At 36.9% G+C, this 539,105-nt stretch overlaps 13 protein-coding genes and 3 long non-coding RNA genes across 29 annotated transcripts; 4 read left to right on the forward strand and 12 right to left on the reverse strand.

Moving 5' to 3' along the window:
• The first annotated feature begins 14,556 nt into the window (after nt 1–14,556).
• Nucleotides 14,557–241,319, forward strand: LOC139974515 (E3 ubiquitin-protein ligase MIB1-like). 3 transcript variants are annotated; one of them, XR_011795499.1, is made up of 22 exons: nt 14,557–15,099; nt 16,145–16,316; nt 17,657–17,891; nt 19,587–19,653; nt 21,458–21,591; nt 23,283–23,359; nt 26,306–26,489; nt 27,362–27,503; nt 29,630–29,763; nt 46,133–46,240; nt 47,027–47,224; nt 66,240–66,391; nt 218,587–218,719; nt 219,689–219,775; nt 223,111–223,239; nt 223,650–223,831; nt 226,059–226,245; nt 229,073–229,151; nt 231,753–231,857; nt 234,578–234,741; nt 236,082–238,102; nt 238,157–241,319. XR_011795499.1 is itself a non-coding variant. In XM_071981715.1 (21 exons), the coding sequence occupies exons 1-21, from the start codon at nt 14,850–14,852 to the stop codon at nt 236,220–236,222; spliced, it is 3,060 nt and encodes a 1,019-aa protein (XP_071837816.1). In that variant the 5' UTR covers nt 14,557–14,849; the 3' UTR covers nt 236,223–241,319. The 3 variants fall into 3 exon arrangements, 1 of the variants encoding a protein (XP_071837816.1); XR_011795500.1 differs by having other exon boundaries at nt 236,082–238,003; nt 238,086–241,319; XM_071981715.1 differs by having other exon boundaries at nt 236,082–241,319.
• On the forward strand, nt 62,908–65,642 carry LOC139973762 (uncharacterized). Its single transcript, XM_071980626.1, has 4 exons — nt 62,908–62,923; nt 63,899–64,151; nt 64,196–64,432; nt 64,482–65,642. Exons 1-4 carry the CDS (start codon nt 62,908–62,910, stop codon nt 64,807–64,809), a joined length of 834 nt encoding a protein of 277 aa, XP_071836727.1. The 3' UTR covers nt 64,810–65,642.
• A 1,503-nt stretch (nt 241,320–242,822) lies between the features above and the next one.
• On the reverse strand, nt 242,823–273,877 carry LOC139973299 (uncharacterized). Its single transcript, XM_071979873.1, has 9 exons — nt 272,910–273,877; nt 270,245–270,508; nt 250,311–250,501; nt 249,924–250,076; nt 248,892–248,981; nt 246,376–246,430; nt 245,002–245,201; nt 244,440–244,466; nt 242,823–243,411 (listed from the first exon to the last, which is right to left on the reverse strand). The coding sequence occupies exons 1-9, from the start codon at nt 273,236–273,238 to the stop codon at nt 243,149–243,151; spliced, it is 1,572 nt and encodes a 523-aa protein (XP_071835974.1). The 5' UTR covers nt 273,239–273,877; the 3' UTR covers nt 242,823–243,148.
• Nucleotides 251,824–303,027, forward strand: LOC139973297 (uncharacterized). 3 transcript variants are annotated; one of them, XM_071979872.1, is made up of 12 exons: nt 251,824–252,263; nt 256,649–256,682; nt 257,881–258,050; nt 260,901–260,977; nt 291,663–292,077; nt 293,264–293,563; nt 294,189–294,686; nt 295,875–296,174; nt 296,801–297,298; nt 298,470–298,775; nt 299,648–299,909; nt 300,901–303,027. In XM_071979872.1, the coding sequence occupies exons 1-12, from the start codon at nt 252,192–252,194 to the stop codon at nt 301,251–301,253; spliced, it is 3,285 nt and encodes a 1,094-aa protein (XP_071835973.1). In that variant the 5' UTR covers nt 251,824–252,191; the 3' UTR covers nt 301,254–303,027. The 3 variants fall into 3 exon arrangements, with proteins under 3 accessions (XP_071835973.1, XP_071835972.1, XP_071835971.1); XM_071979871.1 differs by lacking the exon at nt 260,901–260,977 and having other exon boundaries at nt 251,825–252,263; nt 291,583–292,077; XM_071979870.1 differs by lacking the exons at nt 251,824–252,263; nt 256,649–256,682; nt 257,881–258,050; nt 260,901–260,977 and adding exons at nt 284,541–284,798; nt 289,537–289,570; nt 290,747–290,916 and having other exon boundaries at nt 291,583–292,077.
• On the reverse strand, nt 282,560–308,676 carry LOC139973300 (uncharacterized). Its single transcript, XM_071979874.1, has 4 exons — nt 307,555–308,676; nt 304,894–305,157; nt 283,206–283,396; nt 282,560–282,975 (listed from the first exon to the last, which is right to left on the reverse strand). The coding sequence occupies exons 1-3, from the start codon at nt 307,881–307,883 to the stop codon at nt 283,288–283,290; spliced, it is 702 nt and encodes a 233-aa protein (XP_071835975.1). The 5' UTR covers nt 307,884–308,676; the 3' UTR covers nt 282,560–282,975; nt 283,206–283,287.
• A 7,801-nt stretch (nt 308,677–316,477) lies between these two features.
• LOC139973301 (uncharacterized) lies at nt 316,478–352,020 on the reverse strand. 2 transcript variants are annotated; one of them, XM_071979877.1, is made up of 5 exons: nt 322,692–322,818; nt 322,324–322,476; nt 321,707–321,796; nt 318,641–318,695; nt 316,478–317,346 (listed from the first exon to the last, which is right to left on the reverse strand). In XM_071979877.1, exons 1-5 carry the CDS (start codon nt 322,783–322,785, stop codon nt 317,142–317,144), a joined length of 597 nt encoding a protein of 198 aa, XP_071835978.1. In that variant the 5' UTR covers nt 322,786–322,818; the 3' UTR covers nt 316,478–317,141. The 2 variants fall into 2 exon arrangements, with proteins under 2 accessions (XP_071835978.1, XP_071835977.1); XM_071979876.1 differs by lacking the exons at nt 321,707–321,796; nt 322,324–322,476; nt 322,692–322,818 and adding exons at nt 349,240–349,503; nt 351,310–352,020.
• LOC139973296 (zonadhesin-like) lies at nt 324,215–348,884 on the forward strand. 3 transcript variants are annotated; one of them, XM_071979867.1, is made up of 13 exons: nt 324,217–324,380; nt 328,813–328,846; nt 330,019–330,188; nt 330,854–331,348; nt 336,194–336,493; nt 337,119–337,616; nt 338,806–339,105; nt 339,731–340,228; nt 341,417–341,716; nt 342,342–342,839; nt 344,092–344,397; nt 344,880–345,144; nt 345,826–348,884. In XM_071979867.1, exons 1-13 carry the CDS (start codon nt 324,309–324,311, stop codon nt 346,176–346,178), a joined length of 4,089 nt encoding a protein of 1,362 aa, XP_071835968.1. In that variant the 5' UTR covers nt 324,217–324,308; the 3' UTR covers nt 346,179–348,884. The 3 variants fall into 3 exon arrangements, with proteins under 3 accessions (XP_071835970.1, XP_071835968.1, XP_071835969.1); XM_071979869.1 differs by lacking the exons at nt 342,342–342,839; nt 344,092–344,397 and having other exon boundaries at nt 324,215–324,380; XM_071979868.1 differs by lacking the exons at nt 330,854–331,348; nt 336,194–336,493.
• On the reverse strand, nt 331,577–335,216 carry LOC139973302 (uncharacterized). The gene is made up of 3 exons (XR_011795182.1): nt 334,830–335,216; nt 333,938–334,111; nt 331,577–333,535 (listed from the first exon to the last, which is right to left on the reverse strand). It is a non-coding gene; the product is annotated as an uncharacterized lncRNA (long non-coding RNA).
• Nucleotides 352,021–359,497: 7,477 nt separating the features above from the next.
• LOC139973764 (uncharacterized) lies at nt 359,498–382,317 on the reverse strand. The gene is made up of 9 exons (XM_071980627.1): nt 382,302–382,317; nt 380,734–380,799; nt 379,909–379,976; nt 363,850–363,910; nt 363,128–363,187; nt 362,725–362,784; nt 361,909–362,042; nt 361,113–361,346; nt 359,498–360,660 (listed from the first exon to the last, which is right to left on the reverse strand). The coding sequence occupies exons 1-8, from the start codon at nt 382,315–382,317 to the stop codon at nt 361,257–361,259; spliced, it is 555 nt and encodes a 184-aa protein (XP_071836728.1). The 3' UTR covers nt 359,498–360,660; nt 361,113–361,256.
• LOC139974320 (sterile alpha motif domain-containing protein 3-like) lies at nt 365,842–378,154 on the reverse strand. The gene is made up of 9 exons (XM_071981348.1): nt 377,320–378,154; nt 374,103–374,332; nt 373,354–373,462; nt 372,535–372,702; nt 371,423–371,516; nt 370,152–370,496; nt 369,296–369,476; nt 368,684–368,769; nt 365,842–367,840 (listed from the first exon to the last, which is right to left on the reverse strand). The coding sequence occupies exons 1-9, from the start codon at nt 377,328–377,330 to the stop codon at nt 367,556–367,558; spliced, it is 1,509 nt and encodes a 502-aa protein (XP_071837449.1). The 5' UTR covers nt 377,331–378,154; the 3' UTR covers nt 365,842–367,555.
• Nucleotides 382,318–390,722: 8,405 nt separating the features above from the next.
• Nucleotides 390,723–432,018, reverse strand: LOC139974322 (uncharacterized). Of its 3 annotated transcripts, none has more exons than XM_071981353.1 (6): nt 431,762–432,018; nt 405,128–405,379; nt 395,944–395,997; nt 395,334–395,429; nt 394,705–394,830; nt 390,723–391,846 (listed from the first exon to the last, which is right to left on the reverse strand). In XM_071981353.1, the coding sequence occupies exons 2-6, from the start codon at nt 405,359–405,361 to the stop codon at nt 391,685–391,687; spliced, it is 672 nt and encodes a 223-aa protein (XP_071837454.1). In that variant the 5' UTR covers nt 405,362–405,379; nt 431,762–432,018; the 3' UTR covers nt 390,723–391,684. The 3 variants fall into 3 exon arrangements, with proteins under 3 accessions (XP_071837454.1, XP_071837453.1, XP_071837455.1); XM_071981352.1 differs by lacking the exon at nt 431,762–432,018 and adding an exon at nt 411,161–412,522; XM_071981354.1 differs by lacking the exons at nt 395,944–395,997; nt 431,762–432,018 and adding an exon at nt 411,161–412,521.
• LOC139974321 (uncharacterized) lies at nt 412,833–459,842 on the reverse strand. 2 transcript variants are annotated; one of them, XM_071981349.1, is made up of 7 exons: nt 459,707–459,842; nt 456,520–456,771; nt 422,359–422,610; nt 417,143–417,196; nt 416,533–416,628; nt 415,904–416,029; nt 412,833–414,441 (listed from the first exon to the last, which is right to left on the reverse strand). In XM_071981349.1, exons 2-7 carry the CDS (start codon nt 456,751–456,753, stop codon nt 414,280–414,282), a joined length of 924 nt encoding a protein of 307 aa, XP_071837450.1. In that variant the 5' UTR covers nt 456,754–456,771; nt 459,707–459,842; the 3' UTR covers nt 412,833–414,279. The 2 variants fall into 2 exon arrangements, with proteins under 2 accessions (XP_071837450.1, XP_071837452.1); XM_071981351.1 differs by lacking the exons at nt 412,833–414,441; nt 415,904–416,029; nt 416,533–416,628; nt 417,143–417,196; nt 422,359–422,610 and adding exons at nt 436,633–438,366; nt 438,737–438,862; nt 439,586–439,684; nt 440,192–440,245.
• Nucleotides 444,401–456,513, reverse strand: LOC139974326 (uncharacterized). The gene is made up of 2 exons (XR_011795451.1): nt 450,867–456,513; nt 444,401–450,810 (listed from the first exon to the last, which is right to left on the reverse strand). It is a non-coding gene; the product is annotated as an uncharacterized lncRNA (long non-coding RNA).
• Nucleotides 459,843–462,921: 3,079 nt separating the features above from the next.
• On the reverse strand, nt 462,922–520,496 carry LOC139974323 (uncharacterized). Of its 4 annotated transcripts, none has more exons than XM_071981358.1 (6): nt 520,403–520,496; nt 472,903–473,154; nt 469,635–469,688; nt 468,927–469,013; nt 468,289–468,411; nt 462,922–464,679 (listed from the first exon to the last, which is right to left on the reverse strand). In XM_071981358.1, the coding sequence occupies exons 2-6, from the start codon at nt 473,134–473,136 to the stop codon at nt 464,521–464,523; spliced, it is 657 nt and encodes a 218-aa protein (XP_071837459.1). In that variant the 5' UTR covers nt 473,137–473,154; nt 520,403–520,496; the 3' UTR covers nt 462,922–464,520. The 4 variants fall into 4 exon arrangements, with proteins under 4 accessions (XP_071837459.1, XP_071837458.1, XP_071837457.1 ...); XM_071981357.1 differs by lacking the exon at nt 520,403–520,496 and adding an exon at nt 490,938–491,040; XM_071981356.1 differs by lacking the exon at nt 520,403–520,496 and adding an exon at nt 475,637–476,032 and having other exon boundaries at nt 472,903–473,179.
• On the reverse strand, nt 479,112–488,414 carry LOC139974324 (uncharacterized). The gene is made up of 5 exons (XM_071981359.1): nt 487,830–488,414; nt 485,208–485,261; nt 484,625–484,696; nt 484,021–484,120; nt 479,112–480,543 (listed from the first exon to the last, which is right to left on the reverse strand). Exons 1-4 carry the CDS (start codon nt 487,998–488,000, stop codon nt 484,037–484,039), a joined length of 381 nt encoding a protein of 126 aa, XP_071837460.1. The 5' UTR covers nt 488,001–488,414; the 3' UTR covers nt 479,112–480,543; nt 484,021–484,036.
• Nucleotides 520,497–527,792: 7,296 nt separating the features above from the next.
• Nucleotides 527,793–529,323, reverse strand: LOC139973873 (uncharacterized). Its single transcript, XR_011795346.1, has 4 exons — nt 529,247–529,323; nt 528,884–529,098; nt 528,423–528,730; nt 527,793–528,053 (listed from the first exon to the last, which is right to left on the reverse strand). It is a non-coding gene; the product is annotated as an uncharacterized lncRNA (long non-coding RNA).
• Nucleotides 529,324–539,105: the final 9,782 nt, after the last annotated feature.

The raw sequence follows: 539,105 nt of genomic DNA on the forward strand, positions 1-539,105 counted from the left end.
CAATACTCCCAACCAATATGAAAGCTAAATGTGACCAAAACGTTCGCAGGGACCAGTCCATTATTCAAGCACTACTTCTTCTTGGAAATCGGAAATAATCGATTCGTTGTGGTCAAGTGGACTTGTGTTCTAAGGATTGCAGGTGCGAGTCTTGGCCAAATCATTGCGTTGTGTTGTGTCCTTGGGCAAGGCACTTTATCTCCATTGCCTCTCTTCACCCAGGTGTATAAATGGGGGGGGGGGAGGGACCTGTGATATAAAACTGTCAGCTGGGCGCTGTTAAGCTGCTGCCATGTGGAGGGATTGTCTCTAAGTTTGACAGGTTATCGTTGACCAGGGTAATATTGTGATGCGCCTTGAGCATCGTTATCGGTGGATATATCTGCGCTTTATAAATCCCCAAATTATTATTATTATTAATATTACAACAATTTTCAGCAGTCACGATTTTTTACGAGTTGCAAGTTGCCGGTGCCCAACCGCTTGTAAAACACACTGCATCGCAAATTCATTTGTACACAATGTCTCCCGTGGGGTATCCTCTGTAGGCTCTTTAGAATGATGTGGACAATGAATGTTCCATCCTCCATCAGAAAATAATAAACTAAAGGCATTTCTGTGATAGCTCTTCTCCTATGAAAAGTTTTGATGATCTGAATATTCTCGACTATAAGCCAAGGGATGTTAGCATGGAAAGGAGTGGGGTAGGGTGGAGGGTGGGGGGTAGTGTATCACCCGTGTAGAAATTAATGTTCGTTGGGTCAGTGCAAAAATCTTTCGTTTTGTCTGGAATATCATGACCTTTGTTGCCTAATTCTTCCAGAGGTCGAGATAATAAGCATTCTCGTCTGACGGTCACCCAAATAGGTAGATTCACGATCGCCCGGTTTGCTGTAATTTGTACTCCGAGGGTACATATATGATCATTAGGGAGGTACAAGTTACGAAAAGTAATTAAAATCATCTGTGATCTATTGGCGCCCGGAAGTATAGTGCACCGGGTGGGGGGGGGGGGGTATCTCCACCTTCATCGTGATTCGGGATAAAAAAGTTCTTTCGGGGAATTGTTTACACATTCAATCGGGGAGGAATTGTACCACTACTCCTTGACTTCCACGATGGTTATCATTTCTCATTGGAGATCATCATAGTTAACAGAGCCAATATTCTGACATTAGGCTATGTTAAATCTCGTCTAAAACATCAGCAAGTGTCAAACATGTTCGGTAGACCGAATTTTACATCTATACAGTAACACTTTTAAGGTCATTTCAACTGGTAGGAACAAACGATAGTTTGTATGTATGGTAATTAGCATCACTACATATTTAGCCTTCCTGTTCAGCCAGGCCTATAGGCTATAGTGCAGACTTTGGTCACACTCTACTACACTAGTCATATTAAGTTGTGTATAGTCAAAGAATGATATTTTACTCGATTGTTTTAGTTTCTTGAAATAAAGACGTTTTCATGTATAGCCTTTGTTTAAAACAGGTTAACGCAGACATAACCTACTTGATTAGACTATAATGCAGGGTTTCCCTAACTTTTTCCCTCCACGACCCCCTGTGGATATCAGAGTTCAGTGTCCACGAACCCCAACTTTTCGAGACGCGATCTGAGTCATTATTAGACTATAACACGCATAACAGTGTTTCGTAAAAAATCAAGTTCATAGTGCAATATTGTAGAGTTTATCGATAGGTACAATTTTTGTACATTAATAAATTATAATATGATATATCAGATTTTAGTTCAACAAAAAGTACTCTAGTTTTGACTTTCAGAAACGTCTCACGAACCCCTGGGATGGACTCACGCACCCCCTGAGGTTCATACATCCCAGTTAGGGAACCTCTGCTATAATGTAACTGTATTACAAGGAGTGACACCATGATGAGGGGGTATGCCATCCATGATAATGAGTGTTTTATGTTTTGTAAGTGTGGTAGATTTCACATCCTTTAACATTTTGCATCGCTAAATTTTGAAATATTTCCCTTCCATTTCCTTTTGTTCTTGTTACCATCTGTTTATACTTGTCTTGAATTTTTTTCTAACACATGTATTGTAGTGATGGAATACCTTATCATACCTACCATCTGATAAATTATATAAGGCACCGAGAAGAACTAAATAAAATAAATATTAAATCAGTTGCTTGGTCCGTGATATTTTGAATTCTTATTAAACCATATATGATACATTACTTGGGTCGAATAGTTCAATTATAATGTGATTGTTTTATTATTCATTGGCCTTACCTCGTTTTATAAAATCAGTCTGTGTTGCGGTTTAGTGCAATACCTGGTTTAGGATATAACCACCCCAGAACTATGCTGTTATTTACAAGTTTTAAGTACTTTCTTGGGCTTTAAATAACAAATGAATTTAGCCATTCAAATAGTTATAGAAATTGGAAGTGCTATGAACAAACTGGGACGGATGTTAGATTGTTAACAAGGAAGGGCATGGCTCTGATGTCGTTGAAGCCGACACTCTTTCATTGGTGAGTTTGGAACCCGCACCCAGCAACACAGATTTAGACGTCAAATGGTCCATTCTGAGTTATATTTAAGCTGTACAATAAGTCTGCACACATGGTTCTGCCTTTAAATGTGTGTTGCTTTCTAAAGTGTATAGGAGAGGTGGGGGGTCACCACAACAACCAAAGGCGGATCCAGAATTCTAAAAGGAGGGAGTGTGGCCTCGAGGATGATAAAGCCAGCTCAATTGTAGGGGGCTGGAGTTACCTACCCCATTTACAAAATGAGGCACAAAATAGTACATTCTGAGGTATATTTAGGCTATACATTAGGTCGTCCTAAAAATTGCTGTGTGAGGATGAAGTGGGGGAGGGGTAGATTTACACCACCCACACACCCTGGATCCACCCCTGAACGCATGAACAATCAACTCTTGCATGCTTACCCTCATAATTCCATCGAAATTTCGCATAAATGTCAATGTTAAAAATGAATATTTTTGAGATCAAATGTGACAGTCGATATGTCGAGATTAAATGTCAAAATTTCGAGACAATATCTTGAAAATTCGATATAAAACTCCAAATTTCTTTGTAAAAAGTTGAAAGTTTACTTACAACATCGAAGTTTCGACATATATACAACGCTGGCCCGTCGAAATATAACGTCGCAATTATATGATAAAACATCACAGTTTAAAAGTGTAAACATCCTAACACAGGGGTGTATCCAGGATTTTCCAATAGGGGGGGGGGGGCGCCAGGCATGAATGATCGCCGTCCTGGGGGATGGGTCTAAGGGGAGGGGGTGTACAATTTTTGCTTTCAAAGAAGGGCTGAAATGCAAAATGGTGTCATATGCATGGGCGGCGATCCGTACTTCCGAGTGGGGGGGGGGGGGGGATATGACCTTGTTGACTATCTAAGCGTAGCGCCACCATGGGTTGGCGCGAAGCGTACAAGAAAATTTTGGGATTAACAAACCCTCTAGATGGCCGGAAACGGCACTTCCCGAGGTTTCCAAGCGGCATATACCCAACTTTAAAATAGGGATGTCATGTCCGAAATATCTCATAATCAGGATCCAAAATACTTTTTTTTTAAATTTCGGGGGTTATTTTGGGAAAATTGCCCCTGTCAATCTTGTTTCAGGCGCAACGTTAGAATGTTCGAGAGCTCTGTTATATTATTCGATGAAGAAAATGGCCTCATGCAGGCTATTATAGGCCTATACACATGCAATACACAATTACACATAGTTACATTCCTAGGTACCGATTGCTAGGGCATCCAGGTGAAACGTGTATTAAGCATTACCCTGTTTACATGAGATTCTCAGCTGTTCGAGGGAACATGTACGTGTGTAGGCCTACTATAGGGCCTATATGAATACTATGAGGGTGCATATATGTACTATATCAATACCGTGGGCGCAATAATACATTTTGTTGTTATAGGGCCAATGAAGCCTACAGTCAACTATTTTTGCTTTATAAAGACGCTTTATTTGAAAAGATCGCACTGCGTTTATGGTAGGCGAGAAATGAAGCTAAAAAAGAGCCGTACATTAACGAAGATGCATAAATGTAGGCATGAAAATATTCTTATCCCTGGCATTTGGTGGGGGGGGGGGGGATATGGTGCATTACATCCCCTCCACCCATTTTCATGGGGGGATATATCCCCCCTCCACCCAGGATCGCCGCCCATGGCCATATGTGATCCATTTTTCGACCTTAATAATAAGCAACATTTCCAGTAAATATGGACACAAAATGCACAATTTAGTATGGCTGGCATGTCATTTAGTGTTTATAGTGATAATACAAACACAATTACCATCTATGTTTCTAAAACTATTATGCCGCCGAACTTCGCCAGAACCTTTTTTTGGCAAACAAAAAATAAAGCATACGGGAGGGGGGGGGGTTGAGCGATCACCGACATCTCACATAAAGGTCGTCAATTTTTTTTTTTTTTTGTTGCTAAACTTTTTTTTTTTTGGTGACGGCCAATAGGGGGGGGGGGCGCCTGTTGCGCCCCCCTGGATACGCCCCTGCTAACATTACAAGATAGTATGTTGAAAATTTGGGATAAAACGTGAAAAAGCTCAGATAAGTCATGTCAAAACTTCGAGATAAAACATAGAATTTTGGAATAAATCGAACATCGAAATTTTGAGATAACATATCGACATTCGTTCCAGATGAAACGTCAAAGGTTTTCCAGGTGAAACTTCAAAATTCGAGACTACCTACGTAGCCTATATCGTGGTTGTAGCACCATGATAGCATATGCAAACATGAGATTCTTCTGCTGAACGGCCCATTAGCACAGGTTTTCACCCCTCGCATTTTGACATTTCAGGCTAAGCAACTGTCTAAAATTGTCTACACGAACACGTGTTTATTGAAACCGGAATAAGTTGGCCCTGTTCATTTTTTGAATATACACTGTCTGCAACACCGTACGGCCAGCGGGGTCGAGTGCCAGTGACGAAAATCTGTCGCGTAAGTGAATGCTCCCCCCTCGATCCCCCCACCCTTGCATGTAAACTACCGGTGATGATTTGAAGACGACCTGAGAGCGGATAAATGGTCGATATCTTTTTCTACATAAGATTGACCATCTTTGGTAAAATTGTATATTATTTTCGCAACTTTGGATCATTGTATTATGAAGCCTACTTACGGTACTCGTTAAGTAGGCCCACTGGTAACTTAATCCTTACCGACGAATTAAACCGAGAGACCATCAGTTTACCCAACAGCCCGGATTGAAACATATTGCCCAGACCGAAATAACTTGTGGTGATTGCTATACGCCCAGTGCCCACCCTCCCCTATATAGTGACATCCCTGATAGAAGTGATTCAGAAATATCTCAAGGACAAACTAAAACGAATGACAGCGAATGACCGAATGACAATAGACTTTGTACAGGGTTAATTATCATTCGCGAATGACAGCGAATGAAAGCGAATGACAACGAATGACAACGAAGGACCACGAAGGACGGTGGTGAGTGGAGATAGAATGATTAACGGAGTGGAGTAAATGCGGTTATTGGTTTTCTGCGCAAAAATGATTTGAGGAAAATCGCATGTTACGTGGTTGCAGGGTTTACGTGTAATTTACGGATAGAAACCACGCACTTCGCGTTTCTAACAATTACTATCGAATAAATGACGATAAATTCACTTTTTAAAATCAGACTTACAATTTCGCTTACTATAAGGTGCATTTGTATCTTGTCCGTACTTTACTAGATATGTAAGCCACGCACATCGCGTCCACTCGGTTTGCGTGGCTTTAATCATGGTGTAACCCTTTGAAAGTGATGTGTTACTTTAATAATTGGTGGCGCTGTATAGAATTAATTAGAGGGTTTACTGTTATATTCTGCCACTGCACATGTCTAGGTTTTTGTTGCCTGGTAGCCATCTTTACCCGTGCAGCCTTGTTAGCCTTGCTATCCTCTGTAAGGCATAGTTTGATCAGTTCCCTTTGTCAGCTGGTGTTTTGTGGTTTTATCTTGAAACCTTCTGTAGCAGATTACTTGGCAGCTCTCCAGACTGGTGTTGAGGACCGGTGCTCCATACTTGAGGGTCGCAGGAACTTCGCCTGAGCCTGTGATGTCCGCGAACTGATCAGTTAGCGCGCAATATTAATTAGGGGAAATTTGTATATTCTAGCTGGGGATAAGTGCATGCAACGGGGGGTGTATTAATCTAGACGGGGGTTTATCTCGCTACGGTGGGGTAGCATTCATTGTTATTATATTAAGCAGTACAGTATTAAGTATTTAAGTGTATTAATCTAGAAGGGGGTTTATCTCACTACTGTGGGGTAACATTCATTGTTACGTTGTTTAAGCATTATCATATTAAGCCTTTAAGTGTATACCACACCGTATTCAAACGGGGGAATTGATCTCTCCCGTCTCAATAATCGATTACCCTGACCGTATAAATTCAGTACGTGTTGGGACAATTTAATAACTTGGGTTTTGAGTCTTTATTTCTTCTGGGTTAGGGGGCTATTACTTTAACCTAAATAGAGGGCGGACGAACCACGGGTTACATTTGGGGGCCTATCCGGGAACACACTTCTCTTGAAAAAAAAACTTAGCAAGAGTTTAGTGAAGCATCTTAGTGTTCTATGAGACGGGAGTGTGGTTCCCTTGTTTGTTATTTATATTTGCTGCACTATATTTTTTACTAACGATTAAGGTACCACCAGTTGGAGAGCTGTCCGGTAAGTATGGCCAGGCCATATGCTGCTTCACTAGAAAGTGAATCTGAAGTGATCACTATAGGGAGGGAGTGGTGTAAAAAGGAAGATGTGGCTGAGTCACGGGCAATATTGCTCACAGCTAGGCATACTCAATCTACCACTAGAGCGTTACTTGAAAGTCTAGCCAGAGGTCTCCCTAGGGGTCTGGTGGGGATTAGTCGTAAAGAGGTAACCCGAGGGGGGAGGACAGAGACTCTTGTTCTTTGCGAGTATGAGATGGATATAGGTGACCAAGAATTTGGAAAACATGCAACCATTAGGGTTGCGAAGGAACAGCTGTGGTTCAAAATTATACCCCTGGGTGAAAGCCTACAGTCAACAGATTCAACAGAGCGAATGATGGTGAGTGAACTAGGCTACCGAGACAACAATACCACTCCTGTGACAGAGTTGCAGTACACTCTCGCATCTTCCTACCGACGCCTCAAGTTCTTTTCTGGGAAAGACAATCTGTCCAGAGATGAAGAGGAATGGAGCTCGTGGGTAGAGCAGGTGGAGGGTCTCATGGCCGAATGGACTGGGGTGTCAGAAATTGAGAAACGTAAGAGGATCAGGGAATCATTACGTCCCCCAGCATCCCAGATTATTTCAGACCTAAAACAGGATCTCCCATCTGCGACTTCCGAGGACTACCTTGCCGCCCTGGAGGCAGTATTTGGAACAACCGAGAGTGGAGAAGAACTGCTAATCAAATACCATAGCATGAAGCAGAACAATGAAGAGAAACCCTCAGCATATCTTTCTCGTTTGCAGAGTGCGATTAGGCATGTTTTAAGAAAGGGAGGATTGGTTCACGGAGATGTCAACCGCATCAGACTTCGACAATTTATCAGAGGGCTCTTATTTGACGATCTGCTCATCACAACCCTCCAACTACGAGACAGGCTCACCGACCCCCCAGGTTTCATATCTCTGCTGAGTATGCTAAGGAGGTATGAAGAGGAGCAAGATTGCAAGTCCCAACAGCGACAGTCTAGAAACAACAAGACCCAGAGAAAACCAGTGGGTGTCACCGCAGCTAGCATCACAACAACTAGTGAGGAAAAACCAAAGAAGGAAATGAATGATCTAAAAGCTAGTGACCGTCTTGAACGACTTGAAGCAGAAGTTCGTGCCCTCAAGGTATCGGGTTCCCCAAAGGTTGTGGAGCCAGAGTCAGAAGAAGCTCCCCGGGAATACAGACAGTGGACCTCTGGAAATAACAGGAACCAGAGCCCTAATTTTTGCTTTAACTGTGGCCGTACTGGGCATATCAGCCGGACATGCCGCTTTGACCCCGATATCCAGACGGTAAACAGAAAACTGATCCAATTCGTGCTGGGTCAGGGAAACCCACAAGGATCCATGGGCAGAGGCACTCAGGGGTCCAATACGTAGATTGCCTCTCATCTGAACCAACCAAAAATGTTCACCATTCTAACATTCCCCCTGGGCTAGTGGGAAAAGCAAATAGGCAGGATTGCTTTGTGGATAAACAACCTATCAGTTGCCTAATTGACAGTGGGTCCCAGGTAACCTTAATATCTGAAGGTTTCTTTAAGAGCTTAAGCCGAGAGATGTATCCTTTGGAGGATTTGGTGATCAGGCATGGTGGGGACGGAACTATTCCCTATTTAGGATATAGTGAGATAGAGATACAATTCCCTTCCAAGTTTTGTGGAACAGCCAAATCATTTAACACTCTAGCCATTGTTGTTCCAGATGGACGAGATTCAGCCACCTGCCCTCTCATCATTGGGACTAACTCTGGTGTTTTTAAGCAGTGCCACGAGGCCTGTAGACAGATTGGTGGAAAAAGTTATCTGCAAGACTTAGATATTTCAACCACCTGCCGTATGATTTATGTGTCCCTAGACGAATTGGAAAAACTGGGACCTGATGGGCGAGTTGGATCTGTGCGTACAAAGAAAAATGAGAACATTTGTATCCCGGCTGGTAAGATGTTAGAAGTGACTGGTGTGATGCACTCACGGTGCATGTCAAATCAGCTTGTACTAGTAGATGCCCCGGAGAAAGGACTTCCTCCAAATTTAGGTATGACCCCTCATGTGAGACAGCTACCTGGTGCCACATTCTGCAAAGTTCAAATCAGTATTTGGAACCAAGGAGAGAAGGACATTGCATTGAGACCTGGAACTATCATTGCTGAGGTGGTGGTGCCACAGTTATGTACCCGGCCTGATGACATGCAAACAGCTCAAGTAAGTTGCAACCTAAGTACAGTGGATGTCACCAGCAACCCTGACGTTACTGAAGAGTTTAAGAGGCTTCCATTCCGCTGGGGTCCCGTTAGCCCTGAATGGAAGGAACGGTTAATCCAGTCCTTTGTTGCTAGAAGAAAGGTGTTTTCAATGGGAGAGTGGGATTTCGGTGAAACTAAGCAGGTGGAACATGAAATAAAACTAAATGATGAACGACCTTTCAGAGAGAGATCCAGACGACTTGCATTGTCCGACTTAAATGATTTACGGGCACACCTTCATCAGTTGCTGGATAGTAAAATCATCCAGGAGTCCAGAAGTCAATATGCATCACCCATAGTGATTGTTCGAAAGAAAAATGGGGATATACGCCTGTGCGTGGATTACAGGAAATTGAATGCCAGGACCCTTCCGGATCAGTATGCTGTCCCATTGGTGCAGGAAGCTCTGGACTGCATGAGCGGATGCAAGTGGTTTTCAGTTATTGACCTGAAATCAGGATATTACCAAATACCTATGAAAAAGGATGATCAAGAGAAAACTGCGTTCATCTGTCCTTTGGGTTTCTATGAATTCCGCAGACTGCCCCAAGGCATAAAAGGGGCACCGGCCACGTTTCAGAGGCTAATGGAACGGTGCATGGCTGGTTTGAATCTGACTGAGGCTTTAGTGTATATGGATGATATCATTGTATTTGCAAAATCCCTGGAGGAAATGGAGGACAGGTTAGTCAAGGTACTAGACAGATTGGCTGAGTTTGGACTCAAGATTTCTCCAGATAAGTGTCAGTTTGGTTGTCGGAGCGTGAAGTATCTTGGGCACATAATATCAGAAAAGGGAGTTGAAACAGACCCAGATAAGTTGGAAGCATTAAAGAGTTGGCCTCGCCCGACAAATGTCAGAGAGTTAAGATCATTTCTTGGCTTTGCAGGATTTTATCGAAGATTTGTGTCAGGCTACTCACAGATTGCCTACCCTTTACACAGACTGACTGCAGGGGGTGACTGTGCACGGAAGAAGGGCGCAAAATCTAAAACCCCTATTGTGTCTCCAACCCGACCCTTTGGGAACGACTGGACTCATGCGTGTGAACTGGCATTCCAGAGCCTGAAGGATCAACTGTGCTCCGCTCCAGTGTTGGTGTTTGCTGACTTCTCAAAACCTTTTGTAGTTCACACTGATGCCAGTAGAGAGGGCTTAGGAGGAGTCTTATACCAAGAAGTTGACGGCCGACTACATCCAGTGGCCTATGCTAGCCGAAGTTTGACCCCATCTGAGAGGAATTATCCAGCCCATAAATTAGAGTTTCTGGGTCTGAAATGGGTGGTGTGTGAGAAATTTAGAGACTATCTATATCGAGCTAGGGGAACCAAGGTAATGACGGATAATAACCCGTTGACGTATGTGCTTACGTCAGCTAAGCTAGATGCCACCGGCCAGAGATGGCTAGCGGATATAACTAATTATGATATTACTATTCACTATAGATCCGGAAAGAAGAACATAGATGCCGATGCTTTGTCTCGTAGACCAAATGGGGGCGGGCTCTACAATGATGTGAAGGAACAAGAACTGCTCAAGCAGAAGTTGAGAGGGAAAAGGTACGATAGTGGGTCAGAAGGAGGCCTAGTTACCCTGGAGACCTTGCAGGCTATTGCCTGTGCAGTAGGAATAGAAGTTATACCAGGTATTGGTAAGGAGGACTTTGACACTGGTCATAGTGGTGACGTTCACCCTCTTGTGGTATCACTGGCGATGTCAGCTGAGGCAATTCCCGATGTGTATGTTCAGCCCACTGAAAACACTATTGGAGGTCATGTGGACTGGGCAGAGATTCAGAGGCAGGACATAGATATTCGGAATATGATGGACTATGTTCAGAAAAAGCAGAAACCATCAAATCGAGTGCAAGAAACTGATGAAGTGAAAGTCATGTTAAGAACCTTCGACCAGCTGAAGATTAAAGATAATATATTGTATAGGGAGACGATGAACTCAAAACTAGGGCTCTCTGTTACCCAGATAGTGTTACCAAAATCTCTAAGGCGGGAAATTTTAACTGCCCTCCACGATGATCAAGGTCATTTAGGTGTAGATAGGACGACTGCTTTTGTACGATCCAGATTTTACTGGCCTCGTATGGCATCCGATATACACTCCTGGGTGTCCAACTGTAGGAGATGTGTGGCACGGAAGAGTCTTCCACCCCCAGCTGCACCATTGAAGACCATCAAGACTACTAGACCCCTGGAGCTTTGCTGCATGGATTTTCTGTCTTTGGAAGAAGACAAATTTGGATATAAGTCAATATTGGTGGTTACTGACCACTTCACCCGATATGCGCAAGCCTTTCCAACGAAGAATCAAAAGGCTATTACGGTGGCTAGGATCTTGTGGGAAAAATATTTTGTGCACTATGGCCTTCCTGAGCGATTGCACACAGATCAGGGGAGGGATTTTGAATCCAAGATAATCCAGGAGTTGACTAGATTGTTAGGAGTCAAGAAGTCCCGCACCAGCCCCTACCATCCCCAAGGTGACCCCCAACCAGAGCGATTCAACAGAACTCTACTCAACATGTTAGGGACGTTAGAGGCAGATCAGAAAGAGAAATGGAGTCAGCACTTAGCAGTTCTAGTACATGCTTATAACTGCTCTACCAATGACAGCACAGGTTTCTCACCTTATATGCTAATGTTCGGAAGGGAAGCTAAATTACCGGCTGACGTGAAATTTGGTGTGAATCCTTGGAGTACAGATGCTTCCAGGAGCCATACTCAGTATGTGGCTGAATTGAAGGATCAACTATGTAATGCCTTCGACATTGCCCACAAGAACTCTAGTAAATCTGGTGCTGCAAACAAAGGGAGGTATGATGCTAAAGTTCGAGAAAACAAATTGGCCTCTGGAGACTTGGTGTTAGTTAGGAATTTGGGACAAAGAGGACCTGCTAAACTGAAAGATCGATGGAATCCTACTCCCTGGGTGATTATCAGCCAGATGTCAGACAGCCCAGTGTATAGACTCCAGCCTAAGAATGGTGGAAAAATTAAAACCTATCACAGGAATCACTTGTTACCAATCAGAGATGCAGAGAGTAATATGGAGGGCTTGGCTGCTTCCCAACGAGGATTCTCTGAACGAGGTAAGACTACCATTACAAAGAAAAAAGCGGACCGCAAAGGTAGGACCGAAGGAGCTGACGATTCTGGTGATGAAGTGGAGAGTGTAGACGAAACTGAGTGTGTGCTAACCAATGAGAGGCCTGTATCTGTAGTTCCTAAACCCCAGATGCCACTCCTTAAAGGAACCTCTGAGAGAGCAAGATTCACGCTTAATCCTGAAATCCTTCCATTTGTACCAGGTGCAGCTAAAAGGCCATGTCAGGTAACAGATGACTTGATCAGTGGAGACACTGAAGATGTTCTCCCTAGGCAGAATGACGTCACCACAGCAGATAAAGACCTGCACGATGAAGAGTCATCTGAATTGCTCCGGACGAAAACGGAACCTAAAGGCTTGGAAAACCAAAATGGAACTGATGATGTACAACCTATGGATGAAGTTCATCCTCCTGAATCTGCCTCTGCGCAGTTACAACCAGAAGCTCCGCCGGATATTATTGGGAAAAATGATCCCAAAAGTAAAGAGGAAGAGCAGCTGGACAATAGTACTAGTGAAGAGAATGACGCCAAATTACAAAATAGTTTGGCAGGAGAAATGACTGAAGACCAGTCCCCTCAGCCGGAAACTGCAGATGGAGAACAGGAGTCTCCACTAGCTGTAGCTGCTGATTTGGGAGGGGAGTCTGAGGAATCCGATGACCTCAGGCAGCAGGTGCGAACGTCAAAGAGAATTTCGAAAAAGTTAGCCAGATTCACATATCCAGCTTTGGGTGTTCCCAGTTATAGTCATTCCTTCATGATTCAAATGGAGACCACTGTATAGTTATATCTTTAGTTGCCCTGAGGACATGGCAGATTTAGGGAGGGGAGAATGTAACCCTTTGAAAGTGATGTGTTACTTTAATAATTGGTGGCGCTGTATAGAATTAATTAGAGGGTTTACTGTTATATTCTGCCACTGCACATGTCTAGGTTTTTGTTGCCTGGTAGCCATCTTTACCCGTGCAGCCTTGTTAGCCTTGCTATCCTCTGTAAGGCATAGTTTGATCAGTTCCCTTTGTCAGCTGGTGTTTTGTGGTTTTATCTTGAAACCTTCTGTAGCAGATTACTTGGCAGCTCTCCAGACTGGTGTTGAGGACCGGTGCTCCATACTTGAGGGTCGCAGGAACTTCGCCTGAGCCTGTGATGTCCGCGAACTGATCAGTTAGCGCGCAATATTAATTAGGGGAAATTTGTATATTCTAGCTGGGGATAAGTGCATGCAACGGGGGGTGTATTAATCTAGACGGGGGTTTATCTCGCTACGGTGGGGTAGCATTCATTGTTATTATATTAAGCAGTACAGTATTAAGTATTTAAGTGTATTAATCTAGAAGGGGGTTTATCTCACTACTGTGGGGTAACATTCATTGTTACGTTGTTTAAGCATTATCATATTAAGCCTTTAAGTGTATACCACACCGTATTCAAACGGGGGAATTGATCTCTCCCGTCTCAATAATCGATTACCCTGACCGTATAAATTCAGTACGTGTTGGGACAATTTAATAACTTGGGTTTTGAGTCTTTATTTCTTCTGGGTTAGGGGGCTATTACTTTAACCTAAATAGAGGGCGGACGAACCACGGGTTACAATGGAGGTAAATACCCACGAAGTCTGAACTGTGATATCCGGTTGAAGCAAATGTCTGTGCTGTCATTCACTGTCATTCGTTTTAGTCAACGCAAATTTTTAGTGTGTACAACATATTGTCATTCGTTATGTGTAACGCAATTGTCATTCGTTTTAGTAACACCCATATCTCAAACTGTATCGACATGAAATATGTCCCAAAGAAATACCAGAGTAATTCCTTATGCCATGATGGTTTACGAGGGAACAATACTCCTTTCGGGAGCTTCCGCCCGTGGACCTTTACGAGATTTGTCGCCTTGCAATACCAGCCAGTAAAAGTGAACCCTTACCCCATCACACACCCTCCGTCACGTCTGAGAACCTTATCGCTCGGGTCAAATTCCCTTTCTGAAATGCGGTGCAGACAGGCAACGTTTCCACATAGTCATTGAGAACTATGCCAACATCAGTGATATCCGTTTAAACCCACCCATGTAAACCTATATGTTCCCAGTACATGCCGTTCACTACCACGAGAGTCCCGAATTTCGTGGAATAATCTTTCTTCTCCGATATCAAATTTGCCTCAATGAATCCCTCGCCATTCCTGTAGGAATTTCAAAATGAAAATGACCATCAGATTATCAGTAGTCGTAATGCTTCTATCGATATGTACGGTATTCATAGCATGCTTTTAGCACGCATACCTCAAAACCACAGCTACTGACAGTTGTAGTCGGTATTGCATGATTGTGCTACCGTCTGAAGAATGTGACTTACGAAGCTTCGTCATGTCCAAAAGCGAATAAAAACTGAATTATCAATGATATGTAACCCCATTTGCAATTACAACTCAATCTGACTTAGTTTTATATTATCTTTATAAATGTAGTTAACATTCGATAACTTTCTCTAGTTGACAGACACAATTTACATACCTGCCAGCAATGTCGCGGATTTGCATTGTTTGCTTGACCTTGGTCGCCTTTATTTGAACTTGCTTGAAGTCGCCTATTCAAATTTACAGCCTGAGTAATACGCTAGGCAAATGCTGTCTATCTGTCTCTCTTCGTGGCTACACAAGCTCGTGAAGGTTGGGAACAGTTTTCTCCTTTTCACTCAAAAGATATGCCAAACAGGACTGGTGCTGCTGCTGCCAACAGAACTGGCAGACACATAATGGAGGGTGTTGGTGCAAAAGTTGTACGAGGACCCGACTGGAAATGGGGTAAACAAGACGGTGGTGAAGGCCATGTCGGTACAGTGCGAAGTTTTGAGTCACCCGAAGAAGTAGTTGTTGTGTGGGCCAATGGCACTGCTGCCAACTACCGTTGTGCAGGATTTTATGACTTGAGGATTCTCGACAGTGCCCCTACAGGTTAATAATAAAGAGCTTTTCCTAAGTCTAACTCACAGAGCTGTAATTTGTTCTTTTGTTTGTTATTGATTGTCCTAACACTTATTTACTGTTGCACTGACAGAAGCTACACTAACGAGTTACACTACAGTAGGCCCAGCCTAACTTATTAATAGTATGCTAGTGGTACCAATTTCGTAGGGTCCTTTTTAAACAAAGTATTGACCACTGATCACATTTTTCCGTTAAAATGTCAGAATCTCATGAATACATGATGTAGATATCCTTACCACCATTAATATCACGCAACAAAAAGAATGTGCAGTTGATAAATAGGCCTATTTCCTGGCATTTTGAATTGGGCAATATCTGTTGAGAAGACACATCAAATTCCATATCCTATGAACATTTGCATGAAAACATAATTGGATATAAGTAATGTAAGGTTCATTGTATACAAAACATATGTTTTTGAGGCTTGTGCTGTTTGCGAAACACACAGGCCTCTACCAAGACCAGAATGGCATAATTTTATGGAGTTTTCAATGACGTTTGGGCCAACCAGGCTGGATACGCAAGCACAAAAATAAAAAGAGACATTTAAACAAGGATGCATGCGTCTGTGATTTCTGTTTCATAAACGAGTGGTAAAATCCTCAGTTCTAGAGAATTTCATGCATTTTTGATATTGAAATTACTATACATGTATCATTTGAAGACTAGATGTAAACCATTTGAAGTTAACAGAATGGCATGTTTTAAAGTAGGCCTACTGTATAGGGGACCAAGGTCTAAAGTATTTGATTGCAGCAATATTTGATCTGTTTGGATAACATTGTTAGCACTTTGCAGATTGGATACAGAATTTCACTGTGGCCTATAAGATCAATTTCATGACTACCCTCTGTTTTAGATCATGATGCAAATTTAGTAATTACAAAAAAATTAACTTTTAGTGATCGCCAATTGTCATGCTAATTTAGGAGGGGTTGGATTTTAATTGTTGGTAATGTGTTTTCACACTTGATATAATGTTTCATAAATGATTTCTTTCTTGGTACTGTAGGTATTAAGCATGATGGGACTATGTGTGACTTCTGCAGAATGCAACCCATTTACGGAATCAGATGGAAATGTGCGGAATGCCCAAACTATGACTTGTGTTCCATTTGTTACCATGGAGACAAGCATCACCTGAGACATCGTTTCTATCGCATCACCACCCCAAACAGTGAAAGGTACAGTACACTGTGTGTGGAATACAATGGTAGAGAATTGACTGGCTGACTGTACAGTACTGTCTATGTCTTTAATAATTATAGGTTTGACACAAGAATGGGAAAGTACAGTACCGTAGCAGACTCTGTGTTCTTGTTAGTGAACTTTAGTTCATTTAAAGGCATTGAAGACTCGCCCCAAACCGTGTGCCGCCATCTGAAAAAGTTAAGTTTCTGTTGCTTGCAAGTGAAGTTTTTTTCTTGTCGCTACAAAATGCAGACAGGAGTGAAACGTGATACCTTGTTATCTTTATCTAGACCTGAGATGTCCATCGCTGCTATGTACACTGTTGTGGGTATTGATCGTAGCTGCATGTATTGGCTGTACACTAGTGTCTAATTACCGATGGTAGCAAGCTGTGTGTGTATTTTCATCGATGGTGGTGTCTAACACTTCTGTTGCACCTCATTCGAAACTAGGTCAGATTACCAGCATGAGACATTTCTTTGTGCACGAGTCTTGAATGCCTTTAACCAATCAGAACATCAAGTTCACTACAGTTTCATTGATCATCACATAATAATCTGATCCTCTGTAAGATTTCTAGATTACTTTTTCAGGCTAATGAATGGTTGCATCCTACAAGCTCGTCTCTCGGGAGGATTTGTTGTATATCATGTGAAAACTGCTATGCAAAGTACATTAAGTTCTATACTAGGAGTCTAGGTGTAATGCATTGCACTAGGTGCATTACACTAGGTGTTATGCAATTGTAATTTACAATCTTGCAGTTTGTTGTTCACATGATCCTTAGTAGTTGTGGTGGTTTATGACCAATTCTGAGAATTGCTACACAACATGTGAGATTGTGATCACTAAAATGTACCATGCTAGCATACTGTGTTTCCAAGAATTGGAAGAACTACAATGCAAACTTCTTATTCCAAAGTGCTGTCTTTGAAGCATTGTTTGAAGCATTGTTTGAAGCGTCTTCCAATTAAATACTCTATAATACAGCATACGTAATAATAGTCAGTCTCAGATCATAAACCTTTTTTTAACTGTTCATCATTTCATGATATCATCTAATACTCCTGTACAGGAGTGGAAACTGTGCTCGATTATATCCTTTGGCATATTCAAACAGACAAATGTCATTTAATTATGGAAATAAAATGTTTGAAATCCCTTCCCAGATTGCAGGGTCCAATATAATCATGGTAATTTATAATGACGATGTTAAGAGCAAATTACTTTTTCATTGACCTCAGCTACCATTCTATACCATGTCATGTGTTTCTTTTAAACCCTCTAGTTAGAGGATGTCTTTATTTATTGATTTCAATTATCTTCTATGCAGAGTCGCAATGGAGCCTAGAAGAAAAAGTAAAAAGATAATGTCGAGGGGGATCTTCCCTGGTGCCAGAATTGTTAGAGGTGTTGATTGGGAATGGGAGGACCAAGACGGGGGTAACGGACGAAGAGGGAGGGTCGCAGATGTACAGGACTGGAGCGCCCTCAGTCCCAGGAGTGCTGCGTACATCATTTGGGACAACGGCTCAAAGAACCTGTATAGGCTTGGATACGAAGGAATGGTAAAATGGAATAGGTTTCTTTGAATAATGTAAACCTATTTGAAGCTGTTTGAGATGATTCCCAGATTTAAGAGGATATGCTTAGCTTTTCGTTGTTATGACTCACTTCATTTTAAGGGTCGAGTCAATTCCATCAAGTTTCTTGACTTAAGTCTGTCTCTATGGGGAACAAGTTCACAGGCAGTTTGTTTGTGTCACTACATTTTTTAAATCTAGTTTCCGTAGCGACGACTTGCTACAACATTGGTTCTTGCCTATGATAATGATTGGATGGTATTGTATTGAATAATAATAATATTGAAGCTTTTTTAAAGTCCTGGGGTGAAGTAATCTGAATGGCATTGTAGAAATATCACAATTATAAATGAGGAAAAGCCAGACTTAAAAAGAAATCTGTTCATCTGAGAATGACGGTTACAACTGTCTATAAACTCATAACGGGGGGAGATTCTAAGGAACAGAGCCAAACTTATTCCAAGTTTTGTTTACCTGTAGAATTACTGTTTAGTCAGGGAGTTGAGCAGTTGGAGTGATAAGAAAACGGTTGCTAGGGGTAGATATATGTCCTCACATGCTTCATTAGTTCAGTGTGGATGACTGATTAATTTACATACTGGACTTGAGGTGTAAACCCATTGTAGATATATATGCAAACTTTGCAAGGCAGTCTTTTACTGTAGGTGAAGTCCTAAAACTTGAAAATCACTCTTTGAGCTGTGGTGGATACAGCTGTTGTACAATACTGTAGCAGTGGCTGTATCATCATTCAGTGTATATGGTGCATATGGATAGAGCTAATGATGGATTCTACTTGATTAAATGTCAAAATTTATTTCTTATAGAGAAGCAAATTCCACCATCATCATAAGCATATTTAATAGAAAACTTCTTATTCTGTATGGAAGAAGATATGATTTTATCGACAAGAAGGGGATGTGGTTAAAGTTGAATGTTTATTGAAACCAGTATAAATATCAAAAAAAAAAATTATTGAAAGGAGTAAAAAAGTGGGCGAATCCAAATATGACATTCTGGCACCTCTGTGTAAAGTGTTAATGTGTTCACTTCTTTATTTAATTGCATTGCTTGGTTTTTCTGATAGTTGGTCTTCCCAGTGCGGATTCTAAAGACTGACGTTTTCATATGATATCATTTTTGGCATTGTCTTTATTTGCCATTACTGTTTATTTCCACTTTGAAAATGTGGGGGGGCTGAGGTTTGGGTTGGATACCTCAGTTGATAGAGCACTGCACTCTTATTCCCTTTCTTACTTTATAGAATCACTTTCTAGTTGTCAGTTGCTTGCTCTCTCAAAACCAATCAAAAGTGGCTAAGATACTGTAGAGCAAGAAGTCAATTTCCCCCAAATTTACTCTAAACACAGAGAGTGATTAGAAGCAAGGTAGCAGTCATGAACCTGTGCAAATATTGAAACAATGAATTGATGAAACTGTATAATCGTCTTTTAGGTATAATTATGTAGTTCACAGAGGTGTGAAAATAACCTTCTGAGCATTGTTATACTTAGCAATTAATGACACTGTTAAGAACAAATTGAAAGTGAGTTTACTTGAAGGAACTCAAAGCATATCTTTGTCACCTGGCAATAACTACACTGTGAATAGAACACTAATAATGTACTGTTGTAGTCAGATCTGTTACATCCTTCATATGGTCTGTTCTTGTTTTAACAGAGTGACCTTAAGGTGGTGAGTGATGCCAAGGGTGGAACGTTTTATCGAGATCACCTCCCAGTCTTAGGTAAGTGTGATGTATATTGTTAATTAGATGTAACAAACAAACATTGCCTGACAAAATTTATCCTGGTCTAACTCTTCATTAGGAGATGTTCAGTTTGATGGTGCTAGGTAACCCAAAACAATACTCTATGATTGGTTGTGTCAGCTTGCTATCTCCAAACAGTTGTTAAGCACATCAAGTAAACAAAGCCGAACATTTTAGTGTCATTGTATCATATGGAAGCCTGTCTACTAGTTAAGTCGATGTGAGTCCATAATAATTCCATGTTTTCTGAAAAGTTCTCCCAATTTATGCAACAATTTGGAGCATTTGCATATCTAATCTACAGCTTGAGACCAACTAGTTTCGAATATGACCAAAACAATCTGAAATATTGATTATCTGAACATGGTTGAGATCACAAAGCCTCACATTGTTTCCATACTGCAACCCTCAGCTGTGTCGCAGTATACAGTATGTCAAAATCATATGATATTGTTACGGTACTTCAAATCAATGTTGATGGACACACTGAGCAAAATGTTGTATTTATAGATAGTTTTGTGTCGAAAATAACAGAAGTGGGACATTAAACCCTGTTTTAATTTTTGTATTAGTTGTTTCTATTATTTCTTGACTCTTTCAGACAGCTTTACAAATGTCCTCTTGTCTTGTCTCTATCCTGTGACATTTTTGTTCTCCACAAAAGATTAAAGTCTCAATACCTGTTTGTTGATGAATTTCGGAAAACAAACTTCCGAAGTAGATTCAATATTTCATATTCTAAATGCACTCTGACCAGGTGGGTTTAATGTAGAAAAGCTAACCGTCGTAAACAAAACAGAGAGATTTGATTAGCATGATCTGTTGGGTGGGGCTTGCAAATTTTGATTGAAGTTTGTAGAATCTACAGACTTGTTAAAAAATCTGGCGAATTTTAATCAGCTCAAAATTTTAACAACAGATAACTCAATAAAAATAATGAATATTGAAATGAAAATTGCATAGAACGGTGTCATTTTCAATAAGCTTTTAGTGCAGTAAGCTGGAAAGGTCGAAGTTTAAATTTGGCAAACAAGTGCTGAGACTTTAAGCATGACTGTTTATAGGTCAAAGGTCAAGTGTTGTAAGCCAGCTTCTTTATGATTCTGTCTTAATCATATTCATGTCATCTTTATCTTGCTTCTGTTGGAGTTGAGTGCTTGTTAATACCTTTGAAAGAAGAATATAAACTAAGCTTATAAAGTGAAATGGTGTCAAAGGTCATTTGAAATAAAGTCCAAAATATCTAGAACTGTTTAGCCTGATAATGTCAGCAGATTCTGTTTGAGCTATAGAAGACGCAGTTCCACTTCCACCTATCCACATGATTGCTCACATTTACAAAAGTTCTGGGAAAATTTTCTCTGAGATGCAGTTGACTGAAACAGTTCTTGAACTACAAAATATTCCTGATGACATTCTATCCTCATGTGTGAATTCACTTTTGAGTATTTGCACATTATTGCTTTCAAATTCTCTAATTACATAATTTGTTCGTAGTACAATGTGTGTAGTATTGGAATGCCAACTTCAATGCAAATGTTTGTCAGTTACTTGGCAAAGTGAAGATTGAAATTCATAGCAGTAAATTTACGGTAAAGTCTATAACATTATTACATGGATATTCATAATGCCAAAGTTGTGTAAAAGATTTGCTCCTTATCAATGTTTATATTGTTTGTATTTCAGCGGCCATCGCTCTAGAGTTAGAATGTGATGTTGCAATAGTGTATAGTAAACTTGTTATCAGTGATACACACTTTGTCCTTCAATTGTCTTACAGGAGAGCCAACATCCGGCAGTAGAGGTGCCAGTGGGACCTTCCAGATTAATGACAAAGTCCACGTAGATTTAGACCTAGAGATTGTCCAATCACTTCAACACGGCCACGGAGGCTGGACTGATGGAATGTTTGAAGTAAGTTTTAGTCCATCCATTCCACAGCTGGTATGGTAACATAATAATGCATCTTGCAGTTCGATTTGTGTTTGTTCAGCAATTTACTAACATGCCTCGGGCAGTTTCTTTCTTCCAATTGTTAAGGTCTGCTTCACTGTCTGATGGATGCTAGAGAACTGAGATGTCATGCATCATAGTTTCCCAAATTCACAAACCATGTCGGTGCTTTATTCTAGTAAACCACCGACATATTAGCGAGTATTATGTGTGTGTAAACTGATATTACATAGTTTGCAGTTTAGTTTGTATCTGCTCAGAAGTATACTAATTGTCTGTGTTTGCAAATTCTTTCTTTTCAGTGATTGAGGTTTTCCTAACTGTCAGTTAGATCATAAAACAACTCTTGAGTGCCAATTGCTGATTGTCGGTGACTCACAATTTCCCCAAAGTTTTGATAAACCAGTTTTCTATAATTGGTTCTACTACCATGTAGCAAGAATAGATTGTATAAATGTCATTAGTTTTCCAAGTGTTATTTTAATATCTTGGAGGACATGCTAGGCTCACATCTATTTCAGTGTATAGTCATGCCAAAGGCTTCATTCAGGATCAGCTAAAATATCTGTGTAAACCTTAGCTGGAATTCTTGTACATTATTGTGCACACTTCAGAAGAGGAATATGGAGGCGAGGTTGGCTTCCCTCAATTCTCGCTAGATTGAAAACAATATGCAATACTTAATACGGTCTAAAAGCAAGTGCAAAGAACTGGGCTGGTTGGTGAAATGTTGCGTTGGTTTTTGTATTGCATATATCTTCTACCGTATGGTTTGCGATATGCCTTTCTGGTAAACTTCAGTGATTGGTTGTCACAAAAGGCTGCCAAACAATGTGTTGCACATGATACTACTAGACATGACTCCAGGCAGTGGGAATGATCATGAAGAGAAAAACACATGCCTTTTAGTTTGGAAAATATTTGTCAGAAAAAAAAATGGATTATTTCGGGGGGTTATCTTTATTTCTCCACCTCCTGAGGTTAAGGTCTTGCAACTGTCAAGTTTTTTGTTCATTCCTTCATTCAGCAGTTCGTCCGTTCATCCATTCGTCCGTATGTTGGTTCTTCTTTATTCCAGTATAAATTTACGGAGAAAGAAATGGTCATGATTCCTGTTCTGATTTCTACTTTATTTAACGAGATGAATAATGGAAAACTGAAAAAAAATTGAAAGAACAAAGAAATGTATGGTCAGAACAGGATTCAAACCAGTGACTAGTGAACTCCCTTCCCTGCCGTTTTTCTGGGGTTTTATCGAATGAAACTTGGGGTGATCCCTGGTTACAACGTATACCAGGTACTGTGGCTTCTGACTGGCACCCCAGCAAAGGAATGGCTATATAGGGATCACCACCAACTAAGTGATGGATAGCTTACAGTAGTTGGTAGAGTGTTGGGCTTGTAACCCAGAGGTGATAGGTTCAACTCACGTTTCTAGGCATAAATTTCATCGCTCTAATCCATTCTTTAATATTTCTATGAATATCCCCCAAAAATTGTAATAACTTTGTGGGAGTGGCAGTCACTGAAGTTGTTTCCTACCTTATAATCACAATTTTTGGTGTATTTGTCATGGTATATCCCAAAGGAAATTTAAGACTGTTCAACATCATACAAAAAAATCTAAGTTAGTTTTATTTTTTCCCCCACAGACCCTTGGAGTGACTGGCACCGTTGTTGGTATTGATGAAGACCATGATGTGGTAGTTGCTTACCCGAGTGGTAACAGGCAAGATAAACATATTTAAGATATTACAAATATTATTTTAATTTTATTAAAAGCAGATCAGTGTAATTTTGACATATAAACCACATTACCCTAGTGTACTTTCCATCTGGTCTGCTCATTAAGTATGTTCCTCTATATACGTAGAGTGAAGTAGCCAATTTTAACCGAAGATTTGCAAGATGGAGGTAGTTTGTATTAATTACTTTGTGGCATATATATAAATCCAGCCCAGAGGTTTATATGCAAATTAGGTTTGGGGTAAGTACACCTGGTTTAGCACTTTTAAAGAACTATGATAAGTGCTGACACTAAATATTGTTTAATGATGGTACATTTTGATGGAATTTTTGTGGTGTGATATCACTGCATTATCATCACCACAGTTGATCCATAGATGGTGTATACTGGGTCGTCCCGATGACAGCCCTAAATGCTCTCTTTACGACAGTACAAGCTGAATTGTCCATGTCAACTTGCTGTAGTATTGTCATACTATAAAAACTTTCCCACATTGCTTTATTTTTGATGGAGAATGAAATGAAGGGAAATAGATTTTTAAATGTATCAATCCTGTGTTGCAACATTTGAGTATCCATCGAGTACGAAAAAAAAAAAAAAACAGACATTTGTAGACAGCCTATAGGGAACAATGTGCTGAAGTTACCTGTCCACAGCTGCAATATTTACTGGCACAACTTGAAGCAGCATTTTGCGTTTTGTCACCGTTTCCATTTTTTTGACAAGTCCATCAAGTTTTTTTACATATATTTAATCACAAAACAGCAAACTTAAGATATTAGCCAAGTTTTTTCCCTGCCAAAAGCTTTAATTGGCGAGTAATTAAGGACATTTGCAGATAATGAGAAAAGTGTCGTCCGGCAAATTACACATTTAATATTAATCGCACACAGTTCCCCCAACCCACTAGTTTGAATTCAACCAATCAGAGATGCAGGTTTAGTGATGAGCCGTTGCCAAAAATAGATTCAAAACGTCATGTTCGTAACTTGGTACAACCAGCGAGCTGGACTCTAACAGCTCCCTGGTACAACTGCCATAGACAATCTACACAAATCAATCATGGTTGTATTGGCCAATGACGTTCGTAGCTTTTAAATATTCATATGATAGGCAAGGTTTATTTGGATCCCAACGGAAAATATCTTGGAGAAAAAGAAAGTTGAAAGTTGTAAATTTTTCGACTTTTATGCCACCATTTGAAGTAAGATTTGAATAGATAGGCTAGTTATGTACGTCGTTATGGCATCGTGGAATCAGTGAGGTTGAGAAAAACCATAGATAAGGATGCAAAATGCTGCTTTAACTTACTTACCTAACTTCAAGTTCAAGTAAATATGTGAATTCATCTATCAGTTTTGTGATAATTTAAACTCCCATTCTACTGTGACACAGGTTCTGTCATCCACAGTACCCACGCTACAGTGTGCAGTTTAATCGTTACGTAATATTTAGTGTTAACACGGGTTCAAAAATCGGGAACCGGGTACCCGGCGGCCGTTCCCCGTCGGGTATCCGGGTACCTGGGTACCCGGAAAAAATTGTTTACCCTCGTGTATCACGATTTTCAAGAAATTACATATTGGATGCTGTAATAAATGCATTATATTCTCTACTGACAATGTTTTCATGTTCAAATACGTAGGTGTAAGATAAGGTATAAAACCTCCCTCAATAATTATTATTTGCTTCTGTTTCTTTCATTAACTTGTTAATAAATTAATTATTTAATTATATTTAGCATTACTACTAACATCGCACTGCCGCCGCTGCTTATGCTAGCTCGTGCACGTCTATTGGATCAAACCATATAAATATCCAATTTAGCTCTTAAACAGTTTCTAATACTACTACTATCTATTATGCAGGCCCAGGGTTTGCATTAGCCGCGAGATTGCGCGATTCGGGCAATTTGATCGCATTTGGAATAAACGATTAGTAAAAAGCCACTTGCGATTACTATTTTTTAGTTATCCCGTCTATAATCCATAAACATCGCGTAAAATTCCTTGTCAGCCTTTCCTTCTTTGAAATAAACGAATGAATAAATAATACTTTCTTCCACATGGTAGCCTAACACCACACTAAGTAAATGAGAAATCTAGCTAAGCCTAACCATCTGTTTATTTGCTGGAGTTGTGACGCAGTTATAAGACATCCATGGAATACTTTCGTTATTGCTGTTACGTTCGACCACGTGGTAGCCTAACAACACACTAAGTCAATGGGAAATCAGCCTAACCATCGGTTTGCAATTTTTTTTTTTAAACAATCACACAGCGTATGATTCAGGTAATAAATTAGGAACTGGGTAGTATCGCGTCGAGCGGGCCCCTTCGTTATTGCTGTTATCTTCGACCACATTGTAGCCTAACACCACACTAAGTCAATGGGAAATCTGGCTTACCTTCGGTTTGCCAATTTTTTTTTTTTTTAAATCACACTTTGCTTAGGATTCGGGTAATAAATTAGGAACCGGGTAGTATCGCGTCGGGCGGGTACCCGGGTACCCGGATAACCCGTGCAAACACTAGTAATATTGGGTCTTGACAGGTTTGTTGAATAACACAGTATGACCCAGTTTGATGATAAGGGCGTGCACACCAAAATCCCCTCCAGGGAAAGTAATTTACCCGGTATCGCATTGCAAAATACTATGCAAAATTGGGCAAATTGCTATACAAGTGTAAAGATGTATATGGAAGGTTTCTGTTCACAGGAAACCATAGTATTGTTTTTGTAAGGGAACGTTCACAGTCTTCAAGACGGCGATACAGAATGCAAACTACTACTACTTAGATGGACTTTTAAGTACTCCCTGCCCTCAGTATCTTCCATAACAATAGCTGTGTGTCATCTTAAATGACAATAGAGGGAAGAATGATCAACTATATTTACAATTCCTTGTTCTCTTTTGTACATGTGTAGATGGACTTTTAATCCAGCTGTACTCACTAAAGTCCCTGACAGTACAGGTGCAGAGGGAGGCGAGGAGGACGCCTCGGGTGTGTCTCAGTTTCAAGTCGGTGATTACGTCCAGATCTGTAGCGACCTAGAGAGGATCAAGAGCTTACAGAGGGGCCACGGAGAGTGGGCTGAAGCTATGCTGCCGGTAAGGACAGAGCATGCCAACAGGAAGTGTGGTGATGGTTGATGTGGGCTAATTTATATTTAATCCCTGTTTATATACTTTGTAGTGAGAGTATATGACAAATGATTTTTGGTTATTCTTCTGTACTTTAAACATGTAACATGAGACAGCACTTCATCTTAACTCAGTTGCTTAAGCTCTTACTTCAGATGCAAGCTTTTTAGAATCTTGTTAAACCCATGTGACTTCCCAAAATAATCTTTTAGATCTGCATTCATGCAAGATTTTGCATTGCCATTTACAACATTTGAGCACATTCATTCTAACATTCTAAAAATTTATGCAATTTATAAGACAGTTAGTCTAATACTCGTCTGCTCGTCAAAAATATGATGATTATTTGCCAAACACTGATATCGTCGGACTTTTCAAAAAGTCAGAATTTGTCAACCTAATGAAGGTGTATCACAGACTTGCAATTTTTTCCTTTCAAAAAAACTTATGTTCCTGAAATCAAACTGGGAATGTTAATATCATGTTATGATTAGTGTTGCTTAAAGATGATTTCTGTGGAAAATTTTAGAGTCAAATGAAGAAACTCTTCTACTTACTTTTGTCAAGTGTAACATCCTCAATCAAATATGTGACATGGCCGTTATAAATAAGCTGGCGTAGACTCTTAGAATATAAATATTTGAAGTAGTTTAAGACATTTTGACAGGGATATCTTCTTTTCAATTAAGAATTTTTAAATATTCATAAAGAAAATGAAGTCTGTAAAGCGTTGATGTTTAACAGTAGTTACGTAGTGTTTTATGAATGTCTTATTAAGGATGTACATGCTTGTATTTGCCACCAATATGATGTTATTTCTCTTGTTACTTCTGTACTAGACCCTCGGTAAAATTGGAAGAGTACTACAAATATACCACGACAACGATTTGAAAGTGGAGGTTGGCTCAACGTCCTGGACATACAACCCAGCAGCCGTGACGAAGGTTGCTTCAGACACGGCTGCCCTAGGCAACTCATCTGGTAAGAAATGGGTGTATCCTTCACAGATGTTTTTACCCGTTTTATAAATCGGTAGTCTCTTTGCCAGAAGACTGTTCATTTATTTTTTGGTGAGTGAGGGAAATTAAATGTGTGTGTGTATATCTATTACTGATTGAGAGTAGCCTTAGGGGTGTGAACAATGTGTCATTAATGTTTATCTACGATCTCAGAGGGCAGTGAGTACTAACAGTCTCGATTAGTGGAAGATCGGCTTTGACACCAACGAGATGAAGGACAGGATTGAGAAATTTTTAGGGTTAGACTGGGCCGGTTTATAGATTTAGTCGGTGAGTAAATAATTAGTATCTAGAATAAAGTCAAAGATGCACCAGGGGATAATGGACTATGACTGTGACTTAAAGGGCTTTAGGAAAGTCAGTTCAGGGTGAATGGTAAAGAGATTATGCAATAATAGATAGATATATAGATATGTGTATCGATATGTATATAGATATGTTTTTATATAGATATGTATATAGATATGTTTTTCTCCACACCTTTCTGTCTTTGTCTATTTCCAGTTTATTCCCTACCCCTTCCTTTAATCCTCTCTTTGTCCCTCCACTGTTTATCCCCTACCTCTCTTCTTCCCCTGTTGCTTTCTTCTCTCCATCCCTTGTCTACTAATTCCCTTACATGTATCTCATTGTGTTCACCGTGCTCATTAACCTGTCTGTATTCTGTGCGTGTTTTTGTCCCTTCTGTTACTGTAACTTGTCATTTAGCCTCTGAAAAAGATCCTGCTTGGATCGAAACGTCAGGCCAAATTACTTTTACACATTCTATTACACAGGCTCTCTAGTGGATAAGCAGTTTGCTAACAGTTTTACTTTATTTAGATATATAGATATATAGAATATGGTATTTGTATAGCCTCCCCTTCTACATATGCTGAGATGACATAGTTATGCACTAGTGGGCTGGTTAGTAACAAGTCAATATACGAACAAGACAGAAACTTACATATTTAACCTTATGATTAAATCAATGCTATAAGAAAAGATCATGCCCTTTAGATACCTGTTGAATCTATCATATGGATAGGGATAGGAATGGAGTCAATTCCCAAAGCTTCGGCCCACAAAAGGCAAAGGCTTTAATACCAAATTTGGTGCATTCCTGTATACAAAAGTAACATGGTAGCCTTGGTGAGAAACTTCTTAAGGTATTCAGGAGCAGCAATGTGAACACATTATTGGACAAACAGCAAGATTTTCAAATTTAATAATCTTTCACAAGGAGTCAGTGCAACTCTTTCGGGTTCTTGTGGTAACCATTTAGCAACATTGTGATCACATTTATAGGCGACCAACAGGTTTGAAGGTAAATACTATCTTTCACAATGAGCCAGTGCAACACTTTCAAATCGTTAGAGACTGCATCCCTTCTTCCATGGCCGTAAATACCTGTGGCAGCAATATTCCATAGAGATTGTAGTTTTGTAATGATGCTAGCATTAGAACTGTAGTACAGAGAATTGCACATATCGATTCTGTTATTAACGAGTGAAATTATGAGAGTTTTTACAAGATCTCGAGGAAGAAAAGACGTAACCATTGAAAAATCACACATGATCCTGAAACAAGTGGAAATGGTGGTGTTAACCTGTTATTAAAGAGAGGTTATGGTCAATAAGAACACCAAGGTTTACAGATAATGTGCAATTAAACTCATTGAATTAAAGACACAATTTAATACCTGCATTCCAGAGATATATGCTATTAAAATTGATTCGTAATAAATATAAAACTTTGCAAAAATTTCATGCATGATTGATGTGCGAAACATATGGCCTTTCTTGCTTGTAAATGTTTAATACAGTTATTACCAGTGCCTACTTTCATGTGATGTGATTTTGGTGATACCTAAAATCATTTCATGTTTTTGAATATGAAAGTGAAAAGCAATCATATCTTCAGCATAAGCATGAAGTTTGAAACTCTAAAACATCGTTGCCAACACAATCTGACTGTATGTTACTTTGTGGTGGTAAGACATATTGACATATTGATTGGACAAGCCCATAACGATCAGCTAATAAGTTTCGAGTAGAATTTCGCCGAAATATTTCTATAAACACTTCACAAATTTTCTATTTTTTACAGAGAGGCTGTCTGCATTACTTAAGAAGCTCTTTGAGACTCACATTTCGGGAGATATCAACGAGGAGCTGGTAAAGGCCGCGGCTAACGGAGACTCGGCCAAATGTGAAGAAATTCTGCAGCACCCGGAGGCTGATGTAAGTTTCAGATTTAAATCTCTAATTCTCGTGAACCCAGTTGGTTTCAGATTAAAACCTGTATTAAACCAAAGGTAGATGCAGTACCACCACTCCACTGCCCCCACCCGTTTGGATAAAAAACTAAAAATCCTCCCAAGGTGTCTTTACCCCCTGCTATCTTACCGTGAAGAGAGTTACACGCATCACAGACACAACATCTAGGACGTACAGGATTGAAAAATGCCTCTTTTAGGAAAGATGAAAGAACATCAAGCACACATACTCACAAGTGTACAAACTTTGCCAAGAAATATTATCATTAATACAGTTCTTTCTTAATTCCCAAAAGAACCAAACTACCTCCAGTCCTAGAAGTGTCAAACATAATATTCTCTTTCATGTTACAATGCATTGGTTCAGAGCTAACAACATGTCTGTAACAAAGTTTTTTCAAAAAGAAAAACAAATTCAACGGCGATATTTTGGTGATTTGCAGTCCTTGTGACCACGCAGTTGAATGATATTTTCAGGGCAACGTTTTCTTGTAACTTGTTGACAGCCTCGAAGCTGCATTGCGTTAGAATGAAACGTACATTATGTAATGGGGAAAAGAATTTGGAACAGACGGGAGTTTGAGGGCCATTTCACACGGAAACCATCCATGGTAAATTAGAATGAGAGTTTTCATAAGTTATGAATAAGTTAATCAGCGGCTTGGTCGTCACAGCGACTGGGAAACTTCCTGATTGTAATTAAATGTAATTAATTTAGCATGATATAAAGAAGAGAAGTGGAATGATTCAGTATACATATTGCAATATACAAAGATTAAAGACTTTTCACCTCGATATTGAAGAAAAACTCCAGGCCATTGTTTGCTTTTACATTGTCAGTTTAGTGAAACGCCAGAAAGCATGTCGCTCTCATCAGAGTAGTTTTTCCAGTTTGTTGTAATCTGTAAACCTGACCGAAGCCTCAGCTTGTCAAAACTGGTTTGCATTTAGAATGGCTAAACCATGAAACCTTAGGTGTTTTGTTATTGTTGTTGTTGAATACATGTTCTTCTTTTATAACTTTGCCTTTGGTTATAGCCAAGAAGATGACCTTTAAATTTTCAATGGGAACCTAAAATGTGATGGTGTTGACTAAAACATGGCATGATCTTAGCCGTTCTTACTGTAGTTACATACTCTGTCAAGTGATATATATATAGCTGACATTGCTGCTAGATTCAATGCTATTGGACTAAACAGGTCATGTGACAGTTGATTATAGGAGTTTGTCAGTTCAATTATTTTTGTCAACCAAAGGTTGTAGAATCAAGGAAGTTGCATAGAAATGTAATATATCACGAATGCCCAAGTACTGACCTTCCCCCGAGACTTCCATTTGTGTACAAATACATCATTGGGACAGGAAGTATTCCACCATCGACTGGGAAGTAAGCTGAAGTACCGTATTTCATGGATTCTAATAGCCAGGTAAACATGTTTGCATGTCTCTTGTCAATATATGAACTAAAGGATTTATGGTTTATATAATATCTCTTGTCAATATGTGGACTAAATGATTTATAGTATATATACGGACCTGTGCGTGAGTCACACTGGTCTAATTGCCCATTAAACTCCAATTTTGGAACATGTCCAAAGCAAATCGATCAGAAAAAAACAATGCACAATAAGAATTTTGGCTCTCTGTAGACTTGGTGGATAGGTTTATCGATGAACAGCTAGTCGTCTGGGCCACTGGCCAAGTGAGGCCGGCATCCTAGCATATTTGTGAGTTGCTTTGAAATGTTTGTGTGGGGTGCATGGTTTTAAGTGACAGGGCATCTCTGTTTAAATTCATTTCTGATGAAAGGTTAATATCAGTATCAATGTGCAGCGATATATTTAGAAAGTGGTGGAGAAGAAATTAAGGTTTGTCAATTGTGGTCGGTTGTCTTCAGTTTGTCATATAAGAGATACGGGTTGTAAGAACTGTGAGCTATTGGACTAAAATAGATTTGACATGTTCTAGAAGAAATCCTGACACAATAATTCTTCCGATTATTGTGCATGAAATGTAAGATATGGCTATACAAATTAAAAACTGAGGTTTGGTACCAAGTATGGCGTTTTACAGCCGGCGAACTACGTGTGTTGAAATACTTTACTCGTGGGTTAGTGACAGCACGCAGCGCTTACAGTATGCATTAGGATAGTTACGTTGGTAGACGATAATTAATATAGTGGTAAGTACGGTAGGAAGGTCAAGGTTAGTTAAAGAGTAAAGTTGATTTGTGTGGTAGTATCTGTCGTTAGCCATTCATCTGTCTGGAAGAAGATCGCATCACCTTATTACTTTTCAAACACTGGCCTGGTTTTGTACGGCAACTGCTTGTTTGACTGGAAGATCACCTGCCACTCTTCGGTTTATTAACTAGGCCACTTGATGTGTCCTCAATCGACAGAAACACTTTCAACCCCTGTCAACCACAACGTGGCTCGCAAAATGACATGTTATAATTGACATAGTTACATAGCAGTGCTAAATGAAGCTATCTGAGGCTTTTTAACCTGCTTCATTGCTTCCTATGACCTGTCGCATTTAATATGAAATTTAGAAGAGAAACAATGATCTGCATCTTTTAATATCTTCTGTTTTGTGCCCATTATCGCATGATACCACATCAAAGCAGAGAGATATAACATGTTTCCGATCAAATACCACCGTTAATGAATTAATGGTTTTGATGCTAAAATGAGCTGATAAAGTAGCACCATGGATAGAAATTACCTTTTTTAAAGGTATTATTAGTTTAAATAATATAATGAGATGAAAAGTAGGAAATTCAACTAAAAATGCCAACAAATGGAAATGATGAGATTGTGCATCGTTGTACTTGATATGTTTGACTGTTTATGTTAACCTGAGCAACATTTTTGTCTGAGGAAAGCTTTGTCCCTGTAGATTTACCCCATGGTAGCATTGGAGTGCACCATTTGAGGCATCCCATTGTTAATTTCTGAGCTGTACCCCATGGAGAGGTAGCATTAGAGCTTGAGCCTATGACGTCCATGTCTCGGAGAGCAGAAATTGCATAATACCTCTGTGTCATGAGCTCTACCAAATTACACATGAGGCCCTCTTCAAGGTGCTGATGGGTTGTGCAACCATCAAGCAGTCAAACATTTTTTTCTTTATATACACCATAGTGAAAAAAAAAACATTCAATGATGCCATCCCTGCATTTTGACATGTTGCCTGCAGCTTTCCTTGTTTATAATGACTGTACAGTATGTATAGCTCTTTGTACTTATGACTGTTTGTATGACTTGATGTATGACTGTATGTATTAATGACTGTATGTATGACTCTATACATGTTTGAATGACTATGTATGAATGACTATGTATGACTCTATTTATGAAGGACTATGTATGCCTCTATGTATGACTCTATGTATTAATGACTGTTTGTATGACTGTACATGTATTAATGACTGTTTGTATGGCTATATGTATTAATGCATGTATGACTTTGTATTAATGACTATGTATGACTCTATGTATTACTGACTGTATGTATGACTATATATTAATGACTGTATGTATGACTCTTTGTATTAATGAAGTCCAGTATGAATGACTCTATATATTATGACTCTATGTATGACTCTATGTATTAATGACTATATGTATGACTATATGTATTCATGACTGTATGTATGGCTTTATGTATTAATGTATGTATGACTTTGTATTAATGATTGTATACATGAATGACTCTATGTATTAATGACTGCATGTATGACTATGTTTTAATGACTATATGTATGACTCTTTGTATCACTGTATGTATGACTCTATGTTTGAATAACTGCATGACTCTATGTATGACTGTATGCATGACTCTATGTATTAATGACAGTATGTTTGACTCTATGTATGAGTGACTGTATGACTCTCTATATTAATGACTGTGTATTACTATGCATTAATGACTATATGTATGACTCTATGTTTTAATGACTGTATGTATTTACTTGCCCCATCTGTTGTTATTTAACTTGCCCATCTGTAACAGGAGAGTGAAGGATTGTGAAGGACTACTTATGTAGTAATTTTGAGATTTGGTGATGGGTGGGGATGGGAGGGTGGGTGGGGGGTTTGGTAGAAGGGAAAGGAAAGGTTTTGGAAGGCTCAAGCCTCAGTGTAGATTCATAGATGCGTGTGATGTGAACTATAATTGTATAGTTGTGCTTGTTTCTTTGCTAGAAGAGGTCAATCCTTTTTTGCAACATTTAATTTCTGACTCTCAAGAACCTTCTATTATTATGATGATGTATATAGGTTTTTCATTCGTTATTCAAGATAAAAGTAGTAAAGAAGGTATAAGTTGTGTAGTCTGTAAATGGCAATGTAGGTCACCTTGAGACTTCAGGAGGTATGAAATGATTACATCTTACTCATTGCAACAACTGTTAATGACAATCAATTTGAGTGATAACAATGCTATTCAGGATTGCCAACATTTGGTACAGTAGGTCATTAACATATTGAAATGAGGGATTGTATGTCAAAGGTTAGGCCAGAGGGTTCTGTAAAGTGAATTCCTTGATGATTGTTTAATAGCGGTTAGTTAGATCTATGGAGTGTTTACATGTATTGTCAGTTAGGAAGGTCTGCTATCTTAGCTGTCTGATTGCAGAGTCTAGAAAAATATGGGGCCAAGTAACATTCTATGACCTTTTCCGTCAAATGCTGAATGTCATAAATTTACTAATCATGAATGTTATATGGACCAGAGCTGGTTGAATGGTATTATATACATATTTGATTAATATTTGTGTTGCACAAGACAGACTCATCACCTGGTGGGAGTCATCAGTTGAAATTCAGGGCAAGGATACAGTTATTCTACTGCTAAAGGTTAGGCCCTTTAATGGCCCTTTCACATAAGTTAGGGATAATGGTTGTTGTCTTTTTTTCTTTTGGCTAAATATATATGTCTTTATTTCAATGTCCAGTGTCCAACAGTGTCCAATTGGTAGTAGAAAGTTGAAATCATATCTTGATACCAAGTTATAGTCAGGGTGATTAACCTTGGCTTGGATACCAGCGTTTCACAGGGGCCGCTTGGGTATAAAGATTGCCGTACTGTATGCTGTCGCGTGCAAGAAATAAGGGACATGGTATACCCATTTGTGTTATAAAGAGTGTAATTTTTTTTATGTTGATTGATGTTATGACCGCATGACACTTTTCAGTCAGAGTCAGCAAATAAAGGGTATTTAGGTTTGTTGACCTTTGTACTGTTCCTGGTGGCCAGAATCTTCCGGTAGCATTCCAACCGCACATACATTAGTAAATTACCTATGTACAGTAGACTGTGTGAACCCCAAAGGTATTATATATGATTTATACCGTTCACTTTTGGGTGTAGAAGTACTTTGCATTTCAAGCTGTTTGGTATGGGGAGGAAAACAACATGTCATGAATATTCATAAAAACAAATTACAAGTAGACAGTACATCTCCCGCAGAAGAAGTTGAAACCTCAAACATTGCTCAGCCTAGAATGAAATTTATTTAGAGAATTAAGTCATTGGTGTCCAAGAAACTTAATTGTTTGGTTATTACTTGTCATGAAACATTGCATAGGCAGGTATGAATGTAGTGCACGAGGACATGTATGTAAATAGTGTGAAACAGAAGCTAATGTGTATATTTTTTTGTGCATGGCTGTGAAATGTTCAGTTTTGTAAACATGGGCAATAATAGCAATATCATAATTATTGGAACTGTTTCGGTAAAGATGACCAGAACTTTAACTTAGTTTCAATGTGTAAACAAGAAAAAGAAAAGGGAAGGCTCGAGGGGGATTGAGGGATGGGAAGGGGCTTGTAGTTCTACCATGTGAAAATGAATTCATATGAGTAGAGGTCAAAAATTATACAATAACTGAATTTTGGAGAATGAGTACAAACATTGTAGTAATTACATTGGTAGCAACAGAGTACCAGTAAATTGAGTTAGTACATCTACCGTTGCGAGCTGTGCCATTTTTTCCTGAAGGTCTTTGCAAGAGCTATTTAAAATATTTCTCAATCCTCTAATCAGAATAGGAGATTATCTCCGTTGTGAAACCCTGAGTCCAGATTGATCAGTTTCAAAATGTGAGAATTAAAATGTTTCTGTGTCTATGACCAATTACTGATTTATTGAATTGTGGTCATGTTTCTTCTGTTGTCATGGCCAACAAGTATTGTTTTATGGTTCAACGTTAAAGAGAAACTTGCAGGGACATTTCAGTAGTGCTAGAGCCCTGAGGCTTTAACTTTGGGCATGTCTGAGCCGATAATGCGTTCATTCGTTATTCGTCAAATCTAATTTCTAAGAAGACGCTGAAACACTCCACCTTCCTTACACAAACTTTAATGGCTTCATATCAGTAAATGTTAACTGCACATTGTGGCGTTTTGGTACCCGTTGACTCAACCTGGGCCCCTTTTCTGGGACAATTTTAGAGCGAGTGGCATTTAAATTGTATTTACTTAGTGCACCTGGTTTCCTCATTCTCAATGTCAAGGGACCGGCAAAGATATATCTGTATGTCAGCCAAGCTGTTGTTCACTGAAAACATTTATCTGGTTTCTGTTGATTGGAGCAAGGCCTATGTTATCCCTGGGAGAAACCCAGGCCGAGGAAAGCGATTTGCAATGCCGAATATCTTTGCTACGAGGAAGCGCTCGACACCGATCTGATACCACGAGAACATTGGCAGAACCGTGCAGCGGAGTCTCTTGTTTGATATCCTCCTCATATCTTAACTACGTATTATTAAAAGTCTACCACACGTTCAAATGTGCTGGTCTTCTGTCCGATAATTATAACAAAGGAACTGGTGTACTGACAGTGTAAGACTATTGTACCCACTCCATGCAACATTATGGTCTCATTCTGTATGGCTTGCTTGTCTTTGTCTTCTTTCAGACCCAACATCCCACTTATATCCCGCGTAGAGCCCGCATACAGTATATATATATATCCCACCTATATCCCATGTTATATTCATTTCCTTATGCAGTAAGATGGAAAATCTGCTGTTTAATATATATTAGAAAGAAAACCAGTGTGCTTATTGGTTACTATACTCTATATTCAGTTTAATAGTTTTAGTACAGTCTATATCCACATCTTGAACTCATATTTGATCTCTCATTGGTCTGCGATTTTACAAAATACCGAATTATTACTCAAAAAAAAAGATTGCCATTTGATAGAACTATGTGGATATGTTTGTTTTTGCCCCCCACCCGTTGGCCATAACAATTTATAGTGGGATGGTTAAAAAAGGACACATATCAGGTGCATATATGAATTGGTGTATGATAGGATAAGCAGGCCTAGTGTTATTTTTGACCTACAGTTGGTTGTCATTAAAACTCAGTGATTATCAAAGAATTTCATTATTTAATTTTAATTATCAGTTTACAAAGTTTAGTAACTATTGTGAAATAGGAAAGGGCTGGTTTTAATGTTTCTACGAAAATTGCTTTTTTCTTAGCACTCATTAAAACTTCAAGTATTTTAGAGTTTTTGTCAAGTATAGACATAGGTAGTCATTGGTAGTCATTGACTACCATGGACTAGGCTGCAAGTACAGTACTTAAGTGGATCTTGACACACATAGTATCTTGATTCGTTATCTCTTTGTTTAATAATTGTTAAACCTAGAGTAGCTGAAAATAGTTTCTGATTGATGAAGTTAGTCCCCCCCTTTTTTTCCTCCTTTGATCAGAACCCTATCAAGTTCTTGGGACCTTGTGTGAGTATTCAGGTTCATATCTGGTGCCCTGGAATATATTTCACTCTCGTTAAAGGGGCAGCGTGATATTTTCGAAATTGTAATTCTTCTCACATGATTCTAACAAAGTTTTGATCATAGATTTGATCGTAAAGAAGGACAATTGAATAGATACAGTATGTTCTTGTCGACGGAAAGCATCTCTGATAGTATTGATTACTCTCTTACCATTTATATTTTCATAGCAAGGCCAGTTATTGCTGGCTCCATTGTTTGAAGGACTACTGTACAAGCTAATGTGGTCCTTAACCAGTGCCAAACCATCACGCTGTCAGACTTTTGATCCACATTCTTAGATTGATAATTTCCAATGCTATGATCAATTGGTTAAAGGGGCTGCCAGTGGCATGAGCACCATTAATACCTACTGTAGCGACGGGGAGGGTTTCGAGGCCTGGCTGGCTTAGAGTAAGTAGGGTTTTTCATCTAGGAGAGGAGTCCATGTTTCTTTCCCATCTGAAATTGCCAGGGCTCCAAAACTGTCTAAACGAAAATTTCCAAAGGTTCTAAAACTAGGTTGGATAGTCACCCCTCATGAAGTGTAGATTGTGCTTGAAAGACCATTTGGCTTTTTCCACATGTAGATATAATTGCTTACCATTAACTGCTTTCCAGACCGATATTAATAATTCTTTCCAAAGGAAACCAGCTGTTTGGAAAGTACCGTAAGATTTGTTCTGGTATTAAGATTGTCTTGCTACCTATCAGTTAAGAATGAGTATTTATGGAATGATTCTTATTAACTATGAAATGAATAAGTAGTACTTAACAGTACTAATATATGTTTTGACCTGATAGCAATCCATTTGTCCGTTTGTGCTATGTAAAAATCACATATTTGGTTTTATTCCTGATTCAAGATATGGTTATTAAACATAAACCAATCTTTCCTAGATTTATTCTAAGCTAATGAAGGAACATTTGTAATACCTGTCGTTTAAAACTTTGATCCTCCTATTGGGACAATTAAACAACAGAGGCCCCCCCCCTTTTTTTTTCACGTCAGGATGGAAATTGCTCCCTATGTTTCTGCATGACACTGAATTAATAGTATATATACTGAAAGCAATTTAAGAAACAAGGTTTTCTGTTGTTCTACACAATTTTTGCCAGAAATAGTTTGCCATAGTCCCACATTGCCCTTGGCCAAACCCCATTTAATGGTAGGGACCCAGGGTGGTGCTGTCAAGATAACAGACAAGGAATGGGTTCATGGTCTCTCGTATACCATCGATGTCGATACGCCTCTTTAAAGTGCAAAGATTGCCAAAGAAGGAAGTAGAGAGAGAGAACAATGTAACATTGTCACAACACCTTAAAGATATTGCTGGAGAGTTTTACCAAATACCCCCTACAGGGAGCTTATGGAGACAGTTATGTTCCTAGCATGACACGGGGCCTACTAGGGGGAAGGTGATCATAGTACAATCAACTCCTCCTACACTCGTTAACCAGCCTTGTCCGACCAGCCACATGGTAACGGCAATCATAACATTGGTAACATTCAGTACATTGCTTCTGGAGGGCTGGAGGGGGTGTTGAGATCAGAAGAAAAAAAATAGTGGTATATACAGTATATTATGGAAATCAGTTTATTTGGATTGCTGGGCTCTTGTAAAGGTAGAATTTGATCGTAAATCAATCAAAAGAATAAAATATTGAAATTGAAGTTATAACTTACTCCTGTACCTGCAACTTGGTCAGATTAGCGGATACCTACAATACCAGTGGCATTGAATACAATTAGAAGAATAGATGATAATAAACGGTTAAATCTTACATATACATTATTCTTGATAAACTATTTTTTTCTCATACATTTCTGTGACCGTCAAATTCTGGTCCCTTGTCGTGGTATTCATCTTGACTGGATGAATCTGCATGTTTTGATTTCTCAATCTTTGTTTCAATCAAACACTATTCAAATTTGCTGAATAAATTGTCGGGCACAAAATAAAGTCCGAAACTGCTGTATCGCCAAGATCGTCGGTAAACCTGGTGGAAGCCATCTTTATAAATGAAAAAGAAAAGAAAAATGCGTTACTACTTGCCAAAAAAAGTGGAATTTAAATTTGGAAAAGTTTGATAGCCTGAATCTAGGTACATGCAATTTATGCTCTTCTGTAAAACACTCTTTTGTTAAGTTGTGACTTGCTGATCTCTGTTTACAAAATGGAACAGCCATGAGGTGCAGTTAACGATGTCGTATTTCGAGAAGTACTCTGCTTTCACCGGCTCAGCTGGGGCAGCTATGTTTTAGGATCATCTCCTACAACCAGTGAGACTCTATTTTGGGATTTAAGATGGCTCCCACCAGACTTGCTTGCAGTACCAGACCTTTGTCAGAGCAGCTCTTATCAAACATCGTTCTGTTGGCGGTGACTTGTGTGGAGGGGGGTCAGAGAGCCCCAATGTAAACGAACAAATCTTATTTGAGATCTATAAATAAGAAAGCCCCATCCAGGCCTGTCATTTTCACTGGCTTTGACCTACATCGCAAGCCATGAATCCTGTTTATACTTGCTTTTCTTCTCGGATAAGCCTCTCCGATGCTCATGAACTTGAAAGTCTCACTGTTATTTCTGCGACGGTGCTTTACAAAATCCAAAATGTTTATTTACGGTTTCTTTTCTTTATATCTTTGACTGTCTGGAGGTTGCCAAGCCCATGGCCAATAAAAATATGGTTGTAGTTCGTGCATAAGTCTGTCACAAGTGACTCAGGGGGCTGGCAGAGGGGTGTTTGGTGGAGTTGTTATCATCCATATATCTGCACTCAGCAGACAGCTTGGCATTTAGGAAGTCATGTCGTAGCAATAACGAAGGTAAATGTCTGGCAATCGGAAAGAACCGCAGACATTATCCATGTCGTACCCACCGTTTTTGTTGGTACTTTTACCGTTAAAAGTGCATTTTTGTGTTGATTTTGGATATAGGCCCTTGCTCACATATTTTGACATTCACCTAGAGCTGAATGTCGAGCTTGATGAAGAAAAGTCATTAAACCAGTTGTTTGTTTGAAAGAGTGGAGTACGGAGGATAATCCATAATGTTTTGCGAAAATGCGATTAATTAGGAATTAATACAGATTTGTTCAATGCCGTTCAGTCACATAGTAGTTACACAATCATCTTTAATTCCTGATTTCCCAAGTAGCTGTTTGTAACAGTGTATGTGGTTATTAAACATGCATGCATGTTATTAAACATGGTTATTAAACATGGTTAAACATGGTTATTAAACATGCATGTGGTTATTAAACATGAGCTATTGGGACATGAACTCCAGCAGCTTTGAGGGTTTCATTCAGCTTCTGAAATCATGCCGTAAAGAAGCTGCGTACACATGACACTGACAGTTTGAGACAAGCACATCAATCCTCAAACGATGCATTATCAACGAACTAAGCCAAAAATATCAGAGAGTCACCTGGAGCTAGATTTTAGTTTGGCATTGGTAAAACACAAAATACAAAATTGATTCAATATCATCTATAATCATTAGTGGTCTATGGGAAGACAACACTAGGTTTGTTAGATGTGAAAGAACTCATAAAAATGTAAATAAGTGCCGTTGTATTTTTGTAAATTGGAAATCAAGTCGCAAATTTCCTGTCGCATGTATGTCATGGTAAAAGATGCCCATGCAACAACCTCCCCTGTTCTTTGTGGATATTGAAGCCGGTTGGAATCAATTTTTTATATTTCATAGGTGTAGCTCTCTGTCTTAGGTAACTGTCCAAGCACTGCAGTCCACTTTCCAGTAATTGGGGTGGTGTTTCTGATTGAATTCAGATTTACTCAAGAACAAAATATAATGATTCTTGCATTGCATTTTGTGAACCAGCTCCAAAATGGAACAGTCGATCATACAGTTCCATTTCTGTTAAGCTGTATGAGTCATACACCTGCTCACATTGGTCATATTTCTGGAGGCATTTTAGTGTACATTTTAGGGAGAAAGGAAGTGATATGTGTAGACACCAGATGTTGGTGCCAACTTTCATGCAGTAAAGATATGAAGTATATAGCAATTTGCAGACATACAGTAACTTGTTGCCCTTGTGTGGTGGATGCAGCTTGTTTGGAAGTAAACATCAATTGTTGTATGTACAGCACCCAACTTCTGTTTTATGGTTAGTTATGGACAGTTTCTACATAAAAGCCTTGTTGTTACTCTACATATACTGTACAACATAGTTAATTTAAACAGACTGTTGATGCTCATCTGCTATGTACATGACACATTTTCATGTTCAGTACTGACAAGTGTATTGATGGTTGGATAGTGATTTACATTCAAGTATGTAATTAATGCAGTAGGCCGACAGTATCGTTGTTAATGACCTGGAATCTAATTTTACAGTCTAATGAAATGTGATGCGGCCTTGCTTGTAAACAAGATAACTCCAGAGGAAAAGTAAATACAAATTTCATATAATTTAGTGCACTGATACATATTCAGCAGAGGTCACCAGAGGTCAAATTGTGAACAGCCTTGCAAGCATGATATCTCCAAAAGAGAGCTTGGCCCAAGTTAAAATGCTGTGGAATGAATAACTGAGGAACATGCTAATTGCACAGTATCTTCAGATACTGTGGAATGAATAAATGGAAAACATCCTAATTGTACAGAATCAAATACATTATAGATAGTGTGGTAACATCCTAATTGTACAGTATCTACTTCATTATAGATACTGTGGAATGAATAAATGGAGAACATCCTAATTGTACAGTTTCTACTTCATTTTAGATAGTGTGGTAACATCCTAATTGTACAGTTTCTACTTCATTTTAGATAGTGTGGTAACATCCTAATTGTACAGTATCAACTTCATTTTAGATAGTGTGGTAACATCCTAATTGTACAGTATCAACTTCATTTTAGATAGTGTGGTAACATCCTAATTGTACAGTATCAACTTCATTTTAGATAGTGTGGTAACATCCTAATTGTACAGTATCAACTTCATTTTAGATAGTGTGGTAACATCCTAATTGTACAGTTTCTACTTCATTATAGATAGTGTGGTAACATCCTAATTGTACAGTATCAACTTCATTTTAGATAGTGTGGTAACATCCTAATTGTACAGTATCAACTTCATTTTAGATAGTGTGGTAACATCCTAATTGTACAGTATCAACTTCATTATAGATACTGTGGTAACATCCTAATTGTACAGTATCAACTTCATTTTAGATAGTGTGGTAACATCCTAATTGTACAGTTTCTACTTCATTATAGATAGTGTGGTAACATCCTAATTGTACAGTATCAACTTCATTATAGATACTGTGGTAACATCCTAATTGTACAGTATCAACTTCATTATAGATAGTGTGGTAACATCCTAATTGTACAGTATCTACTTCATTATAGATACTGTGGAATGAATAAATGGAGAACATCCTAATTGTACAGTTTATACTTCATTATACAGTAGATACTGTGGTAACATCCTAATTGTACAATTATCAACTTCTTTATAGATACTTTGGAATGATTAAATGGATAACATCCTAATTGCATAGTAATCTACTACATTTATAGTGTTTCATACATGTATGGATGTTTACTCGTAACCTTTAATAGGTTAATACTGTACATCGGCTTTCATGAAGATTTAGACTTTTGAAATGTATTTTATTAAGGCCTATGACATCATCAGGGGCATGACGTCAGTGGAGAAAGATAGCCTGGAAACTTGATTCGTCCAGCTAATGTAAAGAATGACATCATTGACGTCATCTGCATGTAGTGCAAACATCTTGCAGTGTCTGCAGGGAATCCAAGCCTGGGAATTTCTTCTCCCTGATGCCTGTCTATTCCAACCAGTTGGATTTTCGTTTGCATTGATCAACTAATGATGGCTGTGAAGCTGTTCGCCACAAGTTCCACCATTTGAAAGGGGACCCCTTACCCCCTAGGTTGGATCTTCTGGTCTGTTCGGGTCAAGTCACAGAGGTAGTTTCTTTCTCGCCCTGCTTGAGCACTGTAGTCGTCAATTCCAACAGTTACATCCCGCAAGAAGGAGGGGAAAAAAAAAAATCTAGACTTTGCTGACTCTATTTAGTTTAACTCGTTCAGACACGTGCTGAACAATTATATCAGAGGACTGGAGGACTGTAACTGTTAGACTATTATGACTGGCTCAAACTCTAACTTGCGATCGTTATGTTGCTGCTAGTAGGTGAATCCAACCATATGGTAAAGACATCATTGCGTGCCCGATGTTTAGGTACGGCCAAGAGTTGAATTTTGTTCCGCTTTCCCGGTACGTAGCGCGCTATAAATGTCTCTGATTGGCTGATTAGAAGGTCATCAAACTTTCGGAACTACTGTACTTGCGTGAGTTCAACGACCAATTAAAGAAGCGATGAATAATAGAAAGACCAGTGCTTAATAGAGGGGAATATATATATGGTTCATGTGACCTAAATCACCAGATAAGGGCATAGTGGTTTCTGCTGTGTAACATAGATCAGCACATACTGCTAGCTGTAGATCAAATTACTTAAATTAACCCATGTTGTTTGTAAGACAATGTCTGACTCCAATGCTCTTATTCTTATTTCTTAAATGTTTGTTAATACATGTCTGGATGATATGCAATATTGCTCATAGAATATGGCATTCATTCTAGTCATGGTAGCAAACTATATCGAAACTTAGTCACAGAACAACTTTGAAATTATAATCTGAAACCTTCCATTGTATTCTAGTCGTTGTTTGCAAAGTTGGACAAATTAATTGTGTATTAACCCTTAAATAAAAAAAAAATGGTAATCTAGTGGTACTATTAAGCTTGCATACTTCTACACAATATTGACCTGCACATTCAAATTACAAGTGAATAAGACAAAGCATCTATACTGTTAATTAGTATGGAAACAATTTTACGAGCCAGTTGTTCTGTAATATTTGCCATCATTGGTTTGTGACTGTTGGATGCATAGTGTAACTTGTATTATATAAATGACAGTGGTTAATTTATATAACTTTTGAACTTTTGATCTACCTATATAATTTATGTGATGGAATTGTTTGTACAAGTATTAATTGTTTGGAATGGAACTTTAACTGTCTCATGGTCTATCCATCAATTTATCAGCTTAGAAGTAATTCTCATGAATGTTTTTATCCACATTCACCCCCCCTTCCTCCCCCCTCACTGTAAATCCATATGTTTTCATATCATGTTTTTTATTGCTTCTTCAAATGTTTATCGTAAGAGGTCCTCCTCAGTTTAGCGAACTGTCAGCGGTAGCTAGCCTTACGTCGGTGGTCCTTGGGATGATTTCTATAATAACATTTATCTTGTTGTTCTTTTAATTAGCGCATAATGGTCACAGTTGGAGGCTAATCATGGAGTACCTCTACCATAGAACCATGTGGTTTTAGTGATTCTTGAATGAGACCTACTGTACCATCTTAAAGTAGCTTATTGAGTTTATATTAATCAAAGTTTTAGCTTCGCAAAGATTTATTGACAGTTTTGTTGACAATGTACAGTGATGCAATTAACAAACTTGAAAAAAATCTGTAGGTTTTTTGTGATCACTCAAGAATTATATAAAAGGCGAATGGACATTTTTGAAAAAAAGGATAAAGAATTTGGTAGATTAATTTATTGTGGTGAAGGCCTCAGTGATCACTAGTTTTGTATTAATGAATACCAAGTCAATTCTATTTTCTTCTACCTTGTATTAAATGTATTTTGGGGAATAAAAGGTATGGGAGTGGGGGTAGGGTGGGCATGTGGAGGGGGGTGGGATGTGGGGATAGCAATGTACTTTGAGCATATATGTAGTCCGTTCTGAGTTTGGATGGTACTCTTTTGATCATTTCTGAATATTAGTCTAAAATATATAGTTCTAGTTTATATATTGTAAATAATTGCACAGTAGGTAGTTCTGTGTTATGTAATTATCACAATCATATCTAGGAAACTTACATCTCTCTTTGCAACATGCTTGACAGACATTGAATGCTTAAATGACAGCAAGGATTAAGAAGAGATAACCACTCTTCATCTTTTGATCCCATGAGGATGGGAGATTTGTGCCAGTAATAACAATGTTCACCAACATACAGTACTCACAGGAGTCTGAGAAGATTGGGGAACATTTATGATATTGTTCAACTGCACCTTAAAAGACATTAAGAATGTTCAGTTATCCTTACTGCATCACTGTAGAGTATGTTACTCTTGCTGCCCATGAAGAATTGAAATGAATTCTAAAACTATAATATTGAAACAGGAATATATAAGTCTGTAAGCTTGAGGGACAAAACTTGCTTTATTGAGAGATGATTTCCCAATGAACCCATTAAAAACAAACTTCAGTAGAGAAAGGAAGATACAGGAATGGTGCAATTTCATTAGAAGTTAAGAAAGTTTCAAATTTTTCCAGTTCTTACATACATGAATGATGAATCATACTATATACATCTTTTCTATGGTTTATGTTCCTTGGAGAGATATTTTCTAAACTTTAATTTTGGACATTTTTTGCTTTATTTTCATAGGTAAACGTGCAATTTGCAGGACACACAGCCCTCCAGGCAGCTAGTCAGAATGGGCACACAGATGTGGTTAATGTCTTCATCAAACATGGCGTGGATATGGAAGTTGAGGTATGAAAGGTTTAAAATTGACAAATGGAATCCATAAGATATTGGTCATTCCATAAATACATTCCATCAAAGAAGAGCTTCAAGTTTGTGTAATTTCTTCTTGACCTCATTTACTGACAGAACCAGCTAACTTTTACTGACTGTTGTCCTAAAACGTTTAATTATCCTATATGGGTAAAGCTACTCTATATTGTAGGATATTATCAACATTGATTTCCGAATAAAGGGCAGAGGGAAATATTGATTGAAGCAATGGGCAACATAGAACCAAAAATTCTCTTTATAACCTGTAATACGCAGCATAATCCCGTTGAAGCCTACGGCCTGAAGGGTCCACATACCAAGTCAGTGCAAACATTGTTTGGTGATGTCTCAATACTAAGTTAGTGCAAACATTGTTTGGTGATATCTCAAATTGCCAACAAGACACCTGCTGAAGTACAGTGGTATTTGAGATATTTTTGAAACAATAAAGGTAGTGCACACATTGCTTACCTGTCTCTGCACAAGTAGTGCACTATGTTTCCCTTTTCCCACGTACTGTGGAAGGAAGAAGGAGAATGAATGTGCTTTTTCATGCTAATAACAGTGCACTATGAAGGTTACCCAGATAGTACATGGTAAAACAAGAGTATGGTGCTTGTATTTCAAGCTGGTCAGTGCACTGGTTTTTATCTTCAAACTATGTAGTTTATTTAGAGATTTCACAGACTTTTGGCTCTGATCACCCTGTTTGGTTTGTATACAACTAGTATGATGTAATGGCTTTATCATCTTACTCGACAGGACAAAGACGGTGACAGGGCCATTCACCATGCAGCATTTGGAGACGAACCCTCCATCATTGAACTGTTACAATCTGGAGGGGTGGATCTCAATGCCAGGAACAAACGGCGTCAAACTGCCCTTCATATCGGAGTTAACAAAGGACATTTTGGAGTTGTGGAAATGCTTCTGAAATTGGAATGTCATCCAAGCTTACAGGTAAGGGCATTATTAAAGGTAGTTGGTGTGAGTAAGACAACTGGAAAGAGAGTACCAGAATTAAAAAAAACAATATAAACTGCATGACATGTAACTTCTAGTCTGGAATGAATACCTTGCTATAGTCAAGAGAAATTATGGTCTTCTCTCAGAAGGGATAAATCCTTGAAGGGAAGATATTTACTGACTTGATAAGCTGTGAATCTTAGACTTGGATGTAAACAATACATCAACACCACAAAGGTCTTGCATGGTGACTCTCAATACATGCAAGATGTTACACTAAAGTTGGTAACCAATATCCCAGAAACAAAAGTAGCCAATTGAATGCATATATACTATGAAGAAAATAAATTGTAAGGCTTAGAATAATTTGGAAGCAAAAATGTAATCATAACGGGAAGATTTGGTTTTTCTTCCGTAATGATTATTTATAGCTGATTTCATGATGACGCTCCCTTTTAAAACAGTTAAATGAGACAAGAAGGAGAATCTGGTTTGGTTCAGATCTCTTGTGTGGAGGATTACAACATTGAATCATTAACTGGAGGATGGTCACAGCTTACACCTCAAATTAAGAAGTGAACTGCCATATTATTACATGATGAAGGCAATCACAGTCTGTATTAGTAACTGTTAGTCGATCATACAGTTACCCATATCTACCCAACTGTAATAATTACAGTATAAAAGCCTGCAGTAGTAGATAGATGGGGAAGCAAGCAGCTACCTGATGATAAAGTCCATGGATGGAGGGTCAGTGATTTAGGTGGCATTTAATGACCGTCTCAAATGATTTGATCATCATGTGCTGTTAGATGGACACGGTATAACATCATGATCAGCATGTGTATGGAGTAAACCTTCTTGGTCTTGTGGAGAGGGAAGCTAACGTTTTAAAAAAGGAAGGTCTTCTATACTTGTTGAAGTTGTAATAAAGTCAAGCTCAAAATTAATTACTTAGCGATATGGTTTAGGTAGATCGTTCAAGTCGAATATAAATTGTAACCTTTGGCTTGTCGTAGAAAAATTTTACCAATAACTCTTGATTGTTAATTACTGATAATAATTGTTATTAATATTTGTAATGAAGGTAAGTATAGATTGATGACCATGCTATTGACCTGGTGATGGACGATGGGTCACTATTAGAAGTGACGTCTTAAGGCCAACGGAAATAATTTAATCATAGTCGTCTGCTAGATGGACACAGTATGACATCACCTGGCTGTTATGATAGACAATTTATATTTAGAGAGGGATGCAATAACACTCATTGTCCTCTCAGAAGTTGCATCGATTGTTATCATTAATATCTTGCCGACACTTAACTGCAATCCAAAGAAGGGGGGGGAGGGGGCTACGGTTGTAGTCTTGGGAGACAAGCGGGATATACATGTATACATCTGGTAATTAGTAATAATTAATGAAATGGTGACAGCATTTATTAAGGTAGTGATAAATTAATGAAGATGCTTACCACGTGACAATTAATGATAGGTGACTGTTAAAAATAATTTTTAAAATTAAAATGCCACAGACCATAGCCTAAAATGTATTTCCAATATTCGTAGAATCTTTTTTACATCTTTTTGGAATATTTATATCTTTTTGGAATAAGCAAAATTCTTAAAACTTCACAATTGCTAGCAGCACAAGCTGAACAGCAATTTATTATCAGACTATGGACAGTGATCTTGTTGTGAACTTTTACTTTTTGTTCACAAAGGCACAGTGTGATATCAGTCCAATTCCAGGGGTTGTTGGGATACATACATATTCATATTTATTCTATAGTCAGTCAAAACATGTTAAAATTGATAAAAAGTTGTAAAGAAATGAGATTTGATACGTATAGGTTCACAAACGTCAGTTTCTCGTTTGTAAAACTGTGTTTGACATAGAAAGCAGAACGATTCCTGGTCACATATCCAAAGAAGAAGTTTGAAGAAAAAGAGGCAGGTTTCATAATTTCCCTGCAACCCCCTCTTTAGTTTGTCTTTAATAAATGGTTAGAAAATGTTTGCATAAATTACTTTAAGACAAAAAAAAAGAGAAAAAAAGGAAATGAAAGGAAAAAGGCCTTGATACAATGATTGAAACTAGGAAAAAATGTTGGTCAATTTCATTAAGAATCTACATATGTTTTGACAGTGATAGTTGTGCAGCTTCCAGTCCTTTTAACTGCTACATTGTGTTGGTTCGTGCAGAATGTAAGTCTTTTTACAGGGAGAAGTTTATGAATGTGTATCATTTGTGAGTTTCTTTTAAATTTCCATTGAGCAATATTTTCGTGTGTGTCTGAACATATATATTGGATTATTTGACCTTATGAAATATATTTCTAAGTATATAAAGCATTATGATTTCAGTTAGCCTCAGATCTGTGGCAGGAAGAGAGCAGGTTTGTGCTACTCTTCAGTGGTAACTACTGTAACCGCTCGCTCTCTCGCATAATAGATATATATAGTATCTCATACAGACATCATCATACAACACTGTGTGCAACCATCATCAGTGTGATATGCTGCATGCGCTAGAGTATGTGTTTAACCTGTTGCAAGTAAAACATCCCACCCGGCAGCCAGGTCGTTACATAGTGGTGAATCCTTCAAGTTTAATCGTCTTCCTAGCAGTTTTCAAGCCAGTGTAGTAAATTGAGTTACGATAGAACTCTGACTCAATTTGAATTACCATGGCAGGTGATTTACTGCTTTCGGCCGAGGTTTATTATAAATGTCTGGGACAAGTTGGCGGCGTGAAAAATATGTGTTATGACTTTGAGGCGAACCAGAGGGGAAGTCCCCCCCCCCATCCAAGTGGTATAGTTGAAATTGGGTAGCGTAACCACAAACGTTTCTGGAAGGTCATTATCTGTGTGGTATTAGTTTTCTTGTTGTAGTTACCAGTGGTGTATCTGGTTGACATGGTGCTGCTTTGGTATCATGTATTTAGTGATAAACTAGTAATGTAAACAATCACATGGTCGGGGTAATATCTAAATGATTTCAGAATGTCCTTCAGTCGTCCCTGTTTTAATTTGTAAATTGTGATTTAAAGCAACTGTGATAGTTACTTTAAGGCTTATATGGAAATCTTATGATGTGATGCAGCTACTGTATGTGAGGAAGCTTTTCTAAAAAGCTGATTAATATTGTTCGCTCATTGCGAACCTTTTACTCATTTTGGGAAGACTAAAGAGTTACCCAAATGCACTGGTCGTTAAATGACAATTTTGTAATTTAAGTGATTCAGTTTTTTTTTGCATTTTTAGTGTTCATTCAGCAGAATTCTTGACACACAGCACATGTTGGTTTGCAAGGAGTAAAATTGCCTCTGGTGGTTGTGAAGTTCTTATAGAGATGGGTTATTTGTAGTTTGACCAAGCAAAAATATGTGTGAAATTTAGCCTGGGGCATCTCTGGTACCAGAGATGTGTCAGCAAAGCCTGTACCACCTCGATGTATGCAGCTACACTGTGTATTGTGATTGTTGCTTAACAGTGTGTGGCACGTCATGTGAAGGATTTGGAGAGATATGACAACAATATTAGGGTTCATCCTAGAAAGATGATTTCATTAAGAAATAAATCATTTATCATGTTTATCCCACCATGCTATTATAAACTAAGGAATGATCAATACTGTTGATGAGAGTGGCCTAGAACTCAAAGGATTAGTCAATGGTTGTAACAACGTTGGCCTCTTAGTTTCAGGAATCTCCTGTTACGGTGTGAATTTACAATACCCATGATGACCACACTTCTTGGTACTTTCTAGTAGAAACAAGAAACCCTGCAGTAGCAGAGACTGTCTGTTAGGTCCAGTACAAAAACAATCTTTCATGAAACATGCTGTATGTCACCACAGCATTAGAGACTGTCTGTTAGGTCCAGTATGAAAACAATCTTTCATGAAACATGCTGTATGTCACAGTAGCAGCAGAAACTGTCTGTTAGGTCCAGTATGAAAACAATCTTTCAAGAAACATGCTGTATGTCACCGTAGCAGCAGAGACTGTCTGTTAGGTCCAGTAGAAAAACAGTCTTTCATGAAACATGCTGTAAATCACTGCAGCAGCAGAGACTGTCTGTTAGGTCCAGTACGAAAAAAATCTTTCAAGAAACATGCTGTATGTCACCATAGCAGCAGAGACTGTCTGTTAGGTCCAGTATGAAAACAATCTTTCATGAAACATGCTGTATGTCACCACAGCATTAGAGACTGTCTGTTAGATCCAGTAGGAAAACAATCTTTTATGAAACATGCTGTTTGTCACCGTAGCAGCAGAGACTGTCTGTTAGGTCCAGTAGGAAAATGATCTTTCATGAAACATGCTGTATGTCACCACAGCAGCAGAAACTGTCTGTTAGGTCCAGTAGGAAAACAATCTTTCATGAAACATGCTGTATGTCACCGCAGTAGCAGAAACTGTCTGTCAGGTCCAGTAGTTGTATGTTTTTGACTCATAACAATCACCTTTATAAATGGTTTAATAGCCATTTTAGTTTAATCTTAAAACCAACTCACCATAAACTGATTTCTTTTTACTTTCCGTTCTTGTTGTGATAAATTCATGACACTGGTACCTTCGTCAATATACTGTAATTTGTAGAGGAGTACTTAAAGGTGATTTTGTTCGCTCACGTAACTCACGATTAACTTGATGGATTTATCAAAGTCCCAGTAGAGTATTATAAAACACCCAAGGACTGCACAAGATGCTATATGATCATCAATTGGGGGACCTGAGATGAGATTTACTTTTGGTTGTGCAAAGAGATGATATGGGGAATGTACGACTGTCATCATATCAAAGAAAGATATACATGTAGGTCAGGTCACAACACCTGGAAGCAGGTTGCATTATAATGAAGCAGTCGCATGTTAATTGTTACATGCATAAATGACAGTCATAGAAGTTTATATTGATCAATATATATGCCAATAAATAGATCACTTTGTTGGTCTACAGTGAAGAGAACAAGATGTAAGAAACTGGTGAAAAATGACAGGTTTGACAATGAATTACCATCACTCTGCAGTCTGTAATTACTCGTTATCTTGATTGGTCACAAGTGTATCACTGAAAACAGCAAATAACATTATATTGGGGAGCTTAGTTGACCTTGACTTGAGGGTGGGGGGGGGGAGGGTTAGTTTGGTTATCTGAGTGACCTATTTATTACACTGTAATTTCTCTCCAACCAAGAGTGCTTTGTATACTTGGAGATTGATCAAGTTAATGTCATATCACGGACCCTTAAATACACTACAAACATTTAACACTAGGTAACTTACCTTAAATTGACATTAAGTGCTATGCTCTAAAATGATAGGAGAGTAATATAATAGTATTTTAATTATACATACAGTATTTTGTGTTAAAACCTCAATGTATCTCATATATGGAGACACATATCACCATACTCAGTCAAGTACAGTTAAGAATCTAGCTTGGACTTTCTTAAGACAAATAATTGTAACTTCAGAAAAGAGGAATGCAACTGTTAGCAATAGGCCATTTAAGAAGCAGACCGCCAAGAAATTGTGAAACTCAGATGGTAATCTTCTCTCTACTAGTCTCTAAGTACTATTGGTTTGATGATCCTGTCACCTACTTAAGGTAGCATCCCAGGAAGTATTTACTATTGTCTACAATTGGTTTGGTGATCATGTCACCTACTTAAGGTAGCATCCCAGGAAGTATTTACCATTGTCTACAATTGGTTTGGTGATCCTGTCACCTACTTAAGATAGCATCCCAGGTAGTATTTACCATTGTCTACAATTGGTTTGGTGATCCTGTCACCTACTTAAGATAGCATCCCAGGAAGTATTTACCATTGTCTACAATTGGTTTGGTGATCCCGTCACCTACTTACGGTAGCATTCTGGGAAGTATAGTCTACTATTGGTTTGGTGATCCTGTCATCTACTTAAGATGCATCCCGGGAAGTGTTTACCATAGTGTACTATGGGTTTGGTGATCCTGTCACCTACTTAAGATACCATCCCGGGAAGTGTTTACCATAGTCTACAATCTTTATATCATCTTCTGCTTTAGAATTATGACAGAGCAGCTGTCATATGTGGGCTTATTAATCTTGTAAATGGAGATTTTTAAGTCAGTTTTAGGCTATTGGAGCACTGTTGTACAAACCACTGTACATAGGATTAGTCAAAGATGTGTTATCATCTACTCTTAAGATAACATTCATCTATCTACACACTTAATGGAATCTTCGGTGCACATTCTCCACTTTAAGAAAAACTGAGATCTATAGAACATTACTCTATGATATGCTAGGTGTTAGTTTTCATTTAAACAGCACAGCTTTCTACTAGAGCTGGGGTGGGCAACCTACGGCCTGCCAGTGATATTTTTGCGGCCCGTGAGATATCTCAAGAAAAAGAAAAAAAAATCAATCTATTTTACATCATCACAAAAAACGAGCTAGCTGCTTAGAATTTATCGGCACTCAATGATGCTGTCAGGTAGGCCTATTATCCCCATTAATTATCAAATGTACTGTATTGACATTATGTTTTTGTGAATACACATTAAATACACACACCTATTGCTTGAAAGTCCTTGGAATCAAAGGTTTGAAATCAACAGCAGGTCGTTGGTTAGGTGCGGCTCAGTCAATTTTTCACTCCTTATATCTGGCCCATTCATTCAAAAAGGTTGCCCACCCCTGTAGTAGAGGAACCTGTCATGCAAATTTATTGCCAGTACAGTAGTCGAAGGATCTGTGATACACCATCATGACTTTAGAGAAGTTCCACAGGAAATCACTGTACGAGTGGTCGGTTACTTGGTTGACACCTCGGTTACGTTATGGAGCATCTTTAACGACAAACAATTCATGTAAGCAGTGAATCAATCTCGGCCATAGGTATATTGTCAATTATTTTTGAAGAAGAAAGATCGCTGCTGCGATGAAGTGACCTTACGTTCTTTGCTTTAATCTATTCAGTCCAGGTCTTATTTACAAATAGCTTCCACTGACCCTAACTTGATGATTACAATTCTAGGTGATGCTCACCGATGCTATTCCTTTGAAGATCTTTAATGTCATATCTTTTTGCAGAGTCTTGTTGTCGCCATCAAACAGCGAGTATACTAACAAAAGTTCACACTTGGCTTAATTAGTTTGGAATTGATAGTCAAGCATAAGTTTAAATGAATCAACTTTCAGTGGTATGTTTACACAACTGGGCTCCTTAGACCACAATTTTAATGGTCACCTGTTCGTCGTGGTACAAACTAATATCTAATGAGCTTGAGTTTCTGGTCTGGGAGTTTGCTAGCCTTTGAGGATGTTTATCCTGTGTAATGGTAACTAATTGCCCCAGAGAGGCCCAAAGGACCCCCCAATTAAATATTCTTATACCAACTGCATCATATAAATATGAAAATGATTGATGGCTTGTCAGCCATCATTCGTACATTACCATAGAACAGTTGATATCCTGTAGTGATAGGGAAGTGCGTACTTTTGGGACCTGCAGTGCTTTTGTTGAGGTGTCAATTTAAACACATCTTCAGGCACTCTAATACTTGATAATAGTGAAAATATCAACAATTTTTGTCATCCTTTTCAGGTTGTAAAATATCATACCTAGCCTGTGCATGCAACTTTATGTGCAGATGTGTGCTTTATCTTTGTAACCATGTACTTTGACCAGATTTGATGTGTTTATGAAACTGTCGTAATGCAAGGCACATATTCTGCATGTAATATGTGAGCGCGAAATAAATTGCTTAAAAGTAACTTAACATGTCTTATGACTATGATAGATGTAAACTTAAATCATGATTTAATAATTGAAAATATCAGTTATTTTTTAGACCAACCATGAACACTTTGACTACGCCTTCATTGATATCACACTACATGTATATTTGGTCTTGTCTACAGTGCTGTGGATATAATAATAAGGATGAAAATAGTTATTACAGTTAATTCTCAAACTAGTTTTTCAACCTCTTGCAAGTATCCATCTATTGATAAGGAATGACTTGTTACCTCAGTACCTTGCAGTATGTTAGTTGACAAGAGCAAATCTATATGTTTTGAAACTTTACATATTTATACTGTAAAACTTGAAATATAAATAAAAAAAAGTTTCCTCCTATTTTCTCTATTCACTCTTTAATTTGAGTATTGCATGTTAGGTTTGGTCAAACCTGTTGCCTAACATGCGAAAGAGCTGGTGCAAGGGGAGACTGTTTACAGTTGCAAAATGGAACCATAGCAACCACTCTCTGTAGTATTTGATGATTAGAAATATTTGTTTCAATACCAAGACTCAAGGATACACAGATGGGAGAGCAAGTTAAGCCTGTTGAATATTCATCATGGTGTGAAGTCATATGGCATTTAATGATGTTAAAGTGTTGCAACTCTTGAGAAATGTTTGAGAAGGAAGTTAGGCATTCAAGTACCTGGATTGATTTATAAGCCCTTCCGACTGGAGACGACGAACACAACGACGACCACGGGAATGAGTCTCGAGCCAAAGCTGCTCAAACTTCCGGGGAGCCTTAATTCACTCGGGTGTTGTAAATATCTGGCGTGTCATCCTCCCCTTTTGTTTTATTGTGGTGCTCGTCTCCAACAGATGAGTTAGTCTTGCCTGTATATATGTGTGGTATTAATTATCCTGTTTTATGGCAGTTTAAATAGTCGAGTCCCTCGTTAAAATCCTTAATATTGAGATATCTTTACTTGTCACCTCCTTCAGAATGCCAGCATCAATTTTTCAGATGCTGATGTCACTGGAGGGTTGTCTGCTCTGACTTTTAATAGTCCCCCCCATTTCTAATTTGATATGTGGCTGGGTGTTGCACGGTCTTCATTCTTTAGGGTCATATCTTCCTTCCCTGATAGTGCACATAAAAGATAAGAATAATATCTTGTTGCCATGCAAGTGGTAGGAAAGTTGCTGTCTGGTGTTTTGGAGTAACACCATTTCATTGGGGAAGGGGGGAGGGGAGGGGAGGGACCATTAGTGTAGTTAGTATCATATGCAGTAGATTATGTTAGTGGTCCAGTTATATAGCAACACTGACAAACCCATTTGAGATTAAGAAACATCTCTCTGCAAACATTGTAGCTCATCAATGAGTTTTCATTCGCCAATGGCAATTGTGCTTGTTGCCTGCTGTTGGAAAAATGCAGCCTGTGTCTATGTATTATAATGAGAGTGCTGAGCAACCCTTACTATCAGACACTTAGGCTTAGGTAACCTTCATCTACAGCTAGAAGTGTGTATGTGACTTTTAACCTGCTGCCAGTGGTTATGCCAGTGTTAATGTATATTGTAATGATAGTGCTGAGCAACCCTTACTTTCAGACAAGGCTTAGGTAACCTTCATCTACAGCTAGAAGTGTGTATGTGACTTTTAACCTGCTGCCAGTGGTTATGCCAGTGTTAATGTATATTGTAATGATAGTGCTGAGCAACCCTTACTTTCAGACAAGGCTTAGGTAACCTTCATCTACAGCTAGAAGTGTGTATGTGACTTTTAACCTGCTGCCAGTGGTTATGCCAGTGTTAATGTATATTGTAATGATAGTGCTGAGCAACCCTTACTTTCAGACAAGGCTTAGGTAACCTTCATCTACAGCTAGAAGTGTGTATGTGACTTTTAACCTGCTGCCAGTGGTTATGCCAGTGTTAATGTATATTGTAATGATAGTGCTGAGCAACCCTTACTTTCAGACAAGGCTTAGGGTAACCTTCATCTACAGCTAGAAGTGTGTATGTGACTTTTAACCTGCTGCCAGTGGTTATGCCAGTGTTAATGTATATTGTAATGATAGTGTTGAGCAACCCTTACTTTCAGCCTTGTAAAGCTTCTAAGGTACCCTATATACAGTTGGAAATATGTATGTGACTTTCAACCTGCTGCCAATTATGCCAGTGTTAATGTATTGTAATGATAGTGCTGAGCAACCTTTACTTTCAGACAAGGCTTAGGGTAACCTTCATCTACAGCTAGAAGTGTGTATGTGACTTTCAACCTGCTGCCAATTATGCCAGTGTTAATGTATTGTAATGATAGTGCTGAGCAACCCTTACTTTCAGACAAGGCTTAGGGTAACCTTCATCTACAGCTAGAAGTGTGTATGTGACTTTCAACCTGCTGCCAATTATGCTAGTGTTAATGTATAGTAATTATAGTGCTGAGCAACCCTTACTTTCAGACAAGGCTTAGGGTGACCTTCATCTACAGCTAGAAGTGTGTATGTGACTTTCAACCTGCTGCCAAGTATGCCAGTGTTAATGTATTGTAATGATAGTGCTGAGCAACCCTTACTTTCAGACAAGGCTTAGGTAACCTTCATCTACAGCTAGAAGTGTGTATGTGACTTTCAACCTGCTGCCAATTATGCCAGTGTTAATGTATTGTAATGATAGTGCTGAGCAACCCTTACTTTCAGACAAGGCTTAGGGTAACCTTCATCTACAGCTAGAAGTGTGTATGTGACTTTCAACCTGCTGCCAATTATGCCAGTGTTAATGTATTGTAATGATAGTGCTGAGCAACCCTTACTTTCAGACAAGGCTTAGGTAACCTTCATTTACAGCTAGAAGTGTGTATGTGACTTTCAACCTGCTGCCAATTATGCCAGTGTTAATATATTGTAATGATAGTGCTGAGCAACCCTTACTTTCAGACAAGGCTTAGGTAACCTTCATCTACAGCTAGAAGTGTGTATGTGACTTTCAACCTGCTGCCAATTATGCCAGTGTTAATATATTGTAATGATAGTGCTGAGCAACCCTTACTTTCAGACAAGGCTTAGGTACCCTTCATCTACAGAGCTGGAAGTATGTATGTAACAGTAACCTGCTGCCTTGTAGATTTATAACAGCATCGGAGTAAGTTCTAATGGGGTCATATATTCTTCAACGCCTTGACTTGCCAAATATGTGTGGTCTATGGTTTATTCGTATTTAGTTTGATAAATTATCTCTCAATTTTACCGTTAACACTGTCATATTTTTCAAAACTCTCGTTCCGATAAGATTGCGTGATGAGGTGAGCATTGGCGGGAACTTCTCTCTTAGTTCATTAGCAACATCAGTTGGGTATCAGCAGCTTCCACATGAATTGAAATACTTTTTGTATCGATCCCAGTTTGCCTAGATCATACAAGTTATATTTACCTCTAAAATATCATAGACTGTCTCTTCTCTTTGAATCTTTGCTCCATTTTAGTTATCCTTCCGTGGTTATATTATCTTGAATGCAATCTATTTTATAGGTACCTCATTTGTAAAGAATTAGCATCTGATGGTTTTCTTATTAGTTTTAACTGAAATCGGTAAATGGAGAAAACCAATACTGTATGTGATTGTTAGAAATGTATAGTTTAACAGCCATGTCTTGTATTTAATTGTTATTGACCTATTTATTTGTAATATTCATGTGTGTACCCATTGCATCATATGACACAAGTCATCATCCATTCAATGTCATTGCACTTACTGTCCAGGAAATTGCAGGAATGTTACTACACTACAGTATCTTTAATATAGAAACATTTCACCAGCTTTTAGGCTGCTAGTGTACCCAGTGGTGATAGATTTTATTTGGAAGCAGTCAGCAAGGTGACCCATACAATAAGATTTATTTTCACTGCATTTACCAAAGAGAACATTTGATAACTAAAAATTTATTAGGTCAAAGATGCCTTTGAGAAGTAATTCCCTTGGGTTTCTTACATAATAATGTTGTTTCAGCAAGTACAGTAGCTATGTAGTAGGTAAAACAGCTAATTTTCATAATTTGGTCTCCAGCTTGCTTGCAGTGATTTTTATCGATGGGATAGTATTTTAATCAGAATATCACTGAATTGACAAACTTTATGATTTTATCACCCTGATCACTGTTGCTATTTATCCTCACTGCTCTCTTACCTGTCTTTTATGCATATTCGCACTCTCATTTACATAGCCAAGAAGAATTGGTAGTAACATTTTTGCAACTCTCCCCATCCCCCCCCCCCCCCCCCCCTTGTTGACTACTTCCTTCAGGTTGTAGCCCTCTACCTTCCCAATCTGCCATTCAGGAAGCTTCCAATGCGACTACTATACTGCCTGTAATTTTCATCTCTTTCATGTGTAATCAGACAATGTGATCTTTACCATTTATTTCAAAATTAACCAATCACACGTCGACGTCTTGATGCAGCATTTGTCCCAAAGTGACAATGAACATTCCTTCCCAATTGATATAGAAAGCCTTTTGTCACAGAATGAATTTGGATGAAAATATTAAACAGGAACAAATAATTCTGAATTGTAGAATTTTCCTGGATGATAGTCCAGAAAGAACTTCTGAACCTGAATCAATCAAATATTTCCTTCTTTGTGATTAACTATATATAGATAGGATCGACCGGACAGTTCCAAACTGGTCACCTTCAGTAATGCTGTGTTATTACAATCACAACACCCTGTAGTTTATAATATGTCTGTCAAGTCCAAAGATACCCTCCACTGTTCCTCCTCCATCAGAGAGACCAAGTCCCATGACACCAGTTAATGACCAAATATTAAAACAATATTTTTGCCCGGTTGACCAGAGCGTATTTCAGTAACAGAGATAATATAAGAAGGCACAGGTATTTAATACAAATTGGACTTAATAGCTTATAATAGAGTGAACCTTTTAAAGCTGAGTGTGGCAACTATTTTTTTTATTTAAACATTGACAGTCGTGAGGTTTTGATATTATTCAATTTGGGTCTTCCTTGACCTCCGATACGACGTGAATACAATGTGGATCAATAGGTTAAGTATATATCATACGCTTCAGCGAACGAACGGAGGACATGAGAGGAATGCCGAGAAGGCAATCTGCCCAGCGCAGTACTTTCCCTTGTCATATTTAATTGTCAAAACCATCATCTATGAACCTTCCGTTGCCAGATGGGCACTGCGAACAATTCATAACCGAGATATTTTACATGTTCCAAAAAAAAAAAAAAAATAGGGGGGGAAAGTTAGGGCCCCTTAAGACTTGTCTAAATATACCGTAGGTTGTAATGCATTTATGAGTTACGGCCTCGCCAGGTTCATACATATGTTGGTTGAGAAATCCGGCGTGCATACTTGATGGGAGGGAGAGGGGTATTGAATTTCTTAACGCAGGAGGGGTTGTGGGTGTCTTTAGCGCATCGTTATCATTCGTCGGTTTGGTTTCGTGTCAATCAGTTCGGTTGTGTGGGTTGGGGTTCTGTTACAATGTGGGCCGAGAGACGTGCCCTAGAACTGTTGCCTTTTTTTTTTAGTTTGTCATATTCTCTTTTCAGTATAATGTGTGAAGCTGTAAAAGTGCGTTAACTTCACACGTCGTTAACCTTGCATGCCCCAGACGAGTCTAATGACTTTTCACTAGACTCTTGTCTCATCATCAACCAGCTGATTTCCTTGTCTCTTATCTGCTCATAAGTAACAGAAGTCCCCAACTTCATAGCCAACATTCTTAACATTCCAACCTACCTACAGCATGCTGTGACCAGAAAGTGTCTTGGGATGAGACATCCTGAAGCGGGGGCAGTTGATTTTCCGAGAGGATGGTTTGGTAGTAGTCGAGGAATGCCTACCTCTGATAAGGGGAAGAATTAAATATTTGAATGCCCAGAAATGGTTGCAGGATCCAGAAATTGGGTTCTAACGACGATCGAAGCAATTTATGCAATAATTTGCTTCTTTCCGACCCAGCTTTGTCATTTTCACCCTTCATCAAATCCAACGAGGATCAAGGTGTCCTGAAGTATCTCTCGTGAATATCTCTGAAGACAAACCTTGATTTCCCTTTTGAGAGTTTAATGTTTGGTCTGTATCTATTCTGAAAGTCTGCTTATAATACTGTATGTTACAGAATAGAAATGTTGATGATACGAACCATCCATTCATCCATCCGTACAAAGTAGTAATTTATAAAATACTACGCACAAATCCAGCAACAGGTTTTAAAGAGAAGGTATTTAACATCCTCCTCCATGTAGATGTAGGCTGGTAGAATTCATCAGAGTCAGTGGTTTGATCCTGATTGCTTTAAACAGTAGAACCAATTCAACCCTGACAACGACTCCCCGCATACGGTTGACACATATTATGTACAGTAGCTATACGAGGATCAAAATGGTGTGAGGTTTGTAGACAGCACTAGTAAATGTGTTCACGGCGATAAGGCTTGGGATGTGATTACAGGATTATCACAATATTTTGATGACGGCTGCAACGTGTCAGGTAGTCCCTCATTTCGTTTGCATTTAACCTACAGTAAGGGAACAGCAGATTTGAACTACATACCGTACATTCAACATGCTTCAATTAATGTGTGTTGCTACACAGTATTTAACTTTGTGCTCCATGCTTTTACTGTATCATGCAGCTTACTGAAGTAGGAAAGTCTGCAAGTTAGAAAGTGATCTTTCTCACTCTACAGTGGTTTCTGATACTAATTGTATAGTAAATAATCACCCAGACAATGAATTTTTCCCAAAAGCAAACAAATTTGGCCATTGTAGCAGAGATCAAGCAAATTAAAAAATTCAAACCAAAGCAAAAGTATTCCATTCTCTGTTATTGGTTTGGTCAAGATGAACGCATGCGTCCAATTAATGTTTTCCTCTCGGCCAAAATAATAGCAAAGACTGGGATACCTCTGATTTTGTTTGAATTTTTCAATCACTCTATCTCCAGAAATAATCCAAAATTTTGGCAAAAATTTATGTATCGTAGTAATACTATACACACAATTGTTAGACTGTCAAGTTTGATTGCGTAATGGGGCTTTAAAGCTTGTACAGACTTGTTTTGACATTCCAAACAATCTATAGATATGAAATGCGCATATATTAATTACAAAGATGTATAGTTATTTAATTTCATAGGATTCAATACCAGTTCTTATGTCTTGGCATTATTAGGTTTTGGACAGTTTTTTGGGCTCACCCTTAGATTTAAATAAACTGGCTGTGCCTCTCTATAGTGTGTGTACCATGCAGGGACTCACTGTCTCAAAGCCTAAAGCCTGGACGTAAACCACCTGTAAAAGCATTCCAATAAATTCAAATTTACTACTGTCTTATTTTCATCTAAGGTTTCAAAGCATGCAAATTATTAAAATATGCTATTAAAACTGTCATTCCCATTGCAAGTGTGTAACTATTTCCAAACATTTTGTATCTTCATAGATTCTTATAGATATACATACAGTACAGTACAGTTCAGTACAGAGACACAAAGTTTGACCAGTAACGTTGGTATCAATTAGATTGTCCATTGTGGTCAGAGTTGGAAATACTAGGACCATTTTAAGAAACGTACTATTGGACCAATGCAGGTCCTAGCTGTAAAGTTTCAATATGACCTGCGTAGTAAGCCTTGCAAATAGGGGTTGTTTGTTGGGGTGGGAGGGGTTAAGGGGATAAAGGTAGGGAAAAGAGGAAAAGGGATAGGGGGTGTACAGTTGAGGATGTGTTGTTCTCAATTTCTTAAAGGGGCAATTTAGTAGGTAAATCAGTTTGTGTTTGCTATCCTTGGTCAGCATAAATTTATCTTTGTTTGACTACCACAACCCAATTGACCAATATTCCAAAATGTTACTCAAAACTTACTTCAATTTTGGGTAATATCTACAGTGTGTACATGAATTACAAAAAGGGTTAGTGTAAGCAGAGCATTTAGTTAGCACATGTATACTATGTATAATACCAAGAATCTATTAAATAAATGTCACCCCCCCCCCCCCCAGCCAACCCACTCACCCAGATTAACACCAGTGAAGGACGCAAACTACCAACTCACTTGTAACATAAACATTCTGGAAATCTCTGCCTAACTATAAAAAAAAGAAATGGAATATCTTACAAATGGAATCCGCCTGGATAGCCCACATACTGTAGGTATCACTGCTGCATGCAGGAAATGTAGTAATGGGTCACTCAATATCTAGAGAACATAGATTGGTGAATGTTATTTACCATTCAGAAATCTATGGCACATAGCCTTCATACTTGGCAAGACTTCCCTGTGCTGTATTAATCTTGAAACAGTGGGAAACCTTTCTAATGTTTCATGTTACATTTCTGTACATGTGTAGAAGCTGAGTTAATAATACTTCCTTCACCTGTCCTAGCAGTGAAATCCACAAAGTTCACTCAAAGGTTACCTGTTTTTACCTTATGGGTGCTACTGTAGGTGCACATACTGTACTCAAGTCTATGTACACAGTGTGTTAATGTATCAATAGGCCACAGTTTGGAGAAATTACTTGTTGGTCTTTTTACAACCTGGTTCTGTAAATAACATAATAAAGATTGATAGCTTTAAGAGATTAATGCCATTTGAAGAAACTTTTTTTTATAGAAGAAAAGTCTTATAGTCTCACATTCATGTGCCAAAGATACTGCAGACCTGTTAACAGTAAATTTGTACCCAGTAGACTTGTACCCAGTAGACTTGAACCCAGTAGACCTTTACCCAGCAGACTTGTACCAAGCAGACTTGTAACCAGCATACTTGTACCCAGTAGACTTGTACCCAGTAGACTTGTACCCAGTAGACTTGTACCCATTAGACTTGTACCCAGTAGACTTTTACCCAGTAGACTTGTACCCAGTAGACTTGTAACCCGCAGACTTGTACCCAGTAGACTTGAACACAGTAGACTTGTACCCAGTATACTTGTACCCAGCATACTTGTACCCAGCAGACTTTTACCCAGTAGACTTGTACCCAGTAGACTTGTACCCAGTAGACTTGTACCCATTAGACTTGTACCCAGTAGACTTGAACCCAGTAGACTTGTACCCAGTAGACTTGAACCCAGTAGACTTGAACCCAGTAGACTTGTACCCAGTAGACTTGTACCCAGTAGACTTGTACCCAGTAGACTTGAACCCAGTAGACTTGAACCCAGTAGACTTGTACCCGCAGACTTGTACCCAGCAGACTTGTACCCAGTAGACTTGTTACCAGCAGACTTGTACCCAGTAGACTTGTACCCAGCAGACTTGTACCCAGTAGACTTGAACACAGTAGACTTGTATCCAGTAGACTTGTACCCAGCAGACTTTTACCCATTAGACTTGTACCCAGCAGACTTGTACCCAGCAGACTTGTACCCAGTAGACTTGTACCCAGTAGACTTGTACCCAGTAGACTTTGCCCAGTAGACTTGTACCCAGCAGACTTGTACCCAGTAGACTTTTACCCAGTAGACTTGTACCCAGTAGACTTGTACCCAGCAGACTTGTACCTAGCAGACTTGTACCCAGTAGAATAGTACCCATTAGACTTGTACCCAATAGACTTGTAACCGGTAGACTTGTACCCGGTAGACTTGAACCCGGTAGACTTTTACCCAGCAGACTTGTACCCAGCAGACTTGAACACAATAGACTTGTACCCAGTAGACTTGTACCCGCGGACTTGTACCTAGTAGACTTGTACCCAGTAGACTTGTACCCAGTAGACTTGTACCCAGTAGACTTGTACCCAGCAGACTTGTACCCAGCAGACTTTACCCGGCAGACTTATACCCAGTAGACTTGTATCCAGCAGACTTGTAACCAGCAGACTATTACCCGGTAGACTTGTACCCATAGACCTGTACCCAGTAGACTTGTACCCAGCAGACTTGTAACCAGTGCAGACTATTACCCAGTAGACCTGTTACCAGTAGACCTGTACCCAGTAGACTTGTACCCAGCAGACTTGTACCCAGTAGACTTTTATTTATTCCTGTACTACTCATGACAATGTCCCAATTATTACTGCAAAAAATCCACTGTAAGATGGAGTACAATTGAGGACAGGTATAACTATATGTTGGATCATGAATACCGGTATGGACTTACTGTAAGTTACTTCAAAATCTGCTGCATGGACTGTATGTACCCTGAATTTGTGTTCATTTACTATTTGGTCGTTGATATAGAATTGACCGTAAATAATAATAATAATATTTGAGTTATGAATAACTTCCTTTATAGCTTCCTTTTTGTATCCATGGAGATAAAACATAAAAGTCTTGCCTTTTGGCTCTAAAAGCTGGGGAAGGCAAAAGATGGCTAATTATATACCTCTTGGTACCCAGAATGATAAATTTTGCGGATGGTTGTGGATACCACCCAGTAAAGTCACGGCAGGGGAAATCATACATGTTCTATGGCCGAACACCACCCACCGATGATAATTAAACTGTTGAAAATGAAGCCATGAGACAAATGCTATGCATCATAAATATGTGAAGGACATCAGCTAATTGCTGCCTGGCTTGAGTTTATGGACAGTTTTATCCTTAGCTTTATTGTTGCTCATCATAATTTGCCTTTCTCCCTGTCATTCTGTGTCTTAAAGAGATTGGCCCGTGGACAGATTTAACCACCATTTCAGTCCTTATAAATTTTAGAGCTGGAATTCTTTGAATCATTTCAACATTCTATGAATGAAGTGTTTCTACTGCTATATTTATCAATTAAGACAAATGAAGAAAGAATAAGTAATTATGTAACAATAGAAAAGAATGTACAGTCTTCATTTCAGCTGTCATTTTTACAGGACATTTCATGCAAGTAAAACTGATTTCTTATTTGATATTATAAATGTAGCCAGTGGCATGTATACTCCACCTGATTTTTGTATATATTAGTCCTGTATAAATGCTCAATACATTTTGTAATTACTACAACTGACCATCTGGTTTAAGCGCTATGAGAATTATTTCATAGTTTGTTTGGAGCTATATAAAAATTATGTATTATTATTATCTTAGAAAGGAGTAGACAGTAATGTCTGTCACTTTGTGGTATTTCAAAACTATTGAACATTTATCGAGATGTCATGTTTTAACTTTGATCAATGTAAATTTCTGAGATCTTTCTCGTAGACACGTTTTCTTCCACATTAACTACATTTAATTATTAAATGGCATTATCTCGATATCAGTCATTTCTAGAGGTTTTTTTTCCATTTAGGACTCGGAAGGAGATACCCCTTTGCACGATGCGATCAGTAAGAAGAGGGACGATATCTTATCGCTTCTACTGGACAACAATGCTGATATATGTGTCACCAACAACAACGGGTTCAACGCACTTCATCACGCTGCTCTGAGAGGAAATCCCAGGTAAGTGAGTTTGCTCCTCCTGCGTATGGTCAGAGATTCGTAGAGTCTCTCTCGGTGTGGATTGACCGGTGTGTGTAGGTTTTCGTTACAAGCACCACAAATTCCTCTGTTTCACCCCAGCTGGACTTACTGTAGTTGTAGTAGGGACCAGTGTATGCCCTAACAAAGGAGTGATCATTACCATTTGGGGAACAGGTGGTGGGGCAGAATGGAAGTTGGGGAGGGACAGGGGTGGTGGGGTGGGTGCTGTGAGGGGGGAGAGGGGATTGATGTATAGGTGAATATCATCATGCCAGCGATATAAGCTTTTAGTCTGCACACTCAGTTACATAAAAAGGTCAGCAGAATTGCCTCAGGTTTTATGTATTTAAGATCGTCCTGCAAGCAGGAACTCGCAAAGAAGCCATCATTGGCTTATCAAAGCCGCAAGCTGACCGAAGTCAGTCTCTCAGATTCATATTTAAGGTCCATGATTATGATAATGCTATATATGTGTGGAAGATGCTTTATTGAAGTCAATGTGATTTCCTCTTAACATTTTGGATTTGTAAAGCCATGTAGAGGAAGATTAAATCGATGGATCTGGTCAGACTATAGAGGACATGCAGGTAGGTTATAACTACAGTATGCCACCTTTTCCCATTGCTCGGTTGCAGTGGGGATTTGGATGTGAACTCCCATGTACCAATTTCTGGGTACTTGATCTGATTCAATTAGCAGAACTTGGACACAATCAAGGAGTTTTGTGTGGCTAGCGGTTGTTAGTTCTTAATAAATCTTTTCCTGCAATTTTTATGACATGTAGTATCAACCAATCATAGTAGCCGATAGGAGGTATATGGATTATTTCCACTGTAAATATTATCAGGTGCCACCAAAATCTGTTTGATTTTCTGGTGAGATCCTGACATTGAATTCTGACCTTCAATATACTGTACATCATACAACTGTATATTATTGTGTCAAGTTGGCTGGTCAAGGTCACCAGATGTTTTTCAAGGTCATCAGATGTTTATAACATGAATGCTATGGTACTAAGCAACTAATACAGGTATCCTTATGTATCTGATTTAGAAGCTTTGTTGAATCTTAAAAACAAAGATTTTGAAAAGGGTGAATTACTCATTTACAGTAGGTGTTCTGTTGAAGACAATGTCAGACATTTTTGAAATAGATTCCATCCTCGAGTCCAGTAGCAGCAGCAGGTTATGACTTGTATCTTTGTCATGTCACATAGTTGTGGTTTTCCCTAGGCCTGTCGAGTTATTTTGGTCTGATGCTCGCTCGGTGTTCCAGCAAACTGGTAGAGGCTGAAATATGAGAGGCAAGATGGGAGGGCTGTAATTATTGAATTACGGGATTGCATTTAGTCTTGATTGGCTTAAATACCCTCAGATATCGAAGTTCAGTGTCCGAAGAGGCCTTCTGTGTAGACCAATTACAAGCATGTGACTGCGAAGACTTCAATACCATCTAACATTTGACAGATGGACTGTGATTTATCAGCTCTACTTACAAATGGGACTGGGGGGAAGCCTCTCCCACCATCACCACCCCCCTCCCCCACCACCCCAAAACATGTACTCCATCTATAACTGATGATACTATTATCAGCATACAAACATGGTAGGGGAGTGGGAGGGGGAGTGGGAGGGGTTGAGGGAAGAAGGAGAAGCCCACTGTTAATAAACAAATTTTGAGTTATCGCCAACCATGAAACACAGATACCAAAAGATTTATTATAGCAATTAGCAAATCATCTTCTTCCAAGAAGCAGTGCCTTTGTCTAGATAACCATTTTTTCCCGGGAATTGTTTATACCGAGAGATTACTCCAATGAGCCTTGTGGTGATCAGGTAGACAGTCATGGTAATCTTGTATTGTTCGGCATTAATTGTTTCCCGAAACTTTACCTGGAAGTCATTGTTCCATGTTTAGACAGTTACATTGTGATCACATTCTAATCTAGATGTATTAACATCATTTTGGGAGGCAGAAGAAGAAAGCTCACAACAGACAGGGGAAGTTGATTGTCAGTCAAGCAATTGTTGGTAAAGTTCAGAGATCCTGCTGGGTGGCAGTGTTATCTAACCTCTAGCAATCAAACACTGGCAAAATTCACAAGATAGACTAGAATGTAATCTGCAGGTAACTCCACACCAAATGGGAGACAGGGGTGTGTGGGGGGGGGGAAGGACATTATACCCAGCTTAAAAATAAACCATGTCTACAACCAGCTGGATATTGCATGTTTGCATGTGTTAAGTTCATAGGAGGTTCAGTGTGTAATCTATCTAGTTAGATATATCACATTATTAAATTGCTATATAGATTTGCAATGATGTAGTACTGTAACATTTTATACACAACCAGCTAAAGTGTTTATTTTCATCAGTAAGAACCAGTACTTGTACAGTTCTTTGTGTTCCAGAATGTCAGTGAATCTTTGTTTCTACTTTTAAAGCTAAAGTACCATCAAAGCAGTAAATCTAGATCAATGAAGGGAAACTTGTAATATATTTCTGTATGGAGAGTAGTAGGCCAGTTATAGCAATGGGGAACCATGGTGAGACGTTTGACATCAGCTGTCCGATGTGGGTGGAGAAATCTGAGAAGTGGGGAAATGGGCCGGTGGGGGCGGGTTGGGTGGAATGGAATTGTGCAAGGTGAATCACACTGTACGTATGAGGAGCAAGTCACTGTGCTCTCACCTTAAATGGACCTCTGTAAGAACAAGTACCCTCTCTGGATATTTCAGCCTGTCATCAGATGGATGTTTTGTCCGAGTTTGATTACAGTATGTACCATCTATTACCGTCATAATATTTTACAATGCAGTTAGGAGGTGATAAAAGCAAACTTTTGTCAGTCTGTGGCGAGCCAGTAGTAGATCTCTCCTAAGTTGTTTCTTAAATGAATATATTTTTTTTCCTGCTTCTGTCATGACTCAGTTTTCAGGAACTCACCACTGACAAGTTGGAAACAGATACACACCAAGTTATTTATACATTTAGTTGGTAAACATGACTTCTCCTTTGAGAGATAACTGCAACTTTAAGGGGGTGGGAGGGGGGGTGCTGGATCAGTGACGAGTCTTGGGGCCACTGAGGTACAGTACCAGTATTGGACTGTATCCTATCCTATTATGGACGTAGATGCTCTATATAGTGTATATATAGCCTCTTGGGTTCATAAATTCTTGAGGCATTTAGTCCTATGTGATACTGTGACAGAAATTAATCTACCGTTGGAACGAACACATAGAGAAAGTAGGAACACGTCTCAATACGATGTTTTCCATATCGACTTATATGGACTTCTTTATTCTGGTAATGTAAGAGGCAAAGTGTGGTCCGGCCATGAAATAAAATGGAGGCAACAAAAATAGGACTGTATAATGCAAGACCAATATTGAAAAGAAGAGCCTTAAACACATAATGGCTCCTTGCTTTTCTATGAATTACAGAGAATAAGAAGCACAGCAGAGAAACACTTAGTAAATCATGATGAACATCCATGCATACATGTACGTCTATGTAAACTTATATTCAATTTCATTTAATATGTTAAAGGAAAAGCATCTTTTACACTAGTTAGTTACTACTGTACAACAGTCTACCTTCATTGAGACAATTTGGAATTGACATAATTTTTTGCCCCTTTACACTGGTATTATGCATCATGACCAGTTGGTACGGTATGCATGTAGTTGAAGTTGACGATAATTTCAATGTGTGGAACAGGAAAAAGTCGAAATGGATGTTATTGCGATATGTATGTTGGACTATTTATAGCTCGCTAGTAAAGGAAGTGATTAAGAAAATAAAGAGACAAATAATGCACTGCATGCACACAGACATTACATATTAAAGGTGCTATTTAACAGAATAGCATACCAATCAGCTGTTCTGACTACTGTTATCTAATTTTATTTTGGTCATAAGAAATAAAACCACAATGAGCCCGGAAACTCAGAGTTTCTGTGGAGTCAAAAGTGGCCTGTGCGAAATTTCAAGCCAGAAATATGCAAATTTGCTTGTCAAATGTCGCGAGGATATGGTAAAATTCAAGTTTGGTTTTTCCGTATAAGTAGGGTAGCATTTATCATACACAAGTTTAACCCATCTGTTAACCTTACAAATGATGGCATGGAAGGATCAACTGGTTTGGTCATTTGTCAAAGTGCAATTCTGTGGTTAAAACCATTTGATTTGACTTGTAGACTGCAATTCATGTGATGCCCACTCCTCCAGTGTGAAACAGTAATTTAAACTCTCCACAGCTGTTTTGCAACCAAAGTTTGTGTTTAAAACCACAAGATTTATAGCCTTTGGTATGGTTGAAATTGGAGAGGTAAAAAGAAAACAGCCTTGACTTCATCCAAGTTACAAGAATGTTTAACTAATGTTTAATGTTTAATACAGCTGTGTTTAACTACCTTTTAACCTTAACCTTCAATAATGTGAGGAGAGCGTACCAGATCCAATAAGGTAGAATTTGCCAAACCAAAATTATCCCCAAAACAGTAGTCAGGGGAATAATGTATCCAGTATCAAAGTGCAAAATGCTATTCAAAATGCTTGCTTAACACCATGGTTGCACCATGGTAACAGTACACCATGGTTGCTTAACACCAATGGTTGCTTAACACCAATGGTTACTTAACACCAATGGTTGCTTAACACCAATGGTTGCTTAACACCATTGACAGATGTACCTACAAAGGAACTATATAGTAATCGATAAGAGAAAATAATCCAGAGCCTTTCGAAATTGCTAAGCAAAATTTGAACACAAAATTATTCCCCTATATTAGAGAGAAAAATATAAACTAAAAAAATTTTAAAAGTAGATTGCAATCACAACACAACCACAGAAATTGTTGCAAAATGATGGATGGTGCTTGAAATAAAGCATTTGTTTTAATGTCTTGATTTCAACTTAGATCAGACTTACATGTACTGAACAAATAAATTGTGAAATGGTAAATAATAATAATAATAATAATAATAAAAATAATAATAAATGAGACTTATATAGCGCCAAATCAGTAGACAAAAGTCACTGCTCAAGGTGCTTTACAAAGAAAGCAGATTAATTTACAAAAGAACAAGTGAAAAGATGGGTCTTTTCTGTTAGCCAAAGAAACACTTCTTAGGACTTGTAAACAATAGCAATAGTAGCATGATTGTGGTTATAGTTTCTTTGCAGATTTTTATATTTGCCATAATTACTTTAGTTACTGTCTTAGAATTATCGCTTCCTCCCCCTCCCCTTCCCTCCCCCTCTCCCTCCCCTCCCCCTCACCCATCCATTTGCATGTAATATGTCACAGTTGATATTTAATCTAACTCTGTAAAAATACTTCTATTTATTCAAAGATTATGTTTAAGTATTTTTTGGGGGGCAACTTCTTGAACTGCAGTTGATAATATTTATGAGTTTTGTAAAGTATTGCTATTTCTTTCTGGTTGGGTGGGGTAGATCTTTAGTCCTTTGCCATACAGGCATATCTAAATTCATACTTCAAAAGAATTTAAGGTGCATGGAATTGAAGTCTCAGCAGAAATCTGACCAAGGTGTCTGAATCAAGTCAGAATTGAATTAATTCTTGGGAGTGTATAGTGAACAAGGGCAAAGATAGTGGATGAATGCGGAGACACACCACTATTTAAATACAACCTCTCGGTGCAAACTTTCTCTGAACATGGGATTAAATTTGACCTTATACTTAGCTTGAAAAAGAAAATCGTTTTGCATGGAATATATGATCCATATTGTATTAAACATTGTTGAATTTGAGTGGAATCAGACCCAGGAATACTGAAATTTGTGGAATAGTTTAATCTCCCATTGAATGTCATTTCATCTCTCTTTAGGATATATATTTTTTTGGAGGGGGGTAAAATCTATCTGGTGCTATTGACTGGAAAATTTGACGAATTATTGCATTCTACTCAATGATTCTGATGTCACAAATATTGCAATAGTAAGAAAAACTTTACACCATGTTTATTCACGGCTGTGAAATATAGTACTAGGCTCCTGCTCTGTGGGTTCTTTAAAGTCTGAATGTGTAAATAATATACACAGTTATCCTGCAGTGAAAATATTGAGAACCATCAGTCCTTGCCCATGCATAGCAAAGGGCATGTATCTATATACCAATAACAACTGTATTAGCATTGGATCTGTGTTTTACTTTATATACAGAAAGCCTACAACTTAAAGAAGCAGTTTAACAGTGCAGTGTTCTTTGTTTGTAAATTGTACAGAGAATTTTGGTTTCAAGCAGTCCAGGCACAAGCAGACCATTTGCTAGATAAAATGACAAACGATTTTGATATGAAAAATCCTGAACCAAAACATACAAGAAACAATTACTTACTGTGTAAACCTCACGAAGATTGCAATACCTTTCCCTCATTTTAAGCTGGTACATACTCTGTCGTTGCAATTTCCCGAGGGGGTCTGGCTATTGCTCTATCTGTCTGCTGCCCTCTGTATGGTAGTTGAGTCCCGACGGTTCAACTTCCTTCAAGATGATAAAAATGCAGTGCTACGGCTGGTTGAAGGGGACCAAATCATTATAGAATGTCACGATTTGGTTCCCGTTTACCAGCTAGAGCATAACATTGGGCCCTGCTTCCCTCTCACAGGTACTTTGTACATGGTTGTTAATGTATGTCTTCGAGACCTTACATATGTACATTGCCAGATGCCTTTCACTGCCAGGAGATGGTCTGCTACCCCAAAAACTGTGGAAGTTATGAAAGATAAGAATAATGTAAGAAAAATGTACCATGCTTGCATAAACATTACTGGCAATCTATGTTAATTCAGTTTGTACCCATATTGAAACCAAGTAGAAAAACAAAATATTTTTGTAAATATTGTATATTAACTATGTAGCTAATTTTTTTTATTCCTTGCCGGAGGCCAAAGGAATCTATGCGATAGTGATGAAGTGTATGTGTGTTTATGTATGTGACACTTGCTTGTAAACAAGATATACTCAAAAAGTTGATGGTGGATTAACTTTATTCTTGGTATGTGGATCCTTCTCATTAAGTACAACAACCCTATTGTTTTCAGTGAAGTTCGATTGGACATTTTGAGTATTTTCCTAGAACACAAGTTTTGTATTCTTGTGAGATAAACAGTACATAACCTGAGAAAATAGACTTTAGCTATAACAATACAAAACTTTATAAAATAGACTGTAGCTGCAATACATAACCTGAGAAAACAGACTGTAGCTATAATATACATACTGTAACCTGAGAAAATTGACTAGCTGCAATACATAACCTGAGAAAATAGTCTATAGCTATAATACATAACCTGAGAAAATATACTGTAGCTATTGTACAATAAAAATCTGAGAAAATAGATCGTAGTTACAATACATAAAACCTGATGAAACAGACTGTAGGTACAATAGGTAACCTGAGTAAATTGACTGTAGCTGCGAGTGTTTCCAAATTTATAAGTCAGCCTACTGTACATTGTTGTTATTATATTTTTAATGCAGGAAAAGGATCTTCACTGAAACTTGTTTTGAATAAATATAAATTTAAAATAAAATAAAACTGTTAGCAAACTGCTTATCCACTAGAGAGCCTGTGTAATAGAATGTGTAAAAGTAAGTTGGCCTCACTTACTAAATATAAATTTGTCGATCTAAAATTTCTTTTTGTTTAGGATCATAAGATTATTATATCCATTTTGTTAAACCAATGAGAGTATGCCAAGTCTCTGATTCAATTGATAACTCTCTTGTTTACTGCAAAAACAAACTGTATTAACAAAGTTTGAACATTCAAACTGTAAATGATCAGAAGAAACAGAATTGTACATTCAACTGGAGTAAATAATACTTAAATGACAACCTAAAAATCAAATGAATCAGAAAGCTATAATCACAGGTCTTTGCTCATTTGAATAATATTCCTTAAAAATGACTTGAACAATCAAAGTTTATTCTTGCCAAGTGTAAGTAAAGAGTGATATCAACTTTATGAAATATTTTATTTATGGTAAAATATATCACAGCATGGCAAATGACATCAAGCTTTTCATGTCATGGTTTACAACAAACTGTTTCTCCATTTTTTAATCTATGGTAGAAATCTTATTTTCTGTAGAATTATCTTGTTGCCAGCACAATTTTAAACAGTTTGGAAAGCCTTGAGATACCAAGAAACTGTATGCAATGTTTTTGAGCATTTATCTAACTATAGTAGCCTATCACAGGCAGAAACCAAACCCCTGACCTAGAACAGGTTAAATAATACAAGAGATCTACAGATCTACAAAAAATATACTCCGTACTTACTTTTGCCGCTCAGTTAAAAGAGGAATATTTCCAATAGCACCGTGAACGTGCATCACCAGATGATAGCCTATAAGAATTTGGCCCCATGCTCTCTCTCTCCCTCTCTGGGTTTCCAAGCCACTCATAATTTTGATGTAGCTGAAGCTAAGGATGCTTATCCCTTATTGCAGGGTGAAACAGTGGTGACCACATCTCTCTTCGCCACGGTTATCTCGTCAGCGATTTGAAAATTATCGTGTGTACCATGTGTAAATTAGTCTCTACAGATGTTGCTACGTATGCGTGGTCGATCAGCAATGTTGATGTCCCATTGCAGTAGTAATACGCATCCCTGTAAAAGTTTCAAAACTTCAAGTACAGTGATAGAACGACTGTAGTTTGGTAACCAAGAGTACGCTCTTCTGTACACAAATCTGAAAGATCCTGAATTTTTTCTGCGCCATGAAAATATCTACTTTTAGAGTTGACATCTTCCTTAGAAGGATCCCTCCAGGCAACTAAAGAGAAACAAACTTTCCGGTGTCCTATCAACTTGTCACCATGGCTCATGCCTGGACGACGGCACATTGATACCTCCGATGTCATTTAACATCTACTCTCCTATATATCTGCGGACAGGACCTGCCAATCAGGTGGCAGGAAGTCCCAAAGTAGGCGGAGCTTAGCAGTATGTGATATAAGTAAAAGACAGGCAGAGCAGGGCACCTTTAAGTCTCTCCCACCCCTGGTAACATTTGGCTGGACATATGTGATACAGCTTCCAAACCTGACAAGTTTTTTCTCTGGCTCTCTGGATGATTGATTGGGTAAAGACTCCATCTGCATGTCAGCAGGATAGATGGGCTCTCAATCTCAGACAATTTACGATGAGGGAGGGAGCTGGGCACCATCCAGCCACATGCCGAAATATTCCTAGATCTCTTATACCTTTAGAATGTCATCGCGTGAAGAGCACAGTTAAGCCTTTTGACATTAAATTCTAACAGTTTTGTTGCATTTGTTTTAAGATGTCATTATCGGTGTAGAACTCTTTGACGCTCCATGACAGTTGAACACATTTTAATGTCATGTCACCTCACTTTGCCAAGGCTTCAAGAAACACCGGCGATAGGCATAACTCCCAATTAATTGACAACGTGTTAATTAGGACTGATGAACTTTGGTTTGGAATGATCCGAAAAGAGAAAACACTGCTACTCTAAAGTTAGCCGGAAAACATTGTAACGTTATATAGTCTATGTTTGCACCTTAATTAATATATACTCCTTTCAAAATTTAGTTTTTCCATCAGATACTCAGTGCTGTAAGTATAGTCCAGCAATTCTTATACCATTATTTCCCTGTTTATCTACAACCATGGTGCACCTACTTTCTCTGGGCTGTTTATTGTGTGTTACAATAGGTTTTATATCTGACCCAGTTGGCTTACTTATTAGGCAGTCTGGTACTAAAACAATATGTGCAGTCCTCCTAATTGTCTAACAGTGTTACTATGACTGATGTTACAGGAATACAGTCTGTTGTAAGTAATTTAACTATCTCAGGCAATTTTTAAATCAGAAAGAAAGATTAAAGGCAATCTGCATCCCTCAAGATACAAAGAGATTTGGTCTTTATCTCTACCATTGCCAGTTGTTGATAAGCTACTTCTTAACTTATAGATAACAGAGGAAATTTGTTTTCCCAAAAATGCAGCAAGGTCTTTCTTTCTTTCATTCTCCCCTGCTTGGGTCATTTACTTTCGCTTTGGTTGGTATTTGTCTTTGTCTTGGAAAATTCAAAAGCAAAACTAATTAAAGTCAGTAATCTCTGCATCAGGTGAATCAACTTTGAGAAATGTTTGCGTAAAATGATTCACTCCACAGCGCCGTACATATATGGCCATGTTACTCAAACATTTGTGACTTTTTGATCTTCCTCGTGTTTACTTGCTGTGAGAGGATATAACAGAATAACAGGAGAAAACAAAAGTCCAAGGTTCTTGACTTTCTGTTTTAGTTTCATACCTAGAAAGAAGGACGTTTCCTAAATGTCATTGAAGACTCAAAATTGTATTGAACAGATTTCTCTGCTCACATGTATAGGAACTAGTTTTCCTTATATATGGCTACCAATACCTGTGATATGTTTAGTATATATATATACTAATGTTGTCTGTCCTTCTCATATAGACTGCTGGACCTATATTAATAACATAACTAATATGTATAACAAATATGGACTTCCTTCCCATACAAGGGTCAAACTATGCTGCAGTACCCCGTATATAGTGTATTAGTTATCTACTTTATATTTACTGTATATGAAATGCGTTGGCATTTCTATGTTGCAAATCTGTAAATTCTTTAAGGATGTTTCGCATTACCGGTTCATATATCAAATATTAAAAAAAAAGTTTTGAGAGACCCCCCCTCCCCCCACACAGTTCAATTGAAATTTAAACATATTATAACCTTAATACACATTAGGGATCATTTTTACTAAATATGTTTTCAACCATTCTATCATTTGTTCAGTTATTCACAAGGGATGGAATCATTTATTCATTCCAAACATGTAAGTACTAAAGGTACATGTAACATACTAACCAACATGACATAATCGGCCAGATAAACTCCATTAATCAGGAACCATACACACTTAATATTTGAAGGCCCCCTATTCCGTGGTTGTGTAAGAATTCCATGTAAAGTTTTAATAATTAGCGATGTCATTTGGTTTACATAGAAAAGCTCGGACTGCATTCGAGCATGAAACAAGAAAAATCTAACATAATTTCCAGATTAGTTTTAAAATCTTTATAAATCATTTTCAAAAGTGATGTATTTGGCAGGCAATAGATATTTACCATGTATGGCAAGGACTAATTGATTAAAAATTAATCCTTTCTGAATTTTTTTTTTTTGTGGTGAACCTGTTAATCAACCATCCTGAGAATAAAACGTAGTATAATATAGTCTCTTTACAATTGGAATCAAGGAATGATATATCAATTTAGCATTATTAAAGTATTTTTAATTTTTAATTTTTAATCTTTGTAATTTGTTTTCCAGCCCTATAAGATGGGGGCTCTATGTCTTTTTTGTAGTCCTAGGGGACCAGACAGGCAGTGACATAGATTTAATCCAACAGTCATTAATGTCAAACTGGAATGGTATCTTTATCACCTCACAGCTGTTTATGTCAATGAACCTCAAGAACAACATTGTTAAAGCTGCAGTGTTCGTTGTAATTCTATAGCCGCACCATAATCGGCAGTTTAAAGTCAAAAAAATGCAGTACTCAGCTGTTCTCATAGTCCACCAAACTTACACACGCAGGGGTGACTGTGAATATTAAAGTTTGTTTCCACCCTTACCTGTCCCCTCACAACCACAGCGCCCTCACTCTATCAGGCATTTGAGTTCACTGATAACATTAATATCTAACGCTTGCACCTTCGGCTACCGGTCAATGCCCCTACTTCTCATTCTACCACCCAAAGTAATTTTGTCATAACCATCAAAAGGTTTGAAGGATAAAAAAATAAAATAAAAACAATGCTTTAAATTTGTGGGACACAAAGCATTCTATAACTGGCTTAAATTTTTATTATTAATTAGAAGCATTGTTATTAATTAGAAGCAACCAAATGCTACTGTAATTATCTATACCGGGCAGTTGATGAAAGTTACAGTAATAATATATGCCCAGGTGTCCCAATTTTTGGTTTAGCGATACATTTGCTAAAGAGGGTGTCTTTAGTTCTAAAGGACCTGAAAGGTACATCCTAATTTGCATACCACTTTACTGCCCGAGGGGAAACCCATCGCATGTTCCTACCTTGTTATCTGTGAAGTTTGTTACTTTTTAGTCCAACATCTTAAAGTAGAAGCATTTATTTGCTCCTTTAAAATGATTTATGATTTCTCATCATCAGTGTACTACTGAATTACATGTAGGCTATCTATGAAAAAGAGAAAAGGCAAATATCTGTTCATATAATCCTCCCCTGCTGTTTTTCAGATTGCATTGAAATTAAGAAGGGGAACATGGTGGACCAAAATAAAATATGAGAGGTTAATAAGCCTGGGTTGGGAGGCTCAGGTTTGTAGATCACAGGAGAATTATTCTTGAGGTCAGCAGTTCAAATCTTGTAGCCCCCCCCTCCCAAAAAAATATATCATTTCCCATAATTTTGCTTTTATAGCTAATATTACGGAGACTTTGCTAGTATGAAATTGTCTTGCTCAAAGATGGTAAAGAGAATTTGCATTGTATGTAAGAGGGGATAGTAGTTTTTCCCATAATATTTTGTTAAATTTGATCTATTGTCAGTGACTTTTTAAAATTTTTTAACCCTATATACAGTATATTCAACATAAACTGTTGGACTATCTATATTGCCTTCTGTAACTCAAGCAATGCATTATAAGTTTAATTATCTTTTTCCCATTTCTGTTAAGTAACAAGGTTTATGCGTCCAGTGGATGATACTCTACATTTTAAGTGGTGGCTAATGCTCTTTCAAGATCAGATTTATAAATCATGTTTAAATCATGGGAACATATTGACTTTGATTTCTCTAAATTGATTTCAGCTGAGCTGATGGTTTATCAAGCTGCATGAATTGCCCAGACGTGGTCATGATTGATATTACATCGATATGAACTGCAATTGGCACGCATGTAACTGGTTTTTTTTTCAGTACGTCACTCATGAGTCTATAACTCAATGGTAATGTTACCCACAGAACACTTCCATCGCACACTTGCTCTACTCCGGATACCTTAATTGATACAGTTAATAAAGTAGACAGCTTTACCTTATACTGACCTTTCCCATGTAGTTGGTAATGTTGACCTTTTCCCTGTGTTGCACGCTTCCACATCTCAATGCCATTCCCTCTGCATCCCGTGTCCCTCCTCCTGCCTCTCTCATGTAGATGTATGTTACCAGCAGCTGAGCAGAGATTATGAATTAGGCTAACCTCAACGTGATCAACGGGTATCAGCTCTTCCCTTTCGCTGCCTCATGGATCGTGGGTCTGGTATAGCGCTAGCTTCCTTCCATGATTGTGTGTGTGTTGTACAGTACGTAAGTAGGATGCCGAAACACGCTGCAAGTATCCCAAGCATCAGCATTCCTCAGAGTCCATCTGCCTGTAGCTGTAATACAGTCATCTTTTACTGGGGTACTGTCTGAAGGTGATAACAACAAGAGAAACAATCTTAGAGATATTTTTGGCTCAGCGTGTGACGTCACACATTGATATAGTCTTTCCTGTGGTATCGTTTTCTTTACGATAGCCTGCACGGCTAAAGGTTCGGCATAGTCTCGTTCCGTTCCTTCACGGAGTGCTCGGACCAAGAAGATCAGCAGGAGGGATGAGGAAGGCCTAATTTAATAATTAGAAACCTTAAAGTCAGTACTAGAGGTCTGATGAATTCATCCCCGTCGAAAAATCATCGTCCACATTTTAAATGATGAGATACATGTATTCTTACCTGCCCTTAATAGCCCTACATTTCTGTAAATGAGAATGAAAATATTGTACTTGCAACAACACTAATAATTAAGTCTCTTTCCGTTTGTTAATACTCCAATGCTGTGGTCTAATATCCGAAAGTGAATTTTAAAATTCTTGATCTTAAGCAACACATGAAATTATATACCTATGAAGGTTACAGCCCCAAATAAAGTAGTGTTGCTATTGTAAATGCAAATTCAACCACTGGCTTCCAGATGGCAAAAGAGAAAAAGAAAAGAAAAAAGAAACCCTACAATAACCCCAGAAGAAGTTGTAATGCTGTAAAATGGTTTGGATAAGAATTGCATGGACTCAACTCATAGAGTGATTCAGAAATGTGTCTGATACTTTATTATGGAGTACAATACTATGTCAGTAGGCTGGAATTGTTTATCCAATGTTGCAAAATTGTTTGAGTTCTATCATAAGGAACAATAATAAAATATTTGGTGTTGCATTTCCAATAATTTACTTAAGATATCAGTGATGATATTAATATCTACTAATGTTCTGATGAAAGCCGTTAGTATAGCTAAAAATGATCCTTTGAAAACAAAAGTGGCCGGTACAGGGAGGAGGAAACTGAACATTTAACAAGTATCTTTTGTTTGGCTAATGAGCAAAAACCTCTTTCATCTAAGCAGACTGTTTCTATGTGATTGGCCAAGTTTTGACTATTCAAATCAAAACAAGATGAAAAAATAGAACAGAAACACCTGTGCTAGAGAAATGATATCATCCTGGCCAAGTAAAAATTTCATAGTAATCATATTAAAATAAGGGGTGTTATATCGCTAATGAACGTAACTCACTTATTATAACAACAATGGGAAATGCATTTATGATAGAGAAACTTTTGCTAAAGTTTTCCTGAAGTTACTGATTCAATCCAATGTTAATGAGCAAATTATTTTGCCTTTTTCTTTCTGCATTCCTCTTTGATTCATCTTCTGTGAATTGTTTCTTAACTGTTTAAGGCCTAAATCTCATTGCGTGATTTTTTTTTTTTTGTGCTCAGAAAGCATATTACATTTCTCGGTGCTTCATCATTTTAAAAGAAAAGAAGGAATTATTGAAATCTGAAATCCAAATGAAGTCGCAAAGTACAAGCCTACAAGGAAAATGTTCAAAGCTTGCATTTCATATCCTTCAAATGGTCTTGAGGAAAAGTGAGGAGGTGCTAAAAGAGCCCCATCAACATACATTAAAACACTAATAATTATTTGATCATATTAAAATGTATACATATGTAAACATATTTCTCATACTGCAGTGTGCTTTCAATTTGTATAAACTTTGCAGCGTACCATTAAAAAAAACAAAGAATCAGAATGGAGGAAGCAAAGAAATATTAAAAAAGAAAGAAAAATGAAAATATTGTAAAAACATTGCTCAAAAACCTTTATACTATACCACCAACAGATGTTACTATTTTTTCCCCCTCTCTCCTTTTTTTTTTTGCATTATTTTGTTAAATCTGTTTTGGTTAACTTGTTACCCATCCATGAGATATATTCACAGCCAGCCCACGTACAAAGAAAAACCATAACAGAGAAATATTCTAATTAAGCTGATGCCGTCATCTTTACTCCCCCTGCCTCTTATGTCGTCATTGGTGACTGTGTTGATGCTCTGAGTTTTCTCACTGACTGGAGGGCAATGCATATTTCATTAGAATCTTTCATCTTTCACCAGTGGATAACTTTCACGTTAATCCACAGCAATGCTTCTGCTCCGTGGAGGAATCTCTGTGCAACTGTGATTGTATCAAATTGCAGGCCTTTGCCAAGTTTAATCATTGATTCTTGCTGCTGGTTCAAGCCTGATGCTTTCTCTTCATATGTATATACATATATATATATATATATATATATATTATATATATATATATTATATATATATATATAATTATATATATATATATATATACATATATATATATATATATGTATATATGTATATATATATATATATATATATATATATATATATATATAACAGTTTTTCCATTATGTGTGTATATTTACAGTATATACACCCACACACTCTGCTGCAGGTGGATTGAGACGCAGGCAAACTTGACTACAGCAATCATCAGTGGCCTTGCAAAATATCTCCTGTTAATCAGTTTTTTTTATCAGCTCACAATGATAACAAACCTGTCTTTCACTGTTGCACTCCATCCTCCCATGTGCTGGAATCAGTCAGAATGCAAAAGGCTATGCTCTCTTTTGACTCTCTGCCAAACATGATGAAGTCACTGTGTGTGATGTGATGTCAGAAGACAAGCTGTATGACATCAGAGGCTGCTAGTATAAAAAAAAAATATAAAAAAAACGGAGAGAATTTTTTTTTAAGAAAAGAACAAATGAAAGAAGTAGGTGGTGAGAATTGACAAACCCCAAATAACAGAAAGGAAAATATGAAAAAGAAATAAAGAAAAGAAAAGAAAAGAAAAGCAAAGCAAAGAAAAGAATATGACATGTAATGAAGCATATGCTGCAGTCCCCTTTACACAGACGAACAGTGAGAGAATGCCAGCATCATTGGACGAGAGGACTAAACTATTGATCAGCGCAGCTTGATTGCATTCATCTCAAATTCGGCTGATAAAATTTCATGAGTATTGAATGGTTTTTGAGGACAGCAGCCATGCACAATCCAACGCATATAAAGTAAGCAATCTACGTCACACGCTGTTCAACAGGGACAGAAATCAAGAGAATAAATAGATAAAAGAAGGTAACAAAGAGAAAAAATGCTGAGAAGTGACGTGGTGCAGCGTTCATTTATCTATTCTAATATAGCCTTAATATGCGTTTCATCGACCACTCGGTGACGTCTATGTTTATATTTTTATTTTTTTTTTTTGTGACGTGTTGTAGCCTTTTGTGTGTCGGCGTTTCACGTATTCAGCATCGTTCTCTTGCATCACGGGCGAAAAGATCTCAGAAGAGTCACAGCCATATAGCAGTGCGTGGTCAAATATGATGCGCATATATAGTAGAGAAATATTGACATGTTTGATGTAATTATCGTGATGGTTTGTGTCATTGTATTTCAAAGCAACTTTGTAACCTGAGGTTATCAATTATAGTGTAAAACGTATGGATCGGAATGTTTATAGAGTAAACAACATGTACATTTGACAACAAAAGCTTTGTGCCCATGCAGTCACCCCCCCCCCCCCCCCCCCACAAACTGCAAGGACTGTGCTTGATGTATCTATGGAATAATACAAATGTACCTATGAAATCTACAAATTTTAATGAAATTTGAAAAGAATTCGGAAGGATTTTTCGGCTATTTTGCAGATACTCTCTGTACAGGACTAATAAGAGCACGGATATTAAAAATTAGTCCACATAAAATTGAGAAAAGGATTGAATTGTCTCATCTGTTATCAATTTCCACTTGTTTTTTTTTTTTTTTTCACAACACAGTACAATGAGAAAAAATCCTTGTATACCAGTGGGTAATAACGAGGAGTGCCTCCCTGGGGATTGTTTCCTACATGTTTCATCTTGGTCACATTTTGGGTTATCTGGAGGTAATTTAGCCAGTATAGAAGCTCTTGCAGTGTGTCTTGAGTTGTATTTTAAGAGATTGGGTCAGTGGGACCAAAGCCATGTAATATCGATGCATTATTCTCCCCCCCCCCCTCTCCCATACTCAAAATGGGGGTCGCGACCCCTACATATGGTCCCAAACAAATTTTGGAGGGCAGACAATCAATTTGGAAATGAAAAAGAAAAGAAAAATCGAAACATTTACTAGCCTACTTCAAAGGCTGCGAAATATCATTTTGCTATGCAGTAAAAACTGGGGGGGTGGGCTGTAGATCGGTACTCCCCCCCGTAGACCCCTTATAATTCAAGGATACCCCTTCAAGCTATATAAGGGATACCTTATAACCATTAAACTACTTGTGAGACTTAGTGAGTTGATTGATTTTATTCAATACAGGCTATACAAGTTGATTCTTCATCTACATGTATGGTTGCACCAGATTGTGGTATAGCCAAGATTCAGCTATTAATTTAGTTGATGTCAACATCCATCTGCTTGTGTTGTCAATATTTAAACATCTTTGACCATGACCTGATTGGTAGGTATACTGATTTCTTGTAGTAAGGGACATTCTCTTCATGCGATGGATCCTTTTGGGGGTCCACTTGGAAGTGTTTGTAATTTTGGTAGCCATTTTAACTGCCATCACAAGTAAATTAAAAATTAAACGGCAATTAGTGGATAGTTAATAACAGGAAGAAGCAAATACTGTATTCTGTAATGTCTCAAAAAGTAAGTTTTGACTATCCACTAAAAAAAAAAAAACCCACAAAATTAACAAAAAAACACAGACATGAAAACAATGCTAAAAGGGAAACCAAATTAAGTTATTCACTGTAGGAAGAAACAAAATATATTACAAGTTAGAATCAAGTCTCACCCAGTCTCACCACTTCTACAATACATAGGCTGCAGTCTCACCACTACTACTTACACAGCCCCCAGTCTCACCCCTACTTCTAACACACCCCCAGTCTCACCACTACTACTTACACAACCCCCAGTCTCACCACTAGTACTTACACAGCCCCCAGTCTCACCACTAGTACTTACACAGCCCCTAGTCTCACCACTAGTACTTATACAGCCCACAGTCTCACCACTACTGTCATACACATCGCCCAGTCTCACCACTACTACAATACACAGGCCACAGTCTCACCACTACTACCTACACATCCCCCCAGTCTCACACTACTTCTTACACAGCCCCCCATTCTCACCCCTACTACTTACACAGCCCCAGTCTCACCACTACTGTAATACACAGCCCCAGTCTCACCACTAGTACTTTCTTACACAGCCCCAGTCTCACCACTACTACTTACACAGCTCTCAGACTGATACTACTAACTTACACAGCCCATATACCGCGCCAAAGTTTCTGGTATTAAGAATACACCATATCTGCTCACACAGCCCTTCAGGTTAATATATACTTCCATGCATGGTCCCAGCATACAGTAAGCTGCTAGTCTTACAGTCCCACTATAGCAACAGTGTCAACATGCAGACCATTTGGTCCAACAAAGTGTACAGTGTTTACTCTCTTAGTCCAATCAGCTGATCTATTAAAGTACCTCACACAGCCTGGTCCAGCATCACCACCACTTTGAACTAAGCCTATCAAAGCCACCTTACCCAGCATAGATGCAATATTCCACCAGGTACTACCACAGTATATCATTGACCCTATACTGTGCCACTATTTGCACTTGTAATGCTGACATATATATTGCTGAATCAAGCCTTGGTGATGAAATAACTTTATAGTGACTTAACAGCTGAATGAAAACAGAATAAGAGTAGCCCTAGAAGAGATTCAAATTCCCAGTAAGAATGAATGGAAAACAACCCCCGCCCCCCCGCAAAAATAGTAATACCTCCCCAAAAAAATGAATAATAACACGCAAATAATACCTTCTCTATCACATTGACTACTTTATACCCTGGATTATGAATTAGTTTTATTTATCATGATATCACAACGGATGCAAATTTATTCACATCTAGATTATAAAAGAGGTTTAACATGGTCGTGGACCTGCTTACCACTCACAGCATTCCACATGTGCCCCTTCTGTAAGCCTTTGTACGTCATGAGCTCCTTACTGTATTCGTGTGGACCTCTCTTCTGTGCAAGAATGTGCATATCTGTCTTGGGTTGGAATGAGAAATCAAGCTTTATTAGTGATTTAATTAATACATGTGACATTTTACTTAAATACTTAGAACAAAAGGGAATGTGTAAGGGTGGGGGGGAGTACAATGGCTGAAGGTCCTGCCTTACAAAAGGTTGATGTAAACTTGGCAATACTGTACATCTTGAGGGAGCTATAAACTTTTTCACTTGAAGAGTAAGACCAAGCTTTCATTGGCTTCCTCTCATTGGGCCATTGTCTTTGGCATTGTCTTCCTTTGCTTTGTTTTAATTACTATGTTGATTTTGATGCTATAGTGGCAGCCATTGTCTAATTAAATAATGACAATTGTTAGGTAATTCTAATTATTAAGCTATTTCATTGGCCTTATGATATTGTCCTGTGTAATGATAATAAAGAGGGCGCTATGCAACTATTGAGTTAATTTGACACATTTGGACTCGACCCCTATTGAAGATAACTGTCACAGCTGGTTTAGAAAAGAAAGGAGAAATGAACAACTTTCCATTGCTTTGAAAAGACTTTTACAAAGATGTAACTTATGTATCCCTAGTACGGTGGCAGAAACCAGGCTAGCATCTGTGACGGAATGGTGAGAAAGTGAAGTATATTTCTACTTAGAACGTTTCACCTATTTGCCTGTGGATACTTTGGAAGGATATGTCCAGTAGGCGCCATATATTTCACAGAAAGCATTGATATGCATCCTAAAGAAAGCTTGATTTGCACGACAATGATAGTAGTTTATTAGTGTTTTGATATGTAGATTTTTGATGATATCTGGAACAGTTTAGCTAATGGTTAGGCCTACTATGTAAAATAGAAAACTTGTGGGAATGAACTAAAGGCAGAAACTGTTGTTCTTTATTTCCAATGAAACAGACTAGCTGCAAGTAAATTTGTCAAAAGAGATGTGAGGTAAATTACCTCCCCAGAGGGTAAACAAACTTTATTTACACCTGTACGTTTGGCAGGTTATTCAGATCCAGTCTTGATGAAATGTTATCTTCTTTTCACTGTTACAACCATGGAACCAAATGTCAAGCGTTCTGTAAAAATGCACAGATTTAAAAACAACATTAAAGTGAAAATCTTCAAATATACATATTTTTTTCGGGGGGGGGGGATGTACATGAAGCCAGCTGATAGACAAACCAGTGAAATACATTTGAAATTGTTGCAAATGAAATATTACTGATCATCTAAATCACTGATCTGAATTGCCAGCAAGCCGCTCGATCTCTTTATTTCCATCTCAGTCGACCAATGACAAACACCTGTTGACAAAAAAGAAAAGAAAAATAAAACCAAATCTCAAGTCACTCGCTTCTGAGGTGGATCCTTAAATTTGATAAATACCTTGAAATATCTCGAAAGACATTGATGCCCCATGCAAGCAAGCCAAGTGACCATTTTGTACGACTTATGCAGCAGATCCATTCATACCTCCTATCATTTCAACGCACAAAGTGTCCACCCAGCCGAGCTCAAATTCCTGGTACACCCCAAACGTAGAATCTGGCAAATCTTTCCCCCGGGGTCCTCTTTTACCCAGTTGGCTAATGACGTCAATTGGAGTGTCCAACTGAGGATGACAAAGCCTAAGGTTAAAATGACTGGTTTAAAGTGATGTAAATGTCAAAATTAGGCAAGCAGACTTTCTTGGCGTGTATGAAACGCCTATTCTTAGGTTTAAAGGAACATAATGTCAAAAAATTAGGGAGGCACACTTTCATGGATTGTCTGAATGAGGGTGACATAGCTCTTGTTAAACGGCCGTTTTAAAGCGATGTAATGTCAAAATCAGGGACGAAGGACTTTAATGTAGTTTCAAAACCTGATCATTAGTCCCTGGTTAGTTTATACGATTACATTTGTTTAGTCAATTGATACAGGTGTGACAAGTTTTGACAGATTCTGTAAATTTTATTGTTCAATGGTTAAATCAAGAATGTGGTATCAGTTAAAGATTCTGGGCTATTCCAAAATAGAGAGATGTCGTGGAGTTCCCCACAATGTTTTGAGACATATAAGCATCACCTGTTGTATCAATCAAATTATGAGATTTTGAAGTAGGTTTCCCATTAGAGGTGCAGTATATTACTTAAATCTGTTGAACATTTGCTTTCCAAGTATATATAGTATCTTGTTTTCATATTCTTTCTAGCCTTTAGGAAAATCATATCCAGGACTTTTGATTTGGATCTAGAACTAAACCTAAAAAGTTATGGATTGCAGATGTCTACTTAAGGCAGAGTTTGAAAGTATTAAACTGGGAAGTTTACACACCTAACAAACACACATACCGTATAGAAATTGATATATATATTATACACTACTGTTGTACACAATTTAATACAATTTTCATAACTTCGTTGATGATAACCAACTTATAGTCTACAACATGATATAAAAATGTATCATCTCATAATATTTTGGAAGATTCTGTTTCTGAGTACTCTTTATGCTACTCTTGATATTTCTATGGCAGGGGGCTAGATTCCTAAAATACAAACTAGCAAGAATATGCATTAAAATTCCCTGTGGAGCAGTCAAAAGTATAATTCAAGATAAAAAACAAAACAAACTCACCTGTATGATTGTTAGGCTTCAAATTATTCGTGAAGATTAATGCAGTCTGAAAAGAATTCTTGCAACCAACGTAAGTTTTCTGTGCAGCCAAATTGGTGACTTTGGTCTCATCTACAGGAAACAGATTTGTGGAAGCTAAGAATATACAGAAAGAAAAAACAAGTAGATAGTTAAAAGGAGTCATACATTTAATGAAATCCATAATAAGTCCGAAAGACTCTGAAGAATCATGTTTGGTTTACAAGTTACATTAATGCTGAAAGCTATCTTTGAGGTGTGACTATTCGTCCAATGTGTGATGTCCATTATGTCGGACAGGAAGCGAAGAGTACCGCTTGCCGATTTGGTCATGTCTGCTGAAAATTATATGTTGGATAAATTTTACAAAATTGAATTAACTTACTCATTTTTAAAAAATTTTTTTTTTTACACAACTTTCATAGTACAGTGCAAATCATAAATGCAACTTAAAATGTATATATTAAAATTAAATTTTTTTTTGGAGGGGTGGGGGTGGGGAGGGGGAGTGGGGGGAGGGGTAATGGTGGGGTAAGTTTTTAGGATCAATTGTTCATAATTCATATAATTCAATTAATAGCATTTTTGTTGGATGTGGAAATTGGAAAATTTTATTTCCCAAAATGAAATTTTGTTCACAGTGGTACAGTATTGTGTTTATATGCATCACATTCTTAAGAACAAAATTTTTCCCCTTTATTATAGATGAAACCGTTGATAAAACATTTCTGTAGCAGTAACAATATAAATAATAAAATCATATAAGTCATTCATCTTATAGTCTGGGTTTTGAACTACCAGACATTATCATTTGTGACGTTTCAATTTTTGGTTGTTGTAGTTTCTTGTTTTTAATGTTTCAGCCCTGAAGTATATATGTTTGTAGTAAAACTTATATGTCATGCACTCGGTACGGAATAACAAATCATAAATTATTACTTGCTCTTGAAGTTTTATACATTAATCATGCCATTATACTGTACGATCGGTATATATATAGTAACAGCAAAATGTGACACAGCCAAAACCCTTTTAGCATGCTCTCTGTTTGTACAAAATTGCAAAAGTGTGGTTTACCTTGACCAGCAACTTTATCATCAACAGGAGCATAGATGAGTGAATGCACCCCCATATACTGTAGCTAACTGCATTATTATTCTGCAAAATTTCAGTAACATTCCATGAGTCATGAAAATGTTAAAACTCATGATGGTTATAACTGTTAGCAAACTATAACTAATTCTTTCAGTAGTCGAACCGTAAAATGAAACGATTGAAGATATAGAACTTTATTAACCAATTGTTGATCTTATCCATCCCCCCCTAAAAACTCATTCTTACTAAATGAAATTTTTTTCCGGGGAAGATCATGAATAGACATGTCCAGAATAAATTTCCCGCAAAGACTAGATGTTTATACTATTCTTCCTTAAATAACGGCTTACAATTTGTTGTTTCGAGGTTTTTTTCGTGGAAAAGTTTACGTGCAACTTTGTTGTTGTGTGACCATTTAAGATGCTGTTTCTCCATCTATGAAAGCAAAGCATTACTTTTAGTTTTGCACTAAAACAAACGATCTTTACGTCCGTATCGTTGGTTTTATTATGCAAAGCCTAGTAAATATTTCAAGGGGGAAGTTTATAGTCAAGATCATGTGTGGGCGGGGAAGATAGGCGGAAAATTCAATAACAAACCAGCGACGTCACAGTAAAGAGGTGTAAAGATATTTATCATTTATATTTATCAAGACAGTGAAATGTTTCAAAGTGCAATTATTTATCAGAAATCATATGCATCAGAATTCATATATACAGAGGATTTCTCAGAAAAAAAGATTGCCATACTGGAGGTTAATAACATGAAAACACCTTCTGTAGCTTTATATGTAGCTTTATGATATTAAATGAATTAATCAGGAGGGCTTCAAAACCCAGCCATGTCATAGCAAAAATGGGGGTTTGCTATGTACCTGTCCTGTCTTTACCCAGTTAGTGAGAGCATCTACCTGTAGCTGTCATCTACAGTAGTGGGGTTTCTCTAAATGAGCATCGGTCATCTAGTGGGGTTTCTCTAAATCAGCATCAGTCATCTAGTGGGGGATTTCTCTAAATGAGCATCTGTCATCTAGTGGGTTTTCTCTAAATGAACATCGGTCATCTAGTGGGGTTTCTCTAAATGAGCATCGGTCATCTAGTGGGTTTTCTCTAAATGAACATCAGTCATCTAGTGGGGTTTCTCTAAATGAACATCGGTCATCTAGTGGGGTTTCTCTAAATCAGCATCTGAAATCTAGTGGGTTTTCTCTAAATGAGCATCTGTCATCTAGTGGGTTTTCTCTAAATGAACATCGGTCATCTAGTGGGGTTTCTCTAAATGAGCATCTGAAATCTAGTGGGTTTTCTCTAAATGAGCATCTGTCATCTAGTGGGTTTTCTCTAAATGAACATGTCATCTAGTGGGGTTTCTCTAAATGAACATCGGTCATCTAGTGGGGTTTCTCTAAATCAGCATCTGAAATCTAGTGGGGTTTCCAGGCATGAAACACTTCCGCGGAAACGCGGATTTCCGATTTTTTTTCTTCTCATTTTCGCGTTTTTTCTCGTAATTCACGTTTTTTATTATTTTTTATTATTTTTTTGATTTAATTTTTTTTTTTTTTTTTTGCCGAACATGCTGGACTGTGAAGGGAAGGAACACCGAATTTGACCAGTGGTGGAATCAAGTAGCACAAAGCAACCAAAAAAGCCTTTTTTTGGTTCAAAAAAGCTAATGGATAAATTATACAAGCAGAAATTCCACAATTTTTTGGCGAGTTACGTGATGTGATAGATTCCATCTAGAGTCCACCATTTTGCATCTAAGCCCTCCTTACCTGACAAAAAATTTCTAAAGGGGAGGGGGACACCCCCTCCCCTTAAGCCCCTCCCCCAGGATGGCTATCGATAAATTTCAGATTTTTTTTCCCCGGCTCAGTCTCATCCCTGGGTTTCTCTAAATGAGCATAGATCTGTCATCCAGTGGGTTGTCTCTATGTATGAGCATGATCTGTCATCTAGTGGGTTGTCTGTAACTGATGCAGATAGTTCAAGGTGTAACCTAAATCAAATACATGCACCTAGATGTACAGTAGCGTAAATTAGATTTTCTTGATATTGATTGCAAAGTTCCTCCCACTGCTATATGAACTAATCGGTTCACTTTAGCTATTGAAAATTGCTGCAAAATATCATTGCCATGGATCTTAAATACAAGACCACCTCAAAAGTCCATAGTAACTGTAAATAATATACATCTCTAACATGGCACTTCAGAAAGAAATATTCTCTACATGTGCTCAAGTTTTTCCACCAATATGGAAGCTGCGAAGTATTGCTTAAAAGTTTGAAGAGATATTTTACTATCTTTTATGAAAGATGGTACATATATTTGTGTTATGTTTCCTCACAGTAAGCATCCATAAATCCATAGCACACATAGGACACCAATCTTTGGTGCTCTAAACACTCTTGCTGGACACTACGACTGCTCATTGTGGATGTAATAATTTAGGCTGTAGCCTTCAGGGGCTAATTGTGACCCTGCCTCTTTCTCTCTACTCCCCCTCCCTCCCTCCCTCCCTCCTCCCTTCCACATCCCCTTCCCTAGGCTCCCATCCCCTCTCAAATCTGCTCCCTCATAATATTTCATATCTTCCTGATAACAACAGGATCTGAGGATGTGACTTTTGCCTAAACATTCAGAAAAAAGTGATGACTTCAGACAACATAAATTTCTTTGATATTTGTGACTATGTAGTTAGTTTATGTTGGACTAAGGTAAAGGCATGTCTTCAGGTGATCAAATTCCTCTAAATTAAACATTCAAGTATGACATAGTTGAGTTGCAGACTGTGGCAATTGTGACACATAATGTACTGCCACCATAATGCAAGGCCAATATACTGTGAAGAACAAGATCCCTTCGTGAGATTCATGTCAAAACTTGTTGTGGATTCTCTTTTCTTGGAATTGTAACTAGGCTGCTTATGGAGAGCTGTCATTGGTTGTTATTGCATCTGAGAAGAAGGTATTGTAGAGTAAATGTTATCATCATAATCATCATCATCATCCTCATCATCATCATCATCGGTTGAAAGTAAAACAATAAATAAAGATATATTCAAATAAGTAAATTTAGTTGTTTTAAGGTATGGTAATATTAATGACAAAAATTTCACATGCATTAATGTTGCCAAAAACATCGCATGCTGTATATTAAATTTGATTTGATTATTATTTACATAAGCATCCTTTGAAACACATTTACCTTAAAATTAGGGGGAAAGATGTGTGCAGAGAACAAAAAACTGAATTTAAATCATTACGACAAGTTTGCGAATGGATTTAAATATAGTGCTCCCCATCACTGCACAGTTTTAGTAAATCTGTGTCTAAGATCTTGTAAAATCATGGAAACAATTCCCCACTTTAACTAAAATCACTGCACAACAATTCCTTATCCTAAACATATTGAACTAATCAATCAAATTGAAAGAGAGAAAAAAAAATATAGAAGGAACAAGGAAAAAAAAAAATTGAGGCTAAATGGTCTGTTTTTATGTATTTCCAGGCCAGTAATATGCTGCTGTTTTTTGTATGTAAATTTGCTGATCATCCACAACCTTGCTGGTATTCTACCGCTCGTTAGTATACTCTCCAGAAGCAGCAGCTATCTGAGGAGAAATATTGCTACCTTCCAAGACTACCCTTGTTTTGACGTCACAAGTTATTAAATGCCTGGGAGGCTTTGCTTTTCTTTCCTGCATGCTTTTGTCTTTTTTCCTTATTTTTTTTTTTTTTTGGCACAAATTTGTTGCTCAACTTTCGTGGATTGTTCGTTTCCTCACTAGGGCATTTACATAATGATGCCAATGCAGTGGTAGCTACATGTGTCTGTAAAACATGTGTCACTTTTTTTTTTCTTGTTTTTCTTTTTTTCTGTAGTAATAGTAGTGGTGGTAGTATTATAGAAGTAAATTGAAGGATCATGAAATTGAATATCTCATATTTAGGGAATCAACGACTTTCAGTAACCTTTAACGAACACCATATATAATTTACAAAAAAATTACTTGATTTATTGCTTTTGTTTGTTATTAGTTCTTTCTTGCCTGTTTTTAGTGTAATTTGATCAAGAAAACCATATCCGAATGACATTTATCACTGAGATTTAAGTACCTAGCTTATGATACTTGTGTGGTGTATGTACCTGGCATAGTATAAACTTGTACATAGTGAATGTACCTAGCCTATTATACTTGTGTGGTGTATGTACCTGGCATAGTATAAACTTGTACATAGTGGATGTACCTAGCCTATTATACTTGTGTGGTGTATATGTACCTGGCATGGTATAAACTTGGACACAGTGAATGTACCTAGCATATTATACTTGTGTGGTGTATGTTATTATACCTGTGTGGTGTACAGTATGTACCTGGCATAGTATAAACTTGTACATAGTGGATGAACCTAGCTTATTATACTTGTGTGGTGTATGTACCTGGCATAGTATAAACTTGTACATAGTGGATGAACCTAGCTTATTATACTTGTGTGGTGTATGTACCTGGCATAGTATAAACGTGTACATAGTGGATGAACCTAGCTTATTATACTTGTGTGGTGTATGTACCTGGCATAGTATAAAATTATACATAGTGGATGTACCTAGCTTATTATACTTGTGTGGTGTATGTACCTGGCATAGTATAAACGTGTACATAGTGGATGAACCTAGCTTATTATACTTGTGTGGTGTATGTACCTGGCATAGTATAAAATTATACATAGTGGATGTACCTAGCTTATTATACTTGTGTGGTGTATGTACCTGGCATAGTATAAACGTGTACATAGTGGATGAACCTAGCTTATTATACTTGTGTGGTGTATGTACCTGGCATAGTATAAAATTATACATAGTGGATGTACCTAGCTTATTATACTTGTGTGGTGTATGTACCTGGCATATTATAAACGTGTACATAGTGGATGAACCTAGCTTATTATACTTGTGTGGTGTATGTACCTGGCATAGTATAAACTTGTACATAGTGGATGAACCTAGTTTATTATACTTGTGTGGTGTATGTACCTGGCATAGTATAAAATTATACATAGTGGATGTACCTAGCTTATTATACTTTTGTGGTGTATGTACCTGGCATATTATAAACGTGTACATAGTGGATGAACCTAGCCTACTATACTTGTGTGGTGTATGTACCTGGCATAGTATAAACTTGTACATAGTGGATGAACCTAGCCTACTATACTTGTGTGGTGTATGTACCTGGCATAGTATAAACTTGTACATAGTGGATGAACCTAGCTTATTATACTTGTGTGGTGTATGTACCTGGCATAGTATAAACTTGTACATAGTGGATGTGCCTAGCTTATTATACTTGTGTGGTGTATGTACCTGGCATAGTATAAACTTGTACATAGTGGATGTACCTAGCTTATTATACTTGTGTATACCTGGTGTTGTATAAACTTGTACATAGTGTACGTACCTAGCTTATTATACTTTTGTGGTGTATGTACCTGGCATATTATAAACGTGTACATAGTGGATGAACCTAGCTTATTATACTTGTGTGGTGTATGTACCTGGCATAGTATAAACTTGTACATAGTGGATGTGCCTAGCTTATTATACTTGTGTATACCTACCTGGTGTTGTATAAACTTGTACATAGTGTACGTACCTAGCTTATTATACTTTTGTGGTGTATGTGCCTAGCATATAAAGTACTTGCGTAGTAGATATACATACTTAGCTTAGTGTAGAACCTATTAGGGATTGTACCTACAGCTTATTATAATAGTGCAATGGATTAACAACACAACAAACTTGGTAGACATTGGCCATATTTGGATTGGTCTTCTAAGGTGGCATTGAATTTACATTCCTATATTTCCACTATTTAGAATGACCCTGGAGTTGAAATGGGGCTTCCACCTTGATCTTATTTTAACAGTATTATTGCAAAGGCACACAATATGACATTCAAAGCTTTACTAATTTACCCAGGGAAGATAAGACAAATACTTCATTCTGTCATTAGCAATGCCATATGTCTTGCTTATCACAATATATGTTATTGTTTGAAGGAATTATTTTTGAAATTAATTGAATGATTTTCACATAAGACAATGCAGAAAAATATTGAATGATGGTCATTATAATTAATCCTTTATTTGATGTAGTACTTTATATAATACTTTGATTAAGCATTTTGCAATTTCTTTCATTTTTCATATTTAATATATATATTTGGGGAGGGGGGGAGGAGGTCATTCAATATTCATTTATTTCAAAAATTCATCCACTGTTACACCCTCCACAACAGTCGTATTCTGAGGTCAAGCAAGTGTTTTCATGTGCATTCCAAAAAAAAAATCAACTGTCCTTCCTATACAGCCCATGCCCTGAGAGAGAGATTCTGAAAATTCTTTGTAAAAAGCCAAACCACAGCAAACCAAAAACACATGCATCACCTGGGCAACATACAAATATACTGTATATATATTTAAAACTTATCAGATTTGGTTCAATTTGTACAGTTTAATCATGTCATGTAGCAAATTTATACTCCCATCTAATTGATCATGAAATTTGTGTCCACCTTGTATGTATTGTATACCTGACATGAAAGATTTTCCATTTTCTGTATTGAACACTATCCTACTGTTGTTATCACATATGTACCAATATAGCCTAACCACCTCAGCATACAGTTACATGATTCTCAACTGAAAATGTTTTAACCAAAATGCCAAATAATTGTGAAACATGGACTATATAACTATTACATGCATTGTATCACTAGATCATGCATTTTGAGTAATTGACAGCTGGAATATGAAGATTCCAACTTGTTGAAAAGTTACATGAATTCCAGTGGTTTTACACTAAAATGTCTACAGTAGGTACAGCACAGGGACTTCCAACAGTTCAAAACAAGTAATTCTCTATTGGAAATTAGTAACAACTAATTCTCTATTGGAAACACCTTTGCTATTCGTTGCAACAAAATATTTTTTCAAACGACACCGGCTGATTCTTAGGCTACAGGCTGTAGGGGCCTACCTGTATGTCACCTGTGTTATTCCAGTCAGCGTTATTCTATTACAGATAAATAACTTGTTTACCTGTTGTCATGCAGTCAATATCACAAATCCATCCGTGTCATGTGCATATTATGCACCCCAGGAATTCCATCATACAAATATTTAAAGAGTTTTGTTTCATACAAAATGGTGACCAACTAGACAGATATTTCACAAACATATTGTTTTAACTTGAAGCCAGCGATGCGAATGTTTCCTTACAGTGGTACATCAGTACATTGGTGATGTCATTATGGTTAACGGTTTTCCAAAATCTTAATTTTTGCCTTTATAATCAATGTATTTGATTTCTATTGGAAATGTGATACTTTTATTTTTATACGTTTTTTTTTAATCTGCCAAAATGGCTGTAATTTCTGAAGTTGAGGCTCCATGAAAAGGCATTTGGTGTTAAGTTGTATCTTTAAATGAATAATTGTTATAAAAAATGGTATAAACAAATTTAAACTTAGTTAATTGCCATCATGTTGCCACCTGAAATTACCAGATACATTCATAAAATTTCAATAAAAGATGAAGCAATTTTATGTCTCTGCCATGATCTACGTGGCACACAGTCAAATGTTATCGTGACAATATTTCATCAAAATATTGTTGGCAAAAATTATTAACATTTATGTACCACACAAAAAGAAAGAGGAAAGAAAGGAAAAGTCATGTTGCCAAATAGTTAAGAAGTTAAATAATTTGGAACAAGAAGTTAAATTAATTTTGGAAGTTCTATCATAATAATCATATTCGATTTATATAGCGCTTTATACCAGCGATAGGTCTCAAAGCGCTCTACAGACGTTATATTACCCTGTTCAATGATAACCTGTCCCAAAAACAATCCCTCCAGTCGGCAGCAGTTATATACTGCGCCCAATGACAAGTTACCTCACAGTTTACCCTTCAACCCCTGGGTGGAGAGAGGCAAGTGAGATAAAGCATCTTGCCCAAGGACACAACGTAATGAACTAGGCAGGAATCGAACCAGCAATCCTTGGATCACAACGCCTTAGCCAATTGGCCACCACGCTACAGTAGCTATATATAGCAGAGAAAGATTAAACTTCTGTATTCATATCTCCTAGTTTGATTTTTTGTAAATTATTTTATTGTCCATCCTCTTCCCCCACCTAATAATGATGCAGTTTGTCATTGAACACTAAAACCAGCAAATGTTTGATTTAAGAAGATCCGTGTTAATCACTCATTGTTTTGGTTCAAATGTTAAAGTCTGTTCAAAATTGAAAGTCATTAATTAAGTACTTGATAAAAAAAACAAAGGATGAAATGGAGGAGATCACATTTAAAAGGTTTCTTTTTTAGATGAAATTGTTTGTTGAGGAATGTGGCTTATGCTAATTTTAGCAGTGTTTAATCTTCAGTCCGATAAGCTTGATTTCAGGAATAAATATTACCTTATGTACGTGTATCATGATATGGACAGGAGTAGTCCAGAACTTTTCCAATTTTCCTGCAATCATATCAGCTTTACAAACTCTAATAATTTCAGATTAACTATTTATCTGACTTCACTGACTGATGTAATGTGTTTTAATGGCCCAGATATCATGTCTGTCTTATAACTGGAGTTAATTAATGATCAAACAGTATAAAAACAAAACACGGTTAAAACATTGAATTAACTAATTAATTTAAAAGTAAATTTAAAGTGCCATGTTTGGCGGATCTAACACTGGTTTCCTATTCTGTGTTAACAATAGCAGTATCATATCATGTTATGCTATGAGGTTGCTGTTGTATTCCAACTTTTTTTGGATAATTCTGCATTTAACATTTGGTGTTATAATTTTATAAATTATTAAAAAATAAATGGAAGTGGTATAGATATTTGTAATGACCAATATTTCATGTAATTTAATGAACACAGTTAAATGAAAATGTTCTAGAGTAAAATTTCAAGTGATACAAGTTTTTCACATTCTAGATCTCTAATGTAGGATATCAATTTGCTGTGGGATATTAAAAAGAAATGTTTCTTTTTACCTTTATTAAATTTGAAAGCAACTTTTCTCTAACAGGTTCCATTTGTCCACTGTAGCCTAGGTTAAAATCACTTGAAATCCCTACCCAGAACATTTTCATAAAACTGTGTTCAACTAAACTGCAGGAAAATTGGTCTCAAGCATATTTACTGTATACCACTCTTAGGGGTTTTTTGTTTACCAAAACTACAAATGCCTATTGGGTAAATTGTAACGATGAGAAGTTTTTAATTTTAATTATCCTGTTGTCTGCTATTTGCAATGCAGATACCAAAAGTTATATATATCTGATCTAAAGAAGTTAAAGAATAGGTTTCGGAATCTTCAAGAACTTATAAACCCCAACCGCCGTATGAGATTTGGTCTCGTGAGCAAGCAAGCCAACCGAAATTTCGAACAGAAAAAAAAAGCTCCTTTGGTACAATAAATAACATGCTGATCGAAAGCAGCTTAATTATTTTAAATTTAATCACTTTGGGCTAAAAACGGCAGTGACTGGAAAGCCCACACTAACTGGGAGCAAGGTATGTACGAACAAATGAAACGTGACACACTCTTTGCTTAGGTTTGACGTAGACAGGGCACTTAACTGCTCGCTCCCTCTCTATCTCTCTCTGCTCCCGTTGCCCGTGCAGCTCACAGCAGTAGAGGCAGCAGCAGAATTAGTCCAGCCTCGCCGCTACTACTGCTTGCTTGCTGTAGTAGTAGCTACCACCGATCACTAGAGTGTCGATGCCGCAGAGTTCACTCAAAGGGCAATTCGGCAGTTAGATTATTATACAGTGCTGAACATGTAGTGTGTAGTGATGTACGATGCCAAGCCTGCCCAGTTTTCATCACAGATATGCCATTCCCCAGAAGAAGGAAAAGACCGAGGATTCTTCTAAACGTTCAATGTCACATTCGCTTATTATGATATATAGTGGAAATATATATTATATGTATGAATATATAAACTACACATGTTGGCTCTCAATTCTATTAAAACATGGGCCTTGAATTGATTAAAGCACGGTGAGCTTTGCTTGTCATCAAACAGGTCATTTAAGCAGCCACCATTATGTTAAATTTCAACCAATATTGATATTTTCTGTTTCTTATAGCACTTTACCTTACACAGTTTCCTTCTCTGTTACAGTGGTCATCGGTCGTATCGAATGCAATTTTTTTTCAAACAACGTAAAAGAGAGAGAGGGGGAAAACCTCCGGTCAATCCCTAATTTGGTACAATTCATAGTAAACATGCAAATTTATGTTAGTGGTCAATAAACATTATTATGATTCTTGTTTGGACTTTAATAACGATATAAAAAAGAACAAAATAAACTATATTCATCTTTCATTGGATTTCAGATTTATGTTTAAAGCTAGATACAAATTAGGCAAGCATGTATTATACGATAATATTGTTATACATTAAAGAGGTCTTGTACGCCATTTTTAGAGAGAAAAAGGACTGGAGGCTAGATGATCAGTTGGGAGACTGCAGAGTTTACAAAAGTAGTTCATGTTATCCCTTGAAAAATGCCAAATAAATTCTTCATTTATGTATTAGTATGAAGTTTAATTAGTGAGGTTAAACAAACAGATGGATAATCTTGGATTGGCACATGTCAGAGTGACCCTCAATGAGGAATATAATAATAAAAAAATATAATATGATCCACTCCCATCACCTTCTGTTTTATCATAGACTTCATACCATCTAACCTCATACATATTTTATCTGTGCAACCATGCTGTTTTTGTATTATAGTCAAATTTAAAAACAAAAGGTCCAATTGCAATCTGGCTGTGTACCCTACAAGTATCAGAATCCTATGTTAGCCCGAGATATATATATAATAATAGGAACTAGAGTCTCAATTTTGCATGTCAATAAAAAGTAATAACTTACAGTATATATATGACAGGATAGTATTCTGCTAAAATAGGAAGATTTTGTTTCCAAGACATGTTGACCGTGTCAAACGTTCATCCAACAACATAGAACTTGAAACAACCTTCAGTTAAGGATCTAACTTCCACAAATGTATACAACTTAAATTTATCATAAAAACATTACAAAAATATGAACTTAGAGTCTCAATTTTGCATGTCAATAAAAAAGTAATAACTTATATGACAGGAAAACTTTCTGCTAAATAAGGAAGATTTTTGAGGAAGAATGAGGAAGTTTCCAAGACATGTTGACCGTGTAAGACATGCATCCCACAACATTGAACTTGAAACAACCTTCTGTTAAATATCTAACTTCCACAAATAAATGCAACTTAAATAAATTCATCATAAAAATTAAACAAATATGAACGAGAGTCTCAATTTTGCATGTCAATAAAAAGTAATAACTTATATGACAGGATAAATTTCTGCAAAATGAGGAAGATTTTGTTTGCAAAGACCTGCTGACCATGTAAGATATGCATCCAACAACATAGAACTTGAGACAACCTTCTGTTAAAAATCTAACTTCCACAAATGTATGCAACTTAAATTCATCATTAAAATTAAAATTTCACAATATTTTACATTGATGACATGGCATATTGCTGAGATTGTTTAATTATCTTTGTGCGTAATATTGTTTGTCTGTTTCTTCTTTCTTCATTCATGTTTGTTTTGGCTCATATGTACATCTTCATGGAGTTTTGAGTGTAGTTTGTCAGGGGTTATTTACTATTCATTCTTAACATACAGACAATTGTCAAAAAAGAGAATAAACGTTACAGTACATACCATATGTATTACAGTAACAGAACAACAATATTAATAAGGGGAACAGAATCAGTGTATCTATTTGACAATTTTTAGCATTAAACATCTTTGGGACTTGTAAAGTTTGCTTCTGTACATCTTTAGAGGATGAGAAGTATGTAATACCACTGATTCACATTCTATCAAAGTAAGAAACTGCCGAAAAAGAAAAATGCTTAAAAGATTTAATATCCTTGAGAGAAATAGCTGTTATATAATTATACTAATTAATCTAAATGTATCCGATACTTGATACAGTGGTTTGTGTCAGTGGTTTAAACTTGTCCTGAGTGAACACATGTATATCCATATTTTGCCTGAATTAGTTTTTGTCAGTATTGGGGGTGGGTGAGGACTCCTTGTTTTTGCTATGGATTTTTGAACTTCTGAAGCATTTTTGTTAATGAAAATTGTATTCTGGTTAGGGCTGACAATAACTTGTAGGCTAGAATCTAAACTGAAAAACCAAACCAAAGAAAACAAGTAACAAATGAAGAATAACAAAATGTAGAAAATTACTCAACATATTTCATTGCCCCAGTCTCAAGATCAAGTTTAAAAAAAAAGAGAAAAAAAAATGATGTAACTTGAATCGCTGGATATCATTGGATCGATCATATACTGTAGATGCTATTCTGTTTTATATTGAAAAAAAATTCTGTAAAACCTTTAACAGCCTTGAATAGCAGTAACCACCTCAAACAATAGTCATAACGACCATGCTAATGATTCTCAATTTCTGAGAATGCCATTGACTTTTTACTTGCTGGTGGAATACTTAATATAAAGGAGAAAGTTTTTGTGAAGTACTTAGTGTTATCACATCTATAATCCAAAATGACATACTTTGAATATTTCTTGGCTTGAAATTTAATGTTCCACCTGTTACTTTGACATTTGATATGCATCCATAGTTGTCCTAACTTGCACCCCTAAAGCAGCATGTCATTGTTGGCCATGTGGTCGTTATTGTTTTACTATGAGACCCTGGACCTATTGTTTTCATCAAACCATGTACATAAATTAGCTTTGAATTTGTTCAATTTAACAATGGTATGTATTTCATTCTAATGAGTGAAGCTGACATTGTTATGCAGATGAGCTGTCTCAAAACTGAAACATAAATGAGAGCAAATAAATATAAACAAAAATTGATGGATAATTTGAACTCTATTATAGCGATTTTAATTCAATAAATTTTCATTTGGGTATTCTGTTCTATAAACTATTTTGCTCTGAAACACCTCACAAAACCTCAGTAGAACAATGTATTAAATTTGGCTCATGGATAATAAAAAAAAAGTCATGCCAGAACCATTTTGACCCATCCAGGTATTTTTGTAATTGTGTTGTTATTTGTGAAAGGTTTCAATGACATTTTGAAGCTATATAAATTAAATATAAAATCCAATCAACATTTTGGTATCTTTTCTTAATTTTTAAGTTTTGTTTGCTGACCACAGAATCATCAGAGCTTCAAATTACTGATATGGACAGGGTTCTTTCATCAAAGGGTGTTTTGATGTGATGGTTTCTTCTTGGTTTTTATATCAAAACACTTCTATTGCTCAGATCGCAGTCATTTCTCTATATTTGTATCTTTTCCTATTTGTATTTGACAGTTTTACTTTCTCTACAGTTTTTTCCTCAAGTTTTGAAATGTATTAATTAGTTATGAAGAATGTCACCAGTTGCAGGAAAAAAGTAAAAAATTGGTTGAAATACCAGAATACTGTATATAGATATATATATATATATATATATATTTATATATATATATATTTATATAAAATATATATATATATATATATACAGTATATATAAAATATATATTTTGTAGTCATAAAAGAAAATCAGCCGTAAGTAATTTTCCCTTTTGGTGTATATTTTGACTTTGTATTGGTATCTGATGTTGTTCATTACACGTAGACGTTATTATGCAGTTAGAAGAAAAATAATTATCAGTTTATAATCAGTCAGTTCACTTTTCAAAGGGGGATATATATCAAGATAAATATATGAAATGCCAAAAAGATTTTTTTTTTTTTTTCTTTAAAGTGAGCCCGTATCTCAACACTAGTGAGAAGGATGAATGGAAGAATTGAGTTATGAGTTATAAAAGTATTTTCAATTCACATGTACTACATGTTGAATTATATTTCTTTCAAAAAATAAATCAATAAGACCAGAATAGTCATAAACCAAGAAATACTATTAAAAATTAAAGGAAGTACGATTGAGATAATTAGCTGTTCTCTTGGAATGGTAGTTTTTGAATGTTTTTCTTCCAAACTTTACTACATCAGTAAACAAGTACATTGGTGTTTTATGTTAAAGCATCTGTTTGGAAATGATGTCTCTATATACATCAGACTTTTCATCTTTTAAAGAGATTTACCAAACTGCCTTAAAATACAGATTATATTTCTTTCTTTTGCATTTATACTCCCTATAACTTAAATATACAGTGTATATAGTACATGCTTCACAAAGAAGAAATTTCTACGGTACAAAGGTACAAAAAATGAGCAATATATACTTCTGTCAATTTTGCAATTGTGATGGAATATTGCAGAATGATCGTCTCAAAGTTCAAATAAATAAAACAGTTGATAGCAAAGCAAAATCGAAACAGGACGCCCCCAAAAAATAATAATAATAAATAAATAAAAAGTAATAATAATTGTACTAGTTTCAGATGAAATAGCAATACAGTATAGAATGGAAATAAAACGTGGCAGTTGAATTTAACCAGTAGTGTAACTCACAGAAAAATGTGTGATTCAAACATTGAGAAGTGTTGCACTGTGAATATGCTGTGGCAGGATCTCCGCCCAAAATGTTTCATCTATGAAACATGTTTTTCCTCAATTTTTGGAAGGAAAATAAAATTGCAGATTTCATTACCAGATTGTGCTGTTTTTTAATATATGTTCATTCATTTCATAGTGATGACATTTTAATAATAAAAACAGAATAAAAGTAAGTGTTGTTTTTAATGTGTGTACAGTTCATTAGCTACTGCACCATTTGAGTGTAGCTCAACAGATGTGGGTTTTCTTTTGTATTTAACTACAGATACAAGTCTAAAACTGTATATCATAAACTGCTTTTCATAACTGAAATTATGTGGAGTGATGATAAAGTTTGCAACTGTGATCTTGTATATTTTTATATGTAACACAATTCCTTGCCTTTTTGAATTATTTTCAGTGGAAACCTTTAAATATTGCTGGAATAAATATTTGAATAGATATCAATTCACTTCTTATTTAACTTATTTATTATGTAACGAGGAATTGTTCTGTTTTTTTTATTTTTTTTTATTTTATCTGCTGGTAATACATAGTTTATTCCTTACTCTAGAACACCTGTAGCACACATAGCTTTAAATATAACCATTTGATTCTCTAACAGATATATTTACTACAAAGAATATATATGAAGTACTATTGTCATTTGCAATTTACCAGATTTTGGTTTTTTGCTGCAGAAATTTAGAGCACAGAATTTATCAAAATTTTGAATTTTGTTGTCTACCGGTTTCATAGAAAATTATTTTGCAATTGAAAGTTGAGGTTTGTTAGATTTGTTTAAACATGACATCACATATCAAACTAAGCATATTTGACACAATCCAAATGTTGTTTTAAAGTCTTGTTGCTAATTTGGTTTAAGGAGTTCACATGTATGTGAAATGTGCATGTGTATTTCTGCTTTGTATGGAAAATTTTGTCATCGTTTCTGAAATAAATTTTTGCTATTGTCAAGATGCATTAGAATTAAGGAAATATTCTAATTGAATATGGATATTTTCATATAAAGATAATCGTACAGTAGGTAGAAACTTTGATATAATTGGAATAATTATGGCATAAAAAGAAAGAAATAACCTATCTGAGTAGAGATGAGATTAACAATTTTGAGTCATTCCTCAGGAAAAATAAAATTGTTAATTAAAAGCATGGAAAATAAGCTGTTCTTTTTTTTCACACTGTTGCTGATCTAGTAATATATGCATGGAATTATTGATCCAGTATTGAATATAGTAAAATACTATGCAAAATGGGAAAAATTTCTACACAAGTGCAAAAATGTAAATACAGTAAGTTTTGGCTCACATAGCATTTCATGTAAGCCCAAAATTTAGAGAGTTCAAACTGAAACACCAAATTTCAAGAATTAAATGATTTACTTGGTTTGTGTTACATATTACATATGGCTGGTATAGAGCAGGTGTTCCATGCTTGCTATTATTTCTGTGTATAGTTTCAGACACCATTGCTAGTCGTGTGTGAACATTGTGACGGTGCACTGAGCACCCTTACTACCCGGAAACATCTCAAGACAGTTCACATCAGCTACTGCTTTGCCAAATTCTACTTAACTACACTAGATCGTGTATTGTATTTAGGCAAGTTCAGTTTTACTTGGTCACATGTAAGTATGTAAATTAATTCTTGTCAAGGCATTTAACTCATTCAATTCAATTCTTTGCAATTGTAGAGACTGAAGTACTGTATTTTAAGGAGAATTGATAGAATTTTTAGATTGTGCTCTTGAAGTAGAGGTTTTCTTCATACTTATTTCTAAAACTCTTTTAGACTTATTATTATTATTATGACATCTCTTATTTATTACTACTTAATCCATTTGTTAACATTTTCATTAGGAACAAATAGGTAATTGAGCAAACAAATTAGCAAAGAAAAGCTTTTTTTTTAACAATAATTAATGCAAAATGCATTTTTGGGGTCAGAGATAAGGTTTTGCAGTTTGAATTTAAAGCATAGGTTTTGCTTGTTCCCATTGTCATATAAGTATAATTTTGTACAGGAGACCTTCTGACAAATATCGCTGCTTTTAGTGTTCTGTTGTGTAAACTTCAAGAATTAAATAATGTCCGATGTAAAAATTAGAATAATTTTTAGGATATTCAAACGTATTTGTAGCATCTTTACACGCATGTAAAATCAATGTGGGAAATGTTTAGAAATATTATCGCAATTGTCTTAGGGATTTTGTCTTTTAAATTTTTTTTTTTTTACAAATGTTTTGCAAAATTCTCTTCACAAGTAATTATTCTTCTAAACATTAGGTAGCAGATAATTCTTGCAAAAAAAAAAAAATAAAATTAACCTCTTACGAAAGGAAAGACTCCATGTTATGGTTAGTCATGTTCTTGTTTGAACCTCGTATCATGATATTATGTTGTAAGTACAACTAGACATCAGAGGCACCCCTAATAGTGGACGAGTGAGTGTCTTTCTTCTTTTCAAGTTGATTAAATGTACAGAAAAATGACCATTTTATGTGAACTTTGTCACATATTAAAATCAATTCTTACATTTACAAACATGTAGTAATTGACTAAAAGGCTTTCCTTTTTCTCCTGTTTTCCTTCTGTATTGATCAGTCTGTATTTTTGTATAAAACCTGGCAAATTACTTAATACACAATTATGCCAATGTGTATCAGCTTTATACACAAATACTATAAAACTTTTCAGTATTCAATTGAAAATATAATTCATCAACCTCAAAACTGCTAAACAAAAGTGTGTAATTTTATGCCATTTCCTGAAATTTTAGTTTGAGCAGACAGTACAGTTATATCATGCAGGTACTGTGGGTTTGGCTTCAACAACTTTGTGCTGGAATTCACTAGTCACATGAAGCTATGCAATATATACTGTTTACACAAGTGTAGATTTGAAAAGGGATCTCACAATTACAACATTAATTTATACAGTTAATTCTTTGGTTATTATTGTTGTTGTTGTTTTTCAAAACCTTTTCCCTTTAGCTAATATTTCTAACTGTACATAGGAAAATGTGTGTTTATGTGTCCTTTTACTTTCTACACTGAAAGGTATCAACTCAGTATGGATATGACTGTTTGACTGAACGTACTAGTTTTGTTAAATTACTGTATTCACATATTTTGTTAATATATTGAATATTGATAAATATATACCTGCCAAGTGTATGGTTTGTGTAGATGGTTAAAATCAATTGTAGAACATTTTATAAAATACTGTAGGCATATCAAACATTTTCTGTCATTTATCTTCTTGTTTTATTGGGGGGGAGGTGTGGGGTGGGTTTAGGGAGGGGGAGAGCACAGGGAGAAGTGGAGGGGGAAATCTTTGTGTTTGAAAATGTCTTGTATATGTGACTTTTATTGTTTTTGTTATTCTCTTTATGACTTATTTATTATAATTTCAATCTAGGAACGTCACTTCATAACAGACATAATTTTAGCAGATCATATCACTGTATAAATTAATTTAAAAAAAACATATATATGTGTATATTTATATTTACATATATATACATATATATAATATATATACATTTTTTTAGCTTTGTTCACTGCACAACAAATGTTACGGACTAAGCTTGCTACAGTATGCAACTGAATAGCCCTGACCTTTTTGTGTTTTGCTGCCGTTGAAATGAAATACACGCTACAGGTACCCAAGGTGTAAGTGTACTAGACTAGCTAGCTCTGTAATGGTATCTTAGAACATTGTAATACTTCTAGCAGAAAATTAAACCCTCTCTGAGACAGATTGTCATCATTTGTCATGAACTGCAGCTCGTTATCTAGCTAAATAGCTAAACTTATTGTTTTCTATGATATTTTGCACAGACTTTAGGTCTTACCAGGCAACCCTCCTTTATAATCTCCAATCTATAACACTTTAACCACACTATTTTGCAATGAAGTTGTAAGAGATGAATTGACATTTAGCTTTTGCAGTCTAAACTAGAAAGAAATTTTTTTTTTATAGTTTTTTTTTTTACTATAATACTGAAAGCAAATTCTTATAGTACTGTTATCAAATATATAGTAATACTGTATGTCTTGACTGGATCAATTTTCTCCTTGGAAAATTACCATCATATGTTGTTTTTATTCTTCTTATTTTTTATAGTTGGTACTTTATTTTTCACTCCATCATTCTTGTAGACCTGTTATCACGTTACAAAATATATGCACATGCAACTAAATTTGAAGGGAAAAAAAATCAAAAAAATTAAAACTTGATTGAATTATTAGCTGGTCGTCATTAGTGAAAATGTCTTTTTTTTCTAAGGTAGCCATGCAGTTATACTCTGCAGTAAGTGCAGTATATTGCTTAGAACTACTCTTCCTCTCTTACCTGTGTCAACTGAAACTGTATCGTCTGCTTCAGCGCAATAGTAAAATATCACAAAACTGTGCTGGCTGGCAGCATGGAAAACACCCATTCGTCTTTCAGCATTTTACTCTAGGTTTACTTGCTGGGTTAAACGATTGGCTTGTTTTGCCTCTCTGAAGCATATGTTGGCTTACAAAGTATTTTAAAGACATGATTATCAGCTCTATTGTCCAAACATTTACACATTAATTTTCTAAAGTTGCTCCTGTCAAATTTTTCAACAACATGATATTATTACAGAATGAGATAAAATACAGATTGAGGTCTTCGAGTTAGTTGTCATCTGCTCTATTTTCAGGTATCCTTATCTGGAATTTTTTTTTTTTAAATTTTTTTTTTTCCGGAAAGTATACATGTTAACAACCATTTAAGAGTGAGTAATAAGGTATACTTTGATCGTTACCAGCTTCCCATAGTATATTTTAAATTCTCAAAATGGTCAATTCTTTGTTGATTAGCCAAATAGCTCAACAAACCTATCTTGCTAACCGCCCTATTCATCTGCAGCATGTCAGTCTGACCTAGCCATGCTTCAAGATTATTTAATGTATTCTAGTGTAAAACTCAAGTAAACACTAAATAGCTTAAGAATCCAATTACCATATCACACCATATGTATCTATTTTCTATAAGAAGATGATTTTCAGATCAGCACAATTCCTACCTGAAGAACATAGACCAACACAATCTGCTGTCCATTATTGCCTATCTTCTGTAGATAGCATGGTACAGGTAACAGCAAGGAAATACTGACTAACTTGCACAGGAGCTCAGAATCCTTAACTGCCTGATAACCAGGGTAGTCCCCTTGCTTAGTACAATGCTAGCTAATATATCTTATCCTAATAAGGTTGCTTTCCTACATTCTTCTTACCTTTTTTTCCTACCAGCTGTCCACCTGCTTGCTGTCCTAGCCTACATCTTGCTCTGCCAGTATACCTTATTGCTAAAAAGATTTCTTGGGGTCTCAAGCTTTCCTGCAATTTTTCCTCCCTTTTCCATCTCACAGTCTATTCTCTCTCTCTCTCTATCTCTTCTCTCTCTCTCTCTCATTTCTTTAACTATTCACATGAAGCATGTGGTCTGTTGTCAAGGCAACCGTTTGAAGTCATCTTTGATCATGAATATGCATTATTTTCCATCCAGTGCACTCATTAAACTCCCAGTAACAGCTGAGGTGTATACAACTGAGTCGGTGGAAACATATTGCAGAACGATAGATGCGGTGAAAAAAAGAAAATTTGTCTTTGGAAATTAGTCGGGCTCAGCTCTTACTTTTATGTAGTAAAGGTAATGCTCGACGTGTTTTGGCAAACAATTTTTTTTACTTTGTGTCGTAGGTACATCTCCTAACCAATTACAGTAGCATTTAAGTAACATGGAAAATGAAGAAAGATAATGGAGAAAAGGAAAGGAAAAAAAAACAACTTTGGAAAGAAAACCAATGTACAGCTGGGAGGAGTTATAGTCTATGAATAAAGGTGTACACAATTTTTGTTTGAAAAGAACCTAGGAAATACGAAGTCAACTGCAAACAGCAGTATTTGTGTTTACGCTTCAACTGACGAAGCAAATGTCAGACTCTACATACAAGCGTTCACAAAGATTGGGGGAATGGTCTGGCTTGACATTTAGCAATCGACCTGGGCTCTTTTCTACTGTGCTATTTGCCTGTAATTTCCACTGGCCTGGGCATCAAGGCAAGCATTGTGTACGTAATACGTAAAGACTCTGTTTTTTTTTTTCCTTGTTTTTTTTTTCTTTTTTCTTCCTCCTTACTTTTCATAGGAACAGGTATGTTAGAAGTACAGTATCTAAACAAGTGAATTATTATGATAGTTCATTAAACGATAAAGGGGAAAGTGGCTGGGGAAAAGTGTCCAGAAAAATATGCAATTTGTAAGATGAAAATTTATTTGGATGAGGGTTATGTCAGAGATGCAAAGAGAACAGCTTGATTAGGACGTTAAGTTTATAGTAGTAGTAGTACTAGTGTAGTAGCAGTGTGCATAAAGATTGGGGAGTAATACAAGAGCATCCACCACCATATGGAATGAAGTATTTGTACTTAAAAGTAAATATCATTTCTTTCTCTTGGTGGGAAAGTATTTCTTACAACGTCTCTTCCTCATATTCATAATTTGTTTTTGTTTTTTTTGTGGTTTCACCAAAAAAAAAAAAATGGCCAAGAAAAAAAAGTAGTCATTTTTGCAATTAAACCTGGGAAGGTTTAAGCTTAAGTCTTGTTTTTACTTGGATGTAAGAAATACAGGTTTAACTTTTAATGGAATTTTTTGGGCGTGGGGGGGGGTGGGAGGGGTCTTTCTTAAATATGAAAGTATTATTATTATACTTATACTTAATATTATAATACTTTAGTTGTTATCACTTAAATGTTTTTAATTTTTGCCAGGGTATGATATTAATGTATGATGTGTCAAGTCTGTGCTGAAGTTGTCTATTATTTCTCATCCAACTTATGATTGGCTTGATCTTATACCAGTCAAACACAAACATGCCACAATCGTTGTAATCACCCGTCCATCTACATGGGTACATGTAGATACTGGTGAATCGATTGCATCTATGCATCCTCCAGATTGGCCGCTCATCTGACTCGGTCAAAATAACAGCCCACTTGACATAAATAAGTCTCTCCAACTCTTCCATAGGTTATATTGTAGCAAACATGTGCACCTATGAAATCCTCCCTGTAATCATTGGGCACTCTAATGTGGCCCTTAATATAGGATATACATCTGATATCTCCAACACCCCCCCCTTCCCCATTATCCCTTATCCCAACACCACATTAATATCCTCCTTGACAAGCTCCTACATGATTCTCCTGTATAACACACATTTACTGTTTGTGATTTCTAAAGAAACACAGTTTCTTCTCTTGGTCTTTCGGGCAACCGCCTCCCACCGTCTTCTGGGGAAACCCCTCCCACCATCTTCCGCACAAGACCCTCCCATATCCCACATGGGTATTATTTTGGTTTTTGCGCTTGGTTAATGGCAACATACATAAAATGAAACATAAAGGATTTTTCGTAGTTTATTGCTATTTCCTGCTGAAGCACCCCCCTGCCCTACCCCCTCCTCCTAAGGATCAAACAGGGTCACTCCCATTATAAAAGCCCTGATTGTGGTTTGTAATTTTATATCATTCTAACCGAATCAGTTCATTGAATATTACCCTTAATCTATGTGGTTTACAACTGTTTGGTCGGTGGTACCGTAAAAGATCAAGAGCTCTACAAAATTTTTTAATCCAACTCAAAAGGATTTTGTGTCCCACATATTGATTGTAATTGTCTTGTTTCATTGCAAATCTTTTACCTCGTTTCATGCAGTCCAGTACCAATGATGTTTTTTTTTTTTTTTCAGGGGCCTATAGTAGTATGCTTTGACCATATTTTAGCCAAACAGTACATTCAACAGAAAACTCTGCTTTAAATATACATGGCAAGTGCTAAAAAGAAACATAAAAAACATCAACAACATTTTTATAGGATGTAGCAATGTTGAGTCTTAGAAACACTTGTTTGGTTCTTATTTAAATCTTCAGTGTAATCACAGGTACCTGATTAATTATGTACAAGTTTGTTTCACGGTGAAACTTTCTTTTTAGTATTTTCGCAGTGGTTTCTGTTACACTTAAAGATTACTTTCGTTGTGCTTTGGACCACTAAAAGTTTAGTCCATGGAACACTCAGCTATTTGCAACTAGTTAAAAGCTAAAATAGGTTACAAATCTACTACAGTATCACAATTACATCTGACGTCAATCATAGAGCAAATGCTAAATTTGGTAATAATTCGGAGGCAGTTGTGAACCTTACCATGAAGCTTAATGGCTGCATTCAACTTATTTCTAGCAAACAGTCGGGGTCTTCAATTATTCCATTTACGTAAGAGCCATTCTGCTTTATGACTTGTTTTCCTATAATGGTAATAACTGGTATTTTTTTTATTGAGGGGGGGGGGGCAGAATTCAGAATTCATGATTATATTACAGGTTGCTTTTCTAGGAAATTCAGGGGCCTGCTCAATTGTGACGTAAATTTGAGCTGGCTAAGACTTTATTGGACCATTAAGCTGCATGCCAATATAGTTGAATGTATTAGCTGCATGCCAATAGTCAAATGTATTAGCTGCATGCCAATAGTAAATGTATTAGCTGCATGCCAATAGTCAAATGTATTAGCTGCATGCCAATAGTCATATGTATTAGCTGCATGCCAATAGTTAAACGTATTAGCTGCATGCCAATAGTTAAATGTATTAGCTGCATGCCAATAGTCAAATATATTAGCTACATGTCAATAGTCAAATATATTATCTACATGCCAATAGTTAAATGTATTAGCTGCATGCCAATAGTTAAATGTGTTAGCTGCATGCTAATAGTTAAATGTATTAGCTGCATGCCAATAGTCAAATATATTAGCTGTATGCCAATAGTCAAATATATTATCTACATGCCAATAGTCAAATATATTAGCTACATGCCAATAGTTAAACGTATTAGCTGTATGCCAATAGTCAAATATATTAGCTGTATGCCAATAGTCAAATATATTAGCTGTATGCCAATAGTCAAATATATTAGCTACATGTCAATAGTTAAATGTATTAGCTGCATGCCAATAGTCAAATGTATTAGCTACATGCCAATAGTTAAACGTATTAGCTGCATGCCAATGGTCAAATGTATTAGCTACATGCCTATAGTCAAATGCATTAGCTGCATGCCAATAGTTAAATATATTAGCTACATGCCAATAGTCAAATGCATTAGCTGCATGCCAATAGTCAAATGTATTAGCTGCATGCCAATAGTCAAATGCATTACTGTAGCTGCATGCCAGTAGTCAAATGTATTAGCTGCATGCCAATAGTCAAATGTATTAGCTGCATGCCAATAGTCAAATGTATTAGCTGCATGCCAATAGTTAAATATATTAGCTACATGCCATTAGTTAAATATATCAACTACATGTCAATAGTCAAATGTATTAGCTGCATGCCAATAGTTAAATGTATTAGCTGCATGCCTATAGTCGAATGTATTAGCTGCATGCCAATAGTTAAATATATTAGCTACATGTCAATAGTCAAATATATTATCTACATGCCAATAGTCAAATGTATTAGCTGCATGCTAATAGTCAAATGTAACAAATGATGGCAGTGATATTTTATCAACATTGTTTTTCAATCTATACTTTTGCTTTATGTTTTGTTTATATGTTTTCTTTATGTCAGACAAGCCCTATAAGTTCAAACTGCCCACATGCACCTCTGGCACAGCATCATGAAAAACAAGAAGAAAGCTGCAGTCTAAATGATGCTGGGAATTGATATGAGCCAAATTCTAGTCTAGCATTTATTTTCAGTATCTTTCCAAGCATTAAACCTTTATTTACCTATGGATGAATCTAAGCCTAGACTCCTTTACCTGACCTATACATGTTTTTTTTTTGGCTAATTAATGTCCCATCTTTACCCATTGAAACTGAAACTATGTGTGTATACTTGACTACCCTACACTTAGCTCTGTATGGCTACCATTGAACACCATACCTTCTTTATCTAATATCCCAGATGTCTTTACCCATTTGACACTGAAACTATGTGTGTATACTTGACACTACCCTACACTATGCTCTGTATGGCTACCATGGTACATCATACCTTCCTTCCAGTCATCCTATCCACAAACTCCTTCCTCCTTTAGCCAGGGTCCATGGTAATAATGAAAAACATGACCTGATAGTGAATGTTGTATTTTACTTCACTCTTTACTATCCTGTTTTCATCCTGACAACTGCACTCTTGCTCCACCATGCCCAGAGTACTAGCATTTTACCCTGTAGTAGTCTCCCTGTGACCGGCCCATACTGGTCTAACGCCCTTATCCCCCATTCTACCACCTAACCCGCTTAAAGCTCTTTTTGAACTTGAAGAGCTGGGACATTCTTCTGCTAAATTCCTACCTACCTACCTTGGATCTAAAACATCAGGACACTTTTCAATGGGTCTTCACCACCTGTTGTGCCAAATGCACCTTACTACATGTATGAAGATTGGATTAGACTCCTTTCATTGAAGGAGATTTATCTTGGACCCTTATAGTGCCTTTGGTTGCCCCATTTGTTTTGGCCCATGGCTTTGGTGTTTTTTTGGCAGTTATGTGGAATTGCATCTGGGCCCATTAATCCCTCTAAGGCCTCTCTAACCCCTAACACCTATTCCTGTGCCATAGCCTTGTCTGCAATGAGCATATTTAGCATCAATGGTTCAATAAGAGAACATATAACTGGTGTAGATCTACAGTATTTCTTTAGAGAGACAAAGATGGTAAGCAGGTTCATGAGTTGCATGGACTAAACAATGAGAGAGAAATGTTTCATTTGATAAGAGATGGGGGGGGGGGGTGTTGAGGTTGGGATGGGAGATGGGCAGGTAGGGGTAAGTGCATTTGAGGTGCATAGTTCTTGACCAGTTGCTACTGTATAGGCTATCATTACTATGGAACATTTTTAAATCTATATATATACATTTTTTAATTGTTTTGTACCTTTTGTGTCTCTCTGACCAATGCATCAGTATATTGAGCACATACATTATTGGATACCTTAGTCCAACTAAGGAAACGCACAGTACATGTTAAGTCTCAGTCATTTTGGGCTGTTACTATCAAGTTATTAAACTGTACAAGCAGGCATATATGCTGGACTGTATTACAACTTTTTAACAAACCATATTTTCATGACATTTAGCATATTTGGGGGTATTTGTAAACCCTTGAAGGGTAATCCTGATTCCATCCTCTCTAATGGGGGGAATACCTGCTAATTGCACCATTTTGTATAAGACCATCTATCAAGAGATCACGTTCTTAAATCCTGGTGCAGCCAAAGTTGCCGAGCTCTTTTCCTCTTTTTGTTTAAATACTTAACTGCATTTCTGTTGTTGATTTCCCTAAGTATGGATGTGTGCGTGTATTCATGTGTGCCTGTATTTGTGTACATACATTTACAAACCTCTTGATATACAGGTGAGAGGAACTTTGGGTAGGGAAAATTTGTCTTCAAACAGTTTAAAGATCAATGAGGAATCAACTGTGTAATATATACAACTGGTCCATCCCGGTTTGTCTACATACTTTTCCTTTTGAAAAAAACAAGACAAATTGTCTCTGTACCATTTACATGATTTGTCAGCCAGCCCTAAGTTTGAACCACTTAAGATAAGTCTGTTAATGACTGAGCACGACTACTGAATTTTGATCGCCGGCATCTCTTCTGTTTTTTCGGGTGTTTCTCCAACACCAGGCAACAGATCGGAGTTAGAAGGCATCGATAATTAACGATTAATTTGCATACATTCAATTTTTAGGAGCATTCAAGTGTAAAAGGTAACTGTGTTTGTGATCCTTGTGTTTTTTTTTTTTCCTTCTCCTGGTTTCATCCAGGGACTCTTTCTTACCCTGCATTAGTCCTATCTTGCTGTAAATGTCAAAGGATCTCCTACAACTTGCAGACACCTTTTGACTGAAATTTCAAAGTTCAACAAGCTCATTGAGAGTTAAAGGGACACATCAAGTTTACATAAGGTTAAGAAAGAGACAGGAAATCCTAGTTAAAGCTCTTATACCTATGACAAAGCTAACCGACAGTCCTGGACAGTTTAGACCTCCACAGGTGGTTTGTAAACTAACAGCCATCTTCTTATCAGAAGTGCTTCTCTCTCTCTATACATGAAGGTTGTAGAGCATTAAGAAATTGTAGTGGATGTTGGAACAAGCACCATTCAGACATTTTAAGAATGTACGGACCAGTTCAGCTATAATCGGTACATCCGTTTTATACAGCTAGGGTAAACAACACACAGGGTCAAGATTGCTACACTCCATCTAATAAATTATTCACCGGGAGAAGATATCCGGGATGACATGCCAACCTCTGTTAGATGAGAATAGCATTTTTTTTTTTTTTTCTATGTCAAGATTTTTGATGAACCCCTTTAAGGAAATGGATTGAGCCAATTCATTTGTAGCTGTTTCAACAGCTTGGGAAAGTTAATTTATAGGAGTCATTTTTTTCCCCCAATGTTTTTTTTTTTTTCCGTTCTTTTCTTTCTTTCTTTCTTCAACTTCCTACCATCATGGCATCTGAACAGCTTTTTACAGGGCTCGGGTTCTCTCTTGTAAGATAAGCACACCGTGCCAAAGATTTTTAAATATTCATAAGCTGTTATCATCAGACAGATCGTAATGGTTGCAAGTATACCATTGGCAAGATGCTTTAATTGCTTGCCATAGCTTTTGACCTTTACAGGTTTTTTTTTTTTTATTCTTTCTCCATTTTTCCTTTTTGGGCAGCAAAGGTTACCTTTCAAAATTAACTTCAGTTTCTGATATGTTCATAGTCGGGAAATTGACTTAAAAGCAACCAAAAGCCCTGGGAAAACGTGTCACTTGTTGAGATAAAAAAAAAGTAAATAAAAAATAAGAAAGCAAGAAAAACAACACTCGTGAATGCATAGAGCCCTGTTTTGCTCTCTATATTTCTTAATTCCAAGCACCCCTATCGTTTATAATTATTGGCGTATGGTTCTTTGTTTTGCCGTGTGGTTTGACATAACCATCTTCTTTGGTATATATGAGTACGAAATGAAACGTCTGGGACGAAAGTTGATTCTTCCAAGGAAATAGTGCACTTAGTACTACAAGTATTACCAAGATTCCAAATGAAGGATAACATTTTAGCCCTGTCTTAGGTCTCTGAATAGGAATGTTGCTTGCTGAAAGGTCACAAACTAAGTAATTCAATATCGAGACAATATTAGTATTTAATATGCAACAGTTATATGCCTCAGTATAATCATATACACTAATTGTATTTATCATGTACTATGGCGTTAAATGCTGCAATAAATGAATAGTTACAAACTTGGTATTTGCACCAAGTGTGTAGAGGAAAAAAAAGTTACTTAAGATGACTGGGGCATTTTTGAGCTCATTATTAAGGTATTTTCAGGGTTAACGTGTTTAAACAGGAAAGTTTCAAAAACAAATATTGAATAGCTTTGAATCACAATATACAGTAAGTTTGAAAAAGTAGTGTAGTAACCTGATGCAGCACTGGTACTACTATTTATCCATAACTCCTCTCCCTTACTTTCACTGAATCCAACCCCATCTGACAATTTTCCTAGCTATGCACCTGTTTACCGAAAGTAAAATCCATAGATATATATTTTTTAAAGTATCTTTACAAATATAAGCGTGCGTACATAGTGTATACACTCACTTCTTGGAAGAAATGATGAAAAATAGACTCATTCTTATAATACTGTCAACAAAAAAGCTATTTGCCCTTTTTGTTTTAATTTTAGGATGATACTTTGAAAATGTATTGTTTTCATGAAAATAAACATGCAGGATGGAAAATGCAGTTTATTCCTGTCAGCAAAATCATATTTGCATCTCATGTGTTGTTTAATTCTCCTTCTGCACCTCTAACCCACTGGTGACCTACCACGAGAAGACTGATAGGTAGAATGGAAAGTATGAAAATGCTCATCTTAACCGCTGATGGTAGTTTGCTTTACGTTCTAACTTGTTTTCTCTTTGTAACAATCAGCATGCCAAGACACCACTTCAACTCAGTATCAAACCCAAACATTTGTAAATTTAAAGACAACGAGGAAGATTGTAAACGAGTAATTAATATAGCTGATTCTGTTCTTGTTATTTTAAGCCTGATTTGTCATTTTTGCAAATTCTCTTTTTTTTTTCATTTTCTTTAAATCCGTCATCTTAATCGGTACGAAGATCAGACAGTGAGGCAAACAAAAGCATGAGAAAGAAATGACTGTACATAGAGGATGGAAAACTCTTATTATTTTGCTTGATATTATAAAATATATCTTAATTTTAGTACGTTTGTCCAAGTGAGAGTCCAATGTCTCATTGAATAAAACCAATATCAACACATTTTCATGGAACTCCACCTTTCCTCTCTCTACGCTAATATTTTTCAAAGCTATTTTTTTTTTCTAATCATAAAAGGATAATTTTTTTTTTTTTGGTCTGGAGAAATGATAGCTTCACTTGAATCTTATGTTAACATATATCTCTTGCATGTTAACATATCTCTTTTGAAAGTAACAACAAGAAGTATACAACAAAGTGAAATTTTGGCATTTACCTTTTTAATAGGAGAAAGTTTAGATTTCAGGTTTCTGCAACATGTTCAATGTCACAAAAATGTGCCATGAAGTATTTTTTTCAATATTTATAAAAATTCAGTTTAAGCCGAAATATCTGCAGCTATTTTATGAAGATCCATAACATATGAAGATAAGATATTATTAACAATTTCAAGTTGTCACTTATTTAAAACCTACAGTGCTGAATATCACAAGTCAGCTATACAGAAATTCTCTATGCCAAGCAGTTTAAAATGGCAGAATGATATAAGTTCAATACATAAGGTTTTTTTTTAATATTAACACAAATTAGGCATCAGATCCTCTCGCTCCAAAACTGAAATAATTTTGTCATATTTGCTAAATTTATGTAATGTTTAAGTAGGTTTATTGTGTCCTAAATACTAATATTTCAACATTTATTAGTAGAATATTCATACAAGTAGGAGCCTCCTTGAACTTAAATCAAAGAAATTTATTTACTAAACTTGGCACACTTTAGAAAATCGTAACAATTCTTTAAGAATTTGTTGGTATGTTTTGAAAATATTTATGGGATAATTTCTCTCTTTAACAGAAACATGAGAATACCTGTCAAATGAAAATGCAACATTTTAGTATGTAGTGTTGACAGGGTATTACCCATGTCAAGTGTTTAAGAAGTTCCTATATCCTTCTCGAAAGTGAACTTGACTTGAGTATATTGTCTCAATTAATGTAATATTCTACTAATTTTCAATTGGTAGAGTATCTTATAATTCAACCATTTAAGAATAAATTTTTACGGTCAATTCAAATAAAGTGTAATCCATTAGACAATGCTCCTGTAAAGTGCAGTTGTACAGCATTTCACTTTATTGACAAAACAATTTCATTTTTCTAGCATTTTAGAATTTGTTTGATGCAATCCACTCGTTACATATTCTGCCTAAAAGTGGAATGTAACATAGAATTGTTGTACAAGGTCTAAATATGATTGGTAGGAAATTGGTATACTTTAAGAATTATGCAAGTAAATCTACTACTGCAAAATTTTATGATTTAATAAGAAATTTAAGAGCAGAAAAGAAGGAGGGGGAAAAAAGATTTGCAAGTTGTTCAGGGAGAGTGACAGAATTCTTACATCACTTGTAATATAGTGTTTATGTAAGTAAGTTAAGATACATTTAGTTGTTAAGAATACTTAAAGTAGAAATCTTTAACAATTGTTCAGAAAGAGTGATTTATTTATTAAATCAATATAATAATGTGAAATGTTCAAATATTTTTTTTCGAAAAAGTGATATAATTATAACATCAATTGACATGTAGTGTTTGTTTGAAGAGAGTTACACACATTATTCCTCAGACTTGTAAACTTTCTTTAAAGGCGAGTGATGCAGATATAACACAAATATGATGTTTTTGTGAATAGGTTTAGATCATTTACTCTATGGACTTTAGAAAATGAAATATTTTAACAATTGTTCAAGAAGAATGATGTAATTAAAATGTCATTTGAAAATATAGTGTTTAGTTGAAGAAGGTGGACACATGATTTCTTTGCATGTGAAGACTTGTAATTTTAATGTTATCAAATAAAAAATCTTCATGTTAATTGTCTTCCCTTCCAAACATACAAAGACAGATAGAGAGATTATTCAACAGTAAAGCATTATATTCCGACTATTAGTTAAACATTCACGTAGAATGCAGAAGTACACACTTTATCAGTGTCTCATTGATGTATGCAAATATCTCTGACATAATTTTCATATGATATTTTTTAAGAAATTTACATATTTTTTCCTTTCAATGAAAGGAGCAAATAAATATGGATGGAAAAATGAAATCAAAACTATACATCACAGGAATGTATCAATACATCATGACCTGAAGAAGAGTTTCTAAGAGTTTGTGGACTTTTGAAAGAAATGAAAAAGACAGTTCCGTTCTGCTTTTTTTTCATAACAAATTAGTGGTTTATAACATTTTATAGCCATGCATACCAATATACAGTTCTTAGTGTGTAATTAGTATGTATTATATAATGTAAGAGATAACATCCCTTTCTGTCTTCACATTCATAATACCTCTTTCTTTTCAGAATATTGTCAATATTTTACTTTTGTTCTGTTATTATCTATAGAGATCAATAATAGATTGCATTGTATTATATACATTAAGACAGTTCTGTTTTGTTTGTAACTTATGTAATTTTTCCATTTTAGTTCTCATTTTCTTTATATACCTAATTGTGTAGATGAATGAGGACAAAATATTAGATAATAGATGTATTTTTAGTTTGTATATCCCATGGGTTCAGACATTGGTAATGATTTCAACATAAAAGAGCTGATATTTCAAGTAAATTACCAAGTATTAGTTTACTGTATCTATCGAAAAAATTACAAAACAGATGACATGCTATGAAGAAAATGAAAGTTTGTAGATGTTTTCATGTACAGAATAGTATAAAGTGTATTATGGAAGACAGAACATAGGATAGAACATGTACAGTAGATGTATACATGTACAGAATAGTATAACTTGTTATAGAAGACAGAACATAGGATAGAACAAGTAGATGTATTCATGTAAAGAATAGTATAGTGTATTATAGAAGACAGAATATAGGATAGAACAAGAATAGTATAGTGTATTATAGAAGACAGAATATACTGTAGGATAGGACATGTAGATGTATTCATGTACAGAATATTATAGTGTATTATAGAAGATAGAACATAGGATAGGACATGTAGATATTCATGTACAGAATAGTGTACTGTATTATAGAAGACAGAACATGGGAAAGGACATGTACAGTATGCATGTACAGAGTAGTATAGTGTGTTATCGAAGACAGAACATAGGATGGAACATGTAGATGTATTCATGTACATAATAGTATAGTGTATTATATAAGACAAAATATATGATACATAATAGTATAGTGTGCTATACTGTAGAAAACAGAACATAGGATAGGACATGTAGATGTTTGCATGTTCATAGTATAGTGTATTATAGAAGACATAGGATAGAACATGTAGATGTATTCATGTACAGAATAGTATAGTGTATTATATAAGACAAAATATATGATACATAATAGTATAGTGTGCTATACTGTAGAAAACAGAACATAGGATAGGACATGTAGATGTTTGCATGTTCATAGTATAGTGTATTATAGAAGACATAGGATAGAACATGTAGATGTATTCATGTACAGAATAGTATAGTGTATTATATAAGACAAAACATATGATACATAATAGTATAGTGTGCTATAGAAGACAGAACAGAGGATAGGACATGTAAATGTTTGCATGTTCATAGTATAGTGTGTTATAGAAAACAGAACATAGGATAGAACATGTAAATGTACATGTACATAATAGTATAGTGTATTATAGAATCTGTATGAACAAAGCAGTGTATTGTGTATAGTATAAAGTACTTACTTACTATAAAGTACACTGAAGGGAATAATAGTGTATAATCTTGGCTAGTCTTGTGTAATCTATGCAAAGTAATATGTTGTTATTTATTGTTGTAGTGTTATAGGGGAGATGTACATATTATAGTGTCGAAACATAGTTTAATGTAAGCAAATCTAGTGCAGATGTGATGAAAAACTGTAGGCAGGTACAAGTTAGTTTGATGATACAGTACCTCAGATGGTATATACTGCACTATCTGCTGATGATTGATATTCATGTCAATGAAATGGGGAAAGTCACTGTAAAGTGAAGTAATGGAAATAAGCCATCTGAGATACACTATAAGTATATAAAGGTATTCCAAGAGTAAAGTTTAGGTATAAGGTAATAAACATAGTATAGTGTAAGGGAGGATGAATTATCATGCATAGTCCAAAATGATATGCCACAAAAAATACAGTAACGTTGATATGGGTCTTTGTGTAACATTGTAGTGATATGCACACCCTGTTATATGTAATGTTAAGGTGTAAATAGTGTTTTAAAGGTAGCATGTGTGGTAGTATCTGCACATTTACCATATTGTTTCGTGTGTAGTATATGTGAAAGTATTGTATGTTTACTCTAATAATGGTGGTACATATAGAGAATGTCATACTGTGATGTATACTGTGAATAATGGTGATATATATTATTTATATGTATATAAATATATTTATTTTTTATTTTTTTATATATTCATTTGCCTTTGTCGTTTACCTCCATTGCATTACATAATATATATATAGATCGTATTTGTATAAATATTTAAATTTATACATACATATATCTATACACACACAGTATATGTACATGTACATCACCATGATACTATGTACACCATTACACAGTATAAATTACAGTATGACATTCTCTATATATGTACCACCATTATTACAGTAAACATACAATACTTTCACATATATACTACCCACTAAACAATATGTTAAATGTGCAGATACTACCACATGTGCTATTTTAGAACATGAATATGTACTACTGTCATATATACATAATATGGCATTGACACATTCTTATACATTTAGTTCTAAATTATGTTATAAATGAGGTTTACAATGTTTAATTTCTCTAATGTCTCTAAATATTCATCTCTTGAAGATGATCATTACTTTGTGAAAAGCACTAAATTTGTTGAACCCTAGCAAAACAATTACATTGTTACTTTTTTAAGTATATGTAATATAACAATTGCAACCATTGTTTTCAATTTCCTCTTACTCCCCACCCCTCCAAGAACACAAAACAAAACAAGAAAACAATTATATTGACAAGTGCTAAGAAAGCCGAAACCATATGGCAAAGAGAAAACCAGTCACCACAATAGCTTTTCTCTTTCATTCAAGTTTTGCGAAATGAAATAATTGATTTCTTTGAAAACAAGAAAGGCTGTTTTTCGTCTTCAGGAACCTTTATAGTGTAATAGATATCTGTTATTTGTTACTATTTGATTATTGTATTTTATATTTGAGTTCTCCGAATTATCCCGATACGCCCACATTTAGTATTCCAGGATAATTTCCAACTATTCTCATAATTAGGTTGACCTGTTAAAGCATTTTCATTTACTGTTATTGTTCAACTTTTACTGAGAAAAATGACATTGTTAAGACTTTATGTATATTAAATTTCACTTTCCCAGTTTTTTTTTTAGTGGAACCCAAAAGACATTGGTAAAATGATATTGACATTAAAAAACAGGAAAAAAAGAACCTAATCCAGAAAATAGGAGAAATGTTTTTTCTTTTGTTCAATTCATGGATATATATGTGATTCAATTCTGAATTTCTTTGTAAACAAAACAAAGTGTTTCTGTTCTTCTCCTGCAATAACTTTTAAACTGTAATAGAAATATAATATCTTTCATTTCTTACTAAAGTTGAGTTGAATTTTGATATGTGAGTTCTCTGAATTAATCCTGATCCGCTCGAACACAGTTAGGTTTCCAGGATAATTTTCACCTTTTTTCAGTACCCAGTTTACCAATTTTATCATTTCATTTACTGTACTTATTCAATTTTACTGAGAAAAATGACATTAATGAGACTTTACTTATATTAAATATCAAAGTTAAAACCATTTTAGTGGAACCCATTGGAGAGTGATAAAATGATATGACATTAAAAAATACAAATACTGAAACCAGAAGATAGGATAAAAACAGTCACTGGAACACCTTTTTGGGGTGAATTTTCTTTGATTCAATTTCTTCCTTGAAATATGTAATTCAATTCTGAATTTCTTTGTAAACATGAAATACTGGTTCTGTTTTTCTTCTGCAGTAAACTTTTAAGCTGTAACAGTAATGTTATATCTTTCATATCTTACCATAGTTTAGCATTGATTTTTTATCTTTTGAGTTCTCCGAATTAATCCTGATTCGCTCGCCCACAGTTAGGATTCCAGGGTAATAGTTACCTTGTCTCGTAAACGGGTAAGAGGATTTCAATTTTACTGTAAATATTCAACTTTGACAGAGAAATGAAACAAGAAATTCTGCTTTACGTCTTCTTCTTCTGAGGTAACCTTTTTATTCTATAACAGTGCTATTATATATTCAATTTCTTACTCAAGTCGAGCATTGATTTTTTTTGTATTGCAGTTCTCGGAATTATCTTGCTTCACCTACAGTCAGACGCCGAGATTTAAACTTTGACCTTTCCCTCATAACCATTTTACCAGATATTTTGGCATTTTAATTTATTGTAATTATGATAATTTTTAAAGGGAAAAAATTGACATTGTTAAGTACTCTATGTATATTGAAGAGGACACAAAAACCCTATCTTAACCAAATATATGGTAGAGATCGTTGTGAAGAAGAATTTTCCCAATCAGCTAAGAAGAATTTTGTTTCGTTTGGCAGATATTTTCGTTAAAAGTCATGTCTGCCTCTCTATCATTGTCTTAACATGTAATTAGCATAATGCTACTAGGATATGAAACCTTCTACTTTGGTTTTGGTTTTGTTTCGTATTTTCGAGGTGAAAAAGATAAAGGTTACAACCCTGAAATACAGGCCATCATTAGGTCATGTAACCGACTTCAATACTTTAGATTCAGCATTTGCGGATTCTCCATTCTAGGAAATAAAACATTGGGTAGAAAATAGAGAAAAACATCATAAAACATGTAAGCACACGGTGGCTTGATCAGATGCCATCTTTATATTTTGATCATGTCTTTAGCCTTACATGTGAAGAAATCGTTAGTGATGTATGGGTTGGTGTGTAAAAGTATTTTTAATGAAACCCAAAAGCACTTTTAAATTATGTTAAAATTATAAAGACCTTTGAAAACCAGAATACGAGAAAACCTGCAGTGCATTAACAGCTGTTATGAATTCTTTCATTCAATTTCTCCATCCACTGTTTTAATAATTTAATAATGTAATTTCCAGTAGAGTAATACTAATTATAACTAGTATAGTGTTTGAGTTTTATAGGTCCTGGTTCACCCACAGTAAAGATTCCAGGATAACTCTCATAAATCTCAGGTTTACAAGTTTAAGCATGTTAAGTTTCAGTAATTATTCAATATTTACTGAATTTTATGATTTCCAGGTTATCACATTCAATCATACTTTTTTCGTGTATGAAGAACATGCTGGAAGCCAAAGCAAATAAGTATCCTATGGCATATATACACAAGGAAGGGGAGGGGGTGGAAAACTGGGGGCGGAAAACAGCGATAATGGAGATATAGAACAAGAGATTACAATTAAAGACTGGGATGGAGGATGGTTATGTTATATAATCTTCATGTGATTATTCACTTCTAAGTTAAAAGTCAGGACATTAAAGGTTGGTTTCTCCCAAATCTCTCCCACTCCACCCCAACCTCCCACTCCACCCAAACCCCCACTCCACCCAAACCCCCACTCCACCCCAACCCCAAATGCTATAATGTCTTCTGTTGTCCTTACATGTCACAATATTGTTTATATTTAATGAGGGACCACCAAACTTGAAGAATAATGTTTCAAAACAATAATTAGGTGACTTTGCAAGTATAATATTCCAATTCCTCAAACACCTTGATCCCTGTTTTGTTTATTAATATCAAATAAGTTTATATTTACTCATTATCACTTGTGTCTCTCTCTGTATCTTTTAGTAGGGATAATTACTTGAGACTGATCATTCCTTTTTTAAATTTCATACCCACCGTTATGCCATCCCAAGGCTCGTTAATGACTTCTGCAAATTATCTTTTTCTTCAGCTTCTTTCTCCGACACTATATGTTGTGGTACTCAAATGTTTTGGACATACTGACTATTGGACAACAGTGTATTGTACACTGCTATTATCTCATAAGGAGGAGTACTGATATTTTACAACAAAATAGTGAGAGAAGTAATTGGGTGTGTGCATTAGGTGTTTGCATAATTAGGGAAGTAATTAGGTGTATGCATGATAAATATATTCCTATCTTTAATCTCCATCTTAAATTAAAAAAATCTGAAATACAATAATAATAATAATAATATTAATTATCAGCAAATAAGCAACTAATAATAATAGAAAAAAGAAACCTTCAATTAGAAAATCCATAGCAAGCAAATGTAATTTATAAATTAATATTCATTCGCATATTTGATGTTATTGAAATAACAACAACCAAGAATTAACACCACGATGTTAACAGTTTTCAAAATTTATATCCTGGAGTAAAAATCACATCCTCTGACTCCTAAGTGGTCATTATAGGAGGTGCAAGAGAATTAACACAGAGAAATACAAAAATAACAGAAAGAAAACAGAATTTTTTTCCTTAGCTACAAAACAAAATGTTCATCTTGAGACCAGGAATTCTAAATACTTTCCGTTCACCAAAAACTACACTATTACACAACTGACCTAAAAGGCTCAAATCTTGTATTGGCAATCGTCTTCAGCTGTTCAATTGTATTTGGTAAACAAGTTTCAAACTACCAATACTTTAGGCTGTTGGATAGTTTTAACTGAAGATTTCCCCCCAAAAAATAAATAACAGAAAAATCATAATATTGATAACAGTTTAATTCAAGTTTTATATCTATATCTTCATAAAATATGGTTTCATTTCAGTTCTTTTATCAAAGACACAGGGGCCAAATCATAGTTGTAGTTTTGGACTTTGAATAATAGAAATAAAATCAAATAAAATCAGACGACTGTAGGTAAAAATAGACCTTCTCAAGAGTGTTTCTAATTAACTATTAAGCTTGTTATTCCTTACTAATAATAGTAACCCCCCAACGGTGATCTGTGCACCCTACCAAACATCATTCCATGTATGTATATAGGTGTCATTGGTACTGGCCGAGGTGTTCTGTTATCATCGTCCAATAAGTACCGCCATCTTGTTCAGAATAATTGTAATACTGGGAGTCAAATTTTTCTATTTTTGTCAATGACGATAAAAACATATTCATTAAATAAACAGATTAAGTGAAAGTTAAATACTGCAGCACATTAGAGCGGTAGGGATCTGGTTGGTAATGTTGTTTACAGGGTCTTAATTTTGAAATATTGTCTTAATTTTCTAGAGAATAAAGTAAAGTTTTCTGAATGCAGTTAAGAGATTTTATATCAGAAAAGAGAAAAGTGAAAAACCAAAAAACCTTATTGTTAGCACACTATCCTTGAATAGAGCTTTATTTTTTAGCTAAGATATTGTTTTGATTGTATTTTTTTTATGGTAATGCCTTCAATTTTATCTCAATCAAATAAATTTCTTTTCTGTATCTTACAGGCAAAACTATTTCTATATTCACGTTTCATTTTGACAGTCAGCCTGAAAGAAAAGTTTGGAACACTTTTGGTCTGCCATTTCTTGTATATTATTTCTGCTTTTATTGGCTTATTCTTTCTTACATGCATTAAGTGTTTTAATGAAATACGAGAACATGAATATTAAATAAAAAATTAAGATATACAGTATGTTTTAATAGAGAGACATAAACATGATCCTTTATTTCACGTAAGGCATTCCCAGAGTATGCGGTCAATCCATTGCTCAATCTATATGTTCCAGCTGTCATTGTCCAAACTGGAGTTGTAAACAATTTTTCTGTTTGTTTTTGCTGTTATTTTTAGCGCAAACTTACCAAAAAATAATTGGTATTCATATATTTTCTCGTGACTTTACAAATGAATGTGAGTGACCTGAACTTTTAGAAAGATAACTGGGGTTTTAATCCCCTTTTTACAATGATGTGACATAAAGTTTTTTTTTTTTACATTTTCCTGTTTGCGTCAATGATTTTAATTATAAGAAAAATCTGATAAAAGGCATTTCTATTGATAAGTGTTTTGTCCATGATCACACACAAACTGATGTTAAACTTCTTTTCCTGAGGTTTTCCCATTTTCAGGTTTTATTACAGTTGCAACAATTCTTGGATAAGAACAAAGCATAGAGTAGGACCTCCCAGTGTGGTGAACATGGACTAGTATCTAGTGTCTGACGTAGCTTAATGAAAACATGAATGTTATATATAAGTGGGCTGGCTACATTAAACTATCTACCTCTTGAGCACAAACATACCCAACAGTTTATGTAATTGTTTATTCTCCATACTTAATACTCAAACACATGATTATGATTTCTATTTGGCGCAATGCACAAACTCATCTATTTTTACATTTTCATTTTTCTTTTGTTGTTTACTTCAGGTATATAAGGTCAAAGAAGTGTTACCTTGTATGTGCAATCATTTTGTTTGTTTACATTACATATGATAATGCCCCAAAAAACAAGGACCTATAGAAAGACAAGTTTAATTAAAAAGTAGAATGTAAAATCCACTCATTTAGTTAGAAGAGTAATTTCCTGGATAGGACGGCCCAAAAATGCATTGAAAATTTAGCCAACAACAATTTGGCATTCTCAAGGAATGTAAATCAATTGTAGCTGCCTTCTGGTTAGTAACTTTGCACAATGTTTTTGTTTTCTTTTTGTTGATTTACTGTAGACACGTGTGGTATTTGTTCTATTTTAGCTATGAATTAAAAATTTGCGGAGTTTTGTCGATACATTCCAACGACTGTAGTCTTCTGCGTTATTGGCAAGATGAAACTCACAAAGACACACACATGGAATCAAATCTTCCACAAAAGACTTTGCCAAAAAACAAAACCCCAAAATGAACCTGTGTCAGTTATTGTAACAGGTAAAAAAGCTTAGAATACAGTCAAATATTATTTCTTGCATAATCTTATAAAATTAACTTAATTTTGTGTTTTTTGCTTTGCAAAATTTCTGCGCTTGATAAAACAAAATATTCCTGTTTGATATTCTCTTTCTCTCTTGTGTGTGAGCTTTATAGCTTGATTCTTGAAGCTGAATCCAAATTCTTGTTTAAAGGTTGTGGGATTTTTTGCAAGCAATGTATTAGTCTGTTTTCTATTAACTATCTTACCTTGCTAGCTGGTAAGTGTTGCTTTGTCAAAACCAAATTTAACCAAAGCAACACTTAAGCAGTGCACAACTCATCTTACAGTGAGAATTTTGTTGAACTTTGTTAACTCTGAAATTAGTTGGAACTTTAACTAAATATTATTATGATTATTTCAACAAATAATCCAACATTTCCCGCCTTCTTGGGATCATATGAAGTTGTTGATTCCAGTAGTATCATTCATGTTTAAGAAAACCAACAATTTTTGTTAATACTTTTTGACTTTTGTGTTTTGAGGATTGTGGATTATAGCTTAAATTTGGTATTTGACACTGTAGATATATATACATATTGTGTTTTTGGCTGTTTTTACCATAAATTTACTTCTAAGTTTTTTTTTGTAAATTGTGGAAGATTTTGAACTTGTCTTCCAATTATTTTCTCAAAATTGACTTTTTTTAAACTGTTATACATTACAACTTGATTAGTTCTAATAAATGCTAATCAAAATACTTTTGATATTTTGCATACAAAACATTAATTTCATCCAATTTTTGTGGATGGATTAGAGACAGATGTACAGTATGAGGTTTTATTCAAACAGATGAAAACCAGTCTTGAACTGAAATGAATCTAAGAAAAAAATGTATTTGTCAATGGAAACGGCATCTTCCATGGATACTTCAGCAACATTAAAACAAAAATAAATCAATCAATAAATTAATCAATTAATAAGTAAAACAATCGACCATTGTTTGGTTTGGAAGAGACTTATAAACTAAATTCTTGTACTTATTTTTTTTTCATTCCCAATATACCTTGAAAGTGTCTCTGTCATATATTGAAACGAGTCTGTGAAATACTATCAAGGTGTGATAAGAGGTGATGACTTATTAACAGTAACATGGTACCTGCTGCATTTACACTGATGTACCATTTACAAGACCATATTTTTGTGTGTGTTTATGGGTTAAATAATGTAGAAAAGACAGTCATTTAGTGTAGATAAATGGAGGGATACACCACTCTAGGATACAAACAACATTTAGTATCTGTTTAATGGGATACACCACTCTAGGATACAAACAACTTTTAGTATCTGTTAAATGGGATACACCACTCTAGGATACAAACAACTTTTAGTATCTGTAGACTTTGTTCATCTTTCTTTATACAAAAGAAGGTAGTCGACTATCTCAACTTATATTCAAGTTTAATAATAAAGGAAGAAGGAGGGATGTGCCCATTTAGTTGAAATTTATACTGCTATATAAAAAGGGGCCTGAGTGACAAAATATATTTATAATGGAAGGGAATAGCGTATAAGCCACTAAAGTATGTTCATTTGTCCAAAATAATAATAATAATAATAATAAGGTTAGTCAAATTGAAACTTTTGTTTTGATCAATAGAGGAACGCAAAGTCACTGTCTTTGTAAACAGACCTGTGTTAAACAGTTAATGCTTGTAGATCCATTTCGGTGAAGATTTGCTAAAAGTTACTGTAAGGGTTGGTTTTGGGAGAAAGTTGACGTACAGTACCAGTAATTGTGAGGAGCTCTGAACTTAAAAATGTGAGTGCATCATCCCTGGAGCTCAGAGCCAGCCTGCGCTGGTAGCCTTCATAACTCTTTTGGCATCGTATGTTTAAATAAATAAGCATACGAGACAAACGGTTTTACTGTGCCAGCAAAAACTACTTAAAGAGAAAAGCTGCCAGTATAAAAACAAAAACAGCCCAAAGCTGCACCTAGTAATTGTGTGAAGTATCTCACAATATAAGTAGTATGTATATAAGTAGTATGTATAATATACTGTAAACGTAAAGAGAATTATACTACACTGCATCTCATTGAGAATTAAACTGTCCAAGAATGAGGTTGGTTTATGTATAGATCTGCATAGATCTGTCTAGGATAAGTTGGATGTATTTGTAAGTTGTTGATAGTATAGGATAATAAATACACAGTATATATGTACCTTAAAATGGTAGTACTGTGAGTCAAGAAAATAGTTTTATGCGGCCTAAAAGACGAAAGCGTTGGAAATTCTTAAAATGTCATTAAAAGCGACGGGAGGGAGGGAGGGTTTGTACAAACTGTTCTTTGGTTTAGTCGATATATAGATGAGGAATGATGGATTGTTTGAGGTAATTCATAACCATGTTTGTGCATTATTTAAAATTGTGAACCTTCGTTTAGCAGATTTAGAAGACATTATTCAGGCTTCAAACCCATACAGGTTTTAGAGTTATCAGAGTATAGCACTTGTGTGTATAAATCATTCTGGATATTGTTTCCACAAGGATGCACTTTCAACATCAAAGCTGCAAGTTATTTATATAATAATGGACCTTTAGGAACTTAAAGCAGCACTATACATCGCTAAAATTAAGTAATGTTGTTCGATCCCAATCTGAGTAGTATTATTGGTCACAGCTTTAGCCAATGACCCATCTAGCCGGCCACTGGAAGGCCTGACCAAAGAAGAAGAAGAAAAAAATGATTGTGGCAGCAGTAAAGGTTAGTTCCCCTTGCCGTGACAATGTGTAAAACAGGTTACAGCAAAAAAGCTGTACGTTTTTCGAAAAATTAGGGCAAAACACCCATTGTATCGTGGACTTCACAAGATCTTGTTGGAAAATCCCTCTGATTGAAACTTAAAGACGATGACACTGTGTTGTTATTTAGCAGCAGGATTCTCAATCATAGAAATGTTTGCCAGGTAAACTGGGCCACAGGTAAACCTACATCACAGATTGGATTCCTGGTCTATATATCTTATATCTGTCTATAAACCCCCAGTTATTGATATAATAATCTCCCATGCATATTTAAGTCGTACAGAATATTTTATCGATATCCAAACCGGTGCAACTAGTAAGTAAGTCAGTTTGCTACGAAAATAAGTCCGGCTATTAACTACTTCCGACCCGATTCTTGTATGCAGAGTGAACTAGGGCCTAGATACCCATCTCCTGTGTAGTGTTGTAGACCTGTAGGCTAGGGTTTCATCTATTTTGAATTGCAAACAGAGTTTGTGAAGGTTTTTCTAAGATTTCATTCTGTTTAATGCTATGAGCATGAATATAAGAAACTAAACAGGATAGTCTGATGTTCAGTGGCTCTGATTAGCAAATACAGTTACATTTACCAGTTACATTTAAGACACGTGGAAGAAGCAAAGTGGAAGCTAGCAGTCGCAGATGGCGAGGAAAAATGTAGAAGAGGAAAGAAGGGAACATGTTATTGCCCCATTTTGCAATGCATGATTCTACGAGAGTATAGAATGGCAACCATATTGTTTACGAGGCGATCGGTTAGCTTTCCCCACCTAAAATATAATCCAACGCTGATGATTGCTAAGGGACTAACTTAAATCTTGCGATTATTTTTTACTTGGACATTCTAAATTTAAATCGAAGAAATACTCAGATAAAGAAAAAAAAAGAAGGATATATAAATAAAAGTATATATGTGCTTTGGGTAATGATAAAGAAAAAAGATAGGGTTGGGTCTCCGTCTAGCTATGCCAGTGTTTAAAACGTCTTAATTTTATATGCGAGATTATCAAACAGCTGGATAACAAAATAACAGGTGGTATTACATTGTGTTACATACCTCAGTGTGGGTGATTGTTGCACATACATCCAATGGTAAAAATGAACAACATGATTCTTCTCATTAGAAATGCTGAACAAATGAACGAACAAACAACAGGAGGCGTCGATCAGAAATCACAAGAATAAACAAAAACAGAGAGAAAAAAAAACAACGAAATAATCATAATAATAACAACCACCGCAACAAATGAATTGGAAAAGCCATGGTAGATGAAATACATCCTTGAGAATAGGTCAGCTAGCTATCTGGGTAATATGCGAGCTGCACAACTCTTGTGTGTGTCAGTACTGCATGGCGTGTCACGATGGAGGGATGGCGCACGTTTCCACGCAGTGCCTTTTTATACCGCTGCACATCTTCTAAATGACCTACGATATATTCCTTACATAAGAAGTTCACAAAAAAAAAAAAAAAAAAAAATAGACCTCCATTTAAAATATCTTTTGATCATGTTTTTTTCTTGATTTCCCTTTCAACAAGAAGCTCCATGGTATCATTCACAATTCCTCCGATGGCCACAGATTTAGTCAAACAGCTCTGCCATGCAATCCTTTTGTGCTATGAAACCTCCCTTTCTTCCTTTCTGTTTTTTTTTCTCTTTTACTCACACATTCAGAATAAACACAGTAATCCAAAGCCTTGCATTTTCATAAAATTTTATCTGGAAAATGCGTGGGCGGTTTGGCAGGCGGTAAGCAATAGACTCTTGACAGACACCAGTCGTGACGTTACCACGTACTACTCTCAGGCCGCCGAGTAGAGCTCAGATATAGAGAGGACGAAGAAACGAGATAGAGATGGAAAAAAAAGAAAAAGAAAAAAAAAAAATACTAATGTTTTTTTTTTTGTTTGTACAAGTTCAAACCTGGTAGGTTTAATAATGCTTGCACACGTTAAGGAGAAATACACTCGTGTGTTGTTTGTAGAACGACGAGAAGATCCAGAAAAGAAAAGTACCTTAAATCACACACCCACTTCTGCTTGCACTCACATCTCACCAATCAAAGACCCCGTAGAGCGAGTTACATCAGAGTATGTTTATTATAGAACCACTCCGTATAAACTACCTTGCCGAGCGTATCTACTGCATACAACATATATATATATATCTGTACTATTACTACTCCTCCTCGGTATCTTTAATTCACCCTACTACGTTTCCCAAGCAACTGCCTACTCCAAAACAATTGATGAGGTATTCCCATTCACTGATTTTTGTCAATAGTTGTGTGTGATACACACGTCAGTGACGACTGACTCTATATATGCTGGGGAGGTTTTTCATGAGCGCAACTGTCTGTAAAGAGGAAAGGAAAAAAAAAAATAATGTGGAAAGTAATGAATGGATGAACCAATGCTACGTTGCTGCGACATGCATTAAAAAGCTGCTCTTTTTATGAATGCCCTTTTTTTGTCTCTCTCTCTATTTCTTGGTGGGGCTGTATTTTCTGGGCTTTGAAGTATATAGACTTTTTCGCTGTGTATAGTAGTAGCACAGGTGTGTATAGCATGTGATGTGAGGAAGAAGAAGAATGAAGGAAAATTACAGGAATGCTGAAAGCAGCGTGTGTTGCCATGGTATTATCGTTATGAATGTGTGTCAAAATGGAATTGATTTTGGGGAGATTAATAAAGAAGAATAAAAATGTATCATGTGAGATTCTGACCTGCTAAGCTGATTTATTTTGTCTTTAAGTAAATTGTTAAATGTCAATACATGAATGCAAGGTTTTACACAGAATTTTTTATAAATTTTAATACTACAAAAAAAAATTAAGTATAATAGAAGATTGAATAACTTTTCCGAATGGATTCAAAGCTTGATCTTTTGCTAAGCAGATGGCTCTAAAGGTCAAGGAAGCATCAATTGGTTAGATTCACTTAAATCCTTCTATTCAGGTTTATATCCAACAGATAATACTACGTGCATACACAATATCAAGCCTTGTCTGTTAGCTGGCTACAACCTGTAAGGGCTCACCTTAAAGCCATAGGTACTTCTGTTTATAACCCATCTGTACACGTACAGGGCATCACGGTTGGTTATCTCTATATGAGTATTTCTAAGGGAGACCCCCGTTCCCTCCCCTCACCTGTGGAGATACATCATGAGTTGATGTTGACATTTTTTGGATGTACTTTCTGTATACATGAACATGTCTTTAGGCCAAAGTACACTGTACTCTGAATGTTGTACCCTAGGAAGAGACCCCCCTCCCCTCCCCTGTGGAGGACACTCTTTAGAGATATGTAATGTGTTCATGTTGACATATTTTGGATGTATTTTGTCTTTAGGCCAAAGTACTCTGTACTCTGGCGGTTGTACCCTAAGAAAGAGACCCCCCTCCCCTCCCCTGTGGAGGACACTCTTTAGAGACATGTAATGAGTTGATGTGGACATTTTTTGGAGGTACTTTCTGTATATATCTTTAGGCCAAAGTACTCTGTACTCTGAAGGTTGTACCCTAGAAAGAGACCTCTGGAGGAAACTGCTGTTGAGTACACCTTGTAGGTGAACCTATAGGCCGAGGGACTCTCGTTGACACACTCTGGATGCACTCGCTGGAGTATAGTATCAATAGATGGCCATGGGAACGGGCTGAGGCTAGAAAGATGTAATGAAGACATCAGCTCGGGCAGGAGAGAGGATTTAGGGAGAGGGATGTCCTCTTTGTTGATGACATACATGTGCTGAAAATGAAAAGTACGGACACATTTGTAGCTTTTTGAAGGCCCAGTTCCACCCACCTTAATTTCTGAAGATCAATATCTTTTGAAGAGTGCCAGTGAATGTTGCACGAAATAATAGACTTTGTGAGAATAATTCATGACGTCGAGAACACACTCTATAATGTCAGTTTATAGAGATCTCCCCAGCGTGATTCATTATTAAGGTACTGTATATACCTATTAAGAAAGGGCAACATAATTGAAAGACTCATTTAAATATATCATACCCTTTGCATTCATTGTAAATTGAGCAAGCTCAGAGTTACACAATAGCTGTTAATCTTAAATTGACTTGGCTATAATATCAGCATACTAATGAAATAGGAGGGCTCTGCACCTGTTGCTATACTTACTGTATGTATCAAGACCATGTTCTGATCTAGAAAATTTTGGCTGAAAATGCCCCCAGATCGCTGAAAATAGCACTTCCCAGGCCTTGTAAGTAATTGCATCTAATAGCATTTTCTCTTTTGAAATTATTAGCAATATCATAAAAGCATTAAAATATATATGCTCAAGGGCAGGCGGCTGCCCCATTCGCCCCCCCCCCCCTCCTTGGCTACACGCCTGACTGGTACCTTTTTCTCACAATTGAGACCCTTCTATAGAGTAAACGACATTCTCGGATGTATTAATTGTGCAGAAATCCTGTCTGGTAGATGTGGTGCATAATGTATGGAAGTAATAGCCAGATATCATTTGATGTTAGCTGATTCCATTAACTTCCACACAGTCATTAGTTGCCGTAAGTACAATAACATGACTAGTTATTGTATTCTATGAAGAGACTCTTTAATCATATAAAGCTATAACAGGTTTTGATCAATTGGGCAGCTGCTACTAGTGCCCTTTAGTTCAAAGCAAAACCAAACTGTTACCCCACTTGTAGTGTCATAACTCATAAGTAATAATGCTCCCCAAAAATTGCTAGATCTATATTAGCAGTATTATGTGTAGCACCAAAATATGCTAGGTATTCAAGTAATGGTCAGTGATTTCAAGTGTCAACAGGCAGTTTAAAATGTCATTTTTCTAAGCATTTATAGATGCCGATCATGCAGATATAGCTAATATCCTTCCTTCATTGGTGTAATGTGGTTGCTAAATACTAGATAATGGAATGTTCAATGTTAAATCCGGTCTGGAATGGGACTACAGGTGGTTTATAATCACATGATTTTGCTGAAATTTTGAGCTTTGGATCATCTAACTTTATAGATTTAATTTGCTTATATTAAAAAGGAAATGAATGGAAAACAGAAAAGGGAATTTGTTGGAATTATTTTGGAAGATTGGGGCCACACATAGAGATGTATGTTACACCATGCTTACAGAGATTGAGGCCACTCATAGAGATGTATGTTACACCATGTTTTCACAGATTGAGGACACACATCGAGATGTACAGTACTGTATGTTACACCATGTTTTTACAGATTGAGGCCACACATAGAGATGTACGTTACACCATGTTTGCACAGATTTAGGCCACATATAGAGATGTATGTTACACCATGTTTGTACAGATTGAGGCCACACATAGAGATGTATGTTACTGTACACCATGTTTTCAGAGATTGAGGACACACATAGAGATGTATGTTACACCATGTTTTTACAGATTGAGGCCACACATAGAGATGTATGTTACACCTTGTTTACACAGATTAAGGTCACACATAGAGATGTATGTTACACCATGTTTTCACATATTGAGGACACACATAGAGATGTACATTATGTTACACCATGTTTTTACAGATTGAGGCCATACATAGAGATGTATGTTACACCATGTTTGCACAGATTGAGGACACACATAGAGGTGTATGTTACACCATGTTTGCACAGATTGAGGCCATGAGAGATGTACGTTACACCATGTTTTCAGAGATTGAGGCCACACATAGAGATGTATGTTACACCATATTTTTACAGATTGAGGCCATACATAGAGATGTATGTTACACCATGTTTACACAGATTAAGGACACACATAGAGGTGTATGTTACACCATGTTTGCACAGATTGAGGCCATGAGAGATGTACGTTACACCATGTTTTCAGAGATTGAAGCCACACATAGAGATGTATGTTACACCATATTTTTACAGATTGAGGCCACACATAGAGATGTATGTTACACCATGTTTACACAGATTGAGGCCACATATAGAGATGTATGTTACACCATGTTTTAACAGATGAGGCCACACATAGAGATGTATGTTACACCTTGTTTACACAGATTGAGACCACACATAGAGATGTATGTTACACCCAGTTGGTTACACCATGTTTGTAGCATGTTAACATAAAGCCATTAATAAATAAGTAAAGTGACTGCATTGACCTAGCATAGATAGTCTGCCTCGAACTAGGCTAATTTTGTTCATAGAATTAAGGACCACAGCTATGTAATATACCATTCTATAACTTTCAGAGCAGTTACAGTACTTTACTACACATTATCTGCAGCAAGTTTCTGTATGATGTTCAGCTAAAGTAAAGCATATGCTTGAGTTTAATAGCAGCATCCTCTCCCCTACATCACTGGAGAAGTTGCAGAGGTATCGGGAGCATTGTCCACGTGTTTCTTGCTTGATTCTGTACCCGTAGTGCCCCCATTTTGCAATCTCTGTTAATAAATTTGTTACTTTAAAGCAGGACATATGCCTTGGCATCTCACAATAGACGTACTATACTGCTATACTCATTTTTCTTTGTATATATATACGCGCACAACTCGCTGTCCTTACCATAATCTCGCATCCAGCTGCATGACTCATTTATCTTCGTGAAGCCCCCTGAAAAGGTGATTATGCAATGTTGCTATGGCAACATTTACGCAATTCCGTAACTACCCAGCCAAGTGTTCATGTGTGTGAAGTGGCAAGTTTGTGTTTTCAGTGTTCACAAGTAGAATATTAAGAAAGGGAAAAAGAAACGAGCGGTTTAGGGAAAAAGGATCTCCAAATTAGTTTTGGATTTGGCAGTGGAATAGCCAGGGCACTTTGTGTGGAGAATTATCTATATATGTGTGTATGTGTAAGGATATTTCCCAGGGTGCTGTATAAGATCCAGTGGAGACTACGAGTCTCACTGCGGCCAAAAAGGTCACGAGGTAGCCAGAGAAAAACTCACATGTTGTCAGATTCTCCTACGGTGTACGTGACAATATCTTTAGTTTCATGTTTCCAGGATAAACCTTGTTTAAAATGCAAAGTAACACCATGATGAGATTAAATGAACTTCCCTCATTGTATTTAGTGAAATGTGCTGAGCTATTGTCTTAATTTATCCATTTCTAGTATAATTTTAGTTCTTCCTAATATTTATGTTCTTGTTTTTTTATCTCTTTCTTTATTGTTTATCTTATTGTTTTAATTTAGTAGTTTTGCCTCAATCTGATAATATTCAAAGGTAATATGCAAAGGTAATATTGCAACAATAGAAAATTGTAGTAAATTATAAGAAAGTAAAGTTAATGGATGTTATGGGGAGGGACCGGGATTGGGTAGAGAAGGGAAGGTAGATCTCATGAGAGAGAAACAGGAGGATAGCCCAGGGTTCCATTAAACAGAAAAGAGATACATGTATGTGATAAATAACAAATTTATACTCATTCTCATCGTATTCTTACTGAGAAACGAACACTTCAAGGGAGGGAGGGGGCATCTGTTGATATATTTTCCCGGGGCCTGGCTCTCGACGTACCTGGGGGAGTGGGGAGTTGGTTGAATTTGGGATTTGGGAGGGAGATGGATGGCCAGTCTGCAGGGGTAGAAATGAACTACTGTACAGTAGGTGCACCATGGAAGTGAGGATTAAAGGGTTTTGTAGTTAAGGGATTGTCAGTTGATTGGGGACTCTGCAAGGAAGATGCTATCTTATCAATGTCAGTTTTCATCGAACCTTGAAACCATTAGTAGTTTACAGCTAATAACACACAAGTTCCAAAAGTGTCATCTTTGAGGAAGAAAACAACAGCACCATATTCTAGACAAGAAATTAAAGCTTTTGAAAAAAACAAAAAAAAACTTGCCCAGGCTATATTTGACAAAATTTATACATAATACAACCAACTTTGGTGGCAATAGCCAGTTTCAGACAGTCTTTGATAGAGACACTAAATAAAATTGTTGAAGTACTACTTAGCATTTACAGAGTTAACATGATATACTGTACATAGTTTTGTTCGCCTGACTCAACAGAATGTTCCTGATCAAAGTTGTAGTCCATTATCAATGGCTGTTTTGTGTCACCTGAATATATATGCTTCCCATGTAAGTACTGAATTAGACAAAAACCATGGTGCAGGGGCTGATACCAGACGAATTCACACCCAACTATGTCATGTGCTGCTGTTTCATTGTAATTGTTAATTTGTGACCCATTTGTGTAGCTCGTTGTTTGTCTGTCATTCTCTATAGCAGGGCATATGAGCTTTTTCCGCAAATTCGCGGAATATCCATGATTTCTTTTCTACCTCGGGGACAAAAACTATTATCCTAACACACTGTAGCAAACGCAAACTGGATCCTATACCGCAATTTTTGCAAAATTCCATGATTTTTTTTTACCCCAGGCTCATCCGTGCTATAGGCATTTCAAGTTATGCACCGTCCAATTCTGCGAGGTCTGCGTCACGTTTTGTTCTCAGATAATGAATTTCTACGGTCTTAATTAATTGCATGAAAGTTATAAAACCCACGGCTTCAGGAAGTTTAAACCGTCCTCATTCCATTTTCAAAAGAGTTTTACTTTCAGAGAAGATTCAGAAAACAATAATTTTTTTTTCTCCTCCCCCACGAGCATCCCAAAATTGTTTCATTCAGTCTATCGGAAGTTCCAGTTGTACTTCAGATATATAGTTTTAGGTGTGGTAACAAAGTTACGTGATCCCTCTATAGCCACTTAATACTCTCCTGACAATCTGTATCGAGTTTCCATCAGCCCACGGCTGATTACAATTCATGACCACTCAATCATTTTTTTTCAAATTTCTTTGTAGAAATTTGATTAAATACTAGCATATATATTCGGTTACTAGGGATTAATCAGATATACTGACTTTCTGCCCCCTCATAATCTTTTGTTTTGTTTTACACATCCGTATATTTTATTGCTCATCAGGTCATTGTATTGACCAAGAAACACCTGTAAATGAAATACTGAGAAATTGACAGTGCCCACACTCTTCTTGTACAGCATGCATTTCTCAGTCTTAATGGTTTACATGTGACAAATTGTTCAGAATAAGCTCGCAGTTACATATTAATTTGCCTGATCTCTCATTCAATCTAATTAAAATAGGGGTAGTTCATAATACTGGCTAAATGTAACTCATTGAGATTAAGACAAAACATTTGTTGTATATAAATCCTCCTCTGTAGCTTAAGAGGTCTTTTAGACACTGGTATTTCCTTAATACATTTCCATTACTTTGAAGAAAATTTGTAAACTTAATACGTAGTAAGTACTGTACATCCCACCTTCATTATAACCCACACGTTAATGCATAGCTTGTAGTGTACATCCCACTTTCATTATAACCCACACATTAATGCATAGCATGTACTGTGGATCCCACCTTCATTATAACCCACACAGTAATGCATAGCTTGTAGTGTACATCCCACTTTCATTATAACCCACACATTAATGCATAGCATGTACTGTACATCCCACCTTCATTATAACCCACACATTAATGCATAGCATGTACTGTACGTCCCACCTTCATTATAACCCACACATTAATGCATAGCATGTACTGTGGATCCCACCTTCATTATAACCCACACATTAATGCATAGCATGTACTGTGCATCCCACCTTCATTATAACCCACACATTAATGCATAGCATGAACTGAACATCCCACTTTAATTATAACCCACAAATACCTACTATACACTGTATGTACAACTTTCATTATAACCCACACATTAATACATACTATGTACTGTACATCCCACCATTATAACCCACATATTAATACATACTAAGTACTGTACATCTAACCTTCATTATAGCCCACACATTGACTACCGGCCCTCACTATGACTACTGGCCCTCACCAGTGGCGGAGCTAGGGGTATTGGTCAGGAGGGGCGAGAATGGTCTGTAGGGGGGCTTTCGACACTAAGCGGAGCGCCACCACAGGTTGGCGCGTAGCGTACAGAAATGTTTTGAGTAAAGATACTCCCTAGATCGCCAGAAATGACCCTTTCCGGGCCTGGCTAATTTGCAGATAAACAAAGAATAAATAGGTGTCATCGCCAAATTACACCAACAAAATGTGACAAATGTCAATAGGTAGATGAGAGCGCAATTAAAAAGTCAATAATCGCGAATAAATAAAAAGTGGTAAAGAGCTGAAAAGGGCGCCAGCAGACCATTTGAGTCCTTCAGGGGGGGGGCATCCGCCCCCCTGACTGTATGGACGCTCCGCCACTGGCCCTCACTATGACAACTGGCCCTCACTATGACAACTGGCCCTCACTATGACTACCGGCCCTCATTATAACTACCAACCCTCACTATAACTAACAAAGCCTTTTGTGGTACACAACCATTGCCACTCACTGAACAGTTTCAAGAAACAGCTTTTAAAAACCTTTCTCTTTCAAGGCACTTTTGAAGTCTTCCACGATATCAGTGCTTTGAAAATACTGTTTGATGATGAACCAATGGATAGCTCAATCTAATTGTATATGTTTTATTATTGGATTCACAATAAGGGTAGATGCCTATTTTACTTTAATTCCAGTTGCAATTTTGGTGAACCAAATTGATGTTTTCGGGACGATGATGTTGGTTTCAATGGGTGAATATACTGCAAGTAGATTTATTGAGATGAGTTCTATGCAGATTAAATCTTTAGGGGAATAAAAGAGAATGTGCTACAAGTATATATATTTGTATATTAATAATTCACAATGTATACTATATCATGTTCAACTTTTTCATGAATGAAACACATGGATTATGATAAAATGCAATATTCAGTTTTTAAGTTTATCAATAACTCATAGAACTGGCTTATATGGTTTCAATCTTTAAATCTGTCCGGCTAATCGTAGATTAAATTGGAAACTTGAGGTCACAAGGTACGATCCGAGTCTGATCCGGTGATCCGAACATATCATCACTTTTTATAGGCATTTGCTCAATAATCTTTTAGTCACGCTGTGGGTGCAAAATAGCCCCCAAAATAATGGAGAACGATAGAGTTATGCATTAAATTATTGGAAGTGAGATAGATTCATTTGTTACATTTGGTTTGTAAATCGACACCTGCAGCTTATCGATAGGTTAGTACATGTGTAAACTCCTACTTGTTAATTCCCTGCAAAATGCTGCCTAAAATTTGTTCAGATTTATCTAATTTCCAATCTTTAAGTTGAAGGAAGAAACAGCCACCTTTTGCAAAGGTATATCTAATCTCTTCTTCTGATGACGTCTATTCCTTGGAAATGGGTGGGCGTCATTTGAGGATTAAACACAGAGTTCACAAAAAGTTTGATTATGAATTGCTGTGATACCATACATTATCTTTTAGCCTATGTTACAATGAAAATGTGTCATGGACCTTATCATCTCTATATGGATGCATTTCTCTGACATTTCTACCTTATTATTATATTTATGTTTAAATGTGTCAGTCTAATTGTCATGGGTAATTAAATTTTCACCTGCATCCAAGTTAAAAAGTTGCTAAAAATGCCATCTACAATGGTTTTTTCAACAATTGTAATTCGTGGAAATGGATAAGGCCAAACAGATTAACAGCAACTAATCATTGGTGTCTAATTAGCTAATTTTTTAACTTTATGGGAGGGGGGGGGGAAGGCTTTGTGAAATTGTTTATAGCTTAGAAAATGTTGCATCATACTTTTCTCGAATCAACATGGAAGCTGATTTATAAAGAGGCATGCAGTATCATGTGTAACGTCTGGAACAAAAACTTTGTTCATGTTTATTCATATATTTATATGAACATTCACTATTATGCATGCAAATTTTGTTGGACTTTTTCCAAGTCTGGAGGTGACTGGCCAGATTCCTTTATAGGCATCATAGCCGAAAAGTCTGACCCAGAAGGAAGAAGTTGTAGCTCTATAAAACCGTAACACATTTAAAATTAGTTCTGTGGAGCAGAAATTGTTGTGGATTCGATTAACTCGTTTTATATCTCGCTAATGTAAGAGCAGGAAACCGGGATTTCCGAGATCTAGTCGGGATTGTGATGCATGGTTGGGTGGAATTATTACATGTTGTGGTCAGTATGCAGCTTTAAGCAAGAAAAGCCTGGAACTGTCATTTTGTCACATCGTATGGAAACCATGGAAGGTTCAATCGGAAGGATCTAGTCCAGGAGTAAATTTATTTTTGACTTTTGTTTTATTTTGGGGGGGGGGTGGGTTTCTATAAATTCTATTGTTACCCACCTGTAAGGGCTGCAGGAGGTACCTTGCTTTGTATTCGAACAACAATCATTTCATTCACAAGAAGTTGAAGCTTTTCAGCAAATTTGCCCTTCAACATGTGCAGAGCTCCATTCGGTCACTACAGTACTAACTTATAACTTCTCTTTTTTCCCTCGGAGTTACAATGCATCCAGCTTATCAACTATTTTACGTGTAATATTCATACAAATATTACTCATCTAGTTGGTATCTTCAAACACCCCCCCAAAAAAACTTAATTCCATTGAAGAAACATTGCCAACTTTATTAATATATACAGAGAGAGAGAGAGAGAGATAGAAAGAGAGAATGTGCCATTTGCCAGAACAGACATGTAAGCTGCTATAAACGTACCCGATTTCTCATGACATCACTGTTGTGTAAACTGACATAAGCCTTCTCGTAATGCCCCGTCCACTTTACCAAGAGCGTAACGAGCTGCAATGACGAAGAGGGAGGGACGTGGCATGCAAAATTGATAGCGTCCCTGTCGACCATCTCATAGACTCTAAGATGGAAGCTGCTTGAGCAATCGATACCCGCACACGACTGATTCATCCACGTCAGTGGCCCTGTGACCGAAGCAGGCCATTACGTCACTGTTTCACAGGCTTGCCGCAAGCCTACAATAGCAGCACTTAAGAAGCTGACGTCGCACAAACCACAGCAGTAAGGCCTGTCAATCCCTCGGAGGCAAAAAGAAGAAATAAAAAGAAAAAAGGAAAACCGATGGAAAATTATTATCAGGATCATAGATGTAGCTGACACTTTTACTTAATGTGATTTGGTTTCTTTCGGGTTTTTTGTATTTCTCCATATTTGGTCTGTTTGCTAGTGTGTGCGTGCGTACATGTGTATGTCTGTGTAAGTTATGAGCGTTGAATTTATGTTAAGTGACTTTTGAAGGTTTCTGGAATTTTTAATATTTTTTGTTATGTACATTTTATGTCACTGCATAGAAGAGATGTGTTTGTGTGAAATGTCTAAGTAGTAGCAACTGAATGTTACAGTATGTATTTACTCCAAATATCCGTACGTAAGTTTTTGATGTCGGTAACATTACTGTAAGCTCGACCATTTTTGGCTATAAGATACAGGTACTGTAACTTGTTTCCGACTTAAAATGAGTATATTATTTTTCTTTTTTTTGGGGGGGGGGGGGGAAAGAACTTGTACCCCAATTGAAAGGAAGATTACGATGAAGTCAAAAGACAATGTTTGTTCGTCTTCATTTTAAAACTCAGGCACATGTTAATTTCTATTTAGATATCATACGTTTAATTCAACCACAGCTTAATTTGTCAAATTAGCCTAAAATTAGCAAAGTTTCACAAGTGTAATTTACAAAGTTCCTGCCAAATCTCTGACTGGCATTAAGTAATACATTTAAGTAGAAGCATACATGACATTATTATGGTAGACTCAGATACAGTACGTTCAATAGAAACATGACAGAGAAAAGTTTCTTCTCGGATTCAGGACATCCCATTTTTCTTGTGAGAGCTTCTGTTCATTTGTGTCATTCATATTGGACTTCCAGTTTGTCGAGGAGAAATTTTAAATAAATTTAAATTTAGTTGATACTCCATTATGGGATAAATTATAAGTTGAAATTTGTCATTTAATAATAATGTTACATTCAAAGCTTAAAGACATTATATGTTCTTAGTTTCAAGACATAACAGAACTGTCTTAATTGACATATTTGCATTTGTATAGAATCATGAAACTATATCATGAATTGTATAGTAGAAAGGTAAATCACATGGCAAAACCACAAACATCACCATAACAAAACCATTTGATGTCATCTGTGCAACATTTCGTTATGAATTATGCTGATTGCTAATTGTTACAAACATCATTCTAAGAACCATAATCGATTGGTAATGAAATCCAGACAATGTTCAGTCAAATATATGAATGTTTTTGAAGTATTTGTTCCTTGCCACCAATGTGTAGCTAGCTGGTTATCGTAGCAATTAATCTCTTGATAGTAATCAACATTTATGCTTCATATCTTACATATGCAAATTAGGTTAGGCCTGTGTCTTCTATTGAAGGACTGCGATATGGGCACTGGTAGTACTTTGGAGCCTTTTGAATCTAAAAGTTGACAGTGTTTGCAATCTAGCTTTTCTTCTGCCAAACATACATGTTAACACAAAATGCATATGAATAGCTGCTTCTCATCATTTCAACATAGTTACTTCAGATATTGATAAAGTATATTTGCTAGCTCTTACAACAGATACCAAACTATGACCTGCCCCTATCACACTTCTCCAGGTAGATGAACACAGGCCTAACCTAATTTGCATATAACATGGATCTTTTACAGTGAAACTGACAAAAAAACTTGTCTATGGACTTTTCATGTTATAATTATAAATGACAAATTTCTACCAAAATACTGCCTATTGGAGTCAATGAATTTCATGTTTACAATTTGAAATCTCCTAGACAAACTGAAGTCCAGCCTGAGAGGAAAAAAATGGATAAAATCACATAAAAGTGTCGTAACTTGCTTAAATTTGATACAACCAAATGTACCTTCACTACGGACAATTTAGATTTCACTCATCGTGTCTATAGTTAGTAAGTTTATCCAGAAACAGGTTGTGTACATTCTGCCCCGATTCCTAACGATTTGGATAAACACTATAAGCCGTACAGTATTATCCTCATCAACAACTGACCAACAATTCACCTGCATGACTTTTATAGACCCTGTAGAGTTACCCTGTAGAGTTGCCTGATCAGGGACAGTTTGCTGTCCATATCCTGAAACACTGCCTAAAGGATGTGGTTGGATATTCCCTCTTCATGTTGACTAAAACTTGTACTCTAATTTAAGAGAGTTTAAGTCTTCCTCCAAACTTACAATTGTTTTTTTTTTCCTCTATATATATCATTCAAATATGTTGTACGACTAATTTCCTGTTATTACTGTTATATATATTCCAAATGCCAATTATGTAAATTATGACATTCCTGATCTATGGCTATTTTATGGTTGAGTATGTACGCTGAATATTTTCACCTCAGTTAAAAAAAAAAAAATATCACTTACTCATTATATAGCTGGGCTCTTGAATTTTTGCAAGTTTATGTTTGCTATTGATTGCAACTACTGTAATTGCTACTCCAGCTAGAGAGAGAAAACAAAACTAAAACGACACTCCACTGTCCCTTTGTTTGCGATGGAAATAAGAATGGACCCTTGTAACCCCCCCCGGCTCCCCTCCCCCTTTCCACCCACTTTGGTGAACCCTATTTATCACCCCTTGGTTTACCCCTGCCTCCTCTCCTTGTGGTTCCGAAGCATTTTCTCCCAGTGCAGCAAAAGGACATTTTTAAAGAGATGTTTGATTTAGCCAGGGTAGGGATTGAACATATGGTTGAGCCAGCTGGGTAATGTAGCTGACATTGATCAAATACACCTCACTCATGTATTCTATCTTCTTTTTTTTATCTTCATTGCCTGGGTTTTTCTTTCTCTCCTTTCTCGCTACTTTGTGACCTTTTCCAAGTTAGAGATAGTTTCTGTTTCACTTTGATAGACGATCTTAATAATTCACGTAATTGGCTTTGAAATTTTTATCTCAGATATGGTCGTAACACTCTAGTAGAGGTTTTTATACGTAGCCTTGTCACGTTTTTTGCTCGGTGTCGTGGGCGTGAGTCTTTTGCGTGGGCGAGATACCTGGATACTATTGTCCCCGCTACTGAGCCTATCAGAACACGTCGGACAGCTCTATATAGTCCCCTCACTGAGCCTATCAGAACACGTCGGACAGCTCTACGGTCCTTAAATAACCTCAACTTACCATTTTCTGTCACATGCAACATGTCCATGCCTAATACACAAAGTAACCCTGTTATTTTTTTTTTTTTTTATTCCTTCTTATTTTACTTTCTTTTCTCCATTTGCTTAAGCATTGCTTCATCTATTCCTTGCTACCTATAAGCTTCTGCATAATTTGTCATAAGAACGAAACGAACAAAAAAATAAAAGAGAGAGAGAAAAAAAAAAAAGAGAAAAAAAAAAAAACGAGGCAAGAGATAGATTGGTCTCCATGAGGAATAATTCATACAACCCATTGACGTGCGTAGACGGTTGCCAGGCGACAGTTTAGGCTATGAAGGGTGACGTCATGAGCCTGGTTGGTTTTGTCACCAGAGTATCTTCGGCCGCTAGTCAATTCAAAGCAAGCACATTCCAGGTTATTTCTTAGCATGTAGAAAATTTGTTCAAATCCAGGAAAAGTGATATGTGCAATTTGAAATTGACTTAAAGGGAAAAAAAAAAATTGCTGTGTGGCCTGATGAAGAAAAAGAAAAAAAGCAAAGCAAAAGAACAAAACAGAAACAAGATGGGAATGAAGTCCGTCACATTATGTGCGTATGATTGCTAGGAATTGGGTGTGTCTCGTAGCGGTCGTTTATACTTAACTTATAGTCCAAGCTGGTATTTACAGTAAGGGTTTGACGTAGTTTCTCATGTGGGTATTTCTCGGTATCGGTCAATTTTACCAGTTTATATATGACTTAATTGTGATATTTTGAAATCTCCAATCAAATTTATATTATTGTGGGATGAAAGCTGAAAAAAAAATTAAGTTGATACCTTTGTTAGAGTGAGGTGAATTATGAAAGCAAGGTATTAATATGAAGTATAGTCACAAAAGCAATGTGTGAAGTGACATTAATGTTGTTTGGCTCTCCGATTGGCAAATTCTAACGAGACTGGCGGATTAATGGTCCATTGCAAACTGAAAGTTAAAAACAAATACGTGTTTGAAAGTAAACATAAACATAATTTAAGGAAGGAAAATAAAGTGCATTAATATTGCATTATAATATTCTTCCATATGGTAAAATTAAGTATATACCATGGGAGATGATAGTGTATTTCGTAGAAGTGCCTAATATTTGTGCAATCTTTAAAATAGTAATTGCCATTTATTAATTGGCACATCTTCTTAACACAATTGCTAGAACAGTTAAAGAACAATAGTATTTAAGCATGATAACTTTCATTACATTTAGAAGATTTTTTATTTCCCTTTCTGAAATGACCAAAATAAAGCCATTACTCAACACATATATAATATGGTCAAAGAGGTATGTTGTAAAGATGTATTGAAAGAGTGTTGTGAGATATACATAAAATTGGTCTATTTGACAGCAAATGTTGGATAAACGATTACCTAACATAAATACTAGGACGATGCATGAAAAAAGATTGCACATTTATTGGAGCTGTTAATTTTCCTTTGTTGTTTAAATGTCTTTATAAACACGTATGAGTTAATCATTCTATAGATAAGTAGTCCAACATTGCTAATAGTGACATTCTTTGCTTTTTGTGTGAGTTTTTATGTTTTGGTTACATATTAAATGTATGATGAAATATCTGTCGTACTCAAAACTTCTCCTTTGCCCATACTTTATAGAAGAAGTTATTTTAAGTTACTCAGAAACTGTGTATTACTGATCCATATGAGGGAGAGAGGGTGGGGAGGGGGACAGGAGGGAGATAGAGGGTGGGGAGGGGGGACAGGAGGGAGATAGAGGGTGGGGAGGGGGGACAGGAGGGAGATAGAGGGTGGGGAGGGGGACAGGAGGGAGAGATAGGGTGGGGAGGCGGGACAGGAGGGAGATAGAGGGTGGGGAGGGGGACAGGAGGGGGATAGAAGGTGGGGAGGGGGACGTGAGGGAGAGAGAGGGTGGGGAGGGGGGACAGGCGGGAGAGAGAGGGTGGGGAGGGGTTGGGGAGGGGAGGGAACTGTCACAACTTGGAACCTTATATATTATTATTCTTAAATTGGTAGGAATAGGCTTTTTTTTTTCATTTGTCACCTGTTACTTTTAACTATATGTTTGTAAGCTTTCATAGTCCAGTCCATCCCTTTGAAAATATGTTTCATTCAACATCGAATCTGAGTTTGGCACTGTGTCAATAATAAAAGCTGCAGCGGCTGCAAGATCCAGCTGTAGCAAGGCTGAGTCATGCAATATCCAGTGAAACAAGTTATGCCTGCAGACCATGCAGTGCCTGTTGCGTGAAACTGGAGCACTCAAGCTAATATGTCCTATTCGGTCTGGCAACCCCATCTAAAAATACTCTCATTAACTCTGTGTGCAACAGAAAAACATCTTTCAGAAATAATAATAATAATAATAATAATAAAAAAATAATAATAATACATACATTTGACTGAATTATAGGTAGATATATGGCGGTATTCTTGAGACAGCTGCCAAGCAGCAGACCCTTAACACATCTTGTTCCGGGACTATAATAGTTCTTTCCACTACAGTTCATGCTGGGTTGTTTAATATTAACAATCACCCAGCCCATTGATGCATATAGCCGGGATACTTCCGTAAAATAGACCCAAGCAAGCAGTCATCCATAGCAGACAATACTTCCATCTTTTTCACACAACAGCCAAGAAGCATCATTCAGACTTTATTATTGTCGGAAGTGGTTAAAAGTTGATCACGTTTAACGTTCCCAGTGTTATGGATGCCCCGTGGGGACATAGTTTCTGTAAACAACACATGATTTGTTAAAGTTTGCTATTAAGTTTCTTATAATGGATTTATTACACTAGTAATTTTTCAGATATTATCTAGTTGCTGCAGTTCATTGCAAGTTGGCAATGATCAATGTGTATATCACAGGGCATGTGGTTTGCTGGACCAAAATAGACACGAAGATAAATACAATTCCATTCTAGAGAAGTTCAAACCGACTTACTGGTTTTCCACTCTCTTTGTCACATTTTTTCCTAAGTATACTTCTATGTCCCCCCACCCCCACCCCCACCCCCCACACACACCACGGTAAAGTCACCAGCACATTCAGGTAATTATCCATGATATTTCAGTGCTGTGGGATTGCAAGAAAATTCAATACTTTACTATGATTGTCCCATTCAAAATCTTGTTATACTGAGAATAACTCTGGTTTTTCGGCTGAGGAAGTTTTTAGTTTCTTCACATATTAAAACACCCGGTTGAAACCTTCGTGGATTGTTAATATTTTTCAGTACTCTTTAGAAGGATAAAAACAGCACTATACCATGAGCTATAAGCTAAGACATTGGCTTTCATTAAAACATTTACTGAGTGTCAGTTCAATAACGCCCACCACCGTAAACTGTATATTCTTACCATGAGCTGTTTTTCTCTTGGAAGACCGGTGCAAGCAAGCCATCTTTTGTTGCCTCCAGCATACCATGGCGAGTTCACAGTTAGGTCGGCTCCATCTGACGTTGTTCTGGCCCTTCCCATCTTTTCAATTTAATGCCAATAACATATATTCATAACAAAGTCTCCGATATCATATAGTTTTGTTCATTCCTGTTGTTGTTGTCTGGTAGTTGCTGACTATATGTATAGCTCCATTTATATATAGTCCTATTGATCCTCAGTCGACAATGTTTTCTTCACATGAAATCTGTTCATTAATTGATGATAAATGTTAAAGTTGTGCGAGATATATGTGATCAATGGCACTGTACAGTATTAAAGTTAGTTTAAATACCTCTGTTGACATCATGTATAGAAAACCCAAGATGACGTATTATACTTCTGAAAAATATTTAAATTTTTTAAAGCGCTAAATAACTACTTGATTCAGTGAAAGAGATGAAAGCAACGTGTGTTTCAACCTTGCTTAATTTCTATATATTCCCATTTAGACTTTTATCTCTGTCCTTTCCCCGTTTCTCAGCTCCAGTAAGTGTTTCTCATATCCCGTTGTAATGCCAAGGACTGTTGTACAGTCAAATGCTGCGTGTATAGTCGACTTATATATATCACATTTGGTAGTCACCATATCTGTAATGTACCATAATGTACCATGTTCATGATTTTCATGATAATCGAGGTTTTTTTCTTTTCTTACACTAAAGATAACAAGATAATTGGTAATTGTCAAATAAATTATAATAAACTTTGTTTGCTTCCACAAATTTGTCCCACAACATCCTTGTCTATATAGGAAGGGGCTGCCCAATCATATTTCTGTAAGTGTCAAGATTTGAACAAACAATTTGTTGAGCAAAAGGAGGACAGATTGAAAGAACCCAAATAATCCCACTACATACCTTAATTGAGCAGAATGTGTGCAGGATGGGCAAGGTAGGGTATATACTTAATCAATCCTAAGGCCAAGTTAGTGGACCGGTGCGGCCTGCATTCACTCGCTGGACCGAAATATCCCAAAGGCCAGAAAATGTCAGCGGTGGTTGCCATTTGAGAACTCCTGATCTGTGGTATATATTGAAACGCAGTACAATAAGGCACTAAAAGAAACACTGCATAAGTTGTTTAAAGATTGTTATGTATTTCATATTAAAATCATAAGTGGCTCAGATCCACAGTAAATAATTAGTTTGCAAAAAATGCACATGGCAAAAGTCATCCAACACACATTCTGTGTATATTACTACATGTCTTTAAGTTTTCAAATGTTGCATTAGGTAATTTGTTGAATTTTGCGTTAGTCCAATCAATACCAATTGTATTATCTATTTCTTTGTTTGTAATATCTATTTATCAAACTGTTGTCAACAATTCCTGAGTTCAACCTTAATTTAGTATAAATTCTGTCTTTCCTATTTCTAACATCAGTAAATGTAACTCTTAACTATATCACCTAAATAGTGGATAAAGTACCTCCTCTTGCCCAACTTAATGATGTCATAGTTGTGACGTGCCTTTACCCCCTCTTTACAGCTAAACCCACTCTCTTCGATCACTAATCCAATGAAAAGCAGGGAAAGGCAAAAACAAAAAATATTAAAAAAAAAATAAATAAATAAAATTAAAATAATAATAATAATTAAGGGTCTTTTTCTTCCCTATTGAATCTCTCTCACTCTCTCTCACTTTTCCTTACAAATATAATATTCATAACGTCAGAGAAATCATTCCAAATATGACAAATTCATTGTTCTTTTAGCATATTTAGCATGTAGATTTTTTTTTTCCTCTTTGCCCAGTAATCATTGCTTTAAATCTTTACTGTCGTCACACATGCCTCTTCCATTTCCATCACATCAGGTGAATGACCCTGGAACCAAACTACTACTACTACTACTACTTACTACTTACTACTACTATCAGCAAAAGACGTCAATTTACCGAAATAGAAAGGAATCATGGGATTAATATTTAGATAGATGATAAGTATTTACAGTTAAAAAAAAATCCAGGCATGTGGGTGGGGTTAATTTATTCACACGATCCAGCAGCTGACCAAGAGTGACTTCATTGACGGGAGTGGAGGAATAGGTGGGCGTGTTTTTATTCTTGTTTTTTAAACAAAAATTCATTCATCACCAAGTTCGGTCGTCACAGAGTGTTTTTTTGAAGAGGTCTTTTTAGTAATTGGTTGTTTTTTTTTTCTCTCTCTTTTTTTTCTTTTCCCCATTTGTGTCTGTGTGTGTATGTGTGTAGTAGTTACAGAGTCGTTTTTCGGAATAATTAATGTAAAGTTTTACCACATGTTTCACATCGAGGGTGGACTATTAAACAGCTGTTTGTGTTCAGAGCCAGAGCAGGTGTTCCATTTCAGATTTGATAATAAAGCAAACATTTAAGAACCATGCTGATGCTTTCAGTAGTACAGTAAATGAAGAAGCTTGGAGAAAATCAGATGCATGAGAAACTCAACTTGTTTAGACGTAATTACCAGTAAATATCCTGCTAGCTCATAATGTACACTGGACAATGTCTTCTGATGAAAACTGTGTATCTTCGGACACTGAAATGAGATAACGTTTGAAGATAGAAAATAAAAAAGGATAAAAGTGTTGTATTTTAATGGCTGAAATGTAGAGATTTAAATTGCTAAATGTGAAATAATATAATCCTGGGACCTTGGCCATCGTCTTTACTAATTTGTTGGTGGTTAAAATGTGACTTAGGGTGAGCGTTAGTTTAGGATTAGTTGCTGTTTGGTTTTTATTCTCTTTCTCTCGTTAATATCAACTGTCAACCAGTTGAATGGACTCTATATCTGAATCCAGCTTTTTAACAACTACAAGACCTTGATGGTTTCATCAGGTAAACGTGTAGGCGTGACCATGGATATACTGGAAGTTTGAGATTTGAAACCGAAAATAGATGACAGGAAGGCTTCACCTTACAATGTCAATACAACCTCATTTGATCATAGATTTCTTCCATTTTGCAAGTTATAAAAGGCAAAGCTCAAATAGTTTCTTTTAGTTTGGTAGATGCCTGTTAGCTTGTTCTAATTAGGGAGTAGAAACCTTAATTGTTTCGTTTTTTTGTTCTTTGAAGAAAAGGCTCTCGGTAGGAATAGTAGAACATGTTAGGATCAAGAACTCTATTTTCTTCTCCACCAACACTTTATGACATGTGCTTAATCCAAGGGCAACCCAAATGTAAGCAGAACATACCACTAACAGGCAAAGCGGAGGTTAAAACTTTATGGTTGGGGGGGGGATTGCAAACTGATTTTGAAATTGACAAATGTGTTGACAAATGGCCGGTTTTACAGATTTATTGATTGATGCATTCGGTTGACATAGTTTTCAATAGATCAATTGTCATGAGACAATATCTTCTCATTTTCAGTGGTGTTATTTACTGCTTGGACTGCAACAGTTGGTATCAATGTGAAGGGAAAACAAAGACAATCTTGATGCTTGACTCTGATTAGAGTTAATGGTGGCTTTTTATCGGTTTATCTATTTATTTTATGGATAGCAACCCTAACATATTTAAATTTGGGGTTGTGCCAGATAACTTTAGAACCAACAACCCTTAAGTTTAAGGTAGCAATACTGTACAATACTGTTAATATTATAACTTTCCCCTTGACCAACACACTCAGTCTTCAAAGTGAAATGATGATCTCAGAGGCCCTGTAGAAGTTTCCATGTAAGGTAACCCCCCCCCCCCCCCCCCGCCTCCTTGCTCGCAGAACACATTGACCAATGTTCTACCACCTTGAATTTTCGGTGCCATAACCATGTCAATTTTTGGCAAATTACAGGCCACACTTTTCATCAGTCACACAGGAGCAGACTTATTAAGAACTTTGTACAAATGCCCAGGCTACAAAACTTTTTTGTGAAACTTTCAGATTTTGTATGTTAAACAGGATTGAGGACAGCATTCCAGTATAGAATTGAGGGCTTCTAAGGATGGGCATGCAATGGTGATAAATTAAGCTTTCTCTTTTTGTTTTGGTCAATACAATTTATGTTTGTAAAGAGAATGATACAAATATAGCCAACTCAGGTAGATAAAGAAACAACTGAAGAACACTTAAGCATGAAATCATTATGCAAGATGTAAGTAAAAGTAATGACCACAGAGGAAAATGTAAAAGTGTAGGCAAGTTGGAGAAGCTAGTGACTGAGATATCACAAGTAAACAATTCATTATTTTTCTATTTTTATGACGTGAAATTACAGGCCCACTTACTTTTACACATTCTCTCACACAGGCTCTTTAGTGGATAAGCAGTTTGCTAACAGTTTTTTATTCTATTTTTATTTTTATTTATTTTGAAATTATCTTGATGGCATTTTGTTTATCTGCTATTAATGAAATAAGAAGATAAAGTAAAAATGGCACACTGAAAAAGACATAGAGAGGTGAGAATTAGGAGATTAAAAGTGAGTAAAATTAGCAGATTTAATAGAAGAGAGAAGGAATTACCCCAAATAAGTCAAAGCAGTAATTATGGGACTAATATAAGTCTTAGCAGTCGTATATAATTATTAAATAAACAAAAACATTGAGTATCATCAGCATAAAGCGACTAGGAAACATTGATGACTGAAATACAAGTATCATTAGTGCAATTGAGGGGAGACTAATAACAGTAAGACAGTACTCTGGGAGAGTGATTATGATGTCATTAAAGTTAGTGTAACCTTAAGCACCAATTCCATGAAATGATCATTTGCAAAGAGGTGGAATTATTGTTTTAATAGCAGGCAATTTTTGTGTCAGCAGTCAGAATTGTATTGTAGCAGGCCCTGCTCACCCTCATCCTACCCCTTGCCATGTCTCATCTATAGTCCCTTACCCGCCCCTCCACATCCAGTCCCATTCCCTCCCTCATCCAGTCCCGTTCCCCTCCTCATCCAGCCTTGTTCCTCTCGTACATCTAGTGCCATGCCCTCCCTCACCGGATCCTTTGTCCTTAAATATGGTTGCAAGGAAAACTTACCAAAGTTTATTAAATGACAATGCATCTTTGGACTAATTTATAATAAAATGTTTTAAGAAATGAACAGGAAACATAGCTTTGTTAGTCTTGTCACTTTATGAATAGGTAAAGAATACAATGACATGAGAAGAAGAAAGAATAAAACTAAACAAAATTAATTGCCTAATTAAAGACAAATTAACACTCTTTATTAAGGTTCTATGCTACTAAATTTCCCATTATCCAATGTAACTCTGTATGTTTAATCTGTTCACCTTTTATTGCAAATTATAAACAATTTTTTTTTTTTTAAATATATATTTGGATCAGTGTTGGTTTTGGGCTTGTGATGTGCTTAACACAACGAAACAATTTTGTAAGGCCAGATTTTGATGATAAAGTGGTCAACATTGAGTGATTTAGCACTTAACAAGCTGAATTAGGGTAATCTTTTTTGAAAAGTATCTGTAAGGGATCAGTCAAGTTGGATCAACTTTCATCAATTCTTTTATAAACTTGGAAACATTATTTTGGAACCTGACCAATTGTAAAGCATACTTCCTTAGTACTTTATCAGTGCACACATCATACCTATTAAATATTAACGTACAGTAAGTATATCATCCTGACCAGACGTAACTTATTATTTTTTCAATTTTCTTTCCTCATCCCATGTTACCCAGTATATAATTTATGTCAGCTGACAAGAATAGTTTCTTAACGTTCTCATCTTTTGGGAAGAGAGTGAGAATTTTGCTGCTAACGTTTCCTCCTGTCACCCACACATCTTCCTGAAGCCACACATGCAGAATGTGTTATTTTAAGCACTTCTGCTATTTTTGGATGTGAGAGATTTTTTTCTCTCTCTTTTTTTTGTGCTGATAAACAGAAAATGTTAAAGATAAGCAAACATCATTGCTCTAAAAATACTCCAAGGTATTCATCTGATTATGCCCAATTGGGCTTTGACAATTTACAATCAGTTGTGTTTATAATTATTCTATTTCCATCTCATTTCTATTCTTCTCTGTCCTTTGTTTTCGTCATACTGCTAAGTCAGCTGTCGTGACGCTCTGATTATTCTTTTGTCCTTACGTATTTCTAAATGTTGTCATTATGGTGAAGGTCGTTAGGTTTATCCTTCCTTGACTCTGTCCTAGGTACGTAGGCATGTGAGGGTTCAATGTTGCATATATTGCAGCCTTACAAACTGCTGCAAACTGTTCTTGTCAACCCCAAAATGGTACTCTTTTGTTGCACAATGTTTTTGGAATAAGGAAGAAGGAAAAAATAGGAATATAGCCTAGTTGAAACAAGAATACAAACAGGGACCTTAGCTTTCACAGAGATTCTTATATTAAACATGTGTTAGTAATGAGAGGAACCCATGTGATAGTCATGGACATGTATGTGTGAGGGTGTGTGTGCATGTTTATGATGTATGTCACACTTTGGATTTTATAGACCTGTGCAATAATTAGACATCTAATAGTGTTTACAAGAATAGTACTGCTTTTCATAGAGATCAAAAGTCATCACTTAAGGTTACCGGAGTTGGATGTCGGTCTTAATAATCAGGGTATCACTCCCTCACTGATTAATGTTGATGATCCACTAGTGCAATTAAACAGTAATGTTTTATTAACGTCCTTTATTGTTCGCTGTGGTACCTTTGGCCATGTACCAGTGTTCTAAGTCTGAAAGTCTTATAAACTCCAAAAGTAATGCTTGGATGAAGTTTATACTTGTAGAATCACATTGTCAGTAAAAGTACCTCATTTTGGGAAGGTCAAATGTCATTTCAGTTGTCAAGATACACATTAAGTACTTACATGATGATTCCAATAGCAATGTGTGAATGAACTTGATGATTAAACCTTGCTGAACACATGAAGTTGGTATATATTGGTCAGAATTATTATTATTATTATTTTTTTTTTGCTTCTGCTTTCATATTCTCATATGAAAGATTTTAGGAATCGCTTAGCCGGAGCTCAAAGGCTTTCATTACATCCTCCTGAAATATAGCCTTTGACATGAGATCATAGATTTTGTTCATCCTAGCAAAGAATTGCTCTGGTGTAATTGTTGCAAAGAGATGACAATTTGTAACGGATGTGGGAGCAGGCTTGATGTAACAAGTTTGTTTTTCGCCAACCCCATCACAACTTACTGACATACCCAATTATCTCCCTGCATACCTAGAAATACCAAGTAAATAACCCTTCCAAACTGGTGTGGGGGCAGTAGTAATGTAACTTAACCCATATATTTTCCACCTGGCAACAAATTAGTTTAAATCTTATTCACCTTGCAAAGGCACCAAAAAGCAAATCCTTTGACAGAATTGCATTTGTGGGCAGTTAGAATGGATGGTCATTGTATCTCTGATCTTAATGAGAGGTTTTATTTATCTTCTTTATTCTACCTCCCCCCCCCCCCCCACCTTCCATCTATTTCTAGATATTTAATCAAGATTTTCTGGAATAAGTGGGCTTAATTGGTCATCTGTGTATATAGAAGCCAAAGAAACTAATTTAGCTAGCTGAGTAGTTAGATATTTAGGCAAGATATCCAGAATAATGCTTATTTCCTAGTTAAGCTAAATACAGTAATGGTTCTTACCAGAGATATCGAACAAAGAAACTTCAAAACCGTTTCTCAGCTGGTGATTGCGTATAGTGATGAGCTACTATTTTTAGTACCCAGCTGTATATAAAGTCAGGCACATAATGTTGATATATCTAGTGACTGTTATCTCATATATGACATCATTCTTAATGAAGCTAAAGAAGTTCATGGATTTAGAGTGATAGATTATTGTATATAAATCCTGCATTAAAGGTGTATGTTATGTTATGTTTGCAGCAGCAGCAGCGTTATCAATCAAACTGTGTTTGTAACTCATCCTAATAACTTTGCAGTTGAGTAGAAAGTTATTGGAAGGCCAACATGGCACTAGCCGAAACAATGTGCCATTTATACACATATGGGGATCATATATATATATATGCCATTTACACTGTATGGAAGGCCATTGTGGCATTAACCCGTACAATATGCCACTTATACTGTTGCAAGGCCATCATGGCATTAACCCCTACAATATGCCATTTACATTGTATGGAAGGCCATCATGGCATTTACCCTTATAATATGCCATTATACAATGTGTGGAAGGCCATCATGGCATTAATTAACCCCAACAATATGCCATTTACTCTACGTTAACTATACTGTAGGCTAGGCTTAAATGTTAACTATAGTCAGGCTTACTATGAATGATATTATTAACATACTTTTGTAAGAAATAGTGTAAAACACAGTTATCAGCATCAGTGTAAAGAAGATTATATAATTGTGTTCTGATCAAATTATAAACATGTCAAATATCTATAGATAAATTAACTGTATAATCTGGCATGGTGCTCTTCTTTAGTCTAGCTGACATATGGAGGTCATTAAATTTCCATTGCTTCAATGTTATCACCTGCTCAGTAGTGTTTGTCAGTTTTAACAAACCCTCTGTGCCTGTAAATCACTCGAGAGAATAACCCAACCATGCACAAGGATGATGGAGACCCAACGTGAATTATGATGTTTATAACTTTAATTAATATTCATTAGTTTCTTAATTGATTCTGCCAGGATATTAATTGAACAATATTTCTTCCAGCCCATTGGGATATGTGGTTGGATGGAAGTAACAGATAACTATGGTTGGAGAGGCATGTCACACACCTAAGGTTATATCCGTGGGGCCTTGACAGCTTTTTATAGTGATAGCCCTAATGGGAACTCTGTAATGTCCTTGTTAGGTACCAACATTGTAAGCCATTGTATATGGTATTTGCCAGGTACTCCTGTGTTCTGCTGGTGACACCAAGATGTTTTCCAGATGATAGCTTATTTTTTTTTTTTTTTTTTTTTTGCTAAACCAGTTTATGCCTAGGTTCATATGGTATGTACTCTTTATTATAGGGAGTGTCTATAGATCATGAATCTAATGAACTACGACATTCAAAAAAGAAGATTTAAAATTTTCCACCTTAACTCAACCATTGCGGGTTACAAAATTGTCACAATCTGTGGCAATTTACAAGCAAATATGAAATGTGTAACATATTTCTGGGAGGCTATTGATGTCTGCTCTGGGCAATCAGAGTACTTTGGATTCTTCATATATTATCATTCCACAGTTTTCCTGAAATGGTCCTTCCAAGTGGTCAAAGAAAGAAAAATTCCAAACTAAGTTAATAAAACTGTAATTGGTCAGCTACTTGCTGTGAAAGTGTTATTATTAATTACAATTATAAAGTCTTTTGGCTTTCCTGATGTGAGACTGTTTGTGATAATAATAAACGGCCTTAATTCCAAGAAGAGCTGATTATCATTAAACGAGACAATAGTTAATTAGAAGTATCATCCCTGAATGATGTGATAGAAACAATTGTAATACACAACTCAGCAGAACCGCTAAGGAACGTCCTATTCTGCTTGGAAGAAGCACATATGTTGTGAAGACCAGAGACTTGAACAAGTCCAAATATGACATCATTTAGTCACTCGTGAGTGTTTGCAAACATCTCATTTCTGTGCAAAACATATGCAAAGAGATCCGTTATGATGTCGTTTGTCTTTTATCTCTGTAAACTATAGTTACAAGTCCAGTTTAGTAGTGCACTATTTTAGGTACAGAAATAATTTTATGTTCAGACTCAGCTTACAACATTAGAGTCCAGGTGTATCACACTTTCAAAACTAAACTTAATCCTTCCCAGTGCCCGTTGGTTTCTAAATGACAAAGAATATTGATTGCATTTATCAGTTTATTGTTATTTTGATGTATAGATTCAATAGGTTCATAATGGTAAGACAGTCAGTCAATCTCTTTACATTGTAACATGACTTTGCAAGACTCTCGTTGTCTTCTTAGCAATTGGATGAAAGTTTCAAATAGAGGGTGCTATATCACTTTGTATCAAAACTTAAATTCATCTCTGTTGTTGTCATGAGATCACACATCACTGAAACTGTTTCCTAAGCCACTAATTTAAGTGTGTACTTTCATGATTTGGGGAAATAATTTAAGCAAGATTTGCTACATTTCCAGGGTGTTGTTCCTTGTGAAGATTAGAATACCATGATAAGAATGCTAAGTTGCCAGGAAAAGTTCACACATTTTTCTTAATGATTGTAGAAAAAACAAAGAATGTTAAATCAATGTCAGTACTCGTACCACACTCAATTTCTAGCATTTTCAAATCTGATTGGTTGCAGGTTACCATAGTTACTGCTGCAAGAAACATTTGTTCAGACTCTGAACTGTCGTTAGTCATTGCTCTTTCAACTAGTGATTCAAAATGTGCTTTGAAGGGATTGGGGGAATGGCACTGGTGGGTCACATGGTATGGTGGGTTAGGGTGGTATGGTGGGGTAGGGTGGTATGGTGGGTTAGGATAGGAGCAAAGGAATCACATATTGACTGAAGGTGCTCAAGGCTCAATGTCAACTGTTTCTATTGAAAGTTCCTTCATGAGGCCCCCACGATAATCACAAAAATGCTTTTACATCATTTGCCATAGTCTTCAGAAGTGGCATTTAACCATATAGCAAAGATCTGATTGTATTACTTGACAAGAAAATTAAAGTACTTCAATTCCTTTTCTAACATTATTTTTCTCTCTATTTTTCTCCAGGTAAGTCAATGATGTTTCTATTCCTGATGCCAAGGTAGGCTTTACACTTTACCTCTTGCTGTATGCTCAACAGGATACCCAACCACACCCCTCCCCCCTCCTTCTCCCAACCACCTTACTGGTGGAAGATTGACCCTATTCTTCAATGCCCATGTACAAGATTGTCCCAATTTCAATGCCATTTACAAGATTGTCACTATTCTCAATGCCCATGTATAAGATTATCCCTATTCTCAATACCATGTACAGGATTAGTCCCTATTCTCAATCTCATGTACAAGATTGTCACTATTCTCAATGCCATGTACAAGATTGTCCCTATTCTCAATACCATGTACAGGATTGTCCCTATTCTCAATCTCATGTACAAGATAGTCACTATTCTCAATGCCATGTACAAGATAGTCACTATTCTCAATGCCCATGTACAAGGGTGTCCCTATTCTCAATGCCATGTACAAGATTGTCCCTATTCTCAATCTCATTGCAGGATTGTCCCTATTCTCAATCTCATGTACAAGATTGTCACTTTTCTCAATGCCATGTACAAGATTGTCACTATTCTCAATGCCCATGTACAAGATTGTCCCTATTCTCAATACCATGTACAGGATTGTCCCTATTCTCAATCTCATGTACAAGATAGTCACTATTCTCAATGCCATGTACAGGATTGTCCCTATTCTCAATGCCCATGTACAAGGGTGTCCCTATTCTCAATGCCATGTACAAGATTGTCCCTATTCTCAATGCCATGTACAAGATTGTCCCTATTCTCAATGCCATGTACAGGATTATCCCTATTCTCAATGTCATGTACAAGATTGTCCCTATTCTCAATGCCATGTACAGGATTGTCCCTATTCTCAATGCCATGTGCAAGATTGTCCCTATTCTCAATGCCATGTACAAGATTGTCCCTATTCTCAATGCCATGTACAGGATTGTCCCTATTCTCAATGCCATGTACAAGATTGTCCCTATTAGCAATGCCATGTAGCCTTTGCATAGGATAAATGTTGATGACTACTAATATAATGGTGTATGATCATACCATCATGTTTGTTGAACTGTATTAAATAACTACAACTGGTTTCTCTTGGTTTTGGTTGTTAGTATTGTTCCTGCATAATATCAAGATTACTATGTTTGTTTCTAACGCGTGATCATTTCGTTAAATCAGGTTTATATGGTCCATAGGTATCGTAATAGCTCTTAGAAACCACTTTAGTTGGAGTAATTTAGAAACGAAATCTTAGACAGTCTTTTGTGATATTAGTTTAGGTCTCACACAACTCAGGTTGAAATTATCAGTGACTTTCAGTCAAAAGATGAAATCTGTCTGACTTTTTCCCGACATATAATCTTGTGAGAATTTAAATGAATTTCAAACACACTAAGATGCCATCCATACTATGAAAAAAAAAGAAAAAAAGTGTGAAATAGATGGCAGCAGTTTGGTTTACTAAGTTTCCACAAAATTCCATCTCCGTTTGTATTTTGTATCTGCTGCCCTCGGTTTGTATTGAAGGTAATCATTTATGCACTCCTATGGTAGCATAGCACATGTAGGCCTACATATTTGCACTGCAATGAAAACAGTAGTTCAGCTGAATATCTGACAGTTTTCAACCTAGATGTTCACCAAATACTGCTAATTATGATAGAAGTTTTCACAAGAGAGATCCATATAGGTCCACATGTAAGGATTTCCATTAAAGTAACATATTGTGTGTTACATTTACACTCTGATTTTACCTCTGTTGACTTACATAATCCTATTATTTAAAATCATGGCATTTGAATCATTGTTCGTTTGTACTTGCATATAAACACCAAAGTAAAGAAGCTTGTGTGGGGAACAACTCCATGAAAGTTACACATAGTTGCTTGTTTTCCTGGTAACAATTGTGCTGGTCACAAAAGCAATTTCTCAATTCTCACTAACTATGCTTCATACTTGAAATAATAGTTATATTTTGTAAAACTTGATACTTTAAACCAAGTAAAACATTCAGAGATGAAAATGTAAGATGTTACTTTAAATATTAATGTGAAATAATGGTAAATGGGTGGCGTCATACTGTAAAGTATTCTCTACATACCATGGATTTGTATCATTGAACCGAATATTATATTACTATAGACCATTTATCACATTATGGAGAACAGCTATCATCATAATGGATGGTGGATGTGTACCATTATAATATAGTCCATCATATAATGTTCTTATTCCCCTAGAAGTAATTATGATGTGCCAAAATCTTCATTGAGTTGTTTTCTCATTTCATCCGAAAGTCATTCAGGTGAAATAATTGAATGCTGTAAAAAATTGTGGAAGTCATTCTTAAGTTTTGCAAGAAAACCCCTCTCTCCTGGTTGACCCCAATTTCCTTTGGACTACATGATATATTCATGTAGTGTGTATCTAGTGGTAAAGATATATAAATCTAGTGGTAATAATTGTTCATTTAACTTTCCACTCACCAGCCTTTTCCAAAATGTTGAACAAATTTGGAAAAAATATAGTAGAATAAAAAACCTTTGTTACTGGTTTCAAACCACTGCGCATACAATCAGCGTCCATAGCTTAGTTGGTTAGGATGTCTGCATATAAAGCGGGAGGCCCAGATTTGAATCCGGGTGTAGGCTGGAAGTGTTTTCACTGTTCTGAATTTTCCATCTCATTACTGTTTCAATTATGTATATATATATTTATATTTATATTTATATACCACTCAGAGAGGAAACTAATGAAGTCTGTTGAAGCAGCCTTTTGCTATGATAAGCATGTTTCATACTTTTCCTACGAAAAGTTTGTATCAGTACACTTCATTACTAATCCATTTGAAACAATGAAGAAAATTGTAAATGCCTCTGGATCAGTTATGTGGTTTAGATGCTAAGCTGCAAAAATGATTTCTAAGCATTTAAAAAATTTTCTCATTTAATGCTCTCTTTGATGGTATTGCAGTGTGATTGGATTTTTAGTCTTAGTAAATTGATTTATTACGCTCCCTAGGTTTGGTAACTTAGTGTGAATTAGCATTCATAAGCAAATGGAGACAGCTGCTTTTATTTTAGTATCTATTCTTACTAGCCTTTCCGTCAAAGTCCACCCCCACCATGACGATACCCCACCCCACCCCCCACCCCCATATCTGTAATGTTACTGTTATTCTGTGATTGTTTTCTTTGGCCCTGATTATGATTCAATCATTTATTGGAACATCGGTTCCGGTTGTACGTTGACTGCCGACAATCAAACTTGTCCTGTGACATATCAGTATATCGCTTTAAGTACTCTCATTGCATGCCTACCAAATGAGTTTTCCCAAGGCAGCTCAGCTTGCATAAACTTCCGGCAATATATAGACCGTATTTAGGCAAATGAGGATAAAGATAATGAAATCTGGATTCAAAACGCAAGTGAAACTTGGAGTTAATTTGATAAAAGTATGTGAATATCATCGACTGTAATTGCTTCCTCAGTCTGCCAAGGAGTATCCAGCAATTAAGAAGTCTGCCAAGTTTTGACTCCACTTTTGTTGGCTATTCGATGGCATATAGACTCGAACGTGAATAAAGATAAGACCGTGTAAAAACTAGGGAAAAGCTAAGACAAACGCCACAGCAGCGAGAGGCAGATTAGCTTAGCTGATAGAGCGAAGATACTAATAGATTTTATGAATAATGAGATGGAAAAAGGATGTGGTGTCAACATTATTAAAGGTACCTGCTTAAAACAGCTTGTATGTAGTTTACGAAATTAGGCTTCCTTAAATTAGCGGTACATGCTTTATAATACAGCTTGTATGCAGTTTACAAAATTATGCCTCTTTTAAATAAGCGTTATATTTTTCGACTTGTTCAGGTGTCACTTAGGGTGGAATTTAACTTGGTGTCCTTTAATTTTCTTCACCTATGTTCTGTCGATTTTGATGATTTTTTTTGTTAAATAAGCTTCTTTATAATCGATGCAAAACTCCCATCATAATTTACAGGCCATCCGCTGGACTATTATCAAGTTTTCTTAAACTTGCAAACAGCAAAGTAAACATGCAGTCACACTATATGCTATGAAAAGTGTCCAGGTAATGACATGTTATCAACCAAATCAATTATAATATAATCAAATGTGGTTGAAAAAATGCTTCAGAACAAATTGCAAAATCCCCCCCCCCCCCCCTCCAACAAAAATGAGCTTCTCTAAATTGTACTTTCTATAGTTGAAAAAAGTTTGATTTGCATTAATAAATGCGTACCAAGCTACTCTCTGTGTTGTGTTGTCAGAAAGATATTTGACACGTGATCAAAAACAATCCCAGAAGCTGTTACAATTAAGCTAGGGTAGTAATATGTTTGGCCAGCAAACTAAATTCTGACTAGATCATGGCTAACTTTCCATAAATTCTGTTTTTTTACGTTGCACGTACCAAGTCTTCCATCTCTACTATGTTCCAATCCTTCCACCTCTATTATGTTCTATGCCTTCCATCTCTACTATGTTCTATGCCTTCCATCTCTACTATGTTATAAGACTTTATTGTGGATATTCTCTTAATATTGGATAATATTCTGGTTATAGTTTTTCCATACTTCTCTGTATTTTCCCGGGTATCACTGATTGCATTTCAGTATATATACTGCTCTGTTTTGATACATGCAAGAACCTTGTCCCACCTCCCCCCCCCCTCCATCCCCTTGCAGTTCACATTACCTCTCACATGATACAAAATCTTGTTGTTAAAAAAGTTCCTTGAGTCTCTTTGTGTACCATAGCTGCTAAGTCTCTGTTACGTCAATCATCTCAACTAGAAAGTGTTAATCCATCCTCCTCTGCGAAACTCTTGGGATGAATTTGCCTAGTTTCTAAGACCAAGAAGGGAATTTCCATATGGAATAGAGGATGCCAAGAGGAATCAATCAGATTGGGAGGAGAGAGAGATGACAAAAGCGAAGATGAAGGTAGTGAATCTTGAACTGGACCAAAAAAAAAATAATAATAAAAGCTATAGCAATGATCGAGGTAAAAGAGAACCAAGTTAATATTGGCAGAATATTTATTATATAGTAAAGGCAGTTAGTTATCCACATGAAATCATGTGCACAGAGAGAGGTCGAAAGACACAGCAAGAATAATCCTACATGTACTTCAGCACTGAAATGGGAAATGTTAAGCGTGAGAAGAAAGAAAAGCCATTCTTTCTGCAAATATTTATATGCAAATTTCCAACAAAATCTTTTGCTTGACTTAATCTGTCAAATGCTTGTGTTTTATCCCAGCCCCAAGTCTTTCCTATTTGCTTGAGGGAGATAAAGGGATAGAGTAACAGAAATTTGACAGTAAGTTATGATGGACAGAAGTTTGCAGACAAAAAACCAGTCCGAGGACAAGTGAACCATTTCTGATTCCCCTCTTTAAGATAACTATAAAGCAAGTGTATTTTAATTGTGGCTGTATTGACAGCTTCTTTCAAGCCATTGATATGTGATTCTCTACCCACCCCCACCCCCCATCAGGTAGGAAATTAATGACCCTTTCACAATGGGGCACTGGGACATTCATATTTGAGACGACACTCCTTATTTGGAAGGTCCACCCTTGTAGAGCAACTTGTCATGTTTGGTCAGTATGAGCGATGCAGTCATGGAGCATTCCATACTATTAAGTCCACTCGACTTGTCTAATGCATTTTTAAACATGCAATCACTTTAACATGAAGCGATTCATCCTGCATGGTTTAAGATGGTGGTGCAGTCATCCAGAACCTCTGTATAATGCATACCTGAAGACAATCAGAACATCAGCCATGGCCATTGGATTAGCCCCAGGAATGTCTTCTTCTTCTATTAAAGTTTTGTCAGCCGGGCGACGCTATGTAGGCTATGCCTTTCCATCTATATGATTGATTATTTATGGATATTATTTGCATTGATCAACTTCCCCAAATATCTGAGGAAAATCAAGGATGAAGATTGAAGAGTCATGTGGCATCAGCCATGTTATAGCGATGTTTCACACTTGAGAACAAACATGGTACTGAACCCACTCTCAGGGTCCGATTTGTAGTGTAAACACAACGGATCATACCTTGCAATATGGTTGGATCAAGGGATCGAGCATGAGACCCTGCACTCAGGGGTAAAATTGTAATGTATAAGCAGCTCAAGGTTGTCCCATGATCAGCGTTGACCGTTTACTACAAATGGTTGTTGCTTGTTATATTCTAAGTCATGTAATTTGACACAGTAGTATTAGTAATAGTACATAATAACAGTGCTTAATAACAGTGTTAATAACAGTGCGGTACATCACACAGTTTATGGTTTCACAAGTTTTCTTCCAGTGAAGTAACCTCATCCTACTGCTTGGGGTGGGCAGGGTCTGATAGCAAACATCTGGTCTAATATGTACTGTAAATGTGCAGAAGTTCAAAATCAATTTTACCTTGTTTTTTTAATGTTGAACATTGAGTAGGTAGAGAGGTGGCTTAACTGTAATATAATTGTTGTTAAGTATGTGATGTTGAGTATGTGATGTCACACAGTGCCAATCAAGGATGAAACCACTTTCTTCTCCTTTGGTTTTCTCATCATATTTTCTAACGTAAATATAAAACAGCACTGACAGTCACCCTTGTATTAACTAAAGTTGAGATATACTTGGTAGGTATAGGAAAAACTGTTGGCATGATAATCAAAGTTCAAAAGTTACTTTATAGGTGTATTTTAGATTGTTGCCGCATTTTTAGCTGAGTCTAAAACATTTCATAGCTGTCCAAATTCTGTTACTTTAAAAAAAATATAATACCAGTTAAAATAAATGCTTGTCTTTAGCCTACAGGTACACTGAGAAGGAACATTAAAATGACTAATTAATAGGTACACCTATATACTGCCTGTAAGAGGCAGAAGTATGTGGGTTATATTTATACCAGTGCTATGGTCAAGTACTGGAGATAAGTCACTGCAGTAGCATTAAGAAGCAATGCAACCTACTGTAGCATCTAGGAGGTTGTGGGTTCCAGCCCTGACCGGATAGGGTAAGGTCGGTTCTTCATCAAGGAGAAATCCATAGTTTCCCCATCTTAATTTGGTCTACAAAAATGTGAAAACAATCCAACATGAGCCACAGCTATATATGTTGGATAGCCAGCTGATGTGAAGTGTAAGTTATAAGACATTCCACTTCTCCCACTAGGCACATGTGGCTGCATACTTAGTGTCGTAAAATAACTGCCCTCCAGGCTAATATTATTTTCTAGTATAAATATCTATATCTCAATAATGACCAGCTATATACAGTAGTTATTGCCCTATGTTGTGGTGGAGGGGGGGGGGGGGGGTTAATGTATACTTCATTATACAATTTTGTGATAAGTACTGAGCAATATAGTGACTATTAAATTGTGAGAAATCAGAGAAACTTGAGGAAAGTTCTATATTTAGTATTAATTTAATGCAGACCATCTGAATAAATCTCTTAGCTAATTCGCCATTCATGCCTTCCCATACACGACCTGGTTATCCCATATATACACTATATATGGACTTGCATCAGCTGATGGAGGTGGTTGTTAATACTTAAGTGCAGGTTTCACAAGCCTAGTACCTGTACTCAAAATACCTTTGGCAGTTGACAATGGTTTCAAGTAAGTTTACCATTGGACTAGTTAAACCAATCTGTCTGACTTTTCTGGGAATAAAGGTCTTTAAGTATGTTCCACCAGTAGTAGAAGGTTTGTTTAGTTTTAAGTTGTATAATAAAAGGAGTGTGACAACTCCAGTGTCACATGCTTTCAAAGTAGCTCCACAACAAGAGTAGTACATTGTGTACATACAGAATACATATCAGGGTTATGTAAGCAGATCATTTCTTTAGTAGATTATTTATTTATTGTACATGTATACTTGGGAGGCATGGGATTGGCAGAGCTGCCTAGTAACCCATATTTGTCAGGTTTGACCTGCATTTAGCCACCCAAGCCCACTGACCAGAGCAAGCCTCCCCAAAAAACCTCATTTTGAATTTCCTTTCCTTCAAAAAACCAAAAAAAGATTTACAAAGTGACAGTCGCCAGACATATGACTATTAAAGTAAGAAATCTTCCAAATGGAGCAAGATTTTCTTAGATCTTTGGGGGAAGCTGTTTTCCTCAAAGATCTCTGTCATTTCTAAGCTAAAATGATGATGGTTTGGATTTTAGTCTTCTTTACATCACATACAGTTGCTTCACTTATATGCAAGCTAATATGCAAATAAGATCCTTTATCTATTAAAAAGTGCAGCTCTTCCTATGTGTAGTAGGTTTACAGTCTGCAGATCTCTAGAAAGCAGCTTCTCTGTGGATGAATATTATTCGATGAATTATGCTCAATAGGTCAAGCAAGATGTTTAGCAGACCTTGACAATTTCAGCTGGATTTTTTGCCCTCCTTGTCAGGAGCATCGCATATAGGAGCTGAGCACAATACATTTGAAGGTGTAGATTTAGGAGGAGCCCACATTAGTGGAGTAAAGATACCGGTCAAAGGTCATCTCTGCCTGAAAGTGGAAGAATATATATATGTATGTAGGGAAGTGTTATTTGAAGGGTCTTGCTGCACTGTGTTGACTCTGGAGTTAACATGAGGGATATTTGTTAGTGAGATGTCTATACAAAGGTTTTATTGATAAAAAATTTAAGGACTGGATAATCCTATTCAATTTCAAACCTCTGACTGAATCGCTTTGAACTTACATTATTAATGTTGTTGTTTTTGCCCTCTATAATGTCAGCGTTTACTTTCATATGTACTATGAACAAATAGCTGGCAACAAGAGACAAATGCTGTGAAAATGAGGTTGTTACTACCACGGTCACACAGGCTTATATGTCTCACAAGAAAAGTGTGTGAAAACTGCTGTTACCATTTATTACCAAACACAGCAGTGTACTATTAGACATTTTGCCAATTGACATAAGCTAATTAACACAAAACAATTAGGCTGTTAGAAATATGGCTCTTAAATCTAAAGTTCTACAAACTCCACATGTTTCCTCATTATTTCTTACAAACAATCCCTTCATTTATAGCGTTTAAAATCAACCCAGAAAACCATACCATAGCGTTGACTCATGTTTGTCTGAAATTGTCAATTTAAAGGTAGTCAGTATAGGCCCCAAATTATAGCACTTCTAGCAAATTATAATTGCTAGAAGTTTTCAAAAATTACTTTCCTTGAAGTCTTTACTTGCCAAATTGTTCTCAGACATTTTTTCAGGAACACACAAGATGACTGAATGTCCCATTGAGGGAAACTTCCTCCAAGGTTGTAATAAATACAAGTTCAAGAATTTTTACCAAAGGTGACCATATTTGAATATCTAGCATCGTTGGGGGCAATACAGCATATCTTTAAACTTCAGAATTAAACCACTGGTAACAGTATCCTAGTTCCAAGTTTGGCCTTACCTGTATATACCTGTCTGTAACGTTAGTAGATAACATAGGCTGATCATCTATTGTGTAAGCTGTTTATGGTACTACTGAAGGCTTAGCAGTGAAACAAAGATGGTTGTCCTTTGCGTCATCAACTTTGAACCATCTGGATGGAGGATATCTGATCATTTTATTTCCATTGCTAGCTATAGGTAGCACTCCACACTTAATTGCTCCATTGATATTATACACACAATGAGAGTCTGTCACTTTCCTTGGAAGGCCGTTAGAGCAGATAGAGGTTTTCAACTGATGTGTCCTACCCACCATGTATAATAGTTTGCTGATGGATATATGGACTATGATCCCACATTCAAATTGATCCGCAATGACTGTTTAGATTTTGAGATAGAAGAGACCAAACTTTAAAAAGCATATAAAGTTACCGTCCTCCCTAACCCATCTGCCAGCCCTGGGAGTGGAATCTTCCTGGATCACGCAGGAATAATTGCTAAACCAACATCGAAACATCAAAATAGATTTTAACGATGGCTGACAGTATGCGTAAATAGTCCTGTCAGTATAGGGCTAGTTAGGACTTCTTATCAGCAGTTAACTGTTCAGGTGGTTGTAAACTTCTCTAGTTGAGTTATTGCCACCAATATCCCATGAGTTCAAGTGATCCTAGTTGCATGGTACCAACACTACACTGTAACTGGTCCTATGGCCACAGATAGAATAGCTATGCATAGGGTAACTGATCCTAGTTGCATGGTACCAACAATACACTGTAACTGGTCGTATGGCCACCAATAGAATATCCATGCATAGGGTAAGTGATCCTAGTTGCATGGTACCAGCACTACACTGTAACTGGTCGTATGGTCAACGATCGAATATCCATGCATATGGGGTAAGTGATCCTAGCTGCATGGTACCAACACTACACTGTAACTGGTCGTATGGCCACCAATAGAATATCCATGCATAGGGTAAGTGATCCTAGTTGCATGGTACCAGCACTACACTGTAACTGGTCGTATGGTCAACGATAGAATATCCATGCATATGGGGTAAGTGATCCTAGCTGCATGGTACCAACACTACACTGTCACTGGTCGTAGGAGCCACCGATAGAATATCCATGCATAGGGTAAGTGATCCTAGTTGCATGGTACCAGCACTACACTGTAACTGGTCGTATGGTCAACGATCGAATATCCATGCATATGGGGTAAGTGATCCTAGCTGCATGGTACCAGCACTACACTGTAACTGGTCGTAGGAGCCACCGATAGAATATCCATGCATAGGGTAAGTGATCCTAGCTGCATGGTACCAGCACTACACTATAACTGGTCGTAGGGTCAACGATAGAATATCCATGCATAGGGTAAGTAATCCTAGCTGCATGGTACCAGCACTACATTGTAAGTGGTCATATGGCCACCGATAGAATATCCATGGATAGAGTAAGTGATCCTAGTTGCATGGTTACCATCATAAAAAACAAAACAATAAATATGAGGTTAATTAATACCTTTATAAGCTGTTCTATGGAGGGACAGACTTGCTAGATTATACTCAGACAGCCCAGGGTTGGTGTTTTAGGTCAACAGCAATTACCCCAAGTTTGAGCAAGTCTAAAATTGTGAGACTTTTGTGAAGTACTCTCCTGACAGTTCTCATTAGGGATATAGTTGAGAAAGAAGATTAAAGCGACTCAAGTGCTTTTAGAGAGACACTCAAAATGCTTCTTGAAGTTTGAGCACGGGTGACCATTATCGGACTTTCTAGCATATTTGGGGGTAATGCTTTTTGACATTTTAGTCTAAGCCTCACCAAAGTAGGCAGACTGTACAGGAACAAACAGCATTTCGTCATTACACTTTCCATAGCAGATTGTAACCCTGAAATAATTCCAGCTGTCCAGCTAATCTGAAGAAGCTTTACTTCCGAAACCTGCTTTGAAAGTATGTGTCTCTTTTGGGTAAAATTGTCATCAATTTTTGCCGATATTTTTGCCCACAGTTTCTCTCTCTCCCTCTCTCTGTTTGTCTTTGATAGATTGTGATTCCTCCCATTAGTTTAATCTCTGTGTTTTAAGAGGCTGCCACCTGTTTCAGTAATTACGAAATGACTATATAATGTTAGTACACATGTGTTCAGTGGCCGGCTGGAAGCAGTCAAAATGATGTACAACCCAGTTTGTTAGACTTGTTACTGTGCATAAGTGCTGTCTCTGACAATGCTTGATTTGGGTCTGCATTAAAGTTGCACAATCAAAAGGACAATAAAAGTTACAAATACAGCTGTTTGTATTAATTGAAATGGTTCCAAATTTCTATTTTTTCTCAAATTATGGGTGCTCATGAGATCACTGCAAAGCATCATCTGGAGACCCCCCCTCCCCAGCCCCCTACACCCTTCTCAGAAGAATGTGTAATATGCAGCAAGTAATTTATCATATTATTCAGCCAATAAAAATTCTTTGTGGCATAAGTAGTAATCATATAACTTGAAAGTCAAGTTAAAAAAAAGACTATATTTGTCTTTTCCATTATTGCTACAAATGATCGACCTGACTTTCGGTCTTTTAGTATCAAATTGAATACTAACAGCAGAGCTCCCAACTGACCCGCAATTCGCGGGTTGGACCCGCATTCTAACACCCAAACCCGCTGACCCGCGCAAGCGTCCGAAAAACCCGCATTGTAATTGTCAAGTATACATAAAAAAAATTGCATCAAATTTTGACTTTGCAACCATCATTTCTTTAGCATTTAGCATAAAAGAGTATAAAACCTCCTTTACAGCATCATTTGAACCTCAAATTAGCCTATATTTCTTTTCATTGGGGCGAGCAGCGAACATTTTCATGCCACGGGAAAGAATGAATTATCACCTACTATTCAATTTATTGATGTTACACACACAAAAATGCATATTTCTCAGAAAATTTTGGGTGACAAAAGCCTTTCTAAGTGCCACCATTTTACATGTAGGCATCACCAGGATTCCAAAAAACTTTCATAAAGGGAGGGGGAAACCCCCTCCCCTTATACCCCTCTCCCAGGACGGCAATTTGTGGCATGGACCAGCATTTGCCTTCTCAAGACTTGGGAGCTATGTAAAAGTACTTAATATATCATTCCAATGGTGGCTTTAAAAAATCATGGGACTTAATAATTGACCCATTGAAAAATGTTGTAGTAACTTCTAACTCAGCAGGGTATCAATTTAATTATAACCTGTTCTGTTCATTAATTGCCAGGTGGATTTACAAGTAGATAAATCAATACACTTACATGTATTGAGTCTTTAAGATTCATGCAGCTTTCAAGACTGCAAAATTATTTACCTGAAAATTTGACACACCTGCTCCTTTATGTTAATTAAATAAAATCCTTACAGACAAATGTCCTCTACTTGTGTGTTTTACATATTCGTTTTGCGATATCATATGTGACGGAAAACTTATTGTTGCAATACATTTATGAAGTAAGGCAATTCAGGTATGTGACAGACGATGTAACACTAAAATCATCAAGAGCTAAATATTCCAGACAGTTGAAAACTCCATCCCCATATCTTGTTCCTGATTCGAGGTATGGTCAATTCGGGGCTTAATTCTGCCCTTATCTGTGTTCGTCTGTTGAGGTTTATTCTAGAGGCTAAATAATTCAATGAGCTCAACATTTAGTGCACAACATTAGTTGTCCATGACACAGAGCACAACATTTGAGGCCGACACCAGGGCTTGACATGTCGAGTCTGACACTAGAGCCTGACATTATGTAATGGCTTAATCCAGAGGCTAAATATTTGAATGAGGACAACATTTTAAGGCATTACATAATCTGCAATTAATCGGAAATAGTATGAATAGCATATTTTGACAGAGTTATTTCCCATGTATTAAGTAAACTGACATTTGTTACTTCTTAATGACACTATATTACACACTTGGAGACAACTCTGTTATCTGTATTTTTGTTTGACATATATTGAAGCTAAACAACAGCAGATTCATTCTGTATCACTCTTATTGATAACCATTGGTTGGATGTATTTTTCCAGCATACAAAAGTTTCATACTGGTTTTCAGAGTCACGAGGGATGTATTTTAAGCTTAAACTCCAACTCAGTGAAGCCTGTATACCAGGGATTCCCTAACTGGGGTGCATGAACCCCCAGGGGGTGCGTGAGTCCATCCCAGGGGGTTCATGAGACGTTTCTGAAAGTCAAAACTAGAGTACTTTTTGTTGAACTAAAATCGGCTATATCATATAGTTTAGTAATGTACAAAAGTCATACCTATCGACAAACTCTACACTATTACACTATGAACTTTATCTTTTACGAAGCACTGTTATACGTATTATAGTATAATAGTGACTCAGATCGTTTCACAAATAGTTGGGGGATCGTGGACAAATCTGACATCCATAGGGGGTTAGTGGGGGGTTAAAGTTATGGAAACCCTGCTGTATACTATGAACTTGATTAGAAGTTTGAAAGTATCATGATGTTAATCTTGGGTCAACCTTCCAATGGCCATGCTGTACGGCAATCGTGTTCAGTGCAAAGTCAGTAAGCCTAACAGTTCACAGCAAGTGTCTCTGATTCGGGAATTGGTAGGAGTAAAAATCATTTAAACTTTTGGTAATCTATTTAGAGTGCTGAACAATTCTGGACATCTGGTGCAGTTTTAATATAAATTGAAGTTGCAGAATCTTAAAGCTTTCGGTAACGAAAAGTTTTGTGACACACAGGTCAGTTTGTCGATGGTCTGCTTTCCTTCTAACTCATCATATCCCAGCTAGGTCAAGTTTAGTTCCATTTTGAATGTACAAGTTTTCATGAGAGTATTGCTTAGATATGCCAGATCATGACAGTTTGCCTGCAAGTTGCTTGATAAGAGTAGCATGTCTTTGAAATGCTTCCATATATACCTAGAAAAGTTCTGCAAAACTATGGGATGCTCGTTAAAAGACGTGGGATTGTTTTGCCTACCGCAACAGAAATTAATGTCCTCACAAGAACAAGTAGAGAAAACCTTAAATTGTGTGACAAACCAAACGTGATAGAAATCACAGTAATCATTGAAGATTGGCAGGAATTTATATGTCATTTCAAACTCAGTTTTGCAGACAGTTCTTTTACATAAGACTAAGTTCCTTACTTTTACATAAGACTAAGTACCTTAAAGATTTACACACTGCATATATCTTGAATTTGGGATAAATGTTGGCTGGTGTTTTACTTGTCATGTTACGTCTAAAGTGAGAAGTACTGCATTTGTGCATGCATGCTTGTCCATAAAATCATATTTTCCTACTGTTTTACGTACAGCAATAACTGTATGTACAGGTAACTTTTGATTTTACCAAACCACAGCAAAGTGCTTGATTTAGCATACCAGTGACTTTCACTGTTGGGTGATTAAACTCCTCTTTAACAGATCAAGCACTCTATGATACCATCCTAACTATAACCAAAAGTGGAGATTTGACAAGATAGTACAACAGTACGGTGATGTGGACGATTAAGACTGGTATCGTTAAATCCAAATATGCTAAAGTAATTTCAGCGTATGTAAGACTAGCAAGTTGTACAAGGTCAGCTTTTAATATTGTGCAGTATCGATCAACAGTAAAACCAAACATTGTTGTTTGGCAGAGTAGATTGTCATCTGAAAAGTTTTGTTTTAATATTTCAATTATTAACGTAATCGATATCGGTGTTTATATTAAGATGAACGCATGTAGAGCTAAAAAATCAATTAATGGAACACTGGCTGGGAAATTTTGAATGCTAAAGCCAATTTGGGCTAGAATTGGCGCTTCCAACCAGTGAACTGAGTTGAAGCATTTGGATTATTAGTCCTGACTGTGCTCCCATCATTGAATTAAATGACCAGTGTTTATTGACTGTATGTAGTCCTTTCAATGGGTGGATCAATGTACATAGCTATTGCTAACATTGACTCAACATCCTAGGAAATACTGATTGGTAGGTTCAATTTGAAATCCAGGAAATCTGATTGGTCCAATTTGAAATCCAGGAAATTTGATTGGATTTATTAGGCATAGGATGTGAAGGGGAGGGAATCTTGAGGATGTACAAGTTTATATCAGAAGGGAGAACATTCTGTAACTCAAAGTCAGTGTTTCAGAAATTGATTGCTCCAATCGTGGTTGGATAAACTATTAATAATTGGCCATGGTGGACTAGGTAAGAAAGGTAAGAAAGAAGGTAGGTAAGGACATTAATTACTTGTTAATGCTCTAATGATTCACTTACGATAATATCATGAAAAGAAGTTCTGAAAGAGCAATGAAAAGATCACACAGAGCAAGCAATATAAGAAAGATTACACAGAGCAAGCAATACAAGAAAAGATTACACAGAGCAACCAATACAAGAAAAGATCGCATAGAGCAAGCAATACAAGAACAGATTAAACAGAGCAAGCAATACATGAAAACATCACACAGAGCAAGCAATACAAGAAAAGATACACGGTGCTAGCAATATAAGAAAAGATTACACAGAGCAAGCAATACAAGAACAGATTACAGAGAGCAAGCAATACAAGAACAGATTACAGAGAGCAAGCAATGCAAGAAATGATCACACAGAGCAAGCAATGCAAGAAATGATCACACAGAGCAAGCAATTGAATAGATTACACAGAGCAAGCAATATAAGAAAATATCACACAGAACAAGCAATATAAGAAAACATCACACAGAGCAAGCAATACAAGAAAAGTCCTCATGAAGGTTGCATTTCTTTTAGTGTCCAGAAGATAATCGTGTTTAGATGAGTGTCCATTCTTTTGCAAAAAGAGATAAATATAGAGACCATTTAAATTGATTTACTTAAGTTTTCATTTAGAATACCAGGGGGAATGAATACTTTGTTGTTGTGAATTCCCTTCCTGACTTAAACAATGCTTATCCCTTAATAGCAGCTTTATACAGTGCATATGTTCTCTCTTAGGTGAACATGGGGAACACATGGCTTGCTATAGATAGCTATGGTAGTCAGTGTCATTTATCAGTAGGCCTTAAACAGGAAATTGACAGATGATATCAATAAGTGACAGGGACCTAATAATCATCGTTCCAGGCTCCCCCTGTCCACATCTCTCATATGACCATGTCAGGGATATACAAATTTATTTCTGTTTCTGTGAATATTGGCAGCTCACTTTTAAACAGATCAGAGAACAGGGTAAAACAAAAACATATATAGGCTAGTGTAGGAACTACTTGAAAATGTGGTTTGGACTCTGCATGACTCTATGCCATGTCTCTAATCATAATTAGTTTGAGAGAGAGAGAGAGAGGGGGGGGGATGGACCCCAACATATCACTGCACCGTTTCTCGTGATTACATCATCCCATTAAAACCTTGATCCCACCCTCCTCTTTCATCCTGTGCCCATTGCCATACTGTCCATTATATACCAGTGACCCATTTAACTTAAAGTCAAAACAACCAAATTACTGCCAGCAAACCTTTTAGGTATATAAGCTGCATTGACAATGCCTCTCAGTAAGTAAAGTGAATATTCCAGGTCAGTGATGCATAATGGCAGGATTCCAGAGCAGCAGAAAGGGTAGGGTTAGTAAGCTTCCATCAGGTCTGGCCGCACCTCTCATGTTGATCCTCCGCTCCAGTGAACCTGTTGTAGAGCTGGGAACTGCCAACACACAGTAGGACCAACTCCACCAGCTGGGCGGGCATCTTAACTGAGAAGAGTCTGCAAGTACACAGCAAACAATGTTATGTAATACTTCCCTTTAGCCCTTAGCATAAACTAGGCAAATTCTATTACATTGTGCACAAATCGCTATTAAAAAACCACAGGTTTTTTTTTCCATTCATTATAATTGAAGCATTTGGGGCTTCTTCTTGGTTAGGTAGATACTGTAGATAGGGGTGTGTGTGAAGAGAATGGGACCCATGAAAAGGGCTGTTGTTTGTTACCTTGGACAAGACTATAAGAGGGTTTGTTTAATTCTTTGAATATGAATAGGTCAATAGTAAATAGTTTATTCAATAGCTGGGAGGTCCAAACTGATTTGATTTTGTGGTTAAAAGTTAAGTGAATTGTATCCATCAGCTATCACTTAGTTCAATGAATGGATAATCTAGTTCTTTCAATGACCAAGTTCTATGGCAAGGTTTCTGATTTCTTTCCATTCGTTGTTTAAAGGATTGCCAGTGTTCTAATAAATAGCTGAGTTACTGAGTCTGCAAAACCTATCATCTTTTGCTTCAGAATTAAAGGCAAAGTGTGGTGCAGTTTTATGTTTGAAAAACCTTAGGCATTGGGCCCCAAAGCACCTGTTATCCATTGGTGTGTGATAGGCCTTGTCCTTGTGAAGAGCATTTCTGTGAAAATTATTGGTAGGTGGATATGTGATGTCCTTCTCCTGTTTGGGTATGTGGGGGTCCCCATCCCCCCCCCCCCTGTGATAATATGTTGACATTAGACAATGCAGTTCATTCATGGAACTAGTCAGGTTTTTACCTTAAATAATTAGGGAAATTGCCAAAATTTGAAATTTCCAATTTTGCTGTTAGTATATGATGTTTCCTGTATATATTTAAATGCCAGGATGATGAAAACTTAATTTGTTGCAAATTACTATCAGGATATATCAGTTTGATCAATATTTGTGATGTCATTTTTGTGGCAACACCCAAGTGAAGGTCTAGAAATATATTCCATAATTGGTGATGCAATCTGATCAACCGACACAATGGTGTTTTGATTAGGAGGTAGTTTTCATGTGCAAAGTTGTGTACCTGTTTTTTAATCTATTCTCACATTCTTACAGCTGGCTTAATTGTGCATTGCTACCCACCTGCAATTTTCTTCCTACCAAAGTGGTGTTTTGAATTTAGTAGAGCACTAATAGTCCCCAAATTTTAGCATATGTTGAACTTGAGGAAAGTTATCAATAGTACTTTCTGACTTTCCAAGTTATTCCCATACATGCAGGAATGTCTGATCAGGCAACTAAACCTCTCAGTGAGATAGAATGCTAAATACGGTGGCAGCAAATAGAATGCCATTTGCGCACAAATGATATATATAAATATTAATTGGATAGGCTCTGTAATAGAAATACTAGACCTCACAGTAAATGAAAGGATACACTGACAGCTTATCAAAAAGTATAAGATCAATATAAGCAGTGGTACTTTAAGATGTGCATGGCGTATATAGTTAATATCGTATGATAACCTCAAGTGCAACTTGTTATGACCATATATAGTAACACAGACCAATGATGTAGGACGAGCCTAGCTCTTTAACATGTTGTATTGTTGTTGTATATATGTTGTATCACAGCAGACTGTAAACAGCTTCTAATGCTAATAACTCTGGTAATGTAAACCTCTATAATTGAAGTGTCTCACTAGTAGGTTGATATAAACCATGTTGCTACTTGTGAACATACCTTGTGACACATGGGTTTTATACCTCAATAAAGTCTATCCCTCGTCTATTACTACATCCATGGCCAATCTACCTTGTGGTGTGGAATAGGGCAAAAGTTGCTCTTTGCATGCCTCTTGTAAGTTTATATAGTTGCCACCAGGAAATGACATTATTTGTACCTTTTTGGGACATATAGTATTATTGCATTTATTACAGAACATTGCAGTATAGGTTATGTAGATCTGAGGATGGTGAATGGAATAGGAGTCCAATTTTAGAAATGTATCCAACTTTGGCTATAATAAATATATATGAGGTATTTGCATATGTGCAACTCTCTGTATCTTTTGCATACAAGTTATCAGAATGTTACAGAAATCATTTGAAGAAAGTAATGCTTTAAATTGTGACTGGATTTTGACTGCATTATTAATGTATGCTATACGGGTACTAATTACAATAAATGTAACAGGTAAATGTAACAATCAAGGAACACATGCATAAAGGAAAATTGGTGGAATATCAAAGTGCACCCATGCCAGTCCCCTCTCACCCCAACATTTCGTTCCTCTCCCGGCTTATTGTTTGAAGCTGTGGCCTTATTAATACAATTCAAGAGCAGATAACAAAATCCTCCTGCTTTAATATTGTTATAGCCTGGGCTACATCTGTAAGCTATTTTGTCATATATGTATGCAATCCCATGAGTCTCCTCACCGATGCTCTATGGAGCCCCTCTCCTATCACCACCCACTCAGTGGGGTTGTGGACCCCCTCTCCTATCACCACCCACTCAGTGGGGTTGTGGACCCCCTCTCCTATCACCACCCACTCAGTGGGGTTTTGTACCTCCTCTCCTATCACCACCCACTCACTGGGGTTGTGGAGGAGGGAAATCCTCCGAAACCCTTTCCTGAAATAAGTGGAATTCACTGCATTGATGGTTGTGGCTGTTAATCCGATATAGGTTACAGTTATCAAGTATCTGCCTTGACATGTCACTCATACCCCATATAAAGATGTGCTGGTAGGTATTAAAGACCAACTATGGAGACTTTCGATGAACATAAAATCCCACCATTTTTCATGTATGTAATCCTTAACTGACTCCAATTACATTGCTGTAATTAACTTTACCAATTTCGGACGTTAAATAAGTGAAAAATGGGACGAAAGTCAGCTTCTATTTCAGACATTCCTGAAACCTTCCTAAGACATCAGGTGACCATGTGACGTCAACGTTTGTATACCTCACTCACAACTATACTTTTAGTGTGTAAAGTCGTATACTTGAGCTGCCAAAAACATCAACGATATTACTCCTTTTTCCTCAAAATGTCACAATTCTGTGTTGTTGGAGGTTGCAGTTATACCTCATCCAACAAAAGCATCAGCTTTTTTAGATTTCCGAGTAAAAGAAGCAACGTAAAACGCCGCAGACTTTGGATCAATTTTTTGAGATCCACGCGGAAAGATTTTTCAGCACCCGGAGTATCTCATGCCCATGAGTCCACATGCATGACCCTGCTTCTGTGTATGCTGCAAATGTCTCATTCTGTGAAAATTATATACTGTCGATAGCTGTGTCGGACCATGGTCGGACATAGCTAATGTGAAATTGACCGTAAACACGCCCTGGACGTCCTTACATGTAACATTATATCACGCAATTGACAGTAATATATTTACTGTAAGAGATGACCGTATATATATACCGTGCCAAGGGTATAGCATTGTTAGTACATGTACGGTAGTTAGTTACAACTCTCGCCGGCGTTGGCTCACAGCATGTGTAAATAGCCATGTTAGGATTTATCTATTTCATTTGTTGTATTCCAGTATCGTGAGTTCGTGATACATGTGTAATATTGTCCGTTCTGTTTATTCCGACATCTGCATGGTCCAAGGAGTTGAATAAAAACGGTATTATGTAGCGATCGGACGTTTTATTTCGTTAGTGACTGTCTTGTGATTGTGGGATGTTAGTAGGGCCTACTGGTCAAGGCCTGTTTCAACTAGACCTAACTCTATGGAATTACACAGACTCACGGTAGTTTTTCGTCCAGGATTGAACAAGAAACGTGGATTAGGATATTCACTGCTAAATTTGTTTATTGACAGGATACTTTTTCTGTGTTTGTATACTTTTGGATATTAAAATGAGTAAGTACTATGTAAGTATATTGTACCGTACGGACCTATTGACGCTACGCTATGTAAAAGATGCCTCCATTTGAGTGGAAATTTTGCTAATAAAATAAGCAATTTAACTAAAATTTCTGCCTATAATTGTCTTAAAACTTGTTGTTAACCTTCATGTGTTCTTGTTTTAAGCTAACAGCTTTTGAAACGCTCGAAATTGGAAGTCAAAAACAGTACAATTGTTCGCTATCTGTGTACAAACAGTGCCTATATCAGCGTTTGATTTTCGCGGTATACAAACTTTGACGTCACACGGTGACCAGAGGCTCCTTTGGGTCAATCTCTGTTTTCAGACATTCCAGAGGTTCATGTCACGTGACTACCCAAAATGTCCATTTTCGTGGTCGTTTTTGATGGGTTATAGTAGGTTTTCGAAGATTATTTTTTACACATGTTGATTATGGGTATGTAAACTCATAAATTAATGGAAAATCTCAAACAAAAAAATTGCCTCCATATTTGGTCTTTAAATTAGTTCTTCTTCTTTATTTTTGGCCTTGTTATCTGGTAACAAACATATCTCTTTAAACCTGGGAGTTTTATTGAACCATATTTAATTTTAAATCAACTACAGATCTGATCATACACTGCACTGACTGTATCATGAAGAAAGTCAAGCTGCTGGAAAATAGCTGTAATTTTTAAGTTGATGACCTGTATAACCTCAAATTTGTGTCATTTCTGAGAAATTCATGTCGTATTCACTCACATCGGGCCGGGTACCTCTCGGTGTAAGCTAAGAGATCTATATTATTGTACTAACTGTTTGACTGCCCATAATGACATAGTTACTTACCATAACCCCTACATCCAATACAGAAAATTCTGTGTCCCACAGATTTAAAGCAATTTCTTTATAAAAACAAATTGTTTCATAAATTGTAAACCTTTGTCAAGTTTATTCCTAATTTTGACTTTCCTTGTGTGATTTTGATGGATTGTAAGAAGTAACAGGTCATGTTCTTTGGGTGTGTGTACTGTCTGCATTGACAGGAGGGTAACTGGCTCAAGCACACTCTGAATATGTTAACAAACTTGACATGAAACTGTAAGAGGCCAATACAGGAAGACGAGAAGATTGTACAGAATGTACTAGCTACAGTGCCATAGGATATGCTGATGTATCAGTATATATATATATATATATATATATATATCTATCTATCTACAACTACTAGTGTTCCACTAGTCTCAGCTAGTCTCAACATATATATATATATCTATAAATATCTTTATCTATCTAAAAGATCTATATCTATATATATATACACACATCAGCAAATCCTATATTAATGAGATGCCTGTTATGTAACATATATGCCACAAGCAGTACTTGACCATCTGGTACTAGTTCCTTTGGTGCACACATTACATGAAGAATGTTTCATGTTTAACTAAAGTTGCGCTTCTGAGATTTATGTAAAAGTTTCTATACATATATAAGCATACATCAATTTTCCATTGTTTGATGGTTGCTGTGTTAAGACACAGCTGCAACTTGTGGTTCACAAAACGGTCAGTAGATTCAGTGTAGTAAACATGTATACACTGAACAGCTTAATGCTTCACCTACAAGATCCATGTACATACTGAAGACCAAGCCTCATTGGCTGTAAAACCCGGGGTATTAAACATAATCAGAGGTCAAACTTGAGGTCAGAATTAATAAATGCCCAAGACTCTGTGACAGTCTGTGTGTAAAACCCATTGTAATTTCAGCAGTGAGGGAAGACAGATATCTTAAATGAGACTGTGTGTGTACCATACTAATGTGGAGGCTTGCTGTTTTTAGGTCTAGGTCACCGAGGTTGACAGAGGTCAATATTTGTAAATCTTAGAGTGTGACTGAATCTGAAAATGGTACATGTGGATTGTATGGATTCTATTCTTTGTACATACTGGACTCTCCTTGTAGACTACAAAGTAGACTCATATTAAAGGGTACAGAACATATTCCATTTATCACAAAAGTCACTATCGAAATGTTAATAGTTTGACCATGCCAGGAAATTCATTCATTCACCTATGCAACAGCTGACAGATTATTAACTCTTCTCCCCCACCCCCCTACACCCTGAAGATTGGCATATTTATACTCAGACAGAAGGAGTTCTCATCAGCCAGGGTTTTGAAAGAAGGGCTAGAAAGTAGTAAAAAGGTTGTCAAATAGCAGATAATTTATGTGAAGACATTTCACTGTGTGGGTCAATTTATCTAACAGCGCAGAAAACTTAGGAAGGCAAACTGTGTATTTCACCTGTCAGAATAGATATATCCTTTCTAAAGAGGGTCTCAGGAGAAATGATAATCTTCCCTGCATTGAATAACAGAGGTATATAGAGCTATCATATCATGTTTAAGAATCCCACAGCAGTCTGATTCAGAGAAAGCAGTCTGCTGATATGTAGACATAGGAATGTCCACGGGGAATATGGGGATACAGTTCTCAGTCCTCTCAAAGTGTGTAAAGAGGTGATGCTGAGATGTGTGCTATGTACTGTTGTGCATTGACTAGCTGGGTAGAAACTATACAGTAGTCTACTAACATGTCAATACAGAATACTACCTTTAATGTAGTCAACAACTTTCTTAGATGACTGAAGGCACCTTCTAGAATGGCACAATCATCTTTTAGTGTATTAAAGATAACAGACAGAAGACATACTGTGTGTTATGCCTATTTTATGCTATGACTATGACATACTGTGTGTTATGCCTATTTTATGCTATGACTATGACACTGTGTGTTAAGCCTACAACAGCAAGAGCATGAACTGTGAACCTGTTGTTAAGATGTCCGTGCCAGTGATATACTGCTGGGTATTTTCTCACATGACTCAAGTGTCGAATGTGAAGGGTATGTAGTATGTACATGAAAGTAAATGGATAGTTAACTGCTAGCCTGGAATATTTCCAGCCCTCTGGATTGTGTGTGGACGAATGATGATTTCTTTAAATAGTTACGAAACCAAGCTAGAAGAGAATTGTGGGAGACTCACAATAGAAAAATTGGTTTTCGGAAAAAAAGTGGATTGAGGGTATGCTAGAGAGAAGTAACATGGCAGTCCATAACTTACAGTATACAGTATGCTTAGTACATTTATCCGTAAACTAGCGCATTTATCTCTAGTTGTAAACAAAATAAACTTTGTTCTTGTCTTCAGTGATCGGAAACTTGCCATCTGTTTATAAATGCCAAACCCATGTAATTTCACAGAACAAGGGGTCCAATAACATTGCCTACTCTACCAACATGTTAATACCCAATATATAGGTTCACAACAGGTCAAAGCTTACCAACACTGGTACATATATCCTTGTCAATGACATTCATGCATTTAATTTCTTTTAGTACTTATAGCAAATTGCTACCCACAAAAAAAAAGAAAAGCAATGTTAATGTCAATGGAACTATGAGATGTTAGCAGCTAGCTTATAGCTGAACACATGTCTCTCACATGCCTTATGGTCTTGTTTTGATACTCATAAAAGGCACATTCTATTTAAAAAATGCTCTACTGTACAGATGTTAAGGAATTGTGCCAGTTCTTAAATGGGTTTCGTTCAATTTTGGGGATTTTTCTGTGCTATAAAAAATCATGAACCCCGCCCCAAAATCTTGTCAGTGGATGAAACTGGTAGTTTTTTGGGGATTAAATCACTCTTAAATAAGTTAAATATGTTCTTAAAAGAAGTGGTGAGATACACGTTACCTTGGAAGAGCAGTCTGCGCAAGATTTCCAACACCTCAAGTAGTAGTTAATGTCTGCAGTCTGTTCCATGCCAGTTGTCCATTTTTAGTGATGTTTACTTCCCCAACTACAACACATACTTCTTTACATTCCATATGCTTTGTAAATAACAACTATGGAACTGTAAGGAAGTATGTTGTGTTAGAAGGTTTCTTTTGTAGCATTGGCCCTGCACCATGGTTTGATCGAGAGAGATACCCCCTTCCAGCAGTTAAATATACTAGTAAAGAACTTCAGCCGCCTACTTGCTTTCAAATGCATCTTCTTTGGGTTTTTTTGACCTTGGCCTTACCTCTTACTCTCAATTTGGAGACCTTCTTTAGCTCTTCTCTTCCCATGAGAATGAACAAAGATCCTTCATTAACCAGTGAGGACATGCAACTCTGTGTATGTATAACCCCTTCAGATATAATACGATCTAGTACTTTCTCTGGAAGCCAGCGTAGTAAACCATACAGCATGTATGATATATGTAGCAGTCTTATTACTGCAGCCATCATCAACATCATCCATGACTGCAATGTTGACAGTATACTCAGCCCATAGCTGTAGTAGTAGCACTGTAGAACCGACATCCATCACATGTGGAGATTTTTAGGGCAGGCAGTCCATCATCGAAGATTACCACACACTATCATAACGCATACACAGAGCTTAGTTCAGAATCAGCTCTCTCAGTGAATTAACAAGCATGATCACCTGCATTGCTTCAGTGTTAACTCCTTTTTTCCGATTCCTCTGCTGCTTTGCGAGTGTCTCAGTCGAAGACTACACTAGCGAGTCAACTTCCTGCATAATTGATACCGGTGGTGCACATTGACTGTGCCACATGCCTTCGTTTCTGCCAGCATCCGACCTCTCGCAGATAGATGAGAAACGCCGACATCCCCCGCCCGATGCAAATCCAACCTCGTTGGGCAGGGGAGAATTAATTAGCGACAATTTGTGCTTTGTGTGTGTATTGGCCCAAGCATTTCCTACTTGAATTAAGGCCGGGGAGTTGCTTTCAATCAGATTAAGACACAGGCTCTGAGCGGTTCGTCTCACCGACTCGTTAACGGGAGTAACAGTGCATATATTCTGGTCGTAGAGTCAGTCACTACGTAGTAGCAGACCTATAGGCTCACTGATTGCTAGTAGCCAAGAGCATTAGTCATATTAAACAGTTCCACAGCTCTCTCTCTAGCTGCTGGCAAAATGGATCTCTTTAACAAGATTTTTGGTTCAGTAACAGCAAAGGAATTTAATCAATAGTAGTAGAGCAAGCGCTCTCTCAGGTTTTTTTTTTTCTTTTCCCTTCTCTCTCTCTCTTATATTTTTTTTTTGATATTTCAAATTGAGTTTTCTTGAAGTGTTACACAGGGAGAGAGTTCAGAGCACAAATCTTTGTCATATATATTTGCAATGATACTTTAGCGGTCAGGGACATGGTCCATTCCATCTATGTACATGTATACAATAAGCACTATAGAAAGAAAAGCATATAATTGGTTATTAGTTATTACATCATAACTGACAATATATTTGGTTCATTATTAACAATTACTAACAATTAAGCAAGTGTAAGAAAGGTATAGGAATGTTGACCTGAAAGTGCAATTTTAAGCCTCAAGTTTTCCTTCTACAATATTTTTGTTTTCTTTTGTATGGGATAGATGGGGGGGGGGGAAGGAGATGACATGGGAGCAATAAACACATTTTTTTCTGATGGAATGTATCTTTTCCAAAATTAGTTACTACTAATATACTACTCTAGTCTATTCAGAATAGATCAAATCAAGTCTTATATGCCTACACTTAAAGGGAGTGGTAAATTATGAAAACTATTGATGAAAGAGTGGATGAGTAACCTCCCAACAAGAGATTCAAAATACTAACTGTACCCTTCCCTTTTAATGAGCAAGTTAATAACAAGAGAAAAAAAGAAGTTAAATATCACTTTAGAAACTTAATTGCCTCACCTGTATAGGACAGCATGTAAGTAGAAAAACCGCCAACTGGTCGGATGTTTGACGTCATCCTGGCCGCATCAGACCCCGGCTGGCTCTCGCAATTGTTTAAGAGAAGGATGGAAACAATAGTTAGGTCACAGTAGTGGATATGGTTGGAGGATTTTCCACCAAAGAGGCCAGGCTTAAATACGCACAGAGCCAGAATGGCTTTAATCAACAAGCTGATATTGTGACACTGGTTTATTACACTCGCCCAGTGTGTATGAGACTAACCAGTACTGAATATATACAATCTTAGTGCGCCTGCAGTCAGACATTGGATTTAGTGCCACAACTGCGACCAGGGTTTCAGAAGGCATGCCTAGCACTACACAGCTAACAGAAATTCCAAGGGAGGCTGGAGGCTGGCTGATAAAAATTGCAGGTCGGGTGCTGTAACAGAAAACGGTTTGGATAAGGCACTTGATGAATTTTTTTTTTCAACGAAAGCTCTGCGTACAAGCTGAAAGTGCATGACAGCAAAGACCCTTACATTTGACAGAATATTCACATGAGAATCATGCTAGTATATATTGCTGTGACTGACAAAATGGGCAAAGTTGACAGTGAAGGTTTAGAAATAATACAGGTGTAAATGATGATATTGTTTCAATAGCATTGAAGAAAAAATAATAAAGAGTAATCTAACTGTAAATATTGTTTACAGACAGGCGTTTTAAAGTTTGACAAACAATTACAAATTTCTGGTCCTTTATGAGTAAGCTCAGAGACTAAATTAGCAGAATATTTATAACCAAGCATCCTATACACTCAAGTTGTACAAGCTCTAAATTGAAGTGCTTGGAAAAAGGTTGTGAAGTCCTATGTGGTGCTTAAATTTAGTTTAAGTTAAATCCATCTTATAGTAAATAGTAAAATGCAGCTGGCCTAGATTCATTAAAGCTTTGAAAATTACCCTCAAAGTATCTGTTTTCAAATGTGTGAAAATGTTAGCAAGTCCATTTCTACAAAAAAAATCCTTTCAGAATTTAATTTTATGAGAGACAAAAAGAATTGGATAGAAGAGTATAGAGATGAAGTAGATTAGCCTCCATACAAACCTTGCAGATAAAACTAACACTAAAAGCACTAAGATTCTTCCAAACTTTCCAAACATTCATTCAGGCTACACATAGTGATTCAACTATTTGCTCATTTCTCTGGTGAGAATTCCACCAAAAAAGTATCCTCTTAAATTTGTTGCTTCAGTCCTCACAGTAAATAAGCATGTGTTTGATTTCACCCAGACTAACAATCTGCACCCAACTCTCTCCCTCCATGCAATATATGCCATACTTACCCATTACAGTACCAAGCCTTGAGAACACACCCTTTCCACCAGTGAGTTTAAAAGCCGCTCCTGCTCTGAACTGGTAGTACAGTGTACAAACAATTCTCCTTTCACAAGCAACCAACAGACCGCACAGTCAGCCTACCAAACCAATGTTAAATTATGCCTGAGAGAAAAGAAAAAAAATTGTCAAAAGCGCCCTAAAGTGTGTAGAGTTCACATTCCTCAGACTAACCATAGAAATAGCTTTGTACTTACTCATTCAACCAGCATGGGCTATAGGGTTTGTACAGAGAAACTTCCATTGGTACTGCTATGGTAGACTGCACCTAACAGGGCAAACCCTATTATCACCCTCAAAGAGTTCCCATCCAATCAACATCTCTGTAAGATATCAAAGAATCCACCACACTACAAATAGGGTTTTTATCTTTAAATATATGCTAATCCCAAACTACACACAGATTTGACAAGGGAGAAAAAAAAAAGGTTTGTGAAAACTTTAGCTTTTGAAATGAGACCAACAAACTCTGTGATAAACTTTGATACCAAATACTGTGGTGATGATATTGTAGAGAAAATGTCCTTAGAAAAATGAGTCCATATTGCCGGTGAATAAGAAGATGGAAGTTGTAGCCATTGCGGCAGTTGCAGCGAGAGTTTGTCCACCCGACAGAGGTGCTGTGTCCATGTGTGAGAGTCTACAGTTGTAGCGATGCCCTAAATAGTGACCTATGATTCCCTGCCTTTCCAGTAAGCATAAATTGGCCTTCCATACTTTAAATTCCTGGCATACCCTTCTGGGGGCCCCTGGAGTGAGTGCAAATATGTCTTAGCTTTTTTGAGTATATACCATGTGTATTGTGCAGTGCTATAGTACAGTTTGCTGTTGCAGAGTGTATCACTCCTTGAACAAAAAAAAAAAACATATGTCAAGATCCGATTGGAAAAGAAATGAGCAATAAAAACAATGGAATTGACAAAAAAGGGCATTTAGAAGAAGAATTCTGAAGGTCAGCACTGTAGAGATGGTCAAGAATAATAAAAATAGTAATTAAAGAAGAAACAATTTCCAAGGAGATTTCCTGATATGATAATCAAATTAATTAGCTTCTTTTTTTTAAAGGTATGCTTGGTTGGCTGTGGGGTAGGACTTGATGAGGAGGAATGTTTTTGTTTTTGTTAATGGCATTCCTCTCCCTCTGCTCAATTTATCCATCTTTGGTGTGGTCATCAGGAGGATGGGAGAGGCAGGGGAAAAGAGGAAGAGGTCAAAGGCAATTTGTGTGCTATGTTCGTACTACAACACCACAGCTGTTTAGTATAAAGCTGAAGGATTATATTGGGATAGAAGGTTGAAGTTAGTTGCTCTAATGAAACAATTCCCCACCCCTCCCCCTCCCTTCCCCTCCTACCCCCTCTCTCTGTATTGTTTATTTTTCCTTCCCCCTTTCCAGGTTGAAGGGAGTAGTACGCTGTAATTTAAAGGAGTGTTGGATTTGATTCTTCAGGTATTTCTGTCAGATTATCAACTTGCTTTGCTTTAAAATACTTTGGATTATATACTTCAATGTCAATTAGTCATTCCTCATGTTGGCTTTGACCTGGTACCTAGATTTAATACCAAACAAGAGAGCAGACCTTTTATGAACTCAGTCTGTAAAATTTGTGGTACTTTTGTTTGGGAAAAGGTGAGGGGCAATATGATGAAAAGTGCTACCATTTTCATCATTTCAGACACATTGCTCACTTCAGAGTGAAGTGAACCTAACTTAAAGTGATAATGACAAATAAAAGGTACTATTGAAGAAATGTTTGCATTACAAGGACCTAATGGTCCTCCCCAACTCCCTCAAGCCCCCCCCCTCCCCCGCTCCCACCCCTCCATTCGAAACAAGTAAAGTGTCCAAAGTCTCATCCTTGGAAAGTCTGTACATTGCAAACCAGTTCATGCTTCAAAGTTAATATTCCCTGATACTTTTCTCTATGATTTGTTGAAACCAGCAGTGCATAATAAATTCTTTTGTGGTATTATATTTATTGCACATTTAGCTAGCACACATGCCATATGGAAATTTAATTTTAAGACACACACCCCTCCCTCCCCCATCCCACCCCCACCCCCACATAGCATTCTGCTCATCACCTTATCCACACCCTCGGAATTTCTCATTGGGCCATCCAGTTGATCATCATAGTTGGTGAACTGTTAATCACACTTTTGTTTTTCCTTCTTAAGTAGTTAGCAACCTCTCCTATAAAGTCACAATATTATTTTCAATGCAGCTATTTTAGCATAAAGTTAAAAAAAATAATGTATTGTATTCATATTTTAATTGGCCTAACAGTAAACATTATTTTTCTTGTCCTTCCTCTCCCTGCCTTACCCTTCCCAACCCTCTCCACACACACACACATCCCCCTCCTTTTCTTCAGAATCCACTCACAGGTATGAATATGTTAAGACTTAAGGACCTCAATCAGCAATTAATAGTTAAGTATTATCGTTCAAAGAAGCCCCTCCCCCCCCCCCCCCTTTAAGGAATTACATTACAATTTTTTGGACTAACACGTATCGTAGTTTGTGATAAAATTCAGTAAGTTTTCCCTTCTTATATTCAATTAATTCCTCACACCATCCCCCCCCCCATGTGAGTTTGGTGGGTCCAGCAAAATGGTGATCTTATTTCAGAAATAAATAGTTCTATCAGCTTTGCTTTCATTTGTAATAATATTCAACCAACTATGTGTCTATACAATTTCAAAAGAAAGAACAAATCTTCAAGTCCACAAGTTTAGAAAAGACTATACTCAACATTTGAATAATAATTTGATCAGAGTTGATATTGTATCATATACCGTGTGATTTTAATCCGGATGAGGGTGTGTGGGGTTTATAGGCCCTCATGTCTTCTATGTAGTCCTATATATCCTCTGCACCCATCGCTTGTGATAATTGCTTTCGATTCTAACACTTGATTAATATCATCTTCTCACTCATCTCCGAGCTATCTTCACCACCACCCCTCTATCCCCTCCCTGATGCAATTGTCCATCCATGACGTCCGCCATGGAAAATATAAGAAAAATCTTTTTAAACATCAATTCCTCTAATGATTAGGAAAAATAATTCCAAAGGTAAACGAGTGAAGACCAACCAGCAGGTAATTAGTTGCTAATGTTCAGTACATGTTGAATGCATCATTTTTTTGGTCGGATTTCAGTTTAATTATGCCAACCTTGCCCTTGTCAAACTTCTCAAATTGACATTATGTATGTAAACTGCCGTTCATGAAATCCTCCCATGATTATCTATGTTATATTTACTGTAATTGCCCAATCTCCAGCTGCATATCGTATAAGAAAGTATACACTGTTTGCAACCTCCTCCAAGTAGGCCTGTACACAAGAGTGAATGTAAACCGATTCCATGTGTTTCTTTCTTGACCTGTCAATTATTCATGAGGTTCCCATTAATTAGCTCCTACTAAACAGTTTCCAAGACTAGATCATCTTAACAAGCATAGAAGAGATCCTCAGCCAAGCATAACATTCTGAACATGACAAATTTCTTTGTTCGGAAGTGTGGGCGACACCAAAAAAACCTCTTCCTCCATGCCCTGACAAGTCCATCTGGATTCCTTTCTGAGGCCTCCCTATCTCTCTCTTTCTCTCTCTGAGAGACACCATTTTAGGAAGTCAGCTGTGCGGTATTGGGTCTTATATCAGCACAGCTGCTGGCTGGAGACTACGACATGTACTTTGTACTTATAGTGCTATAATATTAGTATGCATGCTTTGGGCTGATAGTGGGGCTGTTGTGGACACCATGGATTGATCTTGACCTTGGTGAATCAGTTGTCTTAATTCCAGATGGTTATGCCTGCACAGATGGAAATTGAACCTGTAAAAACATTCCCCAAGGAGAGCAATGTTTCCCTGGGATCAACTTAGATAGAGACAGTTGTTCAAGAGCCTTTTGGTACCATAAATCATACAATTATGAACAAGTGATCATCACTGTGTGTTCTCCTATCAATTATCATCTTTAACAATGCTCATACACTGCCAAACATTCTCCTACTCCACACACACTTCCCATTCTTTGTCCTCACCATTCTTCTCCTCCTCCTCCCCCTCCTCCTCCTCCTCCTCCTCCTCCTCCTTAAATGATATAATTGTTCCTCTCTATGTAATATTTCTATCTCAATATGTTAGTAACTAGTCATGTATGTGTTTCCTTCTTGATGCAATGTTCTTAGCTTCTTCCTTTCAAGGTAAAGGTCATGTATTAAACAGTGAGATGTATTCATATAATTAATTTAAAGAAATTCTCTGCTAGTAAAGAGTAAATTATTCCCTTAAAACTCATTTCTTTCATCAGACTGTTACTCCCCGTTGTGCAGTTTATTTTGTATTATTTTTCTATTATAATTCTCATCTCATTGGCCCCCAGTCCCCCACCTTCCAGTCCCTCCCATCTTCCCTCCCCTCCTCTCCCCTCCTCTCCCTTCCCCTCCCTGGGCAGTAAACTCATAGTTTCTTTCAGCTAGTATGCTTCTTCCTTGCAGTTTACTCTAACATGCCCCACATGGGGCTTGTGGGAGTTGGGGATTTCCATTTGGAGCAGTATACATTTCATGTAGACTTAAAAGCTATGAGCCATGTTATTTGTGTCAATTCATGTAGTTAACTCCAATTAACCCTAAAAAAGTCCACAATTTATGGTCAAAGATATTTACATGATAATAATTCCAGTGTGTATGTTTCCAAGTTTGTTTAATTGCATACATGCAACACAGACTAGACAGTTCCACTAATTATTCCCCTTAAGCCTTAATTCCTAATGATTCCCCCCATAAGTCATTGCAAAGAGCTGTTATAATATTCTTTCCTCTCTGTCACCCTCAAAGTCTCTTGCTCCTAGGAGACCCATTATAGGCCATCAAGGCTGCTGAGATTCTAGGAAGGACTGTTACACCTGTACAACCATCCTATAGGTTTATTTATCAAAGAAGGCTATCATATTTACTAGAATTGTCACATTTAGAGGCTCTGCAGTGACAATGGTATTAAATTCTAGACGGTATTTACGGTTTCATTTTACACCGTGTCTTTCCACTCCTCTTTCTATTTTTTTTCCGTCTCTTATTTCTTCTTCTTGTGATGCTAACCTCCTTTCTCTTTTTTCTCCCCGTCATGGGCAATGCTAACCTTCGCTCTCACCAATTAAGCCTGCAGTCACCCTACCTAATTAAGGTTTGTCACTTCCAAAGTTAATTCACATACCTTCTCCCACAATCCACGAGATCTGGAGCCGGCCAAACTCTCCAATTATATAAACACGATTTCATAAAATCAGAGCCGGGGCCTGTCATCACTAAGGGAACACTCCAAGAGGCGCTAGGACGGTAACGAGTTTTGAAGTCGCAAGCAATGATGAGAATGCGTGTTTTGCTCTTGTTATTTAGGATAAAAGGGAAGTGGCAAGGCCTCTCTGCATAGTTTGCTGCTATAGACCACATTGTCCATGCATTATTGACTTATATGGTTAGCATATCATGTGGAATGAGATTGCACTCTCAAATGTACTTGTATGGTAAAACAAGGCAAGGAATTATTTGTATTGGGGGTACATATCACTGTTCCATGGGTGAGTTTAACCAGAAGTAAAAGATGAAGAGAGAGCATTTAGTTCCTTTTGTTAATCTTTTCTCACAAATTTTCTTTTGTTCTTGGGAGGAGGGTTGGGGATGGTGTTTTCTGGTTGAGTTTAGTTCTCCATAGTGATGACTTGAAAATAATTTATCTTCAGAATTTAATTTCTGTATAACTTGCCATATGTGGAGTAAGCCCATCATTTTCAAGTTCTCTGTATAATATTATTATTATTTTTTTTTTTGGGGGGGGGGAGGGGCATTAACAGACACCATTTTCAGTACAATAAAGTCATCTCATTCTCGTGTCGACAACATATGCAACTGCTTGATCCGTCATCTAACAAAATTCACCTTTATTGTTTTTTTTCTTTGTGGACATTTTTCAAGTTGCAACATTCCTACTATGCTTGCTGGTAGAGAACCTTCCATAATAAATATTAACAAGATAGTAAGATAGTATAAACCATAGACATGTGCAGGCTATATAAGCAAAATACAACATAAATGGTTGTCAATGTCACACATTTTTTTTTTAAATGCTACAAACTTTGACAGTTTGATCATTTGAAACATATAAAAACAACATTTGAGACAACCAGCTGAGGAAGTGATATAGCATTACAAAATGCATGTATTTATGTAGTTTTCTACACATGTAACAAATTTGAAGAAACATTAACAAAAATGAATATCTTTGAATCCAACATTGCAATGTTTTCTGTCTTGTTGGTCTTTATATGATATACCACTTTGAATGAATTTTTTTCTTTGTGGACCTTTTTCAAAGTTGAAACATTCCTACTGTGCTTGCTGGTAGAGAACCATCCACAATAAATATTAACAATTTGACTGCCTTCATTATCAATGTTCTTCAAAGTTCTCCTGTTATTGCTAAGTACCCTAATTCTTGCACTTGTGTAAAAATAAAACAAAAAGTACCATCATTTATATCCACACTAGACCTATATGGAGATAACAGTAACCAGCTTCTTAACAACATTTATATTTTCCCTCATTCATAATTCACTTTTTACTGCATTTTATGTCTGTTTCCCTGTGATATACATTTTGCATTTAATATTCATCTCCATTTTTGAACATTTTATGCCATAGTAGATTCATGCAGCTGTAAAGTATGAACCAGGGCTGTCATACCAGCATGGTATTGAAGGAGACACAAACAGTCATTAGTGGTCTGGTGTAATAGAGGTGACTGCCAGGCAGTAACAAACCCCTCCCCTCCCCCATTTCTCCCTCAACCTACCCCCATAGCCAAGAACCCAACCTAACCATCATTATTGGTTGATGTGATAGAGGTGACTGGCATAAAACAACCCCTCTACTCCCCTTCCTCCCTCCTTCACCCATCCCCCAGGAGATGACCAGGGATGGACAATGCCCCTCCCCCTTCCTCCTCTTTCCCCCCTTCCTCCCCCTTCCTCCCTCCTTAACCCTCTTTCTATAGCTAAGAGACAAAACTCCAATCATCATTGCTGTTCTTTGTGATAGAGATACTTTCATGAACCAATTCCCCCGAACAGCAAAGAAAACTTTTATTCCCCTTTGGCAGTTTTCACAGATCTAGTGTTTGTGTTGTGAGGGGGTGAGGGGATGGGGAAGGGGAAGGGGGAGGAGGAGGAATTACTAGGATGAAATGTTTCACAGTGTGATTGCAAACCAATCCATATCAGAAAGTTAAAGAATGGGCACAATAAGTATCAAGAATTTTTTTTGTCCTCAGCTTTGAGAGACCTCAAAGATATAAACAGCCGTCTGAGAGAATATGCGACTCTTTCATCATTCCTTTTTTCCTGATCAAGCAAGAATGAAGGTTATTGATCATGTTTCATTCCCAAGCTGTATTAGATCTTTACCAATGGTTATTTGTAATATAAAGGTATCTTATTGTGCAATGAATCTATACATGCATGCCACTGGAGATAAGCATGTCACCATCCCCTGTAAGACGGAACAGAAGGTTTGCACATCACTCCATTAGGGAATTAATTTTTTTCCCTTTCCCTCTGGTTGGCTCAGTATCTGCATGCAGCATGCAATGTGTATAAGCCTGTTCTGTAATTGAGTTTTATCAGGTGGCTTCATGCTACTCTCACCATGACCTACATACATTTGTGTGAATATAGTTCTGTATATTTAGACACCTCTCCATTTGCCGAAGTGAGGAAGCTTGGTTTTCTATTTTGTTAATTTTTTTTTTTTAATCTCATGCAGCCATTCACTTTCAGTTTGGTAAAATTTTGTAATAATTTTGAGTTCTATAATCCTGTAACAATGAATACAATATATATTACTGTACAGCTTTATAATCAGTCAATCATTTCAATTATTAATGAATACCACATGGAAGTTGTTTTAAGTTTCCTCTAATTGTGAATAAAACTAAACAATTCGGAGCCAAAAAATTGAGTACACTTATATTGAATAATTAATAACTTGCTGCTATTATGTTCATTTTATGGAACAACGCTAAGAAATGGTGTCATAAATAAGTTTGATCTCAATTCCAATCTAAACTAATTTATGACTGATTATATGAGATTATTAATTATTCATATTAAAGGTTTTGACAAGAATTTTCACCACAGAAGTGAAACGGACACAGTTCATCATCTCACTACCAAAGCCCTCTTCTCTCCACCCTGAGTCCCTTTCGATATAATATCACCTTATTTGGCCATACGTTTGGTAGAACATCGGTGAATAATTGAGTGTTCAAATCTTGGGGTACATGTGTAATATCAATTAAGGATCACGTCATACCCTAAAGGCGATATAAAAGGGATATAATTATTATTTTCTTTTACCTTTTTCTCTTGTTTGGTATCTGTTAAAATGGTTATCATATAAGGACACACATGGTACGGTCCTGTGGTGGTCAAAGTGTTGTTGAACTTTCTTCCCAAAACATCACTTTTCCTGGACATCTAAATTTTGAAGAGATGCTATAAGCTCTGCCATAAAAAATCCCCAAAATATATATTTAGTTGAATCTCTAGCAAGAGTATGTTTTATTCCCCTTATAATATGTAGTTCATTCCTTTTAACCTGTATAATCACTTCAGCAGAATTAGTCGAAAACAATAGACACCTTCACAGGGGGCCCTTCTCTCTGATGAGCAGTGACGGCATGCATTTATGTTGTTTACAAATGACTGGACAAAATGTAAAATAATTCATTCGTCCATCCGTACTGCTTGGAAATTACTGGCAAACTTAAGATATCAATTTAATAACTTTCAACTTATCTTCTGGCATATGTTTACTTGATCAACTAAGATATGGAATAGAAAAGTGCATAAAAGGCTTAATTTACTGAATTTATGTCAAAACTTGTTCTACGTTACAGAAGCGAAATGCTTCAGTAACGTTGTTGTAATTTTCAGGAAATTTTCAAAGGTGACAGTTTTGCAAAGATGCTGTTGACCAAAAAAAAGGGAACAAAATGGTAAAACTAACTTGATGTTGTTCCTTCAACTTTGTTATAGATTGAATTAACTAGGATATATACTGTCCAATATAAAGATCATAATTATGACAGTTATTATTGCACTGTTTTCAGTTGCATTAATTATAGTTCAAAGATAGTTTGCATTAAAATTAATAACAAATATATTGATTTTAAGTACTTGATACAGACAAGTATAGTCAGAAAAGCTGATACAGACCTGTGTGAATTCTGTAGTAGTAATTTATTACTGAATTTGAACCTATATTTCATGGGCTAACATTCAGTGGTCAGACATTCAAAGCTTTTATAACTTTTAACATCCTGCAACCAACCTAAGTGGTGGAAACTTGACTACATCTTTCAGAAATCCGTTGGTTCATTCCCTTATCTCCCAGCCCCTCGACGACCCATCTTTTAGTCAATTCGCGGAGCCTCAGCAAATTTTTGTACACGGTACAATGGTTTTGCTGAAGTTTACAACACATGTATTGGTAGTTGTGTAGTTTTTTTCTACAGTTACAGTATAGTAAGTACTATCAAATTCCAAGAAAAGCATTGCTGGCTACTACGTGAAGAACCACCAACAGAACAGCAACAACAACAATAAGATCGGGAACTTAGAACAGAGGAACAAGTGCATAAATTACCTGGCCGGAGTGAAATTTGCAAAGTCAGAAACACTGAGCCATTTGCGCGATTCTTTATAGTCCAGAAGCCTCACACCGAGTTCCAAAACTCTCTGGTTTAAAATCCTCTATTTGTATGGTTTCATTCTCTGTCATATATTAGTTGGTTGTATGAGTAGTCCAGTGTTTGAGTAGTGTGACCTTAGCAATCATATTCTGATAACTTCCTTTTGCCTGCTAAATGGTTAGTAGCATGGAGCTAGCTATTGGTGTCAATTACAGATAAAGTTTTCATTGATTACGGTGGTCTCTATTGGTAGTGTACAAAAGGCTGGAAGTCCACAGTAAGGACTGGCATAGTACACTACCAATAGAGACCACCGTAATCAATGAAAACTTTATCTGGCTCTATGTGGCTCTTGGTATGGTCCTATCATTTGAGAAGTCTGTGGACTGCTCGGCGTATGTATACAATATCGTGAGCGTAACGACTTTGTTCCAGCTAAAGCGAGAAATTTGATGCCATATGCTGCACAGTCGATACCTACTTTAATTCTTTATGTTTATTGAACCTTTCATCGCTGTACATATTACAATACCAAAGTTGTGAGTTAACCTTTCTATGTGTGAATTAAGGGAAGAAAAGGGAAAGGGACAGGACCCTGTTAGGGAGGGGGAGGGACTCTGTAAGGGAGCAGGGGAGGGATCCTGTAAGGGAAGGGGATGGATCCTATAAGAAAAGGGGAGTGACCCTATAAGGGAGTTGAGTGACCCTGTTAGAGAAGGGAAGGATCCTATAGGAGAAGGGAAGGGACCCTATAAGGGAGGGTGGATCCTGTAAGGGGAGGGAGTGACGATGGACTGATGTGAAATGCGTACTTCCCTATCTCACCCTTATTGTGATGATAATAAATAGTATCCAATATTCTGTATATTAAAGTCACCAGCCTTTTTGACCGAAAGGTCACATCCAGATCTGGATAAGATCCCTCATTAATCGCTAAAATTCTTACAATCTGTCGGTTGAACCCAAATTCTGCAAATTTAACTAGTCCAATCCTCCCATTGCAGTTTAATTTCCAAAAGTAATTTTTACCTCTATTTAAGCCTAAAGAATTGATAAGGGTTTGAACTCATAGCAATTAAAGTAATCTGAGATCTCTACGGTAACCCGAAGATCTACTATGTTCCGATCATAGCGTATCAGTTACCAAAAGGGAAGGAACCGTTTTACGTGCGAGAACACTTTCCTACTTTTCTAGCGTACATACAGATCCAGACTGATCATGATAGAAACTTCATCAGGGAAGCTTAGCTCTTTCATTGAAACAACAGCTCTCATGTCTGTAGTCAATTTGTCCCTTTCTCATGTACTAATATATGTTAATCAACTTAGTTAATTAATCAATAAAATTACATTCAGGAAAAAATGTTCTGAAGATGTCTTCATAGTTTGCTTGGTTGAAATCATATTAAATTCTGAGTGTTAAATTCATGCCAGGTCGGTTAAACTTTCCGACCAGTTGGCAAAATTCAACATTATGTTTGTACAGTAGATTTGGAAAATTAGTTTGGAAAAAGTTTTTAAACATTCCTTCCACGATCTTTTGTGTGTAGGTAACCCTCCTCTCATTGTTTTCATGAGATATGTCTAACAGATGTCACCAGAGGAAAGTATGGAAGCTTGCTGCAGTCTTTTGCAAATGACCACAGTTTTTTAAATTTCAAACCTGCACCACAGTATACTGTTTTAAAAATAAGATACTAATCGATCTTAACACAGATATAACACACAAAGATGTATCTATAGGTTAAATAAGAAGCGAGATCCAGATAAATGACTCGTTTTTGTAACATTTTGTCCAATAAACACTTTTTCATATATGTAATTATTAACTACTGTACTAGCTGTATCATTGTAATTTTAGGTATGGAAATATGGATGGCAATGAAACATTTGTGAGAAACCAACTCGACCCAGGAGGTGCTTTTATGTCAAGTGTCGATAATTATTAAGCATATCACAGCGGTTTCTTAAACACTACATATAGTCCACCACAAGCTGCATTGGTTAAATATTGAGTATTCTTACCATTAACAAAATGCCATAATATTTAGGAAACGTTTTGAAAATTGTCAAACATGCAACTAAAGCATAAGTATGGCTTACTGAGCATTTACTTAATGAAGTGATAATATCTAATGAAGCCTACATACCTCACCTGCCTTACCAATAACTCGTCAAGGATCATTAAACGTAGCTTGGAGATATACTTAGTTTTCGTCGTTGCTATATATGTTTGTGCCCGTGAGTTTAGGCTGAATTTTCCACGATGCTTCTAATGCAGTCAAAAGTTTAAGAGCCTCGTCCATATGACAATTATGATGACAATGTGGTCTGATCATATGGGTTTGAAAGCATGAATTTGAGACCCGCAGATCAATGTCCTTCTAAGTTCATCTTCAATAATTCCCAAAAAAGGCCTTCATAGTATGTTAAAGCTCCCCAGTATTTACCCAAAGTCCAAAGGTTGATAAAGCAAAGATAATAATACCACCAGCAGTCAATCAGGAATTCCTTCCCGTATCCTGATCGGTAAATACTTGAAGTAAGTCACTCTTTTCAAACTTGGACCCTTTTGCAGTGTATAATCTTGTATGAATTTCATTAAAGGTAGACTCTAACATTTATAGGTCTACCATCACCTCCTGACCAGTGTTTCCAGTAATATATAGTGCCATGTTGTTTTCGTAACATTTCATATAGCCAGGGATTAAAATTGACCTGGATTGGAAACATCCCAGTGTTAGTACAATGGGAGCCAATTGCCCCTCTTTAGCCCCCTCCCCCCCCTCCCTTGAACAGCTACTGTCTCTACCCATTGTGTTTTTTGTATTTTTTTATCCCTTTGCTTCCCTCATTTATTCTTGATATTAATAAAATGCCATTGGATGAGGTATGACATGAACTCATACATGAATGTAAAGTGAGTAAATTATATAAATATTGTCAGTAGTAGTAAGACACATGTGTAAGGAATAAGTCATAATTGTGTTCTTTATTAGGTATTAATACATGGTCAAGCTTCTATTTGTATCTAATATTCACAAGATTCTCTCTAGTGTAATATCTGATATGGATGCCCCAGGTGGTATTCCCCCTCTCACCTCCCTCCCTGCCATCCCAACATTGGTCAATATTATATGGTACTAATTCCTTACTCTAAATCAAGCCCCACTATTAAGGTACCCGTTCATGGTGAGTATAGGTTAAGCCCATACTGGAGTATATATACTAATTGCATTATGTACTATTCACAAGATTATCCCTGGTGTAGTTACTGTGCAGTGTCTGATATAGATGCCCCAGATGCTATACTGCTCCCTGCCACCACAACATTGGTCAATATTAGCTGGTACTAATTCCTTACTCTTGATCTAGCCCACTATTAAGGTACCCATGCATGGTAAGTAATGGTTAAGGCCCATATGTACTGGAATATATACTAATTGCATTATGTACTATTCACAAGATTCTCTCTGATGTAGTTAGTTACTGTGCAGTGTATGATATGGATGCCCCAGGTGGTATTCCAGCCCTCCACCCCCCACCTCCCCCATCATCCTAACATTGGCCAATACTAGCTGGTTCTAATTACTTACTCTAAATCAAGCCCACTATTAAGGTACCCATGCAAGGTAAATATTGGTAAAAGCCCATACATATACTTTGAAATACATTGAATTTGATAGTTATTCTTCAAAAAAGCCAGCTAGTTCTATTTTTCTGTCTATCTCTCTTTGTATCCTTAGATTTGACTATTCTTAGGATCAAGTAGAAACTTTGCAATTTTTTTTCTTTCCTTTTTGGACTGTTTTACTGTATTTTGTTTTTCGTATGTTTTCATAATTTTAATTGTTCATTCTTTTTGTGCCGTCTCTGAATAAAATCATCCGCCACAAAGCACTGGCAAGTTCAGACCAGACAGATAATATCGCATTGTTGTCTGCTTCCTGTGTGTATATATGTATTATTTATTTTCAGTTTTATTTCTTTTGATGGAATGAACAATATGGTTTATTGAGAATATGCATTGCAAGCTAGAAAACTTGCATATTCACAGGTAATTTCTATGAATTTTTAAAGAATAAATTGCCAGTGACTTAAAGAAAAATAGATAGTATATATTTACTTTGAAGTCTTGCTGTTTGTCCATAAATGTGTTCACAATGCTGTTCCTGAATACCTAAAAAGTGGCATAAAAAAAAACATCAGACTATGTCACGCCAAAAATTGCAGATGGCAGAAACCTTTGAAGTAACATTCCAAAACTTTGATGGCCCAAATCCCCTTCTGTACACAACATCGTCGACGACCTAAATGTAGCCATGAAATTGTTTTAGTTGGAAAAATCATCTCCCTACCTCGTGCTTCTTTAACCCCCGAAATTTTGGTTTACATGTCATAAAAGGAGAGATCAAGAAGTAACGACAGAAAAACTGGTGCAAGCTGCTGCTTTAAACTGCTTGCAAATAGACTTAAAAGCTGTGTTAGTACAAGACTAGTGTGAAGTGTTCTATTTGTAGTACTGAAGGGTTGCATACTCACGGAGTAAAGGTTACATTAACTGATGTAACTTTGATACAGAATAACGAGTTAAGTCAATTTGAGTACTGATAATCCTAAGGATTTGTATATAGATAAAGCAGCCTGGCTATCTTAAGCTACACTACAATCGGACTGTCCCAGTGCTCTGTGATTTATTTTTCTTTCTTTCTTTCTCTTCTTGAGCACATAGCACAGTTACCTATTCCGCAATGCTTGCAGGCTTTACTAAGTCAATATAACACACCATATTTGGATGTTCCAAATGTTCAGTTGGAACAACCTTTTTTTTCTTTTCTTTTTCTGTACTGTAGTTTCATGTCTGTGGCTTCAAAGCACTGGTACTGAAAGTACAAGTAGTACGAATAACATGAAACGTGAGATTTTTCTGTGTTATAAAGGTTAGGATCTTTTCATACTGTCAGTAACAGCAGTATAAATAACATGAAACGTGAGAATATCTGTGTTATAAAGGTTATGAACTGTTCATACTGTCAGTAACAGCAGTATGAATAACATGAAACGTGGGATTTTCTGTGTTATAAAGGTTATGAACTGTTCATACTGTCAGTAACAGCAGTATGAATAACATGAAACGTGAGATTTTCTGTCGTATAAAGGTTAGGAACTGTTCATACTGTCAGTAACAGTATGAATAACATGAAATGTGAGATATTCTGTCGTATAAAGTTTAGGAACTGTTCATACTGTCAGTAAGACTGCTTTGAAGCATGATATTGTTTGGACAGTATAGAGTGGTATTATTATTAGGAAATTGTCCCAACTGGCTGTTGGCAAGTCCTACACTAAGGGATGTTTTCATTCATATGTAAACCCAAGATAAATCTTGTGGTTAATTGGTTTGTAGTAGTGTATAGTTATAGCACTAATTCTGTATCTTTCATTTAATATGACAAAACTGACAATACAGTCACCTACAAGATAAATATAAAAGACGAAAATGAAAAATCGTTGTGAATTAAAGCCATCCATGGTGTGAACTTGTGCTTGAACTTAAAAGTATATTCATAAATGATTAAACATGCAGTATAGTGGTATCTAGATTAACTGTTTGTAGGTGACATATATATTTACTTACACATTTATGCATCTAGGCTATCCACATTATGTACTGAATTGTTGAACCCCCAGGGCCAACTCATTTCAGGTCTTAACCAAAAACACAATTGTTAAAGAACAATGGTAATTGTTGCTTATAAGGCATGCAAGTATTACCTATGTACATAACCTGATACCTATATGCAGACAATGGGGGGTATGTGGATGTGCATCAGTGTGACTTGAATACTTTATTAGTATGTAAAGATGGTATCTCAACATAGCCAACATTATGCAGATGAAGCCATAGTCGACTTGCGGCTAGTTTATAGCTGTAGAAGCAACCTATTGGTGAGCCGCCATGACCAGCAGTAAAACCTGTGTGAAAATCATTTATCTCAGCAGTGTATGATTTAATAAATCATAATGGAGCACAAAGAATGAATAAATACCTTGTAAATGTGATATCGTAAGAATTAAAGGGAAAGTTAGATACCAGACCTCATGCAATCATATTCTGGCAGGTGGCATTCCTGTTAAAGAACCCTATTATGTTTAGTGAGGTTAAAGGTCATATGGAGTCATTAGTCATGTCTGAATTTATTTTCTATTACAATGATAGCTAAGTGATGCTATCATGAACTTATCCTGTTTTAAATGGTGATAATAAATTGTTATGCAATGATACAAGAAATCTGTGGCTTCCATTTGAGTAACACTTGTAAATAAGGAAGCAAATTGTTTTGGGATCAAAAGTAATTTGTGTTCTTTTAGGCAGCAAATGTAGGCTGAATATCTTCTTAAACATTTAATATTCATATGAACACTAGCTGCTATAGGTAGATAAATTTATAATGCATTTGTATAGACCACCTTGTATCTATGCTGACATGACATAGACATGCACAAAGTGGACTGGTGGAGAAGCAACTGAAGTAATATATAGTTACAAAAAGTTACATATTAACCTTATAATAAAATCAACGCTATTAAAGAAAAACGTGTTGTGGATGACCTTTGAATCTATCAATGTTATCCACCATGCGGAATTGGGATAGGAATGGATTCCAAAGCTTTGGCATACAAGAGGTTTAGTACCAAATTTTGTACATATCAATGGTACAAAAAGTAACAGGGTAGCTGTGAGAGAAACAATAAAATAGGTTCTTGAGGTATTCAGCAGTGTGAACACATTTATAGGCAACCAACAGGTTTTAAGGTAAATACTATCTTTCACAATGAGCCAGTGCAACACTTTCAAATCGTTAGAGACTGCATCCCTTCTTCCATGGCCGTAAATACCTCTGGCAGCAATATTCCATAGAGATTGTAGTTTTGTAATGATGCTAGCATTAGAACTGTAGTACAGAGAATTGCACAGTAAAGTATCGATTCTGTTAATAACAAGTGAAATTATGAGAGTTTCTACAAGATCACAAGGAAGAAAAGACGTAACCATTGAGATTTAACACGTTATCCTGAAACAAGTGGAATGATGGTGGTGTTAACCTGTTGATTTATAGAGAGGTTATGGTCAATAAGAACACCAAGGTTTTTAGCTACAATGCTAAAGAGAAGCCAGTGGCTGTCTGGCATGTCATCACAGAGGATCCCCACCCCCCTTCCACCCATCTCAGAATAGACTCATTATCAAGTGACATCATTTCAGTTGTATCAGGGTTTAGTTTAGGAAACAAGTGGGATACCCAACTTTGCACAACATGTAGGCAAGACCAAATATCAGAGTACCCAGTAGTAGAGAGAATTCCACATATTAATTCTGTTCATAACTGAATGGAGTTCTATGTGTTTGCATAACACAAGGAGATAGTTTTTATGAACAGAGTATACTTTGACGGTGACCTATACCTCCTTTTGACTATTCTCTTCAATTCCATCCACTTCTCTTTTTCTTCTCTGATTTCTACTTAAGAACATCTATGCATTAATGTTTTCTTTAAATGTTACCGAATTCATTTCGAGATTCTGTACCGGTGGGTGGGTGGTGATAAAGAAACAGTCTGTACTGCCATACAGAGTTCAGTTGCATAACTCTGCATCTTTTAATAGGTTTTTCCTACAGTTAGTCATTCCTTAACTTTATAGAAAAGGTTTTTACTATGTAGGGAAATAATTCCTCAGCAAATGAAGAGGTGTGAAATGTCAACTACCTGCTAAAACCACAAAAATGCCAGATGTTAATGTAGGTGGTTCATGCCCTATAGCTTGGATATTATCAAGACAAACTTGTGGTTTTAAACAAAAAACAGTTCTATTGACTGGCAGCTGAGAGGGAGAGTACCTTATCTAGAAATTGGTTCTAGTTGGGCAGTCTTTTTTTCCATGGGTTCATCTTGTGCTAATTAATTTAGGAAAGAAAAAAGTTTGAGTTGTCTGGAATGTATCTTATCTGAATGTGATAACAGCAAATTATCCTGTCTGCATTTTCCTTTAGTTTAAGTTTGCTGGACCATACCTCCATGGCTGGATGAAGAAACCAATGATGGACAGATGTGCAAAAGATAGTGGAAGATGATGGGGGGGGGGGGGGGAATTTGAAAATCTGCCCTTTAGTAAGATTTCTGTTCAGCCACTGCCCACTTCTTCATCTTTCAAGGTTAAGGAATGTTAGAATGTGTGTTACATAATCAAATCAACAAGCCTAGCAAAGAAACAGAGCATGGAAAAGACACTTTCAAAACTCAGATTTCCTGTGATCTACCAGGAGGAGACCCTATTAAGATGCTAGAGGCAAGAGGCGAACTGGTAGCTGGTATTCGAGGAGCAATTTCAAATGAGAATTGAGAGGTTTGAAGGAGTAATAACCTGGCAATTTCTCCTTCTCAATAAACTTTTTATTTTTTAACCCAACTAAACTTGGCCCTTATGTACTTCTTTGCTAGGCTAGGTTTATACTAAAAGACAAAATATGCCCTTTTACTGTGTTTTGACCAAAAATGAATAAAGACATATGAATGACAGATTTAAGACCCACACATGATCTATCTGAGCAGTCTCTAGATCAAATTACGTCAGCAATCAAAATCAGTGGTGTCGCCAAGGTGTGGCGTAGGTTCCCCATCCCCCACCCCCCACCCCCCCGATGCGATTTGTACCGTAGTGTTAACTAAAATACTCAAACAAATAGTTTATCTGCCTCAATTAAAAACATAAATATCGGACAGACTAAGCCCGAAAATTCTGGAACATAAAGTTACTTCCAGTTGCAAAATATAGCACCAGATTGCATCTAAGGACCCTTATTTGATCAAACATTTCTCGCTCAGGACAGCAGTCACAAATAAACATTGTCCCCCCCCATTAAGTGCTGTGCCCCCCAAGATTGAAATGTCTGGCGACGCCAACGTTCAATATGACAGTAAAATGAAAGGGATCTGATCCTTACGAACATAGCTGGTCTATTCTAGTATATAAAGAGCAATAAATGGACTTGAATTTCAACAGCATTCATAGGCGTAGGAGGCTGGGGGGGCTGCAGCCCCCCCAACAATTTTTTTGGGTGAAAATTCGGGCAATATGCTGAGAATTTTTCGGGCACCTACTGGAAGAATAACAATATGTTTTTCTGGGGTTTTTTTGGTGAAAATTCGGGAATATGCTGAGAATTATTCGGGCATCTACTGAAAGAATCATAATTTGCAATGTGTTTTTCAATTTTTTGGTGAAAATTTGGGCAATATGCCTATGCTGAGAAGTCGAGCACCTACTGAAAGAAGAATAATTTGCAATGTGTTTTTCAAATATTTTGGTGAAAATTCGGGCAATATGCTGAGAATTTTTTCGGGCACCTACTGAAAGAATAATAATTTGCATTTTTTTCAATTTTTTTGGTGAAAATTTGGGCAATATGCTGAGAATTTTTCGGGCACCTACCAGTGGCAGAGCGTCCATACAGTCAGAGGGGCGATGACCCCTGACGGACTCAAATGGACTGCTGGCGCACTTTTCAGCTTTTTACCACTTTTTTCTCATTCGCGATTATCGACTTTTTTATTGCGCTCTCAAATACCTATTGACATTTTTCACATTTTGTTGGTGCAATTTTATGACAAATGGCGATGACACCTATTTATCCTTCATTTTTTCTGCAAATTAGCAAGGCCCGGAAAGGGTCATTTCCGGCGATCTAGGGAGTATCTTTACTCAAAAATTTCTGTACGCTCCGCGCCAACCTGTGGTGGCGCTCCGCTTAGATAGTGTCAAAAGCACCCCTACAGACCCATTCTCTTCCCCCCCCCTGACCAATACCCCTCGCTCCGCCACTGGCACCTACTGAAAAAAAAAGAATAATTTGCAATGTGTTTTTCAATGGTTAAACTGATATTATTATCATTATTATTGTAAGGACTTCCCCAATAATTATAACCAATATAGAAGGGTAATAACACGAAAAATGATTTTATGTTATTGGCAGGTGTAGTAACTGATGGATGCCTATATGATATGCACATTAACATGTAGAACGCGCGCGGAGCGCGCGAAAAAATTTTGGTTATATTTTTCGGGCAAGTCGTTACAGCCCCCCCAAATCAAATGAGGCTCCTACGCCTATGACAGCATTAATCATAGCAATGCCATTTTTGATTGGTCATAATTCTGTAGGTGAGATTCAATCTGCTCTTTTTTTTTAATATTATAAACATTTTAACGTATTGTTGATTACTTGACATATATGTGTTACATTCTGTATAAATATTTAAACTTGTCAGAATTAATTCATCTAATGTCTGGTTTTCAGATTAAGTCACCAATCAAATGTCTCTCCATATAGCTGTAAAATTCTTATTTAATTGGTCCAGCTAATTAGTACCTAAATATATACTCCCCATCTAGTCCAGCCAATTACCTCCTTTGTTTTACCTTATAGCCAGTTTATCTACATAATTATCACAGTTACTTCATTAATATTCAATTTCCACCATGCTATGATGTCTGCTTTCCCATTCAGAATTCCTTGACCACCATATACTTACTGCTTCCATGTGGTACCCTAGTCCCCCCCCCTCAACCCCAACCCCTCCCTTCTCCCATCTAAGTCAATATTTCTATTCAGTAACTGTCTCATTAATTTACATTCCTTCAGTTACTCACCATTGTCAAGATTTGCCCTTATGAGGTCACTAAGCCCATACATGGGTTCCTTGGAAGTACTGTGTTAAGGGATTTATATAGCCACAGGCCATATCCACTGTCCATTTGGTTTCCCTTGATCTTCCTGCTGGCCACAGAACAGAGATTTATGGAGTAAAATGTCAGTGAAGGTTGAGTGAGGCAATATGGTAGTATTTAGTGTAGTACTTACATACAGACAATAGAGCTGTGCAGTTTGTAGCTAACAAGCTGTAGAAAGAGTGTTTTAGAAATAACCTCAGGCTGTGTCATCCCTAGGGAGATCATTGGCTTGAGTTACATGCCTGTCTAAAGTATGACTGGATAGGCTGTTGCTGTGTGCAAATATACTATATATAGGGAAGTTGTAATTCCATCCTACAGAATAGGAATGCTGGTGGAAGGCTGGTTGTATCAACCATCAGATACTGATAAATTGTCATATTTGTTACTATGACAACTTGAAGATCTATAAATGAGATCATTAAATATGTCGTTGCCTTCAAGCATCATACATAACACTCTTACTCATGTTCGATTCTGTTTTATTTTCTGTAAACCTTATCTAGTCTCGATTAGTCTCGATAAGTTTCGTACAAGCTTCAACAGATGTATAACATATATACCTGTCATGGTATGCAGTCTGTTAGTATAATTAAACATTGTTTCATTAGGAAAGTTCTGAGATAAGTTGTAATTTCATCTCGCCTGCATGGAATGCACTATAAATATCTAGAATCTCTTTAAAAGTATTGTCCAGCCTGTGATTTCGCTCCTTGAGATTGCGGGATTGCGGTGAGCATCATCACTGTTACTACCCACCCACCAGTCTCTTACTCGTTGACTTGCCTTATAAGCCTAATCAGGTCAACGGCATGCTAGGCATTTTTATTCACTCGTCGTCGTCGTAGGTGAAGACCTTCCTGCCAACGATAAAGTGGAATGGGCATGCACTAATCGAACTTCATTGTTGAGGCTACACCAAAACATCCGTGGGTGGAAATATCTCCAACATGACCCAAAGATGTACTCTCAATGTGCCAAAAAGCTTTCATGGCTTTGATGTTGAGGAGGGAGGGAGGGAGGGGGGGTTTGCAGGGGGGATTGCAGGGCTAAGGACTCCGCAGATCATGCATTCGGCCAACACTTGCTACCTGGCATTAAGCCCAGGTGTATTGTAGTTCACACTTGCTTCATCCTTTTTCTCAGTTCTATTCCCTAATGGATAATCTATAATTCATTAATGTGAGCATGGTATATGATGCATGATCATCAACTTTCACAAATCATGACTGTGCATGGGCCTCATGATCTGGTTATGTAGCTTGCCCATCAATGCGAGGAGGGCTGGCTGTTAGGATTGGTTGATGCCGATGTAGAATGATGGATATATATGCACACAGCTGATGCATGTGGTAGTAGGTCTTAGTACTAGATCTCTATGGTTCTTAGTTTGTTTATAAATACATCTGTTCTAAACTGGACACCAGTGCATGCATGGAACTATAGCACACTGTATTTTCTAACTAGGTAAGGTACACACACTATTACACAAGTTGGGTTCATGTTACAGTTTAATACATATGGTAAGGTTGGATTCAGTATTCCATGCTCTCAGTGTGTGACATTCACACACACGTTCTCTATATGTAATGGTCATGTACCATAGAGAGTCATTTAAACAGAGGGACCCATGTCAACCAAGCAATGACTGAGAAAATTCAGACCAAATAGGCTGCTGCTACAATGACCAAAAATGATCACTTAGGCCTAATTAAAAGGTAAAAATGACTGTCAACTTTCTCATTTTCTCATTGCAAATGCTGCTTTTTAAATTAGATATAAAATTTTGAAATTATGCAGATATGATCTAATATCTTCTTGATATGACTTTCCTTATTCTTTTCCTATTCATTCCCTGGTTACATTATTTTAGTAGTCTAATTAGTCTTTGAAGTCTAATTAGCTGTTGCTATGTATGTAGTTACCCACTAGGAACCTGATAGCTATCTGTCATCTCATCACATGAACTCCCCATCAGCCCACCTCAAATTCAACATTTTGATTCCATGTCATTATTCCGATCATTACAACTAATATCTTTGTTATCATCGAGGAGTGAAGAAACATCTTTAAAAACATTTGTTCCCCCATAGTGATCTTTTTATTCCAGATAGTATAACATCACAATTAAAAAGGCCTCAAGAATTTTGTAGCCCACGTTTCATCTGTTCGGATGACATGAAAGATATAATACACCAATCACTGTTTCAAGGGATGTACTAGTGTACAAAGTTGTATGTATATAGGCTACTGCAATCAGTGTAGACCACACCCACCTCATTACTATGCATACTTGGCATTCCTCTGCGTCTACTACACTATACAGCAATCCACACTAGGTAGACTGAGATGAAAGGAGAACACTGTACTAATTCCTGCTTATTAGAGCGAGGAGGAAGGATGATGATAAAAAAAGACCTTTGCAATATTGGAATCTCCCATGAGATGATCTGTACCTTTGAAGGTAGAGCTGTAGGAGGGATACTTAAAAGATGAGCAAGAGAGTAAGGATGCCATGTTCAACTGAATCTGTTCTAGCCCCCTTACAGCTAAGATCATGTTTACAGATCTGTTCTGTCATTAAAAATCATGAGACGGGCTTGACTAATTGGCCATGGAGCTCAGTTCATGGCAAGAATGGCCATTTACCTGGTTTCACATGGCCATTGTTCTATGGTAAGCTAAGTAATTTGACCAGGAAGCTGCCAGGGACTTTGATCCAATACTGGACTTCATGGCCATGGAGCTTGATTCCTGACTAGATAAATTGACCTGATCCCATATGGCCATCGTTCTGTTGTAAGCTAGGTAATTGGGGCAGGATGGCCATGGAGCTCGACTCGTAAGTAAACAAATAGATCTGATCCCATATGGCCATTGTTCTGTTGTAAGCTATGTAATTGGACCAGGGAACTGCCATGGACTCAGAAACCATACTGGACTTCATGGCCATGGAGCTCGACTCGTGACTAGACAAACTGACCTGATTCCACATTGCCATTGTTCTGTTGTAAGCTGCGTATGGGAACTGGACTATAAGAATCATATTGGATTAGGCCATGCATGGAGCTTGGTCAAGACTATATAGCAGCTTGAATCAAATTGTGCTGATCTCATAGCTCTGTTGTAGAACTGAAACTGGACTGAGTAGTTATGTAGCAATTGACCATGCCAACCTCTCCCACCCCCCCCCCCCATTTCTTCTACAAAAAGAAAGAAAGAAAATGATCACTTCTTTGAGAGAGAATTGAAGGTTACAAACTAGAATGGACTGCAGCTCCCAAGATTAGAGTGGGAATATATGGTCATCATATAGTGGGAAATACTAAGTGAGTCTATGTTAATAATTAGATTATTCTTGATTACATCGTTCCCACATCTGATCTCGTCTACTTAAGTGTCACTACTTGGAATCTAAAGTTAAACAATGACCAAAACTATGAATATTTACAGCAACAGGAAGAAAGATTGAAGGAAAAAACATGACCAGGCTACAATTGAACCAAAAATGAATAAAACTGCCAATTTATCCAATTTTGTGAAATGTATGGTATGTGGTTATTCATATCATCACCAAATAGTTATTTTATTTGAAATTAAAAAAAAAAATTAATTTAAAAATTATGAAATTTTATTTGAAATAAATTATTTGGCATTTGCTCGTAATTTTAGCAAACCTTTGAGGAGCATGAATTGAGAGTTGATCAGAGTAGCTAGGACATCCTCCCCACTTAGTCGACTATTAAAGTGAATGAGTGCGTAATTAATGATTCCAACTGGCTCTCAGTATTTCTTTATGTACTACAACAGTATTCATCAAATCAGCCACAAAGTGGTGTTTATGTCAATAGTTTTGACTTTTAATTACTATTATCATTTGATCTGAAACTTTACTATATGTATAGCCAGAGCAAAGGAAGTACATTGTTATAGGACTTACAAAATATTACATCATGATGGAAAAGATCAAAAATCAAAGATCAAAGATCAAAAAACTGCCTCAGTATACATATCCCACCAATAAACCGTTTAGGTGTGTATCTATAGCTACCTGCACACACTTTTTTCTCCTACAATGGAAATCTCACATGCATAGACTTTTCTCTTTTTTGATAGTGTGGTATATATACTACACTATAGCATGCAGATTACTACATACATCAATTTCTCAATTATGGGAACAAGACTCACTCAGACCATGGAGGTAAAAACCTCCATGCTCAGACAAGGGAGCATTTTGGGTCACACATTGAGGAGATTGGCTTGTAACAGACACCCCCCCCCCCTCTATGTGTATGTTACAAGTGTAAATACAGGCAGGAAGTTGCAGTGACCTTTGACCCTTAGATTGAACTGAGTGAATGGGAGTTGTGGGAAAAGTAGGGCTATAAAATTGCGGAAATTTAACCTGAAGAGGAAAAGATGAAAGGGATTTGAAAGTACAATGACAGTCAGATGTATACATATTATTGACTGCTCTATGATGCAGGCAGAGTAGTCTGTCATAATGGATGACTAATGTCAGACATATTCACTTATATGTGTATTCAGCAGAAATAAGTTAGATTGACATTGCTATGCAATGGATCACTGTTGATGATATATACCTATTCCACTGATTCACAAGTTGGTATAGTTTTTACAAGAATTTAAAACACAGCAAAAGGGAAGTTATCTCAATGTAATTTGATCTCTCCCCAAATCCTGGAATGGAAACAATAACTGAATTGGCTATACCTCCAGTCCTATTGTCACAGAGGTAGTTTCCTCCATCCTCATCCCTTAATTCCATTTCACCTCCCCCTTTCCTTCCCCCTCCCTCCCTCCCTCCCCTCCTCTCCCCTACCAGCTCCGTTCTGATTATATATTACGCCACATTAGACTTCCATATTTTTCTCAAAGATTCCTCTGAGAATTGTGGACAAATTTGTCCTTGTACTTTTTTTTTCTTTTTTTGTCTTGTTGAAATACTAAGCTCTTATTTGCTTGGAATGATAATTCTTTTGATTTTTAAATTAATTAGTTACCCTTGGATACCAGATCTATAATCATTCATGAGTGCATGGAGCCACTTTTAAACTGCATGACTGGTAATGAAGGTTCAATATATCTCATGTCGTTAAGGAAACCATATTTGCTAGAGAAGAAGACAAATTTATTACAGTTTGAGCATAAAGTATGGCCGTGCTTAACCATCAAACACATAAAATATTATTTTATGCGTTCCGAACAATCATGAACATGAAATATGTAAGTGACTGCACAAAACGAATTCAAAATCATCCATTTTTTTTTTTTTTAATGTATTTATGTATTTTTTCTTGTTCAGGATATTTGCAGTGGGAGGTAAATTGACTCAAAAGAGAGCAAATACAGATTTTATATGGAAAATCAGAAAACAGAAGTCTCTGACAACTTGTGTAATATGCCTGAAGGGCCTTGGGGGTGAACTGAAGGGGTTTATTAATATCCTGTTAACATTTGACGTGTACAATTATTCAAAAACAACACAATTAGGGAGACCCCCATATTTTAACTTTTTCATCATTTTAAATGGTAGTAATATAACAGACGGAATATACATAGAGGATAAAATATGTTATGCGTTTTCCAAAAACAATTTTCAAATGAAGGTAGCAATAAAATTAACGTTATAAAAATTACTTGCTTGACTTATTGAAACTGATTTGAACGAGGGAAAAAATTGGAGTGTGTATGCAAACACAATGTTTCCCAGATAGCAATGTCCATTATTGACAATTCTTACCGTTTTCCTTACCTCTGCAGACGAACAAATTTTATCCCCCTCATCCAGGAAACTATCCACATCTCATTTGCTAAAGACATTTTCCATTTTCTGTAATCTACACAAGCCCTCCTAGCTCCTTTTATTTTACACCGGTCGTGTAAATTAATCTTACGAGATTTCGGCTATTCGGTTGTGCTCACACTTTTAGATCTGCGACCACCTTGCGCATGTGACTTTGGAAATGAGACCATCCCGAGCAGACAGAGATAGTTAATTTGTCTCCATGTTTAACACACATTTACTAACGGCTCCCTCTGACGTTACTTCGTACGCATGTACTCACCCAGCTCGCTGGGTCTGCCCAGGCTCGGCTTAATTTAGCTTGTTCGTCTGCTAAAAATAGGCAAACTGTACCGGAGGGGATGCTGCCTGGGATTTTTATTATAAATAGCTTCAAACCAGCAGCCAAAAGTGTAAGCGTTATCATCAATATATATATACGAGAGATGCGCACACACAAGAGCAAAGCAATTCTGCTATCGAACGTAAAATACTTGTACTGTTGTACATGTGCAGCGGATCTTAGCGAACTGTTAATTGGCAGTCGGCTTAGATGTATACGTCGAATTTAGAACCATGCCAGTATGGCGCTGCTCTTATTGGCTCAGAATATTACACGAAATAGGATGTGGATATAATATTAAAAAAAACACGAAAAGAAGGAAGGAATTTGGGCTTGGTTTTGATTGATAGGGAGGAAGAGTTGTCACCTGGAGGAAATTATTCATATTCCTCGGGAATTAAAAATTTGGTAGCATCATGCTTGCTTTTGCAGTGAAATCATATCGCAGGGCATTGATTGAGTCGTGGAAGTCTCGTAGAAGAGCTCAGATGCACTTTGAGAATGAAAAGCCATTAGACTTCCATCTAGACTATGGATCTGCTCCTGTTAGGGGTAAAACAGCAAGAGTTGTCCTTTAGCGGATGCAATTTACAAGATCCTCTTAAAGTGATATATTGTCAACTTTAATATCGATGTCGACCATATATTGATGTCGACCATAATGTAAAACATGTTTGAAGGGTTATGCTCTCGGTGGGGGTGGGGGTAACACCATTCATAGAAACAAAAAGAAAAACTCTGCTAGAAGTTGTTATATCTTTCTATGTATACTGCTCCTGTTGGCAAAAGACCAAAATCATTCCGTAAGAGAATGTATAAACTAATTACAAAAATGACCTAAATGATGGTTTTTGACGGAATTTTAGTGCTGATATGCCATAGTTTAACAAGAACAAAACACAAGATTCTTTTGAGCAAAAGCTGGTAATGTTTCCATAGCCCTTCCTGATTTTAACAATATTTACTGAACATTGTCTACCCAGGCCCAAATATAAGTTTAAACTCATTGAGTCATCAATTCCAATAACTTGAACCAACTGTTATAAAGTGATATCATGAATGTTATTGCATTAATGTTGTGCTTGCACCTGTTATTAATTGGAAATGTATCATGACATCTGGTATTTGTTTGTCATTTCAGTGCGATGCGAATATTACTTACGAGACTGCCCCGTCCGTGGATCGTGGATGAACAGAAGGATGATGGTTATACTGCCCTCCATCTGGCTGCTCTCAACAACCATGTTGAGGTTGCAGAGTTGTTAGTTCAACAGGTATACCGACTAAAGATTCCTCCCTCCCCATCCTACCTCTCACTCCAACACCTTATCCCTTATCTCCGTCTTTAAGCCCCAACCCACCACCTTCCCACCAATATCCCTCCATCAATCAGCTTTAAAGAATATGTCACAATTTGTTTGGTATCATGTTTTTCTGATAAATGAAAAGATATTAAAAGTTACGTGAGAGCGTAAATAAGTTGCCAGGCGCAGCTTCAAAAAGTTGAACCGTGAAAGATGAAAATTTGAAAATATACTCCCGTTTAGGTTTGCTAAATTATACAAAAGATTCTGCCTTGAATTTAGCTTACCAGTTTGGAGTAGCCAAATGATTGGGACCATATAGATTTGTTAGTTATAATTGAGGGTAGGTATCTAATCATGTGTGAATACTACACTGCTTGGTGGAACTAGGCAAGATTACAATCTCGACTCAATTAGAAATACGGTTTAGTTTGCAGTTAGTATTTCACAAGGGTTTAAAAACCAGCAGCTCATTTTGCAAACCCTATCAGTATGATGATTGTGGAAGAGCACTGGCTTATAGCAAGCCTTCTCATTTTTTAAGGGGGGTTGAGAGAGTTCTATGGCAGGCGTGTTATGGTCACACCCATTCCTGCTCCCTAAGACCCCAACCTCAATGTTGTCATCTCTTGGACCTCAGCATCTGGCCACACTCTCTCCAATACTGAGGGAAGTGAAGGCATTCCATTCATGATTGTACTACAGCTATGGTGACTGAAGTATTTTCGAAATCATATAAAGTACAGAACCAAATCCCAGAACACTGAAGATTATTTTCCTGTGGAATACAAAGTCCTGAGCATTTAGTGGCTTCAGAATATCAGTTTCAGACACCAATCTCTCTTCTGCTTTAAAGGTTAACATTTTTATATCACTATCTTTTTTCATATATCTGCTACAATATCTAGTGCATCTTTGGTTTTTCTCATATTTAAACAGGGCCATGCTGATCTGGATGTGCAGAACATGAACCAACAGACCGCACTCCATCTCTCTGTTGAGAGGCAGCATACACAGATTGTCAGGGTAAGTGGTTTAACACCTGCAGATTCTTGATGCTCTTAATTCACAGGAACTAGTACCAAGTTGGTAAACACACATCGGATTCCTGTCGCTACAGGAATACGAAGGGAATTTCTTTCAGTAGGTTCCTGTTGTTTGTCATACAGGAATGCACCAAGTTGATTATACACTCATCAGCTTCCTGTTACATGAATACAGGAATCCTGAGAGGATCTCACTCAGTAGGTTCCTGTTGTTTGTCACACAGGAATGCACCAGGTTGGTTCTGCACTCATCATCAGCTTCCTATTACATTAGTACAGGAATCCCAAGAGGATCTCACTCAGTAGGTTCCTGTTGTATGCCATACAGGAATGCATCAAGTTGGTTCTATACTTGTAAGATTTCCGCTGCTCTTTAAAGGAATACGAGGATGATTTCTCTCAGTTGGTTCCTGTTGTCATATATCCTGTTGTCTGTCATACAGGAATACACAAAGTAGGTTATACACTCATCAGCTTCCTGTTACATCAAACAGGAATTCAAAGAGGATTTCTCTCAGAAGGTTCCTGTTATACGTCATACAGAAATGCACCAAGTTGATTTTAAGCTCATCATCAGATTCCTGTTGCTATTTATAGGAATGATTAAGAGGTTTGCTCTCAGTAGGTTCCAGTAATACTTCATATAGGAATGCACCATGTTCTATTGTCATTAGATTCCTGTCGCTACAGGAATACCAAGAGGATTTCTTTCAGTAGGTTCCTGTTGTTTGTCATACAGGCATGTATCAATCGTTAATACACTCAACATATTCCTGTTACAACATTCAGCAATGTATCAATATGATTTAAAACCCTCACCATGTTCAGGATACACACTATTACAAAGTGGCGTCGCCAGACATATCAATCTTGGGTGCACAGGGGGGGGACAGCACTTAATTAGGGGGGGCGCATGTTTAATTTGTGAATGCCGTCCTGGGGGAGAGGTCTTAATGTTGGGGGTGCCCCCCTACCCTTTAAGAAAGTTTTGATTAATTAAGGACCCTCAGATGCAATCTGGTGCTATATTTTGCAACTTGAAGTAACTTTATGTTCAAGAGTGTTCGGGCTTAGTCTGTCCGATATTTACGTTTTTAATTGAGGCATATCAAGTTTTTGTTTGAGTATTTTTATTAACACTACAAATCCCATCTGAGGGGCACGATATTTGGGGGGAGGGCACATGCCCCCCCCCAGGCCACTTCCTGGGGACACCAAGGCTATTTCAACTGTATTAATTATATGCATTGTAATGTGTCTTTTAGTCCAATATTTTATATTTCAGCAGGTAACAGTATGTGGACAAGTTTACCACACCAACTGAGAATTTTTCAAAATAAGATTGCACGTGATCAACCTACAGTAACACATCTTTCAAGAATGTTTCTCTTTTGAAGCTAAATGAGCAAGTTAGGCTGAATGAGCAAGTAAATTAGTAATTTCATTTGTTTTTCATTATTCTGTTTGCAGACAGCAGTTTTATATCAGATCGAAGCGAAATTAGACATTCCAATTTTCTTTTTCAATATTTTTACTTGATCTTTGTTCAAAACTGGGACTTGCATGAGTACCTGACTTCTCCAGATAAGCAAGCACATTGATTTAGGATTGCAGCTTAAAACAATGTAACAAGCTCAACCCAAACAGTGGCTTTATAAAGAATTAAGGCTTGTAGACACAGTTGAATGGAGCAAAGTTCTGGAATGAGGACTACAGACTTAGCTCTCTCCAAATGCATGCTGTGACACATGAACTAAAAGAATGCACAGATGCACCCACCACCCCCCCCCCACCCCACCAGAATAAACAAATGTTTGGGTATCAGTGCTCGAACACTTCATACCCAGAGAGAGAAGTTAAATGTTTATACTGTTTCAAAAGAAGCCTTTAAAAGTGTATTCCTTTTTCTGGGAATCTTTACTGATAATTTCTGACCACCAGACTACTTAGACATAATGAGGTTAACATCATGCTATTGTGACTGAATCTCTTGAGTAACATTTCTTGCAAAAAGTTAGAGGGCCCTGCCTTTTTTTTTTTATCCTAGCAGGATCTTCCCTAGATGCTAACTGAATCCACTGAAGAAGATCCAGCTAGGATCAGACTGTCATGCCCTCTAACTTTTACACATTTACCTTTACAGGCTTTTTGCAGTAGATGCACAGTTTTTTTCTTTTTTTCTTTGGTGCTCTCTTTAATTAACATATTTTGTCATTTGTATGGCAAGTGTGACATCATGGATTCCTTCCTTCAATACACTAGCTTTGTATGTGACTATCCTGTCCTGCATCTCACTTCTCTCATCAATTGGATTGAATGTTGATAAACCAATCACAATGTGACTGCTCCTCGTACACATATATAGAACACTGAGTCTTGAGGGTGAAAAGCTGAACATGGATGTAGAAATTGCATTGAGTAGGTTTAATCCAATTTCTTTTCTTTTTTTTCTTTTTTTTTTGGGGGGGGGGGGGGGTGATTTACCTTTCTAAAGCAGGTTTCTCTGCAAGGTGTAGGCTGCTTAAATAGTTCTTTATTATCACTGTCTAGAATGGAAGTGATATCATTTGTGAATTAACCAATGTATTCCACCTGCATTGTTTTTATAATTCCAAGGTCCAGTAAATTTAGCAATTCTAAAAATTGCCAAACGACATTGATCATACTTTTTTCTCCAAGTCATGTTAATTACACTGAGTACTGAATGAATAACTTAAGACTGTTATGAATTTCTACGACAAGAAAAGTTTAATTCATTACTGATCACAACATGCACAGGCAAATTTAGACATTTTCATTTTTTTTTTTTGACGTTTTTCCGTGATTATTTGTAATGAAACTTGACTAGACATTTAAGTGGATGGACTTCATTGATATGGTGTCTTTTAGTATGCAATCGTGTTGATTATTGACAAGAAATCTGTGTTAAACAGTGAAAGAATCAGTTTTGCAAATATATCCAACCTCAACCAATGGATACCTGACTGTTGATGAGGCTGACTGTCCATAAACAGTACAAAGAAATATTATCCCCCCCCCCCAACCCCTCCCAAACAAAAATACGTCCTGTAGGATTAAAACAATTACAGTCTAGGCTGTGATGATGATTTGAAATTAGCAGGCCATATGGTTCCAAATCATTGCTATGGCAACGGATCACAAATCAGTTCAAAGTGTTCCTTTGAATTATTTTTTTGGTAGTCTGGTAGGTTTGGGAATGCTATAGCTATCCCTGGAGTAATTGGCAACTTTCAGTTTCTAAATTTCTATGGTTTATATGTTTCCTACAATTTTTGATTTTCTATTGTGTGACAGCTGCTGGTACGCTCAGGAGCAAAGTTAGATGTTCCCGACAAGGATGGTGACACACCACTCCACGAAGCGCTACGACACCACACCCTGTCGCAACTCAGACAACTACAGGACATGCAGGATGTGGGCAAGGTAATTATAATCAGGGATAGATTTGGGCGGGGGGGTTAGGGGGGAATGGTGAAAGTAAATCAAGTACTCTAAAGTGTCACCGCTGCAGTCCTCTTGCTTTTTAAAACGTTAAGAACAGAATGAAGAAACAAATTTTACATCTGCTGTAACTTAATGGGAGGACTGTGATGATGTGATATGATAAAACATTTGTACTTAGCCGATTATAAGTTGACTTCTAGTATATTTGGTTACAATATTGATGACCATGACTAACAGTGTCTGTTATAGAACCTGTTTTGATGTACATGTATTGGAGTGTATCTACTGAGGGGGGGGGGGGGGAGGGGGGGTGAGGTGTGTACTCATGCACCCTTTGCTACGTACCTACCTCTCCCTAATTAACTTGCATTGTTCTGTTCTAATTCCAGCTCTTAATGGGGATAGGAACACAGTCGGGAGACAAGAAGAGTTCAGCATCCATCGCCTGTTTCTTGGCCGCCAATGGTGCGGACCTAAACATCAAGAACAAGAAGAACCAGTCTCCTCTGGACCTCTGCCCTGATCCCAACCTCTGCCGAGCCCTACAGAAATGCCACAAACAGCAGAACATGTAAGATATATATAAGGAGAAGGATTACATTGGATTAATTCCAAGAAATCCCTCTGCCTAATCTGGGTAGCGATGAGAGGAGGTGATCTTTTCTGATATCGACATGTGATGTAGTTCAGCCAGTTGGGACAATTTCATAGTGCTAATACCTCTCTAAACTGTACTCCCATATCATGATTCAAAGCACTAGTACTGACAGTACAAACAGTCCTAACCTTAATCTGGTAGAAACATGATATTCATACTGCTCATACTGACAGTATGAGTGCTCTGAAGCAGCCAGGACATGACAGTACAGTATAGAAGCAATTGTCCCAATTGGGTTTGTAGTCGACAAACTTCAGAGTAGTTGGACGTAAACTATGATGGAGAGGACCGGTGTTGAGTGTATCTAAATACATTGTCATTACATGTCTTACGACTAAGCCAAGGTGACAATGTGATTTATTCAGGAAATCCAGGCATATGGTATTGACATTGACCCTGTCCCTCTGACCTTATAAACCCTATCCCTCTGACCCTAAACCCTAACACTAACCCTTCTGACCATACTGACATAAAGGGTTACTCCCTAAACTATAAGTGTAAAGGGTTGCCAGATAGTTCCGTGTTTCACGGACGGACGTTGGTCAAATGTCCAAGTTTAGAACACCTCATTGAGAAACAAGTATGTAGTCCAAGATAAAAATGCAATTCCCAAGAGCTTGAAGGTAACTGGAAGTCATATTCAATTCATCACTTTGTGTATTACACGATGCCTTTCATGTGAAATAGAGGCTGTGAAATTAGTCAATGATCAGGTTTCTTTCATCTTCAAGTCAACAGTGAACTAATTTTACATTTGTAGTTACATTTGCAAACTTTCACAGCTTAGGCTAGAGTCAAGCTGTTTCCATGAGCAAGAGGCCAAACAGGCCAAAGGTTACTACAGGAATGGTTTATAAAGTCTGGGGACATATCCGGGGACATAGCCGAGGATGGTACATGAAATCCAGGGAATATCCACAGAAAGTTAGGACTTCTGGTCTCCTTAGACTTAGCCAAACTTGTGATAATAGGCTAATAACCCCTTAGCTAAATGCAAGAGCAATGGCTCTTTTGCTTATAATTAGCACCTCATAAGAGTTTGGTATTATTATTATTAATGTTAGGTATTCTTAACATTGTGTCTTATATGTAGCTTCATTAAACACATTTAACATAGTACATCCAAGTTGTTGATTATCACAAAACCAGGTTTTCTATCCACATTGTGATTTAAACAGTTACTGATATAAGTAACTGAATATTGGCTCACAACTATACCCAGATAATAACAAATAAAAACATATTCCCGAAAATACTACCTGGCATGAGTTTAACTTCCACCAACATGAATGAAATGGTGATCTCAGTTCATTATTCTTCAATCATTGTTTTCTTTTCTTTCTCAACCTGGCTGTTCTATGAATCCAGTAGTCACATTTCACCCATGTGGTGTAGGCCTACCCTGTAGCATCACAGAATGGTGGCTTCATGGACTCCCAAGCCTCTACAATAAGTCTTGAATCTTGAAATACCTCATGATCACATTTTCATTGTTTACATATTAACCAATCACTCTTTCACCTAGGCCTATTTTTTTATCTACTGTTAACCACCTTGCTGGTTCAATGAAGCAAAGCCCATAAAATGCGTTTGAGAATTCTTTTCTTGTTCAAAGCTATATACTTACCGTATATTCTATATTTTGGAGAAATTGTGCTACAAATACTAATATCAGTGAGGTCTTGCATAAGTATGACTATTTTACACCAAAACCCCTAAATGGATTCTTCTGAAGATCAAAAGCTGTGAATATTAAAGGGGGTTGTGTTTTCTGCCGATTTTACATGACAATCAATGGAGGTGATTTCCCAAAGTATTTTCCTTTCTGGCTTGATAATATAGCCATGGATTTCTCAGGGTTAAACTTGAGTTCTAAATACTCTGCCAGAGTACAGTAGTGCTGAATAGCTAGGCCTTCCTACAGTAGGCTTTCAAGAGAGACCTTTAATATGTCACATACCACAAATAACGTCTGCTTTTTGGATAATGTTATGACATAAAGGTTTCATTACATCCAGTATACACAGCATATCAGAGGCAATGGGCTATAGGTCTTGGAAGTTCTTTAATTTATCATATCCTCATACACAGGGTTTCATTTGTTTGATTTCCTTTTCCATTCCTTTCTGTATTTTAACAGGGAACTCTCCAAAGGTGGCAAGGACGAAATTGAAGATAGGAATCCAATTGACGAGTGCATGGTGTGCTCCGACATGAAGAGAGATACTCTGTTCGGTCCGTGCGGACACATCGCTACCTGCTCTCTCTGCTCTCCGAGGGTCAAGAAGTGCTTGCTATGTAAAGAACAGGTTCAGTCTAGAACAAAGGTAACACAGGTTTAATCCTGCCAGAGAACTTCACCAAAGTTAGGTTAAGATTGCTCTGTACATCTCCCTCCAACCTTGATGTTTATGTAATATGGTTATAGAGATGTTCTTGTCACACCCTCATACCCAGGTATGCACAATTCAGAAGCCTCTCCCAGGTACTACAGTGAGCCAGCCACATCTATGCTTCCCCTGGGGCTGGGGACTTCCCATCAGGTGCAGCCACACACTGGCATACATAATTACAAATCACCTCTCAGGCCCCTCAGTTATACACCTCTATTGACATGAAGTTTTCAATTTGGTTTACTCTACATTGCAATTATAAGGCACTTCCTTTAACTCACAATATTTCAACTCTGAAAGGTTTTAATCTAAAAGAAGAAGAAAAATAGGAAATTTTTGAAATATTTGGCTTTGTTAATTGAGTGTTGGGCATGGATATGAACAATAGCAAGACTTATAAAACTGAAACCACACAAATATACAGTATACTATGATTCACAGTTAAGGCAACTTAAAACAAGGACCATTGTCTGCCACATATTGTTAAAGGCAAGCCAGACGATCCCAGTTGAGTCCCTCACTATCATTTCACAACTGTACCGACAATTGTCATTCTTTGAACCACCGCAAACAAAAAATTGCGTTCCCCGACCTAGCTGCATGGAGTCGGTTGTACTTCACAAAGAACGTAATTATAGGTCAAGGATGATTGGTTGGAAGATGTGTCACCTTTAAAGGCATTGAAGACTCGCCCCAAACCGTGTGCGGCCATCTGAAAAAGTAAACTTTCTGTTGCTTGCAAGTGACGTTTTGTTTGTGTAGCAACAAAATGCAGACAGTAATGAAACGTGATACCTTGTTATCTTTAGCTGGACCTGAGATGTCCATTGCTGTATTGTTTATAAACTGTGCTGTGGGTGTTGACCGCAGCTGTAAGTACTGACTGTTCACTAGTGTCTAATTACCGACAGTAGCAAGTTGTTTGTGTATTTTCTGGGATCGATGGTGGTGTTTAACACTTCTGTTACACCTCATTCGAAACTAGGTCAGATTACCAGCATGAGACGTTTCTTTTTGCGCGAGTCTTTTCACCCTTTAAGTACAGGTGAAAATTATGGAACCAAAGTTATATGAAACAAAACCGTTAGCAGTTGTGCATATGATAAAGTGATCGAGCAGAGTTCAATGTAGGCAAAGTAAACCACAGAAGCATGTCATTGTTTTGTATTAAATCCTGCCACCACTCTAGTTTAGTGTGTATTGAACTGAGAGTTCCTCCTGTTTGTGCATCAGCAATCAGCAGTCAAAGAGTTATGTATAGTTTTGTCCTGTTCATGGGACCATGACTGTATTGCAAAGGTGAGTGTAGAATTGTGAAAAGTAGTGATTAAAGGGTGTAAAGACTCGCGCAAAAAGAAACGTCTCATGTCGGTAATCTGACGTAGTTTCGAATGAGGTGTAACAGAAGTGTTAGACACCACCATCGATCCCAGAAAATGCACACACAGCTTGCAACCGTCGGTAATTAGACACTAGTGTACAGTCAGTACATACAACTGCAGTCAATACCCACAGCACAGTGTCCAGCTAAAGATAACAAGGTATCACGTTTCATGACTGTCTGCATTTTGTAGTGACAAGAAAAAAACTTCACTTGCAAGCAACAGAAAGTTAACTTTTTACAAATGGCGGCATGCTGCTTGAGGAGAGTCTTCAATGCCTTTAAACTAATCACAAAATATTTAAAGATTGTATAAATCTCTCCCAGAATATCTATCTGCTATAACTTGAACATAAACTATAACAAAAAAAACCAAGGCATATTTGCTAAAGAATTTCAGCTTGGAATGAATTGTTCGTCATTCTCCGTTACTGGTGCCCATAGTTTATGCAAATATGCCATTGCTCAAGGACTCTACCCTGCTATCAGATTGAAGTTTGTTTAGCATTGCTATACACACCTTACCCTTGAAGGAAAATTAGGGCTCTTGAAAAACTTTACATTTTCCTGACTCCCCCAAAGACTGGCATCAACCTTGAAGACAGAGTTCAAGCTTAATCTTTACAGATTTGTGAATGAACATTGGTGATTACTTCAATGTGAGGAGACCAACATGATGACTGTAATAGATCACACCATTAATATTATTCTATTTAATGAGTAATCGAATGGCCCACTCAATTAAAAATCTGCATGGAGCTGTATTATATCCACACGTTCGCCCGTGAATTACGGCGATCTATGTTTAGTTATGATGACAAAAGAATGGCTGAACACCTAACTTTCTTTCATTTATTCAACTTTAATCATCTTCTAACCCTTCTCTCACCAAGCTATTTAAAATTCAGTAAGAGAATAAAATGATACCAGTTAGCTTTTAACATACTTCCAGTCACCATTCAACACAGTTACCATCTGCCAACACTCCGAATAAGCCAGCCAAGATTGCTATTCTGCATTCCAAAGATTATAAATTTGGTATCGTTGTGTTTGGTCACTTGTTTTGTAACTATTTTTGGTCAGTTAATTTGAAAGGAAACTTGATGAGTTGACTATAAGGACATACACAATATATCAGTGTTGGTTGTCTTTTAATGTACCCATTAAATCTACATATGTTTAAGCGGGTAGTTGTTATGGAACAACTCCCTGGTTTAAGTATAGGTTGCAGAACTTGTAGCAGCAGGCACACATCACTGTTTTTTCTTCTTATTTAGATATATGAAAATGTTTTACTCAAGTTGAATACATGTGAGTTTTCTATTTTTAAGTTGCCCTCGCTGTAACTCCTCGCTTCTTTTTTATGAATCTACTGCACAGATTGAGGAATGCTTGGTATGCTCTGACAAGACAGCCTCCGTATTATTCCAACCATGTGGACATATGTGTGCCTGCCAAGGTAAGAGCCATTAGTTACACTAACATCACCAGTAACCAGATCCTGTGTTTGCCAGAAGTGATTTATTTATCGCTAGTCCGTCATAAAAGCAGATTATCCCGCACTCTAACAAGCTGCTGTTAAATATTCGCTTCTTCTTATATCTTGACAGGATCTTGTTAAAACATGAGATGAAATTTTCATAAAACCATTGTAAATATGTCACATTTCAGACATAGATGAAATTTAAAGTTGTGAAGAACAAAATTGTACGGGATAATGGTGCCCATAAAACGGGCAGATCGTAGCGTTTTTCAGGAAGTCTTTATCTTATTACTCAACTGGCTTATTCCTCTGCATGCATGGTAGGTACTTTATTCAATGCTGTCTCTTGTCATGGAGATTGCCTGCCTGCAGATGTTCGTAGTTTACACAGCAGCATATAAACCGTAGTGTATTGGTTTCATTACTATTTCATATCAATGAAATTCAGACTTAGTGCAGATTCTCCTTTTAACACAGAATGATCTCAAACCTCTCAGTAAATCTAGAGTCAGCGCTACTTTCCATATATAGGATAGATGCAATTATTTCGTTATTGATTGCATTAGAAAAGTTGTCCCTACATGTATCAGGGTGGGACATAAACTGATTCAACGCTGAATCACATCAGAGTCTATTTTTATCTGTTTCCTGTTTGTTTTGGTCGGTGGGAGGGGGGGGGGAGGGTTTCTAGTTGTCAAAAGTAGAAGACCTCATGAAATAATGCATGGCATCTTGTTTCTACCAATATATCAGTTTGACCTTCAGAATTAGGATGGATTGTGGTTCGATCAGGAGCCAATTCATAGGCAATTGACCGAAAATCGCCAACAGGTAGTATTGATTACATAACAGATGGTCATTGTGTAAAAGTTAGATTACCTGATGGTTTGACTTCAAAGATGGATCAGTAATGGGTTGAAAGTGATGGCCATTCCCAGTTGCATATTTTGAAGGAATGATTGTTGAGAAATGCAAAGTTGTAAATATTTTCTTTTTCAATTTCTTGCCTGGTAATGCCTTCAAACAGTGACTGGAGATTGTGATTACTGTCATGTCAACCAGCAATCAATTTCCATTGGTGATATTTGAAGCAGCTTTTAGAGTTGAAATTGATCAATATTTCAATGCCAATCCATATTATAAATAGCCCATGGCAATGTGTATCCTTTCGAGTGGTGAAGTAAACTTCCAAAATGTTGCAATTTTGTAAGTTGTATTTACACAAATATGGAAAAGTGTGCCGACGAAATGTTGAGGACGGAATCGAATTAATTCATTACTCACTCAATTATATTCAGTTAATAAAAGAAATCCTGAAGGATCACTTTAATTGATTACTTGCAATCTTCTGACCAAAACCAAAAAGCTGCTTTCAATCAAATAGATTTGGTGTATGCAGCTCTTTTTTGTATCAGTGGTGTTGCAATCATTACAAAAGTACATGATATAAAGCTAGACCAGGGCCTATAGGACATAATCATAACAACACTACATGATATAAAGCTAGACCAGGGCCCATACGATGCAATCATTACAACACTACATGATATAAAGCTAGACCAGGGCCCATAGGACATAATCATAACAACACTACATGATATAAAGCTAGACCAAGGCCCATACGATGCAATCATTACAACACTACATGATATAAAGCTAGAACAGGGCCCATAGGACACAATCATTACAACACTACATGATAACAAGCTAGACCAGGGCCCATAGGACATAATCATAACAACACTACATGATATAAAGCTAGTCCAGGGCCCATAGGACACAATCATAACAACACTACATGATAACAAGCTAGACCAGGGCCCATAGGACACAATCATAACAACACTACATGATAACAAGCTAGAACAGGGCCCATAGGACATAATCATAACAACACTACATGATAACAAGCTGGACCAGGGCCCATAGGACATAATCATAACAACACTACATGATATAAAGCTAGACCAGGGCCCATAGGACATAATCATAACAACACTACATGATAACAAGCTAGACCAGGGCCCATAGGACATAATCATAACAACACTACATGATATAAAGCTAGACCAGGGAACAATGGACATAATCATAACAACACTACATGATATAAAGCTAGACCAGGGCCCATAGGACATAATCATAACAACACTACATGATATAAAGCTAGACCAGGGCCCATAGGATGCAATCATTACAACACTACATGATAACAAGCTAGACCAGGGCCCATACAGACACAATCATTAAAACACTACATGATATAAAGCTGGACCAGTACTCATAGGACATAATCATTACAACACTACATGATGAAAAGGCCCATAGAGCACCTAAGAAAGAATGATTTGTATGTCACCTTTGACTGTCCTTGCTGTACCAATGTTTTTTTTTCGTAAAGACCCTGAATACAGTCCATACATTTGTTAAAGTTTATTATGAGATCAGTAAATACAGCCAGATGGTCAAGTTGAATGACTTTAAGTGAATAATGGTATTAGTTGCTGTTACAGTATAGTCAACATTCAAGTTTCTATGCATATTCATCAACTGCGATGTCATTTTGATTCATTACAGGCTGTGCAGGACTGATGAAGAAGTGTGTGCAGTGTCGTGGAGCTGTTGAGAAGTATGTGCCATTCATGGTGTGCTGTGGTGCAAAAGGAGAGCAGCTCAACAATGGTAAGTCAGCCCCAACACCAACAATAGTGAAGTCAGCTCCAACACTAACAATGTGAATCAGCCACAACACCAACAATGGTGAAGTCAGCTCCAACACCAACAATAGTGAAGCCAGCCCCAACACCAACAATAGTTAAGACAGCCCCAACAGCAACAATAGTTAAGTCAGCCCCAACATCAACACTGGTTAAGTCAGCTCCAACACCAATGATAGTAAGTCAGCTCCAACACTAACAATAGTAAGTTAGCTCCAACACCAACACTGGTTAAGTCAGCTCCAACACCAATGATAGTAAGTCAGCTCCAACACCTACAGTGGTAAGTCAGCTCCAACACTATCACTGGTGAAATCAACACCAACAATAGTAAGTCAGCTCCAACACCAACAATAGTAATTCAGCTCCAACACCTACAGTGGTAAGTCAATTCCAACGCCAACACTGGTGAAATCAGCTCCAACACCAACAATAGTTAAGTAAGCTCCAACACTAACAGTGGTAAGTCAGCTCCAACACCAACAATAGTAATTCAGCTCCAACACCTACAGTGGTAAGTCAGCTCCAACACCAACATTGGTGAAATCAGCTCCAACACCAACAATAGTTAAGTAAGCTACAACACTAACAGTGGTAAGTCAGCTCCAACACCAACAATAGTAAGTCAGCTCCAACACCTACAGTGGTAAGTCAGCTCCAACACCAACACTGGTGAAATCAGCTCCAACACCAACAATAGTTAAGTAAGCTCCAACACTAACAGTGGTAAGTCAGCTCCAACACTAACAATAGTAAGTTAGCTCCAACACCAACACTGGTTAAGTCAGCTACAACACCAACAATAGTAAGTCAGTTCCAACACCTACAGTGGTAATTCAGCTCCAACACCAACAATAGTTAAGTCAGCTCCAACACTAACAGTGGTAAGTCAGCTCCAACACCAACGATAGTAAGTTAGCTCCAACACTGGTGAAATCAGCCCCAACAATAGTAAGTCAGCTCCAACACCAACAATAGTTAAGTCAGCTCCACCACCAACAATAGTAAGTTAGCTCCAACACCAACACTGGTTATGTCAGCTCCAACACCAACAATAGTAAGTCATCTCCAACACCTACAGTGGTAAGTCAGCTCCAACACCAACAATAGTTAAGTCAGCTCCAACACCAACAATAGTAAGTTAGCTCCAACACCAACACTGGTTATGTCAGCTCCAACACCAACAATAGTTAAGTCAGCTCCAACACCAACAATAGTAAGTCAGCTCCAACACCTACAGTGGTAAGTCAGCTCCAACACTATCACTGGTGAAATCAACTCCAACACTAACAGTGGTAAGTCAGCTCCAACACCAACAATAGTAACTCAGCCTCATGTAAGTCTCATGTAAGATCCAGGTGTCACGGGAAAGTCACAATTAATCACAGTGTACATTGTTGCATCTGCTTGCTGACATAATTAGTCATAAAAGGATTAATGTGGTAACTAGAATTGGATCTATGCTACCATATTGTCAAATGTTTCTCCCAATCAGGTTTTTACTATTCTTTGGTTAATAACATAGAGTCAACAATTGAAAAGCAATTGTTGAGTTCTTTGAAGGCTGGATGGATGAGTTCACTAGTGGTATTCTCAAACTGAGAAATTGGTAAAAGGCACTTTTGCCCTTGCAAAATGCAAGTGTCAGTGGTTTCAAATTTAGAAACCTGTAGCTATCCCATGAAATCCCATGGTCTTTGTGTGAAATTGTTTGATTTTGGTGAAAACTGACACCCATTCTTCAGGGTTCACCCTTTGATAAATGTTACCACAGGGATTTCCTGGAAAATGTCACAATACAGGATGACTCTAGAATTTGAGGCAACAATTTGATTTATAAAAATGTTTCCGCACAGTTCTCACATTTGAGACACACATGCAATGTTATGCTTGAAATGGGTTTCAAAATGCCGGTTTTCCACACATAGTCATGTAACAACAGGACCACAAGTCTACTTGTGAAGGTGGTGTTTGGTCAATATTGGTGAATAATGCTCATAGAATAAAGTTGCACAATTAAGTGTCCATAGTAAAGTAATACAGATTGCTATCAGGTTATTAAACATATATTGCCCAGACCTTTTCCAATATTAGCATTCATTAAATTTAAGTAAGGAAAAAAAACAGAAATTTCCCAAATATTTGATCTACTTTTCTCATTTTGTTTTGTTAATCAGAAGTGAAAGTATATGCTTGTCTTACAGATTGTGGTTTAAGTATCACAACATTGCATCATGGGATACAAACTGTTTTGAAACCTGAGATGTTACTTTCACAAACACTGTAGTATCAGCTGTTTACAAAGGGTCCTGCATGGGATTTATTTACAGATATTCTTTCTTGTTTTCATATTACTGAGAACTTGAAGTCGCAGTTAAAACAAAAATTTTCATCGGTATGCGTGTGTGTACTTTTTCAGGGGGTTGGGTGAAGGGGGTTGGAGGAAGGGGTTTGATGAGAGCAAAATGTTGACTTTCACCAAACTCTTTGGTACTATTTTAGCTATTGGTGCAACAAAATGCTCCGCAGTCGATCAAATTTTATTTCATTATGTTGAGTTGGTCTTCACATCTAGCAATCTGGCACTTATTGAAGAAGTCACAAAATGGACCCAACAAAATCATAACAAGAAACTACTGGAAAAGTCTAACAACATCAATGATTTTTCCTCCTCTTTGCTTACAGCTGGAGTAAACGCCTCTACACCACCTTCCTTTGAGGTCCACAATACAACCCCTCCGCCGACGAATAATGTCACCTCGGTCAATAATAATATTCCGGCCAAGATGAATAACACCAATGTGCAACTGATCAAGTTAGAACAACAGCTGCATGATATCAAGGAGCAGGTGAGTCCTAGACAATATCAGACTTAGAAAAACAGTCTTGACTCTGTAGGCCCAGTGTCGATATAAGAAAGAAAATGTTCAGGTCATGTCGATCTTAAAAGAAATGTGCAGTAATAGTCATTTCAGTGGTAAAAGAACTGGTTGTTAACTTGTAGATAACTTTGTGCTAAATAAGGGGCTAGGTGTAGACAGTTTGTTCCAAAAGAGCATCTTTGTTGATGTCAGATATATCTCAAGAAACCTGGTTAGTCATGGCTCTGTTAGTCTCAAGAGGACTCCTTCAATCATAGACATGTTAGTCTCAAGAGGACGCCCTCAATCATAGACATTGTAGTCTTAAGAGGACTCCCTCACTTGTTTACATGTTAGTCTCAAGAAAACTTGTGAGTCTCAAGAGGACTCCCTCAATCATAGACATGTGAGTCTCAAGAGGACTCCCTCACTTGTTTACATGTTAGTCTCAAGAAAACTTGTTAGTCTCAAGAGGACTCCCTCAATCATAGACATGGTAGTCTTAAGAGGACTCCCTCAGTTGTTGGAAGATAGTGTGATTCTTTTAAAGGTCATTTGGAACTGCCCCCTAATCTAGCATGCTGAAATTTGGTAAATGTACTTTTTAAGAAGCTCTGCTTCCCTCCCCAGACATAGTGGAGGGCTCTCTAAGACAATTAAATGTCTATGAGAGGAGCCGATGCTATGAGGGTTACAGTAGAAGGCTAGAGCAAGTTTGAACCTAAGTGACCATGTTAGACTGTCTAGGATATTTAGGGGTAATACTAATGACCTTCCAGTAAATAGCTTCATTCTCAAAAGAGCAGAGACCTTTTCAAAGATCGCTTAAGAATGTTTCTCTCTTGCTGTGAATAATTTATTACAGCCAATGGTGCAGGGGGGGGGGGAGAGGGGAGGGGAGGGTCTTGGAGGTGTTATTTATATCCATTGCCATCCATATTTAGGGAGTAACTTATTGACAAATTTGTGAGAAGATTTCTCACATATGAGTGGAACATGATGGGTTGTTTGGTTGATTTCAAGAATTGCTTCTGGGTGTTTCAATACCAAAATTGTCTCATTAGGAGAACAATGTAATAGCTATGAATGAGTACGTCTACACGTTGTGGAATTATTTTTCTTTTTATACTGAAGAAGTCAGTCCACTTGTTATGATATACATACTCTTTTAACTTATTTTGAATCTATATGAAAACACTGTCCCTTTACCTCTGACAGAAATTTCACCATCTCTCCCCCACCCCCTCCCCCACCCCACCAAGTCCCTTTACTCCACTTTGGAAGTTGACCAATGCTGAATTTTCTTTTGTTTTATTTTGCTTTCCTAGACTATGTGTCCAGTATGCTTGGACCGTATCAAGAACATGATCTTCCTCTGTGGCCATGGGACATGCCAGCTGTGTGGAGATCGAATGTCTGAGTGCCCTATCTGCCGCAAGCCTGTGGAGAAGAGGGTGTTATTGTACTAGAGTTCACTGTATCTAATAACGCTGTATGTATGTAAGACAGCTGGTTGTGTTGATGTCAAAGACTAATAAATTATACAAGTCAACAGTTTCCCTAGTGAACAACCTTCATCTTAGAATGAAATACAATGAAAGACAAAGGTCACTGTATTACAATTATTCCAATAGGCTTTATAAATGTGATTAAAATAATGTAACAATGTGTTTGGCATGATGACTTTTTATATACTTGGAATCATTCAATAAATTATCCCTTAACATTTATGTGGTGACAGAATATCTAAGAGTGTTTCACAGTTTGAAACACTTACAGTCTAGTCTCAATTTGGGAAACAATTTGATTAATATAATCAATGATTCAGCCCTAGTTTTACTTCCTTGTGTACATAGCCCTGTGCATATTACCATAGCAACAGGTGAAGCTTTCCGTCTCACATAAAGAGACGTGCAAACAGCTAGTCTCCTTAAAGTACTAGATGACAACAAGTTTAGCCTTGATTCCTATATGCAAATTAAGTCAAGCATATGTACACCCGTTGTAAGAGTGATGTAGACCTAAATGTCAGTGGTTTATCTGTATTGCACCAAATTCTAAAAGTTTAAATGTTTTGGGAATCGATTGTTCTTGAAGCTTCATTAACCAACAAATTATTCCCCAACTATTGAGGACAGTTGGATTAGATTTTAATCGAACATTTTTATATCCAACTTAAAAATAATCCTCTGTCAGTCAGATATAAAAAGGTCTACAAGATGGATAGTTAGCTTATTTTTTTTTTTTTTTTTTCATTTCCTGTTTTTCTGTTTTTCAAATGCAACCAACTGATTGGATATGTCTGCTATACCTCTCATCTGCCAAGAGCTTTTTAGATATCTTCCATGACTCATCTACATATCCATTTATTCAAGTTTATGTTGCTTAAAGGGGATATAGCTCAGGATAATTTGTTTGTGTTTATGGTTGATAGATGCCAGATAATAGAGGGACCATATTCTGGAGAATCTTGGAACATTGTTTTTTATTGAGTTATAAGGATTATATTTGAGATATTATTGGATGAAATTGTTCCATCGTTTTAATATACCATAGGTGAACTTGAAGCAAACAGGTGTGATGTTATAGTTTCAAGTGGCATTTGAAAAGGAGAGAGTTTTGTGTTGCTTATATGTTTTAGTATTCATTTGACCTTAGATGGGATAGTGTTGCAATCCTAGACTACACTAGACTATCCTGGACTACACTGGACTATCTTGGACTATCCTGGACTACACTGGACTATCCTCCTAACACATTTTTCATTCTTTCCTTATGTTTTGCATAGTTTTCAATGTCTGTCCCTAAAAGTTGTTAGCAGGAGCTAACATATGGTTCTGTGAGAGTGCTAGAAAAATACAGTGTGTAATTAAACCACTGAATCACGGCTTAAACTGTACAGTGTGCACTTCCCAACAGAACTTTTTCTTAACCCCAAATAATTTTCACCATTATTTTTCAATATTCTGTAATGTCTTTTTTTTTTTTGCTTTTCTTTTGTTTTGCAACATGTCATATTTTACTTTATTTATTTGTTTTCTTGATTTCATTTTTTTGGCCAGTTCACAGGGTTCAAGTTCATTTGCTTAACATTTTACCAACAGCCTGGGAAGGGATGACATTTATTTAAGGTCGGCTTGTTCGACCCTTGTGTTTTTTTCAAAGACATCAAAGAAACATCAGGTTTTCCATCCCCCTAGGCAGCCATGTTACACATTCACCCTGCTAGGTAGCAATGCTACACAGAGAGGTAGCAATGCTACACAGAGGAATCTTACAGCAATGCTACACAGGCATCCCCTAGGTAGCAATGCTACACAGTCATCCCCTAGGTAGCAATGCTACACAGGCATCCCCTAGGTAGCAATGCTACACAGAGGAATCTTACAGCAATGCTACACAGGCATCCCCCTAGGTAGCAATGTTACCTATACATCGACAGCTCTTTTTATGGTTCATTGACTTCTTGTCCTTGTGTTCTTTCTGAATTTATTGTTATTTTGGTTCCTACTATTTGACTTTATATTTTTGTTTGCCATGGCCAGTGCTCCTTATGATTGACATTCAGCTCTGTATAAAATGTAAAACATGCTAGTTATTAATATTCTAGTTATTAATAAGTTTATTTTGCTGCTATGTTAGTCTTTGTTCTGCTTTTGATTATTGTTCTATTGTTACTACTATATTATTATCTATATTACCAGTGTATCACTGTTTGCCTATTCATTTCAGTATCATCATACAGATTATCAGACCTGCATAGATTACAGATGTATTTCATATAGATGTTCAATATAAATGTTAAATGCCCTGCTTATCTCAACAGAGGCAAATAATATCACAGCCAACTTTTGTCAGCACAGCTTAATTTCAGTACATTTTCTTTTTTTCTTTTATTGTCAGAATGGACCTTAAAAGGCCTTCAAAATATTGCTCTGATGATTCAGTATTCTAAAAGGTCAGAAGTATCTTTTCAAAAGTATTTGTGGAGAGCTTACCCGCAAAGTCATACCCTTTAAAGTCTCTAAGTCATACCTTAGACACTGAATATTTTAGGTTAGATAATAGATTACAGCAATTGGGCATCCAAAACAGCTGAAAGAGCTGATGGAGTCATGTGAAATTTGTACAGGTGGAACTGGGATTTCTAGCATGTTTGGGATGGATATTGATGAGCTTCAATACTGCATTGAGTGTTAGCTTGTAGCATTGTGTGACACATTATTATATGGATACTCCTCAATGTAACTAAAATCATATGGCTGCTCTTAAATAGTGAATTATTCACCATTAAATCCCAGTATAGAAAATATTGTTTCGCACAAATTTAATGTCATTTATTTTATTTTTTTGTTCATTTGTGAAATGTTGAAAGGACTGCCAAATTTCATTGTTCTTGATACAGTTGTTGTGGATCTAAGTAAAACATTGTCTACAATGTCTAATCATTGCTGGAATATCGCCTAAGATGGGGATACTGTTAGATTGTAGGCTACCCAATTCAATGGAGAGATCGACCATAAACTGTATTTGTTACCATTGGTGTTTTATTTAGTTGATACTGTGTACATGTCACTTGTCATCCTGCAATGATCTGGTTACCATGGTTTTCCGAAGCGGGATTATTGTATTAAACAAGGATTATGTCATCCATAAAATTGATAATTATTTGACCAACATATGTATTAAACGGCCTACCAAATTGAGGTGAATGAAGTATTTCCTGTACATAAAGATTTAATTATTTCAAGATGATTCCTGTTTTTTGGTTTGGTAATATCAGAATATTTCAATAAATGATTCCATCATGACATGCCCAAATCATGCAGACACCTCACTTCTTAAGGAATTGAAACAATCGTTTTTGATTTGTAATCAGATTTGGATATTCAGTTCACCGCATCAAGGATCCATGTTTCAGCCAGTAACAAACCTCAAATGTTAATTAATTTCATCAAAATCTTTACATAACACATGTGTTAAACATGTTTTTTTCTTTTTTTCTGTGATCTATCATGGCAATTCATGTATTTCTGATTAGATTTTAAAATGATTGTATGTACCAATCTTTTGACTGATCTACACAGTATAAGTTGGAATATGATGCATAATTGTTATTTGTGGCAACTCACACAAAGTTGTGTGTAAGTGACATGGTGGAATTAAGTGTAATCACAGAGTTCGTGTGTGCCCCATGCCGAACCCCATTACACCCCACAACACTATTATGATTGCTGGAACTCCTCCCATGGTGTGCTTTGTTCAGAGTATTAGCCGACAAGGAGAGCTAAAATAAAACCACACATTGGATCATAAAGTTTATGATGTACCAGTGGGCTTCAGGTGTGGAGAGAAAGGGGCTAGGGATCTTAAGGGACACATGCCATCGCATTATTTTTGAAAAACGACAAAAGTCTCCCATTTCATAAATCACATGTGACAGTTTTTGGTGCTGCAAAGTACCCTTTTTCCTCTTTGCTTAAGTAAAATGCACCACTTTGTTATTATAAAAAGTGCCCTGTTGGTGAAAAATTAGGTGTAATTGAAATGTGCCCTGTTGTTGACATGGATTGAAATTCTATTATTTATGATACTTATAATACACAGGATCTGTTTTGCTCAATGTTTTGAAGCAACTTTGTGATTTACATCGAAGCTACAACTCACACTGTACATGGGTGGGTTTTCTCCTACAGGTTCAACCCTCTTCTGCCACCCCTGCTGGGCCTCACATGATTGCAGTACACAGCCTACCCCTTCCCTGCCCCATTGTTCCCCCACCCCTTATCAACTTAAGCCTGTTTACACCCCTCAGTGATCTTTCTCCACAATGATCTGTCATTTGCATGGTCTGGTTTCCTTGGTTTCAGAAACTAGCTTATTGTAACAATTATGCCAGTTGTAACAATTATGCCAGTTGCCAATTATGCCAATTGTAACAATGTGAGCCAGTACAGAATATATATTAGTCTCTGTCTGCTGGTCCAGTATAGCAAACTTTACCATCCATGAGGCTAGATAGATTTATTCAAGATTGGAATTGTTGTCAGTAAAGGTCATCAGGTTTAGCCCCAAAGTTTAGCTGGGAAAAAATATTGCCTGACGTTTTCAAAAGTACTTAATGGCTCTAATCCTCTATTTTAGTAACAAACATTGAGGATTATTAAAATTGATAAATTAAATTAATCCCAAAAATCGAGGATTATTTAAAATAGACAATTGAATATCTCAGTGTGGATAATTTCTTTTAGAGTGGCAGTTAAGTTGCTTGCTTAAAGGTGTGCATGCCTGATTGGCTGACCATATTTGAGGGAAAAAGTAATGACCTTTAAAGTAAAAGTCAGAGCTAGAAAAGACTGGATGTTGTAAACAGATTTGTTGTGGAAGAGAAACAATAACAAGAGGGGTCAGCTAATTGTGCATTTAATATATGTTTACATACTATTACCTGAATTGTTGCTTGTGCTGCACATATACTGTTATTCCTGCTGATCAGTGGATCTATTATATAGGCTGCTGCTATTAAATGTAAATCAATTTAATCAATAAAGCGAATTAAAATTTAAGTCTTCTCGAGTTCATTCATTATGTTGTTTATGTCACTGGTAAAACACAATGGAAGGGCATGTCCGCCATAGCCCTCGGAGGAGGTGGGGCGGGGCGTGTGCACAATAGCCCATGGAGGAGGAGGGGCATGTGCACAATAGCCCTTGGAGGAGGAGGGGCATTTGCACGACAACCCTCAGAGGAGGAGGGGCATGTGCACGATAGCTGTTGAAGGAGGAGGGGAATGTGCACGATAGCCGTTGAAGGAGGAGGTGCATGTGCAGGATAGCCCTCGGAGGAGGAGGGGCATGTGCACAATAGCCCTTGCAGTAGGAGGGGCATGTGCACGACAGACTTTGGAGAAGGTGTGGCATGTGTACAATAGCTGTTGGAGGAGGAGGGACATATGCACGACAACCCTTTGAGGAGGTGGGGCATGTGTACGATAGCTGTTGGAGGAGGTGGATGGTGTTGTGGGAAAAGGTTATAGTCAGCTGCTCTTTGTAATTACATAATCTAGGAAGTTGACTTGTAAGTGTACGCGGTATGATGTGAACAAGTAGACGTGCATCGAGATCAGTTCTGTTCAAATCAGAACCATCTCTCCCCTACCCCTCCCCATCCCCCCACCCCCATGTCATTGCCCTGCTCTTCACCCTTTGAGTCCTCCGGGGGGTTCTAAAGTAGTTTCAATCGTCTAAGTTGCAAAAGAGTACAAGGCTATTAACCATGAAGTCACCGGTTCTAATCGCATTCTATTGACAAAAGTTTATTTGCTCTTTCAACATTTTTTTTTTATTATAATTTCTTACGATCCGTTATCGATTTACTTACACAGAAACATTTCCTCTTTTCATTTGGTTCTATCGATTGAATTTGTTATCCCTGGTTACACTGCTGACAAGTTATACAGCTTCTGGCCCCCACCCCCTCCCCCCCCCCCCCCCCGTCAACCAAAAAAAATCAAACTAAGGCTATTTTCCTCAATATTTTATTAAGATGAATGTTAATTATCGACCCATTACTCATTTAATTGTAGTTTATAAATTTTGACTTTCTGCATTGCATTTTGATTATTATTTGGAATGGATCTTGATCATTCGAACCTTATTGAACTGTATTTACGGGATTTAGAATAAAATGGTGTCGGGACTTCTCCAAAATTCAAAGTAAATAGCTGCCGTATACACAGGCTCCGTATGTTTGCTTTGGTTTCTTACTCTACATCGTCCAAATCAATTACTCCAACCAGGGTTGGTTCCAGGAGGGGTCCAGGCGAGCTCGGGCCCACCCAAAGAGTTACTACAAAGAAATTCCTTTTAAACAATGTTCACAGTGGGAACATGTAGCGCTTCGAGTCTTAAATTTTATCCCGCATATATTCTTATCCACCGCTATAGTTCGGTGTTGATCGATGTCCGCGTTATCAACAGATATACCGTTGTTCGGCTCTGATTCCCGCTTCCGAGAGATCTTGAATCCACCGCTTGTAAAATTTACATGCACATAATTGGATAAGCCTATCTAGTAATCAAACTCTATTAATCATTCTATATCGAATACAAACAATTTTATGTCCCACAAAAATTAATTCAATGAATTATGTTTTAATTTCAACGTTTCAATTTTATGCGTAACTTCACCATTCCTGTGGACGTTTCTGTAACGGTGGAAGATTGTATCACCACAAAATCTACCCCAAAACACAGTTGTAATTTAACAGGTGTGCCTGATTCATCAGCTAACTGACGGCCTCTTATATCAAAACAGCAGGCAGGACGTTGTCACATGACGTCATGATTTTACCATTGGAAGCGGGTTGTGTAGCGGTTGTAGCATTTCTGTGACATCATTCGTCGTCGATAATTTCATCAACGTCATCTTCTACTGCGTTATCATCGTCCGCTATCATCATCACGTTATCATCATCCGCCGCTGCGGTGTCTTCATCTAATACTGCGGTGTCTTCATCTAATAGAGGGCGCTCTTCCATTTTCTCCATCTCCTGTTTTACCATCTGTCGTAGGCAGTATTTACCCAGGAGGAGCACCACGAAGATGCTTGTGTAGACGCCGACCAGGAAAGACAAAAACCCGAAAGCTTCAAATGTCTCTGTAAGAAAATCGAAACGTCATATATATATATATATAGGTTTCATTTTTAAAATGTACATATGGATTCACCTAGTAATTCGCTTTGTAGTCGGAAGATTGCGGAGGGAGGGTAAATCTAGGGGAGGGAGGTCTTATATGCATATCCGTTTTTGTTTTAATGGAATTTTTTTACACATTCAAGAGATGCTTTTAGGGCCTTTTTTTTTTTTTTTTGCTATATTTTCATCTGTACCTATAGTGCAATGTTTCCATACGAATTAATGAAATCGTTCCTTTTGTTTCACAGAATGATGCAGTTAGCTGTCAATTACTCTTGCAACAGTTAACAGGAACAAGGTCCGCCCAGTCGGCGTATCTGAAACGTGTACTAAATTTAATGGAATATATAAATGTTGTTATGAAAGTGTTGTGGTACCACCAGTCTGCCTTATACCTATCCTTCCCATTCTGCCAAAATTCATCTTGAAAGTTTATTGCAGTGTTGATAGGTCACTGGAATTCCTACAGGGGTCACCCGTAGAGTATGTAAGTATGTATGTGTGTGTGTGTGTGTGGGTGCGTTTGTTTTCTATCCGACCGAGGACTTGAATTATAAAAGAATTCCAGGTCCTCGGTTGTGATTTCTAAAGAATCACCACTTGTATGGGGTATTGTTAAGGTTAGGGTACGTGGATTTGAACAATGGAAAATACAATGAGGTCCTCGGTTGGAATGTAATACAAACATGTGTGTGTTTAACAAAGTGTAATTATACCTACAGTAATCCATGAATTATAATGCCTTCCTGTCTACCACAACCTTTCCTCTCCTATATCTTGCCTTGCACTCTACATACATCAACTGTCCTAGATTTTACACGTATAGGCCTAGCAAGGATCAACAGACACGACAGCCAAACGCACAACAGCTATTGGGCTATAAATTGTGCATTGCAGGACCTACGACCGTTACAATTAATGAAATGTGTACCAAACACATTTACTAGCACGTACGTTAAAATCTAAAACAGCTGAACGAGAAACTTACCTTCTCTGTCAATTATCTGCGTGAACACTGAAAAAACACAAAAGCAAAGAAACGCTAAGAAATATTAAGCTGAAAGCGAAATCCACAGATTTATAATATAGAATTGTCAACCCCCACCCCCCACAAAAAATATGAATTAGGTATTAAGTAGTCATAATTACTATATAACTAACTAATAATGAGATTTTTAAACAACCATTGCAGTGAGTTCCTAAATATCTCAACCGCATAATCATACGGTATTCCTCCAAATGCGAGCAACAATGATCGAAGCTCTGACAAACTGCTATGAATACCGTAGTAACTTCTGTAAACATAATAGGCAAAAGAAAATCAGAATGACGTCACATTCTTACCTTAGCATTATAGTCTTAGATTTCATAACAAACAAGAGACAAACTCAGTGTGGGGTCTTAAAAATCAAACCAGTGATAAAACGTAAATATGTTTTTCATAAAGTGGCAGATCTTTTGATGTGATCATATACGGAGACTACATTTAGGAAGTAGGGGAACTGTACATCATAAATGGTATCTCCCTGATTCTATAGTAATGTGCTAACCATAAACTCTGTAGTTTGCCATCCTCCTTTGGTTCACGTGACACTCGTATCTATTAGTATCGTTCAGTATTAAGTTTCGAAATGTCAAAGTGCCCTCCGGGTCCATGAAGATACGACTCTCTCCCTCAGTTGGATCTTCTGTGGGAATCTGCATAACGTGCCCAGCTCTACGCCACCTCACCGCATCTACAATGTACGCCCTTAATAATAAACCAAAATCATAATATCGTTTTTGAAATGCAGGCACTGGGCAGTTTAACATTTAAACGGGAATTTTAGATATCTGAAATTGTTTATTATTTGAGATATGTAAAACTCTATTTCAGATATCTAAAATTGTTTGTTATTTGAGATATCTAAAACTCTATTTCAGATATCTAAAATTGTTTGTTATTTGAGATATCTAAAACTCTATTTCAGATATCTAAACTTGAATTCGAGATATCTAAAATGGATTTCGAGATATCTGAAATTGAATACGAGATATCTAAAATTTAATTCGAGATATCTGATTACAATTTCAGACTGATATTCTCTGGTATTTCGAGATAGGCCTATCTGAAATGAATTTTAAGATATTTGCAATTATTTTGTAGATATCTTAAATAAATTTGAGATATCTGATATTAAATTTGAGGTACCTGAAATTATTTCGAGATATCTAAAATTCCTGATTAAATATTAAAACGGCTCTCCATACGCGCGTGCATCCTTCACGCAAACAGAAAAATAGCATAACCGCAACAAACGGACATATAAACGTTGCTACGGAATAGTTCCAAATCCTAGATAGCGGTTGATGGAACCAGAGGAAATTTGGTTTTCCTTGTTAAGAAGTTGTTTGGTTTCATCCCTTTACCCCCCGCCAAAAGATGATGATATTGCAAATGTCACTTACTTTAGTCTGAATGTATGTATATATTAGATCCTCCTGCAAGCAGGACCTCGCGAAGAAGCCTCATTGTCTTATCAAAGCCGCAGGCTGACCGAAGTCAGTCTCTTACTTCATTGTTTATTTATGTCTCGTAGAATTGCAGTGAAGCTACCTCGGGGTACATAATCCCCACATGACTAGCGCATCCTAATATCTCCGTTATCTTACAATCTTGTCCACACAACTTCTATATCTAAACCGAACTGAATTTGGAAAAGATTATATGAACTCCAAACTTCTATTCGCTTTGATTGGGGACATTCAAATAAAATTCATTCTTTAGTCAATCTTGAATCAGAGATGTGTATATGAGAAATCCATCCCTACGTCGGCCATCTCACTGTTACATTAACACTTCCTGCTCGGAGTTATTGTTTTTTTTTTATTTGTGTGCATCGTAAACGAAGTATATCTTATCCGATAGTTTAATGTGTTCTTACTCTGGACATTCCAGCCGTAGCATTGTCGCTTCTTCTACTCTTAATGTTTGTTGACCTGCGGAAAAGGAACAAATGTGCACTTTAAAAAAATATAGGCAGCAAATCCATTTTGTTATTGATGAGAATAAAGTACACTGTGCCCTCATAATGACGTAAAGTACTATGTATCCTCATAATGACGTGTGTGTCAGCATAAAGCCCCATGGCTGTAGACTTCTCTTACATTTTCCTTGGAAGTATTCACGGTTTGTCTCTATTTATATATATATATATATATATATGTATATATATATATCTATCTATATATATATATATATATATATTTTAAAGATGTTTAATCCTACACTAAACACCATGCATACGGTAATTGTTATTGTTTTATGTAGGCTACATATATATGTATTGATGTAGTAGAGTCAGTTTCTTTATTTGTTTTCCCTTTCTTCCGTTATTCCCTAGCAAGTTCCCTCTCCTTTTCCAAGCCACTGTTGTTTCCCTTAGGCGGCATATTGTTATGCGTTGAGGTTTGTGTACCTATTCAATTCAACACGTGTGCGTTTTGTGTCCGTACAAGAAGAGTTACTTACTCACTGAGTTCTTACAGTTTGTGTTCCGTAGGCAATTCGTACCGAGTATCACAGACGGTTTGAATTTGGTGGGGGGGGGGGGGGGGCTATTGTAGTATGGCTGAGATGCTGAAGGGAAGATGGGCTCTAGGGCGGAACGAACTTTCGGAACACCCTCTATATATATGTATATGTATGCAATGATGATATTTGCGTAGGTGTGTAACCATACTTATAAACAGGATATCCCACGGAGGGAAAGATACCGAACACGTAATTGATATGCACGACCGCCATATCTTGAGTACAAGCCAAAACATACTTTGCGTAGAGATGGGAGGGGCAAAGATATACATCAACAAAACCTCACTGCACAATAGGGCATTTTGTTTTGTTTGTTCATATCACAAAATATCCTCATTTATTAGCAATCCCTTATACCATTATTGTATAGCTGGTGTTGTGTACATAGAATTTCTTTGAAAGTTGAGCATTCCTACTGTTTTGCTAGCGTCAGGTCGAGTCCAATATTGTATTTCATATATAGTGCCGAATAATGGGTAGTCTACAATACTCTGGTTGCAGCTATACAGCCTTCAACAATCTCATTGGATTTTTATTAGTATTCTTATTTATCGATGTTGTGAATAATGTCTGGAGGACGTGACGTCAGACAATACTTAAAGGATTGGAAAACAAACTTAGACACCTTTCTCTCTTCTGAAACAACGAGTAGGAAATTCAACTGTTTTATCTGGTAGCACAAGGTTAGTGTTGATATGTTGTAGAACATTACAAACATTAAAACAAAATCAAATTAAAACAAATTCCGTTCAATCCAATTTTATATTTCTATATATAATGCCGTAATTTCATATGAGTTTGCCATTTTGCCAGTTGAAAATAAGTTGATAATACAATATGGTTGTATTAGATACTGTAACTATAGCTCAGTCTAAGATTCCGGGGCGCCCAAATATTCCCTTCTGAGGACTGGTGGTGGTATGGAAACAAATGCGGCTTGGATGGTTGTGTGTTAATAACGACGAGCCTTGAATCTCGCTATTACATGCAAAGGATATTACACATATATACATATACGAGGAAAGAACGAGCGCAGAGTAGATTTCGTTATCTTTACTACAAGCAGTCACGGTACAGACAATACATTATGCATGAAGCCCTGAATAATAAATAGAGAGACATGCACTAAAACCACAATGGTTACAAACGAGGTCTCAATAACGAAGGAGAGTCCTATAACGATACGTACAACGAGACGAATACAAGACAGATACAAATACGACCACAATGATCGGAGCCAGGGCTACTACCGAACCGAACGATTCAGAACGGGTAGCGGAGACTGATTCGTAAGTCTCGAGATCTGATTCAGTTGAGCTGGTGAGCAGACATCACGTGACCTGTAATTCTTACGTCACTGTCCACGTGGAAAGCATATGTGACTAAAAACAGTGACATGTAGCCTAGAGAAATAGAGGGCGGCATATATGATAACCAACAACATCACAATACTTTACCAAACATACCATTATGTCAGCATCTTTGACAATTAAGCGAGAAAATGATGAAATAAGAAAAACGATCAAAACTTCGAGGAACCTGATTCAGCATTTTATTTGAAATCAGTGTCCAGAGGAAATAAACCCGCAAGTGCCCCACCAGGGAAATAATTTAAGAGTTACGTCTGGTTTGGTGGGTTCGCCGATGCGGATCATCTGGCCTCGATTCACGAAGACGTCTATAAGCTTTCTGACGTCTAACGAATTATAAACTATTAAGATCTGTAAATCAACGATTCTCAATTTCGGAATTATATGCCCTCACCCCTTCTAGCCTAGCTGGATTAATTTCGTAATTTCTGAATGCGGTGCCGTTACAGATCAGTGAGGGGGTCAGAGATTGAACCAACAGTAACTAAGCACTTACCTCTCTCTTGCTCGTCCAGAGTTTTATATGAATTACTCCCTCCATGAACAAATAAACCAGTAAAAGGCCCGAGTCCGTACACAGGTGTCTCTGTGATGGGGGGGGGGGGGGGACAAAGATGACGTCATTTCACGGATAGCCATTTAAAAGCAAAACAATGATTCATGAGATATGTGAACTCATACAACAATTAATTTTTAATCAATCTGCGATTGAAAAGTAATTAAAGACCAAAAATAGGAAATAAATAAACTAATTAAATATATAACAGAAACAATTAGAACCTTATAATTTGAAAAGGTTAATAACATTGTGCTAAACAAAGTATTTCGGATTGATAACTTCTCCTGGTTAAGATTAAGTGTTAGAACAGCTTCCTTTGTGAAGTAGCCCTCTAGTATTACCAGGGAATGTTAAAGTAGCATTTTTCTCCGGTGATACTGCTTTTCATACTTCCCGGTTCCGATTGCGACCCTGATGTATTTACCCAACTATATACTCCCCCCCTTTTCTTGGTATAGATCAGGGTTGTCCAACCTTTTGCAGAGGAGGGCCACATGGAATGATTATGATGAAGGATGGGGCCGCATGAACCATACGCTCGATTTTTCGATTTTTTGCCCGAAGCCAAAGCCAACAAAATGTGAGCACTGTGCGCGGAGCGCACTGATTTATTTTCCTTCCTGATAACAGATGTATAAAGTCCAGCCGCCCCCCCCCCCCTCCCCGCCGCTGAGAGTGTCACACACAATGACCTGTATGCAGTTTTTTGGACCCAGAAGGTTCGAATGATTGATTATATAGCATCAAATTGTTATCAATAAATCTGCACACTAAAATTTCGCACCGTACAGCATCTCTGGCGGGCCGTACGCAACCCTGCGGCGGGCCGGACTGTGGCCCGCGGGCCGTAGGTTGGACAACCCTGGTATAGATTGTACAGCTTGTGCGTTGGAAGGCGTGGAGGGGTAATTGTGTGGGTTTTTTTTTTGGGGGGGGGGTTCTCAGTATGTGGATGAATGATAGAGATACCTTGCATGTGTACGCAATATTCCATACACGGTGTCTCCAGCTGTATATCTTTTGTGAGTGTTAGCAGACTGGTGGCAGCTGTTGGTACTAGGGATGATCGACAAGGCACTCCTCCAGTAAACACAGTGTCTGGCACTAACGCATAACAGTATCCTGGAATGATGAGCAAGGACAAAATATATGTAACATGGTCGATCCAAAAAACAAAACAAGTGCAAGACTTTCTCTAGCGACAAACTTATGACAATGTATTGTTAGTACCAACTTGAACGGGAAGCTTCTGTATACCTGCTCGAAATAGGTGACACAATAATAATTTAAAAAATGCCTCAATATAATAAACGACTAACTCACTGAAGTTATACAATACACCGAATTAGTATTTACCGATTCTTTTCCTTCTACCGGGAACGTCGCAGTCACTACAGCTTCCCCACGAGCTCCAGAGTGTGTATACCATGATGGATTTTTCACCATTGTCTAGGAGTCGGTCTGAGGGGGGCTTCTGTCCATCGTCCAGGTTTACTTGTTGTACGAACGGTACGCTTTTAACCTCGACGTAATAATAGCTTAACGGCCTGTATAGAAGTAAATGAAACCAGTGGTATTATCAATCGTATTCTTTGCCAAAGAAGAAAGAACTAAATGGACTTCGTATAAAATGTAAACCTGGTATACCTCACAACATGGCCCGGGCCTGTATGCAATCGAATGTGCAGCATTCTCGTAGACGTGAATGTCTAAATTATTGAGTTTGCTTGATGGTACACATATATACAACCCCCTTGAGTTTGCTTGAAGATACACATAGATACAACCCCTTGAGTTTGCTTGATGATACAGATAGATACAACCCCCTTGAGTTTGCTTGATGATACGCATAGATACAACCCCATTGAGTTTGCTGGATGGTACACATAGATACAACCCCCTTGAGTTTGCTTGATGATACAGATAGATACAACCCCCTTTTGAGTGTGTTTGACGATACGCATAGATACCACCCCCTTGAGTTTGCTTGAAGATACACATAGATACAACCCCCTTGATTTTGTTTGATGATATAGGTAGATACAACCCCCTTGAGTTTGCGTGATGATACACATAGATACAACCCCCTTGAGTTTGCTTGATGATAGGCTACACATAGATACCACCCCCTTTCAGTTTGCTTGACGATACGCATAGATACCACCCCCTTGAGTTTGCTGGATGATACAGATAGATACAACCCCCTTTTGAGTGTGTTTGACGATACGCATAGATACCACCCCCTTGACTTTGCTCGACGATACGCATAGATACAACACCCTTGAGTTTGCTCGACGATACGCATAGAAACAACCCCTTTGAGTTTGCTTGAAGATACACATAGATACAACCCCCTTTGAGTTTGTTCGACGATACACATAGATACAACCCCTTGAGTGTGCTTGATGGTACACATAGATATACAACCCTCTTTGAGTTTGCTTGACGATACACATACAACCCCCTTGAGTGTGCTTGATGATACGCATAGATACAACCCAATCTCATCCTACCATGGAAGTATTACTTCCTTGATCCAACCTTATAAGAGTGAGAAATGCATGTTCGTTACTGCCGAATAACTCATAGCCTGTTAACATAATATGTATTGAAGCGAGTATAGACTCACTTGGTTCCGTAAATAACATTGTTATAGATATATCGGCAAATCGTAGCTGTATTAAAACAAGACCTCTGACATCGCTGGCAGTCTCAAATCAGGATCAATGCAATGATTCTAACGCGGGCGTGCATGTTGCCACCACGAGTGTAAATTTCAACAACTCTGAGAACTGGTTAGGCTTCACCTCCCCCCCCCCCTGAAAGGGGGCGGGCGGGAGACCCCTGGATTCACGCCTGATAATATAAAATACTTGTTGAACGCGCCCACACCATGCATGATGTTTAATGATCTTATTGAATTGTTCGCACTATATATGAGTTTTCCTCGTTGTGCAAAAGTTTGGATTTCCTAGCTGAGGAAGATCCTGTCAGGAACAAAGCCGGTTACATTAAGATGTGACCTCCCCCCTGCAAAGCTTCGTAATGTTTCAACTCAAGGACCTTCCTGTTGAAATAGAAACTACATATAGTAAACGAAATGTTATACTTCCTCATTCAAGACAGTAACATATATTCCCGCCCTTGATGATTTCTAATACAAATACCGATGACATCAATGTAAGGACGTGATCAAAATATTGTCCTCTCTTGAGCCGTTTAAACATCATCACAGAAATGAAGAATCTTCTCTACATCTCCGTGGTTATATTATTCATTGCAAGTGATGTTTTATTCTTTGGAAAAGGGGTAAGTATTCATACCCGTACAAGATTCTTCTAAGGAGGAGGATGGTGGCGGGGGGGTGGTCGATTTGTTGAAGTAATGAACTGTCAGCCTAGGGTGGCGGGGCGCGGTCGTGGGAACCTTTTGTATATACGTATGATTGTTTGAATGCGAAATGTTGCGACCTGCAATTTACAAAGACAGTTTTATTTCAATACTACAATAGACCTACAAACATTTTCTTAATATTGTTAAATTTGATCAAGCTTTTAGAAAATCTAATTTGAAATTTTACATCTCATTATTTCCCGGTATGTATACAAACAGATTATTATAATCTACATCATGCTAGGGGCTTGTAGGGGCGGGGAGGGGGAGGGGAGTTAAATATATTGCCAGATGGTTGCCACGTAGTAGCTTAATGTTACATAATGCCCGTTCAAGGTCCTCTTCGGTTTTGGCTTGATTTGTTCTGAAGCTTTGAAGTACCGGCCTTATTGGGGATTGGTGTAAGTAGAAGCGGTGCCCCCTCCCCAACGTGAAAAAACAAATTCGAAATGATCCGGTCTTTAGTAAATTACAATGAACATTTACTTTCATGAAATTGCAATCCGTCAGTATAAACGTACAAACAATATTCTTCATTTTATTTACATCTAATCAAACTTTGATAGAGATTAAAATTTCACAAATCTCATAATTTAGACAACAAACATAAACCAATCTACATCATGCTGTGTGTTTACGTTATTGGTAAAACTATTGTTAAGACGGTAGTCACGTGGTATATTAAGGTTACACATGTTGGGGCAGATGGTACATAAATGCGCGTCTCAAAAATTCCTAACACCAGATGTATAGGCTAAGTTTGCAACTGACTTTGTAGTTCTATTTGTCGACTTAGTTTTATATTTTGTTACATTGATTGTCTTCTTCTGGTTTTAAAACCCACAACAACTTTATGATGCGTTCATATATTTCAAATTCACTTTATAACTTGACTAAAATGTGGAACTTAGCATTGCAGCACAAGGCAAAGTAATTGCGTTACTAGTATTGCAAAACTGGACCTCATGCAATCGGCCGTCAAGCTGACAGCACAATACAACTGTGTAGCGCTATAAAGTTAGTAGCCAAAATAGGCTACATTAAGCTACTTAACAGAGATCAAATTTAACGTGATTTTTAACCTTCATAATCTATAAACATGGAAATGGTTTTGTGTGATTTTTTTCGGGTAAGGGTGGGGGGGGGGTCCAAATCCCAAGTATCAACCCCCTCCTTGTACTCGCATGATATAGGCAAAAATATACTTAACAATGATACTGTCTTCATAATTTGCTTTGACGTTATTTCAGAAACAAAAGTTATTTACACTATCGTAGATCTGTCAACATTAACAGAGTTTCAGCTAGAAAGAATTGCTCAGAGGGAATGGCGAGTGTTCTTACGTGCTGAATGATGTGTCATGTGTGTAACGAGAGTCATGTTTGTTATGTTTGTAACGAGTTTCCAAGCCAAACCTTTGTAATTATTCCCGGCGTCTAAAATTGTTGTTCATGATTATTCTTTTCTATCCATTTGCAAATTTGTGGCATAAATCCATGACAATAAAACGGAAGATTTACAACAACGATGAACTCAACCGTGTAACGAAGCAAAGATAACCCTCCCCCTCCCCCACCCTCCTCCCCCTCCTTCCCTTGCTGTTTCACCAGTGCACCACTTCACGCGGTTGCCTAACGCCTAACAGTAAATCGAATTAAACTTACAAGCAAGTCAAACTCAACTTAAGACAACACAAAATATAATATGTAAAACTTTAAAAACTTATTTCGAGCTGTATAAATCTATTTCGCTCTGACAAAATTTTCGCTCTGACCAAAACTTCCATCAAATCACTTTGTTGAAGGAATAAAACACAGAACAAAATCAGAGAGATCATCGTTACCGTTGTCCTATGAAAGAACATTTTGTGTTCTCTTTGCCAGACGCGAATTTATGGCACACCCTACTATATGTTGTCGATGTTAAACTCACCTACCACTAGCCCTAATGCAAGTTCGAGAGTGTGTAGAGGGATCGAAACATATTATTGACCACTACTTGCCATCTCAGTTCCTCCAATAAAGAAGCATTAACGTGACTTGATCTAGGTAGCACAAATTAAATTCTTTACGCGTAATTGGATTTTCTAACAAAATTGAACTCAATTCGCTTTAACACGATATTAACGGTAGCGTGTAAAATGAAGTGCTAGGATTTGCGCACAATTTCCTGCGCGTATTCCCATTTGAACAAGTTACACGACAAAACGAGACAAATTCGCACGCGCTCCCTAAATTGGTCAATCTTGCCAAGTGGCTGAGAATTTGAAGCTGTCCTATTAGGGCACGGGTTCCAAAACTGTCGGTGGTAAACCCAGACTAGAGCTCTCGTGCTATTGCCTGGAATATTGTTTTCTTAACACGTGGAATGAATGTGGAGTAACTATTATTTAAAATGATTGAAGAAGTTTAGGTCTGTTGTATATATAACACACAGTCTATAAGTGTACGACATGACACTTTTTGGCAACACACTAGGTTAAGGGGTTGCAATGCTCAGTTCAATATGTTCATTCACGGCCCCTAATCACACAGGAGCCCCAACGGTTGGTTCACCAATTAACAAGCCAATAGATCACAACTGCTAGACATGTGTTTACATGAATTATTGAAGTTTAGATGAAAGCGTGGCTTACAAGATCAGATATTAGTAAAAATCCCCGTGGTGGAAACAGGGGAGAAAAGGCCATGATTTGCCCGTTTTTAAACAATTCTTTTTTTTTACTAAATGATAATCATGATAGCATAACTTTGCATCTATACGCCCCCTATACCGTATAAAACAATTTCTCATAGGTACCATGTTTTCAAGTGCACTTTTTGTAAAGTAGGTATATGGGACCCCAGCTCTCACTCTTGAACTGGGGTACCTGAAACCCAAGCTAAGTTCACTGAAACTGGGCATGTAAGTCGGTTAAGGGAGGAATAATAAACATACTCAAGAAATGCTGGCAGTTTCAGTCGCGACTCGGTATAACATGATGAGCATCTGGCCCACTTAGAAGAGAGAGAGAAAAAAGCAACACCCAATTATTAAAGAAATATTTTGTAATTTTACGGAGGGCATATGACGAGTGGCAGTGGCGGAGCTAGGGGTATTGGTCAGGGGGGGGGCGAGAATTGTCTGAGTTGGGGCCCTGTTGACACTATCTAAGCGGAGCGCCACCACAGGTTGGCGCGGGAGCGTACAGACATTTTTTGAGTAAAGATACTGCCAAGATCGCCGGAAATGACCCTTTCCGGGCTATGCTAATTGGCAGATAAACGAAGAATAAATAGGTGTCATCGCCATTTTGTCAGAAAATTACAACAACAAAACGTGACAAATGTCAATAGGTATTTGAGAGCGCAATAAAAAAAGTCAATAATCGCGAATATACGTAGACTAAAAAGTGGTAAAAAGCTGAAAAGGGCCCCAGCAGTCTATTTGAGTCCGTCAGGGGGGGGGGCATACGCCCCCTCTGACTGTATGGACGCTCCGCCACTGACGAGAGGAAACAAGAAATGGGAGGAACTAACGCTAGTATATGCATTGACATGAGCGTACACAGAGAAGGTAAAGTCGGCTATACAGGGACTTTACATTGTGTATTGTCCTGACTTTGCCAAGATCAATAGTATGATCTATAACACGGAAACAGTTACCTAATGAAAACAACAGTATCCGCGTGCATCCCTTTCGTAATACCGTATATAGTTTTGAAATAGTTGCCAGCATATACAACGTCTTTACTATGGGGCTTAGTCATCAAAGCAGAAGCCCAAACGAAAACAACAACAGCAGCAGGAACAAGTGGTTTGTATCTACTATATAGAAGTATAAATAAACTTATGCAGGAAGGCATGTAATCTTGACACGAGATTGCAACGCCTGGTCACCCCTCTCCATTCGAAGAAAAATCCCATAAAAAAATAAAACATGACAAAAAAAACGAACAAAAATTTTTAATAAAAAAACATATGAGTGAGACACATAAGTGCATGGTTTTGTGGCAACGATATTTGAATTTGTATTCTCAAAAGTAGCAGATCCAGTCTGAAACCAATCAGTCTAGTAGCAATTGTGCAATTCATATTTTACCAGTGAGGGGAAAGCAAGGTGGAAGGAGAGGCGATGGAGATGGGGGTATAGGAGTTAAAATTTTGGCGAATGAGGGGGTTGGAAGGAATTTTTGAGTACCGCACCTCACATCCTTCTTCACCCCCCCCCCCTCACACACACACACAAACACCTTCCATTCGCGATGCAACGCTTGATTCAATTTCCTTTGAATATTCATTTTTTCTTCATTTTGTCATTAGACCGGTGCGACCAAACGCTATGCAGAACCTAAAAGTGAGTATTTTGATGTGTGTCATTTTTCTGATGTTGGATCTGTATCATTTAATGTAAGTTCATTATAGTTAAAGTTTCTACAAATGCTATGCGTTGCTCGCCAGCACAATACATGAGATATTTTGAATGTTGCCAGTGGCGTAGCAAGGAGCAGCAGGGACCCAACACAGCAACGAAAATGGACCCTCAATGGAGAGTCTTCTAAGCCAAAGCCATGGCTGGGCTTCAGTGAGTATTTGTTTCCATTATTTTGAAGACATCAAGATGCCCGGATATGGCACTCTGAAGCTTTCCCACTTCCGGACAGAATTTCGTTTGAATTCCCATTTCGACTGGCCCTATATATATCGGGAGAGAATGTTAAGAGCTGAACTAAACAGTATTTTCATATATAAGAAGATTAATAGAGTCATCATATTTTTAAACCCTGTCCGCTAATAGTTTTAATAAAATATATGAAAGCTTTTGTCACCTTCAACGCAAAAGACAATATTAATCAGTTATATATTAATCACGGATATTAAAATAACTTCAAGTAAGTTAAAAAAAATTTAAAAAAAAAACGTGGAAAGGAATTTAATAATTTTAATATTAACTTTATATGTGACGCTGTTAATACTTTTCTATGATTCATACACAACTCATTTCCGTAAAACACACTGCTTGAATTTTACTATTGAATTTGTCTATTTTTAGTGAGCCTGGTTTCCGATTCATGGACCCACCTTGAGGATTCTAAGTCCCCCCTACCCATGGTCCCGGTCTTACGCATTGCTTTATAGCTACGTGTCGTCGTCTTTAAGGACAATACTAATGACTAAACGTACCGATTTCCATCCATAGTTGTTATTGATTTTTATTTGTCTATGTACAACTTGGCGAATTATTTAATACGTTTTATTTGAGACTAAAAGGAAAGAATTTGAAATCCCATGTTAAACCCATTGACTTGGTTTATGTATTTCTGTGTATCCACTCCAATTATTTAATTATTAAAATTACAAATTGAAATGAGAAAAAAACTGTCGTAAAGACTTTTAATTCATCAAATTAATTTATTGTTTGCCTGGACTCATCCTTTCCGCAACGACATCTACAAATAACTTAAATCTGTCAAGTATCTGCATCGATTAAAATTTTATTCTTTATGCATAATAAAGAAGAGATGATAATTTTCTTCTCTTCTGATCTGGTATAGATTATACTCTGTACGTGTATGAGTTTGCTAGAGATTGTGAGGATGCAGTGTACGATGAGTGTCGAACGTCCAGATTGAATGGTGAGTACCTCATTCAACCAGACGGTTATGATGATCGACCCTTCAAGGCTTACTGTGACAGCAGCCAGAACGATGGTACGGCATGGACGGTACGTATTGTTACTAACTGTGTATAGGTTGTATAGAATGTGTCGATTTCATTGTACTATCTTAGTTTACAATGGTAATTGTCTTCAATGAAGATCACCTGATATCTATCACTCAGCGGCCAAATATGTCAAACAGAGCAGAAAGTCTGAACAGAAAAAGTTGAAAGAGCGAGGAAGTTACTCCCGGTTTAGCTCTTCCTCCCAATATTGTCGTTAATTTTTACAAATATACAAAAATATATACTTAAAAAATATCCAATTTTTTACAAATATTCTTACAAAAATACTACTACTTGCAGAAAATTTGTTTGAATTCGACGAAGTTTCTTAAATTCATCTCAGAGAACATCCCGTGTCTTCAAGCTTAAAATTACTTCATTTCTTGACATCTTTTCTCCATGCAGAGCAAGGAGGAGGGAGGTATCGTGGCGTCCGGTACAACAAAATGTCTATACACATCAGTGTTGTAGTCTAATAGCTTTATTCGAGTACCATGTACGTTCGAGTACCAAATACTTTCGGGTACCAAGTATCATAGTCCGAGTACCAAGTAGCATAGTCCAAGTTTACAGCCGAACAGATTCCGAGTGCCGAGTGGCCACACGACTAGGCTACATATACATTCGAAATACTTTTGATCAACTAAACACAATTCCATAAACACAAGCTATAACATACAAGCCATATTGATATGATAACCGTCAACAAAGCGAGTGACTTATTTGTATATTTCTCCCTTTTCGGTTTTTCCCGAAAGGGTAAACTATCACCGGGAGGCACTCTTACCAACCTTGCAAAATTTGTAAGGGAACCTTGGATTGCAAAGTCGGCAGTTACTACAACGTGGATCGCAAAGTCGGCACCTAGGCCTACTACTGCGGTTAGATTCGTCCAACACAACAGCATACAGAAACGTTGTACTCAAAGCCGAAGCCACAGTGAATTAATCAGGTCACACATCTAGAGTATATGCATGCTAAGTTCTTCAATACCGCCCCCATTTCCTTCGGGGAAACATTTTTTTAACTTAAAGTAGAACGATAGTGACAGAAAAAAAATCTCTCATTTTCATATATAATGTAGTTTATATGTTACCAAGCAACATATTTTTTTAATTTTCCAAATAGCACACCGGAAAGTTATAAAAAAGGGAATTAAAACATCGTTTTTTCGCTTCCGTAATTTAGGAATTTGCAAACACTGCAACGACCTTGAACAGCCCTCAGGTCAGTGAATGACGTCACTGTGATGATCTTTTCTGTTGTGTACTTTTCAGTACGGAGCTGTGCGTGCATTTCGTGTCAGCATAACTGTTATTTTCCGGCGTAATGTTCAAGACATAAATAGATAATGAATATCATAGTGTTTCTTGATTTCTTCACCACGTGCTTACAAGTTTTGTTTTTACGCAATTTGCGGCGATTTCGCAACGATTTCCCAATATCTGAAGAGGTAACTCGCAAGCTGACCCAAAGTAACGTAAATCTCAAGATCACGTTTTTGGCGGGTTTTATACAGAGTGATGTATGAATGTGCTCACTTACCAGTCAAACTGGCTCAATAACAATAGTGATGATAGTCTCAAACGTAGATTAGTATAACATCCGAAAGAAAATCCAAAGTTCTAAACAAAGTGGATTCGCTTGTATGCACTAGGCCTACTGTAAAACATAAACGTTCCTTGTTCCGTGCGTCATTAAATCCAACAGAAAGGTCTCATTGAGCTTGAAATACAACCGCATTTGAACTCAATCGAGTTGTTAGTCTAGCTCGAACAATTTTCTCACTAGGCATACATGCAATGCCTATTGCGTTTATTCACATGCATGCCTCGTGGTTTGGGCTTCAGGAGGAATCGTATTCTAGCCCAACTTCACGTAGGTCGGCAAACGGTACTTTCACACTGTGCAAACATAAGTGACAGTGTGCGCTACCGTAAGTAATACTTACACGATGTTTTGTTTCGCTCGAGCATACACACATTTCCTATTCGTATTACATTTAAAGTGGTTTGGAGGGTATGAACACATCTCTGCCCCAAAAAACTCTGCCTAAGCGACGTCCATGCCCCAATTGAAATTTGCACGTGGATTCTCTCCTCACATAGTCATTAGGTTGTTCACGTCTGACATGTCTTCCAGTTCCAACACTTACTGTTGCATTTATCGGGATATATATAAATAATGCGGCATAAAAGCATCAATCTTTCAAACTTTTATTACTTTAGTGACCTTGCCACACGCAAATTTCAATTGGGCCCGAGAATCATCTTCTGTGAAGTGGGCAGAACAAACTTTCACATTCTTGCCATGAGAAACTCCTGGTGCGATGAAATCTTTCCTGGTTCTCCTCACAAATCGTATATCCAGAGTTTCCGATATCTCTCACTACTTTTTCCGCTTGGAAAATTGAAGAAAAAACTTATTGTAGAGTCCACATTCGTTCTGTTGCATCCCCCTACAACGCAACTTTCTTTGATTTTGCTAGTGGTTTACGTTGTTTGTCGAGTCCAATATAGAGTAGGTTGCAACTAAACTTACACACTAAGTGCACACTGCTGAAGTACACTACGCCGAGCTCACGTTGTTATCATCATAATGACGTCACATGTCACTGTAGATCACGTGATCATCATATCGCTTTTCGCGAAAAGCCCAATTTTTGTTTAAAAAATCAACGAGTTTAGGAATTTTTTTTAAGCCTTTCCCAACATCGGATTGACTTGAATTTTCACATGTGTAAAATGGAAACCAACTAGAATACTCTTGAATAAAATCGTATTTTTTCGTCGATGGTGAAAAATCACTATCGTTCATCTTTAAGTTTTGATTTTTATCTTTCTTTCACTAGCTAATACAAGGAAGAGCGGATTTAGATTCGAGAGTAACATTTAATCGGAGTTGGGAAGACTACCGACTTGGATTCGGATTATCTCAAAATGACTTTTGGATTGGCAATGAAAAGCTCTCATATTTAACCAGTCAGAATACATATCAGTTACGGATCGATATGACGACATCTAATGGTTCATCCATCCATGTGACATATGACAACTTTCGCATAAGTGACGAATTTGGCGGTTACAAACTATTGTCGACAGGTAAGTTTAACTTTTCATCAGAAGATGGTGTTATAGAGAGCTGTCCACACAACATGCGTTATGGATACTGTGTCTCCCAGAGAATTTGTCCGGATCCTGATGACAGCATTCCTTGTCGCCGCAATGAGGAATCTTGTTTTTGTCCAGAAGAGTTTCAGTTGAATGGAGATGAATGTGTTGCCCCGGACGAATGTGATGACTGTTTTCTTGAGGGAACAGAGACCGAGGAAGGTGTCACAATTGAGGTAGGTAACCTTGAAGGGAGAGGTCACCTCTTTCTTGTTTACTAAGAATACACTCTAATTTCAAAAGTGGAAAATCTACTTATGTGCACACAAAATAATATAAATGACCTTTGAAAACTAGACCTGATAACATGCACAGAATGTGAGTAAAATGGCGTCACAGATACATAACTGTAAAGTGCTACCCGTGAAATGTCTCTTAATGTTTCCTCTACTTGGCTTGGTGAATGTATTGAAACTTTGAAAGTTACAGTAGACATGTGTAACTTCACCCTTTTGGAAAGACCATAAATACCTCATGAGTAAAAAGAACAACGATCAACAGAATTTTAATTTTGATATGTAATAATCAAAAAAGTGTGTTGGGGGGGGGGTGCTAGTTCTATAATTTTGATCCTGTAGCTAACCCAGATTTGAAGAAAATCAGCTTGAAAAACATTAGAAATAAAATATTATTTATAAACATTATAAAATATATAAATTATATGATATAATAATAACAATTAAAATAATACATGTAGCCTATGTTAAAATCTTAAAACAAAACAAAGTCATGATAATCCATTGTTTGATCAATTCCAATGACTCAACCAAGAAATCTTTTAATTTATGTAACCAACAGATCACCATCGATGACATTCTATAGATCAATTGTAATTTGCCACAAGTTTGTTGCGTAATGTATTGTAAATATGTTATTACAGGCCATAGAAGTATATATACGTGTGTGCTAGTTGGTTTTGTGTTGCATCTGACAAACTGGACTGTCATGATCTTTGCGTTAGACTAGTAATAAAGCCACTTAATTTGATAAACTTCAGAACTTGTTATAAATTATGTTTGATAATGCAATTCCAGGATTGTGTTTTTGAGATTTTGATATTTTGTAATTGTCAAGGTTTTGTAACACAAATGAACTTGAAGGAAACAGGTATGAGTAACACACTGACTGCTAAAATGTTTTTTTTTCTTTAATATATTTTACTTTATTGTTTTGGACGTTGGATTGGATACGGTTTCAACTTTGTTTGAGGAGCTGTGAAGTTATCAATACCCAAAAATGACTGTATAGTGTATTATATGTTTTTAATACATCCCGATCATGAAGAAAAATAGATTAAGAATGTACAAAAAAATTAAAATGAAACCAATTTGTCCGTTTGCATGTATGTGATCATCTCTGTTTCCATCATGCTCGAATTTCAACTTCAAATGGTATTTCGTAAACGATGCGTAAGAATGTGAATTTCATATAAGGATGCTTAGAATATTTTCTTCTTTTCATTAGCCAGCAACAAATTTTCCTCATCTATATAATCTTAACAGTTAAAACGTTTAGCTATTTTTTTTTTGTGTTCTTTTTTATCTTTAGTCAGGTGGGTCCTATGTTTTTCCTAACTGTTCTCTGAATTGCTCGTGTGTTGATGGTAACGTTAACTGTGTAAATTACATGTGCAGTGTTAACGCCACTTGTAACGCCACCCTAAACAACGCCGGTCAGTGTTATTGTAAAACAGGTTACGTAGGTGATGGCACAGTGTGCCGATATCCGACAGACTGTATGGAGATATTCGAACATGATGACATGGCAGAAAGTCGCGTCTACACCATCCAACCAAACAAAAACAGGGAATCCACATTGGAAGTCTTCTGTGACGATGGTGGGTGGACGGTACGTATGACGTGCATTTTACATATAGTAATGTTATGGGATGTGTTCAGGTAGTCACGGTTGACCAACCTACGGCCCGCGGGTCACAGTCCGGCCCGCGAATATTTTTTTCCCAAACTGAACTGACACTGAAATTATTTCCTCGATTCTGATTGGCTGATCAAAACCGTAATGGTAGTCGGCGTTTATCAATGAATGTATGTGACACTGTTAGTGTTTATCATACCAATCCTCATGGGCCGCATCATGTCAAAAATACGTGTGTAGGCCTTATACAGGCTAAGTTAAAGGCCTAAGTGTGCCTACATGTAGATACAATGTGAGGCTTCCGGTTATCAAGAGCCACTGTAAGGGCGGTAGGGCCTATATTAGTGAATTTGAGATCTCGAACTAGTACGAATACGCCTATATACGGTTAATGCAGGCCTACTATGTCACCATGTATAAGAACTTCTAATTGTGCAGGTAAACATGTGTGGCTCCGTACGTATAGGTTATAAGGCTATATACAAAGTCAAAAGAAACAGACATATCGTCAAATGCCACGTTTGTGTACACTCAATGGCTGACACACACTCGCTCGTGCGTCTTCATGGCCACTGCACATTCGACTAGGCCTATCATGATTCATTGACTGAATACATTTTGAATTTATGATTATAAAACTAAAAGAATCGCAACCCCGAATGTACACAAACAACACGGTACATATGTACATCGGCTACATGTATACAATTACAAATGCACTGTGTTTTATTGTGTTGTATACTATACACAGTAAAATAAGCTGCATTACATGTATGTGCTGTGTAGAGCGGAGTCAAGCGAGTAAACAAACGATCGAGGACTGCCTATAATGGGCGCAGTAGTTGGGAATAGTTGCTCACTATATACTTTCGCTCATATATACCTACCAAAAGTTCTGGAAATTTGCTAATCTGAATATCTTGAATTTGTTCGTTTTGATCACACTGATATCGACAGATTATGGAGGTTCCATGTTGAAAACTAAAGTATATCACGTGCTCGCTGATAACCAATTAGAATCGAGGAAATAATTTCAGCGTCAGTTCAGTTTGGGAATAAAATATTCGCGTCCGGCCCCCCGCAGGGTTGGGTCCGGCCCGCCAGAAATGCTCTACGGTGCGAAATTTTAGTGAGCAGATTTATTGATAACAATTTGAAGCTATATAATAAAATCATTCGAACCTTCTTGGTCGAAAAAACTGCATATACTGGTGTGAAACTCTCAGCGGAGGGGTGGAAGGGGGGGGGCGGCTGGACTTTATTCATCTGTTTTATCAGGAAGGAAAATAAATCAGTGCGCTCCGCGCGCAATGCTCGCATTTTTTTTGACTTGGGCTTCGGGCAAAAAAAAAATCGAAAAATCGAGCGTAGGGTTCGTGCGGCCCCCTCCTTCATTATAATTATCCATGTGGCCCTCCTCTGCAAAAGGTTGGACAACCCTGAGGTATGGTCACAAAAGGGAATGGATCTGTGTGTGTGTGTTAAGAGGAGGCTACGGGCGTTTGGGGGGGGGTAGGTAGAAATCTGCATTAAATACATTTCATTTAAGTTAAACATTGCATTTTATTATTGTTGAACTTAAAGAAAACGACTCCGATTACAATAATATAATTTGTACGTTTACGGTCATCCAGTATTGACAATTTCCATCTTTCGCTTTCATGATAACCTGCGATATCACGCCATGACTGTCTTCGCATAAACTGCTCCCACCCCCTTTATTTACGCATCAATAACGAGGAGCTGACGAAAATATACCAATATGTTGATTTCTGTTTGACTTTTTGCTAAGTTTTTTTCTTTCTTAAACTTGCACTGGTTAAAGGCTCAATTATCTCTTTCGTTCTTAGCAATGATTTCAATGTTGAACTTCTCTTTCACAGGTGTTTCAACGACGCTTTGATGGTTCGCAAAACTTTGCTCTACCTGAGCAGAATTATTCCGAAGGTTTCGGATCTTTACTTGGCGAGTTTTGGCTAGGCAATGAGAACCTACATACTCTGACAAACCAAATGCAATACGAGCTGAAAATAGATTTCATGGATATAAACAACAACTCGTACAAAGCCCAATACAGTTTATTTCAAATCAGTAACAAAACAGAGAAATACGCTCTTCAACTTGGAGGCTTCAAAGGAAACGCAGGTAATTTGTATGAGGAAGATTCAGTCTGAACACGATTTTTGTTCCTCTTCGTGGAGTTTGTCAAAGTTGAGCTCCTATACGGCTTCTTAGCCTTGCATTGATATCTACAAGACACTTCCAAACTGCCCCGAATATGTCATACGAACACAAACTCATACCGACGAGTACAGACAAGTATTCTAGATAACAAGTATACGTCCACGGACTCAAAACAAGTCTGCAATTTTTAGAAAATTCACCGAAACCCTCTACATGTATTCATTGCTGAACCACTGAAACCTATCAACAGTTTTAAATTCCAAAAGGTCGCGGCAAATAACGACCAGCATGGGCGTCGGAAGCTATTTGGGATTGGTACGGCAGATCAGAGTGTGGTCATCTATCATAATTATCGGGGGGACTTTTCGTAGGTCAAACTATGCTACGCGTCACCATGGTTGGCGCTTAGCGTAATGGAGAAAATTTTGAAAAAAATGTCTCACAGATTGCAGGAAATGGCACTTCCCGAGCTTGAAAACAAGACCCCTGCCATGCCATTTTTTTTCTTAGTCCAATTTTTTTTTTTTTTTTTTTTTTTGCGCCGTGAATATTGGTCCGGCTTTCGCCGGACCTGCCGTACCGGCCCCGACGCCCCTTCGATAAAGAGATAATATTGTTAAAAACTCTTACAAATTGACCTCATGCTAACACAAAATTATGCTGTACCCCCTTGCGTACCACTTCTGTAATCCTCCCCCTCTCTTCCTCCGCCTCCGCCTCCCTCTCCCTCCTCGTACCTCGCGTGTCTTCGAGTACACTGGAGAGCCAAGGTACTTTCACCTTTCCTTAACTTCACACGGTGTGAATTTAAAAGAAAAAGTGAAAGTGTGAGTTAAAGGAAAAGTAAAAGTGGGAATGGAAAAAAAAACTATCATGATTCTTCAATCTTTTCCCGCTATGATACTTTCTTATATATATACAGCTGTAACAAAGGTCTTTTTCTTCCCTTGCCGTTAATATTTATGATAGGTGATTCTTTGACGAATTACTCAAATCATCAGCCGTTCCTGACTGATCTTACCGCCGCTTGGCAAGCCGTGACGGTTAAGCAGAGCAGTGACAGTGTCACAACGGTACATACACCAACTCAATATGACTATAGTTTCCAACATGATGAAGGCAATGGGAATACTGACGATGAGTCGGTACAGGAGTTTACTGAATTTCTTAAACCCATATCTATTGGTCCTTGGTGGCATCGTCAAGACGAAACTATGACCATAGAATGTGATTTAAATGGCAACTACAGTAATATGTTCTGGTTTACAATCCCTCAACGCATCGCCTCCACCGGGATGAAGATACGTCCAACTAAGAAAAAAACACTGTGAGAGAATTCACCGAGGCCTGTTGACGATTATTGACGAATGTTTTTTTTTATGCTTTCAGAGTATAGTATTTACTCATTGCACATTTTGAATGTCTATAGAAAACATTGTATCAAGACTGGATTACGCATATATTTTTTCTGCTTTTTCTGCATCATTTCTTAAAGTTTGTTTACTTAACATTTCAAGATAGTGAATTAATGTGATTTACCTTTTTTAAAGTCATATTTTAATTATTGTTATTATTAAGCTAAATGTACACCCCCCCTTCCCGCCTTCTTTTACCCTCCATCCGTGTGAGGCACCTAACCACTACATTTGCACCGGTGTTCTGAGAGGAGTGTTTGCCACTCCCCTTTTTGAGAAAAAAAAATGTAAATTTTGTAACTTTTGCAACAATGGTGAAGACATGTCATATATTTATCTATACTGCACAGCAGGGATGATTTTTATTTACATCTATTAAGATGTTTTTTTGTCCGGGGATCTAGGAGGAGGGGTGGCCCCTTACCCATTTAAAAAATGGTTGGTAAAATGATGTGCTAAGATGCAAAAGGATATAATTTACAATTTATTTTGAAACAATGTTGAAGAAGATTTTTCTATTTATGTTCTACCGCACATACATCTTTTATATATCTATCTTTTGCAGATGTGATTGCTAGTTTAACGTCTATCAATAAATAGCATTGAAATGATTGACATAATATATAGAATAATATAGAATATAGAGTTATTCCAGCAAACTTTCTTGATATAGTTTGAAATCAAACAATTTGAAGAAGTATTTGAAATACATTAGATTAGATGTATACCTCCTGCAAATATACAATAATAAAAAATTGTCACAGAGTAAATCTGTTTTCTAATGACTTGCAATAATGTGTATTTTGGACACAAAAAAAAAAAAAAAAATCTCTAATGTATTTAAATTAAATATACATTTGCTTTTCCGCCAAAATATGTCTTAAATGCGGCAAAAGCCAGACGTTTATTACGTTTTTGGCTCCTTTATGGATGGATTCGTAAATTTTTTTTTTATAATAATAAGACGAAGTTTGCGTAAATTATGCAAAGGTTTACTATATTTAGTACAACACACGGAATGTTAATGAAACGTCAGAAGGTACCCAATCCACATGCTTCTTCTTAAAGCAGTATTTTCGCTTGTTTATCAATTTTACCAAGCCGGCCGAATTAAAGTATTTTTTTTTATATATATAATAAAATAAGGAAAATAAGATTACTTGCTGGGATCTTGTGGTTAAAGTTGATTTGCTATACCAAAGTTGCTAACAATTTCTGTATATTAACGGAGATCACATCCTCATAGCATTTTGCAGCACAAAGAAATGATGTTTTTCCTTAACATTTTGTGATATTTTGTAAATTCATCTGGCAACATTAGTTTGGTAACGTTTTTTAACAGTTTTCTTGTACTTGGTTGTCGTGATCTGCACTGACTCGAGCATTTTGACATGTTTAAAAGTATAAAAAAAAGAACACTGAGGCCAAACATTTTGGTGGAGCGCCCTCTTTCGGCGAGCGCCCTATTTAGGTTCGCAAAATAGTTGTTCGACTTGCAAGCTCGAGACGCTGGATCCAATCCGGGAAGCGTTCAAATCAACGTCGGAAATGATTCCAATATCAGTTTTGTCATAAATTAAAGTATCTTACTTACCATGATTTATTTGTCATAACATATTCTAGCACATTATGTCGTCTCCTCGTGCAGAAGTACCAAACAAAGCAATAAATATTACAGAATTTATTTGTGACTCCTGCATGTGAAATTCCATCTTTAAATACAGCCTCTAATGTACGACGCGTCGCTTTGATGTAGTTTTTAAACCCTTATAATTTCATTAATAACTCTGCCTTCAGTGGGAGTAGACGACTCCAGTGCAACAGCTTTTACTTTGGCAGGCGTTTCCAATTGCACGATGATATCATAATGATCAAGTAATATATCATTTCATTTATTAACGCTAATCAACTCGTCAAACTAACAGCGCAAAAACCGAAACCAAAGTTAGATGTATAGCAAATTGTACTATCACCGCAGAATTTGTTCGAAGTTGAGTAAATATAACTTACGTTGCAATTTACATGTAAACTGTCAATGAAGAAACAAACCCAAGCGACCACCATTACCTTATAAGTGATAGAGGTGCCTATGATGTCCACCATTTCCCCCCTCTTCCCTCCCCTTCCCCTTCCCTTACCCGTCCCACTTTCTTTTTCTTTCTTTCTTATATTTTTCTTTTCATGATGGTGAAAATACTCAGTGTTTGTGTTGACATAAATGAAGGTAATAAGTATATGTTGTCATGAACTTCATTTTTGTAGCAAAGACATTCACAAATATCATCCTTAGCATAGAAGTGAACACAAATGAAAACAGATTAGGTCATTTCAAATTCAACCATACCCGTAAATACCCGTATATAAGGTACACTTGTAACTTGATATCTCCAAAGGTGTCTAATTATTCTTGATTATTTAAGATGTAGTCTTTAACATGAGTTAGTTATGGCGTCAGTTACTATAGTGGTGTTTCATAGTGTGGCACCGATGTCGCTAAAATATCCGCAAGTTACTATTATCCGATATATCCCAATAAATAGACCGATACCGTACCGTTACTATATCGATATACGGAAAAATCAATGTTCATGCCTTGCTGACTCTATAATTGAGTAATGTACAAAGGTCGTACATATCGACCAACTCTTTTTGCGTTCCATACGCATATGTTGCCATAGTAGTACCGTACCGTGCATGTGATAAATAAGTGAGTTATAAAACAGACACAAGCCGCATGACTTTGGTGAAGTTGGTGTACGCATGACAGTGCGTCGTGAAGATAAAGAGCTGATCTGATCTTGAAGTTTCCAAATAAATATTTGTTCATCTCTTGTTTTGTTTTTTTCATTACGATGTTACTCTTATGAACTTGATCTTTTACGAAGCACTGTTGTGCGTATTACAGTATAACAATGACTCAGATCGTGTCTCGAAACCTTTGGTGTTCGTGGACAATTCTGACATCCATATGGGGTTCGTAGTGGGATAAAGCTAGGGAAACCCTGCTCTAGACTAAAGTAGGTTAGCAGTTATCGTCAGTTGATGCAAATTCTACCGAAATCGATATGTGGACGATATTGCCAATACCATGCGGCACCAATAATGCACGCCGATGACTGCATGGTGCAAAACTAATATGTGTGTAGTAGACATGTAGTAGATGTCAAGGCGTAGGAACCGGGGGGGGGGGGGGGGGGGCTGGGTAAGTGCCAGTCCCCCCAGTGAAAAATATGGGGGGGGGGCGGAAGTATCATTCCGCCCCCCCCCCCCCCGCTTCGCAAGTCAGAAAACCCCTTTTTCATTTCCAAATGAGAAGAAAATCTCATTTGGAGCACCAAATTGCATCTAAGGCCAGGTGAAAATGCAATTTTTTTAGAAAATGGAGTGGGTGATGAAGTGTGCTATATTGCACCAAATTGCATCTGAGGCCACCTGGAAATGCCAAAAAAAAAAATCCCCCTCCCCTTAGACCCCTCCCCCAGGTCGGCCATCAGTCTTCAGCCCCCCACTCAAACGTACCTTCCTACGCCACTGGTAGATGTAATACATACCTGCTGTCAATGAAGGAGTTATCTTGGAAAGGAGATTTCACTTTACACTGATATATCCCAGCATTTGACTCTATAGCTCTACGTATCCCTAGTGCCATGTCTTCACCATAAAATATCCCTACGTCGTTGCCGCCTTGTTGGAAGGTGTTATCGATTTCTTCATTTCGCGGGATAATCGTCTCCTTTATATCTAACGAATCTGCTGATTGGTAAAACGACTCTAGTGGTAGCTTCGTCCAGACTATCCGTTCTCTTACGTACCCACTGACAAACAAAAGAATGACATTCAAATTTATGTGAAACATGTTTTTCATCATATGGTCATTTCTTGACTTTTTTTTTTTGTTTAGTTAAGAGGCTAGATGGAACGAATTCAACCTGCTGGGAAGGGTTACGGGCTTGAGTAGCTCTGAAACCAATCTCTTATCTAATATATATATACATTTTTTAATATTGACATAGCTTGATATTTCTATCAGTTTATCATTTTTTGCTGTTTGTGCTGGTCTTGGTAGTAAGGTTTACAATGTTTGGTCGATTGGTTAGATGGGATGAGGAATAAATGTCTGGGGGTGTTTTCAGGGGGTCTGGGTGCCAGACCTAACCTCTGAGGTGCAGCCATTACTAACGTTTTAGGAATGAGTTAGATTTGTTTTAGCAGCATTAAGTGGTCAAATCCTCTGAATAGAATGATTTGAAATCTTCTGTCACCAGTTCCCAGCTGGCTGTCACGCAATGTGCTACACTGACGTAGCTTTACAGCTGTGTAGCCTATATATGCTGAATTTCATGAAGGGGTCTCTTCTAGGGTTCCAATCAGTGTAAAATCATGACGGTATCGTCATTGGAAGCTTTCAAGTATTATGATCTACGAGCACTTTTCCCCAAGTTTAATACACACAGCGGTATAACAGTTTAAAGTGTATCAATACAAGGACAACGTTTTTTTTTTTTTAAAGTAAACTGGTATAAGGTAACTTCGTGATACTTTCAGCACAAAATTACAAATATTCTTGTTCAAGATAACGGTAGTGACTCGGTGACGATCTCTCTTATACACTACTATGTTGTTCACTCCTGTATCTCAAAACTGTGATGTCGTCTAATCCTTGATTAGTTCCACTGGAATTAGATACATTAAAGTTATTGAGTATAAACGTTGGAGGAAGGAAACAATCCCCTAACTTCGCTCTCGCGATGTAAACAAAAACTATCTGTATAATTCCGGTAAATAGGTGAAATAATTCATAGTGCCTCAAAATGTAGCATTCTCAAGTTCTAGCCATTTTCTTTGAGGTCATGTGTATAAAAAATACGTTCGAAAAAATGATCACAGTATGATTTCGAACACGGCACCTCAGTACATGTGTAGTAATTAGTTTCGTCCACCCTCCTTTAGAATTGAACATTCCGTGGCGGGTTTCCGGAAGTCCCTGATTTTCAGGGGTTGGAAAGTTTTTAGGAAGCGTGGGCACAACCACTGATCTGTACACGTTAATGTACAGATCAGTGGGCACAACCGACGAGCGACGCGAGCAATTGACTTGGCCACCCGTTCATATTTAGTAGCGAACGTCTCCTACAGCGATTGATTCTCGGATCTTAGCATATTTAAGGATCTTTTCACAGAACGTTTATTATTATCTATGGATTTTACCCGAGGACAGTTTATCCAACCTTAAATTCGACTTAACTTCGAGGAACACTTCAGCGTTACTAATTATATGTAGCCTACCGTTGATTCTACCAATAGCGCTTATACGTAGGTCCGCTTTACCTACTTATACTAATATCTATAGCCATCGCGCCGAGCGAGGACTTGTATTTTATTATAATCTAGATGTAGCGTAAGCATCCACACTTCTAATAGGGGCTGGCGAAAATATTCGCCACCGATTCGTAGAGTGTTTACGTGATCATACATATATCATTTTAGTACCTGGAAGCTATTCGGTCGCGAGAGCGTTTACGCGATACACCATATTCCATTTTGTTACTGGAAGCTATTGGATCGCGAAAGCTGTAAAATATTTAGCACCATAGCGCCATCATTAATATCTAGCCTGTAGTCTAGCCTTCGAGCATAATATACAGTCTGGTTACATCAATATAAGTCGACTTAGACTTGCGGATTCCAGCGTTAGGAACAGACCAGGATCCAAACGGTGAAAGGACATAGTATTTAAAGGTATGTCGATCTTTTTATACTTTAGATTAGTTTCTCCATAGAAACTTCTTAACATGTTTCTCCGTGCAGCTTAGACGTAACCTATTTGGTACAGTCGCTTTACGAAGTAACGGAACATGCTAAGTTACCGTTTACTACTATACCACACGTTTTGGCACATTGGCATCCCGTGGATACTGTATACAACCTGTTGGATGTATACCCTCATATTATATTAATAAACCAATCACAACAGTTTTGACATAGCTATACGCTATGAAACGCGAAAATATGGAACGCGAAAAGGGAAAACTTTTTTTCGTTGCTACGTTTAACGTAAGTTTAGACAACGACGTAAGTTTAGACAACGACGTAAGTTTAGACATCAACGTGAGTTTGAGCAACAGCGTGGTAAAACAGCAGGAACAGACAACATCAAACTAAGTTAAGACAACGGAATAAGTTTGCCCTTTGCGCGTTCCATGATACGCCACTTACCACGGGTCACAAGTCAGCTTGAGTCCAGAACCACGATAGACTACCACTGCCCTGGCTCGAAATGTTTCCTTGCATAGTGGATTGAACATGGAAAACAACGGACGTACGAAAGATCTTCGGCTTCGGGACTTTCCTGGAATATTAAAATCCCGCTGTTGGTTAACGTCTTGTCGTGTGAAATTCCTGTCTTTAGTTGTATCGCGAAATCCTGTGATAGCTTGCTTGGAACGACTTGTGTGGATATCTGACTTTATTGTCTTTGCAGAATGTAACGAAGCAAGATAACACAGGATAATTGTACATTGCACTAAGATCCATAAAATGCTCATTAGTTTGTAGTAATCCAAGCTGTGACTGCAGGCAAGGTAGTCTCCAGTTTCTGGGCTTAGGTTTAGGCTGGCCCTTAATGAAGCTATGACATACTAGTTAAACTGTTGTACTCTAGCCATTCATGTAAGTCACATACATATATCTCAACGACTCCAGTAGTCTGTCTTATTCAAATGCTACCCATTAATAACCTGTTACGTTAGGCCTTTGTGTGTCTAGGACTGATGTATCCTATAAGTAGTAAAAGTAACAGTTAGGCTATTCTATAGCTTGGTTAGTCAAGGAGTAGATAGTTTTGCAGCATTTCCGCGTTTCCTGTTTTGTCCTGCTCTGAAAATATGTGATTATCCGACAAGGAATGGTAGTCCAATATCTTCAATTTCATCAAAGCGTTAATAATCCCAGCTCCTCCAAGATCACACAGATACCATGATGCGTTCTCGGCGAAATCATCATCGACAAGAACCGCTCTCATATAGGCCTAGTACCTTTTTTAATAATATAAGGCTATTCGTTTTCCTTGCGATGGTGATATTCAAACCAGGTTGGTACATTAAATGTCAGCCTGTTGATGTGGGTGGAAGCAAAAGGAAACATGAACAACAAGGAAATAATCCACACGACCTAGAAAACATTCATGTAATGTTAATTACAGTCGAGTCCACGTTAAGAAAACAAAAAAACACATCTGTGCGCTTGTTCTGTCGTTTGTAAATAATGCGTGCCGGCGCCTCCGTGAGATACCGTACTCGATAATATCAAAGATCTTGCACACAGCGTCGAATCGACTCAAATATACACCCAAGCCTCACACGCGAAAGGTGAATCCAGTCCACGCGCGTGTTGGCACACGCACATGTTTGAGACTATGATACGCGTTCGTAATTCATTCATAAAGTATTCTGACATAGCGAAAGATTAGCGACTCCTATATGCACACAAAGACACGTGAAAATAAGATTTCTTGCAACTCTATATACTAAATGATGAAGCCCAACATTTGTATAGTGGCAAGGGGCGCTAGATTGTTGGCTCTAGCTACAGAGTCGTATATTGACGGCTCTGGATCTCTATACTTGTACTTCTTACACACAGACACTTGGAGCCAGTACACGCGCTCGTCTGTACGCGTACGTTATTGATAGTTTGGATTATAGAACAGCGCGTTCGTATACACCAGAGCCGTATATTTAGAGAGTTCGGCCAACTGGCAATTTGTGACGTCATATGTTTACAATGGACGCCATGATAGTTCCTTAACAGTTGCGCGAATTTGTGCAAATGCAGTGCGTCGTACATAACCTATGTACAAGAATTATACAGCTAGCCTAGTATTGGTAGGCTAGTAGTAGCGTTTATTTATACGGAAGAAATGCATTTCTTCTTGCACAACGTTTGAAGAAAATTTCAACGTTATTAAAATCATAATTAATTCACTTTCTTTAACCGTTCGTTACGAAACGAGAGGTTGTCCTTATGATGAAAGTCTACGACCAGGTAAGTGAAATAACCATGCGAAATAGCATACAGTACTGTAGTAAGTCAATAGGCTATAGACAGACAGGGTTAAATGCTCATGGCTCTAGTCTAAGTCTACAGTAAGTGAGCTGCATCTCTGTAGGGATACAGTTGTACATTACAATTGTTGTTACAGTTGTGTGGGACTCTGGAGCTTCTCATGCCCACAGGCACTCGTAACGTTACTGTATGTAGGTGTATAGTACACAAACACAGGCCTGTATTTATACTGTAGCCTGTAGGCCTACACCTAGTTAACTTTATGAGTACCTAGGCCTACTTCATGGTAAGGCGAGGGGTTAAGCCTAGGTTTATCACCACAGGGTTACTATTGATTTTCAGTGTCAGTTGTTGGCTGATAAAAATGATTAAGAAAGTAGACAGGTCATTAATTGAAATTTGAAATCAGTTTATTCATAAGATACTGTATCACATATGTACAATAATATTGATTTGATCAGGGAATATGAACAATGGTCTACATAAGTTAAATGACACATATTAAAACTGTCAAACAGTAAGGCTAAAGTATAACTTTCAAAGTACTTCTCTTACTTTCTGAATATATGAGCTACAGATGGCAGGAGTATTGTCAAAATTGCAGGCTATATACCCAAATGTTGTTTATAAATTGAGTTAGCCTAAATAACTGAATTGTTATTCAATTGCAAAATCTTGAAGACTTAAAATTAGCTTTCAGCACACACAAGCTACGGCAAATACACTGTACCAGTTTGCAGCACACAGTGCACACCGTATCATATGTATCCAGTTGGGATATTTTCTCAATTTGACTGCAACAAACCAATTATTGGAGCTTTTTACCAGTCATTCTTTCTCAAGTTGTACAAGACAGGATTGTCATGTCATTGATACAGTATTATTAAACCCCTTAGAATCTGACTGCAATGGATGCTGACTGTGGTGATACAGTATGTGTAGTAATGTATGGTGTGTAATATTTATGATCACTGTAGTAATCAAGTTTGGCCACATTTGTAGGTGGGCTCACTGTTATTCACATACTTTTATGAACAAATTCATGCTAATTTTCAGATCTGCTGGAAAATAATTAAGTAAAAACATTGGAATATAATGACATGAAACTTCTTATGAAGTAAAAAGTTCTTTCCTCTCTAGTTTTTAAAAACCAATCTCAATGTTTTTGTGTAAAAATCTCCAGAGTTTGGTGACTGCTGTGGATCAGGATGAGAGTTTAGCTTCTTTAGTGTATCTACTTGACAGGGTGATATTATTTCATAGGGTTTTTTATTTTCTCAAGTGAACAGCATACTGGATATAAATATATTTGGGTTTAAGATACTATGACAAACTTATGTCCTCCAAGTCTGATTTATTTACTTGATTTTATCAACAAGAAGCCTCATTGCCATGCTTTTACTACCTAACTTTCCACCAGATTTTTAACACTGAATTTTTGTCTTCTTTTCAGCCCTTTACGTTTTACAAAAGATGTGGAGACGGACATCAGGTATCTGGAATGCAGTGTCCCTTTGATTTTGTGACACTCTGGAAATTGACAGGTTGCAGTTGAATCGATAGCCAAGGTCAACTGTTTCTAAGAATTACCCATGTTGATGAGGTTATCACTGCTATACTTCCTGAAGGTCATTCAGTGGCCTTTAGGTATTGGAAAGCCCTTTGATTTGGATGAACGAGGTTACCTTCAGTGTACTCCTTAAACTTGTCAATGTAGCCAAAATGGAAGATGGTGGGGAAGTGGATTGAATGTTGTCGAAACAGCTTGAGCAGTGCTTATCATTTTGCTTCAGTCTAGTTATGCAATAACCACTGAGGTAGTATAGGCTGTTTTCTTCATCTGTGGTCATCGGGTCAGTTGTTTGAGATGAATGTTCACCTCAGGAATGTCATCTGATACTGGACAGTCTGGTGTTTCAAAACTGAAATCAGTGAGGACGTTGTAATCATCGGTTTGATAGTTTCCAGCATTTATGATTTGCAGGGCATACTTGAATTCAACTGGCGAAGACATTGTCCGGACACTGCTGAATAGATTCTCCAAGCAATCTTGGGTGAAATGTGATGTCAGGAGGAACTTTTTTCCCCTTGTCATCAGTTCTTCTTGAAGATCCATAATTGACTCTGTTGACAGAATAATGCCTGTTTGGACTGGCTTCCAAGAACATTTGGTTCAAATTTTGATGGTCTTGAACATCTTTATATTAGATAAGGTTATGGCTTTGATCTGGTCAGGAGCAAGCAAACCTGCATGCTTTTGGTAATAGCTGCCTTCTCTTTCCTCATTTTCCTTAGTTCTCTCTGGGCACAAGGCAGACGATACCTTAGAGAACCTTCAGATTTTGATGGTTGATTACATTGACTCTTGTTATTTTGCTGATTTGGTGTGACTGATGGTGTTGCATTTTCAGTGTCACGATCTTGAAAAGAATGCAAAGTCAATATAAACACATAAGTTACTGCGATTATTCCTTTCACTGATCAATATAGAGTAGCATATTTCTGCAAATCCTTTGAAACAAGTAATTAAATTAACTTACTCAATAAATCATTTTCTTCTTATTATATAAAATGTTAGTAAACAAAGGAATATGATTATTCCCCAGGACTGGAAGTAGGAAAAGATCATTAGACTTGACAATTTCAAAACAAATTAACAGAATTTGTTTCTGCTAATATGAAATGAAATCTGCAAACTTTTATATGCAGCGTGTTATCACCGATCACTTCTGGGTCTTATCATTTGTTTCAATATGATCATTATCCTTCCTTCCAGTTTCGGTCCCTTTCTTGGTTATTTGTGAGACCAGTTTTGTGCTCGGGACCTTCTGTAAACTTGCAGCTGTATATTATGTTACAAATTTACAGAAAAGCAAAAGCTTTCATCAGCTGGGTGGCACAAAATATTGTCTCAGTTGCATAAATAGTTATAAGCCTGATTAGTAATGTATTGACAGCATGATGTTAGAATTCCACAGATAAATTCAAAATTGGTGTGGAGGAAAACAGGATTGAAATGACAAGTTCAGACGCATGAATCACGATGAAGGGATTTGGAAGAAGAATGAATAGATTGAGTTTAATGATGAAGTGTTTGCTTAATAAGAAGTGAGTGAGAATTAAGCAGATATATTTAATAATTGGTGTGGAGGAACACAGGAATGAAATGACATGTTCAGAAGCATGAATCATGATGAAGGAATTTGGAAGAAGAATCAATAGATTGAGGTTAATGATGAAGTGTTTACTTAATGAGAAGCGAGTGAGAATTAAGCAGATAAATTTAAAACTTGGTGTGGAGGCAAACAGGAATGAAATGACAAAAAAGTACAGATGCATGATGAGGGGATTTGGAAGAAGAATGAATAGATTGAGTAAATTATTGAGTAATTGAGTAAATGATGAAGGGTTGATTTAAGAAGTGAGTACCAAAGCCATGGAGTTGGAACACTGGACTTCCCAGCTCCAAGCTGTAAATCAACTAATCAAGTGGGAAATCTGGAGGTTAAAAAGACCTATATTTATAAAATGTTAATCTTATTGTTTGCAATAATCATGTGTTAAACAATAATTAATTAAGTATGATCGCCCTTTTCCAAGGTCAATTAATATATTCCATCAAAAGTGCAATAAACATGAAATACTTTCCAAGTTTATCATTAAAATATAGTTGCATTTCTTCATTTGGTGATCAAGAATAGTTGTGGTAAACTAATACATTTTGTAGCACTGGTGGCACAGAACCTCTCTCAAGTACTCTCCTTCGCTTGGGATGAGTCCTATGCTGAAATAGTTGGGGATGGCATCTTTCCTAAGCTTCCACTTGCCTTCACTTAGACACCTTTCAAATTGGCCATATTCAAAGTCAATAGGGCAGGCTCACAATCACCAAAAATTTATCTTCTGAATGGCCAAAGCATACCTGCCAACCTTATAAACTTTTGAACCTGGGGATTGCAAATTTGAAACCAAAACGTAGGAAATTACCTGGTCATACAAGTGAGGAAAGTAAGAAATTTTGAAGGTACATGCTGATTCCAAACTCTGTATTATAAACTGTCATAATTGAAGACTTAAATTTGAGGACTTGAAAGTGAGCTACAAGAGTTGGCACGCACAAGGAGGCCTAGCCAAGTATTTTGTCTTTTGTAGGATAAGTTAGTTGGAGATGGACTGGACTTTTCTAGGCTAAACCCTAACGTTAAGCCTGTAGACCAAAGGTTAGGTTTAATGGAGTTTTCGACTGAAACTGTAATGCCTAGCTCATTTAAAACTATGCTGTATAACTGGCCTATCTCAGGCTAAGCATATATAGCCCTATATATTGCTATACCCTCCGTAATTAGACTGGCCAAGGCTAGTACTTCTTTTACCCATAGCACAAGTCGTATCATCAAGTCATGCAGCTAATTGTCTGCATAAAGGAAAGTTAAGCCTAACTCAGTCCTGCTGCAGTCAGACTTTAGGTCTAGCCTTAGTTGGCTACCAATAATGGTCTAACTCTAACTAAGTTAGACTGAGTGCTTGCATTGGCCTAATTCTAACTAAGCTAGACCAGGCTTTTTAAACTCAGTTTTAGGCCTCGAATTAGCGAGGTATATTTTGCTTGTTCGCTTTGATCTAAAATTGAAGAAAACAGGAATTTCTGGCCTTTTATAACCAAAACATGACGATCTAGTGTTCGATGATGAGGCCTATGCTATATGCCTATCCTCGCCTCACACAGCTTGGTACTTATACTATTCACTTTAGACCGCCAGCCTGTCCGACCAACTTTTGTTTCCAAATCTTTCGTCTTTGGACGTTGGTTGGAAAACCCCTCAAAAAAGAACTCAGTCTTCACTTCGCTGGCTACATCCGTAGGCCTCACATCAAGACATAGTTGTATATGAGGAGGTTTTTCTGTTTTCTTTAACAAATTAAAATAATTGTTACGCAATATTGTACTAGCCTAAGTATGCATTGCATCGTTAGTGTTATCTGCTCATCGCAAAAAGTTTTTGATTTGGAACTATCATGGCGTCCTATGAGGGTGTGTCACCTCTCGACCAATCAAAATAGGTCCCCCATTGGCCAAACTCTCTAAATATACGGCTCTGGTATACACTGTATGAGGGCGCCAGCTTACGCGTATACCAGAGACGTATCTAAATATACGGCTGTGCGTATATGCGAGTGAATCTCAGAAGCTTGTCCCCAACAGCAATTTGAAGACCACCAGCTCACCCAAAAGCATCAACCTACACTGCTATTTTACGTAGAGCTTCATCGTTAGAATATTGATTACTTAGTTAGACAATTAATTTGCCAATTTATTGCCAATAATTACCGTTAGTTAATTAATTTTCCAGATTGACAGAATTTCTTATAATAAATATAATTCAAAAGTCAATAGAAATGTGAGCCACTGCTAAGGGTATATGTATGCGTTATGGAAAGCGAAAAGGAATCTTTAACATGTTTTTATATATTTAAAAAAATCCTCTTCCAAGAAGCAATTAGTTACTACCCGACCTGTACAAATGGGGCGTAATAACATTTAACAGTGCCTATCTATGGAAGTATAGGTACCGCACCACAATTAGAGTAGTGTACAATGTCATCCGCTTGAAAGGTTAACCGTCAGAGAAAAGGGGTAAAAGTACCTAAGGGTAATGCTGGTTTAAAGCATGTTAACAGTTACTGTCCTTGTTTGTTCTGCCTTTATATGAAAGAGCATAATTTAAAGTACAGATGGTGTGAAAATAGGGAGTATCGAAGGTGATATCAACCATTTTAGAAAATCTTTGGTTAAATGTTGATATTACTCCGAGCGAGCAGATGGAAGGGTGGGGGTTCAGTATGTTAAACTTGCTTCTCTTCTAGCTCACAATCTAAACGGTCATGATATGGAAGGTTTCAAGTGCCATGATAGACCAAGATCTAAGCTAACAAGTGGTGGGTAGGATATACCAGTTGAAAACTTTTGTCTATGCTTTGGCAGGTCTTGAAAGTGACGAGTTTAGTGTGTAAGTCAATTGAACAATTAATTGTGGTGTGAGACCTATACTGTACGGTTAACGACGTGCCAAGGAGTCAACGTGTCAGAAAGTTGAGATGTGGCTTTTAGCTTCACAAATTCACAACTCGTTAGATGTAACCGAAGTTTTCATTGATTAGTATTAGATTACCGCTAGGCGAGACTTATGGAACGCCAAAACGTTTAGCTAGAGGTAACTTCTATCCAGACTCACTGACCACATTACTTTTATGATTTAGTGTGTAATTCAATGGGGCTTTTAAGAGGCGTATGCTACCGTAAGCAAGCGTGTATGCTGTGGTATACAGTGACCGCCGTAAGCAATCTATAATATACTCTGACAGTACATATTCATATTCGAATAGTAGCCAGGGTCCATGCAGATGAAGCTTTTTCAAGAGACGTAAAGTAAATCTCAACCTCTTTATCATTCAAACGTAAGCAATTATTCTCAAATTTACCGTAAAATATCTATTATAGTGGCGTTTTGTTTTCTGTGCATGGCGCACATCTATCTTCGAACCGAAAAAGGGGTTAAATAATATATTAGTAGCGAATGGGAGCATATCACATGACCCTCCATGGTTGGTACTTTTTCCTACCGTGGAGTGAGAGCTCCAGGTTATTTTCAATTCGATGTATGACGTGCTCCCCGGTAGCACTCAACTATTATCATACTGTTTATATGTATGTACACTGAAAAACACAAAAGCAAAGAAACGCTAAGAAATATTGAGTTGAAAGCGAAATCCACAGATTTATAATATAGAATTGTTACCCCCCCCCCCAATGAATTCGGTATTAAATAGTCATAATTACTATATTACTATATTATAAACGGACATATAAACGTTGCTACGGAATAGTTCCAAATCCTAGATAGCGGTTGATGGAACCAGCGGAAATTTGGTTTTCCTTGTTAAGAAGTTGTTTTGTTTCATTCTTTTACCCTCCGCCAAAGGATGTTGACCTTGCAAATGTCACTTACTCTAGTCTGAATGTCTCATAGAATTGCCTTCAAGATAAGAGAAGTGTATTTATCTGGTGCACCATGGGTGCACACACTACCTCGGGGTACATAATCCCCACACGACTGGCGCATCCTAATGTCTCCGTTATCTTACAATCCTGTCAACTCATCTGTTATATCTAAACCAAACGGAATTTGGGGAAGATTATATGAACTCCAAACTTCTATTCGTTTTGATTGGGACATTCAAATAAAATTCATTCTAAAGTCAATCTGGAATCAGAGATGTGTATATGAGACATCCATCCCTACGTCGGCCATCTCACCGTTAATTATACATTTCCTCCTCAGAGTTATAGCATTATCTATTTGCGCGCGTCGTACAAAGAAGTTCTTATCTGATAGTTGTGCTAACATTGTGCTAAAGAAAGTATTTCGGATTGATCACTTCCAAGGGCTTAGGAATCGGGGGGGGGGGGGGCTGGGGGCCGCCAGCCCCCAGTGAAAAATGTGGAGGGGCGGAAGTATCATTCCGCCCCCCCGCTTCGCAAGTCAGAAAACCCCTTTTTCATTTCCAAATGAGAAAAAAAATCTCATTTGGAGCACCAAATTCCATCTAAGGCCAGGTGAAAATACAAAATTAAGTTTACAAAATGGAGTGGGTGTTGCAGTGTGCCATATTGCACCAAATTGCATCTGAGGCCACCTGGAAATGCAAAAAATTCCTCCCCTTAGACCCCTCCCCCAGGCCCGCCATCAGCCTTCAGCCCCCCCCCCCCCACACTCAAAAGTACCTTCCTACGCCACTGATCACTTCTCCTTTTCAAGATTAAGTATTAGAACAGCCAGCTTCCTTTGTGAAATAGCTTTCTAGTATTACCAGGGAATGTTATCGTGCTTTTAATACTTCCCTGTTCCGATTGCGACCCTGATGTATTTACCCGATTATATACTTTCCCTCCTACCCCGTTTCTTGGTATAGATTGTACAGCTAGTGCTTGCAAGGCGTGGAGGGGTAATTGTATGTTTGGGGGAGGGGTGGGGGTTCTCAGTATGTGGATGAATGATAGAGGTACCTTGCATGTGTACGCAATATTCCATACACGGTGTCTCAAGCTGTATATCTTTTGTGAGTGTTAGCAGACTGGCGGCAGCTGTTGTTACTAGGGATGATCGACAAGGCACGCCTCCAGTAAACACAGTATCTGGCACTAACGCATAACAGTATCCTGGAATGATGAGCAAGAATAAAATATATGTAAGATGGTCGATCCAAAAAACAAAAACAAATGCAAGACTTTCTCTAGCTACAAACTTATTACAATGTACTTGTTAGTGCCAACGGGAAGAATCTGTATACCTGCTGGAAATAGGTGACACAATAATAATTTAAAAAATGCCTCAATATAATAAACGACTTACTCACTGAAGTTATACAATACACCGAATTAGTATTTACCGATTCTTTTCCTTCTACCGGGAATGTCGCAGTCACTACAGCTTTCCCACGAACTCCAGAGTGTGTATACCATGATGGATTTCTAACCATTGTCTAGGAGTCGGTCTGAGGGGGGCTTCTGTCCATCGTCCAGGTTTACTTGTTGTACGAACGGTACGCTTTTAACCTCGACATAATAATAGCTTAACGGCCTGCACGGAAGTAAATGATACTAGTGAAATTATCAATCGCATTCTTTGCCAAAGAAGAAAGAACAAAACACGGCCCGGGCCTGTATGCAATCGAATGTGCAGCATTCTCGCAGACGTGAATGTCTAAATTATTGAGTTTGCTTAGTGGTACACATATATACAACCCCCTTGAATTTTCTTGATGATTCATATAGATACAACCCCCTTGAGTTTGCTTGATGATACAGATAGATACAACCCCCTTGAGTTTGCTTGATGATACAGATAGATACAACCCCCTTGAGTTTGCTTGATGATACACATAGATACAACCCCCTTGAGTTTGCTTGATGATACAGCCCCCTTGAGTTTGCTTAATGATACAGATAGATACAACCCCCTTGAGTTTGCTTGATGATACAACCCCCTTGAGTTTGCTTGATGATACGCATAGATACAACCCCCTTGAGTTTGCTTCATGATACAGATAGATACAACCCCTTTGAGTTTGCTTGATGATACACATAGATACAACCCCATTGACTTTGCTCGACGATACGCATAGATACAACCCCTTTGAGTTTGCTCGAAGATACACATAGATACAACCCCTTGAGTGTGCTTGGTGATACGCATAGAAACAACCCAATCTGAATCCTACCATGGAAGTATTACTTCCGTGATTTAACCTTATAAGAGTGAGAACTCATGTTCGTTACTGCCGAATAACTCATAGCCTGTTAACATAATATGTATTGAAGTGAGTCAATGACATCGTTATAGATATATCGGCAAATCGAAGCTGTATTAAAGCAAGACCTCTGACATCGCTGGCAGACCCCAATCAGGATCAATGCAATGATTCTAACGCGGGCGTGCATGGTGCCACCACGAATGTAAATTTCAACACCTCTGAGAACTGGTTAGGCTCCACCCCCTCCCCTCCCCCTCCTCGAAGACCCCTGGATTCACGCCTGATAAAAGAAATTACTGTTGAACGCGCCCACACCATGCATGATGTTTAATGATCTTATTGAATTGTTCGCATTATATATGAGTTTTCTCGTTATGCAAAAGTTTGGATTTCCTAGCTGAGGAAGATCCTTTCAGGAACAAAGCCGGTTACATTCAGACGTGACCTTCCCTCTGTAAAGCCTCGTAATGTTTCAATCCAAGGAACTTCCTGTTGACGTAGAAACTACATAGTAATATCAATGTTATACTTCCTCATTCAAGACAGTAACATATATTTCCGTCCTTTGATGATTCTAATACAAATACCAAAGACATCAGTGTAAGGACGTGATCAAAATATTGTCCTCTCTTGAGCCGTTTAAACATCATCACAGAAATGAAGAATCCTCTCTACATCTCCGTGGTTATATTATTCATAGCAAGTGATGTTTTATTCTTTGGAAAAGGGGTAAGTGTTATACCAGTACAAGATTCTTCTAAGAAGGAGGATGGTGGCGGGGGGGGGGTGGGGACGGTCGATTTGTTGAAGTAATGAACTGTCAGCCTAGTGTGGCGGGCGCGGTCGTGGGAACCTTTTGTAAATACGTATGGTTGTTTGAATGCGAAATGTTGCAACCTGCAGTTTACAAAGACAGTTTTATTTCAATACTACAATAGACCTACAAACATGTTCTTAATATTGTGAAATTTGATCAAGCTTTTAAGAAATCTAAATTTAAATTTTACATCTCATTATTTCCCGGTATGTAACAGGGGCGTGGGGGGTGGGAGGGGGGTTAATATATTGCCAGATGGTTGTCACGTAGTAGCTTACTGTAACATTATGCCCATTCAAGGGCCTCTTCAGTTTTGGCTTGATTTGTTGTGAAGCTTTGAAGTGCCGGCCTTAATTGGGGATGGGTGTAAGTAGAGGCGGAAAATATATAATAATTAAGAGTGCTTAAATTCGAAATGATCCGGTCTTTTAAAACTAACAATGAACATTTACTTTTATGAAATTTCAATCCGTTAGTAGACCTACAAACAATGTTCTTCACTTTGTTGACATCTGATCAAACTTTGATAGAGATCCAAATTTCACAAATGTTATAATTTAGAAAACAAACATAAAAAATCTACATCATGCTGGGGAGGGGGTTGTACGTTATTGTTAAAACTATTGTTAAGACGGTAGTCACGTGGTATATTAAGGTTACACATGTTGGGGCAGATGGTATATAAATGCGCTTCTCATAAATTCCTAACACCAGATATATAGGCTAAATTTGCGGCTGACTTTGTAGTTCTATTTGTCGACTTAGTTTTATATTTTGTTACATTAATTACCTTCTTCTGGTTTTTAACACCCACAGCAACTTAATGATGCGTTCATATATTTTAAATTCACTTTATAACTTAGCTAACATGTGGAAATTAGCATTGCAGCACAAGGCAAAGTAATTGCGTTACTTTCATTGCAACCTGTGCGTTATGCAGTCGGCCGTCAAGCTGACAGCACAATACAGATGAGAAGCGCTATAAAGTTAGTAGCCAAAATAAGGCTACATTAAGGCCCGGTCACACTATACCGATTTTTTATCGGAATACGGTCCGATATTTCCGATTTTAGGCCGAAGAGTGAGGTTTGTGGTAGTGAATGTAATGAATGCAGTGGAATATTCGAATACCTACTCCAAATCTGAGGAGTTCTAGAACGGACTACATTCTGAAGTGACGCCACATCGAAAAACGATAAAAATCGGAAGAGAAACCGGATAGCTGTCCGATAAAAGGAAACGGAGTCAATATCAAAAGTTAGGAGAGGGCTATTCCACATCGGAATGGCTCAACAGATAGCAAATCAGGTCCTTTATCACTGTGGCTAGAAGACCCGAACGAAAAACAGGCTGTTTCGATTCCTCCGGAAAAATCGGATAGTAAACAGAAATTAAATTTAACGTGACTTTTAATGGTCATAATCTATAAACATAGAAAAGGTTGTGTGTGAATTTTTCGGGTGGGGGGGGGCTGTCCAAATCCCAAGTATCCACCCTCCTTGTACTCGCATGATAAGGGCAACATATACTTAACAGTGATGCTGTCTTCATAATTTGGTTTGACGTTATTTAAGAAACAAAAGTTATTTACACTCGTAGATCTGTCAACATTACCAGAGTTTCAGCTAAAAAGAATGGCGAATGTTCTCACGTGTGCATGATGTGTCATGTTTGTAACGAGTATCATGTTTGTTATGTTTGTAGCGAGTTTCCAAGCCAAGCCTTTGTAATTATTCCCGGCGGCTAAAATTGTTCATGATTATTCTTTTCTATCCATTTACTAATTTGTGGCATAAACCCATGACAATGAAACGGAAGATTTACAACAACGATGGACTCAACCATGTAACGAAGGAAAGATTACCATCCCCTCCCTTCCCCTCCCCCTTCCCCTCCTTCCCTTGCTGTTTCACTAGTGCACCACTTCACGCGGTTGCCTAACGCCTAACAGTAAATCGAATTAAACTAACAAGCAATTCAAAACTCAACTAAGACAACACAAAATATAATATGTAAGACTTTAAAAACTTATTACGAGCTGTATAAATCTATTTCGCTCTGACAAAATTTTGGCTGTGACCAAAACTTCCATCAAATCACTTTGTTGAAGGAATAAAACACATAACAAAATCAGAGAGATCATTGTTACCGTTGTCCTATAAAAGAACATTTTGTGTTCTGTTCAACAGACGCGAATTTATGGCACACCCCACTATGCTGTCGATGTTACCCCCGCCCCATCCCCCACCACTAGTCCTAATGCAAGTTCGCGAGTGTGTAAAGGGATCGAAACATATTATTGACCACTACTTGTCATCTAAGTTCTTCCAATAAAGAAGCATTTAAGTGACTTGATCTAACTCACGCTTTTTCATGCGCGAAGGCAGCACAAGTTAAATTCTTTGCGCGTAATTGGATTTTCTAACGAAATTGAACTCAATTCGCTGTAACACGATATTAACGGTAGCGTGTAAAATGAAGTGCTAGGATTTGAGCACAATTTCCTGCGTGTATTCCCATTTGGACAAGTTACACGACAAAACGAGACAAATTCGCACGCGCTCCCTAAATTGGTCAATCTTGCTTAGTGGCTGAGAATTTGAAAGCTGTCCTTTAGGGCACGGGTTCCAAAACTGTCTGTGGTAAACCAAGACTATAGGTCTCGTGCTATTACCTGGAATATTGTTTTCTTAACACGTAGAATGCTTGTAGAATGCCTATGATTTAAAGCCGTTGAAGAAGTTTAGATCTGTTGTATATACACACAGTCTGTTAGTGTACGACACGATACCTTTTTGCAACACACTAGGCCGATGGGTTGCAATGCCCAGTTCAATATGTTCATCCACGGCCCAAATGTACAGAAGCCCCAACGGTTGGTTCACAAATTAACAAGCCAACAGATCACAACTGCTAGTCATGTGTTTACATGAATCATTGAAGGTTAGATGCAAGCGTGGCGTACATACAAGATCAAACATTAGTATAAATCTCTCCGTGGTGGAAACAGGGGGAGAAAAGGCCATGATTTGCCCGTCTTTAAACAATTGTTTTCTTTTACTAAATTATAATCACGATAGCATAACTTTGCATCTATACGCCCCCTATACCGTACAATACAATTTCTCGTAGGTGCCATGTTTTCAAGTGAACCTTATGTAAAGCAAGTATATTGGACCCCAGTTCTCACTCTTGATCCGGGGTACCTGAAGCCCAAGCTAAGTTCACTGAAACTTGGCATGTTAGTCGGTTAAGGGAGTAATAATACACATACTCTAGAAATGCTGGCAGTTTCAGTCGCGACTCGGTATAACATGATGAGCATCTGGCTCACTTAGAAGAGAGAGAGAGAAAAGCAACACCCAATTATTGAAGAAATATTTTGTAATTTTACGGAAGCCATATGACGCGAGTCAGTGGCGGAGCTAGGGGTATTGGTCGGGGGGGGGGGCGAGAATTGTCTGAGTTGGGGCCCTGTTGACACTATCTAAGCGAACGCCACCACAGGTTGGCGCGGGAGCGTACAGACATTTTTCGAGTGAAGATACTCCCTAGATCGCCGGAAATGACCCTTTCCGGGCTTTGCTAATTGGCAGATAAACGAAGAATACATAGGTGTCATCGCCATTTTGTCAGAAAATTACAACAACAAAATGTGACAAATGTCAATAGGTATTTGAGAGCGCCATAAAAAAGTCAATAATCGCGAATATAAGTAGCCTAAAAAGTGGTAAAAAGCTGAAAAGGGCGCCAGCAGTCCATTTGAGTCCGTCAGGGGGGAAGCGCTGATACGCCCCCTCTGATTGTATGGACGCTCCGCCACTGACGAGAGGAAACATGAAATGGGAGGAACTAACGCTAGTAGATGCATCGACATGAGCGTTCACAGAGAAGGTTAAGTCGGTTATACAGGGACTTTACATTGTGTATTGCCCTGACTTTGCCAAGATTAATAGTATGATCTATAACACGGAAACAGCTACCTAATGAAAACAACAGGGTATCCGCGTGCATCCCTTTCGTAATACCGTATATAGTTTTTAAATATTTGCCAAAATATACAACGTCTTTACTATAGGGCTTAGTCATCAACTTGAGCAGAAGCCCAAACGAAAACAACAACAACAGCAGCAACAACAAGTGGTTTGTATCTGCTGTAAAAGCAGAGTATAAATTAACTTATGCAGGGAAGGTAGTAATCTTGACACGAGCTTGCAACGCCTGGTCCATCCAAAGAAAAATCACATAAAAAAATAAAGCATGAAAAAAACCCAACAATAAAATTAAAAAAAAAAAAACACATCTGAGTGAGACACATAAGTGCATGGTTTTGTGGCAAACGATATTTGAGTTTGTAATCTCAAAAGTAGCAGATCCAGTCTGAAACCAATCAGTCCAGTAGCAATTGTGCAATTCATATTTTACCAGTGAGGGGAAGCAAGGTGGAAGGAGAGGCGATGGAGATGGGGGTATAGGAGTTTGAAATTTTGGCGAATGAGGGGGTTGGAAGGAATTTTTGAGTACCGTTCCTCACATCCTTCTTCACCTCCCCCCCCCCCACCTACACACACAAACACCTTCCCTTCTCGTGGCCATGCTCGTTTCAATCTCCCTTGACCTTTTCATTCTTATTCTTCATTTTTTCATTAGACCAATGCGACCAAACGCTATAAAGAACCTAAATGTGAGTATTTTGATGTGTGTCATTTTTCTGATGTTGGATCTGTATCATTTAATGTAAGTTCATTATAGTTAAAGTTTCTACAAATGCTATGCGTTGCTCGCCATCACAATGCATGAGATAGTTTGAATGTTGCCAGTGACTTAGCAAGGAGCAGCAGGGACCCAACACAGCAATGAAAATTGGCCCTCAATGGAGAGTCTTCTAAGCCAAAGCCATGGCTGGGCTTCAGTGAGTATTTGTTTTCATTATTTTGAAGACATCAAGATGCCCGGATATGACACTCTGAAGCTTTCTCACTTCCGGACAGAATTTCGTTTGAATTCCCATTTCGACTGGCCCTATATCGAGAGAGAATGTTAAGAGCTGAACTAAACAGTATTTTCATATATAAGAAGATTAATAGAATCATCATATCTTTAAACCCAGTCCTCTAATAGTTTTTATAAAATATAAAGGCTTTTGTCACCTTAAACGCAATATTAATCAGTTATATATTAAACACGGATATTAAAACAATTTCAAGTAAGTTAAAAACAATTAAAAAAAAAACGTGGAAAGGAATTTTATAATTTTAACATTAACTTTATATGTGACGTTGTTAATACTTTTCTATGATTCATACACAACTCATTTCCGTAAAACACCCAGCTTGAATTTTACTATGAATTGAATTTGTCTTTTTTTAGTGAGCCTGATTTCCGATTCATGGACCAACCTTGTCCCCCTACCCATGGTCCCGGTCTGACGCATTGGTTTATAGCTACGTGTTGTCGTCTTTAAGGGCAATTCTAATGGCGAGGCGTACCGATTTCCATCCATAGTTGTTATTGATTTTTATTTGTCTATGTACAACTTGGCGAAATATTTAAAACGTTTTATTTGAGACTAAAAGGAAAGAATTTGAAATCCCATGTTAAGCCCATTGACTTGGTTTATGTATTTCTGTGTATCCACTCTAATTATTTAATTATTAAAATTACAAATTAAAATGAGAAAAAAAAAACTGTCGTAAAGACTTTTAATTCCACATAATTTGTTTTGTTTGTCGAGCGTCATTCTTTCCGCATCGACATGTACTATTAACTTAAATCTATAAAGTATTTGCATCGATTACAATTTATTCTTATGTATAATAAAGAAGAGATGATAATTTTCTTCTCTTCTGATCTGGTATAGATTATACTCTGTACTTGTATGAGTTTGCGAGGGATTGTGAGGATGCAGTGCATGATGATTGCGGAACGTCCAGATTGAGTGGTGATTACCTCATTCAACCAGACGGTTATAATGATCAACCCTTCAAGGCTTACTGTGACTGCAGCCAGAACGACGGTACGGCATGGACGGTACGTAACGTAGAATGTGTCGAGTTCATTGCATTGTAAAATGTGTGTAAGATACTTCTTTAGTTTACAATGGTAATTGTCTTCAAGGAAATCACGTGATATCTATCACTCAGCGGTCAAGTATGTCAAAAAGAGCAGACAGTCTGAACAGAATAAGTTGAAAGAGCGAGGAAGTTAATCCCGGTTTAGCTCTTCCTCCCAATTTTGTCGTAAAATTTTACTTAAATTCTTACAAATATACTACTAATTGCAGAAAATTTGTTTGAATTCGACGAAGTTTCTTAAATTCATCTCAGAGAACATCCCGTGTCTTCAAGCTTAAAATTACTTCACCTTCTTGACATCGTTTCTCCATGCAGAGCAAGGAGGAGGGAGGTATCGTGGCATCCGGTACAACAAAATGTCTATACACATCAGTGTTGTAGTCTAAGAGCTTTATTCGAGTACCAAATACTTTCGGGTACCAAGTATCATAGTCCAAGTTTACAGCAGAATAGAATCCGAGTGCCTAGTGGGCACACGACTCTGCTACATATACATTCGGAGTACTTCGGAGTACTCATCCATCTGGAATCTATGCATGCTAAGTTCTTCAATACCGCCCCCATTGCCTTCGGGGAAACATTTTTTTAACTTAAGTTTTGATTTTTATCTTTCACTCACTAGATAATACAAAGACGAGCGGATTTAGATTCGACAGTAACATTTAATCGGAGTTGGGAAGACTACCGACTTGGATTTGGATTATCTCCAAATGACTTTTGGATTGGCAATGAAAAGCTCTCATACTTAACCAATCAGAATACATATCAGTTACGGATCGATATGACGACATCTAATGGTTCATCCATCCACGTGACCTATGACAACTTTCGCATAAGTGACGAATTTAGCGGTTACAAACTATTGTCGACAGGTAAGTTTAACTTTTCATCAGAAGATGGTGTTATAGAGAGCTGTCCACACAACATGCGTTATGGTTACTGTGTCTCCCAGAGAATTTGTCCGGATCCTGATGACAGCATTCCTTGTCGCCGCAATGAGGAATCTTGTTTTTGTCCAGAAGAGTTCCAGTTGAATGGAGATGAATGTGTTGCCCCGGGCGAATGTGATGACTGTTTTCTTGAGGGAACAGAGACCGAGGAAGGTGTCACAATTGAGGTAGGTAACCTTGAAGGGAGAGGTCACCTCTTTCTTGTTTACTAAGAATACACTCTAATTTCAAAAGTGGAAAATCTACTTATGTGTACAAAAATAATATCAATGACCTTTGAAAACGAGACCTGATAACATGCACAGAATGTGAGTAAAATGGCGTCACAGATACATAACTGTAAAGTGCTACCCGTGAAATGTTTCTTAATATTTCCTCTACTTGGCTTGGTGAATGTATTGAAACTTTGAAAGTTACAGTAGACATGTGTAACTTCACCCTTTTGGGAAGACCATAAAAACCTCATGAGGAAAAGAACGACGATCAACAGAATTTTAATTTTGATAGGTAATAATCAACAACAAAAGAGTGTGGGCGTTGCTATCTTTTTGTAGCATGGTTAACAATAAACAATATCAATACATAGTATTGAGAGTATACTAACACTTAAGTGATATGGCCGGTGTGTATCGCTTTATAGCATAACGATTGGTGGTTGTGGAATGAGAAAGTGTCCCTCTGATGTTGTGTCCTTTTTGGAAGCTTCCTATCCCCCGGAACTGGACTATCATTATCTTTGCGTTAGACTAGTAGTCCAGCGACCGATTGATAAGCTTCATATGTTGTAATAAAATTATTGTTGATTATGCAATTCCAGCATTGTGTTTTTGAGTTTTTAATCCTAGTTGTAATTGTCAAGGTTTGTAACACAATAAACTTGAAGGAAACAGGTATGATTTCATAGTTAGACACTGATAGCAAAAATGTTTTGTTTTTCTTTAATATTTCACTTTATTGTTTTGAACGTTGGATTGGATAAGGCTTCATCTTTGTTTGAGGAGCTGTAAAGTTATCAATACCCAAAATGACTGTATAGTGTATTATATGTAATAATGCATTCCCGATCATGAAGAAAAATAAATTAAGAATTTAAAAAAAATGTAAGTCAAACCAATTTGGCCGTTTGCATGTTTGTGATCATCTCTATTTCCTTCATGCTCGCTTTTCAACTTCAAATGGTATTTCGAAAACGATGCGTAAGAATTGAATGTGAATTTCATATGAGGATGCTTAGAATATTTTCTACTTTTCATTAGCCAGCAACAAATGTTCCTCATCAATATAATCTTTAACAGTTAATACGTTTTGTTTTTTATTTCCTTTTTTCTTCTTCTCTTCTTTTTTGTTCTTTAGGCAGGTGGGTCATATGTTTCTCCGTCTTGTTCTCGGAATTGCTCGTGTGTTGATGGTAACGTTACCTGTGTAAATTACATGTGCAGTGTTAACGCCACCTGCAACGCCACCCGAAACAACGCCGGTCAGTGTTATTGTAAAACAGGTTACGTAGGTGATGGCACAGTGTGCCGATATCCGAAAGACTGTTTGGAGATATTCGAACATGATGACATGGCAGAAAGTCGCGTCTACACCATCCAACCAAACAAAAACAGGGAAACCACATTGGAAGTCTTCTGTGACGATGGTGGGTGGACGGTACGTATGACGTGCATTTTACGTATAGTAATGTTATGGGATGTGTTCATGTATTAGTGTTATAGTCTAATAGCTTTATTCGAGTACCATGTACGTTCGAGTACCAAATACTTTCGGGTACCAAGTATCATAGTCCAAGTTTACAGCAGAACAGAATCCGAGTGCCGATTGGGCACACGACTAGGCAACATATACATTCGGAGTACTTTTGATTTTATAAATTGTCCAGAAATACAGGCTACAATATACAAGGCATTGATATGATAACCGTCAACAAAGTGAGTGGCTCATATTATGTATATTTCTCCCATTTCGGTTTTCCCGAAAGGGAAAACTATGGAGTCACTCTTACTGACCTTGCAAAATTTGTAAGGGAACCTCGGATTGCAAAGTCGGCAGTTGCTACAACGTGGATCGCAAAGTCGGTACCTAGGCCTACTACTGCGGTTAGATTCGTCCAACACGACAGCATACAGAAACGTTGTACTCAAAGCCGAAGCCAGAGTGAATTAATCAGGTCACACATCTGGAGTCTATGCATGCTAACTTATTCAATACCGCCCCCATTTCCTTCGGGGAAACATTTTTTTAACTTAAGTTTAGATTTTTATCTTTCACTCAATAGCTAATACAAAGAAGAGTGGATTTGGATTCGACAGTAACATTTAATCGGAGTTGGGAAGACTACCGACTTGGATTCGGATTATCTCCAAATGACTTTTGGATTGGCAATGAAAAGCTCTCATATTTAACCAATCAGAATACATATCAGTTACGGATCGATATGACGACATCTAATGGTTCATCCATCCACGTGACATATGACAACTTTCGCATAAGTGACGACGAATTAAGCGGTTACAGACTATTGTCGACAGGTAAGTTTACCTTTTCATCAGAAGATGGTGTTATAGAGAGCTGTCCACACAACATGCGTTATGGTTACTGTGTCTCCCAGAGAATTTGTCCGGATCCTGATGACAGCATTCCTTGTCGCCGCAATGAGGAATCTTGTTTTTGTCCAGAAGAGTTCCAGTTGAATGGAGATGAATGTGTTGCCCCGGGCGAATGTGATGACTGTTTTCTGGAGGGAACAGAGACCGAGGAAGGTGTCACAATTGAGGTAGGTAACCTTGAAGGGAGAGGTCACCTCTTTCTTGTTTACTAAGAATACACTCTAATTTCAAAAGTGGAAAATCTACTTATGTGTACAAAAATAATATCAATGACCTTTGAAAACGAGACCTGATAACATGCACAGAATGTGAGTAAAATGGCGTCACAGATACATAACTGTAAAGTGCTACCCATGAAATGTTTCTTAATATTTCCTCTACTTGGCTTGGTGAATGTATTGAAACTTTGAAAGTTACAGTAGACATGTGTAACTTCACCCTTTTGGGAAGACCATAAATACCTCATGAGTAAAAGAACGACGATCAACAGAATTTTAATTTTGATAGGTAATAATCAACAACAAAAGAGTGTGGGGGGTTGCTATCTTTTTGTAGAATGATTATCAATAAACAATATCAATAAATAGTATTGATAGCATACTAACACTTAAGTGATATGGCCGGTGTGTATCGCTTTATAGCATAACGATTGGTGGTTGTGGAATGAGAAAGTGTCCCTCTGATGTTGTGCCCTTTTTGAAAGCTTCCTATCCCCCGGAACTGGACTATCATTATCTTTGCGTTAGACTAGTAGTCCATCGACCGATTAATAAGCTTCATATGTTGTTATAAAATTATTTTTGATAATGAAATTCCAGCATTGTGTTTTTGAGTTTTTTATCCTAGTTGTAATTGTCAAGGTTTGTAACACAAATGAACTTGAAGGAAACAGGTATGATTTCATAGTTAGACATTGATAGCAAAAATGTTTTGTTTTTCTTTAATATTTCACTTTATTGTTTTGAACGTTGGATTGGATAAGGCTTCATCTTTGTTTGAGGAGCTGTAAAGTTATCATTACCCAAAATGACTGTATAGTGTATTATATGTAATAATGCATTCCCGATCATGAAGAAAAATAAATTAAGAATGTAAAAAAAAATGTAAGTCAAACCAATTTGGCCGTTTGCATGTTTGTGATCATCTCTGTTTCCTTCATGCTCGCTTTACAACTTCAAATGGTATTTCGAAAACGATGCGTAAGAATTGAATGTGAATTTCATATGAGGATGCTTAGAGTATTTTCTACTTTTCATTAGCCAGCAACAAATGTTCCTCATCAATATAATCTTTAACAGTTAATACGTTTTGTTTTTATTTCCCTTTTTCTTCTTCTCTTCTTTTTTGATCTTTAGGCAGGTGGGTCATATGTTTCTCCGTCTTGTTCTCGGAATTGCTCGTGTGTTGATGGTAACGTTACCTGTGTAAATTACATGTGCAGTGTTAACGCCATCTGCAACGCCACCCGAAACAACGCCGGCCAGTGTTATTGTAAAACAGGTTACGTAGGTGATGGCACAGTGTGCCGATATCCGAAAGACTGTTTGGAGATATTCGAACATGATGACATGGCAGAAAGTCGCGTCTACACCATCCAACCAAACAAAAACAGCGAATCCACATTGGAAGTCTTCTGTGACGATGGTGGGTGGACGGTACGTATGACGTGCATTTTACGTATAGTAATGTTATGGGATTTGTTCATGTATTAGTGTTATAGTCTAATAGCTTTATTCGAGTACCATGTACGTTCGAGTACCAAATACTTTCGGGTACCAAGCATCATAGTCCAAGTTTACAGCAGAACAGAATCCGAGTGCCGAGTGGGCACACGACTAGGCAACATATACATTCGGAGTACTTTTGATTTATTAAATTGTCCAGAAATACAGGCTACAATATACAAGGCATTGATATGATAACCGTCAACAAAGTGAGTGGCTCATATTATGTATATTTCTCCCATTTCGGTTTTCCCGAAAGGGAAAACTATGTAGTCACTCTTACCGACCTTGCAAAATTTGTAAGGGAACCTCGGATTGCAAAGTCGGCAGTTGCTACAACGTGGATCGCAAAGTCGGTACCTAGGCCTACTACTGCGGTTAGATTCGTCCAACACGACAGCATACAGAAACGTTGTACTCAAAGCCGAAGCCAGAGTGAATTAATCAGGTCACACATCTGGAGTCTTTGCATGCTAACTTATTCAATACCGCCTCCATTTCCGTCGGAAAACATTTTTTTTTAACTTAAGTTTAGATTTTTATCTTTCACTCAATAGCTAATACAAAGAAGAGCGGATTTAGATTCGACAGTAACATTTAATCGGAGTTGGGAAGACTACCGAGTTGGATTCGGATTGTCTCCAAATGACTTTTGGATTGGCAATGAAAAGCTCTCATATTTAACCAATCAGAAATCATATCAGTTACGGATCGATATGACGACATCTAATGGTTCATCCATCCACGTGACCTATGACAATTTTCGCATAAGTGACGACGAATTAAGCGGTTACAAACTATTGTCGACAGGTAAGTTTAACTTTTCATCAGAAGATGGTGTTATAGAGAGCTGTCCACACAACATGCGTTATGGTTACTGTGTCTCCCAGAGAATTTGTCCGGATCCTGATGACAGCATTCCTTGTCGCCGCAATGAGGAATCTTGTTTTTGTCCAGAAGAGTTTCAGTTGAATGGAGATGAATGTGTTGCCCCGGGCGAATGTGATGACTGTTTTCTGGAGGGAACAGAGACCGAGGAAGGTGTCACAATTGAGGTAGGTAACCTTGAAGGAAGAGGTCACCTCTTCTCTTTTACTAAGAATACACTCTAATTTCAAAAGTGGAAAATCTACTTATGTGTACAAAAAATAATATAAATGACCTTTGAAAACGAGACCTGATAACATGCACAGAATGTGAGTAAAATGGCGTCACAGATACATAACTGTAAAGTGCTACCCGTGAAATGTTTCTTAATATTTCCTCTACTTGGCTTGGTGAATGTATTGAAACTTTGAAAGTTACAGTAGACATGTGTAACTTCACCCTTTTGGGAAGACCATAAATACCTCATGAGTAAAAGAACGACGATCAACAGAATTTTAATTTTGATAGGTAATAATCAACAACAAAAGAGTGTGGGGGGTTGCTATCTTTTTGTAGAATGGTTAACAATAAACAATATCAATAAATAGTATTGATAGCATACTAACACTTAAGTGATATGGCCGGTGTGTATCGCTTTATAGCATAACGATTGGTGGTTGTGGAATGAGAAAGTGTCCCTCTGATGTTGTGCCCTTTTTGAAAGCTTCCTCTCCCCCGGAACTGGACTATCATTATCTTTGCGTTAGACTAGTAGTCCAGCGACCGATTAATAAGCTTCATATGTTATAAAATTATGTTTGATAATGCAATTCCAGCATTGTGTTTTTGAGATTATCCTAGTTGTAATTGTCAAGGTTTGTAACACAAATGAACTTGAAGGAAACAGGTATGATTTCATAGTTAGACACTGATAGCAAAAATGTTTTGTTTTTCTTTAATATTTCACTTTATTGTTTTGAACGTTGGATTGGATAAGGTTTCATCTTTGTTTGAGGAGCTGTAAAGTTATCAATACCCAAAATGACTGTATAGTGTATTATATGTTTTTAATACATCCCGATCACGAAGAAAAATAGATTTAGAATGTACAAAACATGAAAAATGAAACCAACTTTTCAGTTTGCATGTATGTGATCATCTCTGTTTCCTTCATGCCTGAATTTCAACTTCAAATGGTATTTCGAAAACGATGCGTTAGAATTGAATGTGAATTTCATTTGAGGATGCTTAGAATATTTTCTACTTTTCATTAGCCAGCAACAAATGTTCCTCATCAATATAATCTTTAACAGTTAACACGTTTTGCTATTTTTTTTGTTCTTCTTTTGTGATCTTTAGGCAGGTGGGTCCTATGTTTATCCTAACTGTTCTCTGAATTGTTCGTGTGTTGATGGTAACGTTACCTGTGTAAGTTACACATGCAGTGTTAACGCCACCTGCAAGGTCCTAAACAACGCCGGTCAGTGTCATTGTGAAAAAGATTACGTAGATGATGGCACAGTGTGCCGATATCCGACCGATTGTATGGAGATATTCGAACATGATGACATGGCAGAAAGTCGCGTCTACACCATCCAACCAAACAAAAACAGGGAAACCACATTGGAAGTCTTCTGTAATATGAGTGACGGTGGTGGGTGGACGGTACGTATGACGTGCATTTTACGTATAGTAATGTTATGGGATGTGTTCAGGTATGTCAAGGTTGTCCAACTTACGGCCCGCGGCTATAGTCCGGCCCGCCGGAAATGCTCTACGGTGCGAAATTTTAGTGAGCAGATTTATTGATTACAATTTGAAGCTATATAATCAAATCATTCGAACCTTCTGGGTCCAAAAAACTGCATACTGGTGTGACATTCTCAGCGGAGGGGGGGGGGGGGGGCGGCTGGACTTTATTCATCTGTTTTGTCAGGAAGGGAAATAAATCAGTGCGCTCCGCGCGCAGTGCTCACAATTTGTTTTTTTGCCTTTTTTTGCCCAAAAAAAAAATCGAAAAATCGAGCGTAGGGTTCATGCGGCCCCCTCCTTCATTATAATTATCCATGTGGCCCTCCTCTGCAAAAGGTTGGACAACCCTGAGGTATGTTCACAAAAGGGACTGGATCTGTGTGTGTGTGTGAAGGGGAGGGAGGAGGGGCGTTTGGGGGGGGGGTAGAAATCTGCATTAAATACATTTGATTTAAGTTAAAAATTGCACTTTATTGTTGAATTTTAAGAAAACGACTCCGATTACAATAATATAATTTGTACGTTTACGGTCATCCAGTATTGACAATTTCCATCATTCGCTTTCATGATAACCTGCGATATCACGCCATGACTGTCTTCGCATACACCCCCCCCCCCCTTCATGTATGCATCAATAACGAGGAGCTGACGGAAAAATACCAGTATGTTGATTTCTGTTTGATTTTTTGCTATTTTTTTTTATTAAACTTGCACTGCGACAATTGGGTTAAATGCTCAATTATCTCTTTCGTAATTAGCAATTATTTCAATGTTCTCTTTCACAGGTGTTTCAACGACGTTTTAATGGTTCGCAAAACTTCGCTCTACCTGAGCAGAATTATTCTGAAGGTTTCGGATCTTTACTTGGCGAGTTTTGGCTAGGCAATGAGAACCTATACACTCTGACAAACCAAATGCAATACGAGCTGAAAATAGATTTCATGGATATAAACAACAACTCGTACAAAGCCCAATACAGTTTATTTCAAATCAGTAACAAACCAGAGAAATACGCTCTTCAACTTGGAGACTTCAAAGGAAACGCAGGTAATTTGTATGAGGAAGATTCAGTCTGAACACGATTTTTGTTCTTCTTCGTGGAGTTTGTCAAAGTTGAGCTCCTATACGGCTTCTTAGCCTTGCATTGATATCTACAAGACACTTCCAAACTGCCCCGAATATGTCATACGAACACAAACTCATACCGACGAGTACAGACAAGTATTCTAGATAACAAGTATACGTCCACGGACTCAAAACAAGTCTGCAATTTTTAGAAAATTCACCGAAACCCTCTACATGTATTCATTGCTGAACCACTGAAACCTATCAACAGTTTTAAATTCCAAAAGGTCGCGGCAAATAACGACCAGCAGGGGCGTCGGAAGCTATTTGGGATTGGTACGGCAGATCAGAGTGTGGTCCTCTATCATAATTATCGGGGGGACTTTTCGTAGGTCAAACTATGCTACGCGTCACCATGGTTGGCGCTTAGAGTAATGGAGAAAATTTTGAAAAAATGTCTCCCAGATTGCAGGAAATGGCACTTCCCGAGCTTGAAAACAAGACCCCTGCCATGCCATTTTTTTTTCTTAGTCCAATTTTTTTTTTTTTTTTTTTTGGCGCCGTGAATATTGGTCCGGCTTGTACCGGCCCCGACGCCCCTTCGATAAAGAGATAATATTGTTAAAAACTCTTACAAATTGACCTCATGCTAACAAAAATTATGCCGTACCCCCTTGCGTACCACTTCTGTAATCCTCCCCCTCTCTTCCTTCGCCTCCGCCTTTCCCTCCCCCTCGTACCTCGCGTGTCTTCGAGTACACTGGAGAGCCAAGGTACTTTCACCTTTCCTTAACTTCACACGGTGTGAATTTAAAAGAAAAAGTGAAAGTGTGAGTTAAAGGAAAAGTAAAAGTGGGAATGGAAAAAAAAAACTATTATGATTCTTCAATCTTTTCCTGATAGGATACTTTCTTATATATAAACAGCTGTAACAAAGGTCTTTTTCTTCCCTTGCCTTTAATATTTATGATAGGTGATTCTTTGACGGCTTACTCGAATCATCAGCCGTTCCTGACTGATCTTACCGCCGCTTGGCAAGCCGTGACGGTTAGCCAGAGCAGTGACAGTGTCACATCGGTACATACACCAACTCAATATGACTATAGTGTTCAACATGATGAAGGCAATGGGAATACTGACGATGAGTCGGTACAGGAGTTTACTGAATTTCTTAAACCCATATCTATTGGTCCTTGGTGGCATCGTCAAGACGAAACTATGACCATAGAATGTGATTTAAATGGCAACTACAGTAATATGTTCTGGTTTACAATCCCTCAACGCATCGCCTCCACCGGGATGAAGATACGTCCAACAAAGAAATAAACACTGTGAGAGAATTCACCGAGGCCTGTTGACGATTATTGACGAATGTTTTTTTTTTATGCTTTCAGAGTATAGTATTTACTCATTGCACATGTTGAATGTTTATAGAAAACATTGTATCAAGACTGGATTACACATATATTTCTTCTTTTTTTTTTGCTTAAGTTCTAAAAGTTTGTTTACTCATCATTTCAAGATAGTGAGTTAATGTGATTTACCTTTATAAATATCATATTTTTATTTTTATTATTGAGCTAAATGTACACCCCTCTTACCGCCTTCCCTTACCCTCCATCCGTGTGAGGCACCTAAACATTATGTTTGCCCTGGTGTTCTGATAGGAGTGTTTGCCACTCCCCTTTTTGAGAAAAAAATGTAAATTGTGTAACTTTTGCAACAATGGTGAAGACATGTCATATATTTATCTATACTGCACAGCAGGGATGATTTTTATTTGCATCTATTAAGATGTTTTCTTGTCCGGGGCATCTAGGAGGAGGGGTTGCCCCTTACCTATTTGAGAAATGGTTGGTAAAATGATGTGCTTAGATGCAAAAGGATACAATTTACAATTTTTTTGAAACAATGTTGAAGAAGATTTGTCTATTTATGTTCTACCGCACATACATCTTTTATATATCTATCTTTTGCAGATGTGATTGCTAGTTTAACGTGTATCAATAAATAGCATTGAAATGATTGACATAATATATAGAATAATATAGAATATAGAATTATTCCAGCAAACTTTCTTGATATAGTTTGAAATCAAACAATTTGAAGAAGTATTTGAAATACATTAGATTAGATCTATACCTCCTGCAAATATACAATAATAAAAAATTGTCACAGAGTAAATCTGTTTTCTGTTGACTTGCAATAATGTGTATTTTGGACACAAAAAAAAAAAGAAAATCTCTAATGCATTTAAATTAAATATACATTTGATTTTCCGCCAAAATATGTCTTAAATGCGGCAAAAGCGAGACGTTTATTACGTTTTTGTCTCCTTTATGGATGGATTCGTAAATAAGTTTTTTTTTGGATAATAAGAAGAAGTTTGCGTACACTATGCAAAGGTTAACTATATTTAGTACAACACACGGAATGTTAATGAAACGTAAGAAGGTATCCAATCCACATGCTTCTTCTTAAAGCAGTATTTTCGCTTGTTTATCAGTTTTACCAAGCCGGCCGAATTAAAGTAATTTTTTTTATATATATAATAAAATAAGGAAAATAAGATTACTTGCTGGGATCTTGTGGTTAAAGTTGATTTGCTATACCAAAGTTGCTAACAATTTCTGTATATAAACGGAGATCACATCCTCATAGCATTTTGCAGCACAAAGAAATGATGTTTTTCCTTAACATTTTGTGATATTTTGTAAATTCATCCGGCAACATTAGTTTGGTACCGTTTTGTATCAGTTTTCTTGTACTTGATTGTCGTGATCTGCACTGACTCGAGCATTTTGACATGTTTATAAATATTAAAAAAAGGACACTGAGGCCAAACATTTTGGTGGAGCGCCCTCTTTCGGCGAGCGCCCTCTTCGGGTTCGCAAAATAGTTGTTCGACTTGCAAGCTCGAGACGCTGGATCCAATCCGGGAAGCGTTCAAATCAGCGTCGGAAATGATTCCAATATCAGTTTTGTCATAAATTAAAAGTATTTTACTTACCATGATTTATATGTCATAACATATTGTAGCACATTATGTCGTCTCCTCGTGCAGAAGTACCAAACAAAGCAATAAATATTACAGAATTTATTTGTGACTCCTGCATGAGAAATTCCATCTTTAATTACAGCCTCTAATGTACGACGCGTCGCTTTGATGAAGTTATTAAACCCTTATAATTTCATTAATAGCTCTGCCTTCAGTGGGAGTAGACGACTCCAGTGCAACAGCTTTTACTTTGGCAGGCGTTTCCAATTGCACGATGATATCATAATGATCAAGTAATATATCATTTCATTTATTAACGCTAATCAACTCGTCAAACTAACAGCGCAAAAACCGAGACCAAAGTTAGATGTATAGCAAATTGTACTATCACCGCAGAATTTGTTCGAAGTTGAGTAAATATAACTTACGTTGCAATTTACATGTAAACTGTCAATGAAGAAACAAACCCAAGCGACCACCATTACCTTATAAGTGATAGAGGTGCCTATGATGTCCACCATTTCCCCCCTCTTCCCTCCGCTCCCCTCCCCTTACCCGTTCCACTTTCTTTTTTTATATTTTTCTTTTCATGATGGTGAAAATACACAGTGTTTGTGTTGACATACATGAAGGTAAAAGTATATGTTGTTATATGAACTTCATCTTTGTAGCAAAGACATTCACAAATATCATCCTTAGCATAGAAGTGAACGCAAATGTAAACAGATTAGGTCATTCTAAATTCAACCATACCCGTATAGACTCGTATATAAGGTACACTTGTAACTTGATATCTCCCAAAGGTGTCTAATTATTCTTGATTGTTTAAGATGTATTCTTGATTGTTTAAGTTGTAGTCTTTAACATGAGTTAGTTATGGCGTCAGTTACTATAGTGGTGTTTCATAGTGTGGCACCGATGTCGCTAAAATATCCGCAAGTTACTATTATCCGATATATGCCAATAAATAGGCCGATACCGTACCGTTACTATATCGATATACAATCAATGTTCATGCCTTGCTGACTCTATAATTGAGTAATGTACAAAGGTCGTACATATCGACCAACTCTTTTTGCGTTCCATACGCATATGTTTCCATAGTAGTACCGTACCGTGCATGTGATAATAACTGAATTATGAAACAGACACATCAGGCCGCATGACTTTGGTGAAGTTGGTGTACGCATGACAGTGCGTCGTGAAGATAAAGAGCTGATCTGATCTTGAAGTTTCCAAATAAATATTTGTTCATCTCTTGTTTTTTTTCATTTTTTTTTTCATTACGATGTTACTCTTATGAACTTGATCTTTTACGAAGCACTGTTGTGCGTATTACAGTATAACAATGACTCAGATCGTGTCTCGAAACCTTTGGTGTTCGTGGACAATTCTGACATCCATATGGGGTTCGTAGTGGGATAAAGTTAGGGAAACCCTGCTCTAGACTATAGTTGGTTAGCAGTTATCGTCAGTTGATGCAAACTGCCGAAATCGATATGTGGACGATATTGCCAATACCATGCGGCACCGATAATGCACGCCGATGACTGCATGGTGCAAAACTAATATGTGTGTAGTAGACATGTAGTAGATGTCAAGGGCGTAGGAACCGGGAGGCTGGGTAAGTGCCAGCCCCCCAGTGAAAAATATGGGGGGCGGAAGTATCATTCCGCCTCCCCCCCCCGCTTCGAAAGTCAGAAAACCCCTTTTTCATTTCCAAATGAGAAAAAATCTCATTTGGAGCACCAAATTGCATCTAAGGCCAGGTGAAAATGCAAATTTTTTTTAAAAATGGAGTGGGTGTTGAAGTGTGCTATATTGCACCAAATTGCATCTGAGGCCACCTGGAAATGCCCAAAAAATCCCCCTCCCCTTAGACCCCTCCCCCAGGTCGGCCATCAGTCTTCAGCCCCCCCCCCCCACTCAAAAGTACCTTCCTACGCCACTGGTAGATGTAATACATACCTGCTGTCAATGAAGGAGTTATCTTGGAAAGGAGATTTCACTTTACACTGATATATCCCAGCATTTGACTCGATAGCTCTACGTATCCCAAGTGCCATGTCGTCACCATAAAATATCCCTACGTCGTTGCCGCCTTGTTGGAAGGTGTTATCGATTTCTTCATTTCGCGGGATAATCGTCTCCTTTATATCTAACGAATCTGCTGATTGGTAAAACGACTCTAGTGGTAGCTTCGTCCAGACTATCCGTTCTCTTACGTACCCACTGACAAACAAAAGAATGACATTCAAATTTATGTGAAACATGTTTTTCATCATATGGTCCTTTCTTGATTTTTTTTTGTTTAGTTAAGAGGCTAGATGGAACGAATTCAACCTGCTGGGTAGGGTTACGGGCTTGAGTGGCTCTGAAACCAATATCTTATCTAATATATATATACATTTTTTAATATTGACATAGCTTGATATTTCTATCAGTTTATCATTTTTGCTATTTGTGCTGGTCTTGGTAGTAAGGTTTACAATGTTTGGTCGATTGGTTAGATGGGATGAGGAATAAATGTCTGGGGGTGTTTTCAGGGGGTCTGGGTGCCAGACCTAACCTCTGAGGTGCAGCCATTACTAACGTTTTAGGAATGAGTTAGATTTGTTTTAGCAGCATTAAGTGGTCAAATCCTCTGAATAGAATGATTTGAAATCTTCTGTCACCAGTTCCCAGCTGGCTGTCACGCAATGTGCTACTCTGACGTAGCTTTACAGCTGTGTAGCCTATATATGCTGAATTCCATGAAGGGGTCTCTTCTAGGGTTCCAATCAGTGTAAAATCATGACGGTATCGTCATTGGAAGCTTTCAAGTATTATGATCTACGAGCACTTTTCCCCAAGTTTAATACACACAGCGGTATAACAGTTTAAAGTGTATCAATACAAGGACAACGTTTTTTTTTTTTAAAGTAAACTGGTATAAGGTAAGGTAAGGTAAGGATACTTTCAGCACAAAATTACAAATATTCTTGTTCAAGATAACGGTAGTGACTCGGTGACGATCTCTCTTATACACTACTATGTTGTTCACTCCTGTATCTCAAAACTGTGATGTCGTCTAATCCTTGATTAGTTCCACTGGAATTAGATACATTAAAGTTATTGAGTATAAACCTTGGAGGAAGGAAACAATCCCCTAACTTCGCTCTCGCGATGTAAACAAAAACTATCTGTATAATTCCGGTAAATAGGTGAAATAATTCATAGTGCCTCAAAATGTAGCATTCTCAAGTTCTAGCCATTTTCTTTGAGGTCATGTGTATAAAAAATACGTTCGAAAAAATGATCACAGTATGATTTCGAACACGGCACCTCAGTACATGTGTAGTAATTAGTTTCGTCCACCCTCCTTTAGAATTGAACATTCCGTGACGGGTTTCCGGAAGTCCCTGATTTTCAGGGGTTGGAAAGTTTTTAGGAAGCGTGGGCACAACCACTGATCTGTACACGTTAATGTACAGATCAGTGGGCACAACCGACGAGCGACGCGAGCAATTGACTTGGCCACCCGTTCATATTTAGTAGCGAACGTCTCCTACAGCGATTGATTCTCGGATCTTAGCATATTTAAGGATCTTTTCACAGAACGTTTATTATTATCTATGGATTTTACCCGAGGACAGTTTATCCAACCTTAAATTCGACTTAACTTCGAGGAACACTTCAGCGTTACTAATTATATGTAGCCTACCGTTGATTCTACCAATAGCGCTTATACGTAGGTCCGCTTTACCTACTTATACTAATATCTATAGCCATCGCGCCGAGCGAGGACTTGTATTTTATTATAATCTAGATGTAGCGTAAGCATCCACACTTCTAATAGGGGCTGGCGAAAATATTCGCCACCGATTCGTAGAGTGTTTACGTGATCATACATATATCATTTTAGTACCTGGAAGCTATTCGGTCGCGAGAGCGTTTACGCGATACACCATCTTCCATTTTGTTACTGGAAGCTATTGGATCGCGAAAGCTGTAAAATATTTAGCACCATAGCGCCATCATTAATATCTAGCCTGTAGTCTAGCCTTCGAGCATAATATACAGTCTGGTTACATCAATATAAGTCGACTTAGACTTGCGGATTCCAGCGTTAGGAACAGACCAGGATCCAAACGGTGAAAGGACATAGTATTTAAAGGTATGTCGATCTTTTTATACTTTAGATTAGTTTCTCCATAGAAACTTCTTAACATGTTTCTCCGTGCAGCTTAGACGTAACCTATTTGATACAGTCGCTTTACGAAGTAACGGAACATGCTAAGTTACCGTTTACTACTATACCACACGTTTTGGCACATTGGCATCCCGTGGATACTGTATACAACCTGTTGGATGTATACCCTCATATTATATTAATAAACCAATCACAACAGTTTTCACATAGCTATACGCTATGAAACGCGAAAATATGGAACGCGAAAAGGGAAAACTTTTTTCGTTGCTACGTTTAACGTAAGTTTAGACAACGACGTAAGTTTAGACAACGGTAGTTTAGACATCAACGTGAGTTTGAGCAACAGCGTGGTAAAACAGCAGGAACAGACAACAGCAAACTAAGTTAAGACAACGGAATAAGTTTGCCCTTTTCGCGTTCCATGATACGCCACTTACCACGGGTCACAAGTCAGCTTGAGTCCAGAACCACGATAGACTACCACTGCCCTGGCTCGAAATGTTTTCTTGCATAGTGGATTGAACATGGAAAACAACGGACGTACGAAAGATCTTCGGCTTCGGGACTTTCCTGGAATATTAAAATCCCGCTGTTGGTTAACGTCTTGTCGTGTGAAATTCCTGTCTTTAGTTGTATCGCGAAATCCTGTGATAGCTTGCTGGGAACGACTTGTGTGGATTTCTGACTTTATTGTCTTTGCAGAATGTAACGAAGCAAGATAACACAGGATAATTGTACATTGCACTAAGATCCATAAAATGCTCATTAGTTTGTAGTAATCCAAGCTGTGACTGCAGGCAAGGTAGTCTCCAGTTTCTGGGCTTAGGTTTAGGCTAGCCCTTAATGAAGCTATGACATACTAGTTAAACTGTTGTACTCTAGCCATTCATGTAAGTCACATACATATATCTCAAAGACTCCAGTAGTCTTATTCAAATGCTACCCATTAATAACCTGTTACGTTAGACCTTTGTGTGTCTAGGACTGATGTATCCTATAAGTAGTAAAAGTAACAGTTAGGCTATTCTATAGCTTGGTTAGTCAAGGAGTAGATAGTTTTGCAGCATTTCCGCGTTTCCTGTTTTGTCCTGCTCTGAAAATATGTGATTATCCGACAAGGAATGATAGTCCAATATCTTCAATTTCATCAAAGCGTTAATAATCCCAGCTCCTCCAAGATCACACAGATACCATGATGCGTTCTCGGCGAAATCATCATCGACAAGAACCGCTCTCATATAGGCCTAGTACTTTTTTTAATAATATAAGGCTATTCGTTTTCCTTGCGATGGTGATATTCAAACCAGGTTGGTACATTAAATGTCAGCCTGTTGATGTGGGTGGAAGCAAAAGGAAACATGAGCAACAAGGAAATAATCCACACGACCTAGAAAACATTCATGTAATGTTAATTACAGTCGAGTCCACGTTAAGAAAACAAAAAACACATCTGTGCGCTTGTTCTGTCGTTTGTAAATAATGCGTGCTGGCGCCTGCGTGAGATACCGTACTCGATAATATCAAAGATCTTGCACACAGCGTCGAATCGACTCAAATATACACCCAAGCCTCACACGCGAAAGGTGAATCCAGTCCACGCGCGTGTTGGCACACGCACATGTTTGAGACTATGATACGCGTTCGTAATTCATTCATAAAGTATTCTGACATAGCGAAAGATTAGCGACTCCTATATGCACACAAAGACACGTGAAAATAAGATTTCTTGCAACTCTATATACTAAATGATGAAGCCCAACATTTGTATAGTGGCAAGGGCGCTAGATTGTTGGCTCTAGCTACAGTGTCGTATATTGACGGCTTTGGATTTCTATACCTGTACTTCTTACACACAGACACTTGGAGCCAGTACACGCGCGCGTCTCTACGCGTACGTTATTGATAGTTTGGCTTATAGAACAGCGCGTTCGTATACACCAGGCGGAGTGTATAGCCTAGTGGTTAACGCCGGCGTTTCCCAGTCGTGAGATCCCCGGTTCGATTCCCCGCCGACAGCAATGTGTGTCGTCTGGCAAGGGTGTTGTTCAATAACAACTTCCTGACATGGACGTTAAATGGATGTGTGCCGAGAGATTGGCTTCGGTCAGCTTGCGAGTCTACAAGCCTCCATGGCTTCTTTCGCGAGTTCCTGCTTGCGGGAAGATCACATATACATACATACATACATACATACATACACACATACATACATACATACACCAGAGCCGTATATTTAGAGAGTTCGGCCAAATGGCAATTTGTGACGTCATATGTTTACAATGGACGCCATGATAGTTCCTTAACAGTTGCGCGAATTCGTGCAAATGCCGTGCGTCGCACATAACCTATGTACAAGAATTATACAGCTAGCCTAGTATTGGTAGGCTAGTAGTATAGCGTTTATTTATACGGAAGAAATGCATTTCTTGTTGCACAACGTTTGAAGAAAATTTCAACGTTATTAAAATCATAATTAATTCACTTTCTTTAACCGTTCGTCACGAAACGAGAGGTTGTCCTTATGATGAAAGTCTACGACCAGGTAAGTGAAATAACCATGCGAAATAGCATACAGTACTGTAGTAAGTCAATAGGCTATAGACAGACAGGGTTAAATGCTCATGGCTCTAGTCTAAGTCTACAGTAAGTGAGCTGCATCTCTGTAGGGATACAGTTGTACATTACAGTTGTTGTTACAGTTGTGTGGGACTCTGGAGCTTCTCATGCCCACAGGCACTCGTAACGTTACTGTATGTAGGTGTATAGTACACAAACACGGGCCTGTATTTATACTGTAGCCTGTAGGCCTACACCTAGTTAACTTTATGAGTACCTAGGCCTACTTCATGGTAAGGCGAGGGGTTAAGCCTAGGTTTATCACCACAGGGTTACTATTGATTTTCAGTGTCAGTTGTTGGCTGATAAAAATGATTAAGAAAGTAGACAGGTCATTAATTGAAATTTGAAATCAGTTTATTCATAAGATACTGTATCACATATGTACAATAATATTGATTTGATCAGGGAATATGAACAATGGTCTACATAAGTTAAATGACACATATTAAAACTGCCAAACAGTAAGGCTAAAGTATAACTTTCAAAGTACTTCTCTTACTTTCTGAATATATGAGCTACAGATGGCAGGAGTATTGTCAAAATTGCAGGCTATATACCCAAATGTTGTTTATAAATTGAGTTAGCCTAAATAACTGGATTGTTATTCAATTGCAAAATCTTGAAGACTTAAAATTAGCTTTCAGCACACACAAGCTACAGTAAATACACTGTACCAGTTTTGCAGCACACAGTGCACACCGTATCATCTGTATCCAGTTGGGATATTTTCTCAATTTGACTACAACAAACCAATTATTGGAGGTTTTTACCAGTCATTCTTTCTCAAGTTGTACAAGACAGGATTGTCATGTCATTGATACAGTATTATTAAACCCCTTAGAATCTGACTGCAATGGATGCTGACTGTGGTGACACAGTATGTGTAGTAATGTATGGTGTGTAATATTTATGATCACTGTAGTAATCAAGTTTGGCCACATTTGTAGGTGGGGTCACTGTTATTCACATACTTTTGTGAACAAATTCATGCTAATTTTCAGATCTGCTGGAAAATAATTAAGTAAACACATTGGATTATAATGACATGAAACTTCTTATGAAGTAAAAAGTTCTTTCCTCTCTAGTTTTTAAAAACCAATCTCAATGTTTTTGTGTAAAAATCTCCAGAGTTTGGTGACTGCTCTGGATCAGGATGAGAGTTTAGCTTCTTTAGTGTATCTACTTGACAGGGTGATATTATTTCATAGGTTTTTTTTATTTTTTCAAGTGAACAGCATACTGGATATAAATATATTTGGGTTTAAGATACTATGACAAACTTATGTCCTCCAAGTCTGATTTATTTACTTTATTTTATCAACAAGAAGCCTCATTGCCATGCTTTTACTACCTAACTTTCCACCAGATTTTTAACACTGATTTTTTGTCTTCTTTTCAGCCCTTTACGTTTACAAAAGATGTGGAGACGGACATCAGGTATCTGGAATGCAGTGTCCCTTTGATTTTGTGACACTCTGGAAATTGACAGGTTGCAGTTGAATCGATAGCCAAGGTCAACTGTTTCTTAGAATTACCCATGTTGATGAGGTTATCACTGCTATACTTCCTGAAGGTCATTCAGTGGTCTTGAGGTATTGGAAAGCCCTTTGATTTGGATAAACGAGGTTACCATCGGTGTACTCCTTAAACTTGTCAATGTAGCCAAAATGGAAGATGGTGGGGAAGTGGATTGAATGTTGTCGAAACAGCTTGAGCAGTGCTTATCATTATGCTTCAGTCTAGTTATGCAATAACCACTGAGGTAGTATAGGCTGTTTTCTTCATCTGTGGTCATCGGGTCAGTTGTTTGAGATGAATGTTCACCTCAGGAATGTCATCTGATACTGGACAGTCTGGTGTTTCAAAACTGAAATCAGTGAGGAAGTTGTACTCATCGGTTTGATAGTTTCCAGCATTTATGATTTGCAGGGCATACTTGAATTCAACTGGCGAAGACATTGTCCGGACACTGCTGAATAGATTCTCCAAGCAATCTTGGGTGAAATGTGATGTCAGGAGGAACTTTTTTCCCTTGTCATCATTTCTTCTTGAAGATCCAAAATTGACTCTGTTGACAGAATAATGCCTGTTTGGACTGGCTTCCAAGAACATTTGGTTCAAATTTTGATGGTCTTGAACATCTTTATATTAGTTAAGGTTATGGCTTTGATCTGGTCAGGAGCAAGCAAACCTGCATGCTTTTGGTAATAGCTGCCTTCTCTTTCCTCATTTTCCTTAGTTCTCTCTGGGCACAAGGCAGACGATACCTTAGAGAACCTTCAGATCTTGATGGTTGATTACATTGACTCTTGTTATTTTGCTGATTTGGTGTGACTGATGGTGTTGCATTTTCAGTGTCACGATCTTGAATAGAATGCAAAGTCAATATAAACACATAAGTTACTGCGATTATTCATTTCACTGATCAATATAGAGTAGCATATTTCTGCAAATCCTTTGAAACAAGTAATTAAATTAACTTACTCAATAAATGATTTTCTTATTATTATATAAAATGTTAGTACACAAAGGAATATGATTATTCCCCAGGACTGGAAGTAGGAAAAGATCATTAGACTTGACAATTTGAAAACAAATGAACAGAATTTTTCTCTGCTAATATGAAATGATTGTATCTGCAAACTTTGCAGCGTGTTATCACCGATCACTTCTGGGTCTTATCATTTGTTTCAATATGATCATTATCCTTCCTTCCAGTTTCGGTCCCTTTCTTGGTTATTTGTGAGACCAGTTTTGTGCTCGGGACCTTCTGTAAACTTGCAGCTGTATATTATGTTACAAATTTACAGAAAAGCAAAAGCTTTCATCAGCTGGGTGGCACAAAATATTGTCTCAGTTGCATAAATAGTTATAAGCCTGATTAGTAATGTATTGACAGCATGATGTTAGAATTCCACAGATAAATTCAAAATTGGTGTGGAGGAAAACAGGAATGAAATGACAAGTTCAGACGCATGAATCACGATGAAGGGATTTGGAAGAAGAATGAATAGATTGAGTTTAATGATGAAGTGTTTGCTTAATAAGAAGTGAGTGAGAATTAAGCAGACAAATTTAACAATTGGTGTGGAGGAACACAGGAATGAAATGACATGTTCAGAAGCATGAATCATGATGAAGGAATTTGGAAGAAGAATCAATAGATTGAGGTTAATGATGAAGTGTTTGCTTAATGAGAAGCGAGTGAGAATTAAGCAGATAAATTTAAAACTTGGTGTGGAGGCAAACAGGAATGAAATGACAAAAAAGTACAGATGCATGATGGGGGATTTGGAAGAAGAATGAATAGATTGAGTAAATGATTGAGTAATTGAGTAAATGATGAAGGGTTGATTTAAGAAGTGAGTACCAAAGCCATGGAGTTGGAACACTGGACTTCCCAGCTCCAAGCTGTAAATCAACTAATCAAGTGGGAAATCTGGAGGTTAAAAAGACCTATATTTATAAAATGTTAATCTTATTGTTTGCAATAATCATGTGTTAAACAATAATTAATTAAGTATGATTGCCCTTTTCCAAGGTCAATTAATATATCCCATCAAAAGTGCAATAAACATGAAATACTTTCCAAGTTTATCATTAAAATATAGTTGCATTTCTTCATTTGGTGATCAAGAATAGTTGTGGTAAACTAATACATTTTGTAGCACTGGTGGCACAGAACCTCTCTCAAGTACTCTCCTTCGCTTGGGATGAGTCCTATGCTGAAATAGTATGGGGATGGCATCTTTCCTAAGCTTCCACTTGCCTTCACTTAGACACCTTTCAAATTGGCCATATTCAAAGTCAATAGGGCAGGCTCACAATCACCAAAAATTTATCTTCTGAATGGTCAAAGCAGACCTGCCAACCTTATAAACTTTTGAACCTGGGGATTGCAAATTTGAAACCAAAACGTAGGAAATTACCTGGTCATACAAGTGAGGAAAGTAAGAAATTTTGAAGGTACATGCTGATTCCAAACTCTGTATTACAAACTGTCATAATTGAAGACTTAAATTTGAGAACTTGAAAGTGAGCTACAAGAGTTGGCACGCACAAGGAGGCCTAGCCAAGTATTTTGTCTTTTGTAGGATAAGTTAGTTGGAGATGGACTGGACTTTTCTAGGCTAAACCCTAACGTTAAGCCTGTAGGCCAAAGGTTAGGTTGTATGGAGTTTTCGACTGAAGCTGTAATGCCTAGCTCATTTAAAACTATGCTGTATAACTGGCCTATCTCAGGCTAAGCATATATAGCCCTATATATTGTTATACCCTCCGTAATTAGACTATCTGTGGCCAAGGGTAGTACTTCTTTTACCCATAGCTCAAGTCGTATGATCGAGTCATGCAGCTAATTGTCTGCATAAAGGAAAGTTAAGCCTAACTCAGTCCTGCTGCAGTCAGACTTTAGGTCTAGCCTTAGTTGGCTACCAATAGGCCTAATGGTCTAACTCTAACTAAGTTAGACTGAGTGCTTGCATTGGCCTAATTCTAACTAAGCTAGACCAGGCTTTTTAAACTCAGTCTTAGGCCTCGAATTAGCGAGGTATATTTTGCTTGTTCGCTTTGATCTAAAATTGAGAAAACAGGAATTTCTGGCCTTTTATAACCAAAACATGACGATCTAGTCTTCGATGATGAGGCCTATGCTATATGCCTATCCTCGCCTCACACAGCTTGGTACTAATACTATTCACTTTAGACCGCCAGCCTGTCCGACCAACTTTTGTTTCCAAATCTTTCGTCTTTGGACGTTAGTTGGAAAACCCCTCAAAAAAAGAACTCAATCTTCACTTTGCTGGCTACATCCCTAGGCCTCACATCGAGACATAGTTGTATATGAGGAGGTTTTTCTGTTTTCTCTAACAAATTAAAATAATTGTTACGCAAGTATTGTACTAGCCTAAGTATGCATTGCATCGTTAGTGTTGTCTGCTCATCGCAAAAAGTTTTTGATTTGGAACTATCATGGCGTCCTATGAGGGTGTGTCACCTCTCGACCAATCAAAATCGGTCCCCGATTGGCCAAACTCTCTAAATATACGGCTTTGGTATACACTGTATGAGGGCGCCAGCTTACGCGTATACCAGAGACGTATCTAAATATACGGCTGTGCGTATATGCGAGTGAATCTCAGAAGCTTGTCCCCAACAGCAATTTGAAGACCACCAGCTCACCCAAAAGCATCAACCTACACTGCTATTTTACGTAGAGCTTCATCGTTAGACTATTGATTACTTAGTTAGACAATTAATTTGCCAATTTATTGCCAATAATTACCGTTAGTTAATTAATTTTCCAGATTGACAGAATTTCTTATAATAAATATAATAAAAAAGTCAATAGAAATGTGAGCCACTGCTAAGGGTATATGTATGCGTTATGGAAAGCGAAAAGGAATCTTTAACATGTTTTTATATATTTAAAAAAATCCTCTTCCAAGAAGCAATTAGTTACTACCCGACCTGTACAAATGGGGCGTAATAACATTTAACAGTGCCTATCTATGGAAGTATAGGTACCGCACCACAATTAGAGTAGTGTACATCCGCTTGAAAGGTTAACCGTCAGAGAAAAGGGGTAAAAGTACCTAAGGGTAATGCTGGTTTAAGCATGTTAACAGTTACTGTCCTTGCTTGTTCTGCCTTTATATGAAAGAGCATAATTTAAAGTACAGATGGTGTGAAAATAGGGAGTATCGAAGGTGATATCAACCATTCTAGAAAATCTTTGGTTAAATGTTGATATTACTCCGAGCGAGCAGATGGAAGGGTGGGGGTTCAGTATGTTAAACTTGCTCCTCTTCTAGCTCACAATCTAAACGGTCATGATATGGAAGGTTTCAAGTGCCATGATAGGCCAGGGTGTCAGCTATCATGTTGTGGGTAGGATATACCAGTTGAAAACTTTTGTCTATGCTTTGGCAGGTCTTGAAAGTGACGAGTTTAGTGTGTAAGTCAATTGAACAATTAATTGTGTACTGTACGGTTAACGACGTGCCAAGGAGTCAACGTGTCAGAAAGTTGAGATGTGGCTTTAAGCTTCACAAATTCACAACTCGTTAGATGTAACCGAAGTTTTCATTGATTAGTTTTAGATTACCGCTAGGCGAGACTTAAGGAACGCCAAAACGTTTAGCTAGAGGTAACTTCTATCCAGACTCACCGACCACATTACTTTTATGATTTAGTGTGTAATTCAATGGGGCTTTTAAGAGGCGTATGCTACCGTAAGCAAGCGTGTATGCTGTGGTATACAGTGACCGCCGTAAGCAATCTATAATATACTCTGACAGTACATATTCATATTCGAATAGTAGCCAGGGTCCGTGCAGATGAACCTTTTTCAAGAGACGTAAAGTAAATCTCAACATCGTTATCATTCAAACGTAAGCAATTATTCTCAAATTTACCGTAAAATATCCATTATAGTGGCGTTTTGTTTTCTGCGCATGGCGCACATCTATCTTCGAACCGAAAAAGGGGTTAAAAATATATTAGTAGCGAATGGGAGCACATCACATAGCCATGCATGGTTGGTACGTTTTCCTACCGTGTAGTGAGAGCTCCAGGTTATTTTAAATTCGATGTATGACGTGCTCCCCGGTAGCACTCAACTATTATCATACTGTTTATATGTATGTACACTGAAAAACACAAAAGCAAAGAAACGCTAAGAAATATTGAGCTGAGATCGAAATCCAGAGATTTATAGTATAGAATTGTCACGCCCCCAAATGAATTCGGTATTAAATAGCCATAATTACTATATTACTAACTAAAAGTGAGATTTTGAAACAACCATTGCAGTGAGTTACTAAATATCTCAACTGGAAATCATACGGTATTTCCCCAATGCAAGCAACAATGAAGCTAGGACAAAATGCTGTAAATACCGTAGTAACTTCTGTAAACATATTCGGCAAAAGAAAACAAGAATAACGTCACATTCTTACCTTGGCACTAGTCTTAGATTTCATACCAAACAAGAGACAAACCTAGTGCAGAGTCTTAAAAATCAAACCAGTGAAATATCGTAAATATGTTTTAGATAAAGTAGCAGACCTTTGATATATGATCATATGGAGACTATATTAGGAAGTAGGGGCACTGTATATCATAAATGGTATCTCCCTGATTCTATAGCACGTATGCACTTTAGATCCTCCTGCAAGCAGGAACTCGCGAAGAAGCCTCATTGGCTTATCAAAGCCGCAAGCTGACCGAAGTCAATCTCTTACATTCATATTTAACGTCCATGATTATGAATTGTTAATTGTCAACAACTCTGTAACTGGACGACATACACTAATCTGGGAGTGACTCGAACCGGGGACCATATGATTGAAAGGCACCGGCGTTAACCACTGAGCTAACACTCCGCGTGTCCTATAGTAATGTGCTAACCATGAACTCTGTTGTTTGCCATACTCCTTTGGTTCACGTGACACTCGTATCTATTAGTATCGTTCAGTATTAACCTTCGAAATGTCAGAGTTCCCTCCGGGTCCATGAAGATACGAATTTCTCCCTCATTTGGATCTTCTGTGGGAATCTGCATAACGTGCCCAGCTCTACGGCACCTCACCGCATCTACAATGTACGCTGTTAAAAACAAACCAAAATCATATTATCGTTTTTGAAATGCAGGCACTGGGCAGTTTTAACATTTCATCGGGAATTTTAGATATCTGAAATTTTTTATTATTTGAGATATCTAAAACTCTATTTCAGACATGTAAAATTGTTGATTATTTCAGATATCTAAACTTGAATTCGAGATATCTAAAATGGATTTCGAGATATCTAATATTGAATACGAGATATCTATAATTGCATTCGAGATATCTGAAATGGAATTTGAGATATCTAAAATTCTATTTCAGATATCTGACATTTGAATTCCAGATATCTAAAATTGAATTCGAAATATCTGATATTCTAAATCAGATATCTGAAATTCTATTTCAGATATCGGAAATTGAATTCAAGATATCTGAAATTCTATTTTAGATATCTGAAATTGAATTTGAGATATCTAAAATGGATTTCGAGGTATCTGAAATTGAATACTAGATATCTAACATTGAATTCGAGATATCTCAATAGAATTTCAGATATCTGAAATAGAATTTCAGATATCTCAAATTCTATTTCAGATATCTATAATTGAATTCAAGATATCTGCAATTATTTGTAGATATGTTAAATACATTTGAGATATCTGAAATGAAATTTGAGGTATCTGATAATACTTCGAGGTATCTAAAATTCCTGATTAAATGTTTGACTGGCTTTCCATACACGCGTGCACCCTTCACGCAAACAGAAAAATAGCAAAACCCCAACAAACGGACATATAAACGTTGCTACGGAATAGTTCCAAATCCTAGATAGCGGTTGATGGAACCAGCGGAAATTTGGTTTTCTTTGTTAAGAAGTTTTTTTGTTTCATTCCTTTACCCTCCGCCAAAAGTTGACCTTGCAAATGTCACTTACTCTAGTCTGAATGTCTCATAGAATTGCCTTCAAGATAAGAGTAGTGTCTTTATCTGGTGCACCATGGGTGCACACACTACCTCGGGGTACATAATCCCCACACAAATGGCGCATCCTAATGTCTCCGTTATCTTACAATCCTGTCAACACAACTGTTATATCTAAACCAAACGGAATTTGGGGAAGATTATATGAACTCCAAACTTCTATTCGTTTTGATTGGGACATTCAAATAAAATTCATTCTAAAGTCAATCTGGAATCAGAGATGTGTATATGAGACATCCATCCCTACGTCGGCCCTCTCACCGTTAATTATACATTTCCTCCTCAGAGTTATAGTATTTTCTATTTGCGCGCGTCGTACAAAGAAGTTCTTATCTGATAGTTTAACTTTTCTTACTCTGGACATTCCAGCCGTAGCGTTGTCGCTTCTTCTACTCTTAATGTTTGTTGACCTGCGGAAAAGGAAAAAAATAATTAAAAATATAGTCAGCAAATCCATTTTTTATCGATGAGAATAAAGTGCTATGTGTCCTCATAATGACGTAAAGTACTATGTGTCCTCATAATGACGTGTGTGTCAGCATAAGCCCAATGGCTGTAGACTTGTCTTATATTTTCCGTGGAAGTATTCACCGTTTCTCTCTATTTATGTCTGTATATATGTATGTATGTATGCCATGATATGTGCGTAGGTGTGTAACCATACTTATATACAGGATATCGCAAGGAAGGGGAAGATACCGAACACGTACTTGACATGCACGACCGCCATATCTTGAGTACAAGCCAAAACATACTTTGTGTAGAGATGGAAGGAGCAAAGATACACATCAACAAAACCTGACTACACAATTGGGCATTTGGTTTTGTTTGTTGATATCACAAAATATCTTCATTTCGCATTGATTATCAATCCCGTATACCATTATACTATACCGTAGCTGGTGTTATGTACATAGATTTTCTTTGAAAGTTGAGCATTCCTACTGTTGTGCTACGTCAGATCGAGTCCAATATTGTATTTCATATATAGTGTAGAATAATGGGTACCATACAATACTCTGGTTGCAGCTGTGCAGCCTTTAACAACCTCATAGGATTTTTATCGGCATTCTTCTTTATCGATGTTGGGAATGATGTCATGGAGGGAGGTCAGACAATACGTAAAGGATTGGAAAACCAACTTAACCTCTTTTTCTCTCTTCTGAAACATCGAATAGGAAATTCAACTGTTTTATCTGGATGCACAAGGTTAGTGTTGATTTGTTATAGAACATTACAAACTTTAAAACAAAATCCAATTTCGTTCAATCCAACTTACATTTCCATATAAAGTCGTAATTTTATAAGAAGTGACAGTTTATCATTTGAGAGCCTTTTTTACAATATGGTTGTATTAGATACTGTAACTATAACTTAATCTAGATTCCGGACGCCCAATCATTCCCTACTGAGGACTGGTGGTGGTATGGAAACAAATGAGGCTTGGATGGTACTGTTTTTAGTAACGACGAGTCTTGAATCTCGCTATTACACGCAAATAATATAACACATACATAAACGAGGAAAGAACGAGCGCTGAGTAGATTTCGTAATTCAAGTTACTACAATCAGTCACGGTACAGACAATACAATCTGCACGAAGCCTTGAATAATAAATAGAAAAACATGTACTGAAACGAAAATGGTTACAAACGAGGTCTCAATGCCGAAGTAGAGTCCTATAACGATACGTAAAAAAAAAGACGAATACAAAACAGATACAAATACGACCACAATGGTCGGAGCCAAGGCTACTACCGAACCGATCGATTCAGAACGGGAGCGAAGATTGATTCACATATCTCGAGATCTGATTCAGCTGGTTTGGTGAGCAGACATCACGTGACCTGTAAATTCTTACATCACTGTCCACGTGGAAAGCAAATGTGGCTAAAAACGGAAGCAGGACACTTCGCCCAACAACCATTTCGCCCAACTGCCATTTCGCCCAACCTTACCATTTCACCCAACCAGCCTGGTCATTTCGCCCAACCAGCCTGGTCATTTCGCCCAACCAGCCTGGTCATTTCGCCCAACCATCCTGGTCATCTCGCCCAACCAGGCTGGTCATTTCGCCCAACCAGTCTGGTCATTTCGCCCAACCAGCCTGGTCATTTCGCCCAACCAGCCTGGTCATTTCGCCCAACCAGGCTGGTCATTTCGCCCAACCAGTCTGGTCATTTCGCCCAACCTATTTCAAAAGGAAACGTTCGGGAATTGTAAACGTTACAAGATACGAACCGAATATCAAGGAAACTTGAGGATTGATCAGTGCGTTAGGGGTTAGGTTTGATAGTAAACGTTCGAATATTAAGGAATATTAAGGAAACTTGAAGTCCTTTACTTTGTTTAACTTTAGTAAGGAAACGTTCGGGAATTTTTAACGTTACAGGATACGAACCGAATATTAAGGAATCTTGAGGATGGATCAGTGTTTTAGGGGTTAGGTTTGATATGTTTGATATAGTAAACGTTCGGGAATTGTTAACGTTACGGGATACGAACCGAGTATTAAGGAAACTTGAAGTCGTGGTTATATTGATTACATATGTGATTACATATGTGGCCGTTTACATTGATAAAGTGGTTACATTGATTAAATATAGTAATTCAATATTACGGACGGGTTATATATATATTTTTTTCAATTTAATAAGGAAACGTTCGGGAATTGTTAGTCAGTAGGATGGATCAGTGTTTAGGGGTTAGGTTTGATAGGTTTTTTATGAAGACCGATTCCCCTGTGTTTGTATAATAATATAACTTCCATTGTATGCGTAAACGCCTAAAGTAGTGTAATCCTCCCATTATACCCGAAATAACTGTTCAGACTCCGATCGATATCGAGCGGACCTCACTTTTCTATTTATCTATTACGAAGTAACCTAACCCAAAATAAATCAAATTGAACTAGTGGAATAGAAAAAGTAATATTATTCTGACTGAATATTAGTAAAAATAAGGTTGGGCGAAATGACTATGATGGTTGGGCGAAATGACCATGCTGGTTGGGCGAAATGACTATGATGGTTGGGCGAAATGACCATGCTGGTTGGGCGAAATGACCAGGCTGGTTGGGCGAAATGACCAGGTTGGTTGGGCGAAATGGCAGTTGGGCGAAATGGTTGTTGGGCGAAGTGACTAGAAAGCCTAAAAACAGTGACATTTAGCCTAGAGAAATAGAGGGCGGTATATATGATGACCAGCGGCATTCACAATACTTTACCAAGCATACCATTATGTCAGCATCTTTGACAATTAAGCGAGAAACCGATCAAATAAGAAAAACGCCCAGGAATATATAAGTATATATCCTCAACCATTCTAGACTAGCTGAATTAATTTCGTAATTACTGAATGCGGTGCCGTTACAGATCAGAGAGGGGGTCAGAGGTTGAACCAACAGTAACTAAGCACTTACCTCTCTCTTGCTCGTCAAGAGTTTTATATGAATTACTCCCTCCATGAACAAATAAACCAGTAAAAGGCCCGAGTCCGTACACAGGTGTCTCTGTGATGGGGGGGGGGGACAAAGATGACGTCATTTCACGGATAGCCATGTAAAAGCAAAAGAATGATTCATGAGATATGTGAACTCATAGAACAATTAATTTTAATCAATCTGCGATTGAAAAGTAATGAAAGACCAAAAATAGGAAATAAATAAACTAATTAAATATGTAACAGAAACAATTAGAACTTAGCCTATAATGTGAAAAGGTTGATAACATTGTGCTAAACAAAGTATTTCGGATTGATCACTTCTCCTTTTTAAGATTAATTATTAGAACAGCTTCCTTTGTGTAGTAGCCCTCTAGTATTACCAGGGAATGTTAAAGTAGCATTTTTCTTCAGTGATATCGTGCTTTTCATACTTCCCTGTTCCGATTGCGACCCTGATGTATTTATCCGATTATATACTTCCCTCTACCCCTTTTCTTGGTATAGATTGTACAGCTTGTGCTTGCAAGGCGTGGAGGGGTAATTGTGTGTTTTGTGGGAGGGGGTTCTCAGTATGTGGATGAATGATAGAGGTACCTTGCATGTGTACGCAATATTCCATGCACGGTGTCTCCAGCTGTATATCTTTTGTGAGTGTTAGCAGACTGACGGCAGCTGTTGGTACTAGGGATGATCGACAAGGCACGCCTCCAGTAAACACAGTATCTGGCACTAACGCATAACAGTATCCTGGAATGATGAGCAAGAACAAAATATATGTAAGATGGTCAATCCAAAAAAAATGCAAGACTTTCTCTAGCGACAAACTTATTACAATGTACTTGTTAGTACCAACGAGAAGCTTCTGTATACGTGCTGGAAATAGGTGACACAATAATTTAAAAAATGCCTCAATATAATAAACGACTTACTGAAGTTATACAATACACCGAATTGGTATTTACCGATTCTTTTCCTTCTACCGGGAACGTCGCAGTCACTACAGCTTCCCCACGAGCTCCAGAGTGTGTATACCATGATGGATTTTTCACCATTCATTGTCTAGAAGTCGGTCTGAGGGGGGCTTCTGTCTATCATCTAGGTTTACTTGTTGTACGAACCGTACGCTTTTAACCTCGACGTAATAATAGCTTAACGGCCTGTATAGAAGTAAATGAAACCAGTGAAATTATCAGTCGCATTGCCAAAGAAGAAAGAACTAAATGGACTTCGTATAAAATGTAAACCTGGTACACCTCAAAACATGACCCGGGCCTGTATGCAATCGAATGTGCAGCATTCTCGCAGACGTGAATGTCTAAATTTTTGAGTTTGCTTGATGATACACATATATACAACCCCTTTGAGTTTGCTTGATGATACAGATAAATACAACCCCCTTGAGTTTGCTTGATGATACACATAGATACAACCCCCTTGAGTTTGCTTGATGATACACACATACACAACCCCCTTGAGTTTGCGTGATGATACATCCCCCTTGAGTTTGCTTGATGATACACATATAAACAACCCCCTTGAGTTTGCGTGATGATACAGATAGATACTACCCCCTTGAGTTTCTTGATGATACACATAGATACAACCCCCTTGAGTTTGCTTGATGGTACACATAGATACAACCCCCTTGAGTTTGCTTGATGATACACATAGATACCACCCACTTGAGTTTGCTGGATGATACGCATATATACAACCCCCTTGAGTTTGCTTGATGATACAGATAGATACAAACCCCTTGAGTTTGCTTGATGATACACACATACACAACCCCCTTGAGTTTGTTTGATGATACACATAGATACCACCCACTTGAGTTTGCTGGATGATACGCATATATACAACCCCCTTGAGTTTGCTGGATGATACGCATATATACAACCCCCTTGAGTTTGCTGGATGATACGCATATATACAACCCCCTTGAGTTTGCTTGATGATACACATTGATCATCGAGATTATAGATATATCGGCAAATCGGAGCTGTATTAAACAAGACCTCTGATATCGATGGCAGTCTCCAATCAGGATCAATGATTCTTACGCGGGCGTGCATGGTGCCACCACGAGTGTAAATTTCAACACCAATGAGAACTGGTTAGGCTCCACTTCCACCCCTCCCCCCTTCCCCTCCTCGAGTCTGTGGGATTGAAAGGGGGCGGGCGGAAGACCCCTGGATTCACGCCTGATAAAAGCAAATACTTGTTGAACGCGCCCACACCATGCACGATGTTTAATGATCTTATTGAATTGTTCGCACTATACATGAGTTTTCCTCGTTATGCAAAAGTTTGGATTTCCTAGCTGAGGAAGATCCTGCCAGAAACAAGGCCGGTTACATTAAATGTGACCTCTCCCCCTGTAAAGCTTCGTAATGTTTCAATTCAAGGAACTTCCTGTTGAAGTAGAAACTTCATAGTAATATCAATGTTGTACTTCCTCATTCAAGACAGTAACATATATTTCCTTTGATGATTCTAATACAAATACCAAAGACATCAGTGTAAGGACGTGATCAAAATATTGTCCTCTCTTGAGCCGTTTAAACATCATCACAGAAATGAAGAATCCTCTCTACATCTCCTTGGTTATATCATTCATAGCAAGTGATGTTTTATTCTTTGGAAAAGGGGTAAGTATTATACCCGTACAAGATTCTTCTAAGAAGGAGGATGGTGGCGGTGGGGGGTGGATGGGGACGGTCGATTTGTTAAAGTAATGAACTCTCAGCCTAGTGTGGCGGGGCGCGGTCGTGGGAACCTTTTGTAAATAAGTATGGTTGTTTGAATGCGAAGTGTTGCAACCTGCAGTTTACAAAGACAGTTTTATTTCAATACTACAATAGACCTACAAACATTTTCTTAATATTGTGAAATTTGATCAAGCTTTTAAGAAATCTAAATTTAAATTTTACATCTCATTATTTCCCGGTATGTAACAGGGGCGTGGGGGTGGGGGGGGGGGTTAATATATTGCCAGATGGTTGTCACGTAGTAGCTTAATGTAACATTATGCCCATTCAAGGGCCTCTTCAGTTTTGGCTTGATTTGTTGTGAAGCTTTGAAGTGCCGGCCTTAATTGGGGATGGGTGTAAGTAGAGGCGGAAAATATGTAATAATTAAGAGTGCTTAAATTCGAAATGATCCGGTCTTTTAAAACTAACAATGAACATTTACTTTCATGAAATTTCAATCCGTTAGTAGATCTACAAACAATGTTCTTCACTTTGTTGACATCTGATCAAACTTTGATAGAGATCAAAATTTCACAATTTATATAATTTAGAAAACAAACATAACAAATCTACATCATGCTGGGGAGGGGGGTGTACGTTATTGTTAAAACTATTGTTAAGACGGTAGTCACGTGGTATATAAAGGTAACACATGTTGGGGCAGATGGTATATAAATGCGCTTCTCATAAATTCCTAAAACCAGATATATAGGCTAAATTTGCGGCTGACTTTGTAGTTCTATTTGTCGACTTAGTTAATTATTTTGTTACATTAATTACCTTCTTCTGGTTTTTAACACCCACAGCAACTTAATGATGCGTTCATATATTTCAAATTAACTTTATAACTTGACTAACATGTGGAAATTAGCATTGCAGCACAAGGCAAAGTAATTGCGTTACTTTCATTGCAACCTGTGCCTTATGCAGTCGGCCGTCTAGCTGACAGCACAATACAGATGAGAAGCGCTATAAAGTTAGTAGCCAAAATAAGGCTACATTAAGCTACTTAAACAGACATTAAATTTAACGTGACTTTTAACGGTCATAATCTATAAACATAGAAATGGTTTTGTGTGAATTTTTCGGGTGGGGGGGGGGGCTGTCCAAATCCCAAGTATCCACCCTCCTTGTACTCGCATGATATGGGCAAGAATATACTTAGCAGTGATGCTGTCTTCATAATTTGGTTTGACGTTATTTAAGAAACAAAAGTTATTTACACTCGTAGATCTGTCAACATTACCAGAGTTTCAGCTAGAGAGACTTGCTTGGAGGGAATGGCGAATGTTCTCACGTGTAAATGATGTGTCATGTTTGTAACGAGTGTCATGTTTGTTATGTTTGTAACGAGTTTCCAAGCCAAACCTTTGTAATTATTCCCGGCGTCTAAAATTGTTCATGATTATTCTTTTCTATCCATTTACTAATTTGTGACATAAATCCATGACAATGAAACGGAAGATTTACAACAACGATGGACTCAACCATGTAACGAAGGAAAGGGTACCATCCCCTCCCTTCCCCTCCCCCTTCCCCTCCTTCCCTTGCTGTTTCACCAGTGCACCACTTCACGCGGTTGCCTAACGCCTAACAGTAAATCGAATTAAACTAACAAGCAATTCAAAACTCAACTAAGACAACACAAAATATAATATGTAAGACTTTAAAAACTTATTTCGAGCTGTATAAATCTATTTCGCTCTGAAATTTTTTTCGCTCTGACCAAAACTTCCATCAAATCACTTTGTTGAAGGAATAAAACACATAACAAAATCAGAGAGATCATTGTTACCGTTGTCCTATAAAAGAACATTTTGTGTTCTGTTCAACAGACGCGAATTTATGGCACACCCCACTATGTTGTCGATGTTACCCCCGCCCCATCCCCCACCACTAGTCCTAATGCAAGTTCGCGAGTGTGTAAAGGGATCGAAACATATTATTGACCACTACTTTTCATCTAAGTTCTTCCAATAAAGAAGCATTTAAGTGACTTGATCTAACTCACGCTTTTTCATGCGCGAAGGTAGCACAAATTAAATTCTTTGCGCGTAATTGGATTTTCTAACGAAATTGAACTCAATTCGCTGAAACACGATATTAACGGTAGCGTGTAAAATGAAGTGCTAGGAGTTGCGCACAATTTCCTGCGCGTAATCCCATTTGAACAAGTTACACGACAAAACGAGACAAATTCGCACGCGCTTCCTAAATTGGTCAATGTTACCAATGGCTGAGAATTTGAAGCTGTCCTTTTGGGGCACGGGTTCCAAAACTGTCTGTGGTAAACCAAGACTATAGCTCTCGTGCTATTGCCTGGAATATTGTTTTCTTAACACGTAGAATGCTTGTAGAATACCTATGATTTAAAGCCGATTGAAGAAATTTAGATCTGTTGTATATATAACACACAGTCTGTTAGTGTACGACACGCTACCTTTTGGCAACACACTAGGCCGATGGGTTGCAATGCCCAGTTCAATATGTTCATCCACGGCCCCAAATGTACAGGAGCCCAACGGTTGGTTCACAAATTAACAAGCCAACAGATCACAACTGCTAGTCATGTGTTTACATGAATCATTGAATCATGAATCATGAATCATTATATGAATCATCTTGAATCATTGAATCATGAATCATCATATGCAAGCGTGGCGTACATACAAGATCAAACATTAGTACAAATCCCCCGTGGTGGAAACAGGGGGAGAAAAGGCCATGATTTGCCCTTTTTTAAACAATTTTTTTTTTTACTAAATTATAATCACGATAGCATAACTTTGCATCTATACGCCCCCTATACCGTATAATACAATTTCTCGTAGGTGCCATGTTTTCAAGTGAACGTTATGTAAAGTAGGTATATTGGACCCCAGCTCTCACTCTTGAACTGGGGTAACTGAAACCCAAGCTACGTTACTGAAACTGGGCATGTAAGTCGGTTAAGGGAGTAATAATAAACATACTCAAGAAATTCTGGAAGTTTCAGTCGCGATAACATGATGAGCATTTGAACCACTTAGAAGAGAGAGAAAAAAGCAACACCCAATTATTGAAGAAATATTTTGTCATTTTACAGAAGGCATATGACGAGAGGCAGTGGCTGAGCTAGGGGTATTGGTCGGGGGGGGGGGGCGAGAATTGTCTGAGTTGGGGCCCTGTTGACACTATCTAAGCGGAGCACCACCACTGGTTGGCGCGGATCGTACAGACATTTTTTGAGTAAAGATACTCCCTAGATCGCCGGAAATGACCCTTTCCGGACTTTGCTAATTGGCAGATAAACGAAGAATAAATAGGTGTCATCGCCATTTTGTCAGAAAATTACAACAACAAAATGTGACAAATGTCAATAGGTATTTGAGAGCGCAATAAAAAAGTCAATAATCGCGAATATACGTAGCCTAAAAAGTGGTAAAAAGCTGAAAAGGGCGCCAGCAGTCCATCTGAGTCCGTCAGGGGGGGGGGATACGCCCCCTCTGATTGTATGGACGCTCCGCCACTGACGAGAGGAAACGTGAAATGGGAGGAACTAACGCTAGTAGATGCATCGACATGAGCGTTCACAGAGAAGGTAAAGTCGGTTATACAGGGACTTTACATTGTGTATTGCCCTGACTTTGCCAAGATTAATAGTATGATCTATAACACGGAAACAGCTACCTAATGAAAACAACAGGGTTATCCGCGTGCATCCCTTTCGTAATACCGTATATAGTTTTTAAATATTTGCCAAAATATACAACGTCTTTACTATAGGGCTTAGTCATCAACTTGAGCAGAAGCCCAAACGAAAACAACAACAGCAGCAACAACAAGTGGTTTGTATCTGCTGTAAAAGCAGAGTATAAATTAACTTATGCAGGGAAGGTAGTAATCTTGACACGAGCTTGCAACGCCTGGTCCATCCAAAGAAAAATCACATAAAAAAATAAAGCATGAAAAAAACCCAACAATAAAATTAAAACAAAAACACATCTGAGTGAGACACATAAGTGCATGGTTTTGTGGCAAACGATATTTGAGTTTGTATTCTCAAAAGTAGCAGATCTGAAACCAATCAGTCTAGTAGCAATTGTGCAATTCATATTTTACCAGTGAGGGGAAAGCAAGGTGGAAGGAGAGGCGATGGAGATGGGGGTATAGGAGTTTGAAATTTTGGCGAATGAGGGGGTTGGAAGGAATTTTTGAGTACCGTTCCTCACATCCTTCTTCACCTCCTCCCCCCCCCCCACCTACACACACAAACACCTTCCCTTCTCGTGGCCATGCTCGTTTCCATCTCCCTTGACCTTTTCATTCTTATTCTTCATTTTTTCATTAGACCAATGCGACCAAACGCTATAAAGAACCTAAATGTGAGTATTTTGATGTGTATCATTTTTCTGATGTTGGATCTGTATCATTTAATGTAAGTTCATTATAGTTAAAGTTTCTACAAATGCTATGCGTTGCTCGCCATCACAATGCATGAGATAGTTTGAATGTTGCCAGTGACTTAGCAAGGAGCAGCAGGGACCCAACACAGCAATGAAAATTGGCCCTCAATGGAGAGTCTTCTAAGCCAAAGCCATGGCTGGGCTTCAGTGAGTATTTGTTTTCATTATTTTGAAGACATCAAGATGCCCGGATATGACACTCTGAAGCTTTCTCACTTCCGGACAGAATTTCGTTTGAATTTCCATTTCGACTGGCCCTATATCGAGAGAGAATGTTAAGAGCTGAACTAAACAGTATTTTCATATATAAGAAGATTAATAGAATCATCATATCTTTAAACCCAGTCCTCTAATAGTTTTTATAAAATATAAAGGCTTTTGTCACCTTAAACGCAATATTAATCAGTTATATATTAAACAAGGATATTAAAACAATTTCAAGTAAGTTAAAAAAAAAAAATAAAATAAAACGTGGAAGGGAATTTTATAATTTTAACATTAACTTTATATGTGACGTTGTTAATACGTTTCTATGATTCATACACAACTCATTTCCGTAAAACACCCAGCTTGAATTTTACTATGAATTGAATTTGTCTTTTTTTAGTGAGCCTGATTTCCGATTCATGGACCCACCTTGTCCCCCTACCCATGGTCCCGGTCTGACGCATTGGTTTATAGCTACGTGTTGTCGTCTTTAAGGGCAATTCTAATGGCGAGGCGTACCGATTTCCATCCATAGTTGTTATTGATTTTTATTTGTCTATGTACAACTTGGCGAAATATTTACGTTTTATTTGAGACTAAAAGGAAAGAATTTGAAATCCCATGTTAAGCCCATTGACTTGGTTTATGTATTTCTGTGTATTCACTCTAATTATTTAATTATTAAAATTACAAATTAAAATGAGAAAAAAACTGTCGTAAAGACTTTTAATTCCACATAATTTGTTTTGTTTGTCGAGCGTCATTCTTTCCGCATCGACATGTACTATTAACTTAAATCTATAAAGTATTTGCATCGATTACAATTTATTCTTATGTATAATAAAGAAGAGATGATAATTTTCTTCTCTTCTGATCTGGTATAGATTATACTCTGTACTTGTATGAGTTTGCGAGGGATTGTGAGGATGCAGTGCATGATGATTGCGGAACGTCCAGATTGAGTGGTGATTACCTCATTCAACCAGACGGTTATAATGATCAACCCTTCAAGGCTTACTGTGACTGCAGCCAGAACGATGGTACGGCATGGACGGTACGTAACGTAGAATGTGTCGAGTTCATTGCATTGTAAAATGTGTGTAAGATACTTCTTTAGTTTACAATGGTAATTGTCTTCAAGGAAATCACGTGATATCTATCACTCAGCGGTCAAGTATGTCAAAAAGAGCAGAAAGTCTGAACAGAATAAGTTGAAAGAGCGAGGAAGTTAATCCCGGTTTAGCTCTTCCTCCCAATTTTGTCGTAAAATTTTACTTAAATTCTTACAAATATACTACTAATTGCAGAAAATTTGTTTGAATTCGACGAAGTTTCTTAAATTCATCTCAGAGAACATCCCGTGTCTTCAAGCTTAAAATTACTTCACCTTCTTGACATCGTTTCTCCATGCAGAGCAAGGAGGAGGGAGGTATCGTGGCATCCGGTACAACAAAATGTCTATACACATCAGTGTTGTAGTCTAAGAGCTTTATTCGAGTACCAAATACTTTCGGGTACCAAGTATCATAGTCCAAGTTTACAGCAGAATAGAATCCGAGTGCCTAGTGGGCACACGACTCTGCTACATATACATTCGGAGTACTTCGGAGTACTCACCCATCTGGAATCTATGCATGCTAAGTTCTTCAATACCGCCCCATTACCTTCGGGGAAACATTTTTTTAACTTAAGTTTTGATTTTTATCTTTCACTCACTAGATAATACAAAGACGAGCGGATTTAGATTCGACAGTAACATTTAATCGGAGTTGGGAAGACTACCGACTTGGATTCGGATTATCTCCAAATGACTTTTGGATTGGCAATGAAAAGCTCTCATACTTAACCAATCAGAATACATATCAGTTACGGATCGATATGACGACATCTAATGGTTCATCCATCCATGTGACATATGACAACTTTCGCATAAGTGACGAATTTAGCGGTTACAAACTATTGTCGACAGGTAAGTTTAACTTTTCATCAGAAGATGGTGTTATAGAGAGCTGTCCACACAACATGCGTTATGGTTACTGTGTCTCCCAGAGAATTTGTCCGGATCCTGATGACAGCATTCCTTGTCGCCGCAATGAGGAATCTTGTTTTTGTCCAGAAGAGTTCCAGTTGAATGGAGATGAATGTGTTGCCCAGGGCGAATGTGATGACTGTTTTCTTGAGGGAACAGAGACCGAGGAAGGTGTCACAATTGAGGTAGGTAACCTTGAAGGGATAGGTCACCTCTTTCTTGTTTACTAAGAATACACTCTAATTTCAAAAGTGGAAAATCTACTTATGTGTACAAAAATAATATAAATGACCTTTGAAAACGAGACCTGATAACATGCACAGAATGTGAGTAAAATGGCGTCACAGATACATAACTGTAAAGTGCTACCCGTGAAATGTTTCTTAATATTTCCTCTACTTGGCTTGCACTGTAAAAACACTTGGGTCATTTTTTGACCCAAATTTGACCCAGCAACTTAGTGGAATCTCCACCAGCCCAGGTTTGGGTCAATTTGACCAAGGTTCTGTGTCATTTGACATCTGACCTAAAACTGGGTTATTTTGACCCATACGCTACTTTGACCCATATGCTACTTTGACCCAGCTTTTGACCCAGTGGTTAGTGCAATCTCCACCAGCCCAGCAGATTGGGTCAAAAAAATTGACCACGTAAATGGGTCAAGCTGAATTTACATTTGCAGTTGCAGGAAGTCTATGAAAGAAATGACATAAGACTTCGATTCCTAAAGATAAATTAATTTATTCAAATCACAAAGTGGTGTTACAATAAAGCATGCAATTTCTTCTATTTCACATATAATTATCGATATTCGTTTTGTTTTATTCCAACTAGAACATCATAGTAACAGTAAAAATCAGAGTAATGTGATACTCATAAAACTAAACAAACAATGAACACAAGAACATAGGCTAAGGCTAATGTACCAATTGAGAATCATTGGAAATTAAGCAATGTTCCTAAAAATCCTGACATACTTAACTGAAAAAAACTGATCATTTATTCATGTGCGCAAACTTTAGTTCACTGAGGAATATGTTCTGTACTACTTGAAGGACTTTAATTGTTGATCTCACAGCTAGGTTTGCTGCAGTGTTTGTAATCGAGACTGGAGCATGCACTCACTCTCTACTTGTATCCGTAGTCACTGTCGTAATTTGATTATTAGCTAGCATTTCTAATTGTTTTTAAAGAATATAAATAAACAACATTCCATAGTTATCAATTGTATAAAATGTTAGGTATACAAAGAAGACATGTAGTACATCAATGGTGGCTGTAAGAAATCAAATATTTTGGAAAGCTCAATGTTTGGTGGGGGCTTTGTCATGGTCAAAAGTCAAAGAAAATATCAAACATATTTTGCAGTGGGTTGGTGGGGCAAGACAAACCCCAGCTGCCAATTAATAAAATCTTGCAAGCATGTCCCAAAGGTGATAATTTCCTCAGTAGTTCTTGTACCAAAACAGCATTAGACTTGAATGAGGAAAAGCTGTTTATAACATACAGTACAAGACTTGCAATCACTGAAAAGTCATCAATAAATGGAAACACTGTGAATGAATATTTTTGCACCACCAATATGTTACAATATGTATTAAATTTTCAGTTGCTCAGGCAAAAAATGTACATCAGTCATGCTTTTGGCTAGTTGTGCATGTATGATGTATGGTGGAACACTAGTTTGCACCACTGTTTGTGAGGCAGTTCTGCTTCTTTGGTCCCTTTAAACTTAACAATAACAAATACCAAATGAAACTTAAACCCTTGTTCAAGGTAATATAACATGCAAACATAAATAGCAAACAACTTTGTCACATTATGTAAATTAAAAAAACCTCATGTAATCATCCCATCACGTTAATGACCATCAACTAAGTGTTAACCTAATGTTGCACTGCCCAAGGTTTACAGGAGATATGTTCATATCCCTTATATGTGTTTTGAGAAAATTATACGATAAAAGGTTACAATGTATAAAAAACCAAATAAATCATATTAAACACTACTTTTGACAAAGTTGTTTACATACCTTTTTTTCTCTTACTGACTACTTAAAAAAGCACGTAGGCTTCTTACTGAAGGGGATGTCGAAACCTTTCCTTTCCCTTCACTAAGCTTAAGAGGAATTTGTGTATAAATTCCCAGGTTGTTTGACACTGGCAGGGGTAGGCTATGTCAAACAAGTACAATGATTTGAAACAATTATCAAAAGCTGCAATCAAATCTGTTGCTGGCAGAGCAACCCCTTCGATGATCACAAATGACTGAGTCGGATACCTTCTATCACCAAATGCAAGGACGAATGGCTGCTTTCGAGTTCTATCTTGCTTAAGCTCATCTTCCATGAATTGAGGAAGATTGGTCCCAACCTTTGGAAGAAAGAAAATAAATTGCTGCTTTCAATGCACACTTAATTCTGTTGTCACTAATTTAAATAATTAGCAAATCTTTTCACTTGAATCATTACCATAGCAGATTTAAGATTCTGTTGACCTCAAATGACCTTGGACCTCCATGAAAAAATAGAGGGATCAACTACTCACAAAGGGCTACCTACATACTAAGTTGAAGGTTCAAGCAACTTAACTTGGCACCTGACTATTATAAGTGAACAATCATCATGACATTTTATGCGATTTAATTACATACCAGTAGGAATGACTGAGGATGTAGGAATATCAGTTACTTAGCCTACACAGTTAAAAGAAATTGACCCATATCCCTTACTGAGTATATTGCATGTAGACTGTTCAAGATAATGGTATTAGTACCTTTTGGATCTGTTTTTATGTTGAACTTTACAGGTGTAGGCTTCTTTACTTCTTTCGGTGTTGCTTCTTGTTTCTTAAAGGCATGGGATCGTTTTCGGGCAATCTTTCCTCAAGATAGTCTGTAGCATAGCCTGTAGCAGGATGTTTCCCATGGGCTTTTGTGTACCATGCTACCTATAGTCCACAAATAAAAATAGGACATATATAGTTAACTTCAATTGTTCAATTACACTGACTATAGTCTTGGCAAAGACTGTTTGTTGGAGTATATCATATTTACTGCAGTGGCATAACCAGTAGGGGAAATGCCCCCAATTGGTCACCCCCATCCGCCCCAAATTGACATACAAGTAAATTAGTAAGATAGAAATGATAAACCATTTTACATCTTGTCCACCCCTTAAATACAAGAATTTTATCCCTCCCCTTACACCCCTTCCCCATATCTTGTCCCCCTCCCCTTGCACAGACTCCTTGCTACCCTTCAGCTCTCCCCCAACCCCTCTAAAAAGTCTGATTATGCTACTGTTTTACTACATTTAATAGCACACTTTTATCTCTCTGTTCAGCAAGATAGCTATTAACAAGTAACATTATACTAGTCTTAGCCTCTAACGTTATATTTAGTTAAACTTTCGTAGTGATGTTAGGCCTATGCTTTATCAAAGACCAAACGTTAGGTCTAACATTACAGCTATCTATGTATCACTATCACTGTATCAGGGTAATTATGGGCTTGTCTGAACCACGGCGCTCGCAGCACTAATAACATGTTACTTAGGCCTAGCCTATCATCAGATCTACAATGGTATACTATAATATAATATTTAACTAATTAACGTTGCGAGCGCCTGTGGCCTGAACTAGTCAGCATGCTTTGGCGGATATTTACCTTTGAATATTGGTATTTACATTGGCAAACCCCAGTCATCAAGGATGGAACTAACAAACGTGTCCATTTTCAGAGCCCATAAAAGTTTTTGATTCAACTTAGACTGCCTTCTTGGTCCTGAATTTACGCATGGTTTGTAGATTTGTGTGACGGTGTTCAGCTGTCGTCTACGAAAGGCGTCATGCAAAAACGCTGATAGTGGTCACATGACATAACTTATCCAATGAGAAAAGTCTTTGAGAGTGACCCAGTGCAAAAAGTCAAACTTTCATCGAGCTATTTCACAATTTCAAACAATCTTGCGTAATAACTCAACCGATACGACCCATTTCTGGGTACAGTATGGCTGACTCAGCAGATGGGTCACACAAAATGACCCAGGTGTTTTTACAGTGTGGTGAATGTATTGAAACTTTGAAAGTTACAGTAGACATGTGTAACTTCACCCTTTTGGGAAGACCATAAATACCTCATGAGTAAAAGAACGACGATCAACAGAATTTTAATTTTGATAGGTAATAATCAACAACAAAAGAGTGTGGGGGGTTGCTATCTTTTTGTAGCATGGTTAACAATAAACAATATCAATACATATTATTGAGAGCATACTAACACTTAAGTGATATGGCCGGTGTGTATCGCTTTATAGCATAACGATTGGTGGTTGTGGAATGAGAAAGTGTCCCTCTGATGTTGTGCCCTTTTTGGAAGCTTCCTATCCCCCGGAACTGGACTATCATTGTCTTTGCGTTAGACTAGTAGTCCAGCGACCGATTGATAAGCTTCATATGTTGTAATAAAATTATCGTTGATTATGCAATTCCAGCATTGTGTTTTTGAGTTTTTTATCCTAGTTGTAATTGTCAAGGTTTGTAACACAATAAACTTGAAGGAAACAGGTATGATTTCATAGTTAGACACTGATAGCAAAAATGTTTTGTTTTTCTTTAATATTTCACTTTATTGTTTTGAACGTTGGATTGAATAAGGCTTCATCTTTGTTTGAGGAGCTGTAAAGTTATCAATACCTAAAATGACTGTATAGTGTATTATATGTAATAATGCATTCCCGATCATGAAGAAAAATAAATTAAGAATGTAAAAAAAAATGTAAGTCAAACCAATTTGGCCGTTTGCATGTTTGTGATCATCTCTGTTTCCTTCATGCTCGCTTTTCAACTTCAAATGGTATTTCGAAAACGATGCGTAAGAATTGAATGTGAATTTCATATGAGGATGCTTAGAATATTTTCTACTTTTCATTAGCCAGCAACAAATGTTCCTCATCAATATAATCTTTAACAGTTAATACGTTTTGTTTTTTATTTATTTTTTTCTTCTTCTCTTCTTTTTTTGTTCTTTAGGCAGGTGGGTCATATGTTTCTCCGTCTTGTTCTCGGAATTGCTCGTGTGTTGATGGTAACGTTACCTGTGTAAATTACATGTGCAGTGTTAACGCCACCTGCAACGCCACCCGAAACAACGCCGGTCAGTGTTATTGTAAAACAGGTTACGTAGGTGATGGCACAGTGTGCCGATATCCGAAAGACTGTTTGGAGATATTCGAACATGATGACATGGCAGAAAGTCGCGTCGTCACCATCCAACCAAACAAAAACAGGGAAACCACATTGGAAGTCTTCTGTGACGATGGTGGGTGGACGGTACGTATGACGTGCATTTTACGTTTAGTAATGTTATGGGATGTGTTCATGTATTAGTGTTATAGTCTAATAGCTTTATTCGAGTACCATGTACGTTCGAGTACCAAATACTTTCGGGTACCAAGCATCATAGTCCAAGTTTACAGCAGAACAGAATCCGAGTGCCGATTGGGCACACGACTAGGCAACATATACATTCGGAGTACTTTTGATTTATTAAATTGTCCAGAAATACAGGCTACAATATACAAGGCATTGATATGATAACCGTCAACAAAGTGAGCGGCTCATATTATGTATATTTCTCCCATTTCGGTTTTCCCGAAAGGGAAAACTATGGAGTCACTCTTACCGACCTTGCAAAATTTGTAAGGGAACCTCGGATTGCAAAGTCGGCAGTGGCTACAACGTGGATCGCAAAGTCGGTACCTAGGCCTACTACTGCGGTTAGATTCGTCCAACACGACAGCATACAGAAACGTTGTACTCAAAGCCGAAGCCAGAGTGAATTAATCAGGTCACACATCTGGAGTCTATGCATGCTAAGTTATTCAATACCGCCCCCATTTCCTTCGGGGAAACATTTTTTTAACTTAAGTTTAGATTTTTATCTTTCACTCAATAGCTAATACAAAGAAGAGCGGATTTGGATTCGACAGTAACATTTAATCGGAGTTGGGAAGACTACCGACTTGGATTCGGATTATCTCCAAATGACTTTTGGATTGGCAATGAAAAGCTCTCATATTTAACCAATCAGAAAACATATCAGTTACGGATCGATATGACGACATCTAATGGTTCATCCATCCACGTGACCTATGACAACTTTCGCATAAGTGACGACGAATTAAGCGGTTACAAACTATTGTCGACAGGTAAGTTTACCTTTTCATCAGAAGATGGTGTTATAGAGAGCTGTCCACACAACATGCGTTATGGTTACTGTGTCTCCCAGAGAATTTGTCCGGATCCTGATGACAGCATTCCTTGTCGCCGCAATGAGGAATCTTGTTTTTGTCCAGAAGAGTTCCAGTTGAATGGAGATGAATGTGTTGCCCCGGGCGAATGTGATGACTGTTTTCTTGAGGGAACAGAGACCGAGGAAGGTGTCACAATTGAGGTAGGTAACCTTGAAGGGAGAGGTCACCTCTTTCTTGTTTACTAAGAATACACTCTAATTTCAAAAGTGGAAAATCTACTTATGTGTACAAAAAATAATATCAATGACCTTTGAAAACGAGACCTGATAACATGCACAGAATGTGAGTAAAATGGCGTCACAGATACATAACTGTAAAGTGCTACCCGTGAAATGTCTCTTAATGTTTCCTCTACTTGGCTTGGTGAATGTATTGAAACTTTGAAAGTTACAGTAGACATGTGTAACTTCACCCTTTTGGGAAGACCATAAATACTTCATGAGTAAAAGAACGACGATCAACAGAATTTTAATTTTGATAGGTAATAATCAACAACAAAAGAGTGTGGGGGGTTGCTATCTTTTTGTAGAATGGTTAACAATAAACAATATCAATAAATAGTATTGATAGCATACTAACCCGTAAGTGATATGGCCGGTGTGTATCGCTTTATAGCATAACGATTGGTGGTTGTGGAATGAGAAAGTGTCCCTCTGATGTTGTGCCCTTTTTGAAAGCTTCCTATCCCCCGGAACTGGACTATCATTATCTTTGCGTTAGACTAGTAGTCCAGCGACCGATTAATAAGCTTCATATGTTGTTATAAAATTATTGTTAATTATGCAATTCCAGCATTGTGTTTTTGAGTTTTTTATCCTAGTTGTAATTGTCAAGGTTTGTAACACAATAAACTATGGGGAAACAGGTATGATTTCATAGTTAGACACTGATAGCAAAAATGTTTTGTTTTTCTTTAATATTTCACTTTATTGTTTTGAACGTTGGATTGGATAAGGCTTCATCTTTGTTTGAGGAGCTGTAAAGTTATCAATACCCAAAATGACTGTATAGTGTATTATATGTAATAATGCATTCCCGATCATGAAGAAAAATAAATTAAGAATGTAAAAAAAAATGTAAGTCAAACCAATTTGGCCGTTTGCATGTTTGTGATCATCTCTGTTTCCTTCATGCTCGCTTTTCAACTTCAAATGGTATTTCGAAAACGATGCGTAAGAATTGAATGTGAATTTCATATGAGGATGCTTAGAATATTTTCTATTTTTCATTAGCCAGCAACAAATGTTCCTCATCAATATAATCTTTAACAGTTAATACGTTTTGTTTTTTATTTATTTTTTCTTCTTCTCTTCTTTTTTTGTTCTTTAGGCAGGTGGGTCATATGTTTCTCCGTCTTGTTCTCGGAATTGCTCGTGTGTTGATGGTAACGTTACCTGTGTGAATTACATGTGCAGTGTTAACGCCACCTGCAACGCCACCCGAAACAACGCCGGTCAGTGTTATTGTAAAACAGGTTACGTAGGTGATGGCACAGTGTGCCGATATCCGAAAGACTGTTTGGAGATATTCGAACATGATGACATGGCAGAAAGTCGCGTCTACACCATCCAACCAAATAAAAACAGGGAAACCACATTGGAAGTCTTCTGTGACGATGGTGGGTGGACGGTACGTATGACGTGCATTTTACGTATAGTAATGTTATGGGATGTGTTCATGTATTAGTGTTATAGTCTAATAGCTTTATTCGAGTACCATGTACGTTTGAGTACCAAATACTTTCGGGTACCAAGCATCATAGTCCAAGTTTACAGCAGAACAGAATCCGAGTGCCGATTGGGCACACGACTAGGCAACATATACATTCGGAGTACTTTTGATTTATTAAATTGTCCAGAAATACAGGCTACAATATACAAGGCATTGATATGATAACCGTCAACAAAGTGAGCGGCTCATATTATGTATATTTCTCCCATTTCGGTTTTCCCGAAAGGGAAAACTATGGAGTCACTCTTACCGACCTTGCAAAATTTGTAAGGGAACCTCGGATTGCAAAGTCGGCAGTGGCTACAACGTGGATCGCAAAGTCGGTACCTAGGCCTACTACTGCGGTTAGATTCGTCCAACACGACAGCATACAGAAACGTTGTACTCAAAGCCGAAGCCAGAGTGAATTAATCAGGTCACACATCTGGAGTCTATGCATGCTAAGTTATTCAATACCGCCCCCATTTCCTTCGGGGAAACATTTTTTTAACTTAAGTTTAGATTTTTATCTTTCACTCAATAGCTAATACAAAGAAGAGCGGATTTGGATTCGACAGTAACATTTAATCGGAGTTGGGAAGACTACCGACTTGGATTCGGATTATCTCCAAATGACTTTTGGATTGGCAATGAAAAGCTCTCATATATAACCAATCAGAAAACATATCAGTTACGGATCGATATGACGACATCTAATGGTTCATCCATCCACGTGACCTATGACAACTTTCGCATAAGTGACGACGAATTAAGCGGTTACAAACTATTGTCGACAGGTAAGTTTAACTTTTCATCAGAAGATGGTGTTATAGAGAGCTGTCCACACAACATGCGTTATGGTTACTGTGTCTCCCAGAGAATTTGTCCGGATCCTGATGACAGCATTCCTTGTCGCCGCAATGAGGAATCTTGTTTTTGTCCAGAAGAGTTCCAGTTGAATGGAGATGAATGTGTTGCCCCGGGCGAATGTGATGACTGTTTTCTTGAGGGAACAGAGACCGAGGAAGGTGTCACAATTGAGGTAGGTAACCTTGAAGGGAGAGGTCACCTCTTTCTTGTTTACTAAGAATACACTCTAATTTCAAAAGTGGAAAATCTACTTATGTGTACAAAAAATAATATCAATGACCTTTGAAAACGAGACCTGATAACATGCACAGAATGTGAGTAAAATGGCGTCACAGATACATAACTGTAAAGTGCTACCCGTGAAATGTTTCTTAATGTTTCCTCTACTTGGCTTGGTGAATGTATTGAAACTTTGAAAGTTACAGTAGACATGTGTAACTTCACCCTTTTGGGAAGACTATAAATACCTCATGAGTATAAGAACGACGATCAACAGAATTTTAATTTTGATAGGTAATAATCAACAACAAAAGAGTGTGGGGGGTTGCTATCTTTTTGTAGAATGGTTAACAATAAACAATATCAATAAATAGTATTGATAGCATACTAACCCGTAAGTGATATGGCCGGTGTGTATCGCTTTATAGCATAACGATTGGTGGTTGTGGAATGAGAAAGTGTCCCTCTGATGTTGTGCCCTTTTTGAAAGCTTCCTATCCCCCGGAACTGGACTATCATTATCTTTGCGTTAGACTAGTAGTCCAGCGACCGATTAATAAGCTTCATATGTTGTTATAAAATTATTGTTAATTATGCAATTCCAGCATTGTGTTTTTGAGTTTTTTATCCTAGTTGTAATTGTCAAGGTTTGTAACACAAATGAACTTGAAGGAAACAGGTATGATTTCATAGTTAGACACTGATAGCAAAAATGTTTTGTTTTTCTTTAATATTTCACTTTATTGTTTTGAACGTTGGATTGGATAAGGTTTCATCTTTGTTTGAGGAGCTGTAAAGTTATCAATACCCAAAATGACTGTATAGTGTATTATATGTAATAATGCATTCCCGATCATGAAGAAAAATAAATTAAGAATGTAAAAAAAATGTAAGTCAAACCAATTTGGCCGTTTGCATGTTTGTGATCATCTCTGTTTCCTTCATGCTCGCTTTTCAACTTCAAATGGTATTTCGAAAACGATGCGTAAGAATTGAATGTGAATTTCATATGAGGATGCTTAGAATATTTTCTATTTTTCATTAGCCAGCAACAAATGTTCCTCATCAATATAATCTTTAACAGTTAATACGTTTTTTTTTTTTTTTTTTTTTTCTTCTTCTCTTCTTTTTTGTTCTTTAGGCAGGTGGGTCATATGTTTCTCCGTCTTGTTCTCGGAATTGCTCGTGTGTTGATGGTAACGTTACCTGTGTAAATTACATGTGCAGTGTTAACGCCATCTGCAACGCCACCCGAAACAACGCCGGTCAGTGTTATTGTAAAACAGGTTACGTAGGTGATGGCACAGTGTGCCGATATCCGAAAGACTGTTTGGAGATATTCGAACATGATGACATGGCAGAAAGTCGCGTCTACACCATCCAACCAAACAAAAACAGCGAATCCACATTGGAAGTCTTCTGTGACGATGGTGGGTGGACGGTACGTATGACGTGCATTTTACGTATAGTAATGTTATGGGATGTGTTCATGTATTAGTGTTATAGTCTAATAGCTTTATTCGAGTACCATGTACGTTCGAGTACCAAATACTTTCGGGTACCAAGCATCATAGTCCAAGTTTACAGCAGAACAGAATCCGAGTGCCGATTGGGCACACGACTAGGCAACATATACATTCGGAGTACTTTTGATTTATTAAATTGTCCAGAAATACAGGCTACAATATACAAGGCATTGATATGATAACCGTCAACAAAGTGAGCGGCTCATATTATGTATATTTCTCCCATTTCGGTTTTCCCGAAAGGGAAAACTATGGAGTCACTCTTACCGACCTTGCAAAATTTGTAAGGGAACCTCGGATTGCAAAGTCGGCAGTGGCTACAACGTGGATCGCAAAGTCGGTACCTAGGCCTACTACTGCGGTTAGATTCGTCCAACACGACAGCATACAGAAACGTTGTACTCAAAGCCGAAGCCAGAGTGAATTAATCAGGTCACACATCTGGAGTCTATGCATGCTAAGTTATTCAATACCGCCCCCATTTCCTTCGGGGAAACATTTTTTTAACTTAAGTTTAGATTTTTATCTTTCACTCAATAGCTAATACAAAGAAGAGCGGATTTGGATTCGACAGTAACATTTAATCGGAGTTGGGAAGACTACCGACTTGGATTCGGATTATCTCCAAATGACTTTTGGATTGGCAATGAAAAGCTCTCATATTTAACCAATCAGAAAACATATCAGTTACGGATCGATATGACGACATCTAATGGTTCATCCATCCACGTGACCTATGACAACTTTCGCATAAGTGACGACGAATTAAGCGGTTACAAACTATTGTCGACAGGTAAGTTTAACTTTTCATCAGAAGATGGTGTTATAGAGAGCTGTCCACACAACATGCGTTATGGTTACTGTGTCTCCCAGAGAATTTGTCCGGATCCTGATGACAGCATTCCTTGTCGCCGCAATGAGGAATCTTGTTTTTGTCCAGAAGAGTTCCAGTTGAATGGAGATGAATGTGTTGCCCCGGGCGAATGTGATGACTGTTTTCTTGAGGGAACAGAGACCGAGGAAGGTGTCACAATTGAGGTAGGTAACCTTGAAGGGAGAGGTCATCTCTTTCTTGTTCGCTAAGAATACACTCTAATTTCAAAAGTGGAAAATCTACTTATATGTACAAAAATAATATCAATGACCTTTGAAAACGAGACCTGATAACATGCACAGAATGTGAGTAAAATGGCGTCACAGATACATAACTGTAAAGTGCTACCCGTGAAATGTCTCTTAATATTTCCTCTACTCGGCTTGGTGAATGTATTGAAACTTTGAAAGTTACAGTAGACATGTGTAACTTCACCCTTTTGGGAAGACCATAAATACCTCATGAGTAAAAGAACGACGATCAACAGAATTTTAACTTTGATAGGTAATAATCAACAACAAAAAAAGGTTTGTGGGGGAGGGTTGCGGGGGGTTGCTATCTTTTTGTAGCATGGTTAACAAAAAAAAAACTCAATAAATAGTATTGATAGCATACTAACACATCATATATATTTTGAAGTGAAATTGCCGATGTGTATCGGTTTCAGGTACGTCGGAAGCTATTTGGGATTGGTACGGCAGAATCATATCGGGGGACGTTTGGGAGGTCAAACTACGCTACGCGCCACCATGATTGGCGCGTAGAGTAATGTAGAAAATTTTGAAAAAATGCCTCGCAGATTGCAGGAAATGGCACTTCCCGAGCTTGAAAACAAGACCCCTGCCATGCCAGAGTAGTCACATTTAGCCTGATAATGCAATTCCAGCATTGTGATTTTGAGCTTTTGATGTTTGTAATTGTCAAGGTTTGTAACACAAATGAATTTGAAGGAAACAGGTATGAGTTCATAGTAACACACTGACTTCAAAAATGTTTTGTTTTTCTTTAATATTTTTTACTTTATCGTTTTGAACGTTGGATTGGATACGGTTTCAACTTTGTTTGCCCGAGGAGCTGTGAAGTTATCAATACCCAAAAATGACTGTATAGTGTATTATATGTTTTTAATACATCCCGATCATGAAGAAAAATAGATTTAGAATGTACAAAAAATGAAAATGAAACCAATTTGTCCGTTTGCATGTTTGTGATCATCTCTGTTTCCTTCATGCTCGAATTTCAACTTCAAATGGTATTTCGAAAACGATGCGTAAGAATTGAATGTGAATTTCATGTAAGGATGCTTAGAATATTTTCTACTTTTCATTAGCCAGAAACAAATTTTCCTCATCTATATAATCTTAACAGTTAAAACGTTTTGCTATTTTGTTTTTGTTCTTTTTTTTTGATCTTTAGTCAGGTGGGTCCTATGTTTATCCTAACTGTTCTCTGAATTGCTCGTGTGTTGATGGTAACGTTACCTGTGTAAGTTACACATGCAGTGTTAACGCCACCTGCAAGGTCCTAAACAACGCCGGTCAGTGTCATTGTGAAAAAGATTACGTAGATGATGGCACAGTGTGCCGATATCCGACAGATTGTATGGAGATATTCGAACATGATGACATGGCAGAAAGTCGCGTCTACACCATCCAACCAAACAAAAAGAGCGAATCCACATTGGAAGTCTTCTGTGATATTAGTGACGGTGGTGGATGGACGGTACGTATGACGTGCATTTTGCGTATAGTAATGGTATGGGATGTGTTCAGGTATGTTCACAACAGGGAATGGATCTGTGTGTGTGTGTGAAGGGGAGGGAGGGGCGTTTTGGGAGTAGGTAGTAATCTGCATTAAATACATTTGATTTAAGTTAAACATTGCACTTTATTGTTGAATCTTAAGAGAACGACTCCGATTACAATAATAGGATTTGTACGTTTACGGTCATCCAGTATTGACAATTTCCATCATTCGCTTTCATGATAACCTGCGATATCACGTCATGACGGTCTTCGCATACACCCCCCCCCCCCCCCCTTCATGTATGCATCAATATCGAGGAGCTGACGAAAAAATACCAATATGTTGATTCTGTTTAACTTTTTGCTAATTTTTTTTCTTTCTTAAACTTGCACTGGTTAAAGGCTTATTATCTCTTTCGTACCTAGCAATGATTTCAATGTTGAACTGCTCTTTCACAGGTGTTTCAACGACGTTTTAATGGTTCGCAAAACTTTGCTCTACCTGAGCAGAATTATTCTGAAGGCTTCGGATCTTTACTTGGCGAGTTTTGGCTAGGCAATGAAAACCTACATACTCTGACAAACCAAATGCAATACGAGCTGAAAATAGATTTCATGGATAAAAACAACACCTTGTACGAAGCCCAATACAGTTTATTCCAAATCAGTAACAAAACAGAGAAATACGCTCTTCAACTTGGAGACTTCATTAAAGGAAACGCAGGTAATTTGTATTAGGAAGATTCAGTCTGAACACGATTTTTCTTCTTCCGCTTGGAGTTTGTCAAAGTTGAGCTCCTATACGGCTTCTTAGCCTTGCATTGATATCTACAAGACACTTCCAAACAGTGCCCCGAATATGTCATACGAACACAAACTCATACCGACGAGTACAGACAATTATCCTAGATAACAAGTCCACGGACTCAAAACAAGTCTGCAATTTTTTAGAAAATTCACCGAAACCCTCTACATGTATTCATTGCTGATCCACTGAAACCTATCAACAGTTTTAAATTCCAAAAGGTCGCGTCAATTAACGATCAAGATATATTATTGTTAAAAGCTCTTACAAATTGACTTCATGCTAACAAAAATTATGCCGTACCCCCTTGCGTACCACTTCTGTAATCCCCCCCCCCTCCGCCTCCGCCTCCCTCTCCCCCTCGTACCTCGCGCGTCTTCGAGTAAACTGGAGAGCCAAGGCACTTTCACCTTTCCTTAACTTCACACGGTGTGAATTTAAAAGAAAAAGTGAAAGTGTGAGTTGAAGGAAAAGTAAAAGTGGGAATGGACAAAAAAAACTATTATGATTCTTCAATCTTTTCCCGCTATGATACTTTCTTATATATATACAGCTGTAACAAAGGTCTTTTTCTTCCCTTGCCTTTAATATTTATGATAGGTGATTCTTTGACGAATTACTCAAATCATCAGCCGTTCCTGACTGATCTCACCGCCGCTTGGCAAGCCGTGACGGTTAAGCAGAGCAGTGACAGTGTCACATCGGTACATACACCAACTCAATATGACTATAGTGTCCAACATGATGAAGGCAATGGGAATACTGACGATGAGTCGGTACAGGAGTTTACTGAATTTCTTAAACCCATATCTATTGGTCCTTGGTGGCATCGTCAAGACGAAACTATGACCATAGAATGTGATTTAAATGGCAACTACAGCAATATGTTCTGGTTTACAATCCCTCAACGCATCGCCTCCACCGGGATGAAGATACGTCCAACTAAGAAATAAACACTGTGAGAGAATTCACCGAGGCCTGTTGACGATTATTGACGAATGTTTTTTTGATGCTTTCAGAGTATAGTATTTACTCATTGCACATTTTGAATGTTTATAGAAAACATTGTATCAAGACTGGATTACACATATATTTCTTCTTTTTTTTTTGCTTAAGTTCTTAAAGTTTGTTTACTCATCATTTCAAGATAGTGAGTTAATGTGATTTACCTTTATAAATATCATATTTTTATTTTTATTATTGAGCTAAATGTACACCCCTCTTACCGCCTTCCCTTACCCTCCATCCGTGTGAGGCACCTAAACATTATGTTTGCCCTGGTGTTCTGATAGGAGTGTTTGCCACTCCCCTTTTTGAAAAAAATTGTAAAGTTTGTAACTTTTGCAACAATGGTGAAGACATGTCATATATTTATCTATACTGCACAGCCGGGATGATTTTCATTTGCATCTATTAAGATGTTTTCTTGTCCGGGGCATCTAGGAGAAGGGGTTGCCCCTTACCCATTTGAGAAATGGTTGGTAAAATGATGTGCTTAGATGCAAAAGGATACAATTTACAATTTATTTTGAAACAATGTTGAAGAAGATTGGTCTATTTATGTTCTACCGCACATACATCTTTTATATATCTATCTTTTGTAGATGTGATTGCTTTTAACGTGTATCAATGAATAGCATTGAAATGATTGACATAATTTATAGAATAATATAGAATATAGATTATTCCAGCTAACTTTTTTTATATAGCTTTGAAATCAAACAATTGAAGAAGTATTTGAAATATATTAGATTAGATCTATACCTCCTGCAAATATACAATAATAAACAGTAATATGTCACAGAGTAAATCTGTTTTCTGTTGACTTGCAATAATGTGTATTTTGGACACAAAAAAAAAGAAAATCTCTAATGTATTTAAATTAAATATACATTTGATTTTCCGCCAAAATATGTCTTAAATGCGGCAAAGGCCAGACGTTTATTACGTTTTTGTCTCCTTTATGGATGGATTCGTAATTTTTTTTTTGATAATAAGAAGAAGTTTGCGTACATTATGCAAAGGTTAACTATATTTAGTACAACACACGGAATGCTAATGAATCGTAAGAAGGTACCCAATCCACATGCTTCTTCTTAAAGAAGTATTTTCGCTTGTTTATCAGTTTTACCAAGCCGGCCGAATTAAAGTAATTTTTTTTTCATATATAATAAAATAAGGAAAATAAGTTTACTTGCTGGGATCTTGTGGTTAAAGTTGATTTGCTATACCAAAGTTGCTAACAATTGCTGTATATTAACGGAAACCACATCCTCATAGCATTTTGCAGCACAAAGAAATGATGTTTTTCCTTAACATTTTGTGATATTTTGTAAATTCATCTGGCAACATTAGTTTGGTACCGTTTTTTAACAGTTTTCTTGTATTTGATTGTCGTGATCTGCACTGACTCGAGCATTTTGACATGTTTAAAAATATTCAAAAAAGGGCACTGAGGCCAGAAGTACCAAACAAAGCAATAAATATTACAGAATTTATTTGTGACTCCTGCATGTGAAATTCCATCTTTAGTTACAGCCTCTAATGTACGCCGCGTCGTTTTGATGAAGTTATTAAACCCTTATAATTTCATTAATAACCCTGCCCCGCAGTGGGAGTAGACGACTCCAGTGCAACAGCTTTTACTTTGGCAGGCGTTTCCAATTGCACGATGATATCATAATGATCAAGTAATATTTCATTTCATTTATTAACGCTAATCAACTCGTCAAACAAACAGCGCAAAAACCGAAACCAAAGTTAGATGTATCGCAAATTGTACTATTACCGCAGAATTTGTTCGAAGTTGAGTAAATATAACTTACGTTGCAATTTACATGTAAACTGTCAATGAAGAAACAAACCCAAGCGACCACCATTACCTTATAAGTGATAGAGGTGCCTATGATGTCCACCATTTCCCCCCTCTTCCCTCCCCTCCCCCTCCCCTTACCCGTCCCACTTTCTTTTTCTTTCTTTTTTATATTTTTCTTTTCATGATGGTGAAAATACACAGTGTTTGTGTTGACATACATGAAGGTAAAAGTATATGTTGTTATATGAACTTCATCTTTGTAGCAAAGACATTCACAAATATCATCCTTAGCATAGAAGTGAACGCAAATGTAAACAGATTAGGTCATTTTAAATTCAACCATACCCGTATAGACTCGTATATAAGGTACACTTGTAACTTGATATCTCCCAAAGGTGTCTAATTATTCTTGATTGTTTAAGATGTATTCTTGATTGTTTAAGTTGTAGTCTTTAACATGAGTTAGTTATGGCGTCAGTTACTATAGTGGTGTTTCATAGTGTGGCACCGATGTCGCTAAAATATCCGCAAGTTACTATTATCCGATATATCCCAATAAATAGACCGATACCGTACCGTTACTATATCGATATACGGAAAAATCAATGTTCATGCCTTGCTGACTCTATAATTTAGTAATGTACAAAGGTCGTACATATCGACCAACTCTTTTTGCGTTCCATACGCATATGTTGCCATAGTAGTACCGTACCGTGCATGTGATAAAATTAATAAGTGAATTATAAAACAGACACAAGCCGCATGACTTTGGTGAAGTTGGTGTACGCATGACAGTGCGTCGTGAAGATAAAGAGCTGATCTGATCTTGAAGTTTCCAAATAAATATTTGTTCATCTCTTGTTTTTTTTTTCATTACGATGTTACTCTTATGAACTTGATCTTTTACGAAGCACTGTTGTGCGTATTACAGTATAACAATGACTCAGATCGGGTCTCGAAAACTTTGGTGTTCGTGGACAATTCTGACATCCACATGGGGTTCGTAGTGGGATAAAGTTAGGGAAACCCTGCTCTAGACTATAGTTGGTTAGCAGTTATCGTCAGTTGATGCAAATTCTGCCGAAATCGATATGTGGACGATATTGCCAATACCATGCGGCACCGATAATGCACGCCGATGACTGCATGGTGCAACACTAATATGTGCATAGTAGACACGTAGTAGATGTAATACATACCTGCTGTCAATGTAGGAGTTATCTTGGAAAGGAGATTTCACTTTACACTGATATATCCCAGCATTTGACTCTATAGCTCTACGTATCCCTAGTGCCATGTCTTCATCGTAAAATATCCCTACGTCGTTGCCTCCTTGTTGGAAGGTGTTATCGGTTTCGTCATTTCGCGGGATAATCGTCTCCTTTATATCTAACGAATCTGCTGATTGGTAAAACGACTCTAAAGGTAGCTTCGTCCAGACTATCCGTTCTCTGACGTACCCACTGACAAACAAAAGAATGGCATTCAAATTTATGTGAAAACATGTTTCTCATCATGGTCCTTTTTTTACTTTTTTTTTGTTCAGTTAAGAGGCTAGATGGAACGAATTCAACCTGCTGGGGAGGGTTACGGGCGGGCTTCAGTGGCTCTGAAACCAATATCTTATCTAATATATATGTTTTTTAATATTGACATAGCTTGATATTTCTATCAGTTTATCATTTTTGCTATTTGTGCTGGTCTTGGTAGTGAGGTTTACGATATTTGGTCAATTGATTAGATGGGATGAGGATAACTGCCTGGGGTGTTTTCAGGGGGTCTGGGTGCCAGACCTAACCTCTGAGGTGCAGCCATTACTGACGTTTTAGGAATGAGTTAGATTTGTTTTAGCAGCATTAAGTGGTCAAATCCTCTGAATAGAATGACTTGAAATCTGTCACCAGTTCCCGGCTGACTGTCACGCAATGTGCTACACCGACGTAGCTTTACAGCTGTGTAGCCTATATATGCTGAATTCCATGAAGGGGTCTCTTCTAGGGTTCCAATCAGTGTAAAATCATGACGGTATCGTCATTGGAAGCTTTCAAGTATTATGATCTACGACCACTTTTCCCCAAGTTTAATACACACAGCGGTATAACAGTTAAAAGTGTATCAATACAAGGACAACGTTGTTTTTTTTTATTTATTTTTTTTTAAAGTGAGCTGGTATAAGGTAACAAAGTGGCTATTCTTACGACTAGTCGTAACAATAATTTCCGATTACGCATGCGCAGTTGCTATTTTTACAACAAAGAGTATTATTTTTACAACTAGGAGTAACAATAATTTCCGGTTAGGGTAAGGGTTAGGTTTACGATAAGGGTTTAGGGTTAGGGTTAGGATTAGGATTAACCCTACTACATGCGAAGTTGCTTTATTCACTCTACTGCGCATGAATTCGCCGATGTCATAAGAATAGTTAATAAATAATTGTTACAACTAGTTGTAAGAATAGCCACGGCCATAAGGTATCTTCGTGATACTTTCTGCACACAATTACAAATATTTTTTTCAAGATAACGGTAGTGGCTCGGTGATGATCTCTCCATATACACTACTATGTGGTTCAATCCTGTATCTCAAATCTGTGATGTCATCTAATCCTTGATTAGATCTCACTGGAATTAGATACATTAAAGTTATTGAGTATAAACGTTGGAGGAAGGAAAAAATCCCCTAACTTCGCTCTCGCGATATAAACAAAAACTATCTGTATAATTCCGGTAAATAGGTGAAATAATTCATAGTGCCATAACATGTATCGATTATCAAATTCTAGCCGTTTTATTTGAGGTCGTTTGTATAAAAAATACGTTCGAGAAAATGATCACAATATGATTTCGAACACGGCACCTCAGTACGTGTCTATCCTTGCAGCTAGACGTAACCTACCTGGCACTGTCGCTATACGAAGTAACGGAACATGCTAAGTTGCCGTTTACTACTATACCACACGTTTTGGCACATTGTGGATACTGTATACAGCCTGTTGGATGAATGCCCTCATATTAATAAACCAATCACAACAGTTTTGACATAGCTATACGCTATGGAACGCGAAAATATGGAACGCGAAAAGGGCAAACGTATTTCGTTGCTCAGTTTAACGTAAGTTTAGACAACGACGTAAGTTTAGACAACGGTTGTTTAGACATCAACATGAGTTTGAGCAACAGCGTGGTAAACAGCAAGAACAGACAACAGCAAACTAAGTTTAGACAACGGAATAAGTTTGCACTTTTCGCGTTCCATGATACGCCACTTACCACGGGTCACAAGTCAGCTTGAGTCCAGAACCACGATAGACTACCACTGCCCTGGCTCGAAATGTTTTCTTGCATAGTGGATTGAATATGGAAAACAACGGACGTACGAAAGATCTTCGACTTCGGGACTTTCCTGGAATATTAAAATCCCGCTGTTGGTTAACGTCCTGTCGTGTGAAATTCCTGTTTTTATTTGTATCGCGAAATCCTGTGATAGCTTGCTTGGAACGACTTGTGTGGATTTCTGACTTTATTGTCTTTGCAGAATGTAACGAAGCAAGATAACACAGGATAATTGTACATTGCACTAAGATCCATAAAATGCTCATTAGTCTGTAGTAATCCAAGCTGTGGCTGCAGGCAAGGTAGTCTCCAGTTTCTGGGCTTAGGTTTAGGCTAGCCCTTAATGAAGCTATGACATACTAGTTAAACTGTTGTACTTTAGCCATTCATGTAAGTCACATACATATATCTCAAAGACTCCAGTAGTCTGTCTCATTCAAATTAACCAATTAATACCCATTAATAACCTGTTACGTTAGGCCTTTTTGTGTCTAGGACTGATGTAGCCTATAAGTACTAAAAGTAACAGTTAGGCTATTCTATACCTTGGTTAGTCAAGGAGTAGCTACTTTTGCAGCTTTTCCGCGGTTTCTTGTTTTGTCCTGCTCTGAAAATATGTGATTTATCCGACAAGGAATGATAGTCCAATATCTTAAATTTCATCAAAGCGTTAATAATCCCAGCTCCTCCAAGATCATACAGAAACTATGATGCGTTCTCGGCCAATCATCATCGACAAGTACCGCTGAAATATATATATATATATTTTTTAAATAATATAAGGCTATTCGTTTTCCTTGCGATGGTGATATTCACACCAGGTTGGTGAAAAAAAATGTTAGCCTGTTGAGGCAGATGGCAGCAAAAGGAAACATGAACGACAAGGAAGTAATCCACACGACCTATAAAACATTCATTTAATGTTAATTACAGTCCACGTTAAGAAAACAAAAAAACACGTTTGTGCGCTTGTTCTGTCGTTTGTAAATAATGCGTGCCGGCGCCTGCGTGAGATACCGTACTCGATACTGTCAAAGATTTTGCACACAGCGTCGAATCGACTCAAATATACTTCCAAGCCTCATACGCGAAATGTGAATCCAGGCCACACGCGTGTTGGCACACGCACACGCACATGCACACGCTTGAGACTATGATACGCGTTCGTAAATTCATTCATAAAGTAGTTTGGTATAGCGAAAAATTAGCGACTCCTATATTCTTCTTATACACACACAACGAGACGTGACAATATGATTTCTTGCAACTCTATATACTTAATGATGAAGCCCAACATTTGAATAGTGGCGAGGGCGCTAGATTGATGACTCCTCTGGATTCCTATACTTGTACTTCATACACACAAACACTTGGAGCCGGTACACGCGCGTCTGTATGCCTACGTTATTGATAGTGTGGCTTATAGAACAGCGCGTTCGTATACACTGTATGAGGGCGCCAGCTTACGCGTATACCAGAGACGTATCTAAATATACGGCTGTGCGTATATGCGAGTGTATCTCAGAAGCTTGTCGCTTGCAGCAATTTGCAGCTCACCCAAAAGAATCAACCTACACTGCTACTTTACGTAGAGCTTCATCGTTAGACAATTGATTACTTAGTTAGACAATTAATTTGCCAATTTATTGCCAATAATTACCGTTAGTTAATTATTTTTCCAGATTGAAAGAAATTCTTATAATAAAAATAATAAAAAAGTCAATAGAAATGTGAGTCACTGCTAAGGGTATATGTATGCGGTATGGAAAGCGAAAAGGAATCTTTAACATGTTTTTATATATTTAAACAAATCCTCTTCCAAGAAGCAATAAGTTACTACCCGACCTGTACTAATGGGGCGTAATTACATTTAACAGTGCCTATCTATGGAAGTATAGGTACCGCACCACAATTAGAGTAGTGTACATCCGCTTGAAAGGTTAACCGTCAGAGAAAAGGGGTAAAAGTACCTAAGGGTAATGCTGGTTTAAGCATGTTAACAGTTACTGTCCTTGCTTGTTCTGCCTTTATATGAAAGAGCATAATTTAAAGTACAGATGGTGTGAAAATAGGGAGGATCGAAGGTGGTATCAACCATTTTAGAAAATCTTTGGTTAAATGTTGATATTACTCCGAGCGAGCAGATGGAAGTGTGGGGGTTCAGTATGTTAAACTTGCTCCTCTTCTAGCTCAAAATCTAAACGGTCATGATATGGAAGGTTTCAAGTGCCATGGCTGATAGACCAAGATCTAAGCTAACAAGTGGTGGGTAGGATATACCAGTTGAAAACTTTTGTCTATGCTTTGGCAGGTCTTGAAAGTGACGAGTTTAGTGTGTAAGTCAATTGAACAATTAATTGTGGTGTGAGACCTATACTGTACGGTTAACGACGTGCCAAGAAGTCAACGTGCCAAGAAGTTGAAATGTGGCTTTTAACTGCACAAATACACAACTCGTTAGATGTAACCGAAGTTTTCATTGATTAGTATTAGATTACCGCTAGGCGAGACTTATGGAACGCCAAAACGTTTAGCTAGAGATAACTTCTATCCAGATTTACCGACCACATTACTTCTATGAGTTAGTGTGTAATTCAATGGGGCTATTAATAGGCGTATGCTACCGTAAGCAAACGTGTATGCTGTGGTACACAGTGACCGCCGTAAGCAATCTATAATACTCTGACTGTACATATTCGAATAGTATACAGCCAGGGTCCATGCAGATGAAGCCTTTTGAAGAGACGGAAAGTAAATCTCATTGTTCATTTGTTTGTTTTGCCCATATGGGAAAGAACATACATCATTTTCTTTCTTTTCATTGGAGCGCAATTGGTTGTCAATATGAATATACTAGAACCATAAATCTATTCAATTAACATATGAAATGGAATACGGTGGTAAATGTTCTTTTCTAGATATAGATATTTTCAGAATGGTTGGTTCCAGCGGTACTGACACCATCGCCACTTCCGTCTTCCGTAAGAAAACTTTTACAGGGTTGTTTATGAATTGGAAATCCTGGTGCCCCAAAAAGTATAACATTGCGGTTATTAAGGCTTTGCATGAACGCGCACGTAGATTGTGTTCGTCAGATTCCTTGTTCGTTCATGAATTGCAGGATTTTCTAATCCGGGGGGCGCGATTTACTATCTAAGCGGAGCGCCACCATCGGTTGGCGCGCAGCGTACAAGAAATTTTCTGGTTTTGATACCACCCAGATCACCGGAAATGGCACTTCTCGGGCTTGAAAATGACCAACCAGATGTACACTTTTTGCCTGAGAACCAAGTATTTCCCAATAGTTTTTTTTCTTCATCCATAACCTTTTTGAAGATTGTCACCAGTCACAAATCATGTTCGACCTTACCGCATGACCTATGGATCATTGCTTTTGTAGGTAATTCTACGTCGCGGCCCACAATATCCGTCAGCCCCACTTTTCAAGGTTTTAAGCCCATTATTTGTTCAGAATTTCAAAATTCACTTTCTCGTGAATAAACTCACTTGAAAACATACCCATAATGTCGCACAAAATTTCATCTATGGACAACCAATATAGAAAAACCTCCATCAACCCCTCACAGACCGGTAAAAATTGCATAGCACCCAACTCTTGAGAAGGCAAATGCTGGTCCATGCCACGAATCGCCGTCCTGGGGGAGGGGTATAAGGGTAGGGGGTGTCCCCTCCCCTTTTGTTTTTTTTTTAAATCCTGGTGATGCCTACATGTAAAATGGTGGCACTTAGAAAGGCTTTTGTCACCCAAAATTTTCTGAATATGCATTTTTGTGTGTAACATCAATAAATTGAATAGTAGGTGATAATGCATTCTTTCCCGTGACATGAAAATGTTCGCTGCTCGCCCCAATGAAAATAAATATAGGCTAATTTGTGGTTCAAATGATGCTGTAAAGGAGGTTTTATACTCTATTATGCTAAATGCTGAAGAAATGATGGTTTCTAAGTCAAAATTTAATGCAATTTTTTTATGTATACTTGACAATTACAATGTGGGTTTTTCGGAAGCTTGCGCGGGTCACCGGGTTTGGGTGTTAAAATGCGGGTTCAACCCGCGAATTGCGGGTTAGTTGGCAGCTCTGAAATTGCACGAGTGGAGGGAAGTGTGATGAAGAATGATGGTCAGAAATTTTCGAAAATTCAGACACAGTTAATTTATTTTATACTCTATTATGCTAAATGCTGAAGAAATGATGGTTTCTAAGTCAAAATTTAATGCAATTTTTTTATGTATACTTGACAATTACAATGTGGGTTTTTCGGAAGCTTGCGCGGGTCACCGGGTTTGGGTGTTAAAATGCGGGTTCAACCCGCGAATTGCGGGTTAGTTGGCAGCTCTGAAATTGCACGAGTAGAGGGAAGTGTGATGAAGAATGATGGTCAGAAATTTTCGAAAATTCAGACACAGTTAATTTATTTGTGTACAAATATTAAAATCTCTTATAACGGCTATTATAAAACTTGGTTGAAGGAAATGATAAAATAGCAGATATTTCCGAAACCGAACACTACACACATAGGCGTAGGAGGCGGGGGGCTGCAGTCCCCAATTCTCCATGATTAATGTAAAAGATAGTTTTGACATAATTGGACCTCCATGCTTTTTCTTTATCTACATAAGACATTTCGTTGTTAACATTAGCATCCCGCGGTATACTGCGCAATTTTGACGGACCGTACGGTATACGATGGCATGCGATGTAGGCCTAATAACCGAGGCTTGCTTATATGATATTGACATTAACATGTTGGACGCGCGCGGAGCGCGCGAAAGCTTTTGGTTATTTTATTCGGGCAAGTCGGACAGTTTTGAGGCTGTTCATCCTGGAACGCCATTTTCATGCTCACTGATATGATGTGATATCTGCTGTTTGCTTTATAGGCGCGTAGCGAGAAATTTGCCAAGGGAGAGGCGATGCCTGTAGGCAAAGTATCTAAGCGTTGCGGCACCATAAGTTGGCGCGAAGCGTACAAGAAAAGTTTGGCCGAAAATCCCTCCCAGATCGCTGGAAATGGCACTACCCAGGACCATTTGTTGGCGCGAAGCGTACAAGCAAATTTTGGCCGAAAATGCCTCCCAGATCGCTGACACTTCCCAGGTAAGTTATATATATATGTATATATATATATATATATATATATATATATATATATACATACATATATATATATATATATATATATATATATATATATATATATATATGTGTGTGTGTGTGTGTACTTGTTCCATTAACACGTTCTATAAAAACTATACCATCTCCAACTGAAAACTATTCGTTTGCCATTTAATGGTTTCCACAGTGAGTCTCGAAACTGATCTGCATTACAATCAGAATGTATATATCACTATGGTGTAAATGTGTATACATGTATTTTCAACATGTCCAGCAACATAATTACGAAACTGTTGTATGTGTATAATCCTTAAGAAGAAAAAAAGGTAAGATTGTTCTTGTAACATTTTCCAGATACAACTGATATACCATACAATTGATATCCTGCCTTTTTCCCGGCTCAGTCAAGTTCAAAAATATAAGAAAACTTACTAGTGACGTAGGATCGACCAAAGATGGTTCAATGTAATAAACGAATATTACCCATATCAACATCATACATGTTGAACACTAAAGAAGTTACGACAAACACATACCACTGTCACGCTGTTAACCTGTTCAATCAGCTCTCTACCTCGACTGTCTAACACATTCTACATGACTATGTGCCATCACTTTCATATATTCTGTAGCAACTGTAGATACAGCATTTCAAGTCCTACACAGTACTTTGTAGCAAAACGGAATTTTTAATATGGGAATCATAGTATCAGCACAGTACTGTATTGTGACACGACCACCATCTATCGCTGCGTGAATTTTCATTTTGTGGCCTAATCTGATATACAAGAACATTGGGTATCAGTGGCGGATCCAGGATTTCGCCGAAGGGGGGGGGGGGGCCCAGATGGGAAATGCCTAATCGTCGTCCTGGGGGAGGGGTCTAAGGGGAGTGGGTGCCCCCCTCCCCTTTGGGAAAATTTCACAAAATATGGAGGTCCTCGGTACAATCTGGTGCTACTTTTCGTGAAAGTTTGGAGTAAAATTTATTTCCAATAAATCATGTATTCATGGTTTGCCGGGCATATATTAATTTGGCAATTTCGAGCAATGAGCTGGGATTTACGTCTTTGGGGAGTAGGTGGTGATGCAAATTACTTTTTACCAGGCTACTCCAGGCCATTTCATCTTGGATGCCCCCTTCCAGATGGAGACTATTGATGCAGTCAGAGTGCCCCTCTCACCTTCACTTTATCAGAATGATGGTGTACTCTTTTTGCAAATTTATTTTACAAAAAATTTCACGCACAGTGGCGTAGCTAGGATTTTTTGAGTGGGGGGCCATGGGGGGCTGTTCTTTCTTGTGGGGGGGGGCGGAGTTTACTATCTAAGCGGAGCGCCACCTTGGTTGGCGCGGAGCGTACAGAGAAAATTTGAGATTTCAGCACCCCCAGATCGCAGGAGATGGCACCTGTGAGGCAAAATAGCAACCAAAAAGATGTGCAACTTTGGTGACAGAAATGCAAAAAAAGTTTTTTCTCTTTCATGCTGACTGGCCTTGCCAACTCAGCCAGACTTTTAACTTGAGGGAAGTTGGCATCATTTGTCGTTTCAAGCTGTCAAGGCCTTTCTCCCAACTCAAACCCCTGTGGGCTACCGGTAGATTTGCAGGCCATTAGGCCATTTATTGGGTTTCTTGAGGCAGCTGTCATCAGAATCTGGCTTTTTGTGCCAATCGATGACCGATAACATGTATTGGTATGTAAATTTCTTCTTCATATATCTAGCAACACTCTAAAAACAAATGAGTGGATTTCATTCCATTGGAGTGATCACTCGGCGCACTTCAAATTAAGAGTAAAATTTAACTCTATTGGAGTTAACCCTCACTCCTAATATGAGTGAATATAACTCTATTAGGAGTTAAGATTTACTCAAATGGAGTGGAAATTCACTCTTATACCGGAATGTGCTCAGTGATCACTCCCATGGAGTGAAATTCACCTATGTTTTTATCAGTACAGTACAGTGCATATCATCATAGACGTACGTACGCAGTGGCGTAGGAAGGTACTTTTGAGTGGGGGGCTGAAGACTGATGGCCGGCCTGGGGGAGGGGTCTAAGGGGAGGGGGTGTCCCCCTCCCCTTTGGAATTTTTTGCATTTCCAGGTAGCCTCAGATGCAATTTGGTGCAATATAGCACACTTCAACCCACCCACTCCATTTTGTAAACTTAATTTTGTATTTTCACCAGGCCTAGATGCAATTTGGTGCTCCAAATGAGATTTTTTTTCTCATTTGGAAATGAAAAAGGGGTTTTCTGACCTGCGAAGCGGGGGCGCGGAATGATACTTCCGCCCCTCCACATTTTTCACTGGGGGGGCTGGCGCCCCCCAGCCCCCCGGTTCCTACGCCCTTGTACGTACGTACGTACTACGTACGTTCGTATATCAGACACACTCGATACCCACGATACGATACGGTCCTGGAGAAACTATTTCCACTCATCATTTTTTAAGGCGATACAGTAGTGAGTATTGAACAGGCACAGCCGCATGTTTGCAGGAAATTCAGAATTCCCAATATTTTATATCTCTACCAGTAGTGAAAATCATGTTTCGACAGTTTCGTGGACATAAAAAGTTGTTTTGTGGAATATTCAATGACATATCAGGGGCGGATGCAGGATTTGTGACAGGGGGGGGGGTCTGGTCCAGCCGCGCCTGAACGTAAGAATATCTAAGCGGAGCGCCATCATTGGTTGGCGCGGAGCGTACAAGAAAATTTTTGGCTTTACAAACCCCCCAGATGGCCGGAAACGGCACTTCCCGAGTATTCTAAGCAGCATGTACCTAGCCTGAAAATATGGATCTCATGTCTGCAATTTCAGGCCCCCCGTAGCTACGCCACTGATCACGCATGTGGCACTTTCCCTCGAGCGCGGTAAAAAAAAAAAAAAAAAAAAAAAAAAAAAAAATCAGGATTTTCAAAAAGGGGGGGCCCGGGCCCCCCGGGCCCCCCCTGGATCCGCCCCTGGGTATAGTACTAGTAGTATATATGCCAAGCGGTAAAATGAGCATTCTACAATTGTAATTTTACATTTAGTTTCTTACATTTATTCTCCTTCCTTTTACATACAAATTTCCCTATCGATCTGTCATTTTTAGTCTACCGTGGAACATAATAAACTAACGTCACGTTACCGCGCACAAAAGTCACAATGAAGAGCTATCCAGAACCGCCGTCACGCTTCTATATCAGGACAGCAGATGCCATAACTGGCTCATTTCTATAGCTAATAGATGGACTATCACAAGCGTGCCACCATGATGGATACATTCATGTCCGTAAATGTTCATGACAGTGTGTATACTTGAAATTATAATATTCGAGTGACCGACTAATGGCTGAAGCCTTGACGAGTAACTTATTTTTATAGCGAATCCAATATACAAGACGGTAACTTTCCGGGAGAAAGAGACGTATGGAGAGAGGAAAATTGACATCATGATACATTCACAAAAGATACCAAACAAAGCATCCTACACCAGCTCTTTCAAACATTCCACCGTCTCTAGCTCTCCACGACCGTAGCTTATGTCTCTTCATTTTAGCATGATCATTATGGCTATCGCGGTATATACGCTTACCAATTTGAGTTGAATAACGGCACAACCTTATCGAATTCACAACTTTCTCGTAATTGTGACCATATCCTGATAGTTTTGATTAGTTGATTTTTTTTATTACAGTTGCTTATACAGAGTTTGCTTATATTGACTTTATTATTCCTTGTTTGTACTCCACTTAATCATGTACACGGACATCATAATGTCCACAAAGGTCATTTCGTTTGACTAGAGTTCGAATATATAAATTTATTGAGACGTTAAGGTATGTTGCTCCTTTAGCTGGTTGGTCGAAGTTTCATCTCTACGAACTTGATATTGCAATATACATAATCGGAAGAGAAGATATTTTGTCCAGATCCTCCATTGTAAACTCCGTTTAAATTTTCACCAGTACACGTATAGTAGCAACTGTTGACTTGGAAACATGAACAAAAGTAACCAAAACAATCAGAACACCAATCATCCATGTGCCACCATCCACTCTTGTTCTTTTCAGCGCAGTTAAAGGAGCTACAACCGTCGTTATCGTTGTCATGGGTGCTGAAAGAGCTGCCTTTGCTGCGGGAGAGTTCCGTCCCTGGGAAATGAAGGAATAAATCTCATAGATAACACTATTTGTTGCCATGATAATACCGGATATGAGCTTCAATAGAAATATGAAAAATGGCAGCAAGTCCTATGACATGAAACATATTCTTGATAGTAAGCAATGACCACCTGTCCTGTTTTAACTGTTCAATATATCATACCAAGAAAGCGACTTTGTGCAATCACCAAAACAAAAAAGGAGAAAATCGAGGATATTCAGGGGTCAATGTTTTCTAGTTTTCCAACCAAGAACGGTGAATTTTGTAATTGCTAGCACAATCATTATATGCAGCCATTTGAATGTATTTTCCAAATGGGCTAATTTCAGGTTGTTCACATTGTAAAGTGATTATATTAAAAAAAAAAGATGTTTACAACTATCAAACCAAACTTACAACTTGGTCAATTATAGTATGAGAAGTGTGGACATTTCGAACGAACCTGCGTTACCACTATGGTTGCCTAGTTTGTTCATCCTGTATTTGGTGGTTTTCGATTCTATGGCAAACTCGGTATATTCAGCATACTGGGATTGTCCTCCTGAAGTAAAAATATCGAAGCGAAGCTTATAGTTTTTCTGTGCTGTCAGGTAATGAATTTTGTCATTTCCAAGCCAAAAGTTTGCGCTGACATCACCAAAGCCGATCTTGTATGTATCCCAGTTTTGGTAAAAATCTGTAGTACCATCAATGCGACGTTGAAAAACCGGTAAAAAATGAAGAGAGACTTAAGCACGAATTTTACATTCAAGTTATAATCAACGAAAAGCAGTTATGCAGACCGGGTGCTTGTTTCATTCTTGTTGGATTAGCTCAGTAAAGTATACATAACATTCATAATGGCCATGTAACGGTCATGATACTAGTATAGGCCAATAAGACAAGTACGAAAGTCACTAGAATTGTTCGAGCAGAGTAACAGAGTACATAGGTTCTTGATTTTGTCAGTCTATACTAGATTCCATAAACAGCTAAGAATGAAGATCGAGTATATGCAGCCATTTTGGAATTAGAGAACACGTGTAAGGACCTACTACAACCAGGGAGTAATTACAAACTAAAAGGTAAATTCTGTTTTCAAGCCGTAACGAAATATGCGGTTATGTGGCATAGGAAGCACTAATGCTGTTTTTGTTTCCTCTGATTCTGATAAAATTTAACGGTAAAGGGTTAATACTGTCAACGTTATATCATGAAGAGTTTTGGTTTCAGATAAAGATACATTGTAACTGACTTACTGTCCAGCCCCCGCCATTATCCATTTTACAGTAAACATGGAATGCTGAGCCAGGCCATCCAGCAGGAAGGATTTTGTAAACACCATCTTGCGTATAACCAGCATCGTAAACCTCCTTACAGTCTGAATACAATACTTTAAAACAAATAGACCAAAAAAACAAACAATAAAACATTTTCAGCTCTCATGAAATACTTGATACAAAAACAAAATTATTATACTTTCTATCCATTTTGAAGATATACGTTAACTTTTCTAAAACCTAGTAAACGTTTTCGAGCAATTGCAAATACTTCAACTTTATACTTTCAGTATAAATCAACACACTATCTACCAACATATAATTCAATTACAACTGGGTATACTCACATCGAACCAACAAGTGCAATTCAAATCAATTTTTTCCGGCATGATAAAAAGGTAATTGAAAAGGAAGCATGCAGCTATATTGATTTCTTTCACTTGGTAAGTACTATACGAAATCATATTGTTTAAACCAGGTCGAAAACTACATATAAGAGGTAATAAAACCAATGTCCAGACATGGTTAGAGAACAGTAGCTCGTCATCTAGTAACGATGTATTCTAACTTCTAACAAAGACGAATTTCATATTTGTCAATAGGCATTCACTAGGTACATTGATCAATATATTTGGCAATATATACAACAGTTTGCTGTAAGATTCATTATAAGTTTATGTTGTTTTGTCAGGATTTTTTTTATCGAGCCCAATGAAAGGAAAGGCCTAAGCAACATGAAAGAGATCCGTTCCTTCTGATAGAAAAGGTAAACAAAACTATCACTTACAAACTTACCAGGTGGAGTAGTAGTGGGTGATTCCGTAGTACTTGGCTTTATTGTGTGTTGTGCCGTTCCTATGAAAATACAAGGATAAAGCCCATTTAATTTCATCAAACAGAACCCTTTAACAGATACTACATAGGCAGTAATATATCCGTTACATTTATCAATCTTAAGCGTAAGTGGAAATCATAGTTCTGTTATGCATTAAGTCTTGTTGCAAAGTTTGTAAAATATTATAAACATATTTCATAGCTTATTTCTAAAGTGCAATATTTTATGAAACCTTTTTGAGATGAAAAAAAAATGAGCTTAAAGCTACAACAACACATACTGAAATAGGAGACTGACTTATGACATTACAAATAATATTACCATCGGAGTAAAATAAGGGAAAAATATTAAAATTAATCATACCAGGTGACGTAGTAGTTGATAATTCAGTTGTACTTGGCTTTATAGTTTCTTCTGTCGTTCCTGGAAGAAACAAACAATACATCAACTTACTTTTGTACACAAACCAAGTACCTGTAATTGCAGCATTTTATAATGAAAGGCATTTTTCTATTTATCTTCCCAAGTAACGCAGTAGTTGGTAACTGAGTTGTTATTATTTTGCATTACGATACTTTGGCCATTAGTTGTACGTTAAGAAAGAACAGTAAGTATTTCTCTCTATTTGTCATGATATAAAGTTTACTCGAATAAAGAGGAATAAGGTGAAATACACGCTCCAATATGAAAGCAAAAGACATCACCATAATGAAAGACATTTTTCTATTTATCTTACCAGGTGACGTAGTTGTTAATAACTGAGTTGTAATTGGCTTTATTGTTTCTTCTGTCGTTCCTGTGAGATACAAACCATACATCGCTCTACTTTGCACAAAAAACCAAATCCCTGTAGTTGCAGTATTATTTATAGTGATTTATCTGTTCATTGTATAAATCGAAAGTGCAAAGTAAACCGCATCAGATATTAACATTTGGCGATACGATACAATGACCATTGCTTGTACGGTAAAAGAAATAGTTGGTATTTCTCTCTATATGTCAAAGAGGAATATTATGCATTACACGTTCCGATATGAAAATAAAAGACATCACCATACTGGAAAATATGGTTCTGTGTATCCTACCAGGTGACGTAGTAGTTGGTAATTCAGTTGTACTTGGCTTTATTGTTTCTTCTGTCGTTCCTGTGAGATACAAACAATACATTAACTGACTTTTCACAAAAACCAAATCCCTGTACTGGCAGTATTATGTATAGTGATTTGTCAATTAAATCCATATATATCGGAAGTGTCATTGAAACCAAATCAGATATTAATATTTTGCATTACGATACATTGGTCATTAGGGTACGAAAGAATAGTTGGTATTTCTCTCTATTTGTCATGTTATAAAGTTTACTCGAATAAAGAGGAATATTATGAAATACATTCTCCAATATAAATACAAAAGACATTACCATGTTCTTTTGATAAACAAACGCGTTTTCATTGCCTGAATTTGTAATTTGCTTGTTCTCTGCGAATGTAACAACATTTTGGCAAAACAATTTACATCTTCATGGTTGTATGATTATTAACAACGCAATAATACCAGCAACAAACAGAGAGTCAGAAGGTATGGGGTGTGTTCGAGTTTTTTTTAATTAAACAAATAGGTAGGCTTTAAGCAGTGGTGTATCCATATCATAACCAATTAGATGATTTAACTAGATTTCTCAGGAGCAATTCACATCGTTTATCTTTCACTAGATAGGAAGGATGTTTATGAACAATTTAATATTGCATAATTAATATGATTTCTTCTATTATCACATGATATCAGTAGTGCGCTTGATATGCTACGGGACTCACCTACACTGTAAAAACTAAAAGGGTTTATTTACCCCAAAATAGGGTAAATGTAAATCCCGCATGTGGACACAAAGTATGGGTATTTATAACCACATTTAGATGTGCATTTACCCTTTATTGTGTCGCTATGCAGGATTTACATTTACCCACTATTTGGTTTCTTTTACACAATTTAGGTGTGAATTTACCCATTATTGTGTTGCTATGCAGGATTTACATTTACCCACTATTTGGTTACTTTTACACAATTTATTTGTAAGTTTACCCTTTATTGTGTTGCTATGCAGGATTTACATTTACCCACTATTTGGTTACTTTAACACAATTTAGGTGTGAATTTACCCATATTTGTGTTGCTATGCAGGATTTACATTTACCCACTATTTGGTTACTTTAACACAATTTAGGTGTGAATTTACCCATATTTGTGTTGCTATGCAGGATTTACATTTACCCACTATTTGGTTACTTTAACACAATTTAGGTGTCGATTTACCCATATTTGTGTTGCTATGCAGGATTTACATTTACCCACTATTTGGTTACTTTAACACAACTTAGGTGTGAATTTGCCCATATTTGTGTTGCTATGCAGGATTTACATTTACCCACTATTTGGTTACTTTGACACAATTTAGGTGTGAATTTACCCATATTTGTGTTGCTATGCAGGATTTACATTTACCCACTATTTGGTTACTTTAACACAACTTAGGTGTCAATTTACCATTATTTGAGTTGCTAAGCAAGACTCACATTTACCCACTATTTGGTTACTTTTAAACAATATAGGTGTAAATTTATGACTTAGTTGTGTTGATGTGTGGGATTATTCCATTAGATCTTTTGGTACTATTATGCTTAAGATGTACAACTACCTCTTTGATGCTGCTGCACATAATTTACAATTATATTAAAGGTATTCTGTATTGGCCCAAAATTATAGCATGCTATAATCGCTAGATGTTTTCAAAGAATACTTTCCTGGAGGTCACTACCCTCCAATGGTTCACAGACATTCTACATTGAGCACACAAGATGACTGAATGTCTCAGTGAGAAAAATTTCCTCAAGAGTGGTAATAAAAACAGTTCAGAATTTTAAGCAAAGATGACCATATTTGGCCAACACAGCATACCTTCATTGGGCTACATAACACAATGCAATTTAATTGTGCAGATTCTTGAATTAATATAATGGGTAAGAATGTTAAATTAGGAGAAAACTAGAAACTTCAAACATGAATACTACACTGCATAAACGTGATATGAATAATCAATGCAATAGCATGTTTATATCAATCTAGGAATATTCATGCATAATGTACAATATGGTGAAGCAACACTTAAAGTTGGTAACATATGTGTATACTAGTAAAACCTTGACTAAAAAATGTTACATTTACTAATGTATGATCACATTTTCTCAACAATTGGAAACTGCCACAACCCATTACTAGGCATGTCAGGTATTAAACCATGTAACAATTTTCATTTACATCGATGAATACATTTGTAAAATTAAGGTGTGCCAATCTTTTAACATTAACATAAATCTCTATTGACCACAAATATTACTTTCAGGTTGTCTGTTATGATTATGCTGTATCACTGTCACCTTAAAAATCTGGTATCACTCAAAAAGTGCATTACTTTGGCATAACATTGGTAAAAAAGACCATAACTCCCACTTTTATAAAATGGCTCAGCAAAAAATTGAGAAACTTGGAGAATATTGGGATAAACAATAATAACTTACTAATAAAAACAATTTGTATGTAAACAACTAACTTTGCAAATCAATGCAGGTACATCAACATGCTTTTGTTTATGATCAAACCCATCAGTTCTCACTGACCATGAATGTTGCATCAACACAATAAAGGTTTACATGATAAGACCTGTATGTTACTAAGTTGTAAATTAATAACTCTAAAACATACCTCAACTCTAATGTATGATTAATTATACAGTTCTTAGTGCTTTAACATTTCATGTTGATTTATCTTGAATACAACAGTACACTCAAAAAGTTGCATTAGAGTGGTGCATGTTTATGTGCACCACCCCCACCCCACCAACCAAATTTTGTTGTGACAGAACAAGCCACAATATATGGAACTTTCTTGTCACTGATCTAATTGTTCCAGCAATTGTCTCCATGATTTTATTTATATGTGCATCAAGCATTACAAAGATTATCGATAACAACTTCCTGGTCTTGGTATAAATTGACAAAAACAAAATCAAATCGAGCAAAGATACGGTGATGCTTAAGTTTAGGCCTATGATTGTGAATGATCACCATTAACCATCTGTGTTGAGTGTAACCGAGGCTAACTGAGGAAGACTAGCATACAATTAGTCTACACTAAGCTTGCTTCAACTAGGCTGAACGTTAAACCTTAATCACTATACCCCTCTATGTTTATTGTAGACCCCACAATTTATCACAAAATATTACTGTACACAATTTGCTATTCTTAATGCTCATCAATCTTGGTTTGAATGTATAAAAAATTTACTGGCTTAGATAATTTGCTTAATATCAACTAATTGCTGTTTGGCCTTCTTATTACACCCAGTTCTAATTGTATTAACAGCTTATTATTGACTTTACTATATGACACCTTTTATAAAGTTGCATTAGTGTTCCAACTAAATTTTCGCCCCCAACTTTGCTCTTCGTCATAACAAGGCATGTCACAGCACTTCAAACTTGTAGTTGCCCCTGATCTCACTGTTTCACCAATATTGTAATGTTTAGTATTATATATCATTTAAGTGTACTAAGAATTACCCAAATTATCATTTTACACATTATTTGTCTTGTAAAATTGTGCTAACAAACTAAATCCCTGAAAACAACACTATGCAAATCCAGCAAACAATCTGAAAAACATAACTAACAATAATTCTGGGTCAACAAATAACAGAAAAACAATAGAACTTGAAGAAAAGTCACAAAATGAAATAAATCATGCTTGAAGTTTTGCAATTAATGAAATGATCTTTTGAGGCAATTTCCCCTTGTCTTTGCATTGCAGCAGAACATTTTGCAGAAATGTCAGTGTTCCTTTTACTTTGCCGTTATACTGTATGTTGAAAACATAATATGTTGCCAGCAGGATTAGAACTGCCTCAGGGAAAGATGCTGCAGTACTGCATTTTTCGTTTTCTGCAATGATTGTTATGTTTGATGGGTCCAGCGGATCCCCAGTGTATGTTATGACCGGTGTGCTGATTTCAACATCCGAGCTAACCTATCAAACAATGAAATAAATAGGATGATTAATTCCTGATAACACATTTTCAAAGGTAATCCAGCTTCTTCAGAATCACATACACTAAACTTGCATTTGATAATATTACTTGGGAGCTGATTTGAATAAGCATCATTTCTAGCTATAAATGAATATTGCGAATGTTTCTATAACTCAGGGTATATATAAACCAGAATGTCAAATAACTTAGTGATTCCTTGCCATTATGAAGCAACATTAGATGGCATATTTTCCAACTTCCACCGTGCTGACCTGATATCACCAGAAGTGCCATTGGCCTTAGAGTATCGAATAATAGGTGCCTATATAAGAAGATTGAATTTGAAACCAACTATCATTTCTTCAGCGATCAACTTTATTAAGACTTGGCTCTAATTGAAGACAAGTGAACTGTGACCTCCATACAAAACATTCGGGATTTGCTACTTACCAAATGCTACCTAAATTCAATTCATGATATGTGGTGGTAATTAAAGGGTTCAGGTTTTCATGTTTGTTGATCTCAAATGACCTCTGACCACAATCAAAAACAGGAAGAACCACCTACTCACCAAGGGTTACCTTGTGTTATCTTTTAATTCAAAGAAAAAATAGGGATCATCTGCTCACCAGGGCTATCTACATATTACTCTTGAAGTGCAAACCATCTTTCACTTCTTGAGGTATAGTGTTTACAAACCGAGGCCTCACACACACCCCGATCAGCATTGCATAGATTTCTTTGGCCTTAGAAGGGTTATCGACATATTACTCTTTACATCTTTTGCAAGTTTACAAATAATACACCAACTAATGAAAGGGTTATTAAAATGGGAAGCTTACATCATCATCACTGTTTATAAACAGAAAGTTGCGATCTTCTTTCAGGAAGCCAGGTAGTATCCAGAGAGCTGCGGTCCATGTAGCATCTGTAGCAGAAATAAACACTGAAGTTATTGTCTTCATTCAGTGTAAATGAATGTAAAATGTAACACAACAGTAAAAAATTTCATGCTGATTTCCTGAAAATAACATAATGATTTAGTAAGTTGATGTAGTGTATCAATGCAGTTTTATCTCTGCACTCTTAAAAATAACTACATTGAAGTGTTCCTTAATTAATGTTTTATTGCAGGATTCAGTAAACCATCTAATTCATCCAATGACGACACTGTTGCTACTTTGCCTCATATGGTCACAACTTGTCTCCTTGCTCAGATTATCCTGTATATATGAAACAGGATTGGCCACATTTTTCTTCATTATCTTGAAAGACCTTGGATTTTTTTTTAAGTTTTCAAACATCTGCCATCAGTTTAACTAATTTATATTTTAAGAAGCTGACAAAATGCTTGTCTCAATTGAAACTGTTAAGACATATCTCCTAGTCTACATAATAGTAAACTTTTTTATTATTTTTGGTAATTAACTCAGCACTTTGAGATGTTAACTTACCCCTTTTGTCTTTTTCTGTCAATTGCTGAATAAAGTTGTTGTATTCAACAAGGAATCGAAGAGTGCCCTTTGAGTGATTTGTGTTGTAGGTGATGATCTTTGCTGCAATGTCATCAAGATTTTTGTAGAACATCTCCGACACTGCATCCCAACTGATGATGGCTGAAAAATCTTCTATGATCTATGAATTAAGGTAATAAAAAGGATGATAATGACATTGTATTAATAAATAACTTTCAAACAGGAACTTTCAGCCAAGTATTCGTGTTAGATCATTAAGTCAGTAAAAGAATCTTGTTTTGGCAGTTATTCATGATTTTCTTCAGTCAAACCTCTATTTTAGTAGAAATTCTAAACATTCAAATACTCTTACATATCATCCATGGTATTTAGATTCACCTACTTTTTTGAAAATCCCTGTCAAAGCTAACAATGTGTTTCTTCCATGGTAAATAAAACAGCTATGATAAGCTCACTTGGCAGGTTAATTTGTGGCAAAATGCACTCATGACCCTTTTCCTTGAACTTTGTCTACCTCAAATGATTCTTGAACTAAAAAAGGTAGGAATCATCTACTAACCAAATGCAATCAACATTCTAAGGGATTTTTAAGAAGCCAGTAACTGACAATTTTAACACTTATTGCACTGTGTTTCATGAATATCAGCTATGATTCAAGGAAGCTTCCCTTCCTGAGAAATCCTGAGAGCAAGCTATGCAGCATGAACACAAGTTCATTCACCCTTACATACACAAGCCTTAACATTGGCTTATGATTTCGTCAAACCAACAATTTCCAGTGTAGAACATTATAATCATAAGTCTTAATAATTAGGAATCATATGTTTGAAATTACCTGTTCTGCACAAAATAGAGTAGGAAATTTGCCTCTGATTTCTGCTATTGGTGGTTTCTCCTCAAGTACAAGTCTCCTTCTCTCTCCAAATGTCAGTGCCATTAATGACTTAATTTTGTTCTTGTCTTGTTTTTTCTTTGTTGATTCCTTTTGTAGTTCCTTAATGTGCAGTTTGATAGTCTCCTCTGTTTCACCCTCAGGTAGAGTCCAATCAGCTCCGTCTTTTCGTTCTCCCTCGTCAGTTGTTGCATGTGTAGATGTCTTCCTCTTCTTCACAACTACATCCCTCGTCATGTGTGTCCTCTCATTTCTGAACTTATCTTTGAGTGCATTTTTCAATGCATCCTACAAAACCAAGATACGAATGAATGAATGGAAGCTGCAGTATGATGAGATAATCTGATATCAATGTTACATATTCTGTTAAAATACCTTTCTTCAGTCTGGACTTGTAATTTAAAGAGCTATGAAATTGTGATGAACACTTGAACACAAAGTATATTGTAATTTTGTTACAAGGTCTTAAAAACAGCTGAACAATTCAAATTAAACTTCAACACTATTGTTAGGTATAAAACTCGGCAACCTCACAATGTAATTTATGCACATGTTTCATCATGTCACCTCACCCATTTTAAAGAGTAGACACCTTGATCTTACAAGCATGCACATCTGGACATTCATGTCAGATGCATGCACAATGTGTACTGGTTCATGCATCTTCTCAGGTAGGCCAGTAAATTATATGAATATGTATGTATACATATATGTCACAGGAGGGGGCTAATGTGCAAACATCTGCATGTATACAAGACCCCAGACTACAATATCCCCCCCTCCCCCACCCACCCTGTGCTGCAGCAGTTCAACCCTTGCATCCACCCAGTTAAGTTCCCTCAAACTGAAAAGTACTTTTACAAACCAACAGCAAAATTAATCTATAGTGGATGTAAGATTTTGCCCTTGAAATGGCAGGAGAAACAATCTAGTTTTGAATGCCCCATCATTTGATGTCTTTATTAAAAAGATCCAGCTGCACATAGTTCTTCACTAGCACCAGCTACTGGATATAAAAATGGCTTTTGACAATTAAGCAAATACAGTGAAAATAGTCTCCTGTCTACCTGAAAAGCACCAATTTGACTGATACCATTAGTAGTGGTAGTTTTGTACAAAGTAGTCGAAATTACACAATCTAGTCAGGTGCTTTTTATATGTACATATACGCCCACCTTCTAGATAATAAATGAAGAGCTTAATCATATACTTACATAAGGCTCACAGAATGGTAATTTGATTGCCAAGTTTGGAAAGGACTTTATGACTGCTTTAGCTGCTGTATTGTATTGATCTGTAGTAGGATACCTACAAAAAAGAATATCACTTTATAGTTGATTCACATACAGGGTTAGTGCCAGCTGTAAAATTTAGGAGGGGGGGGGCAATTACCCACTTAACCAACTCTTTTGGGGGGGTTTAGTATATTGGGGGAGCCTTTTTAAAATGTGGAGTGAAAGGAAAAGATGGTACTGTCTGGGGCTCCAAAAGCTCCAGTTTTTAACCTTCATATCAGCAGGACAGGGCTTGGTTGGGTGAGACTCATACAGGCCCAATGATCTCCCATAATAGAAATTTCTTATGTTACGGGATACTGCGGACCATCTCTATAGTGGTCTCTTGTATCATTCTTGAAGATATATTGTCTAAATTGTTTTGTTTTTACTATGTAATTCTTAATTCCTTGTTTTAGTCTGATGTTGATCTGGGATTGAAATAAACCTTACACACACAAACACCAAAAATTACATTTTTAAAATAATATCAACAACTTATTTTGCAACTTAATAATAACAGTGAAAAGTTCACCCATTTACCCACTAACCATCAAGTCCTGCTTGTACTAAGTACCTTACCTAGCACCCCCATTCCCCCCAGACAGGCTGAGTCAGCTAAAAGGCTATGATTTTATATTTGAGGTCGCTGTCTGAGCTTGTTTGTTTTGGTAATGTGGATATCCCCATCTGAAGTTAAAATATCAACAGAACTTTAACAAAGTTGTAACCACATCATTCCAAGGTTCCACAATATTAAAATCTGTAGGTTATTGACACATGACGTCTTTATATGCAAAAAATCAAATGCGAAAATACAGGCTTCCAAAGGTGTTATTGTTCCAGGTTAAATAACACCACAATTTCAAAGATGGCATACTTACACATTGACATATTTCAAAGCTAGTAATTCTGAGATGTTGAAAAGTCAAGATTCCAAAGACTTGTGCATTATGCATGCGTATGACATTTGAAGGCAAAAATTTACACTGGTTTAGCATTAGTGATTGAAAAGACAAAATATTAATATTCAAATAGGGAAAGGTACTTACACAGTAAACAAACACATTTTGTCAAATGTAGCTTGGATTACAGCAGATTTAATTCTGTTGCTGACAGGTCCCCCTTTTAATAGTTCTACCAAGATGTCTCTCCTAACATCATCTTGATGCAGCTCAAACTTGTTTGGCCATGGCAAGAACTTTTCTTCTTCATGAAAACTATCAAGCATGCAAAAAGGTAAACAAAACTTTATTAGCAAAATGTATAGAATTAGCACTTTCAATAAAGTGACCCTAAACAAATTTTACATGAACAATACAGATTATACTTTGACACAGGTTGAACAGCTTGATTTTCACTACTTCAGCTGTAAGTTGTTGAACATGCATGTCAGTACTTAGCAAAATGTGACTTCATATTAAATGGCCTCTTCAAATAAGGGGCTTTGTACTGAACTTCTTTAGGGAATGTGTGGGACTTACTGTTAACCAACCAAGTTCCACCAACCCCCCACCCCCATACCCTAATATATTGTAGTGATAGCTTAAAGAGAAAATGCAGTCACCCTGATTTGAATTAGTATACTGTAGTATAATATTTCTATTATGGCTCTTCCTACTCATGTGACAATGTTTTTGTTACTGAATTGTTGAATTCATGCACCATAACTCTTAGATTTGTCTTTTATATGCAATATTTATGTTCTAAAATGCCATAAAATATAATTGTAAGGTCAGCACCAGAAATTTGCAAGGTTTAGCTGATATTGCAAATTAGTTTGGGGCAACTGCTTATTCCCTTAAATAAGCTCTTTTTTGCTTCTGTCAAGGTAGGATAATAATTCAAACATGAAATGTTACATGTCTTACCTGTCTGAAACATCACTGGTACAAGGTACATCTCTTTCATTTCCAGCCAATATAATGGTGTCATCTGAACTTGAAGAGCTTGTAAATGAACTGGCACTGAGGCATGCAACTGACAAAGGAAAGGAGTGTCCAAAATATGTATTATAAATTATTTTTCTAATTTGCAAAACCCCAGGATGTAAAGATTAAATATGTGTTGCTCATAAGTACAAGAAACAAAATAACTGGATTTGCATTGCAATTTGCTACTTACTATTAAATCTTCAACTGCTAACCAATTTGATATTGATTAGCACTTTCATTAGACAGTAATGCTTTTTGATTGATATTGCAAACTGTAAACTGTTACAATGAAAATTTGAAGTAGTATTCAACTTTGGCATACCAATTTGTCCCTTGCAGAATACCTTCAGACTGTGATAATTTCTTATCTTAAAGCTTCCCTGAAATTTCAAATATGAATACTATAGTGACTTCCTCCTGTCAAATATCCCAAAACTTTCCACTACTGTAGGGGGAAAGCCATGAGGAGAGGTTATGACAATGTACATACATTCATACAAGAATGTTTTATGTGCATATATTATCCTTGGAACTACCCAAGTACCAATAAGTTCCAAATGGGGTTCACACATCATATTATGCCAATAAGGCTCCTTCATGAAATGGTAATAAACATGCTGCTGATAGGCAAATTTTTCTGGACAACAATCTTTTTGCAATCGTGTACAAGAAGCATTTATACTTACCTTCATCTCTTTCACCAATCACATTCAGTTTAACTGCTTTATCTTCCATCTGCTCTTCTTCTATATCACCGTCAATGTCCACCCAGTCGTCAAAGTCTTTATCAAAGACCTGAAGCCGAAATTTCTTTATCCCAAATTGAGATTTGATTTCTGGTTCTACATCACTTGCACTACATAAGAAAACCCTTTTTCTGGATCCATAAGTTACATGGTACCGTTTAAGTGCTTCACTGAAGACACAAATATATAGAAACTAAAAAGTTGTTTCTTCTAACCTTTGAAGTTCAAAGTAACAATGATAAGGAATGAGATGCTCTATTTTAAGTATTAATGTTTCTCTAAACAAAGTACTTAAGTGTTACCATTCTCTGATTTTGATTTGTGTAAATTGATAAGGGTAAATGACAAGCAAAATCTTCATAAGCAAATATGACCCATTTTTGTTGAAAACACAATACATAGCTATGGAAATGTTGACTGTAACCAATAGTGCGCAAAACCATCAAAACAAAATACACTTTACCACCTTTGATAAAGATTGCATCTATTTTGCCAAATTCATGCAACCTATTTTCTCTTGCCTCTAGAACCATGCAACAACCTTTTGCATACAATGAACTGTGTAATTCAACAAAAGCTAATGTATGCACTTCTTCAATGCTTGGAAATTGACTTTTCAAAGCTCTCTGAATCCCATCACAAAACTGATGTAACTTTTGAATGTCCCCTCCTGAGTTGGATGTCATTTTGTCATCCAAAAAATTCTGACCAGCTCCATAATAGCACATAAGTAATTGATGACGCCTTGCCAATGTCTTACACAAATTCCGCCTGTTTTTCTGCCTATTGGCAATTTCTTTGAAATATGCATGTTTAGCTTCAAACCTCATTGTCCAGCAGTGAACAAGAGGTCCATATTTCAATATTGAACGAGGGTAATGCAATAAGTAATGACTTTTGGGTTTAATTCTATCTTCAGGAAAGAGCTCTTTCAGAGCAACCAGAAATCCATGCACCAAATATTCCAAGTATGCAACCATTTCACATGGTATAGAGGGAGCAAATGTAATTTCACAAATATCCATAAGTGACAAAAATAGTTCCCAGTATTCATTCCCTCTGGAATTGAGCTTCCTATGATTAAAGGCAATAATCTCATCAGGCACCATGTTTGAGATGCTGTTTGTTTGATTTTGAAACTTCCCAGGTTAGCAGTGGTATTGCAAGTTGGTTTGCTTTTCTGATCACTTTTTCCAAAGGGAAAAAGTTTCAAAGCACTGTTAAAAGATTCCAAAGTGAAAAAGCCATCCTGAATAAATGTTGTCACAACCTTCGTCATTAATTCTGGAACAAGTCCTTCGAGCAAATCATGAGCTGGATCAGGTGGTAGACAACTGATTACATCAAAGTATTGCAAATCTGACAAAACAGATTTAGAAGCTACTCCATAAACATGCCTAAGACCTTGATTTTCCATAACTAACTGCACCTGATGTTTGTGACCAACACTTGTTCTTTCGATTAAACTGGATGAATCAAAATGATCTTGAATGTCATTACTACTTGCCATGCAAAATCTACATATTCTACCAGCATGAAAATGTTGCTGAAAGCCTCCTAACTGATGTGCTGCCAAGTTATCCATGGAAACCAAACTAATGCAACCCTTGAATGTAAACTCCTCCTGGTTTAAAGTTGTTATTGTCACCCCCTTACTTTCTAAGACTTTAACATCCTCAAGAAGCGGTTTGAGCACTTTCCCAAAGCCATACTGTTTTATTAATCTTGTACAGCAGAGGCAAACAAGCTGAATTGATGACAATTTTGACCGAAACTTTGGGGATAAATTTCCAAGAACAAAATAAAATGCAGCAACTTTGTAGCTGTTAGCTTTATTTCTAAGTGGGTTCACCACACCAAAATCATCATAATAAAAATGAACTTGGAGTGCATGTGGCTCCAAAGAGAATAGGGGATGATTTTGAAATGCTTCACCATCACAGTAATCCTCATATCGCTTGTCCCCATGTCTAGAACGGGACTTCAGAACTTCTGCTAAAATATCATCATGACTTAAAAGACTTTTTAGAGTATCAAGCAATGGTACATAAATGAATGTATCATCTTTCCCACAGGTGGAACCTAGCACATGTTCAACTGGCTCAACTAAACCAAAATGCTCCTTATAAAAAGCTGTCTGTTTATAGTCTGAGGCCAACTTTTCAAAGATGTTATTTTTCTTTTCAAACTTTTCATCGATAAAGTTAAAGATATCAGGATTTTTAGCCACTGTGAAACCAGAAGCTGAAAGTTTTTCTTTGATCTCTGTGCTATCATCCCTTGAACTGTTATAGATGAGTTCAGATAGCTCTAATATTATGCTATTTGTAACAGTAAGTGGTAGTTTATGCTTCTCTTTCATGCCTAAGATGAAAAGAGCAAAGTCTCTTTCCGTGGATCTTTCACCGATTTCTCTGATGTGTGATCCATCACCCAGAGCAGCAGCATCGATAGCACTTATTCCAGTTGATTCTGCAAGACTATTTTTATGCGAATTATGAGTCACATCATCAACTTCTAAACCAATGTTTTCCGTCACTAGACTTGTGCCTACTTCAGTATCCTCATGCCCACCAGAGTTACTGTCATGCCTTATGTTAACATCGAACACTCTTTTATGAAATTTCCGCAGATGGGAATAAAACGTGCTGAACACCCGATATTTTCTTTCACAACCATCTATTCCACATCTTATGGAGAAGTTGGGTTCAATACTATGTGAGAATCTTATGTGATGTAACAACTTTTTGAAAGTAATGGTCCTGAAAGTGTTACATATTGAACAACTTTGCATCTGCAAGGATGCCATAAGGCCTAATCTAACAAAACCTTGGCTAGGCTTTATTAGGATGGCTTGGCATAAGTACTGGACAAACCTCACAGCATTAATGCACACTCAGTTTTAATAGTTCAGTCTTGGCCTGCGCTAGCTAGGCTTATAAACTTTGATACAATGGTAGGCCACAGTGTAGGCCCTGCATTGTACTAGTGGCTGTTACTTGTAAGACATAGCCTAGGCTTAGTTATAAAGTCTTCTAATCTTATATAGGCGAATAAGTAGCAGAACAGTTAGGCTAGTAAAGCCTAGGCATAACAGTTATTTAATCTGTACTTTTATAAACCAAACAACTCTTTCAAGGGCTTAACGTCAACTTACACTTGTGACATGTTGCTTTAGATTCATATAAAAATACAAGCGGCCGTTGAAGGTGAAGTCCAGTCGTGTCAAGTCTCGTCAAATGTGACGGCGAAGCGCTTCTGCGGGAACAAACTAAGAAATACTAGGACTGGTCGCCAAGCAGTGCAGTGATGACAGTATACTGTATACTGTACTGTACGTACGTAGGTCTAAGGCATTGTGTTAGCGCCAAGCGCCAAGCGCGAACGAACCACCCTTTGTGAAAGAAAACTTGTCATTGGCTTAAAGTTTGAATCTTTCATTTGATATTATGTGGGGTTCTTTCTAATTTTTCAGATATGCACCCATTTTCTGGAATACCAACTTTGAATCTTTTACATTTTTACCAATATTTATTACCACATCCACATTCTTGAAAGGCTGTATTCAGTGAATTAATGTAAAGTAGTGTTTTAGGAAATTTGTTTTTAACCAATGAGAAGTAAGAACACTTCTGAGACGTATAGTCTGCCATTATTCTCTCGGCGCGGCCTGGCTGCAAACGTAACTTTTATTTCTAGTACGAATGAGTACATCATTGTAGAAAATTCTATAGAAGTCACAATGAAAAAAATGTTTCAGCTATGGTCGACGTTTAAGGGCCAGGCATTGTTATCATCCGTTGTGGGGATAAATGTATGCTGGCCGTGCGAAAAAGCACAAAACACTTAAACGTACACAATCATGACAAAAATATTGTTCCAGCTAGCTCAAGCTGTACTTCTAAGAATATTTTGTAAACAAGTGTCTCGAGAAATACTCACGTTTAGGCTCTATCAGTTTGAATTGTGAGCAAGGGCGTAGGAACCGGGGGGCTGGGGGGGGGGGGGGGGCGCCAGCCCCCCCAGTGAAAAATGTGGAGGGGCGGAAGTATCATTCCGCCCCCCCGGTTCGCAGGTCAGAAAACCCCTTTTTCATTTCCAAATGAGAAAAAAATCTCATTTGGAGCACCAAATTGCATCTAGGGCCAGTTGAAAATACAAAATTAAGTTTACAAAATGGAGTGGGTGTTGAAGTGTGCTATATTGCACCAAATTGCATCTGAGGCCACCTGGAAATGCAAAAAATTCCAAAGGGGAGGGGGACACCCCCTCCCCTTAAACCCCTCCCCCAGGCCGGCCATCAGTCTTCAGCCCCCCCACTCAAAAGTACCTTCCTACGCCACTGATTGTGAGTCAAACCGTCTTCATGGGCCAATCCAGAAGGGGAGGGATTCAGTGTTTCGAGAAAATGATCGCAGTAGCTTATATACTTTCCGTTGTTTTGTTATGTACATAACGTACGGGACTACCTTCGTTGAGGGGGGGGGGGGGGGTTGGTCTGACGCAACACAAGCTAGCATGCTCGAAAAAGAGCGGCTGGTCTGAAGAAAAGGGTACCTTCTGATCGATGGGTTGCAAACCTTCACCCCGTCTCATACGCGCCCATGGTTAGACCTATGTAGATCTTATAGATAATTGTCTGCACCCCTTAATCAGGTGTTGGTATTTATAGGTTGGGCGCCGCTCCTTATCTGTTCATTACCTCAGGATCATTTGCTATTTTGACTGTATTAGTTAGTCTTGCCTTATTAAACTTTCACGAAACTTCATATAGGCCTATCCTACGACTCCATTCATATCCTCTCACCCCCACATAAGAAACAGTTATTATTTTACTAATAACCATGCAGACATTTCCACGGGGAAATTCGGGGATACTCCATATATCTGTGCAGTTTGCCGTATATTTATAACACGATATAGGCTATTAATAAATAAATGTCAAGCTAAACAGCTGGCCTATTGTCGCCCCAATTCCTTTTGACAGTAATTTGCATTGGTTGTTGGGACTTTAGAAATTGGGCCTATAGTCGCCGGGGCAGCTCTGTGTTCCAAAATGTACATGTAGGGTACTATAGGGTGCATACAAATAATGACGGGCTAAGACCCGAAAATACTGGTAGTGATATATATTAACCCATGAACGAGTAAATTTATACTTCAGTACATAAATACTGGGTGATAATTCCCCCAGGGTGGCATTTTAAACTAATCACAAGTGTATAGAACAAATACAACCACATGAAGTGTATAAATAGCTCTTATCTTGTGTGATTCTACCCTCTTACGATACTTCAAAATAAGTGTTGTTGGTGTTATACCCTTTTTGATTTAAAACAACATACTAAGAAGGGTTATTTTACACCTTGTTACTAAGGTATACATTATTCGTGCAAAGTACATGTTATGTGGGTAAAATTACCCTATTGGTTAAAAAGGGTACTTTTTTGAAAAGTGAGTGTAAAATAAGCACTGTAAATGTGTAAATGTACATAAATCATTGTGTCTTATTACACGCACAGTATGTAAATTTACCCACAAAGATCAGAAATACACAAACCGGCTTTACCTCGGGGTATATGTACACGTTAATCGGGTAATGGCCAAGGCAATGGTTATGTTTACACTTTGTGATGGTATAACTACATTGTGGATGTTTATTATACACTTTTCCAGTGTTTAATAACAATCCATGTGTTAAAATACCTGACAACAGTGTAGAACTACCCGTTTATTTTTTAGAGTGTAGAGTCGTGCCTTGTGGTTCAATAGTAACTCCAGTAGTTGGTTCCTTTGATTCTTGCGATGTCTTACCTAGAAAACAGTATAGGAATGATGTTTATGGACAATTTTGTATTAATAGTAATAGTAAAAGTAAGAAAGTGGTATTAGATGGTGGAAAACAAGAATATCATTGACAACACAAATAAATTAACAGCTAAATAGATAACGTATTCCCCTCCAACCAGATAATAATATGTGCGTGTATTATAATTTACTAATCTAGTGGTCTTCTCTTCGTTATGATGTTATCTTAACAGACCAGAATTAAGATAAGCGGATATTTAAAAAGGCTGTCCATATACACAGAATGTTGCTAATAATGCGAAAATTGTAATATCATACATCATTAAAAGGGGAGATATCTCATTGACCTATAATTTATATTTGCAAATCCACCCCCCCCCCAAAAAAAAAAATAACAATGATTGAAAGAATACTTTGAAATTGAGGTGAGAAGGATGAAATGTATTTGGTGACCGAAATTTGTTATATAAAGTTTAACTAGTGAAATCATGCACGCAGCTCATAAAGAGTTAAATTAATACTGTCAATTTCTATAACGAACCAACACATACCGATATTAGATGCTGTCTCTGAAGCAATTGTATTTTGTATTTAGTATTTTTGGATTAAATGAAAACTTAAACGAGCTAGGAAGACGTCAAGTTGGAAAACCACCTAATTCACAGGCACAAGAAAAACATCATTTTTGTGGCATGTTAAACTTCTTATAATATATAAAATAATAAGTTGACAACATTCTGTGTTCTGTTTACTTGTTACTTACTTGTACAAGGTGAAGGTAAACAGTGGCTTCCTTTACATGGAAATTTCGCAGCAAAATCACACAACTCTATCAATAAGAAAACAAGAAGAAACAAACCTCAGAAACAGCTACACGAACAATCGGTAAAAAAATATTCAGCCACAAAATTAAATTATGATTAAAACAAGACAAGATAAGACAAGACAAAACGAAACAAACGAAACGCAAAAAAAAAGCAGAACAGAACAGAACAAAACAAAAAAATGCTTAAGATTTATGAAAATGGTTAAGTGTGAAGTAATGGTTATAAATATGGAATTCTTTACAAAGAAGTAAGTAAATAAGTAAATTTAAATAAAATGGATGGTATAGATAACCAATATTGAAATCGTCAACACATAAATTAAGTTACTGGTAGCAGTTCTCGTACTGCAAATCCCAGTCCATATAGTTTTCTGAACATGTCGAATTGACTGTACTGAGAGTAAAGAAAATTTTCCCGGTATGATGGCCAGTTATGTGGTATAACTTTAGACAACTAATCTATTTGGCAGTTTTGTGACATTGCTTCCCTGGTAAATATACCTAGAACTAGACTAAAGTTCTTACGAAACGTATTACGTAATCAGTCAGTCCATTAGAAATAATGCACTGTGTAACGACTGCACAAATTAAACCAAGACATGGGTATGATGTTGGGGAATATTTGAAGTCGGCAAACATTTGAAGAAAAAAAAAAAGGTTGATTTTTTGTGACGATTTTGTTGATGTTATCTATGGATGACTGGTGTATATATTCTCCCGTACATCGCGACACCCCCATTGACCGCTAACAGCAGATGAATCGATATGTTGGATAGTCTGCCTAACTTATTACGCGATAACAGTTAGCCTAACCTTAGACTTAGCATCGAGTCTACGATTAAAATCAATCAACTTTAACCTTTAAAATACGAATATCGTACGCGAACTACAGTATACTCGGTATTATATATCTTATAGATGAAAGGGTGATAAAACACTCACAACTCTGCCATTAAGTAACATAGGATTGTCATATATCAATAGCCCTAGGAAGTATAAACAGCATATTCCCAGATACCAACTGGTGTGACTATAATATCACAAGAAAACTCCAATTATACATGCAGAAGTTAATAAAATATAGGTAAGCCCGCCGATGGTTTATAGTTTACAATCAATTTTCTGCAATCTAGACGGAGAAATATGTAGGGAGGGGTAGTTATGTTCATATTCAAGCAGCTGGAGTACTCATAAAAGTGAATTAATCTTGAAGAACCCTTGCTTGAAATTTGCTGAAAGTTGCCTTACTCACGTTGCTCTTATAGTTTACAAGGTTGCCAAAATAAGCCATTAGAAAAACTTCAAACCTTCTGCAGTATGTCTAAGAATGATGTGATGTAGAAAAGTGGAAGTCTACATAGTTAATCGAACAGAAAAAAAAACAGAACAGGATGTACTTCATGTATGCCCAAACCCCTCAACCAAGATAGCCTGACAACCCAATGGGGGAATTTAAATGACTCAACATATTCTTATCTTATTATCATGTAAAAATATATACTTACTTCCGGCATCCGTCATATCGATGAGGATTAGTGCCAAATTATTATCATTATCTCCTTATACAGGAGATAAAGTTTGGCGTATAGCGACTCCCGGTATATTCAGTAGATATATTTTCAACTGTTTCTTATTTGATTAACGTGGTAACCTTTTATTTATTCCCAGCTAAAGCAGACGCGCTATTGTTACTAGACAGGCTCTTTATGCATTCGAAAAGTAATTAAAAAAGAGGTTGAATGTTAACAAAATATCACTGAAACGCATATGCTCGTTATTTCGAAGCAATGAATGGAGTTGAAGTGTAAGTATTGTAATGACTCTGAATAGAGAGACTGGTTAATTACCTACCTTACAGCAGATATATTAATGATAAAATAGATTGAAGCAAATCATTAAAAAGAGGACTGACTTAGAGGTTTAATGACAATTTTTCAATGAGCATCCATTTTTTTCTTTTCAGAATCACCTTTGTTCTTAAACAAATATCAGTATACCAATATTATGTAGATAAAAAATTTGGTCCAAAAGTGGTTATAAGCTTTGAAAATGCTTATATGTTTGCTACTTGTACATGATGTCAGATTTATCGTGTCATAAAGTCTTCAATGACGAATAAATGAGGCGCCTTGCCGTGGGCAGACAAAGAGTAATTTTCGCTATCACAGTAAATATCAAATCAGTGTACCAGCCTACTCTGTATGTCTTTAGTACTTTGGGCATGTATTATGTCTGTATAGTAATCATTCTATCTGCTGAACATTTTCAATGTGATTCTTTCCAGGCACAAAATTATATTCCTGAACAGTGTTAGCACCATAACTCGCAACATGTCTTGTAGGGCCTAACTTTCTGTTATTCAGTCGATATATATATGTACCTTGTATGCTAGATGAGACTAGTAACTAGGTACAGCACATTGTTTTTGACAGTAGGTTATTAATTAGGACAAACATATTACAGTGTTGTATTAGTGAAAAAGCACCAAGTCAAGTTTACTTTCTCGCTGTATCTGAGGTCTACAAAATATTACTAATTTAATGCGGCGATCTAAACAAAAATAAGATCTCTAAAACTTTTGGCAATTCCCTATATATTTGAATATAGATTATTTTCATAAATGTTATTTATATAGGACGTCTATTACAATAAAATGACGTTTTGACAAAAATGATTAGGATTTCGATAAAATATGATGTTTTTTATTTGTGATTTATTCTTTGAAAATATAAACTCAGGACCAGGAGAGTCTGGCCGATATATAGTAATACCATGTAACATTACAGTTATAATGAAATTTGCTCCAAATTTTGCTTTGCCAATATGTAATTCTTCATTTGATATCAGAGAGGAATAAGTCATTTGCGTTTCCAGGTTTAACAAATTTGCCGTTTCATCGTCAATTGTTGACTCTAATTTTCAGCTTGTTGGGTCTTAGGAAAAAAGGTACAAATGAAAGAGGGAGGGCGGAGGCTCCACATTTCATAGTCATTCGGGGAATTTCCTACATTCAGGGAAAAATGAATTCTTTGGGTGGACAACCTTCCCCCCACACCCCCACACTTTATAATTTTAAACAAGAAAAGAAAACGTATTTTTCAGCACATGCATGTGTTTAGAGCTACACACTTTCAATCTATTAATAGCCTATACCTCGCAGTGCACCATTTTACGTCCAAGGTTTTCTTTCTATAAACCCCCCTTACTTTAACGACACTCCTCCATATACAATCCTTTATTCGCATATGGCCGTTCCATAAGTGAGTAAAGCATACGTTTAGTTGGTTCTGTTCATGTAAAATAATTATTTTCATAAAAAAGAATCTTCCTTTGTTGCTTTCTATTTGGTATCGAACCAATCTGGTTTCACGTTGTATTGGTTAGTTCAGTATGTAGAGCACAAGGCACAAGGCTTATGGGCATCAGTATAATCTAAAACTGAAAAGACAAACATATTTGCATTGGCTTCAACGTGCCGCTCGGAAGCCTTATTTTGCGTGTAGAAAGGTGTACTTTGTAGTAAAGCGTTTCTATTGGACGATTTCTGTCGTATTTATTTCAGGTTTGGATGTAGTTTCGTTGTGACCAGGCAGCGTTAATGAACTTAACAGTTCTTCTAGTTAGATTTTTTACTATGACCAATCTCAATGCGAAATAATTGTGTAAAACGGTCTTAGTTTGGCAGTGAGTTCACGAACTTTTGTCTGGATCGGCTTTTGATCTCAATTTGTGTAGTCTCTTCCACCAGTTTCAGCATAGCTAGGCGTTAAAAGTAACGTTCGACTTTCGTCACGTTTATGATTATGAAAACTCGAACAAACCTATTACATGCCTATATGTTGTCTAAGCCAGCAACGGTTGGGTAGAATAGGGTTCGTTAACACAACAACGTGAAGAATACCAGTCAGAATACCAACACACTTAAGATGGCAAAAAAATCTCCTTAGTTATTTCTTAAGGCATTTTCCTACTGGCTATCAGTCATAATTTGCAAAGTATAGAACAATTTAAAAGTTTTGAGACAAGTTTGCTGTTGTTGCTACTAGGATTTTTGGAGATAAATGCTCCTACAACTTCAGATTTTCAGTGTTTCAAGTTTAAATTTCATACTGCAAAGAAACATGACTTTCCAATGCGCAATTACGTAGCACCATGTATCTGCCTAACTGCCTAACCATTGTTCATAGAAAGTATTGATGTTGCAGATCTATACGTTGGAGACTTGAACAACAATCATAGGTCTATTGGCGAGTGAAATTGGGCGAATAGATTTTTAGCCACGGTCGCCAAATAGCGAGTACTTTTAAAAATATTTGTCGAGGCATTAAAACATGATTTCTCATGGTACAATTCATGGATACTTTTCACACATAGTAAATGGATTTGCCATTTTGGGGTACAAGAATCCTATTGCTTGTGAGGTCAAATCTCCTTTTGGTCACCAGAGGTCAAACTCTGAAAAACCTATTGCATGATATCTAACGATGGAAATTGTGGATACATCGAATACTTGGTGTGTGGATTCATAACATTGAGTACAATACTCCTATTGTTTTTGGTGAAGGTGTGTATAGCCACGCAAAGTAGACTAACCTGTATTTATCATGCCATGCATAGTGGTAGTGTAACAGCTAGTTCTGGTTATACTAACAAGCAGAAGTCTAGTGCATTGAAGTCATCGAAACCATTATGCATTTTGCATTCTGGTTTACATTCATATTCTATTTTTAATGGTAATATAATTAGCCTTATACTTTTAAGCTCAATATACACTCTCGTGTTCATAATTTGCGTGTACCGAATTCTATATCTCCATTTTTTACTATCATTTTCCATTTTTAATGGTAAAATACTTAGTCTATTACTTTTAAGCTCAATATACGTTTTCGTATTTAAAAAAAAAACATCGTTTAGCGCTTGTTGTCATAGAATATGGTCCATTTTTTATTATCAAGATGCTACAAAGAAAAAAGTGTCGTATGTTTACATTTCCTTGCAGTATTATCATATATTAATTATAACATCGATCAAAACATGCCCATAAAAACGTTTGCCTACTGTGTTCCTGTCATACATGGATACTAATGTAAATAATGGTTGCCACAAAATCTTTTGCAGTTGATTAACTACACCGGCAGTGTCGACTCTTTCTCGATCAGGCGACGTGATAAAAGATGTAATGACCCTTTTTGAATAGAAATTTAAATTTACATAACAATACAAGCTGCATATAGAGTATTATAAATATACAAAAAGAACACGAAGACGTGGCATATGTTTTCTCTTCGTTTACAGATAAGTCTTAACTTATAAGGTTGCATGCACTCTGTGTTGCCGTTACCACGAGGTGGTTGACTAGTTTTGTATTCCATCCACGAAGAAATTATAATCCTCATGTTTTCATGGTAATCGCAACAGGAACTATCGACTTAGGCAGACCCTTCGGAACTTTGGAGATATAAAACTTCACAAACTGTTAGATTATGTTTTTTCTTTTGCAAGCACAACCTTTTCTTTTAAGCTCTTGGTATCTAGTATCGACATATCGTTAGGAACAATCCATTAACACGAGTCGTACTTTACTTATCCTTTCCGAAGACAAGGAGAATATAAAAGATGGTGATGGCGTGTGTGTGGTTAAAGTAGGACGCATTACCTATCCCACCAAATTATCCCGTGATGTGCATTTCATACTGGTAAACGTCAAACATGGTCAAATGTGTGCGTAAATGCGTTTCGCAAACTATTCCTTACCAATGTTGTAATAAGTTAAAACGTCAGACGTCTGAGGTCAAGAGTCATATAAACAAAACAGCACTCATCAAAATGACAAATATAGCCAGTAACCAAGACCGCAAAAGCATAGATAAACGCTTTCAGTGTAAAAAAAAAACGTGCTCTTTTGATCTTGAATACTCGTCAGCTCCGTTAACTCGATTACAATCGTAGTAACATTCAGGCCTACTTATTCAGCTACTTAGTTTGGCAGATACAATTAGCTAGTTTTAGCCTATAGCCTATAACAAGCCTATAGTTGGCCACTGCGTACTAAAATACATATAGCCTACTTAACCGCACTCGATGGAGTGTCACGAACCGTATGCACAACGACGTCGACAACCTGCGTTCTCATCCTTTCCATGATTCGTCATAAGTTGTTGCACAAACGGCATGTTATGAAGCTAAGCTAGCAATCGTACGTGACACGCGCTTCCTATAAATAATTATTAAACTGCCAATACACTGCGATAACGATATTTGTTTTTAAGGCCACTGCGCATCTGGCTGCCGTACCAAATATGAAAGTTTATATTGTCCATCAGTTAAGTTCGTCAATTGTATTAAAGTCCAGACATTGCATGGACAATAAACAAGAATCATCTTCCTGGTAACATTGTAGAAGAGCACTATTTTTGTTTTCCTGATAAAATATGTAAAAGAACATGTACAGAATTCAAACAGGAAACAAAATCTGCTGATAATATGATATCATTTGATAATGTTGAAACTGGGAAAACATTGCACCAGATCGCATCTAAGGACCTTCAATTGTTCAAAAATTTCTCAAAGGGAGGGAACCCTCCTCCCCTTACCCCTCTCCCCTATAAATCGCAACATGCCCGCCCCCTGCAAAGTCATGGCTACCTCGCTGCTTCAACTGACATGCTCTACCCACCATATGAAAACTGCTGTCTTAGCACATTGAATATTTTGTCTATGTGACCGCTTACATTTTGAGATAGTAGTTTAGTTTAACGCTCCACTAAACTTGGTATCTTCCAGCTTCACCCATGAACTTCTAAAATGCCTTAAAATCACCTTCACTCCTCTCGACGTATTGACCATCAGTAGTTTATGTCAGCCTGTTCAATATCCAAGCATAGAAAAGAATTATGTATGACTGAAAATATATAACAAAAGTAACTTCAGTAGGTAGTCCATTTAGAACTATTTAACGACGGGTAACTTTCCAGGCTGATCGAAATATTACTGTAGTATGATAACTACAGTGTATTAATTATTGTAAAATGCCAAAGGTTACGAGATAATAGGAAGTCAAATGACAAATTGATCAACATGCTGCGGAAAAGCTTTCAACAATCAAATGCATTTTGAGTATTACGGTATTTTTGTAATTATAATACAGACGGACTTCAATTTGTTCGGTAGGCTATATGTACCTGGGCTAAGGTTGTACCTGCGTGGTTTACGAGTTCATAGGGTCAGAGGTCAATTGTCAAACATACTAAAACAGCTCTTTAGCGCATATTTAAATGACAAACTGGCCACACGGTATCGATATTTCAGTACCCGAAGAAGTCCATATTGAATGATGTGTTAGTTTGTGGTAATGATGTCCCATAAGCTGTGTGTATAGTATCTAACGGGGATGATTAAATTGGGGGGGGGGGGGGGAATGGGGTGCTTCACACTTCCATAATCAGTCGGAGAATTTTGTCAAACTTGAAAGGTATTTATTTGCACAACCTTACTTTAATACCTTATTAAAGACCCAATGTATACATTAAATATGCCTCAGAATGCACTATTTGATCTCTTAACTGTTTTTAATTTTCTTCCGAGGTGAAAGCCAAATTCGAAAACGAATCCAAAGACCACACAGCCATCCCCTGATTCGTAAAAATAAGTGGTTCCGTCTACGCCTTTTTAACAAATTATCAGGCCTCTATCTAAGTCGGTGAAGGAAAAATTTGGAATGTACACAACCACCCTGTGCACTACACTGATATGACTATGTGTATGAACATTGTTCCCCTACTCCTCCTTCTCCTCCTCCTCCTCCTCCTCCTCCTCCTCCTCCTCCTCCTCCTCCTCCTCCTCGTCATCATCATTCTTATTCTTGAAATAGTATGGATTTTGCCAAAGCCAAAACACGCCGTCAGAAAGAAGGTGAGCTCCTGTCAAAGATTTCTACTTTGGAACAGGAGTTGTATATTCCGACAAAGCTGTTATTCGCTCACAATTAAAGAAAGCCAACAATGAGCTACTAGGATATTTATAATTATTTAAGCTTCAGGGGACATTCGTTAGGTCAAGGGCTAGATGGGTTGAGGGGAGGGGACAGTGGCGGAGCTAGGGGTATTGGTCAGGAGGGGCGAGAATGGTCTGTAGGGGCGCTTCCGACACTATCTAAGCGGAGCGCCACTACAGGTTGGCGCGTAGCGTACAGACATTTTTTGAGTAAAGATACTCCCTAGATCGCCGGAAATGACCCTTTCCGGGCCTGGCTAATTTGCAGATAAACAAAGAATAAATAGGTGTCATCGCTAAATTACACCAACAAAATATGACAAATGTCAATAGGTATATGAGAGCGCAATAAAAAAGTCAATAATCGCGAATAAGTAAAAAGTGGTAAAGAGCTGAAAAGGGCGCCAGCAGTACATTTGAGTCCGTCAGGGGGGGGGGGGGCATCCGCCCCCTGACTGTATGGACGCTCCGCCACTGGGAGGGGGGAATACCAAGTATTTTTTAGGCAGTAAACAGGTAGTAGCATCAATAGTAAAGAATACAATTTTTCAAAGCCTCGCGCTTTCTCAGCTAATAGGTCTATATTTGTGTCTAATTCTTCCAAATCCGCCAAAAAGCTTCATTAAAGAAGTTGAACACATCATCTTTGCAATCCAGACAAAGTTAAACGTTCATCGATAATAAATTGTTAGGTGAGGGGGGTTTAAAGGTACACCTCACATTAAAAGTTTTGTTAAAAGTCTGAATTGCACCTGGGTCCGCCGTTATACAAATGATATTTTTCGATTATAATCGTAACCAATGCATTCATGCAGGCGAAGAGTGTGTGTGTGTGCTTCTTACGAGAATGTTGCTATTCAAGCAACAAGAAAATTATAATAGGAAGGTAAAAAAGAAAGAAATTATATCACGTATACATAAATTTAATCGTTCTTCAAGAAATTCTTGTAGCTTAAATAGTATACAGCTTCTGTGATACATTTCCTAGAGTATTAAAGGAGGTTTTATTCAGTCAAAATTAAGCAACCATATATTGAGTGCGGGACAAAATGTTTAGAACTGATGGGTCTTCAATCAATAGCGTAGATTTACTTGTTATCTTTATATGATAACAGTTACATTACATATAGATATATATCTTAAAACATCAACGAGGAATGGTACATAAATACAATTTGGTTATTTGTAAGCAGCGATGTTTAACGTTCTACGACATATCAACATTAATTTTGTGACGACAGTTTCAAGTAAAAATGAAAATTAATTGAGAGAGTAAACGCAATCACATAGTTTAACAAAAGGTAAATTAAGTAAAATATGTTTGTCAGTAAGAAATGAAAAGAACATGCAATGTTTTGTACTTGAAGTTATTAGAATTGACAAACGTTTCAATTTACATTAATAATCGGACTTGGTGTGATAAGACGTCCTCAAAATCCATTTAAAAGATTCTCTGGAGCCAAAGTTATCACTTAGCAAACTAACTGAAAAATTTCGAATATTTAGTCGCAAACCACATCCTCATAGCATCTTGTATCGCAAAGATATTAAGTTTTCAAATTTTCTGATATTTTGTAAGTGCATCTGGCAACAGCAACAGATGATGGCATTAAGGTACTTCAGCCGAAAATGTCTTTTTGCTTTATAAATTGTCCATCATCATATCCACAAAGGAACATAATATTTCTTCAAAAAGATACATTTTTTCGAATTTTAACTACAGAGAACTTGGACAGTCAATTTTTCCAGAAGTAATAACCAGAAGAAATAGTATGAAAATATGTGTTACTATAATTGCGCAACGTTTCTATCGAGGGCGCTATCATATTGGTCCTAACAGAGATGTAGATACGACTGCATATAACGCGCTTGTTCTTTGCTGTTTACATATATCTCTAATGATTTTGTGAAGCGCTTTAGTTAACCCTTTTTGACTATTTTTCCTTGTTCTGAACACAAAGCATGTAATGTGGTTCAGTCTGCAAGTAAAGAACGTACCAAAATATTCTCAGTTATTTTAGAGACTGCAACTTATGAAGTTTTGCAGTACTAGAAAGGACCGATATGACAGCGCCCTCTGTTAATTTAGGGCGTGGCTGAAGATCCCATTTGGTAAGTGTAACTTAAGTGACGACACACTTAAACAAAGATTCAGTATTTTCACTTTATACCTTTTTGTGTATAGTTATTTGTTCTGAACGCATGGAATGTACCGGGTTCAATCTTCGAACAAAGAACGTGTCAAAATACGTTGTACACACGTTACACGCCTTTCAGAACTCAAAAGTATAAACACTACATGTACACCCAATGGTACTTTCATACAATTAACATAATAACACGGTTTGTTATATCTCCCGTCACCGATTATACAATGATATCATTGTCATTTCCCTGCTTGTGTATTCTTTGCTATAAATACAAACATAAAATACAGAGCTGCATTTAAAAAAGACAACGGCTTGGAAAAATTGTTGAACCATTCTACAGAAACTATACTACGGTCTAATAGAAATTGCCAATATATAAGTCTGTACCAATTTGTAAATCGCATCGAAGAATCCGACGTAAACAGGGATACTAATAACAGTTGAATATGCCCAAACCCTCTTGACCCTCCCCTTCCCCTTCCCCTATTTCGAAATGCTGACAATAACTGCAGTTTCGTTGTTAATGAGCTAATAATATCAATTTTATGAGAAAAGCATTACAACTGTTAGCAAGCTGATTTATTGGAAACTTATTAATTCTACATTGGGCTGCTTACATTGGTATAACCATATATTGAATGTGAGCACGGATTGACATAAGAGTATAATGCAAAATTTAAGAAGTAATCAATAGTTTGTTTCTTTCTGTGTAAATGCGGATATTACGTTTGTTTTCCAAATTGTTCTTAGATTTTAGGCTGAGCAACAGCGAACTGGTAGGCCGGAGGGTCATCATTAACACTGCCAACGTTGACTGGAGCTGGTTGCATGGCCATATTTACTACACCTGTATATGGACTTGCTCCATAAGCCTGCCCTGGCGGCATTGCGTGAGGTGGATAAGTAATCTGTAAGGAAAATTAAATTATTAAATTATAATTAAGGAAAACACACCCTCAAAGGGAAACACACCCTCAAGAAACCGGGAAAAACCACAACAAACAACAGGCACATCAGTGGGTTCAGCTGATCTCATTCAAACTTGTCGGTGTATGATCAATATTAGGTAATCACTATTACACACAGAGTTTGAGACACATGAAGCTTTTTAATGACCACTTTTATGTATTATAGTTAATACACTTTAATCCTTCTTTCAAACAATTCATTCCTTTCTGGTATGACACTTTCATATAATTGGGCATATATACAATAGCCAAAATATGATGTAATATTTCATCAATGTTATAATTTGCATCACTTTTGCTAAGCTTAAAAACCAGACACCGAAATAAAGCCGGTAATGAATACAGCCAGTTTTGATCCATTGGCTTCTATTGTGACCTATACGTGTTTTGCATTAATTATTGTTTCGGTTATTTGACCTCTGTGGTTTGGCCATGGACGTCATAAATCACACAAATTGACCTCTGATCACGTGATCTTTGGCATTAATGCGTTATAAATGCGCAGAGTCTGATACACCTCATGGTTTGAGGGCTTCAACAACTTTTTTTCGTTTTGGTATATAATTATCATGGCCAAAATGGTTATTTGACTTTGACATCTGACCTATTATGGCATAATAAGTCACATGACACACTACGTCCGAAACGGAAATACACACCTACAGCTTGATGTCTGTCGGGTTTACGGTTAAGGAGTATTTTAAGAAACGCTTTTCGCATAAATTTCGCGTGAATCGTCACAAAATATGCAACATCACGTGAAAAAACACAGGTAAATCGCCAGCTTCCTGCTCATCGGTGTTGAGGTTTGGTAGACGTTGTATAGTACTCTGGTTTTGATGTCATTTTCATATTAGCAACTGTTATTTTCGTATTTCTAACCTTTACCACACAAAAACCACCGAAACAGATCAAGTACTGCATCATACATGCGGGCATTTACCTTCATCGTTTAAATTCATTGGCTTCGCGGACTAGATTACCACATACCGCTGTCATCCTTATTGAACGTCTGATATCCCACCCTGATTTGTAACATCTGGTCTATGAATATTCAGTTATGATGTTAACGGTAATGGGGCAAAAATATAAATGCAGATACACCCACAAAGGGTGACGTTTTGGCTATACATTTTAATGTAAGGAGTGAAAGACCCAGTATTGCTGACACGTGTACACTTTGCAACGCAAACTATTCGAATATGTTACATGAATACCTCCTCACTGACTAGTCCTTCTCTATAATGTTGGGTGTACATACTGATGGATTGACGAATACTCGAAAGACATTCAGCAAATTTAAACGGGAAAAACATCGTTCATTATTTGACAAAAAACAACAACATATAATAACTCATTAAATACTTATACAATCTCGTTGGCCTATACAGACTGATAGTTTGAGCTCTCATGATTGGCATGTGTGTTGTGGCATAAACATGAACTATAGAACTGCAAGTTTAAGAGAAATCGATTACATGTCGCTTGGCCAGTGGCGGCGGAACCAGGGGGGTTTGGGGGGCTCAGCCCCCCAATGAAAAAGTTGAGGGGGCAAATGCATGATAAGCCCCCCCCCAATATTTACCAAGGCTCCGAACGTGCATCTGCCCATTTTTTAATGCATACTTGTCGATCTGTCCGATGCACACGTATACTATATGGGTGTAATAATTAAATATGATAATTGATTGTCTGTATCATGCCTCATCGAAAAAATAAATAAATAATTTAAATAAGAGGGTAATAAGCTAAACGCTACACTCATCAACATTTGCGTTTACACTACGAGTACACGCAAGGCGTGGAACATGGCTTTATGTTTAAACGCAATCAATTATTAAACGAACAAAAACACAATATTAGCATTTCACCTGTGCTGTAAAGGGTACATGCATTCATGACATGATGACAGTGCTAGGTGATAGAAATTTGTTGGCAGCTGCACATGGTTTTGGAATTACCCATTTGTTGACATTAAGAAATGCTTTCTGTTTTTTTCTTATGACATTTATTTAATTCAGGGGCAGGTCCGGCGAACGGACCAATATTCACGACGCAAAAAAGAAAAGAAAAGAAAGTAGGACTAAAAAATGGAAAACAAAAAATCTCGGAGGTATATGTTTCAATAATTTTCAATAATGATGACGGCAAGTAGGCTAAATGTGACTACTCTAGCATGGCAGGGGTTTTGTTTTCAAGCTCGGGAAGTGCCATTTCCTGCAATCTGGGAGGCGTATTTTCAAAATCTTCTCCATTACGCTACGCGCCAACTATGGTGGCGCGTAGCGTAGTTTGACCTACCAAACGTCCCCCCGATAATTATGATAGTTGGCCACACTCTGAACCGCCGTACCAATCAAAAATAGCTTCCGACGCCCTTGTAATTATTGCGTTTAATTGCAAGTAGTAATTTACTACACTCAAAAACGTCTTTGCGAGTACACGTCGAGTAATAGCTTCTCTCTTAAAACACCATCGAATATACAAATTACAATGTTTTTACAGATTTTTACGTGCAATCTGCAGGCTTGAGAGTCTCAAGCCTGCAATTTCTCAGATTGCACGTAAAAATCTGTAAAAACATTGAGACCCATGTTTTAGGGCTAGGTATTTGCAGCATAAAACACTGGGGAAGTGCCGTTTCCGGCCATCTGTGGGGTTTAAAAAACCCAAAATTTTCTTGTACGCTCCGCGCCAACCGATGGTGGCGCTCCGCTTAGATAGTCTCCACATATTAGCCCCCCAATCATTTTCCCGTTCCGCCGCGCCTGCGCTTGGCAGTAAGGTTGGAAACTTACCAGTTGCTGTTGTGGTACCCCATCTGAGAGAGCAACACACGTGAAACTAGCCCCGATTATGCAAAACAAGAGTTGCAGTCCATACAAAAGGCAACTTATGGTGAACAAGACGAATGCACCAACATCCTAGTAAAATTGAGAAACGAAAAGGCAAATATGAACTACTAGGCATGTATCAACCTGCAAAATTTTGTAATATGTAATCACCAGTTTCATCATAAATCACACGGCGAACATATTTGGTCTTAATTAACCTTTTTACCAAACAAACGCCAATGTTTTAGTTTAAGCATTAAATTTCGCGTAAAGCCTTATACATATCAACTTTAAGATGTTTCGTAGCGATGCTTCACCATAATTTATGTTAACTTAGAGGAATGTGAACAATAAATACTATTTCTTTGGCATTATTGAATCATATTGATCTGACATATTCTCATGCAAGAATGAACACAACTTTCTCTTTCCTTATAAAACGAGACGATGCCGTAGTGGAGGATCCCTCTGTACACTATATAGTATAACTCATGCAAAATGATGTCAATGATAGCCTTTTGTTTAAAACAAAAAGTGATGTTCTTATGTTTTTCATTTTTATGAATAATATATCTTATTTTATTGGTTCTTACATAGTATCGAAAATATGCAGCATGAGTCGCCTGATAACCACAGCATAACACACATAGTAGTGTTGCATTGATGGCAAGAACCATAAAAGTGATGACCTGTGAAAAGTAAAATAATATACGCAAAGACAATAATGATATTGTTGATCTTAGACCCGTGTTGACTTTTGCTCTGATAACTGATAATGTTTTAGCTTAATGTTTGAATGCAAGATATTTACGATTACTCCAAATAAGAAGTTACGAAGGAAACATTAAAATGTTTGCGAGGTAAGCTTTATATCAACTTTCCTAGGTATTTGCTATGGCAAGTGATTATAGAGGTTAGATTGAGTGCTGCCTCCCACAATTGACGTCAATAATGAAATCAGTAAATAAGAGAGTGTTGCTGAATCTTCACATTCATCTTCATTCATTTTATCATGTACCTCTCTATATTGTAATGTGCAACCATGCATATTGTACTATCAGTTGTAGCAATATACAAACAGACACGTCAGAGTATAACACCCACAACATTATTGATGTAACGCTGTCATGTAATTCCAAATGTTCATAAAATTATGACCACATCTGGTAGCTAACAACGTATTGGTCATAGGTGAACACTTACCATGCTTTTCTTTCGTGCACTGGCAAGTCCGAAAGATCCTATTATTATGGCTAACTTTAAAGAGTGAAAATCATAAGAAACAAAAAAAAAGTCAAATTGCAGTTATACCAAATTTTAACAATTGTTGGTCGACATGATAGGTGAAGCAAACCCATACTACCATCACTTCAGCCTCACAGGGCAGCAAAGCCCTTCCCGAAACTGTAACACTTGAAAGATATCATCGCCATTATAAGACTGCAGCAGGTGTTGTTAGGAGACAGTTTTGGCCATCATGTTTACTAAAGGGCATTTGCAGTTAGGGTAGGACATCGACCGTCTCAACTTCTGCCCCACTCTATTTATTTATATATATATATATATATATATATATATATATATATATATATATATATATATAATATATGTAAATATATATACATATATATGTATATATGCATATATATGTTGATACTAGATGAGAGTAGTGGAACACTAGTAGTTGTAACTCGGAGTTTCACGCTTTATAGCGATCTTCAGACAACTGGCACAGACATATATGCATATATATATATTTACATATATATATATATATATATATACATATATAATTGAAAACGTAATGAGAATGAAAATTCAGAACAGTGATAAAACTTCCAGCCTCCACCGGGATTCGAGCCCGGGCCTCCCGATTAATATGCGGAAACCCTAACCACTAGGCTATGGACGATTTCTGGGAAATCAATACAGCAAAAGTCTGAAAGCCAGATGCGATTCTTACTTTCTTCATAACAATCCAGACGTGTTGCGAGACTCTGCTGCTCATGAAAGTTAGGAGGTGGGTCTTGAAAGGAACGCACTAACAGTAACTCACGATTTTGTTGCCTGCCTTATAATTGTAATTGTTAGGCAATACTGTACACTGTGTAATACTACACTGTAGGCTAGCCTAGTAGGAACGGCCTTTTGCCTGGTATCACACACGGTAACGCTTGGGACTCGGAACTTTAGCCTAACCGCAGCCTAGCCAAAAAGTAAATGTCTTAAGTAAATGGTTGCCATCAGTAGAGTAAATGTATGATCATGTGGCTATTCCCTATGCTAAAATATCTTGCACTAGTTATGAATTAAAAGATTTTCTGAAGTGATCATAGTTGGCACTAAGAATAAAATTAAGAACTGACCAGAAGCTAAATTAATGTAACAGTAGCTCCCGGTTCCTGGAAATCTAGAGTCAACTTTAGGGGATAACTTTGGTTTTTGCTGCTTTTACCTTACAACTTGACTGTTTTCTTGTTTGTCCAAACATTTATGAAGTCTTACAAGTGCTAGATTTTCTTGTGATATAATATATTCTACTATTATTTTTCAAATTTGATAATATCTTATAAATAACCGGGAATTAAAAGTAACCAAAATTTCACCGCCAAGTCTCTTCCTGTAAAACCATGAAATGCTACTTACTTAGGCCTATGTGAGCATAAGTCAGTTTGTTAAACATGTGCAGCACTGCGAGTCTCGATCAACAGTCCTCAATATACAGATATATGGTTACAGGTGATGAAGGCTGATGTATCTAGTCATACGATATAAGAGCATGGTATCAGCCACTTCAAATAAAGGGTTTCTCAAATAGGTACCTTGAGCGACATCTCCCTCCTTACTTTATTAGGTCTGCTTGTACTAATCAAACCAAACCTGTGTTGAAAGCCATGTGAAGTCTTGAATTCTAAACCTTTCATATATAAGTGGATACATTATTTGCATAACGTATTAAGACACACTTTCCTAAAACGTTCTCCTTATCATGAGAAAAAAACTGTTAAGTTTATTGGTTCCAGGCGATGAGTCATCCTATACCAGGCACAGTAAACCTTTACTGCGTTCCCTGTCACAGAAAGGGCAAAGACAGCAGACAAGAAGCAGTCATGTGTCGCCAGAGATCATCATTTGTAAGCAAAGCGTCACAAAAGAGATCCGGGCCTTTGTTCATGATAAAGCATTTGCTAAATTTTGTGACTATGTTGTTGTAAAGAGTTTTCTTTTAACAGTCTATGTTATTTAGGCTGAAACTATGTGCGCAATTGTTTCCTAGCTTGAGTGGGGAGTTGAGGGGGTCAGCTGGAAAATGGTCTTATTCCTTAATTGATTTCAGCAAAAATATGTACTATGTTTGTCGTGTGACTAAGTAACTTTCAGTATCTTTGAGGCATCAGCATCAGTGATGACAAATACAGTGATTGATCTTTGATCAAGTTCGTTGTGTATAATTGAGTCTCTGTGTCTTTAGCTAACAATGTTAACTTCCAAATGTTTTCCCCTTGAGATGCATTCAAGAGATCATAGTGACATCGTGCATTTGAACACAAGTCACTTCATGCACAGTGTGGGATACTGTGAGATAAGTACACGTGTACTGTATAATACCGTGCGTACTAAACTTATTGTATGGTTTAAGCTGGCAAATAAACTTTGAACCTTACTTTGAAGGGTCTAAATTTAATTGAATGGTTATTAGGTGTGAGAAGGGGTTTACTGGGACATCCAGCCTCAAATAGCAAATGCTGCTTGATGGTAGTCATCATCAACCCAGAGGAAGCGGGACAGCCAGACCAGTCTGTGTATCGTCACGGGTAATGTAGGAGCAGGTTTGTGGTAGAGTGTAAAGGCCTAATTATCTTACAGAACTAGTTAAAATGTAACAAAGAGATTATAAATTAGGCTTTTGCATGGCAGATACTTGGATTTGAAGATTCATGTAATTGTGAAGCAATTCATTGGGCAATACCCCTCCCCACTACTACAAGCGTACACTGTAAACAATAGTTAGTCAATATGACTAAAAAAAATTAGTCACAACGATGTCTCTATCGACCAGTTTTTTCTAGTCATTTGACTATATAACATTAGTTTTCTGACTAATTAAATTGAGTTTTCTGACTAATTAAAATTAGTCCAACTACGATGCCTCTATCGACCAAAGCTTAGTCCAGTGACTAAAAATATTAGTCATTGCAACTGTGACTACTTATTTAGGTCACAAGACTAGTTTAAGATTAAGTACTGATTAGTTAAGAAATGAGATAGTGACACACATTGTAAGTTTCATGGTAATTTTTATTAACATTCAGTATTAATGCAAAATGTGACAAATAAACATTCCATTTAAGTCATCTCATAAAGAACAGTAACAAACACTAAAGGTTAAAGAACATTTGAAACTAAAATAAATATTTATGGGAAAATTGGGAAAACTTATTTTTACAAAATCTTTTCCCACAAAACATCTTGAGAATACTTATGGGATTTACTTTGAAATGCTCCTAAGCCATTAAGTTGGCAGTGTTCAACAGTTTTCAAACAATTAGACCCCCTGATGAACTATACCTACAATTTCTTAAAGACCCTCATTGTCCACTGACCATGCATCATTATGGGCTCCATCAGTTTCATAAAAAATAGCAGCATGGAAGAGATGTGGGCAGACAAAGGGAAAATTGCGAGTATGCAGCTCAAATATAAAAATAGAAGTTTAGCCAAATAAATTATCTTCATTAATATTTAAATATACATAACATATATTGAATATACACAAAATAATATATCATATTTATAAATTTATTTATAAAAATAATACCCCATGTCAAATCAAATGGTATAAAAAGGCCTTGAGTAGCTCTATATAACCTTAGCTGTTAAAAAGGGCCAGAAAATACCCTTATAATCATCATCTCGAATTAGGAGCTTGGAAGTGATATTATTATCAGTTTCTGACCATGGATGTGATGGTACAATATTAATGCAGAACATGTAAGTTGAATATGTTATTATCCTTGACGCAACATTAGGGTGGAACAGAAAACAAAGTAGTTAAAACATTTCTAGAAGTACTTTATCACAAACTAAAAGTTATGTCTTGAATGGTAGAAACAATGCTGAGCTACAGCTACATGTTCCCCAGGGGACATCCCATATCATTGCAGCCATGAAGCGGTGCAAATGCTATATTTTTGAATTACCTCCCAGGGTACCCTATACACCTGAGTAAAGAGCGGCAATTGAGATTAAGTGTCTTCATTAAAGATACATACGTATCGACCAGGTTGGTACATGAACCTACGATCATGGAATCATGTGTTCAGTGCCCCAACCATTCCGCCACAACTTCTCTATGTCTTTACGTTCTGTGGTTATTTCAGTGATTGCATAATGCGCACTATATATCACAGATTGTTCCTTATATGTAACTTAAGGTAGCATAAGCCCATTTAAAGCCCCATTGACTTACACACTAAATCACAAAAGTAATGTGGTCTCTAAGTCTAGATAGAAGTTTTCACTAGCTAAATGCTACCTATCACCGGATAGCTGACAAGTTGGCCTTTCATGGCACTAACAATTTTCTGTATCATGACCATGTAGATTTTTTGCTATTCGAGCCGGAAGTTTTCGTCACTTGTAAACAAACCTCTTCACTCAGAGGTAAACAATTTTCCTATGCTTCTCCTGGGAAGCCTAAAGGGGTCTAAAACTGCCTCAATTGACCCAATTTTCTCACCACATGTACATTTATGCTCTTCAACATGCAAGCAACAAAAAACTATATTATGATTGATAACAGGCCAAAAAAGATGTTCCCCGCTGCTTTTTGGCACTTTTTCTGAAGGAGAACAATCGAAGGGATGGATATAGACTCTAATATGAGTATGCCAACTTAAGTGAGAGATTAATTTTTTTTTCATACTAAAATGATACTTTTTATAGTCGTCACAATATAAACCACAACATATTTCAATGCAATTATCATTTTTGGTCCATAAAGATGTCTTTTCAGAGATTTCAGTATGCACTGTGCAGTGTGTAAATACACATATGAGCAATACTGTGTAAGCAGTAACCAGGTCTACGTCTGCAACAACATTTCCAGTCACCAATTTTGATAAACTTGACCAAGTTGGGTGCATTTATGATTCTTGCAGGTTTTATTGGTACCCGGATCACAGTCCACTTGGTCTGGCTTGCCATACCTGCAGCAACATCATCCAGAGAAGGGTCAGCTGGGAGGGCTTTTTCGTCTCTGGCTCTGAAATGTGATGAAATTGAAAACTACTTTTGTTTAGCTCAGTTGATTCCTCCCAAACTGACCTACAGGACATACCCCAATGTATTCCTGAACTGTTTGGAACATGTTAAACTGATATTACCTGTCACTTCAGTGCAACTGTTAAGTTACTTAGAATAAGAGAATTGAAGGTGTTCTTTGCCAAAACTGGATCATTGGGATTTGTAAACCACAGCCTAACTGTAACAGTATGTACAGTAGTCTAAAGGAAAGCTTACTGAAATGCTATCTAAATGCACAGTTCACCTCAATAACATATCCAGTCCATTTAAAGGTTTATCCATAGGTTGTTACAATGTATTAAAGACAGGTGTAGGGGACAAGAGGTAGATAGGGGGCATAATTTGTGATAAAACATTCAAATTTGTTGCTCGTCAAAGAACAACAACGTCAAATTACCTTATTCTCCATGGGTGGCAAGCACTGGTTCCTATAGTTACTACAGTAGATCTCCCATGGAAGTATCAGGATATCTATTTCTGCTGTCAGAGTTGTTTGGGAATTTGTTGTTACCTCATCCAACCAGTTGAGTCCATTGATACCACAACCATTCAAAGTATATAGATGTGAATGCTGAGGACTTGGCACATCAACTTTCTCTGAAAATTGACAAACAACAGAAAATTAATGATAGGCTGAGTAGGCTCAAAACCCCTTGATGCACATATGCAGGAGAAGAAAATGCATACCTTTGTGGATTATTGCTAAATAAGACTCAAAACATTCTCTGTCCAGGATATTAGCACTCAGCAGCCACTCCACTTAGGATACAGAACCCTACAACATTGGGCTACAGCTGGTGTAGACTTGGTCTAGGAACTTTAGGAAGTAGGATACTAACATTGCGCCACTATGAACCTGAGGTCTGGGCCTAAGCTAACAACATTATGGGTATTTCATGCATTGAAACTGAGTTTTTGTTCTTAGTTAAACACCAGGTTCTTCCAACTTTATCAAAAATAACCTAAAATATGAGTACCATGTACTTTGTACCATGTACTAGAGCAGAAGGTAAGTACCACTCCGAAGATCTTCAGTTCAGAGTGCACGAAATGCAGACCGGGTTGGTGGTCGACGAAGTGTCTAGAAACTTGACGTATGCTAGCCTACACCACAGGCACTCGTAACATTATAGAATATAGGCCTAGTATACTAGCTAATAATACACATTTATATAAAATATGTCATATAAGTGTGTATTACTGCTTCTATAGTACTATACATCTACGAGCGCATGTGGGCTACACTAGGTAGACTAAACTCCTAGCCTAGCTTCGTCCTAGCGTTAGCCACATTTTTGCTTGCTATGGCCTAACGTTATAATTTTACCCATACTTTCCAGCCAAACATATCGCGGATATTCAAACCTTCTTTGAACATTATGTCAATTGTGTCAATAATTATTTATTAGAATTTCAGTTGTGATTGAACTTACCTAACTGACCACATTTTGAAACTGCTTCTGACAATTTCTTAAATGATTAAGAATCTTCTTATTTTTTTGATGGCCCTGTTCTATCTGCAGTTAGGTAATGGCCGCAATGTACGACGTACGACGTACCAGGTACGTGCATACAGTATACATGTAATCGCCGGCCGTCGTCTGAATTTTTGATCTCTGATCAGCTGAGCACACGGTATTCTACGGTACGATGATTGGATAAAAATAATGACGTCATTGGTCAAAGCTGAAGGTTATAGAAAGTAAACAAACAGAAGACTAGAATATTTTCGTCACCCTTACATACATGACATGCATAGTGAGTGTCAACAAAGTTCGTACAAATTTATGTGACTAATTTATGTTAGTCGAACGACCATGCAAATTGGTCTGCAACTAACGAATTGGTAATGACTAGCTAACTCTAGTCACTGTGACTAGATTTTTGCCATTCGTGACTAACTAATGTTTACAGTGTACTGGTTGCATGTCCCATTATAACTTGATCTGCGTCATATACCAGAGCCATTAAGTTGATTGTAAACTTTGTAATATACGTCTAGGACTAGGGAGGTTTTGTGCTTGCCATCAAGGCATATATTGGTGAAAGGCCCCTCTCTGCAATTAAGAAAGTTTGGAAATATGCATGCACAGATTGCAACAACTTTCCTGAAAACACTTTGTTTCCTTCAGCATTCCACAACTTTGAGGTAAAATATCAGTGCCACAATCGCCCCCCCCCCCCCGGAAAAAAAACATGCAAAGGTTTCCAAATCAAGGTCACAACTTATAGGAAACGTTTTGTATGGTTAGTAGGCCATACATCAGCCTACATGATCTTAGATTTTAGCTCTACAAACCATATTATATTGAAAAATAGAGACAGAGGATAGACTACATCACCCATATTATTTGTTGTAGACCTGGAAATGTTTGACCATTGGGCTTGCCTGTCTCATGGTAACATTACGTTAAAAGATTGGGTAAAACTTTCGCATGAGTCGACGGAGAAGTTATTAATTTTTAGGGTTTGGGACCACTTTCCATGTTTGCAAATATCTCTCAAAAGTAATATGACGGAAAGATATTTTTATGTTAACAATGTAGCGTATTACTACCAATGTATGTACACTAATAACAATGTAGCGCTACGTACATATAGCACGTTCTCAACGCAGGGAGTACTCAATTCATGCTCAGATACCCGTAGTTGCCCTATCATAACAGAGTTTTCACGAAATTAAAACATTTTCTAATGTATGGTTCTCGTGACTGTTGGTTTGTAATGATATTTATTTTTGAAATATTTTTCACTTTCCTCTGACCGATTCTTTAATAAATTCTTCAAGTTAAATGTGTCATGATTGTGAACTACCTGCCAGTGCTGGGACGTTAATATCAACGAACTGCAGTACTACAGTTATAACAATATTTAAAGAGTTTCAAGAAATACGGCTTTTGATTCTATAAAATGATGTAACCGAAGTTTCATCGATGAGGATTAAATTAATGCTAGATCTAACCCACGTCTGTCCTTCGGCCGTTTGATGAAAATGATAGCATATGGCTTGCCTAGGCTGCTTATAGCTAGTTTATATAGTTAGGTCTTTTTCGTAGTGACTATCTTTTCAGTTAAGTTTCAGTTTCCTTTATTCCAGTATAAATAGCAAATTTAATTTATAACTAAGAGAGTATAACAAGTTATGATACATAAATTACAACAAATGAAAAGCGATTAAAAGCAATATAGAAACCATTGAAAAGGTTAGTAACACAATCGACGGTGTTCAAAATGTTAGTCAACTAGGAATAATAAGGAAATATCAATAAAGATCATTCAAATCAAATCATTTAAAATACCGTTTTGAATAAAAATAGATGCACTGTATACAAAAGAAGTTTTGGAAATTTGAACCATATATTTTGGTTTTATTGCCTAATTTTGTAAATTATAGTTAGTTTGTAGACAAAGATATTCCATGCATAACATATCTAATTTTAGCTGAACAGTATACGCAAATTAAAGTACATTAAACAAGTAATATGAGAAGTACAACATTAATAACTTCAGCCTTTGTCATTTTGTGAGTTATCATAATTATATAACATCGAAGCCCTGATCGTTACAGATTGTCTTGTAAACGAATGTTGATCGGCACTATTTTATCATAGACTGTACGCTAAACTTAGAATGAGATACCAAACAAATGTGTAACTTAAACGAATGGGAACTTCCCTTACATATTTTTTTTAATAGTTTTCTTATCATTTTAGTGGCATTCATTAGTAGTACTTATGGTTAAATGATGTAATAAAATTAATTTATATTTAATACCATATAAGTATGTACCCTAAATGATTGTAATATGAGGATGTTTCATGTTCCATTAAATATTTTTTATTGCTGCCCACAGAATTTTTCTTCCCAGTGGAATTGAACATCGTCGTACAGTTTACAGTAAACAGCGTCGTACAAGTGAACTCAACTAAAACATATTCAACTCATTTCATTGGGATAAAAGCTGTTATAAAGAATCTTACAATTATCAAAAATTAAAATACTTAATACAAACTAAGAATATTGGCGGTAAACCGAAGAAACGAGTTACTTGAATTAGGTGATATTTTAAAAGTGCACTTACCACACCATTCCAGATTCCCCAGTGACCATATAGCAAACCGTAGGGCCGCAAAACAATTACTAAACAAATGGAGAAAACAATTTGAGCACAGCCACAAGCAATAATTAAGCTTCCCATGGCACGGCGAGGTCCTGATCCTTTAAGGTTACCAACATTTTGAGGGACCTGTTGTTGTACCATGACAACGGGTTGATAATTCAAAGGAAAGCCTTGTTGATTGGGTAATTGAGCCATGTTCGTAGTACAACCGTTCTATGTAAAGAAAGATAATGGGTCACTGAATCAAACTTTGAAAAATCATGGACATTTAAATGTAATTGGTCGTACATGTATAACTTTTCAATGTACGTCTAAACACATATTATACAGCTAACGCTTAGTAATACTACAGTACTAAACCTTGGGCATAGTTTCCACAAGGATTCGACTGGCCACCGTTCCATGCATGAGAGTGAGGTAATACTTATGCTGACATTCATACTGCAATATATTGTATTGTGTTTCATATATATATATATTTACTCGCGGGGATAAACTACGGTTGCTGGTTGCACCGGTGTCGATCATTGCTTGTGTTATACCCCGGGTACTTTATCATGCGATAAACGCATGTTAAACCGTTGATTAACCCCTCATTAGTATACTCTACGCTGCCATCGAAGATCATCAAAACAATACAGTTTTGCTTTCATGGCGTAATCTGATACTTAAATACTGTATATTTTAACGATGTTTATTATTTACACCTTTTCAGCAGTTTCTGAAAAGCGAGAAACCTATTTCAGGTATTTGATCTTGAATTTAAAGTACCTGAACTAGAATTTTCAGAAATCTCCAATTCAATTTCAGCTTTCTCAATATCCATTTAAACTTTCTCGAACTCATTTCCATACTTCAAATTCAATTTGGGAAATCTGAATAGAAATTCAGATATCTCGAATGCACCGTGACATTCTCCCATTCAATTTGAAATATCTGAAATAAGGCACAGTTTTCGATACTTGGTTTGCATGAACCTCAGATCCAGTAGGCTTACACTTAAAGAGAAGTTCTTGACTGAACTTGTGAACTATTCGGATTAAAGTGAGCACAGCACTGTCTATCCATACCTAGGTACCAGAGTTACAACTGACAATCAGTTTGTCACACGCTCGTTATGGCCTCACTGCTGATTTCCTTTTTACTTTGACCATTGAACTATAACTTTTTGACGTAATCACTTACGGAGGTATTTCGTTCAATAACCAAGCATGGGCCAAATACCTTTCTAATCCACAAAAGTTACCTACTTGTGATAAAATGTGGGCTATTTGCGCAGAATTTACATTAGTCAATATTTTTCAAGCGCGATATAGTACTGTTTATTCCATCTTTCAATTTCATCTGTTCACTTCATCTGTTGATCAGTAACTAATGCATATATTTCAGATTGGATTATTGTTCATTAAACACTGGATTGTTTCTTACAAAACAGATTGTACACTTAAATATGCTGCCAGTAAATATGCTTTTAGTAACTTTGGTAAGTTGCTGAACAGTCATTCCACATTTTCAAGTATAACTCTCCCTGTGATATTTGTGCAAGGAGTTGCAGATCGAGTCCTGTATTATTGTTTACTTCAACATTTAGATCGTATAAAATGGTTGGAGATCAACATGCTTGTATTGAGTTGTGCTCCTTTTGGTCAAAACTGTAAGAACTTAACACATCGTCCCTAGTGTATAGATGTCGGCAACTGGTCACTGGAACAACAATACAGATGAATTTCACTGAAGCAGTTGATTGTTGCTTCCAGGAACCCATAAACATTGTTTTAGTAATAGACGTTTGAAGGATTAGTAAGCCTGTTTAGAGTTAAATTAATTGTTCTTATTGCCCAATTGACTGATATTTTACACTTACGATAACAAATCGCATTATTACAAGCCCGTTTTGAACGATGTGTTGTTCTTTTTTAGTGCCAAACAATCAACTCGAATACCGAATTGATATTTCTTGAAAACATAATTTGATTTGCATGTCTTATTATTTGTCTTGTTCTGTATTACCCTACTTCATCAATATTCATCTGAGCGTGGTCATTACATTCTAATTCGTGTGTAGTTATAAATCCTACTTTGCCAGGATCCATGGATACATAAATTATATCAATAATTCTTTAGAATACGCACGTAACATGTCGACCTTTTTTAACAAATAGTAGCAAGTTTCAACAAAAAAATAATAATTACGTTAATATGTTGACAATTTGCAACAAATTGAAAATTTCCTTCTGCCTAGTGAGTAACAAAATCAACAGTTTGATGCAAAATGACTATTTAGCAAATGTTATTACGTTGAAAATTTACTTTAAACATAATAAAGAACATGGTCAATGGTAAATCTCTTAAAAACAAAATTCTGCAACAAAATTATTAATTACGCTCGCATCAAAATGTCATAATTTCAATATTTTGCATAAAAAAGATAATAAATTGCCGCAAGTTGCAGTACGAAAGTTTTATATTTGCCGGCACCTCAACGTTTCCATATACATTTAGCATATGACACTGTCAAACATAACTTCACCTGTTATTTAAAACTGGCCAAGCGCAATGTAATGACGCAGGGACCTTGCCATGTGGACACAGTAGTTCGTAGTATGTATTATTGCATGGCTATTTGCCGCTTAGGAAGGTGGGATTATTGCTTTAATTTTACAATCTTTACAGCTACATATGAGTATGTCTTAGTTTGTGTAACCCTTTTCAATGGGCACAAATCTAATTCAATTAGAATACTTATTAAATTTTATTAACTAGTCGTGTATATTAATTTCGACTACATGGCTTTGCAACATCAAACAAAACTATGATAATATCACATGTTTAATAATTTCAATAAAGCATGTATAGCTTTGTGATATGTGTGGATCATGCCTGTTATATATGTATATGACTCTTCCAAAATCGGACTTTAGTATTCCCAACTGACTTCGAGTTATATAGTATCATGATTGATCCCTAGAGAAAGTAAAATTGTCACAAAACAGGAATAGTATTGTTCGATATAGGCAGGGTTCGGTTTCTTCCTGTAGAAACCTATTTCTTCCGGGGACGTGGGGGAAACTGGAAGAAACCTGTTTCTTCCAGGTTTCTTCCACTTCCTTCCGGAAGAAACTGGAAGAAACTGGAAAAAACTAAGTTTTCATTAACACAACAGTTTGCTACAGTGAGACCTGTGTTAAACTTTAATGCAAATTGATTAACTACACATTTATAGTAGGACACTATTCACTATACCAAAAAAGGATATACATTTTCTTGGAATATATATTTATTTTGGGGGGATCAAATATGAAACTAGGTCCAATCACAGTTGTGTAAAATGACATTTACACAGAACTTATGTAGGAATGTTTACACAACTGTTTATAGTGTAAGATGCTACATGGTGTAGTCCTTTTGAACTAGCCTAGTCAACTTTCCTAGCAGATGGCACTGCCTCATGATACTCAAAAGTTGATATTGATCGAACCAACAACAGGTAGGTTGTAGGGAAGGATTGATTTCATGCTAAACAATAACTTTTTACTTTAACTTTGTTAACAGACTTTATCAGCTGGTTCCATTTTTATTGTTAAGTTGGAATTGCCTCTGTAGCCATTCCAGCCGTGAAGTGATGTGGTTGCAAATTTACCATCATTACAGATATTATTTAGTGTATGAAGGCCTATTATTCATCATCTATTATGATTAGAGATTTACATTATGCATACATGAACAGCAAAGCAACAAGGAAAGCGCCGATTTGTTTTGTGTGCATGGTTGAAGCATTGAGAGGGGGACGGGTTGCGAATATTTTTTGCCCAAACTGAACTGACGCTAAAATCATTTCCTCGATTCTGATTGGTTCTCAGCGAGCCAATAGGTTTCCGTACGTATAGGTTATAAGGCTTTATAGTTCACAAGTCAAAAGACTCAGACATGTCGTCAAATGTTTTTTTTTTTTACACTCAATGGCTGGCACACCCTCGCTCGCCGTCTCCATGGTTACTGCACATTCGACTAGTCCTATCATGATTTATTTACTGAATACATTTTGAATTTATGATTATAAAACTAAAAGTATCGCAACTCCGAATGTACACACACACCTCAAACATATGTACATCAGTTACATGTATACAATTACAAATGCACTGTGTTTTATTGTGTTGTATTCTATACACAGTACAATAGGCTTCAGTACTTGTGTTGTGTATAGCGGAGTTAAGCGAATAAACAAACGATCGAGGACTGCTTATAATGGGCGCAGTAGTTGGGAATAGTTGCTTCATTGTGTTAAGAACACCAGTGGCGTAGGAAGGTACTTTTGAGTGGGGGGGCTGAAGACTGATGGCCGGCCTGGGAGAGGGGTTTAAGGGGAGCGGGTGTCCCCCTCCCCTTTGGAATTATTTGCATTTCCAGGTAGCCTCAGATGCAATTTGGTGCAATATAGCACACTTCAACACCCACTCCATTTTGTAAACTTAATTTTGTATTTTCACCAGGCCTTAGATGCAATTTGGTGCTCCAAATGAGATTTTTTTCTCATTTGGAAATGAAAAAGGGGTTTTCTGACTTGCGAAGCGGGGGGGGGGGGCGGGATGATACTTCCGTCCCTCCACATTTTTCACTGGGGGGCTGGCGCCCCCAGCCCCCCGGTTCCTACGCCCTTGAAGAACACTATATACTTTCGTTCATATATACCTTCCAAAAGTTCTGGAAAGTTGCTAATGTGCATCTTGAATTTGTTCGTGTTGATCATACTAATATCGGCAGAGTATGGAGGGATCCGTGTTGAATACTTACGTATATAACGTGCTCGCTGAGAGCCAATCAGAAACAAGGAAATAATTTCAGTGTCAGTTCAGTTTGAGGAATAAATATTCGCAGACGGGCTACCATTTTGTCCAAAGTGTGATTCCACATTTCCATTGTGCTCTGTGCTCATATTTACAGAATGAGATTAAATGTACGATAAACACATTTGCTACGATTGTATAACATATCTAATTTTAATGCTGAACAGTATTTGCAAATTAAAGTACATAAAACAAATAATTTGAGAAGTAAACGTTGATAACTTCAGCTTTCAGCCATTTTGTGATTTATTTTTATTCTATTACATCGAAGCCCTTGTAGCTAGGCTATCTTCTAAACGTAGGCCGATCGGCACCGTTTTTATCATAGACTGTTCGCTAAAATTAGATTAAAATAATTGATTTACCACAAAAATATGTAACTTAAACGAAAGAAAAATGTCCTTACTTATTTGTAAAAATAGTTTTCTCACCATTTTAGTGGCATGAGTTGATAGTCCTTTTGGTGAAATGATGTAATAAATTAATGTCAATTAAATATCCTATAAGTCTGTTACCTAAATGATGTATTATCTTATATTGGTACCTACAGATTTGTCTTCCCAGTAGTATTGAGCAGCGCCGAACAGTTTACAGTATACTGTATAGTAGAAATGAGCTCATTACGTTGAAATGAATGCTGTTATAATGAATCTTATCATTAATCAATAATTACAATACTTAATAGAAATTAAAAACATGGGCGGTAAACCGAAGAAAAGTGTTCACAAATTGGGTGATATTTTAAAAGTGCACTTACCACACCATTCCAGAGCCCCCAGGGACCATAATAGAAACCCAGTGACCATAACAGGTAAATTCCCACATCCGTAGATTTGTAATTGGGATCTGTCTCTGACATGCACAGTTGGACATTCACAACCTAAAATTTATGAAGTTCTCGAACTAACACAGGTGGACCACTGTGCTTTTGCGGGCGAACTTGAATAGGAAGGTTTTACACAATAAAGTGTTAAATGGTTATTTAAATTCCTACCTAAACTTATACAGTACTTTAAACAGTACTTTACGAATGTGTGAAAACTGCATGAAATTTTTCAAAAACATTAACATTTACACTACCCACCCTTAGTTTTTATACCATGTCTGCAAGAAATCTTAACTGAATCAGAAAAAAAAGACTCCCTACCTTAGAAATTAACAGCGATCTCTGAATTTTACAGCAATTCAAATAAAGACCACGAAGCTGATGACAGTTACAGTGACCAAAGAGATGTAAGTTGCCTACATGTATCAACGTCGTTATTCGTTATACATATATCATGCAAAACATGTACGTGCTCAGTACTGTTTATTCTTGGTGGGCGGTGTTCGATGAACATGTCACTAAGCGTAATGTATATAAATAGAGCAAGGATTTATATTATACTTGCGCAATGTGCCGAGTAATTCATGCAGGGAACTGCAAGACAAGCTCCCTAATTAAAATATGCTGTGAGACCACAACGAGTGTAGACAGTACAGCGAATGTGCTGGCAGTCAGTCCCCAACAAGCGAATTAATGAGCTCACAGAGCAGTTTTCTTGTAGCCCCGCCTCTTAACTATTTTCATTAATACAATACACCCAATTGAAAATGCCATAGTATTGTCAATTTTCAACGAATTACCTTACGGCAAAACACAGCGTTATGGAACATATTTTAGGACTTTATTAGCTCTGCGTGTATATGTCATGATGTGCATTGACTTAGTTCGTGGAAAACGCCCCTCTCAAACAATATAGATTAGTGGTTCCTAACTGGGGTGCATGAACCCCCAAGGGAGCGTGAGTCCATCCCAGGGGGTTCGTGAGACGTTTCTGAAAGTCAAACTAGAGTACTTTTTGTTGAACCAAAATCGGATATACCATATAATTTAGTGATGTTCAAAAGTCGTACCTATGGAAAAACTCTGTTTTTTTTTACAATATTACACTATGAACTTGATCTTTCACGAAGCATTGTTACGCGTATCATAGTATAATAATGACGAAAAGTTGGGGGTTCGTGGACAACTCTGACATCCACAGGGGGTTCATGGGGACCCGTTACGGAACCCCTTGCCTAGAGGTTATTGTACGCACCGCATTGTCATTATAATACTATAGCCCTGATAGAAAGAGCAGAAATTGCTCGTCTTCTTGCAACACATTATGCAAGCTCCGAAGATCCGAAGATGGAGTTTAGGCTAGGAAAAATTACCTTACACTAACCACGACAAAATACCACCCTTACTCCATGGTAAACTGTGGTACCATACCAACATTTGACTGGGCTATATTGAGGCGGTTTACCACAGTTATACCATCGTACCATACCTCATCTTCACTATGGTTTTATCACAAATTTTCCCTATGTGTACTATGGCTTTACTATATATATATATATATATATATATATATATATATATATATATGCTCCCAGAAAAAAATCTTACCCTCATTTTACAGCGGTAAACTACGGTTAATTAGGGTAAAACTATAGTAAAGCCATAGTACACATAGGGAAAATTTGTGATAAAACCATATATATATATATATATATATATATATATATATATATATATATATATATATATATATATATATATATATATATATATATATATATATATATATATTATATATATATATATATATATATATATATATATATATATATATAAATATATATATATATATATATATCACAACATCAACGTGTAATCGTACAAAATACAATTTGGTCATTTGCAAGCAGCGATTTTTTACGTTTTACGACAGTTTCAAATAAAAATGAAATAAATTGAGAGAGTAACGCGAACACATAGTTTAAACAGAAGGTAAATTAATCAAAATATGTTTGTCAGTAAGAAATGAAAAGAAAATGCATGTTTTGTACTTGAAGTTATTATAATTAACAAATGTATCAATTTACGTTTATAATCGGACTTGTCAAAATCCATTAAAAGGATTCTCTGGAGCCAAAGGTAATCAAAAAATCACATAATTACTGAAAATTGTAAGAATATTTAGTCGCAAACCACATCCTCATAGCATCTTGTATCGCAAAGATATTGACTTTTCAAATTTTCTGATATTTTGTAAGTGCATTTGGCAACAGCAGAAAAGATGATGGCAAGAGAGTACTTCAGCCGAAAATGTTTTTCTTTGTAGATTGTCCATCATTATATCCACAGAGGAACATAATATTTCTTCAAAAAGATACAGTTTGTTGAATTTTAACTACAGAGAACTTGGACAGTCAATTATTCCATAAGCATTAACCAGAACAATTGGTGTGAAAGTATGTGTTACTATATATAATTACGCAACGTTTCTATCGAGGGCACTGTCATATTGGTCCTAACAGAGCTGTAGATGCGACTTTAGGATATAACGTGCGTGATCTTTTCTGTTGACATATATCTCTAATGATTTCGTGAAGCGCTTTAGTTAAACTTTTTTGTCTATTTTTCCTTATTCTGAACGCATAGCATGTAATGTGGTTCAGTCTGCAAGTAAAGAACGTACCAAAATATTCTCAGTTATTTTAGAGACTGCAACTTATGAAGTTTTGCAGTACTAGAAAGGACCGATATGACAGCGCCCTCTGTTAATTTAGGGCGTGGCTGAAGATCCCAATTGGTAAGTGTAACTTTTCACTTTAGCCCTTATTGTGTATAGTCGGTTGTTCTGAATGCATGGAATGTACCGGGTCCAATCTTCGAACAAAGAACATGTCAAAATATGTTGTACACACGCTACACGCCTTTCAGAACTCAAAAGTATAAACACTACATGAACACTAAATGGTATCGTCATACCATTAACTTAGTTACACGGTTTGTTATATCTCCCGTCACCGATTTTACAATGATATCACTGTCATTTCCCTGCCTGTGTATCGAATATTTCCTTTCTTTGCTATGAATATTAACATAACATACAGAGCTGCATTTAAAAAAGACAACGGCTTGGAAAAATTGTTGAACCATTCTTTAAAAAACAACTTCGGTCTTATAGGCATTGCCAATATGTTAGTCTGTAGCAATTTGTAAATCGCATCGAAGAATCCGACGTGAACAGGGACACTGATAACAGTTGGTTATGCACAAACCTTCTTCACCCTCCCCTTCCCCTATTTCGAAATGCGGAAAATATTACTTAATATACCGCAGTTTCGTTGTTAATGAGCTAATAATATCAATTTTATGATATTTAAGAAGTAATCATTAGTGTGTTTCTTTCTGTGTAAATGCGGATATTACGCTTGTTTTCCAAATGGTTCTTAGATTTTAGGCTGAGCAACAGCGAACTGGTAGGCCGGAGGGTCATCATTAACACTGCCAACGTTGACTGGAGCTGGTTGCATTGCCATATTTACTACACCTGTATATGGACTTGCTCCATAAGCCTGCCCTGGTGGCATTGCGTGAGGTGGGTAAGTAATCTGTAAGGAAATTAAATTATTAAATTATCATTTAGGGAAACACACCTCAAAGGGAAACACACCCTCAAGAAACCGAGAAAAACAACAACAAACAACAGCCACATCATTGAGTTTCAAAATTTGGGTGTATGAGGTCATCACTATTACACACAGAGTTTGAGATACATGAAACTTTTTAATGACCACTTTTATGTATTATACACTTTAATCATTCATTCAAACAATTCATTCCTATCTGGTATGAAACTTTCATATAATTGGGCATGTATACAATAGCCAAAATATGATGTAATAATTCATCAATGTTATAATTTGCATCACTTTTGCTAAGCTTTAAAAACCAGACACCGGAATAAAGCCGGTAATGAAAACAGCCAGTTTTGATCCATTGGCCTCTATTGTGACCTTACGTGTTTTGCATTAATTAATGTTTTGGTTATTTGACCTCTGACGTTTGGCCATGGACGTCATAAATCACACAAATTTGACCTCTGATTACGTGATCTTTGGCATTATTGCGTTTTAAATGCGCAGAGTCTGATACACCTCATGGTTTGAGGGCTTCAGCAATTTTTTTTATATATTGGTATATAATTATCATGGCCAAAATGGTTATTTGACTTTGACATCTGACCTACAATATGGCATAATAAGTCACATGACACACTACGTCCAATACGGAAGTACATACCTACAGTTTGATGTCTGTCGGGTTTACGGTTAAGGAGAATTGTACGGAACGCTTTTCGCATAAACTTGACGTGAATGTATGTATGTATGTATGTATATGTGATCTTCCCGCAAGCAGGAACTCGCGAAAGAAGCCATGGAGGCTTGTAGACTCGCAAGCTGACCGAAGCCATGTGAATCGTCACAAAATATGCAACATCACGTGAAAAACACAGGGAAATCGCCAGCTTCCTGCTCATCGGTGTTGAGGTTTGGTAGACGTTTACAACAAAATTGCAGCTATAGTATATTTCTTGTATAGTACTCTGGTTTTGATGTCATTTTCATATTTGCAACTGTTATTAGTTCTAACCTTTACACCCCAAAAACCACCGAAACAGATCAAGTACTGCATCATACATGCGGGCTTTCTAATGTTAGGAGTGCAAGACCCAGTGTTACTGACACGTGTATACTTTGCAACGTACACTATTCGAATATGTTACATGAACTCACTGACTAACCTTCTTTATTATGTTGTGTGTACATACTGATGGAGTGACGAATACTCTAAAGAACGGCAGCAAATTTTAAACGGAAAAAAACATCGTTCAGTATTTGAAACAACATAAAATAGCTCATTAAATACTTATACAATCCCGTTGGCCTATACAGACTGATAGTTTGAGCTCTCATGATTGGCATGTTTGTTGTGGCATAAACATGAACTATAGTGCTGCAAGTTTAAGAGAAATCGATTACATGTCGCTTAGCAGTAAGGTTGGAAACTTACCACTTGCTGTTGTGGTACTCCATCTGAGAGAGCAATACACGTGAAACTAGCCCCGATTATGCAAAACAAGAGTTGCAGTCCATACGAAAGGCAACTTATGATGAACAAGACGATTGGACCAACATACTAGTAAAATTGAGAAACGAAAAGGCAAATATGAACTTCTAGGCATGTATCAAACTGCAAACGTTTGTAATATGTAATCAACAGTTTCATCGTAAATCACACGGCGAACATATTTGGTCTTAGTTAACCTTTTTACCATACAAACGCCAGTGTTTGAGTTTAAGCATTAAATTTCACGTAATGCCTTATACATATCAACTTTCAGATGTTTCGTAACGATGCTTCACCATAATTTATGTTAACTTAGCGGAATGTGAACAATAAATACTATTTCTTTGTCATTATTGAACCATATATATCCGACAAATTCTCATGCAAGAATGAACACAACTTTCTCTTTCCTTATAAAACGACCCGATGGCGTCGTGGAGGATCACTTTATACACTACATAGTATTACACATGCAAAATGATCTCAATGACAACCTTTTGTTTAAAACAAAAAGTGATGTTCCTATGTTTTTCATTTTTATAAATTATAAATCTTATTTTATTGGTCCTTACATAGTATCGAAACCATGCAGCATAAGTCGCCTGATAACCACAGCATAACGCACATAGTAGTGTTGCAATTATGGCAAGAACCATAAAGGTTATGACCTGTGAAAAGAAAAATAATATACGCAAAGACAATAATGATATTGTTGATCTTAGACCCGTGTTGACTTTTGCTCTGATAACTAATAATGTTTTAGCCTTGTGTTTGAATGCAAGATACTTACGATTACTCCAAATAAGAAGTTACGAAGGAAACATTAAAATGTTTGCGAGGTAAGCTTTATATCAACTTTCCTAGGTATTTGCTATGGCAAGTGATTATAGAGGTTAGATTGAGTGCTGCCTCCCACAATTGACGTCAATAATGAAATCAGTAAATAAGAGAGTGTTGCTGAATCTTCACATTCATCTTCATTCATTTTATCATGTACCTCTCTATACTGTAATGTGCAACCATGCATATTGTACTATCAGTTGTAGCAATATACAAACAGACACGTCAAGGTATAACACCCACAACATTATTGATGTAACGCTGTCATGTAATTCCAAATGTTCATAAAATTATGACCACATCTGGTAGCTAACAACGTATTGGTCATAGGTGAACACTTACCATGCTTTTCTTTCGTGCACTGGCAAGTCCGAAAGATCCTGTTATTATGGCGAACTTTAAAGAGTGAAAATCATAAGAAACAAAAAAAAGTCAAATGGCAGTTATACTAAATTTTAACAATTGTTGGTCGATATGTAGGTGAAGCAAACCCATACTACCATAACTTCAGCCTCACAGAGCAGCAAAGCCCTACCCGAAACTGTGACACTTGAAAGATATCATCTCCATTATAAGACTGCAAGACTGCAGCAGGTGTTGTTAGGAGACAGTTTTGGCCATCATGTTTACTAAGGTGCATTTGCAGTTAGGGTAGGACATCGACCGTCTCAACTTCTGCCCTTCTATATATATATATATATATATATATATATATCTCCACCTCTCTCTCTCTCTCTCTCCCTCTCTCCCTCTCTCTCTCTCTATATATATATATATATAGGTATATATATATATATATATATATATATATATGTATATATATATATACATATATATATAAATATATATATATATGTATATATATATATATTTATATATATATATATATATATATATACATACATATATCATTGAAAACGTAATGAGAATGAAAATTCAGAACAGTGATAAACTTCCAGCCTCCACCGGGATTCGAGCCCGGGCCTCGAAAGAGATACTTTGAACAGACTTTTGTAAATAAAATGGAGGCAAAGGCAAATGAATATAAATAATTGAAACCGTGATGTTTATATATATATATATATATATATATATATATATATATATATATGTATATATATATATATATATATATATATATAGTAGTATAAGGAGTAGCAGGAATTGAATCTATTTTATAGAGAAGAGTGACGGCATGGTTGTGAAGTCAAAGCGACTTACTGATTTCAGCTGGATTTAGCAGAACTTTTGGAAAAGAAAAGAAAATTTCTGGGAAATCAATACAGCAAAAGTCTGAAAGCCAGATGCGATTCTTACTTTCTTCATAACAATCCAGACGTGCTGCGAGACTCTGCTGCTCATGAAAGTTAGGAGGTGGTTCTTGAAAGGAACGCACTAACAGTAACTCACGATTTTGTTGCCTGCCTTATAATTGTAATTGTTAGGCAATACTGTACACTGTGTAATACTACACTGTAGGCTAGCCTAGTAGGAACGGCCTTTTGCCTGGTATCACACACGGTAACGCTTGGGACTCGGAACTTTAGCCTAACCGCAGCCTAGCCAAAAAGTTAATGTCTTAAGTAAATGGTTGCCATCAGTAGAGTAAATGTATGATCATGTGGCTATTCCCTATGCTAAAATATCTTGCACTAGTTATGAATTAAAAGATTTTCTGAAGTGATCATAGTTGGCACTAAGAATAAAATTAAGAACTGACCAGAAGCTAAATTAATGTAACAGTAGCTCCCGCTTCCTGGAAATCTAGAGTCAACTATAGGGGATAACTTTGGTTTTTGCTACTTTTACCCTACAACTTGACTGTTTTCTTGTTTGTTCAAACATTATGAAGTCTTACAAGTGCTAGATTTTCTTGACATAGTATATACTACTATTTTTTTCAAATTTGATAATATCTTATAAATAACTGGGAATTAAAAGTAACCAAAATTTCACCGCCAAGTCTCTTCCTGTAAAACCATGAAATGCTACTTACTTAGGCCTATGTGAGCATAAGTCAGTTTGTTAAACATGTGCAGCACTGCGAGTCTCGATCAACAGTCCTCAATATACAGATATATGGTTACAGGTGTTGAAGGCTGATGTATCTAGTCATACGATATAAGAGCATGGTATCAGCCACTTCAAATAAAGGGTTTCTCAAATAGGTACCTTGAGCGACATCTCCCTCCTTACTTTATTAGGTCTGCTTGTACTAATCAAACCAAACCTGTGTTGAAAGCCATGTAAAGTCTTGAATTCTAAACCTTTCATATATAAGTGGATACATTATTTGCACAACGTATTAAGACACACTTTCCTAAAACGTTCTCCTTATCATGAGAAAAAAAAAACTGTTAAGTTTATTGGTTCCAGGCGATGAGTCATCCTACACCAGGCACAGTAAACCTTTACTGCGTTCCCTGTCACAGAAAGGGCAAAGACAGCAGACAAGAAGTAGTCATGTGTCGCCAGAGATCATCATTTGTAAGCAAAGCGTCACAAAAGAGATCCGGGCCTTTGTTCATGATAAAGCATTTGCTAAATTTTGTGACTATGTTGTTGTAAAGAGTTTTCTTTTAACAGTCTATGTTATTTAGGCTGAAACTATGTGCGCAATTGTTTCCTAGCTTGAGTGGGGAGTGGAGGGGGTCAGCTGGAAAATGATCTTATTCCTTAATTGATTTCAGCAAAAATATGTACTATGTTTGTCGTGTGACTAAGTAACTTTCAGTATCTTTGAGGCATCAGCATCAGTGATGTGCAGCATTAAACAAATACAGTGATTGATCTTTGATCAAGTTCGTTGTGTATAATTGAGTCTCTGTATCTTTAGCTAACAATGTTAACTTCCATATGTTTTCCCCTTGAGATGCATTCAAGAGATCATAGTGACATAGTGCATTTGAACTCAAGTCACTTCATGCACAGTGTGGGATACTGTGAGATAAGTACATGTGTACTGTATAATACCGTGCGTACTAAACTTATTGTATGGTTTAAGCTGGCAAATAAACTTTGAACTTTACTTTGAAGGGTCTAAATTTAATTGAATGGTTATTAGGTGTGAGAAGGGGTTTACTGGGACATCCAGCCTCAAATAGCAAATACTGCTTGATGGTAGTCATCATCAACCCAGAGGAAGCGGGACAGCCAGACCAGTCTGTGTATCGTCACGGGTAATGTAGGAGCAGGTTTGTGGTAGAGTGTAAAGGCCTAATTATCTTACAGAACTAGTTAAAATGTAAGAAGAGAGAGATTATAACTTAGGCTTTTGCATGGCAGATACTTGGATTTGAAGATTCATGTAATTGTGAAGCAATTCATTGGGCAATACCCCTCCCCACTACTACAAGCGTACTGGTTGCATGTCCCATTATAACTTGATCTGCGTCATATACCAGAGCCATTAAGTTGATTGTAAACTTTGTAATATACGTCTAGGACTAGGGAGGTTTTGTGCTGGCCATCGAGGCATATATTGGTGAAAGGCCCCTCTCTACAATTAAGAAAGTTTGGAAATATGCATGCACAGATTGCAACAACTTTCCTGAAAATACTTTGTTTCCTTCAGCATTCCACAACTTTGAGGTAAAATATCAGTGCCACAATCGCCCCCCCTGGAAAAAAAAACATGCAAAGGTTTCCAAATCAAGGTCACAACTTATAGGAAACGTTTTGTATGGTTAGTAGGCCATACATCAGCCTACATGACCTGGAAATGTTTGACCATTGGGCTTGCCTGTCTCATGGTAACATTACGTTAAAAGATTGGGTAAAACTTTGGACATGGGAATACACCATCCCAAGGAATGAAATCTGAAATGTGTTGTCACGTGGTTCTCAACGTCTTTATTCGTTGAGGAATTGATATATGCGACAGTATTATCATCGGCTTCTGTCGTCATTCGCATGAGTCGACGGAGAAGTTATTAATTTTTATGGTTTGGGACCACTTTCCATGTTTGCAAATATCTCTCAAAAGTAATATGACGGAAAGATGTTTTTATGTTAACAATGTAGCGTATTATTACCAATGTATGTACACTAATAACAATGTAGCGCTACGTACATATAGCACGTTCTCAACGCAGGGAGTACTCAATTCATGCTCAGATACCCGTAGTTGCCCTATCATAACAGAGTTTTCACGAAATTAAAACATTTTCTACTTTATGGTTCTCGTGACTGTTGGTTCGTAATGATATTTATTTTTGAAATATTTTTCACTTTCCTCTGACCGATTCTTTAATAAATTCTTCAAGTTAAATGTGTCATGATTGTGAACTACCTGCCAGTGCTGGGACGTTAATATCAACGCACTGCAGTACTACAGTTATAACAATATTTAAAGAGTTTCAAGAAATACGGCTTTTGATTCTATAAAATGATGTAACCGAAGTTTCATCGATGAGGATTAAATTAATGCTAGATTTAACCCACGTCTGTCCTTCGGCCGTTTGATGAAAATGATAGCATATGGCTTGCCTAGGCTGCTTATAGCTAGTTTATATAGTTAGGTCTTTTTCGTAGTGACTATCTTTTAAGTTAAGTTTCAGTTTCCTTTATTCCAGTATAAATAGCAAATTTAATTTATAACTAAGAGAGTATAACAAGTTATGATACATAAATTACAACAAATGAAAAGCGATTAAAGGCAATATAGAAACCATTGAAAAGGTTAGTAACACAATCGACGGTGTTCAACATGTGAGTCAACTAGGAATAATAAGGAAATATCACTTAAGATCATTCAAATCAAATCATTTAAAATACCGTTTTGAATAAATATAGATGCACTGTATACAAATGAAGTTTTGGAAATTTGAACCATATATTTTGATTTTATTGCCTAATTTTGTAAATTATAGTTAGTTTGTAGACAAAGATATTCCATGCATAACATATCTAATTTTAGCTGAACAGTATACGCAAATTAAAGTACATTAAACAAGTAATATGAGAAGTACAACATTAATAACTTCAGCCTTTGTCATTTTGTGAGTTATCATAATTAAATAACATCGAAGCCCTGATAGTTACAGATTGTCTTGTAAACGAATGTTGATCGGCACTATTTTATCATAGACTGTACGCTAAACTTAGAATGAGATAACAAACAAATGTGTAACTTAAACGAATGGGAACTTCCCTTACATATTTTTTTAAATAGTTTTCTTATCATTTTAGTGGCATTCATTAGTAGTACTTATGGTTAAATGATGTAATAAAATTAATTTATATTTAATACCATATAAGTATGTACCCTAAATGATTGTAATATGAGGATGTTTCATGTTCCATTAAATATTTTTTATTGCTGCCCACAGAATTTTTCTTCCCAGTGGAATTGAACATCGTCGTACAGTTTACAGTAAACAGCGTCGTACAAGTGAACTCAACTAAAACATATTCAACTCATTTCGTTGGGATAAAAGCTGTTATAAAGAATCTTACAATTATCAAAAATTAAAATACTTAATACAAACTAAGAATATTGGCGGTAAACCGAAGAAACGAGTTACTTGAATTAGGTGATATTTTAAAAGTGCACTTACCACACCATTCCAGATTCCCCAGTGACCATAATGCAAACCGTAGGGCCGCAAAACAATTACTAAACAAATGGAGAAAACAATTTGAGCACAGCCACAAGCAATAATTAAGCTTCCCATAACACGGCGAGGTCCTGATCCTTTAAGGTTACCAACATTTTGAGGGACCTGTTGTTGTACCATGACAACGGGTTGATGATTCAAAGGAAAGCCTTGTTGATTGGGTAATTGAGCCATGTTCGTGGTACAACCGTTCTATGTAAAGAAAGATAATCAGTCACTGAATCAAATTTTGAAATATCATGGACATTTAAAAGTCATTTGTCGTACATGTTTAACTTTCCAATGTATTTCTAAACACATCCAATGCAGCTTACGCTTAGTAATACTACAATACTAAACCTTGGGCACAGTTTCCACAAGGATTCGACTGGCCAACGTTCCATGCATGAGAGTTGAGGTTCTCCTTATGCTGACATTCATACTGCAATATATTGTACCGTGTTTCGTATATCTATCTATCTATCTATCTATCTATCTATCTATCTATCTATCTATCTATCTATCTATCTATCTATCTATCTATCTATCTATCTATCTATCTATCTATCTATCTATCTATCTATCTATCTATCTATCTATCTATCTATCTATCTATCTATCTATCTATCTATCTATCTATCTATCTATCTATCTATCTATCTATCTATCTATCTATCTATCTATCTATCTATCTATCTATCTATCTATCTATCTATCTATCTATCTATCTATCTATCTATCTATCTATCTATCTATCTATCTATCTATCTATCTATCTATCTATCTATCTATCTATCTATCTATCTATCTATCTATCTATCTATCTATCTATCTATCTATCTATCTATCTATCTATCTATCTATCTATCTATCTATCTATCTATCTATCTATCTATCTATCTATCTATCTATCTATCTATCTATCTATCTATCTATCTATCTATCTATCTATCTATCTATCTATCTATCTATCTATCTATCTATCTATCTATCTATCTATCTATCTATCTATCTATCTATCTATCTATCTATCTATCTATCTATCTATCTATCTATCTATCTATCTATCTATCTATCTATCTATCTATCTATCTATCTATCTATCTATCTATCTATCTATCTATCTATCTATCTATCTATCTATCTATCTATCTATCTATCTATCTATCTATCTATCTATCTATCTATCTATCTATCTATCTATCTATCTATCTATCTATCTATCTATCTATCTATCTATCTATCTATCTATCTATCTATCTATCTATCTATCTATCTATCTATCTATCTATCTATCTATCTATCTATCTATCTATCTATCTATCTATCTATCTATCTATCTATCTATCTATCTATCTATCTATCTATCTATCTATCTATCTATCTATCTATCTATCTATCTATCTATCTATCTATCTATCTATCTATCTATCTATCTATCTATCTATCTATCTATCTATATATATATATATATATATATATATATATATATATATATAAATATATATATACTCTCGGGGGTAAAATACTGTTGCTGGCTGCACCGGTGTCGATCATTGCTTGTTTTATACCCCAGGTGCTTTATCCTGCGATAAACGCATGTTAGACCGTTGATTAACCCCTCATTAGTATACTCTATGCTGTCATCGAAGGCCATCAAAACAATACAGTTTTGATTTCATTGCGTAATCTAATACTTAAATACTGTATATTTTAACGATGTTTATTATTTACACCTTTTCAGCAGTTTCTGAAAAGCGAGAAACCTATTTCAGGTATTTGAACTTGAATTTAAAGTACCTGAACTAGAATTTTCAGAAATCTCCAATTCAATTTCAGCTTTCTCAATATCCATTTAAACTTTCTCGAACTCATTTCCATACTTCAAATTCAATTTGGGAAATCTGAATAGAAATTCAGATATCTCGAATGCACCGTGACATTCTCCCATTCAATTTGAAATATCTGAAATAAGGCACAGTTTTCGATACTTGGTTTGCATGAACCTCAGATCCAGTAGGCTTACACTTAAAGAGAAGTTCTTGACTGAACTTGTGAACTATTCGGATTAAAGTGAGCACAGCACTGTCTATCCATACCTAGTTACCAGAGTTACAACTGACAATCAGTTTGTCACACGCGCGTTATGGCCTCACTGCTGATTTCCTTTTTACTTTGAACATTGAACTATAACTTTTTGACGTAATCACTTACGGAGGTATTTCGTTCAATAACCAAGCATGGGCCAAATACCTTTCTAATCCACAAAAGTTACCTACTTGTGATAAAATGTGGGCTATTTGCGCAGAATTTACATTAGTCAATATTTTTCAAGCGCGATATAGTACTGTTTATTCCATCTTTCAATTTCATCTGTTCACTTCATCTGTTGATCAGTAACTAATGCATATATTTCAGATTGGATTATTGTTCATTAAACACTGGATTGTTTCTTACAAAACAGATTGTACACTTAAATATGCTGCCAGTAAATATGCTTTTAGTAACTTTGGTAAGTTGCTGAACAGTCATTCCACATTTTCAAGTATAACTCTCCCTGTGATATTTGTGCAAGGAGTTGCAGATCGAGTCCTGTATTATTGTGTACTTCAACATTTAGATCGTATAAAATGGTTGGAGATCGACATGCTTGTATTGAGTTGTGCTCTTTTTGGTCAAAACTGTAAGAACTTAACACATCGTCCCAAGTGTATAGATGTCGGCAACTGGTCACTGGAACAACAATACAGATAAATTTCACTGAAGCAGTTGATTGTTGCTTCCAGGAACCCATAAACATTGTTTTAGTAATCGACGTTTGAAGGATTAGTAAGCCTGTTTAGAGTTAAATTAATAATTCTTATTGCCCAATTGACTGATATTTTACACTTACGATAACAAATCGCATTATTACAAGCCCGTTTTGAACGATGTGTTGTTCTTTTTTAGTGCCAAACAATCAACTCGAATAGTCCATCGGGGCAGGCTCGATATCGTTCATTGTCGTTGCACATATTTAGTACCAAGGTTTGATCACATATTATGGTGTGTTTTCATATGCTTATTACAATTCTCGATGTTGGATGGTTCGGGAAGTGTTATCTTAAGAGTAAACAGCAGTTTAAAACGGACTCATTTAGTCCGCTTTGCGTTGTTAGGACTTCTCCGATCGCAGCGATTTTTTCACTCAAGAGCCAATCAAAATCCTTATTGTGTGGCATGTGATATGTCAGCTGATACAGAAACTGCTCGGCTCGGCGTGATGTTTATGCACAGACTGTGTGTATGTAACGTTTGTACGTGTTTACAACTAGTCTGCATAACGTACTGCATTACAAGAGAACGATGGGCTGAAAGTCTACCGAAATTTACAGCCAACAGTTGGCAAACCGACGTCAAATGTGCCGAGATATGAAGCAGTATTGAGGGTGGCAAATTTTCATACCTAGAAGGTGCTTCCATGATTCAGTACACGAACGATGAAGGTAATTCAAGGCCTGTTACTAATACTCATGTAAGAGCATTACTGTGACAAGAAAACTTCCTGAAGTGATACGAATGGCAACTATGAAAATTTAGGACAAGGCTCTTCAATACTATACTATTACTAGTTTGCCTTAGTCTAGAAGTGATTAACGTAGCAACCATGAAGGATAGATCGACGGCTACTATATACTGGTATCTGTTATATTTATTTCATATTTTATTTGTCATGAAACAAAGAAATGAAATTAACACCAGTGTAGGTTCGATAGGCAGACTAACGTTAGGCCTATCAATATTCAATGTCAGCCTGGGGCTATGGTCAAGCCTCTAGTTTTGGATTAATTTATCAAAACAGGGCCTAACTAAGCCCAGAGCATGTCTCCATGGCTGCTGGTAGTACTGGCACACACACAAACAAATGTAGCGTGTAATGTAGCTTATATACAGGCCACTAAGTAAATAGGCCTAGACAATGCTACAGCGAGTTGGCATATGTAAGTTTCCAGCTAATTTAGCATCAGCATGGCACTCGATTTAGTTGCACCTATAGTCTTATTACAGCTCTTTAAAAATTTGGAAAAAAATATTTTATATCAAAGCATCTTGCTTGGTTTATTTTACTTTGATGCATGTATGGAGAGGCCTTCTTTTAGTATGGGAAATCCGGTCAAGTAGCGTTGCATGTGTTCTCAAACCTTTCTAGTGTGTGGGTTTGTAACTATACCCTACGAAGCTCATGGCTCCAGACTTACACTGAAATAAATGGAGGCTTATTAGTCAGTTGAGTTCCAGTGTAGACAATTAATGTGAACCACAGTGTGATCAACAGGACAATTCAAAATACTGTATCAACCAAACAATTTTTTTTTTATTTGTTGCAGATGAAAGTGCAGGCCCATCGGCGCCAAAGACAAGGATATTTGCGGTGCTCCCTCTACAGAGATTTCTCTGGCACAATCAGGACTCAAGTTTTCAAAAGGAAGAAGATCTGTTAGCGGGCAGACAGAGCAGCTGTCACAGTGTTTGACACGAGATGCTGAGAAACTGCTCAAAAAAGCTGCTGTGATGAAAGGATGACAGTGCTATTGCCCAAGACATTCTGACTTCACATAACAGAAGAAGACTACTTCTTCCTAAGCAAGTGGCTTTGGGTGTTGGTCATGTTGATAGTGACGAGGAAGTCATATCACTCAGAAAGGATTGTTTGTGTAACCAAAGCATAACCTGGTCAATGTTTTGTTGGTGTTTATGTTGATCATTTTCTTTCATTTTCCAATTTTGTTTAATTCATTTGATCTTTTCCGTTCTTTTTCTTATTTTGTTTTATTCATTTGACAATGAATAACTTACTTTAATAGATTGAGGAGTTCCCTAAAGTTTCACTTTTATGCTACTACTACAGGGCAACAGTTTGTGGTCACGTGGCCCTGTGTGACCTTTGTCATTTTTGAACATAGTTATTGTTTTGTGTGGCCCTTGTTTTCTAGGAATACATGTAATGGCTCCAAGCCTCTATCACTTTTGAGAGCTGTAGGAGAAATAGACAGTTTAATAGCTATTTTGTTTTGGTAGGAATATTCTTGGTGATGGATGTGTAACAACAAATTTATTTAAGGACACTGTTGAGACCCATTTATAAGGTTAGACTGGGGTTAAGTAATGTGCCTGGTAATTATTTAGTAACTTAATTGACAGCTGATAGGTCAATGGGCCCAGATACCAGGGAGTGAAGAGCAAGCTGGTCAAGAGCCGTTCAGTGAGCAAACCTATCTCAGAGACTTCCCCCAACAGAGTGAACCTGCATCTGATCGAAGTAACCCAAGGAAGTAATTCTATTTGCGACTTTTTAGTTGGTTGACCCGCGCCGCGATTGTGTTCTAACTTAGAACTTTTAGTCAGTTTATTTTGAAATAAGTTCAGTGGATTTCTTGTTAGACGTAACAGCTCTGATAAGATCTGTTAGTTACCCATTTATATCATTTAAATTTTTCTTTAAGTTTAAGTGACCCCATTGTTTTTAATACAAGATTCATGTGCATAGTAAACCTACTATTTTTCCTTATGTTTACTTTTGTGTGAGCGTTACGCCTTTTCAAGTTGTCCCAAGATCTCAGAGTCATCCGGTCCTTCTCTCATGGGAAGGTGCTACTTGTAATTTTCCCAAACCTAAAAACATATATTTTTGCCTGGTCACTGCGTTTTTGACCAGCTACATTTGCGTTAAAGGTGAGTCTCGAGGCAGACTTCAGGAGACGGACAGTGTTTAAAAATGCATTTGTTCAAATTATATTTAACACAACATAATTTGTTGTTTTCGAAAAATAACACTGCTTTAATAATCCAACAACTCTTAAAATATTCTGCGGACATTCCTCTATTACTTCAGCCAACACATCCTGGTTCTTAATACTGTGTTTAATTATTTTATCATCTTGCTGTGACAAGGAACTGCTCTGTTTAATTGTCGTACAGCAAAACGTATAAGAATGACGTTATTTGTTTATTGTTAACTCTTTACATAACACCTCTCTTAGCACCCAACAACTGTTAAAATGTTCTTCAGACGTTCCTATATAGCTTTCAAGCAACATTACCTGGTCCTAAGTACTGTTAGTGCAAGAACATTTAAATTATGTTATCATCTTGCTGTGACAAGAAACTGCTCAATTTTCATTATCTTACAACGTATAAGTGCAAAACCATTTAAATGCCATTTTCATGTTGCTGTGACAAGGAACTGCTTTGTTGTAATTGTCTAACATCGTATAAGAGTGACGTCATTTGTTTGTTGTTTACTCGAAAAATAAAACCTCTCCAAACTTCAGACATCGCGAAAAATGTTCCCAGGACATCCCTCTACAACTTCCAACCAACAAACCTTGGCACTAAATATGTGCAACGAAACTCGTATTTTAAGCACTTTTTGAAGCCTGCCCTGATGGACTATGACGTCATATGTTTATTGTTTACTCGTAAAGTATTACCTCTTTTAGCATCCAACAACTTTTCAAGTATTCTAAGGACATTTCTTCACATTATCCAACCAACAAACCTTGGTTCTAAATAGGTTTAGTAACATTTAAAAACTATTATCATGTTGCTGTGAATAGTCACAGCAACATGATAATAGTTTTTAAATGTTGCTGATTTTTAATTTAGCCTACACTTCATAGTGAGGTAATTTGATGTTTACCAACAATATAACATCTCTCCAAGCATCCAACAACTCCTAAGATAATCTCAGGACATCCCTCTATAACTGTCAACAAAAACATCTAGGTTCTAATAAGTTCAAATGCATTTAAATGCCGTTTTCGTGTTGCTGTGACAAGGAACTGCTTTGTTGTAATCATCGTACACCGTATAAGAGTGACGTCATTTGTTTGTTGTTTACTCGAAAAATAACACCTCTCCAATCATCCAACATCGTGAAAAATGTTCCCAGGACATCCCTCTACAACTTCCAACCAACAAACCTTGGTACTAAATATGTGCAACGAAACTCGTTTTTTAAGCACATTTTGAGGCCTGCCCCGATGGACTAGAATACCGCATTGATATTTCTTGAAAACAACTTGATTTGCATATCTTATTATTTGTCTTGCTCTGTATTACCCTACTTCATCAATATTCATCTGAGCGTGGTCATTACATTCTAATTCGAGTGTAGTTATAAATCCTACTTTGCCAGGATCCATGGATACATACATTATATCAATAATTCTTTAGAATACGCACGTAACATGTCGACCTTTTTTAACAAATAGTAGCAAGTTTCAACAAAAATTAATAATTACGTTAATATGTTGACAATTTGCAACAAATTGAAAATTTCCTTCTACCTAGTGAGTAACAAAATCAACAGTTTGACTATTTAGCAATTGTTATTACGTTGAAAATTTGCTTTAAACATAATAAAGAACATGGCAATGATAAATCTCTTAAAAACAAAATTCTGCAACAAAATCATTAATTACGCTCGCATCAAAATGTCATAATTTCAATATTTTGCATAAAAAAGATAATAAATTGCCGCAAGTTGCAGTATGAAAGTTTTATATTTGCCGGCACCTCAACGTTTCCATATACATTTAGCATATGACACTGTCAAACATAACTTCACCTGTTATTTTAAACTGGCCAAGCGCAATGTACTGACGCAGGGACCTTGCAATGTGAACACAGTAGTTCGTAGTATATATTATTGCATGGCTATTTGCCGCTTAGGAAGGTGAGATTATTGCTTTAATTTTACAATCTTTACAGCTACATCTGAGTATGTCTTAGTTTGTGTAACCCTTTTCAATGGGCACAAATCTAATTCAATTAGCATACTTATTAAATTTTATTTACTAGTCGTGTATATTAATTTCGACTACATGGCTTTGCAACATCAGACAAAAATATGATAATATCACATGTTTAATAATTTCAATAAAGCATGTGTAGCTTTGTGATATGTGTGGATCATGACTGTTATATATATATATATATGACTTTTCCAAAATCGGACTTTAGTATTCCCAACTGACTTCCGAGTTATATAGTATCATGATTGATCCCTAGAGAAAGGAAAATTGTCACAAAATAGGAATAGTATTGTTCGATATAGGCAGGGTTCGGTTTCTTCCTGTAGAAACCTATTTCTTCCGGGGACGTGGGAGAAACTGGAAGAAACCTGTTTCTTCCAGGTTTCTTCCACTTCCTTCCGGAAGAAACTGGTAGAAACCAGAAGAAACTGGAAAAAACTGTAAAAATTGGCATATATGCAGCACAGCCCACATACACGATACAGAGACAAATAGTTTACCACCATCTGACTGAAATGAATACCATTGAAACCATCAAAATATGATAAAATTATTTTGATTATAATTTTGGGTTGTTTTTATAAATCACAATATTGAAGGACTACCTATCATCTCGCAATCCCCCCCCCCCCCCCCATCAACCAGAATTGTATAACTAGCCATACTGTATGAATGATTAACCTGGATTGGCCCATGCACTGAGGATTTAATACAATAAACACCAAGAAAAAGCCAAACAATATCTGTTAGATTTAGGCAACATTGTAATTTCTGCAACTCCCTAAATTACAACTTGTAGTTAGGGGGACTTGTCATCCCAACAGCAAAAAGAACAAACATCCATAATTAAACACATCTGGCTACGAGCCAGCCCTTATTTCACACTACAACTACCAGTCGAATCTGTAACCCTCATGTCTTGGGTTCAATCTCCACAAAATATGGTCATAGTGGCCAATGTAATCGTAGTAATGAGTGTGTAGGTAGTAGGTAGTAGGCCTACACTAGTTTCCAGGGAACACTTGCCCGTCCACTCAGAAACTAGTTTTTAACTAAGAACTGTTCCCTTGTTCCCTGAATAGTCCGATGCCAGTAGCCTAGTACTATATTGTGTACGGTATATGCTGGAAGCCTGTCATGTGCTCCAAACCTAGATATAGACTACCTTGATGACACTTTAGTGCTTCTTGTCCATTTATTACATAGTTAGAAATCATTGCAAGTTGTTTTAATACTTTATCAACAGTTTTTTCCTAAAAAATTGAGTTTCTTCCGTTTTGTCCGGAAGAAACCTATTTCTTTCGAGTGGAATATACCGCGGTTTATTCCGCGGTTTTTTCCACTCCCGGAAGAAACCTGCGAACCCTGAATATAGGTGTAACAATATTCCGACCTCGTGATAACGCTGTGCTTTATACGAAATGATGTAGGCCTAATGGAGATATACCAACCGGAAAACTAAACAGAACGTCCATTTACGCCATAATCAATGGTTATGAAGGAAATACATATCAATGAACACCAGAATAAACAAAATAATATTCTTTAGATATACTTACAATACTTACCTGGGTTTTGAAGGCAAAAAATGTCTTTAGTAAGCCTAACAATTTAACAAGTTGTTAACTCACACGTTTATGTAAAGAAAGAGCTTTCAATAGGAAATGACGTTGTTCGTGATGATCATATGGCTATTGCATGTAATAGTATAACCGTTTGTATGGACGCTAAAGGAAACAAACATCATATTCACTGCACTTGAAAGCCCTCTTCAACTATCGACATCACAATGTCCTGGTGGCATTGCGTGGGATTGGTAAACAATTTGAAAATGAATACAATGGTTGAATAACTATAAGAAAAAATCAATATAACACATTCACAATATATATATATATATATATATATATATATATATATATATATATATATATATATAGCTATATACTAGCTAGATCAATCGGTCTGTAGTTATGTACAGTAGTGGGGTAAGGAACCTTGGGTATGGGAGCTGTCATTGCGTGCTTCCAAAAGGAAGGAATTATACTCTGATCAATACTTTTCTTAACTATTTCAGTAAAAAACTTAAAATCACACCATGGGTTTGTGTGATTACCTGAGGATACTCCGTTCTTACCTGTCCGAAAATCTTCCTTACATCATTTTCATGTATAGTTGGCAACTAGTATTCTTAGTATTCTCCGGTAGCTAGGGATAGCTCAATATCTTTGATAACCAGCCAAGGCATAGGGTAGTATCCTATGGTATAGGTAGGAAAGTACTATACTACCTATGATATAGGTAGGAAAGAAGTATTCTTAGTATTCTCCGGTAGCTAGGGATAGCTCAATATCTTTGATAACCAGCCAAGGCATAGGGTAGTATCCTATGGTATAGGTAGGAAAGTACTAAGACTCAACTCTAGTATCTGTGATAACAACCGATAAACGAACTTGTTGCATGGGAACGTGATGACTTCCACACTCTTTGCCGAAGTTTTAATGATTTCAGAGTGCTACATTCTTATATAAAAAAAAATAAAAAAATGATCTAAAAAAGGTTGTGTAAAATTGTACACATCCGCTGTGTAACGAGTGCACCTATCAACCTTGTGTAGAAACTATACAACTGTTGCGTAAGTTTTCATTAACACAACAGTTTGCTACAGTGAGACCTGTGTTAAACTTTAATGCAAATTGCTTAACTACACATTTACAGTAGGACACTATTCACTATACCAAAAAAGGATATACATTTTCTTGGAATATATATTTATTTTGGGGGATCAAATATGAAACTAGGTCCAATCACAGTTGGGTAAAATTACATTTACTCAGAACTTGTGTAGGAATGTTTACACAACTGTTTATAGTGTAAGATGCTACATGGTGTAGTCCTTTTGAACTAGCCTAGTCAACTTTCCCTAGCAGATGGCACTGCCTCATGATACTCAAACGTTGATATTGATCGAACCAACAACAGGTAGGTTGTAGGGAAGTATCGATTTCATGCTTAAACAATAACTTGTTATTTTAACTTGGTTAACAGACTTTATCAGCTGGTTCCATTTTTATTGTTAAGTTGGTATTGCCTCTGTAGCCATTCCAGCCGTGAAGTGAAGTGGTTGCAAATTTACCATCATAACAGATATTATTTAGTGTATGAAGGCCTATAATCATCATCTATTATGAATAGAGATTTACATTATGCATATATGAACAGCAAAACAACAAGGAAAGCGCCGCTTTGTTTTGTGTGCATGGTGAGGGGGCGTGCTGCGAATATTTTTTGCCCAAACTGAACTGACGCTGAAATCATTTCCTCGATTCTGATTGGTTCTCAGCGAGCCAATAGGTTTCCGTATAGGTTTCCGTACGTATAGGTCATAAGGCTTTATAGCTCACAAGTCAAAAGACTCAGACATGTCGTCAAATGCTTTTTTTTGTACACTCAATGGCTGGCACACCCTCGCTCGCCGTCTCCATGGTCACTGCACATTGACTAGTCCTATCATGATTCATTGACTGAATACATTTTGAATTTATGATTATGAAACTAGAAGTATCGCAACTCCGAATGTACACACACACCTCAAACATATGTACATCAGTTACATGTATACAATTACAAATGCACTGTGTTTTATTGTGTTGTATACTATACACAGTACAAAAGGCTTCAGTACTTGTGTTGTGTATAGCGGAGTTAAGCGAATAAACAAACGATCGAGGACTGCCTACATTGGGCGCAGTAGTTGAGAATAGTTGCTTCATTGTGTTAAGAACACTATATACTTTCGTTCATATATACCTTCCAAAAGTTCTGGAAAGTTGCTAATGTGCATATCTTGAATTTGTTCGTGTTGATCATACTAATATCGGCAGAGTATGGAGGGATCGGTGTTGAATACTTAAGTATATAACGTACTCGCTGAGAGCCAATCAGAAACGAGGAAATACTTTCAGTGTCAGTTCAGTTTGGGGAATAAATATTCGCAGACGGGCTACCGTTTTGTCCAAAGTGTGATTCCACGTTTCCATTGTGCTCTGTGCTCATATTTACATAATGAGATTAAACATATGATATACACATTTGCTACGATTGTTTAACATATCTAATTTTAATGCTGGACAGTATTTGCAAATTAAAGTACTTAAACGAAAGAAAAATATCCTTACTTATTTGTAAAAATGTTTTTCTCACCATTTTGGTGGCATGAGTTTATAGTCCTTTTGGTTAAATGTTGTAATAAATTAATGTCAATTAAATATCCTATAAGACTGTTACCTAAATGATTGTATTATCTTATATTGGTACCTACAGATTTGTCTTCCCAGTAGTATTGAACAGCGCCGAAAATTTTATAGTATACAATAGAAATGAGCTCATTACTTTAAAATGAATGCTGTTTTAATTAATCTTATCATTTATCAAGAATTAAAAATACTTAATAGAAATTAAAAACATGGGCGGTAAACCGAAGAAAAGTGTTCACAAATTGGGTGATATTTTAAAAGTGCACTTACCACGCCATTACAGAGCCCCCAGTGACCATAATAGATACCCAGTGACCATAATAGGTAAATTCCCACATCCGTAGATTTGTGATTGGGATCTGTCTCTGACATGCACAGTTGGACATTCACAACCTACAATTTATGAAGTTCTCGAAATAACACACGTGGACCACTGTGCTTTTGCGGGCGAACTTGAATATGAAGGTTTTACACAATAAAGTTTTAATGGTTATTTAAATTCCTACCTAAACTTATGTGGTAATGAGCGTCTAACAGTACTTTACGAATGTGTGAAAACTGCTTGAAATTTTTCAAAAACATTAACACTACCCACCCTTAGTTTTTATACCATGTCTGCCACAAATCTTAAGTGAATCAGAAAAAAAGACTCCTTACCTTAGAAATTAACAGCGATCTCTGAATTTTACAGCAATTCAAATAAAGACCACGAAGCTGATGACAGTTACAGTGACCAAAGAGATGAAAGTTGCCTACATGTATCAACGTCGTTATTCGTTATACATATATCATGCAAAACATGTACGCGCTAAGTACTGTTTATTCTTGGTGGGCGATGTTCGATGAACATGTCACTAAGCGTAATGTATATAAATATAACAAGGATTTCTATTATACTTGCGCAATGTGCCGAGTAATTCATGCAGGGAGCTGTAAGACAAGCTCCCTAATTAAACTATGCTGTGAGACCACAACGAGTGTAGACAGTACAGCGAATGTGCTGGCAGTCAGTCCCCAACAAGCGAATTAATGAGCTCAAAGAGCAGTTTTCTTGTAGCCCCGCCTCTTAACTATTTTCATTAATACAATACACGCAATTGAAAATGCCATAGTATTGTCAATTTTCAACGAATTACCTTACGGCAAAACACAGCGTTATGGAACATACTTTAGGACATTATTAGCTCTGCGTGTACATGTCATGATGTGCATTGATGTAGTTCGTGGAAAACGCCCATGTCAAACAATATCGCCTAGATCAGTGGCTCCCTAACTGAGTTGCACGTTATCCCCAAGGGAGCGTGAGTCCATCCCAGGGGATTCGTGAGACGTTTCTGAAATCAAACTAGAGTACTTTTTGTTGAACAAAAATCGGATATACCATATAATTTAGTGATGTACAAAAGTCGTAACTATGGAAAAACTCTGTTTTTTTTATTACAATATTACACTATGAACTTGCTCTTTTACGAAGCATTGTTATGCGTATTATAGTATAATAATGACGAAAAGTTGGGGGTTCGTGGACAACTCTGACATCCACAGGGGGTTCATGGGGGATAACGTTACTGAACCCCTTGCATAGAGGTTATTGTACGCACCGCATTGTCATGATAATACTATAGCCCTGATAGAAAGAGCACAAATTGCTCGTCTTCTTGCAACACATTATGCAAGCTCCGAAGATGAAGTGTAGGCTAGGAAAAAAATACCTTACACTAACCACGACAAAATACCACCCTTACGACATGGTAAACTGTGGTACCATACCAACATTTGACTGGGCTAGTTTGAGGAGGTTTACCACAGTTATACCATCGTACTATACCTCATCTTCACTATGGTTTTATCACAAATTTTCCTATGTGTACTATGGCTTTACTATAGTATTACCCTAATTAACCATAGTTTACCGCTGTAAAATGAGGGTAATTTCTTTTTTCTGGGAGCATATATATATATATATATATAATATATATATATATATATATATATATATATATGTATATATATATATATATATATATATGTACATGTTTATGTTTATGTATATATACATATATATCACAACATCAACGTGTTATCGTACAAAATACAATTGGGTCGTTTGCAAGCAGCGATGTTTAACGTTTTACGACAGTTTCAAATAAAATGAAATAAATTGAGAGAGTAACGCAATCACATGGTTTAAACAGGAGGTAAATTAATCAAAATATGTTTTTCAGTAAGAAATGAAAAGAACTTGCATGTTTTGTACTTGAAGTTATCATAATTAACAAATTCATCAATTTACATTAATAATCGGACTTGTCAAAATCCATTTTAAAGGATTCTCTGGAGCCAAAGGTAATCACAAAATCACATAATTACTGAAAATTGTAAGAATATTTAGTCGCAAACCACATCCTCGTAGCATATTGATTGCGAAAATATTAAGTTTTCAAATTTTGTGATATTTTGTCAGTGCATCTGGCAACAGCAGAAAAGATGATGGCAAGAGGGTACTTCAGCCGAAAATGCCTTTCTTTATAGATTGTTCATCATTTTATACACAGAGGAACAAAATACTTCTTCAAAAAGATACAGTTTGTTGAATTTTAACTACAGAAAACTTGTACAGTCAATTATTCCATAAGCATTAACCAGAACAATTGGTGTGAAAGTATGTGTTACTGTATATAATTACGCAACGTTTCTATCGAGGGCACTGTCATATTGGTCCTAACAGAGCTGTAGATTCGACTTTGGGATATAACGCAAGTGATCTTTTCTGTTGACATATATCTCTAATGATTTTGTGAAGCGCTTTAGTTAACCCTTTTTGTCTATTTTTCATTGTTCTGAACACATAGCATGTATTGTGGTTCAGTCTGCAAGTAAAGAACGTACAAAAATATTCTCAGTTACTTTAGAGACTGCAATTTATTAAGTTTTGCAGTACTAGAAAGGACCGATATGACAGCGCCCTCTGTTAATTTAGGGCGTGGCTGAAGATCCCAATTGGTAAGTGTAACTTAAGTGACGACACACTTAAATAAAGATTCAGTATTTTCACTTTAGCCCTTTATTGTGTATAGTCAGTTGTTCTGAACGCATGGAATGTACCCGGGTTCAATCGTCGAACAAAGAACGTGTCAAAATACGGCGTACACACGTTACACGTCTTTCAGAACTCAAAAGTATAAACACTACATGTACACTAAATGGTATCGTCATACTATTAACATAATAACACGGTTTGTTATATCTCCCGTCACCGATTATACAATGATATCCCTGTCATTTCCCTGCTTGTGTATCGAATATTTCCTTTCTTTGCTATGAAGACTAACATAAAATACAGAGCTGCGTTTAAAAAAGACAACGGCTTTGAAAAATTGTTGAACCATTCAATAGAAAATACTACAGTCTAATAGAAATTGCCAATACATAAGTCTGTACCAACTGAGAATCCGACGAAAAACAGGAATACTAATAACAGTTGATTATGCCCAAACCTTCTTGACCCTCCCCTTCCCCTATTTCGAAATGCAGATCATATTTCTTAATATACTGCAGTTTCGTTGTTAATGAGCTAATAATATCAATTTTATGAAAAAAGCGTTACAACTTTTATCAAGCTGATTTATTGGAAACTTATTAATTCTACATTGGGCTGCTTACATTGGTACAACCATATATTGAATATAAGCTCGGATTGACATAAGAGTAATGCGAAATTTAAGAAATGATTATAAGTATGTTTCTTTCTGTGTGAATGCAGACATTACGTTTGTTTTCCAAATTTTTCTTAGATTTTAGGCTGAGCAGCAGCGACCTGGTAGGACGGAGGGTTGTCATTAACACTGTCAACGTTGACTGGAGCTGGTTGCTCCATAAGCCTGCCCTGGCGGCATTGCGAAAGGTGGGTGAGTAATCTGTAAGGAAAGTTAAATTATTAAATTATCATTAAGGGAAACACACATCAAATGGAAACACACCCTCAAGAAACCGAGAAATGTCAACAACAAACAACAGGCACATCAATGAGTTCAGATCTCATCCAAAATTTGAATGTATGAGGTCATCACTATTACAAACAGAGTTTGAGATACATGAAGCCCTTTTTAATGACCACTTTTATGTATTATACACTTTAATCATTCATTCAAACAATTCATTCCTATCTGGTATGAAACTTTCATATACCTCATTAAAAACTTATACATGGCATAAACATGAACTATAGTGCTGCAAGTTTAAGAGAAATCGATTACATGTCGCTTGGCAGTAAGGTTGGAAACTTACCAGTTGCTGTTGTTGTACTCCATCTGAGAGAGCACCACACGTGAAACTAGCCCCGATTATGCAAAACAAGAGTTGCAGTCCATACGAAAGGCAAATTATGATGAACAAGACGAATGGAACAACATACTAGTAAAATTGAGAAACGAAAAGGCAAATATGAACTTCTAGGCATGTATCAAACTGCAAACGTTTGTAATATGTAATCAACAGTTTCATCGTAAATCACACGGCGAACATATTTGGTCTTAGTTAACCCTTTTACCATACAAACGCCAGTGTTTGAGTTTAAGCATTAAATTTCACGTAATGCCTTATACATATCAACTTTCAGATGTTTCGTAACGATGCTTCACCATAATTTATGTTAACTTAGCGGAATGTGAACAATAAATACTATTTCTTTGTCATTATTGAACCATATATATCCGACAAATTCTCATGCAAGAATGAACACAACTTTCTCTTTCCTTATAAAACGACCCGATGGCGTCGTGGAGGATCACTTTATACACTACATAGTATTACATTACACATTACACATTAACCTAGTAAAATTGAGAAACGAAAAGGCAAATATGAACTACTAGGCATAGCGGAAAGTGAACAATAAATACTATTTCTTCGGCATTATTGAATCATATTGATCTGACATATTCTCATGCAAGAATGAACACAAACTTCTCTTTCCTTATAAAACGAGACGATGGCGTAGTGGAGGATCACTCTGTACACTATATATTATTACTCATGCAAAATGCTCTCAATGACAACCTTTTGTTTAAAACAAAAAGTGATGTTCCTATGTTTTTAATTTCTATGACTAATATATCTTATTTTATTGGTCCTTACATAGTATCCACTACTTTGGGCAGCATAAGTCGCCTGAACACCACAGCATAACGCACATAGTAGTGTTGCAATGATGGCAAGAATCATAAAGGTGATGACCTGTGAAAGTAAAATAATATACGCAAAGACTATAACGATATTGTTGATCTTAGACACGTGTCTACTTTTGCTCTGATAACTGATAATGTTTTAGCTTCATGTTTGAATGCAAGATATTTACGATTAATCCAAATAAGAAGTTACGAAGGAAACATTAAAATGTTTGTGAGGTAAGCTTTATACCAACTTCCCTAGGTATTAGCTATGACAAATGATTAAAGATATTAGATTGAGTATTGCCTCCCACAATTGACGTCAATAATGAAATCAGTAAATAAGAGAGTGTCGCTGAATCTTCACACAACTTCATTTTATCATGTACCTCTCTATATTGTTATGTGCAACCATGCATATTGTACTATCAGTTGTTGCAATATCCAAACAGACACGTCACAGTATAACACCCACAACAGTATTGATGTTACGCTGTCATTTAATTCCAAATTTTCATAAAATTATGACCACATCTGGTAGCTATAAACGTTTGGTTCATAGGTGAACACTTACCATGCTTTTCTTTCGTGCACTGGCAAGTCCGAAAGTTCCTGTTATAATGGCGAACTTTAAAGAATGGAAATCATAGGGGAAAAAAAAGCCAAATTGCAGTTATACTAAATTTTAACAATTGTTGGTCGATATGAAGGTGAAGAAGGTTGGTCGACAAGTGAAGCATTTCCAGGCTACTATTAGTTCTGCCTCACTGGGCAACAAGGTCCTACCCACAGCTGTGACACTTGAAAGATATCATCGCCATTATGAGACTGCAGCAGGTGTTGCTACGAGACAGTTTTGGCCATCATGTTTACTAAAGGGCATTTGCAGTTAGGGTAGGACATCGACCGTCTCAACTTCTGCCCTTCTATATATATATATATATATATATATATATATATATATATATATATATATATATATATATATACATATACATATACATATAATTGAAAACGTAATGAGAATGAAAATTCAGAACAGTGATAAAACTTCCAGCCTCCACCGTGATTCCCGCTTTATTTGCGGACACCCTAACCACTAGGATATGGACGCTGATTGTATGTTCATAGGTTCGAAACCGGAAAGGAAGGTGGTCAGTCCACTGTAGGCGTTCGTCACCTGTATCGAGCAATACTAGTTCTGTTTTGGTTACATATTTGCCTCACTTTAGAGATCAAACATGATTATAACCAACTGGAAATCATTTCGTCCTCGTTTTCTCGTAGTGGCGAATGTGCACTTTTGGCGAAATTGAGGTAAATATTGTTCTTACTTATTTCGAGGGTGAAGAATCGGTTGAGCCGGGATAGAAGTTTTAAAACTGTCTAGTTTGTCTTTTTTTCTGACGAATGTCCATCTAAGGCCCACTCTCGTTTTTACATATTGACAAATACTTTAGTCATCAGTGAAACCACTCAGAAGACTACAATACCTAGACCAAGGTTAAGTATTTTAGGCCATTCTTAGAGTTAGCCTAACCATACCTGAGGATTGAAGGGAAGGAATCCCAAACCATCACAATAAATGTATATCACTAAGATCCTTGTGATAACTTTTTCCCGAAAATATCTAAGTCCATTATCTTGAACGGTACAGGGTAAATTGGTTTTTAAAACTCGTGGCATTTAGCTTTTTTTTTGGCAAATGTGTAATGTCTTTGTCCCAATTTGGATGATGGGGGTGGGGGCGATATAATGTAATATATTGGTTTCTGTCTCCTTTTCAACGTAAATGTAAGCAGTTCAATAAACAAATGCCAGTATTATGACAAATTAAAACATGCAAACGCCAGCTTATTTCCACTTTAGACTTCCTTCTCTCTTCAATTTCATATGTAAAGAAACTTTAAAAGTGTCATCTCATCACAAGCATTACTCTAGCCTAACTTAAAACTACCTTTATCTGGCTTAGTAATACCTAGTAACATGTCACATACTTTCACATGACACTTTGGAAGGTATTAGCATAGTTTATACTTAAGTAGCTGCCACAAAGGACGAGGGGGGGGGTCGTTTAGACCGAATTACTAGAAAATCTGTATAGCAATCTTTCGATTTGACAAAACCTTGGATGGTTTTTCCACAGGCTAAGAACTTCAGGATCATAAGGGAAGTTATACCAGACCTTTTGGAAACATAAACCAAGTCATTAAATGGACATACAAGCCAACTTAACATCACCAAACTGATAAACCCTCAGCCCTTGTTCCCATACATTGGGATTGTTAACTTATCAGGCAATTGCTGTTCCAGAACGGGAGTTGCAAGCCACTCGAAGAATCCATATCAAACGTTTGATTAATCCATGATATTGTGTCTCATTAAGATTGTAAGGAATTTATTTTTAAACGAAGGCAGGGTCTTTCTCTTGACTTTTCAAGTACGTTTCATACTGTCTTGCCAAATTAATTAATGAAGGATCTTTTACGATTTATCAAAGTAACATGCCTTTTCATTGGCTGACACAATTTTCAAGGGCGGCGGGGGGGGGCACAGGGGGCACGTGCCCCCCACTTTTCCTCAGGTTAAAAATGTGCCCTTTTTCTACAAAAAAATTGAGGTGTCTCAAGTTAGTAAGAGGCCAGGGAACCAGAATGAACACTCGGAAAGGGCCGTTTCCGGCTGTCTGAGGGGTTTGTAAAACCAAAAAGTCTCTTGTACGCTCCGCGCCAACCGATGGTGGCCCTCGCTCAGATAGTCGTGCATACAACTTTGCAAATCATGGCTACGCCCCTGACTTTTAATGAATTTTTGTGGGTCAAACTCAAAGCTATTTCGAATGGATTTTTTTTTAAAGATATTATCAAGAAATAAACTCTAATTCGGAAGATTCCTACATTAGCAACTAGCATGATTTCACCTCATTTTGTCTCAAAAGAAAACTTGTTTCTTGTTTCCCAATTTGCACATTGGATATTGCAGTGCTAGTATGCATATTTTCCTTGAGGGTGGGAGGGCGTTGATGGTATGATGTGTATACGCAAATAAGATAATACAATAAGAGTTATAAAGTGTACTAAATATAAGGCTGTATCATTCCAATCGAATTTCTGCAAAGTGCCCTTTGATGTCGGTGCCCCCCCCCCCAGATTAAAAATGCTTCCGCCGCCCGTGGTTATCCGAAATATCAGAAATAAAAGTTGGTGTGCCTTTGGGGTGGGGGGTCCATTATATGCAATATTATTTACTATATATATATATATATATATATATATATATATATATATATATATATATATATATATATATATATATACATGAAAGTAGGTCAAACTCACATATTCTGTTACAAATTATGCCGATGATACTGCTGTATCATGCACAAGTCCTAAGAGTTATGTTGAAACTGACCAATGAAAGTTTCAGTGTTCTGTAAATGACATAGTTCCAACATATAACCGCCACACTTTATTGCGTAACTCCAAAAATAAAGGAAATTTGATTTTGAAAATAAAACCATAAAACATGAAGGTATCATTCTATCAAGATCGCAACGTATTATTATTATTATTATTATTATTATTATTATTATTATTATTATTATTATTATTATTATTATTATTATTATTATTATTATTATTATTATTATTATTATTATTAAGGTATATGAAGTGGCTAGAACCTCCAAAACTGAGTACTGGGAATATACAGCGATACTTTCGGACAAGTGAAGGGAATCTCCCGACAACTGTGGGATATCATAAGAGCTATACGGAGCCCCGAAAAAGAAAGACAGTTGCATGTTGATGAGGAATTTGGGAAGGATTTGGTTGAACATTTTGGACGTTTCAATGACTCTGTAAGTAGGGACATACCATTACACTTCCCTGAATTGGACGATAACGCTCCCAAATTAGATGTTCAAAGAGTAACCCGTCAATTTCAGAAGGTTCAAAACAGTGTAGCATGTGGATCTGTTGATTTCCCTTGGTGGGTGTTCAAATATTTTTCATGTGACCTAGCTCCTGTATATACCATAATTTTCCAAGAGAGCATTGATAATAGCAAAATACCAGATCTTTGGAAAATGGCGTTGGCAGCCCCTGTCCCAGCCCAAAGCATGTAAATGATTTCAGACCTATAGATTTATCCAGTATTGCATTCAATAGTATGCAGAAGCTTCTACTCCCTTCTACTCCTAATGTGTAGTATCGATCAGTATGGGGATAAACGTCAGTTTGATTACAGAAAGGGTGTCTCCTGTGTTGATGCTGTGCTCTTGCTTGTACATGAAATTGTAACGCACATCAATAGCAAGGAAACCACTATATCGAAAGTGGTTTTTCTAGACTTCTCGAGTGCTTTCAATATAGTCTTACCCAATCAGTTGATTAAAGACCTTACTGGATTTTGTCCTGAAACATGGCTTCTACACTGGCTAGCTCATTTCCTAACAGGGTGGTCACGCCAAGTTAAGTTGGAGAAAGGACTATCGAACAGGTCTGATAACAGACTTGGTGTGCCCCAGGGAGGCCCATTGTCTGCTATATTGTTCACTTTATACACTGATGAGATTAGACCTAATGACCATCTCTCAGTCACGAAATATGCTGACGACACCGCAATATCCTGTGGAATATCGAAGTGTTCCTTTGCCAATGATCAGTCAAATTATTAGAGTTCAGTGAATAATATAGTCTCTACCTGTGATCGGAAGAATCTACAGCTCAATCCAGCAATGTGCTTTGCTAACGCTAGCATAAAGCACGAAGGTCTCTTATCGGCAGGATCAAGTAGGGTTGAAATACATGGGTCGAAGGTAGAGCGAACGTTAAAGAGTGACTAATTAGGGGTATGCATGGATGATAAACTGACATTCAGTTGTCATATATCGAAGGCATTGAGTATGTACATTACATGCTGTCCAGCTTGTCTTACGTAGTATCTTTCTTCAATGAAGGTGCAAAGGAGAGTGTTTTCCGTTCTTTCATCTTGCCACACATAATATATGCTGTACCTGTGTGGGATCACTTCATTTCCGCTAACGATAAATCCAAACTGATAAAATTCCTTAAGTATGCATCACAAATACTGCATATCGACTATCAATCATTAAGAGAGGAAGTAAATGGAACTGCTAGGAGAGACTTCGTTAGAATGACAGAAAAAAAATCAGGAATTACGAAAAACACTCACTGCATGTCCCACTCATGAGTCATCTAGTGAAGTCAACCAGAACCCTCAGAAATCCAAATATCTTGCCCAAATATAGAATTCAACTGTATAGAAATTCGTTCGTATACCGTGAAGCAATGTTTATATATACAATTTGATAGGTTAGTTTAGTAGGAAAAACAAGGATCAGGAGGGACACTTAAGTCCCCATCAAGGACCCTATAGAGAGAAAAAAACTGAAGACACAAACACACAGACCCGATTACAATGCTTAAAGTGCTTGTCCAAAGCATTCCTAAACCCATTGACACTACTTTCAAGTACAACTTTCTTAGGCAAACCATTCCAGTCATTTACAACCCTATTAGAAAGAAAGTTATGCCGAATATTAAACCTAGTATGTGAATTTTGGAGTTCAAGACAATGACCTCTGGTACAACTACTGTTAGAAAACATGAAAAGTCGGTAAAGAATAAATGTCGAAACCATACACAATCTTGAAAACCTGGATCAAGTCCCCAAGTAACCTCCCAAGCTCCAGTGTGGTGAGATCCAACAGTTGTAACCGCCTATTATAAGGAACACTATTTAAGAAACTAATCATCCTAGTAGGACCTTTTCAAGTACTTCCTTATCCTTAGCAAAATATGGGTTCCAAGCCTGCACAGCATAATTCAGATGAGGCCTAACCAACTGCTTATAAAGCCTAACTACGATGTCCTCTTTCAGAGAACTGAAGTTCCTCTTGATCATACCTAAAACCCTAGTACCTCTTTTAGCAGCTTCAAGACAATGTTTAGAAGGTTGCAGAGATGAGTCAATATAGATACCTAGGTCTCTTTAAACAGAGACCTGTAACTCCACACCATTAATATTGTATGTAAACTTTTGGTTACTACTACCAATATGCATTACCTTGCAATTATCATTATTAAAAAGCATTTGTCACCCCTGAGACCAGGAAAAAACCTTATCCAAATCCGTTTGAAACTTCTCAGAATCGCTTTTAGAAGGGACCTCGGAATAAAATTTGGTATCATCAGCAAATTTCTTAGCTGTACACAAAATATCTCCGTCGATGTCATTTATATAGGCAACAAACAACAAGGGACCCAATACAGACCCTTGTGGAACCCCACTAGTAACGTCCTGCCAAGAAGAAGCACAGCCTTTAGTTACCACCCTCTATTTCCTATTCCCAAGCCAATTCTCGATCCAAGACAGTAATTTCCCATTGACACCCATACCATCTTCAGCCTAAGTAAAAGACGCTGGTGGGGAACTTTATCAAAGGCCTTTTGAAAATCCAGGAACACAACATATACAGACTTCTGCCTATTTAGTGAGCTTGTTACATCTTCCATTAACTCAAGGATATTAGTGAGACAAGACCTTTTTTGACAAAAACCATGTTGAGACTCTCTGATCAAAGACTGACTGTTGAAGTCACAGACCATAGACTAGTTTTAAAAATAGACTCCATGACCTTACAAACAACACTAGTGAGTCTAACGGCCTATAATTACAGGGCTTAGACTTATCATCCTTCTTGCATGAAAATTGTGGTAATATTAGCACATCTTCAGTCCTTAGGAACATAACCTTCATTTATAAATTTACTAAAAACCAATGAGAGTGGAACACAGAAATGGTGTGCAAAAGTATTCAACAAATACGGATGGATTGCAGAAGCTTTAGAAACATTTAGACGAAGCAGCTCCCTTAAGACAACCTCATCCGAAAATAAGACCGTATCCAAATTAAGCCCTTCACTGTCCCCCTGAAAATCTGGAATACTACTCATATCTTTCCTTGTAAAACCGACACAAAATAGTTGTTCAAAAGATCTGCAAGATCCTGAATATCAGTAACTATATTATCAGCATGTGGTGCCCCAAGAGAAACAAGTAAGTCCTCCTAAACAACTTCCACATTCTACGTTTTTGCCCAATTGCACATCTAACTTTCTTATTCATCCAGTGAGGCATACTGCTTTTACGACGATGATTCTTCCATGGAACATGATTTTCCATAATGACCTTTAATTTATCAGCTAAAAAAATCCAAGACCGAGAAGCACTCATACCTCTAAACAAATTAATCCAATCTGTACCCTTTAGTAAAGTTTTAATTGCTTCTGTATCTGATCTCGCAAAATCAGGGACTTTTTTCCTTGCTAACAGAATTTACGACTTTGCATACCATATCAAAAGCTAGTATATCAAGATCACTAGTTCCTAGTTTCCTAGACCCGTCAAATCAACAACATTGCTTGGATCAGAACTCAAAACAAGATGCAGGATGTTATCCCCCCCCCCCCCCCTTGTAGAGAAAGTAACATGTTGATGTAAAAAGCAATCTTGCACAACATCTAGAAGGTAATTACCCTTCCTACTACTGAAACCATCTATCCAATTAATGTCAGGAAAATTAAAGTCGCCCATAATAACATCATCACCTTTAGCAGCCTTTCTAATTGTATCAAACAGCAAGACATCATTATCATCGCTGCTGTTAGGAGAACGGTAAACAACACTCACAGTGATAACGTCCCTGGACCTCTTGGAGGTGTCTGTGGACAACTCGTACCATACAGAATTTACAAAAGACCTTGCAACTGAGATTTCTCTACACTTACAAAGTCATCCCTAACATACAGTAACCCCCCCCCCCCCCCACCAATCCCATTATGAGTATCCTTTCTGTCCTAACGATACACAACATATCCCGGGTGAGAAACCTCAGCACTATCAATGTCCTCCGTTAACCCAGATTCGATGATACCAAATACATCAGGTTTCAGATCCTCAAGAAGCACAGTAAATTCAGCAAAATTTTTTACGAATACTTCTAGCATTGATAAAGACAATCTTCAGCTTATCCCTGAACTATGTACCTTAGCATGCCTCCTAAATTAAGATATATGACTATCACTTTCCTTGATATTAAAGCACCTATAATTGCCTCCACTAGGAACATAATCCTTATCCAAATTATTCCTGCCCACATCGCCCCCAATTTAGTTTAAACATAGCTGTTCTACAGAGTAATTCACCATCCTACCAAACAACGAGGCCCCAGCATTAGCTAAGTGCAACCCATCCCTGGCAAACAAATCCCTTCTACCCTGGAAACATGACCACATGTCAACAAATGTGGAGCCGAAATCAGTACACAGAATACGCAATAAACCATTCAAAGTTTAAAACAAAATACAAAAAGATAGTTTAAAACCTTCATTATGGTTTCAGTAATGACTGTTGCATCATTTTATGTTTAAAACATTTAATAATCTTATTTCTTTCACTGACCATTTACCATATCATTTGTTTAATCTTAACAAGAACTGTTTGTTGATGTGCGCCTATTTATAAATATTTTATATTTATAGCCTACTGGTTTAAAATAAATCGAAATCGACAGTTTGACCTTTCCTTGCAAATCATCAATGTATCAAAAAAAGGTATATACAAAGTATCTAGTGCGGCTTACGTTGTGTCTTTCTAAAATGCCTAGGAAATGTTTTCAACACTAGTATTCAACCCTGGCACATGTGATCTAACATTGCCTGTCTGGTACCATTTTATATTGCAACAAAAAGCAAAGAAAGAAGAATGAAGTTTCAAATACCAATCAGCTATATTTAATGTAGATTACAATATACTTTTAGAAAAAGGTAAATGCTGCTGCAAGACCTGAGTTTACAAGAATGGCTAATAAGATTTATAGTGATCAGAATCACCCTTTGTATACTGTACTAAAAAGTCTCCTGCACAAATCGAGCAGAAATCTAAGGAATCCCCTCAAAATACCGAACGTAAGTTTACAGAAACTTATTTATTTACCGTGCTGCTTTATAATATTCCATTTGAGCACTTAGAATGTTTTTTGTAATCTGTTTGTTATATCGTTTTATGTATGTAACTTTTGTATGTGTATATGTATTTTTTATGATATCCTATCATCTTGACATTTTCTCCCCTTTTATATTAATTCTGGACTGTTTGGTATACTATCATGATATCTTAAAAAAAACCTTTTATATGAGTTATTCTTCTCGTTGAAGTATTATATGACTCCTCTCTATAAACTTTATATGTATACTGGACGGAAATAAAAAGAAGGAACAACATACTATAGTACAACTTGGAAACACTGAACAATGCAACAGTTGTTTCCTTCTTTAAATCTGAGGATTCACACGAGGTTGGGTTGGATATTATGAATGTGCAGGTGAGCGTAGGAATTGTTTTTTATATGTATACTGCAAGGGAATATATAGAAGGAAAAACATACTATACTTCAACTTGGAAACACATGAACAAATGCACAGTTGTTACCTTCTTTAAATAAGAGGATTCACACGAGGTTGGGTTGAATATTATTAATATGCCTGTGAGCGTAACAAAAATTTCACATTCCGTTTAACGGGATAGTATAGTGGAAAAGCTTCCCAAAGCGTTTAAAGGATACTTAAAAACTATTGTCAGAGACATTTCACGTAATACACTAAACTGAAAATAAAGTATTGCACACAATTTTCCGTAGTCTGTGCGCTTTATAAGAGTTCCGACTTAACAGATTACGCCACTCGAACTCTTATTTTTGCCACTGCATGTGTTCACATTGCATCATATCCCTTCCCCTTCCTCTCCCCGTGTGGCAGTGAACATCACGGTGTACCCTATGGCTACTTCACACAAAAGTGATGAATACAAGTCTGTGACAGGACGAAACTTTAAAATTTAGTTCTAGCATAGTGACGAATGTTTAACGAATGTCTAAAATTATTTGAAAATGACATGACATAACGACGAATATGTTTACACTAAAATTACTACTTTGTAAGAAATTTTGCGATCAGCAACAAATATGAGAACTCAAAGTTGTATTTGTTATATTTACAATATTGACAACTTTCGGTACAAAAGATCCTTTTCAAATACGCTATACTAAAGTCAAAATAAGAAATCTTTAGAGCGCGTTTTCGCAAAACTCACATTTTGAACATCGTCACTACGCCAGAACGGGACGATTTGTGACCCCCAAAGCCGGATCTCGAAAGAAATACTTTGAACTGACTTTTGTCAATGAAATGGAGGCAAAGGCAAATGAATATTCATAATTAAAAAAAAAAAATATATATATATATATTTATTTATATAGAGAATTCTTAACACTATTCAGGCGTTACCAATTAATTCCTTACTCGTTACTATGGATGTATCCTCTTTGTACACTAATATCCGTCATGATGAGGGAATTATCGGTGGTCAAAATTTTCTTCGTGAGCATGCCACCAACCCCACTTTAGGTGATGATCTTGGTCCCATTTTACGTTTCATATTAAGTAACAATTATTTCTCTTTTAACGGGAAATATTATCTACAAATCAATGGTACCGCTATGGGCACTAAGATGGCACCTTGTTACGCCAACATATTTATGCACGAATTAGAACAGGAAATACTATCCACTTCTCCTCTTAAGCCATCACATTATTATAGATATATTGACGATATATTTTTTGTCTGGCCACATGGTGAAGAATCTCTTAAGTCTTTCTTTGATCATGTTAATTCTTTTCATGACAGCATTAAATTTTCTGTCGAAGTTTCCAAACATCAAATTTCATTCCTAGATGTTCTGGTCAAGTTGGATGGCAATTCCTTAACCACTTCGGTCTATTATAAGCCCACTGATATTCATATGTATTTACACTTTAATAGTTTTCACCCACATAATCTCAGGAGTTCTATTGTTTACAGCCAATGCCTTAGACTTAAACGCATTTGCTCCAACCCATGTGATTTTAAACACCAGGTATCCATATTAACTGGTTATTTCTTGAACGTCGGATACCCCCTTCACTTAATTAGACAGGGTATTTCCAGGGCCGACAAGTTGAGTCTAAAAGCCCCAACACACGCATTCCGTTCGTTACCAGTTACAACCCCCTCATCAAATCTTTCATTCGCTCCATCAAACAGGAATTTGCTGTATTTCAAGACGATCAGTCTGTAGGAGAATCGTTTAAGGTTCCCCCCATGCTAGCATTTCGTCAACCCCTCAACCTTAAATTTCTTCTCACTTCCTCCAGACTCCCCCGCTCAGTTTCCACCTCCGCAGGCAATTTTCCTTGCGGTAAACCTAGATGCCAAATATGCCCCCATATTACCCCAGGCACCGTGGTCAAGATTCCCAATGTTGACTTTAGTCTTAGACCCCCTTCCCTCTCTTGTGATTCTATTAATGTTATTTACATTTTTTATTGCGTACTTTGCAAAGAGGGCAATTATGTAGGTGAAACAGGCTCCCGATTGCGCTTACGTTTTAATAATCACAAAAAATCTATTCGTGATAATTTTGCAGGATTCCCAGTGTCCGAACATTTCAATCTTCATGGTCATTCTCTAAAAAACCTAAAATGTATTTTAATTGCCTCGAACTTCAAATCAACTACTGAACGTAAACGTAAAGAAATCGATTGGATCTTTCGTATTAAGTCTCACATCACCGGCCTCAACAAAGACTTGGGACCCCTTAACAACTACCAGTTCTACAAGCATATGTAATCCGTTCTTTGCTCCTTAATCCGCTTCCTGTATAGTCATGGTTTATTTGGTTTTAATTCCATCATTGCCACTTACACTTATCTAGCGTCATACTTTCATTGTGTCACATTTTGTACTTCTAATTCGACTGTCAAGTATTGCTGACGAATATATTTTCTAAAACTTACTCCTTATTTGTCAATTATGAGTCATATCTTATTTCTCTGGTTTTCTCTAATAATATTTTCTTTTGGAGTAAACGTGGATTTTCGTTTTATTATTACTATATATATATATATATATATATATATATATATTACTGATTTCTGCTGGATTTAGCAGAAGTTTTGGAAAATCAGATTATTTTAATCCGTGTCAGATTATTTTAACCCGATTCCTTCGTAATTGCAAAGGAATTGTTCTGGTTTATCTGGGACAGCAAATCGTTTCTGATGTTTAAACCGAATGGTGTCGTGGTCTTTAGGTTTAGTTTCATGAAATTTTCTTTTCCTTTCCTATATGTATCTGTTTAAGAATCTTTTTGTTCGATAGCAATAACACGCAAAGTCTCAATTGAACGATTTTGGAGATTGAAGTGATTTGCAACAAGTTGTTTGATCTTTTTTGTTTTGATCGCCGATCTATGTTGTGTAATTCCATTCTTAGAGTGTTTTTTGACTGAAAAGAAAGGAAAATTTCTGGGAAATCAATACAGCAAAAGTCTGAAAACCAGATGCAATTCTTACACTCTTCATCACAATCCAGACGTGCCGCGAGACTCTGCTGCTCATGAAAGTTAGGAGGTGGGTCTTGAAAGGAACGCACTAACAGTAACTCACGATTTTGTTGCCTGCCTTATAATTGTAATTGTTAGGCAATAATGTACACTGTGTAATACTACACTGTAGGCTAGCCTAGTAGGAACGGCCTTTTGCCTGGTATCACACACGGTAACGCTTGGGACTCGGAACTTTAGCCTAACCGCAGCCTAGCCAAAAAGTTAATGTCTTAAGTAAATGGTTGCCATCAGTAGAGTAAATGTATGATCATGTGGCTATTCCCTTTGCTAAAATATCTCGCACTAGTTATGAATTAAAAAGATTTTCTGAAGTGATCATAGTTGGCACTAAGAATAAAATTAAGAACTGACCAGAAGCTAAATTAATGTAACAGTAGCTCCCGGTTAATGGAAATCCAGAGTCACACTATAGGGGATAACTTTGGTTTTTGCTGCTTTTACCTTACAACTAGGCAGTTTTCTTGTTTGTTCAAACATTTATGAAGTCTTACAGTGCTAGTTTTCTTGATATAGTATATTCTACTATTTTTGTTTTCAAATTTGATTATATCTTATAAATAACCGGGAATTAAAAGTAACCAAAATTTCACCGCCAAGTCTCTTCCTGTAAAACCATGAAATGCTACTTACTTAGGCCTATGTGAGCATAAGTCAGTTTGTTAAACATGTGCAGCACTGCGAGTCTCGATCAATAGTCCTCAATATACAGATATATGGTTACAGGTGATGAAGGCTGATGCATCTAGTCATACGATATTAGAGCATGGTATCAGCCACTTCAAATAAAGGGTTTCTCGAATAGGTACCTTGAGCGACATCTCCCTCCCTACTTTATTAGGTTTGCCTGTACTAATCAAACCAAACGTGTGTTGAAAGCCATGTAAAGTCTTGAATTCTAAACCTTTCATATATAAGTGGATACATTATTTGCACAACGTATTAGGACACGCTTTCCTAAACCTAAAACGTTCTTCTTATCATGAAAAAAACTGTTAAGTTTAGCTTGTTGTAATGCTTCCAGGCGATGAGTCATCCTATAACAGGCACAGTAAACCTTTACTGCGTTCCCTGTCACAGAAAGGGGAAAGACAGCAGACAAGAAGTAGTCATGTGTCGCCAGAGATCATCATTTGTAAGCAAAGCGTCACAAAAGAGATCCGGGCCTTTGTTCATGATAAAGCATTTGCTAAATTTTGTGATTATGTTGTTGAAAATAGTTTTTTTTGTTTGTAACAGTCTATGTAATTTAAGCTAAAACTATGTGCGCATTTGTTTCCTAGCTTGAGTGGGGAGTGGAGGGGGTCAGCTGGAAAATGATCTTATTCCTTAATTGATTTCAGCAAAAATATGTACTATGTTTGTCGTGTGACTAAGTAACTTTCAGTATCTTTGAGGCATCAGCATCAGTGATGTGCAGCATTAAACAAATACAGTGATTGATCTTTGATCAAGTTCGTTGTGTATAATTGAGTCTCTGTATCTTTAGCTAACAATGTTAACTTCCATATGTTTTCCCCTTGAGATGCATTCAAGAGATCATAGTGACATAGTGCATTTGAACACAAGTCACTTCACGCACAGTGTGGGATACTGTGAGATAAGTACAGGTGTACTGTATAATACCGTGCGTACTAAACTTATTGTATTGTTTAAACTGGCAAAAAAAAACTGTTAACTTTACTTTAAAGGGTCTAAATTTAATTGAATGGTTATCAGGTGTGGGAAGGGGTCTACTGGGACATCCATCCGGCCCCAAATAGCAAATACTGCTTGATGGTAGACATCATCAACCCAGAGGAAGCTGGACAGCCACACCAGGCTGTGTATCATCACGGGTAATGTAGGAGCAGGTTTGTGGTAGAATGTATAGGCCTATTTATCACACAGAACAAGTTAAAATGTAAGAAAAGAGAGATGTTAATTAGGTTTTTGCATGGCAGATACTTGGATTTGAAGATTCATGTAATTGTGAAACAATTCATTGGGCAATACCCCTCCCCACCATTACAAGCGTACTGATTGCATGTCCCATTATAACTTGATCTGCGTCATATACCAGAGCCATTAAGTTGATTGTAACCTTTGTAATATACGTCTAGGACTAGGGAGGTTTTGTGCTGGTTTCAAGGCATATATTGGTGAAAGGCGCCTCTCTGCAATTAAGAAAGTTTGGAAATATACATGCACAGATTGCAACAACTTTCCTGAAATTACTTTGTTTCCTTCAGCATTCCACAACTTTGAGGTAAAATATCAGTGCCCCAATCGCCCCCCCCCCCCTCCCGGAAAAAAAACCTACAAAGGTTTCCAAATCAAGGTATCAACTTATAGGAAACGTTTTGTATGGTTAGCAGGCTATACATTAGCCTACATGATCGTCGATTTTAGCTCTACAAACCATATTATATTGAAAACTAGAAACAGAGGATAGACTACATCACCCATATTATTTGTTGTAGACCCGGAAATGTTTGACCATTGGGCTTGCCTGTCTCATGGTAACATTACGTTAAAAGATTGGGTAAACTGTGGACATGGTAATACACCATCCCAAGGAATGAAGTCTGAAATATGTTGTCACGTGGTTCTCAACGTCTTTATTTGTTGAGGAATTGATATATGCGACAGTATTATCATCGGCTTCTCTCGTCATTCGCATGCGTCGACGGAGAAGTTAATTTGTAGGGTTTGGGACCAGTTTCCATGTTTGCAAATGTCTCTCAAAGGTAATATGACGAAAAGATGTTTTTATGTTAACAATGAAGAGTTTGAGATTCGAATCGCTGATCGAATAGTATTAATGAGTTAATTATAAGGTGAGACACATTGTAGCGTATTATTACCAATGTATGTACACTAATAACAATGTAGCGCTACGTGCATGACACGTTCTCAACGCAGGGAGTACTTAATTCATGCTGAGATACCCGTACTTGCCCTATCATAACAGAGTTTTCACGAAGTTAAAACATTTTCTACTTTATGGTTCTCGTGACTGTTGGTTTGTATTAATGATTATTTGTGAAATATTTTACACTTTCCTCTGACCGATTCTTTAACAAATTCTTAAAGTTAAATGTGTAATGATTGTGAACTACCAGCCATGCAGTGCTGAGTCGTTAATATCAACGCACTGCACTACTACATTTAACAATATTTAAAGAGTTTTGATTCCATAAAATGATGTTGCCGAAGTTTCATCGATGAAGATTAAAGTAATGCTAGATCTAACCCACGTCTGTCTTTCGGCCGTTCAATGACAATGATAGCATATGGCTTGCCCAGTCTGCTTATAGCTAGTTTCTAAAGTTAGCCCTTTTTGTAGTAACTATCTTTTAGGTTAAGTTTCAGTTTCCTTTATTCCAGTATAAATAGCAAAGTTAATTTATAAATAGTAGAGTATAACAAGTTATGCATAAAGATGCATAAATTACACCACAAAAAGAAAAACGATTAAAGGCAATAAAAAGCCATTTTAAAGGTTAGTAACACAATCGACAGTGTTCAAAATGTGAGTCAACTAGGAATAATAAGGAAATATCAATAAAGATCATTCAAATCAAATCATTTAAAATACCGTTTTGAATATAAAAAAATGCACTGTATACAAATGAATTTTTGAAAATTTGAACCACATATTTTGGTTTTATTGCCCGATTTTGTAAATTATAGTTAGTTTGTAGACAAAGAAATTTCATGCATTACATATCTAATTTTAAAGCTGAACAGTAGTCGCAAATTAAGGTACATTCAACAAGTAATTTGAAAAGTACAACATTAATAATTTCAGCCTTTGTCATTTTGTGAGCTATCATAATTATATTACATCGAAGTCCTGATAGTTACAGGTTGTCTTCTAAACGAATGTTGATCGGCACTGTTTTATCATAGACTGTTCGCTAAACTTAGAATGAAATACCAACAAATGTGTAACTTAAACGAATGGGAACTTCCCTTACATATTTTGTTAATAGTTTTCTCATCATTTGGTGGCATTCATTGGTAGTGCTTTTGGTTAAATGATGTAATAAAATTAATTTATTTTAAATATCATATAAGTATGTTATCTAAATGATTGTAATATGAGGATGTTTCATGTTCCATGAAATATTTTATATTGATGCCTACAGAATATTTCTTCCCAGTAGTATTGGACAAGGTCGAACAGTTTACAATAAACATCACCGTACAGGTGAACTCAAATAAAATATATTCAACTCATTTCGTTGGAATGAATGTTGTTATAAAGAATGTTTACAAATATCAAGAATTAAAATACTTAATTGAAACTAAGAATATTGAAACTAAGAATATTGGCGGTAAACCGAAGAAACGAGTTACTTGAATTAGGTGATATTTTAAAAGTGCACTTACCACACCATTCCAGATTCCCCAGTGACCATCAAAGAAACCGTAGGGCCGCAAAACAATTAGTAAACAAATGGAGATTATAATTTGAGCAGAGCCACAAGCAATAATTAAGCTTCCCATAACACGGCGAGGTCCTGATCCTTTAAGGTTACCAACATTTTGAGGGACCTGTTGTTGTGCCATGACAACAGGTTGATGATTCGAGGGAAAGCCTTGTTGATTGGGTAATTGAGCCATGTTCGTAGTACAACCGTTCTATGTAAGAAAGATAATGGGTCACTGAATCAAAGTTTGAAACATCATGGACATTTAAAAGTAGTTGGTCGTACATGTATAACTTTTCAATGTATGTCTTAACACATCCAATACAGCTTACGCTTAGTAATACTACAGTACTTCACCTTGGGCACAGTGTCCACAAGGATTCAACTGGCCACCGTTCCATGCATGAGAGTGAGGTTCTCCTTATGCTGACATACATACTGCAATATATTGTATTGTGTTTCATATATATATATATATTCACTCAAGGGGGTAAAATTCTGTTGCTGGCTGCACCGGTGTCGATCATTGCTTGTGTTATACCCCGAGTGCTTTATTCTGCTATAAACGCATGTTAGACGGTTGATTAATCCCTCATTAGTATACCCTACACTGTCATCGAAGATCATCAAAACAATACAGTTTTGATTTCATGGCGTAATCTAAAACTTAAATACTGTATATTTTAACGATGGTTATTAATTGCACCTTTTCAGCAATTTCTGAAAAGCGAGAAACCTGTTTCAGATATTTGAACTTGAGTTTAAATTACCTGAACTAGAATTTTCAGATTTCTCCAATTTAATTTCAGCTTTCTCAAATCCATTAAACTTTTTCGAACTCATTTCCATACTTCAAATTCAATTTGGGAAATCTGAATAAAAAATCAGATATCTCGAATGCACCGTGACATTCTCCCATTCAATATATCTGAAATAAGTCACAGTTTTCGATACTTGGTTTGCATGAACCTCAGATCCAGTAGGTTTACACTTAAAGAGAAGTTCTTGACTGAACTTGTGAACTATTTGGGTTAAAGTGAGCTAAGCACTGTCCATCCATACACATGTACCAGTGTTACAACTGCCAATCAGTTTGTCACACGCGCGTTATGGCCTAAATGCTGATTTATTTTTACGTTGACCATTGAACTATAACTTGTTGACGTAATCCCTACGGAGGCATTTCGTTCAATAACCAAGCATGGGCCAAATACCTTTCTAACCCACAAAAGTTACCTACTTGTTATAAAATGTGGGCTATTTGCGCAGAATTTACCTTAGTCAATTTTTTCAAGCGCAATATAGTACTGTTTATTATATCTTTGAATATCATTCTTTAATTTCATCTGTTCACTTCATCTGTTGATCAGTAACTAATGCATATATTTCAGATGCGATTATTGTTCATTAAACTCTGGATTGTTCCTTACAAAACAGATTGTACACTTAATTTGCTTCTAGTAAATATCCTTTAAGTAACTTGCTAAGTTGCTGAACAGTCATTCTACATTTTCAAGTATAACTCTCCCTGTGATATTTGTGCAAGGAGTTGCAGATCGAGTCCTGTATTATTGTTTCTGTAAATTCAACATTTGGATCGTATCGCATGGTTGAAGATCGTATTGAGATGTCCTCATTTTGTTCAAAACTGTAAGAAGTTATCCCATCGAGTGTATAGATGTCCGCAACTAGTCACTGGAACAACAGTACAGATCATTTTCAAGACCCTGAAGCAGTTGATTGTCGCTTCCAGGAACCCATGAACATTGTTTTAGTAATCGACGTTTGAAGGATTAGTAAGCCAGTTTAGGGTTAAATTAAGTGTTCTTATTGCCCAATTGACTGATATTTCACACTTACGATAACAATTCACACATTATTACAAGCCCGTTTTGGACGATGTATTGTTCTTTTTAGTGCAAAACAATCATCTCGAATACCGAATTGATATTTCTTAAAGACATAAATTGATTTGTATTTCGTATTATTTTCTTGTTTTGTGTTACACTACTTCATCAATATACATCTGAGAGTTCATTACATACCTTTGCGAGTGTAGTTATAAAATCCTACTTTTCCAAGGTCCATAGATACATACATTCTATCAATAATTCTTTTGAATAAACAAGTTACATGTCGATCTTTTTTTTAACAGATAGTAGCAGTTTTAAAAAAAATATGAATAATTCAGTTAATATGTTGACAATTTGCAACAGATTGAAAATTTGCCTTAAACTTAAAAAAGAACATGATCAATGATAAATCTCTTTAAACCAAACTTCTGCAAAGAAAATTAGTAATTATGCTCGCATCAAAATGTTATCATTTCAATATTTTACATTAAAAAAAAGGTAATAAATTGCCGCAAAGTTGCAGTACGAAAATTTTACATTTGCCGGCACCTCAACGTTTCCATACTTATTTAGCATATTATACTGTCAAACAATTACTTCACCTGTTATTCAAAACTGGCCAAGCGGAAATAGGTTGCAACTAGCGCAATGTAATGACGCAGTAAACTTGCTATGTGGACCCAGTAGTTCGTAGTAGTGTGTATTATTGCGTGAGGTTATATGCCGCTTAGGAAGGGTGGGATTACTGCTTCAATTTTACACTCCCCCTAATTCTGAGTATGTCTTAGTTTGTGTAGCACTTATCAATGGGCACAAATCTAATTCAATTAGCATACTTATTCAATTGTATTAACTAGTCGTGTATATTAAGTCCGACTGCATGGTTTTGCAACATCAAACAAAAATATGATACTAACTTTCTATAATATCAATAAAGCATGTATAGTTGTGTGAAATGTGTGGATCATGACTGTTATATATGTATACATGACTTTCCCGAAATCGGACTCAAGTATACCCAAGTAACTTCGAGTTATATATGAAAATGATTGTTCTCAAGAAAAAGGCAAATACGCTACCAAACATAACTAGTATGGTACGATAAAGGTGAAACAATATTCTGACCTCATGATAACCCTTAGCTTTCATTCGTTTTGATGTAATGGAGTTATATTAACCGGAAAGCAAACAGAACGCCGGTACTCCATAACCAATGTTTAAATATATAAATACATATCATTGAATACCATAATGAACAAAACTATATTCCTTACAAATACTTAGATCACCTACCTCAGTCTTGAAGGCAACTTGGTAACTCACACGTTTATTGTGGAAGTGTAAAGGAAGACCTTTCAATAGGAAATGACGTTGTACGTGATGATCATATGGCTTTTACATATAATAGTATATCTGTTTGTATGGAACGCCAAAGGAAATAAAAATATAGATCTATATCAAAGTACATCTTCCAATACAGGGCATATCATTCATGTAACGTCCGGGTAATACAGTAACCTTCATACGATTATTAAGGTGTTGGCACTAAAGGGACTATCCGGGCCTATATAAGTAAATCTTATCTCGGAAAGAAATGAAAAAAACATGACATGATGATAAACAACATTTGATCACGGTCAACCCACTTGTCCTGTCAGAAGTGAGGATAATATAACCGTCATTTAATGATTAATAAGCTTTTAAAGCATTTGTACTCGCCTGCTTCGTAACATTACTCGTAAACCAACTACAATACAGGACCTGCATTTACTATACTGAGTCAATTAAGTATCAATAATGCAGCTTGATAGTTTTACTCGTTGCAAACGAGTGATTTATTGTCTATTGCTCAGTGTTGTTTAATCTATAGCACACTGAGTAAAGGAAGACGCGACGATTCTTAGTAAAGCGTAAAAGAACTGGAAAGAGCCAGGTGTGTTTACCACCTACCGAGTACGTCTCGCATCGTCACCGCGCACTGCATACACGCGCACGTTTGGTAACCGGTACCATTGGCATTCATCATCATTCTCATTGACTTCGATCAACTTGGACGTCGAAGAACTATGAGATAGTTTGAGAGCTATATTGGTGTAAGTTCGTATTTTTGGATATACTATACTTTATCTTCAACACGTGTTGCAATTCTGTGGTATATATTGTGAAGATTTAGGATACGTTATTAACTGGTACACAAATACATGGGCTCTTAACGTTGTCGTATGTGGAGATAACTTACAATAACATTTACAATCACATAGGCTAGACTAAGCCTAACGTTAGGCCTACATTAGGCTCTATGATTATAAGGTTGAAAGCGCTAGTATGTAATTAATAATAATACCTAAGGCGAAATGTTTTGTGTGTAACGGTACACGATTATTTGTATATACCATGGTCAATGCTCCAAACGTTTCTTGTGTAGATACGATACTGGTACATTTCTGCCACATATGTTATTCGTACAGTACAGTTACTTCATACAACACTTCCGTGCAGTTCATGCATCAGAGCCGGGTGTTACCATAAGTTGTGTGAATAATGGTTGTGAGAAAGCATACGATAAAATGGACTCTGACTTTAGTCGTGTGGGTAGAGTTTATACAATGTATCAGCGCAGCTTGAAGAACAAGACACTGCTGATGGGGAGGAAGATACATTGGATGAACACAGTTGAGATGATTTACAACTCCACGTGAAACACCAAATGAAAGGCAAATTTGCAGCCAGCGAATTTTAGGAACTTGAATGATATTAGGAGTGTAAGGAGTGATATTAGGAGTGTTAGCTCAGTGGCTAACGCCGGTGCCTTTCAATCATAAGGTCCCCGGTTCGAGTCACTCCCAGATTAATGTATGTCGTCCAGTAACAGAGTTTTTGACAATTAACAATTCATAATCATGGACGTGAAATATGAATGTAAGAGACTGACGTCGGTCAGCTTGCGGCTTTGATAGGCCAATGAGGCTTATTTGCGAGTTCCTGTTTGCAGGAGGATCTAAAATATATACATACATTCATGAATATTGAAAGTGGTGCGAAATATATCAAATGCCGAAATCCCGTTAAAGTGATTTACTGGCAGACGTTGATTTATTTAGAACAGGAAATCACTTTTGACAAATTTTGTATTTCAGAAGCAATTGAACTTGATAGAGCCAGTTGAGAAAGTTCTTGGAAATGATGAAAGGGGAAAGGTTGGAATATTTCAATATATTCCTGTAAATGAGGTATGAATGTCTCTTATTGCAACATGATGATATTTTCTCAAAGGTAATGAATTTTATTTAACAATGCAACTGTAAGTTAGGTGTATTAGGTAATTTTATATGATGGAAACTTGTTTCAGGCCAATTGTTTATTCAGTTCTGTAGACCTGGTATTACATATCAGTCTTTATAATAATGACTTTAAAGGATGTAACCCAATCGGAACCTTCAGGAAGAACAAAAACTGACCCCGTAACTGTGTAGAAACATATACTCGATTTACTGACCAATTACGACGTGAGCTGACTCCACCCCACTGTCTATGTACCTCTAGTCACTTTCCCGTATACGAAGATCAAATGCGGCCTTGTCCACCGGACTGTTTGCCGAAAGAACAATTTCTACGCAGTATCTTTGTCAGCATGAGTTGCTTTGTATTTGGTGTAAATATATGACAGTATGCAGGAGTCTATATACAGTAGGGAATGATATCATCGCATTAATTATTCATAAGTGGTAGCATTAGAATCTAATTGTGTGTTGGATTGATATCATTATTGGTAGATCATGGATACTGGATTATTCATATCGTTTATAGCGCAGATCCCATGAATAGGCGTAATGAGCATGGATTAATATAAAAACAAGTTGAAATGTCAGTACCGTATCTTTGCAGCCGTAAGCATGATTTAGCTATATTGGTTATAAAGGTATATATCGGTAGTATTTATATGTTTATAGTATTTCAACTAAAGAAGAGTGATAGCTATGATACTTGTGTCCATGACCTATTCAGTAAAATAATTAAGAATTTCATTTGGCATCGGAACCATTGCCTGAATTGTGTCTGGTTAAATATCAGTGAACTAATGTAGCCATGTCAATTTGGAATATTGTGATATAGTTTGTCTCTAGGAATGTCACGACTTAGGCCAGACATTCTATAATCTCCAGTTACGTGGAGGTTTTACACTTTGAATTAAGATAGAAAGTATAACGTCCAGTATATGGGAAGTTTGATTTTCTTACTTACAGTTGGATGTTGCAAAAGATGAAAAAGACAAAGAGAAATTTAAAACAAAAATCAAGAACTGATGACATTGACTTATCACCATCGAAGAAAGACTATCGTTGAAGGGAAAATAACTGTAACAGAAGTTAAGAACTCCTACCCACCATTGCTGTACACTCTCGTATATACCTTACATAAAGGGGTATTTATAAATTGGCAGTCATCTGAGGGATCTTTTTTAATTTTTTATATATATATATATATATATATATATATATATATATATATATATATATATACTGCTTGGATGTCGATTACGCTCTGGGACAATGATTCTTGTGCATTGGGTCATAAGTGGTGTTTTCAAATGGTAGGTCAAAGGTCATAAACAGGTTATTTGGGGTTATTGTTTTTCAAATGGTCAAATGCTTCTCAGATAGATTCTTATAATTGGGTAGAAGATGATCAGTTGTGTGTTAACTAACTGGAGATACAAGATCACCTGAGATGTATAATAATAATAACAATAATAATAATATTAATAATAATCATAAAATTATTATATTTGTTTTATTCATTTTTATTTGCATTCATCTCTTCGGCACAACAAAATATGTTATAAAGAAAGATCAATCTATTTCATGACATGAAAACAAATTAAAAAAAAAACATCATTAACTTTATCAATAGGAATCTCTTGGCAGTTTAGTTTCTCTTTATGTGCTTTGATTATTAATAAAAAAATAAAATAAAAATTCAAGCTTATGTTTGAGAGTATCATAATTTGGAACGCTTTTGTTAATTCTACACAGGTAAGTATAGTAATTGGCGTAAAGAATTATGAGGCTATACGAAAGTAAAAATGAGATACATTGAGAGAAAAAACGCAACCACATAGTCCAAACAGACAGAAGGTTAATTAATCAAAATATATTTGTCAGTAAGAAAAGAAAAAAATAAGCATGGTTTGGACTTGAATTTGAAAATTCACAAATTAATCAATTTACATAAGTCATCAGACCCTGGCCTAATGATGAGATTTCGTCATAATCTAATTAATTAAATGATTCTCTGGGCTACCAATGTTAAAAGCTTAGCGAATAGTAATTGAAAAGATTTCGGAATTTTTATTCGAAAATTACATCCTGATAATATTTTCAATCGCGAAGAACTGATTTTTTCTTCCAGTTTAATTTTGTGATATTTTGTAATTTCAGCTTGCAACAGCACAAAAGATGATGGCATCATCGTACTTTCGCCAAAATATGTCTATATTGTATTTATAAATTGTCAATCATATATCCACAGAGTAACACAACTATTTCTTCAGAAAAGACACATTTTAATAAACTTCTAACTACCAAGAACTTGTGTAAAAGTAAGTTGGCCTGACGTTTTACACATTCTCTTACACAGGCTCCCTAGTGGATCAGCAGTTTGCGAACAGTTTTATTTTATTTGGATACATAGAACTTGGTTACATTTAAAAATGATAACAGCTAAATAAATGTTGAACTATTCAATTGAAACTACTAAGGTCATATAGGAATTTCCAATATGTTGGTCTTTACAAATTGGGTATACTAATAACATTTGATTATGCCCAAACCCTCTTCACCATCCCCATGCCCTATTTCGAATTGCTGATAGAATTACCTAAAATACTGCGATTGTTGTTAATAAGCTAATAATATCATTTTAAGAAGAAAAGCACTAAAAATTTTAACAAGCTGATTTATTGGCAAATTATCTATTCTACATTAAGAAACTCACAAAGGATTCACCCATACATTAAATCTGAGCTCGGATTGACAAAAGAGTAATGCTATATTTAACATGTAATTATTAGCTGTTTCTTCTGTGTAAATGCGGACATTACGTTGTGCTTAGATGTTAGGCTGAGCAGTAACCAAATCATTGGTTGGAAGGCCTTCATCACTGCCAACGTTGAATGCAGCTGGTTGCATGGCCATATTAACTGCACCTGTGTATGGAGTTGCTTCATAAGCCTGCCCTGGCGGCATTGCGTGAGGTGGGTAAGTAATCTGTAAGAAAAGTACAGTTATTACATTATCATTATGGAAACAATCATTATTATACCCTAAACAACCCAGATAAACAACAACAAACAAGTAGGCACATCATGGAGTTACAGGTCTCATCCAAAATGTTGGGTGTATGATCAGTATGATGTCATCACTATGACACACAGAGTTTAAGAGATATGAAACTTGAATTTTAACGATCTTTGTTTTTATATTATATTTTAATACACATTAAGAATTCATTCACAAAAATTCATTCCTACCTGGTATGAAACTTTCATAAAATTTGGCACAATAGCCAAAAGATTATTTCATTTTTCATCAAAGTTATAATTTGCGGTAATTTTGCTAAGCATTAAAAACCAGACACCGAAATAAAACCGTGAATAAATACGGCCAGTTTTGATCCCTTGAGCTCCATTGGCCATGTGCCATTTCGTGTTTGACGTTACTTAATGTTTTGGTTATTTGACTTCTAACGTTTGACCCTGGACGGCTTTTATACACATTCGACCTTTGATCGCGTGATCTTTGACAGTAGTGCGTGATAAGTGTCTGATACACCTCATGGCTTTTAGGGCTTCAGCAACTTTTGTCATTTTTTATGCAACTATTATGGCCAAAATGGTTATTTTATATTTGACATCTGACCTATTATTATATGACATCATAAGTCACATGACACGCTACTTCGGATGCAGAGATACATACCCACAGCTTGATGTTGTTGGGTTTACTGTTAAGGAGTAGTTTACGAAACGCATTTCGCATATACTTTACCTACCGCCTCGTTTGATTTTGTTTTCATTAATTGATACACTCTAGACATAAACTCTATCATACATTTTTTATTGTTTTAAGGTTTGGGCCACGTTGTTATTTTGGTATACGCATGCAATGACCAACATGTTGTTTTGTGATTATTTGATCTCTGAAAGTTAACCCTATGAAGTCATTAGTCATAATGATGCATGATTAAGGAGTAGTCTGCGAAAAGCTATTTGGCTTTCTTGTTACACCCTATGATACCCCACATTAAGTCAGACTAATCTTCCAAGTTTCAGTAGAGTACCTCAACAGGTGTGAGGTTGGCAGTAATTTTAGAACCAATGTGTTCACAGAATGGTCGATATCTCATCCCCAGTACACTACATGTAGGGATGAAAAAACAGGCGATACACGGAATCACTGTATAATGTGCCCGTTAATATATATTTATTTTTGTTTGAACACCCAGCGCTTGCTACACGCTCTACTTTATTGGATAGTCATTGAGAATTGAAAAAGAACCCAAATCATGCAAATATCATCCTGACGTTGCTGCATACATTTGTACAATACTGCCAATAATTTGACCATTCACATCAATTAATCTTGAACTTTGTAGATCAGAACGCTGTTTAGAGGCAAATTATGCCACTAAAGGGATTGGGTTAAAAGTTAAAAAGCTACTGGCCTTTAACAGAATGGCATGAATCGTCACAACAAATGCAACATCACATGAACAACACAGGGAAATCCCCAGCTTGCTGCTCATCGGTGTTGAGGTTTGGCAGATGTTAACAACAAAATTGTCTAACAAAATTGCAGCTATATAGTATATTTCTTGTATAGTACTCTGTTTGTTATGTCACATTCATATTAGCAACTGTTATTTTCGTAGTTCAAACATTTACACCATACAAAAACCACCGAAACAGATCAACTAGTGCATCTAACATGCGGGCATTTACCCTCATCGTTTAAATTCATTGGCTTCGCGGACTAGATTTACATATACCGCTGTCACCCTCATTGAAATTCTGATAATCCACTTTCATACTTACAGCCTCATCAGATTTTTAATATCTGGTCTATGAATATTGAGTGTTGGTTTGAGCGGTAATGGAGCAGAAATATAAATGCATATAAACCCACAAAGTGTTACGTTTGGGTACATTCTAATTTAAGAGTTCACGATCTAGTGTTGGTGATACGTTAAACTTTGCAATTTACACTGTTCAAATACCCTACATTAAAACCTCCTCACTGACTGATCCTTCTCTTCTATGTTGTGTGTACATACTGATGAAGTGAAGAAAACTCTAAAGAACAGCAGCAAATTTTAAACGGGAAAAAATATCATTCAAAATTGGAAGTTTGCGTTGGCCGTCAGACTGATAGTTTGGCTTCCACGCTCAGTTTTATAAGTCTAGCTTAGAATAATGTTTTCATACAAAATACCTCCAAATATGTACAAATTCACGTTTAACGGTTGTGGTAGATTCAATTACAAGTCAGACAATTAAAAGTATAAATGGCATCCGGCATCGATTTTTAGCCGTACAGCTGCATCATTGTGACAGTAGGTGGGATTACATTACCTGTTTGATTGATCAACGGATGAATACACTGTTGTAACACGTCAGTTGTATTCTGGGTGCACATATATGTAGTGTACATATATGCAAGGCCAAACGATATGTATAACTTGCATTAACTGTTCATAATTTCATTTGTAGTACTTACAGGATAGCAGGAACATAACCCCTATCTTTTTTACAATGCTCAGCACAAAACAGAACAAGCTCAAACTTCAGAGAACCAAGCAAAAACAGCTCTCTTCCAACAGATGATAAGAGAAAAGTTGTTGAAAGGATGCTGCTAAAATCCCATTAAATTATCAATCAATCAACAAAGATGTAGAAACGTAAAATACTTTGGGCATAAAGTAGTACAACAATTTCATCACAATCGATTAATGTTGCATGAAAATCGGTTTGACAACTACTGGCAGATTAAAGTAGCAACTAAATGACATCACTACTTGTGTTCTGACTCTGCACTATAGGACTCCGGTCCGACGAACAAGCCGTGCGTATATGCTACGTACATTATGTGTATAGTGTACAGCCTATACTCTACTATACTATACTTTACTCTACTTTACTATACTCTACTCTGCTCTGCTATGCTATGCTATGCTATGCTATGCTATGCTATGCTATGCTATGCCGTGCCGTGCCGTGCCGTGCCGTGCCGTGCCGTGCCGTGCCGTGCCGTGCCGTGCCGTGCCGTGCCGTACCGTACCGTACCGTACCGTACCGTACCGTACCGTACCGTACCGTACTGTACTGTACTGTACTATATTATACTATACTATACTATACTATACTATACACTCTGAGTGACGACGACGTTATAATAACAACCGTCTGGCTAATCAGAATCCAACTGTTGGGAAGGACACCAACTCAGTGCTGAAACACGTGGGTGGGTGGGTGCAGAGGAGATTGAAGAGGAGATTGGGAAAATTCAACTATATATGTTTGAACCAGTAGTAATTGGACTTCGCAAAGGATGCTAGGGCATAATATCGTGTATGCACAGTTAATTTACTAAAAAATGTTAGCATCTTGAGTACGTTACATTCTGAGCAGGGAAATAGTTCCCCTGTGATGTCAATTCAAGGAGAGAGAAAGGCTCATAAATAATTGATTAAAAACGTAACTCGGTAACCTTGAGTTCTCCTTATTGACATTTTTTGTTCGTAGCATAAACATGACTTAAGTGCCGCAAGTTTAAGGGAAATCGATTCAATGTCACTTGGCATTTGGGTTGGAAACTTACCCCTTGGTACGGTACTCCACATGAGAATGCAACACACGTGAAACTAGCCCCGATTATGCAAAACAAGAATTGCAGTCCATACGAAAGGCCAATTATGATGAACAAGACCAATGGTGCAAGAGACTATTAAAATTGAGAAGCGAAAGTGCAAACATTAACTACTAGCAATTTTTCAACATGAAAACGGTTGTAATATGTTTTCGACAGTTTTATCATAAATCACACAGCGAACATCTTTTGTTATTAATTAACCTTTTACCATACAAACGCCAGTGTTTTAGTGTAATCATTGACTGTAAGGTAATGCTTTGTAATTATACTACATAAAAATAGGGACGTGAACAATAAATAATATTTCGTTGGCATTATTAAACCATATTGATGTGACATATTTCATTTATTGCAAGAATGACCACAACTTTCTCTTTCCTCATAAAACGAGACAATGGCGTAGTGGAGGATCACTACATACACTATATATTATCCCTCATGCAAAATGGTGTCAATGACAACCTTTGTTTAAATGATAATATGATGTTCCTATGATTTTAATTTATTTGAATAAGCTTAAGAGAAAATATGATGTTTCTATGAATTTATTCTGTTGGAAAAATATATCGTATTTTGTTGGTCCTTACAGAGTATCGGCTGAAAATCCCCTGAATAACACAGCATAACGCACATAGTACTGCTGCATTGATGGCAAGAACCATAAAAGTGATGACCTGTGAAGAGTAAAATAATGTACGCTGAATACAATATTAATATTGCTGATCTTAGACCAGGGATAAATTTTGCTCTGATAACTAATGATGTTTTAGCTTATGTTTTGAATGCGAGATAATCACGATTAGTCAAAATAATTTACGAAGGTAACAGTAAAATGTTCGTGAAGTGAACTTTATATTAACTTTGCTAGGTGTTTGCTATGCCATGGCAAGTATGTATGTATGTATGTATATGTGATCTTCCCGCAAGCAGGAACTCGCGAAAGAAGCCATGAAGTGAGTGTAGAGTTTAGAGTTTAGAGTGTAGAGTGTAGAGTTTAGATTGTGTGCCCCACCCCCCCCCCCCTCCACCCTACAATTGTCGTCAATAAAGAAATCCGTAAATAAGAGATATTTAAAGAAAGTATCGCTGAATCTTCACTCAACTTCATTTTTCATGTACCTCTCTTTATTGTAATGTGCAACCATACATATTATACTATAAATTGTAGCAATATCCAAACGTACCAGTCCTTCTATAACAGTAATGATGTAACGCTGCCATGTAAATCCAAACGTTACTAAAATTATGACCACATTTGGCAGCTATAAACGTTTGGTTCATAGGTGAACACTTACCATGCTTTTCTTTCGTGCACTGACAAGTCCGAAAGATCCTGTTATGATGGCGAACTGTAAAGAATGCAAATCATATGGGGAAAAACAGCAGTTATGTTAGATTTTAACAATTTTTGGTCGATAGGACAGGTGATGCAAACCCAGGCTACCATCAGTTCTGCCTCGCATCGCAGGGCAGCAAAGCCCTACCCGCAACTGGCACACTTAGATATCATCGTCATTATGAGACATTCTTCCAGTTTTGGCTATACAGTTAGAGTAGGACATCGTGAAAACTCTGTATATATATTATATATTATATTATATGATATATATATATATATAAATATATATATATATATATATGTATATATATATATATGTGTATATATATATATATATATATATATATATATATATATATATATATATATATATATATATATATATATATATACAATATTACACAACATCATTTCAATGCAATACAATAGTTGTATCAGTTGAGTGATCATACATAATAAAGGTATCCTTAGGTTAGTGGGAGGTCATGAGAACGTATCAACACGTTACAATAATAGATGCCATAGATTGCATGGATGCTTGCTTATAGAAAAAAGTCTTTCCCATACATACGGAAGCTTAAAAGTGCCATCAACAAAAGAAAACATTGCCCCAACATGTCAACATTTTTCAGTTAATTGTTTAGATAACAAGATAATATCTTATCAAAAATCAGAAAAGTGTTGGATTCCTCAATTGTTTTAACTGAGCAATTTGAACAGTTTTCTGCAAAATGTTTAGTTTTCACTTCATTTCAACTCAGCAATTGAACAATTTTCTGCAAATTGTTTAATTGACAACTAATTGTATCTCGTCAATTCAACGTTTTCTGCAAAATGTGTAATTGTTCACTTCAATCTAAGTGAGCATTTGAACAATTTTCTTTTATATTTATATCTTTTGTATTTTCAGTAAAATTTCATACATGAAGGCTTTATTTCTTCTCCTCGTTGCCCCATTTTGGCGGTGGCTAAACGTTAATGACCTCTGCAGGTCAGAACAAATAGTACGGTATACTATCGTTCTGGCCTACTTCCACCATGTTGCTTAACATATATTTACCGTACTTTACTATACGCATGAATCATCTACCGTGCATACACGACTCCTAAACATTTGGCAGAAAAATGTTGAATTGGCCAGATGTGATAAGTTGTCAATTAAACAATTTGCAGCAAATTGTTCACTTACTCACTTTAAATGAAGTTACCAATTGAAGATTTTGCAGAAATGTTTTGAAGGTATGAAGTCTGAAATATGGAGTCACGGGGTTTTCGACGTATTGATTCGTAGAATATTGATATATGCGACAGTCTTATCATCAGCTTCCATCGTCATCGCATGCGTCGACGGAGAGGTTAAATTTGTAGGTTTTGGGATCACTATCCATGTTTGCAAATGTCTCGCAAAAGTAATATGACGGGAAGATGTTTTTATGTTAACAATGAAGAGTTTGAGATTCGAATCGCTGACCGAATAGTATTAATGAGTTGATTATAACGTGAGACACATTGTAGCGTATTATTACCAATGTATGTACACTAATTACAGTGTAGCGCTACATACGTAGCCTACGCTCTCAATGCAGGGAGTACTCAATTCAAGCTCAGGTACCCGTAGTTGCCTTTTCTTAACAGAGTTTTCACGAAGTTAAACGTTTTCTACGTTATGGTTCTCGTGACTGTTGTGTTGTAATATTATTTATTTTGGGAATATTTTTCATTTTCCTCTGATCGACTTTGTAATAAATTCTAAAAGTTAAATGTGAAGTGATTGTAAGCTACCTTTAAGCAAATGATGGAAAAGAAAAAGGAATCCATTACACACTTAAGCTTAAGAAAGCTCTCATTCTTTGTTTATCATTAGTTAATAAGTAATGGTCCCAACAAGGAACAGCTCAAATAGATGAGGCAGAATCGATGTAACACATATCTGCTTCTTCACCTCTAAATTGAAAAACGGGACTAGAAATGTTACTGTAGATACAATTTAGTAAACTCCCAGCAATATGTTAGAAATATGACTGGTGAATGTTAGTTTGTCTGTGAACACCAAGGTACATGGTTACAGACACACGTTCAACCGTCGAGTCATCGATTACAATGTTTTCCAACTATATTTTCATGAAATCTTCGAACATATCGTTGCTGTTCTCAAAAATCATTTCTTTTTCATGTCATAGCCCAAAGGTACTCCCTTTTTACCTGTCTGAACAACTTCCTTACATCATTTTCATGTATAGTTGACATACCTATCTTAGTATTCTCCGGGGATAGTTCAATCTTTGCTATCCAGCCAAGGCATGGTGTAGAAGCCATTCCAGAAGTGAAGTGGTTGCAAAAATACCATCATTACAGATGTTATTAAGTTAATGAAGGCCTACAATCTTCATCTATTATGAATATAGATTTACATAAAGCATACATGAAAAGCAAAGCAACAAGGAAAGCGCCGCTTTGTTTCGTGTGCATGGTTGAAGCATTAGTCCAGAGTGTGATGCCACATTTCCATTGTGCTCTGACCTCATATTTTACAGACTGCGATTAAACATATGCTATACACATTTGCTACTATTGCATAACATATCTACGTTTAACGTTGAACAGCATTCACAAATTAAAGTACATGAAACAAGTAATTTGAGAAGTAAACGTTAATAACTTCAGCCTTCGTCATTTTGCGAGTTATCTTTATTATATTACATCGAAGCCCTGATTACTACAGGTTGTCTTCCAAACGAATGTTGATCGGCACTTTTTTTATCATAGATTGTACGCTAAACTTAGAACAAAATACCACACAAATGGGTAACTTAAACGAATGAGAACTTTCCTTACATTGTTTTTACATCATTATAGTGGCATTCATTGGTAGTACTTTGGTTAAATGATGTAATAAAATTAATTTATATTAAATATCATATAAGTATGTTACCTAAATGTGTGTAATGTGAGGATGATTCATGTTCCATGATGTATTTTATATTGCTGCTCACAGAATTTTTCTTCCCATTAGTATTGAACATCGTCGAACAGTTTACAGTATACAGCATCGTTCAAGTGAACACACATGTAACATATTCAACTGATCTCATTGGAATGAATGCTGTTGTAAAGAATCTTTACAAATATCAAGAATTAAAATACTTAATAGAAACTCAGAATATTGGCGGTAAACCGAAGAAACGAGTTGCTTGAATTAGGTGATATTTTAAAAGTGCACTTACCACACCATTCCAGATTCCCCAGTGACCATCAAAGAAACCGTAGGGCCGCAAAAGAATTAGTAAACAAATGGACAAAACAATCTGGGCACAGCCACAAGCAATAATTAAGCTTCCCATGGCACGGCGAGGTCCTGATCCTTTAAGGTTACCAACATTTTGAGGGACCAGTTGTTGTACAATGAGAACGGGTTGATGATTCAAAGGAAAGCCTTGTTGATTGGGTAATTGAGCCATGTTCGTAGTACAACCGTTCTATGCAAAGAAAGATAATGTTTCACTGAAACAGGTTTGAAAAATCATTTAAAAGTAGTTGGTCGTACATGTATAACTTTTTAATGTATATCTGAACACAATACTACAGTACTAAACCTTTGTCACAGTTTCCACAAGGATTCGACTGGCCACCGTTCCTTGCATAAGAGTGAGGTAATACTTATGCTGACATTCATAGTGCAATATATTATTAATGCACCGTGACATTCTCCCATTCAATATATCTGAAATAAGTCACAGTTTTCGATACTTGGTTTGCATGAACCTCAGATCCAGTAGGTTTACACTTAAAGAGAAGTTCTTGACTGAACTTGTGAACTATTTGGGTTAAAGTGAGCTAAGCACTGTCCATCCATACATATGTACCAGTGTTACAACTGCCAATCAGTTTGTCACACGCGCGTTATGGCCTAAATGCTGATTTATTTTTACGTTGACCATTGAACTATAACTTGTTGACGTAATCCCTACGGAGGCATTTCGTTCAATAACCAAGCATGGGCCAAATACCTTTCTAACCCACAAAAGTTACCTACTTGTTATAAGATGTGGGCTATTTGCGCAGAATTTACCTAAGTCAATTTTTTCAAGCGCAATATAGTACTGTTTATTCCATCTTTGAATATCATTCTTTAATTTCATCTGTTCACTTCATCTGTTGATCAGTAACTAATGCATATATTTCAGATGCGATTATTGCTCATTAAACTCTGGATTGTTCCTTACAAAACAGATTGTACACTTAATTTGCTTGTAGTAAATATCCTTTAAGTAACTTGCTAAGTTGCTGAACAGTCATTCTACATTTTCAAGTATAACTCTCCCTGTGATATTTGTGCAAGGAGTTGCAGATCGAGTCCTGTATTATTGTTTCTGTAAATTCAACATTTGGATCGTATCGCATGGTTGAAGATCGACATGCTTGTATTGAGATGTCCTCGTTTTGTTCAAAACTGTAAGAAGTTATCCCATCGAGTGTATAGATGTCCGCAACTAGTCACTGGAACAACAGTACAGATCATTTTCAAGACCCTGAAGCAGTTGATTGTCGCTTCCATGAACCCATGAACATTGTTTTAGTAATCGACGTTTGAAGGATTAGTAAGCCAGTTTAGGGTTAAATTAAGTGTTCTTATTGCTCAATTGACTGATATTTCACACTTACGATAACAATTCACACATTATTACAAGCCCGTTTTGGACGATGTATTGTTCTTTTTAGTGCCAAACAATCAACTCGAATACCGAATTTATATTTTTTAAAGACATAAATTGATTTGTATTTCGTATTATTTTCTTGTTTTGTGTTTACACTACTTCATCAATATTCATCTGAGAGTTCATTACATACCTTTGCGAGTGTAGTTATAAAATCCTACTTTGCCAAGGTCCATAGATACATACATTCTATCAATAATTCTTTTGAATACACAAGTTACAAGTCGATCTTTTTTTTTAACAGATAGTAGCAGGTTTAAAAAAATATGAATAATTCAGTTAATATGTTGACAATTTGCAACAAATTGAAAATTTGCCTTCAACTTAAAAAAGAACATGATCAATGATAAATCTCTTTAAACCAAACTTCTGCAAAGAAAATTAGTAATTATGCTCGCATCAAAATGTTATCATTTCAATATTTTACATTAAAAAAAAGATAATAAATTGCCGCAAAGTTGCAGTACGAAAATTTTACATTTGCCGGCACCTCAACGTTTCCATACTTATTTAGCATATTATATTGTAAAACAATTACTTCACCTGTTATTCTAAACTGGCCAAGCGGAAATAGGTTGCAACTAGCGCAATGTAATGACGCAGTAAACTTGCTATGTGGACCCAGTAGTTCGTAGTAGTGTGTATTATTGCGTGGGGTTATATGCCGCTTAGGAAGGGTGGGATTACTGCTTCAATTTTACACTCCCCCCTAATTCTGAGTATGTCTTAGTTTGTGTAGCACTTATCAATGGGCACAAATCTAATTAAATTAGCATACCTATTCAATTGTATTAACTAGTCGTGTATATTAAGTCCGACTGCATGGTTTTGCAACATCAAACAAAAATATGATACTAACTTTCTATAATATCAATAAAGCATGTATAGTTGTGTGAAATGTGTGGATCATGACTGTTATATATGTATACATGACTTTCCCGAAATCGGACTCAAGTATACCCAAGTAACTTCGAGTTATATATGATAATGATTGTTCTCAAGAAAAAGGCAAATACGCTACCAAACATGATTAGTATTGTACGATAAAGGTGAAACAATATTCCGACCTCATGATAACCCTTAGCTTTTATTCGTTTTGATGTAATGGAGTTATATTAACCGGAAAGCAAACAGAACACCGGGACTCCATAACCAATGATTAAATATATAAATACCATTATAAATATCATTGAATACCATAATGAACAAAACTATATTCCTTACAAATACTTAGATCGCCTACCTCAGTCTTGAAGGCAACTTGGTAACTCACACGTTTATTGTGGAAGTGTAAAGGAAGACCTTTCAATAGGAAATGACGTTGTACGTGATGATCATATGGCTTTTACATATAATAGTATATCTGTTTGTATGGAACGCCAAAGGAAATAAAAATATAGATCTATATCAAAGTACATCTTCCAAGACAGGGCATATCATTCATGTAACGTCCGGTTAATACAGTAACCTTCATACGATTATTAAGGTGTTGGCACTAAAGGGACTATCCGGGCCTATATAAGTAAATCTTATCTCGGAAAGAAATGAAAAAAACATGACATGATGATAAACAACATTTGATCACGGTCAACCCACTTGTCCTGTCAGAAGTGAGGATAATATAACCGTCATTTAATGATTAATAAGCTTTTAAAGCATTTGTACTCGCCTGCTTCGTAACATTACTGGTAAACCAACTACAATACAGGACCTGCATTTACTATACTGAGTCAATTAAGTATCAATAATGCAGCTTGATAGTTTTACTCGTTGCAAACGAGTGATTTATTGTCTATTGCTCAGTGTTGTTTAATCTATAGCACACTGAGTAAAGGAAGACGCGACTATTCTTAGTAAAGCGTAAAAGAACTGGAAAGAGCCAGGTGTGTTTACTAACTACCGAGTACGTCTCGCATCGTCACCGCGCACTGCATACACGCGCACGTTTGGTAACCGGTCCCATTGGCATTCATCATCATTCTCATTGACTTCGATCAACTTGGACGTCGAAGAACTATGAGATAATTTGAGAGCTATATTGGTGTAAGTTCGTATTTTTGGATATACTATACTTTATCTTCAACACGTGTTGCAATTCTGTGGTATATATTATGAAGATTTAGGATACGTTATTAACTGGTACACAAATACATGGGCTCTTAACGTTGTCGTATGTGGAGATAACTTACAATAACATTTACAATCACATAGGCTAGACTAAGCCTAACGTTAGGCCTACATTAGGCTCTATGATTATAAGGTTGAAAGCGCTAGTATGTAATTAATAATAATACCTAAGGCGAAATGTTTTGTGTGTAACGGTACACGATTATTTGTATATACCATGGTCAATGCTCCAAACGTTTCTTGTGTAGATACGATACTGGTACATTTCTGCCACATATGTTATTCGTACAGTACAGTTACTTCATACAACACTTCCGTGCAGTTCATGCATCAGAGCCGGGTGTTACCATAAGTTGTGTGAATAATGGTTGTGAGAAAGCATACGATAAAATGGACTCTGACTTTAGTCGTGTGGGTAGAGTTTATACAATGTATCAGCGCAGCTTGAAGAACAAGACACTGCTGATGGGGAGGAAGATACATTGGATGAACACAGTTGAGATGATTTACAACTCCACGTGAAACACCAAATGAAAGGCAAATTTGCAGCCAGCGAATTTTAGGAACTTGAATGATATTAGGAGTGTAAGGAGTGATATTAGGAGTGTTAGCTCAGTGGCTAACGCCGGTGCCTTTCAATCATAAGGTCCCCGGTTCGAGTCACTCCCAGATTAATGTATGTCGTCCAGTAACAGAGTTTTTGACAATTAACAATTCATAATCATGGACGTGAAATATGAATGTAAGAGACTGACTTCGGTCAGCTTGCGGCTTTGATAGGCCAATGAGGCTTATTTGCGAGTTCCTGTTTGCAGGAGGATCTAAAATATATACATACATTCATGAATATTAAAAGTGGTGCGAAATATATCAAATGCCGAGATCCCGTTAAAGTGATTTACTGGCAGACGTTGATTTATTTACCACAGGAAATCAAACTGATCACTTTTGACAACTTTTGTATTTCAGAAGCAATTACAATTGATAGAGCCAGTTGAGAAAGTTCTTGGAAATGATGAAAGTGGAAAGGTTGAAATATTTCAATATATTCCTGTAAATGAGGAATGAATGTCTCTTATTGCAACATGATGATATTTTCTCAAAGGTAATGAATTTTATTTAACAATGCAACTGTAAGTTAGGTGTATTAGGTAATTTTATATGATGGAAACTTGTTTCAGGCCAATTGTATATTCAGTTCTGTAGACCTGGTATTACATATCAGTCTTTATAATAATGACTTTAAAGGATGTAACCCAATCAGAACCTTCAGGAAGAACAAAAACTGACCCCGTAACTGTGTAGAAACCTATACTCGATTTACTGACCAATTACGACATGAGCTGACTCCACCCCACTGTCTATGTACCTCTAGTCACTTCCCCGTATACGAAGATCAATTGCGGCCTTGTCCACCGGACTGTTTGCCGAAAGAAAAATGTCTACGCAGTATCTTTGTCAGCATGAGTTGTTTTCTATTTGGTGTAAATATATGACAGTATGCAGGAGTCTATATACAGTAGGGAATGATAGCATCGCATTAATTATTCATAAGTGGTAGCATTAGAATCTAATTGTGTGTTGGATTGATATCATTATTGGTAGATCATGGATACTGGATTATTCATATCGTTTATAGCGCAGATCCCATGAATAGGCGTAATGAGCATGGATTAATATAAAACAAGTTGAAATGTCAGTACCGTATCTTTGCAGCCGTAAGCATGATTTAGCTATATTGGTTATAAAGGTATATATCGGTAGTATTTATATGTTATAGTATTTCAACTAAAGAAGAGTGATAGCTATGATACTTGTGTCCATGACCTATTCAGTAAAATAATTAAGAATTTCATTTGGCATCGGAACCATTGCCTGAATTGTGTCTGGTTAAATATCAGTGAACTAATGTAGCCATGTCAATTTGGAATATTGTGATATAGTTTGTCTCTAGGAATGTCATGACTTAGGCCAGACATTCTATAATCTCCAGTTACGTGGAGGTTTTACACTTTGAGTTAAGATAGAAAGTATAACGTCCAGTATATGGGAAGTTTGATTTTTTTACTTACAGTTGGATGTTGCAAAAGATGAAAAAGACAAAGAGAAATTTAAAAAAAAAATCAAGAACTGTTGACATTGACTTATCACCATCGAAGAAAGACTATCGTTGAAGGGAAAATAACTGTAACAGAAGTTAAGAACTCCTACCCACCATTGCTGTACCCTCTCGTATATACCTTACATAAAGGGGTATTTATAAATTGGCAGTCACCTGAGGGATCTTTTTTAATTTTTTATATATATATGTATACTGCTTGGATGTCGATTACGCTCTCGGACAATGATTCTTGTGCATTGGGTCATAAGTGGTGTTTTCGAATGGTAGGTCAAAGGTCATAAACAGGTTATTTGGGGTTATTGTTTTTCAAATGGTCAAATGCTTCTCATACAGTGTTCGATGGATATTGATGAGACATAGAGATGCTTATAATTGGGTAGCAGATGATCAGTTGTGTGTTCACTAACTGGAGATACAAGATCACCTGAGATGTATAATAATAATAATAATAATAATAATAATCATAAAATTATTATATTTGTTTTATTCATTTTTATTTGCATTCATCTCTTCGGCACAACAAAATATGTTATAAAGAAAGATCAATCTATTTCATGACATGAAAACAAATTAAAAAAAAAACTCATTTACTTTATCGATAGCGCAAGGAATCTCTTGGCAGTTTAATTTCTCTTTATGTGCTTTGATTATTAATAAGAAAATAAAATAAAAATTAAAGCTTATGTTTGAAAGTATCATAATTTGGAACGCTTTTGTTAATTCTACACAGGTAAATATAGTACTTGGCGTAAAAAATTGTGAGGCTATACGAAAGTAAAAATGAGATACATTGAGAGAAAAAACGCAACCACATAGTCCAAACAGACAGAAGGTTAATAAAGCAAATATATTTGTCAGTAAGAAAAGAACAAATTAAGCATGGTTTGGACTTGAATTTGAAAATTCACAAATTAATCAATTTACATAAATCATCAGACCTGGCCTAATGATGAGATTTCTTCATAATCCAATTAATTAAAGGATTTTCTGGGCTACCAATGTTAAAAGCTTAGCGAAATAACTGAAAAGATTTCGGAATTTTTATTCGAAAATTACATCCTGATACCATTTTGAATCGCGAAGAACTGATTTTTTCCAGTTTAATTTTGAGATATTTTGTAAGTTCAGCTTGCAACAGCACAAAAGATGGTGTAATCATCGCACTTTCGCCAAAATATGTCTCTATTGTATTTATAAATTGTCAATCATATATCCACAGAGTAACACAACTATTTCTTCAGAAAAGACACATTTTAATGAACTTCTAACTACAAAGAACTTGTGTAAAAGTAAGTTGGCCTGACGTTTTACACATTCTCTTACACTGGCTCCCTAGTGGATAAGCAGTTTGCTAACAGTTTTATTTTACTTGGATACATAGAGCTTGGTTACATTTAAAAATGATAACAGCTTGATAAATGTTGAACTATTCAATTGAAACTACTACGGTCTTATAGGAATTTCCAATATGTTGGTCTTTACAAATTGGGTATACTAATGACATTTGATTATGCCAAAAGCCCTCTTCACCCTCCCCATCCCCTATTTCGAATTACTGATTAAATTACTTTAAATACTGAGATTGTTGTTAATAAGCTAATAATATCAATTTTAGAAGAAAAGCATTAAAAATATTAAACAAGTTGATTTATTGGCAAATTATCAATTTAACATTAAGAAACTCACAGAGATTCACCCAAACATTAAATCTGAGCTCGGATTGACAAAAGGGTAATGCGAAATTTAAGATGTAATTATTAGCATGTTTCTTCTGTGTAAATGCTGACATTACGTTGTGCTTATATGTTAGGCTGAGCAGGAGCGAAATCATTGGTTGGAGGGACTTCATTAACACTGCCAACGTTGAATGGAGCTGATTGCATGGCCATATTAAGTGCAAGCTGTAAGAAAGGCACAGTTATTATCATCCAAAATGTTGGGTATGTAATCAGTATGAGATTAACACTCTTACACGCAAAGTTTAAGGTACATGAAACTTGAATTTTAACGATCTCTTTTTCTTATGATATTTTAATACACATTAAGAATTCATTCGCACAATTCATTCCTACCTGGTATGAAACTTTCATATAATTTGGCACAATAGCCAAAAGATTATTTAATTTTTCATCAAAGTTAAATTTGCGGTAATTTTGCTAAGCATTTAAAAAACAGACACTGAAATAAAACCGTGAATAAATACGGCCAGTAATGATCCCTTGAGCTCCATTGGCAATGTGACCTTTTGTGTTCTACGTTACTTAATGTTTTGGTTATTTGACCTCCAACGTTGACCCTGGACAGTTTTTATACACATTTGACCTTTGATCACATGATCTTTGACATTAGTGCGTTGTAAGTGTCTGATACACCCCATGGCTTTGAGGGCTTCAGCAACTTTGTGATTTTTGTATGCAACTATTTTAGCCAAAATGGTTATTTTATATTTGACATCTGACATTTTACCTTATGACATCATAAGTGACATGACACACTACTTCGGATGCAGAGATACATACCCACAGCTTGATGTTGTTGGGTTTACTGTTAAGGAGTATTTTACCAAACGCATTTCGTATATAATTTACCTACCGCCTCGTTTGATCTTTTGTCTTTTGATTTTGTTTTCAATAATTGATACACTCTAGACATAAACTCTATCATACAATATTTTTGTTTTAAGGTTTGGGCCACGTTGTTATTTTGGTATACGCATGCAATGACCAACATGTTGTTGTGGGATTATTTGATCTCTGAAAGTTAACCCTATGAAGTCATTAGTCATAATGATGCATGATTAAGGAGTAGTCTGCGAAAGCTATTTGGCTTTCTTTTTACACCCTATGATACCCCACATTAAGTCAGACTAATCTTCCAAGTTTCAGTAGAGTACCTCAACAGGTGTGAGGTTGGCAGTAAATTTAGTACCAATGTTTATACAGAAGGTCGATATCTCATCCCCAGTACACTATCATGTAGGGATGAAAAAACAGGCGATACACGGATTAATGTATAATGTGCCCGTTAATATATATTTATTTTTGTTTGAACACCCAACGCTTGCAACACGCTCTACTTTATTGGATAGTCAAATCAAAGAACTCAAATCATGCAAATTCCATCTCATCCTGTCGTTGCTGCATACATTTGTACAATACTGTCATCAATTTGACCATTGACATCAACTGATCTTGTTTCATGAACTTTGTAGATCAGAACGCTGTTTAGAGGCAAATTATGCCACGAAAAGGATTGGGTTAAAATTTAAAAAGCTACTGGCCTTTAACAGAATGGCGTGAATCGTCACAACAAATGCAACATCACATGAACAACACAGGGAAATGCCCAGCTTGCTGCTCATCGGTGTTGAGGTTTGGCAGATGTTAACAACAAAATTGTCAGACAAAATTGCAGCTTTATAGTATATTTCTTGTATAGTACTCTGTTTGTTATGTCATCTTCGTATAAGCAACTGTTATTTTCGTAGTTCTAACCTTTACACCACACAAAAACCACCGAAGAAGATCAAGTAGTGCATAAAACATGCGAGCATTTACCTTCATCGTTTAAATTCACTGGCTTCGCGGACTAGATTTACACATACCGCTGTCACCCTTATAGAAATTCTGATATCCCATTCTCATACTTACAGTCTCATTAGATTTTTAATATCTGGTCTATGAATATTTAGTGTTGATTTTAGCGGTAATGGAGCAGAAATATAAATGCATATACACCCACAAAGTGTGACGTTTGGATACATTCTAATTTAAGAGTTCACGATCTAGTGTTGGTGATACGTTATACTTTGCAAATTTACACTGTTCAAATGCCCTACATTAAAACCTCCTCACTGACTGATCCTTCTCTACTCTGTTGTGTGTACATACTGATGGAGTGAAGGAAACTCTAAAGAACAGCAGCAAATTTTAAAACGGGAGAAAATATTGTTCAAAATTGGAAATTCGCGTTGGCCGACAGACTGATAGTTTGGCTTCCACGCTCAGTTTTATATGTGTAGCTTAGAATAATGTTTTGATACAAAATACCTCCAAATATGTACAAATTCAAGTTTCACGGTTGTTGCAGTGGTAGATTCAATTACCAGTCAGACAATTAAAGTATAAATGGCATCCGGTATCGATTTTAAGCCGTACAGCTGCATCATTATGACGTTAGGTGGGATTACATTACATGTTTGATTGATCAACGGATTAATACACTGTTGTAACACGTCAGTTGTATTCTGGGTGCACACATATGATGTTTGCATATATGAAAGGCCAAACGACATGTAAAGCTTGCATTAACAGTTCATAATTTCATTTGTTGTACTTACAGGACAGCATGAACATAACCCTATCATTTTTATAATGCTCATAAAGGGTCGAAAATAGAACTTTGACCTTATTACGTAATTATACTCTTGTAACGTCACTGGGCTGGCTCACAAGCTCCATAAGAATGAAGCTTCAGCACAAAACAGGTGATAACAGAAAAGTTGTTGAAAGGATGCTGCTAAAAATCCATTAAATTATCAATCAATTAACAATACTTTGGGCATTACGTAGTGCAAAAATTTCATCATAATCGATAAATGTTGCATGAAAGTCGGTTTGACAACTACTGGCAGGGGAATGTAGTAACTAAATGACATCACTACTTGTGTTCTGACTCTGCACTATAGGACTCCGGTCCGACGAACAAGCCGTACGAATATGCTACGTACATTATGTGTATAGTGTATAGCCTATACCCTACTTATGTATACACTCTGAGTGACGACGACATTATAATAACAACCGTCTTGCTAATCAGACTCCAACTGTTGGGAAGGACACCAACTCAGTGCTGAAACACGTGGGTGGGTGGGTGCAGAGGAGATTGAAGAGGAGATTGGGAGGAGATTGGGAAGATTTGACTATATATGTTTGAACCAGATACAAGCGAATTGAGGATGAGTCTGGTTTGGATAATGACGAAAAATAAGGAACGCTCCTCAAAGGAACAGACTGACAAGTAAGTGTGGTCTAGGCAAAACTAAGTCAGTGAGCTAGATATAATATCGACAATAGGAGACCGGTAATCAGTGGCAATCGGACTTCGCAAAGGATTCTAGGGCATAATATCGTGTATGCACAGTTAATTTTCTCAAACATGTTAGCATCTTAGGTACGTTACATTCTGAGCAGGAAAGTAGTTTCCCTGTGATGGCAATCCAAGGAGAGAGAAGGGCTCATAAATAATTGGTTAAAAACGTAACTCGATAACTTGAGTTCTCCTTATTGGCATTTTTTCGTGGCATAAACATGAATATAGTGCCGCAAGTTTAAGGGAAATCGATTCCATGTCACTTGGCATTTGGGTTGGAAACTTACCGCTTGACACGGTACTTCACACGAGAGAGTTCCACACGTGAAACGTAGCCCCGATTATGCAAAATAAGAATTGCATTCCAAACGAAACGCGTTGACTATGCTAGTAACATTGATAAACGAAAAGAAAACATGAACTACTGGGCATGAATCAAACTGAATACGGTTGTAACTATGTAATCAACAGTTTCATCAGAAGTTACACGGCGAACATATTTTGTTATTAATTAACTTTTTACCGTACAAACGCCAGTGTTTTAGTTTAAGCATTGACTGCAACGTAATGCCTCATAAATATACTTCATATCAACTTTGAGACGTCTTATGAAGATGTTTCACCATCATTTAGGTTAAGAGTAATGTGAACAATAAATACTATTTCGTTGGTATTGAACCATATTGATCTGACATATTTTTATGCTAAAATGAACACAACTTTATCTTTCCTTATAAAACGAGACGATGGCGTATTGGAGGAACACTATATACACTGTATACTACACCTCTTGCAAAATGATGCCGATGACAACCTTTGCTTAAAAGATGATATGATTTATCTATGAGTTTAATTTGTTTGAATAATATTTCGTAATTCATTGGTCCTTACGTTTATAGTTTGAAATCCACATAACGCACATAGTAGTGTTGTAATGAAGTCAAACACCATAAAAGTGTTAGCCTGTGAAAAGTAAAATAATAGTTGTTAAAAGCAATAATTAAATCTATGATGTAAGATACGTGTTGAAGTATGCTCTGATAACTGATGATGTTTCAGATTTATTTATTGGATGCGAGATAATCACGATTAGTCAAAATAAGAAGTTACGAAGGAAACATTAAAATGTTTGTGTGGTGGGCTTTATACCAACTTTGATATGTGTTTGTTATGGGAAGGGAGTGTAGAGTTTAAATTATTTATTCTTCCTCCGCAATTGACGTCCATGAAGTTAATTAAATATTTAAAGAAAGTATGGCTGAATCTTCACACAGTTTCATTGTATCATAAACCTCTCCATATTGAACTGTGCAACCATGCATATTGTACTAAAAGCCATCGTAATATCTAAGCGGTATACGTCATAGAAGAAATACAACATTCACGACAGTATTGGTGTAACGCAGTCATGTAATGTTAATGAAATAATGACTACATCTGGTAGCAATTTACGTTTTTTTAGGTGAACACTTACCACGCATTTATTTCCTGCACTGGCAAGTCCAAAAAATCCTGTTATTATGGCGAACTGTAAATATTGGAAATCAAAGGAGAAGAGAAAAAAGCAATCAATAGCGTGATCTTGGTTTTTAACCATTGTTAGTCGATATGAAAGGTGAAGCATACCCAAGCTGCCATCAGTTTTGCCTCACAGGGCAGCAAAGCCCTAACCGCAACTGTGAAATTTGAAGATATCATCGTCAACCATAGGTGATTGCAGCAGGAATTGTTTGGAGCCGGTGATATGATTTACGTTCGGCGTTAATATGAAAATAAAAACAACCTTTTATATAGGTGACTGAAAAACTGCCTGAAGACGTCTCTTATCCTCAATATTCGCGTTCAGTGGTGTTTAGGGTTTAATTGTTGTTAAATCTTACTCTTTATTTTGTTTCATGTCACCAAATGTGATTGGTGTGATTTTCCTCCTGTACATTATTTATATAAATAATGGTAAGAAAGAGGAAGTCTTATTCTGTATTATGTTATCATTGATTTGTGCAAATTCATGGCTGTATTTCACCAATATTTGTATATTAATGTGTTGATATATTTACTTTATGGTTTTCAACTGTTGGTCCTGTTGAACCACGTGTGCAAAATAAACAGGTGAAAACCTCCGACTACGTTGTTGTCTCGCTGACAGCTTCCAATCAATAAATGATAGCCACCTACTTACCAAGACGGCTCCGCTTGTAGCGACTATCAGTACAGTGCTCACACTGACGTTTACCTCAGTCAACACAAACTGGACTTTCTAAGTTGTCCCAGTCACAGAACATTACCACATACATAGACGCTACTCCCGGCTTCTCGCTCGCAGCAACGAACAGCTCAACCAAAAGCGTCAACCTACACTGATAGTTTACTTTGATCATCGTTTAGCAGTGAAGTGCTCGATTTTAGTGCTGTATTTAAAAGAAGAGCACAACGGATTCTTGCGTTATATTCACCTTGAAAAAAATGATTTAATTCCATTTTTTCGGAAATTTGCCGTGATACATGAAAAAAAGACGACCATTTTTGCATGAGACTAATTTTCTCTGATGTCATGAACGCACTATGTCGTCTAAACAACAACACTGTCTCGCAATGTATATTTACAAGGAAAATACTTATGTGCCCTCAAAATCATCAGAAAAGAGTATTTATTTTAACGAACCCTCTTAAGGAACCGGCAAAATGTAGGCCATGGCTTCATGCCATAGGTACCGATAAATATGAGTTATGAGGATCACTTTGAGGCAAGTTGCTTAGAACAGGAACATCATCGTGAAAGAAAATCTTGAAACCAGATGCGATTCCTAATCTATTCGTTCAAAGAAAGGCCCTGATATAACAATCCAGTCGTGCTGCGAGACTCTGCTGCTCATGAAAGTTAGGAGGTGGGTCTTGAAAGGAACGCACTAACAGAAATGCAGCCTACAAGATGATTGTAGAAGTTGTTGCCTGCCTCATCACTGTTAATTGTTAGGCTATACTATACACTGTGTACAATTCACTGTAGAATAGTTTATATTGTGCAGGCTATGCAGGAACGCGCTAGCCTGGTATCAAACACGGTAACGCTTTGGACTTGGAACCCTAGCCTTACTGTAGCCTAGCCCCAACGTTAATGTCTACAGTCCATGAGTTGCTATCAGTGGAATAACTGTGTTATCCTGTGGCTACTCCCTGTGCTAAAATATATTGAGCTGGTTATGAATGATGAGGTTTCCTGCAGTTACCATACTTGGCACCAAGAATGAAATTTAAGAACTAACCAGGAGCTAAATTAATGGAACAGTAGGTCCCGGTACCAGGGAATCTTGAGTCGAACAGGAGGTAATTTTGTGTCTTCTCAGTTTTATCTGCCTGTTTTCGTCTTTGTTCAAACATTCATGAAGTCTTTCAGTGCTATCTTTTCTTGATACAATATTTTCTACTTACTTTACTCAAATTTGATAATTTCTTATAAACAACAGGGAATTAAATGTATTAAAATCGTGTGTTAACATGTTGAACCTTTTTTCGTGAAATTAATTTGTCCATGCAATCTGCCACAAACTTTGAGGTATAATATTAATGCCACCGCACACAAAAAAAGGTTACAAATCAAGGTCACAACTTGTGGCGAATATTTTGTAAATTTAGTAGTCTATACATGCACACAGCTTAAAATAGTGTAACCGAAGTTTCATCGATGAGGACTAAATTATAAGTAATTTTTAAGTAGCTTTCTCATAGCTTAAGAAGCATTCATTTGTAGTCCTTTGGTTAAATGATGTAATAAAATTAATGTCAATTAAAAATCATTTAAGTATGTGACTGTCCTAAATGTTTATAATATGAGAATGTTTCATGTTCCAACAACAGATTGATATTGGTTCCCACAGACGTTCTTTTTTCCAGTAGCATTGAATATCGTCGAACAGTTTACAGTAGTATAGGTACAAGTGAGCTCAAGTGTCATATATTAAACTGATTTCGTTGGAATAAATGTTGTTATAAAGAATCTCAATCATCATCAAGAATTAAAATACTTACTAGAAACTAATAATATGGGCGGTAAACCGAAGAAAAGAGTCACATGAATTAGGTTTGAAAGTGCACTTACCACGCCATCCAAGAGTTCCCATTTATCATCATAGGAACCATCGCACATGTGCAATTGAAAACAGCCACAAGCAAATATTAAGCATCCCATGACACAAGGGACGAGTAGTGGTTCCATGACAACGGGTTGATGATTCAAAGGAAAGCCTTGTTGATCGGGTAATTGAGCCATAGTACAACCGTTCTATGTATAGAAAAGATAATGGGTCACTGAATCAGATCTTGAAACATCATGGACATTTAAAAGGAATTGGTCGTACATGTATAACCTTTCAATGTTTGTCTTGACACATCCAACACAACTTACGCTTAGTACTACTATACCACTGACCACCAAATTAAAGACCATCAAAACATAAGGTATTGCTTTCATGGCGTAATCTAATGCCTAAATAAAGTACACTTTACCGATGTTTATTATTAGCATCTTTTCGGCAATTTTATGAAAAGCAGGAAACGTATTTCAGATATTTGAACATGAATTTGAAGTAACTCAACTAAAGAAATAAACAAATATCTCCAATTCAATGTCAGATTTCTAGAACTCAATTTCAGATTCCTCAAACTCATTTTCATACCTCGATTTCGATTTGGGAAATCAGAATGAAAATTCAGATACTCCAATGCACCCACTCAATTTGATATCTGAAATATGTAACAGTTTTCGTCATTTGGCCTTGCATGTTATGGCACCCAAACCGTATTGTACAGTTGCTTATAATAGCGTTTTCGACTTGAATATATTGCGCATTTATATGCATCTGTGTTATCACATGATAACACGTGTTATGCTAGAGGCACATTTTATTGAGGCCTGTGTTAAAAAAATATATAAAAATATAAAAAATATAAAAAAAATAAAAAATATAAAAATATGTTATATTATATAAAAATATAAAAAAAATATATATAAAAAATATATATATATAATACCACTACGATTTACTGTATTGTATCTTTAACATATCTAGCTCTCGCATGCTCCCAAAACATAACACGTGTTAGTGTGTTATAACACCCTGGCATATAAATGCATAATATGCTACACGTTAAGAACAAATATAAGCTCACACCTTTTCGGCTTGGGTGGTTATCGCATAAATGCTTGTTTCTTTGTACGTTGAACTATGAACTACTATTTTTTTGTCGTAATCACTTACGGAGGCATTTCGTTTAATAACCAACCATGGGCCAAATGCCTCCACTTCCGCCGCCCTCACCCGCCCCACCACCCCCCCCCCCCTCCGCACGTACACACACATAAAATTGTTTTTTGTTGTACTACAAAATGAGAATAAGGATTGAGCTCTTTGTAAACAGTGGCTTATCAAGCTAATGTAACTGTGATACTTTCTGTTTCAGCATGGTATTGAGGTGATCTCTCTTTCTTTCACACTCACACCAGTGGACCCACTTCACCTTCTACCTCAAGTCACGGTTTCTTGTAATCTTGTTGAGTTTGAATACTGTTATCGTTTTAATTCGTGACATGGTTGAAGATCGACATGCTTGTATTGAGTTTTGCTCTTTTTGATCAAAACTGTAAGAACTCTCAAATTTGTATCTTAAAACATCAACCCAAGTAGATAGATGTCCGCAACTGGTCACTAGAAAAAATATACAGATAATTTTCAAGACCCTGAAGCAGTTGATTGTCGCTTCCAGGAACCCAAGAACATTGTTTTAGTAATCGACGTTTGAAGGATTAGTAAGCCTGTTCAGAGTTAAATTAGGAGTTCTTATTGCCCAATTGACTGACATTTCACACTTTATGATAACAATTCACTCATTATTACAAGCCCCTTTTGAACGATGTATTGTTCTGTTTTTAGTGTCAAACAATCAATTCGAATACCGAATTGATATTTCTTGAAGACATTAATTGAATTGTATTTCGTATTATTTTCTTGTGCTGTGTTACACTACTTCATCATTATTCATATGAGAGTTCATTACATTCCTTTTTCGAGTGTAGTTATAAAGTCCAACTTTGCCAATATCCATGGATAAATACATTATATCAATAATTCTTTAGAATACACACATTACACGTCGATCTTTTTTAACATATAGTAGCAAGTTTCAACAAAATATTAATAACTCAGTTAATTTGCAACAAATTGAAAATTTCCTTAAATCTGGTGATTAAAAAAAATCAAAAGTTACATGCAAAATGACTATTTAGCAAATGGTAGTACGTTGAAAATTTGCTTTGAACTTAAAAAGCACATGATCAATGATAAATATCTTTATTCCAAACTTCTGCAACAAAATTATTAAAAACGCTCGCATCAAAATGTCATCATTTCAATATTTTGATGTTAGAAAAAAAGATAATATTGACGCAAAGTTGCAGTACGAACGTTTTACATATCCCGGCACCTCGAAGTTTCCATAGATATTAAGGAAATCATACTGGCAAACATTGCTTCACCTGTTGTTTAAAATAGGCCAAGCGGAACATATGTTGCAACTAGTGTAATGTAATGAGGCAGTAAACTTGCTATGTGGACACAGTAGTTCGTAGTCTGTATAATTGCGTGGGGTTATATGCCGCTTAGGATGGTGGGATTATTGCTTTAATTTTACACGATACACTTACTTCTGAGTATGTCTTAAATTGTGTAGCACTTATCAATAGGCACAAATCTAATTCAATTAGCTACTCATCAAATTGTATTAAATATTCGTGTATATTAATTCCAACTGTATGGCTTTGCAACAAAAATATTATAATAACATAATTCATATAATTTCAATAAAGCATGTATTGTTTTGTGATATGTGTGGATCATGACTGTTATATATGTATATATGACTTTTCTGAAATCGGACTTTAGTATTCCCAAGCGACGAGTTTTATAGTATCATGATTGATCTCCAGAGAAAGGCAACAGGACTAGTTTGTTCGATATAGGTGAAACAATATTCCGACCTCGTGATAACTCTTAGCTTTATACGAAATGATAGGTAGGCCTAATGGAGATATACCAACCGGAAAACTAAACAGAACGCCCCTTTACTCCATAATCAATGGTTAGGAAATGCATGTCAATCAACACCAGAATAAACAAAACAATTATTTTTTAGATATACTTAGATCACTTACCTCAGTTTCGAAGGCACAAAATATCTTTAGTAAGCCTAACAAGTTTACAAGTTGTTACCTCACACGTTTATTGTGAAAGTGTTATGGAATACCTTTCAATTGGTAATGACGTTGTATGTGATGATCATACGGCTATTGCATATAATAGTATAACCGTTTGTATGGAACGCTAAAGGAAACAAAAATCATATTTACTGTCCTTCAAAGCCCTCTTCAACTATCGACATAACAATGTTCTGGTGGCATTGCGTGGGGTTGGTAAATAATCTGAAAATGAATACAATGGTTGAATAACTATAAGAAAAAATCAATATAACACACTCACAAAAACACCCGAGATATTACACTCATTCGTGAATTGATTATTGGGTATATCACAGTATTCTATAAAAACAGGAAACATGTACCATATGTTCTTTTATTTTGGAATATCGCAGCTTGTTCTATTTCGTAAGACAGTCTTCAATCTCTCGATGAGTTTTGGCACCACAGGTACAACGTCGGTAGTTGGGACAATCATTTACGTAAGAATTGGTTCTATATTGACGTTGATGATAAAACTGACCTGGTATCATTAATTTACTTGAGTAGTCCTTAGTTAAAGTAATGTTCTTTCCATTTGAGACGGAAAATAATGAATCTCTCTCAGCAAACTGCATGGCAGAAGATCATTCCCACAGATACAATATTACATGCACAACAGTTGGGTGGGAGTTGGGGACATAGCCCCACCACCCTCATTGTCAATCGGGTTCAGTCAGGGGGAGTTTGTTAGATATTTTAGTCGGGAACGAATAAGATCACTGCTATAGGTGAACATCCTCTTTTCAACCACACATACAAATAAACAAAAGTTGCGTTTAGATCTAAGAAAACACCAAACTTATTGTACAATTATTCCTCAGAAGACGTTATTACTTGACTATTTTATTGGGGGGGGGGGGTTAGTAGTGTTACGGGAGGACCCGCTTCCCTTAATGGGAGTCGGCTTCAAAGACTCCTCATCTATCCTCTGTAAATTCCTGAATTCGCCCTACCCCTTCCATATATAGGTCTACCTACATCAGTCAGGGATTCTATAATTCTCTCCCTACCTCCCGCCACCTTTGAAATCATGTGCACGCCACTGATTGCATGTGTGCACAGGCTCGACCCGTGTTTCACGCTCATAGGATTCGCAGGCGAAGTTTAGGAGGATTTGTAGCTATAAAGAAAGTTCGATCAGAATTGTAGCAATTATTATAGAAGTATGTTGTGTTTCTAAGTGAGCACCACATGTGAAGCTTCCCAGATTATGCAAAACGATATTTTCATTTAATAAACAAGACATATTAGGACGTAACAAACGACTTGATCATATTCACTCTGGAAAATGAAAAAAAAAACACAGGCAGTTATTAGCTTGAAAAACATTTTTGAGTTGTTAGCTATATTACATTCTTGCATTAAACTGTTCCAAAAAGTGGTTAAATGTGGTTACACTGTTCAACAAGTTTTTCCAAGCAAATCTTCAACATCTTTTGTGAGATATGTGAAGACCAAATCCAAAGTCAGAAAATCAGATTTATGCAACATAAGTTCAGTGATATTCCTACAACGGTCTATGATAATTTGTTTCCGAAGAGCATTCCAAACTTTGATATGCATTTGCTTGGATTTCAGGTAATATGCTTGTTTAGATAGGCATATACTGCATGGTTGTATGTGGTCCTTTCTTCTACATGACACCAGACAGCGTGAGTCGCCTGAAAACCACAGTAAGTTGCACCCATTATTGACCAGTTATGCAGTACCATTAAAGTTATGATCTGCGAACAGGTAAAGCAATGATATCGCTGATTATTAAGCTCCAGAATCTAACGTCAGCTCTAGTGACTGCGTGTTATTAAATATTCATGAGATAACATTCACGGGATATATCAATTGAAGATCATGATATCCAAATATGATATACCAGTTTATGCGTCCATACCCACTTCCTTCCCCTCATCTACCTTCCCCATCAATTTGATGTCATCAAGGTTACCACTCGATGATGTGATTTCTCTTGGCCATATTTAGGATTATGATATATGAGTGTATGCCAATTCTGGTAGCAATTCACTTTCTTGGTCACAAGTGGATTCCCCGTACATTTCTTATGTGCACTGCGAACCTTAAAAGATCCCCGTTATTATGGCAAACTGTAAAGGATCTAGAATATACACAACATGAAAAAGTCGAATGTGATATCAATAGTGGCATAGCATGTGGTTTTCGCACCAGTTTTGTGGTGGCTTAACGTGGTGGGTGAGTGTGATGGTTAATCGAAAGAGTTAGCAGCGTCCCTATTATGTCATGACGGTTTTCAATTGATTTTTATACGTTTAAAAGTAAAAATACATAGTATAAAAGTGTATATGCCTAGGTATTTCTATATTTATGACAGTATACTAGATATGTTAGATAAAAAGCACGTATAGCCGGATGCGTGTACCAGACAATAAGTAAGATAGTATCACTGGAATGCTCCTTCAGTTCACAAAAGTCACTAAGAAAAGAAGAGACAAAAAAGGAACAAAAAGGAACAAAAAGGAACGAATGACAAAGGGAAAGGCTAATATCAACATATTGAAGTAGTTAAATATATGCAAATAAGATGATACTAAGGCGATATTTAAATGTATGGTTTCTTTCTTATAAGATACTGAGAAAAAAAATCTCTATTGAAAATGAAATTGCTCAGTACAATAACTTTTGAATGCTATTCGTCATATTCTCTATATTTATTACTTAAGCTCCATTGTTTAAGCTTGAATGGAATTGTGATGTTGCAATGTTTTGCCGGGAAATCCCCGTTAGCCTCCAACTGAAGGCTGTTGACTATGGCGAAACAACAGCGCAGCTGGCCTTTTCCCCAGGAGCTGAGCTTCCTGGTCTCCGGAAGTCTGATGAACGCAACTCAGGGAAGGGTTCTTTGAAGTAGTAACTTCTCACGGGCGTAAACGTAGGTCAATTGTAAGGGTAATATAAAGGAACTGGTTGCAATATTTATGGTAAACAGACTTTGACAAAATCCCATACAAAGACAAATGTACGTCCGGTAAGTTATCTTTGTTGGCAGTCTGCACTATTGAGTGGGTTAACACTAAGTTATTTACATTACTTCGTTCCTCTCTGAACTGCTTGAAGCTATATGTATCTTTGTAACGTGAATGATCAGTGCTCTGCGTTAAAATGTTCTAGTTCAGTCAGCCCGTAATAAGCAGCATGAGTCCTATTCCACCTATCAGAAAAGGAAGCTTGGTAAATGGTCCACACTGCGGTCATTTAGTCCTTTAGCTGTTTCTAAGTGTATTTATACCACTTAACTGCTTTGTTGACTCCGTAAAATTGTCTAGGAGCCTTGTTTTTGTTATCTATACTGACACAATTTCCCCCTCTTTCTGTAGCATTTGCTAATATCCTTTCCAGTATATTGTGTTTTCATATTTGATAGTGTGCTCTATCACCACGTACAAGCAATGTAACTCTACAAGTGATTAACATTGTGCATTCAGTTTGGTTAGCAATGCCACTCATTATAGTTTTCAAGTGTTTTTTTTAGATAATTATATATCATCAGAGTTTGAGACATACATATATGGTGCTAGGGCTGGTTGCTTAGCTCCTAGTTGTGAATTTGTTTCTCACTATAACCCCCCCCCCCCCCCCGCAATCGAAAATGATCTAGGTCAAGTCACTAAATACTCATCAAAATTTACTCCACGAATTCCTAGTATAGTCCATGCATTATAAATGGCTATTTTACCGTTCTATGGTGGGCACCTGTGCTAGAAGCCAATAAATGTCCACACCTCCAACAAAAAAACTGTAGTAGATCAACTTTACGTAAAACTTTATGTTTACAGCTGGTTACTGTATGAACAACGATCAGCACAGGTTTAGGCCAATGATCTTCCACAAGGACTGAACGATGCCAACTTAACAGATCACTACCCTCAAAATGATGCTCAGAATGTGTGAAAGCTAGGTTGTATCACGGACTCACGGATCACGGACAACGTTGGTCTCTGTAAACTGTAGATAGAATGTCCGACGTTTGAAGAAATCCCGCGACCCTGGTAGGAATGTTTCGCGACCCATGCATAGTTTTCGAACCGTCGACAGTCAGACCTATATCCATATACCAGGGAAATGCAGAGTTTCCCTTCCTGTCATTTGAGTAGCATTTTACCTGCACGTACCATAATTATCTGTGTGAACACGGGAGGAGGGAAAAGTCCAGCGCAGTGAAAGGCCAATAAGGAATAAGGAACGTCTGAAAGGCTACCCAACCACCGACAATTTGTTGCGACGTTCATCAATGCACTTGTCGGTAAGCTGAACAGTTTGCCATAGGTCACATTCGGTCATTCACTGTGTTGATGTAGCTCAGTGGATGGAACTGGGGTGTTGACGAATATGACTTCTAGCAGGGGCATACTCTACCATAAAAAAAAGGCTGGCAATGGTCATTTATGGAACATGGTGATATGCTGAACATTTTGCAGTTTTCATGAGGTAACTCGTTGAGCTCCTGTAAAAGTTTGGGGAGGGGGATTGTTGCTGGTGAGAAAATGTCTGATTATGCTTATGTACCATACCTGTGGCTCTTTCATCGGGTTACTCGTTAAACAGATCTATGGCTTAGTTTTTAAGGGAGGGTGCGGGGGAGGGGCGGTGATTGCCCATTTAGTAACTTGGCACGGGTACAGAATGGGTATTTATGATGCAGGGAATATGCTGCAAACATTTGCAGTTTCGTTCAGTTACCCGAGGAGATGATTTAGGTTTGTGTGTGTGGAGGGGGGGGGGAGTTAATTTATGAAAATGTATGTCATCACTCTTCCAAATTCTTTGAGATTGGGTAATTTAAGTGTACGACAGAGTGTTATGATGGGGTCTTCAATCAATAGCGAAGATATATGTTTTTTTATCTTTATATGATAATGGTTGTAGTATCCAAACATGACATACCCCTTTATCTCAAAACATCAAGGTGGACTGGTGAAAAAATACAATTAGACTGTTTGCAAGTAGCGATCTTTAACGTAGTACAACATATACAACTTAATTTTGTGACGAAAGTTTCAAGTAAAATTGCAATATATTGACAGAGTAAACGCAATCACATAGTCCAAACGTACGAAAGGTTAATTAATCAAAATATATTTGTCAATAAAAAGTGAAAAGAACATGCATGTTTTTACTTGAAGTTTTAAAATTGACAAATAAATCATTTTACATTAGAAATCAGACCTGGTCTGATAAGGCTTCTTCATAATCCATGTAAAAAGTATTCAAAATACTAAAACTGTAAAAATCTTTTGGCGAAAATCACATTCTCAAAGCATCTTGTATTACGATGATATGAATTTTTCAAAATTTGTGATATTTTGTAATTGCATCTGGCAACAGCAAAAAGACGATGGCATTAAGGTACTTCCTATAATGTTTACATATCACTGCAAATTTTGTAAAGCTCTTCAATTAACCTTTCTTGTCTATTTCACTTGTTCTGAACACATAGGATGTAATGTGGTTCAGTCTGCATGTCAAGAACCTACCAAAATATTCTCAGTCATTTTAGAGACTGCATCTTTTAAAGTTTCGCAGTACTAGAAAGTACCGACATGACAGCGCCCTCTCTTAATTTAGGGCGTGGCTGGAGATCATAATTGGTAAGTATAACTTAAATGACGACACACTTCGTTTGTTGTTAATAAGAAAATAATATCAATTTTATCATCAACACTTTTTACCAGCTGATTTATTGGTAACTAATCAATTCTACATAAAGAAACTCACAGTGGTTTAACCATACATTGAATGTCAGCTCGGATTGACAAATTGTTCCTTTCTGTGTAAATGCAGACACAACGTTTGGTTTTAAAGTTGTGCTTATATCTTAGGCTGTGCAATAGCGACCTGGTAGGATGGAGGGTCGTCAGCAACAGCGACCTGGTAGGATGGAGGGTCGTCATTAACACTGCCACCGTTGCCTGGAGCTGGTTGCATGGCCATATTGACTACACCTGTATATGGACTTGCTACATTAGCCTGTCCTGGCGGCATTGCGTAAGGTGGGTTAACTATCTGTTAGAGAGGTAAAATTATAACATTATCATCTAGGGAAACACTCACTATTACACCCTCAACATACCAAGAAAACTAAACAAAACACAAAAACAAACAAGTAGGCACATCAGGAATTGCAGATCTCATCCAAACATTTGGGCGTATGATCAGTATGAGGTCATCAGTGTGACACACCAAGTTTGAGATACATGAAGCTTTTTAATTGATCTCTTTTATGTATTAAACGTTCATTCAAACAATTTATTCGTAACTGGTATGAAACTTTTACATAATTGGCATGTGTACAATAACCAAAAGATGATATAATTTGTCATCAGTCTTGTAATTTGCATCACTTTCTGCTAAGCATTAAAAACCAGACACCGGAATAAAACCATGAATTAAAACGGTGAATTTTGATACCTTGACATTCATTGGCAATGAGAACTTTCGTATTTTACGTTAACAAATGTGTTGTTAATTTGACCTATGACGTTTGACCCTGGATGTCATAACTCACTGGGAACACTACATCACATGCCCAGGCACGAACCCATTAATCGAAACTTTTTTTTCATTTTGGTATGCAATTATTATGGATAAAATGGTTATTTGACATTTAAGGAGTTCACGACCCAGTGTTACTGACACGACTCACTCTGCAAATTTACACTATTCGAATACACAACATGGATACCTCCTCACTGACTTGACTATTCCTTCTCTACTATGCTGTGTGTACATACTGATGGAACGAAGAAAATTCTAAAGAACAGCAGCAAATTCTAAACGGGAGAAACATCGTTCAAAATTTTTTAATTCGCGTTGGCCTACAGACTGATAGTTTGGCTTACACGCTTAGTTTTATAAGTCTAGCTTAAAAAGAAAATTTTCTCTCAGTTACAGGACTATACAAGACTCTCACTTTAACGACAATATACCGTTAGAAATGCATCACAGGCATGACCGTAACACCGTATTTAAGCCGTACAGCTGCATCATCATGGCGGCAGGTGGGATTACTTTTAAATGTTTGATTGATCAGCGGATGAATAAACTCTTAGAATCTTAGTAACACGTCAGTTGTATACTGAGAGCAAATATATGTTTTTTTTTAAAGACCAAACGACATGTATAGCATCAACTGTTCATAATTTAATTTTGGAGTACTTTCATGACAGCTGGATGAACATAGCCCCTTCGTGTTTGTTATGCGCAGAAAGGGTCGAAAATAGAACTTTTTACCTTATTACCTAATTAATCTTGTGACGTCACTGTACCGGCGCACAAGCTCAAAATATGAAGCTTCAGCACAGTGCATGAAAATCGGCTTGACAACTACTGACAAGGGAAAGTAGTAAATGAATGACGTCACTACGTATGTACTGACTGCGGCCCTACGAACAAACCGTGCGTATATGCTACGTACATGATGTGTATAGTGTATGTACTCTCTTTATATATATACACTCTCTGAGTGACGAAGACGTTATAATGGTAACCGTCTTCCTAATCGACTCCGACTGTTGAGAAGGACACTAACTCAATGCTGAAACACGGGTAGGATTCGACTATAGGCAAAAATTAGGCAGTAAGCTAGGTAGAATAAGCGGAGAAACGAATCGTCAAAAGAAGGCCGGTATCAGTGCAAATGGAACTCTGCAAAGGATCCTCGGCCTTAATATCGTGCATGCACAGCCCACTACTTTTCAAAACTATTAGCATATTAGGTACGTTACATTCTGAGCAGGGGGATATAGCACACCTGTCACAACAATTTAAGTAGGTAGAAGGGCTCATAAATAATTGATAAAGAACTCGGTAAGCTTAAGCTCTCATGATTGGCATATTTTTTTGTGGCAAAAACATGAATTTAATGCTGCAATTTTAAGAGAAATCAATGACACTTGGCAGTAGGGTTGGAAACTTACCACTCGCTGTTGTGGTACAACATCTGAGAGAGCAACACACGTGAAACTAGCCCCGATTATGCAAAACAAGAATTGCAGTCCCTACGAAAGGCAAATTATGATGAACAGGACAAATGGTGCAACAGGCTAGTAAAATTGAGAAGCGAAAGTGCAAATATGAACTACTAGGCATGTATCAACATGAAAACGGTTTTAATATGTTATCGACAGTTTTATCATAAATCACACGGCGAACATCTTTTGTTAGTAATTAACCTTTTATCATACAAACGCCAGTATTTTAGTTTAAGCATTGAATTTACCGTTATACCTTATACATATCAACTTTAAGATATAACGATGCTTCGCCATAATTTAGGTTAACTTAGAGGAATGTGAACAATAAACACTATTTCTTTGGCATTATTGAACCATTTTGATCTGACATATTCTCATGCAAGAATGAACACAACTTTCTCTTTCCTTATAAAACGATTATTATTGGTACTTACATAGTATCGTCTCAACGAGACAGCAATAGTCGCCTGAAAACCCATGGATATCACACATAGTAGTGTTGCAATGATGGCAAGAATCATTAAGATGGAGACCTGTGAAAAGTATAAAATATACGCTGACGACTATAATGATATTGTTCTGATAATTGATGACGTTTAGCTTTATGTTTTGAATGCGAGGTATTCACGATTAGTCAAAATAAAGTTATACGAAGGACTTATTAACATTTATGTGTGGTAAGCTTGATACCAACTTTGTTAGGTGTTTGCTATGGCAAGTGGGTTAGAGGTTAGATTGTGTGTGCCCCCCCCCCCCACAACTGACGTCAATAATGAAATCAGTTAATAAGAGATATTAAAATAAGTATCGCTGAATCTTCACATAACTTCATTTTATCACCTCGATCTCTATATTGTTATGTGCAGCAAAGCATATTGTACTATTAGTTGTAGCGATATCCAAACATGAAGACACGTCATGGTAGAAATATCACACCCACAACATCATTGATGTAACGCTGTTATGTAATTCCAAATATTAATAATGTTACCCGGTAGCTATCAAAGCTTTGTTCATAGATTACCACTTACCATGCTTCTATTCCGTGCACTGGCAAGTCCGAAAGATCCTGTTATTATGGCAACCTGTAAAAAATGGAAATCATAGGAAACAAAAAAAAAGTCAAATAGCAGTTATGTTTGATTTTAACAATTGTTGGTCGATATGACAGGTAAAGCAGCCCCAGGCTACCATCAGTTCTGCCGCACAGGGCAGCAAAGCCCCACCCGCAACTGTGACACTAAAATATATCATCGCCATCATGTGACTGCAGCAGGAGTTGTTGCGAGACATTCTCCCAGTTTTATATATATACATATATATAATTATATATTAATTTATATATATATATATACATATATATATATATATATATATATATATATATATATATATATATATATATATACATATATATACTTTTGTTAATGAAATGGAGATAAACGACAAGGGCATATTGATATACATAATTGAAGTCGTAATGAGTTCAAAATCCGGAACAGTGAAAAAAATTCCAGCCTCTGCCGGGATTCGAACCAGGGCCTCCTGCTTTATATGCGGACATCATAACCACTAGGCTATGAACGCTGATTGTATGTCCATAGGCCCGAAACCGGTAAAGAAGGTCGTATTTCCACTGTAGGCGTTCGTCACCTCTAGACATATTGCATGGATTAGTAATTGAAAAGTCTTTCCCATACCTGTACCGTTACTAAAGTACACAATCAATAATTATGAGCTGTGACAAGTGTATTGATATGTGATACATACTCACGAAAACATCATTAATAAATATCCGCTAAATACTCTTGTCCTGGAATCTGTGTCGTCTTCATCATTGACCAGAAAACATAACAATTGCTACCTACTAACCGAGCAGGCTCCGCTTGTATCGACTATCAGTACAGTGCGTACGCTCACGTTACCTCAGTCAACACAAACTGGACTAACTTGTCACAGTCACAGAACTATACCACATACACAGACGCTACTTAAGGCTTTGGCTTGCAACAATTTGGGAAAATACAAAAGTGCCAGGCTTACGGTTGTTCTAATAAACCTTCAAAATCATCAGAAAAGAATAAACAACCCTCCCTCACAAGGAACCAGCGAAAATGTAGGGCATGGCTTCATGCCATAGGTACCGATAAATATAAGTTCGGCTCTCTATCAATACAGCAAATGTCGGTTGTGAGGTTGTATCCTTTGAGACAAGTTGCTCGAATGGGACCTACCCGGCCAACTAGGAGCATAATCTCCAAGAAATTATTAAAGCCATGTGCGATTTCTACTTTGTTCGTCCAAAAAAATGGTCCCTTCATCACAATCCAGACGTGCTGGGAGAATCTGCTGCTCAAGAAAGTTGGGAGGTGGGTCTTGAAAGGGTAACACTAACAGTAATGCACGATTATGTTGTCTGCCTCATAATTGTTAATTGTTAGTCTAATACTGTACACTGTTTAATAATACACTGTAGGCTAGTCTATATTGTACAGGCCAGCCTAGTAAGAACGGCCTAGCCTGGAATCACACTGCACGGTAAAGGAACTCGGAACCCTAGCCTAACTGCAGCCTAGGCCCAATGTTAATGTCTTAAGTCCATGGTTGCCATCAGTAGAGTAAATGTATGATCCTGTGGCTATTCCCTATGGGTCATCCCGTGTCAAATCAAGGATGGCTGTTGCTGCACCCTCTCCAAAACTTCCCATTTTTTTGGTATGATTGAACCACTATAAAACAAGCATTTTCTAAAAAATTCACTTGCATTGCTTTACAATTGGCCGATTTATCACACTTTGAAATTCCGCAATTTGTCGCCACCATGACATTTTGGCATTTTCTTGACTTTTGAGTTGTGCAACTCTAAAGTTGCTATTTCATGCTGCGATTCAGCATGAGGTAGGGGTTTTTATGCCAACTTTTTACTAAAGTAACCATATTAGAGCTGTCAAGGTTTCATACTTTGTCGGAATTTTTCAAAGATGTCGAACTACAACATACTCCATAATTTGGTGATTTGATATGGAATGACCCCTATGCTAAAGTATTTTGCTCTAGTTATGGATTCGTCCCCGTTTTTCGCGTAGTGGCGAACGTGCACTTTTTGGCGAAATTTAGTTAAATATTATTCTTACCTATTTCGAGGGTAAAGAATCGGTTGAGCCGTTTAGAAGTTCTAAAACTGTCTAGTTATTTCTGACTGTTTTTTGGCGAATGTCCACCTAAGGCCCACTCTCGTTTTCACATACTGATGAATACTTATAGTCATTATAACCTCTCAGTGAAACAATTTGTCTAAGGTCCATGCGTTTTTGAAATACGACGAATGTTACCCTTTGGAACAAGCCGAGCATAACAACCATGTCATGCTTATTTGAGAACCAACTAACTACCATTCGAAAACACCCAAGATTATTGGAAGGTAATATCTTTATAATTTCCACCTGGTAATTTAATTGATTAATGCAGCATTTCATACACAATAGCATAACTCGTGAAAACAGAATGGCCAGTGGGCCAACAATAAGATACCTGAAGAGTGGCCTAGTCACATGATTGTAGTTTATTCGATGCTTGTATCTGTTTCCTGTTTCCTTTTCAATATCAATGTTAAGAATCCAATGAACAAATACCAGTGTTATGACAAATTAAATCATGCAAGCACCAGGTCATTTCCACTTTAGACTTCCTCAAGTCGTCAGTTTCATATATAACGAAACGTTCAAAATATAACATCTCCCTTAAAAAAGTACGGTTTCTCTTAGCTGTTGGCGGCTTTGCACATCACGAGCATTACTCTGGCTATGTAATACCCTAGTTACATAGTTGAAGGTCACATACTTTTACATGAAACTTTGGGAGGTACTAGCATAGTTTATTCTTGAGTAGTTAAGGACGAGGAGGGGCAAGGGTGGGGGCGGCGTTTAGACAGCATTACTAGAAAATGTGTATAGCAACCTTCATATTTGCCCTTCCAGAACAGAAATTGCAAGCCACTCGAAGAATCCATGTCTCGCATATATAGTTAAGGTAAGCTGCACTTTAGGTAAGCTCTCATTCTTTTTTATCATGAGTTAATAAGAATTGTTACCAACAGCCTCTTACTTGAAAAACGGGACCAGGTATGTTTATGTAGGTACAATGTAATAAACTCTTAGCAATATGTTAGAAATATGATAGGAGAATGTTAGTTTGTCTGTGAGCACCAAGGTACATGTTTTCAGACACACGTTCAACGGTCGAGTTATCAATAACAAGGTTTTCCAACTTTATTTTCATGAGAACGATTTATAAATATTTTGATATCTTTTGTATGAAAGCTTCGAAATTTTGCATGATATACCAGAATCATCGGCATACTTCTTGATTACAGAACAATTGGATTTCGACTGTATCTCATCAGTATACATCATTAAAAGTAACGCCGGTAGCGGACCTTCCTGTGGAGCACCAATTTTAATATATCTGAATTATCTGAAAGACCTTTCTCTATTTAAATTTGTCTCAACCACATCTGTATAAAATGATTTCAGAGTGCTACGAAGCAACATGGTGCAGTCCTTTTGAACTTGCCTATCAACTTTCCTAGCAGATGGCACGGCATCATTATACTCAAACGTTCATATTGATCGTATCAACAACAACTACGTAGGTTGTAGGGAATTATTAATTGTACGTTACTTTTATTAAACTATGTTAACCGTCAGCTTGTTCCATTTGGAATTGCCTATGTAGCCTTTCCAGCCTTGAAGTGAAGTGGTTGTAAATATACCATCATTACAAATATTATTTAGTTAATGAAGGCCTATAATCATTATCTATTATGAATAGAGAGTTACATTGAGCATACATGAACAACAAAGCAACAAAAAGCGCCGCTTTGTTTCGTGTGAATGGTTGAAGCATTGAGAGAGGAGGGGCTACCATTTTGTCGAAAGTGTGATTCCACATTTCCAGTGCGCTCTGTGCTCAATTCATGGAATGAGATTAAACATATGTAATACACATTAACTACTATTGCATAACATTTTTAATTTTAAAGCTGAAAAGTATTCGCAAATTAAAGTACATTAAACAAGTAATCTGAGAAGTACAACATTAATAACTTCAGCCTTTGTCATTTTGTGAGTTATCTCTATTATATTACATCGAATTCCCTGATAGCTACAGGTTGTGTTCTAAGTGTTCTATCACAGTCTTTATCATAGACTGTACGCTAAACTTAGAATGATACCACACAAACGTGTAATTTAAACGAATGAGAACTTTCCTTACATATTTTTTTAGTAGTTTTCTCATCATTTTAGAGGCATTCATTGGTAGTATATTTGGTTATATGATGTAATAAAATTACTTTATATTAAATATCATATAAGTATGTTACCTAAATGAATGTCATATGAGGATGGTTCATGTTCCATGATGTATTTTATATTGCTGCTCACAGAATTTTTCTTCCCATTAGTATTGAACATCGTCGAACAGTTTACAGTATACAGCATCGTACAAGTGAACTCAAGTGTAACATATCCAACTGATCTCATTGGAATGAATGCTGTTATAAAGAATCTTACAATTATCAAAAATTAAAATACTTAATAGAAACTAAGAATATTGGAGGTGAACCGAAGCAACGAGTTACTTGAATTAGGTTATATTTTAAAAGTGCACTTACTACAACATTCCAGATTCCCCAGTGACCATAATAGAAACCGCGGGGCTGCAAAACAATTATTATGGGAGGGGTGACAACAATTTGAGCACAGCCACAAGCAATAATTAAGCTTCCAATGGCACGGCGAGGTCCTGATCATTTAAGGTTACCAACATTTCGAGGGAACTGCTGTTGTGTCATGACAACAGGTTGAAGATTGAATGGAAAGCCTCGTTTATTGGGTAATTGAGCCATGTTCGTAGTTCAACCGTTCTATGTAAGAAAGATAATGGGTCACTGAATCAAATTTTGTAAAATCATGGACATTTAAAAGTAATTGGTCGTACATGTTTAACTTTCAATGTATGTCTAAACACATCAAATATAGCTTACGCTTATTAATACTACAGTACTGAAACGTGGGCACAGTTTCCACAAGGATTCGACTGGCCACCGTTCCCTGCATGAGAGTGAGGTAATACTTATGCTGACATTCATACTGCAATATATTGTATTGTGTTTCACATATATATATATATATATATATATATATATATATATGTATATATATATATATATATATATATATATATATATATATATACTCGCGGGGATAAACTACTGTTGATGGCTGCACCGGTGTCGATCATTGCTTGTGTTATACCCCGAGTACTTTATCCTGCGATAAACGCATGTTAGACCGTTGATTAACCCATCATTAGTATACTCTACGCTGTCATCGAAGACCATCAAAACAGTACAGTTTTGATTTCACGGCGTAATCTAATACTTAAATACTGTATATTTTAACGATGTATATAATTTGCACCTTTTCAGCAAGTTCTGAAAAGCGGGAAAGCTATTTCAGATTTTTGAACTTGAATTTAAAGTATCTGAACTAGAATTTAAAGTATCTGAACTAGAATTTAAAGTATCTGAACTAGAATTTTCAGATATCTCCAATTCAATTTCAGATTTCTCAAATCCATGTAAAATTTCTCGAACTTATTTCAATACATCAAAGTCAATTTAAGAAAACTGAATAGAAATTTAGATAGCTCGAATGCACCGTGACATTCTCCCATTCAATTTGATATATCTGATATAACTCACAGTTTTCGATACTTGGTTTGCATAAGCCTGAGATCCATTAGGTTTACATTTAAAGAAAGGTTTGACTGAACCTGTGAACTATTTGGATTAAAGTGAGCACAGCACTGTCCATCCAAACATAGGTGACAGTGCTACAACTGACAATCAGTTTGTCAAACGCGCGTTATGGCCTAAATGCTGATGTCTTTGTACGTTGACCATTGAACTATAACTTTTCCACCTTGTCAATAACGGAGGCGTTCGTTCAATAGCCAAGCATGGGCCAAATACCTTTCTAATGCACAACTTTGCGCAGAATATACCTTGGTCAATTTTTATCAGGCGCAATATAGAACTATTTATTCCCTCTTTGAATTTCATCCTTTAATTTCATCCTTTAATTTCATCTGTTCATTTCATCTGTTGATCATAAGTAATGCATATATTTCATATTGGATTATTGTTCATTTAACATGGAGTGTTCCTTACAAAACAGGCTGTACACTTAATTTGCTGCTAGTAAATATCCTTTAAGTAACTTGGTAAGTTGTTAAACAGTCATTCCACATTTTCAAGTAAAACTCCCCCTGTGATATTTGTTCAAGGAGTTGCAGATCGACTCCTGTATTATTGTTTCTTTTAATTCAACATTTAGATCGTATTACATGTTTGACGATCGACATACTTGTATTGTGTTTTGCTCCTTTTGATCAAAACTGTAAGAACTTAACCCAACGACCCAAGTGTATACATGTCCGCAACTGGTCACTGGAACAACAATACAGATCATTTTCAAGACCCTGAAGCAGTTGATTGTCGCTTCCAGAAACCCATGAACATTGTTTTAGTAATCGACGTTTGAAGGATTGGTAAGCCAGTTTAGGGTTACAATTAAGTGTTCTTATTGCCCAATTGACTCCTAACACTCCTAATATCATTCAAGTTCCTAAACTTTTTGCCCAATTTATAAATACCACTTTATGTAAGGTATATACGAGAGGGTACAGCAATGGTGGGTAGGAGTTCCTAACTTCTGTTACAGTTATTTTCCCTTCAACGATGGTCTTTCTTCGATGGTGATAGGTCAATGTCATCAGTTCTTGATTTTCGTTAAAATTTCTCTTTGTCTTCTTTATCTTTTGCAACCTCCAACTGAAAGTAGGAAAATCAAACTTCCCATAAACTGTACGTTATACTTTCTATTTTAGCTCAAAGTGTAAAACCTCCACGTAACTGGAGATTATAGAACGTCTGGCATGACATTCCTAGAGACAAACTACATCACAATATTCCAAATTGACATGGCTGCATGAGTTTACTAATATTTAACAAGACACAATTCAGGCAATGGTTCCAAAGTCAAATGAAATTATTAATTGTTTTGCTGAATAGGGCATGGACACAAGTATCATAGATATCACTCTTCTAGTTGAAATACTATACAAATATAAATACTACCGATATATACCTTCATAACCAATATAGCTAAATCTTGCTTGCGGCTGCAAAGATACAGTACTGACATTTCAACTTGTTTTATATTAATCCATGCTAATTAGGCCTAATCATTGGATCTGCGCTAGAAACGATATGAATAATCCAGTACCCATGATCTACCAATAATGATATAAATCCAACACACAATTAGATTATAATGCTACCACTTATGAATAATTAATGCGATGATATAATTCCCTACTGTATATAGAACCCTGCATACTGTCATATATTTACACCAAATACAAAGCAACTAATGCTGACAAAGATACTGCGTACACATTTTTCTTTGGCAAACAGTCCGTTGGACAAGGCCGCATTTGAACTTCGTATACGGGGAAGTGACTAGAGGTACATAGACAGTGGGGTGGAGTCAGCTCATGTCGTAATTGGTCAGTAAATCGAGTATAGGTTTCTACACAGTTATACGGGGTCAGTTGTTATTCTTCCTGAAGGTTCCAATTGGGTTACATTCTTCGAAGTCATTATTATAAAGACAGATATGTAATACCAGGTCTACAGAACTGAATAAACAATTGGCCTGAAACAAGTTTCCATCATATAAATTACCTAATACACCTAATTTAAAGTTGCATTGTTAAAGAAAATTCATTACCTCTGAGAAAATATCATCATGTTGCAATAAGAGACTTTCATACCTCATTTACAGGAATATATTGAAATATTTCAACCTTTCCCCTTTCATAATTTCCAAGAACTTTCTTAACTGGCTCTATCAAGTTCAATTGCTTCTGAAATACAAAAGTTGTCAAAAGTAATCAGTTTGATTTCCTGCGGTAAATAAATCAACGTCTGCCAGTAAATCACTCTAACGGGATTTTGGCATGTGATATATTTCGTACCACTTTTAATATGTATGAATGTATGTATGTACTTTAGATCCCCCTGCAAGCAGGAACTCGCAAATAAGCCTCTTTGACTTATCAAAGCCGAAGCTGACCGAAGTCAGTCTCTTACATTCACATTTAACGTCCAGTATTATGAATTGTTAATTGTCAGCAACTATGTAACTGGACAACATACAATAATCTGGGAGTGACTCGAACCGGGCACCTTATGATTGAAAGTAACCGGCGTTAGCAACTGAGCTAACACTCCTGATATCACTCCTAACACTCCTAATATCATTCAAGTTCCTAAACTTTTTGCCCAATTTATAAATACCACTTTATGTAAGGTATATACGAGAGGGTACAGCAATGGTGGGTAGGAGTTCCTAACTTCTGTTACAGTTATTTTCCCTTCAACGATGGTCTTTCTTCGATGGTGATAGGTCAATGTCATCAGTTCTTGATTTTCGTTAAAATTTCTCTTTGTCTTCTTTATCTTTTGCAACCTCCAACTGAAAGTAGGAAAATCAAACTTCCCATAAACTGTACGTTATACTTTAAGTTATTGTTTTTCAAATGGTCACACGCTTCTCATACAGTGTTCGATGGATGTTGTAGGAATTTCCAATATGTTGGTCTTTACAAATTGGGTATACTAATGACATTTGATTAAAAAAGCCAAAAGCCCTCTTCACCCTCCCCATCCCCTATTTCGAATTACTGATTAAATTACTTAAAATACTGAGATTGTTGTTAATAAGCTAATAATATCAATTTTAGAAGAAAAGCATTAAAAATTTAAAACAAGTTGATTTATTGGCAAATTATCAATTTAACATTAAGAAATTTACAGAGATTCACCCAAACATTAAATCTGAGCTCCGATTGACAAAAGGGTAATGCGAAATTTAAGATGTAATTATTAGCATGTTTCTTCTGTGTAAATGCGGACATTACGTTGTGCTTATATGTTAGGATGAGCAGTAGCGAAATCATTGGCTGAAGGGCCTTCATTAACACTGCCAACGTTGAATGGAGCTGGTTGCATGGCCATATTAACTGCAAGCTGTAAGAAAGGTACAGTTATTACATTACCATTATGGAAACAATCATTATTATACCCTAAACAACTCAGATAAACAACAACAAACACGCACGCACACCATGGAGTTATAAATCTCATCCAGAATGTTGGGTATGTGATCAGTATGAGGTCATCACTCTTACACGCAAAGTTTAAGGTACATGAAACTTGAATTTTAACGATCTCTTTTCTTATATTATGTTTTAATACACATTAAGAATACATTCACACAATTCATTCCTACCTGGTATGAAACTTTCATATGATTTTGCACAATAGCCAAAAGATTTTTTAATTTTTCACCAAAGTTAAATTTGCGGTAATTTTGCTAAGCATTAAAGACCAGACACCGGAATAAAACCGTGAATGAATACGGCCAGTTTTGATCCCTTGAGCTCCATTGGCCATGTGACCTTTTGTGTTTTACGTTACTTAATGTTTTGGTTATATGACCTCCAACGTTTGACCCTGGACGGTTTTCATACACATTTGATCTTTGGTCACGTGATCTTTGACATTAGTGCGTTATAAGTGTCTGATACACGTAATGGATTTGAGGGCTTCAGCAACTTTTGTCATTTTTGTATGCAACTATTATAGCCAAAATGGTTATTTTGTATTTGACATCTGACCTATTACTTTATGACATCATAAGTCACATGACACGCTACTTCGGATGCAGAGATACATACCCGCAGCTGATGTTGTTGGGTTTACTGTTAAGGAGTATTTTACGAAACGCATTTCGCATAAATTTTACCTACCGCCTCGTTTGATCTTTTGACTTTTTTCCATTAATTAATACACTCTACACATAAACCCTATGATACCCTTCTTGTTTTTTAAGGTTTGGGACACGTTGTAACTTTGGTATACGCATGCAATGACCACCATGTTGTTTTGGGATTATTTGATCTCTGAACGTTAACCCCATGAACGCTAACCCCATGATGCATGATTAAGGAGTAGGCTGCGAAAAGCTATTTGGCTTTCTTGTTACACCCTATGATACCCCACATTAAGTCAGACTAATCTTCCAAGTTTCAGTAGAGTACCTCAAGGGGTGTGAGGCTGGCAGCAATTTTAGTACCAATATTTATACAGAATGGTCGATATAGTGCAATATCTCATCCCCAGTACACTACGTGTAGGGATTGAGAAAAAAGGCGATACACGGATTAATGTATAATGTGCCCGTTTCTATATGCTTATTTTTGAACTGAAAACCCTTGCAACATGCTCTACTTTATTGGATAGTCATTGAAAATTGAAAAAGAACGCAAATCTTGCAAATTCCATCTCATCCTGGAGTTGCTGCATACATTTGTACAATACTGTCATCAATTTAACCATTGACATCAACTGATCTTGTATCATGAATTTTGTAGATCAAAACGCTATTTAGAGGCAAATTATGCAACGCAAAGGATTGGGTTAAGAGTTAAAGGGCTACTGGCCTTTAACAGAATGGCGTGAATCGTCACAACAAATGCAACATCACATGAACAACACAGGAAAATCCCCAGCTTGCTGCTCATCGGTGTTGAGGTTTGGCAGATGTTAACAACAAAATTGTTAAACAAAATTGCAGCTATATAGTATATATCTTGTATAGTACTCTGTTTTTGATGTCATCTTCATATTTGCAACTGTTATTATCGTAGTATTTACCTTTACACCACACAAAAACTTCAGATTTTTAACATCTGGTCTATGAATATTAGGTGATGACTTTAACGGTAATAGAGCAGAAATATAAATGCATATACACCCACAAAGTGTGACGTTTGGGTACATTCTAATTTAAGAGTTCACGATGTAGTGTTGGCGATACGTTATACTTTGAAAATTTACACTGTTCAAATACCCTACACGAAAACCTCTTCACTGACTGGTACTTCTCTACTATGCTGTGTGTACATACTGATGGAGTGAAGAAAACTCTAAAGAACAGCAGCAAATTTTAAACGGGGAAAAACATCGTTCAAAACTGGAAATTCGCGTTGGCCTACAGACTGATAGTTTGGCTTCCACGCTCAGTTTTACAAGTCTAGCTTAAAATAGTGTTTTGATACAAAATACCTCCAAATATGTACAAATTCAAGTTTCACGGTTGTTGCAGTGGTAGATTCAATTAACAGTCAGACATTAAAGTATAAATGGCATCCGGTATCGATTTTAAGCCGTACAGCTGCATCGTTATGACGGTAGGTGGGATTACATTACATGTTTGATTGATCAACGGATGAATACACTGTTGTAACACGTCAGTTGTATTCTGGGTGCACATATATGGAGTGTACATATATGCAAGGCCAAACGACATGTACAGCTTGCATTAACTGTTCATAATTTCATTTGTAGTACTTACAGGACAGCAGGAACATAACCCCTATCTTTTTTATAATGCTCAGAAAGGGTCGAAAATAGAACTTTGACCTTATTACGTAATTACTCTTGTAACGACACTGGGCTGGCTCACAAGCTCCATAAGAATGAAGTTTCAGCACAAAACAGCACACCCGCAAACTTCAGAGAACCAAGCAAAAACAGCTCTCTTCCAACAGGTGATAACAGAAAAGTTGCTGAAAGGATGCTGCCAAAATTCCATTAAATTATCAATCAATCAACAAAGATGTAGAAACGTTAAATACTTTGGGCATTACGTAGTACAACAATTTTATCATAATCGATAAATGTTGCATGGAAATCGGTTTGACAACTACTGGCAGGGAAAAGTAGTAACTAAATGACATCACTACTTGTGTTCTGACTCTGCACTATAGGACTCCGGTCCGACGAACAAGCCGTGCGTATGTGCTACGTACATTATGTGTATAGTGTATAGCCTATACTCTATTTATGTATACACTCTAAGTGACGACGAAGTTATAATAACAACCGTCTTGCAAATCAGAATCCAACTGTTGAGAAGGACACCAACTCAGTGCTGAAACTCGTGGGGTGGGTGGGTGCAGAGGAGATTAAAGAGGAGATTGGAAGGAGATATGGAAGATTCGACTATATATGTTTAAACCAGAGACAAGCGAATTGAGGATGTGTCTGGTTTGGATAATGACGAAAAATAAGGAACGCTCCTCAAAGGAACAGACTGACAAGTAAGTGTGGTCTAGGCAAAACTAAATTAGTGAGCTAGATATAATATCGACAATAGGAGAACGGTAATCAGTGGTAATCGGACTTCGCAAAGGATGCTAGGGCATAATATCGTGTATGTACAGTTAATTTTCTCAAAATGTTAGCATCTTAGGTACGTTACATTCTGAGCTGGGAAGTAGTTCCCCTGTGATGTCAATTCAAGGAGAGAGAAGGGCTTATAAATAATTGATTAAAAACGTTACTCGGTAACCTTGAGTTCTCCTTATTGACATTTTTTGTTCGTGGCATAAACATGAATTTAGTGCCGCAAGTTTAAGGGAAATCGATACCATGTCACTTGGCATTTGGGTTGGAAACTTACCCCTTGACACGGTACTTCACCTGAGAGAGCATTAGATGTTACGCTTGATTATGCAAAACAAGAGTTGAAATCCAGAAGAAATCCACATTTTGTGGTGCAAGTGGCGTTGAATATCCTAGTAACATTGATAAACGAAAAGAAAAATATGAACTACTGGGCATGAATCAAACTGAATACGGTTGTATCTATGTAATCAACAGTTTCATCAGAAATTACACGGCAGACATATTTTGTTATTAATTAACTTTTACAATACAAACGCCCGTGTTTTAGTTTAAGCATTGACTGTAACGTAATGCCTCATAAATATACTTCATATCAACTTTGGAACGTCTTATGACGATGTTTTACCTTTATTTAGGTTAAGAGTAATATGAACAATAAATACTATTTCGTTAGTATTGAACCATATTGATCTGACATATTCTCATGCAAGAATGAACACAACTTTCTCTTTTCTTATAAAATGAGACGATGGCGTATTGGAGGATCACTATATACACTGTATACTACACCTCTTGCAAAATGATGTCGATGACAACCTTTGTTTAAAAGATAATATAATGTTCCTGTGAGTTTAATTGGTTTGAATAATATTTTGTAATTAACTGGTCCTTACGTTTACAGGTTGGTTAGCTAGATGCAAATGAAATATACAGCAAAACGCACATAGTAGTGTTGCAATGGTGTCAAAAACCATATAAGTGTTGACCTGTGAAAAGTAAAATAATATATGTTAAAGACAATAATGATATCTATGATCTAAGATACGTATTGCAGTTTGCTCTGATAACTGATGATGTTTCAGATTTATCTATTGGATGCGACATAATCACGATTAATCAAAATAAGAAGTTATGAAGGAAACATTAAAATGTTTGTGCGGTGGGCTTTATACCAACTTTGATATGTGTTTGCTATGGGAAGTGAGTGTAGAGTTTAAATTATTTATTCTTCCTCCGCAATTGACGTCCATGAAATTAATTAAATCTTTAAAGAAAGTATGGCTGAATCTTCACACAGTTTCATTGTATCATATACCTCTACATATTGTACTGTGCAACCATGCATATGGTATTAAAAGCCATCGTAATATCTAAGCGGAAACGTCATAGAAGAAATACATCATCCACGACCGTATTGGTGTAACGCAGTCATGTAATGCTAATGAAATAATGACCACATCTGGTAGCAATTTTCGTTTTGTTTTAAGGTGACCACTTACCATGCATTCATCTCGTGAACTGGCAAGTTCAAAAAAGTCCTGTTATTATGGCGAACTGTAAAAATTCGAAATCAAAGGAAAAGAGAAAAACAAATCAAATAGCGTGATCTTGGTTTTGACCACTGTTAGTCGATATGAAAGGTGAAGCATACCCAAGCTGCTATCAGTTTTTCCTCACAGGGCAGCAAAGCCCTAACTGCAACTGAAATTTGAATACATATATATATATATATATATATATATATATATATATATATATATATATATATATATATATATAAATGAAAATCGTAATGAGTTGGAAAATCAAGAACAGTGAAAAAACTTTCAGCCTCCACCGGGATTCGAACCACGGGCCTCCCGCTATATATATATATATATATATATATATATATATATATATATATATATATATATATATATATATATATATATATATATATATATATATATATATAAAAATATATATATATATATATATATATATATATATATATATATATATATATATATATATATATATATATATATATATATATATATATATATATATATATATAACACGATGTGTCACTTCTGGTCGAAAAAGTGCTCGATACACAGGGTAGAGCTTTATTTATCACAAAATTGGTGGATCGGATCTTGCTACTTAAAGTTTCACGCCGTGGCGATCTTCAGGCAAGCATAGTTCCCCCTATATATATATATATATATATATATATATATATATATATATATATATATATATATATATATATATATATATATATATATATATATATATATATATATATATATATATATATATATATATATATATTTATATATATATATATAAATATATATATATATATATATTTATATATATATATATATATATATATATATATATATATATATATATATATATATATACATATATGTTAAGGCTTTTTTCTAGTACGGTTGAGTGATCTTAAGTGTCTGCATTTAGATAGTAGTTCTGTTTGCTTGTTGAGAATCTCTTCCTTTTCAGAGTGTGCGTTGATGATCGCGAGTTTCTCCTCCAGGCACAGGCTGCATTGTGTGGTGCCGCTAAGTAGGGTGTTGGAATGCGTGAGGATTGACCACTCTATTTCGTAACCTTCCCCTATATCCTTCAAGTCCCAAATAAATTTGGATAGTTCTGTTTCCTTGGCGTAGGTTTTGTTTCGAAAAGATTTCGTCTGGTTGTTGTACCTTGACTTGAATGGGCCACCGCACATGCCGATGTATGAGTTGGTAGTGTCATTGTGATGAACATCTGCCTTGTACACAATTGCGGCGGAGAAGCATTTCCCTGCCAGGGGCAGTCACTTGGGTTCCTGCAATTGCATTCGTTTGTAGGGTTTAGGGGGTTGGCCATTGCAAGGTTCCTTGAGTTGTGTGCTGTTATTATTGACTTGATGTTGTTCATGCAGCTATAACTGATTTTGACACTGTTACGGTTGAATATTTTGTGGTATCTGTGCGATGGGGGAAGTGCTTTGAAATGAGACTCAGAAAAGATCCTCCGACGTTGCTTTTAACATTTTTACTGTAGGGTGGGTTAAACCAGATCGTATTTCGATGGCGGCGCTTGTTTTTGTTTGGCTGGTTGGTGTTATGCGGTTTCTGTGTATGTGATCTCTTCGTTGTAGCCGCTGGCCTTCAGGGCTTCAGTGTAGGTGGGGGAGGCGCTGTCGAAAGAACGTTTGCTGGATGCTAGTTCGGATAGTCTTTTGCTTATTGTTGCTGGTATGTGTTTGATGATCTTAGGGGGTGGTTGGAATTGGCGTTCAAGTATGATGGTTGGTCTCCTGGTTTCTTGTATGGTTGGTACTGGCCAGAGTTCAGGTCAAGAGTGAGTCGAGGTAGTCGACAATTTTGAGGTTTGATGTGATAGTGATCTTTAATCCAAAAGATTTAAATGTCTGTATGAAGCTTTTTCTCAGCTTATCCATCTCCCTTCCCGATTTAGCGTCAAAGACTGCGAGCCCGTCGTCGCGATAGAGTCCAATGCTCTTGTTGCTTAATTTCTGTTTAAGGCTGGCTAAAATGTACAAGCCAACCAACTCGCAGACCTCTGCACCATTAAAACTCCCCATGGTGACGTCAAAGCAGCTGTTGGTGTCTCGTTTTTGCCACGGTTTGCCATTATCAAACAAAAGGGATTTTCTGGAGTGGTATATGGCGTCGATGTCCGACCGGGAAATGCTTGTGTACTGCCTTGCCCATGTAATAGCCTCAGAAAGAAGGGGTTTGGAGATAGACGGGTAATAGTCGACAATATCAAAGACTAAAAATGTTTTAGTTGCTTTGCTTTGTATATTCTCAAACCATCTGATGACCTCCCCGGTACTTCTCCATTGGTTGGCTTTGCTGGCTTTACGGATAGTTTCGTTTATGCTTTCAAGGACGACCTTGCTGATGTTTCCCATTTCCGATTCGGTGGGATTGATGAGACGGCAAGTTGGGTTGTTATTGAAGTTGTCTTTATGGTCTTTAAGTGTGATAAATGCCTGTATCTCCTCCATAGGTGATATTCTGTCGTCTATCTGAAGCTCCTTGGCGATTGTTGTAAGCTCGTTGTTAATATTTGTAACGGTACGGTCGTCGGCTCTCTTATATTTTTTGCGTTATATTTTCGTTTAACAATTTTCTGTAGTTGTCGGTGCTCATTTTGTAGATGTTCCTCGTTTTGTCAGCAGAAACCAGTATTTTGTTTGATGAATTGAGACATTCAAGAGATCTGACAAAGTGTCATTGAACACAAGTTACTTTACGCACAGTGTGGGTTACTGTGATATAAGTACAGGTGTACTGTATAAATACTGTGCGTACTAAACTTAATGTATATAAACTGACAAATAATCTTTTAACTATACTTTGAAGTGTCTAAAATTAATTGAATGGTTATTAGGTGTGAGAAGGGGTTTACTGGGGCATCCAGCCTCAAATAGCAAATATTGCTTGATGGTAGACATCATCAACCCAGAGGAAGCGGGATAGACAGACCAGGCTGTGTATCATCACCGGTAATGTAGTTGATTCAAATTTTTCAATATACATTTCGGATTTGGGAGGTTTTGTGCTGGCGATCGAGGCATACAAAGGTGAAAGGCCCCTATCTTTAATTAAGAAAGTTTGGAAGTATATGTGTACACATGTTGAACCTTTTTTGTGAAATTAGTTTGTCCCATGCAACCTAAAACAAACTTTGAGGTGAAATATCAATGCCACCCATACAAAACAAAGGTTACAAATCAAGGTCACAACTTGTGGCGAATATTTTTTAAGGTTAGTAGGCTATACATAAACACAGCTTAAAATAGTGTAACCGAAGTTTCATCGATGAGGACTAAATTATAAGTAATTTTTAAGTAGCTTTCTCATCACTTAAGTAGCATTCACTTGTAGCCCTTTGGTTAAATGATGTAATAAAATTAATGTCAATTAAAAATCATTTAAGTATGTTTCCTAAATGTTTATAATATGAGAATGTTTCATGATCCAACAAAAGATATATTGGTTCCCTTAGACGTTTTCTTTCCAGTAGCATTGAATATCGTCGAATAGTTTACAGCAGTACAGTACAAGTGAGCTCAAGAGTCATACATTCAACTGATTTCGTTGGAATTAATGTTGTTATAAAGAATCTCAATCATCATCAAGAATGAAAGTACTTAATAGAAACTAACAATATGGGCGGTAAACGGAAGAAAAGAGTTACATGAATTAGGTTTGAAAGTGCACTTACCACGCCATTCCAGTATCCCCATTGACCATCATAGGACTTCACAAATATTTGATCGGCGATGAAGAATTGAAAACAGCCACCAAGAATTATTAAGAATCCCATGAAACGACGGACGTGTAGTGATTCCATGACAACGGGTTGATGATTCAAAGGAAAGCCTTGTCAGTAATTGGGTGATTGAGCCACAGTGCAACCGTTCTATGTATAAAAAGATAATGGGTCACTGAATCAGATCTTGAAACAGCATGGACATTTAAAAGGAATTGGTCGTACATGTAAAACTGTTCAATGTTTGTCTTGACACATCCAACACAACTTACGCTTAGTACTACTACACTAATGACCACCAAATTAAACACCAACAAAACATAAGGTATTGCTTTCATGGCTCAATCTAATTCCTAAATAAAGTATACTTTACCGATGTTTATTATTAGCATCTTTTCGGCAATTTTATGAAAAGCGAGAAACGTATTTCAGATATTTGAACATGAATTTGAAGTAACTGAACTAGAATTTTCAAATATCTCCAATTCAATGTCAGATTTCTGGAACTCAATTTCAGATTCCTCAAACTAATTTTCATACCTCGATTTCGATTTGGGAAAGAAGAATGAAAATTCAGATATCTCCAATGCACCCATTCAATTTGATATCTGAAATATGTAACAGTTTTCGTCATTTGGCCTTGCACGTTATGTCCTAAATGCCTGTTTCTTTTTAAGTTGAGCATTGAACGACCTTTTTTTGTCGTAATCAACGGTGGCATTTCGTTCAATAACCTATCATGGGCCAAATGCCTCCACCCCAGCCCAAACACCCCCTCCGCATGTACACACACACATAAAAGTGTTTTTTGTACTCAAAAATGAGAATAAAGATTGGGCTCTTTGTAACCAGTGGCTTATCAAGCTAATGGAACTGTGATACTTTCTGGTATTGAGTTAATATCTCTTTCTTTCACACTCACACCAGTAGACCCACTTTAACTTCTACCTGAATGCACGGTTTCTTGTAATCTTGTTGAGTTTGAATACTGTTATCGTTTTAATCCACATAGTTAACCTACTTGTGATAAAATGTGGGTACTTTGCGCAGTATTTACCTTGGTCATTTTTTATTCAGGCGCAATATAGTACTGTTCATTTCAATTTTGAATTTCATCTCTTCACTTCATCTGTTGATCAATAACTAATGCATATATTTCAGATTGGTTTATTGTTCAAATAAATATTGGATTGTTTCTTACAAAACAGGTTGTATCATTTATTTGCTGCTAGTAAATATCCTTTTAGTAACTTTGGTAAGTTGCTGAACAGTCATTCCACATTTTCAAGTATAACTCCCCCTGTGATATTTGTACAAGGAGTTGCAGATCGAGTCCTGTATTATTGTTTATGTTACTTCAGCATTTATATCGTATAAAATGGTTGAAGATCAACATGCTTGTATTGAGTTTTGCTCCTTTTGATCAAAACTGTAGGAACTTAACACACCGTCCCAAGTGTAAAGATGTCCGCAACTGGTCACTGGAACAACAATACAGATAATTTTCAAGACCCTGAAGCAGTTGATTGTCGCTTCCAGGAATCAATGAACATTGTTTTAATAATCGACGTTTGAAGGATTAGTAAGCATGTTTAGGGTTAAATTAAGTTGTCTTATTGCCCAATTAACTAATATTTCACACTTTACGATAACACTTCACACATTATTACAAGCCCGTTCAGAACGACGTATTGTTCCTTTTAAGTGCCAAACAATCAACTCGAATACCGAATTGATATTTCTTGTTAAGATTTATTTATTTGTTTTCGTATTATTTGCTTGTACTGTGTTACACTACTTCATCAATATTCATCTGAGACTTCATTACATTCTTTTTCGAGTGTAATTATAATCCATGGACAAATTCATTAAATCAATTATTCTTTAGAATACACACATTACACGTCGATATTAAATTGACGCAGAGTTGCAGTACGTAAGTTTTACATTTCCCGGCACCTCAACGTTTCCATGGATATTTAGCATATCATACTGGCAAACATTACTTCACCTGTTGTTCAAAATAGGCCAAGCGGAAAATATGTTGCAACTAGTGCAATGTAATGACGCAGTAAACTTGCTACGTGGACACAGTAGTTCGTATTGTGTATTATTGCATGGGGTTATATGCCGCTTAGGAAGGGTGGGATTATTGCTTTAATTTTACACGATACACTTACTTCTGAGTATGTCTTAAATTGTGTAGCACTTATCAATAGGCACAAATCTAATTCAATTAGCCACTCATCAAATTATACCAACTAGTCGTGTATATTAATTCCGACTGTATGGCTTTGCAACAAAAATATTATAATAACATAATTCATATAATTTCAATAAAGCATGTATAGTTTTGTGATATGTGTGGATCATGACTGTTATATATGTATATATGACTTATCCGACTTATCGGACTTTAGTATTCCCAAGCGACTTCGAGTTATATAGTATCATCTTTGATCTCTAGAGAAAGGCAACAGGACTAGTTTGTTCGATATAGGTGAAACAATATTCCGACCTCGTGATAACTCTTAGCTTTATACGAAATGATGTAGGCCTAATGGAGATATACCAACCGGAAAACTAAACAGAACGTCCCTTTACTCCATAATCAATGGTTAGGAAATGCATGTCCATCAACACCAGAATAAACAAAACAATTAGTTTTTAAATATACTTAGATCACTTACCTCAGTTTCGAAGGCACCAAATTTCTTTAGTAAGCCTAACAAGTTTACAAGTTGTTACCTCACACGTTTATTGTGAAAGTGTTATGGAAGACCTTTCAATTGGAAATGACGTTGTATGTGATGATCATACGGCTATTGCATATAATAGTATAACCGTTTGTATGGAACGCTAAAGGAAACAAAAATCATATTTACTGTCCTTGAAAGCCCTCTTCAACTATCGACATAACAATGTTCTGGTGGCATTGCTTGGGGTTGGTAAACAATCTGAAAATGAATACAATGGATGAATAACTATAAGAAAAAAGCAATATAACACACTCACAAAAACACCGGAGATATTACACTCATTCGTGAATTGGTTATTGGGTATATTACAGTATTATATAGAAACAGGACGCCCAGGACCAATGCTGCAGCGGTAAATCGGTACGCCCGGACCCAGTGGTTCAGAGGTGATTCATTGCATATGCTCTCCGTCCTATGAAAGCATAACAGGCTAAAGATAATGTTTGTGGGTTTGTGTCTCCATAAAAGATAGGACGATTCCTATAAGACTAATCTCAAGCGCCGAGACAGATACGCAAGTATAGGACAATATTCATGTATGTACATCGTAACATACTAACTATACGGTATACGCAACCAATGTAATTGGTTTAACAACGATTATGGAGCAAAACTCCGCGTATAAGGTGAAGAAATTGTTTTCCATTAAGGCAGTATGCTGTTACTAATTACTTTTAATAATCATATCCAGGTCTCGAATAACCCCATGAGAGTCCGTGGTGGTGGGGGGTGTTAACCATTCCTAATATGCGCATGCACTGTTATCTTCGATTTATATCTCTAAATCTGTAAATGTTTACATGCATCTCATAAAATTTGATTCGCCGTTCTTTTTATAGAGATAACATTGAAAACAATATAATGAACATAAATGATCTGTGACGGGATAATATATTAAAAGTAAATCTTTATTTGCTCATAATAAATTATGTTCGTTACAAGTATATGAGGACACGTTACCTTTAATAATATTTAAATACCTACTTCTTCTTCCATTTTCTGGAATATACATGTCTATGCGGAAATATTACATTAAAAACTGAAATAATTAGTCTCATGATACAAACCATTTAGACATCAAGAAAGATTATATGTCTCTGAAAGATCTCTCTACATTTACCTTCAAAATTCGCTTTCTTTAACGTATATAGGCCATAATTAACACGACTGAACCTTGCTCATTATATGCAAAGCAGTAATAACATCATATGACGACAACAATATCAATATGGAAACTTTATAAGAAAATTATAAGAATACATATGTTTACCTCAATGTAGATTTACCATGCTTGTGGTGATATTAATAATAATTTTAAAAAAACGTGTTATAATCTATAGAGATAAAGAAAACCTCCCCGTTTATACCGTATTATGATGAGTTTATATATTGCTTGTTGCATCACTTGAATGGCCAAATCGAAGGAACATTTCTGTCTCAATAGAGATATCTTACTGAGGGTACAGAGGCCGCACACATGAGTTTGAAACCGATTATCTCTAAACACCATGAATGACAATTAAAATGAACGTCAAATGTTTGCTTATCGCCAAGTGTGTCTTTAAACTGATCATTGTGTACAAATAATCAATCTTGATAGAAGCAACCACGGCTTCTAAATTAAAGTAAGTAAATGAACAAGATTATCGAGTTCGAGGAAGAGGGTGATGTAAGAGGGTGAGAAGGGGGTGAGGGATGTAAGAGGGGAGAAGGGGGTGGGGTGTAGAAGGAGTAGAAGGGCTGAGGGAGTGTCCAAAGTTAAATCAGTAAAATGTTTGCTTTATAATCATTGCATTTATATGTGTGTGTTTTAAGTGAACCATTTTGGAGGGTCACAGTGGTGTCCAGGAAGTGAACGTCATGTCCAGAAAAATCTGCAGTAAATTTGATTGTGTGATGAAACGAGTTGATGTCATCAATGAAGAGTTTTAGATTTGCCTAGGATGGGTCCATATCATGGAGATATCATCAATGAAAAGAAACCACGTGTGTGGTTTCAAATTTTGTCGAGATAGAAATTCTTTTAAGAGGTTTTCCATCACAAAAATTGCACAAGACGGTGTGATTTTGGTACCCATTGCGATGCCATGAATTTGGAGGTAGTGTTTGTTGCCAGATGCCAGATTATTACTGGTCAAGATAGTTGCATCAATTCAGCCGATTCTTCCTTGGTGGGGGTTTTGGCACGTTTCGGTATGAATGCTTTTGAGCAGGCCGAAGTTCCCTTTTCGTTAGGGTTAATTGTGTATAACGAATATATGTATATATATATATATATATATATATAGATATATATATATGTATATAGATATATATATATATATATGTATGTATATACATACATACATATAGATACATATACGGTGATACATATATATACATATACATATATGTATATATATTTTATATATATAAATATATATATATATACATATATATATATATATATATACCACCGTGAAATTGAAGAAAATCTAAGTCTTTAATAAGGTGTGGTTCTCATCTGAACATATTAAAAATTGATTCATTGTCAACTGCAACAGAGATATATTTACAAAACCATTCTTAAACCCACGATAGCCATGCCTCTCCATGGTAACCAAAAATCGAAGGAAACATATCGTCTTTAATAAAGCTTCTTTTGTGTTCAATACACAAAAGAGAACTGACTAATTGTTTTAATCACAGCTAGGCTTTATGCAATAGTTCAAAGGGAACTATACTTTTATGAGAACAAACACATACAGAAGAGCATCTTGCTTGGCTTCGGTAAATCAGCTTCAATGTACACGCGAAGAAGCAGAGATGTACTTAAACTGAGGTTAACTGTAATAAACAAATGCACACGCGCGATCATACATTTTGCTGATAAAGTTGGTTTTGTCCCACAGGCTCTCGCCAAGGAGGTGTTACCCCTTGTAGATTGATGAAGGTCTCCCAAACAATGGCCAGAACTTCCAACATATACTCATGTTTCAAGCATTGTATTAATAATGACGATACAGGGTACAGTACCGTAACGATATCGATCGTGCTTATCTTACACACCAGAATCAAGCGATGCTATTTCTATATTGGTGTTAAAAATTAGAGAATATAATGTTAACAAGGGCGGCGGAAGCATTTTTAATCTGGGGGGGCACCGACATCAAAGGGCACTTTGCAGAAATTCGATGGGACTGATGCAGCCTTATATCCCTTTATAACTCATATTGTATTTTCTTGTTTGCGTATACACATCACTCCATCAACGCCCCCCCCCCCCACCCCTCAAGGAAAATATGCATACTAGCACTGCAATATCCAATGTGCAAATTGGGAAACAAGGAACAAAATGAGGTGAAATCATGTTAGTTGCTAATGTAGGAATCTTCCGAATTAGAGTTTATTTCTTGTTAATATCTTAACAATTTTTTTTCCTTCCGAAATAGCTTTGAGTTTGACCCAAAGAAATTCATTAAAAGTCAGGGGCGTAGCCAGGATTTGCAAAGTTGTATGCACGACTATCTGAGCGGGGCGCCACCATCGGTTGGCGCGGAGCGTACAAGAAAATTTTTGGTTATAATGCCCTCAGATGGCCGGAAACGGCCCTTCCCGAGTATTCATTCTGGTTCCCTGGCCTCTTGCTGACTTGAGACACCTCAATTTTTATGAAGAAAAAGGGCACATTTTTAACCTGAGGAAAAGTGGGGGGCACGTGCCCCCTGTGCCCCCCCCCCCGGTTCCGCCGCCCTTGAATGTTAACTTACAACCACCTCACTTTGCACTACTTTGTCATAGTTTTTTTAATTTACCATTCTGTCCTTTTCTAAATCGATTTTGGTTCAAAAAGGTATCCATCAACCATATACACTCCTACGCGTGCAAGAAGTACTGCATGTGTTCTACGTCACGACACAGGAATGGAAACGTGTAGTGTGTGTGTTTGTGTGATAATGCATGGGGTGATTATTAAGCCTCTGTAAAGTGATATTATCTGATCTGAATAACAGAAAATCAAGTTAATTGTATATATTAACCTGAAATAACATAATGGTAGCCAAATCCTTACCCAGCCTCCAATAAAAGTCTTGACCATATCCGTTTGTAGTGCCGCTGGGGACACGAAAACAAGAACGCAAATAAAAAATAAAACTCAAACAATTGTTATGAAAATCTCCACCGGTAAAATATAACATCCCTCTGGATCAGGCAGTTTCACTGGGTATAATAGCCAGTGAATACAAAAAACAGTACAACAAAACAAGTATACAACTGTTTAATTGTCAAGATTTGTGAATAGTGTAAAAATTCAAGAAGAATTTATATGCCTGAAGCCAAAAACAAGAGAGGGCTTAGGAACAAAAGAAAAACTATTTCCTTTACTACTGTTGAAAGAGGAGAAAGAAACTTTGTGAAACAACTTATGGCATACTACAGCATTTGCCTAAGCGATAACAACACAAATACCTTTCCCTATTTAAAGGACCCCAGGTAATTGGAATAGGAACTCAAAGGACATTTTATCGGGGTTAAATTCACCACAACATTGATTACTATTTAAGATAATCATGTCACAAAAAGATATGTCCTTGAACTCAATTCTCAGAAATCACTCAAAATAACAAAGAAAGAATTCAAGCGAGAATTTATTCTCGTCTTCTCAAAAGACTCGTCGAGCTGATCAATTATATCAAAGCCCGAAACGAACTCAAAATTCAAAACTAATAACAAACCCGTTGATTTGTATTATGAGAAACTGAAACCTGGAAACTAACCACCTCTTTCACATTAATCCCATATTTGATGACATTTAAATGCATCATTTTCGTATCTCAAAACAGACGGTTTAAAAAAACTCACCAGTTTACCCAATTACTGGCCAAAACAACATCACATATAATTGCAGTTTTATCAAATGCAGAGTAAGGACGGAAAAGGAAACAGAAAATGGTCAACCAGTAAAGGTAGACTAAAATCATATTCTGAATTATACCTGTGTGGAGAAATACTTTTAAGATATAATACACATAATACATTATAATAATCATACTAAATGATTACGTAGCACCAGGATTCCCTAATCCTAAATCACTCTCGTTAAAGAAAACAATATGGTGGCGTTCATAAACACATACACAACTGTAAAATATCCCAGGTAACAGACCCAAAAATATTGAAATGGCAAAACACCCATAACACAAATCCAATGTAGGATACTAAAACTAATCAACATAATCAACTTCATTCCTTAGTAAGAACAATATGAACCCAAAGCTTATCTTAACCATAATAGTATTACATACTTTTGGATATGACTCAAATAATGAAATACATTTAGTTAGGCCTCACACAACTATTGTAGTGTTTCAGACAACACATCTACCAAACAATACTGTTCAACAATGCAACAACCCTGAAAACCTTACATGATGTTTACAAATAATTATCATAATATAAACTCATCTCACTTTACTTTTGTTTAATAACCAACAATATTTCAATATTGACCAATCTCGCACACACTTGCCAAAATGATCGAGGTCGCGGCCATCTTGGATTAGCCGAGCACAAACATGGAGAGGGCGCAAGACACCTTCCATAATTCATAAATACAACGAGATATACCTCATGTGAGATCTGCTTGATATCTCTGCAATTTCAACCCCGATCATAATATAAACTAAAATTTAAAGCGGCGCTTAATTCGGTTATCAGGCCACTACAAAATATCATGAAACAGAATACATGGTATTCTAGCCTAGCTTATGATTTTTTTTTTACACCTATACCATTTGTAACAGTGTGTCAAAGCCCCAAGGACTACACACAGTTAGGAGTTAATCTAGCAACTGCGTTGTAACAATCTTTCAGAGGATTTTTCCTGCATTATTAACACAGAAAATATAACCAATTTACAGAAAACACATGAATACAAAGTAAATATAAGTATTAACCTTACATTCTCGGCAGAAATAGTTGCAGTATCCACTAAGAACTGACAAATTTACGTTTACAAATACGGTACAAAAAATAACACGTCTGCTCTCGATCAGAGCAAGGACTAGAGAGAATGGCAGGACAGGGATGGTGAAAAGAGGAGCAAACAGGGTCATGTGAGAGGATGAATCAAGGTTACATTAGCAGAAACAACGAGGGTCTTTGTTTTAAGAAAAGTTTATCAAGTAGGGGAAAGGAAACTCCTCCCAGGAATGGGAAATAAAGGATATTTAGGGAAAAAGGATAATTGTCACATCCCTACACGTTTATAAAATGAAATTTTAAAATGTATGAAATTAACACATTTGCCCATAATGGCATCGTCTGTTTGAGCGATATGCAATGATCGGATGTGATGTTAAGAAAGCTTCATGGCAAACTCCATTAAGTGTTTAAAGGACGTGGACAAAACATGTCGGATCTATACAATATATGTTGTAAGTTACTAGAAATTTAATTTTCATACCTGTCATATATAAGGATGATTGTTAAGTGCTGGTTTCGCCCCTTAACTGCATCGTCATCAAAGTAACTCCTCGTTCCATTCTACTGTTTTAGTTTTAAGTTGCTTCAATATTAAAATTTACAATAAAAAGTAAGTTGTGTTTCTGCAAAGATTCAAGCAATACCCACAATTTTGGTTATCACGGTCAATCAGTATATAACGTGTTATCTCACTCTACTAAACTATTGTGGTCCAGTAATATTCTTTCTGGCCTTAGTCAATTGTATTGGTTGCGATCTCTTGAAAATATTTATTTCATATCACTGTATGAAAACCAGGAACCAAGTGATCAGGGTTTCACGGGAAGGGATGTCTCCTCTCCATTTTGATCAACTTCTGTGAAAAGTAAGGGTGCTGTATATATATATATATATATATATATATATATATATATATAAATATATATATATATATATATATATATATATATATATATATATATATATATATATATATATATATATATATTATATATAGATCAGATATATAGATGAGATATATATATCAGATCATCAATGTGGGGTACTGTACATGGTTGTCAATTTCCATCAAGTTTCAACTAACTTACAACCAGTTTTAAGTTTTTTGCATCACTTTTTATATGACCTTAGAAAAAAAGTCCACATAAAAGTTGACAGGTGCGATGTTTTAAACCTAAACTTCCTGAGATCAATGTGTATATATATATATATATATATATATATATATATATATATATATATATATATATATATATATATATATATATATATGTATTTAGGTATTTATTTTCGTAGTTGACAGGTTAGCTACTTTTGACTTAAGTAAGCCAATCGCCAAACACCAAAACAAACCTGTGCTTCTACTGATACGCTCAGCGAGTTTATTCATGGTATAGTTGCTGCTTTCAGAATCTATTTGAAACTCTGGATATTCAACATATTTAGCAGATCCGCTAGAAGTAGTGATCTCAAAGCGAAGCTTGTCATTTTTCTGAGTATTCAAGTAATGAAGCTTTTCATTTCCTAGCCATAAATTCCTGCTCTCAGCAAACCCTTCTTTGTGCGCAGCCCAGTTTTGATAAAAACTAGTAGATCCATCGGTACGACGTTGAAACACCTGAAAAGATAGCAGGTAAAAATTATTAATTAAAGGTAATTATGGGAAGCAGTTGAAGCATGTTACCAGGCAAAACTAACCTCAGAAACACCACACATCTATATATTCACAGAATAATTTCCGTATTACAAACTTATGACTTTGCATTATTTCTTGTTTGTTGTGTGGGGAAGGAGGGGTGGTCTAACGACCATTTTACCCTTCTTATTCATATACTGAAGTACTATTAAATATACTCAACCCTTGGTAAGGAATTACAAAAGTTCAACCAAACCAATAAAGAAACACGTACTGCTTTTATCATTTGCAATAGACGGAATCATAATAACTTACAGAAAGACAGTTAAAATTTCCAATTCAAAGACTTACGATCCATCCTCCGCCGTTTTCCATTTAACAATTTACATCGAATGGTAAACCAGGCCATCCAGTAGGCATGATTGTATAAACGCCATCTTGTCTTTGTCTGGCATCATAAACATCCTGACAGTCTGTATACTAGGACTCACAAGTTTCACCATCACCTTCGTATCCCTCATTACAATAACACGGTCGTAGTTCATTCCTGACATCACACACAGCATTGGTACTATACATGTGCAGTCTTCGCAGATCACTTGGTTTTTGTTACAAGAACAATTTTGTGTGCAGTCATCGTTAACATATGTTTGTCCACTCTACAAATTAGTTGATGAAAATACAAAAATGATATTTATTAAACATTGGTTTTTTTTTCTTAGACTTTGTATTCACGCCAGGTTAGTTAGCTTAAATGCAATCTTTGTTTCATCTGCTTAGTCACTTGATATTCTGTTCAGGCAAATACTCACTGGTATAACCAATTTGGCTGATGTTACGAAACACCCGCGTTCACTCGCATTGATACAGTCACTCCTTTGCATTGAAAAACCAGCTGGACAGGTACAGCCCTCACTACCCACCGAGTCACTATTACAACCAGATTGTCCGTTGGGATCTTCACATGTTGCTTGGCAATGGTAGGTTCCGTAGATCATATTCGTAGGACATGTTGCGATCGATGCTTCTGCCGGTTGGTGAGATCAAGACCAAGAAAAAAACATGTAATTTTTACAAGAATATATTGTTTTTTTGCGAGTTGGATACACCTCATAGTCAAGAAAATGTAATCATTTTCATTATTTTATTATTATTAACGTTTTATTTTTGCTTACCTGTATTGCTTTCGATTCCTCCTATATGTGTAATCTTATACTGCCCCGTTCATCGGTAATACGAAAACCTCTGTATATTGTATACAGGCGCGTATCCAGGATTTTCAAACCCGGGGGGCGCGAATTACTATCTAAGCGGAGCGCCACCATCGGTTGGCGCGCAGCGTACAAGAAAATTTCTTGTTTTGAAACCCCCCCAGATCACCGGAAACGGCACTTCTCGGGCTTGAAATGACCAACCAGATGTACACTTTTTGCCTGAGAACCAGGTATTTCCTAATAGTTTTTTGCTTCCATCCATAACCTTTTTGAAGTTTGTCAACCCGGCACACATCATGTTCGACCTGATGGCATCTCCTGTGGGTCTTTGCTTTTGTAGGTGATTCTACGTCGCGGCCCACAATACCCGTCAGCCCCACTTTTCAAGGTTTTAAGCCCCATATTTGTTCAGAATTTGAAAATTCACATTTCTCGTGAATAAACTCACTTGAAAACATACCCATAATGTTGTACAAAATTTCATCTATGGACAACCAATATAGAAAAACTTCCTTCAACCCCTAACAGACCGGTCAAAATTGCACGAGTAGAGGGAAGTGTGATGCAGAATGTTGGTCAGAAATTTTCGAAAATTCAGACACAGTTAATTTATTGGTGTACAAACATTAAAACCTCTTATAACGGCTATTATAAAACTTGGTTGAAGGAAATGAAAAAATAGCAGATATTTCCGAAAGCGAACACTACACACATAGGCGTAGGAGGCGCGGCGGCAGTGGCGGAGCTAGGGGTATTGGTCAGGAGTGGCGAGAATGGTCTGTAGGAGAGCTTTCGACACTATCTAAGCGGAGCGCCACCACTGGTTGGCGCGTAGCGTACAGAAAATTTTTGAATAAAGATACTCCCTAGATCGCCGGAAATGACCCTTTCCGGGCCTGGCTAATTTGCAGATAAACGAAGAATAAGGTGTCATCGCGAAATTACACCAACAACATGTGAGAAATGTCAATAAGTAGATGAGAGCGCAATTAAAAAGTTAATAATCTAGAATAAGTAAAAAGTGGTAAAGAGCTGAAAAAGGCGCCAGCAGTCCATTTGAGTCCGTCAGGGGGGGCATCCACCCCCCGACCGTATGGACGCTCCGCCACTGCGCGGCGGGGGTGCAGCCCCTAATTCGCCATTACTAATGTAAAAGAGAGTTTTTACATAATTGGACCTCCATGCTTTTTCTCCATCTACATGAGACATGTCGTTGTTTACATTAGCATCCCGCGAAATACTGCGCAATTTTAACGGACCGTACGGTACATGATGGCATGCGATGTAATAACCGATGCTTGCTTATATGATATTGACATGAACACGTTGAACGCGCGCTTCGCTCTTGAAAATTTTGGTTATTTTTTCAGGCAAGTCGGACAGTTTTGAGGCTTTTCATCCTGGAACGCCATTTTCATGCTCACTGATATGATGTGATATCTGCTGTTTGCGTTACAAATTCGAACAGGCGCGTAGCGAGGAATATGCCAAGGGAGGGGCGTAGCCTGTAGGCAAATTATCTAAGCGTAGCGCCACCATAGGTTGGCGCGAAGCGTACAAGAAAATTTTGGCCGAAAATGCCTCCCAGATCACTGGAAATGGCACTACCCAGGACCATTTGTAAGCGCGAAGCGTACAAGCAAATTTTGGCCGAAAATATCTCCCAGATCGCTGGAAATGACACTTCCCAGGCCTTGTAAGTTGCCTCTAAGCACTTTCTATTTTGAAATTACTTAGCGATATCATTTAAAAAAATGCTGAATGGGGGGGGGGGGCAGGCGGTCGCCCCCATCCCAAAATGCGTCATGTTCCCCGACGACACGGTCGAGTTCGAGACCAGCCACAGTTGGTTTCATAGCACAATTCTACACACGCGTTATGATAGACCATATATAGTACATATATAGATCATTAGTGAGAGAGGAAAATGGAAACGTCAAAAAAAGGAGTTGTCGGTGTAAGGGGTAGGGTGAGTCACACTTTTACGAAATCATTGATCCGTCACTGGCTACCCTTCAGCGCTGTAATGATGTCACTGTTCCTCTTTCTCTCCCCGGTGTCTTCGCGTTTTTATTTTACTCCCTCCTTTTCTCCCTTTTCTCTCTTTCTTCTTTTTCTCCTTCCCTTCCTTCCTCTCCTCCTCCTCTTTTTTCCCCTCTTTTTTCCTTTTTTCTTCTCTTTTTTTTCTCTCCTCTTTTTCTTACCCGGGGGGCGCGCGCCCCCAACGCCCCCCCCCCCTGGATACGCACCTGGTATAGAAAGAAGCTCCATTAGATAATTCTATATCCACACGAAGTTCGTAGTCTGCTTGATTCGTCAAATATGATAACTTTTCATTGCCGAGCCAAAACTCAGTTGAGAGAAAACCAAATCCATCTTTATACTGTGACCAACTCCTATTGAAATTCACAGAACTGCTGTTGCGACGTTGTATGACTTGTAACAGAGCAGAAATATATGTTAAACATTATCGAAACTTACATATACTCTCTGGATTGTGCACAAATATTTGGAAAGGGCTAATTTAAATATGTGTATCTTTAATGCATTAAGACTTCATATCTTTTCCACCAATAATAGATACTTTCCCAATTTCGACGTTCCTAAGTGATGATGCGACTTCTTGATTACTCTTACACATGTTTTCCGTTATGATCAAGTCATAATACCTGCATCTAAACAAACAGGTTTTATCTCATTTAAAATAATGTTAAAGTAAGTTTCGAACATGACATAAACATTTCCTACAGGCGTACCGTCCAGCCTCCTTCTTCAACGTCGTTGTTGCAGTACACCTCAAATGGTTCTTCAAATCCATCTGGCTTGATAATGTAAACTCCGCTAGAGTTGGACGTAGAACACTGACTTTTAGCGTCACGGCAGTCCTTTGGATATTCAGAACGTTTATAAAAGAAGTATTGGGCCACTGTAAGAAATAAAATAACAACAAGCCAAACGATTTATTCATATATTTAAAACATGTTAAACAATTTGCAACAAAACTGTGTCACCGTATACTGATACATGAAATGCTGCCAATAAATTGGAAAATTATCAGTGATTTTAGGAGACACCTAACATCGAAGCAGGAAATATTGAATTAGACAATTGTTAAAATATGAATATGCAAACCTTTATATAAGCAATAGTAGGTGTACCATGCTCTGTTTTATATTACAAATAATACAAGACATGTTATGACAAGAATGATACAATCTAACCCCCCCCCCCCCCCATCCCTCCCTGCCTCCAAAAAAATAAAACAGTTTTGAAGAGAATAGTTATAGAATATGCATCAATTTGCAAGAAAATTGTATCACCTGTATCACTGATACATGACTTTAATAGAAAATGCTGCCAAGAAATTTGAGACTTGTCTGTGATTTTAGGAGACACCTAACATCGCAGACAGAAAGATTTAATTAGACAATTGTTTAAAAATGAATTTGCACACCTATAAATAAAAGTTAGTAGATATTTAATTGTAAATGTAAATATAAGACCTGTAATGAAAACAATTGATACAATCTAACCACTCTCAAATACTCTGGTAATGAGAATAAATAATTAATCATCTAAATTGTTGTTCACTGACATTTTTACCTGCGTCAGATTGACAACTTCATTTATTACAATTATACAATTTTAATTTTAATTACTGAAATGGGTTACCTAACTTGGCGAAAAGCCTGAAAAGAAAACAATCAGATTCTGTTTTGTATTTTTTTTTAGGGTGGTGGAACAGTTATATAAACCAAACAATTTTCAACATAGATTGGCTTTCCGATCAAGAAACACAGATGGCTCTGTGAAAAGCAGAATACATTTATCGCAGCGCTATGTAAGCGATGGTAATTTAATGGAGATGGAGGGATAACATTACTTATTTCGGTTCTGCTGTCTTAAATTAAGGAAACATGTGATACAAAAACGTTTAAAAATATTGATGTCATTTAAATATTCATTTAACTATTTCATAATGGTCGATATAAAATTCCTTGTATTTTGTGTTTTAATGTAATAACTAATTGTGAACAAAATGTAAAAAAAAAAACACGACAGACAGTCTTTACTCCACGGACAGCATCGCAAGAGTTTTAAACCGATATAGTTTACAATGGAAGGCTATGTTATCCAAATTGTTTCATTTGTTTGCATGAAACGAAACGAAAATTTTTTTTTTTTTGTATTGATAAAGACCCTTAAGTTAACATGATTAAAAGGAAAACTTGTTGCACCGTACAAACATAGATCGTCCAAGGTACGATCGCAGCGTTGTCAATGGTGATGACTTAATGACGATTTAAAGGAAGAAATACTTTGTATAAGAAGTAATGTTTTTGAATAGTAACGAAGTGATTTTGAATTGAATTATAACTTGAGCCTGTCTTGTATAACAAACTTTTATTTGATAACACATAACAATTATATGAATGAATGAAGGAATAAAGTAAACGACGTACGTCAATGTATAAGACAAACTCATGAAACACTTTCCTTTTGGGGTCAATAGAATTATGTGTTATATATGAGTTATATAGGATATATGTGAGTAATATACACCGTATATTTTAATACTGATTAAGACCGTTCAGGTGACATGGATTATGAATTTTTCTTAAATTGTAGAAGTACACTATTGATTGACATGGGAATACTAATAGGTATGAAATGCAACAATTGCATGCGTTAAGGTTTACAGAAAATGTTAGCTGATCTAAATATTAAAAATATGCTTTAAATTGTAAATACACTAAAGCGTTAATAAATAATTCGTGCGAAAGTACCTGACAATATCCGATACCGGTTTATTTATGTTACAACCAGAGTTAACGTTACATTAAATCTAGAGTAAAATGAATTAAGAGTGCATAGTGTAACCGATATAATTCAAAGTCGCAGAGAACAAGTTTAATAGTATTCAACCCTTGCAGATATTTTTCAATTTCTAAGAATATCACTATATTGTTCAAGAGTAAGTAAGTGTCTCATTTTCAAAGTTAAAAACAGATTGTTTGATAATAAGTTGTAGGGAATAAACTATATTGTGCGTTAGACATAATTTAAAGACTGGTAGTTCGAAGAACCTTTATGACAACGAAGCGAATGAGTTTGAACGAACGAACGAACGAAATAAATAAATATAAATACATCGATATTTTTTTACGAAGTTACCATATAAAGTCTATGTTTACCAATAGCAAACAACGTTTTCTATTTGCAGTCTCGCCAATAATATTCCAATACCTATTGTGATATTCCGAGTATGATATAAATATATTGACTATAATTTTATGATGTTATTAAGATAAATATATCAATTTATATATATCAATATATATATATATATATATATATATATATATATATATATATATATACATATATATATATATACATATATTTATACATATATATATATATATATAAATATTGATATATATATATATATAAATATTGATATATATATATATATATCAATATCAATATTTATATATATATATATATATATAAAGATATACATATATATATAAAGATATATAGATATATATATATATATTTATATATATATATATATCTATATATCTTTATATATATATGTATATCTTTATATATATATATATATATATATTTATATATATAAATATTGATATTGATATATATATATATATATATATATATATCAATATTTATATATATATATATATATATGTATAAATATATGTATATATATATATATGTATATATATATATATATATATATATATATATATATATATATATATATATAGATATATATATATATATAAATATATATATATATATATAGATATATATGTATGTATAAATATATGTATATATATATATATATATATATATATATGTATATATATATATAGATATAGATATATATATAGCATGCCAATTTGTAACTTACATACATACGCAATGCATTAAAATTTTATTTCGAAAATATGATCCCCCTTTCACTTTGGCCATAAATATTGATATACGCGAAATACACCATACATGGTCAACTTCAAAACTCGAGAAAACTTATACTCTCCAAACATTAACTGACTTAGTAAAGAGATATTACAATGAGGCGCGCAAAAACGGTTTTTGTTGCTTTGAGAGGGGATTCTTAAATACTACGTTCGTTTGATGTAGAGTGGTGCTATTTTTGGAACACTTTGAAACAATGTTGGATTTTCAACATGTTTATAGGTTGTACTGTTAATATTTATGTACTACATCACTAAGGATTTGTGTAATGTTCTGTCACTAAGTGGGGAAGGGTGGCAGGCAGGGTCAATACTCCTCCCTTGTACATTGGCAGAAACTGTATCCTTAGACGTCAAGTTTTGTGGTGGCGCCCTTGATGACCATACATCAGAGCCGTATATATATATATATATATATATATATATATATATGTATATATATATATATATATATATATATATATATATATACAGGGGCGTTTCCAGGGGGGCGCAACAGGCGCGCGCACCCCCTATTGGCCGTCACCAAAAAAAAAAGTTTAGCAAAAAAAAAAAATTGATGACGACCTTTATGTGAGATGTCGGTGATCGCTCAACCCCCCCCCCCCCCCCTCCCGTATGCTTTATTTTTTGTTTGCCAAAAAAAGGTTCTGGCGAAGTTCGGCGGCATAATAGTTTTAGAAACATAGATGGTAATTGTGTTTGTATTATCACTATAAACACTAAGTGACATGCCAGCCATACTAAATTGTGCATTTTGTGTCCATATTTACTGGAAATGTTGCTTATTATTAAGGTCGAAAAATTGATCACATATGGCCATGGGCGGCGATCCTGGGTGGAGGGGGGATATATCCCCCCATGAAAATAGGTGGAGGGGATGTAATGCACCATATCCGCCCCCCCCACCAAATGCCAGGGATAAGAATATTTTCATGCCTACATTTATGCATCTTCGTTAATGTACGGCTCTTTTTTAGCTTCATTTCTCGCCTACCATAAACGCAGTGCGATCTTTTCAAATAAAGCGTCTTTATAAAGCAAAAATAGTTGACTGTAGGCTTCATTGGCCCTATAACAACAAAATGTATTATTGCGCCCACGGTACATATATGCACCCTCATAGTATTCATATAGGCCCTATAGTAGGCCTACACACGTACATGTTCCCTCGAACAGCTGAGAATCTCATGTAACCAGGGTAATGCTTAATACACGTTTCACCTGGATGCCCTAGCAATCGGTACCTAGGAATGTAACTATGTGTAATTGTGTATTGCATGTGTATAGGCTTATAATAGCCTGCATGAGGTCATTTTCTTCATCGAATAATATAAAAGAGCTCTCGAACATTCTAACGTTGCGCCTGAAACAAGATTGACAAGGGCAATTTTCCCAAAATAACACCCGAAATTTAAAAAAAAGTATTTTGGATCCTGATTATGAGATATTTCGGACATGACATCCCTATTTTAAAGTTGGGTATATGCCGCTTGGAAACCTCGGGAAGTGCCGTTTCCGGCCATCTAGAGGGTTTGTTAATCCCAAAATTTTCTTGTACGCTTCGCGCCAACCCATGGTGGCGCTACGCTTAGATAGTCAACAAGGTCATATCCCCCCCCCCCCCCCACTCGGAAGTACGGATCGCCGCCCATGCATATGACACCATTTTGCATTTCAGCCCTTCTTCGAAAGCAAAAATTGTACACCCCTTCCCTTAGACCCATCCCCCAGGACGGCGATCATTCATGCCTGACGCCCCCCCCCCCCTATTGGAAAATCCTCGATACGCCCCTGTATATATATATATATATATATTTATATATATATTTATATATATATATATATATATATATATATATATATATATATATATATATATATATATATGATTTGTGCTGGTATGTATACGTGACCTATAGATAGTTTGCTTCTATCGATATTTAGGATTGACATCTTCTTGAGCAGTCACATACTGGTAAGCAGGAGGAGGACAATGGATGGTGACTACGTCAACGCCGATTGCTGGTTGTGCAGCCATACTCAAAGCACCTGTATATGGATTCGTCAAATAAGTCTGCCCTGGTGGCAAAGCGTACGGTTGGTAGACAATCTATATAAATACACACACACAAAAGTGGGAAAAGAAAAACGATGAATAGAAAAATATTAGCAAGTATTAGAAAGTAAATGTATTAAAACACCAAACAAATCAATTTTCTCTGATCCATTAATATGCTAAATTATGTTATTGTCTTTTCTGGCTTGATCAGATCAATTAAGAGAAATGAATTATTCTCAGTTTAAAAATGCTAACCTCAGTTCAAAATATAATGCTTAATGAAGGTATGGTCGGTTTAATGTACCTGTCATTACTTTACTTGCCAGAGGCGGATCCAGCCGCTTTCCGGAGTTGTATAAGGTGTGCAAGGTGCGGATGGCTCGGAGCTTCCATATATAGGACTAATCATCAGTGGCGGAGCGTCCATACAGCAGAGGGGCGGATGCAACCCCCCCCCCCCTCCATGACGGACTCAAATGGACTGCTGGCGTCCTTTTCAGCTTTTGATCACTTTTTACTTATTCGCGATTATTGACTTCTTTATTGCGCTCTCATCTACCTATTGACATTTGTCACATTATCTGCAAATTAGCAAGTCCCGGTGAGGGTCATTTCCGACGATCTAGGGAGTAACTTTACTCAAAAAGTTGCTTTACGCTCCGCGCCAACCTGTAGTGGCGCTTCGCTTATGCCGGCGTCACACTGTCCCGAAGTTGACACCAGATGGACACACGATAAAGAAAATGTTCAAAATTCGGCTCTGATCGTACAAACATCGGGCCATTCGTAAGGGAATCTTAAGCCATCGTTTGAGCGCCGGTGGAGTTTTTCAGGCTCCGGCAGCAACTTCGTTAGCGGTGGCAAAACCTTTGGCATGCCAAAAAATTGCCGGAAGACCTTCGTAGGTTCATTTTCGTGTTGAATTCGTGTGTCCATTTTGCCCTTCGTAAGGCCATCGTGGGGGTATCTTATCAAATCGTGTCATCTTTGTTTTTACTTCGTGTGATCATCGGTGCCATCGGGCATTTTCGCCTCACGAAGACAATACGAAGGAAACAAGAAGCTGCCCGATTGTCTTAAGAAGGCAACACGACTACGTGAAGCCCTCGCAATGCCGTCGTGTAGTTATCGTATTATAGTACGATGACATCGAGATGGGACCACGGTATCGGCGAAGACAGTCGAATTTGAGAACCTCAAGCGTTTCCCAGGTGTCATGGTAACGTGGACAAATAAAGGCCAGCCTCAGAGCATCTTCCTCAGCCAGTCCTGAGCAACTCTACAGACCAGAGGCGTGTGTAACTCTCAAAGCTACAATCACAATCACAATTAACCACAATTCAGTTCCTGCAGAATGGCATACTTTGGTGATGAGACAACCAGGAAAAAGAAGGCAGCAGCATTGCTTCTTTTGATGCACCTCTGAGAACATGATGAGCAACTCTTACAGGCCCAGCACCTCCTCTTACAATAACAAAGCATTATTTTATTTCACTTTGTCATTTCTTGCTATTTGCCTTTCTAGCATTCGACAATGTACTAATCAATACGTCGTCGTGTAGCCATCGTGTGGCCTTCGTGTGGCACTCGTGTGTCATGCGGGTAAACTACTTAATAGAAATGCACATCTTCGTGTTGCCTTCGTGTGTGGTTCGGGTGCCATCGTGTGACCTTCTTTAGGCATCGTACTTGCTTCGGCTGTTGATTGGCTGTTGACCAAGTTCGGGGCCATCTTCGTGCGAAATTCAAAATT

This window comes from Apostichopus japonicus, chromosome 9 (genome assembly GCF_037975245.1).
Source record: "Apostichopus japonicus isolate 1M-3 chromosome 9, ASM3797524v1, whole genome shotgun sequence".
Classification (NCBI taxonomy): domain Eukaryota; kingdom Metazoa; phylum Echinodermata; class Holothuroidea; order Aspidochirotida; family Stichopodidae; genus Apostichopus; species Apostichopus japonicus.

Coding starts and splice junctions, on each gene's coding strand:
- LOC139973764 (XM_071980627.1), bottom strand. Junction 379,977..380,733: donor TTTACCTTCACCTTGTACAA/GTAAGTAACAAG, acceptor ACTGTTTTCTAG/GTAAGACATCGCAAGAATCA. Junction 362,785..363,127: donor ATCAACTACTACGTCACCTG/GTATGATTAATT, acceptor GTATTTTCATAG/GAACGGCACAACACACAATA.
- LOC139973297 (XM_071979871.1), top strand. CDS start 252,192: ATGAAGAATCTTCTCTACATCTCCGTGGTTATATTATTCATTGCAAGT. Junction 292,078..293,263: donor AGGAAGGTGTCACAATTGAG/GTAGGTAACCTT, acceptor TTTGTTCTTTAG/GCAGGTGGGTCATATGTTTC. Junction 294,687..295,874: donor AGGAAGGTGTCACAATTGAG/GTAGGTAACCTT, acceptor TTTGATCTTTAG/GCAGGTGGGTCATATGTTTC.
- LOC139974515 (XM_071981715.1), top strand. CDS start 14,850: ATGCCAAACAGGACTGGTGCTGCTGCTGCCAACAGAACTGGCAGACAC. Junction 15,100..16,144: donor TCTCGACAGTGCCCCTACAG/GTTAATAATAAA, acceptor TTGGTACTGTAG/GTATTAAGCATGATGGGACT. Junction 27,504..29,629: donor TGCCCTAGGCAACTCATCTG/GTAAGAAATGGG, acceptor TATTTTTTACAG/AGAGGCTGTCTGCATTACTT.
- LOC139973300 (XM_071979874.1), bottom strand. CDS start 307,883: ATGAGCATTTTATGGATCTTAGTGCAATGTACAATTATCCTGTGTTAT. Junction 305,158..307,554: donor AAGCTGACTTGTGACCCGTG/GTAAGTGGCGTA, acceptor TTTGTTTGTCAG/TGGGTACGTAAGAGAACGGA. Junction 283,397..304,893: donor AACTCCTTCATTGACAGCAG/GTATGTATTACA, acceptor ACTTCCGTGCAG/GCCGTTAAGCTATTATTATG.
- LOC139974320 (XM_071981348.1), bottom strand. Junction 371,517..372,534: donor AAAATGTGTTTGTTTACTGT/GTAAGTACCTTT, acceptor TCTTTTTTGTAG/GTATCCTACTACAGATCAAT. Junction 370,497..371,422: donor TACCATTCTGTGAGCCTTAT/GTAAGTATATGA, acceptor TTGGTTTTGTAG/GATGCATTGAAAAATGCACT.
- LOC139974321 (XM_071981349.1), bottom strand. CDS start 456,753: ATGGCTCAATTACCCAATCAACAAGGCTTTCCCTCGAATCATCAACCT. Junction 417,197..422,358: donor GGGGAATCTGGAATGGTGTG/GTAAGTGCACTT, acceptor CACTCTTTAAAG/TTCGCCATAATAACAGGATC. Junction 416,030..416,532: donor CTGCATGGTTTCGATACTAT/GTAAGGACCAAT, acceptor CAATTTTACTAG/TATGTTGGTCCAATCGTCTT.
- LOC139973296 (XM_071979867.1), top strand. CDS start 324,309: ATGAAGAATCCTCTCTACATCTCCTTGGTTATATCATTCATAGCAAGT. Junction 339,106..339,730: donor GTGACGATGGTGGGTGGACG/GTACGTATGACG, acceptor TTCACTCAATAG/CTAATACAAAGAAGAGCGGA. Junction 345,145..345,825: donor CTTCATTAAAGGAAACGCAG/GTAATTTGTATT, acceptor TATTTATGATAG/GTGATTCTTTGACGAATTAC.
- LOC139973762 (XM_071980626.1), top strand. Junction 64,152..64,195: donor CCAGTAGACTTGTACCCAGT/AGACTTGAACCC, acceptor ACTTGTACCCGC/AGACTTGTACCCAGCAGACT. Junction 64,433..64,481: donor TACCCAGTAGACTTTGCCCA/GTAGACTTGTAC, acceptor TTTACCCAGTAG/ACTTGTACCCAGTAGACTTG.
- LOC139974323 (XM_071981358.1), bottom strand. CDS start 473,136: ATGGCTCAATTACCCAATCAACAAGGCTTTCCTTTGAATCATCAACCC. Junction 469,689..472,902: donor GGGGAATCTGGAATGGTGTG/GTAAGTGCACTT, acceptor CATTCTTTACAG/TTCGCCATCATAACAGGATC. Junction 469,014..469,634: donor GTGCACGAAAGAAAAGCATG/GTAAGTGTTCAC, acceptor TACTCTTCACAG/GTCATCACTTTTATGGTTCT.
- LOC139974324 (XM_071981359.1), bottom strand. CDS start 488,000: ATGGCTCAATTACCCGATCAACAAGGCTTTCCTTTGAATCATCAACCC. Junction 485,262..487,829: donor GGGAACTCTTGGATGGCGTG/GTAAGTGCACTT, acceptor CAATATTTACAG/TTCGCCATAATAACAGGATT. Junction 484,697..485,207: donor GTGCAGGAAATAAATGCGTG/GTAAGTGTTCAC, acceptor TACTTTTCACAG/GCTAACACTTTTATGGTGTT.
- LOC139973299 (XM_071979873.1), bottom strand. CDS start 273,238: ATGAGCATTTTATGGATCTTAGTGCAATGTACAATTATCCTGTGTTAT. Junction 248,982..249,923: donor ATATTGCGTACACATGCAAG/GTATCTCTATCA, acceptor CCCCCATCACAG/AGACACCTGTGTACGGACTC. Junction 244,467..245,001: donor GGCAAACTACAGAGTTTATG/GTTAGCACATTA, acceptor GTGTTTTTTCAG/TGTTCACGCAGATAATTGAC.
- LOC139973301 (XM_071979876.1), bottom strand. CDS start 351,638: ATGAGCATTTTATGGATCTTAGTGCAATGTACAATTATCCTGTGTTAT. Junction 349,504..351,309: donor AAGCTGACTTGTGACCCGTG/GTAAGTGGCGTA, acceptor TTTGTTTGTCAG/TGGGTACGTCAGAGAACGGA. Junction 317,347..318,640: donor CTACGGCTGGAATGTCCAGA/GTAAGAAAAGTT, acceptor TTTGTTTTTAAC/AGCGTACATTGTAGATGCGG.
- LOC139974322 (XM_071981353.1), bottom strand. CDS start 405,361: ATGGCTCAATTACCCAATCAACAAGGCTTTCCTTTGAATTATCAACCC. Junction 395,430..395,943: donor GTGCACGAAAGAAAAGCATG/GTAAGTGTTCAC, acceptor TACTTTTCACAG/GTCATCACTTTTATGGTTCT. Junction 391,847..394,704: donor GGGTACCACAACAGCAACTG/GTAAGTTTCCAA, acceptor TTTTCCTTACAG/ATTACTTATCCACCTCACGC.